The sequence below is a fragment of the Ammospiza caudacuta genome, chromosome 7, assembly GCF_027887145.1.
Source record: "Ammospiza caudacuta isolate bAmmCau1 chromosome 7, bAmmCau1.pri, whole genome shotgun sequence".
Taxonomy (NCBI): domain Eukaryota; kingdom Metazoa; phylum Chordata; class Aves; order Passeriformes; family Passerellidae; genus Ammospiza; species Ammospiza caudacuta.
Genome location: NC_080599.1, coordinates 45645471 through 46222186, shown reverse-complemented (window position 1 = coordinate 46222186; position 576716 = coordinate 45645471). Strand labels below are relative to the sequence as shown.

Genomic DNA, 576716 nt, shown 5'->3' with positions numbered 1-576716 from the left:
TATTGGAGAGCACTAGAGCAGCTTTCCAGCAGCTCACAAGGTGCTGGGTGGGCACCCTGCAGGAGCTTTGGGGAGCTTTGATGTTCTTCTTGGGTTGGGACCTTTCTGACTTCTCATCAAGGCTCTACATTGACCACAAACATGCCTCATGGGATTGACAATTGATTGTTTCTTTAAAAGGTTTTGATCTTTCAAAGTATTCATTGTAGAATCATAGAATGGCTTGGGTTGGAAGGGACCTTGAAGATCACCTCATCCCATGGGCAGGGACACTTTCCACCATCCCAGGGTGCTCAGATCCCTGTCCAAGCTGGCCTTGGACACTTCCAGGGATGTGGCAATGTCCTGTGGTAACAATACAGCAGGATTTGACTTCATTTTTTAGCTGGTCTTAGGTAAGGGTCAGCTGGAGCCTCTTCCTGGGGAGCTCTGGAACTGTGGTCAGTGCTGAAGCCCTGGCTGAGGCAAAGCTCTGCACGCAGAAAATGAGTTCAGACTCTGTTGTTTTGGTCCATGAGATGGGTGTGAGCTGGGGCTGGCTCAGCACAGGCTCTGTGCTGCTGGTCCTGCCCTGAGGGTGTTGCGTAGCTCAGGGATGCACTGGAGGAGCAGGGATGGACTTCCAAGCAGCTGTGGGGCCGTCTCTGGCCAGGAACCAAACCAGATACTGTAAGGAGAATCATCAACAAACAACCTACTGTTCAGGAAACTCCCCTGTCATCCTCTGTAGCAGAAATTGAAACCAGACCTTCTCACTCGGAGTGTTGTTGTCCTTCTCACACAAGCCACGGAGCCTCAAGCTGTGATGTCCAACTGCCCCAACCTCCTTCACCCTTCCCTGCCTCCTCTCTGTGCCTTTCTAAAGGACCTGGAGGTGAGAAGTTTCTCCCAGGACCTTTCTTGGACATTCCCAGCCTTAATTCCTTGTGCTCCAGGAGGGTCTCATCTGTGTCTACATGATGGGAAGGAGCTGGACATGTGTTACCATTTCTGGTACCACAGCCCAGAAATGATGTGAAGATCTCAGTGTTGGCTGTGGTAGATCTCCATCTGAAGTTGTTCCCTGAGCTGAAAGCAATTTGTCTGTGGTCCCGTGCAATTTGGTGAAGCACATCCCTACTTTTTAACAGTAGGGACGTGCTCTGAAGTAATGGCTGTCATTTGAGCGAGATTCAACATAAATTTTGAATCTTTGCTCGTTATGGATTTTAAAATAAAGGCAAACCAGTCATTTCTGTGTCTAGTTTATATCCCTGTTGACAGGGAGCTTTTATCAAGTTGGATATCTCCAGCTCTCAGGAGTCTGTGCCATCGATCTCAAGCCATCCCAAATGTCTGTCTGTCCTTGCTGGCAGTCAAACCCTCTGTAATGCAGGGGATGTTTTACCAGGACCAGCTCCCTGGGATGTGTCTGTCAAGCACAAGTTGTTGCCTCTGGAAAAGGAGCTATTGATTTTAGCAGCTTCAAAGCCTTGGACACCACTGGGCTGCAGAGGATGGGAAGTGGGAGGGGGGTGGCCTTTGAAGGCTTGTAAGGCTTTAAGGAGAGATTAAGTTCACACGGCTTTGTTATTTTATTAAATTAGGAGTATCCATTTCTTTTTTCCAAGGGTGAAGCGACTCCTCAGCCCTTGTCAGAAGATGCTTAAGTGACAGCCCAGTTAGACCCCACCATGGAGAAGACAGAAGGTATGGAACCTACAGGATATTTATTTGTTCATTTATTCCTTTAGAAAGACTCCCAACCAAGCCATGGAGTAATTTCCTTACCAGAATTGCTGTAAATAACCTGTTCTGTAGATGTGGGGCCAAGAGGTGAAAAATGCATCGTTCATTATTATGCAGATTTCTCAAAAACCACAGCAAAGCAGGTCCCAGCTATAGATCAGCACATATTTGTCCTCCCATGCCCTGTGACAGATCCCTGCTCCCACCCTCCAGCTGTGCTCCCGTGCCCTGGGATGACCCCAGTGGTGTTGTCCCTCTGTCCTTCCCCTGCCTTCCACGTGCTGCTCCCCACCCAGGCAGCCCCTCAGCATCTCAGTGACGCTCTGTGCTGAGCAGCACCAAAATCTGTTCCCAATTGTCCTGGTCCTCTCCAGCTGCTGCACCAGGATGGAGACAGAGGGGTCAGCCATGGGCCCTGCTGCCTCCTCCTCCTCCTCACTGAGCCCAACTCGTGTGCTCAGAGGTGCAGAGCAGCCCACACCACTGTGATTTCAGGGACTTGCTGCATAAAAGTGCAGAAATTTACCTGTTAACCCCCTCAAGGTGGAAATTTGGGGGCTGTGACTGTTTGCAGGCTGGAGATGGCTGTGTTAAAGTGGGAGACCCTGGTCAGGGGCAGTTTGGCTGTGCTGGCTGGGTGGGCAGACACAGTGACACCCATTTAGTGGTGATTTGCCTCAGTTAGGAGCTGTGCTGGCGCTGAGCAGGTCACCTTGGGATGCGTGTTCTGCATGGCTGCGGCTCCGAGCAGCAGCCTCTGCCCAGAGCCGTCATTTTCAAGGAATAATTTGTGACCTGGTGGCTGCAGGTGAAGCGAGGCAATGATTTTCCTGCTTGGTGTGCGCTGCTTACGCCGCTGAAAAGTTCGAACCAAACCAAAAGCCTTGAAGAATATCATTGTCATAGATTGATCCCACATTCTATTATTGGGCTGGATTTATTATCCACCAGATTTATTATCTGTACCTACACAGCTCTGCCTGCAAAGCCTGCTGTTTGCTTAATTGCCAATTAGAGCCATGATTTCAGGGAATTTTTGGCTTCCTCAGTGCAACAATTACCTGGTGCACCTCTGGAAAACCAGATCAGAGCTTGGTGCGTGTCACTGTGTGTCTGCACAGCTTCACCAGGAGCCTCCACAATAATGAGCTGCCTGCCCAAAACTGAAATGAAAAGAGAAAAAACATCTCCCCCCTGCTCTAAACATTTTTTTTTTTCAAAATTGGATAATTTCTTCTTTTTCTGGGGGGGTGTTTCAGCAGATGGCCAGCCGCCCAAACCCGACGGGGACCGGGAGCAGCCCCGCAGCCTCCCCTACTCGCTGGAGACACCCTACGGCTTCCACTTGGACCTGGACTTCCTCAAGTACGTGGACGACATCGAGAAAGGCAACACCATCAGGCGGGTGCACATCCACCGCAGAGCCAAGCAGCCCAAATTCAACACCCTGCCCAGAAACTTCAGCCTGCCCGAGAGCGGCTCCCGCGGCTGCTCCACCGCCGCTCCCAGCAAGAGCTGGACCTCCACCTGCTCCTTCCCTCAGCGAAAGGCGTCCCTGGGCGAGGAGCCGCCGCGGGCCCTACTGCCGGCCGGGGCAGCTCCCGAGGAGCCGAGCTACCGGAGGAAGGCGCTGCTGGCGGAGGCGCGGCGGCAGGCGGAGCTGGGCTGGCCTCAGGCGGAGCTGGCCCGGCCGCAGGACGCGCTGAGGGCGCGGCCGCAGCTGCTGCGAGCCTCCAGCATGCCCGAGGCGCTGCCCCCCGGCCACAGCCCCCCGGCCGCACCCTCGCCCCTCCGGAGCCCTCCGCAGCCCTGCCGCGGTCCCCAGAGCGCCTCCCGGCCCAGCTCGGAGGGCAGCGGCTCAGCCCCGCCGCGAGAGATGGAGCGGGACGGCTCCGCGGGGCAGCCCGGCGGGGCTCTGCCCCTGCAGCCCCCCTGGCAGAGCCAGCAGCTGCAGGTGCTGGTGGAGAGCGGGGCCGAGGAGGGCGATGCCGCCGATGGCTCCGACCTGGCCAGGGCTGAGGCAGCGGCGCCGGCTGCCCTCCGGCTGGCGGAGGAGAGCGTGAGCCCTGCGGAAAGGGGGCTCAGTGTGAGTGAGATGGATCTGAACGTGCTGAAGGAAAGTGAGGAGAGGAATGTCCGAGCTGGAGGGGACAAGGAGAGCAGTGCTCCCCGTACCCCTGAGCATGGAGAGCCCGGCGGGGTCACGGTGCTGAAGCAGCAGGTCGCTGAGCTGGAGGAGCAGCTGGCCAAGAAGAAAGAGGAGCTCGAGCAGGTCAGGGCAGTGCTGGAGCAGCAGGATCGTGAGATCCAGGAGAAGGAGAAGAGCATTAAGCTGCTGGCCAGCTCCAAAGCTGAGCTGGAAGAGCAGCTGTGGCAGGAGAAGGCCAGGGAGGCTGAGCCGCGGAGGCGCAGGGGCAGCGGGGCCTTGCAGCGCCTGGACGCCGCCGTGAACACCGAGCTCTCGCAGGGGACAGGGCTCCGGCAGGCCCAGGACAAGGGCATCAACGTCAATATCCCGCTCTCCACCAGATCCATCGGCTGCGGCACCCTCAGGGCAGAGAGTGCCCAGGCCGGGGAGGCGTGCAGGGAGCAGGGCCCGGCGGGTGCTCGGGCACAGGGACGTGCTGGTGAGGCCAGTGTGGAGGCCGGACCTCCTGCTCCCTGCCTCAGGCAGCTGCAGATCCACGAGCACCCCGGAGACCACAACCAGAACCACCAGAACTCCCTCGGCAAGGCGGGCTTTGGAGAAGATGAACCTCGGGAAGGGCTGCAGGAGGAAGGGGCTCCTGGCCATGAGGAGCTCCCGGCTGTTGACCCCATTGGCCAATATGTGAAAAAGATCCAGGAGCTCCTGCAGGAGCAATGGCTGTGCTTGGAGCACGGCTACCCCGAGCTGGCCAGCGCCATCAAGCAGCCGGCCTCCAAGCTCAGCTCCATCCAGAACCAATTAGTTAATTCCCTGAACTCCCTGCTCTCTGCCTACTCCTCACAAGGCCCTGTGGATAAGGAGAATTCCAACACGCACTATCAACAGTTGGGTAAATAATATTGGCACAGGCTTCCATGTGTCCGGGCCAAATGTTTTCCCATTTATTCCAGCGTGGAGCAGGGGGGATGTAGTGGAACAGTTGTTGTCAGTCAGATCAGGAATAGTCTCGACAAAGCATGATGAGAGAGGCAAATCTCTGCACAGCACAGGTTATGGATCTGACATGGAAAAAAGCAAACAAAATGATGTAGGAGCTCATAAAGCAGTGGCTCGTTTATATGCAAGATCAGCTTCCAAAAGCTGCCACACTGGTGGCTGTTCCATCAAATAAACATTCTTTTTATTCGGGTTGCACATCTCAGTTTGCTAAAATATGAGGCTGGTGCTTATCGGGGGTAAATCAGTGTGGAGTTCTCCAGAACCCAAACCAGTCAAAATAACTGAGCAACCAGGCTGGGAAAAGACCTATCCCCACTGACAGACCTTCATCTAAAATAATTTTAGCTTATATGAAGATGGGAATCCAATGCCTATTCTCTGGGGGAGGGAGGGAAGGGACTTGCAAATAGATAAGTGACTTATTCCTTAATATATAGACACTATTCAAAGTCCAATTGAAAAACTCATCCATGCAGTATTATAGCAGATTTATGTAGGAATTTTCCAATACATAGCTCCTGGGGAAAAAAACCTTCAAAAACCAAACCAGTAACATCTACTTATATTCATAGGACAAATACATAATTTCCAGTCACTTCCTTTATATTCCCAGTGACCTGGAGTTATTTGAGACCTGTATTAAAGGTGGCAGGGCAGGTTCAGGTTGTGGCCAACTGCATCTGTAGTTTTGCAAGACATCAAAAGACTCTCGTAAGATGTTTACAATTATGATTCGTGGCTTGTTGCTTGAGGTTGGGAATAATGATTGCTAATTATGGCACATCTGCTTAATTAATCTGTTATTTTGTATTTTGGTAGAAAACTCTCCAACCACAAGTCTTAAATCCATCATGAAAAAGAAAGGTTGTGGTTTCCATGCAGGAGGCAATGGGACCAAAAAGAATCTCCAGTTTGTTGGGGTAAATGGTGGGTAAGCATCCATTCAGAAGACAAAGAACTGCCTTTTAACGTGGAATGTCCTCTGTATCGCTGGAGAAGTCATTCTTTTCCCCCTCTTTTCCCCTCCTGATTAAAAGGCCAGTTGAAACAGAGCCTCTTTTCTCCCTTCTTTAATGCAGCACTGATAACCCGTGAGTAACCCGGTTAAGGAAGGGTGGTGCAGTGTTCAGAGCAGCGGGAGCACGCTGGGGGCTGACGCTCTCTGCACACCTTCTCCTGGGGCCTCATCCCAAACCCAGCTGGGGAAGGTGGGAATGCTCCATGGGAAGATTCCCTGGGAAGATTCCCACTGCCCTTGGTGGGTTTTGGAGGAGGCCAGCCCTGCCTGGTGAGCACGCTGCACTAACCTGCCCCACGCTCCAGCAAAGCCAACAGCACTTGGTGCAGGGCCTGGGAAGAGACTTTTTTGGTAAATAAGGAATGACCTTGGGGTGAAGGAGACTTTAGGTTGTGCTCCCCGTTCCAGGTGTGTCCAGCATCCAGCACTCCTTGGCCTGTGAGCGGAGCAGGGGCAGCATGTCGTGCTGAGGTGAATGTGTGCTGGCATGGAGAGTGCAGGACACGTGTCACTGTCCTGGGTGGGCAGGCAGCTGTGTGTGCCAGCCTGGGTGCTGCCCTCTGCTCACATCCTGCTCCCCTCACTTCCCACTTGCTGGGAAATGCCAAATGGGTACAACTTGTAGGGACTGGAGGAGTCTTGGTTAATTGGAGGAAAGTTCTGGGGTCAATCCGAGTGAACGTTCTCTTTTGTGGAAGACATTATTAATATTAATGCTTTTAGAGAACCAGAGGAGAGATCTCTATCAGGGCTGCTGGAATGATGGATTCAGCCCAAAAGACTTCAGCCCAAAAGCTGTGCAAACACAGCTTTTGTCTCGTGCTCCTCGAGGCTGCCGATGCCACCTCGAGTCCCTCCTTGCCACGGGGGCCGTGCTGCTGCCACCCTGCCACCGTGCCAGCAGCTCCCAGCAGGGAGGCAGCTCTCAGCCCCTGCCCGGGCCGCAGATCCACGAGGGATGTGATGGACATCCCTCCAAACCCTGCAGTAACCTTGCCTGCTGCTCATTAACTGCTTCTGCCACGCTCCTGCTGCTTGAGGAGCCAGAGACAGACTAACCCCGACTTCGGCTGCGGCTCACACCTTGTAACTTGCTGCTTGTCACTCTGTGCTTCACCCAAGGCCCCTTGGGGGCAATGAGCCTTGGTCAGGCCCGTGGCTGTGGCTGGGGAAGGAGGGAGTAACCTGTGGTGTCCTCAAATAGCTACGAGACAACGTCAAGTGAAGAGGACACCAGCTGTGAGGACAGCGACACCGAGACCGAGGACAGAGCCGGGGACGTGGAGCCCGAGCAGGATGGAAGGGAAAGCAGAGGGCCTTCCTCAGGGGAGAAGCGTGAGGAGGAGGATGATGATGATGATGAGCAGGAGGCATCAGCAGGAGCAGCTCCCTGCTCTCAGCACCAGGCTCACAGGTAACCATGGCACTGGGTGGTGACTGACCCATGGTGGCCACAGGACACGGGACTGCAGGGCTGGGCCGGGGCTTCGTCTGGTGGAACAGCAGTGGTGACCTCTGCAGGAAAGGGAAAAGGCTTTAAAGAGCTAAATATTTTCTGAGTTACCACAGAATCTAATGGAGATTGATTCAGGCCCTACACTGAGTCATGTCTGGTGAGTTAGCTCATTCTCCCCTCTCATGGAAAGTTTTTTGGTAAAGTTCTTTGCAGGTTCAGGAATAAGATTTTTTTTTTTACCCACGTTAAGGATTTTTGTAATAGATGAAATTGACCATATAAATCTGTGACTCTGGGCTTAAACCTCTGCTTAAGTGCTTGGCTTTGTACCTAAAATCTGTGTCAAGTCAATGGGACAACTCGTGTCCAATAATTTAAACACTTAAATGTGTTGAACATATTCCAATCTAATCTGCCTGTGTTCTACTTGGTTCAATATCTCCTGTCCCATGGTGGATTTACAAAAGTCTTTTCCCTTTAGATGCAAACCTTCCGAAGATTTCCTTGCTGCCTGCCAGCTCCTCAGTGAACACCTCCCAGAAATCAGCAGCAGAAGCAACCAGCATCTGGTACAGATATTTCCCAGTCCCGTTTCGGACACGGTTCATGCTCGCTGTTCATGTTTTAATGGATGAGATTATCCCTGTGGCACATTGCAGGCTGTGCTCTGGGACAGCTTTGTGAGGAGAGGGGGGTGAGGTGACATCTGAGTCAGTTTTACAACAGCCAAAAAGAAAGGAAGAGAGGAGGGAAAACATAAAAAAGAAAGATGATGGCTTTGTCTGGTTACTCATCCAAGTTACCACAGGAAATTCCTTTCCCCCTCAAGTTGTAGCAGCAATCACAAACCCACAGGCTGAGTGCTGCCGGGGTGGGGCCAGGAGCTGGGGCAGCCACCGCTCTGCAGGGACAGTGACAGTGACACTTTGTGTTTGCAGCAGCCTGTGCTGGGCTCCATCTCCCGGGAGTGGTTCCAGGTGTCCAGCCACAAGGCTTCCAGGCCGGAGGTGGTGGCAGCGTACCTGGAGGCGCTGGGGGACATCCAGCCCCAGCTCCTGGAGACCGTGGTGAACCTGCCTGACAGGAATGGCAACACAGCTCTCCACTACAGCGTGTCCCACTCCAACTTCCAGGTCGCAAAGCTCCTGCTGGACACGGGTAGGAACGGCCACTCTGCTCAGCCAGGGCTTCTGCCATGGGGTTGTGGTCCCATGAGGGATGGGTACACAGGGGACAGGGGGACATGGACAGTCCCAGACATGGCAAACACTGAAGGAGGGCCAGGGTCCTCCCAGGGAGATCAGTCAGGAGCTGGGACTGAGGTGGGGCTGAGGACCAGCAGCCACCTACCTGCAAGGGCCCCATCCAGGAGGCAGACATGGAGGCAGGGTCCATCCAGGAGAGAAACAGGGGCCCAGGATCCATCCAAAGTACCAGGATGGAGCTGAGGTCCATCCAGGAGACCTGGCTGACCTCAAGACCAGCATCCTCCCCCACAGCTCAGCTCTGGGCCCGTGGATGTGGTTGGGGGTCCCAGCTGTCATGAAGGCTCATCAGTGCCCTCACACATGTTGAGGGCTTTGCAGCCTGACTTGGGGATGGCTCAGCATTGCTGTATCCAAAGGCATGTCCCTCATGGCCCCAGTCCAGGTGGGATGGGGTGGCTCCCCAGCTTCTTGCAGCAGCCAAAGCCACATGATGGCTTGGGGCAGGAGGATCAAACCCCTGAGAGCATAAAAAATCCCTCAGCACCGCAGAAAAACTCCCATGTTAAACTATTGAACTTTCAGCTTGTGTTGCAATGAAAGAACAAAAATCTCAGCTGAGCCTGTACAGGGCAAAAATGTGCTCGTGGTCTGAGAGAACAGAGGCACTTTGGCCTTTTCTCATGGGCCAGACAATCCATGAAATGTTCGGGAAATGGCAGATTATCATACCCATCTATAACCCAATTGTTGCCGCAGAGGCGCGGGGAGGGAAGGGTTTGAGGCAGGGAAGGGTTTGAGGCAGCTGCTTCCTCAGGGTGAGGCTGGAGCCGAGCCCTCACCCTCAGCCACGGCTCATTCCTCGTGGAGGAGCTGGAAATGGGCTCTTTGAAGTGAAAAATGAGTGAAATGAGGCCAGGATGTTTTCCAAGCCCGTTGGGTGATGGGCGTCTCTCTGCTGCTCCCTTGCCACTGGAGCCAAAGCAAACAGCCCACAGCTCCAACCAGCATGTGCTTGAGGCATTAATTATCCCCCTTTAATTTCTATTTGTTGTGGTCTTCAAAGTTAATTGAGTTGACCTCAACAGTTGTAATTAACTGTAGCACCAGGGGCCGTTTAGTGCTGCGCTCACGAGCCTGGATATTCAAAACAGATAAATCCCCGTCCTGTATCATTATGGAATAACTCCTTTTCTGGAAATATGAGATGCCACATGTTGTATGAGTCCCTCTCTCCTTTCTGCTCCCTCTGGGTGATCCACCCCGGGCTGGGTCCATCCCCTGCAGGGAAGTGCTGCCTGGACCTGCAGAACCGTGCTGGCTACACGGCCGTGATGCTGACGCCGCTGGCGGCCCCCGAGACCCGCCAGGACATGGAGGTGGTGATGAGGCTGCTGCAGGAGGGGGATGTCAACCTGAGAGCTGCCCAGGTGTGTGACAGGAACTGCTGGGGATGTAATTTGGGTTCCTTAGCTTCCGTGGCAGCGCCAGGCTGAGGCTCGGCAGCAGGAATGGGGTGGGAGCTGCTGCTTCCCAAACGTTCCAAAAGAAACTTTATCTGAGTGTGGCCACCCAGCAGCTCCCTGGGAAGGGGTGTAACAGCTGGGGCAAATGGACAAATTTAAAAAAGGCTGGAAATTTTGCAAACAAGTATTTCTGAGGCAAAAATCAGAAATGAGAAGCGAGGGATGAACCCCAGGGCGTGGGAGCCCCAGGTTTGCTGGTGAGCTTCGTCAGTCACACATTTTGGTTTAGGGATGGGAGTGCCCTCACCCATCTCTGCTCCCACACTGCTGTAAGTTAGTCCAGATCTGGATAAACTGCCCAGGTGGATTTGGGGAAGCCACATTTGGGGGCAGCTGGGAGGTTTGGCCATGCTGCTGCAAGGACCTTCCACAAGTGAACAGGTGCCTCTCACAACAGCTGCTGAGGAGCCCCAGGGTGATTGGACAATAACGTGCAATAGGATGCAATATTAATAGGAATTATTATAGTGTATGTACCATGCAATAATAACATGCAATGATGTGACATGTGGTTATGGAATGTGGGTTAGGGGTGGGCTTGTCAGTGCTGGGTTAATGGTTGGACTTGGTGATCTTAGAGAGCTTTGACAAATCTAAATTTTTGAATTATTCTATATGTGCAATAGTAATAATAATAGTAATAATAATAATAAATATATAATAATTAGAATATTATTATAGTAATTCTATTATTATATAGTAATATATATTATATAATATAATTATATATATAATATAATATATATAATATAATATATATTAATACAATTATATATACAATTTTATTATATATACCATATATGTAATATAGTACATATACCATTAAGTATATGAATAATAATAATTATAGATTATACTATTATTATATTATTGTAAACATTATCAGATTGTAATATATATTAATTATAATGATTATTCATTAATAAGAATTATATATTATACAACTGTTATAATAATTATTATAACATATATTATATAACATATATTATAACAATATATTATACTAGTATATATTATAATACACTATAATAATATACTATACTATTATATATTATATATACCATTATATATATAATAATAATTATTATATATAGTACTATTATTATATTTTTGTAAATATTATCAGACCATAATATATACTATTACTACTACTACTACTATTACTACCGATTATTATTATTATTATTATTATTATTATTATTATTATTATTATTATTATTATTATTATTATTATTATTATTACTACTACTACTACTATGTCCCGTGGCCCTGCAGGGCGGCCAGACCGCGCTGATGCTGGGGGTGAGCCACGACAGGGACGACATGGTGCGGGCGCTGCTGGCCTGCCGGGCCGATGTCAACCTGCAGGACGAGGAGGGCAGCACGGCGCTGATGGTGGCCTGTCGCCAGGGCAACGCCGACATGGTGCGGCTGCTGCTGGCGCAGCCCGGCTGCCTGGTGACCCTCACGGACAAGGTGCGGCTCCTCAGCATCGCTGCAGGCAGGGCCAGCTCAGCTGGGATCCCGTGGTCCAGGCAACAGTCCCCCAGGGGTGGGCTTGAAGGGAAGAAGTGCCGATTTCAGTCCATTTTCTGAACCAAACCCCTGCTTTTGGTGCTGAGCTGTGCATGGGGTGGTTGTGACAGCCATAGGCTGGGCGGGAGTGTTGGTGTAACCCTAAAAAACCCAGATGGACTCCTGGGCGTGCGGAATCAGCAGAGCTTCAGCTCCAAGAAATTAGCAATTAACTCCTGAGAATGGAGCCTCTCCATGGGATGTGTGGGACGGGGCTGGGCTGGGAGTGGGTGGAAATTCCTGCTGGGCCACAGGCTTGCGTTTGGAATTATGGAACTATTTTCTAATTAAACTATAATTTTATCTGAGGCGTGCAGGAGGGCACAGGGGCCGGGCAGAGGCACAGCTGGGCCGAGTTTGGTGTGGTTGAGGCCCAAAGCGGGGTTTGGGATGGTGACTCACTGTAAGGCAGGGAGGAACGGAGGGAGGGAAGGCCTGGGGAGGGAGCAGGGATTCACTGTGGCGGTGATGTGTCCCCTCTGTGTCCTGCAGGGCGGGAACTCGGCGCTGTCACTGGCTCATGGGGACATCGCTGCGCTCCTGCGAGCCCACATCGAGCTCAGCCCCTCCCTCCCGCTGTGAGCCGGAGCCAGCGCTCCTCCATGAGCATCCCTGCTGGGGCAGGGCCGTGCAGCGGGGCCGCAGGGCAGCAACTCCCTGCACCACTGAACAATGCTCCCTGTGCCTAAGTCTCCTCCTTCGGCCCACTCACAGCCTGATCTGTGCCACAAACAACTCCAGACCCTCTCCTCTCCTCTCCTCTCCTCTCCTCTCCTCTCCTCTCCTCTCCTCTCCTCTCCTCTCCTCTCCTCTCCTCTCCTCTCCTCTCCTCTCCTCTCCTCTCCTCTCCTCTCCTCTCCTCTCCTCTCCTCTCCTCTCCTCTCCTCTCCTCTCCTCTCCTCTCCTCTCCTCTCCTCTCCTCTCCTCTCCTCTCCTCTCCTCTCCTCTCCTCTCCTCTCCTCTCCTCTCCTCTCCTCTCCTCTCCTCTCCTCTCCTCTCCTCTCCTCTCCTCTCCTCTCCTCTCCTCTCCTCTCCTCTCCTCTCCTCTCCTCTCCTCTCCTCTCCTCTCCTCTCCTCTCCTCTCCTCTCCTCTCCTCTCCTCTCCTCTCCTCTCCTCTCCTCTCCTCTCCTCTCCTCTCCTCTCCTCTCCTCTCCTCTCCTCTCCTCTCCTCTCCTCTCCTCTCCTCTCCTCTCCTCTCCTCTCCCACATTAGAGCAGCAATATTTAGTTTTTTTGTAACCTGAGGTTATGGGCGTCCTTTTAATCGACTACTTAACTGTATCTCATTTAACTTGTAAGTTTGTGTCCTAATATTTATTATCAGCTCTTCTGTAAGTAGTGGCAGGCACCGATGGCTCAGTGTATGTAACAACAAACACAAGCTGGATGGATTATGGAAAGCATAAAATCCTATTTATGTTTGCTTATGCGGGTTTGATGCAAGAATTAAAAATTAATGCTGTAGGAAAATATTTGAGCATGCCAGACCCAAACAGGCAGACATTGTTGTGCCTGGGTCTGGAATTACCATATGGCTGTTATTTTTCCTTAATTAAGTTGGAGCTGACGGGGAGTGCAGCCCAGTGACAGGCTCTGCATCACCGTGGGGTGGGGCAGGGCATTGCAGGCTCTGAATCCCAGCAGATTCCCAGCCCAGGGTGTGGTGGTGTTGTCCAAGAGCTCTGTGCAGTGCCTTTGCTGGCAGATGCATTTTGTGTTTGCTCCTTGCTTTGCCTCTGCTCAGTTTTCATATTCCCAAACTCCTCCTGCAAAGCCAAGCCGTGATTTAAGTGCTGGGACTGGGTCTCCCCCACCATGGAGCACCCACAGGGTCCAGCATCACCCCAAATCTGCGTTTTTCCTTAAATCCCTCTGCTGACAGAGAGGGAGGCAGGGCTCAGGCCCCACTTTTCTTGTTCTGCTGCTGGTGCTGTCCCTTGGCTTTGGTGGAGCACACCCACATCTCCCTGATTAGCTAATTACTCTTTTTTTCTGTGAGCAGAAGTAAATTCTGGCCCACTCTGGTTGTGGTTCAGTCAGTTCACATCCTGACAAAATTCTCTTGAGCTGCCTTGTGCCCCCATCCTTGCAGGGAGGGGAGAACAGCCCTGACCTCTGTTTGCCATGGAAATCTGCCATCTGCTCAATCTTTTCTTCACACTTTCAGTCCAGGCATTCACTATCTCAAACTTCTATCTGCCTTATTTTTTTTTTTAATCTATAACCCAAAATGCCTCCTTTATGTACAAATAAAATGAATTAAACCTTTCCCTGTGTGTGTTCCTGTCCCCATGGCTGTGGCTTTTGTGGGGTGACTTCCCACACCTGCACAGCACCAAACCAGCCATTTTTGAGGTTTTTCTTCACATCAGTGACATCCCCCACATCCCCAGAGGGTCCTTGCACAAATATGACAAGGTGGGATATTTTTTGCAGGAATTCCCCCAATTTGTGTACAAAAGCCAGCAGAGGCATCTCTGCCAGGCCCAGCTGCAAAGAAAAAAGAGCCATAACACAATTTTTTGACAGTTTTCACTGAGTTTTTCCCCTGACAGCTCTGGATCCACACTTGCAGAGAGGAACTTCCCTCAGGAAGGTGCAAGTTCCAATTTCAGCACAATAAATGTGGGAGATTTTCTGCTAATCATTGGGATGGCTTTGGGAAGTGCCTGTTTCCCCTTGATTTGGGGACAGGGAATTTCATTTTGGGGTGTGCTGCAGCTCTGCAGGGAGGCACCCCAGAGTTTGCTGCCTTCCCCTGGCCCTTTCCCTCCTGTTCCCATCCCTGCAGCCCAGGCTGGTTAATGCATCCCAGGATGTTGATTTTCATTCCTGTTCCTCATCATTCCTCTTTGTCCTTCCAACCATCTCCCCAGGGAGGAGCAGCTCCTCTGCGGACCCTGAGGGATCATGGATGGGTTGGTGCTGCCCCTGGCACCTCCCAGCGCCCAAAATTCCTCCTGTCAAAGTTCCAGACTGCACAAAAAACCATCTCAGTGCCACAAAGAGCCAGAGCCAGCCTCAATTTATATATTCCAGTATCACTGTAGAGATCAAACTAAATATAGGCAAGGAGAAGCACACCCCCAGTGCGAGCACTGCGCAGGACAAATGGAGACAATTAAGTCACAGCAAGAAAAGGAATTAATCTAATGATCTTAACAGGCCCAGCATCCAGCAGCCCATCAGCTGGGAGGGGAAAGAATGATGAGGAGCTCGGCTGAGCACGATTTTTCCACTCTCCTTATGGGCATTTCCAGTGTGTATTCCCTTTATTTTGCTGCAAGGAGAGCAGAGGGGACTCTGAGAGTCTCAGCTGAAGCAGCTCAGTGCTCAGGCAAATCCACTTTGCTCAGCCTTGACAGGGTGAGAGGGCTGGGGATGGAGAGGAGAAGGCTTCAGGGGGACCTCAGAGCTCCTTCCAGGGCCTAAAGGGGCTCCAGGAGAGCTGGAGAGGGACTGGGGACAAGGGACAGCACACAGGGAATGGCTCCCACTGCCAGAGGGCAGGGCTGGATCAGAGATCAGGGATAAACCCTCCGTGAGGGTGGGCAGGCCCTTGCACAGAGAAGCTGTGGCTGCCCCTGGATCCCTGAAGTGTCCCAGGCCAGGCTGGAACAACCTGGGACAGTAGAAAGTGATGGAACTTGAAGATCTTTTAACCATTCCAGGATCCATCCAAAGAAAAACATCTCCTCTTGAGATGACATCAGCCAGAACCTGCCCCACCAGCAGCTTGGACAGGGTCAGTGCAGCAGCTCCCAGCAGAATTTAATGTTCTTAGAAGAAACAAAACTGTTACATCTACCATTATATATAAAAATAATAGTATAATTATATATTATACTGTTATTATGTTATTGTAAATATTACCAGATAATAATAATAACAATAATAATAGTAATAGTAATAATAATAATAGTAATAATTCAGTAGTAATAATTATATATTATACAACTGTTGTAACAATTGTATTATAACTATTATATAATAATATATACTCTCAGCAGCAAAGGCAGATTTCTTTCTGCAGGGGCAGGGTACTGACTGCCCCTCTGCTCTGGCCCCTGTCCTGTCCCCACAGCTCGGTGTGGAAGGGCCAGCTTGCCCTGGTTTTGGCAGGAAGGAAGGCATTTATCAGCAGGAGTGGGACAGGCCATGATTCCCTTTCCTAGAAAGCTCCTGTCACTGTGCCCGGTGTGTCCTCCCTGCAGCTCCCCCTGCTCCCAGGGAAGCAGCCAGCTCAGTCTGGGAGTTTGTCTGTCCTGGGCTGTGCTCAGAGCATCCCTGGGGGCAGCAGCTCCTCTGCCTGGGCTCCAGCCCTGCAAGAAGGCTGCAGAAATGCAATATTTTGTCAACTGCTCCATCTAGTGCCATTTCAGCAGAAAAAGCACCCAGAGCACAACGCTCAGAGCTGTGCTGGGGCTGGGCAGCTCTCCCCGCCTGGGCTCGTCCATGGGGATGTGCCAGCAGCCAGTGCTGGCCCTGTGCTCACCCTGCAGAGCCAGAACCAGGAATCTTTACCCTGATTTCCTCATTCTTCTAAAACGGGACTATAAACCTTTCTATGGAAATATCTGCCCTGGAAAACACAACATTCCTCATGAGCTCTTCAACTGCTCAGGAATCCCTTAGGTTGGATCAGGCCTGGAGCAACCTGGGGTGCTGGAAGTCCCTGTGTGGGGTAGAATAGGATGAGCTTTAAGGTTGGTCCCAACCCAAACCAGTCTGGGATTCTGTAATCCTAAATAAAGAGGGAATAAAGACTTTATGCTATCACTGCATTTCCCCCCTTTTTGTGTAGGAATTGGGAGTAAACTCTGCTTCACCCCCACCAGGCTTGGGAAGGCAGCAGAGCCCTCAGAGCCCACCTGAAAAAAGCTAAAAGCAAAGTCAGGGTGACCCTTGTTCCTTTTCCATTTGGAATGCTGCAGAACACGGATCTCTCTGATTTGCTGCCATCCTGGAAGGTGCAGCTGTCACAGGAAGGGGCATTTTGGGGAACAAACCCCACTAAGAGGGGTAACAGTGACCATGGCAGTGTTTAACCAGGACATCAAACCAGACATCCAGATGTGTGACCCTGTGGGGAAAGGTGATAATGGAATTATGCATCCACACTGAGCACAACTGATGTTATATAAATATTTCTTTATATTAAATATTATAATATAAATATAACTGATGTTTTATACATGTGTGACACCAAATTAATTCTCTGCAGTGCTTTCAGGCAGAGGGACATTAACTGCTCCACACTGGCATAATCACTTTACCTCCACAGGCCCTATGGATGTCACACTCCCAGGGGGTAATTGCCATGGGATTAATTGCAGGGAATTTAGGGGCATTACAGTGATTCCTCATTGCAGGATAATGAGGTGGAGTTCCTCATCCCTCCAGGCTGACCTGCTGGCCCCACCACCACATCATAACCTGCTCATCAGTTGGCCAAGAAATGCCAAGAGCCCTGAGGAGGCTCCTGGTGCTGTCACTGCCCAGAGCAGGAAATTCCAGGTCTCTCCAGGTGAGGAAGCTGATGGAAGGACTGTGAACAGCACTTGGCCCTTCTAAAGTAAAGGCTCTGCCCCCCAAGTCCTCAAAGCAAGGCAGGAGAACCCTTAAAACAACAGGAAGCAGAGGAAAATTTCTGCCAGAGCAGGTTTAAATTGGATATCAGGGCATGCAACAGCTTTTAACACTGACTTAAATTAAAATACAGAATAAAACAAATGCACAACTACTTATGCAACTGAGCTTTATTTAGAACCTTTGAAGTCATAAAACGTCTCCTTGTACTGATCTATGTAAACATCCAATCAGGAGGTTTAATTGTTTTTTCCCTTGCACAGAAATGAAGTTTTAAACAAACCAGAACACCCCCACCCAGACAAGCGTGGTGCAAACTGAATTCTCTGTCTTGGCCCTGCACGTGGAGCATGGTCACTGGTTTATCAATTAGTTGCAATATAATTGTTTAAATTTTTTTGGCAGTAATATATTCGAACACACAAAGTGCAAATTACAAGAAGCAGAAAATGTTCTCTCTCCTTCTGAGCAACGAGAAGTGCAAAATGTCTCATCAGCCCATAAATTCTATTGTTTCTGTCTATGAACTGCATGTGCATCACAGGCTGATAAACAGCCATGGATTAAACAACTTCATGGATTAAATGTGGCAACGTCTCAGGGTGGGTACAAAAACACAGGACAGAAGAATCATTCCCTCCTCACAGCTCACCTCAACTCCTGTGCAAGCAGAGCAGTCTGTCCAGAATTCTCCAGTTTTCTACACCTGGAGAGATCCCTGTGCTCTGCAGTCAGGATTCCACTCACACCTCACCTGGCAAATCAAACAGGACACTGGGAACCCACTGAAAATGAGAAGTCTCTTCCAGGCACTATTAAGGGAATACCCACCAATGGTTCCAGCAGGCTAAATGCACTTTGTGATTACCTAAAGTTATGGAAAACTTTCCAAGGAAAGAAGGAAAACCCTTTTCCATGAGAACTTATCACAGCATTCCTGTCTCAATGTAGTTACCTCGCTTCAGGATGGGTTCCTGTATGTGAAATGGGGAAAATTCCACTCAATTACACAGAACAGCTGTACCTGTAACACCTCCCTGCACTGCTCAGCTATTATACTGCAGATTTTCAACCTTCTTTCCATTCAATTCCTGGAATTTTTCACACAAAACGAGCAGCCAATTCCGACCCCACCCCCCCTTTCATTTCTCCCAGCTACATCACCATTATAAATTATGCCAAACAGTTCCAAATCAGACTGGGCTGCTTCCTCCAAACCCCTCCTGCTCCCCTGGACAGGAAGATTAACCCCCAATGCCTTGCATTGCCAGGAACCTGCCTGCCAATTCATCTGCTAAATCACCAAGGCCACATCACTCACATCATCACTGCTTGAGGGCTGGGACATGGAATGAGGTTGGGAACTTGTGGCTGAAGGTTCCTGCACCCCACCCCAGAGTGGGACCAGCCTTGGGAAGGCTTCAGACCCCAAAAAACTGGCTGGGGGATTCAACTGAGCTGGAGGGGTTTGAGGAGCCTCATCCCAAAGTGCTGCACCTGGCTGTGGGAGAGCATCCCAGCCCTGCCTGGCGTTACCCAAAATTGGCTCTGGCAGCCCCAAGAGAGGAGAATCCTCCAGGATCCATGGAAGCCCCTTCCTGCACTGCCTGATCCTGGGGAGACTCTTGGAAATGTGCATGAGTTTGGTGGTTAGGATGAATCCATCGAGCTGGAGGGACTGCTCACCATCACTCCTAGAATTACAGGATCACATTCCCAAAGCAAACTTTTTGTCTTCATTAAAGTTTCAGGATGAACAATTATGCTGCAGCTTGGCACGACAACAACTGCCTTTGTATGCGACATGCCTGGCATATATCAGCACATTTCTTCTCAAAAAATAGAATTAGAACAGAATGAGCTACGCTGTTGTTGTTCATGCTGCCTAAATATCTGAAAAGGCTCAAACATTTTAAAAGCCTAAAAAAATAAATTTCCCTCTCCCCTCGTTTATTTTTCATGCTAAAGGCTGCAAATTGACACATCACAGTAATTACCTCTGACTAACTTCCACAGACCTACCCAAAGAGATAAACATGAGAAGTTCACATTTGACTATCAGACTTACTGTGCCGAGCACAAATAATTTCCCAGAGGAGAATTTGATATTTCATCATTTGGAACAGTGGTAATTTAATTACATTGCTAATGTTTTCTGGCATACTTGAAAGAACAATTAGCATAAGTAAATCACGAGTGAGATGACAAGTCACTCAGCATTTATTTCTGCCCCTCAGATGAGATTGGTTGATGATCTGAAATTCTCTTTTGTGCGCGAACTGATTCCAGGTTCAACAGTCGAGGTTCAGAGCAGCGGGGACAAACTGAGGTGTCAAATAAAGCACAATGAGTCCTGTCCTTTGAAGTTCCTTAATTAAACCTTGTCCAGGGGAACCTCTGAAGCCACCAGAAGTCGTGGAGGGCGGGGAGAAAGGCTGGAAAGTCGTGGGAGGCCAGATGAAGCTGGAGACGCGCCTGGAGCGGTGGGAGCGCGGCTCCGGGCTCTGCTGGGGCTGGGCAGTGTTGGACAGCTCTGCTGACGGCCTGAAGGGCTCAGTGTGTCTCAGGACAGCACTGTCAGGGTCACTGTCCCCTTCTGGCGCTTCAGGATGGCCACGGCCTGGTCGTGGGTGACGCCTTCCAGGGCCTCCCCGTTGACGGCCACGATCTGGTCCCCGCGCTTCAGCCGGCCGTCGTCGGCCGCCGCGCCCTGCAACAGCAACACGGGATCTGTGTGGGACCCCCGGGGTTCCTGGGGCCTGCAATGAGGCCTGGAGTGGGGGATGCAGCTCTGGGGATCCCTCAGGGCCAGGAGAAATGGGGCATGGAGCTCTGGGAACCCCTCACGGGGGATGGAGCTCTGGGAACCCCTCATGGGGGATGGAGCTCTGGGGATCCCTCAGGGCCAGGGCAAATGGAGCTCTGGGAACCCCTCAGGGCCAGGAGAAATGGGGGATGGAGCTCTGGGAATGCCTCAGGCCAGGAGAAATGGGGGATGGAGCTCTGGGAATCCCTGAGGGGGGATGCAGCTCTGGGTATCCCTCAGGGCCAGGAGAAATGGGGCATGGAGCTCTGGGAACCCCTCATGGGGGATGGAGCTCTGGGGATCCCTCAGAGGAGATGGAGCTCTGGGGATCCCTCAGGGCCAGGGGAAATGGAGCTCTGGGAACCCCTCAGGGCCAGGAGAAATGGGGGATGGAGCTCTGGGAATGCCTCAGGCCAGGAGAAATGGGGGATGGAGCTCTGGGAATCCCTCAGGGCCTGGAGAAATGGGGGATGGAGCTCTGGGAATCCCTGAGGGGGGATGGAGCTCTGGGTATCCCTCAGGGCCAGGAGAAATGGGGCATGGAGCTCTGGGAACCCCTCATGGGGGATGGAGCTCTGGGGATCCCTCAGAGGACATGGAGCTCTGGGGATCCCTCAGGGCCAGGGGAAATGGAGCTCTGGGAACCCCTCAGGGCCAGGAGAAATGGGGGATGGAGCTCTGGGAATGCCTCAGGGCAGGAGAAATGGGGGATGGAGCTCTGGGAATCCCTCAGGGCCTGGAGAAATGGGGGATGGAGCTCTGGGAATCCCTGAGGGGGGATGCAGCTCTGGGTATCCCTCAGGGCCAGGAGAAATGGGGCATGGAGCTCTGGGAACCCCTCATGGGGGATGGAGCTCTGGGGATCCCTCAGAGGACATGGAGCTCTGGGGATCCCTCAGGGCCAGGGGAAATGGAGCTCTGGGAACCCCTCAGGGCCAGGAGAAATGGGGGATGGAGCTCTGGGGATGCCTGAGGGGGGATGGAGCTCTGGGAATGCCTCAGGGCAGGAGAAATGGGGGATGGAGCTCTGGGAATCCCTCAGGGCCTGGAGAAATGGGGGATGGAGCTCTGGGAATCCCTGAGGGGGGATGGAGCTCTGGGAACCCCTCAGGGCAGGAGAAATGGCAGCTCTGAGCTCTCCCCGAGCGCTGCTGCCCATCACTGCCCACCCTGCCAGGGTACACAGCCGGGAAGGGAGAGCTGGCTCTTCCCTGGAGAAAGGCCTGGGGAGAGGCTGGTTCTGGATTTTATGGTCATGGAGAGGCTTGATAAAGCAGCACTTAAATGTACTCCACACCTGAGAAACAGTGGGGAGGGAAAAGGAACCAAGCTGGGCACTGCCCCCAGCCCCAGCAGAGATGCAGAAATGGCCTTGGGTTGTTCAGGTTGAACATCAGATTAATTTTTTTTCATTTTTTTCACCAAAAGGTGCCAAGCATTGAAGCAGACTGCCCAGGGGAGCCCCCATCCTTGGAGGGATTTAAAAGCCATGTGGATGTGGCACTTGGGGACATTGGTTGGCAGTGCTAGGGGCACGGCTGAACTGGGTGATCTCAGAGGGTTTCCTAATCTAAAAAGTTCTGTGACAGTCCTGAAAGCTTCCACAGAGCTTTAGAAATGGCTCCTCTCCTCCAGACATCTCAGGGAAGTTCTGTTACTAAATCCCAAGCCCTGCCTGCCCTCTGTTGGCTCACAGTGTCTCTTTCTGCCCCACCTGCAGGAACTTCAGGTTCATTTTAGGATTTCCCAATTATGCTCACATCTAGAAACTTGTAGCACCACTTAAAAGGCACAATATTTTAATAATTTCAAATTGTAAAAATCCCTGATATTTGTGGTTTGAGCCCCAGAAGAGCAGGAGCAGGAGATTTGGCTCCTACTTTGCCATCACCTACCCTGCACAAGTGACACCAGGTAGGAACAGGGAATGTGACAGATTTCACAATTATTTTATGGCAAGTATCTCTAATTCCCACTGGTTTTCCTCCCTCCCCTTCCATTTCCACAGCTCCCCTGGTGTGGCCATGCCTGACAAGCCTTGCTGGCTCATTTTTAGCAGGGATGGCTGGGAACAGGGCCATATCTCCCTCCTGTAAAATGCTGTATTATGATTTTTCTCCAGCCTCAGAGGCTGGAGCTCTCTGTACCTGGCAGGGACCCCAATCCCCCCAGACACTCAGGGCAGGGATCAGAGATGGGCTAATTCCTGTTTGCTCATCAGGACACAGCATCTCTGCAATTTCCTCACTCCTGCACAGTGGGGAAAAAAGATGCCTTCAATACCTCCTGCAAATCTCTTGGAGATTTACAGATAGGAAACTGCCTTATAAATATTTTAATGTACAAAGCCAAGTTTCCCAAGTACACAGAGCAATTTTGCTGAGACAAAGTGTCTTGTTTCAGCCATCAGAAATATGAAATATAAACTGAGAAGCCAGCCATGAGTTCTGGGTCAACTAACTCACAGCAGCCTACTCAAGACAGTGCATTTTGCTTTTTGCTACATAATATATTAACCAAGCCAAATCTTAGGTTTATTTTTAAAGATAATACAGAAAAAAAAGGAGAGAAAGCAAAAAATAAAAGATACCTTGGCAAATATAGTCTTGACATAAATGGGCAGGTCTCCATGGGGACTTCCATACCCCCCTACAATGCTAAATCCCAGTCCATCAGAGCCTTTCTCCAAGGTAATAATCTTAGGCTGAGGTGCTCTGAAAACACAATAAATATCACTCAGATAAGCAGTGTCTGTCTCAGGAACACTTACACAGACATTTATCTACCATGAGGTTCTTTCACACAGTCACAATCCATGACCCTTGCACTGGGACATTCCTACAAAGCCCAGAGTTCAAAGGCTGCTCCGTGTGCTCCAGCTCCTCACTTGGAAAAATTATTTTAAAGTATTGTATTATACCCACATGCCTGTGCTCATAACTCCAGAGCTCATTAGCTGGAGCCTGAACTCTTCAGGGGTTTCCTCTGCCAACACTGAGCAAAGGAAGATTTTTTCTGGTGGAATTTAGACCACTCATATGAATTTATATATCTCATATTTGAAATTACATGTAATTTACAATTATTTTAAATAAATTTATTAAAATTAAATTTTACTTGATTATTTAAATAAATTTTATTTATTAAAAAAAAAAAATTAGGTGTGTAGAAAGAGCTGCTGTGGACAGAAGGTGGTGGCCCAGCTGCCCAGGGCAGTGGTGGAGTCCCCAGCCCTGTGTGGATGTGGCACTTGGGGACAGAGGTCAGTGGTGGCTTTGGCAGTTGGACTCCATGATCTGAGAGGGCTTTTCCAACCTAAACCACTCCATGATTTCATGGAATCCTTTTGGCATCTTCCATCTCTCTAAAGGTGCAGCCCAAGCTGAGTAATATCTGTGCATTTTTTAGGATATAAATCCCTAATTCTGCTTCATATTTTCACCTCCAAACTTCCCTGCTGCTTTGATATGAAAAAAGAATTCAAATCCTTTTGTAAAGCAAGCAGTTCTCCTTTGGGAGCAGCAATAAAACCAGTAGCTCACATCGTAAGACCACAGAATGCAGCACAAGGAGCTCAACTTTTACACTCAACCCTCCTGAGGTAGGGCAGCAACTTCTTAAAATAAACAGAGTGAACCACAGAATGAAAATGGAGAGCATAATGAAAATGATGAGCTGAAATGGAGAATAAATGGATTTCAAAATGGTAACTGGGATGCTACAGTGAGAAAAGCACACGATGGAGAATGATGCATGGCAGGGCTGGACCTCCAGCTTCCATCACCACACACAAGTGCTGCAAGCAGGAATGATTTTAACTGGATTTTTTTTGACTCATAAAGGTATAAGGATTGAAAAGACAAAGTCCTGGGACATGTTTTGTAAGGTGTCTTTAACTCCTCTGGCATCAGTGTGCCAATACCCAATTATTTCAAATTGCTATGATCAGAACTCCTTCCAGCTGAGGAAGCCAATGGACAAGGGCAGAAATACCATGTCAGCACAACATCAGGAAGAAAAGGGATACTTTTCCCTTGAAAAACACCCAGAAATAGTGCTTGGAAACACATGTTTGTTTATTTACTCAAGCAATTTCTGTCAGCAGGCGAAGACAGACAGGAGCCCACCATCAGCCCGGGGAAGGTCACAGAGCTTTCATTTTAAAGGTGATGGAAAATTAGAGAAAGAAGCAGTGGGAGAGACCTCCCTGCACCTTTCCCAGCCCAGGAATCCACCCCAGCCCTGCAGAAGAGCAGGAACTCACTCAGGGTCCTCGGAGGGGTGCTCGGAGGGCAGGCTGAGGCTGCAGCCCGTGGACATGCTCTCCAGCTGGCTGGCAATGGCACTGATGTTGGTGTCTGCCACCACCTGGGCAACAGGGAGGCAAGGAAACACAGGTTGGAAAATCAGCTGCTGGCTTTTACCCCAAGTAAAACCCTAATTCTACTCCTAAATCTCCACACTTTCAGGTAAGGGCAGTCACTTTTCTGGGGTTCAATGCAAATTTTGCTCTGAAGCTTCTCCTGCCCTCACAAGGCCATCACTCAGGCTCTGAGCAAAGGGGAGGAGTCTTTCTGGGCAATCTAGACAAAAAGGCAGCTTTTCCAAGGAAAGAGAGCCAACACAAGGGGTCCAGGATTGCTCTTGAAAGAAATCACCACAACCTTTAAGAGAACCCCAAGACCCAAGGGAACATTGGGCAAAACGCTGCAATGCCTCAGACTGGTTTGTCTGATGAGAAGGGAACAAATTAATCCTTGGTTTTGATTTCTCTGCATTTTTAGGCTGAAAACAAACTGGATTGTTCAACTTCCCAATTGTGGGTCCTCTCTTATTCTGAAAACATCCTGAGGGCTGGAGCATTTTTCTATGGAAAAGGTTTCTATGGAAAAGGTTTCCATGGAAAAGGGTTCCATGGAAAGGTTTCTTTCTCTAGGCTGAGAGAGCTGGGGGTGCTCACCTGGAGAAAAGGAAGTTCCAGGGAGAGCTCAGAGCTCCTTCCAGAGCCCAAAGGGCCTCCAGGAGAGCTGCAGAGGGACTGGGGACAAGGATGGAGGGACAGGACACAGGGAATGGCTCCCACTGCCAGGGGCAGGGATGGATGGGAGATTGGGCAGGAATTCCTTCTGTGAGAGTAGTGAGGGCCCTGGTAGTAACTTTATTTTTAATGAATTGATGCTGATTTTTTATTTACTTTTTTTTTAATGGAAAATTTTCAAAGAAACCACCACCAAGTGGTTTGGGTTTGAGGTATTTACAGCTGAAAGGACATCAATTTCCCAACAGGTCCACGCTGTGGTTATCCCCTAACTCCATCTCCCTCTGAGGGGATATTCCTCTCTGCCTGACATTTACTGCAGCACAGGAGTTCAGCTCAGACACGGTGAGGAACAGCCAGGAAGCACAATTCCAGTATTTCCTCCAGCTATGGCCCTATTCTATCAAAGTCAGCAGGTGCTTCTTCCACTCATTGCTGCGAACTCGGCTTTAAGGAAAACTTCCCTTTTCAAAGTAAGAAATGTGTTCTATAAATCTGTTTCAAATGAGTGCTCACAATTCTCCCATAGCAAATATTTCCCTCTTTCCCAACCCTCTGGAGCCAAGAGGGTGATGGAGCCAGGAGGTTTCCATGCAAATTCTGCATCCCAGGACTGGGGTTCCAGGATGCCCCAAAGGAAAGGGGGTCCAGCAGGTGAGAACAGCTCCTGGCTCAGCCAGCACAGACCCACCAAGGCTCCCTTCCTGTGCCATCACAGTAAAGAATTCCAGCCAGGATTTGTCTTTTTTTTTTTGTTGTTGCTCAATAAAATGAGGGTAAAACCAAATCTGTATTCAAAAATCTTCAGCTGGCAGCAAGAACACATCAGAGTTCAACAACCTTGTGAAAAAGCTCCCCCTTATCTCATTACTACACCTGCAGAAAAGAAATTAAATTAAACCAAGGCATCAAAACAGCTGAGAGGGATGATTGTTCCCCTGAGACCTTAATCTGCCATTTGCAAACAGCATTTGCAAACCCCTTCCTCCCCAGGACGTGCCCACAATAAGCCTTTCCAGCCCACTGAACACAATTATCTGACCCCTCAGAGCAGTGGCCCACCCTGATAATAAACAGAATTACTTCATGGCACCCCACTCGTGACGATCACAGCGATAGGGCTGCTCCTTTTGGAGGGTTTTGGTTAAAAAGGAGCAGTTTGGTGGTGGAGAGGCTCCTGTGCTTGCTGGGGAAGGGAACCACCACCAGGCTTTGACACCACCCCAGGTGTTAAAACACAACACCCCACCTTCCTAGAGCAGGTTTGTGATAGAGGCAAACTGCCTCTATTCTATCCCAACAAACTCCACCATCTGAGAACAGCACCAAGCTCATTGTGATGAGGCAGAATGCTCAGAAGAAGGAAAAGAGCCAACTGACAGCCCCAAAGGCACTTCCAGAAGCAGCTCTTTGACCCAGTGGCACTTCTAGAAGCAGCTCTTTGTTTGTGGGAGCCACCCAGTGCCAGAGTGCCCCATCAGGAATATTTTTAAATCCATCATGAGGTGCAATACTGAGCTGTATTACAGCTTTCAAAGATGAGCAATTTTGGGTTCTGCAGCAAGCTTTCATTTTCTATTCAGGGAACACTGTTGACATGAAAAGTGAAATTGCTCAACGTTGGTAACAATATGATAACTATAATTTAACAGAGAATCCTCAGCTGGTGTGAATCTGTGTGTTTCTTCTGACTTCAATGGAACTACACAAAACACCATCTGCTCTGGAACTGGCTCATCACTTACTGGGTCAGCAGTTCATGGACAGACAAAACAAAGAATGAGCAAGTCTCAAACTAAGTTTATTATCATTTCATTGCCTCTTTTTTCTTCCCCCCCTCACCCCTGTTTTTTATAGTCTCATTTGTGTCATAATACAAGCAGGAAGCTTGCAAAAGTCCCTCAGGATGAGTTCCAATCCAAAATGCTGTGATGAAAAAGGGAGTTAAGAGCAGATTTTAGTGGTGCCTTCAGCTTGTTTTCCAATTGTTGCAATAATTCTGCAAACGAGGAGAATTTTGAATTCTTACTGGCAATTATTTCCCCCATTTCTTTGTGTAAACATAAAAATAAACTATGGATCAGCACAGTGGCAGGCAGCAATCAGAAGCAATGTGGCAGAATTTGTCCCTTTTAGCTCCCAGAGAAACACAGCAGTGACAGCTCTGTTTTCTCTCTTCACTGTTTTTATCCTTCACCTGATGGATAATCACTTCCAGGCAGCTCTGTCTCAGTGATGATTCCATCATTTTTCCTAAATTCTGCTAGAATTTCTTTCAAGGACAAGGAAACCACCCTGTGGGTCCCTGTCTCATTACATCACAAGCACACACACACACATTTTCTTGTTCCTAGTTAACTTCCAATTAAAAAAAACCAAACCCCACAACTTGGAAGCTTGTTGATTTATCACGTGTGGCAACAAGTTATTTTGTTCCCTTTGTTGTGCTTTTACAGAGCCACGCTCACAGCCTGTGTGAATGGCAATAAAGAATTTTTGAATGGAAATGATTTCTTGCTCTCCTTCTGTGTAATTCCCACCAGCAAAGCACCCTGCAATTCTGTGATGCCTTGTGCCAGGGATGCTCAGGGATTTTTTTTTTCCCTTCCTGAATGCCATTTATCTACCCTGCTGCAGCTGCATGTTCAATTTATCACCATACCTGCAGGATAATGCTCCCATAAGCATTCTTTAGTAGATTAACTGCATCTGCATGAGACAGCCCATCCAAAGGTTGCCCATTAATGCTGACAATCCGATCTCCAACCTGAAAGTACAACAGCAATGGAAAATTACCAGCATTAGGGAAAATTAAAAATTAAGAATGCTTAAAATTCCTCGTGAACTTGGCACTGCACAGTCATGCTTCTCTTTTGCAGGATCCCTTTTGTGAGGATTCTGCACTGCCAGTGATCATTTCCCATTCTTTTTTTAACACTAACAATATGATCAGAGAAAACAAAGATGGGTTGTGTTTTGCTCTTTCCATTTGCAAGCAGAGAGGGAGGGGGATTTTCTCTGCTGTCCTTCCATCCAGAAAGGATTCATTTGTGCCTGAATGTGCACACAAGTTCACATTCTTCCAGACCTTGTAAGCACGTGCTGAAAGTTGTAGGGGAGAGAAGGAACTTCTGATATTAATCCAATTAACCTGGATGATTTCTTCTTCCTACACACAGAAAAATGATGTCGACCCTGCCATTGTTTAATTCCATCAGAGACAAGGCAGGAGTGTAGCAGCATGTCCTAGTGAATCTCATGGGCCAAAGCACGTGGATCTGCATAACAAATTCTTCTCAATCCTCCTGATTCCTTGAGACTCTCTCCAAAACTGGAAGTGTTCACCACGACCACCCCTGGAAACCCACACGTGTTGCGGGTCTGACAGAAGTGCCTTGTTTTGCTGTTTATTTAAGATCAAACAACTAATTTCTGACCTGGTTTCTTCTTTCTTTCATTTCTGGTTGGAGCTCTAAATGATGCCCAGTCTGGAGTTCGCAAACTATCTGTGGTTTCCTTCTGCCCTGCCTGGATCTGGATGAACAGAGACATCCCACGGCCACTACAAATGCATTCAAGCTCTTTCTCTTAATGTCACTTTTCCAATATGGGCAGCAATTGCCAAGAGGGGAAGAGAAAGGCAGATTTGTTTTTTGGGGTGGTTTTTTTGGTTGGATTTTTTGTGGTATTGCTTTTGTTTTTTTGTGTGTTTTGCTGTTGTTGTTTTGCTTTTATATAAATAGAGGCAGAGCAGTCTATGAGAGATTACCACTGACAGCAGATGCAGAAGTGCTTGAGGCTTCAAGGGACAGGTGGGAGATCAAACAGGAAATATTAGGGGCCTAATATTTCCTAATATGAGGAAGTATTAGGAGATAGCAGGGCCCCTGTACTCACTCTGAGCCTCTGCGTGCGAGCAGCCACTCCGCTGGCCTGGATCATGGCGATGAAGATGGGGATGTCTCCCAGGGGACTGCCCTTCCCTCCTGCTATGCTGACACCCAGGGCATCATATGGGCCCTGGAACACAGCAAAAAACCCATCTGCAGCAGGGGAACTGGCAGAGTGCAGGGTATGGCAGCACTGACTGCATAGATTGGTGGGACAGGAGAAAATGGGTCTGACACACACACCTCCTCACCCAAAGCACAGGCACACATCCAACCCTGAGTGCAAACACAAATCATGCAGCCTGACTCGAGAGAAATGCTGCAAAAATGAACAGTTTCAGTGGAAGGAGGTGGCTTTGTGAATGGGCAGAAAACAACTCACTGACCCTTGTTATCTCCACAGTCCTCGGGCCCGTATCGGCGCCTGCTAATAAAGAAACAAACAATTAGCTTCTGTAATTAAGAGATAATATAATTAAGAGATAACACTGTCAGGTGACAAGGGTCCCTTGCTGCCTAGGCAGAGTTATCACCAGGCAGGAGTGGAGCCTTCCTGTGCCAAGGCAGGCAGTGAGGAGGAGGAGGAGGAGGAGGAAGGATGAATGTGGTGCAATCCCTCCCGGTGTCACCCTGACTCCCATTGTAGCCCAGGCACAATCTGTGGCACTGCAGCACTCTGCCAGCCTGCAGAACAGCCCTATTGTGCCCTCACTCAATTAAAGATTGGATTATTATTCCTAAATCACAGCGTCCTTGCACAAAGGGCTCTGGGAATGGAGCAGTTCCAGGGATCTCCTCTTCTTCCCCTTTGGGCTGTGCTGGAAAATAATGGACAGGCAGGAAGTCTGGATGGTGTGCATCCAGTAAAAGGGTGTGGAAAAGTACTCAAAATACTGGGAAAGGGGAGGGAAAAGGGAAAGAAAATGGGAAGGGAAAGGGGAAAGAAAAGGGGAAGGGAAAAAGAAGGAAAACGGGAAAGGAAAGGGGAAAGAAAAGGGGAAGGGAAAGGGGAAGAGAAAGGGGAAGGAAAAGGGGAAGGGAATAAGGACAAGGGGAAGAAAAAGGGAAAGGCAATAAAGGTGAGAGGGAAAGGAAAAGGGGAAGAGGAAAGGGGGAAAAGGAAAGGGAGAAGAGGAAAAAAGGAACAGGGAAAAGAGAAGGAGGAAGGTGGGAAAGGGAGAAGGGAGGAGAGGAAAATGGAAAGTAAAGGAAAAAGGCAAAAGGCACAGAGACACTTCAGAGTTCAATTCAAACTGAACTTTTTCAGCCCAGCAAGCTGATGGTGTAGTCAGGTTGTAAGCTCTGCTACACCCACCCCTAACTGTATGAGCTTTAATGAAACCAGAAGGCTGCCAGAGTAAATCTCCTCCAAAATTCCACAATTCCTACCCCCCAGACCAGCACTCCCCACATCCATGCAGGTGTGCCTGAGCAGCTCAGCTCTGTGGCACTGGGAGCCCAGCCCTGGGACCCAAAAGCAGGGTCAGGAAATGCCCAAAAGCCACCAGGCTCCTGCAGTGCCTGCAGACCAGCAGAAGAAATGTCTTCTCCTCCTGCCCATGGTCAGATGTGAGCAAAGATTCCCAAATCCTGGAGCCACTCTCCCCAGGTTGCTGCAAGTTTTGGATTTTTAACACTCTCTAAACCTGCAAACTGGGCATTGTGAGTCTCTCATTACAAAACACCCCTTTATGCACTCAAGAGCAACAGAGATGTAAATGAGGTGGTGGCAGCTTTATTCCCTGAGAAAACCATTCCTAATGTGAGAACCATGCCTGTGCTAAGGCTCTGACAAGGGGAATGGCAGGGCACAGGAATTCTGCACTTAAAACAGAGGGGCCACTCCTCCTCCAGCAGAAATAAAAATAATAAAAATAATGTCATCTTCTGGGAAGTGTTTGGGTCTAAAATCATCCGTGGGGCATCTTTGGGGAGGCTGGGCAGGAAAGGCAGACTTGAGTGCTCAGTTTGGCTTTCAAAGCAGCAGGGTACAAAGCAAACCCCATCAGCTGCTCTGACAGCTGCCCAGTTTGTACCTGAGCCTCTCTGGGCTGTGTCTGCTGAGGATCTCTTGGTGCTGACAAAGTTCTGCAGGCTGGAGAGGACGGGGGCGAGCGCGGGGTGGAAGTGGCTGTGGGCACTCTGCTGGCTCGCCTGAGGGTGAAAATAGAGAACAAAACCCATGAGTCCAACCCCAAAGTGAACTTTAAACCAGACCCTGTGACAGGTGGGAGCAGCTGTGCTCTGTGCCAGCCACACTGGAAATGCCACATTGGCCACGCCAGTGCAAACCCCTCTGTGAGGGGAACTGACCAAAATCCCCCCATGGAGGTGAAGTCACCAGCCCTGCAGGGATGGGACAGATGTGTGGATGTGGCACTCGGGACAGGGGTTAATGCTGGGCTTGGCAGTGCTGGGGAATGGTTGGATTTCATGGCCTCAGAGGGGTTTTCTAACCTCAGTGATCCTGTGGTGCTGCTCACAGTGCTACACACCCTTATTCCACATTTATGTGTTGCTCAGGTCAGCTGCAGACAGTGTTCCCCTCTCTCAGCAGCTCCCTGGGTGTCCCACACCTCAGGAGAAGGGGAAATGAAGTGATGGGCACTTTCCCTGTGGTGCCCCTGCATGCCTGAGCACCCAGGAGGACAAAGAGCTGCTCTCTCACATGAGGGGGATAACAGGGACACCCATCCTGTCACTGGCAGGAATCTTTGCTGTTTTAGCTGAATACACTGCAATTGCTCCTGCTCCTTCTATCTGCCCAAGAACCTCCTCTCATTTCCAGAAGAACATGGGGATGACACAGGAGAGCCTCCAAAGGGAGAAGCTCACTCCTGCTGCCTTTCCCATTTCCCTCCTTTTCCTTCTCTCCTTTTCTGCTTTTATCTTTAATGCCTTATGCAGGCTGCCCTGGAGCAGAGGCTGGGCAGAGTTCCAGAATAAAGCAGGGATTGATTCCAAGGATCTCCTCCATGGATGCACCTTGGGCAGCACCAGAGCCCAGCCAGGGCTGCACCCAAGATGAACCAAAATGGCCCCAAAATGCACGAGCGGGCACGGGCTCTGTCCCTGGGATCAGCTCTGCTCCATTTGCACCTTGCAGTTCATTGTCCCATTCCAGCTTTAGCCCAGGCAGTCCCACCCTGCTTGTTTTTCTCTCTCCAGCCCACGGGGTTTGTGCTCCTGGGCTGAGATTTGGGTCATTTGTCCTTGGTGCCCAGCTGGAGCAGGAATTGTTTTGTCTCCCTGCTCTGTGCACAGAGCTCAGCATCCCTGAATGTGAACCCAGCCCCACACACTAAAGCAGCACAGAGTCTGAATAATATAAAATTTAAAACCTGAGGCATCATCTTCAGGCTCTGCCCCTCGAGGGAACTCAACCATCAATTTAGGAAGTGCATCTGAACAGGTTCCACTGAGGGCCAGACCTTTCCATCTGGGCTGCCTTGTCCAAAACAAAGATCTGCTCCATCCTTGTCCATGCAGAGCAGAGATTTCTCCCCAAACCCACCAGCTGGTGACTCAAGATCCCTGACACATTTATCCCACTGGCCAGAGTGCAGCTGTCAGTGACAAACACCAGGCACAGCACAGCTCCCACCCCTGGGTGCCAACCCATGGCCCAGTTAACAACATTTGCAATGCCTGTCAAAGAAACCCCTGTTTCTATTTCCAGGGCTCAAGGGGTGCAGTGGGCCCAGAAAAACGCCAAGTGAGGACAAAAGGTCTGGATGCTCTTGGCCAGCACCTTCTAAAGCAGCGCTTGCAGTTGTGCAAATCACTCAGGCTGGTTTGCTGCATCATCTGCCAAGATTTTTATAACTCTTGGAAGGGTTTTGGTGAGAAACATTTATTCAGTTTTCAAAATCACCAAGTCACTTCAGAGCAGGGAGATGAAGGCTCTCAATCGACTCTGCATCAAGGAGATTAGGATTTCTTGTGTTAAAAGAAAGGCAGGATTTACCAGGTTCCTGCAAAAGCCTCTTATGCTACAAAAAAGGGAGATGATGTCACTGGATCTGAATTTTTACCTAAACTCACATTAGATATTATGGTATTTTGCTTCCCTTTCAGCTTGAGCTTCACATGGTAAAACCAGGTGGGTCATTTTTAGCTGTCACTTTTTGATGACCTTGCTCATGTTGATACAATGGCCAAAACAAAATCTAATACCTGGCTGCTGACTTAATGCAATCAGTGCAATTTCCCTCTGTTCCTTCACCTCTCCCTGCCTGCTGCATGCACTGCAGAGGTTTCTCCAGAGCCAGTATTTTTAAAGCTGGGCTTAGCCCAGCTGTTCCCACATGGATTTAGCCCCTCCTGGTTCCTCAGCACCTCCAGCCAGCCAGGGCCACTGCTGGCCCTCAGGAAGTGAAGAAATCCCACCATGCTGTGATAATTTTGGCACCTTTTTGGGGCTGTGAAGAAATCCCACCATGCTGTGATAATTTTGGCACCTTTTTGGGGCTGCTCATGGACAGACCTCCTTAAAAACATTCCTGCTTTAACTCACATCTCCCCTAAGCCTCCTATGGCTCCTCCTCTGTTTCCAAAATACAAACCCTTCTTTCAGCAGTGCTGGATCCCCTCATGTGCAGCTTCCCCGTGGCCAAAGCCCCCCACAGCCTCACCCTGCTGTGATCCCCCCTTTTAGACATTGACACCCTAAATAGAATGGCAAAGCAGTTGATTTTCAGAAGGAAAACCCATTAAGAAGAAGTTTTTCAAGTCACTGTTCCTTGTTTCTCCCCCTGCAATGCTCCAGGTTTAACACCGAGAACTGGAGTCTGAGCAGAATGGGGGGGCACAGGGAGAGGGAAAAGGCCCTGCTCTGATTGAGAAATGAATTGTTGTCCTCGCTTCAGGTAAAAAGCAAGTGAAGCAGGAAATTGCTCTGTGTTTTCTTGGAGGGGAAAGCAACTCTCCTGTGGTTCTGCTGGAAGATAGGCAGAGATACAGTTTGGTTTCATTAGCTCGTTTTGATAGACAAAACAGCTGCACAAAATACATTCAGGCAGTTTTTGCAAGTCTTCAAACCAAAAATTTCTGGGCATCATCACTTGAGAAAGATATTCCAGATTTTTGGTGTGTCTTGGGAAGACACTCCTCCAGCAATAAATACATTAACCAGCTCTTCTGCTCCATCAGCATTTCAGCACTGAAAATGATGGGGATAAAATGTTGTGTTCCCCACCCTCAGCAGTGTCTGTGGGAGGATGAGCTCCATGTGCACATCTGTGCACCATCCCTGTGCTCTGCCCCTCACAGCTCCACTTTAAACAGGAATTTGTCACTAACCTGACTGTTCTGGGATGTTTTCTTTGATGACAGCCATGACCCAGCTCGCAATCTCCCAAGCTCAAGATGCACCAGGCCTTGGGCACACTTGGAAAAAAACCAAAAAAACAAAAAACAGCCCACAATGTACAATTTAAGTAGACATATAATATTTCATGCTCTCCTGGAGAGAATTATGTTTATATTCAGCACCACAAGTCCGTGAAGAAAGCCACAAGGAATGCTCAAAACGTGAACACTTGTATTTAGACAATACAAAAAGTGGATTTAGGCTTGTCCTGAAGGTTCCTCCTGGTTGCTGAATTTAGTATGAATCTCCCCCCTTGCAAACTGATGGCCAATTTACTCAGGAAAAAGAAACAAAACCCCCAAACTCTTTAGCAGACATTTGAAAAACCCTTCAGAGGCAAAATGCTGCAGAAAAGGGTGAATTTAACGCATATGGATCCAACTTAACAAAATACCCTCGCACCATCGGTTCCCAATTCTTAAATAGGTAAACTTTTGGCAAGGCACCAGCCCTGAATGGAAAAAGCAAGGAAATAATTAGCCTTTCCCCTGAAGAATGAAAGAAATCATGTGCAGAAACAGTGGTGGGGATGGCAGGGGGAAAGCCCTGGGGCAGATGCAGTTTGGAATAGAAATGGGTCTTCAGCATGCACTGATGGCACTCGTGGCCATCCCACCCCTGCCCATGGAAAAAGGCAGCTTCTCCCAGAATTTCAGGGTAAAATCCCTCCTGGAGGATGGGAAGCTGTGCAGGAACAGGTTTAAGCTGTCATTTTAGGTCAGCACAGCAAAGTCAAAGATTTACTTCAGTTTTGGTTTGTGTTGCCTCTCTTGTTTCCAAGTGTTTTTCTAACACAGCTGCATTTTGAAATAAATGCCTAAATACTAAATGTGCCTTTGTGTTCCTGCTTCATATCATCCAATTCCTAGAAACACACAGAGAAGTGACTTTAAATGAACCTCCCAGTTATTTCCAATGAAATTCCCGTCTCAGTAATCAGCTGGAGCTGTCCTGTGTATGGTAAATAGCACTTCAGGATAATTACCTTGCACAGTGTCAGTAACTGCAATTCAATATCTCAGAATGTATTCTGTACTCACCTTAAGTGTAGTGGCAACAGTCTCTTGTGAGGCATTTCTCATATCCTCCCCATTTACAGACAAAATCTGATCTCCTTGAATTAATCTTCCATCTAGGTCTGCAGCTCCTCCTTTAACAATGTCAGAGATAAACACTCCACTTCCATTTCTAACAATGCAAGAAGCATATGGCTAATTACACAATCCAATATTCTTTGGGAGACCAATTTAGATTACTTGCATTTAAGAGACATTAAAAGAAACCTGTGAGCAGAGGAAGAACCAGTTTTACACCCCATTCAGCTGTGTAAAAAATCGATGACTTTTAAAACCGCAGCACGTTTTGCTAATATTTAATGCTGTCTTTCCCCTTGAACTGCTACTTCTGACTGTAGGATACAGAAAGATTTATGGAAAACACCATTTATATGAATAGGATTGGTCTATAATGGAGTTAAACTATCTCCTGATGGGTTAGTGGTGGAGCTGGCAGGGTTAGGTTAAAGGTTGGACTCAGTGATCTTGGTGGGCTTTTCCACCCTGAATGATTCTGTGGTGTGAGCTGGTGCCAGATCTGGCATTTTTTCATCTTTCTCCTGAAGCACACAACATTTCCCACCCTGAATTATACCTGGGTACCATTTAACAAATTTCAGCAATTGGGCTCTTTCTAAGGAGGGGATCCCCACCATGAAGAATTCAGGGGTAGCACAGGAAGTTCAGCTCAGAAGCAAAGGGAGGAGGGCTGGAGACTGTGATTACCATCTGCAGGGTAATTTACATAATCTAAATTAATTACCCACCCCACAATCTGCGCACAACACCTGGGTTAAACACTGCCACCCAAAAACTGCTGCAGAAACTCTGCTGACCACGGGCAGTCAGGATAACGACACGGTGCTTTGTAATTGCAGAAGTAAATTATTTCTGGCAATGCAGGATGGCAACTCCAACGCTGAACAAGTGTCATGCCATAAATCTCTTTTAGCAAAGGAAGATTAAAACTATCAGTGCTCTGGTTTGAGTGATCTAATAGCAGTGGTTTAGAGATGTATCAGGAAAAAGCCACATTTTATTAGGCTGCTGTTGCTTCCCACTGTATTCCTCTCCATAATTCCCTGACACAAGGGTGGAACCAGGACAGGACAGGAGGAAACGGCCTCAGGGGAGGTTTGGGCTGGACATCAGGAGGAATTTCTTCATGCAAAGGGTGGTCAGACATTGGCAGGGGCTGCCCAGGAAGGTTTGGAGTGCCCAACGCTGCAGGTGTCCAGGGAAGCACTGGAGGTGGCACCCAGAGCTCTGGGTGGGTGACATCGGTCAGAGGTTGGGCTAGATGACCTTGGAGGGCTTTTCCAGTCTCACTGGTTCTGTATCTCAGGTTCTGTTCTGCAAACTGTTCTCTGCAGTGTGGCACAGCCCCCTGAGCTGCTCAGGGCTTGGGTCTAACTCAGCCTCCCACCCTCCATTGGGCTTGGTCTCTTTGAAATGAGCATGAGCTCAATCTAACTCACAAATCCTTCTGCAAGGAGGTAGGGTAGGTTTATCCCCCAGTTTAGAAACCAGAAAAGTCATGGTTAGGGCCTGCAAAGCCCTGAGACACAGCTACCCTGATGGCATAGGAGAGTGAGCCCCCAGTTCTGAGTGGGATCCCCTCTCTGTGCCCGGAGCATCCCTGGGCAGCCACAGCCTCCAGTTCTCAGCTCTGTTCTGACACAGCAGCCAGAACCACGGCCCCATCCCATCCTGGGAGACATTTACATATAAAATTCTGCTCCTTATGCAGTTTTTCCCCTTTATTTCACATTCCATAATGTCTACAGTTTTTTTGCACATCAAGATCCCAAATATTCCCCACTGGGAGCGCTGTCAGACCAGAGACACTCTTACCGTTTCCCAGCTATGCTGAGCCCCAGCCCTCTGCCCGTTTTCTTTTGGATATCCACAGAGAAAATCTCCAGGTTTTCCTCATCCTTGTAGTGTGCCTCGTTCCTGTACACCACCAGCTGCACCTTCTGGGGCGTCTGCCGGAGGGCAGTGATGGCCTCCTCGTGGCTGGCGCTGCGCAGATCGATCCCGTTCACCTGCAACCAGCAGCGTTTGCTTTCCCCATGACACGGATAAATGATCCTTTCATCACACCCTGCCCCTGGGTGACAGCCCACATTTGTCAATCTGACACCCCTTGGTGCTCTAATTGAGAGTTCCCATTCCCAGAGGGAGATCCTGGGTTTCCTGTGGAGTGTGAGCTCGGAGCTTTGTGCCTCTGCCTGCAGTAAGTCCCAACAATCAGAACATTTGGGATTGGAAGTTTTGGGTGTTCTTCCCTTATTTTTAACCTCAAGCCTTTGGAACCTCAAGCAATGCTTCTTTCTCCAGCTACACAAAGTGAGACCTTTGAGCTCCCTGTGCATCTCAGTACTCAGATCCCTTCTCCCACAGCTCGGTAATATCATCAAGATCAAAACAGGGAATCAGAAGCACCAGCAAATAAATGGCCCCAGAGAATCCCAGCAAACAAATGGCCACAGAGAATCCCAGGCAGGATGTATTCAGTGGTGATTTTCCTTTTTTCCCAATAGATGGCACACCAGACCGCTGCTGGAGCAGCCAGCTACACTTCTCTTACCAAAACTTGAGGAGGTTTCAGCATTTTAGTAATGTCAGACAGAACAAGAAGTTCTGCTTAAATGTTCCATTAAAAAAACCCTATTGCAAGGAGAAACTTAATCTGATTTTGCCAAGCCTGATCCACAAGTGCCCTTTAAGGTGTTTGCCAATATTTTGTCAACTAAATCATCTTTTATTTCTTCATACCAAAACGTATCAATACTTAGACATTTCTGAAGTCTCTTTAGGAAGCAGCATGAAGTTCAACAGAATAACCACAAATGTAAATCTACTTCCATGAGTTTTAAGGCTATGAAAATATTTCTCAGAATTTCTAGATATGCAAAACTACAATCGTATCTAATTTTACATTAAGATAATTAAGGCCAATCTTTTTTCCCTATATTCTTTTGTACCAACTTTGCACACATTTATTTATAAGTGCATTGATATTCTTTCCTCGACACAGGCATCAACGTGTGCTTTATCACCCTAATCTGAAACTAATTCAGCCATCTTTTTGATTAATACAGCTTTTAAAAGCTGAAATAATAACAATATTATGGCTCACAAACATTAGCACTTTCCTGTTTGGCCAGAGAAGAATTAATTAACCTGCTCCATTCTTACCCCCTAATTACTGTGCTCTGTTAATACCCCGTTATTTATAAAACCAAAACAACACTGGGCCTCCACGCTAACAAAAATATTTGCAGTGCAAGAGCTGTAAAGACAACTCCCCAAGTACCCCTTGCTATTTTCCTAACCCTACACACCGAGGCCTTAATGGCCATGCTGGGAATTTGTCCTGAGCTGACAGCAGAGCTGCAAAGCAGCTGCTCTGAACCCCTGCCTGACGCAGGTTTCATTTGCAGACTAGCACTTCTCTCTTAACCCTTTCCCTCCACATTTTCCCTGCTTGTCTGGGGGAAAAACACCACATTTAATCCCAGCAGCCATTCCCAAGCTGAATGGAGTGTGGCCTGGGGGAGCTGGGAGGGATGCAGGGATGCTCACAGGGATGCAGGGAGGGATGCTCACAGAAAACTCAAGCACCTGTCCAGGGGGCTCAAAGACCTCAGCACAGAAGCCAAGACCCCTGTGCCTTTGATTAGCCCTTAGAAAAAACAATTGCCAACCTTTTATAAAGAATTACAAACCATGAAAGTTTAAGTAGAATGTCAGTGAATTTATCACAGGGGTGAAAAAATAGATTTTTAAAGTTTTTAGAATGAAGGTTCAAAAAGCAAGATTGAAGAATCTAAGTGTGGCCAGCCTTTCTCCTTCTTCTTGGCCTCCATCTTCTGCTGTGATGGTGGCACTTTTAGATTGGTTTAGAATAGAAGCTCACTGCCCAACATAAGTGACAAGTATTAAAAAGTAATTGTAAATATTGTACACGTAGTTTTTAGTATAAAAAGATAACACCACCCAAAAGCAAGCAGAGTGCCTCTAACTGTCTTGCTGAGCAGACCTCAGCAAGACAAGAGAAAGAATTTTATAATAAAGAACAATAAACAACCTTAAGACTGAAAAATGAAAAGCTCTGACTCCTTTTTCGAGTGCCAAGCAAAGAAAGGAGACTCTCTAATGTTTCTCAGAGTCTGTGTGGTGATGCTGACAGGGATACTGGCAGGGATGCTCCAGCCACCTTCTCCTGCTCACCCCACGTTATCCCAGCTCAATATTTGGATTTCAGGCAGAGCAGAGATACAGGAGTGGTGCTGGAAGAGCAGGGCTCCGAATGAAAGATTAAAGAGATGAATAATACCAAGCTATTGGACATGACAGCTGAACTATGTAATTCAAGAACTGCCTTGCTCAATTAAATTTAATGTATTCTCAATTTGTACCTTCAGTTTATATGAATATATAAGGAAATATGAATTTTTCAGGATGTTCTTAGTGACAGAAGGGAAGCCTTGAGAATGGATCCTCTTCAACCTACAAGGGAGCTCTGTTGAACTGAAAACAAGTCTCCACAACCAAACACAGACACAGAGAACGTCATTTACCTCCAGAATCTGATCACCAGCCCACAGTCTGCCATCTCGGGCTGCCGCCCCTTCTTCATAAACTTCATGGATCACTATGGCATCCTGTGGGAAGAAGGCAGAGGCATGAACCCTGCTTCCCCAACAGCCCCAAACTGGCCACCACGACCCACCCCACACTCCCCACCAGCTCCACAGGCAAAAACACAGCACTCCAAGCCAGGAGAAGCAAGACTGTAACACAGGATTTTCAAATTTTCAGTGTTTTGGGATAAGAAAGCGACTCTTGTAATCAAAAACTGGTATAAAGGTACAAAGGATTTTGTTCCCCACTTCAGGGCAGTCTTGTCTAGAGCTTCTTCCATCATTTTTATGCATTGGCACCAGCAGCACATGAACTCAGTGTGAACTGTAGTATTAATATAGTCTACTTTTAATGATATTATTTAAAACCAGATTCTTTGGAGCTATGAATATTTTTAGGGACTTGGCATAGACCTCGGCTTTAAGCAAGAGCTGAATGCCTTGTGGTAAATAGCACTGGTTAAATCTGTAAGAAATGAAATCCAGAAGAAAGGAACAATGGCAAATGTTAGTTTATTACTGAGGTTGGAAAATGTAGGCAGTGGCAGATGTAGCTTCAGGGAAGGTTTCATGATTTAATCTTACTGCCAGCAATAGATGTCCCCAAAGAAAAAGCATTACAAAGAACACACTGTTCTCTTGCTGGTGCTTTCCCTTTGCATTGTTCTGGTTTGTTTGTTTCTTTTTTTTTTTTCTTTTTGTTTAAAAAAATATATATATAGGTGAGCATCCTGTTACAGAGCTTCAGCTTGCAGGATGGGATGCTCCTGTTTGTGTGCCAAACCTGCTCCTCTCTCAGCAGCACCAGCAAACCCTCAGCCTCAGAGCTGGCTCTGGGCAAACACCTGGTGATGTTTAATTCCACATGTAGGTCCTGGATAACCCAAGCTCAAATACCCCAACAGGAGCAAGCCAAAGAGGAGCTTTCCCACAGAGCTCCCAAGGAAAGCTGGAGCATGGGAATCCCACTGTGGGATGGAGCAGGGGCAGGGAATTGCTGCTGGGGTGGGAAAAGTTTGGAGCTCTCCAAGTCTGGAGAACACTCCTGGGTACATCTCTCATCAACAATTCTCCCCTTGCTCCATGATCCTTTCCCAGCACAGAGACAAAAACCAGAACAAAACTCCAAAGCCCTTCAGGTAACGCTCAGATCACGACACTGAGAGCACAATTCCCTTTTATTCCCACTACAGCTCATTTAATGATGGGGACTTGCAGGAGCACAGCACCACTGCCACAGGTTCCCTCTGATCCATGGACACCAGTCCCTGAAAAAAGCCTGGGGGATTGCAAACACAAATGGATTACAGCTGATACAAGAGTTCCAGATGGGGGAGAAGGAGATTTCAATCTGCACAAATGAAGGGGAAACACTGTGAGCTGTGTAGCAAGTAATTAAGAAAATCAAAAGAGTGGTTTCATTAAAAAATAAAATAAAATACAGATATATACACACCCCCCTGGCCACTGCAGGGTTTTTTTTGCAGTAGCTGAAGCAATAAATACTAACAGAATAGAGCAACACAGGCATGTCCATCCTCTCCCTGTTGTGGGGTTTTGGTTGGTTGGTTTGGGGTTCAGGTATTTTCCACCTTTGTTTTACAAATGATGGTGTTACTCCAAAGCAGTGCAAGAGACTTTATTCTGGGAGAAGTGGCCAATGAGAGAACACAAAATATTGACCAGCTTGTGAAGGCACATCATTCACACCAAAGCAGTGGATGGCCAGGAGGTTTGGCAGAAAACTGGCAGTGTGACCATGGAATAGCACACTGGGCATGTACACAGGATGGTCAAATTAAACCTTTTCAGACTGGATTTAATCTCATGTTTCCTAACCTCTGAGCAAGAACCCTTCAATCACATTTTTTAAAGTTTGTTTTCCATCTGTGGTTGCTTTTAAAACATCCACCAACCTGGAGTTAGCAGCTTTTCCCAGCACTGCTTTATTAAATGTAAAACTGCACATACCGAAGGCTCAGACCCAGGAACCACCAAGTGTTATCAGCTTGGCTAATCTGCATCATCTATTTGAAAAGGCAACACTTCAGTGCTACACTGTGGTTCCTGCATGTGTGAGAAGCCAGACCCAGGAGTAAAAATACACATGGCATGAAAAGGTACATTCCTGCTCGCTCTGTGCCTACCCTGCAGAAGGAAACATCTCGTTGATCTGCCAAAACACTGTTTTTCTTAAGCAGGGTTTTTTTTAAAGTAGTGTAGCTGAACCAGGCTTATCAAATCGATTAAAAACAGAACACAGCAACGTGTCCATGATGCACAGTAAAGATTTCTGAATAGTCCACAGGCATAAATGTCAGTTTTAGTTTTCCTGAGCTTATGAAGCATGGCAAACATCTCTTTCCTCTGATACTCCTGGGATCAGCTCAAAGCACTTAACCCAGAAGTAATTTTTTTTCCACTGGATCTAGTGGGATCTGGAAAAGACTCTGTTAGTTTTGATCATCCATGACAAATCACTAAAACCAAACTACTGATGCTAGTGAATGTTTTAAATAATTATCAATATTTTAAAGGAGTTTATGCAGTGATGAATGTCATACTCCAGCCATCTAACCAAGCTGCAATGACTCTATCAACAGGCATGGATTGAAGCTGGAACACCCCTCTCAGTCCCTCTGAAAAAAACCAGAATCTATTATGACTGAAACAATACATTTATTTAAAGGATGGCTTTTGGTTTCTGGACATCTGCAGCTCCTGTTCAAATTAAACGTGTGCTTGATATCAAAGCTCAAAATCAATCAGTCAAGAGGGATGGAGAGAAAGTGGCGTCAATGTTCATCTAGAGGCTGTGAATTCATGGTGGCTCTGGACAGATTTCCCCATCTGTCCCCACCTCCTTTCACCACCAGTTTCATACAGATTATGGCTCTCCATGGTGGAGCTTGGCAGAGTCACAAAAACCCTTCGCGCAGGAGGGGAAATAAAAACACTCCCGTATCAAGAACACACTTGTTTAAAAAAAGATACCCAGCTGCTGAAAGCACATACTTCATAAAGTTTACAAATCCATTCAACAAACTGGGGCTTTAATCTTTGTATATTTTGACAGAGCACAGTCTGGGAGCATTACACAAATGGGGAATTAATGCAGAGCTGAGCAGCTCTTGTCTGGGATGGAAGGATGCGGAATATGAGCTGGGCCATGCAAACTGTGCTTCTCCATGCTAAACAAAGTCCACCCTGGCAGGTGTAAACTGAGACTGCCCAACCATGAAAACACTGAAAAAACCACAGATGTGAAGGGAATTTCCCTGTTCTGCTGAAATGACCATCCTGGGCTCGAAAATGTTGGTGCTGAAGGGCCTGCAGCCCAAGGAGATGGACTGAATGCACTGACAGAGCACTGCGTGGCCACAGACATCACCTGCAAGCCAGAAATATTGCAAATATTTCCCAAATATTGCAAAAGTACAGCTGGTTGGGATATGATGTGCCCCAAACCTGGCAAGAAGCAGGAGTGGTCACCAAAGAAAAGGGATTCAGTAGGGTTCAGGCTGGAGCTGTGGGACAGGCACAGCCCTCACCAGCAGAGCATTGCTGTGACTGAGAACTGCACAGCTGTGGGGCAAAGAGAAGGCACAGGAGGCATAAAACGAGGGTTTGGCTGTGGAAGTGAAGGCAGAAAAGCAGGAGAAGCTCATGGAGCCTCTTGGTCAACACCTCCAAGAGCGAAGCTGGTGCAGAGTGAACAACAAACAGCGAGGGCAAGGGGCCTGACAGAAATTAGCACCCACCTCTGGAAAATAAAGCTGGTACCACGTGCACAGCATGGTCTGCACTGCACTGCCCTTCATCTGAGGAGAGGAAGAACCCTGAGCTCCCAGGGAGATGGATCTCAACTCCTCCCCCAGGCCGAGGATGTTTTTCTGCCTGATTTGTAACGATGCAGAGACCCGTGAGGGGAAGAATATCACACTCAGCCCTCAGCAAAGGGCACAGACAGGCATGTTAACTCTGAGCATTAAATTCAGCCAGATTGACAGCTTAATCTTTGTATCTTAAATGTCAAGAACTGGTATGGCAGAGACCCCAGGCAAGGACCACGGAGCGCTGCCCTGGCTGAGCCTTTGGGAGGAAGGTGGTGAAGTCAGCATCCTGTTCAGGAAAATCACTGACCAAGTGATCCTTAAAAGCCTGCAGGAGCATAAACCATGGTGAGAAAGCCTCACAAGCTGCTGGCTTTAGGCTTGGGCTGCTCACATGTTTCCTGCAAGTTTGCAGCTCCTGAGCCAGTCTGTCGCAGACAACTTTTATAAAAAAATCCTTTCCTTAGGATTTTTCCTCCTGAGAAGCTGAGAGGCCTCAGGAACAAAATGTAAACATTGATTATCTGTTGCTGTGGAATGCAACAGGTGCATGTGTGATTGGTCTCTGTGGTTGTTTCTAATTGATGGCCAAGCACAGTCAGCTGGCTCAGACTCTCTGTCCCAGACAGAAGCTTTTGTTATCATTCCTTTCTATTCTTAGCCAGCCTTCTGATGAAAACCTTTTCTTCTATTCTTTTAGTATAGTTTTAATGTAATATATATAATAAATATATATAATAAAATAATAAATCAGCCTTCTGAAACATGGAGTCAGATCCTCGTCTCTTCCCTCATCCAAGAACCCCTGTGAACACTGTCACACCAGTCTGTCCTGTGTTTCTTTCCTACTGTGCAGCTGCTCTTGAGCAGGACAAGAAGCAGCTTTCAACTGGAAAGCCACTGAAAATCAGCCCCCAGGATGTTACTGGGAATGCTGGGCATGGAGGGTGAGGGAGGAACAGGACACAGATATACAGGAGGCACAAATATTAAGTGCCAAGGGTATTTTGATGAAGTTGCACTATGTGATAAAGATCGATCAGGGTGCAAAAGGGGTGATTTCAAAAGAAGTGGAGCAGACAGATCTCCATATTCCTGGTGCTGGCTGGATTTGACAAGGAAGAAGGTCCAGATTGTGGTAAAGAGATTTCCTGCAGAGCCCTGAACACACCAAGTCCTACTGCTTGAACTGAGCTGAACTTTGGGCTTGTCTTTGTGGAGGTGTTTCAGTCCCTGAGCTCCAGCCAGGACCTGGGCAGCACCAAAGGCACCTGGAAAAGGGAGGTGAACCATTCCCCACTGAGGACTGCAACAACCAGCACAGAATGAACCCTACACCAACCATAACCACACGCTTGGTGCAGGGAATGGTGATTTCTGCACTTCTCCTGAGGAAGACAGAAAGTAAACTACAGATAAAACCACGCTCTGGAAAAGATGTTTTTCTGATTTAGTTGACAAGTTGTGTTTTCCCAGGCTAATACATTTCCAACTGATTTCCTACATAGCTACAAATGTTGCACTAAATTAGCATTATTGAGGGTAATAACACTGCAAGGGGCTTTGCTGAGTGCAGGATCAGGGATTTATCTCTTTTCCAGAGCAAGCACAATACTGTTGGTTATTTCCTTTTCAACTTCTTCAATACTTTGTCCAGACTAGTCAAATTGTAAAAAATTCATTTTTTACAGCCTGGTTCCCAGATAAAAGCAGAAATTAACTGGTTGCACAGTGAGTTCCACTGGAGAATTAACCCCATGCAGGAGCCTCTCAGTAGTTAAAATAAACTCAGCTGCTGGTTACTTGCAGGCAGAGGAAATGACAACAGCAATGTTATGATCTCTGATCTTCCATTTGCAGCTCCAAATGGAATCTCCATAAGATAACTTTCCAGCAAGGGAGGGTGAAGGTCAGGCCCAAGCAAAGCACCTGACATCTCCTCAGAGGGGTTTATCTCATGCAAACTCCTCCTCCTGGCACCGCAGGGTTTTGCCACTGCTGGCAAGCACAAACCATTAGCAGGCACCCCAAATCCTCAGGCAAGCAGTGCTGCAGTAAAACAGGCTGCAGAATGTAAAAACCTATTACTGTGTTAATGCAGAAATGCTCCACGTTGCACGAGACCCAGAGCCTGCCCTGCTCAAGGTCACAGCAAAGGGTCTGTTTCCCATTTAAGAACAAGCCCCTGCAAGAGGTGGTGTTCACTTGCCAACTTTCATAAAAAAGATTAATCCACAATATCAATATGAATATAATTTTTCTTACTAAAATACAGATTTATTTTAAGGAAGTGGATAGTATTTGTATTACATTTTATAGGCCCCTATAGTTACATCTGGTCCTTATTTATTTAAATTTTATTCAGCTTGCATAATATTTTTGCTTACAGTTATATTCTCTAAGATCAGAAAAGCTAAAACCTGAAAATTCAATGGCACTATTCATTAACATTCCTTCTCTCTGCAGTCATAGACATTTGCAAGCTCTCCTTTGATTCTGAAATAATAAAACTAAGGTAATAAGATGTTTAGTGTAAAAATATATGACTTAAGTCAGAATGATAGAAAGAGCTATGTTCCTGTGAATCACATGCCAAAGCAAACCAAAGTTTTTCAAAAAGTATACATGCTCATTTTAGAGGGAATAATAAAGCACAGGATGACATATTAAAACCTTAACTCTCTCACTCTCATTATTTTATTAAGTTACCAAAAAGAAAAAAAAAAGGAGAGTTTGCAGTGTACAGAGCACAGCACAGGTTATAAAGAATGCATGAGGTCCAGGAAGCCAAGAGCCAGGGGTTTCACCAGCAGCAGCCAGGATCCTCCTGAAGCCCATCCTGACAGGTCCTGCTGCTTTTGGATATTGTCAGCCTCGATTTTATGCTTGATTTCCATTCCTGGAAGGCAGCAGCTCCTCCAAGCAAGGCCCTGCTACTCAAGCAAGCCCTACCATCAGCTAAACCCTTGCCAAAGAGCCATCAAAGCCATGATTTGCAGAACTTAGTGCCCTAATTCCCTTTTGTGACAGCTCATGTACAGAGCAGCTTGGGTTTGTCATGCCCCTGTGAGCCAGTGTCCTCCCGGAACGATGATGGATCCACCAGCTCCACCTCAGCATCACCCAGGCAGGAGTCAGAGCCACCCCTCACAACCTCAGGCTAACTGCATTTACCACTCTGCCATTAAAACATTCCCTTCTGGCTTAGGAGTGTGGGGTTTAGGAGGGGTTGCATTTCTGCCTCTCCCTCTGTGATACCCAAACCACGATTAAACACCCAGGGCTGCCATTCCCCTTTCCCATCCCACTGTTCCATGCGCTGTGTGGGGGATTGAACAGCAGCAGCAGCAGCATCTTACAGCCCTCATATTGCTGGGGCCTCCCCAGAGGGCAATATCCCCCTTCTCATTTGTAGTTACAAGGTGAGCACATTTCAGCAGAACGCTCTCAGTCCTCGCTGCACTGAGCAATCACTCAGAGCTGTCTGGCTATACCCAATGAAGATATTTCTGCCTGGATTTAAACATAACTGAGGTGGGGAGGGTGGGATGAAAGCTCAGCCGAGGGAGGAGCAGCTCAGTGACACACAGCAGCCCCAGAGCCCTCGTGCTCAGGTAGGGCCCCACAAAGCTGAGCACAAAGCTGAGCTCTAGGCTTGGCTTTGGAGCAGGAGCAGCCTGCTTTTGGCAGCACGGAGCCCTCACAGGGTAATTAGCCCTCACAGGGTAATTATCCCTCTCAGCTCCAGGGGCAAACACCGGGGCTTGAACAGCTGCAGCTCCAAGTCACAGTTTTCCTGATTATTCCCTTGCCCTTCCTGAACAGATGGGGTTTATTCAAGGGATGACTCACCTGGACTGACAGAATGAATCTAAATATTCTTCTGTCAAACTGCAGCCCACCCTCAGGAAGCTCACAGAAAAGCCTCTGGGCTCACCCAGGTGATCAGGGAACCTTTTTGCTCCCCAGCTCTCACCAGCTCCTGTTAGCTGAGCACAGGAATATTCTGGTGTTTTTAATGTTCCAGCTTCGTGGATCACTTTATTTTACAGATGGAGTACCTTAAAGTTTCTTAATTGCCTTAAGAATGCTTTTTATTAAAGTCAGCTGAAAGCAAAAGTACAAAAAGAAAATTTACCACGTTCAAAGCAGACAAGCCAGTATAAAAAATCCTGCATAAGAGGTTTGATGTTGCTCACAACAAACACCACACAGCACAAAGTACATTTTTCTTCCTTTCTGTATGTAAGGCTGAGATAATGACCATCTCCACCTCCAGAGAGCCCTAAGTTACAGACCCTGCAATCTCCTTTTATACCTCTTCAGCAATTAGCTGGAGTGATTTCCAGCCCCAGCTGAGCCCCTGAGTCCTCCTCCCTCCCAGGTTCTCCAGCCCTGCCTGGAGGAACATCCCCAAACCAGCCTGGAAACTGCTGCATGCCCTCTGGCATGTCTGAGTGCCTCCATCGCCCAGGCAGAGTCAATAACCACCAGCACTCAACTCGACCATCACTGAATTATTCAGCTGGCAGCAGAGCAGGGCCCCCACCCTGCACAGAAAATGTTTGTGTCAGAGCAGTGCCTCCCTCTTCCATGGGCTGCCAGGAGTCAAATCCCTGAAAATTCACTTCTAGATGACAGAAAATCATTGTAAGTTATTAAATGGGCAGCACTCACCCACTCTGGGGTGATAATTTCAGAGAATCTGGGCTGGTTTGGGTTGGGAGGGACCTCAGAGCCCATCTCACTCTATCTCCTGCCATGGGACACCTTCCACAAGGCCGGGCTGATCTAACCCTGCCCAACACCCAGAGCCTCTCTGGACACAGCCCTCATCTCATCTGCATGAGCACAATTTAAAACAATCCCCTGATGCCCTGTTCTCTGAGGATTTAGGATGAAAATCTCCTGGGGAGCCTCAAATGTCATTTTGGGGATGTTTCTGAAAACATTTCTTTTTTTTTCCTCCCCCTTGTTTTAAATTCCCACTCTGAGGTTACTTTTACAAGTTTGATTGGACTACAACCAAAAAAATAAAGAATAAAAATCACAAACTGAAAGGTCTGTGCTCCAGCCAGCTCCACTCTGCACTTTAATTGCTTTAAAGCACAGGCCATGTGTTGTGCTCTCTCAGGGGTACGTGGGAAGGTGAAATGAAAGTGAGAGAAGAGGAAAAAAATACTTTATAAAACATCAGCACTTAGAGGGAAATGAAATAGAGCTGCTCCAGAGAAGATCAACAACATGAAGACAACTCCCAAGGACAAACTTTCCTTGGCCATGGCTTTGCTGCAAGCACATCCCTCCAGCAGAGCCCTGGTTCATAAAACATCACTGAGAGGGTTTGCAGCTTCAGGGGATGGACATCTCCTCACCAAAAAACCTTTCACAGGGGTTAAGACATCACTTTCCAACCTCCTGGACAAATTAACCTCCCTGCTCACAGGCTGTATTTTTCAAGTCTCTACTTGGTGATTCCTGATGAGATTCCTGAGGTTATGACTTAAAAGTTGCACTCCATATTTCATTTCCAAGCAGCCTGTCCCTGGCTGCCAGATTTATTATTCCAAAAGCTGGGCCTGCACATCTTGTGCTCCAGGAAGATATAAAATATTCTGAGAGAGCTTTCCCATCCCTTGTGAGCTGCTGTTGAGTACCCTCAGCTCTGCATTTTTAGATCAAGAACATTTTAGTGCAACATGGGTGAGGCCCTTACAGGCTTTGCCACGTCCATTTCAGACTTTACATGTTCTGAGCAGCATTCCTGGCTTTCCCCATGCTGATAAATTCTTTTTTAGATCCCAGGAGCTGCTGTTCATGTCCTTCAGGGGTTTGTGGGCACTTGTGCTGAAGCCAATGACAGGTCATGCTAATTCCTCCGCACTGCACCCAACAGCGAATCCTGGACACAGAATTTCTGCCACACGAGACCTCCAGGAGTGATGCACTCCTTTGATCTTGCCTTTTCTCAAACACAAAAGATGTCCCTGTGCGTAGCTGAGCTGAACCCAAATGACAGAGAGCGAGACACATCCACCACATCACTCAGCCCCACGGAGCTGCTCTGTAACATTTTCTCTCCAAGCCATGAAACTCAGAGACACAGGAACTTTCCAAAAGCCCTGAGCAGTATTTGCTTTTACTGCTCGTTATGTCACGTGAACGTGGTTTCAACTCTTTACAGAAGGTTTTCTGACTCCAGGGCAACTAAAAATATAAAAAAAAAAAAAAAGAGATAAAAAAAAAAAAAAAAGAAGAAAAAAAAGGAAGGCATCAAAGTAATTTGGAGAAGATCAGAAGACAGAAAAATGGAAGGGGGATGCAAGTGGAGGATCTTTAAGGTTTCCAACCCAAACTCTCCCAGGATTCTGGGATCCCACATCCCCTGGAGGAGAAGGGGCTGGTTTGGAGCAGGAAGAAGTGATGGAGAATCCCAGAGAGGGTCTGTGCACATGGCAAAGGACCAGGTTAGGCTGTGGTTTCCCAAATCACCTTGTTTCCTATGAAACACCATTCCTTGCCTTTCAATGAGCAGATCCAGAATTATGAGAAGAAACAGGGACTCATTTTGGGTAAGTTGAGGATCTGAAAAGTGGGGAGTTGGGCCTCCCTCCCTGCATGGTTTGTTACTGCACTCCAGTGCACAGACTTTTAAAATCAACTCCTAGGAGGACACTTTAATGAATAAACTAATGAAAGCATAATACTTAACCAAAACCATTTACTCAATTGAAAGACTAAAGCCCTTTGCATTTTTCTCATCTGCTCTGTACAGCAGTTATTTACAATTTTCATTTATTTGTATTAAAATCTCATTAAAGACACACACCATATTGGACCTGACAGACTGCCATGTATTATTTCCAAATTCCAGTTAAATGAAAAAGCAGGGAGATGACTTAACACTGAGCAACTTATTTGAATTTACTCAACACTGAGCTTGACAAAAAAAGGGGGGACTGGGGACAAAGCTGTGCAAGGCTGGAAAGAGTGAACACTAACCCAGCTCCATCTGCATGGGAAACAAAGGAATTCATCCCAGCTCTACACAACTGGAGACTGGGACCAAAACCTGACTTTTTCCAATTTCAGCTTTAATGCTGTAAAAGATCCAGCCCACACTCTGCAATAGAAAAGTTTCTTTTTCCTTTTGACTTCCTTTTTTTATTTTTTTTTTACTTTATTTTCTTCTGACTTTCCTTTCAAATATTTTTTTTTATTTTTATTTTTTTTTTTCCCCAGAAGAAGACTGCTACATTGCAACTGTCTGTACCTGCTGACACTTTGATGCTTAATGATGCACCACTGTGATATTTTGGGTAAAACCTGCATGTACCAGAGCAGTTCCACAGCCGAAGAGTCTCAGTGTCAGGGAATTTAGGAGACCCCAGCACAGACACCTCTGCAACAGAGACTTCTTTACTGAAATACCTGAATTTGACATTTAGAAACCCAATCTTGCTTCTTTTACACTGCAGCAAAGTCTCTCAGATGGGAAGTGGAGAGGAGAGAGCCAGAGCAGAGGCAGGGAGGGGTTTATGGGCTTCAGCATCACCAATTTGCTGAGCTCATGCTCAAACTAATATATTTTAATTCATCTGAAGATATTTTTTTTCAGAAACCAGCATATCCAGGAGGCAGATTAAGCCAAAAGGCAGAGAAAGCAATAAAAGATTACCTTTGGTTTACCCCTGTTCTGCAAGGGCTTTTGCTGGCAGGCAGATAAATCACAGTTTGTTTAAAGAGCTACTGAGCATTTCTGCTCTCAGGACAGAGCTGTTATCCTTGCTGAGACAGCTCCACCTCTGCAACATTAATTTCAGCCATTCCAACTCCTGATTCACAAAAGAAAGCACATTTGCAGCCTCTGACCACAGCAGCAAAGCTACTGAAACACCAACAATTTAAACAGGAGCATCACCTGATGCGACACAAGGCAAAATCACCAAGTTTTTACTGGAGCTTATAGCTGGCTTGTCCTCCCTGTCCTCAACAATTTATCAGAGCAATTACCTATTAAGGGCATTGCTATTTTCCATGTTTTCTCTCTTTCTGTCAGCATTAAACATGATTTTATAACAGAAACTCACCAGGGGAGTGTCCTTGCCCCCGACGATGCTGAGCCCCAGCCCTGAGCGGCCCTTGGAGATCTCTATGGTCATCTCCTGCCCTGGCACTATGGCACAGGTGGCTGGATCCACAGGCAGAGCAGTTGGGAAGACACCTGGGAACATCACAAGGGCAAGGAATCAGTCACACAGCGCAGCAAGAAAATGAGAACCAGCAAAGGAATGGCGCCACAACAGCTGATTTAGCTTTTTGTTTTGCTCTTCACCTTCATAAAATTGAACTAAAGGGCCACTCTGAGTCACTTCTGAAGTCTCTAAACCAGAGTGACTTCAGTTCTGGGGATAAATGCTGCCAGTAAAAGCCAGTGAGGACACCTAATTCAGTTTTCATCTCTGCAATTCTGATTATGATGGAAAGGGGTATTCCTTTCAGGAGAGATAAAACCATATTGCAGCACCATGGAATGAACAGCATGTCTCAAACTGTCTATTCCACTATTTCAATCAAAAACAAGATCATCTTTGTATGTAAAAGTCAAGAAAAACAAGTGAAGACACCTCCAAAAATTGTGATCTCCATCTCCTCTCAAAAATTGTGTCAGGAGAGAAAAATACAAACATGTTATAAAATGACTGAGAATAGGTCATTGGATGTTCAAAGAAACAAAACTTCAGCAGAAGTTATGTGGAAGACAAAATGAAAACACCCATTTTGGGTCAGGGTAGTAAAACTACACCATATTATGGCAAAATGTCTGGTTCCTACCACGGCTGGTGGCTTCTGGCTCTGGAGGGAGGTGAGGAGGTGCTGGCTCCAGGGGTGGCTCCTGGCAGCTCCCTGGGGCTGCTGTGGAAGGTTTGGGCTGCTTGACCTGGCTGAGGACCTAAAGGCAAAGCAGAAGGAGGAGAGATCAGTCATCAGTCCCCATGGTGTGGTGAGGGCACTGTCATCAGCTGTTGATCATTAAATCCTCCAAATCAACAGGAGGACAACAAGCAATTCCCACACATTTAAAGAGGAGCCAGTCATTTTTTACATTTCCATCAATGAAATTATTTTAATGTATTCCCAGTTAATCCCTTCCCCCCAAGAATCACTCAGTCTTTAACCAAACCAAGCCCTCAGAACCCTCCCCTGCTGGTTAACACAACGACACAGACATTTTCCTGGACACACACTTTCATGAACACTCCAGGAAAACACTCCACATACATTTTCTGGGAGCTGCTCCTCTGCCTCCTGCTCATCTGCCACCACTGGTGGGTCAGCTTTACACTTCACATCCTAAAAAGTCAAAAAAGACAACAAGACGTATTGAAAATGTCTCATTAGCTTCAATAAAATACCCTCCAAAACTCAGAATGATGGTTCTAGGGAAGTGCAGTGATGTTTTGGAGGGACAGGACACAGGGAATGGCTTCCAGAGGGATGGATGGGATATTGGGAAGGAATTCCTGGCTGGGCTGGAATTCCCAGATTTGCTGTGGCTGCCCCATCCCTGGCAGTGTCCAAGGCCAGGCTGGACACCCTGGGACAGGGGAAGGTGTCCCTGCCATGGCAGGGGTGGCACTGGGTGGGATTTGAAGTCTCTTCCAACCCAAACCAGTCTGGGATTTTAGGATTTCTCCATGTAAATCCATTTGTACCACCAAGCAAACCCCAAAACCTTAAACAAGGCAAAGCTGCTGTGAGCCCAGGGAGTATCAGGAGTTATTAAAATATCAGCAGTTATTACAATCCCAGCCCTGAGCTCTGAGGGCATGCAGGGCACAGCAGGGATTATCACAGATGCTCTGGAATGGCTGGGACAGCAATTCCCAGGCTGTGTGCAGGGACCCCTCAGTGCCCACAGCAGGAGGGCTCCCACTCATCTGCTTTCTCCTCCTCCTCATTTTTTGGCTCTCCTAAATAAAGCAACTGCTTCAAATGCACCCTCCAGCCCCATTACAAAGATCTCCAACAATGGTACTTCAATCACTGGCTCCACTTGCAGCCTAATTTATTTCTCTACCTTTGCAATACATGAAAAAATATTTTTATATCCTACTTTAACAATTGTTTCCAGACAGGTACAGTGCCCTCCCTTGTTAGCTCTTCACTTTGATCCAAGTAATAGTTATTTTTCTTATCACATATTAAAACCCCCTGATCAACAGCCTAGCTTGCAGAAAAACTAAGTGCCAACTTCCAAATATTACCTCAAACCTTTTTCAGATATTCAAAAGTTACTCTGCATCTCAGAAAGAATTTCTAATTAAGATGACAATTTCTACATTAAAAAAAGTAAACAGAATTGTTTCATCTTGGAAGTGCTGGCCTTGTTTGCTGGAGTTTTATTATGCTAAAAGATTCCAACCCCCACAGGATCTTTTCTTTCCCCCCTTGATTTTTTCTCCAAGCTTGCTGTAACTCTGCAACTGCAACTATTATCCAAAAGGATAACAGGAAAAAAAGATAAAGGGGTGATCTCATTGTATTATCAGAGGTGTCAGGGGAGGAATGGGAGACTGCTCTGTCATTTTCTGAGAGATTGTTTTAATGAGAAATGAAAAATTACTTCATACTTCCCTTTTTCATTGTGATACGTGACTAAAATCTGAGGCTTCATCTTGCACCACAAGCAAGCACCAGGCACCACCTTCACATCTCCCTGATCTTTTAACTGTGCTAGAGGAACCTGAGCAAAATGAGCACCAAATACACTCAGCATTTGTCAAAAGCCTGCAGCCCAACTGGTTTAATCAAATTCAACCCCTCAGCTCCATCCAAAAGCACTTTCACACAGCCCCTCCTCTTTGTCAGGGTTTCAAGGATTTGTTTTCTGTTTGTTGTGATTCAGATTATTGTCCCAAGTTCAAACCTTTAAAGGCAAATGAATCCATTCTCACAAACCATTTTCACTTTGTCAGATTAAATCTTCCAAGAGCATCTCAAAGCCCCCTCCATCAATTCTTTTCCAAGCACACCTTATAGAAAATCAGATTTCTTCAACCTTCCAGGAGGCCACCTAAACCCCAGCTAACAAACACACAGACTGTGCCTCACACTTCCACTGGCTCCAGTTCAGAAACAAAGTTGGTTTCCTTCCCCCTTCTTATCATCCAAGCCCACAATGATGGGGCTAAAGTTCCATTATAGAACTTTATAGCTTTTGAAGTGATGAAGTGACAACAAAGAGTATGTTGTGAGAGACTGACAAATTTATCAGCAACAGATGAACAGAGAACGATGTGAATTTTTTAACTTTCCTTTTATTACAGCTGTCACTTGGTGAGACATCCTGCCCATGCTTTGAGCTGTACATACTTGTGGGAGATCTCTGCTGATAAGCACATACTTTTTATTTACTCAGCAAACTTGATCTTACTTGTTGACTTTCACATTCCTGATTTCTCCTGACATGTTCCTGAGAAATTCAGTAACAATGGTGAAGGAGCACTGAGGCTCTGGTAGCAGCACCATGATGTGAAAAACAAGGCACTGTTTTCTTTTGCTTCACTAGAAGAGTGCAAGACAAATCTCCCTTCCCAAAAACATCAATTTCTGTTGTGCTGCACTGCAGAGTCAAAGTCTTAAAGCCAGTTAAGAAAAACCCTTTGGGCCAGAACCATCAGGACACTCCCAAAACTCAGACCCACTCAGAAATATTCACCTTGCTGTTTTAAAATCCTGGCTGAAAGAATGCTCTGAAATTATGGAACTGGCTTTTGCCATTATTTTTTAATCCATTTATTCCCCTAAACCAAGAGCTGGCCCAACTGAAGGCATTGTGAAATGAGCAGTTGGGTCTACAGGAATTACAACACTCTTCTAAGTGCAGGCCTTTGCCTTCCCTTACCTCTCTGCCATTGCTCTGTTTGGAACAACTCTTTTTCTTTCTTTTTACCTGGCTCCACAGTTCCCTTCTTTCTTGCTGCCAATATATTCTGGGTTTCCTGTGGTTCCAGAGGCATCTTCCCTCCACACCTACCTTGGATTGCTGCTATTTCTTTCTCCCTTTAAATTCACCCCTCCTCTAACACCACTCAAAGAGCTGCACAGCACCATGGCCTACACCAAAAGTTCACTTTTGTGTAACATATTTTGTGTGTTTTTATCTGGTTCAGTCTTTCAGCAATTTCTCCTATTACCTTGCGGTCCCTCTAAAATTTCTTGCCAAGTTGAGCAAGAGCTGCAATAAAACCAGGTGAGTGATACCTGCAAATACATCCAGGGAAAAATCTGATTTCTTTCTATTCCAACCCATCAGAGGAATCTGCACTGGGCTCCCAAACAGCAATAACTCAACCTTTTAGTGATCCATTAGGGACATAAATCAATCCATGGCTGATTAATTCTGATGCTTGAATAGCACATAACACTTCCTAACTCTTGGAATTTGCAGACTCATTAATTAAACGCTTACTAGCTGCAGAGCATTATGTATACTCAATTTATATCTGCAAATCCCAAGACACTCCTTGCAAGAGACATGATGGAGCAGGAAGAAAACATCTAAGAGGAAAAACACCCAGAAATGTCAGGTTTCCTTAGCTGAGGACACACAGCAAGTTCTGCACTCCTTGAGACTGGAGCAGGCAGCAAAAAACTCTCTCAGCAAATTCTGAGGTACCCCCAGCTTAGTCATGTTTAATGTTTTCCATTTTAAATTTCTAACACAGTGTCCAAAAAAACAAATCAGAGCTGCACCCTGAAGGACTTTCAGATTCCTGATAATGCATGATCCTGACCTACCAAACATCAAAAATCTCCATCTGTGCCAATGAGAAGTTCAGTATTTATTACAGTGCACACTGACAGAACCACATTAAAGCACAAGTTATGGCCTTAATGCACAAATCACTGAGAGCAACTCCATAGCTGTGCTATTCAGGAGGCAAGACTAGATTATGATAATAGACATCTTGGCCTTAGAATTTATGTGGCTATGAATAGAAATGAGAATATGATTTACAGACCAGGCTTTTTCTAAAGTTTGTCACACATGGATGGCAGGAGTGGAAACACAATCCCCTCACTCAACAAGAAGCCAAGAGAGGGCCCAATTGTTATGTGGAAACTCTTATCTTGGTATTTTAACAAGTTTTACTGAGTGCTCAGCTCATGAAAACAGGCTGGGTACATAAAGCTGAGTTTGATTCTGATTTTATATGTACTGGAGATTATTTGACAAAAGTGCTCCAACACTCCAATAAAAAGGCAGAGAAAACCAATCAAGCCCAGTGATCCCCCACATTCTGAACTCTAATCAACATTAAACATTGCCTCAAGTCACTCACAGCTTTGCTGGATTCCTCATCAGCCAAGCTTTTCATGACAACTTCCAAACTTGGGTCTTCCTCACCACCTGCAGGTTCAGTGCCACTGTGGTCCTGGAGAAAGGATTGACAACAGCTTTTAAACAGAGCTCTGGGCCCCAAAACAGCTAAACAGAAAAATCAGACAGTTTTACCCTTTTCTGTTTTATGTTTTAGATAAGGGGCAGCATGACAAGGTGGAAAGATCCACAATTAAAGCCTCCCAGTGGGCGAATGAGGGATGTAAGTCTGGGAAGGCAGACCTTGGTCCCACCTGGCTGACAAAAAGCACCACAAGATATTCCCAAAACTGCCCTTAGGGGCAGCTCTGAAGGCCAGAGTAATCCCTGCCAGCTGTGGAAGCTGTGGACTTGGTATGGAGAGCTTTTCTCTACACCTCTGCCCCATGCTCAGCACGTTAAAGGAGTCCCAGTTTCCATCACACAGCCTGAGCAGCTTGGGAAAACCACGGAATGGTTTGGGTGGGAGGGGAGCTTAAAGCCCATCCAGTGCCACCCCTGGATCCTTCTCCAGGTGAGCACCCCCAGCTCTCCCAGCCTGGCTCCAGCCCTGTGGCCTCCCCTGGACTCTTCAGGCCCAGAAACAAAACTATTTCTGAATTTTCATTAGGCATTTTTCATTTAAGTAAATGTGAACTCAAATGTCTCGGCCACCACTGGAGAGGACAAAGCACCTCTGTTCACTGTTGCAAAACAATCCCTCATTCTGTGGCTTTCTGGTGATTGAAACTTCTAAAAACATACTTTACAGCAATTAATATTTAATAGACTCTGTTTCTGGTGGCTTGCCCACAGTATCACAGCACAACACAAGACCCTGATTTAAGGTGTATTTACTGTTTATCACTTCTCATATAACAAAGAGATAAGCTGCAGATAAAGAGATAAGATAAAAAGATGAGCTGAAGAAAACTAACAGAGAAATCCATGGTAACTATGGCACCCTGATATTCCATTCCACAGCCAGGATGTTTAATGTGATCTGACAAGTTACATGTAGGGTGCATGTAAGACACAATGTTAAATATTTATGTGGTATTTCAAAGATATTTGAAGATATCATTTCAAGATATAAGGCTATTTTTTCTTTATTTAAAGAGAGGAAGAGCTGCCAAAGAAAGCAATGTAAACTTCTGTATAACATCACCATATTTGGTCGTGTTGATTTTATATAATAAAAAGATACCAGCTAGAAGTAAAAACCCGTATTTACTTATAAAACAAACATAATGTAAATAGTCAGAACTTGCCATTAATGCATGAAACTCAACCCACAAGCATCTACCTCTAAAGGCAAACAGAGACACACTTGGGTAGAGTCTAATTACAGCCAGTTGACTAGAATGTGCCTAAACAAAGCTTTGTGCTTCCTCCTGAAGGCACAAGTATTAAACAAAGCTGGGAACAAATGCAGGTATTAAAGATAAGATGAACTCTGTGAATTGTTGAGCAATTTATAAAGTACCAGCTGCACCTGGGATGTGCTGCTGGTGTGGGGGAGAGAAGGAAAAGCCAAAGCCCTGTCCAAAAATGACTGAGATCCAAACAAAACACGAGCAGTTCTTGCTCTGTGCAGCACCAGGCCTGCAAGGAGCAGCCAGCAGAGGTAAGAGAATGTGGAAAACAACTGCAAGAGGGCAAACAGGAGATGGATGCATCCAGCCTTACCTCCCGTGGCCCCTGCTGAGGGATCCCAGCCACGCTCCTGGAAATACCAGGAGTTCAATGCACATGGATTTATTGAGGCAAGACCAAACCCCAATTGAATTACAAAACATCTTTTGCTTTATTAGCTCAGATAGAAATAGAATTAAAAAGCAGCAGCGAGGCTAACCGTGTAGTTTATCTAGAAAATTTAGTTACACCGCATTGAGATGTCAAAATGATAACGAGTGTGGTGACTGCAGGGATTCCTGGTGCACAGGGGAGCAATCAGTCTGCACTGGGGCTGAGGAGCAGCAAAAATCACAGAAAACACTGGCAACATCACCACACTGAGACTGCTTTTGCATTTAGGATTACTCCAGGCAGAACTGCCTCAGCACAACCAGCTGAAAGAGGAGCAGGACAAGGTTTAAATTTGGCAAGGTTTTAGTTTGGAGCCTCCTCTTCCTCCTCCTGTACAGCAGTGCCCTGTTTAAGAGCTGCTGTTAAAGCCATGCAGGTCTGTCAGGAGCAACCAGATCAATAAAAAAGAGACAGGGCAAAATAAGCCTATTAGGCCAAGTCTCTACCCAACGCATTTTACGACCCCGGGTTTAATTACACAAGGTGCTCAAACTTATCAGGAGCTGCTAATTATGATTAATCTATCCAATTTAGCAGTCTCTAATTAAAAACAACAGCCCACGAACCTTACCTCAATGGCAGAGTGGGAGCCTGAAGGCAGTGGGAAGGGAGTGACAGCCATCTGGTTGACTGCATCTTCACTTCTGCACAACAAAACAAAACAAAACACCACGTTACACACCAAACCAGGGTGGGCAAACTTCTCCTTGGAGTTGGTTCTGCCCATTAAAAAAACACCCTCAACACCATGACGACTGTTTTTTATAATTTTTGCTTTGGTTCCTTGCCCCCCAGCAGATCCCATCCCTCATCTGGGACACACTGACATCCTGTCCTTTGGAAATCCAATTTTGTGTGGATTATCAGAGGATGCAGTTGGATTTTATAGTCCCCCACACACCCACAGATGAGCTCACACTTAGTTAGCCCCTTTTAATGGTCTCTACATCTGTAAACTGCTTATTTATAGTTTCACATTCATGTTACTGAAATACCTGTTTAATGTAACAGATTGCTTTTTCTTTTTTTTGTTCATTTTTACTGCAGTCTTTTCAATGTAAAAACTTGGAAAAGATTTTATAAAATGCAGGGAGAAGAGGAGATGAACACTGATTGTCCCTACATATAAAGGGAATTGTTTTTCCAAAATGCTTATGATGTATGGCATCTCTTTCTCTCTCTTTAAAACGCCTCTGAAGTTGACATCTGATTAATTTGTTTTTTGTATTTAACAGCATTCTGCCTTGCTGATGTTTTTCCTCAACTGTCACCTAAACTGATTTGTTTTCTGGAATTAGCTCTGTGTTTTTTTGGCCTCTGTAAAACGAAGCCAGGTAACAGATGACTTCAGTGATATCATTTAAGGCAAATCATCACAGAATCACAGTTTGGGTGGGAAGGGACTTTAAAACTCATCCAGTGCCACCCCTAACAAGGCAGGGACACCTTCCACTGTCCCAGGGGGCTCCAGCCTGGCCTTGGGCACTGCCAGGGATCCAGGGGCAGCCACAGCTGCTCTGGGTATCTATGCCAGGGCCTGCCCACACTCACAGGGAGGAATTTCTTCCCAAAATCCAGCCAAAATCTACCCCAGGCAGGTTACAGCCATTCCCCCCTGTCCTCTCACTTTGTGCCTTTTCACAAAGTCCCTTCTCCAGCCTTTTTGCAAGAGGAATCTCTGATGCTGCTGCTCCACAGGTACAGCTCTTAGATGAAGGGAAGTGACTTCTCTTGGCTCTTCCAGGTTTGATTTTCTCTCTACTACACTCCATGTTACTGTGACACGAGCAGAATCTTTTCCTCTTTAATTTTGCAATAAACTATTAGACTATTATGTGTTTTAAACACATTTTATGGAAGCGCCTGGAGGAAAAAAAGTCTCATTTCCCCCCTGAAGGTTTAAAAGACATGGAGCTAGCATGTTCTGATCCCTGAGAAATAACTCTGTGATTCAACAGCTCTGAGCACAGCAGCAAATGGGAGTCACAGGCATATGAAATGATAAATCCTGCAGGCAAAGGCTGGGGAATTCATTCCCTTATCTGCAAGCTGACAGCCACAGCATCCAGAGGAGCTGGCTGGGTGCTCCCAGAGCTGTCCTGGCTGCAGGCTCTGCTCTCAGAGCCCTGCAGGAGGGAGAGCCCAGCCTGGGAGAGGCACCAGCACGGGCACCCAGCCCTGGATTCCATCAGCATTTCACAACTCCCAAGCGCATCTCACCCACAGGGCACATTGGGCAAGGATGTTTTCCCTGCTCTTATCTTGGTGAGACATCAATCTCCTTACGCTTGGTGCTTTTCTAACCCACAGGAGTAAATCACCCGGTGATTTTGTGATTTTGCCTTGACTGCAGAGCTTTTCCTGACAATAGTTTATGTGAAGTACAATCAGCATGAAAACCAACCCCACTCTGCAGCTCACAATGCAGCATCCATGCTATGCAATTAGGAGCAAACATGGAAATAAAGATATACAGATATAGATATATAAATAAAAAGAATATATATAAAAATATATTAAATTATATATTAAAATATAAATAGAAAAAATATAATTATAGAAAATTATATAAATTAAGAAAAATAGATATATAAAGAATAAATATACTATATAATATATATTGTATATATTATACATTTAAAATATAAATAAGTAAATAAATATATTTATATATATATTTACATATTTATTTATATATTTAATATAAATAAATAAGTAAAAATTATTATATATATGTTATATATATATATAATGTTATTATATATATAATATTTTATATCTATATAATTACATTATATATATTTTTGTATATTTTATAAGAAGTACCCTAAAAATTGCTAAACACAATCTTCATGACAAACTGGGGTAAAATTAATTATCCAAACTAGTTTTCACTTCATACACAAACACCTTTGTATTTTTTTCCACCAGTGGGGAAAAAGTATCTTTATGCAGCTTTAAGTGGATGGCCATTTTTATTCCAAGCAATAAAACAACACTTATGTTAATATCCCTGGGAAAACAAAAAGCAAAAATATAAAAACCCCCAAGGTTACACAGTGTCACAACTTGTAATCTCCCCCTGCTAGGACTCGTACATATTTAAATACTTTAATGCTGCTTCAAAGGAGAATGCTTCAAAGCAGAATCAAAGTGGGAATATATTTTAAAGTGACAGATCTAATAAGAAATCGCTGTTTCTGCTCCCCACTTCCACAAGTGTCCTCAACTAAAAAGTGAATTTATTTACGACTAAAAGGAGCAATCGTTTTCTTTTGATGCAGGGGCAGACATCTCAGAAGTCTGAACATCACATTCAAATTACAGCGACTGCAGATGAGCATTCCACATATTTGCCAATGGTTGCTCCAGAACCACCTCCAAAAAAGCTGCTCCCAGTTGCTGCTGCAAAATCCTGCTCGGGGTTTAAGGTGTCCAAACCTTCACACTCAAGATAAAGGTTTCATTCCTTACTACATTTTACTTCTTTCCAGTCTAAACAGGGCGCCTGGACATTCCCCATCCTGTCTTGGTAGATCAAAAAAGTAAAACTCCCGATGTTCTGCTCCATCTGCACCTTTGCAGCTTAAGCCAAGGCAAATAGAATTGTTACTGACTTAAATACCACAAAAACTGGGTACAAAAGAAACATGAAGAGAGCCACAGGCAAAGATAAATCCAAAGGGAGCACCCAGGAAGGTGCAGGAAGGAATGAAGGGAAGCTGAAGTTGGGTGCTGAAAATGTGTATGTAAATAACAGTGTAAAAAATGCACTAATAGTGAAAATAAATGTAGAACAAGGGAGTCAATGTTTCCTCTGCAAGGTGACACCAGGACATAAAGTCTTGCAGATTATTGAAAGTTTATAAATGTATATGCAAATAACAGTGTAAATAAATGCAAAAATAGTGAAAATAAATGAAGAACAAGGGAATAAAGGTTTCCTTAGCAAGGTGACACCAGGACATAAAGTCTTGCAGACTGCTGAAAGCTTTTAAATGTACATGTAAATAATAGCGTAAGTAAATGGAATAATACTGTAAAATGTAATAGTCTAAATGCAGAACAAGTGAATAAATGTTTCCTCTGCAAAGTGACAAAGTAATAAAGTCTTGCAGATTATCGAAACTTTATAAATGTATGTGCAAATAAGAGTGTAAATAAATGCAATAATAGTGAAAATAAATGTAGAACAGGGGAATAAATGTTTCTTCCGTAAGGTGACACCAGGACATAGTCTTGCACATTGTTGAAAGCTTTTAAATGTATATGTAAATAATAGTGTAAATAAATGCAATAATAGTGTAAATAAATGTAGAATAAGGGAATAAATGTTTCCTCAGCAAGGTGACATCAGGACATAAAGTTTTGCATATTATTGAAAGTTTATAAATGTATATGCAAATAATAGTGTAAATAAATGCAGTAATAGTGTAAATAAATGTAGAACAAGGGAATCAATGTTTCCTCTGCAAAGTGACACCAGGACATAAAGAATGGCGGATTATTGAAAGCTTATAAATGTATATGTAAATAATAGTGTAAATAAATGCAAAAATAGTGAAAATAAATGTAGAACAAGGGAATCAATGTTTCCTCTGCAAGATGACACCAGGGTATAAAGTCTTGCAGATTATTGAAAGCTTACAAATGTATATGCAAATAATAGTGTAAATAAATGCAATAATGGTATAAAATGTAATAGTGTAAATGTAGAACAAGGGAATCAATGTTTCCTCTGCAAAGTGACACCAGGACATAAAGAATGGCGGATTATTGAAAGTTTATAAATGCATATGTAAATAATAGTGTAAATAAATGCAAAAATAGTGAAAATAAATGTAGAACAAGGGAATAAATGTTTCCTCTGCAAGATGACACCAGGGTATAAAGTCTTGCAGATTATTGAAAGCTTACAAATGTATATGCAAATAATAGTGTAAATAAATGCAATAATGGTATAAAATGTAATAGTGTAAATGTAGAACAAGGGAATCAATGTTTCCTCTGCAAAGTGACACCAGGACATAAAGAATGGTGGATTATTGAAAGCTTATAAATGTATATGTAAATAATAGTGTAAATAAATGCAAAAATAGTGAAAATAAATGTAGAACAAGGGAATAAATGTTTCCTCTGCAAGATGACACCAGGGTATAAAGTCTTGCAGATTATTGAAAGCTTACAAATGTATATGCAAATAATAGTGTAAATAAATGCAATAATGGTATAAAATGTAATAGTGTAAATGTAGAACAAGGGAATCAATGTTTCCTCTGCAAAGTGACACCAGGACATAAAGAATGGCAGATTATTGAAAGTTTATAAATGCATATGTAAATAATACTGTAAATAAATGTAGAACAAGGGAATAAATGTTTTGTCTGCAAGGTGACACCAAGATATAAAGTCTTGCACATTGTTGAAAGCTTTTAAATGTATATGCAAATAATAGTGTCAATAAATGCAATAATAGTGTAAACAAATGTAGAACAAGGGAATAAATGTTCCCTCTGCAAGGCGATACCAGGGCATAAAGTCTTGCAGATTGTCAGCAGCTCATATTGTCCACATCCTGCTTGCTAAAATAAAATAAAAATAAAACAGAAATCTAGACCTTGTGTTTTCTCATCTTTGCGCTCCCTCTGGCAGCCCCTTTGGAAGAGAGGAGCTGCAGGAGAGCTGCACCCTGACTGGGTTTCTCCTCCTTTGCACATCCTCCTGAACAACCTCTCCCACAGCAGCAAGAGGAGCCTTGTCCCGCTCCTCCTCTCTTCCACCCCAGCTCACGGGAGCCACGGGCACAGGGGTGCTTTGAATGAACAAAAAACGCTCTTATAAACGGCACCTTAGCTCATCAGAGGTTTTGGAGGAGCCCAAATCCCTGAACTTCCTGAGCCATTCCTGAGCCTGTTCCCACACGTGTATGACGGAGAGGAGGAAACGGCTCTGGAGCAAACAGGAAAGGTTCAAACTTGCACACACGCAGGGCCTGGCAAGGGCTTAGGTTTCAACTTTCCCACATGAAAGAAGCTCGGCAATCAAAGCAAGTAAAAACAGGAGTTTATGCCCTTAAAATACGGACAATTATGTAGGTTTGAACAAACGTAAAAATAATTTCTGATTCTAATTATTTCTAATTATTATAGAAACAATTTTCTAATTATTATAGAAATAATTCCTAATAATTTCCCAATTATTATAGAAATAATTACTAATAATTTTCTAATTATAATAAAAATTATTTCTAATAATATCCTAATTATTAGAGAAATAATTTCTAATAATTTCTAAAGCATGGCAGTGTTTGAGAGTGGCACTAAACATTAGAAGTCACTTCTAGAGGCTCTGAAAGAAGAGTCAAAGTCACAGCAGTGGGGTTTATGTAGGTTTGAACAAATGTAAAAATAATTTCTAATTCTAATTATTTATAATTATTATAGAAACATTTTCTAATAATCCTCTAATTATTATAGAAATAATTTATAATATTTTCCTTGTTATTATAGAAATATTTTCTAATATTTCCTAATTACTATATAAATAATTTCTAATAATTTTCTAATTATAATAGAAATTATTTCTAATAATTTTCCTAATTATTAGAGAAATAATTTCTAATAATTTCTAAAGCATGGCAGTGTTTGAGAGTGGCACTAAACATAAGAAGTCACTTCTAGAGGATGTGAAAGAAGAGTCAAAGTCACAGCAGTGGGGTTTATGTAGGTTTGAACAAACGTAAAAATAATTTCTAATTCTAATTATTTCTAATTATTATAGAAACATTTTCTAATAATTTTCAAATTATTATAGAAATAATTTCAATTAATTTTCTAATTATTATAGAAATAATTTCTAATATTTTTCCTAGTAATTATAGGAATATTTTCTAATAATTTTCTAATTATTATAGGAATAATTTCTAATATTTTTCCTATTTATTACAGAAATAATTTCTAATATTTTCCTAACTATTATAGAAATAATTTCTAATAATTTCTAAAGCATGGCAGTGTTTGAGAGTGGCACTGAACATAAGAAGTCACTTCTAGAGGATGTGAAAGAAGAGTCAAAGTCACAGCAGTGGGGTTTATGTAGGTTTGAACAAACGTAAAAATAATTTCTAATTCTAATTATTTCTAATTATTATAGAAACATTTTCTAATAATTTTCTAATTATTATAGAAATAATTTCAATTAATTTTCTAATTATTATAGAAATAATTTCTAATATTTTTCCTAGTAATTATAGGAATATTTTCTAATAATTTTCTAATTATTATAGGAATAATTTCTAATATTTTTCCTATTTATTACAGAAATAATTTCTAATATTTTCCTAACTATTATAGAAATAATTTCTAATAATTTCTAAAGCATGGCAGTGTTTGAGAGTGGCACTAAACATAAGAAGTCACTTCTAGAGGATGTGAAAGAAGAGTCAAAGTCACAGCAGTGGGGTTTATGTAGGTTTGAACAAACGTAAAAATCATTTCTAATTCTAATTATTTCTAATTATTATAGAAACATTTTCTAATAATTTTCTAATTATTATAGAAATAATTTCAATTAATTTTCTAATTATTATAGAAATAATTTCTAATATTTTTCCTAGTAATTATAGGAATATTTTCTAATAATTTTCTAATTATTATAGGAATAATTTCTAATATTTTTCCTATTTATTACAGAAATAATTTCTAATATTTTCCTAACTATTATAGAAATAATTTCTAATAATTTCTAAAGCATGGCAGTGTTTGAGAGTGGCACTAAACATAAGAAGTCACTTCTAGAGGCTGTGAAAGAAGAGTCAAAGTCACAGCAGTGGGGTTTATGTAGGTTTGAACAAACGTAAAAATCATTTCTAATTCTAATTATTTCTAATTATTATAGAAACATTTTCTAATAATTTTCTAATTATTATAGAAATAATTTCAATTAATTTTCTAATTATTATAGAAATAATTTCTAATATTTTTCCTAGTAATTATAGGAATATTTTCTAATAATTTTCTAATTATTATAGGAATAATTTCTAATATTTTTCCTATTTATTACAGAAATAATTTCTAATATTTTCCTAACTATTATAGAAATAATTTCTAATAATTTCTAAAGCATGGCAGTGTTTGAGAGTGGCACTGAACATAAGAAGTCACTTCTAGAGGCTGTGAAGGAAGAGTCAAAGTCGCAGCAGTGGGGAGTGTTGAACAGCCCAGACACTCCCCAGTCCTTGGAGCAGTGGGATCTCTCTCTGCACATAAATAACACCATAAATAAGAGGAGATTGCACCTGGAAATGGAAGGAGGGCTTGGGTGACAGATTTGTGGGCTTCACAATGCCACCAGCAGGAAGCAGCAATATCAGAGCAGGGGCTGCAGTGTGGGAGGGCTCAGGACAGACGACAGATGGAATTTAAATTAGGAAAATCCCTCACTGTTGAAGCATTTCTCACGGCTCATCACTGCAAAAGGCAATTTTCTTTTAAGGGATAAAGGTAGAGCAAGGAGTGACTCACAGGACTGAGCACAATGGGAGGATGGTTTGAAATCAGTGGAATTCTCTTTGACTCAAGCACTCGGCTATATTTGAGCTGCTTATTATACCAGCACTGAAGCACCAAACCAGATTAAAGGCAGTTAATTGAGCATGGAAAAAAAACACTGAATTTCCTGAATCATAAAATTCTCACTGTAAAAGAGCACTCTGATATAAACTGGATTTCCTAGTCCAGATGTAAAATTTAATTATATTGTTTCATTATGCATGCTACAGGGATGGACTTACAACACATGAGCAAAACCCACAATGGGTAGAAACACTTCTTATTTTGGGAACTGGGGCACAGACACTCCAAAAAGAAGCAAGTCCCTCTTTTTATTACTTTATAACAATAAACTACTTAATTATTTAATAAAATAATTACATAATAAATAAATAAAAATAAAATCAATAAATAAAATAAATAATAAAATAAATAATTTTATTACTTTATAATAAAAATTACTTAATAATTAGGGAATTATTTTATTTAATATAAAGATAAATAAAAATTAAAATAATAATAAAAATAAAATTATATAAAAGTATAAATAATAAATAATAAATAATATAATAAAATAAATAATAAAATAAGTAATAAAATAAATAATTTTATTACTTTATAATAATAAATTATTAATAATTAGGTAATTATTATTACCTAATTCCTGTTGGAGAATCAGAGCAAGAATTTCAAAAGGCCACAAAGACATGACATCCCTTATTGTCCCTAAAAAACTCTAACTGCAAATCCTTTAGATGCTCTTAGAAGCTCAAGCAATTAATGAGACCACTGGGAAACAGGGCTGTGTTAAGACTTATAATCTGGATTCTGGCCAAAATCAACTGTTTTAAATAATCATCGTCAACTTAATTGAGGAAAAGATGCTCATGAAGCAGAGTGAGAAGCCTTCAGACATAAGGGGGTGTCTGTGGTTCTCACAGCAGCTACTGAGCTGTGTCTCATCAGCAAAAAATTCCAGGAAAGGGTGGGAATGCAATTGTAACACTACCTGGGTGTAAAAAAAGTGTGAACAGACTTTTATAGCACACGTGGTGGTAAGTCAGGATTTCAGCAAAAAGTCCAAAAGGCTGAGGATACCTTTTATCCTTTATCTTTGTCTAGAAAAAGAAATAAATCTGGGGCTGGAGCTGGATAATCATGAAGGTTCCTTCCAAGCCAAACCATTCTGTGATTCTCTGAAGTTATTTAATGATAGTTATTACAGCTCTCCCAGAAAGGCTTTTCTGTGCCCAGGAATTTCTGGGCTTCTTTCACAACTGATTAAGGAGTTTATGGAAACATCCCCCTGCCCTGCACATGAACCAAAACAGCAGGAATAGGAAAACCTGGATGCTGTTTCCTGCTTCCAAGGGGAAAGCAGACTGCTTATCACTCAGCATCCTGCATCCCAGGGAAAAAAGGCCTCAGGGTATCAGAGAGGGCACTGGAACAGCCCAAAAATTCCAACAGCTTGCCTTTTATGCCCTGAATCAGCTCAGGCAGGACCTTTTCAGGCTGTGGATTGATGCGTTTCTGCAAAATTATAATCTCCTCAGGTTTTTCACTGGTGAAATGAGGATATTTGTATTTGGATGAACATGAAGACCAAATTAATTTCTCTCAGAGTTCCTGCAGTCTGTGTCATTTTGCTGTGTAACACAGCCAAAACACATCCAGAGGCACAGAAAGGCCACAGCTCATGTTTTCACTCAGCACCATCCACTGGGTTTGTGGTCTGAGCTGGAGGAATGGGAAGCACCAAGACACACTGGGCTCATGGAACATCGTGAGAAAAGCAAATCATTCTTATTTGTCCTTGAAATCCACATTTAACAGAGACAATCTAATTTGTCTTTGCTAGAACTCGAGCACACATAAAAAACAAGAAACATTGGTTTTCTCCCCATGTTTGGGGTAGTGCTCCAGGTGCTGAGAACATCCTCTCAGTGTGAGAATTCCCTTTTATTGCTTCTCCTGGGCTGAGCACACAAACCCAGCAGCTCTCAGGGTAAGGCCAAGAGTTGTGCTCTTGGGAAGATGGAAGTTTACATCCTCAGCAGCAGCATTTAAAAGGATAATTTTTATTTTTTTTAAATCTCTGAGATGGAAACAAGAATCACCCAATGGTATTTCCAGTATATATTTCTAGTGTCTTGAATATTTGAGATGAATTTTTGCCTTGAAGATAACAATTAGAAAAGGAGAATTTTAGGTAAGAATCTACATGGCCTTTGTGTCTCAAAGGGCAGAAGACACACCACGGACATAAAAGACAAACCAAGGACCCAAAAGACAAACCAAGGACCCAAAAGACACACCAAGGATCCATAAGATAAACCAAGGATCCAAAAGACAAACCAAGGATCCAAAAGACACAACAAGGATCCAAAAGACAAACCAAGGATCCAGAAGATAAACCAAGGATCCAAAAGAAAAACCAAGGATCTAAAAGACAAACCAAGGATCCAAAAGACAAACCAAGGATCCAAAAGACAAACCAAGGATCCGAAAGACACAAGGATCCAAAAGACAAACCAAGGATCCAAAAGACACAGCAAGGATCCAGAAGACAAACCAAGGATCCAAAGGACAAACCAAGGATCCAAAGGACAAACCAAGGATCCAGAAGACAAACCAAGGACCCAAAAGAGAAACCAAGGATCCAAAAGACAATGCAAGGACCCAAACAACGCACCAAGGACCTTCAGCCCATGGAAGTGGCTCTGCCAGGGCCCATTCCCTGGAGTTCTGCTTGGAGCACCAGGGAAGGAGCCCCATTCTTGGCTTGGGCTCCCACAAGTGGGGGTTTTGCCTCTGGAACCTCCACATTTTCCACAGGCAATTAAATAATGGTGAGTGAGCCGTGGGACGTGATGTTGAATTCTCAGTGGCTGGGGAAAGTAACACAGGAGCTGCAGGCAGGAGCATTAATCTCCTCCAGATCCTCAGAGCTGCCAAGGATAGCAACTCATTGCTCACAGTGCTAATGCTGCTCCTCCATCACTCCTGGGCACGCTGCAGCAGGCAGAGCCGTGGCAGTAAATGTACACATTTATATGCATTCAGCCACAGATTATGACATTGTTCACAGGGAGCCCGTGGATGAGCCAGGAATGTAAAACAATAGCAAGGATGATGTAAGTGTTGGTGGGAAGAGCACCTTATAAAATGGCACGGGGGTGAAGTGCCCAGCAAAAGTCACAGCTGGGATTTATTCATAAATGCACATCTGTGAAATTCCAGCCTGTTGGAGCATGTTTGAGTCCTGGGAAAGAGGCAGCTTTTTCCCAGACCTCCTGCCCAGGGTCAGGAGAGCAACACTTCCTGAACTACTGAGGGAATGCACGCAGGTGTCTTTAATTCATGTACAAAGAGGAAAAATTTTCATGCTCGGAGCGAAAGAAAAATGCCCACATGTAATTTTTATGCAGATGAAAGGGTGTTTTAGCATATTCCCTCCCACACAATCCATCCCAGCTCTCCTTGGCAAAGCCAGCCTTCCCCTCTGTACAAACAAGCCCTTGCTCACTTCCCAAATCCTCTTTTGATGCCCACACAAAGGTGTCCTTCAGCCAGCTCCTGCTCCTTGTGCTCCATCCCTGCTCCTCTCCAGCAATCCCAAGCCTCTGCACCATCACCACTCCCTCCTGGCTGGATGAACAAGCTGCCCTCTCCAACCCATCCCAAAGCACTTCAGGAAGCTGTGGGAGAAGCAGCTCCCAAGCCCAAGAGGAACAGCTCAAGTTTTCAGCAGACACCCCTAAAATAAGCATTCATTTCCATTAGGTATTTTCTTTTTTTTTTTTTTTTTTTTTTTTTTTTTTTTACATTATTATGGAGAACTCTTGAACTGTTCCAAGAAGAACAGTCAGGGAAAAGGTTTATTCAGTTTCAAAGAGAACTGGGGAAGTTCAGCATGTGCAAAGCAGGCTAAATATGTAAATATGTCATGGCATAGGCTACAGTGCAGCAAATGTTTTGATGAGAAAGGTTCTTACCGTATGAAAACCAGCTTGACCTTGGATGGGGCAGTTTTAATGATTGCAGAAGCATTCTGGTGGCTTCTTCCATACAATATCTGATTGTTTATCTGTTAAAAGAAAATGATTTTCATGTAAGTGGAGGAGTACACCTTGTTCTAATTTATACCACTGAGACTTCCAAGTTTACTGTGGGATAAGGAGATAAGACTCAAAGAAAATGTGGTCTCCAAATATTGATCTATATAAAACAGGAACCAATGCAGAGCTGATTTACTGTTATTAGTAAACCACAAATGAGAGATTTTTTTTTCCCCCCACAGATCCCTTGAATGGGCTTCAAGGATTATTCCCAGATTTTTGGAAAGCAACTTGATCTGACGAGAATCATACGGATGTGACAACAGCACAGATGTTTAGATGTTGAGACTTTGCCTGCAGGCTCTGGCCATTGAGGAGAACTGGCTGCTAAGACTGTGCTGACTCCTCAGCTCTGCTGAAGGAGGAGGAGTGGGAGTCAGGGGGATGAAGGACAATTTAAGGACGTGATGCTGCATCCCTTTTGCTGGGATGGATCCACACCTGAGCACAGCAGCAGCAAGCCCTGCTCTGGGCACAGGGAAATGGGAAATGCAGCGGGCCAGGACATCCCCCAGGTGGGCAGCAGGGCCAGGGCACCTGTCCTGGTGACCAGTGCTGTGGCCACAGCAGCAGGGCAGTGACAAGCCCTATGACCAACCCCCAGCCCCAGGGCCAGTTCTGGGGTCCCCAGTCAGAGAAAGAAGGACATGGAGGGGATGGAGCAGGTCCAGGGAAGGGAATGGAGCTGGGCAGGGGCTCAGCCTGCAGCAAAGGAGGCTCAGGATGGACCTTGTGGCTCTGCACAGCTCCTGCCAGGAGGGCACAGCCCGGGGGGGGTCAGGCTCTGCTCCCAAATAACAAACAACAGGAGAAGGGGCAACAGCCTCAAGCTGTGCCAAGGAAAGTTTAGACTGAATATTTGGGAAAATTTCTTCATGGAAAGAGTTGTCCAGCCCAAGGCAGTCCCCATGCCTGGAGGGGTTTAACATCCCTGTGGATGTGGCACTTGGGGACATTGGGGCAGTGGTGGCCTTGGCAGTGCTGGGGCATGGCTGCACTCTGTGTCCTAAAGGACTTTTCCAACCTAAACACTCCTGTGCTTCAATGCTGCAGGTTTTTCCTCCCACTCTAAATTTACAACATAATATTTACATTCACATTTGATACACCAATGCTGCTTAAAACAATAAGGAACACAGAGCCCAGGAACAATTCGGTGGTGATTACAGGAGGAATTTTTGTTACTGCAGATGTTTGTATTGGATCCTGGGTTTGTGATCTTAGAAGGATTTCTTTTTTTTTTTTTTTTTTTTTTTCAATCAAACAAGAAGTAACAGGCCAAGTCTTCCAGCCTGGTGTGATATGGGCTAGTCAGACACATTAGGAATATTCACAAATCTTATGTTCAGTGAGTCAAAACATGATGCAAGTTCATCAGTTAAATAAGGACAATGCAAGGACAAGAATAATCCCCCTAACAATTGCTTACTGACTGGGATTGAAGTGCAGAACTTTCACTTACCAAGCCTTTTATTGTACAAAAGCAAGATCTAAAAGGAAATAACATCACCATTCTCAAAGAGTTAATATGGTTCTGTCTGCAGCTGCCATGGAAAAGGCAGGGTGAGAAGCAACATCCTGGGCCATGCTTCATTAATCAACCATCAATTTAAATATCCAGTGGCAAAAATGGATGAATGCTCAGCTGCATTCTGCCTTCAAGCTCAACTTGAAATTTTCAGTGAGTTTGTTGACTTAATTTTTCTAAGTTTGAGAATAAATTGTTCACTGGGAATACTGTATGCTTTACAAATTGTTTGGATTTAGTTAAATTACCATCAATTTTCCTAAACAGCAGACTTCTTAGATTAAAATTTATAGGCTTTACTCTGGCTAAATTAATCCTACTCACTACATGTATCAAATAGTCTAAAATTTAATTAGCTGTGAGCTGGGTCTCTAAGTTATAATTATTTAATTACTCCAAAATGAAAGCATAATCAAAGCAATATATCTCCACAAGGTTTTGGACTGTCCTACAGAGTTATTATGCCCAGTATTAATTTTTTTTTTGAGGTACACTTTCTTTTGCAAAATAAATTAATGCTCTGTTAGCTGCAGATACCACAGTGATGAGCAAAACACCAAAGCCTACTTAAATAAAACAAAACAGAGAGCATCTAGGATTTCAGAAGAAACATCACTTTAAATATTTCAAATTGAGTAAAGTAACATGTCAGATTAACCAAATACTGCTCTGGGAGTCAAAACCTACAAATCTGTGCTTTACTTTTTGCATTAGAGATTAGAAAAGAAAAGCAAAGCCTGGGCTAAGCAAAAGAAATAAACTGATCTAAATCAACCCCAACTCTTCTCATGGAAATGCCTCTTTCCATAACTCCTTGGAAAGTCAGCAGAGCTCAGAGAGAGATAAAAACTTGCTGCAGGTATGAGGTCAGGTCAGCCCCCAAGTTCAGTGATCCCACATTGCTTTGTGGCAGATTTAATCACAGATCCCAAATGTACTGCTGCCTTCACCTACAGAAGTTTTGGTTTACAGTTTCATGCACTGAAGTAGCAGAAAGTACAAACCCACTGAAATCCGAGCTCTGGGGTTCAGAGGGAAAGATCTCCAGGATTGTTTGCTTCTCAGACTTTAATTTGCAGAAGAGAAACATTAGATATGGATATTTAAAAAAAACCAAAAAACCAACTAACCAACCCACACTGTTTTTACTACGTGGCAGTAATGGAAATCCATAAAATTAGTATCATCTGATTTTTATGAAAATCAAGTTAAATGATACCCCAAAGCTAGTAAAAATACTGGCTTAGCTTTCTGTAATAATTATTTCTTTGTACAATGCACTGGGTTCCTTCTTACCACAGGAATTGTAGCATTCCAAGACACAACCAGGCTCTCTGAAACAATGGGGGAAGTTTCAAAGCCTTTTTTTTATCAGTCAGATTTTATGTACTGAAACCCCATAAAGCACACCAAGCTCCCAAAGCTTGGAGGGAAAAACTAATTAGAATGTGAATTTCCCTCACCAAAATCCTTGCTGGGCACATGTTTAAACATGTGCATCACCTAAAGTGATCAACAGAGCATGAAATCTGTAAGGACAGAAAATATCCTGCTCTGAGCTGGCAGCTGATGCCTGTGGCTCCCACCTGGGGATGTGGAGGAAGGACATTGGGAAGGGACAGATCCCTGTGCCCTCCCCTGCCAGCCCTGCCTGCTGCCAGCCTGGAAATCACCACCCACACCCACAAAGCACACCAAAAACCCAAAAGCACACCGAAACCCAAAAAAGCACACAGAGCACACCAAAAAAGGCCCTGCATCCCCCTCCACAAAGGACTGGAGCACTTTGTGCAGAGAAGCTCCATCCCTGCCGGGCTGGACAGGGTTTGGAGCACCCTGGGATTGTGGAAGGGGTCCCTGCCCAGGGATTGAGATGAATTTTAATGTCCCTCCCAACCCAAACCATTCTGTGATTCTGTACTGAGATCCCACAGGAAATAAACTGAGAATTAAATGCCAATCACCCACACCCCAGAACAGAAATGGCACTGTGAGTTTGGCTGGGGAGCTCATTTACTTGAGCAAAATACTGCTGTATCTATTGTATTATTACAGCATAACTTTTATTTATTTAAGCACCTCAAAATAAAACAGCAATAAAAATGCATTTAGCACGAAAGCTCTCTAGCTTTGAGCTGTGGCAAAAATGGCATAAAGAAATAAAATGTAATAATTGACACCTGGGCAACAGTCCAGAATGGACAACAGGCAAACTCCTACAGTGAAGGAGGAGAAGGAGGAGAAGGAGGAGAAGGAGGAGGAGGAGGAGGAGGAGGAGAAGGAGGAGAAGGAGGAGAAGGAGGAGAAGGAGGAGAAGGAGGAGAAGGAGGAGAAGGAGGAGAAGGAGTAGTAATAATAATAATAATAATAATAATAATAATAATGGTGATGGGGAGCAGCAGGACTCGAGGCACAGGTACAGCTCCAGGTGACCCTGCTGAGGGCCATGCTGGGCACCACCAGCCCCAGCACTGAGCCCAGCCCAACAAGACACCAAGCAGGGCAGACACCTGCACCAAACCAGCACGAGAGCCAGGCAGGAGCACCACAGATGGCTCCTCTGCTTGGAAAAAGAATGGAAAAGCACAACTTGTGTCCTGTAAAAATAAAACCACTTTTCTCTGCAAGGACAAAATTCTGACCCAAGTGGTTTTCCCATATGTATAAAAGTAGGATGAAAGGATCTTCTTCCCCCAAAAAGCTGTTTTCTCCAGCCACACAGCCATCCAAAATACATCACTGAAGAGGTAAAAAATAAAAATACATGAAGGTTTTTGATGTGATCTGCATTTCCCTCCTTGTGAAACCAAGCCAGGATCATGCCCCCACAAGGCTACTGCTGTTTGCAGAAGCTAAAATGAGCTGGTATTTCATTAATTCAGCAATGAAAGATTTTATGAATAAGAAGCTGAGGCAGCCTGGCTGGATCCCACACCCTCCAACTGAATCCAATCAAACCCCAGTTCAAAAGGAAAATGATCAGGTAACATCAATCCATCTAAATGGCCACCCCATTAACCTGAACTCCAGCAAAAGCCACAGGGAATAATCTGCACACCCTGCAGGGGCATCCTCTGCTTTAATGGAGCAAGACTGTCCAAAGCACCCCAGAAATGCCAGGGGCTTCCCAAGATGTGAACCCCTTCTCTTGCTGAGGTGTTCCACTACTGAAGACTGAGGTGTAATTAAAGATGCAGAGGCAAATGCACCTTAAACATGCAGTTAGGTGAGAACCAGATGTGAGTTTTGTAATCTCAGTGCACATGGCCAGTGCACAACCCAGCCTTTTGTAACGCAGATGTTTGAATTTATCCTTTCCTGTAAGGAATTGCACTCCTGCCCACTGGTGGCACATCTTAAGCTGGATTGCAAGGATAAACAAGGTACTTAGTGAAGTCTCCTTGGATTTTTATTTGAATCTGGGCATTTTTGAGATGGAGGATCTCACTTTCCTTCTACTGAAGGGAAAAAAAAAACATTTTGTTTCCAGCTTAACAGGGAGAGGAATGAGGGCAACATCATCACTTTGGGAAATGCTTCCTTATAACGTGGCTCATCCATGCAAAACCCAGCCTTGTGATTAATCCCACATGGTGCCTCTTTCAAGTATTTAACTTCAGATCCTTTGCTCTACCTATGATATGCAGAGGAGAACAGTGCCACGAGTTCTTTCAGCACACCCAAAATTTAATGATTTCCCTTTTTTTTACCATTAGAATTCAGTGTCAGGGACAGAAAAAACATCATTCTGAAGGAGAAAGCAATTTTCCAACCCTACTCCATTATGGTCCAGACCTTCATACCTTTTCTCACATTTAAAATGAAATCAACTTCAGATGATGGTGTTTCTATAGCCAAAAAAAAGATCTTGTAGTATGTGTATTGAAACCCCCTAATTACAGAACTGTTAGACAATGACAAATGCTTGGACAATTCAGACTATTCCCAGGGTACCCCCAGGCAGCCAAACTGCTCTTTCTCAAGTCAAGAAACGTGAAAAAATAGGTGGTTTTCTGATTGCACAGAGAGCTGCTGGAAGTTCAGAGCATCACCACCCACGGCGAGCAGCAGGTCAGCAAATCCCTGCTCCCCTCTCCAAGGGCAAGATCCCCAGGGAGGAGGGATGATTTTTATAAACCACTGAAGCAATCACCACGTGGGGAATCTCTGCAGGTACAGCAGCAAAATGTCATTTTGCAAGAGCCCAAAAGGCAGATGAAGTGAAGGGAAAGCTGTGTTTGCAGGCTGAAGGTGAGGCAAGGAGACTGGAGAGAAAGTGAAGACAAAATGCTCCACGTGCTAACGAGCTCTCTTGCCTCGTGGGTGAACCCGTGCCAGACACAACTACAGAAAATAAGCATTTAAAGTTGCAACAGATCAAAACAGATTACAGCATGAAATTTATTTTCAGGATGGGGAATATCCCTGTCATCTGTAAAAACACATATGGCAACGTTGAGGGGGTTTTGGCTTTTTTTTCAACGAAAAGTGTGAATTTCCCGGCAAACCACACATGCACTCCAAGGATTGATTTACTGTCCCCTTCCTGCCTTCCAGCAGCCCCTCCCCACGCAGAGCTTGTGAACATGCTGAGAGCACAGACTTTGCTGACAAGACATTGCTTTTCACAGGCCAGTGATTTTTGTTTCACTGCAAACACATTTACCTGCCAAAGGCCAAGTTCTCAGTTGGCATAAATCAGCACAGCTCCTTGCTCAGCCACCTCATTCCACTTCCAGGCTTTATTTAAAGGTTCAAGATGCCTCTCCCTCCCTGCACACGCTGAAGGGAACAATTACCTCCAGGAGCTCATCCCTAAACTGCATCCAGGGAAGAGTTTTCCCTCCAGGAGCTCATCCCCAAAGTGCATCCAGGGAAGGGTTTTACTTCTAGGAATAAACTTTCATCCCCAGACTGCATACAGGGAAGAGTTTTACCTAGAGGAACTCATCCCCGAAGTGCATCCAGGGAAGAATTTCCAGGAGCTCATCCCCAAAGTGCATCCAGGGAAGAATTTTACCTCCATCCCCAAAGTGCATCCAGGGAAGAGTTTTACCTCCAGGAGCTCATCCCCAAAGTGCATCCAGGGAAGGGTTTTACCTCCAGGAGTTCATCCCCAAAGTGCATCCAGGGAAGAATTTTACTTAGAGGAGTTCATCCCTGAGGTGTATCCAGGGAAGAGTTTTAACCTCAAGGAGTTGATCCCCAAAGTGCATCCAGGGAAGGATTTTACTTCCATGAGCTTATCCCCAAAGTGCATCCATGGAAGAGTTTTACTTCCATCCCCAAAGTGCATCCAGGGAGATGGATTTTACCTCCAGGAGTTCATTCCCAAACTGCATCTAGGGAAGAATTTTACCTAGAGGAGTTCATCCCCAAAGTGATCTAGGAAAGAGTTTTACCTCCATCCCCAAAGTGCACCCAGGGAAGAATTTTACCTCCATCCCTAAGGTGTATCCAGGGAAAGGTTTTACCTCCAGGAGCTCATCCCTAATTCGCACCCAGGGAAGGGTTTTACCTCCAGAAACTCATCCCCAAAGTGCATCCAGGGAAGAGTTTTACCTCCATCCCCAAAGTGATGCAGGGAAGGGTTTTACCTCCAGGATTTCATCCCCAAACTGCATTCAGGGCAGGGTTTTACCTCCAGGAGCTCATCCCTAATTCACACCCAGGGAAGGGTTTTACTTCCAGAAACTCATCCCCAAAGTGCATCCATGGAAGAGTTTTACCTCCATCCCCAAGTAATCCATGGAAGAGTTTTACCTCCATCCCCAAGTAATCCATGGAAGAGTTTTACCTCCATCCCCAAGTAATCCAGGGAAGGGTTTTACCTCCATCCCCAAGTGATCCAGGGAGGGGTTTTACCTCCATCCCCAAGTGATCCAGGGAGGGGTTTTACCTCCATCCCCAAGTGATCCAGGGAAGGCTTTTACCTCCATCCTCAAGGTCTATCCAGGGAAGGTTTTACCTCCGTCCCCATGGTCTATCCAGGGAAGGGTTTTACCTCCAGGATTTCATCCCCAAACTGCATTCAGGGCAGGGTTTTACCTCCAGGAGCTCATCCCCATGGTGTATCCAGGGAACTTTTACCTCCAGGAGCTCATCCCCGATGTGCATGCGCCCGTCCCGTCCCGCGGGGCCGTCGGGGTTGATCCCCACCACGAAGATGCTCATCCTGGAGCGGTCCTTGTTGCCAGCCAGGCTGAGCCCCAGCCCATTCTTGTCTTTCTCCAGCTCAATAATGTGCAATTCTCCCGGGAGATCTGCATATCTCTGCCTGATTTTTTCTGGGAAGGCCAAAACATAAAGGGAGTTAGAACACGAAGTGAGTTACGTGCAGATGTTCAACAACAGGCACAAATATGCCAGAAATTTATGGCTCCTCAGCAAATAAGTGTTTTTAACAGAGGTCTTTTCAGCACAGACTCTAAAATACCATTTGCTCTGTGTGCGTCAGTCACACAGCAAAATGCAGCATCAGCTGCAAATACTGTTCACACGAAACCCACGCTATTTTTAATTATTTGTACAACAGCCTGGTTCCAAACCAAAACTTTTCTGAAAGGAGGGTAAACAAGGAAATTCCAGAGGCACCTTTACCTTACAAAACCTATCAAATCCAGGAAACTCTCGTAAAGTTTGAGCTGGTTAATTAACCATGGTGGGAAAGTGAAGCCCTTAATGGCTCAGACATTACTGCAAGCTCACATCTCAAGGTAAAACCTTGTGCTCCCTCCTGGTGACTCAGGAATCTTCCCAGCACTGCTCTGCTGAACTCCACGGGCTGATTAGGCAGAGCAGATGTCAGGGACAATGAAGATGAGTGATTGCATTTTTAAATGCAGCCTCACCTGATATTAAGGTAGTTATTTGTCTTTCATCTGCATTTCAAGCATTCCTGTGACAGAGCTCGATGTATTGACAAAGTTTATGGGAGCACACAGCGTGGCTGGGGATGCTGACAGGTTAATCTGAGTGTGTTTTCACCACTGGCACACAAACATCCATCACCACTGCTGGGGAGGGCAGCTCTGTCCTGTCTGCTTTCCCTCTGCAGATTTCAGTTTAAAGCTCCACCTGCACCCCTCAGCTGGGCCACACATCTGAAAGAGCAAGTCAAAGCACACCCCTGTGGGTGGGTGTCACCTTAGCACAGAGCCCAAGGTGAGAGAAACTGCTGCATTATGCATGAAAGGCAGAAATAAGGGATATTATATGTTCAGCCATATCCCTGAGTCAGCAGCAGGAGCTAGATCAATATTAGCCACTAGCATCCTCCTGGGGAAGCACATTTTAATAGTACGATTTAACTGCTGTAGTGAATGTTCCCATGACAACAAGGAAGAGGGAAAAGAGCTGGGGAAGGTGAGAGGGAGGCAACCAAAAGTGAACAAAAACTGCTGAGAAGAAGGAAGATGAGGCAGAGATGCTCCTTCCACAGCCCCTGTGCTGTGAATCAGGGTGATGCAGCTGAACATGGGACATTCCCAGTGGTTCCTCTCTCCAAGGGTCCTTCCTGAGCAATTGCTCCAGCTGCAGCACCCCTTGTGCCTTGGGCAGAGCCCACTGGGACATGGAGAGCAGCTCCCATCTCCAGCCCCAGCTGCACACAAGAGAATTACCCCACTGAGAGCAACCAGCTCTCCCCTTGCTGTATTTACAGGCTGAATTTTCCTGCCATGCTCAAAACCCCAGGGTGTACAGCCAGGGTGAGATGTTATCCCTGGAAAGCTGCTAAAGCCCCACAGAGCTCTGCACAAAATCAGAGTATCACCAAAAAAATTAGAAAGCTCATTTGTTACAATTATATGCCCCCAAAAATTCATGTAACTGTGTTAAATAAACGGCAATCAATGTAGCTGCATGGTTTTTAATGTATTTCTTAACTAATGGGGTCAGCCTGTAATTAGAGGTGTGGTTTACTACATGGATTTGGAAACTGTTTTGTCTTCTTAGACCAGAACAGCAAGACAGGAAGGGTCTCAAAAATGGAGTTTTGGAAAGCAAAGGAGATGCAGCCACACCTGGCTTGGTCACAGCACTGAGGTTTAATTTCTCTGCCCACGAGACCAAGTCCAGACCTGAAGAGCTCCAAGGCATTTGCTGCCCACCACAATTAGACCAATTACTCATTACAGCACAGCAAGGAGCTGCAGCACACCCAGAGCTGGGTACCAGCAGAAAAGGGCTTTTTTTTCTAATGATTGTGTTTTTGTGGCTAAAAGCAAGAACTGGAGCTGGAGGGCTGCTGTCCATCACCTCCTGCCACAGCTCCCTGCCCTGCTGGTTGTACATGGGTAACACATCTCAGTGCTGCTCGCCAGGAGCAAGGAACTCGTGTAAAGCATCACTTGAACAACTCATAGCTGGGTGCACAGACAGGAGCTGCACACACACACACACACACACACACAAAAACACGTTTAAATGCAGTGCAGATGGAGCTGCACATCTTCAAACTCATTCCTGGCCTGTGACACTCAGCCCTGTGACACTGCAAGCACACACTGCTCCAGCCTCTGCCTGCAGACACAGTGCCTCTGTGAATAAGTCTGTAATTCCATGGTGTTTCCTCCCCAAAATGAGTTTTCTCACATGGGAGAAATGCTGGCAGTCCAGAAGCACATGTGTATTCCTTTCTGAGCTGGGCTGGAATTAAAAGTGAGATTTAGTCCTTCAAAAATCAGTAGTTTGGGCAATTTGTCCCTGGGATGGGACAAAGCCCCACTAAAATTCCTGTGTTGGGCCAGGTCTGGAAGTCTGGTGATTGAACCCCAGCTCTGTGCTCCAGAAATGCCAAAATTCCCCATTGTGGGAACAAATCTTTGGGTAAAGAAAAAATTCATCTGGGCAAAGGATGACTCCAGAATTGGCTGCTTTATTTGTTAAGGGGTTGGGTTGTTTTCTTTTGGTTCTTTCTTTTAAAGTGTCTTCCCCGTTGTGTTATTTGTTGGAAGAAATCCTTACTTACAACAGAAGGAAATCTCTGTGTGGACTAAGCCCTTGATTCTAAATTACCACATTCATTTCCAAAGCAACTATTCCATGGTTTGAGATGGCTGGGGTGACTAAGAGGTACAACAGAGGGAGGGAGGCAGAGGATGCTTGGAGCCAGCCCCATTTCCACCCTGGCAGGAGGCACCGCTGTCCTGGAGAAGGGACATAGCAGAGACAGCCTGTCACAGACATCTTTTATGAAAAATCCTTTCCTTAGGATTTTTCCTCCTGAGAAGCTGGGAGGTCTCAAGAACAAAATGCAAGCAAATGGTTATCTGCTGCTGTGGGATGCAACAGGTGCATCTGGGATTGGTCCCATGTGGTTGTTTCTAATTAATGGCCAATCACAGCACAGCTGGCTTGGACTCTCATTTTTTATTTTTCTATTCTTAGCTAGCCTTCTGATGAAACCCTTTCTTCTATTCTTTTAGTATAGTTTCAATGTAATATATATATCATAAAATAATAAATCAGCCTTCTGAAACACGGAGTCAGATCCTCGTCTCTTCCCTCATCCTGGGACCCCTGTGAACACAGCCACAACACCCCTGGTTCTAAAGCAACCCTGTGCCAGCTCAGGCTGCCTCCTCCCTGGCCAGCAGAAGGTTCTGGCTCTCCCCAGTGCCACCTCCTGCAGCTCAGCCCTGCAAGGGCTGTCCTGGCCAGGCAACAATAAATGACAGCAGATTCCCAGCGGTGCTGCCTCACTCATCCAATCTGCACACAAATATCCTCTGGGCATCCAGCTGACTTCCTACAGCACTGCCATGGTTAGCCTCAGCTTGCCTCTTAATAAGGATCTCACAAAATCATTTTAAACAAGTATTTACTGCTTAAACTAACCTGCATCTAAGGCATCTTCCCCTGAATGCCTTTTTCAGCTGTTTTCTCTCCCCTCCAGCTGGTATCAGTTTTCAGCTGGCTGCCTAGGGTTGGGGAGCCAGTTAGCATCTGCTTTTGCAAAGAATTCCATTATCTGCCTTCATTACCAGACACTTTACACGAGGCAATTGTAATTCTGTTGTTGCTGCCTCACACATGGGACTCGGTGTCTCTCTTGTTTTGGCACCGCTCGGGGCTGTTTCCACATTCGGTGACAATATGCCCATCACAACTTCTGCAAACACATCTCACCGAGGATATTTCACCAGCTAATACTGCAGCCAGCTCCTCTTAAAAAAACACCATACAGATGTAGCATGAGCCAAAAGCAGGAGTGAACGCTGTAGTGATCACTCCTGCAATGATATTTCCCTGTTATATTAGCAGACAATTACATTTCAAAGGGAAGCCCTGGAAATGGAAGGCAACTGCTCCCAAACAATTTACTATTATGCTGCTGCTGCATATGTTTCCCTGCCTCAGCCACTATTCCTATTATATTAAACAGAGAGATAAAAGAAATAAATGGGGACAATATGGTCGGGATATTGGAGCTTGCATGATCTAGTACTGCAACAAACACACAATTTATCTGCAACACCAGACCCAGGCACCACTTCTCAGGAAGGCTCTTTAAATGACAGATATATAAAAGCACTTGCACAGGGCTGAGGAGCCTGTTTCCCAAAGCTGCTGAAATCTCCAGGTAAATGAGCTGAAAGGGAAGAGGGGTTGCTTTGGAAAATGGTGTGTCTGCATGACGAAAATGAGAGTCCATCCAGAAAAGGTAAAAAGAGGAAGGAAAAGGCTCTGGGTGACTCAGCAAGGTGATTTGGTTTAATACCAAATGCTCGATATTAAAAATGTCAAGGCAAAACATAAAGAGAAGAAAAGGGGAAAAAGACCAGAAAGAGAGACAGCAGCTGATATCTGAATACAGAAGGCGACGCTGAGGATTTTCCATCCCTCTTGTGTCACCTCAGATCTCTGTTAGCAGCATGCGCTGGCTTTTGGAGATCCCATTTATCAGCCTGCGCTCGTTCCAGTGCATTTATCTCCCATTTTTGCCCCACAGCACAAAAGCAGCTCCTGCCCAGCAGAGCTCAGGCAGTGCTGCAGCACCCCTGCTCCTCACTGGGCAGTGCCACATCAGCATGCAGGCAGCATCCCCTGCACACAGCCAGCCCTGCATACCAAGCAACCAATTCCCTTCTTCATCTCACTGCAAACATTAAAAAAAAAAATTAATGTAGGAAGTCCCTTGAAAGCTAACCCTAGAGCTGTGAGGGCAGCACGTCTAATTTACTGATTACAATTTACAAGAACCTAAATAAGCATATTGAAGGGACCATAATTGAACAAATGGGGTTTAGAATTCTCCCACTACTAATAATATAATAAGCTTATTGTTTTAATCTTCCCACTAGCCCTCTATTCAGCTCCAAGGAGGCAGACAGTTCTTCAAACCTTATCTCAAAAGTGATGCACTCATCTGTTTTCATAAGCTTGCAAGAAAAAATAAGAGTATTTCTGCAATGCTTTTCTAAATTCCATTAAATCGCTGCAATTCTTCCCTCAGTGATCAGCAAGCATGAGAAAAATAGGGCAGTTGTACTCAAAAATCAAAATGGAAGGGCCAGAGATGCTGTTGTCAGCATTCCCCTCCCTCAGGTGATGAGAGGTACATCCTTGTGAGTGGTGGTATCTCCAAAGCTGGGGGCAGAGAGAGCTCCCCACCAGACCCAGAGACTCAGCATCCCCTCCAATCCCCCTCTGACATCCCTTGGGCAGCACTCTGCTCCATCTACACCATTTGGAAATCATTTCCCAAACCTGAAGTGATGATTTGCAGAGAAAAACAAAACTCAGCATTCCTGTTCTCCCTTTGGCAGACTTCAATTAATTCTCCCAGTTAAGAAAAAGAGCTCCATGGCCCTTTCTTCTCCAAAATACTGCCAGCCAGAATACTCTGACATTACTTTAAATCCCCTGAAGGAGAGGGCAGGTGCCACAAACAGCCCAGGTGTGGGCTACACACCCTGACAAATACAGCTCACCCAACCTCAAATGCAAAACAAGCAGGAATTAAACTCTCCTGAGACAATATTCTTACCCTAAGCTGAAGGTTCCCCTTTTTCCTCTTTTTTTGTAGGATTCAGGCTCTTATTTGGGATCTCCAAGTTTCTTCTTGCTGCTCCCTCCAGCTCAGGCTCCAATTGTGTTTTTGCTCCTCTCATTCCCAGCTCGCAAAAGGAAACTTCCCTTCTCTCCTTAAATCCCACCTGTCCCCCACATCACTTTTTCCAGCAGAAAGTGGCAATTCCTGCTGGTGCTTGTTAACCCATCCAGGAAGAAGGGGATAACGAGAGCCTCCACACTCTGATTCAAGCACCATCTCAGCCTTTAGGTACTGTTAACCATTAATTACTTCTTCCTATAATCAAGGGAACCATCACACCCCCAAAGACAACAGCAGGGAGAAAAGTGACTGAAAACCAGGGAAACTGTGCTCCGTAACACCAGAGAGCACCTCCAATGCTTGCACCATTTCACACCAACATTTTGCACAAATGGAGTTTTTACCAAGAATTTTTTTCCTTATTCAGGCCCAAAGCTTCACTCTAAGGCTGCACTTCCACTACACAACATTTAAATCCTCTGAGGAAGAGATATTGTATGCTTTCCTTTTTTTTAATTAGATGAGAAGGCCATGATGAGTCTATTCACACCCATGTTTATCTTTTAAAAGGAGATTAGTGCAAGTGTGGTAAATAGAGCATCCCATGCTAATAATTGGTGATTATAAGGGAATCTGCCTTCCCCTGCACACAATCCTTCCACTCGTTTGCCTTTCCAATGATGCATTAACCCCCAGGAAAGCACTTGGCTTTCCCCAGAAGTGACCTCTGGGTGCAGTGCTGTGGCAATCAGTGGCTCACTGGAGCTGAGCTGGGAGTGCCCCTGCTCCAGCTGGAGCTCCTGAGGTCCTGCAGGATCTGCAGGAAAGCACTGCACTTCTGGGACTCTGGGCGCATCCTCCAGGCAGGAGACACGCTCCTGTGTCGCAGACATCTTTTATGAAAAATCCTTTCCTGAGGATTTTTCCTCCTGAGAAGCTGGGAAGCCTCAGGAACAAAATGCAAACAATGGTTATCTGCTGCTGTGGAATGCAACAGGTGCATCTGGGATTGGTCTCATGTGGTTGTTTCTAATTAATGGCCAATCACAGTCAGCTGGCTTGGACACAGAGCCCAAGCCACAAGCCTTTGTTATCATTCTTTCTTATTCTATTCTGAGCTAGCCTTCTGATGAAATCCTTTCTTCTATTATTTTAGTATAGTCTTAATGTAATATATATAATAAAATAATAAATCAGCCTTCTGAAACATGAAGTCAGATCCTCGTCTCTTCCCCAATCCAAGAACCCTGTGAACACTGTCACACTCCTGGAGCAGCTTGATTAAACACAATCAAACAGCAACCAAGACTTTTGATAAAATCCACTGTGAGGATACAAATGGCGATGTGTAAAAATAAATCACGTCGTGGTTATGCCTGGGCCACGAAATGCCAGACTGAAGGCATTTCTGGAGTAATTAAATCCTTAAAATGTGAGGTAGGCTGCAATGGCAGCTGCTGTAGATCATGTTTTTAAGACAAAAATCCCACAGAAACACTCTAATGTGAATGTCCCAGTGTATTTTGTGGCACTGTGCAGCTGAAGTCACTCAAAGCCAACACCTTGCACTCTCCCAGCTCAGGAGCATCCTGGAGATAAGGCTCAGTTATCTCTGAGGAAAGCTGCCCTGAGGAAAGCAGCCCTGCTGCTGCCTCCCACAGCTCCCAGGGAAGGCTGGGCGTGAGAACAGGGCAGAACATCAGCAAAGATTGCAAAATCCCAGGGAAATTCCAGCTGTGCGACAGGGATCCTTAAGGATGCACCAGCACCAGACTCCAGCTCTTTAATGACCCCTTCCACACCTCATTTTTGGAGAATATTCCCAACTGGGACAGAAATGCCTCTCCTAACTCCTCTCACAGGATCCCAGGAGGTGGGAGGGACCCACAAGGCTCATCCAGCTCCTGGCAGGATCAGTTTTTCTGCCCTGTTCCTGCTCACTTTGCCCTGCTAGGATCTATGACCCATTCCCTACATTTGGATTTGAGAGCTGCTCCTTCATTTGATGGGCCTGAATATTGGGAATTCTAATCCAGGGCTTTCCCCACTTGGTCTCAATGCAAACAAATAAAAACTGTGAACATTTAAATTCTCCCTCCCCTGGCAGGAACAATGTAAGCTGATCCTGACAGTGTTTTATCTCTAATAATGGTGTTCCCACAAAGCCACGGGCACAGGCATTACCTTGGAATCTTTCTGCATGGAGTCTAATTAGACAGAACCATGTCAGACTCTTGTCAGAAACTGAGAATTTGTTACCTAATGAAGACTTTTAGGGGACCAGTGCTAAGGAACTGCAAGAGGCAGCACACACAACACCTCTCAGAAGTCGAGGTGAGGAGACATTTCTCGCTTAGTGATTCATTTAATTCCATTAATTTAAGAACTTGCAGTAAGAGCCTGAACCTCCTCCCGCTAGAGTGGGACTAGGGAAGTTTAGATTTAATAATAAAGACTTTTTGAGCAGCAAACACAGCCTGTGTTGATGAGTCCAAAGATCTACACAACATCCTCCAAGGAAGGTCTCCAGGGGAACCGCCAAGCGCTGTGAAATGTAGGGAAAAACTCCAACAGTGTAAAACTTCACATAAAATCAGAACAGCAGCACTAACAAGCCATAAAAATAAAAAAAAATACTAGGGAGCTGGTTGTGGAAGAGCAGGTGAAGAGGAGGAAATGACACTGGGATGAGAGATGGTGGAGAGTCCCAACCTCCCTTTGCTGTGGCAGCAGAGCCCTGTGACACAACACAGCCACGTCACAGTGAACACATGAAACTTTTGGATTAAAAACCCCCACCCCAGAAGCCTTAACTTTGCTTGCACAGCAGTTTTTAAATGCGCTGTGACAGTGATTAAACAGATTAGAGCTGGATGAATCACTGGGACTGTAAAATGCCCATGGAGCTGGGCTGGGAATTGCAGAGAGAGCCTCAGCAGCAAGAAGCCCCACAGAAGATTGATCATGACCAGCTCCTTCAGCTGGGAATTAATTCAATGGCAATCTTAATGATAAATTTTAATCCTCGTTTCTATTTTTAGGTTTTAGTTGTTTTGCTGAAGATTGATTGTAACTGTCAAGCTAGTTACTACAAAAATAGATTTACTTGCACCAAAATATTGTATTAGCATTGCACATTCCTTTTTCAGGCCTGCTATGGAGATCTAAGTATTTTAAGTATATATAAAAGCTACATAAACATTTAAGGAAATATAAAATTTACTACACATTCGGTTAATTAATAAATCATGTCAGATATTGTGAGGAGCTTTCCTTCTATACTTTATATTTTTCCTAACAACATATACTGTTTGCATTTGGAGAGACATGAGAATGTAATTAAAACACAAACAACAGCTTTGTAATAAAAACCCTGCACACAAACACACCAATTATAATTAATACAACCAAAAATATCCTCCCTGCCACGTTTTCCTTTAAAACTGGGGTGTTTAACAGAAGCATTGTTATTCTCCTGGCAGATAATGGCGGGTCTGTGGTGATCAAACCTGGTTTTAACAGCCCAATTTCCACTTTGCCAAGGGTTCTGTCTCTGGGTTTCACACACAGCTCCTTGTGCAGAGCCCTCAGAGGAGGCTCTGCCACCCCACAAACACTTCCACAATTCTCCAGCTGATAACTCTCAGCTTCACACCCCCAGCTTTTATTCGCAGGCCAGCAAAGAAAAATATCCTCTCTCAGCCCCTAACAAGTTGCTCAGGTTTGATAAGCTGTTTTCATTCCCTCTGAAGTGGCTGTGGAGATAAAAAGCTCTTTGTTTCAGGCTGCTGAGGAAAAAGGCAAAAGCTGGGTTTTTACTACGGTCAGTGCTGGGTCCAGATTCCTCTCAATTCTCTGGGTGCACACATACTTTAAATGAAAAAAGCTATTCAGGAAAATTATGCTAATGGGTCAGAGCATGCTCAGATCTCCATGCAGATTGCCTTTTAAAACTTCCAGTGTGTGTTAAAAGCAGAAAATGTTCCATTTAAACGAAATGCAAAGCCAATTTCAATTAAAAAACAGCTAAATATTTAAAAAAGCTGCATAACTAGCTTTTAGAGGACATGAGGTGACAGTGAGTTCTCTTATGGAAAAGACCTGACCAGCCCCACAATGCTGCTCAGGTGGTTTAGCTCCTCTTTTTTTTTCAAATTTAGGCATCATCATCATCATCATCATCATCATCATCATCATCATCATCATCATCATCATTATTATTATTATTATTATTACTACTACTACTAGTACTACTATTACTATTATTTAAAATTTAGGCAGTATTTTACTATTATTATTACTATCATTAATAATTTTATATAATTAATTTTATATTATTTATCAGTATTATTATTTATTTTATCAGTATTTTGTTAGGTTCATACCTGCTCTGTCTTCCATCAAACTAATTACAGCTCCTCAAACAATTACAAACTACCTGAGCACTTTTGAGTTTTGAGCTACCAAACTGTACTTGAGTCATCAGGCTCTGTCCAGGCACAAACCTGAGTGTCCCAATGTCACAACCTGCCTGTGATTGCTGAGGTAAAATGAAACATGAGAAGTGAAGAATGACTGCGACACCTGGGCACTGCTGCAGATTTCTGCACCTTGGAGCAAAACAAATGCACCCCTGCAATTCCACTGTGAGGCCTCTCCTGCTCATAAATACACAATAGTCATTCTTTTGCTATGTATTTCCATTTATTCAGCTATCCTGTCCCAGTTTATGGTGTCTGATGTGTTAATCACAGCCCAGCATCTGATTTTGGATCCTGTTTTAGCCCAGGAGAAGTGGAGATGAAGGAGAAGGTCCTTCCTCCCTCCTCTGTCCAACTCAGCTCTCATGTCAGATTCCAAATCCACTCCTCCTTCCTGGAGGAATTTTTCATTAGAGAGGATGACAAAGTGAACACTTCTCATGTAGATAAACCACTAAAACACAAACTTCCAGGCTGAAATCACACTGCTGGGTCATAGCTGTTATTCCAAAAGAGAAAGGCACCAACTAAATACAGAATTCATCCAAAGTCTCTTCCTAAAATGAGACAGCAAGAGTTTTAGGAAGAATTTTCAACTGTCTCATGTGACATGAACTGAAAATCCGTGGGTGCCCAGGGCTCATGAGAACACAGATCTTTTTCCAGTGTTACTCAGGCAGCAAATTCTGCATTTACAGCTGCCAAATTCCTGTCCCATCAGGTGAGGCAGGGAAACCCAGACTGAGGAAGGGATAACAATTCCTCTCCACACAAATCCCCCACTGAATAACCCTGTGAGACCATACAGCAGTTGCATGCTCTCCCTAAATAAGCCATAAACCTTATTTAATCAGCTGTCCTGAGAGTCCATTGGAGAAGTTAATCAGGTTTGTGCTGCACTTATGACATCATAACACTTGATAGATTTGATTAAATAAAACAATATTTTGTATTAGAAACTCTATTCTGATTATTTTTAAGCTCTCCAAAGGACAGAGCCTGGCAGATCTGTTTTCTCTTCCACAAAAGAGTAAAATAAAAGTGCCAGGGTCAGACACCTTTCTTTCAAATAAGAGATGCTAAGCAAAGCATTCATTTTTCTGCAGGAGAAAAATTGTGTCACAAAGAAGTGAACAGAGTATTTGAAAAGATGATTTCTTTTTTTTTTTAGTACCAAAATATGTTATTAGACAACAAATAGCTTCTCTTCTAATGTATTTAATGAAATAAAGCCATTAATGCATGGAGCTTTGGGCATTTTTGAAATGAACCAAATTATAATCAGGAAATTGATGATTTATGTGAGCAGAGACTTGCAATATGTCAAGCACTCTCTCTTCTTCCTTCTGGCAAAAGAAATCCATCTCCAAGGATTAATCCAGGAGGAAGAGCTAAATGGATAAACTTTACTATATTAAATACTCACTTTTTCCACTCTGACTGGAGGAGGAAATCAACTAAGAGAAAGTTAAAAAATAAATGCCTGAGGGAAAAGTAAGAGTGGGGTATGGTAATTTTGACTGTAATTCTTTTGGCTTGATATTCAATTGATTTTTTTCCCCCCTTCTTATGGAATTTAGCCTTCAAATAAGATGATTCAGATGCATCCATGACTTACTATTCAATAATAAACACTGTCTTTAGGGTCAGCTGGAGCTCGATGGATCCTGCTTTCTATTTTATTTTATTTTTAAATGTACATGGCCACCTGACCTCTGGGAACTGAGGTGTGGAGTTCCACAGGTCTCAAGATGCTTCGTGTCTCTTATGACAGATGGCCAAGCAAGACATCCAACAGATGGCAACCCACCCAGGAGATGCCAGGTCTTCCCAATGGCAGTCCAGGGGTCATGCTCCAGTGTTTATTAATTATATTTTAGCCTCTTATTAGAAATTAAGCTTAGGCTAATAGGGTAGCTAATTTTAGTCTGTTTTTCTACAGGAACACAGCAATGTAGAAAAATACAGTGCAATCCAAGCTCCTGCCCCCAAACCTCTGGACTGGCAGCAAATCTCAGGGTGAAGCAGAGGTCTCAAAGGTGCTGTAAAAGTTCATGAAAATAGGCAGGAAAGAAACCTGATAAATACCCTGACTAGGGGAAAGGCTTCAGTGTGAGCTCACACTTAATAAAGCCAGAGAATTCTCTCAAGGGAAGGCTTCAGGAAGGCTCCAGCCACAGGAAAAGCTCAAAGTGGAGCTCACACCTTCCTGGACAATCAAGCCAGGTGAATTTCCTACACAAATCTGTAGGAATCCAACTTCATTAACTGCAGTAATCACAGCACCACTCATTAAAACCCTCACAACCTTCCCCATCCCCGTGTCCCTGTGCGAGGCCTGCCCATCCCCATGTCCTGTGCGAGGCCTGCCCATCCCCATTCCCATCCCACAGATCCCTCCTGCACACACAAACAGCCACATTCTTAAAATTCTTAGAACTTTGGCCCCAAAAAGCTCTGCTGGGCTCCCCATTCCTCACAAAATCCCTTCCTACCTCTTTCCCAGTCCTCACTCACAAGCTGCCCATGCTCATCCTCACACAGAGCTCTCCTGGCTCCCTCATCCACCACATAATGCCTCAGGTTTGGCTTTTCCATTTTCACATTCTGTGTTGCTTTAGTGTGTAATTCTGAGATTCACATGAGGGGATGGTGAATTCTGTACACAGAGCAGGGAGACAAAACAATTCCTGCTCCAGCTGGGCACCAAGGACAAATGATCCAAATCTCAGCCCCAGAGCACAAACACCGTGGGCTGGAGAGAGAAAAACAAGCAGGGTGGGACTGCCTGGGCTAAAGCTGGAATGGGACAATGAACTGCAAGGTGCAAATGGAGCAGAACTGATCAAAGGAGAGACTTTGAGAGGGTTTTCTATTTTTTTCTTTAAATAGAAAATCAAAAACCTGAGGCATCACTTCCACTGTCCCAGGCTGCTCCAAGCGCTGTCCAGCCTGGCCATGGACACTTCCAGGGATCCAGGGCCAACCTCAGATTACAACATTTCCTCCAACAACTTTTTGGGGAAGCAGAGAGAGGGAAGCACAAGCCATGATCTCCAAGCACTGATGAAGAAAACAGACACGCACATCATCACACTGATTATAAAAGGCTCATTATTGCTTCTGGGGCAGCAGAAAGAACCACCTGCCCTTCAGCCAGCTGCCACATCTCCCCTAAAGCCAATATGGCAAAAGTGCTGTGAATTTGGTGATAAAATAGAGATGCTCATCTGATGCAGCCAGCACACACACACACACACACACACACACACACACACACACACACAAATATATCTGCATATGGATTTCCTTCCTAATGCCTTTAGCTTGCAATCAGTTTTCAATACACACGTGGCCATTACCAGGCATACAGCAAATTTTCACTGGTCTGTCACAGTGCACTGTAGCCAGCACACCTAGAGATAAATACTCTGGATTGCTCTTTAAATGCCACCTTCCCTGATAAAGAGCAATTACACACCTGCTCAAAGTGATGACACAACAGGGAATAAGGGAGAATCAAGTCTTCAGACTGAGAAGCAAAAAATGATTTCAACTTTCTCCTGACAGTTCAAGAAGTGATTCTGGACAGCTGCCTCAATTGCTGCAATACTGTGCAAAACTAGGTAATGTCTGTGAAGAATAAAATTATTGTCATTTAGCATTTTTTATATTTCCCTTCTGTTAGAGCCTTACTTCCACTACATATTGGGAGCAGCTACTGCTTAAACCAAGCAGATCATTTTGTTACAGAGCTATTATGCAAATAACTTGCTCTGTATTCTAACTAGAAGCAATGCTGTGCTAGTCTGGGCAAGACATGAGGCACTGTGGAGTTTTCTTTTTAATTTTTTTTTCCTCTGTGCACTGGAGCAACATCATTTACAGTGGTAATGATGAAAGGTATCTTCCCATCTAAAAATCAGGTTATTAGTCAAGAATATAAACACATAACCACCTTTTACGAGCCGGTGTCTGCCTTTCATTTACCTATTTAAATATTTACCCCCTTTTAACATATTTTTAGTTGCAAGTCATTGCAGTGATATTAAAGAGTACTTTGGTGAGAGAAATACATAAAGACCTACTTGGATCATCCTCTCTTAGCAAGTTTGTGCCTGTGTTTACAGATTTACAGCACAGACATTATCTCCTATCTGAAATTACTTATCTGTAGCACCGGAGCGAGATCTAAGATCCCAAACAACATCAACCACCTGCACCCAGCCCCAGACAATGTAATAACCTTCCAACATCAAATCTGGGTATTTCATGCCCAGCATCTCAGTGCTATTCTCTGGGTACCTGGCTGGTGTTGGAAGAAAAGATCTTACCTAAGAACAAATGCAATCTCAGGCAATATTTAAAGATTAGATTATCCTTCATTGCAAATAGCTCATTTGTTTACTATCACATTGCTTTATTCTTGCTCTGCCTCCTTCAACCATGAAAATGCTGAATATTCAGTTTAGATTCCCAGCAGCTTTTTATTTTAGTCTAAAAACATTTACCTAACACATTCTTAACAAGCAAAGTGAAGAAAATTCAGCCATCTGTCTCTGCATTACAATAACAGTTATGGAAGAGTAGATTATTCTATACAGCAAGAAATTTAATGCTACGAATTCTTATACTTTAAGCTCTGTGTGCTCCAGTCAGTTCTGTATACAAGAATGTTGAGCACTGACACACATAGAAGCAATGATTTATAAGCAAACACAAGAGAAAATATTTTAAAGATGTTAAATGCATTCAATATTCTAATCATGCTATATGTCCATGCTTCAAACTGAAGGAAAGAAAAAAAAATAAAAAAAGATCTCTGCTATTATTTTCTTTCTCCAGCACTTCACTAGTTCTAAATTATCACAAAAAATGCTCAAAAAATGACTTGCTGGAAACAAACACGACATAGAGATAGATGTGAATCCTTACCTGGGAAACCCCCTTGTACCATTGCTGTACCAGCATGTACTCAGGAAATCTGCATTCCTGACAAACATTCAGGGCTGTAAAGCAGCTCAAATCCTCATCACACACAGGCTCAGGGCTTGTCTTTCTTCTGACGACCTTGGGCCTATTCTGCTGAGATTTTTCCCTCCTTAAGGGTAAACCGTCTGTCTGTTCCTATTACGAGATGCCATCAATTCTATTAAATTCGGGCTGCCCACGAGCTCCCAGTCACATCTGCCAGCAGAGGAGAGCTGCCTGTGGAAGCACACGGGGAGCAGCAGATCCCTGGATTCCCACATCTGACCCACGGATGCTCCCAGCTGCTGCTTGTGCTCTGCCAGCATCCGAATGACATCTCCATCCCCAAACACGAGTCACCCCCAGCCTGTGTGCCTGGCAGCTGCAGGTGCCTTCCTGCTTAATGACCCACTGCATGGCAAAGCAGCGGTTAATAATCTTATTTATCTGAGCATCCTCCTTCCTGCGAGCTACAGGGGTTAAAAATTAATTTTTCTCCCACAAACGGCTTCATTAAATCCCTTCTTCCCCGACGCTGCAGTTTCCCAACACTGATTTCTGCTCGTGGCACAGGGTTTGCTTGTTTTGTTTTGGGGTTTTTTTAATGTCAGGAAACAAAACCAATCTGTCATTATAAGCATAAAAAGGCTCAAACTTCATCATAACTTGTGTTTTGTTGAAACCCCAAACAAGCAATATTAGTTTCGCTGCAATGAATGCTGAACTGACAACACTGAAAAGACTCAAAATCCTTCATTTAGTAATTAAAAAAAAAGCAAAGATAAAATCTCTCTCTGAATTTATAAACATACTTAGTTATTTTGGGAAGTCCTACTAATTCTCTCTTCAAAAAGCTACATTTAAAACAACTCAAAATACTCAGTTATTTCGTTAATATCATTAATTTGTTCATTTTTAAAGTTCATTGTCCTTCCTTTAGAATATGTCTCACAGCACACACACAGCCATCTGTTCAGTGCATTATGGCAAGCACACAGTAAAAAACCACAAGAAGTCCCAGCTGCAATTTTACTATTACTTCATCAAAAATGTAATTTCCTCTCGCAATACTTCATCAGATGATAACTGTGCGTGTGACTCACAAAGAGAGTGAAGAAACCAGCCCAACAACAAAACCCCAAACGAACCCACAGCCTCAAAGGGCAGGGACAGCACCTCCCTCACCCATCCCAGTGTGCCAAGGCAGCTCTGTGGCTCGTTCTGGATCTGATCTCAGGGCTGGTTATAAACTCCATGTATCTGAGCTAATTATGGGTCAGGACAAGAATGGGAAAAGAAGATTAGCAGCACAGAGTCACATTAAATAGAGATTAACACAGAGCTGAAAAATGAAAGTCTCTGCTCTATTTGTCTAATCCTGGCTCTTGCCTGATCTAAGAAAATCCACTGTATTTAACACACTTGGTGCTATATTTAAGAACATTAAATCTTGCAATTACTACTTTTGCAATGTTTTGTTTTCATAAAGCTTGAAGCCTTTTTCCCAGCTACATCTTCCCCTCTGAGCATCATCTGTGTTTGCTGTTGATTGCAGTGACATCTATTGGAGAGGCAGTGCTTGGCTGCACGAGCTCCTCCACTGGAGATCCACACTTTCAGCTGATCCCCCCCAAAATGAGCAGTGAAAGTTAGGATTGCTTTTCCTTTGTTTCGGCACAACTTTGCATACACCAGACTCCAAACAGTGAGATGCCCAGGGATTATGAGTGGGTTGGCTTTTATTTAGTCATTTGTTAATAATCCTGGCATTTTCCCAAAATGCTGATGCTCACGTTGCCATCCTCGCCCACAGCAGTGCACAGACACTTCCAGAGATCCTGTTCCTGCCCACCCCACCAACCTGACCACACTCTCCTCATACTCTCAACTGACCTGCATTCCTTTGTTTCCACCTTTTATTTTTCTGCTTTCACTGATCACAGACATCTCTGGCACCTGGATGCTGCCAGAATCCTCAGGTGTGTTAAGAGCTGCCCAATCCCAACCCAACCCTCCTGCACCCACAGATTTATCACAGCTATGGGGGGATCACAGAACCATGGAAGGATTTGGGTTGGAAGGGACCATAAAGCTCACCCAACCTGGCTTTGGACACTTCCAGGGATGGGGAATCCACAACTCCTCCATGCCAGGGCCTCCCCACCCTCCGAGTCAAGAATGCAAAGTCAAAACACCAGAGAAGTTTTAAAATCTCTTGCTTTAGCAGAGAAACCACTGTTCCTCAAAAAGGCATCTCAGGAAGATAAATCATTATGCTTTCTTAGAGCTTCATTGATTTCTACATTACCTGGAGACAAAATAAGAGGAAGGGGGCATTATTATCCCCTTATTAGATACAGTTAAATATCCTTGCAGACAGGAAGTCTGAGCACAGCAGTAGCTTAGTCCATTATCCAAGCCACCTTCCACAAAGTTTTTATTACCATCCATTTTTATTATTTTGGACTTTTTTGAAACCAACCAGATCGATCCCAGTCAACCAACTGACAAAAGATTCCACTAAGGACAGAACAGCAGTTGAAATTAAGGATTTCAAGTTCTTTCAGTTGTCCTTTCAGTTTTTCTAGAATGGTTTTTCAGCTCTCTCCTGTCCAATACAGGTTTGCTGCAACTCGGTCACGAAAGCACATCCAAAGTGCACAGCCAGCAATTCCCCCAAGGAAAACCTCACCAAAAACTCCATTGCAAACTGCTCTGCCCATCCATTTCCTCTGCTTCTTTTTACTACCAAGCCCTCATTATGGCAGTGAGCCACCCCTGGGTGCACACAGGTCCATTAGCAGATTCTTGGGGCACACCTCCAGCCATCCCCACTCCAGGAAAACACACCAGTGCCTGCTGCTGCCTGCAGCACAGCTGCTCACAGGCACAAACAGCTCCTTTGTGTGCCTTCCCCTCCTTACACTTGTTTTGATTAAAAAGAAAAAAAAAAAAAAAAAAAGAAAAAAATCCATTCACAACTCGGTGTTTTTCAGATTTGGGAAGTCTAAAAAAACAACCACTTTCTCCAAAACAGGTCACGCATGGGCAAGCAAATGATGGGAGAACTCCAAAATATCTCAGGTCTGGAGGATGAAGCCTTTTGAAAGCTCCTTTTGCAGCAGGATGGATGGACACGCTGCAAGTTGTGCAAAACTGTTTCCAGGCATTTAAAAAAAAAAAAAAAAAATAAAGCCTTGAAACAGCAACCTCAAAGCAAAGAGAAAACAAAACCCACACACAGGGTTAGAGCTGGGTACAGATAAAGATTTGGCAGTGCCACTAGAAGAGGGAATAAAACAAGAGGAAATACAACTTTCAACTTGCCTTCAAAGTCAAGGAAAGCCATCTAAGAACTTGGGAAATGATGTTGGAAACTCTAGAAGCATGAAGCAAAGGAGAAGCAGATCTGAAACTAAAGGGTCTTGGGTGCAAGAGTCACATTTGGAAAAAAAATCCCAAAAACCAAACGACAAAACACCTGGAACTTTAAACTTCTTAAACCACAGAAACATGGAGGACACGTCTGGGGTTTCTCTAAACCAAAACTATCTCACAGTTCTATTTCCAACAAGGATTTGCCCTCTTTGGATCAAAACCAACCCTTGGAAAGAAAAGGGAGAACATGTACAAGAAATGACTGTTTGTTCCAAACAGGAATTCAGGCTCCAGGTCAGCAATGAGAGCTCCAGTTTCAGCAGTGGGAAAGCAGAAATAAAAGGGAGCATTGCCAAAAGGCAAGTGGGTTTAGACTTTAGGGGAAATTAAATCAACACCAAAAGGTTATTCAGCCACTTTAAGGGGAAAACAGACAAAACATGGGGACTCTGAGGCGATGTGGATGGGACAGAAAGGGAAAAAAAATTCTCAAATATGGCAGGAAGACCAACAATGCTCTGCTTTTTCAGTCTGGGGAATGATGGAGGATGTGGAGACAAAAGATGAGAGGGAGGGTTGAAAGAATTGATAAGCAAGGACAAAAAATGTCAAGCAGAGCAAATAAAGTATTTCTGGAGTTTGAAAGAAATTGATGAGCAGGTTCCTGACACTGCAGCTGTGTTAATAAGAATGCTAAAAAATAAAGTAAAATCCATCAGGAGCAAAACAAGAGGACAGGTTTAACAGCTGTCCCACCTCAAAATGCCCTCCAAAGCTTTCCATGCTGTGACAGAGATTGAGAACTCCAGGAAGCAAATAAAGGAGAGGTTATGATGTGAATTTACCACATCTTCCTTTTGGAAGGAACCTTATCTTCTAGATAAGGAAGACAATAAATCCAGCTCACCTGTTGATGTATTTTTTAAGTTCCAAACCCAGCAGAATGAGTTGGATAAGTGGGTAAGGAACAGAGCAATATGAACATACAAATGGACATTTCAGAAAGAAAGTTTTGTCTGGGTTGGGATTTCTGGGAAAGCTGCTCAAGAACCAGGAAAGAGTTATGAGCATCAAACAGTTCACAGAAACATCCCTGTACTGGAATTTGCAGAGAAAACTTTGTTTTTCATGATCACAGAACAGGGACTCTGTAAAAGGCCATTCCACAGTTGCCAAAATGCTTAATGCCATTAAGTACACTTGGATCATTTCTAACATGCTTTTTACTGCAAGGGCTGAGGCACAAACTTAGTTTAGGCTTCCTTGGCCTGCTCTTAATTTTTAAAGGAACAGAACGAGGTGAGGAAGAATATATCTCTGTTTCCCAAGATTCATGGAAAAGATGGCTACAGCAAAACATTCCACTTCAGTCAGGAGAAAGGGAAGAGAGGAGATTCCCCTGAACAGATCTGTGTGCTGCTGCCAAGTCTGGGAGGATTGATGAATTTAATATCAGCAGCAGCTTTACCTTTTCAGCTTCCAGCCTCAGCCAGCAATATCATTAGGGATGGCAGCAGAGCTAAAAAATGACCAAGCCCATGAATAAGGAATTACTTCTGTGCAAAGTATTAACTCAGGCCCAGCAAGCACTTGGATTGAGGCATATCCTAATTAGATAACTCAGGTGTCAGCCTACTTATCACCCCTACCCTTTAACTGGGAATTAGAACTTCAATAACTGGAGCTGGAATGAGTTTGTTACAATTGGAGATTTATCCAGTCTGTTTGAGAGCTCAGGATGATGAGAAAATCACTGTAGCAAAAAAAAAACAAAAAAAACCCCAAACTGTACTCCAACAACAGCCCACACAGAATCACAGAATGTTACAGGGATGGATGGAACGTTAAAGATCATCTCATTCCACCTCCTGCCATGGGCAGGGGCACCTTCCCTAGACCAGCTGGAGCAAGGCCTCATCTCACCTTATGCTGATTTGGTACAAAAAAGCATAAAGATAAAAAAAAATAGAAGGTAACTGGTCTTAGAAAGTAATTTAGGACTTCTAATTGCAAGTTCAGTATTCCTAAATATTTTACCGCAAGATAAGCTGTGGATAACAATATTCCATTTAACCAAAGCTGTGGTTCCAAAGCAGCTGGAATCTAAATCATGCTGCCAGGAGCTCTCCACTTGCACTGCTTCCTGCTCCTCAGGTCCCTGCTCCTCCACAGAGTGAGCACCACCACAAACCACTGCCAAACCCAAAATGGGACAACTGCAGAACCCTTCCCATGCAGGGTGCTACAAAGCCAGGGGATCCTTTCTTCAGCAGAGCACCAAAACAAACAAACCAGCAGATTTTTCTTTTTAAAGGAGCCCATCTTGCTTGAACAGCATTGCCTGGGATCAGCTCCAGGATTTCTGGGTTTTTTTTTGCACCAGTGGTCCTCAAGCTACAAGTGCTTGACTACCACTGAAATCACAGCAGTAACACAGAACATCCCCAGTCACTGCTGACATCTCTGCCCCAGCAACTCCTCCAGACACAGCCTGGATGCTCAGGGGCTGAAAATAAACTCAGCCCTTCCTGCATCTCCTCAGAAGAGCTGAGCCCTGGGACCTGGCTGGGGAGAAGAACCATCTAAGTTACAAACCGGGCTGAGGAGTGATGCTGCGGCCACACCGAGCACCACTTCCCACAAGCAGTAAAAGGTTTATCAGCAGCTGACTGTGCACCACAAACGTGATCTGGTGCGGTGATTGGAGCACTACTCACCCTCTGCACAAGCATCCTCATCCTCCTCTTCACCCAGAGCAGCCTCCCCGGCGTGGGGCCTTTCCAGGGCTCTGTAAGGAGGTGGCAGCTTCATGGGAGGTGGAGCCCCATATTTCCTCTGGTGGATTCAAAGACAATGAGTTACACGTTTTGCAACCTCTGAGAACGTAAAAAAAATCCCACTGTCTGTTGCACTGCATGTGCACAGACACAGCACTTAATTACAATGCTAAATTCTGCAGCAAAGGCTTTTTTGTGCAAGAAAGCAGAGCGAGAAGTGACACTGAACAGCAAGAAAAACAAAACTAAAACACAATTGTGCATGCACATTTACTTGTTGATAAAATACTTGTGTATTGTCATAAGCATCAAAGTGTGAACATTAATCAAGGGTTAAAAACAAACATTGAGTTATACCCTGCTTCTTATAAGCCTCCATAACAAAACTGTCTGGTGCTGATAAACATCAATTTTTAAAAAATACATAAAATAAGAACTCAATCCTCTTAGTCCACACATGAATATTTAAACATCACAGTGCGTCCGTGTTTTGGCGTAAATTTAATAAAGGTTTTGAATTATATCTCCCAATAAAATTCTATTACCTCACATAAATACAGGCAGCTCCTGTAATGATGCATATAGCGGCGCATGGCAGGAATACAGAGCAGGCTCTGAGGCTGGAGAGGCTCTGGCTCAGCTCAGCAATTGTTTCACAGCTCCAGGGAACCGAGTCCTGCCCTGGTGTGCACCAGGACTCCACTGAAGGATGCTCAGCTGCATCCCCTGCAAGCCCACTGCTAAGAGCAGGATGCACTTTAGAGAGGGAACACCAGGGAGCAGATGCCATTAGAGCACCCAGAATTCCTGTAATTAATTCCTTCTGTGGCTGGGAAATATGACACAACACCCAAACACATCAAGCCCAGAGTAATATTTCATTTTTTCAGCAATGAAAGCTGAACCTGTGTATTGATTTTTAAATTCTTCAAGCTGAATTTGTATAGAACGGTGCAAGTAGTGAGCTGCAATATGTGGAAAATTTGGAGAGGTAAAAAATATCTGTCATCTCATCCATTTAAAAAATTAACAGGAAAGCACTGCACTGGACACAGAACACAATAATAAATGGAATTAATTCAATTCACCAGTAGCAAAAGCATGTAGTGAGAGCACTTGGAAGCACAACAGCTGTCTTCCAAAAGGATGTAACACACCCAATGGTGCCTCCTACTTTTTTCTTGAAGCCAGCACAGACAGAACTGTGCAAAATCCAGATGATCCAGGAAGCAAGGGAGGACTTGGGTTCTGCTTTCCTGAGCAGGTAAAGATGGAAAATCTGGAGCCTCACTCTCAGCTGCCCATGACAAATGAGTCACTTTATTATGGCTGTAATTTAGTAATAACTTACAGTCTAAATGTTGACCCTTTGGCTTTTTAAGACCTTAAACGTTTGTTAGAAAGTCTGTGTGAAATTACACGAGGCACCCAGGCTTACCCAGCAGTTTTCCAGGGCTCAGAGGGACAAATATCTCTTTTCCCTCCTGTCCCACTGAAAATCCAGATGAGAAAATTGTGCCTGGCTCCTCCACTGCACCACGCTTTTGTACCAACACAGGGCAAAAGCACGGTTCACACAACCAACCAGCAAAATAATGTCAACATCTGGCTTGTCCACTATTGTTTTAAGTGGTTTTCTATAAATTAAAGTGCTCATTTTGAAACAAACAGATCAATAGAGGAGGATAAACGCCAACAGATCAGAGAAAAACCTCCAGCATTTGAAAAGATACAGGAAAAGGCAGGTTTTCCAGCAGGATGTGGCTGCTTTCAAGCCAAACTCTTTTGTGACTGTCTGAAGACTGGACTAGAAATATCAGTGATTCCCCACAGGGATGTGGACTAATAATCCACTAATAGCAACTCTTCCCAACTCCGAGACGGCCCCACAGAAGTGCACTGCCACTGCTTTGTGAGCCCACGTTCAAAGCCCAAAAGGAGCTACATATTCATGCACTGGAGCTCTTCTATATTCCACCCACCAGTTTACAGCAGCAATAGATGAAAAAGGCCTGCAAAAGACGAGGCTCCCTCTTTAACCTCGGAACGCTGCAGAACGCGGCGCACCGGAGTGCTGCAGATTAAAGGCAGCACATTGCCAGAGGATGAGAGCTTTGGAGATTAGAAATACAGATAAAAAAGACACAAGAAAAGGGGATTGTAAGTGCTTCATTGGAAGTATTATCCTCTGGCATGAAAGCATGTCTTCCAACACCTTTTCTGATAAGTGAGCCTCGCCGCTGCTGTCCCTGACAGGATCTGAAAGGAGCCTTTACAAAAACTTTTGGAGGTAAAAGGGTCCTCTCAAGTACCCAAAAAACACCAGAGTGCTGGGCAGGATCAAATGGAAACTTCATCCTATTTGTAGTTAAACTGCACCAGGCAAAACTTATTGACTGCATTAATTCTGTCTCTGCTCCTGCTGCTCTCACACCCTCAACGTACCTGAACTACACTCCTCAGTCAGGGCAAATCCCCCAGGAAAACACCAAGGCCATGAGAGTGATACAGCTGAAAATGAAAAATTAAATTTTTCCCTTATTCCCTTACTAACACAAACTCCCTGTTTTCTACCAAACAGGGTTTTTTGTCTTTTAAAGCTGCTGTGAAATAGTTTAGAACTCACTGTGCAGTAACTGCCTCACAATTATCTGAGCAGCCCCAGACCCCTCAGTCATTTCCTCATTTTACACAGCTGGGAAATGCAGGAGACTCTGTGGATGTCATCATCCCATGAGGTGATTTCACTGGCTTGCAGGCAGCCTCACACTGAGGATATTATTTGTGTACATGTTGCCATTGCTCTGTTTCTGCTGAACAAAGGGAATCAATTTGCCTCCACACGGAGCAAACCAGGTACTTCAGAGAGCTGACAGTGAGGAGCTGTGCTAAGTACAGGGTTTCAGCACCCAGCAGACACCCACAGAATGAATGTCAGATTATTTGGCAGGAATTTGGCAAAAAGTCGCAGAATCAAAGATATTTCAACAAAACACTTCAAATTTAATTTCAGACTTGGGAGGAAGCTTATCATAGAGTTAGAACACATGCTATTATACGATTTGATTTAGTAAAACCTGGGTACAGCACTGAATGGAATAAATACCTTATCACTCTTATTTTCTTTGTCTGCATCCTGATCTTTGCTGACTTTGATTCCCTTAGGCTGGGCAGGAGAAACCACCTGAAAACCAATGTACATTACCCACATTAGAGAGAGGATTATATCTGCAAAACAAACATTCAAAATCAGCTCCTGACAACAGCAAAGTTCCCCAGTGCACTCTGCACTTTGCCCAGTGTAGAAGAGCACTGCAGTGCAGTCTATAAATTACATTCTTTCACTGGACTTACTGAATTACATTCTTACATCAAAAGTTTGGAGTTTCTGTGTGGACTTTAGGCAGGTAGAATTGTATGTCAGCTCTTAGTAAGGCTTTGAAAAGTTTCTTGCCTCAAAGATGAGGAGATGTCTCAAATCTCTTGGAAATTGCTCCCAGGGAACTGTTTCAGGTCCCTCTGGTGACACATTTCACAAGGAGATGCTGGTGTGAATCTGACTCATTTTAATTCCAGCTTTGCTCCTCTGGACAACAGAATTTATTTCTAGATTATAAAATATGGGCAAATTAAAATGCACAGGGCCAGACTCTTGCCACACAGGTATGAGAGTTGAATTAACACCTAGTCAACAGATTTACATCGACTCCATGTAAATTACACAAATGAGGTTTTCAATTAGGCCAGAGAAGTAATCAATCAATCAACTGGTCTGTAACTGACTGAAAGGATCCATCCTTGGACACAAAAACTGACAGAAATGGCTGAAAGGAGTTTAGCCAAGTTTAAAATAAGATGCATGTTATGCATTTACTAAGTTTTGGAATAAAAATAGAAATAAACTTACTTTTGGTACATTAGCCAAGCTCTGGACTACAAACACCACAGGATTTGCTGCATTCTTGATGGCATCTACTGCTTCCTTGTGGGTGGCATTCTGTAGGTCTACCCCAGAAACCTGACAAACAGAGTTTATTTTTATTAGCTACAGAGTCATTACAAGGCATCACACACACTTGCAGCAGATTAGTGTATCTGAGGAAGGCATCAGAAACAGTCAAGAGTAATTATTTGTAAAGTATGATTTGATGATGGTTTAAAGAAAAGTGTATTGCTTGGTATTCATAATTAAAAGATGGCCATATGTTGCCCAAACCAATCCTTCTAGATAAAAACATAAGAAATGAGACTGTCAGAGTGTTACATAACATTAGCTCTAACTCTTTCAGGCTGTACCTGTTTGTAAACTAAATCTGAACAGCACTATCAGCTTGGCACCCCAGATTCTGAAGTATTAATTTGGAGAAAAAAGAGTAAAAAAAACCAACCAGAGGTGAGAGGCAGGAATGACATTTTCCCCCACAGCACCTGCCAGAACCAGGGATTTATCCCAAACAGTGGTTATCAGTTAACCACTCTAAATCCACACACACAAAATAACAGCCCATAATTCAGTATGAACACTCTGTGTCCTTGTATATATTAAATTTATGCTCACAGATATGCTGTAACTTATTCCCCATTTGTACAGGAGGAGGACACTCCCATTTTGTTCACTTCCCCCTCAGACACCAGGACACATCTTTTCTTAAATACAGAGGAGAAAGTTAAAAGAGCTCCACAGTCAGACCTTAAAAAAAAGAAACACCACCAGAGCTTTCCTTTGGTTTTCAAAACAAAGTGTTGCCAATACCTCATGAAGTGGTGGCAGTATTTTGTTCCTCTCTCCACCCAAAGCCGTTTGAGACAATTTTTATTTCTCAGACTAAAAAGGAAGGCTTATCTCCATTTACCTCAAGTATTTTATCTCCAGTTTTTAAAGCCCTTGTTCTTCCTGCTGGGCTGTCTTCCAGAACTTGTTTGATAAAGATCCCTTTAAGTTCTTCTCCATTCTTCAGGCGCTTTATGACAGTTTGTCCACCAACAATGCTGATTCCAAGAGACACCTCAGGGTCTCTGAAGATCTCAACACTGAAAAAAAAAAGTGTGGTAGTTTCAAGAGCTTCAAACAGTTTGGGTTTTTTTAACTACAAATGCAAAGCCTTGAATAAATGTAAGCTCCTGGTCTTTCAAGAAGATTTAACAGAGTAAAGGGATAAAGTCAGAAGCTGAGATTGCTCTCAACAGAGTTGAGTTTTCACCCTGAGCAGATCTCACCCCACAAAAAGAGCAAAATTCTGCTGCCAATCCCTGCCCACTGGGCAGAGGCTTTTACTTCAGAGAAAATCAGATCTTCAAGTAAATACTCATCCCTTTTCAGCCTGAGCAAAGTGTCTGGGAATGGGAAGCCCTGCAAGTGGCACATCAGACAAATAATGAAGTATTTCATACAACTTTCTGAACACTGACTTCAGTGCATATTCATCAGCTCAAGCAGGAACTTTCTGATCATATTTTACTTGGGACCATAAAAACAATTCACCTAAAAACGTTCACAATACAACAAGGATGTGGCTAAAAAAAGGTTGGGTTGGCAATTTGGAATCCTGCCATGGGGGTTTAGCAGGGAACCCCTGGAAAGGGAGACAGCCCAGCACTGTGTGCATTGTTCACACCTAATAGTTATTAAATGAGCAAGAACTTGCAGGTCATCCACAGCCTAAACCAGCCAAGCTCTCCCAAGTCAGCTGTATAAATAGAAGGCAGAATTCTGATGAACATCTGTTAAAAATTCCCTGTCTGCAGGAAAGCCCAAGGTACACAGGTACCCTAAAGTTACTGGCAGAGGAGGAGAGGAAAAAAAAAAACACCCAAGAAGAACTAATGTGGCTCAGGGAAAAAAAAGACATGAGGTAAATGGGAAGGAAAAATATGAACATACATTCGTGGTGGTCCCCAGTGGCTGAAGTTTGGAGTTTCTTCTCCTTCTCCTTCTTCTCTCTCGGGTAATTCACTAATTTGGGGCAAAGGAATAGAAAATAAAAAATAAAAGAGGCATCACCCATGCCAGGTCACAATTCCTCACATATTTTGTATCTGGCAGAGAGACAGCAACACCTTCTCACACTGCCCAGTTTAAAGCAAATGTACAGAGTCAACAGACCAGACAGGAATTTTTGTATTTAGGTTTAAATGTACTTAAGGAATGCTCCAGAAATAAACATGATGGGCAGACCAAATTTATAAGCTGCTCTGTGATACACAAATCTGCACTGCATTTACTCACTGGAAATGACTATTTAAGCAATTAACATTTACTTTCTGATAAATATGCTGTGATGCTTGGAGAGGGATATAAACATGCCAAAAGCAGTAAGCAGATCATGATCCAAGTGGGAGAACAGATCCTGAGTGTGTTCCATTAAACCCTACAGAATAATCCTCTCCACCTTATTGTGGAGCTGCTTTTCCTCTGAGAGAGGATTTCAGATGAAATTAGGGGAGTTCTGAGGATTGGAATCAAAGGCCCCAAAAGCTCCACCACCCACTGGCCCCAAACTGGTGGGGGAAGATTGGGACAGATAAAGCAAATATCCACAGCAATGCCAGCTCAAGGCTCCTCTGCACCACTGAAGTTTCCTGCAGAGGCCTGAGAGCCTGAATTCTGCTCCTCCCAAAAGGAAGAACAAAGGGAAGGGAAAACCAGGAGAGCTCCTGAAGGAGCCATGGGTAAAGGCTCCTCCACACTGCCCTCACTGCAGTGCTGCACATTTCTGTCCCAATATTCAAGGGAGGAAACATGGGAAGTTTTTGGGTTTTAGGCCAAACTCCATCTTCTGTGAAAGCTACAGAGCTCTGTGTCTGTCTGAGCATTCCACACAGCCTTTAATCATGATTCAGCTGAGTAAAGAGGACTGTTAAGATTATAAAATTAATGTCTTTAAAAACCTGAAATCTTCCTCCATACCTGCCTGATGCTGTTCTAGGCTGAACTAAGGTGGTTACTCTCCCCGATTCCTGGCTCTTGGGAAGAACATAAAGTTACAGAGCTCTATGTCTGTCTGAGCATTCCACACAGCCCTTAATCATCATTCAGCTGAGTAAAGCAAGAGGACAGTTAGGATTATTAAATGAACGCTTTCAAAACCTGAGATCTTCCTCCATACCTGCCTGATGCTGCTCTAGGCTGAGCCAAGGTGGTTACTCTCCCAGATTCCTGGCTCTTGGGAAGGACATAATTCTCCTCTTTCAGGGCTTCCTTTCCAGCTGCTTCTGAATCAGCAGCAAGCTCAGGTCCTTTGGAGTCACTCTGAAGCTTTGGCCCTGAAGGAAAAGAGGGGGGAGATGTGAGAAAGGGGGGAAGATGTGAGAAAAGGGGGAAGATGTGAGAAAAGGGGGAAGATGTGAACTTTTGCTTCCTCTCTCCAGGCACCCACCAATTATTTCACCCTTGGAATTAAACCCTTTATCCCACCAGGTTCCCAACGTGTTCAAGGCCAGTCTGGACAGGGCTTGGAGCTCCTTCCTCCCAAGCAGGGAGTGCCACTCCAGGCAGGCTGATAAATTTATTTCTCTGATGAATCCACCAAATCTCAACCATCCATCTGTGACAAGGAGAAATCTGAGCCCAGATTCAAAACCCAGGATTTGGGGCAATTTTCTACCACACAGATCACCTGTAGATTTCTGGTTGTGCTAAATCACCTCCAGAGCATGTCACTTTATTTCTGTATTCATTTATCACTGGTCAGATTTGGAGGAGGAAGCAAGATTATAAAGCTGAAACCCATTTCATGCCAGACTGTCTTGAGTCTGCAGAACTCTTGATTTGAATATTTTCTCATTTGAAAGTACTTTTGTTTTGGTAAAAAAACTGAAATTTGTAAATAGGAAATGATGAGATAAAGAGAAACCTGCTTACAAACCTGAATTCATCTCAGTTTTCCCTTCTGCCTGGGTAGTTTCAGTATCAAATATGTCTTTTTGGTGGCTGCTGAGAGATGTGGTTCCAGAAATGTGTGACCTTAAAGCAGCATTCTCTTCACACTTCAGAGAGGAGAAAAGAAGTAATTAAAGTTAGAAAGCAATGGTATTAACTTACACAGAGGTGTTTGACAGGAACATTCATTTTTACAGCAAACACACACATTTCCTCAGCTACATTCATATTTATTCAGGTAACTATGAAATACTAACTGCTCATTTAAATACTAACTGCTCATTTATGCACTGCATTAAGAAGAGGCATGAGGAATGTTATATGCAATTGAAATATACAGCAACTGTATCTTTCTCCTCACCTGTAATTCAGACAAAAATTTCTTTACTCTTGCTCATTTGTTTTTTTATAAGTAACAAACAAATAAATTTAATATTGTGCACTCTGGAATAAAACTGTCAGTAGAAACTTCTTTTTATCTGTTTATACACATACTGCTTAAGGGGACAAGCCAAACAAAACCTGAATTTCTCTGTGGCTGTGATGTCAAATGCTTTTCCACCCCATTTTTTTTCATGTAAAAGCACACACGCCTCAGAAGCTGGTGCATGGGAGGCTGATAATATCAGCTTTTTGTTTGGTGAGGGGATGAACAAAGAATCAGAAGGAAAAAATAATTCTCAGTACTCGAGAAAGATGTGAAAATAAGAGTTTTGCAGTCTACCCGAACCTGTCTCCTCCCACTCCTTAATCCACCACTATCCTTGTCACAATTCCTTCCAGCAGATTATTTTGTACTCAAATACACAATCTGGCTGAAGGAACTGATTTGGGTTTAAAAGAATAAGGAAAAGAGGGAGTTCCCTTCACTGAAGCCTCTGGACTCTCAAACCCATGATGTGACATTCTGCTGTTACTGACATGCCCCATATCAGCACAGCTTCCAAAAAAAAAACCCCAAACCCACAGGTTTTTGGGTAACAAGACAAATTTAGGATGCCTGTAGATATATCAAGCACATATTTCACTTCAGCAGGTAAATATACAGAGAATAAGTTACCTAAAATATCTCCAAAATGTACAGAAGGATAGACTGGTGTCTGCTAGAGGTACACAAATCAATAAATCTAATTTATAAGTATAATTTATTGAAGTATAGTAATTAAACTAAATTTAATAAATTAAATTCTAGTAATTAACACCCTAGAGAGAGTCCTGAGGGTTCAGTTGTGGAGTCTGCCCTGAGGGACCTGTGCTCAGCACAGCATTCCTTACCACTTGATCTTTCCTGAATGGATATTCCAGGGACTCTTTGGCACTCAGGCTAACACCGGATCTTAAATCTTGAGTTTCCTCGTCCTGCAGTTGCTCTGCCCATGGTTCAGTGTCCAGGTTCCTGTCTGAGGCTGCCTCCCCTGCACCTGATGCATCATCCCCCTTCAGGAAGTCGGGATCCTCCTCGTACTCCTCATCCACCAGCATCTCCCGCTCCTGCTCCGCGCCCTGCGCTCCGACTGCCAGGAACTCACACATCTCCCAGGACTCCTGCCCATACTCCTCGTCCTTCTGAGAAAGCTGAAATGACCTTCCCAAGTCCACATGGGGCTCATCAACCAGCTCTTCTTTGAAAGGCACCTCGTCCCTGAAACCCTGCAAAGGTCATTAAAGGAATACAGATTTTACACCGTGTTCCCACCCTTTTAAAGCTATGCTTCATTTTCTGTTAAAACTATATCCTGATTTTTAAAATCTTCTACCTTTTGCATTTTCTAAAAGAAAACGGACTCTCTGACTTATGATTTTACCACCAAAAGTAGACAGTGCAATTATTTTTTTCAAGATAAAGAAATTTAAGTTGCACAGCTTAGATGCTGCTGCAGCCATTTGGAAAAACCAATCTGGGCTGAAGTTAGGGAATGAAATTATTAATTAACACTGAAACAGCCATAGGAAGGAGTACATATAAATCTAGTTAAAGTATCTCTGTGCTCTAGACATATCTGCTGTTGCTTTATGAATGCATGAACGTTTCTTGAAATGCTATCAGCAAAATAAACAGCCCAAGAGTTTGATTATGCAACAGTGTCAGCAACTTAAACACCCCCCCAGAAAACCCCAAATAAAAGCCATACTTGCTTGCCCCTACCTTGGATATCTCATCCAACTTTTAACCTGGTGCAGAGGGGAAATGGAAGACCCACATACCCCCCAAAAATAGGATATAAATGACTGTTCATTACCTTCCAGTGCTCAAACCACAGAGCAACCAACCAAAAAAACCAACAAAACCGAGGGAAAAGGACTAAAAACCCACTCTGAAAGATCTCACTCAGCAGTTCTTTCTCTGGGATTTGTCATGTGCTCCCCCAACTTCCAACAACTCCTGTTTGTCCCAGATGGAATTGGGTGCTGCTCATTGGCTCTCAGTGAGGCTGCACAGGCAGCTGGGATTTCATGCCCTGCACTTATCCCAGAATTCTGCCACACACTGAGAGCTTTCCCCTCTTTTCCTTCAGGCCACCAAATCCCTGTGGCCCACAGAACCCCCAGCCCCAACTTCAACACCCCGAGCCCCCAGACTCCAAAAGCAATGGACAGACCCAGGGCTCCTTCCTCCAAATGTTTTTGTTTCTGCTTCCTGCCCCTTCCCAGGCTCCCCACGGCTCTGCAGCACTTCTGACCTTCGGTGTCAGGATCCTGTTTGGTTACATTTGTACAAATAGAGAAGGAAAGCCCCAGACACTGCCAAGACGTTTGTACAGCTCAAGTGAGGGGCAGGAGAGAAAACAGGAGAGAGGCAGGAGCACAAGGAAACAATGCAGCCAATAGCTGGCACCAGAGCAGAACACCAGCAACCCAGAAATCAGCCCGTTTTATTAATTTAATTAGCATTAAATGTCCCTTTAATCCATCTGATCTGTGTACCTCTTGCTCACAAAACCCCCAGGCTGAAGAGATCCCGATTCTCTCCATGCTCACTCCATTCCCCTCGGCTCCTGCAGCGCCGTTCTCCCAACACTTCCCCAGGTCCAGGGCACATAAATCAGCTGTGTCTGCCCAGAACCACACAGGGTTTGTGTCCCTGACCCAGCAGTTTGCTCTGCATCCTCCCTGACTGCTGCACTGCAGCACCAGACACCACCAACACCACAGGGAATGCTGCAAACACGACACTGGAGCAAACAAAATCCTCAAATTCCGTCATTTTGGGGCTGAAATTCTGGCTGCCAGTGCCTCAGAGTGGGAGCCAGCAGAACACACCACTCCTGGCTACCTGTGCGAGCAGGTAAGATAATAAAAAATAATTTTGGCTACTACCAAAGCTGTCACACATGGGGTAAAACAAAATGTAAGTAAATTCCCCTGCGGGTGTTTTGTCCAAATTGATTGTTCCAGTTTCAGGACTTTAAAGTAAAATATTTTCTTTAAAAATACTTAATGACATTGGTTTTATTTAGGAAGTAGAAAACCAATCTGAGCTGGCAGAGTATAAATTCTCTGCAACCCTTCTCATGCCCTCAGAAAACAACAAATGCCATTTTACATTGTGAAAATCAGTAAATACCATTTATCATCATCCAGGCTAATTTCTTCACAGTGTACCCACATCTACCCTCTGATACTTCTCCTTTTGGTGCTTCTAATCTACCATTTCAGCATTAAAAACAGTTTTGCATCCAGAGACAGGTACACATGTTCAGCTACAAGAAAATCTGGAGTTTATTTTTCTTCCTGTGTTGCAGTTCTGCATGATCCTTTATGTGTTGTATTTTCTGGTGTAAAAAGAATACATTTACCAGCATGAATTTTGCAAAGCACTTGAGAACAGATGAAAGTTACAAGATAGTCACATCTCTCCAGCTCTGCACTGGTGAGAACTGCAATATTATTGCCTATTACCCTGGTATCTGAGTTTCTCACTATCTTTAATGCCACATCCTCCCACAATAAACAGAATTATTTCTCAGATAGTAAGGATGAGGAGAGTTGAGGCAAGAGTAAAGAAATCACTCCAGAGAACATTAGAAGGCTATGAAGAAGAAAGTATTTCAAGAGTGCCTTATACTCTAAACTATTTTTTTGTTTTGCTTCATGATAATTAAAAGCATTCTGCTTCCATTCTTTACTTTCTGAGCCCGCCACTTCTGATTACAATAACAACACAGCATTCCTATTTCATATCCAAGGTAACCCAAGGTATTTTAATGACATAATAAATTTGATAAGGCAGTCTGGGAGCTGCATTGCTAAGTGCTCCCAATGCAGTTGGCACAGTTTGCTGTTAGAGGGAATCCAATACTTTCAGCCTTATCTGAAAAACATACTGTATTTTTTTACTTTAAAACATCATTTCCTGTCTGTATAAACTGGAGTTGAACCAAAAAAAGCAACCAAATACCTGTGGAGCTTCAAGTATTACTGAGAAATTTGTGTTATCTATTGGTTCTGGAGACCCAGGGCTGCTTTTGATGCTGCTGGTTTCCACACCGTGCATTCTCTCCTCCTCTTTGCTGTCTCCCTGAAAAAGGTAATCCAAGCAATGAGTCAGGAAAATAACAAAAAAAAAATCCCACATCTTTCAGTAAATTAACAGGGAGAAGGAGAACCAACCACTGGAAAAGAATTATAAAAATAGAAATTAAAAAATGGAGAAGTCGACAGCTTTTATTCTTTGAACATATTGGTTCAGATGCGCTAAGACCTAAAGAGATGTGTAGGAAGGCATGACAAATACAAGGACAAGAACAATGAAATACCAATTTTTAGGAAAGGAAATAATATATTTAACAGCTTTCCTACACTCCTATTTCACAACTCCTCTACTACTTTGAATTACAAGCACTTTCTGTTAACTGGGGCTTTAATTAATTTTGCCTGGGTGCCCTTGATGAACAATACTGCAGCATTCCCCAGTAAACTACTGTTCCAAAGCCTTGATTCCAGAAAAGGGAAATTCTGCCTGAATTTACAGTCTTGACTTCAAACAGAGCAGCTTTCTTTGATGCCAATGGAGCTCAAGCAAGCCCTCAGTAGTGTCTGAGAGAGAAATGGGCTCCAGCACACGTTTAATGGGTTGCTGAAGTGCTGGAACCACATTACACCTGTGCACGTGGGTCTGCCCAGGCACATCTCCCAGCTCCACGTGGATGTTCTTGAAGGAGGAACTTGAGGATGCTGGTTTTGGACTCTGAGCTGTCCATTTGCCAGGACTTTCGGCCCTCTCAAGGCACAGCAGCTCAGCTGTTTCCCAAACGCACACGTGCGCTACGCCGAATTCTCCCCACAAACCCCGTGGGATGAAACAAGAAAAAAAAAAAAAAATTAAAACCAGTTCTTACCACCAGAGGCTTGCAGATCCCAAGGGAAACAGTCCCTGGGGGCACAGATTTCAGCACTTCCACGGCCTCTGCCAGGGTGGCTCCATCCAGGTGTTTCTCATTGACGAACACCAAGCGGTCGCCCGGCAAAATCTGCCCACCGCACTCGGCCACGCCACCAGGCACCAGGGAGCTGATCACTATGGCTGTTCCCGCTGGATCCAAGGGGTCCTGGGGGGGAAATAACATAAAACACCCCCAGGTGAAGGCCTTGAAAGGTGGTGTTTGTTTAGGTGTGTAAGGAGCACTCAAGCACGTTCATCCTCTGGTGCTACGGGACTGAAGACGTTCAAAAAGCGCTGTCTGCCAACACCGCCAAGGTTTAGATTGTGCAAAAAGGAAGATATTCCATCACCTGCCTAATCCATTAAGAAATGTTAAGATCTGAAAGGTGACTGATACGCTGCCTGTCCTCTCCTTACACACGCAGGCACAGCCAGGCCAAGCTGCAAATAGAACAACAACACTGGCAGCCTTCCACCAGCCTCCATCCAGCCTGGGACGTGCTAATGTCACAGAAAATAACCACTCTGCACGTCACCCAAGGGCTCCAGAGCAGCAGAAATGATGGCAGAAGGAACCACTGCAACATCAGAAATGCAATTCAAAACATGAAGCTCAAATGCAAGCCCCAAATATTGAAAAATTAGCAGCTGATGTGGGGTGTGGGACTGCAGCGTTTCTGCTCTGTCGACTCCATGTGACAACTCAGAAGTGACATTTTCTCCACCTTAACAGGGAACAGGAGACAGCAACAGAAGAGTAACCAAGATTATTACTGAAGGCAAGGAACACTGTAGTGGTGGATACAGAGAGTGTCAAGCACAAAATACACTGTAAACTGATGCAAAGATATCCACTTCACTTAATATTTTATCCTGTATTAGCCTTTGCTTTGTCTCCTGTACCATTTCTATCGTGCCTTCACTCATTAAAAAAATTATTCTTAATCCAATAAAATAATAAATTATTATCTACTGGCAGAAAGATTTAAAAAAAAAAAACCCATATGGGGTTTTAATTGTTTTATATATTTTTTGTTTCCTCATTTGTTTTTTTAAGATTGCAATTATAGCCTTTCTCCCCCTTGCTAAGGGCTCATAAAGTTCAGAAATGCTCCTTGCATGCACTGGGCCTCCAAATACACAATCATGGACTATTTTTCCCTCAGGACATGCATCTTATTCAGCGCATGGGAGGAATAAAAAAAGGGCAAAATTCAAATCACAAAGACCACCATGAATTCAGCACCTCAGCGTTAATTTGAAAACAGGAATGCTTTTTAAGCTCTTTATTTTTATATGACTATACACTGCTTTCCAAGGGCACATGTTTTTTAAGGTATGTGCAAACATATGAGGCAATGCCTGTAATATCTGTAAAAGGCTGGAATTAGAGAAGTGAAATTAGAGTTCAGCAGGAAGAGCCACGCAGGGGCTGGATTCGAGTAAATAAAGATCAGCAACAATTCTGTCCTGTTCTGCTGCTCGATGATCCCGCCCTTTTACAGTTTTGTAATTTTACGATTTATCTGCAGTGCACACAAGACGTTTCCTCCTGAGTGTCAGGTCCTGGCAGCCAAGCCCAGCAGGCTCCCTGTGCTCACCTCCTGTGCCAAGGTGCCCGAGCTGTCTGTGCCCAAACCTGCTGCACCTGGTGCTCAGGGAGGATTCCCTGGGCTTCCAGCAGCATCCCCTCAGGAGATTTCCAGGAACAAACCAAAGCCCAGCAAGTTCCAAGAGGAATCCAAAGGGATTCCAAAATATGAAGGGAAAAAAGGGGCTTTGAGTGTTGGATGTGGAAAACTGAAGTTACTGATGCCCTTTGTTCTTGCCAGCAAACCCCTACCACCCTGGAACCAGCACAGACTTGTAAATTGGTTTTAATCTGGGGGTTTGCTCCACTGCAAATCAGAAATAACCTTCTGGAAATTAGAAATAACCTTCTGGACACCTCTGCAGACCCAGGATCCAGACAGCCCCTTCCCAGCGAGCAAGGCACTGCTCACACCAGGGAGGCTTTGCTGCAGAACCAAACCAGCGAGTTTTCCCACCATGGGCTCATCTTGCCGTGGCCAGGGAGGTTTGTGCTGGTTCCCTGAATGGGTGAATGCTCTCTCAGCAAAACAACACCTCTGCTGACACAACAGCTTTTATAATATGACTTTTGCTGGCTTAGCTCTATTGATAAAAAGTGAACGAAACAAACCCAGCGCTCACCCCCACCCATGCAGAAAAGCTGACGAAATTCTGTGAGTGAAGGACTGGCCCAGTGATTTTGGTGCTGGCTGAGGATGGGGCAGAACCAGGTTCAAACCCCTGCTCTGTCTGATCTAAATCAGTTATTTCTTGGATTCTGGATCAGAACCACTAAAGCAGGACATGGGACTCTCACCATCAGCTGCTTCTATGCAGGGTCAGTGGCCCAACTACCACATCTCTGATGAGAAGCAGTCCTGCTTCAACTCACCACTGAAATAAAAACAGTTTTGCTCAATAAATCACCATGTTTTGGTAGGAGATAATTTAGCTGAAAGAAGTGTTCCAAAAGGAAGAGAGATCTTGAAAGCAGCAGCTCGAGGCAGAGCAGTTTTGAGGACAATGTGGTTATTTTCCCTGCTTCACAACACACACCAGCACAAGCCATGCACTGGAATTGCTCCATGAAGAGCAGCAGAGATCTTAAAAAAGGGGGCCCACGTTAAAAACTGTTGTGCAGGCAAGCAGGAAACAATTCCACTGCTGATTTCAAGCAGAGGGAGCTGTTGCACAGGGAGAGAGCAGCGGGATGAGCGGCACAGAGAGCGCTCAGCAGCAGCACCAGCAGGGCCAGAACCTCAGGGCTCACCAGTGCCTGAACCACCATGGGATTGCCACGAGGAGTGCAACAAAAGCTGCACAAGAAAGGCACAGACCCACTGAACTGCACGGTGTAATCATGTATATCCATATTCTCTCTGTAATTTAATATTCTACCACAACCGTGGATTGCACTGTGCTTTCCTTATCTAAACCAAAGGAACACTGGGATTCTTTTTGAAACCTTGCCTTATGGTTTACCCTCGACCCTAAGCACAGCCTAAAGAAGCACCTGCTAAAACAAGACAGCAAACACCAAATTCACATTTTCTAAATGTTGAGTGCAACTGGGCCGTGAGGGCTGTTGTCTTGTTTTTGAAAGAAAGCAGTGCTTGCAGCAGGATGAAAAACAGATCCTCTCCTTCCATACTGAGTGCAAAAGGTACAGTTTGTATATAGTTAGTGTAGTTAAAAGGCAAGTTCACCCCCACAGTGGGATTTCAGGGCTGCCTCCACGTTAACAGAGCAGCTAGAACCATTCCAAGTTACCACAGAGCACCAGTGTGAGTGACTGCACACCTACCCCAAGGCTCTACACTCACTTCACTTGGCTCAAAGTGATTTTTAGTCACCAGCAGGCAGGAGCAGATTTCAGCCTCCACTTTAAAGTGAAGGCTCGTTTACTGGGATGGAGTTTGCAACTCTCCCCCCTAATCCAGAAGTGATACAATCACGAAATTATCACATGGCTTTGTATCAGAGCACAAGGGGAGTGCGATGGACAATCCCATGTGAACTGGCCATGTTAAAATGAGCACAAATCACACAAACATTAAGACTGGAAAAGACCTCCAAGATCATCATGAACGGGCCTTGGCACATTTAAAGAGGAACTTTTACCTTTCCTGAAGGACTCCTTTACACCAATGAATCACTAATGAACAACGAGGAGAAGACTCGGACTGCAAAGCAGTGAGGAGACAAAGCCCCTGAAGCCAAAAAAACTCATTTTTAAGAGAAAACACATGTTGGAAGGTTTGCCACTTGTGCCACATGCAGCAGCAGCAGCCCAGGACAGTGGCCCCCAGGTAACCCTTGGAGAACTCCTGTGCTGTAGCTGCTGCCCTCCCCTCTGTGCCATGGATTCTAGGAACTTGTTTAAAATGGCCACAACTTATTCACACTTAGCACACCATATATTTAACTATGCTGAACCATAGGTTTTCCCTTCTCTCCCCCACCCCGCTCCTCATCAAAACCCACAAATGTTTCCCGCAGTCCAGGTGTCAAATGTTTCTCCTTATTTTCAGAGCCCCGTTTGTTCTGGACTCATTTAGCAGCGGAGAGTCAGGCAGGGGCCACTGCAGTTGCTGCCTCTGGGATGCCTGGGTTTGGGGCAGTGTGAAATCTCTTAAAAACCTGAGCTCTGCTAAAATGTTAGGAGTCCCAGGAGTTCAGAGAGTCCTGCGTGCAACCCTGGAGCTGCAGCTTTATTGTGGCTTTAATTACCAAAATGGGCACCACAAACCCACATTCAGAATGCCTTGGGAAGCAAACCTGAGACAGAAGCAGTGCTGCTGACCTGTGGGAAGGAAAAGTGATAAACCAGGCTGGCTGTTGGCTCGTCCCTGCCAAAAGGTGAGGTGTGCAGCAGCCAAGAGAGGGCACTCCAGGCCAGCCCAGCTCCCAGCACCGCAGGCATTCATTCCCTGCTCTCATCCCATCCCCATCCACCCATCCAGCCCCTCCCTGGGCTGAGGATGAGGAGCACTGAAACCGCAGCTCCACTGGATGGGAGCAGCTCCCACGTTTGCCGGGGCTCTGTTTGTGTTTTGCCTTTTTTTTTTTAAAGGCTCCTATGAAAATGTAAGACAAAGCTGCGGGTGACTGACATTCCCTGTGCAAAGTCACTCTCACTTAGTTACAGGCTATATTAGTTTTGGCATCGCTTGAGATCTAAATCCAGCTAGCCCCAACTTCCTAGAATATTTCAGCTTTCTTCAAGCAACAAACTGCCTGCTGCCACAAAAACACACATCCAAAATAGCATGGCCAAGGATCCCAGAAGAAACAGTTTGAAACTTTTTTTCCCCCCCCGTGCCATTTTTTGATTTATCTGAACATTTTTACAAGTGCCAATTTGTATACTGCAGGTTTCTGTGAGGGAGCCAAAACAAACGCCTTGGAGCTCAGGGGTCAGAGCAGCCCAGCTTCATTACATTTTGCATGGGACCACTTCCAGGTCTAACACACATATATCCATATTTAAAACTCTTCAGTGAATAAGATACCAGGCTGGAAGACTCTTAGACACAACACTGTTGATGCTGAACAAGGAAAAGACACCCGTCAACAGTGAAAAGAAGCAGAGGCATTTTATGTTTGTCTCACTGTTATGCAGAACAAAGGCAGAAGTTCACATGAGTAATGTACCTGCACGCTCAGTGTTGTAAAATTACTCAAAATACTCATCCACGCTCTCATTTTGTGAAGTGCCTGTGGCTCCCTTTGCAGAGCCACCCTGCACAGTGACCCCAACAATGCCAGTGGGATGCAAGAGCCAGGAGTGACCAGAACCCTTTTGTGTGCCTTTTCACAGCACAAAGTGCCTCCAACAGACAGGGGACAGAGGGAGAGCCAGCTGTGAGTGAGGTCTGACTCCCTCCTTAAGGTGGCCTCACTTTAGGGCTGAGACTCAAGGTCCAAACCCTCTGTTCACTCACTCCAACATGTTTACAGCAGTTGGAACTGCCAAAGGCACTCCAAGGCCTGGAAAAACATCCCCGAGGAAGTGCTCCACTGGTTTTCCTTAGATCCACTGCATCTGAGTGAAATTCGAGGCATTTCAGACCTGTTTCTGCCTCTTCCACTCGGGCTGCAGTCAGCAGGGCTGCTCAGGAAGGAGATTACACAACGCACAGCCTCTGGCTGTACCAGGGAAATAAACTGCAGGCTGATGTGCTGAAGCAACACAAACTTAAATACAGAGCAGCACTCAAGGAGCAATGCTGAACTTTGCTGTGATGTAAGGCAAAGCACTGGAAATAAAACATTACTATTTATTGATCTGCAGTGAGGGAATAAAGCAATGAATTTCAGAAGCTCTGGTGTGCAGCCGGCATTAATCAAAACTTCTGTTGTGGGAAATGTCAGCAAAGAAACAGGAATTCGCAGGGAAGAGGGGAAAAAACAGCAACAAACCACACGGAGCCCCACCCAAAGGAGGAGAGGGAACAGCAGAGTAAAGAGGAGGAGGTGGCACAATGGGTTTCCCACAGCAGGCTTTCATCATGTGGGATGTGAAATCCTATCGGCCTTGCCCAGCAAGAACCAACACGTGGGTGACTCAGCTGGGCCTGGAGAGCAGAGCACAGCTCCCTCCCCTCTGCTGAGGAGCTGGGACCCCAGGGAGCAGACCTCACACACTACTGCTCTTCCCAAACAAAAAGATGAAAGATAGGCACTGGCTCTGGGCACTCTCAGTGTCACCCTGCACTGGACTCAGGTGCCTGCTGCTATCTTTTAATTTATCAAACTTCTCAATCCATCCAAGGCTTTATCCGCCTTTCATATTTGCTCTCGACAGAGCTAAAGTCTCAGGGATTACATTCATTAGACTCTCTTAATATCTTAGACTTTCAGACTTTCCAGCTCCAGAAAAAACACACTGAGTGCTGACTACAGGGAAAAGCCACGGAGATAAGGAAAAAAAAAAATCCCTGAACTCATAAGGAAGTGGAGGAAAGCCACTGTGTGATGAGATAAAGAAGGGATAGAGATGTGTGGGAAAGAAGAAAAAAACACCAACAAGCCAAGGGAAAAAAGTGTAAATGGTATCACCTACACAGCCTGTGCTCAGCAGGCCTTAACACAAGTTGTGGTTTGATCAGCTTTCAGATTCAAAGGATTCCTGAACTCCAAATCCAAGCAGAGAGCCCAGCAGTGCTTGCACCAGCGAGGTGAGCCAGCCTCAGCACTGGTAAAAGTCTCTGGAAGTGCAGGATGTGTTTTTACACAAACCAGAGCTCTCCTCTGCATGAGAACCTTGCCTCACAAACAGCAAACACATGAATTATGGAAGACTTGCTGCAGAAAAAGCTGCAAAATAAAACTAGGGACAGAGAACAGGCTGGGTTTTATGCAACAAAGATCTGCAAACAGTGATTTGGCCCAAAGAATCACAGAATCCCAGACTGGGCTGGGTTGAAAGGGAACTTAGAGCCCATCTCATTCCGCACCTTCCACTCTCCCAGGATGTCAGAATGCAATCCAGCCTGGCCTGAACACATCCAGGGATGGGAACAGGGTGGACCAGGGAGCAGACAGAAGGGCTGGCAGAAAGGTTGCAGAGAATTTTAAGGCTACAGTGAATCACATTGAGAACAGACAGAAATTTCCAAGTGCAATGGGATTCCTTGGATTTGGGGAGCAGCATCTTCCAGCAGGGTGAGGTACTAAGAAAACAGAACACCTCATAAGTTCCATGAGTTCTCAGGATGCTTCATGCTTATCCATCAGCACCAACATCCACCTCAAATCTCATCATTTCAGGACAAATTCTGAGCTGTCTGGGCTGAGCTCCTCCACACCCAGTGCTCCATCATCTCCACATGCCCACTGCCAGGCCTCATCCACATTATCCCAGCTTGGCTGAGATTTACCAAGTGGTTAACAGAAAATCCAGCCACAGTTTTGTCCCTTTAAATTCTCGCCTTCTCTCACAGGCAGAAGACATCTGTGGAATAATAATGAATTTCTTTGGTTTGGTTTTTTTTTTTGTTTTTATTAAAAGCTATTCTTTCTAGCAGGAAATGAAAAAGAACAACCAGATTGGAGAATTTGGGGGAAGAAGGGAAAACATTTCTAAAGGTTAATAGTAATAATACTGCTCAGCATTTATTTCGTGGATATGCGACAAAGCAAAGAAAAACAGATGTTTTCAGTAATGCTCCAGTTTCTCTGCAAACTCAGGTATTGTCCAGAGCTGCTGCAGCTTACAGGGACAGGAGGAATGCTCCTACAGCTAGCTCTACAAGACAGAAAAAGGAGGGATGAGGAAAATCTGTCCTTTACTGGATGCAGGACAATCTGGGGATCAGCACAGCTCTGTGAGAGGCAGGTCCTGCTCAGCCAAAACCCATGGCTGAGAGAAGAACACTAATAACTGAATAAAGCCAAAGATAACAGCAGTGCTAATGCTAATAAATATAATGAAAAGGGACATAACAAAAAAGGAGAGAGAGGAATAAAACCTGAGGAAAACAAGTGGTGCACAGATCCTGATGCCCAGCCTGTTCCTGAGCAGTGGTGCACCCCTCCTGGCCGACTCTCCCCATTTATAGATGACATAAATCATCTATCATGAGCATGATATGCTATGGAATAGCCCTCTGGCTAGCTCAGATCACCTCTCCTGGCTTCTGGTGCTGCTCCTCACTGGCAGAGCATGGGAAACTGAGAAGTCCTTGACTCAGAGTAATCGCTACTTAGCAACAACTAAAACATTACCCTGTTATCAACATTGTTCTCATGCTAAATCCAAAACACAGCGCTGCACCAGCTACTGAGGAGGGAAATTAACTCTATCCCAGCCAAACCCACAACACCTGCTCAGTGTGGATGGGGGAAAGACCGTGGAAATGGCTACCTGGAATTCTGTGAAGCCTTTGACGCTGTTTCCCACAGGATTCTCTTAGAAAACCTGGCTGTGCGTGGCTTGGATGGCCAAGAAGGCCAAGGGAACCTGGCTTTTGCCAGCACTGGTGTGGCAGCAGGACCAGGGGACAGTCTGTCCCCTGTGCTGGGCACTGCTGAGGCACCTGGAATTCTGAGGTCACAAAAAGAAGGACATGGAGGGGCTGGAGCGTGTCCAGGGAAGGGAATGATCTGGGGAAGGGTCTGGAGCACCAGGAGGGGCTGAGGGAGCTGGGCTGGGGCTGCAGAATCCCTGAGGAGCTGGGCAGGGGCTGCAGAATCCCTGAGGGAGCTGGGCAGGGGCTGCAGAATCCCTGAGGGAGCTGGGCAGGGGCTGCAGAATCCCTGAGGAGCTGGGCAGGGGCTGCAGAATCCCTGAGGAGCTGGGCAGGGGCTGCAGAATCCCTGAGGAGCTGGGCAGGGGCTGCAGAATCCCTGAGGAGCTGGGCAGGGGCTCAGCCTGGAGCAAAGGAGGCTCAGGGGCCCTTGTGGCTCTGCACAGCTCCTGACAGGAGGGCACAGCCGGTGTCTGGCCCGTGTCCATATCCAGGCTGTGCTCCAGGGAACAGGGAGAGGAGCAGAGGGAACACCCAAATTGCACCAGCGGAGGTTCAGGTTGGGTACAAAGGAAAATTCCTTCCCCAGAAAGGCTGTCCAGCCCTGGCACAGCTGCCCAGGGCAGTCCCCATCCCTGGAGTGGTTAAAAGCCCTGTGGATGTGGCACTTGGGGACACGGGGCAGTGCTGGCCTGGGTAGTGCTGATGGGAACTGTTGGACAGAAAGGTCTCAGGACTTTCCCAACCTGAGTAATTCTATGAGATTCCTCCCTAACTTGTCATTTAGAGTGCTACTGATGGCCCCCTCCAGCCCAGTGCCAGGGAACACCCAGCCCCTAATGTGACCTCCAGGTTCTCCAGAGCTCTTCCTGTGGCTCTGTCTGTATCTTGGTGTGAGACACACAGAAATCTCTTTGATTTCTTATTAAAGTGGTCTCTGCTCTCCCAAGGTATTAGTGGTGGTGCAGGTTTTGGAATCCACTAATCGTGAGCACCTCAGAAACTTCTCCAGGAATGTGCCCAACTGCATTCACCCAGCTCTGAGGTCCTGGAAAGTGGTTTCAAAGCTGAACTCCAAGAGAATTTTTCAAAAAGCTACACTGAATTCAATTCATGACACACTATTAAGAATTATTTTACACATGAAGCAGCTTAATATGATTTAAAGGATGTAGAACTTTCCCATAGGGGGAGAGAAGCAAATCCTCCGTGAGATGAGTACCAACACAGCTGGTACTGAGGCTTACAGAACTTTGATGTTAATGAATGTGGATGGGTTGTAGAGATGGGAGAAAAGCTCCCTTTATCAGTTTTCCCAGTACCAAGCTGATAGCCATTGTAAAACTGCTTTTTAATACAGCTGTGCAGCTTTTGCCAGTAAGCCACAGGTTTCCATCACATGATCAGGTGAAAATGTGTTTAACAAAGACATGAATATGCTTCTTTGTTCATAACAAACTTATCACAAGAATAGACAAAGCTCAAATTATCACAAGAGGGCAAACGTTTAGCCAGCAACTTGTCAAAGCATTCCAGCCTGCATCTCACTGCTGAACAGACCAAGAAAGTAAAAAAAAAAAAGAAAAATATAATCTACATGAATACCACCTTCTACAAATAAGAAGTCGGTTTGCTTTTTTTTTTTTTTTTTTTTTTGTAACTCTACATCTGGAGCCTGTTTGGGGCATAAAGAAAAGAGGAAAGATATTTGGAGACACTTAAATTGCTTCACTTCCTGCCGTGAATGACTATGCAGTGATTTTGTTAGAAAAGAGAAAACAATTGTTTCCCATGCTCCCTGGGAGAAGGACAAAACAGAACCTGCTGAATGTGCAGCAAAAGAGAGACTTCAGCTCTGCAGCACGAAAAACTGCTACCAATAATAAAGGGAAGGCAGGAATAAGGCAGCTGTGGGGTCCCTATTGCCAGAGCGCAGGAAAATCCCCGGAGCACTGACCCAGGCGGGCACAACTCACACAATTCAGGGCAACTTGGAGCTCTTGAGGGCTGAAATGCCCCTTTCTGCCCCCGTGGATCACCTGGAGCAAGTGAGTCCATGGGTTCCTCCTCCAGCCAGCTCTCCAGGGCAGCTGGGGTGTGCCAAAGCAAGCAGGCACTGGGGACTTATCTCTGAGCACAGACAGGGACAAACAGCATCTCAGAGTCCTTCCCAGGAGCTGTGTAAAATGCCAAACCTCCCCGCTGCACCCTCAGCCTCTCCAGTTTCATGCACTCTGGAACAGCTGCTCTAAAAAAGACTCTGACTTCAAAGCACAGTAAATTAAGCTGCACATAAAGTCCATTCAGCTTTCTGTTTAATTTGATAAAAGCTCATCAGACCATTCAAGTTACCTTCTGGTCAATAGTGCCTCAAGAAATCTGCAATTCAGCTACCTGTGGTTTTTCCAATATTTCTGTGAAACATTACTGACAGAATCTGTTGGCCTGCAATGCATCAGGTCTTTGCTAAATGCTGTTCCAGGGCTCAAAGAACCTGCTGGGATCTCTTCATTTTCTCTATAAGTCTTCTGGGATTTTTCTTTCCTCTTGCTCTAATGCCCGGGGGTCACAGTTGTTTTTAGACAGCATTTCTTCTTTGTTTTAACCTGATAATGTATCTTTCCATTTCTTTCTAAGGAAGAGGGATTGGTCTCCAAAACAATGGCTCAGCTCTGCCAGGAGGCTGGATGGGGCTTGGAGGGTATGGTGGAAGGTGCAGGGTTTGGAACTGGATGAGAGATGAGATCCCTTCCAACCCAAACCATTCTGGGACTCTGTGATCAGCTCCAGGCCAGACAGATTTACTGTTAAGCTGGATACCTTCAGTTCTGCTGACAAGGAGCACAAAATGCACCGACTGCAGCCCCTCTCCACCCCAAACCCTCCACCAGCAGCTCCTGGGTCCCTCCTCCCCACCTGAGCTCACTTGGCACCGCCTGTGCCAGCAGCACCACATAAAGGGTGGTGAGGAGGTGAGAGGCAGAGCAGCCTCTCCAAGTGGAAGGAGAGGGAAATGAGGGGAGCAGAGTGTGCTGCTCCATGCAGGAGCTGGCCACGAGGCTGAGCAGCACGGATTTCATATGGCCAGGAGACCTCTGCAGCCTTCCCACCACAGCACCAGCAAGGAAACGCTGTGCCTGGCCTAGGGGCTTTCACCAGCTCCCAACACAGTGATGACAAGAGAAAAAAAAAACTCAAGAGATTTCATTTTGAGATGTCCTCAGTGTTTCTTATTTAAATAAAAGAAAAAAAAAAAAAAAAAACCCAGTGAAATCCATCATTTCAGGAATCCACAAGATCAGCTTCCCATCCACCTCTCCCCTCGCCAAGTACTGACCATGCTGCCAGCAGAGCAGTGCTCTCAAAAATTTTACATTTCCTACAACATAATTACAAATTACAACATTCAAAGGGGAAAAAAAAGGTTTCTTTTTAGTACACAGAGACCACAGGAAAATGAAGAATATCCTATATAAATACTATCCTGCCATAGCAAAAGGGGTAACTCTACCCCAAAGTTTAATGAACCTTAAAAAAAGGAAGTTTTAAGCTCTGTTTTAAGCCCTTAAATCCCTAAAGACAATCAAAAGAAAACACAGGACAAAGTAGAAATACTATTGATTATGCATAATTGGTATAATTAATTTGTAATTAGTTCATTAAAATATATAGGCATTGGAATTATGCTTGTACATTTCTGGGAATATCCTGCAAGTCACTTGGGATGTGCTTATCATTTATTTGATAGATGAAACATTATTAGAAAGACAGCCCATTAAAAATTAATATGCCAGAGTAATAATTTTCTCGATCTCAGCATTCAGTTTTCCACGTACTCAGACTCCTATTCTGCCTCACAAAGAATTTTTATTAATTCTGTTTTGCAGAGCATGACTTGGGAAGCGCAGCACTTAGGACAACTGAGGCACAGCAGCCTTTATGCTGAGCATGCAGCCAGTTTTGAGGAACAAAATGGCAAATATTATAAATTATATACCACAGGAGTGTTCAGCACGAGGTCTAATTCTCCAACTTAATTTAGGATGGAAAGGTAAAAAGCTTTGTGGTTGCAAGCAAGTGGGAAGAAACTTGCAGAGCGCTGGGAGCAGGCTGGTGTGTAACTGCTGAGCATTCCTGTGCTCCTGCAGTGTTCTGGCATCTCTCGCTGTCAGCAATGGGTGAGCAGCACTCCAGAGCTCCCTGAACTCTGCAGGGAACAGCCCCAGTCCCACCCTGGCTGGGATTCACTGGGATCCACCATTTCAGAGGTGCTGCTCCCCTTTTGTGTGGGGCAATGTCAGCTGGGGCAATAGAGCATCAGCACTTTCTAACCCTGACGCCACTCCTCTATTCCCACTGAGCTTCCTGAAGCCCCTCCAGTGTTTCTGAAGTGCCATTTCAGGCAACAGCTACAGAAATCACTGGATCTGAAAGACCCAGGACAGTCACATCACCTCCTCCAAGCCGGGTATGCAACACCAAACTCCTTGAATTTCCGTAATGGATGGACAGAGCCACTCCTTGTTTTGTGTGTTAATTGCCAACAAAATCTCCCTCCAAAAGCATTTTCCTCCCCACCCGACCTCCACCAGCACTGTGGCAGCCTAGAAAGGCTGGTCACTCACTCAGGATGAAGATGGGCCATGGCAAGACCCATCTTCATTGAAAAACACCTAAAAAATATTTAAAACTCATATTCTTCAAATGGAGCAAAATCAGCAGTGGATACACAGCACAAGCAGTATCATTTGCCATTATAAAGCTTGAATTTTCTCTTGTAAAACAAAGAGTATGTGCCTAAAAAAACACCTTTCATGTTTTAAAGAAGGGTCTCCAGCTCCTTTAAGGCACAATTAAACTCTGCTGTAATTCTGTGCTTCCCAGCAAGTCTGTGTTAAGAATTCCAAACACTCTCCCAGGAACCACACACAGTTTTTTTGGTTTTGCTTCTTTTTTTTTTTTTCCCTTGCCTCCACTGTAGCATGGACAATTATTTATTTTCTTTGCCTTGCACTCAAGGATGTGATGGATGTATTTACATAAACACACACACAGAGCCACAGATATCTCTCTATAAAAATTAATCTGCAGATGATGAAAAGTGTAAAAGATCTAAGAGGCAAATCCCAAACAAAAGAACACACTTTATACACTTTATACATAAATATCTTGAAATTATAAAGATCTGAGATTAAGTGGTTTACCACTCATTTAGAATTGATTAGAATGTATTTAAATTTAGCTGAAAGTACCACAACATTGCTCGTGTATTTGCATCTGCGAATAAGTAAATAAAAAGCCTGCTATTAAAGCCTTCATTAATTCTGATTATATGAGAACTTAAAAGCAAATCTGTGTATTACTGCTCTGTAAAGACTCCCAGCAACTCTAGAGTAGAGCTGGCACTGCAACACAACATGTGTCAGCTAAAATGACTAACAGGATCTATTTTCAGTAATCTTAAATCGCACTGCTAAAATATAGAATTAATGGGTTTGCATAATACTTCAAATATTTTTTTCCCTTCTAATTCATTCCCAATTCCTGCCTTATTGTATCAAAAAGTGAATTTTATATCACTTGACATTTATGTACAACAGTTGAACACATTTCATTAAACTACAATGTTTAGGCAGCACTCAGATGTGATGTGTATATTATTATAAAGAGTGATCCAGCTATTTTATTTCCTTATAAATATGATGACTGGAGGTTTAAAAAAATATATCATGTTGACTGGAAACATGAAGAACGTTTCATTCTGACTACAGATCTTGAGAGTTTCTACATATTTAATTGAAGACAGGGTTTTTGAAAGAAGGATTCATTAATTTTAGTAGCATTTCCCTCCAACTAAAGACTTGTCTGTCACTTTCTAAGGAGTTTAACAATTAAGAATATAATCATCTCCAACTAATACCCAAGAACCTTCACTTGTCACTCTGACAGCTGAAAAGCCATTCTAAGTTAGAACAAAATACAACATAAAAAACCAACCTTGCCCAACATTTAGTCATTAAACTCAGAGTTATGGGGTGCAGTTTGATTAAAGGTTTTGTACTTTATCATGTCCAGTAATCAGAGATTTAGAACACTCTATACTTTACAGAGTTGGCCCCAAAATACATTACTTTTCCCTACAGTTCCTAGGCCCAAGTGTCAAGTCCATTACTCAGTAATCAACATCACAAAACATTTTAAGGCACCGTGCAAGACAAGGGATCAAAGGGATTTTCAGCATTTAGTTATACAGAAAAATATACCTGATAGTCCAAAATGCTGAATCCTAAACCATTTTTGTCTTTCTCCAGCTCAATAACCTTCACATCAGGAGACCATAATGCCAATTCCCCTTCTTCCTCCTCAGGGTTCAAGTCTTCCTCAAGTTTCACCTGGAAAAGAAAAGCTCTGGTTCAAAAAGCATTGTCTCAGCTCTTTACTAACACTATTCCTTCAATATTTTGATTATTAATGATGCATACATGCCCTAAAATGTGACCTTTTATGGAATTAAAACTTCACCGAGCATTATGAATGGAGTTTTCTCCAGCTTGCTGCCTTGAGTACTCCCCTGGGCACAGGCCTCCATGTTTGGAGCATCAGAGCCCAACCTGGCACACAAATACCCGTGTATTAGTCTAATTAATTGTTAGAATATTACTAACCTGTTACACGCTGATGAACTTCAGCTGTCCCATTAGATGCATAAAGGAAAAAATAAATAGCATGAAAGATTTAACCACAGACAGCTAATAGAAAGGCCAGGCAATCAGAAAAGATGAGAAGCCAAGCTCTAAACACTTTTGCCAACAGGAGCAACCACAAGTGTCAGGCTTTGCTTTGAGACTCCAAAGCTCCTGCGATGGAAAGAAACTTCTAAGTTTCAATTTTTTATTTTTTTTTTCCCCCCCAGTTCTATAAAAACCCACTCAGAACACGGAAGCAATCAGCTAATGGTGGCAAGGACGTGATTTAGTGTAACTCAGAGCTCTCACTCACCTCTTAAGCGCGGGGATGACGGATGGGATGTGCAGTCAGCAAAGCGGCGCCGTGATTTACCCACCTTGTCTTCCCGGGACAATGAACCTCCTCAACACCAGCCCCTGCAAACCCAGGGGATCCCCCACAGAATTTACTGTCCTTCTGCACACAGCGGGGCGGGAGGAGGTTACCTGTGGCTCTGGAGGGGACACTGCCGCCACGGGGGGCTCGTCCACCCAGGACTCGGCGCCGTCGCTGCAGAGCCGCCGGCAGCACACCAGGGTGAAGGGGGGAGGCACCTCCTTGAGGAAGGTGACAGCCTCCCGCCGGGACCTGCCACACAGCTGCACCCCGTTCACCTGCGGAGGGACAATTCAAGGACACCCACCAGATTATTTCTTTTTTTTAATCTTTTTTTTTCTCTTTTTTTTTTTTTTTTTTTTTCCGTACATTTTTTCCCCACCCGAGCCTGAAAGTCTGATTTTACCTGGGGGTTCTGGCACAGCTTGCACAGTTTTATTAACATATCCTTCTGAACAATATACACATTATTGTAAAACTTCATCTCCAAGATCTTGTGACTACTGACTGCTGCATCGTGTCTCTTTAGCTTCCTCCAACTTCTTTTCTGCTCACTGCTTCTCCAAGCCTAAACCTTTCCTAGAATTCTTATTTCTTTCTCACCTCTTTCTCTCTTGGGGATCTTTTCTCAGTGCTAGGCTTATGTATTTGAATTTAAAAAGATAAAAGAAATAATTTTCCCACAATATTCTTCCCAGTATTTCCCCAATATTTTAAGCAAACACAGGTCCTGAGCTCCGATCAAAAAACTTGAAGTCAGAACCACAATTAGTTAAAAAGTTTGGCTCAATGACCTTAGAGGTATTTTCCAACCTTAATGATTCTCTGATTCTAACTTTGCCAGTTTAAAATGTGACAAAATAACAAAGTGACTGAAACTAAAACGGATCCTACAGAAAACAGGTGAGAACGTTTGTACAGTCAGAAATAAGCCAATTACCGTAAGCAATTAACCAGAAAGGCCTGGCAAAGGTCAGGCTTACTATACCATAAGCTCAAGATTGTGATAACAGATAATTTTTAATGGATGTTCTAAACCACAGACTTTGAAAAAGAAAAAAAAAAGAGAGAGAGATAAGATAGATAGAGCGATAAGATGGTAAGATAGGCAGGGGGGTAGATGGGTGGGTGTGTAGATAGATAGATAGATAGATAGATAGATAGATAGATAATGGTGCTTTAAAAATGGGAACTTTTTTTGCAGCTGTCCCATCTCTGGAAATGTCCAAGGCCAGGCTGGACAGGGCTTGGAGCACCTGGGATAATGGAATATGTCCCAGGGTTGGGACTGGATGGGCTTCAATGTCCCTTCCAACCCAAACCATTCTGTCACTCTGTGACTCCACTTCTGCAGGAAAACAAGAGGGATTCATCCCCTTTTACCTATTTTATAACCTTTTATATCCTGAGGGTTCCTCTCTGCACCACAGGGGTGTCCATAAATAGGAGGACAGCAGGAGTCATAAATCACCTGTGTTAGCCAGCACTGCAGCCCCAAAAGAGCAGGGTTTTAACCCAATCACTGCTGTGGACTCAACCCCAGGGATTTCTTCCACGCTGCCTCAAGCCTCTCTCACAACCAAATGCCCACAGGGCTGGAGTGCAGGCACGGGTTTGGGAATCCAAGCCAGTCCCCAGCAGGAACCAAGGCACAGCAAGTGGGGATTACCTTCAGCCCTTCCCTCCATGCCCACACTGCAAAGGAGCCCACACCTGATCCAAGAAAACAGAGCATGGAATGCTCACCAGACATGGACACACCTTTGTACCTGGGCACTTGAGGCAGAGCCTCTCCATAAACCTCCCACATCTCCCTTCAATCTAATTCCAGGCTCCACAGCAATCCCACTTTAGCCAACATCTGCTTCCCGATCACTTTTATTTTTTTCCTGATCACTTCTATTTTTTCCTGATCACTTCTATTTTTTCCTGATCACTTCTGTTTTTCCCCCCACTTTGTGCTTTTTGCAGTGTCAATACAGTTTGGGCTGCTGGGAACCACAGAGCTCCTCTCCCACTCCACATCCCAGCCAAGCAGAAAAACTCAGAGTGGTGGAGCTGGCCTCCACCACGGCAAGACAAACTGCTCTGGGCTCCTTCTGCAAGAATTACAGCAAGTGCTGAGCTATCAGCCTCGCCCATTAGTTAATTATTTAAGCAGAAGGGTCCACACGTAAGGATTTTTTAATGCTTGGGGAGTGGCAGCGTGGTGGAAAGCTCCCAGCACTTCCCAGCACCCCGTGATGGATGGGGAGAGCTGCTGAGCACCCCCAGCACACCTGGGGACTCCCATTTCTCCTCGTGCAGCTGCCAGAAATCAGCCTCACCCGGGCAAGGTGCCCTACACCCACCGTTCAGCGCATCAGCCCTCAAACGGCAGGGAAATGCCACAACAAAAAGGCACAAAAAAGCAATTTACTCCTCAAAAAGAACACAGTGGAATTAGCTGAAATGAAGGGCAGGGGAGGGGCATTGTGCTGTCTGTCATAATTCAAACACATCATTAAAAATAATCAACATTCAACCTCGCTGTACATTGAAAAAAAAAATAAAAAAACAAAGAAAATCTTTGCTGATCATATTTTAATCCCAAATGTATCAGGGCCAGGTAAGGCTGCTTGTTTGGGGAATGGGCTGTCACTTTTTCCACTGCAAACCCCTATTTAAGGGGATTTATAACTTGGCTGCAAAAACACAGTTTGGGCTAAACCTGGCACTTACAGCTTTAGCCCCAGAGCACATTTTTATTTTCTTGGGGTTTTTTTCCCCAACTCCAGAGCAGCAAAAATTTACACTCACTAGGTCTGGGCATACCTGTGAACTTAATTCCGAGTACAGAGTAATACATAAAACTGTTAAATATACACAATTAAAGTTTCCTAAGTTACTCTACAGCACTGCATTATTGCTTTTTCTATAATTTTTTTTTTTTTTTTGTTTAGTGGCCAAGCAATTTAAATGACACTTCCAGCATTCCATTAATCCCTTCCTTCAGGAATCAAGGTTTCCTCCATTAAGCAATAAGAAAATGTTTTAGGTCTTAGTGATATCAGTATGAATTTTTGATGTTAGGGGGTGAAGAAGTAAAAGCAGAATAGCTGTACACCTAACAAATCAATCTTTCAGAATGCCTAATTCTGTTTCCATTAAATGTTCTTTGCATCCACTAAAAAAGGCCTCCAATATCAAAATATTCCACAAGGAGTAAGCATGCAATAAGAAATTAATGTCTTTTCACTTGCAGGCTGAGATACCAATGGACACATGTACACACACACAAATAGGAACTGTTTTAATTTTATAAAATAATTATTTTTCTGAGAAAATAGGTCTGGTGTGACTCTTGATAACTCCAAAGCTGCCCCAATACCTCCTTACACACATTTAAACAAACTGATGTGTTTGCTCATACACACAAATATCTTTCACCACTCCACAAAAGTTTTATTGTGTAACTGAAACCACTGTTCCTAAGACTGCTGCAAATGTTTTAGGGGTGACAAATATTCAGAAAGATTATCCACCACAAAAGCTAAAGCCACAGCACTACAAATAATTCAACACAAATATTATCCCTGCCCTTGTAACTCTTGACACTGATATTAAAACATTTCAGAAAAAAATACCCATGAAGTCACTGAGAGGTCACAAGAATTTGACATTTTGTCCATAAATGTGGAAGGGAACAGTGAAGAAAATGAATGTGAAATCCAAAGCAAAACTCTGCTTCCACAACTAATCTGGAATATTAGTTCTATTGCACACACAGCAGCCAAGCTAGAACTGAAGAGAAGAATTTTGAGAAGGCTAAACAAACAGGAAATAAATAATTTTTATTTTTTGTTTTATTTTTTTACCTCCAGAAGTTCATCCTCCAGTTGCAGAAGACCAAGAGCTGCAGCTGGGCCATCTGAAGCAATGGATGAGATATAATGATGTCCATCAAAAGTGTCCAGCTCAACTCCCAATCTCAGAGTGTGGATGGGTAACAGCTGCCAAAAGATAAATATAAATATGTATTTAAGTCTAAATCTTTATCTACCAGGATAAAAACAGATTTAGGATTCAGCAGCTCACCAAATGGAACCAAGATGATTAAATGTTCACAGTGACCTCTCCTGTGTTACTGTCCGTAACTTCTCTTTGCAAACTGTTTGCACAAATAAAAATAACCAGTCTGTTCCTTGGGGGGAAAGGCAATTTGAACTGTATTCTCAAATAATTAAACTTAATGGGAAAAAACACAGAGAGAAGTACCACCCAAAAGGTGAGCTGTCAACAAATCACAGAATGGTTTGGGTTGGAAGGGACCTTAAACACCATCCAGTTCCCACCCCTCTTCCATGGGGCTGGAGCAAAACAAAAATAAAAGAAATAGAAATAAATCAAGGAGTAAAATAAATTCCATAATTGCCCTAAAATCTCACCACAATTTCAGCTGTCTTACTCCTTTGGGAGCTACACTACTTTGAGGCAGAAAAAATATCCCTGAAGTGTCCTCTGTAAGTAGTTACTAAAACTGATATCCTTTTTTCTGCAAGGGGAAATCACTAATTTTGTGTCAGCCTTTTCCCACTGGGACTCCCTAATATGGAATTTTTTCTCTAGGGAAGCTCCAACCCTCAGTGCCTTAAATCTGCTAATATCAGGAAAAGTAGAATAAAAGTGCTACACTATCCAGAAAAGGCAGGAGAAATCATGGCAACCTGGGGAGGAGAGATGATCAGCAGGAGCTGCTCCTTCAGTTTTGACATTTTCTGACTTTTTATTAGTGGAGTTCAAACACTGAATTGTCCTGCTTCCCAAAATATTATGGATATTCAAATAAAAGGAGCAACCCCCTCATCCACAGCATTCCTTCAGAGCCATGTGCAATTATGACTTTTTGGCCCTTCCCCACTGAGGTGTCCCCACAAACACATAAATGCATCACCTCTAAAAACCTCCTCTCCACAATATTAACACAGCTATCTTGAAAATCTCTTGGAAGTGAAATAAATTTAAGATCTGACCATTTAAATGAATTACACATGCCTTTGCCTGAGCCAGAATCACTACAGCAAAATTATCTGTGGGACAAAAAAAGTTGTTCAGCAGAGTTTCAACCGAAGTTCCATTCTCTGCAATTAAACACCCCAAAATTCAGGGTTTGAGGGTGTATTTTGTTGCTTGGGGGTTTGGTAATGAACTGTTAAAAGGTTCATTTTCCTGTGCTATGAAAAGGTATTGGATCAGTCCAGGAGATAAGCAGAATATTGGCAGCCGTTTTTTGGAAAATACAGAGCCACAAAACCACTGAATTCCTGAGCCACATCTGGAATTGTGTCCTGCCCTCCCAGGATTACTCTGCCAACATACACCAGGAAGGAAACCACCATGTAAGCCTTACCTTTGAGTACTTCTGGAGCTCTGAGTCGTCTTTAAAGGGCATATCCACATTCACAACCTAAAAATTGGACATCAGAACATTTTTCAACAGCGGGACAATAAATACTTTACCAGAACGACGAAATTCTGGCAAAAAAAACCCCAACTCATGAGTAAAATAAACTGTACTTAAACAATGTCACATTGATGCAAAATAATTTTAAACAAATGTTAGAAAAATCTTTCAGGCACAGAACATTTCCAAGTAGGAATGTGGTGATTATGCACCATTAGCAGACTCCAATATTATCCTATTCCTGGAGCCCAAATGCCAATTTTAGTTTAAGTTCAGTAATCCTGTGTAAGCACAAAATGCCATTATGTTTGACACAAATACCCACACGGCCTTGCCAGTCAGAATTTGAAAGTATGACAGCTTAAGTTGTTACCTCAGGCTATAGTGCAGCCATCTCCCATCCAGACTAACCACCAACTTCTGGCTTGAAATGCATAACTTTAATTACCAAATGGGAATGGAAAGTGGGTTATTTAAACCAGGGACAGGAAATCCTTTCAGTGTCTTTTTTTTAAAGATTAATAAAACGACTATGCTCACCACCAGTTTTCTTGTACTGTCCCTCCTTAACAGAACAGATTTATCTGTAATATTAGAAGGTTATTTACTTCAATTTTAAATGTAATTAAGACAAAATCATAGAATGGTTTGGGTTGGAAGAGACCTTAAAGATCATTTAGTTCCAATCTAGGGCTGGAATCTGGGACACTGAAGTTGAGTGTTTAAAAGGAAAGCTATACTTGGTAGATCTGAAAAAAAACCCAGAGCCTTGCAAAAAAATCAGGTAACTTTTCTTTGAAAACTTCTAGTTTAATAAAGATTAGACTTTTCTTTTGGATTAGTTTTAAACAGGGCTTCCAGCATGCTGTTTTGCAGCACTTGGGGTGGTTTTCCTGACAGACAGAACCCATTTCATGTCCATGCATGTAACTAAATGGATTTATGACTGGCAGCTCCTCAGCCTGACACCACACGGTCCCTGCTTGGGATCTCAGCTCCTTCCATTGCACCAAAAAGGACCAGAAGGGACCAGGGCCACCAACCCCTCTCTACAAACAGCTATTTTCTCCCAAGATAAATATTCCTGAGAGATCCCTGCAGGCACCTTAGTTCAGGGGGCTGAGCGAGGATGGTTTGACACAAGGACTGGGGTGGCACTCAAAAATGGACATTGCTGCTGAACACAGGCAACCAGAACCAAAAAATGACTTTCAGGATGGGATGGCAGGAGAGCTCCCTTCTATCACTGAAGACTTTGTGATATGATGGAGCTCCTTTCTATCAGTGAAATGTTAACCTCCATGGTTAACACTGTCACTGCTGACATTTCACCACCGGCGGGGCTGGAGGAGCATTTGGAATGGCTGGATTCACCACCTAAGCAGGATTTCATCCTCTGTGGGAAAAGTGTGATGGTGCTCAGGGAGGTAACAGCAGCCCCTGGAAATGTAAGGGTGGGAATAGCAAGCAACTGAAGTGGGCAGCCAAGCAGATTTATTGCATCATGTACATAATCTCACACGGGCTCCAGATCTTAAAGGAGCGCTAATGGAAGCAGGGGAAGCGAGTTTCTCAAGGCAATTCTTAAAGCTACTTTAAATCTCCCAGAGAGTGACTGCAACGATGGCTACTCCAAGAAGTAAAAATAAGTGTCTCTAAATCAACTGGACAAGCATTGCAAAGACAAACAGGGCATTTTCTTGGTGGTGGTGAGAATTTTTTAAGGCATTGGGAAGAACGCTGTCCCGAGTCTTTTATCTGTACTGAAAAGCACAAGTGAATTGCAATTTCCATCAACTCCTCGTGACAATTCATCAAAACAATCTTTTGCTAGGCAATTATTTAATATGAAGTGAAGAAATATCTACTAGACACTGGCACCACAAAGTTACACTATTGAGAATTACTTTGTATTTTCCCAGCATGTTTGAAAATCATTCTTTCATTCCTCAGATAAAATGGTAAGATTCTTCTGAAAACGGAAGCTCTACCCTGAGCCCTTTTGTTATTCAGTGCCCAGTAAAACAAATAGATCATGAATGAAATAATAAAAATGCCATATATTTTAAGTGGCTCCTGTGATGCAGATTTAACAGGACAGCTGATTTCCTTAAATCACTGTTCCTGTCTCGTATTTGTATAACAATAATATCTATATAAACAGAATAAAATAAAGGGCAACACATCCCCCAACTCATTATAACATACATTTCAGCCCTGATGTTACAGGGAAGAAAATCTGATGTTACTGATCTGTTCCGAACACTGAACTGTTCTATAAACAGCCTGTGATGCTAAGCTCACAGATCTGCAATTTAAAGAAATAACATTCATTAATGTAGTTTATTGAAATAAAACATACCATAACTTCGTATTCTGGTCCCAGCAGGTTTTCCCATTTGGATTTCAGCTCATGTGCTGGAGGGAGTGGGACTCTTCCTAAGTATGAAAGTGAATATTAAATTTACAAGCATATTGTACATTCAGAAGTACATTTACTTCTAAATACTCCAATAAAAATTCACTGTAAATAAAAGATTAGAGGGAATAATCCCCAAAAGGGAAGCGCATTAAGCCGAGTCTATCAAACAGCGCAAATCAAAAATGTCTTTCTTAGGAAAACAATGCAAAATGTCAGCTCCTGTAAAAGTGTGATTTATTCAGCTGAGAGGCAGAAGAGGTGATGCTTGGTGATGAGATGTGAGTTCTGTACCATGCAGTACTGTAAATAAATCATTCTTTCAGGCTGCAAAACAAATTTCACACGACCTCATCGTTTGTTGCCGTAAGAACGCTTCCCACTCCAGGGAAACATCATCTCCCACCCAAACGAGCCCCCTGAAGAAGGAAAACACCTGACAAGATATTGCTGCTATCAAGGGGCTGTGTCAGCACAATGCAGGCACAGACTTTATTTATACATTTGGCAGGTATAAAGCCTTGTCTGCTTTAATTAGGCCAGTAAGTAACATGAGCTTTAATATAAGCTCCAGTTCTGAACCAGTCTTCCGTGGGAACTTGGCTATCTTGACATTTATATCTTTTCAGCTTTCTTACTTATGCAACCAAGGCAGTTGGTTACAGTCCTGTAAGACAATTTGACAGAGCTAGACAGCAGAAAATGACTGGCTGCCCTGTGTTTGACCTCAGCCAGAAGCTCAGCTCACATATAAAGTTCCAAGCTGGAGCAATGTGTAACTGGTAAGAATCAAGCTCTACAGCAAATTCCATCCAGCAGCGACAGCAGCAGCATCTGGGGGCCGAATTACCAAAAACTAGGAGGTTTTTTCCCCCCCCGAATGACTTCAGTAGTTTGTCAGATGTCTAGACAAGGCACAGACCACTCAGTGTTGCTGCTGCGTCGCGCTGAAATTCAGAATGTAAAGCACAACTGAGGCTCTGCACACAACCAGTGAGTAAAATACTCACTGGGGGGAGTTGTGAGGACACCACGAGGAGCTCAGAGCCCAGCAAGAGCAAAACCCTGCAAAAATGGCATTGTCAGGCTGCCTCTGCTTTCAGCACCTCCGCAGACTGCAAAGACAGAGCTCTGCAATACAATCCTCATTACACACTTCTGTAACTTTGAAGTTTTCCACTCAATAAAAACAAAGATTGGAGTTTACTTCTACGACGGCACAGCCCACCCCTGTTCTCTCCAGCTCACTTTCACCCATGCCAGACAGGCAAATTCTGTCTGAGAAACCACCCAGCTCAGAGCCTAAAAGCTGAGGTGTCACTTGGAAATACCCAGAGGATTTTCAACCTACAGGCTCAAGCAGACACAGATATCTGAGAATTCCAGCAATCCTGATAGCTGTTTTCTGCTACCAAAACGACACCCCACCAAGATTAAAAACTTGGGTTTGTAAATACAGCCCACAGTTGTCTCTGAAATAAATTATCTCCTTAAAAAGTAATGGGAAGACCAATTGTGCTAAAATTCTTATCTGCTAGTTAAGGGGTTTTTAACTTCATTAAAAATTAAAGCTTCTAATGTGTGATTTATGATCAAGCACACTGTCTTTACTTCTGAGCTGTATCAAAACCAGAACACCAGTGCATTCTTCTGCTCCTTCCATCTGCAGAAAAACAGAGGGGCAGGAATTCCTGAGTCTCTTTTTCTGCTATTACAGAGTTACAACAGTGTGAACACACAGCACCTGAAATCCACTGTGCAGCCAAATACAGATTTCAAGGTTCACCAGGAGTAATGAATCTCAGGGTCAAGCTCAAAGTTCAGTTCAGCAACTGTAAGCTGTGTTCAGCTGGCTGAATACAGATTTTTTTGTCACTTCCAAAACGCATTACCAAAATCTGCAAGTTGTTCAGAGCAGGTGCTGATGCACATCTCCATTTGAAGTTTTCCCCTTTCTTTCTTTCAAATACACTTTGAAGTCTCTGCTTGTGACTTCCTTAGGACTGTGGAAATGTGGGCTGAAGGGATTTGGATTGAATATATTCAATTCCAGTGGCATCACTCAATTCACTTACAATGTTCCTTTTTCCCCCAACAGCTTTTTCCACATGGCAGCTAATAGGAAATTTCTTTCTAGTCTCTCATCCAGCTGAATTTCTCATGACCTAACATATGTACCATGTCTCCTATAAGGCCTCAGAAATGAAAACACTTCCAGGGACAGCTTTCATTAGCAACAACTTTTCAGCATATTTAGCCTGTCCTTCTGCCTGCGCTCCCAGGCAGTTTCTCATTTCTAATTAGCAAGCACAAAGCAGAAACCACAAACCTATTGTAAAAATCATCTTTTCTGGTCAAAACTGTCAGCTTCTTCAAAACTGGGGTGTTTTTTTTCTTGCAGCTTCCTCCTGCTCTCACAAAGTTACTACACAAGGGTGCTTTTCATTAAAGCCCATCCTTTACCTGCCCTGCTGCTGGGGCTTTTTCCCCAGACATCTCTTAAGCTCCTGACTGCCAGCATTGTCCCTCTGGGTTCTGAGAGCTCCTGCAAGGCAGGATGGAGCAGTTCTGCCCATTCTGCAGCCTTGCAGAATCTGCAGCTGTTAAATTCATTGCCTGCACTCTGCTAGCACAGAGTTTCAGGCCTCGTGCACGTTGCAGCCCAAACCCTGCTGCCTTTGTACCACGACTGCTTCAGCATGGCTTTGCCTGGCCAGAATTAGTGTTTAATACCTCCCCAGGAAACACAATTTAATAAGAATTTCACACAACTGGGCTTAAAGGGAAGTAATACGCGTTTTATAAAACATACCTTTCACATTAAACTTCTGAAGGCATTTCCAGAGTTTAGTCAGAGCCTTAAATTAGCAGTATTTACTTTAGCACCATTATAATGAAGTGCCCATCACCACATCCAAAATAAGCACCTATCTTTGGAATTCAAACTCTTGGAATTTACTTGGCCATTAAACTCTGTTCCAAGGTGAAATCTCATACATCGTATTTCTGCAGGAGTAAAATATGCATGCAAGTCCCACAGTAAAAAAAAATCAAAAAGTGACACAGGACAGACAAAGTGCTGCTCTTTTCCAGCCTCTGTCATAGCAAAACAATGCTTGAGAACCTCAACTCTCAGCTACTCAACCACCTCTGTTCTGGCTTCCTATTTCTGGGAACATGCAAAAGTCACAACAAAGGATGTCTGGTTACAAGGCTTGGACAGAAAAGTAAAACAGAATGGAATATAGGAACTGCTACATTTCTCTCGTTTCCAGGTTGTCTTTAATACTGACAGATCTTCAACAATCACAGCAAAATTGCTATTCATTGACAGCCGTAATTTAGAATCCTCTATTACATCTACATGTCTCAGAAACTACAAGGCATAAGGATAATTTATGCTGACTTTAACACAAGCTGTATAAATTCACCCAGAATTCCTGTAGAGGAGCCCAGAAATCTGTGGGGGAATGGAAGGTTCTGGAAAGACCTGCAGTCAAAGTCAGCCAAACCCCAGAGCAGCCTATGCCTTTGTGACCTGCCCCTGTGCCTGAATGCCATTTGCTAAAAAAATGCCTTTTTTGAACTCCAGCTATTGGGTCTTTACACCCAAAACACGAGTTCTGATGAAGCTACTGCAGTGCCAAGAGAGGAAACTGCAGCATGAACAGAGGTGATGGAAACCAGAAGAATATTATGAAAATACTCTGCAGGAGTCTTAGATGTGTGAGGGCAAGATGATCACAGAATCATTAAGGCAGGAAAAGATCACTAAGATTATTGAGCCAAGCCATGAAGATGGGTATGACTGAGGTAACACTGATGAGGAAATAAATCTGAATTCCCTGCAGGTCCATCTCCTGGTGCTGCTCACCCAGCAGGCCCTGGCAGCAGAGGAGGACGATAAATAAAATTTCTCCCAGGAGAAAACTTCACACCTCAGGTCATCAGTGCAGGACCAGGACCACAAAGAGGAAACACTGAGCTGGAGGCTTTCATTTCTCCAGAGTTAACGAGAGTCACTCCTGAGTACCAAAAGAACTGCACCTCCACTGAATGTAACCTTAAAAATTCCCTCCCTAAACAAAGGGGACCACTGCTACCTGGAAAAGGACAAATTTTATGCAAAGAAGAAGATCCAGAGAATTACAGACCCTGAGATACCACAGAACCCGAACCCAGCAGACCTGTGGACTGTGGAAAGAGTTGGTTAGATCCAAGAAGCAGATCTTTACTTCAGAAAGCACTGCAGTGCAAAAGCTAAAGATGTTTTAAGCCAACCCATCGGTGTTGAAAATGGATTTACTAGGGTAGCCTTTAACCAGACGCAGAAGAGGCACTGCAAGGTGCCCTATCTACCTGCTTGATGCAGACTCTGCTGCTTTTCATTGTGAAGACTATCCTTCTCTTCTTGTTTTCCCTTATTCCTAGGGGCCACACTAATTTCAGGCCCTACAAAGATTGGAACAAATGGCTGCACTCTAAAAACAGATTAAAAAAACCCAAATCATATGCTGCAAAATATAAGAAGTATTAACACCACCTCACTAATTCCTTCTTTTTTTGGTGGGGTGACTACACAGAAGTTTTGCATTGAATTTTCCTCATTTTAGTTTCTTTCCATTCCTCCTTTAAGCATCTTCATTTTCTACAGAGCACTATTTAAAAAACTGAGGATTATGTGGTGTCCAGTCCTGAACTGTTAAATGAGGTAACTGCAAACTGAGTGAAAAATAAAATCAGTGGCTAGAAAACCAGAATTACCTCTCCCTGAAGGTGTTTCTGAGGGAAGAGCAAAGGAAGGTCTCCTTCTCAGCAAGGTGAGACGCACAGTCTGCCCCGTGTTCCGCAGTGCCTCCACCACCTCTTGGTTGGTAAAACCCTCTATGTTGACTCCATCAACCTGAAACAAGAAAATTGTGCCAAATGACAGTAATTGTGCTGCATTCTCAGGCTGTGCTGTGGAGTATCACAGGCTGTAAGCAACAGCCACGTTATTTAGTGCAGGAATTACAGGGTTACTCTCCCAAGACAGCAGTATTTGCAAAACAATCTCATTAAATCTGTTACATTTCACTACTGAGAATTTATTTCCAAAATGCATTCTAAAAGGAAACACAGCAGTAATTTCTTCTTTCTGCTTTCGTGGGGACAACCACAAAACAGAATTTACTAATCTGATACAAGTATGCACAGATTTTTCCTTAATTTTTTTTTTTTTTTTTGCTTACCAAAACCAGCTTGACAAGGACTCTGGATGAAGGTTCCAAGCAGAGTATCCAACCTGGAACTCTGTTCAGTTCATTATCACTGCTGGCTTTCTCACAGATTTCTAACATGCCCCACACAAGCCTCTACAAACAACTGTCTGTATAATCCCCCCTAAACAGCCCAATTCTTACAATATCAGATATTTTAATTTACACCCAAAATACTCTGTTCAGCTCACTGTCAGACCATGCACCAATAGGGCCTTTCCTGCAGATAACAGATTATATTAATTTTTGCCCTCACAGAGGAGAAGCTGACTTTGGAAGGTCTGGCATGGCACACATTTTAAAAGTAATTTAAAATCATATCTCTATAAATATTATCTCTTAAAACAAAAAGACTGTGGAATTCATTCCTGCTTGTGCTGTGAATGCAAAAATGGCTATTATTCAATTCACTGTTATTCAATGGTTTTTCCATTTTTCTACACATAAAGCTCGGGCTTTTAAACCTAAATTGTGACCATTAACATTTTCATTGTATCCACACTCCAGAGCCATTAAGGAACACAAACAATGTGCCACATCTTGCAGAATCTTAACAATCCTTGAGTCCCATTCAATTCAAGTAGAAGTTAATGCTGCTCATCTTTACTGCAGGCCAAAAGCCAAGATTCTCCACTCTGAAACACTTTAATCCAAATGCTTGCCTCTTTCACAGCTAACTACTATTTACTATTTCTTTGAATATAAAATAATACTTTAACCACAGCAAGCCAAAGCTCATTTCTGTCACAAGTCTACCTAAACAAACACGAACCTCCAAATTATTTCTTCTGCAAAGCAGAGGAGGTTTAATTAATTTGAGAAAGTCTTTACTATGTTGTTCTTTTAACAGAGATGTGAAATGTATTAGCTCTACAGCAATATATAAGCAGAGTATTCTACTTACAGCAACAATTTTGTCATGAACATGAATTTGGCCATTGTGGTCAGCAGCACTCCCAGGTATGATGCTTTTCACAAAAATCCCTGAAGGTTCTGTTGGGGAGGGAATAGAAACAAGTCACTGCATTAACCTAATTTGCTTCTTTTCTTATTAAGGTTTTTAATTCCAGCCTTTTTCACACACTTCCTTCTGCCCATAAAGTGATGATTCTGTAAACCATCACCATCTGCACGCTACCACTCCCACAGCCTGACACAAAACTGAGGATTTCTGGTGGAAAAAAACACAGCACTGACACAACCACCTGTACACTGACCTCAAATATTTTCCTTAAAATGGCTCACAAAAGGCCATCTCCTCCGTGGATTCATCCTTGTGCTTACCCAGGCTTTAAACCACAATCACTTAAATCCATGCTGCGTTTGATTTCAATAGGACTAACTAAGCTAAAAGTAAAGTATGTGCTTAAGGACTTTGATCAGGACTTCAATCATCTTACAGCTAAAGAATTTAGTACTTTAAATCTTAATGAAAAAGGATTTTTCCTTAAAAAAAAAAAAGAGAAGAGAAGAGAAACATGGAAATCAGAAAAGCTGTCCTTTGTCATGTTTGCAGTTTGATTATTAGTTCTAACTCCCAATGAGAACAAGGAAATAAAAACAAAGAAAAAAAAATAAAAAACCCCTGAAACACTAGCACTTCCCTTTCACAAACTCCCACCAAACACAAGATGCTGATCTGTAATTCCAGTGCATTTCATGTCTCCATACCCTAGCGCAGGCAGGAGCCATTCATTTTCCCCATGGTCAATAAAGGGTATTTGAGAAGCCCCTGATCAACATTTTCCTAAATTCTGTACAACTCACCTAGATCACACGCGCCAGCATATCCAACAATTGTTATTCCCAGGCTTTGCCCATTCTTTTTTATAAGTTCAACATCATAGGTGTCAAAAAAGTTGTCATTATCCTATAAATAAAGCACAAGTTAGTAAAAAATTATCATAAATTCCCAGTGCCATTACAATATTGCAGGTTAATTAAGACCTTCAGAAGTGAGAAGTGATTTTGTTTTTCCTTTTGTTTAAATGCAATGTAAATTCATTTGTAAAGTCCCTACAAAGCTGGCTCTGGGATGTCTGTGCAACTCTCCTGTGAGCAGTAAAAATCAGAACTGCAAGGCAAGAGTTCAAACAGGGAACAGTAAAGACACTGGTGAGACCAAAAGAGAAAAACAATCAAGCACATAAATCTGGGATTGCAAGGGATAAATTGAAATACACAGAGCTGTTTTCTTTCTGTAATCAGATACAGGGCAATGAGATCAAAAAGAAGATGATGAGAGTAAGGTCTGTTAAAGTGATGAAATCAAGAGGGATCCCGCCGCTGCCAACAGCAAAAAAGGGACTGGGAAAACGGAAAACATTTCATAAGGGAGTGAAAAAAGAGAAGTTCAATCAAATGCTTGCCAAGCATCAGCTTTGGAAGGGCCCCTATGAAAAGCAGCCATACCCATTTCACTCCTCAATGCAGGGAAATCGATGGGCACTATCTCCTTATCACACACACCTCTCTCCACCAGCACAGTCATTAAGCTCATTAAATGCCTTCCAACTGCCTTGCTCCATACGAGGCTGATGGAGATGAAGATAAGTTTGGGTGCTGTCACTTATCTACAGCAAACAAGCCCAGAGCAGCACCTGGAATGGAGCTGCGGCCTTGAGAGCCTGCAGGAGCTGTTTTCACCATCAAAAACTCCTCAGAGTCACTGCTCTGGCTACAAACATCTCCCTCTAAGTGACACTCCTGCTAGCATGCAAAATAATTGAAATGAAGTCCAGAGAAATCAAAGTGCAAAGTCCTAAATACAGTCAGCACAAGCTGGCTGCACCCTGCTGTCACTGTCTTGGACAGTACAAATAATAGGATTGTTTGATTGTTTTCTTGTGCCCACACACAAAAGTGGTTTCAGTTATTCTCTACCACAGGAAATTCAAAGAAAATTAAATATAAATATAAAACTGAAAATAACTAACCACCTATTAAAATGGCTTTCTGCTGGTCTGCAAAAAAAAGAGAAAAGGAAAATATTTTCCACTCCAAAGCTCACAGCTAGTGAAAGCACTCATAAACCAGAGAAAAACTAAATTACAGGGATAAGTTCCATTATAAATCTGACACAAACTGAATGGTGGATCATTGAAATCATCACTAAACTAATAAATACATTCAGATTAACAACTAATCCTGTCTTTGCAAATTTCTCCTGGCACCAAGAAGAGGAGTTTCTTCAGATCTACACATGAAGGCACTATTTAGTTCAGAAATGATTTTTCCCCCCTCTAAACTGCATAGCAGGAACAGGAAGGACACTGAAAAGACACTGAGAAAGAATCACATTTTAGAAAACCTGCAGCATTTACAGTGCTCAGGGCTGATCAGTGGCAACGGGAAGAGAGAAAAACAGAATTGTGTGGAGGAAACACAACTATGACCACTACCAAAACAATAAATTTATTTTTCCCCTAATATGGGCCCTGGAAAATATGATCCAGTCAGGAAAGAAGGGCCTCATAAGAATGCTGATTCCCTTGGAGAGCCTCTTGTGAAATATTGGAGAATCCCAGTGCTCAGACTGCAGCCTTAGGGATGCAGATCACCCCTCCCAGCTCCTGGACCCTGCACTGATCCCTCCTGGGGAACCCTGGGGAGAAAAGGAGCTCGAGAGGGACCCAGAATCCTTGCCTGACACAGCCACAGCACTTTCCCAGGGATGTAAAACACAAATCTGCCTCTGCAGTGACTGTGCCCAGCGAGCAAAGGGGCGAGTTCGGAGCAAAGTGACTTCTACTCTGACCTTTAAAAACAGTGCTTCAGAAAAAAAAAAAAAAAAAAAAAAATAAAAAAAACAGCTCTCTCCACTCATATTCAAGAAACCAAACAAGAAAGAAAAGGCTACTCAGATTCTACACCTAAATCTAAGCAGCACAGTAGCAGCAGATGGTACACAAGCACAGCTTTGTTTATGTTTCGAGACCTACTGTACACTTAGTGTAGCATTTGTTGATTTTAATTACTCAAAACTGAAAAGAATGACTTCAAAAACAAGAGACTTTGATATGACCATGATAAGATTTGCTAAAACAAGTTTCAAAATTTTTAGATATATTTCCTATCACAGGCAGTAGCGTAGACTATGAAAACATTACACTTATGTTTCATAAAAAGATGATTGTGCTGAATAATTCTGGTGTGGCTCTCTGGATTTCAGACTTAGGGAAATTCACAGTCCAGTTTTAAATCCACTTACAAATGATTGATTAGAAAAAATGCAACGAGCTAGGAAGAAGAACTGAAAGTACCACTTATCAATAATGTTTATGGTCTTGGTAATTAAATCAGCCACTCTGAAATAAATTCTGTAAAGCTGGTCATTCCAATCCCAAGATTATAGGTATTAATAAGATAGAGGAAAAAGGGGGAAAGTTATAGAAGGCAGAGCTGCAATAATGACCACTTAAACACAAGCGTATATCTGGAAACTCAAGAGAGGAGGAGCACTTTAGCGCTCAAGAACTCTCTGTTCTCTCCTTCCTTTCTGATCACAAGCCACAAACACACTTAAAAACATCCCAGGGAAGCAGCAGATACTCACATTTCCATTTGGAAGGGAAGGCAGTGTGCTGACTGGCCAGCTGAGGGGAGCAGGGGGAGCCTCCATGAATTCACACTTGGGCTCCCTGGCCACGATCATCCTGACAGAATTCCCACAGTTCCTGAGCACTTGGGCCACCTGCTCACTGCTCATGCCCTGCACGTTGGTCCCTCCAATCTGCAGGATGTGGTCTCCCGTCTGCAGCCTCCCGTCCTTCAAAGGCAAACCAAATGGCAGAAAGTGTTTCCAGTCCGTGCACAAAGTATCTGTTCCATCACAAAGCTGAAACTGTGCACAGGGGCATCCTCACGGCCATGGGAACCAATGGGAGAAAATGCCAGGAAAAATGACCGCCGTGGCAACATTTTGAACAACTCAAGGACTTGCTTGCACAGTTATGGGCTGTTTTTCCCACTGTTTTGCTCATTTAGGAGAAAACAGGCAGCAACAATGTTTTATAATCTCACAGATTGCTGTGTGTTCTGTTTTCACAGAATACTCCTCGTCAGGTAGGAGTTAGAATATAAGCACAGCATTTTGATTTAGGAGTTTTTTACAGAGTTCTTCCCTCATACTTCTATATTCTCCAACTTCAGTGAGTAAATCCACTGAAGGTAACAAGACTCCACACAATCAATTATTTACCTGATAATTATGATTTATGACCTACATCATCGTTCCCATCACAAGCAGGAACTTCTAGCACCAAATTCTCAGCTGGTATTGATCAGCACAGCCCCGCCACCTTTAGTGCACTGATTTATACAGCAATCACAGAGTTATTCTCAGAACCAACTCAAACTCATTTACAAACTCATCCAATTTTAGCATGTACATGCCTCATTATTTCACATGTTCTTAATGATGTCTCATTCAGCTGAGAATGATGTGGTGAGCTCTTAGCTTACATGCTTCATAGCCAAAACACTTTATTCCTTACAGCAAAACAGGTGCTAGACAAAAATTTAAAATATACTCATTTATACACGGCAGGTTCAGAGGGAGATGGTTGAGAAAAAGCCAACATTTTCCAATAAAGCTCTCCAAATTCCCAGCTTTTATTCCATCCTGTACTAGAGGAGCTACTTTTGCCTCTCTCTTTTGTCTGCAGGGGTTCTGGTCCTTAGATATTTTAACTTATCAGGACCAAATTTGATTGAAAAATCTGAATCTGTTTGGTTACTGCAAGTGTTCTAGCCCTGAAATGCAGCAATACTTAGCACTGACTTTCTAAAGACAAACAATCAGGGGTGCAAACTGTGCAACTTCAAAAGGATCTGCACCAAACATAAGCGTGTCCCTGAACTGGTCAGGCTGCAAGGCAGGGATCAAACCCCCCTCCACTGAAACCCACTGAAAATATTAAAAATATTTTCAATCTCTAAACTGAATCTTGCATTGCAGTGACCTTGGTTGGGCAGATTTTCTTGCCTGAGAATTCACTTAGAGAGTTTGTCCCCAGGGGTGTTGCAAAATGTGCCAAATTCTACAGAGAATTCATCCTGCCCCAGACTGACCAGGGCCGAAAATACCAAATATCAGGCAACTTTTCAGAATTTTTGCATGTTCAACAATGTCACAAAAGCCAAATCTTGAAACCCACTGAAAATAGGACATTTTCAATCTCTAAACTGAATCCTGCATTGCAGTGACTTTGGGAGGGCAGATTTTCTTGCCTGACAATTCACTGGGAGAGTTTGTCCCCATAGATGTTGCAAACTGTGCCAAATATCAGGCAACTTTTCAGAATTTTTGCACGTTCAACAAAGTTACAAAAGCCAAATCTTGTCTGAGGAACAGCTTAATTTATATCAGGTGCTGACTTTTTCCTCAATCATACCTTCAACCTTTATTTATTTATGAAGCACGTGCTGGCATTCAGACTTTGATGCTACCAGCTTCCCTTTGTTGAAGTATATTAGTTTATTTTAAGACTGTCAGAAGCGGTTAATTACACTTTGCAATCAAACAAGAAGTGACATAATATAACAAATTACCCGATCTGCTAATCCCCCAGGAACAATTGTTCTTACAACTACTCCACTCGACTTTCCTCCTACAATTCCAAAGCCTAATCCCGAGCCATCGTTAATCAGCTCAACGTCTTCGACGTGGCCCCAGTGAATCTGCAATTAATAAAAACAGGAGATTTTAATTTTGACCATTTGATTGTTGCAGCGGGGAGGAGGAGGAGAATTAATCAGAGCGGTTTTCTGTCTCCACCCCACAGGCTGGAGGATCTGTGGGATTCTGTTCACTCAGCTCCATTTCCCCATAAACACGCAGTGGGATTTCTCTCATCTGTTTTTGAACACGCATTTCTTTCTGTCCTCCACTCTCAGGGTAACAGGATACCAGGGGAAAAAAAAAAAAAGCTTGACTAAGAAAAAGCAATTTTAAGGTTTTCCTGCCAAAATGAAAAGCATCCTTTTGGTTTTTTCATAAATCCAGAGTACTGCAAACAAGAGGGAAAAACAGAGGCAAGGAGCTTGCACTGGCCCGGTTTTCACTCAGCCTTGCCCAAATTCTCATTTCTGTTGTTTCACTTACACACTCTGAACACCCCCATTCAGCACTGAATTAATAGCACAGCACAATATTCTGCCATACTGGATTGGAAGCAAATTTCTAAGCTACACTCCACCATGACCTTATGTTCTACAAGACAATCTGAAAATAACAAAGCTGTTAAGCAACCCAAACCCAGCCAATGTTTCTGTCAGATTAATATCTCATACAGGCCCAAATGGAGCAAAGTAGGCAGATTTAAGTCTTCTGTGAATAAAGGATTTATTAGCATACTGAAAATCTTTGCCAAAGCCAGTTAAATATCATAAAAGAAGTTTAAAGACCCCCTGCAGAGATATATATTTGTATTATATTTTGTTAGTCTGTTCAGTGCAGATCTTTCAATGAAAAAGCAGTTAAAATTTAATTCTTTAAAATTTTCAGCGTAATAAACAATATTGATTATCCACTAAAACCTTCAGATTTCACTACCTCTGTAATAATCATGAGGGAAATAATTGCTAAGAATAAGGAAAAACACTGCTTTTACCCAGATTTTCATCAGAATCTACTAGCATAATAAATTCAGATTCCAATATTGCAATCCCTGGATTTAGGTGTGCAGTTTGTCCGAATTCAGGGAAGCCACCTGGACCATATGGGTGGAACACAGATGGAAGTTCAGCCCTGGTTTATTACATGTCCCAGTGATAAGCTCTCCTTTGTCACAAAAACAAAAGGCTTCCCAATCACTGAAATTTGCAGATGGAAAAAAACAAAAAACCAAAAAAGCCCCAAGCTGATAAATAAACAGGGATTGAGAGGTTCTTTAACAGATAAATTGTGTTTGTTTTTTAAAACAAAGACAAGGCTTTTTTTGGTGTGAGCAGTGCCAGTTTAAATTGGTTGGGCTGTTCCAAGCAGTGCTCATGGCAGGTTATGTTTACTCTCTTTTAAGAGGTAATCAGAGCATCTTTAATTGCTGAGCACAAGTAGGTTTCAGCTGGGTATTCTCATAAAATGCTCCAATCAGCCTGTGCTGAACAGACCCTGCTGATAAGAATATGGTGATCCACTAAAGTTTCTGCTATCCCATAAAAACCCAGGATCTGTTTTATAACAACTCCACCACACAGATTTGCAATGGAAGCTCTGTGCTTACTGCATGGTGACTCTAAATGAAATGTTATCACACACAAAATCTGATTAAAGTAAAAAATCCCTCTTGATAACACAAACCCTTCAGAGCCACTGGAGAAAAAAAAAAATAATTAAAAAATAAAAATGCAGCCCAGCTCGAAATCTGATTTGGACAGTATTGCAAGAACTCACAGTCTCAGGTGGATTTACATCACTGAGCAAGGCAGCTCTGCTGTTCCCCTGAAGTGGCTCCCGAGCCACCACCAGATGCAGGGATCCTGTGGATTGCTGGAGGAGGGCAATGGCGTGCTGATGGGAAATGTTCTGATCCAATGGCGTGCAATTAATGGCCAGTATGTGGTCATTTTCCCTCAGCCTTTGATCCCTGAACAAAACATTGAAAGCAATTTTTTAACGCGGCACAGTGACTTCACGTCAGGCTCCTGCAACTGAAATGTGAACAGGAAAAACACACAGTCCTGCAAGGTTAAATGTTTATGTGCTTTAAAAATCTGCTTATTAGGGGGCCTTCACCAGCTTACACACTCCATTCTACCCACACTGCTCCAAACTGCCCAGCCACATTTTGCTTCAGCTTTGTCATGGCACAGAAATTTGCTCACTTCTTTACTCTGCTTCTGTGCAAAATTTATTTGCAGTTCCCTTATACTTTCTTGATTATATTGAACTACAAAGCAGAAGAAAGTATTTCTGTAGTTACACAATAAAGTAGGAACTATTCTTCATTATGTTTAGCACTTCATTATGATGCCATCTCTAAGATCCCACAACCCAGGCTTTGATGCTGTTTTGTATCACTATTTATTCTAAAGATTGATGTGCTGCATATTTATATTTTACTTAAAATTTATAGTATCAAGCTTCAGACGTGAAACTTTCTTGGAGCAACACGCAGTTCAGTTGCTACCTTGAGATAATATAAATTTCACAGTTAATTCACCCCAGTGATGAATTTAGATTTGTGACAAGAGAGAAACCATCACTCATCTCCTTTGTTAAATATTCATTCTGAGCACGAGACCAAACTGTTACATAGACAGACACTGCCTTCAAAGCTCTGTAGGAATCCAAAAAAGTCTCCAGGAGATCTTGTCTCAGAAGCAAAATGGGAAGCATGCTGGGGAAATTTATAAACTCCCAAACAATGTAACTGCACATCTTAACTAAGGCATTTGAAACTTCCTTTTTGTCGTGCCACGTTTAAGACGTTTCCCAGAAATCACTTTCTTCGAGCACTAACCATATTTCAGATTCTCTCATCAAAGAAAGTGAGCAGCAGGTCATCAAATCCTAAAGTGAGATATTCACCCTCCTCTGACATCCGGATCAGTCCATCTGTCTCCACTTTGAAAGAGCCTTAATATGCTTTTCTTTAAGAGTTCTCTGGTGTGTTCTCTGCGGGCCCATCGCCATTATCATTCCAACCTCTCCCCACTCTTTTTGTCATCCTGCGTTGGCACTTCCTGACATGTGTTATTTAAAAAGTGACACCAATGACTTGAAATCTAGACACATTTTTCTTGAGACATAATTCCAAGCACTGCGTTTGTCTCATGCCAACTCTTGTGGTTTTACAATCGCGTTTTATTTTTAAAGGATTGCTCTGTCTTTTGTTGTTGGGTGAAAACCCACAGACAATACAGGAAGAAACTGCCTGAAGCCTCGATTCTAGGATGACATCTGTGCAGGGATCTGTTGGGAGGAGTGGATCTAAATTTACACAGGAAACAAACAGTAAAACCAACTATAAATAGGGCATTGTCAGAGGCACATAAATAAAGGAAAAAAAATTAAATCCTTCAGTGACACAATGCATAAAAATGAAAACGGAATCCAATTTTTATTTTCTTTGTATTCTTTTCTGAGTTTTCTTTTGTTTTTTTTAATCAGGACTCAAGATTCTCTAAAGTGAGTCATGTTTTCTGGAAATTACATTTACGAATGGCTCGGAAATTTAAAACTCATCTGAAAACCTGATCCTCAAAACATGAGTCCCTTTCAGCTGAAAAGCCAGAATTCAAGATTCCACCACCACCAAAATATCCCACCAGATAACCCAGACAAACATGTTATTCTGATTGAGTTTTCAACCTGAAGGTCATGACTTTTCCCTCCATGGAAAATACAATTTTCCAGCACAATTATGAAGATCTCACCTGTCAGCTATGCTTCCTGGCTGGACTTCCTTGACAAAGATACCAGCTTCTCCCAGGCTGGGATTTTTAAGGGCAACCACGCTGAATCCAAGCCCTCCAACAGAAGGTTTATCAATCGTTATTGATTCTATTTGTCTCCCCTAATAAAACAGAAGATAAAATGATTTACTAATTTTCAATGCAACAGAATGAGCTAGTTGAAAATTTACGAACGCTGGGAGAATTATTCCCCTCCTAAGACTAAACAAAGGCAAAATACTGAATATGTTATTTCTATAAAAGCTCCTCCATTTATTATTTTTAATATGGCAACGTATTGGATATGCAAGCACTCAGGTTCTGAAACCTCAGGGAATTTAAGAGCTGCTTTCACACTTCATTCACATTATGAGATGAATTCCAAACTGGATGAAAACTATGAACGAAGTGCTGTCTAGAGCAATATATTTGGGATTTCTGGAAATGCTGTATGGCTAAACTAAATTACTTGTCTTTTGGTTCCCCTTGCTTTTAATGCTGATTTTTAGGTGTGCATTCAAAAGGCTGCAGCTTTTAAATAAAGAAAATAATTTCCTCGCCCTCCCTGCAGCTTCACACTTAATGCTAAAAAAAGTTTGCTTTTGCAACTGCCTGCTTTTCAGTTCTAATACAAAATTGCTGGGGTTGTTTACTGGGAAATATTACTGGGAGAATGCACTGCTATCACAGCTCTTTTATTCCAAATAAGGTGCAGCCTTTACTGCTAAATCTTATCTCTGATGAGTTAATGACACACTAATGAGAAGAGCAATGCTCAAAATATTACAGCTACATTAAGGTAGTCAATTAGCAACAGTTACTTAATACAGAAAGGCATGACTAAGCAATTAAATTAATGGTTCAAAATAACAGAGAACAATACATTTGTGGCATAAATGCCAATCCCACATGGGTAGATGTCTGCACCTGCACAAATTCTTAAGGAATTTGGCACATCTGCATCTGCCTGGCAATGTTAAGACATAATAAATAAAGAGTTAAATAAAATATTGCATGCTAGGTTTTTTTAATCCTTTGCACTGTTCATAAAGTTGGTACATTTCCAATTTAAAATGTACTTGATAAACAAGTGCCTCCATCAAAACAACTTTCTGCTGAAAATGTCCATTTTCAATTAAGTGTCATCAAATACCAAAAATGTTTTCTGGCAGCTGAAACTTCCTTACTACGTTGGTGTGTTTGGTAGAAAGTAAAACAGAAAATTGGCAATGGAAGTTAAAAAAACAAAACAAGCCACCAAGCCACTTCCTATTGCTGACATTATCTTCCAGAGGGAAAAGTTCTCAACACTTCTACTCTCTCCTGGTTAGGAGGCACCACGCTTCCAGACACACAACAAAAAAAGCAGAGTGAAATGCTCCAAAATGAAGAAAAGTTTGGTTCACTAAACCTTAGAGCCTTACCTTTGCCATTTGCTGGATGATCATGTTAAATTCATTAACTGGCAGGTTTGGAGTGAAGGCTGATGCCCTGGGTGCAGGTGAAGTGCAAGGTGTCCCAGCAGTGACTGATTTGTCAGCAAACACCAAGAGCCCCCTCTTGGTAAAATCGAAATCCACCGAGCGGTCGGGAGGCATGTAATTGAGCTGTTGAGAATGAGCAGAGGTGTGGAACAGCTACTGAAAACAAAAGAAGGGTTTTCCACAAATACCATTTTATGTGCAGGCTGCCCAAGGAGCAAAAAAACCTGTGTTCATATTTGCCCATTCACACAAATATAGTCACCTGTACAAATCAGACAGTGTTAATACATAATCTCTAACCAAGCTACCCTATAAAATTTAAATGTTTTTCAGGAGTTCCCTGAATGTTTCAGCTGTGTTTCTACTCCACTCATTTTTCTCTGTTTCTTTCATGCTTCTCCTCTGCCCTTTACCCTCTTTTCACCCTGATATTCCAGAAACAACACATGCAAAAGCACCAAACCCTAAAGAGGCTCTCAAGCACTGCTCCAACTGTTAGGGAAACCTGTATAAAACTTTTGGCACAAAAATTCAAGTGTTTTGAGTCATTCAGGAGCCTGAGGCCTGGTTTGTATTATCCCCTCCCCAAGGAGAGCCTAGGGTACAAACTACCACTGAACATGTTATCTCTGCTGGAACTTGCACTTCTAGTCCTCACTGATAATGAAGAAATGAAAAATATTCCCGGTGTGACAAAACAAACTAGAAAATCCCATCCTGAATGAAGCTGCCCACGCTTATACAGAATTTCAAGAAAACCCAAATTTTCTAGATACGAGAATCCTGAACATTCCAAACACAAACCCCACTATGTCACAGCCACTTCTTGGATACATTTGCATTTTCATACATGTGTTTAACAGCCTGCAGGAGTGCATCCAAGCCTTGGAAGGAAGGGATACAGCATTTCTGGAACTCAGGAAGGATGGATAATGAATGGCACAGCCACCACCAGGCCAGGAACACCTGCAATACACCTGGCAAGGGACACCTTTGTCCCCCTGACACCCACCCTGCTGGTCACTCCCTGGTTTTGAGTTTGCCGATGATTTTAACTTAGCTGCAGGGTGAGACCTGTCCATGCCCATGTGCACAAAATCAAGTGTCACTTGGCTTCACAAACCAAACCACACGAGTTCCAACCTCTGCTGAAGCCAAGTCATTTTAAAACTCGCTTGGGCACAGCTGCATCAGAGCCTGGCAAATCTTCAGGCTGGGTTTTCTACACGTTACTTGCCAAAGCAGGTTAAGCATTCTTGTAAAAATTAACAGGAACTAAGCGATGCTGTCTTTTAGGGAGGAAAAAATGCTGCCAGTGGGCTGATAAACAGCACTTAGCTGCAGTGAAAAACAAAGGATCCCAGTTCCAACACTGCTCAGGACTCCAAACACTGCAGCTGATGTCTTTTGCAGATGTTTCTTTCCAACACAACCCCGCCTGTCCTGCATCCCTTTCAAAGCACATTGCCCCATGACCTCCTGGTTGCAAAACCACTTGTCATTTCAGCAGTGCCTCTGAGACACAGAATAAAGAAAAGGCCCAACACTCACTAGCACCAGGTTACGGCTTATTAACGAGAGCACCCTCGTTAACACACGCTGATCCAAGCTCCACTGGCCCAGAGTCACCGCCACACCAACAGCAGTAATTTCACACTCACTTGCTCCTTCAGCTGCTTGATGGACTGCTGGAGAGTCAGGATCTGGTTGAACAGGGGGCTCCTGAGGGTGTTCCTGAGGACAGCCAGGTTCTCCTGGTGCTGGGAATCCCTTTTCTCCTGCAGCTTCGCCTGCAGCCGATCCAGGATCTGCAGCACCTGCTGCTTATCTGCACCACAGACAAGGCCAGGTTAGGAATGGAGCTGCCTGGATCAGTGCTCAGCAAAAAGAATCATTTTCAGACCACCTACCTGCTGCTGGATTTTCTGGCATGTTGAGGGGTGCTTTTGGGATTGATCGGAATAACCTGGCTGAGATTAAAAAAAAAAAATCAAATTAATTACTGATAGATCGAAACAGATCAGTAACACTTGATAAATGAAATAATACCATGCTAACTACAAGAAATTTCATTAAAAAAATACTACTACCCCTGTTGTTTACCCCAAGTATTTAACAAAGCTCTCAACATAGCCTCATCACATCCAAAATTTTTTCCTTGTTCCATGTGCTTTTCTTTCACACACAGGAAGGAATATGAACAACTCTTCCAAACATGAATAAAAATGCAGGTTATGAAAAAAAAAACTGAAAAGGAAAACTGAAAACTGAGACAGACATGTTCAAGCAAATTATTTTGAATATTGACATTAAAGTTGTGATCTTCACAGATATGCACAGAGCTAAAATCTACCTATAATTTAGAAGATATTTTCCACCTGATCATTTGTAGACAGTATTCGTCAGATCATTTGTAGAGAGTTTTCCAACATTCTGGATGGCAATATAGGTGAAACTTTGTGTTTCCCCATAAAACAGTGAAGTTCACTCATGGGACAGCACAGAATTAAAGCCCAAAATTTGGCATATTAATCCCTGTTCCAACACATTCCTGAGGAAGATCTGTTCTAATAACAGCGTGATATACAACAGGTGAAGGAAGCCTGTTCTCCTGCAGGTGTTTGCCTTTCTCTTTTCTACATACATGAACAGCAAAATATTCTTTTTTAAGCTTTTAAGGAGCAGAATATCCTTTATCAAGCCCCTCCACAGTGCCAAACAGAACAGGTCTCCAACAGGGGCTGAGGCCTAGATGGCAGTATAAAAACAACAGACTTGCAATTAGCAGAGATGATAAATTTGTACCCTTGCTTGCATGTTATTAAGTTGATGTGGAGCCTGTCATTCTGAAATCTATCAAGGCAGCTCTACCAAGCAAGTTTCCTTCACTTAGTACAAGCTCTTCTGAAAAAAGTCAGCCATTTAACAGCACAATTTACATAATTTTAATTCTATCCAGTTTATAAGTGTGTAATTCCAGAATAATATATTTGGAATTATTTTGGAACAAGACTAGCCATATTTCTCTCTCTATATAAAAGCTTATTATTTATTTTTTAGTCTTGCAGTTCAAGAGGAGCAAGGGGCACGTGGTGAACGTGACACCAGGGTCAGCACATTCCAGGGGCTCTCTCCCAGCAGGACCTCTGACCCTTTCAGCCCTGACACTCTCTCTGCTCTCACTGAAAACACCTGGAATTCTGGGAGGACACTGTTCTATTTACCAAAATATTAATTATGCAGGTGAGCAGCATTCCTTCTCCTGCAGAGTCAGGTTAAGTTGATTTACCTCATTGGAAAAAAAGCAGGGGATGGAGGCGTGTCACAAACCACAATTTCAGATTTATGCACCCTTTCCTGTGCACATGCCAGCAGCTCTGGCTCCTGCAGGAATTCCTGCAGAGCTCGGTGCCTTTGTGCGGTTTCCACCCAGGGCCAGGCAGAACGAGCCTCTTTGCAAGACTCCTAACAGATTTAGGAGGTCATTTTAAATCAAACTCGTAGCAAGAGTTGAAGCAGCAGAGCCACACAACCCCCTGAAAGATTTTCAGGAATGCATCTGCACTTTTGGAAGTGCTGCAGCTTTATTTTCTTTTCCATTCGAAGTAAAACGCTTCTGAGAGCACAGCAGCCTCTGATTCTGTGCTGAGAGCTGATTCTGAAGAGCAGATGAAAAAGCACCATTTCCTTACACACTCCTGAGCCTTCATCAAACCCAGAAGACAAAACTTAACCTCCTCGACTGAAAATACAGCATGAACCCTAACAAATCAGGACAAAGAATATGGAAATTTGTTCTTTCTTCCCCGTTTAACTTCCCTCCATTCGCTCTGCTCCTCTGTTTTTCTACCTCTCATCAGCAGTTAGAAAAGGAAAGCGAGCGAACCAAAAGGAGAAAGGCAAGGAAAATAACTCCTGGGAGGAAAAGTGCCTTGAAACACCTTTAACCCAGCAATGGGGAGAGGAAGAGATTAAACCCAGAGAAGAAATCCAGCATGGCAGGAAATAACCAACAGCACAACCACCCAATAGCCAAAGCCAAGAGGCCAGACCAGCTCCCCAGCCCTCTTTTGTGCATTTATTAATCCCTTTCCATTTTCCATCTGATCCCACAGTGAGCTGGAACAGGGAGCTAAACACTCAGAAAGAATCCTTCACGTTTGGGTGGGGTGAGCTTTGTGCCCAGTCAGCTCTGGCAGGAGGGGGACAAGAGGGGACAGGGTGATGTGCCCACACCTCACAGCAGCACCAAACTGCACCACCAGACACATCCATCCCTAACCCAAAACAGCCTCCAAGTGCTGAGCTAACCATCCTCAAAATTAATATTTTTTTTTTCCTTTGCTGAGGGTGTAACAACAGCAGTTATCCAATGGGGAATGACCTGAGAAAACGAGATTTACATTTAAGGAGAAGAATTATAGGTAAGAGATATTGGCTGCATCGAGGCAGAAGTTCCCTGGAGAAGGAGGTACAAAACAGGAGACCAAAAAAACCAAAGTAAATTTTAAAAAATTAAAGAAAGTTTCAGCTTCTTGCTTGAGCTGCTCCAAGAAGTGTCCCCAAGAGCCACTTGTGCCAGTGGATGCCCAAGTGGATCTCAGCTGATATAACTGAATAACAGTTCAAGTTTACACAGCACTTTGGGGTTCCTCATGATCAGAGCTGGCCTCCAGACAGCTTGCAATGGTTTTTTAGTGATATTTTTTTTTTTTGGTACAATATGTTAAAACCACACTCAGTATTTCTTTATTCTCTTTTCTTCCATAAGAGAGTGGGAAGGAAAAAATTAAAGCAAACAGCTCCTTCTGGTGTGAAGGGATCTCTGAAAATCCAAACTAATTTAGAGTTTTCAAGTCATGGATAGCTGAGGACTGGTCTCTAAGATCTGCTTTTGGGCACCAGAGAAACTCACAACTCCAGGTATTATTGATATCACTGTTTAAGAGCCCAAACTATTTATCATTAAACATTTTCCAAATGCACTCTAAGTCCAGGCAGAGTGTCAGCAAACAGTTGATATATTAGAAAGTCCATTCCTAGGCATTAGTTTTGAAGAATGATGCAAAACACTTTGGTTTGTCCTGTTAAAATCAGTTAGTGCACTCCAGATCCCAGCTCCAGTCTCCAACTCCTATGGATGCTTATTCATCCTACTGGAAACCTCAGCTCAACATTTATGTCACAACTTCCAGCACAACCATAAAATCATTGAGAAAATTATGAATTTCAGGAGGTTGAGGGCTTTGTAACCCAGGACAGCATCCAACTGGGGTTCCACTGTCTTCACTTCTGAGAGCTGACCCCAACACATCCGAGGGAGTGGGAAAGCTTCAGAAGGGTTTGTGCGGAATCCCAAGACTTGGATCTTCTTCAAAAGCAGCACAAGGAAAGAGGAATTCCCCCATGCTGGTGCCAGCAGAGGGTCATCAGAAGAGCTGAAAGGTTTCAGTCTTCCATTGCCATCACCCCCCTGCCACTTGCATGGAGATGTTCAGCCCTGGCACATCCCAGAGCCAGAGGGGAGCACGGCATCCCAACATCCCACAGCAGCCTTGACAAACAGCTGCCCTCCACAAAGGGCTGCTGGAAGCTGCAAATTGAGGCTTTGCTGCTGGAGGAGGGCCCAGTTCAGCCAGCAGAGATTCTTCTGCCCCCTTTTCCCCACCTACACACAGCCACCTCTGCCCCACATCCTTTAACTGAGCCTCCAACAACCTGCATCCCTCCAGGAAAAGTCCAGCCTTATGGGATGCTCTCCCCACTCAGCCTGGCTGGAAACTTTGGGGATATTAATGCCCACAAGTGCCTGACTAACTGCTGCTGCTTCTTAAAGGCTTCTAACACCACCAGCCTCAGCAGCCAAAGGGCTCATCCCAATCCAAAGTCACCTTTCTGCACTAATGCAGTTGGAATTCTTCCTGGCCCTGTTATCGTGAGTGACTAATACAGTGCATATCATCCTCCTCATCACAGAGACCTCTGACTCGGAAAAATTCAGTTTAAAAGTTGATAAAAGCAAAAGCAAGGGAAACCAGCATTTGTTAGTGTGATCTTAATCCTAAATTGTCCTAACATGCCATCAGCTGAACTTCAGATATCCAAAATTTTATAGTTTGCACGCCATCAAGTGACTCCATACTGTGAAAAACCACTACTCTAACATGTGTTTTGCTCAGTTTTACTTACACTGTACAGAAAAATTCAGTCAGACCAAGCACAGCACATACACACTGTGGTTTCCTCTGAAACCACCTGTACTCTCTGCAACGCTGCAGGATTTACAAAAATGCTGTTGAGCACACACTGAGTGCTCCAGGCACTTGACAGAAGGAAAAAAATTGAATAGTTCTGTGAGTACCTGAACACTGATACACCACACATCTCCAAGGTGTAGTGGGTCAGAGCTAAATATTGTTGAAAATAAAGAAAATACTGTGTGGGCAGGCTGAGTTTTACACATGATTAGTGACTACAGGAGGAGGAAAGTGAAGAAAACACAGCATTCTGCACCTGTGATTACCAGTCTTGGTGCAGATCAACAGGAGCCTCACTCACTCTGCAGGCATGGGAGCTTTAGCAAGCAGAACCTGAATTCCTGTGGACTTCAGCCTCCAGGGAAGCATCGGTGTGGGTTCTCTGCTGTCTGACAGAAGTTAGAGCTCATGCCAAAGCTGCTCTCCACCAGGCAGAAACATGGTCTCAGAAGCCTGTTCTCATGGAAAACTCATCCCCAGTACCTAAATGTTGTCATTCTCAATAAATCCTAGGTACTTTGATGACAGTGTGCACAACTAACAAATCACTTCACAGGGAACAGAGCTGTTAGACCTGGAACCACGCTGAACTTCCAAGGGTCACGAATCATAAAGGAATGCGGAAGAACTGTGTTCCCATTAACCACCCGTAAACAAAGTAAAAACCTGCTCTGCTAAGAATCCCTGGGCTGACAGGCCCTGGATGGGAAGTGTTGCAACAGGTGTGTGTTACTGCCCTGCTCTCCTCCCCCTGTGCCAGCCTTTCTGAGCAATGGGAACTGTTTGCACAACAACACAGCACCAGGATGGCTCCAGAGCCATGGAGAGCCCTTGGCTGCCATGAGGAGTCACAAAGCCCTGCCCTGTCTATACCAGGCTCTCAGGGACTTGTTGAGGTCCCCGGTGCCAGAAGGGATTTCACATGGGAGCTCTGGATGAGTGCAGGCTGGTATCCTGGCCATGGCTAGACTGGCCAAGCTGCTGTTCACAGCGCTGGCTCTGGAAGCAGGAGATGGTTGGAAACCCTTTGAGAATTCCAGCATGGGTCAGGTTGGAAGGAAACACGGCTGGGTAATCTGGTCCAACCTCCCTGCTGAAGCAGGGCCATCCCTGAGCACAAGGCACAGGATTGAGTGCAGATGGTTCTGGAATGCCCCCAGTGAGGGAAACTCCACACCCACTCTGGACAATCAATTCCAGTGCTCTGCCATCCTCACAGGAAAAAAGTTCATCCTCACATCCAGCAGAACTTCCTGAGCATCAGTTCCTACCCACCGCCTCTTGTACTATTGCTTGGCACCAGCGGGCAGAGCCCAGCTCCATCCTCTTGGCAGGTCGCAATACTCGTCACACATAAACACAGGTTTTATCCCTTTTATATTTTCACGCACACATATCACCCGGTGAGCCAAAGGGGAATTCACCCCTAGTCCACGCCGACTGCCCATGCCCCCCTCCCACCCCATCCCACCCCAGCCCATCCGTGCCATGCCCGGGGCGGCCGCGGTACCTGCGGGCGGGCTGCGGGGAGCTCGGGGAGCGGGGATGGCCGGCGGCGCTCACCTGGGCGGAAGGGGAAGCGAGGGGCGATCCCGGCTCACCTGCGGCGCAGGAAGCCGGGGCGGCGCGGCAGGAGAGCCGCCTCCCGAGGGACGGCCGGGCCCGGCCCCTCCCGGCCCCGCGCTCCGCCGGGACACGGGCGCCGGCCGCCGCGGGAAGTGCAGCGCTTGCGGGTCACAGCCGAAATTCACTTTCTAGTCTGTTTCTAGGTGAGCCTGACCCGCCGTAGCTTGGATCTGCCTCCAGCCTCCCCAGTGAAGGCGAACCGCGTGTGTAAATATTAAAGAAAAGCTTATTTTTCACTTATTTGCAGCGCATCGGTGCCCAGCCTCAATGATACTCCGTGATTCTGTGTTTTGAACTCCCCACAGAGCCGGCTGGGTGTGAGGGCTCTGCTCCCTTTGGACACAGGGGTGTAGATTCAGGTGAATCTAATATGGGTAAAATAACATTTTTATAATAATATGCCCTTCTCAGCCTCAGCAGCGCAGCCCCCACCACTTCACAAAAAGGAATGGCAAAAAAAACATAGGAAAACTCGGATGGAGTAAAGGGATTCCCCCACAGCACCCCAAAGCACACACACAACGTCACTGTGGCTTCCAAGACATGGAACACTGTCCAGGATGGCAATAGAAACAAAATTCTCCTCCTGCTAGTCACAAAATAGTGAGCAGGCACCATTTTAGTTGAAATTAACTGTGTGAACTCTGTGTGCTTTCTGAAACCTGTACATTAGTCTGCTGACTTACTAAAATTATATATACACACATAAAATGGTCAGTTGATAAATAGAATTTTTATTGTGCTACACAGTTTCATGAGCCCGTCTGGTGACCTTACACGGCCCCGTTGGTTGAACGGGGTAACAGGAGGTTTGAAAATCAATTTCTCATGAGTTCAGGTTGATTTCCCCTGTTCTGGCACCCGTTTGGTCTCACTGAGCGGTGTTTTGCTAAGAACACACCACTCCATCCCCCTTCCGAAGGATCCTGAGCGCTCAGCTGCCCGGCCCCAACTCTCACTTTTAATTAATGTGGCGCTCGTGAGAAGTGACAATTTCCCTGACAGTGATGAACAGCGAGCAGTGTATTTATCCACGCGAGGGACGCGCCGCAGACAGAAGAGCCGGGCACTTTTCCCATCAGTGCACCTCTGTCTCCATCTCTGAGCGCTGAGTTCATCCCGGAGCGCGCTCCGGCCCTGCCCTTTTGCTGCCCGTCGCTGAGAGGAGTATCAATTTTCATTTGCATGCATTGCCCGCTGAACTCCAGGCTGCCAATTCAGTTTATGCGAAATCTCCCCAAAAGCTGTTAGATGGCAATATTTCACATCGCTGGCTGAGCTCTTTGCCAGCCATCCACATGTTTTAAATCCGCACTTCCACGGATTCCTGGACTATCCGGTACCTTCTTTGGTACTGACAGGCTCCAGACAAGTCACCACACACCAAAATAATGCCCAGAAAATACAAAAGACTTCCAGAAAGGATGTTCTCCTCAGTACTATTTCAGAGTTGCTTTTCCAGCTTTTTAGGTTCGGTTTTCCAGCTTTTAGGCCCCTACTTGTTTTTCAGGAAACGCTTCTTGAGCAGATGTAAACTTGGGACAGTGGTGTTGCCTTTCCTGGGTGTGTTTAATCCAAAGGACCTCTCAATCTCCTGTAAACACTCCAGGATCCCTTAGCAGTTCATAAGTGGAAAACTGATGCCTTCAAACACCAGAGAAACCTGAAATAACTACAGTAGAAAAACAATTAATAACCATCACATTAGTGAGAATAGGGGAAGGTTTGTAATCACCACAAAATACGTTGTGAAGAGCAAATGCTGATGAAAAGCTTGCCTGCTCCAGGAATTCAGTATTTATTTAAAAATTGAAATACAGAGCATTTTTAACAATGCAGTTTTATGTGAAAACAGGTTAAGATTTTCAATTTATTTATTTATTTAATCCGACTGCAGTGGGTGTGCTGGACACAGTGTCAGCACACCAGGCCCACCTGGATGACAGGGGATGCATCAGTCTGGGTTAACCAGGTTTGGCAGGTCAGACCTTTAACATCTACTGGGCTTTTTCAACACATTATTCAAGTTCTCAGCAAACTCCAGACACCAGCAGGGACACCCAGAGGTGCGATTTTGCCGGGTGGGCCAATGCTATAGCGTGGGTGTTTGGAAGAGCGGGGAGGGTTCACCTCACCCGGCCCCGCCGCTCGGTTCAGGACGAGTCCTGCCCGCGGTGCCAGCACCCGGAGCGGCCCCAGCCCCGCTGCGGGAGCCGCCTCAAGGCTCCTCACGGCTCCCCTCAGTCCCGGGGCCCTCCCACCCGACATTTTTAGTGCGGGCAAGCGCGGGGCTGTGCCGGAGGCGGGTGGGCGCGGCCATCTTTATTCGGGGCGCGACCCCGCCCGTCCCAGCGCCGGGCCCTGCCAGCGCCATCTTGAGTGAGGGCGCGCTCTGCCCTCAGTGCGGCCTCGCCCGCCATATTTAATGAGGTCACCCTCCACCACTCAAAAAAACCTTTAAGGTCCCCAAAAAGCGTAACCCGTACCCTCAGCAAGCCACGAACATCTCGGGATTCCCTCTGTTTCTCCCCGCAGCCATCGCGGGCTCTCCCCGCGGCTGGGCCGCTCCGCTCCTCCCCGGGTCAGCTGACGGCGGCGGCGGTCCCGTCATGGCCGCCCGGAGCGGCGCGGCTGAGGCGCTGGTCCTGCTTCTCCTCTGCTTCGCAGCCCTGGAGGGAGCAGCGGGCTCGGAGCCGCCGCCTAAGTGCGAGGAGCTGCGGCTGGGGCAATATCCTGAGCGGGGCCGGGGTCGGATCGGGGGTGGTTGTTGTGGCGGGGGGCCCGGTGTGAGGGGGGCAGCGCTTGTGCGGAGGGGAAGGGGCGGTGGCGACCGTGAGGGGCCGGGCAGGGCCGGGGGGTCGGGGAGAGCTCAGGGTGGGAGCCCCGAGGGGGTCTCGGCTGGCAGGAGCGGGACAGGGCTCCTCAGGGTGCGGGAATTGAGGACACGGCCTCAAGCTGCGCCAGGTATTGTTCAGGTTGGACATCAGGGGGAATTTATTCACAAAAAGGTGATTAGGCATTGGGAAGGGCTGCCCAGGGGTGTGGAGGTGTCCAAAGAACGACTGAGTGTGGCACTCAGTGCTCTTATCTGGGTGACAAGGAGGGCAGCAGTCACAGGCTGGACTCGATGGTCTCAGAAGGCTTTTCCAACCTAATTAATTTTGTGATTTCTGGTGGTACTGTATGTGCCCCAGTGCGTGCTTGAGGTGCCCTTCAAAGAGATTGCCATGGGATGAGAGAGCCCGCTCTGCCACCTTACTTATTATTTGCAGGAGCGAGACGTGGAGACTTTGCCATTTTTTTCACCTTTTCTTTCAGGAAATAATGTGTTTCTGTGCCCTGCACAGCTCCGAGGAGCAGGAGGTGCGAGGCTCCTGGCTCTCCAAGGCACCTCTTGCCCTCCCCAGAACATGTTGGTTGATGGCAGCTGACATTTTTTGATGATCAAAAGTGTCAGGAAAGCAAATCTTGGAAAAGCTTGCTTCACCTCCTGCTTTACTTGGCTGTGGGAGTTGAGACCTCTGGAAGTCAGTTCCTTCTCAGTTTGTTCCTGCACCAAATTCCTGGTGTTTCAGATGCTCATTTTTACGTGTTCGTTGAATTTTGCGTTTTCCCGTATATTAAATTTCCTCAACCAAATGCCTCAATTTCAAGGCACTGTGGTATTTAAATAAGGGAACAGGACCAGATGAGGCGTGTGCTACCTTGTTGCCTCCAAATACAGAGGCTGTGACTGATAAATATTGTAGTTCCTTTAGGTAGTGCTGACTGCAGCACTAATTAAACGTGGGGCTTATGCGATATATTGGTGTATTAAATTGGATTAGCAGATTTGCTGCATGGTAATGTGCTGCTCCTCTTTTGGGGGATGGGTAGGCACCAACATCAAGGTGCATCTTAAATCCTGGGGGTTTAAAGAGGGTGGAATAAATTACTGTTAAACCTGTTGTAGTGTTTGATATGAAAACTGTTTTCCTCAATTACCTGAACATATATGTGTGATGAGCCTAAAATAGACAATAGCACACAAGAACCAATGAATTGCACAAATCACACAGCATATGGTAAGGATTTCTAACTTATATATTGATTAACTACGTTTTTTTCAAGGAAGCGTTCAATTTACTCATTTGTGTATCTACTTGATGAGCTTTCTAAAAGATGGGATTAGTAATATCATTAGTCTGAAAGCCCAAAACACTTGTGTGGATTGGGTGCTTTACTAAACAGGAATAAATACTCTGTCTGTGATTGGTACTTTTGTAAGTGAGGTTTCTGGTAAATCTCTTCAATGTATGTTACACCCTTTAGGCTCTGTCCTGCACCACTGTGATTAAAACAAACCATTCCTGTCATACTGATTTTGCATAGAATTATTAAAAGAATTGACGTGTGACAGAACAGCCTTCAAAACCTTCTAATTTTTAAGGGTTTTTTTCTTAAGGCAACATTGTGCCTTCCATCATCACCAGGTTTTGGTGCATGAGGCTCTATTTTGAGAGCACATTTATTTATTTATGTTCAGTTCTGACATACTTCAGAGCACAACAGAAAAATTCATAACTTGATTACTTATTTTCCTACCTGTGCTTAACTTTGATGTTCCCAGGCATTGAAATAAATGGTCTGTGTTTGATGGCACAGCAAGTTCTCTTTATGTGCACCCCTGATTTAGACTCATGGAATTACAGAATGGTTTGGGTTGGAAGGGACCTTAAACCTCACCCAGTGCCACCCCTGCCATGGCAGGGACACCTCCCACTGTCCCAGGGTGCTCCAAGCCCTGTCCAGCCTGGCCTGGGACACTTCCAAGGATGGGGAGCCCACAAAATTCATCTGTGTTCATATTTGCTTCCTATAAGTGCTGAATGACTTTCTTCTGGGACAGTGAAGGTTTTCCAAATAATTTCAGACACTGGATGGAAATACTTTGCACAATGGATCCTTTAAATAAAGTTTTTTCAGTTCTTTCCATCACTTTTACATTGTGTCCCTGACTATAAATGGGCAGTCAGAGACCAGAAAACATACTGCACAGTTTGAGATTGATCATAATGAAGATTATCAGTTGTTAAACTAATTACCATGTGATTGTATTTAATACACTGCACTTTTCAACAGGAGATAAGCTTCAGAGTAGAACAAGTGGCTGAATTAATTAACACCGTTTCTTTGTGTAGCATTTTTGCACACACACACCAGTTTTTAGATTGTCCTCACAGTATCTGAATTGCTTATTTTCAGTATTACCTAAGTAATCAAAAGTTAATTTCTAGTTCACACTTGGAACCCTACAATTTCTGATCACTTTCTGTGATCCCTCACCCAGACAAACAGGGGTTTAATTCAAAGCAGCAAAGTTGTGTCATTGAGTAGAAGGTTTGGAGTCTTTGGAGTGACACTGAGAAGAGAACAGTGGCCTTTCCTGTATCAATGTATCTTAACTGTGCTGGGTTTATTCTAATAATGGAAAAAACTTCCTTGCTTAATTTACTTCAAAAATAATATTTATTTTTGTAATTGCCTCAGATTAGGCACATTGATCGGTAGCATCATGGAATGATTTGGGTTGGAAGGGACTTCAAAGATCTTCTCATTTCACCCCCTGCCATGGGCAGGGACAACTTGCACTATCCCAGGCTGCTCCAAGCCCTGTTTAACCTGGCCCTGGACACTTCCAGGGATGGGGTGTAAAATCCATGTAAGATTTTATAGCAGTTAAGTCCACACATAACTCAAATCTTACTTTATTTTTTGGCCCTATGCAATATGGATAGGCATTAATAAAATCCATTTCTTGCCTGTGTGCATTACTGGAAAATCTGGAAGGAATGTTAAACCTGGCTTGCATTTTTGTTGGAATTAACCAACAGGACTCACAGGTACTGAAAGCTGATAAAAAGTGGGTAAAGGACAGATATTTTTCCCTTTAAAACAACAGACTACAGCATTGGAGAGTGACTAATATTCTGGTAGTACACTGCAAACTTTAGCAGGTGTGACTTTCTGCTGTGATTTCCACTTTGGTTCCCCTAAGAGTCAAGAAAAATGGAATAATTTGGATAGAAAGACCCTTGAGGAAGTTGCATAGTCCAACCTCCTGCTCCAAGCAGTGTTGGCACTGAATTCCAACCAGGTTGCTCAGGGCTTTGTGCAGTCAGACCTTGCAAACCTCCAGGGATGGTGATGGCATGACTTCTCTGGGCAACTGGTTCCAGTATTTGACTGTTCTCATGATGAAAATCTTCTCTGGAAGTCAGCTTCAGATTTCTCATTGACTCATATTGAAGCCAGAGTGGAAATTACAACAGCATTGGGGCAGCAATTGGGTTTGTATATATTGCTTAAAATGTAGCAAAGAAAAACTACAAGTTAGTGGTAGGACTGGCTTAAAAAGTATTTTAAACAAGTAATTGTGTGTGAACTGTGCTTTGTATCAAGACTTGCACAGTAGAACTTAATTTGTTTCACTTGTGTGTAGTCAGAAAACTGCTCTGAGTGTCAGTTACTGCTTAATATCAAATAATTTTCTGTCCTCAGTTCAATGTCTGCCAGCACCAAACATTACTTGCAGAGATCACCTTGGCATAGAGAAAGTCTTTACAGGACAGGAAGTTGGATTTTACAAGCCCATTGAGTGTCGCAATGTGTGAGTACTCTTTGGATCTGAAAAACTCAAGTTTGTCCAAAATTGTATGCTCTGTTGGCAGGAGGAAAATAGAAGCAAGACAGAACCATGCACATTTTGCCCAGTAGTTAATCCTCTAATAAACACTACAAGGATGCAACACGGGGTCATAGCAAGGGTTGGTTTGGGAGGGTTCTTAAAGCCTATCTCATTCTGTCCCCCTGCCATGGCCAGGGACACCTCCTGGTTGCTCTAAATGTGCATGCTCATATGGAAATCTGTCAGTCTGTCCTTTTTTTGCTGTTGTTTTGTTATGTTTGTGTCTTTGCTTTATCTTATTCTTTTACCTTTACTTTACTTTGTACTTCAGCTTGGCAAAATTTTGCTCCAAATGTTGGGGCCACATTTCACATGTGTTTAAAATCAGCCCAGTTGCTGGAAGGAGCTGCTGAGGACCCCCTCCATCCCCTTCCCTGACAGACCCTAGGACATCAGGGAGCTGCCCTGGCTTGGAGCTGCCTTGGATCAGTTCCCCAGTTTGAGTCACAGAACAGTGGCTTCAAGTGCTGCTGCCAGCGCAGGGATGAGGGTGACTCAAGGATAAAACAGAGAGGACAAAGGAGGGCTGGACAGGGCTGTGCTGCTCAGTGCTGCATGCCAGTTTAAAGTGTGCCTGTAGCTGCTGCTGAAGTTCTGTGTTCTGCTTGAATTGTAGGGGAGCTTCAGGATCTCTGTACATCCCCCCAAAATCTATAACAGAAACTGTTTCTATTTTGAAACAACTTTTGTGTTTAATCCAATCCACAGTGCCTGTTTCTGGTACATGAATGATGGACCTCCTTTGTGTAAAGCACATTGTGAGTGATGGAGAGCTCTGGCTACCAATAAATGTTCCAACTGGCCAGTGCTAATGATCAGCCAGCACCTGTCCCTGCCATTTGTTTCCTCTTTTTCTGGGATTCACACTGGAACCTTTCTCTTTTGTCCTGCTGGAATCTTTGGGAATTAATACTGGATACCTCCCTATCACTCTGCTGGGCAGATAACTCTGATGTGCTACTTGCTGCTCAGTAATTTGCCTAACTCAGAAGTACAGCTCTGCCTCTTAATTTCATACATATTTTCTCTGTGTTTAGTCTTCTCAGCAGTCAAAGCTCAGCAAACTGAAGAAAACATATTATTACATCTAATCAGATTTAAATGCCAGCAAAGTAGACGTCAGTCACATTTTTGTCCAGAAACAATTGTGTTTCAGTCCCATCTGTGATGGGGGCTGAGGAGAAGATGAGCTATACTAGTTTAGTGAAATTGCTTCCTCTTTAGATTAGATGGTAATTTCTATGTTTGGAGGTTTTTTGTATACATATATTTTTGGTTTAGTATATTTTCTAGTAACACTTCTTAAGGGTAGCTTTTCTTTGCATTTATTTATTAAAATCCAGGTCTGTAGGCAGAGAAATGTCTTCCTTCTTACAGTATTTGTTACTTATCATGACTATTATTTATAATGAATAATCAATGGTTACACTGCTGAAACAACTCGTTGTGACTTTTCCAGTCCCTCAGCTGTTGGTATGAGAGAAAGAGAAGGGAACCCTTTTTGGACTGAAAATTCCAGTAAAATACAACTGTGAACATAGATAGAGTTACACAAGGATGTCCTTCATAATGTCCTAAAAGTAGTAAAAAATGGCAGCAAGATTAATATCACCATCCTTCATCTGTACACTTATTTAAAAAGTGGGCCAGTCACTGACAGACCTTTTATGAGGCACTTTAAATGTTACCTAAGTGTTAGAAATATTGTTTTAAGCAGGAATCTCCAGCTCACTATTACAACAATTGCCCTGCCTTTTCTGCTGGTTTTTGGAGGTTTTTCAGCATTGTACTGAGTTTTGGTAAAAACTGTAACTGTAGAAATAACTGCACCTCATTTAGCCAGAAAATTAGTGTGAGAAGGCATCTTCCCATGGCAGGATTGTCCCAGCATGGGGACAGCAGGTGAATCTCCATCCCCAGCTTTTGTGAAGGACAAATCAGCATGTTGTCCTTAGCCAAAAGTGTAGTTTAGTTTTGGCTAAGTTCTGGGGTCTGGTTATTTTAGAGCAAGACCAGGAGATGTTCCATGTTTGTGCGAGTGAATGTGTTCAAGTTCAGGTACCGTAGTAATAATTCAAGGAAAAGCTTGTAAGGTTGTTCCAGCAAAGAAGTACTGGGAGTCAAGATTGCTTAGGTTTGGCTTTAATCTGATGTTTTGGAGGTAGATCTTATTTTTTGGCCAAATTCTAGAATCCCCCAGATTGGCATTATCGTATATTTTATTTAATATTGTGCCGGCCCTGATGCTGCAGAGTTGAAATGTCCGTTGTTCAAGTGTTGCCATTCCAGGGAAAGAGGCCGTGGAATGATAAAATTCTCTGTGAAATTCATGGGGTTCAGTGTGGACAGGTCTTTGAGCACAGCCAAGAGACCCTGGAAGAGCAACCTACAGCAGCACCTGCTCTTGTCAACTGCTGTGGAAGAGCTGGGAGGAAAAGTTTTTAACTTGGCAAATGGAAGAAATGCATGCAGAAAAGATAAAGGAGCAAGAGAAAATAAAAAGAGGAACTGACAAGAAATTGCATCTTTTTACCCAATTGTTGAAATTCCTTCAGATGCTCAGGATGTGTCATTTTCCTACTCACTGGTTTACTCTTTGTGCATGTTTTTGTCTGAAGGGGTAAGGCAAAGGAAACAGAGTGGATGCAGCCTTGTTTGTTACAGTGCTCTCGTGCTTCCCCTTCATACTGGATTTCTTCTGCCCGTCAGTTTGATGTTGATGAGGCTGCAGAAACTGTTGTGCTTTCAGAAGCATCTCAGTGCACAGGCAGGGGCTCAGTTTATTGCTAGCTGTGATCAGGAGCAAAATTAAAACGTGTTCCCATTTTTTATGTAACAGCTCTTTTTATGCTTTGGTGTCCTTGGAGGGCTGTTGACACTTTGTAGTTGATAAACAATTTCCAACAGTTTACCTCAAGTTTTAAATAAACCCATTAGTGTTCTTTACAGTGGAAACAAGACAGTTCTAAAGATGATAATTTACGTTGCATTGGGTTCCAGGAATGCCCTGTGTGTTCCGTGCTGCTAATAAACACCAAGTAACAAATACTGAGGTAAAAGTCACAGTTTAATCACTTAATGTTGCCATTAGGTTTTAAAGTCAGCAAATTTAGATAATAAGCAAAAAAGGTAGGTCTCTACTTGGCATTGAAAATGCTTAATAAAAGTGCTTGGACTTTTGTCAGCTACTGTCTTTTTGAGACTGTTTTATTCAACTGTCAACCAAGAGTTTAATTTGGGCCTATTAAATAATTGCTGGCACGTAGTGGTGCACGTATCAAAACAGTGAATTACTGAATATTTTTCAGTTCTAATTACATTTGGGTTTGCTGTTCAGGAGCTCGCTGTTGGCCGAGGCAGCAGTTCCAGCATTGAGAGCAATATGTTTTTAGCTCCCTTATTAGTGCAAGGTTCTCCAGCAGGGACTGCACTTACAGGTGGTTTGGTGGCTGCATCGCCCCAGCTGTTGGCAAGAATGGTTCCAATTAGGATAAGCCTGGAAAAGTCTGTTCTATCTGTTTATTTTGTATGACTAACCATGGGAAGCTTAACTTGAGAGCTCCTCTCTACCCCCATGCATCTCTGTGCTGTCAACAGTTCTTTTCATTGTGACTTTGTGCCATTTACAGTGTAATGAGTGAATCCAAGACTTACTCTTTTTTGTTGAATCCTTCCTGCAGCTCCTTCAGCCGGTGGCCATGGTTCATTTCTCCTTCAGATCTCGTGGCAATTACTGTCTCTGCTGACATCTCACCTGCCTGTCCTGTTCCTCTCCATTTGGCTGCGTGTGAGACTAATGCCTGCAGACAGTATTCACACACCTCCTGCCTTCCTGGCCTTGTCTCAGTAGGGCTGAACTGTTAGGAGCTGCTCTGTGGAGCTGGGGATGGATCAGCAACTGAATTATGTCTTGACAAGAAATCATCATTTAGTTTCAGAATAATCTGTATTCTGTAAGAGTACAGTTGAGTTGCAGCAGCTGAGGTTCCTTTATGGAGGATGCCTTCCCAGTTTGAAAGCTTAACATTATCAATTCCGTGGCCGTTAATTGAAGATAAATAACAAGTCTGTTGTTTTTATTTAAAACCAGAGCAGCAGGAAAATGAGTCACTACTTTAACAGTCAAAAGTATGAGTGGATATATTTTGCAGTCATTATCTACATTGCTTGTTTCTTTTGGCAGAAATGGATACTCCTACAAAGTGGCAGTGGCTCTGTCCTTATTTCTTGGATGGTTGGGAGCAGATAGATTTTATCTAGGATATCCTGCATTAGGTAAGTTTATTCCTTAATTTTTTCTTTGAGGTAAATCTTATTCTTATATTCTTACACTTGTATGTGTATACTCTTATTTTGAGTAATGAAGGCTGACAGTCACAGTTTTAATATTTAAAACTAGAATCCTTATTCATGGTCAAGTGAGACAAAGTGCTGCATTATCCTCAGCCTGCTCTTCTGCTGGAGTGCTGACAAATGGAGATGCAGTGTCCAGCAGATAAAATCCTAATAAGCAAATGTGGTTATTGCTACTCAAAGTTTTGTTTTGCATTGATGTTTTATCACAGCATTTTTTGTGAAGCACTGGAGCAGAAGTGGCTTTGCCTCACGTGCCAGCCTTAAATGAGACTTGACTTCACCAAGAAAAGAGTGGACAGATTTTACAGTAAACCTGGTGTTTTGGGAGACAGAATTTATTCTGACAAATGCACACCTTCAAGAAAACTCATGGGATTAATAACAATTCTGCAGAAGCTGGGACTTCTAATAAAACCTCTCTCTGGTTTTCAGGACCTCATTCACAGGATGATGGTGCCACTGGCTTCTAAGTAATGGAAATACCTTATTATGACAGGACTGCCCTCACAGCCTTGTTTCTGAGCTGGACAAAGGGAGTGAATTTAAGTATAGATAGGATGGAGCAGTGATGTGGAAAAAGCTGTATGTGTTGCTGTCACTTCAGCCAGAAATTTTGAGTTTCTGCCCATTAAATGCCAACTCTTTTAAATGACATTATCTGTCCTTTTCTATGATCTTGATTAACATCCATGTCTTTTATCCCTGGGATTCTATAATTAGCATTTACTTTGTCCATCTGTGCCACAAAAAGATACATTTTTGAAAGCAGTCAATCAGGTGCATTATTTATTTGTACCACTGGATTTAGAATAATAATTTGCAGTAATTATTTTTAATATATTGTGGTAATATAGATTCATAAATCCTTAATTCTTTTGTAGAACTTCTTTATGGCTAATGCTTTAACCCTACTGGATTATACTGTAGCGAGTAGCCAGAGTTAATATTTAAAATTAAACTCTTCCAAAGCCAGGTTTTCAATCTTTTGAAAAGCAAATAGGTAAGAGTAGAAAAGAATAAAAATTATCCCACTGGATTCCTTTACAGTGGCTGATTAGGGATTTCTTAGGTCATCTGTGCCTTGGCAAGAAATGGTTAAGAAAGGTTAATGGCACTGAAATCTTTTTTGCAAGTGTAATGAAGACTGTAAATGCTCTTTGGTTTATTTTTTTCCCTTCTCTTTTGTTTAAAGAGCACACAAATACAAACAAGCTATTGAGTATAAAGAAATCAGGAAGGCAACCTCTTCCTCTCCCACACACTGTGAACCAAACCAGGAGTTATTACTGTAGAACAACACTATTTTTTCCCTCTGTACTTTAGAGCAGTTTATTTTCTCAGTGTGATCTGCTTGTAGGGAGGGAAGTGAGGAGGAAGAAAAAAAGCCAACTTTACCCTGCACTCCAGAAATAAATGCCAGGTTCAGAAACAGTTCCTCCATCCATTGCTTAAGTAAAGGTTCCAGGGACAGGGACACCTTCACTGGGTTGGCTTGTGCAGAGCCCCATCCCACCTGGACAATTCCAGGGATCCAACCACAGCTTCTCTGTGCAGCCCCATACACAGCCCTGGGGGAGAGGACGTGCTTTAGGGACAAGTTGGAGCTTTGGAGAGAGGGGATTAACCAAGATCTTCCTCTGAAATAATACTCATAAATACATAGTTCTCTCTGGATCACATATACATCTATACATATCTATTCTCATATATACAGTTCTCTCTGGATTACATTCATTCTACAAGAAACTATCAATATTAAAAAAACCCATAAATTTAAGCCAGCCTCTTTTTTCTGAAGGCATTTTCCAAATGAAGTCTGCCTTGCAGGACAATTTCCAATAAAACATTAATCTGTCAGTTGCTGTTCCTACATATTTTCTATTAATCTTTCATTTATTTGTATAAAACCGAACATTTTTGAATACAAGTTAAAAAGAAGTGTTTATGTATTTTTAATATATATTCAAAAGAAATTCATATTTCAGCAAAAATGTAAAAATTATACAAAAGATTGTTTTCCAAAGTTGCATGTTCTGAAAATCAAATCAGTATGTGCTGCAACTCATGAGGTGGTAGAAAGTCTCTTTCTATTCAGAAGTAAAATTTTCAGCTCAAATTGGGATTTTTCTGTCTGTGCCTCAGTGAAAAGAATATTTCAGTAACCTGATTATCAACTTTTGCTTTTCCTTGTTTAAGAATATTTAGATGTTAAAAATGTTACTATTCAAAATCTTTAAAGTGTGTTCAGGATGTAGAAATATGAGTATGTGGTTTGGTTTTTCCCCCTAACAGTTAAAGAAGTTTAACTTTAGGTCTGCTTCTAGATAGATGCAGATATATATATATATATATAAATACACACATTTTGTGGGATGAGGGGAGAGTTTGTATTTGATTGCCACCAGTGATGAAATCCCAGGGATTGCTTAAAGCTACATTAAATTTTACTTTTCTTTTTTAGGTTTGTTAAAGTTCTGCACTGTAGGGTTTTGTGGAATTGGGAGCTTAATTGATTTCATACTTATTTCAATGCAGGTAAGTCATGGCTTTCAAAACAAGATAGAAATCTGTGTTTTTTAAAGCTTTGATTTGATTACTAACACTTTGTTAGCATTTTGGCCTTAAGAACCACTGGACATTGAAAAATCAAGGCATTTATTTTGGCTCTGTTTGGAGATTGGTGTTGTAGAATATAGACACAAAATATCAATATATTTGCTGTTGGAATTAAAACTTAGATTAGCCATCTATAAATAGTGACAGTGAATAGCTTGGAAGCCACAGCACCATAAATTCAGATGGTCAGAACCTCTTTGTGTGAGGCAGAGTGTTGGACTCAGCATGGGATGTCCTGCTGCTCCCAGAGCCCTCAGGTTCTGTGTTTGCCTGTGCTTTATGCTGATGAAAGGAGACATTGCCACTTCCATTTCCCACCTCTCCTGCAAACTCAAGTCCCTCACCAGCAGAGAGCTGTGACTGAGGGATTCACGAGGGTTAAATCCCCAGCTGGGGTGACATCTTGTGACATCATGAAATTGCCAAATTGTTTTATTCAGCAGCGCAGCCATTTAGCATGAATTGCAAATCGGCTGCGATGAGCTCAAAATCCATGGTGGGCATGGGAGTTGTTTCTGTGGGTTTGTAGGAAAATATTTTAAAAGTGTGTACTTTGGATCTGTCTTTTGTGTGCATTCTCAAACTCCTTTCTCTGCTCTGCAGTGATCCTGCCTCAGAGCACTTAACAGATCCAGCTGAGAGTATCTTTCATCTCTCCTTGTTGATCTCCCTGGTGACTCCACATCAATTTAGCACTTCCAGAACAAAACCTCCATGATCTTTCCTCCTCCTCTTCATTCCTTACCTGTTCAGTATTTCAAAGACACTTGTCATCAGCCTAATTCTCTGCTGCCGACCCTCCTTTGTTCAGGAAAAGTGGTTTGGAGCCCACTCATTTGTTAGGCTGGTTTTGTGCCTCAAATCCTGCTCGGATTAGCTGAGTCCCAGTGCCTGCCTGTGTAATTTGGTTGATTAGAAGCCCAGGGGAAATGTTCCTTCTGAGACAGCGCTGGCTAAAACAGTTAAACTGCAGCATAACTTCAAAATAAATCTAGTTTCTGTTTGACTAATTAAGCATGACTAATTTTATGATGGGAAAATTAGCAGTAATTGAGACATTAGCACAAAGTATATATTTCACTTCATATTGAAAAGTCTTGGTTCTTTTTTCTGTTGCAGATCGTTGGCCCCTCTGATGGCTCCAGCTACATCATCGATTATTACGGGGCCAGGCTGACCCGGCTCAGCATCACCAATGCAACCTTCAGGAAAATGCAGACCTACCCCTGACATCCCTGACTCTGGCAGGGAGTGCCACAAACCCAGAGGTGCAGCTGGATTTCACAGCTGGATCCACTGGAATTGCTGAGGATTTGCTGGTCACCCCTCGTCAGAACGGAATATTGATATAAATGCACGGTGAACAAAGATGATAAAATGTGAAAGTTCCTCACGTTTACCTCAAAGGTGGAACTTTGGGGCTGCTCTGTTTCTGGGAGCAGAGGCTTTGTTGCTGAGTTACATCATCTGTGAAACGTGCAGACTGTTGCAATTTGCACTGATGTTGTGTCTGTTTCATTTAGAGTGTTACAGAGAGCTGCAGAGAGAGTTGTTCATAATAAATACGCAGATATTTATTCCATTGAAATTTATAAGAGTTTTAGCATGGATACACCTGGGGGTCTGTCCATGTGGCAGTTTGGAAATTAACTTAAATATCCCCAACTACACAAACTGCCTTTTTTTCCCCCTCCTATTAAGACCCAAATCTTAGGCTGGTGTAGCCTGTGAAATTGTGTTAATTAAAACAATTATTTCTAAATTTTAGTCAAGCTGCAAAATTTGGTCAAGTTCTGATCAACACTAGAAATATGGATGTGTAAAATAGAACTGCAGATGACATATCACAAAAAAAGAAGGGTGGATGTTGGGGTGCCCTGAGGTTAGAAAAACAAATAATTGTACTGCTTATTTTGATTTTTTTTTTCTTTTCCTCTCTTGAAACCATCCATAGTGAAATAAATATTTTTTTTTCTTCTGAAAATAAATTGGTGTGTGTGTGTTTTACAGCTACTGAGTGTCGAAAGAGTGAATTCCTCATACTACTAAAGCCCTTAAAAGAGTCAGTTGTGTTTCAGTGCAATAAATTCAGTATCTTTCAAAGCCGTTTGACCAAAGTCTTTTGGATAACCAGGATTTCACTGGATGTTCCTTTCAGGAAGAGTATGTACACACAGACAGAAAACATGTCAACAAAATCTTCATGCTATTTGACCAATTTTAAGCATTCTCTTCAGCTTCTAATGAAAACTAGCACTAACTGAGGGAGAAGGCCATGCCATAGAAACTTCTGTGTAATTTTTTTTTTTACAAAAGTTTGGGCCTTTTTTTTTGTTTTTCAGGTGAAACTTTCAACCTGTCATTAATATATCCACTATCCGTATTTTTAGGGGAATTCCCAAGAATGAGATTCCTAAGTGGATTTATGAAAGCACAATTTGTGGGGTTTAGGCTCTTTTTAACCTACACTAAGCCCAGTGCCCAGAGAGCTTTGTAAAGAAAACCCAAATCAGCATAACCTGACATGTCACGTAATGAGAATAAACCACAAGGAATACTTTGTGCTTAACGTTAATTCTTCCCTTCACGCAAGAAAGATGTGGTTTTGGAATCCTTCCTGCCATGCATTTTCCTTGCGGGTTCAAAGAGACAGGAGCACTCTGTCAGCTCCATTCCCTTGCCTGATATTTGTTCAGTCTCCCTTTGCTCCCTCTCTCTCTGAATGCTCTTTGTGCTCATCAGTTTTGTTCCCTGAAATACTTTGAAAAACAAGACAGGAAGCGGATGGAAAATGGATGTTTGAATCAAGTAAAATCTCCTGCCTAAGGTCATCCTGTGACTTGTCTGCTTTTTGTTTTTCCAACCCTGAAGCTTATAATGAAGCTGTGAAAATAAGAAGATGTCATGGATGTTATAATAAAAAAATAGCCTTGGGCGACTTATCACACAAGATTCCATTCCGAAATGTGTCTCCAGGTGTGCAAGTAGCAGAGGGTGATTTCAGAAATCCAGGCTGTGCTTCGTTATCTGTAAAAAAATTCCAGGAGCTGCTTTGTGTGAATCAGGTGAAAATAGGATTTTAGTTCCGAGGTCCATGAGATTCTAATCCCAGAAGCCAAGCAGCCAGCAGAGAGAGAGAGCTGCTGCTCCAAGCTGCAGTGGTTGTGTGGGAAGAGAAGTGTCAGCCAGGAAATCAGAGCTGCTCTGGGATCCTTCCATAATGGACACAGCCATGGGTGACATCTCTTCCCCTCAGAAGGGATTCCCCTTGTTCCTCTGCCATGTCCTGACAGGTTCCCACCCCAGCCCCAGTCCTCTCCCATATTTTAGGAGTGAGTGCCACAGATTGCTTATTAACCTTTGGGAATTTCATGGGTTGCTGCTGGGGTTGTGTTCTCTGTATGAACACGCAATAAATGTTAATATATGTATAATATATTATAATGTTTCTATCTGCTCCTTTATCTGCTCAGCTGAAGTGGGGAGAGGGTTAACTGAGCAAGCAGATAAAGCTGCAGGGCCAGGAAACAGTTAGTGAGGTCTTTGTTTTCATCTTGTAATTGTCAGATATGGCATGTTTACCATAAGGGCTGTGAAAAGTGTGATGCAAGATGTAAAGCTGTCCCACTGTGTTAATAATAAATTGGCTGCGGTAATATTTATCAAAATGTCTGTCCAATGATGATTTTTTGTGTTGCTGCCTGCTTTAGCCTTCTCCTGTCAATCAAGTTGTCCATCCCAGTCTTTCTGTAGTTCTGATTGCACTGCAATAATCTTCTCTCAGGATTGTTTTCCCCAAAACAGTAGCAAAGCAATGAAAACAATTAGACAATGTAGTATGTCCTCCCCCTGCCTTGTTCCCAGATAAAATGATATCTGCTGGCCTTGCAGATAGTCAGGAATCCTTCAACATTCCAACTAGGCAGAGAAGTATTATTCTGTATCTGTAAAAATAAAGAACATTAAAAATTAAAGGCTGGAGTTTAAAACAAGAGTTTGAGGTGCCCAGCCTTTTAAAACTCAGATAAAACTGTTCACTGGAGATGCTGCGGATCCAGGCCAGGCATTAAACACAGATCTTCCCAAACTACCAGTGCAATTCAAAAATTATTCAAAACTTCATTTCAAAAATGACTCTACAAACTGTCCTATTTCCCCCTTATTTTAATGACCAATTTGAGATTTTCTGCAGTGTGCTTAACCATGACCTGAAGGAGCCATAGCTGGGAGAAACATCCAGCTTTGGGCACTCCACATCTGCTCCACAGTGCCAAAGTGGTGGCACTTCAGTGTGCTGACTGCACTAACGAATGACTCTGGGTTGCTTTCCTTCAGCTGGGTTATCCTGTGCATCTCTCACTTGTGCCCAGAGCTCCTTTTCATGGAGTTTTTTTACATCAAACTGGTTATTCCTCCCGGGATTGAAACCACAACTCCGCCACAGCAACTTCCTGTGGCAGCATTTTGTTATCCTCACCCTTTCCCTCTCCACCACCACCCACCACTTATTACATGAAGATATCACTGCTGCTTTCAGGACCTGATAACACCTTAAATGTTAGCTTTTCCTCTGTTTCCAAAGATGTATTTCTGTACGTCTGCCAGTAAAACTTCTCAGCTCCACAGGAAGGTCTTTGTGTTTGAAATGCTCCCTTAGAATTTTTTTTTTGGAGAACATCTGTTGTCACCCCATCAAGGATTGTTTCCTTTGTTCCTCAGGAGTATATTCAGTTATATTTGCTTGCACAGCTCTGTCTATTCAGTCTACTCCCATCTCCTCTCGGTGTTTTGAGGGTTTTTTTTTTTTATTTTTAGATTCATTAGGTGTTTAGGCCATCTCTGCACTGCTGCTTACTCTGCACTTTTCAAACCTGCTTCCTCCTCCTGAAAGTGATGTTAAATACAATAAAGTTGGGTGCTCAAGCACCCAGCTGGGGAAATTCCAGAGGCAGGACCATGCATTTCCATTCTCTCACAGGACTGTTGCTAATTGTGTGATTGCTGATTATTTCAGTAACACATCACACAGACTTTCAAACTCAGTGTCTTCCCTAACTACCCTGCCGTTTTCATTATTATAAGTGGTCACTGTGTGGCTTCTTTAAAAAATGCACCATTTAAATTAATTTAAATCATGCTGTTTAACCAGCTACCTCGTCCTGGGTTCAGCATCAGAGTCTGCCAAAAAGTGAAATATAAGAGATTGTTCCATTTGCATCTTCTGCCTGAATCTGAGGAGAAAAAATAGCTTAACTTTAGGCATATGCTTAAGTGTTTTGCTAGACTGAAATATGATCAAGACTCTTCCCACTTTCTTCCTCTCAATCCATCTGTGATACCCAGAGAACCTTCCTAATCTCTGGGAATTAGACGAGAAAATCACATTCTGCAGGGGAGCAGAATGGCTGATGAATGTGAATGGCTGATGGTGTTGGATGCACTCCTGTGGCACCCCATGGACCCCAACTTTTTGTCACCTTAAAAGTGCTTTTTGGTGCTTTTTGTCCAAGTATCAGCTCCCTTTGGACATCCTGCCCCAATCCTTCCAGCTCTTCCAGGAGGTGACTCCTCAGAGCTGCATCCCTCATGTGGGAATGTCAGGGCACCGGATCAGGGATGCTGTGACAAATCCGAGCAGGGACCCTTTGGGGGACAGGAGCGATGTCGGGCTCCAGATTCTGCCTCAAACTCAGCCCCGCGCTGTCTCTCTGCCTCCAGTTTCCTGAAGGTGGAGCCAAACCCCCTATCAGATCCCAAATCTTCCCGAGCTGTTCCCTATCGCAGCCAGACCCAGCACTCCGGGGTTTTTCCTTGCACAGCACAGCGAGCTGGAAAGGGGCTGCGAGGATTCTGCCTGGCCAAAATGCGTTTTGCACCGCGGAGCTAAGACTGCAGCAAAGGCAAAGAAATCCAAGGATAAAGAGGACACCCTCAATGCTGTTTGCACCGTGTCTGATGGAGATCCACTTCCCAACACCCCCAACAAAATAAAGTATTTTTTAAAAAACGCTGCTTGTCTCAGATACCAGCTCCTTGCTTTTCCCAGGGTTTCTGGTTGTAACTCTTTGTGCTTCATAAAAATCCCGGCCATCCACGTGCTCCAATAACTCTCCATGATCCATTTGAATGGCTGCTTTCAGGACTGCAGTGCTCCCCGAGCTGCACAGCACATTCCTCGGGCTCTGCAGATGCATATGACACAGCAGAATTTTAGGCAGTATAAGAATTATAAAGCTCAGTTTCCATTACTGTAATTGCTATATAAATCCTACCTTAGAACAGGCCTATTTAACCTTGGTTTGAGCTGAGACTTGGTCCAAGTCTGATTAAGTTGAGCACCAAATTATTTTTTTTTATTTTATTTTATTTTATTTCTTTTCTCTGCAGTGTAATAACTTAGTGGGCAGCGGGGTGGGGAGGGAGATGAGATCCAGCACATCCTCTGCTCCCTGTCCTGCCAGGGGGTGGCTGCAGTCAGGAAATACCTGTCCCCAAGCAAGAGCAGGACGAAGGGAGCTGTGCATGCTGTGCCCTGGGAGCTGCACCGTTTCTCCCCTTGGAACCCGTGGCTGCTGCTGTGCACAGCGGTGCTCAGAGCAGGTGTGTGAGACGCCTCCAGAGCCTGCCCTCTCTGGGGGATGGAGCAGGAGCTCACAGCCTTTGGGTCATTTGCCACCACCTCGATGAATGTTGGGTGCCCTGGAGGTTCCCCCTCGGGGCATTGAGGTATCTGGGGGGGGTCAAAGCATCCAAAACTTGTACCAGGACAAGGAGCAGTGGGGTCAAAGTGAAAGAGGGGAAATTTAGGTTAGAGTTGCACAAGAAATTGTTCCCTGTGAGGGTGGAGAGGCCCTGGCACAGGGTGCCCAGAGTAGCTGTGGCTGCCCCTGGATCCTTGGAAGTGTCCAAAACCAGGTTGGAGCACCTTGAGATAGTGGAAGGTGTCCCTGCCCATGCCAGGGATGGCACTGGATGAACTTTAAGACCCTTCCAACCCAAACCAGTCTGTGATTCTGATGCTAAAACTGAGGAAGAAGTTTCCAGTTCCATAAGCAGAGGTTGGTGATGTCCTGCTGGAGAATTCCAGACTCCCTTTCAGGCCAGGGTGCAGCTTTGACATGGACAGCCATGACTTGCTCCAAAGAAACTCTGGCACAGCATTTCCCATGCCATAAACCTGCTCTGCAGTGGCTGCTTTGCCCCCCATCTCAGTAAAGCCACAGGAATGAATTTATTAATGTATCCTGCTTCCTTTACAGGGTCTTCTTCGAAGTTCCTTGACTTAACCACGGGGAAAACATGGCAGGAAGACGTAAGAGAACGCTGACAACTGAAAAACTGAGTGTGTTCACCTTGAGCTGGACAAGGCTGCCCACCATGAGGATTGTGCTGGCACAGGCAGGGGCCTGGGGAATGCAGAGGTGGGGGGTAATTTTTAGGACTTTCATTCCAGGGCCCCATTGATTACAGCCCTATTAAGAGGCCGATGCATGCGACTTTAAAGTTATTTTGTTAACTAAGGGTAGGCAATGGATGTGTCATGCTAACAACCATAATTGCTGGTGTGTCTAACACAGTATGTAAGTACAGTAGAGTGAATTTAAAAGGTTGTGGTAATCTAAGAATGTTAAAAGGGGAATGTGTGCCTGAGGGGCGTGGGGGCTGGGGAGAAAAACGACTTACTTGACATTCACTGTCTTCCTCCCAGCTCCTTTTGCTAAAGTAGGAACAGAATCGGAACAAAAAAATGTTTGTTTTACAGCTGTACCAAGTTACGGCGTGGACTCGTGCTCCCCCCCTCCTCTCCCACTTGCATCAAGTACATCCTGTACTTTTGGCAACATGTTGACTGGATATTTAAAAGCTGTGAACTGTTCTGAAAGTTTCACATACTGGGTTATGGGCCATGTGTGTTTGATCAAAATTCAATTACTGCACTGTACCATGCTTGGAAACCTATCATCCCAAGTTATGAAGTATGACGAAATAGGCTAATCTAATTGGTTCAGTATGGGAGCAGTATCAACCAAGCTTGTTATGATAAATAGCTTCCTGTGTTAAAGGTTCTCTAGAGCTTAAGTATCTTGGCTCACCTCCCTCTACAAAATAAGAATAGTGTTCCCTGGGAACAGTTACATCACTGTCCCTCTCCTACATTCACAATTAAAGGTTTGTGGATTTTTTTTCATCTTGCTGTTCCTTGAGCAGATAAACCGTGGACATCTCCTGCATTCCCCGCTTCCATCCACTCCCCGTTTCCTCAGGGTAGGCAGTGTGGTGCTAACCCTGATTCTGCTGTTCCTCAGGGCTGGAATGCACTGGAAGTGTTCAAAGCCAGGCTGGAAGGGGCTCTGAGCAGTGGAAGGTGTCCCTGCCCATGGAATGGGGTGGAAAGAGATGAGCTTTGAGGTTCCTTCCAACCCAAAGCGTTCCATGATTCCAGCAAGCTTGACCAGAATGCCAAAATCCGCCCTGGGGCTCGTGCGCTGCTGTGTCAGTGCATGAGAGGTGTCTGTCTGTACAAAGATCTGGAATTTCTGATGCAAAGTTAAACTCTATGGAAGAACTTTAATCCTTCTGAGCACCCAATAAAAGAGCTTCTGTTCAGTGAGCTCCACACCTATGGATGTGCAATTATCTTATTAAGCCCCGAAGTTTAGGTCATCAGTAGTTAAACACAAATCCAGGGTGCAAGTGCTGGATTATGGCTAGGGAAGGACTATGTTCTAAGCCTGGATTTGTAGTCACTAAATTTGGCTCTAAGACAGTGAGCTGTCTCCCATGAGATGATATTGGCTTCCTGATTTTATCTGGTCCATCTTTGGCAAGAAGTGCTTAGCTGGGATTTTGATGTCACAGTAATAGACAGTGTCAAGGGGGAAGAAAAAACAACACATGGAAAAGTGGCTCCTTATGCTCTGGTGATTCAAGTTTTTCCTGCCTTGAACCACCCCCCTCCATGTGCCTCCTAACTCAGAAAAGCCCCTTCAGGCAAAATAATTGTGTGATGATCACTTTACAAATATATAACTCAGGCCTGATAGGGCAAGGGCCTTTAGCACTGCTAAGTTTTCTCTTAAGAATAAAGTTATTCACTTACTTAGGGCTTGGTAGAACGAGTTCTTATGTAAGTGAGTCTTCGAATTAGCCCCAAGACTGCCTAATACCTGGATTAAGCCTGTATGGTGATTAATGCCTATTTACTGTATCTGTTATCCCACTGCATTTTGCTCTTCAGCCTTGATTAAGCCCTTTGCTTTACCATTTAAAATGTCCTGCTTAACCTTCTGCTTACAAACGTACACAGTGCTGAGCTTTGCACTTTTAACCAGCACAAGTTCTACCATAAATAATAGCATTTAATTTTAAAGTGCAACAGCTACAGTCACCACTTGATTAAATGACAGAGAACAGCAACAGCAAACTGGGGAACACAGAGTTTTTCACCACAAATGTCTACGTCCATGTAAGTGAAAAAATTACACCTTCCTGCTGCTGATTAGCACTTTCTGTGCAGGTCTTTATTTTACATGTTTATAGAAAATTATTGCCAAAAGAGCCTAAACAGTGACTCTCTGCGATTTCCCCAAATATGTTTTGAAGGAGATAAACTAGATTAATCTCTCTTTATAAAGTTCCCACAAGAAAGCTCACAGACACAGTAGCTTTACCTTCAAAAATAGAATGTGACTGTAGGCACTTATGCTAATCTCTTTTTTGGCAAATCAGCTTTTTTGTATTGAATCTTGCTTGATTGAATAGCACTGGAGCTGCCAGAGTAAATGCTATTATCAATGTACAGTAATTAAGGAAATAGTCCTTGTCACTCCAACAGTGTCCAGGCAGTAGTGCCTTCTGTAATAAAGTTAAATGATAAAGAAATATCTCCAAGGTGTAGATACTGGACCAGGGGAGCTCTTGAGATGCAGGGAAAATAACCCAGCGTGGAATTACAGGTGGTGGGGAAAGTATAAATGCCTGTGGAATTCATGCTAAAAAGCCTGTTTGATGCTAAATGTTTAAATAGGAGCTCAGCACTAAAACACATAATTGTTTAATTTGTCATGTAATTTCCTGACTCAGGGCAGTTGAGCATCTCCCAGTCACCACCCTTAAAAAATGTGTGCGAGGGAGAGGAGGGGGGAGACCCTTCCATCATTCAGCAACTTCAAAGATCCTTTCCCCCTTCAGGCAGCAGCCTGCACGAATGATAAACCTTGCTTTAAGATCAGCAGAGCCCGGCTCTGCCAAATCCATTTGGGGAGAGAATTTCAGTAAAAAGGACTTGTCATTCCTTCCCCCGCCCTCCCGCTTCGCTTGGAACTTTACAGCCCGGGAGTCCTTCGGTGGCTCGAGATTGTTCCTGCAGCACCCAACAGGGAGATTCCCCAAGGACAGAGAGAGAGAAAAAACCCCTTTGGGTATGTTCTTCATTAAAACTGTACCACAGTAAACTGTAGGAAAGCAGGGTTGCTCTCAGGTCCCAGAAAGGGTGTTTAATAAGCGGGGAATGCTGATGGGTGCTGCCGGAGGTTTGCAGAGCTCTGGCCTACGACATGCTGAGCTCTGCACTTGAGAGCAAAGAGCTTTTGTCCAAGCAAGGTAGGTGCAGGAGAGATGTTGTTTAATGTGCAATAAATAACCAGGGGAGGTATTTAATCAAGTGTGCCGGGAAATACTGCTCATGTCCAGACACACACACATTTCCAAAGGGGCAGCCTGGGAGCGAGGGCTCCAAGGGGTGCGAGGGGCCGGCCAAGGAGCCCGCAGGGAGGCTGCAAAATTTCATCCCACTGTAAGACACACTCAGAATTCCAGCCCCTGTTCTGTCTTTCCCCTAGCAGCCTGCATCTTATCTCAGCTCTGTGTAATAATTTTCATATTTCACAGATCTGGCAGTTGTGCTGCCGAGGGTTTTAGCATTCCCTGCAACGCCCCCAGCGCTGCGGCGCATTGACATTCTGAAGGCTGGGCATCGTAACCCCGCCATTAAATCTTTGACACAATGAAGTGTCTTCTAAATAAATTCAGTGGGATCGATCCAGTGAACTTCAGAGTGCACCTTTTCAATTATTTTTTAAAGATGGAAGTGTTTTGTGCATATTGAGCTCTGGATTTGTGGGCTTGAGCGTGGACCTGAGCTCTGCTCCAGCAGGAGCTTATGGAAACACTCAGAGGGGATCTGAGTCCTTCCTGTGCTTCCAGCATGGCTCTGGGCTTCTGGATCTAGGACTCTTTCCTGTTGTACGTAAAACATTAATTATTATTCCAAAATACTTGGGGTTTTTTGCATTCCCTTAGCTCAACCTTCAGAGCTGTCCGCTTGAATCTGAGCAGAAGCACTTTGGTCAGAATTAAAGAAAAAGTGATAGCCCAGGCAGCAGGTTTTTAATTGAGGCCTGCCAAATACCAAAGGCAGATGCTTTTTCATTCTGTAGCTCCTGGATACGCCGTCTACATTTCGGTTTCAAGGACAAAGGAAACACTTACCCAATTAGATGAGGCATGAGATTGTGACATACGGGCTCTTTCCTTAAATAAAAAAAAATACTGGAAAAAGATTTTTGACCCTAAGTCAATGAGTGCTATTAAAATAATGAATACTCCATAAATCCAGCCATATCCATGGCCCACACTGGGAGCTGTGCTGTTCCTGTTGCAGAGGAGGCCGCGGGATAAATCCCCACACGGCTCCCTTGGCTGGATTGCATTTTGGAGGCCTTACTTTTAAACCAGGACAGACAGAGATGTGAGTCAGTGATTCAGGGACACAGGAGGTCTGTCACCTCCTCTGTCTGATGTCAAACATGATCTGGGTGTTGGAATACCTGGATTTCTCCCATAGGCTCAGCTGAGCCCAGGAATTCTCCTGCTCCTCTCATGAGGCTTGTAGGAGCTGATATTTGAATGGGAACACGGCTGGTCCAAGGTAATGCAGCTTTTGCTTGCTGAAGGTAGGAAATGGTTAACTTAATGCTTTCTACACCTCACACCTGAGTCTGAAGCATCCTAGAAGCCACCTGAGCTGCTGCAGGAGGAGCATCACACGCTGTCTGTTGGTGGAAGCAGGATACGTCGGGATCATCCTCATTTCTGTGTCTGGAGATGGAGGCAGCAGTTAAACTTTGAAATAATCACAGCTCTGCTGCCTCCCTCCTCAGAGCTGGGGTGTGTTTGCTTTAGCCTTTAGCAGACAGCTGGAAGTGTTGACTGGTAATTGTGGTGGGTTTCTGATGCTGCAGGAGAGCGAGGAGCCGGCTCTGCCCCGTGCCCGCCGTTCCCGCGGCTGGCCCTGCTGAAATGATTGAAATCCGTGTTCTCATCCCTGCATGCAGCCCTGGAGTCTCAGGTGCTGGGAATTAACGTTGCCTGTTTAATTACATCAGTGTGCAGTTGGAGCTGCTGTAGCTGTCCTTTCTCACAGGGAGGAATTGCAGCCTCACATCAAACTGGGTGGGGGACTGAGTGATACTGGAACAAATGGAAGTGACTGGAAAAATTGCTCTTGTCTTTCCAGCCAGGCCCAGCTGCCATTTTGATTTCTCTCCACCTTGGTGGCTGTCCCTGGACCTCTGCAGGGTTTGTCCTGCTGTACCCTGTGCAGAGCCATTAATCATGTGTGACATCAAATGGGGCCCCAAATCGCAGTGTTCACGATGACAGTTTGGGATGCCTGGACCCCTGGTGATTCTGGACTCTGAGTCCTTCCCAGCCTCAGCTGCAGAGCAGATCAGGCTGGAAGCTGCATCTGTGCCTGTTGGTGAGGCCCCAGCCAAGGGCAGGCACAGCACTGCTGCACCCAGAGCTCCAGTGCCAATCCTATCCAGTGGGAACCCCAGAGACGCAGGGAGCAGGGACAGCAGGAGGGACCACTCATGGAGACCACGAAATCACAGAATCCTAGAATGATTTGTGTTGAAAGGGACAATAAGTCCACCCATTCCCACCCCTGCCATGGGCAGGGACACCTTCCACTATCCCAGGAATATCCACTGTCCCTGTCCAGCCTGGCCTTGGGCATTTCCAGGGATCCAGGGGCAGCCACAGCTTCTCTGGGCACCTGTGCCAGGGCCTGCCCACCCTCCCAGGGAACAATTCCTTTCCAATATCCAATCTAAATCTATTCTGTCCCAGCTGAAAGCTGCTGATTATGAAGAAGAGATGTTCCCCTCCTCTCCTCTGCAGGAGCAGCAGCAGAGCTGACAGTGGCTGCTCGTCCCAGTGTCCCAAAGAGCACACAGAGGAGCAGCCTGTTCCTCCCCAAACCAATGCAGGTTGGGGGACCTCCCTGGACCCCTCTGTGCTGGACCAGGAGCAGAGAGCAATGGCATGGCTTAACTTTAGGCTCTGCTGCCTTGGGCCAGCTCAGCACTATCACCACTGAGCCAAACCCTCGTGTAATCACATTACTGCCACTGCCATTGCTTCCAAGAGAGCTTGTGCAGAGCTCCTTTATCCCTGCAGTTTACACATCCCTAAAAACCACACAGGGTACAGTGAGGTGAGGAAGAAACACCATGAATTTTCATCATATTGATATTTCTGGCCCATTTTACATAGTCACCATGTCCTTGGTGATGGGGAGCAATAAATACCCTGTGCCAGGCTCACATTGCCATGGATGGGAGAGGAAACAGCAGCCCAAAGGGTGTCACATTCTAGAAACCTGACCTGGAAAGAAGGATCCACAATTAATTAGATGGGTAAGGGAGTCTTGATTATCATTAAAAAAAGCCCATGTGGCAAACAGCTTTAAAACATCCCAGATATTATTGATGAATTTTCTGTGGATAGGAAGAATTCAAAGGGCTGCTATTAGCATTCTGCACAGAGAGGGAGCAGATCTATAGCACGGCTCTCAATAAATACATTGCTGCAGTAAACTTCTTTAGCACTTTGCAATTCACATCTGATCTCTGCTGACCTTCTTTTTTCTCCTAATTAAACCTTTAGCTTGCAAATGAGCCATTTCCTACATCAAACTGGTAGATGGGGAAGGAGGAAATTCTACCCGCGATTTATAGGAGCTGCTGCTGACCCAACTGTCTATCACAACCTGTTCTAATTGATCCCTCTTTGAATTAAATTTGACCAATTACTTTCTCCTAGGTGAACAAAGACGAGAGTCTCCTGCAAAGCTGCTGTGCCACAGCACCAGCAAGGCTGGGTGTGTGCAGTGGGAAGGACATATCCATCATTTTGTGCATGTAAAAAGGTACAGTCTGAGTGCCCCCAGCACCCAAACCCTCTGGTTTCCTGAGCCAAGTGTTTTGGAAGGTGTTTTTGAAGGAGGGGGCACGGGGGTGACTTTGCTGCTCCCACAAGCTCACATCCTCACCTGCTGTCACTCCTGCCCTGGTTTTGGAGCTGGATGATCCTCCAGGCTGCTCATGACCCTCAGTACTGGCTGCCTGTGAAGCCCTTTCTGACCCAAGGAGAGATCCCCCAAGTCAATCAGTGCCTGGTGTGTCCCTGATGAGGACTCAGAAGGGAATGGAGTATCTGAGATGGGTGTCACAGCACTGAGATGTCGAGCTGCTGACCTCAGGAGTTCAAGTGTACTCTTGGCTGAGCTGTGTAGGGTTCTGCCTGTCCAGATGAATCCTGTGCCCTTCCCTGTGGCTGAAATGTGGGAGTCTGGCTGGGAGAGCACCCTGTGGCAGCAGGGAAGGATCCTTGGCTTGGCTGGACAGCGAGAAGCTGGATCTGCACCAGCCAGCATCAGTCCAGTCCATTAAAAAGTCATGAGTCTCACCTCAAAATCCTGTACAGAAGTACATTTTATCTGATTTTCCTTGTCTCCCAGCTCCAGGGCGTGCATTTTCAAGCCTTGCTTCCATGGCTGAAATGATGAGAAATGTTCTTTCCCACAGGAACTCCTGGTGGCTGCAGCTTCCCAAATAGCATCAGCTCCAGGATTTGGCACTCCTGTGTCTAACCCATCCAGGCATTTCCAAAGGCCCTGGGTGCAAATCCCCCTTCAGCCAGCAGCTCCTGCCCTGTGGAACAGACTCTGCCTCTGGAGTATCCCTGGGATAATTCCAGCCTTTTCCTCTCCTCTCCCAGCCACAGGGAATGGGAAACCTCGCCAGCATTCCTGCCCCATATCCAGAGCCTCACCGGGAAAATGCTCATCCTTCAGGAATATTGGACATCTTGTTGGGAATTGTTCCCTGGGAAGGTGGGCAGGCCCTGGCACAGGGTGCCCAGAGCAGCTGTGGCTGCCCCTGGATCCCTGGCAGTGCCCAAGGCCAGGCTGGACAGGGCTTGGAGCACCCTGAGACAGTGGAAGGTGTCCCTGCCCTGCAGGACATGGAAAAAGACAGCCTTTAAGGTTTCTTCCACCCCAAACCATTCAAGGATTCTATGAATTTCTGCATTGCTTGGAGCACCTTGGCAGGGGTGGAACAGGATGAGCTTTAAGGTTCCTCACCAACCCAAACCATGGCTCCAAACCATTCCATGATTCTGTGATTTCCAGCCGTGCAGGTTCCCCTGGGCTGTGGCTGTGCCCCACATCTCTTCTTCCACAGCAAATCACAGAAAAAAGGTGATTTTTTTTGTTTTTTACCCAGCTCATCCCTCATCCTGGGTGAAGCAGATCCCTCCCAGTTCCTGTGCCAGAGGAACCCTCCCAGAATCTCATCCTGCTGGTGGATGGGAGGATCCCAGGGCTCCCCCAGGCACTGAGGATTGCTGCCAGACCCCTTGGAGCCCTTTGGGGTGGCATTAAAACGTGGCTGACATTTTCCACGCTCCCTCCTCAGCGCTCTGGCTGCGATATAAATTTTCTGGGAGTTCTGCTGTGCTATTTGCATGCATCCACAGCACTGTTTGTTTTCACACAGTGACCTACATAACTCATTTTAATACGTACCCTGGCAGCAGGGCTGGGCTGCAGGGGTGTCAGGGGGATGCAGGGCTCAGCAGCAATGAATCCATCAACCCTGAATTTTGGGAGAGAATGGTGGGAGCAATGGCATTCCTTCCTCTGGCTGTCCTGCTGGAGCCCTCTGTGCTGGTAAAAATGGTGTTGGGCCACTCCCTCTGATTCCCAAATGGAAAATTCACTAAATGTTCCAAAAAAAATTGAGGAAAAAAAGACCAAAAAAATTGGGGTTAAAAGGTCCAAAAAAAAAAAAAAAAAAATCTGGGAATGGGGAGAACTTCCTGTGGGAAAAGGGAAAAAAATTGAATCAAATTCTGATTTTGAAGCAAAAAAATTCTCAACAAATTTAAAAAACCCCAAAAATTCCCAAAAATCTTGGGATCCAAAATTCCAAATAGGGATCCAAAATAAATCCGGGAATGGAGAGAAATTCCAGTGCTCCCAGTACTGGAATTTCTTAGCTGCCAATTTTCATGAAATATCCATATTTTATTTAATTTTTCTCCTCTGTTCTCTTCCCTTTTTGCAAGATAATGACTCCTGTTGGTGGAAACACAGCGATCCTCCAGGATGCCCCAGCTATGGGAAAGGTGGGAGTGTTCCCTCAGGCCACACACTTCCATGCATTTTGGAGCATGGATTTAGTTCTGCAATTTGTAAGAGCCATCAGGATGTGCTGCTGTTGCCCCTGTGGTGAGCCCAGCCTGACCCCAGGTCAGGCTCTGCCTCTTCTTCACTTCATATTAAATATTGTTAAATATTTAAGCAAAATGGCTCTGATTTAGGAGAATCGCAGAGCAGGTACAGGGCTTCAGAGCAGCCCAGGGGCTGTTCCTGACCCTCCCTGGCCAGAAAATCATAAAGATAATCCTCATTCCACTGAGCCCTGGCTGTAGAGGTGAGCTGGCCTCACTTCTGGTCCTGCTGCAGACACCCCCAGTGCTGTGTGCCCCTCATCTGGCCCATTTCAGCTGTAGCTGCAGCAGCCTGAACCTCCACACGGGTTTCTCTGCTGATATTTCATGACATTTCATGTACATAATCTGCATATGTTATTTTTAGCAAACTTTCTCATGTGCTCCACATCTTGTTCCCATGAGCAGTTGGGAGAGTTTGATTTTTTTTTTTTTTTGGTAGCTTTTCCTCAGTCAAGATCAGGTTTTGAATTGCAGGAGCAACACACACATACCATATTTTTATTTCTTTTCACAAAGAAGCTTTAAGGGAGGGATAAAAAAGCCAAAAAGCAAAGGCAAGTGAGGTGGCCCAGCTCCCATTTCTAGGAATTTCCTTGCTTGGGATGCTTTGGGGTGAGTTTCCATCATTCCCCCAAAGAACCAGCATCCTTACTGAGTGGAAATAGCATTGTTCTTGGTAGAAATAGCATCATTCCTGTGGAAATAGCGTAATTCTTGGTAGAGACAGCATCATTCTTGGTGGTAACTGCATCATTCTTGGTGGAAATAGCACCATTTTGGGTACTTTGGGAGCAGGACAAGTCCTTGCTCTTCGCTGGAAATGCTTTGCCACAGGGAGATTCTACACGGAAATGCAGCATTTGCTGCAGGGAGAGTTATCCTGTTGGGTGTTTTCTAGGAACTGTGGCTCCAAGCTCCATGCCTGTGTGGGAGATGCAGCTCTTGGCTGGAAACTCTGAGTCCTTTCACAGGGAAAACCCCAAACTTTGAAACTTAGGTCTGCCTTAACTCTTTGGTGGAGGTGTTCCCTGGGAGAATGGGGTTTTGCCAAACATTTGTGGATATTTGCTGGTTGGAAGATGAATGCTGGCCTTGGGAGGACACCTTCCTGTGGTGGTCTGTGCCTAAAGGGGGTGATCCATGCATGGGGTCCATGAAGGGAGAGAGGATCCCTGAAGGCACCTCTGGCCTCAGGGACAGGTGAGTCAGTCTGGACTCAGCCACAGGTGAGTCCGAGTGCCCTGAGCAGAGCTGGGCCAAGGCCTCTGCTCTGAGACCAAAGCTCCATCACACAATCAGCTTTCATTTCCAAGGCTTTTTGTGAGCCACAAAAAAGGATCTTGAGAGGTTTTGTGAGGATCTTGGGGCTCCCGTCTGTGCTGGCCACCAGCACCTCATGGCTTTACCACTTGGCAAGGCCTCTCTGCTCCAGTGCACAACCAGGAATTGTCTCCTGGCCTGGGTGTTCCCTGTCAGATGTCTAGAACAGCTTCTAGAACATAGGAGAAGAGTTTGTTTGAGAGACAGAAGAGTTTATGAGGTTTTTTTTAGGTCTCACTTGGCCTCCATCCCCACAGCACTGTGCCCTGGGGTGGGTGGAACCATGAGATTCATGGATCCATCCTGGCTCCTCCATCAAGGGGCAGGACCCCTGGATCCAGGGGAACAACAGGGACACGTGGTGACACATGGCAAGGCACAACCTTGAGCAAGCAGCGCCGGGCAGCCCCGCAAGTTCCTCACGGCACAGCTGGGGCCTGCTGAAAAGCCCTTCCCGAGCGCTTGGAGCAACGAAACCTCTTTTTTCCAAGCCCTCGTTGTGTACTAATGAAGGAATAAAATAAACATTTGGTAACAAACCCAGCATATGGTTATTGTTTGCTGCAAGGACAGGGGAAAACATGACTCCATCGCCGGGCGAGAAGGCTGCAGCTGCGCTATTGCGTTTCCCCGCCGCGCTTTATTTAATAAACCTCGGCCTGCAGCCTCCACGAAATTTTTCTTTCCCCTCCCAAGCCCCCAGAGCTGGTTTTGGTGCCTTCTGCCACGATGGCCATGGCGGGGTCGCATGTGCCCTTCGTTAGGCGAGGAATCTGCTTTCAATTGCGGCCCTTGGGGTTGTATTTTCACAGCGGCTCATTAGTCAGCGGCCGCTGACAGGCCGCTGTGAGTGTGCCATCTCCCGCATTGTCTGTGTGCAAGTGCAGCGCCCAACATGATTTATTTAGGTTTTAATTAAAATTTGTGGATAGGCCAGTGATTTTTAGCAGCGCCGGTTGTAATTTGTGGTTGCACGGGGGGAAAAAAAAATAAAATGAAAAAAAGAAAAATCAATAAGCTTGTGGAGTTTATGTTTTTAGAGGTACCTGCTGGTCCCTCCAGGCCAGGCAGTTCCCAGCCCTGCCCATTCAGGAGAGATGGAACACCTTTGGTTCCCACAGCGAGGCACAGACCTGGAATTGCTCCAGCAGGTAAATCAATGTCCCATGGGTGATGTCCTGGTGACCGAGCTCTGAGTGGCTGCAGAATCCCAGAATGGCTTGGGTTGGAAGGGATGTTAAAGCTCATCCACCCTTGCCATAGCAGGGACACCTTCCACTATCCCAGGTTGCTCCAACCTGGCCTTGGACACTTCCAGGGATTCAGGGGCAGCCACAGCTTCTCTGGGCACCCTGTGCCAGGGCCTCACACCCTCCCAGCCCAGAATTCCTTCTGATATCCCATTTCCCATCTCAATCTACCTTCTTTCAGCTTGCAGCCATTCCCTGTGTCCTGTCCCTCCATGCCTTGTCCCCAGTCCCTCTCCAGCTCTCCTGGAGCCCCTTTGGCCACTGGAAAGGGCTCTCAGCTCTCCCTGAAGCCTTGTCCTCTCCAGGTGAACACTCCAAGCTCTCCCAGCCTGGCTCCACAGCAGATGAACTTGGAGCATCTCTGTGGCCTCCCTTGGATTCGCTCCAGCAGGTCCACGTCCTCCTTATTTAATTATCTTGTATTTAATTATATTTAAATTTAATTAATATCCTTCATATATTTAATTGCATGTTCCAGATCACAGCAGCACCCAGGGGGAAGGTGGGTGACAGAAGGAGGTGGCTGAGCCCTGAGGTCCCACGAGCAGGACAGGTGACTTGTGGCTTGAAAACAGAAGTCATGAGTTAAAAACACTTTGGAGGTGTGGCTCACCCTCTCCAAAATAATCTGGAGTACCTGGATGCCTTCCCCACTGGCAGCATTCCTCACTCCCCTGGAGCAGCAGGAATTTATCTCTATTTTGGTAACTTTTTGTGACTCTAAAGGAACATCTAGGAGAGGAAGCATCAGGAGTTGGTGAAGCCTCAGGGGCCCCTCTTGCCCTGTGGGACCCCGTGGCCACTGCCCCAGTGAGAGGGGATGCGTTGCTCTTGCTGAATGAAGATTTTCTTGCAGCTCATGACATCAAGATGTGTATTTATAAGGGCCAATAAAGCACTAAGAGACTAAACTCAAGCCCCCCCCGCCCAAATTACGAAAGTTTGAAACCTTTCTTGGCCTAGAGAAGTCCCTGCTGTACCTGATGTAAACATGTATTAATTAAAGCACTTTGGAAATGCAGAGTATTGACCTAAGGGCTGTAATGGCTCTTCTTGAGCAATTACAATCCATCACCAGCCCCAGACCTCGGGAGGGGTTTTTTGGAGGCGCGTTATTGACCCGGCGGCCCCGGGCGGTTTCCTCCCTCACACAGACCCTTCCTGCCCCAGGGCTCGCATCCTTCCCGGGGAAATGGTCCGAGGGGGAGGCCTGAAATCCCTTAAAATTAATAAATAGGATGTATTCCATCCTGCCCCCTCCCCACCGCGCGCCTCCTCTCCCACTCCCTGTCGCCAAGGGCGCTTTAAAGCCTTTCCACCCACCTGCAGGCCCAGGCAAACACCTGGAGCAAAATATTTATATCTAAAAGAAAAACTTTTTGCTTTCCAGTGGTGGAAACCCTTCTCAGCTGAAGCATTTATCTCCCGAGACTTACACCTTCTAATTTAATTTTCCCCTAAATCAAACAGGGTATTAATCCACAATAGAAAACACGTTCCAGTTGCACAAACAATATTTAAATGGTATAATAGGGACATCTTTTATAAATACTTCTAACAAATCCTGAAAAAAACCCGAATGTGTGGGCTATAATTAATAGAAATGCCAAGTGCCAGCTAACCAGGAAAACTCCAGCATCATAAATCTGCCCCAAGCCTTCTCACACACGCTGATGGATGGGGACTTGCAGCTTAAATATTTAACAATCAATAATTCAAATACCTATCCTACCCTATTAAATTTGTCACATTTATTTATACATGCAACATCCAGCTGAAGTTTCTCTCAAAGTTGGGCCTCTTCCATCCAGTAACAACATGAAGAATTTTGGAAGGGAAAAAAAGGTGTCAGGATATGAAATTCCTGTGGAGAAATAGGGAACAATGGGGAGGGGGAATTAAACCCCATATCCCAAAATAGTTGGCTGCGTCTCCCTCACCCTAATGGGTTTGGATAATGCAGTGTGCAGGCAGGTGCTGTGTCCTATGAATCACATTTATAGGGATATTTTCCAATTTCCTTGCTGCCCAAGGCAGGGAGCTGCTGTTCATCCTCCGCAGATGAATATTTCAGTGGCGCAGGGTGGGCTGCATCCCCTGCCCACACATTGTGTCCCTCCTGGAGCAAATCTTATAAAAACCTAAAAAAGCCTGGAAAAAAGGGTGGCTTTGGGGCTGCCCTGAATGGCAGCAATGCTTTGTGAGGGTAGAATGGGACATAAAAAAATAAATAAGCACTGAGTGCAGCACTGGTGAGAGGATGATGATGATGATGATAATAATAATATCAATACTACTAACAATATTACTATTAATAATCAAGTGACACCTTTCCCTTTTGCAGCACCAGCAGCCTGGCTCTGTTTCTCAAAGGTTTTTAGGAAAGTGGGATGACTGCATGGTTTATAAGGTGAAGCTCAGCTCTGTTTCCATTGATCCAGAGGAAGAGGAGGTGGCTCAGAGCGTCCCCTGTGCTGCTGGAGACTTGGCCATGCCTCCTGTGGCAGGGAGGGCCCCTTGGCCCCTGAGCATCATTGATTTTAAAGGACCACCAAGACCTGAGAGGTTACCAAACTCCTGCACCCAGATTTCTGGAAGCATTTGAACATCCCCATGGGGCTGTGTGTGGGTGAGGAATGAAGGGTGTTGACCGTGGCCCCTGTCCCCACCAGAGTGTGCCTGTGGGCCCGAATTACGGTGCCATAAATCTCCATGGCAAATTTATTGCCATAATTTATCATCTCCTGTTGCTGAATGGCCAAGCAGTTAATTTTGAGATGAAGTGGTGCCATTTTCATCAATACCTGTGTGCTAACTGCCCATCAAAACATCAGCTGCAATTAATACAGCGTTGCTGAAGCACTGAACCAATAAATATTCCCAGTCTTGGCTGGTCTTCAGCAGATGTTGGGCAGACCCATCGCCTCAGTGAGTGCTGCTCCACTTGCATCAACAGGAATATTTGCATTTAAGGAAGAGGTTAAGGAGCCAGATCTCCCTCTGAGCAGGGCAAAGCACCTGCATTTCCCTGCCTGAACGCCACTCTGGGCTTTTTCCACCCAAAGTTTTTTGATTTCTGTGAGGGGCTATTGCGTATTCCTCCTGCGTCCTGAGCCAGGCTGACACATTTTGATAGCGATAAATAATAAATGGGATTTATTTCCTTAGATGCTGATGGAGACCTTTTCTCCCACAGGAAGAAAGAGAAAGTCAGAAAGCTGGAGGGGAAGAAAACGTGCAAGGAAAGGAGGGAGAAAGCAGAAGGTGGTGCTCACTCCACTGCCAGCACAGCCATCATCCTTGTGGGACAGGGTCACTCTTGCACCCCTCGTGCTTCCTCCACCAAACCTCAGCCAACACCCTCAGTAATGAAGGATATAAATAAATAACAGTGAATGAATTTTAGGGAGGGATGGGCAAGAATGGGGAACGGGCAGTGGTGAGGAGCAGTTGGAGCTGATGGGTGACCCCTCCCTTTGTGCTGCAATTGCAGGTGGTAATTTTCCTGTGTCCGTTCATGCAGTGATGCACACGGGTGGGTGCCTGTCCCTCCCTCCCATCCCGGTTTCCCCCGTGCTCACAGCCAGTGCTGGGAGGAATCATCCAGCTCTGGCAGCCCCTGGGACAGGCTGGCCACACCTGGGCTCCCTTCCAAGCCCACGGGCACTAGCACCACCATTTGGGCTGGTTTTTGCCCATTTGGGACAGCGAGCACAAGCTCAGCACCCTCACCCCCCTGTTCCTCCCTCCTCGCAGAGCTTGTGGGGGTGAAAGGGGCCAGCGATGTTGGCAAGCCCTGCCTGGGGTACTGTGTTTCCTTTGAGGACAGATTTGGCTTTTCCTCGCTGTCTGGTCTCATTTATGAGGAAAAAAAAAAGCCAAATTGAACAGGCTCCAACCTGTCCTCAGCTGCCACACCACATGCACTGGTGCCAGCACTGCCCACATGGGAGGCACACAGTGAGGGGCACAGACAGGGTCCCCCCCATGGGATGGTGACATTAGACCTGTGCCCAGCCTGACCCTCCCGCCCTGGCCTTGCAGCCAAAACCAAAACTCTGTGGAGGTGTGAGAAAGGAAATACCAGCGGTTTATGTGTGTCAGGCACACATTTGTTAGAAAACACTCATTTCCCCCCAAATAAAATGGAAGAGCTGGTGTTGCAGCTGGTGCTGCCTGGGGAAGGGCTGGGGGTCATGGGGGTCCCTGTTTGCTGTCCCCAAGGGCAGTGGCAGAGCTGCACCAGCCCTCACCCTTCAGGTGTGAGCTTGGTGTCTGCTTTTACATAGAAAACAGCCAGAATGGCTTAAATGCAAAAAAAACCTTTCTGCAAATGCTAAATTCTGCATGTATCTTTTAAGCAAAAGGTGATGCAGAGTGAAAAACTTTGAAGGAAACTTCAACATTTATAAAAAAGCTTATATTTTGCCTATTTCTGCAACCAGAGCCTTGCAGAGAGAGGCAGCTCTGCCAACAGCTCCAAGGTCAATCCCAACAGCCCTGGCTGTACTGGGGCTCCTTGGAAATGTGGCAATATTTTTATAGTTTAGTTACATTTAAAGATGCATTGTAGCACTTGCAGCACTTATTAATTACCTGGATCTTTCCTAGGTGTGCTTCATCTCTTTAATTTGAATGATTAATCTGCAGAGATTTGCTGAGGATTACTCCTATATTGGAACGATTTTGTGCGACGGGACACCAAAACCATGGGGAAGAGTGGCCAATGTGACAAAAGTGACTCAATTTACCCAAATATCCCCACGATTTGGGATGAAGCTGCTGCCTGGGAGCCTGCCCAGCACACAGGGCTGGGGCCAGGAGAGGTTGATGCCCGATGCCCACGGTCCTACAGCCGCAACCCCACCCCGTGCCCGGCTGGGAGTAAATAACAACACGGCCTGTTAGCATTAGCAATTTTTTATTTTCCTTTTTTGTTGCATAGGAAATGCAGTACTTGCTTCCAGTAATTGTATTGTAATGTGAGAAGGTGGTAGCACTAATGGTTGAATACAAGAGTTAAACTAATCCACACCAGCTCAAAAAACCTGCGGAGACTTAGTTGAATAAGAATGGATGCCCACAGTGATTCTCAACCAATTACAATTTTTTTCACAGAACACAGTAAAACTAAAATGGTAACTATGAGAGTCAATACAAGTATACTAGAGGCACGAGGGGCCTGACTCATAAAAAAAAAATGAACACGACATGGTATTAACACGGGTGTCAAGTGAATTTGCAGCAGATCTTTCACACGGCCGGTGGAAATTTTAGCGCCTCAAATCTCAACCCGCCGCCGAGGGACTGGGCTGGGCTGGGGCAGAGTTCGGGAGAACCTGCACAGCCGGCCAAAATGGAGATTTCTCCTTGATTCTGTTTCCCAAGAATTTTGTGGCCCTGTCCCCAAGGCAGCAGTTGCAACAAGGACGAGCGGCGTCGGTGGCGGATGCCGAGCCGGGCGCTCTCACCCTACCATGCTCCATCTAGAAACTCATCTTCTTTTTGTTTTTCCCCTCATATTAATTTGTGGATGCAGATAAAAGGGGGGGGATTTCACCCAACACAATTGTTTTTGTTCATGCTCGAGCATAGAAGATTAACTAAGTGGAAAATAGTCTTCCCTAAGAGAAAAAAAAAAGCATCCAAAGTACAAAAGTTCACATTGCGGGCGAGCGCTGGCCCCGACGGAGGGTTTCTCTAGAGCTCAGAGGTAGCGATCGAGCGCGTTTTGTTCTGGTGCGCACAAGATCTCTTTTGCGATCGAGTCGCGGTGTCCCGAGCCCCCGGCACCTGCCGGAGCCGTCCTCCCCCTTTTCCTCCTGCCAACCTGCACCTCTGGGGCTCGGAGCATGGTCCTGGCTGCCTCGCCTCCTCCACGGCCCCTTGCCACCGGCTCCTGGTCTCCGTGGGCTGGGGGAGGCGGAGAGGGGAAGGGGAGGGAGAGCAGGGCCAGCGGGGCTCGCCGGGGCGAAGCCCACCCTCAATTTGGAGGAGAGGAGCCCACCAGCCTCCCGTGTTAATAGCAAAGGAGCTTTTATGAATCGGGCCCAAAGTTTTGTACAGAGTTTGTTTTGAAGAAAAATATTGCAACTGTGCATGAAACTAAACAACCACATGAGGTTTTTTTTTTCTTTTTTTCTTTTTTTTTTTTTTTTTTTTTTTTAAAAGGGTTTTTTTCATTCTATATGAGGAAGTCTGGTGTGAAGAAGGGTCAAGCATGGGTACCTGGTTCACCGCTGCCCATTAAGAAATCTCTCGCAACATGAGCTCGGTCTCATTTGTGGGTTTAAAGGACTGTCCCTTCAATTTGAACTGTTCTTCAGAGCAAGCTCTCTGAATTCTTAGGGTAGCTTTTCGAGACGAAAATCTTACCAGGCACGGATTTCTGGTCTCAAACACCATGTCCTGCCCTCTAGGAAATTAAAAAAAAAAAAAAAAAAAAAAAAAAAAAAAAAAAAAAAAAAAGGAAAAAAAAAAGAAAAAAAACCCAAAACACAAGTAATACTGAATTTAAGTAAATGTATACCTCCAAAATACTGAAAACACCCCAAATCAATAAAGACAGAATTTGCGTTCTCAGTGAAATATCTTTAAACCTATCTGACAAGAACCAAGTCAGAAAAAAAGACTAACATAACTTTGAGTAATATTCATACAGCTACTAAGCATTATGGAATAGCATGCATTAATATTGTACGGTTATTTTACATCACCTATATCAGAAGGTTCTGACAGACAGCGAAGGCTACCGGTGTAGAAAAATCTTACTTCAGAAGAGCAATATAATACAGATTTCACAGGCACTACATTTTAATATATCAGGTATTATGCTGGTTTTCTTATAATTCTTTCTGTCCTAAAGCTGGCATTATAACAATGACCGAAAAGGCAAGGATCGAAGTAAACGGAAAGTAGATACCAAAGTTGATATATTCTTTTCTTTTTTTTTTTTCAGATAGATTAGTGCATAGTTTTCATGCAGATAAACACTGCTATGCATTTACATTGTTGGAAAGCAGAGTGAATTGAGCCCAAGTTGTCACATTTTTGTAAATCATTTTGCCAGCCTGTAATAGCACCATGTAATGGATTTGCATTAAACATTAAATTGATTTCAGAATTGGTGACACAGAATTCACTACAGTTAAGTGCTATGGAATAGCTTCAATGTTACCTGCTATATATCAAAGCAATTTTCATCCCACTGCTTTTTTATTGGAAAAAATAAAAGGAAAATGTACTCGATACTAATTAGACTATTGCGCAGCCTTGGACTTGATGATGGCATAGCTGGGTTTACTGTCAAACAGTAATACATGCATTGACTTCAAGACAAAATTGGCATTGTAAGCTTGATTTAATGAAAATCCTGCCTAGCAGGCAGTGTTAACTTCACAAGACCTGCCTCTGACAGACCTCATGAGGTTGAATTTGTTATTTATTTATTGTTTAGGTGCCATTGAAGCTCTCCTTACATTGTCATGCCGGTTATGGTTTTAATTTTGTTCGATGGAGGCCTTCTACCAACAAAAAAAAAGAAAAAAAAAGATATTTCCAGAGACACAATGCAAAGTACAATATTAACTGACATTCTTAAAAAAAAATAATTCACCACAAGGAAAAAAAACCTGTTTTAGGCTATGTATCTGGGTTTTTTTGTATTTTTGTACAGTAAATATTTTATAACACTGTTACTACAAAGCTGCAAATATACGGAACAAAGAGAACTAGAGAAAGAAAAAAAAAATGTTAGAGGGATTTTGCATATTCCTGTGGGCTGACTGAATACTGTGGAGTTGAGAAAACTTGGTGTTTCTTTTCCCCTTCGACCTTAAGGGGAGGGGGAACAAGCAACAGAGACAAAGTGTACCATGGCTGCCTAAACTCGAAGCCCGAAAGTTTTTCTTTTTATTATAAAGGAAAAAGAATAAATAATAATGGCATTGCTGGGGTGTGCGGCATGAGAAAAGCAAGTGCCCTCGCTCAAAAAAAAAACCCAAAAAAAAAAAAAATTTAAAAAACCCAAAAAAAGAGGGGGGGAAAAAAAAAGAAAGGAATTAACTTGGGAAAAAGTCAATTCGCGCTAAGCCATCCCTAGGGCTTTAAATTTGGGTGGGTGGGGGTGGGCACAGGTCAGAGAATTTGTGCGTCTGACAGTTCTGGAGAGAAGGAGGCGGGGAGGAAAAAAAGTTCTTGGGTGACTCGGAAGGAGCGCCCGGCGCGGGGCCGGGGCTCTGCGGCCGCCCGCACGGCGGGACCATCCAGGGATGGATGGATGGATGGATGGATGGCTGGGTGGGTGCATGGAGGGATGGATGGATGCCCCATCCCTCCTGCCCATCCCTGCTCGCCTCCCCGCTCCTCTAAAGGAGGACTAAAACACTGTTTGTTCTCTACACCTGCACAGAACGGAACTGCCGCGTTTCCTGCGTGAGAGGGAGGTGAACGCAAACTGAATTTAGTGTGTAATACTTTACAACCCCTGTTGGTTAACACCCTTGACCTCCTACCTAATGTTTTAAAGCCTTTAAAACATTTTTTTTTCTCGCAATTCTGCTCAGAGTTCCCTAACTTTAGCGTCATCAAACTTAATATGACAAAAATACCTTCAAAAATACAGCATACCTGTAATGTCCATTTACAATGGTTCTTCAGTAGCCTATACTTCTCAAGCATAGGAATATGCTATACCATTGAGAGAAGAAAAATAACTGTATTTAAATACATACAAAAAAAGGAAACGGGAAAGTTTTTAACTTAAATCCAGTTCCCAAAGGAAAAAAAAAAAAAAAGCAATTCTATGAACGCTGCCTTTATAACGAACAATCAGAAATTCCACTAAGCTAATTTGACAGAAATTTTTCCTCATTTAAACAACATTACAAAAGTCCTGCATTATAAAATAGGGTAGAATAAATCAGTGTAATCAATAAAACTATACAACATACAAATTACATATCTTCTGAGTGGGCAGTTTAATTCTCTCTCTTTGCAGCCATGACTACAACATGCTCACTAAAAACAACTAACTGCCCAAACTATTGCTTAGTTTGTTTTGTTTAAAAAAGGGTGCAATTTTATTGTATATACAACCAATTTACTGGTAATACCTTGTCTCATAGCAAGGTTCTGACAAAATGTTTGTCTAGGCTTTTTTCCCTTCACTGTGAAGCACTGAAAGCTGCTATTTTTTTTTTTTTTTAGTGCACATATGTCTTAATAAAGTAATGCCCAGCTAAGTGCTATAGGGAAGGCAAAGGATGCTGGCTAGAGGATGTGATACCATATACTAACAATCACACAATACAATAGAGCAAAATGACTACTCAACCACTTATCAGACACATATGAAAATCCAAAACATTTTATTTTTTCCTTAAATAGAGAATAACCAGTAAACAATTTTCAGAACTTGGAAGTTTAAAAACGTGCATATAAAAATGGGCATTATATACTTTTATTGAATGTGGATTGATTGCAGTCTGCTAATAAAAATGGGTGTGGGATCTGAAGAAAAAGGAAGTTGTTTTTTTTTTTTAAGGCTTGCTTGTGAAAGGAACAGTTGTAAAACAAAAATTGCTTGAAGCAGGGTTCAGCTTAGTGCTTCACAGTTTGACTGCTTCTCTAAGAAGAGCCCTTCCTGCATGTGCATTCAAAAATCACAAAAGTACAAAGACAAACACCTAAAACACACTGCGTCAAGTGCAGCACCAACTTTGGTCAAATAAAAAAAAATTAAAAGAAAAATTAATAATTGCTAAGCTTTTCTACATGATATAAGCAGGTATTGCATATTTTCATATATCTGGGAGAAAACAAAACAAAAAAAGGAAGACTCCAAATAAAAGGTAAAATGCAGCAACATCCAAAAATACTGATAATCTAGCATCTACAGATCTCAGAATAGCACTGCCACTGACCATACAGGACAATAAACACTACTCCTATCTGCGGAACAACTAACATCCTATTTAATTCTAGATGTTGGAACTGACAATGGCTGACATAAAAGTCACATTTACAAAAAGTGTCTCCAAATGCTTGACTAGGGAAAAACCCCTTTCAATATAGGAACATGTGCAACAATTCCACAAATAATCGCTATCCAGGGCAAGGCACATTGATATGGAATTTTTTTTTTTTTTTGTTTCGTGCAAATTAAGAAAACAAAACAAAACATCGTTTCAGGGAAAAGATGAGGAGCAAAGTGTCTTCCCAAGAATTTCAGTTACTTGATTGTATAGGACAGTAGTAGAAACCCTTCTGAAGGGTCGAACAAACATAGTTTAAAGGCAAGTGCCTGGAATAGGGATTACAATATTGTGTCTTAATGCACTCTACTTTACCCTACATTAACTATATAAAAATTAGTTACTAACACTAGAACATGCAGAGACTTTCTCTGATTAGCTGGACTCGCCAACCAGAACGTATATATATGTATAGTATAGGAAACCTTCTTAAAGTTGCATGTGAAGCAAAGGGGTGCTCCGCTGTCTGATAGAAAAAATCACTTGCACTCTTTTTTTTTTCTTTTTTTTTCCTTTTTTTTGTACATAAGATACAGGACGTTTGGGGTCCAAACTTCTTTTTTTTTTTTTTTTTTTTTTTTTTTCCATTTTCTACTTATTTGTCTGTTTTTTTTTCTTTTTTTCATCTTCAGCAAGTGCCCTTGCTTTTGAACTGGCATAAGTTGTAAGAAGATCAGCATCGTTCGTTTCTGTAATGATTTCTCCACAGTCCAGAAAATGTACCAGTTCAGGGACACGAAGGTGTTTTACTTTCTGGACCGTTCTCTCTTATTCCCAAGGTGTTTGAGAACTGATAAACCCTATATTGCCGGAAACACGTAAAATTTGTCAGAATTGGCATAATCCATTATAGTGACTTTTAGCTTATAAAATTAACAGATATTATGATTTCATTTTAGTTATGTGCTTTGATAACAGAAAATGATTAATTAGCATTTAATGTAGTTAACATATTGTGGTAAAAGCACCATTAGATTTGTTTTTTTTTTTTAATTTTCCTTCAGTTTTAAAGGGATACAAGTTCAACAATAAAAAACATAAAAAGCAAAAATAGCTCCCCTTTTTCTTGCAAGGCTGTTTTTTACCCCAATAATTTAGAGTCCTGGGGTGGAAGGACTTGGAAAACAAAAATAGAATTTTCAACAATCTCTATCTTACAAAGATATTTAGCTATCCAATGAAATTGCACTTTACTCAATTCAAAATTCGATTGTTTTGATTGATTCCTGTCAGTTTCTGTCAAAACAGACCAACTTCCCCATTTCTGCGTGAATTTTTGTGTAATTGTTGAAAATTGTTGAAAAATGTTTTTTTTAAAATGTAAGTGCAGCATTTCAAACTTTTTTCTTTTTTTTCTTTTTTTTTTTAAGTGAATAGTAGTAGTTTGATGTTTTAAATCGCTCTGCAATCGAGTGGAAAAAAATTGTTGACAATGCTCTTATGGTTCATGTTACATCTCTAAGTGCCGACTGTAAAAAAAAAAAAAAAAAAAAGAAAAAAAAACCCCAACAACAACAACAACAACAAAAAAAAGAAACCTGCATTTTTTTTTTCCCCGATATGTTACAGAAAAAAAAAACATGCTCTATGTCTGTCCGGTAAGTTATATATTGCAGAATTCAGCTACTACAAAAGTTATAGTTTAAGTGTGTTTCATGATTTCTCAAGAAGTCTCACACCTGTATGGGAAAATCCGATGAGGATACTGTAAAACAGTTAGGCTCCATATGGAAAGTGTGTTACAACAGCGAGTTGGTAAGCAGCAGCAGAGGCTAGTTCTACTCAGTGTCACCTAACGCTTACACTACCAATGAAACACTTCAAAAGTTATGAAGCCCAACCATTTCCAGCACCATATGAGAAATTACAACAGTCCTAAAGTTGTCTAAAAAAAACAACAACAAAAAAAAAAATTAAAAAAAAAAAGAAAAATTAAAATCAAATCTCGAGAGAAAGTTACGGCCTTTGCCATTCAACCATAACGTTTGCCATTTCCATGTACGAGTTTGCTGTCGGTGTCTGCTCGCCTCCCCTTCCGCCGATGTGAAGTCGCTGCGCTGCGTTGCTGCTGCTTCCGTGTTACAGAGGTGGGAAGGGGTCTGGTGGTCTGTCCGGTGCGTGGTGGGAAGCGGAGACTTTTATCCCAGGTACCAGGACTGCAAAAAGAGAAAGGAGAGGCATCAGCCCCGGCCGTTCGCTCTCGCCGCTTCCCCAAGGGCTCCGGGCACGGCCGCCAGCCTCCTCCGCCAAGAGGGGGGCTAATTGAGACCGTGACGAATTGACCTAATTACAAAGCTTAATTAAAAATACTGTACAAATCAATATATTTTTTTTTCCTCGCCGACAGTCGCTGGACATAGCTACAGATGAACGCGGGGGTCATGTCACGTTACAAGTTATCAATCTTTTTAATAGATGATGGCTTGAAGATCCCTCCAGTTCACTTTTGTCTAATCCCCTGAAAAGGCGATACACATTCGCCTCTCTGTGCCATTTATCACCCTGCAGTCGGGGTTTTCTTGGGTATTTAGGCATGTGCCAGCATAAGCATCTGTTGCTTTATACTGCCCTGCTTCAACTGTCTCGCTGGAACAGATGCACAGAAATTCAACAACAGGGCTGTTTTCTTAGGAGAAATGTGGATCGCTACAGAAAAGCCAGGATAAAGCAAATCTGGGGAAAGTGGATCAGTGAAAATGTCCCGTACCTCTCCCCATACTTGTGTTTCAAAACAAAACGTGGGCCTCAACTAATAGCTTTTCTTTGGGAAAATATTTTTTCCCCCCCTTTTTCTTCTTTTTCCCATAGGGAGGGAATTCCCAGGGAATTCAGCCCCGAAACAATACCGTCCTTAACCCAACGGCGCAGATGCCTGGAGCACAGAGAGCGATTTCGCTTCTCCATAGGAAAATAAACACAGTTGGGAAGCTGGAGTGGGCTCTGCTGGAGCCGGGGCAGTGCCACCACACGGGGAGAGCCCACGCCAGCCCCGGCAGGGTCAGCCCAACCTGAACCCGCCATGAAAGAGAGCAGTGTTAGGCCCTGGGACCGTGCGCGCGGGGGGATGCTCCTTGGCAGTGACATATTGCTGTGGGAATACACCAACAAGCAGCAACTATTTAGCCTGGAGTAAAGTAATACAACAAGAAAGACTCAGGTATTAAAGAGATGTTGCTGATACCCCCCGTTTTTTTGCCGGGGCTCCTGTAATATATGAGGTGCGTCCTTGTGCGCGCACGGACCGATGACAAGTTTTACCAAGCTTTTCCTCCGCTCCTTTCCGGGCTCTGACGTGATTGATAGCACAATCAGCTCAGGGAGGACTTATGAACATTTACGGAAGACTCTGAGGCAAGTTTCATGTGGGACCTGGAGATTATGTGGTCTTGCCATGGAGGTAGGAACCGGTAAAATAAATAGCAGGATTGGAGAAGTTGTCCTGCTTCCAATACACCTCATTAACTAACTCTTCCTCTGCTCGCCCTTCTGAATACAAACACACTGGTCCCATATCGGCCCCATCTATTGCCTACAGATTTTATATTTAGACTTACTCAGGCTGCAATTAAACGAAATAGTTCTCATATGTAAAGTTTATAAACAGAGGAAAGTTCTGGCAGGGTTCGTGAAGCGGAGCCAAGTCCCGTTCTCCTCCCTGACTGCGGGGCCCTACTGATTCTCAGGTGGGTGCAGGGACGTGGAGTGTGGGCTGTGCTGCGCTGGAGACATCTCCAACCACCACCAGCACCTCTGGCCATTGCCAGCTCCCAACTTTTCCAAACTTTTCAGGGTCATCCCTCAAACATTTTTGTTTGAGTGTGACAGTTTTTGGCCGGTCTGGGAACTGTGGCACTGCCCAGCAGGGAGAAGTGGGGGTGAAGTCCAAGAAGGAAAGGAGTAGAAGGGTTAAAACTGCAAGGTAAAGGAGAAGAGGGGTTACAGACTGAGGTGATGGAGTTGAGGGGTTACAGACTGAGAGATGATGGGAGTTAGGGGGAGTTAAGACTGAGGTGATGGAGTAGAGGGGGTAAAGATTGAGAGGAGATGAGGTAGAGGGGTTGGACACTTTGAAGTGATGGAATAGAAGGGCTGAACACTGTGAGGTGATAGAATAGAAAAGTTAAAACTGAAAGGTGATGGAGTAGAGAGGTTAAAAATTCAGAGGCGATGGAGTAGACGGGTTAAAACTGCGAGGTGACGTTGTGGAAGGGTTAAAGGCTGCGAGGCCGTGGAGTGGAGGGGTTGAACAGTTCCAGGCGATGGTTCCCATCTCCGCCGTCCGGCTGCTCCATGGCCGCTGGCCCGGCACATGGCCCGCCGGTGGCGGGAGCCGCTGCCCTCGCCACTCCTCCCTCATTTCAAAAGCTCATTTTTTCTTCCCCCCCCCTTTTTTTTTTTTTTTTTTTTTAAAGCAGGAAATAAAAAAAAAAAAAAGGAAAAAAAAAGAAGCGCAGAGGTTGCGGAGGTGGGGCCGCGCGGGGCCGGGGCTGGCGGCGCTGGGGTCCCGCGGCCCGCCCGGGCTCCGCCGCCCCCCCGCCCCTCGGTCCGTGTGTCCGGCCGCCCCGGCCGCTCCGTCGCTCCGTTCCCCGCCGCCCCGCGCTCCTTCACGCATCTCGCTATTCACCCCGCGCCTCGCAGACAAGGTTACCCCAGAGCGGCTCTGTAATCCTTCACTGAAATAGGCTTTATTGATTGCTCTGGTCTATTGTTCCCTTTTCAAGTCCCCCAAGTTCAAGTTCATCCCGGTGTTACATCATGTCTCGTTGCTAAGGGCAACCAGACAGCCCCAGACGTGACCGCCATCCGCAAGCGCGGCGCTGCGCCCTCCCACCGCCGCCAGCCGCGCTGACGTCGAGCCCCGCTCCCAACACACTGAACTATTTATTCTGCCTAATTTATGACCTCCACAGCAAGAGAGACCCCCACTCCAAAAACCAACACTGTTGTATATTTAATTAATCTGTCTTTCTCTGGCACTTGGGAAAGTTAGACAAAGGTCTAATTATTGTGTGTCGCTCCCCACACTTTTCTTTTTGGGGTGACTATTTGCATGGGAAAAGAAACGGCGAGGCTGGGCGCGAGTCCCCTCCCTCCAAAACACCTTTTTTTCCCCCCCTGCCCTATTGACATTTCATGAAATACTTTAGCTGCTTAAGGGAATTAGAAAAAAAAAAATCTGATGTGAATGTAACTCCTTCGGAGTTGGTATTCAGTAACACAAATCAACTCATGACATGTTTAAATTTAAATGCTAACCACACACTCTGCGAGTTACTTTAAAGGTTAGTTTTTAATCAATAGAAGTTGCTGACTCGGGAGTTTTGAGCGGCGCAGTGCAGCTCTGGGGCCTTTGTCTCGCGTTGGGCTTTCAAACTTTTTTTTTTTCTTGAGATGATTTTAGCAATGATTTGCAGACACAGAGCGCTATTGTGCTCCTGACTAGCAACATGTCAATAAAGGAGTAGAGTTACCATGCACTAGGGTGTCAATATGACTCCTGCAGACACTGCTCGGCCTTAATACCAATGAAAAAACTTAACCCTTACAGGAGAGACCCAAACCAAACCGCACGCTTGTTTCAAAACTTCCTCTGCATGGCCTCGAGTGAAAAGCTGCTTTTACGGGACCCAAATTCGGAGCGCTTCGCCAACAGCTGCGTCCCGCTCCGCCTGCTCCTGCAGCCCCACTTGGATGAGATGTTTTATGGGCTGAGGCAGCAGAACAGCGAGACAGAGCGCGCATTTACCCAGCAGATCCCACCAGCACCGCTCTCGGGACACTGGTTTAATTTAGAGCATCTTACAGCTGAAGCGCACACACAGAATGATCCTCCTTTTTCTGCTAATCATTTTAATATTAAGATCTCATATCCCCCCTCAAGCCTTCTATACACGTCTAAGTCTTCCAGGATTAGGGCTGAAGAGCACCATTGTTCCTCTGGAGCACCTGTGAAACTTCTCTGCTAGGGAGAGGAGACCTCCGGCCTCAAATGAAAACGTCTAGGAAGCGTATTAGGCACTTGGAGACCCGATAGCTGGGACCTATCAAGGGTTTTTTTTGCATGATTAGGGAGCTTAGAATGGAGAAAAAAAAGAAGCCTGGATCCCTGCATTTAGATGGCTGAAGTATTTTGTGCCTTGCTTTAGAGTGCTGCCCGATGTCTAAGCACCTCACCCATTTCATCCCTGCAGTTCTGTAACCTATCCGACTGCACCCACTCGGAGCAGGCGGTGTTGCCTTTCTTAATTTAAAATCTCCATTTAAATCATGGGCCCTATCACAGTACGGTCAGGATGATATTATCTCCGTGCTTTTTCATAAAAGAGCCGGTGTTTTATTTCCCTTCTCTTTACTTTGCAGTACTGTTCTCCTGGCGAGTTTAGAGCTAAATGCACCCACTGGAGCTAAAGATCCTGCTCAGTAAAATTGCTGCCACACAGTTGTCGCTGCAACTACGAGTCTGTATTGTCCTGCCCAGCATCTTGCTGTCCTTCTCCAGCACTCAAGGTGAAACATCAGAAAGAATTCTGCAGTCCGGTACGAGATCTTTGCTTCCCTTTCTCCAGTCAAATGAAGAAGTAATCTCATCAGGTTGAAAAGTGCTGACTAAGGATTTAATAAAGTGCCTGCAGATGTGTGTCATCTCTAAGGTATTCAACTCATGTAATGCAAAACAGTTCCACACTGAATGTGCTTATAAAATTCCATTTAACCATTGCAGAGCTCTATTTTACTGTTCTCTGAGGAGTATTATCACACTTTTCCCCCCCCCCCCCTAATTTACAGCACCATGAAAGTTGAAACTCGTATTTGAGAATCCTCACAGTAGTAAGGTTTTATGATCCATAAACAATATCTACTTGACTGAATCCTAAACAGGAAGTCTGAGATGGCAATTACGGTTCTCTGATAGTGCAAGTCTTTTTGTTTCTTATGCACTCCTGGAGATAGCAGAGACACACAAAAATCCTCCAGCCACTCCTGACAATCAGCTCCTTTCTACAGGAAGAACAGCAAGGAAACGTTCTGTGATTCTGGATATTTAACAAAGTGCCTCATCGACTCCTGTAGCAGTTTCTGCCTGAGTCAGGAGCCCAGGAACAGGCCCATTGTTTATGGAAACCTCCTCAAACCAGCCTTCCTGCACGCCGTCCCTCACCCCCAGCCTCGCCGCGATAACCTCTCACGTGTTTCCAAGCAGAACGACAGTCCAACCCATACTTGTTCCATTTGCTTCTACCTGCACATCTCCTGCCCCAACAATGGGACCTTTCAGCTCGCTCAGAAAGCCGGGGCTGTGCACCCTCCCTATCTGTTTTTCGAATTAAGAAGTTAAACAAAAGTCCTCAAGGGCAAAGTTTAACGCTGCGGAAGGAGGTTGTTAATGTGGAATCCAGAACTGGGTGTGACAGTTGGCTTATTTCTCTGGGCGATGTAGGTTATTTAAGGACATTCACACATTTGAAACTCTGACAAACTCCACGCACAGCAGCTTTGGCTTCCCCATACCCACTCAGGGCTCAGGCCTGCTCAGTGATAGCTGTTTTCTGGAGGTTGAAGCCCATTTTGTGTGCCCGGCAGCGTGACGGGTCGGTGCCATCGGGACTTCAAAGGCGGCTGCTGCGGCCGTTGCTGCCCCGGGCACGTGCAGGAAGCAATCACTGCGCGGGCCCGGGTGGAAAAACCCACCTGTGATAAGAGCCAAAATAAAATAAAATAAAATAAAATAAAATAAAATAAAATAAAACCCCACAGCTTTAGAGCTCGCCGGCAAAGCGGCTGTTTGGGCAGCCCAGCTGAACGCAAGCCACGGCCGCTGGCACCTGCGAGGTCTCGCTGCGGAGTGTTGTTTTGTTTGGGGATAACACTTCAGTCACCTCAAGAACTTTGAGGCTCTCACGAACATTAACCCCGGGGAGGTGAATTGGGGTAACGAGTCCTCCTGGTTGCAAAGATAAAAGGAGAATGCGAGCAGTTAGGCAGTGAACCGGGCCTTTTGGCATCACCTTGTGAGAGGTGCCAGGAAGGCTCTTCCCCACGGTGCGTCGTGTGAAAGCAAGGGGACAAAACTGGGCCTTTGATGCCACTTCAAAAGGGTTGCCAGGGTGAGGGCAGACAGTGGCAGTTCAGCTTCTGGTGCGACTGGCTGGAGGGCTCCTGCAGACACAGCAACTGCCTCTGGTTTACCCCACATCTGAATTCATCCCACTCTTCTAGTGCTTCCTCCAGAGTTTCTCCAGGCTCAAAATCTGATCCTACTGTGTAGGACCGAAAGGTGAATATAAAAGACAAGGTCACCTTTGTGCCTATGGAAGTTATTTTCTTAGAGCTGGAATTAATTATTTAGTAATTATATTTTCCAGACTGAAATACCAACAGGGATGTAAGTAGCATGTTGGTCATCCCGAAAGGGACATAAAACAGTGAGAGAATCTTCTGGTTGTCCAACATCCGCACCGGGGAGAGTCACACGCCCCACTCAGAGCACATTTATATTGTCTTGAGGCAGATAAAACCTGTCCCAGGAGGGACACTGCTCTCCAGACAATGCCTACAGTAGCTCTGCATCCAATAGCTTTCGCGGGAATGCCAGTTGTGGCAAACTGCATTAAATTACGTGCAATAATTTTGTAATATGCACTTTTGCCTGCTGACTATTAAAAATGTATAGTAGTCCAAAACCACTTCTCTCCTGGGACCAACAAACTCACTTCGGGCAAGATTTCTGCTTGGGTTCAAACCTCAAGTTGGGAACAGCTAGTGTTTTTAAATAAGTCACCCCAAACCCTCCCAAACCTATGAAAACCCACTCATACAGTAACTCCTGCTGTTGTTCCAGACATCTGAATGTTCCAGTAAAGTGTCCCAGCTGGCCCCAGATGTTTCTTAAGTATAAACCAATGCTCTGAGTGCTGGACCCCCTGCTGCCCCGACCTGGAGCTCAGCGGATTAAAGATTGACTGCGCTATGACATATTCGCATTTAGCCTGAATATAATACAGCAAAGACTTATCAATGGCAAATGTTTGAAATGTAACCCAGTCAGCAGAGTAGGCTGGCACTCTGAATATGATGTATAAATAATGTATGGGAACTTAAGATCTAAATTAGATCTACAGGAAGAAAACTTTCTCTTTTCTCTGCCTCTAAAAGAAAAGTTCTCTCACAATGAGGTCATTTTCCTGCCCCGTCTTTTGGTTTACAAAATTGCTTTTAGGCAGAGGGTCTTGCCTTTACTTGGGGAACATTTTGCCAGTTACAGTTTTCCTCCAGTTTTCTAAAAAAAATGAGCAACGAAGTTAACTTATTTGTTAGTAAATTGACTTTGAAATCTGCAAAATAACTTCTAAACTTTGTGTGGTCGGCTGAAAGCTAACTGCAGCCATGCTAAACTGCAACCCTTGCTGTTTAAAAAAAAAGAAAAAAAAAAGATAGTGAAGGGAAAGAGAGAGAGGAAAAAGAAAGGGAGAAAGAGAGAGAAACAATCCCATTTTGGTTTTTGTTAGAGGACGGCATACTACATAGATCAGAGACTTTTCAAAAAATAAAAACCCCCACTGTACACAAAGCACAGGAAAATGTGAGGAAAAAAGGAAAAACCTAAAAGCAGCTTAGAATGTGTTAACTCTGCCATTCTGTCAGCTTAAAGAGTATTTTATGCTTGATCAACAGCTCTCTTTTATTATGCTTTTCTTTCATTCATTCAAGACATCAAAGACCAGAACCACCAGTGTACCTGATCTACCAGAAGAACTTGTAAGGGTGTTCTAAAGAAACGGGGGTATTGGGAGCCAGACACCCCTGCGGACAAGGCAGTTCAAAGAGAATATTTCAACAATGATTACATTTTGTAAATCTTTGTACGAAAGACAGCTTATTTCCTGCTTTTTTCATGAAAAATAGATTCTATCCATTAAAGTGAGCCCACAGTATGAAAGTTACTTGAGATCTGAGGTACAGCAAGCGGATTAAGTGGAGGGTGAGATGAAATCTTTGAGAGAGATGATGGCTTTCTCTGATATTTGTGGCTGCCATAAGGTTTTCTGAGTGGGCTAGGAACTTTTTTTTTTTTAAAAATTAAATTTATTTGTAGACTTGCTGGTGGCAGTGAAGCCGTTTGTGAAAGCAAAACAAACTGGAATGAATCAGAAAGGAAAATTGCAACAAATAAAAAAGGAGCAGAGAAAACAAACGGCTGCAAAAAAACCTTCTGACATGTTTGAAAGGAAAACTATATATATTTGCCCCGCTCCGAAAATCGCAGGCGAGCCATTTAAATCCTGCAGACAACTCCGAAGTGCAGCACACAGACCCAAGCCAGCTGTTTACTTTTCCAAGCCCGTGGTGGTTTCTGCATTGATAAACTACATAACCTCACACACACAGAAGGGATTTTAGCTATGCCAGACCTCATTGCTCTGTCCCGCTCTCTTTATGTGCTGTCACAGAATAAAAATGATCCTAACACAAACCCTGAAATAAGATCTCGCTCCAGAAAGAACATCTTTGTAGATATTTCCTGAGTTACTGCCAAGCGGGATTTTTTTCGCCCATTCATCCTTTCAAAGTTTTGCTATAAACATAGCCAAAAATTGTTCTGGAGTAATCAGAAATGACCAAAATATGACCCCCTAGCCAAGGCCAGCTGTGGGCAGGAGGGGAGGAAGCTGCCCCACGCCTGTGGCTGGGACAGCAGCCACCTCTGCCACCACACCTGGGTGACACCCGCCAGCATCAGCACCTCGCTCTCCCCTTCTCTAAGAGAAGGAGGAAACAGCGGGATGCATGGAATCAAAGAGGCAAAACCAACTTTAAACCCACCTCACGGTTTACATCTACTATTTCGAGGTAAAAGCAAATGTGCTGAGAGGAGGGCTGAGTTTTGCACTCTACGCCTCACTTTTAGACAGCCCCGTATTTTTCTCTGCAGGAGGCACAGTTAAATTTGCTCAGGAGTGCAACAATCCCATATTTCTTACAGCAGATCTCACTCATTTCTTTCCTTTTATGAAACAACACGTGCACGGGGACTTGGAGCCTCTTATAACCTCATGCCGGGAAGTCCCGTGGAAACTGGGACGGCAGACACACTGCTGCGAGTGGACTTTCCAGCATTTTGCTTGGATGAAAGCAAAACCCTCTGGCTCCCCGGACTCCATCTCCCCCCTGGACACGGCACAAAAGCCGCTGGGTGCCCAGGGATCCCCCCCAGCCCCCGGGTGCGTGCCCAGGGCCTGCGGTGGCCCCGCTCCCAGCCCCTCACGGCCGCCCTCAGCCCGGCCCAGGCCCCGGCTGCGCCTTCCCAAGTTCAAGTTCAGGTTTAAGGGAAATAAACCGCTCCTCGGGAGCCTGCAGCCAGCCCTCATTTCCATGTGATCCCTCTGAACTTCGCCTGCGCCAGCGCGCCCTGTTTCCAGGGCCCGCCGAAGGAATGTTTTACAGTTAGAGCCCGCAGTGCTTTCTCAGGCATTTCAGACCCAGAGGCCCAAGTTTCAAGCTGCAGCATTAAAAGTTTCCACAGAGCTACTGCAGAGAGAGGGAGGGAGGGGAGGGGGGAGGGAAATGAGGAGAACAATATCGTCTTAATTGTCTCTATATAGCTCCACAGTTAAAGTATTACTTTTTAAAGGGACATAATTTATTCTGGAGGCACGGTGTTATAACAACCAGTACATACTTTCACCGCGGCGTAACCCGCTCTATTCTTCATTGTGCTTTCCGGTGGTGTTGCTTTTGCAGAACTTCTTGTTACGCCGTCCCCGGTACTGTACTTACAGTTTTATTCAATTTAAGCCAGTTCCTGCAGTCCTCAGGCGAGCAAAACCACCCCCACTACCCCACCAAGCCTCGGGAGTTCTGCCTGCACCAGGACTGCAAAAATAATCTCCCCTCAACCACCGTTTTTTTTCTCCCCCCAAAAGTTTCTTTACTTTTTATTGCTTTAGACAATCGGGGAAAGTCATCCAAAGAAAATCAACCCCCAGCCTGGGCCTCCCAGGCTGGGCTCGCAGCGAGCCAGCCGAGCACACACGCACAGACACACACGTACACACACACAGGGGCTCGCCCTGCACTGCCTGCCCCGTCCTGGGCCGGCCCAGCCACAGGAGCTGTGTGAGGGGCCCAGGGCTCCCAGTGGGATGGATGGCTCTGCCAGCAAGCTGCTGCAGAGGCTGCTCTGCAGTTTGGGATATAAAAGGTAGCTTTCAGCCTTTTTTTTGCCCCGTTTCTTCACTGGAGAGCAGGGAGGAGGGAAAGGTGACTACAGCCTTCAGAGGTTGAAGGCTGAGGTGGCCTTTCCTTGCCCTGGTCATCCAGCTCTCATATAATCCTGGCTCTGACAGCCCCAGTGGAGCTGTAGGGGACCCATCCACCACCCCAGCCCTGTCCAGGGGCTCCCTGTGGTGTAACGGGAGAAGACCCATAGTGGGTCAAAAGGTACTTGACCTACAACTACCCAAGGTAGTTCAGTTGCTTTTCTTGACTGCCCTGAGAGTACTTCAGAGCACACAGAGGAAAGCGAGGGGAGAGTGCTCACTCTCCTGTCCAACTTGGGCTGGACAGGAGAGTGAGCACTCCCTCCAAAATTCTCCCCCAAAAGTCAGGTCCCTGCCTGTGCTCTCTGTCTGGGTGAAGTGAACAAATGAGCAGTCCTGTGGGGACAGCAAAGTGGGCCCAGCCTGATCAAAGCAGGACAAAAAGCAAGAGGGATGGGTCAGTGGGGACTGGGAGGCAGAGAGGAGGAACTGGAATGCGGGCAGCAGGAACAGTGGGGCTGGCAGGGCACACTCCAGCCAAAGGGACAGCTGGGGACCCCAGGATGAGGGGACCAAGATAACATCATGTTTGAAGAGGTGGGTAGAGCAAGGCTGGGTTTGGAGACCGCAGAAAAGGAAGAGGAATTCGGGTTTTGGCAGGTCCTAGGTGTTACTGGGCAAGGAGATCAAAACCAGGCTCCAAATTAACGTGCACAGAAATAGGAGTACAGAGGCAACTCTGGCACTTTTGACCTTAAAATTACAGAAGACAGTGAGCTGGAGGAATAATGACTCGATTCATCAGGAAACCCCCCCCCCTTCCCAAAACTCCTCTTAAAAAAAGAAAGCCAAGAGGGCATTGAGCTGAACAAAAAACCCTCTCCCTGAACGTGGGAACTTTTGACATCTGCATTTTTCCTGATGCTTTATACCTTGCTAAACTGCTCTAAGAAAAATGGAAGGTCGTGCATCATGCCTGTGCTCAGGGACCCATCTGTGGGGATCCCTGAAGGGATTTCCATCATGCTGTGCGGAACCCCATCCAGGGATGAGTCCTGTAAAGATCCGTGGGGTCATTGGGGTCAGGATGCTACAGGAGCTGTGTGAGTGGGGCAGAGAAAGACCACCCCAGGCTCCAGAGGTTGCCAGCTCTCCGTTGGAGAAATGGGAGAAAGCTTTGCAGCACATGATCCATCTTTGGATGAGGAGGGATGTATTAGACATGGTTGGCTAAAGGGAGTTGGGTCTTGGCCTAGCTTGGAGCAATTTTCACACATACTGTGAGATGCCAATGAAAGTCCTGGTGGAGTGTAAAGTCATTAAATGAGATGAAATTAAACAATTTAGTTATTTCTGCTTCATCATATTTGTGCAGTATGGCAGGCAGAATGAATTACTACTAATGATCAAATTTAGTAATACTAATTAAACTATCTCAATTTAATTAATACTAACAGAGAAAACAGACAAAATTACTAATGTAAACCTTGAACTTAAAATCAAAAGGTGCCTCTTCGCTTTTGTGAGTCACTGAATGTGAGGCTTTTCCCTGAAAATAGCCTGTGTAGAAGTGGCTCTTTGTACTCCCTAAGCAAGCTGCTCCATTGTATGGTTAAGTACAGCTCTCCTCCAGCTTTCTTTCCCCCCATTTTTTCCCCCTAAATGTTACTACTTTTACTCCTTGTTTTTCCAAAGAGCTTCCAGGAGAAGAATCTGAGCTCTGTTCAGACTCACACAATATTAACAGCACTGATAAAACAGTTACCACTACTGGGACAAATTCTGCCCTGGGTGCTTGTAGGAAGAGGTTTTATAAAGAGCCTGTGGAGCCTCCCTTGCTGGGAAATCACGGGATCACAGAATGGTTTGGGTTGGAAAGGACCTGAAAGATCAGATGATCTTCCAACCCTCTGCCATGAGCAGAGACATCTTCCACTGCACCAAGTTGCTCCAAGCCCCATCCAACATGGTCTAAACTTTAAAATTTAGCCTACAAGATCAGTAATTTGGGAGAACCCCAAATCCATCTCTACATCAAGGAAAATGGCTTTAGAGTTAATACCTGTAACCACAAAATAAAAACTCCACAGGAATATATGAAGACTGAAGTGTAAACCCTCCCCATAGAGAAAATGTGGATTTTAACCTTTATCTTATCTGAAAAAGACTAGATTTACTCTACTGTGCATAGATATAAGCAAAAGAGAAGCATAATTAAACAAAAATGTTATTGTATTTCTAAAACAAACTCCTGCCAATAACAAATCTTCCATCTCCTCCTCTCATCAGCTTCAATGAATGTACAGCTGGGTCCCATACCACAGATTCTCAGACATGATCTTTAACCTAAAGGACTGCAACAAAGTCCTTAAGAAAACCCCAGCAAACCAGGCAATAGCCAAACAAGGAATATAATGTGTCAAAGTGTTCTTCCAAAATCTCAAATCTCATTGTTTAGTACATGCCAAGATGAAAAAACCCAACACCACATGCAAATATTGTATCTCAGTTTATCCCCCCCCTTTTTTTTTCTTTAAAAATAAGTAGTTTTTCTGTTGTCATATTTAAAAAGATGCAGTTACTGAAAAGGCACAAAAGGAGACCTATAGTTGTATAAAGCTGCTCCAAGCAATGCAGAAATTCATAGAATCCTTGAATGGTTTTGGGTGGAGGAAACCTTAAAGCCTTAAAGTGTTTTTTCATGTCCTGCAGGGCAGGGACACCTCCTCCCACTATCCCAGGTTTGTTCCAAGCCCCATCTAACCTGGTCCTGGACAATTCCAGGGATTGAAATTCTCTGGAAGATTCTCTGGAAAACCTGTGCCAGGGCCTCCTCACCCTCAAAGGGAACAATTTCTCCCTAAATTATTGTGTTCAGCCTCAGAGGTGGCTGCACGGTGTTGGTTGTGACTTTGGTTGCTCATATGTCATAATTAAAATTACATTTCAGTGCCTTCTGCAGTGCATTCAGCTGCATCTCTCTTCATGTGTAATAACCAGTGTTTGTATAGATGATGTAACACTTGGGTCACACAAGTGAATATGCCTGGGAATATTATGATTATAGTGTCAGGACTGTTTTCAAAGTTGAATATTAATAACTAAAGCACCTGAGGGGAAACCTAGAAGAGATTTTTAAGTTTAGCCTTTTGGTTTTTATGAGATCTTTTTTTTTTTTTTGAAATACTGGTTTTAAATTAAACTTTTCCAGTTCTAACTCTGTTCAAGCAGAAAATGCTATGAAAGCAAAAGCCTAAAATGAGATGTGTTTTGCTGTTCTAAACTAAAACCAGGTAAAATTTGAAAGCTGCAATTTCCCATGCTGTTAGCAATCATTACTAAGAACAGACACCTTTGTCAAATTTAAAATATAAACAGATTTTACCAAAATTGAGGTAACTTTGCCATATTTCTTTTGAAACCTCAGTCTGAGTTAGTTATATTTCTCTAGGACAGTCCAGCACTAGGCAGGTGATGCTCAGTGTCTTGGGAACATTGAAACTTCTGCAATTGAGGACTCCTTCTCTGTTAAGAAAACGCTTCTTTTGGTCCCTTTTAATGGAATTCACTATTAATTTCAGAGCAGGACAGTCTTATTTTGCAAAGTGTTCACCTCTGGAGCTTATTCATTCCCTGACCTCTGTGTTAATGCCATTAAGCAAAGGTGATTCCTACAACAGAGGTAGCTTAATGCCTATGCAGGGATGCAGGGATTGTGGCCTTTAATTTTTGACCTTCATTGTAGACTGTGGACCTAATCCTTAGATTGCAGAATTCTTAAAAAGTATATATGGCAGCTGGCAAAAAATCTTAATGTTCCAGTAAATGCAAAAGCCATAAATTCAGCTGCTGACCTTTTTCATCCAGGTCACATGTGACATCTACTGGAGTTTGTCAGGCTGGGTGGAATTTATGGGGCTCATATAGGTATCAGCTGCAAAGGCTGAACTTTCATGAAATGTCTTTCAAAGGCACTTCCAAAACCCTTGTAAAAAGTCAGTATAGCTTTTTTTTTTTTTTTTTTTTTCCATAAGGGTATATATTCTGCACACATTTTAAAAGGTCTCATCGTGCCACCTCTGCAAATTTTCAGCACCTGGGAAACTTCAGCTCTTAAATTATTACTCTTTCCAAAATAGAGAAATCAGGCCAGGCATGTAATTACTGCCATCCCCAACTTCCAACAGCCCCTTCCCCAGCCTGGCTCTTTGAGAACTCCTTCCTTTCTGCTGTGCAGCCTCCTGCCCCTCTCTGGGATCGATGCTATCGATGCTCTATTGTCAGTCAGAGAAATGGGATTTGATAGTGCCCTCAAGCAGTTGGGAAGAAGGGGAGGAATACAAAACCTGCCCAGCTCCACACCGTCAGCGTGGGATCAATGCTCTCAATAATACGTTTGCCGCCACGTAGCGCCCTAACTGTCGCAATTAATAATGTAGAAGGAGCTGATTAACTTAAGTAAAGTGCTCTCCACTGTGTAAACACATCAAGATCTATAGGGCCAAAGAGGAAAGAACGAACAAAACGTCATTTTTATATTTTATGTGGACACATTCTTGCTTTCTATTCTGCTCTTGTAACAATTACTGTACTAGCCACTCTGACAGAGTCAATAAATTGATCGTGGGCCTGATGCAGCAGCGAGCAGACTAATCCAATACAGCATTATCTGCTGTGGAGGCTGGGGTGGGCAGTGGTGGCCAGGAAATCAGCCACGCCGGCCAACAGCAGCAAGGGGCACAGAACCATAACCTTGCCCCAGCCTGGCTTCATTTGTGTGTGTGTGAACATGGGGGTGTGAGCAGTGCTCTGCCCATGCTGCACCCTCAGAGCCCTTCCAAGGCTCCACCTGGCAGGGATCAGCCCCTCAGCTGGACCCTGTGGCTCAGGGAGGATCAGCTCATCTCATTTTCTCATGTTGGCAGCCATGAGTTTAAATTGATGGCTTTTCCCCCACTGCACCACAGTCATGCTCCCCACAACTGCACCCACCACAACACAGCAAGAGCTGCTGCCTGTCCGCTGAAAAACAAATCTGGGAATCCCCTCCCACGCCCCCTGACCTGTGAACACAGGGAATGTCACATTTTGTCAGCTTAAATGGCCACTTGGGCCTGGTATTATGTCTCTGACAGTGGTTGCAGTCCTCTTGGGAGGAAGCTGCAAGAATCCCTACAAAGGAGATGGACCAAAATGATTTGGCCTGAGGGGAAGCTTCTTCCCAGCCCCATGCAGTAAGTGGTAGGCCTTGTAAATCCATGTTAGCAGGGAATATGAGATTGAAAAAATAAAAATTAAAGAAAGTTTCCTGCTGAATGGAAAAAAGAAAACTGTTTTTTTGGCAGAAGTTCTTCAAGAAGGAGAACATAGGCCATTGTTATTATGAAGACTTTTCAATGAAAACACAGAAAATCATTGCCTTTTAGAGTAATTGTTTAGCTAAAGAAAGGTTACACAGCTTGTAGAGAATTTAGTACGGAATTAAATCTCTCCAGCTCATTCATCATATTTCTGCATTTGCCAACTCTTCCCACCAGGCCCACACTTACTCCTTCCCTTTCTTCTCCCCCACTGTGGAGTAAGTAATGGCCATAAAACCCACAGAAAGGCAGCCTTACACACAGGCTTCCTGGTTATTGTGAGGAGGGGGAAAACTCACTAAGTTTAATTGCTTAGTTTGGGAAATTCTTCTATGTCCATTGTAAATAATTCTATGCTAAATCTACTGGAAATAGGATGCTGAGTGCTGGTTTCCAAAAAAGAGTCTGAACTGTTCACCAGAGTCTACAAGGAGGAGGAGGAGGAGGAAGAAAAAGCCCAGGAACAAGGATCTCCCCTGCTGAGGACTAACCCAGGCATTTTGGGACTGATTTGGCTCCCTCCCACTTTGAAGATGCAGCCACATGATGGCATTGGGAAGTTTTTGTGAATTTTTACCTCTCTAGGGCAATATGTGCTTTCTTTTTGGGGTGTGCTGTTCTCAGCTCCTTTAAGGAACTGACCTGAGGGTGGAATTTCATATCCACACTCTCTCTAGGCTCACACTGCATTTTCAGAGCCATCTCCAGGCCACCCTCAAGTTCAGAATGGTATTCCTACGTCCTGCGTGGAAGAGGAAACACAGCACCAAAATTCAGGTCATGTGTCAGTAGCCTGATGCCACTGGTGCAACAGCAAAGCACTTTTTGGACAGAGATCAAAACTTTGAGTGATCATAAGGGGGCTCCAGGTCTTGGAGGAGAGCAGCCCTCTCTTTCCTTTGCCAATATGGGAAAATCCACAGATCCCTGGAGGGTTTGGGAGCAGAGTGATCCCTCTAAGTTCAGCAGAAAGTAGCAGTTCCACACCCCAAAACTCTGTTTTTATACCTGATCTATGCAAATTTCTTTTCTTAACACACTAAAGATGTTATTCTTTCATGGAAATCATGTTCTGAACCTCTCACTACATTTTCTGGACAGGCCAAGAGAAAGAAAAGGAACATTCAAGTGTGCTTAGAAGTGCTTTGCAGCTGAAATTGGACACATGTACTGGCTTAGGGAGGTTACTGTACAGAATATGGAATTCTTAGAGGGCTGAGCCTAACGAATGCTTCCAAGTTAGAGTTTTTTATCTCCATTCACACTTAGTCACAAGCAGTGCATCCAACCTCGAGGGTGAGTGTTCTGATCCTGAGGAGGGACAGTCCTCTGAGCAACAAGTACCTCTGACCTGGCTGATAAACAGCTCCACTCAGAACCCCCAAAACGCAAAATAAACCCACCAAAACAAAAGGCCTGGTTTGTTCCTGCAGCCTCTCATGTTCTCTGCCGTGTCCCCCTCACACCCCTCGAGGTGTCCCTGCCCTGCCCCGTGTGCGGAGCAATGTGGTGGCTCAGCTGTCAGCACAGTGCCACAAACCCCTGCCCTGCCCCTGTGCCCAGGGCCAGCAGGTCCTGCCTGGCTGCCCAGTGCCATTCCTGGGCTCTGGGAGCGGGCATGAAGGCAGCAGGGTGTGCAGGCAGCCAGGGCAGGCCAGGCAGCCCGTGGTGCTCGTTAATAAAGCACACGGCCACGAGCTGCGTGGGGCTCAGCGTCCCCTTGGGAGGGGGCAGAGGGCAGGGCAGGGTGGCACTGAGCAGCAGGGATGGAAAATCCCCGTGAAGCCAGGCACACACACGGGTTTGTGCAGAGGAAGGAGAAAAAATGTGTGCACTGGTTTCTTTCTTCCATAGGGTGGCAATGGAACCTGGGCACTGAGCGGCTCTGCCGTTTCAGCTGCGGGAGCGAAGCGCTGCAGGAGCTGCATCAGCTTCCCAGGCAAGGTGCTGACTTTGATCTATGGATCCTATACACTTCTGGGGGCTGCCACAGACAGGGCTGCTCCCCTGCCTGCCTCCTGGAGAGGGGCATCACCTGCACCACGCTCCTCAGATTCCAGCGTCTGGGCAGCAGCGCCCGGCTGCTCTCACAGAAGGACCCTCTCCTCTGGAATTCGCCTCCCCCCTGGTCTGACAGAGCTCACATCTGCTATCCTACAGGACACAGCATCCAGCTCATTTTTTTTCCTCATGCCCTTTGTTTTAAAGTGCTGCCAGTGAAAAATTGCAGGTTGCAGTTTGCTCTCTAAACAAACAAACAAAAAAAAAAAATCGCTTGTGGGGAAGCAAAACAAGCTTTGCCTTGTCTCTGGGAAAGAAAGTAATTGTACAATTAGGTTTGTGGATGCACCTGAGGCATATGGTGGTTTTTTTAGAGATAAATAAAAGCCCAAAAGGAGAAAGCTACAAAGATACCACTGTCTAATTTGGGAAGGGCAGGGAGCAGGAGAAGATCTAAAGGAGTTAGCAATTTCCTTGTACTATAAACACTTTGCTAAACTTCAGTGATTTCCCTCCTAAGTTAATATTGCTCTTTTAAAGATGTATTTCACAGGGTGCATTTTTGTACCTGGTCTTTATAAGGCTGTTCTGCTGAGCTTGCTGGTTTCTATACCTGTTATTTTGCTGCCTAGATATGCTTGTTTGACTTTTGGGATTTTTCTTAAACTTTATTTCAGTGTTGTAGGCAGGCTACAGGCCTTTAGTTTCAGTTGTTTTATGCTATAAAGGATGAGCTCTATCTAGAGCTCTCTTGTAGCTGGGTGGCTCTAGGGCCCCACCAGGGAAAGTGTGAAAAGACAAGGCCTTTGCATATTATCCAGGATCTGACTGTGCTTTGGGATTGTGCAAAGGCAGAACCAGGAAGAGCTTCTACTTCTGTCCCAGTAGAAATAAGTTTTATCTTTTCCTACATAAAGCTAAGGGAATAAATATTTAGGTTTGTGCTTAACTAGGTTTTTAGAAACTACCTGGGATGGATCTGATACAGAGTGTGTTTACACTAGAGAAGGATTTTTCCTGAAACAGCTGGTCAGGGCTACAGGATTCACTTTCTCACAGGGTAAAGTGACTGATTCTCTGCCTGGGTCCCTGCAGTAGGAGGCAGTTTCTGTTTCCTGCATCCTCACAACCTCCCTGTGCAGGGCACATGGGCCAGTGGCAGGTAGGAGCGATTAGATGGAGCAGGCATGTGTTTCTCAGGAGCTGTTTTTAGCATCCCAAGTGCAATTTCCAGGAAGATGCAGGCTAAGTAGGTGGCAAACAGGACTCAGCATAGTAAACAATGTTTAGTGTGAAGTGGAGCTGCAGCACGATGAGTACAGAGCACGCGGATCCCTAAAGGAATTTTGTACCCTAGAGCAAAGCCAGGGCATTAGAGAGCAGCAAGCAGCATTTGGAGTGGTGAGTGGCAAACCCTGGCCACAGGCTGCTGGTTTAGCATTCCCAGCTGCATGCACTGTGTTTCACTGTTAATTTTAGGAAAAAAACACCTCAAAATGCAGCCCTCTTTATTCACCTTGGTGCTACAGAGAGGCTCGTCCCTAATTAATGTGAGGGGACTTTCCCATCCCTCCACCACCCTCTGTGTTGCAGGTCCTTGGCAATATGAGAGACGTATCTATTACTTAGTCATGAGCTATCCAGACCAGCTTGCTTTTGAAACCAGAGCCCCCTGTACCCCAGGCATCCTGTATTTCTGATTTGCATATGCAATAGGCACTTAAAAAGCTGATGCCCCCATATTGCTTGCAAGTCAAGTAGCAAAAGTAAATGATTTATCAAGCAAAGGTTACAACACCTGTGCCTTTTTGTCAACATATACAGGGGATGCCAAGTCAAGTGTTGCTTCTAATAGCTCAAACAGAAATTTAGATTCAAATAACCCCCAAGACAGGACAATTGTGCAGTGAGTGGAGTGGCAAGAGCGATGGATGGTGTAAGCAGCAGATGCAAAACAAAACCAGCTAAAAAGTTTGGAAACTGCTGAAACCAGGCAAAGCCAACAGCCCTTTGGGAGCTTTGGTTACCAAATCAGAACTACTGACTTAAAGCATTTATTTCCCCATCCCTTCTCTGATAGACTGGTTGTCCTGTTGCAACCTTTGTTGACACAGGAAGATGGCTTTTTAATGAATATTATATAAACTCTATAAAATTCCTTTAAGGGGTTATATTTGCCACAACATGACATAAATCAGAACATAGTGCTAATGGAAATGTCTACTGATATTTTTTCTAATAATGATTCAGAAAGGCTTGTACTGGGTTTGGTTGTTTAGAAACAGGACAGAATGATCCTTGCCCCAGCCCATTGTAATTTGCCTGGGATTTTAATCCAGTGTTCTGGGAATGCCCATGTATGGGAACTGTGACTCCTGCTCCGTGGAGCTGCCACATCCCTGTGCACAGACTCACTTCTGCAGCACTTCAAGACTAATGATGATGATGATGATGATGATGTGTAAATAGTGCTTATAGTGCAATGTTCCACCAAGAGAACATCAGAGCCACCAAAAATCTGACCAAAATATTTTCATATGGGTTGTAGCTGGACCATAATTTTTAAAAAGCAGATGTTAAGATACAGCCTTCATTTTTATTTTATTGTTCCAGCAGCAAAGAGTCACTTAACCCTTATATTTAAGCTTGACTTCCAGAAGCTTGGAGTATTCCCTGCTTCCTCTTGTCTCAGGAAACTGTGTCCCTGGCTTTTAGTCCCTGTATTTTAGCCTGACTCTGGATGTACTCTAAAGACCCTGATGGAAAGGAGCCACCCCAGCTGCTTTTAATAATGCAGTCCTATGTGTTTTTACATTTTCGTTTTGAAAATGTCCTAAGTGGCCATTCTATACACTAATGCTCTGCAAAAAGGAGCACAAAAGCCTGTCTTTGTTTAGAGGAATGCTACATAAATCCCAAATCATTGCAGTTAGCACTTCTACCTCACTTCTCTGACTCAAAGCACAGTCAACTTCAGAGTTCTTTCATGAATAAGTAGTGAGTTTGCTGATAAATTATATATTTAGTATCAAGTGGGTTGTGGTGGTGTAATGATGTATAGAAGCAGGGAGATGCAGCTGGAGTCAGAGACTGGAAGTCAGTCTCCTTGCCCACTGCAGCATGTTAGACTTTAATTGAAAGCTGTGCTTGAGTATTGTTTTTCACTGTACAGCATTGTTATTCACTACACTGCATTACTGAGGAGCACTTAAAGTAACGCTAGAGCACTTTAAAATGATTTAAGTCATAAATAAGGAGGATAAAAGTTTACAGTCAACAAACTTATCTGGGAAACTTAGGCTGCAGGATGCAAGTAAGTTTTAAATATCTTTGGAGACTTAATACTGTTGTGTCTTACTACATAATCAATTTACCAACTAGGAGTTTTTCAAGTCTTCTGGAAAAGGTACGTAGCATTCTCCAAAGGGTTTCAGGTTTCCTGAGCTATGAAGGAAAAGACCAAATGCTTAAGGACTTTAGCAGCACACCTTAAAATTCCTGTTTCCTGATTTCAGCGTATTTCTGTATATTCCAGTTGTTTCCAAAACAACTGGAGAAATATGATTTAAATGGGAATGTGCATGAGAACTTGTCACACCCATGAACCCTATGAAAGCACAAGGCTGGAAAAGTGGGGTGCAGGCTGAGTTTTGTCAAGGCATGAAAAAACCCCCCAGAATCTGATGGGTTAAACCCCTCTCTGCATTGCTGCTGTACTTTGTGTGACCCTATTTAATGCAGAGAAGGTTTGAGATTTGATATAGTTTAACCTGTGCTGTGCACAGAGCTATAAACTAAAGCCCCTAACAAATTGTACACAAAGAGCAGACAGCAAAAAACCACGTTGTGCTCACAGGCAGCTGCTTGCAGCCCTGTAAACTGGAAATCTTTGGGAATGAGTGACCTGTGTTTCAGTGACAGTGGAGGTGCTGAAGCCATCACAACGAGGAGTCTGTCCTCATGCACCTACTGTGGCATGTGACAGCCATTAATCTGCACACTAATTATTCAGAAGCCTATAAACCATTTGAAAGAACTTACAAGAGCCAAGGGTAGTAATGCCCAGTTTGCCAGCTATTTGAATTATTGCTTTTTAGTCACTGCAACCAGCTCAAAACAGAATCACAAATATTTTGTGTAGTTGACCTTTAAAAGAATTGCAACCTAATCAAGCAATCACTTCAAACTATAAACTACAGTTGTCCTAAAGCACTAACTCTGCTCACTTTTTTATACCTTCCCCCCCCATGATAACGTGATATTAAGCCCAGACTTAATTTTTTCAACATCTGGCTCAAATTAGCTGCTAACAAAACTGCCAACAACTATTTTCTTAATCGACCCTGGGAATTTGATACAGCTTGGAAAAAGCACATTTAAATCTCGTCCTTCTCCTAAAGAAACACAAATGTTTACTTGAGCTTCTGATTTGACCATAGCAGGACCATGAATTCAGCTAACCCAGCTTTATAGGCCTGCCTCAACTGGACTTTTTTCTCTTTGCATAAGGAAAACAGATGTGCTCACAATCACAAAAATCTCCTGCTTGCTCAAAGCCCACCATGCAAATGGCCAGCCAGGAATTTGAGTATTTTTTTTCCATGAGTATTTGAGGGTTTTTTTTGGCATATCACAGACTGGTTTGGGTTGGGAGGGACCTTAAAGATCATCTTGTTTCATGGGACACCTTCCACTAGCCCAGGTTGCCCCAAGCCTTGTCCAGCCCAGCCTTGGACACTCCCAGGGATCCAGGAACAGCCACAGCTTCTCTGGGCAACCTTTACCAGGCAGGGAAAGATTTTTGCCTAGCATCTAATCTAAACACAATTAAATGCAGTGCCTGGGGAGCAGGTTGGAGCCAAAGCCTTTGAAACCCCGGCCCTAGAGCAAAGAACTGCGCGCTGGGAGCCAACACCTTAGAAAGCAGAGAGAGGTCCTTCCAGTCATGAAAGCAGTGTTATCACCACACAAGCCCCAAAAATAAATTAAAATAAAAAAACAAACAAAGGAAAAAAAAAAAAAACACAACAGACAAACAAACTGCAAGTGACATTTCACTGTAGTTACTGAGACCATGTGGGTGAAGTGACAGCGGCAGTGCAGCTGCTCCGCGGGGACACGTTAGAGGACACTGGAGGAGGAGGAGGAGGAGGAGGAGGAGGAGGAGGAGGAGGAGGAGGAGGAGGAGAAGAGGCTGCAGGCAAACAGAGAAGTCGAAAGCGGCCCACCTGAGTCTGTTGAGGGATATTTACAAAGCTTGGATCCCGTGGTCCAACACTGACGAATCGGTTTGCGGGGGAGGTGCTGGGTGTCGAGTAGGCTGTGAAGGGAAGGGACACATGCGTTGAGGAAGCGGCACTAGATTGCACACGAACAACACCAAAACACACTGTCTCAGAGCCACCTAAGCAGATGTTTGACACAGAAATGTGCGAACGTTTTAGAGAGCGAGAGTTTGGTTTGAGACACTGGAAAGGTTCGGGCTTCGTGGTGGGGGGATCAACACGTAGGGGAGGGTGGGCAGCTCTCCAGCCTGAAGGAGAACCACTGCAGGCCTTTCCATGATGGGCGGGCACAGGAGATTTCTGCAGGTCCTGACTGTTTTCACTCGAATGTCTGGTACCTCTATTTTTAACAGAGTTTTGTATAGCAATGAAATTACCTAAGTGCTCATTAACAGAATCAGACCCTTTATTTCATGCTAATCCAGCGTTCTCTCTGGATATAAAGTTTTGGTTTTCATACTGCTGTGGTCTGCACTCTCTAAAATGTTCACTTGATGTGTTTGACAAACTAGGGAGATCCTTTTGGTAAAAAATTAATGGGTTGCAGTTTCACTGGGGTGGTAAGTGCAATCAGTCTGAAGGCTGAAGCTGCCTTTAAAAACTGGAGTGGCTCCCATAAATGTAAAGCTATTAAATGCAATGCAAGCCAAGAACCCAGATTACTTCCAAACTTGAAGTACTTTAATGATTTTATTGTTGCATTATATTCTCCACTGCAACTGTCCACAATGCCACGTACTTCCACATCCAAAAGCTTTCAATGCATTTTTAGTCTTCCTCTCATTTGAAAACCCTCAAGCAATCTTCTCTCTTCCTCAGTTTTTTGCATGTTTAGATCTAAATAACGCAAATAGATGCCTCAATACAAAGAGAGCTCCTATCTATTTTGAATATATTTATGGGAATGCATTCTGCTGAATAAAATCCCCAGACAACCTAACTATCCAATGAAGAGACAAAAAAAAAAAAAAAAAACAATAGTAAAAGGAAAGTTACTTGCCAGATTCCAGTCAAGCTAAATATAATGTTGAGGCCTCAACATTACAGAAAAGTGAGAAGACACTGAGTTGGCTGTGGGGGGAAACTCTTTTACCTTTCTGAAGGCAAATGTTTGGTGAAGAGGAATTACCCTGGAGGAGCCTTTGGTTTAAGGCTGTGCCTAATCAGACCAATGCTCCACCTTGGCCATTGTCACCTCTCTCAGAAGTCATAAGCAAATGCAACCAAAACAGGTCACATATTTACTTTCTCCCATTCTTTCCCACCTCTGATTATTTTCAGCTCAGGGACTTCCTGTATTAAGGCCCTGGAGGGATTTCTCACCCAATGCCTAATCTGCACTTGGACCATGTGGATGTTCTGCCTCCCTCAAAGCCCTTGGGTGATGAGTTCCCAAGTCTAGAAGCATGCAGAACCTCATCCTTCAAGTCTCACAAACGTCTTGTGATGCCTCTTAGCTCTCACAGTTTCATCAGAATACTTCTTTGTATCAAGATTCCCTGAAATCACCCCAGGAACTGCATATCTTCATTTCCTACTGATATGAGGGGAGATATCCTGGATTCTAAGAAGGAATTTTTCCCACTTGTTTCTGGTGCAGTGAGCTTTTCTCTCCAAGAAGCTAAGACTTGCAAAAATCATGCAAGGAACACTTCTCCTTCACAAAGTCTTAAAGGAATTTTAATGTGCGCTAATTCATCTTCCTGAGATGGTTTTGCAAATTGTGGTACAGCTTGGATATTATGAACAGGTAAGCTGGATGTTACTCCTACCTGCAAATCAAGGAAGAAATTTACTGAGTAGATGTGGTGAGATGTTCTCATCACCTTTTACCATGTTAATTTGGTTAATAATTCAAAGAAGCCACACATTTGCAAAGGACATTTTCCTGTTGCTAGTGCCTTGTATTAGGATTCTTCTGTGCTGTACTTTGTGGAGGTTTTTTTTTTTTAAACAACTAATGAACTAATATTGTGCAAGACTAAGAATTCCTTCTACAGTGGGGAAAATTAACTTAGAGCTCAAAAATCAAACATCTGTTGTTTGGTTCTCCTGGTCTACTTTTAAAGAAGCAGATTGAATGGAGAGGCCATTTAATCCCTTGGAGCAGGTAAGTTCCACCCAGAAGGGAAGGAACTCAAGATCTTGTTTACAGTTCCCCGCTGGCAGATACTTTTGCTGTGATATTTGGTAGAAAATCAAAGGGGAACCAGCAGAATGCTGACTTAAATGGCTTCTCTGTTCAAACAAAAAAATTCGAAAGCATTTGAAAAGTGTGTAATATGCACAAATGTCCCCTCAAAGCTCGCTGGGTGAGTTGCTATGTACACCTTCCTTCCGCTCCAAACCATGTTTAACTTGCTTTCTGAAAATACTTGGATGTCAGCTTGGTATTTCCTTCAGGCCATGGAACTGCACTGCTGAAGCCAAGGAGGGAAGAGCACCAAAAGGACAAATATGCAGAGGATTTACACTGGACTCTCCCAAGGTGCTGTTCCCTCTTTGCTGTAAAATGTCCTGGGATGTTTATGGGTTGGAAGGGGCCAGTTTGGCTCAGAATATTAAGCTGATATGGAAAACTCATTCCCCTGTTAGGGGGAGATTTGTTTCAGGAAAGGGAGAAGTACTGAGTGTTGCTTAGACCATGATCAACTTCCAGCTGCATCTTACTGTCTTCAGATAAACACCCTTGGTTGACATGAAGGTGGGATTTCTGGAAATATGATCCCTAGACTTTGCCCCAGAACTAGGATGGGGCAAACTGTCTCACTGGATAAAGCTGGGTCACATTATGATATAGCATAAATATAATCTAAGCCTATGCTGGAGTCTTCAAACTCCAGTTTGGGAAAAGCCAAAGCATGGGAAGGAACAAGGAACAGCAGCCAGGTCTCTTAGGCAGATCTTCTCCAGATTTTATCAGCTTTGCTCCATGGGAATTGCAGAGACCTACCCTGGTTCACACCAGCTGAGAGATGTCCTGTTGGGCATGAACAGCAGCAGCTTCCTGCCCAGCCTGCTCTTTCTGCTACTGGAATTCACTAAGGATTGTCTGCAACATCACAGCCCACAGCCAAGGAATGAATGTGATGCCACAAATTTGCTATGATGCTTCACTTCAGGAACAAGCAAAACAGGAGCTGGCAGAGAAAGAACATTTGCTCACACAGACAGCTTTGATATTTAGCCAAAATGGCAAGAAATTGTATGAAAGACAAGACAAACAAACAGTTTTGGGGATGTTGTGTGTTTTAAAGTTGCCTGCAGTAGGGAAATGTTACTTTTAAATATACTTTCCTGAAGTAATTGCTATTGAGAGCAGGAGTGTGTAATTTGTCATCGTTCTGGATTAAAAGGACTGGTAAAGATGATTTGGGTGAGTGATAACCTAATGTACCCCTAGGTCTCCCTTTCACAGACCAGGATGACAGGTACATGTGTTTGATGTGAGGAGTTGTCCTGTTCCTCAAGCTGCAGCAAGAGGATTGACTGGAGGAATGTGGTGCAGTAGAACAATTCCTGCTGCAGAACATTCTGCAGCTGAGGATCTGAGAGGGAACTGCAAATTTCAGCAAATTGAGTGATGGAGTCAACCCTCTTTTTTATGGGTGGGGAAAGGAGTGAACAGAGCGCTCAAACTCGCCCAGAAGGTGCTCAGCCAGTGCATAGCAGAGGAAGGCAGAGAAAGCCAATCTGATTGCAGGATCATGGGAATGTTTAGGTTGGAAAAGACCTCTAAGATCATTGAGTCCAACCCCTACCCCAGCACTGCCAAGGCCACCACTAACCCATGTCCCCAAGCCCCTCCAGGGATGGGGACTCCACTACTGCCCCTGCTCCAGTGCTTGACCACTATTTTGAAGAAATTTTTCTCAATATCCAACCTAAATCTCCCTTGGTGTGACCTGAGGCCATTTCCTTTTCTCCTGTCCCTGTTCCCTGGAAGCAGAGCCCCACTGCTCCCTCCTGGGAATTGTGCAGAGCCACAAGGTCCTCTCTGAGCCCCCTTTTCTCCAGGCTGAGCCCCTTCCCAGCTCCCTCAGCCTCTCCTGTTCTCCAGACCCTTCCCCAGCTCCATTCCTTTCCCTGGACACTCTCCAGCACATCATGGTGTGCCCTCACCAGTGCCCAGCACAGGGGACAGCCCAGCCCTGGTCCTGTGGCCACACCAGAGCTGATCCAGCCCAGGTGCCTTTGGCCTTCTTGGCCACCCTTGGACTCATGTTCAGCTGCTGCTGCCCAGCATCCTCAAGTCCTTTTCCAGCCACTCTGTCCCAAGCCTGGAGAGCTCCACAGGATGTTGTGACCCAAGGGCAGGACCTGGCACTTGGCTTTATGAATCCTGTACTACAGCCACAAGATCATTCTCCTCATCCTGACACAAATGCCATTTAACAAGAAAACTCTTTTGTTCAAGGGGACATTAACAAGTAATGAGTTCATTTAAGTTAAGAGTTGTGAATCTCAGAAAATAACACTTTGTTTTAAAAAGCTGTTTAAAAGGGTGTACAGGATGGCAGTATCTTAGGCTGCTTTGGAATGATTTAATTATGATAGTGATAAAGCCCAACTGGAATGTTGTGGAGGTGGTGTTTGCTTTGGGCAGTGAGATATAAAACCCCAAAACTGCCAAGTTCAAGAAAATATTGTGTTGTGTTTGCAATGGGTTACCAACCAAAGAAAATCAAGAAGAGATCTGAGATAAGATAATGCTGGGTCTTTTGATATCAAAGATATGTTCAATTGAAAAAGGTTTTTGTGGAGGAAAAATTAACTTCCCAAACCTCGTGAATCCCATCTCCATTGTGCCATCTGACTGAGGAAAATGCTGGCTTTCCAAAGGGATGGGATTCACAGCTGAAATTGTCAGCTCCCAGAGCATGTTTGGCCACCCAGTAGTGGCAAATCCCCAGTGTGCATCTCCAGGGGCTCTTCCTTCCTTGGACAGCACTAATGTTCATGTTTTGGTTAATGTCACAGCTGGAGAGTTTCACTATTGCTCTGAGAATCATTAACCACCTTGTTGTGATTTTTAGCTCTCGCTCCCAGGAGGCCATGCTGTATTGAACAGCTGCTCCTGGCTCCTGCACCCCTCAGGAGGGCCATATTCCAATTTTTGGTTGGGCCGTGACTGCATTTTGTTTCTGCTGAGGGCTTTCTGCTAGACCAAAAAAGGGAAGGAGAATGGAGCAAATGCCAACCCCTTTCACTCCATTTCCTCAGGAGGAGGGGGGATCATTCTCTTCCACACGGCTAAGGAGAGAGTCTGGCCAAAATTTAACATCACTCCTGCCTTTGTCGCATTAGTGACTTTCCAATATCCCCAAGCCCTGCGGGGCAGTCAGCCATAGCCCGGCGACACTCCCAGAACCGGTGCGCTCCAGCAGCCCGTAACCATGGAAAACACCTTTTTGTGAGGCTTTTATGGAACTCTGGTGAATCTGCACTCGCTGTTCGAAGGCTAATATTTAGTTAAGGAAAAAATAAACACGCAGGGAAATGGAGGGTTGGTCCTGATTGACACGCTGAATGGAGCCCAGTGGGTCCTCCTGGCAAACCCTGCCTGCGACGCCTCAAACTTCAGTTTGCTTTCCTCTTTATGTGGCCAATGCTTCCACTGGCTTTGCTTTACATGTCATAGTTTTTCTTAGAAAATATTTCCTATAATCTACTTTTCTGTAAAATTTTTCCCCTAAATTAAATTATATGCTTGTTTACAACTGGAGTCACTGTTATTCAAACCCCTCACCAAAAGGAAGATGCGTGCCTGAATATGTACAGAACTATATGTTTAGTCATCAGCGTGGCTAATTAACAAACAGTAATTATTTTCCTAATCTTTTGTTTAAATACCATTAACTGGCTGCTCTTGAGAAAACCTCCATTCCCAATTAACGTGGCAGCTGTCTGCTGAACACAGAGCCCAGTGACCAGCCCCAAGCAGACACCAATGGGTGTCCTGCTCCCTTCAGAGGAGAAATACCCATTTTTCTGCCAGCTGAGAATCTGGCCAGACACCCTCTGAACTTGTTTACACAATCACAGTATCATAAAAATTAAGATTAGTGCTAAAATGTTGTTGGGAATTTTTTTCTTTTCTTTTTGACACCAAACACTGCCAGTAAACTGAGTCACAACCGTAATGACAAGTACACACTGACCTAGTTTTGTTTTTCCCGGTTCTGAAGGCAAGGAAATAGTAAGGCACTGCTGACTGTGCTCAGTGATAACTATGACTAAACATTAACCTTTTAGATCCCACTGCTGAATCTTATTGATAGGACTCAAAAGTCCCCTCAGAAAGTGCCAAAGATTCCTGACAGCACCAGTGTTGGTCTAAGGTCAGAAAGAGGAGTGGAGGGGAGGGAATGAATCAACTTCTGCACTCAAGAAAAATCTGCTGATCAATTCGAGAAGTCCTGATTCTAGAAGATCATGTTCACCATCTTACCAGACTGTCTCATACTAAAACCCATTTCAATTTCCAAGTGAGCCAGAGCATCTTGCTGAGTTTGCAGTTGATGCACTATCGCGTAGCAGAAGGCAATGAAAACCTCTGAGGAACTACCAGATTTTAAAAATGCCCCCTGGAACCTGTGCAAGTCTCCTGAACTGTATATAAAGCTTTAAAAATGTAGGCTTCTCTTGGTCTGAAGAGTGAGTACCTCTCTGCACATCCAGCAGTGGTTGCATATAGCATTTAAATAATAAGCTTGAAAAGCACACAAAGGGATTTGCTCTTTCGATTAGATTGATTTTTGTTTGTGGATGTTATTTGGACTCCCTTCACTGTGGAACAAGTCCCCTACAGTTGCCATTAAAGCACTGAAAGCTTCCCTTTTGTTTTTAAATGTCAGTTTGAGCATAGCTTCATTAAATCATTTCACAATTAACTCCCTGAACATCCAGACTTTTTTTTAAAGCATCAGACACAGCTGAATTGCATTTGTTTCCCAGAAGAGTGACTCCAAAGTGGTATCCCCAAGTGTGTATCCAGGAATTCGTAAATTTGACTTGTGGCTACACAAAATGCATATGGGAGCCGTGTGGGTGGTGGGAGAGGATTAGAGCTTTCTCCCTGGCTTCAAGACATACCAAAACTTCTTGCCTAAGATGCACGGCATAAGGGAAAGATGTCTGACTTCATCTGGGAAAATTTATTCCCAAAAGAATGGCAATTGAAGTAAACTGGAAAGGGTTGTTAGTTTAGCCCAGTGTGTATAAGCAGGGATGTTCTCAAGGAGATTGCCTGACTTCCATGTGGGATCTGTCCTCTAAAACCTGGCTTGAGACACCAACTTATCACAGAACCATGGAGTAGTTTGGGTTGGAAGGGACCTTAAAGATCACCCAGTTCCAACCCCATCTAGGGCCACCATCCCCTAGATCAGGCTGCTCAGAGGCCCACCCAAGCCTGGCCTTGAGCACTTCCAGCGATGGGATATCCACTCAAATCCTCATGGCAGCAAACAACACCCCAAAGATCCGAGCTCTGTGTCACAGCTGAGCCACCGGCCTCGATTTCCCTCACACGTGTGAAATGCCAACCGAGTCAAAAACAAAACTGCAACCTTGAGCTAAGGCTTTCCCTGCTCACACAGGAGCGGCTCATGGCTTTGTCCATGGCGGAGAGCAGAGAGCTCTCCTGCTTGCCAAGGTGTGTGCAGGCCTCATCCCTGCCCAGTGTGCATCCCGCTGCGTCTATACTTACTTGGAGAAGTGGGAGAGGTGGCCCCTCCTTCTGTTGATGTGGTTGGAGGTTTTGTGTCTGGCACTGGCAGAGGCACAGGCCTAGCCATTGGTGGCGGAGGTGGTGGTGGCAACATTGGGGTAGGAAGGAATGGATTGTGCACCTTGCCTTGGCTGCTACCATTGGGCTGCCGAGAAACAAGCAAACAGACAGAAATTATACTAAAAATCAGCTATTAGGAACCTCCAGTAAAAACAAATCTAGTTCAAAAACTGTGTGCAATACATTTACAGTTACTTGAGAGGCGGCAAAGAAAGTGCTGGCTCAAATTCTCCGTGGACTTCAAGGAACATCGTGTCAAACTCTGTGAACCTTGTGAAACTATGGAAATTCTGGCTTTTAACCACTTGTCCTATTAGCAGCTTGTCTGAACTAAGATTAAATTGTCCTGGATTAAATCCTATTCCTCTTTACATTTCCTGCAGCACTAACCCATGCTCAGTGAGAGGGGAAGCAGTATTTTTGACCCCTAAAATCCCCTGGTTTCGTGCCTGTGCTATACCCTCAGGATATCAGTGTCTAGGACTTGAGTGTAAATTTCTTAAAGATACTGCTCATTAAGAGAAAAAATAAGCATTTTTGGTGGTCTTAAAAATCATGCTGCTATCTCATTACAGGAAAATGAATGAGTGTATATTAAAATAACTGCTCTCCCACATCCCTTTTGAGTTAGCAATAGTGTAGCTCTTGGTTTAGCTGCCATTAGGATCATATGGAGAAATGAGTGAACTTAGAACAGCTTCATTTTACACACTGGGAGAAAAAACCACCCTCCCTTCAGTCTGGGCTGTGGTCAGTCACAGGCTGAAGGGGATCAGCTATATGAGTGTGGTCTTTCAATTAATCACCAGAAAAATGTGTCCGTAAGTAAAAGTGTTTTCAAGTATCACAAAAACAGGAATCAGGCTTAGAAAAACATGCCAACCCTCCCCCCAGCTTATTAAGTTTACATTTTAAATGTAACCCAGCCTGGACACTTGAAAACCATACAGAGAGATGCCAAATACCATTATAAAGAGAAAGTAGGACAGGCTGTGAATCAGGTGTTCCATTTTAGTGACAAAAATGATGAGATCATTTTCGACAGCACTCTACAAATTGATCTCACTGCAGCTCTTCTGGCACTGCACATTGGCTTTTCCATTGATGATAAAAGCTCAGCTTTAAACACAGATCCATATTCTAAGTACTGCTAAAGAAAATAATATTTTAATTCCTGATAGGGTTTCCATTAGCCTGAATTGCCAGGGACAAAATACCCATCCTGGCGAAATACTTGGGACTTTTATTTTCGTTTCACCTGCTCTGGCACTGACAAAAGGCCTTAAAGCCGTGGAGGTGCAAATCACACTTGTGCTGGAGCAAAAAATGGTTCAGAGGATAAGTAAGACTCGAGTTCATCTGCATTTAACTTAACAGCACTCCCACAGGCTTCAAAGACTGCAGTTGCTGGAGTTTGCAGCAAGGAGCAATCCTTCAGGGATGTTTATTTTTCCAACATCCAGCACCTTTAATAAACTAATATATTAGTGACATCTCTCAAACACTATCTTGTCTCCCAATTAGGTCCCTTTCCTGCCAAGAAGACCCCTGCTGCCTGTTCATTGTGAGTGTGCTAACAGTTCATAATGCTGAATGGTTTGGGATAAATTAAGCAAATGAATACTCAAGGAAAAAGAAAAGCACTGTATTGATTTGTTGTCTAGACATAAATGTATCTGCTAACATATTGCAGACATTATTCAAAGCCAGGACTGGCTGGAATAAGTAGAGTCAGTTTTTCTGCTGGGGAAAGGAAAACACTGAGAACAATACAGCTTATTAAATAAGTGTAATAAATTAGATGCTAATAATTAAACTAATTCTCATTAACACTTTCAGTATGTCAGGAGAGAAGCAGTAATTTTGCCAGTTATTACTTCATTGGCTGGAAAAAGTTACATGCATTACATTTCATGAAATATTCAGAGCATTATTTTAGATTTGATTTACATAAAATTTATAAATTCTGTATTCGTCCAGAATGCTATTTCAATAATAGCAAGATGATTCACTTTATTTGATTAAAAAAAAATGAAAATGGTTATTTGAAGCTTTGGAACTCTGCTTAATTTTTCATAGAGATAAGGGGAAAAGATAACTGCTTACAGAAATAACAAACCATAATAAACTGTACTTTTAACATCTTGAGTTCAAGTACTGGTCAACTTGATCTAAAGTGCTATAAGGCAGTATCTTTTTTTTCTTTTTTTTAATGAACTTAGCTGATCTGAAACATCTGTTTCTCACCCTCCCTTTTCCTGCTCTTTCCCCCCCACTCTCCCCTGAACTTCAAAAATAATTAATAAAAATTATTCTGCCTTCGTATTTTGTTAACCCTGGTTCCACAAGGGTTACAACACATGCAGCAAAGTCATTTGTGGGGGGACCCAGCAGGTCACTGAAGCACCAGCTTCCCTGACACTTTAAATGTGGTCGAGTGTTTTTTTGGGGAGGTCTCTTGTTTGTTTTTTTAAATGCTTTTGGAGCACAGCACTATTATTTCATATGTATATATATATTTTTTTTTTAATTTTTTTCTTGTCCTTTACAGCATCTCCTCAAGGTGCGCTCCTTCAGGCGCCATGCTGTTACAACAACCCCATCCATCCCTAACCCCCTGGTTAATTTTTACAAAGGACAAACACTTCTGAAGAAAGAAAAACGGCTTCCTTACATTTAGGAACCCCACCTGTCCAGCCTGCTGACCAGCGTCGGGGCAGACAAGTTGGACAAACTCTTTCAGAGTCTCCTGAGGATGATAGCGGATTGCTGGGTGTGAGAAGTATGGCCCAGGCTGTTGAATAATGGGTGATGTTGGAAAATGAAGAGTCGATGGTGTTGCATGTGGACTTGCTATAGGAAAGAAAACAAAGACGTTATATAGAGCTTTGCCTCTGGAAAATAAAACAGTTTAAATCTGTTGTAGTTCTAAGCAGCTTTTTTTTTTTTTTTTTTTCTTTGCTATTGGTTTGTTTTTAAATGTACAGTATTGTTTATACATCAATTAATATATCAGACCACATTGTGTCCTACACTCACTCCATCTAGATCCTGGAAGCAAACGGAGCCAGACATTTTGAAGGATTTTCTGTGTTTTTAGTGGACACGTAGCAAGGAATCAGCAGTCCTTTGTGAGAGTGAAAACTATTCATCACCTTAAGAGCAGCCCTCATCAATCAGGCAATAAAAAAATGTATTTGGGAGATTAGGGTTGATTTAATTGACATTTCATGTAACTTGGATTTGCACATACGAATCCATTTTACATTGTAGTATAAACGGTCGATAATTTAAAAGCAGTCTAACACTTCTTGTTGTTGGGCTGTTTTCCCCCATCTCACTTCAGGAACATTTATTTTAAGTAACGTGTTTTCGTTTAATGAACATGCACAAAGTGGCGAGATCGTTTGGAAAATCACATCTACATTTCTCCTGAATAACGCTGGGCTCAGATCTTCAGCAAGCCCCCAGCTCGCTCTCGGGGATGAAGTTTAATTTGGTGAATTTATGGGCCAACAAGCCATCTGGAAAATGCACTCCAGAGAAGGTGCAGAGGTGTGATGTACACCAGCCCGTTGGCAATGACCGATTTTACCCTCAGCTGATTTCAGCAGAACTACGAGTGCAGCTCCAGAGCCTTTTGCTCTCCTGCATTATGTGACACCTTTGCCCAGTTCCTTGGCCTTCAAAATATATTGTGTTGGACTCTTGTTACCCAACAGAGCTTCCCATTGTTAGCTGTCACCACGAGGCAGCAACTGCTGCCACTTACAGTGCCATGAATTCTCCCTTTAAAATGAGGATTCACTCTTCCTTCAGAATGACCAATTAATCTGGTTGCACACCAGCTCATCTGTAAATCATTGTTTATTTCTCACCAAACAGTCTTTGTTGCTCCCTAGGAGTCTTTCAGGGGTGTCCATGTGCAGAGATTGTGCTTGTACACTGCATATGACCAATCAGATAAATGCTATGCAAGGCAGGGGAAATCCTACAGAAACTCAGGTGCTGGCTTGGAAATAATTTAAATATACAAGAGGGGAAAAAATAATTTAAATATACAAGAGGGGAAAAAAAATAAAAAAAAGCCTTTGGCACATTTGGAAAAATTGGAGAGATGCAGGAAAGTTAACTAAAATCAAACACAAATGAGCAAACATTCATTTCATGATGAATGTTATGAAAAACCTTCAGTTAAATAAAAGCTAAAATCTGCTTCTTACTCTTGTTCATTGCCAGTTTAATAATATGACACTTTATTAATAACTTATTTTTTTCTTTAGCATTATTAAACCATTAGCAAACTCAAGAGCCTGAGGATGTGGATAAAACGTGAACTCAGAAACAGCAGCAAGGAAACTGCTGCCTTTTGCTGTAAACATTCACTGAGGGCTGGCTGGGCAGCCCTCCTGTACACATCCCTTTCCACCACAGGACAGGAATTACTGCCCTGACACCACCACCAAAGAGAGCTGCACTCATGCCAGGGGTGCTGCTATGGGATGGATGTGACACCCTTGTCCTTGCCATGAAAAGCTCCCTGTGTCCACCTTAATTCTGCTCCCTTTAATTCTGCTGAAAATATCCCCAATAAAAAGAGAAACATCAAAATTAAAGGGAGATTCCCTTTTGTAACTGTGAGTGACCACCATGGAGACAATTATTACAACGGTGTCCAAGGAGCCACCTCACCCCAAAATAATCCCCAGCCCTTGAGTGGTGCTGCTCTGAGGTTGGCACCTCCATTCTGCCCACACACCTTCACTGAGGTAGATCCCAGACAGCATTTTGATGACTACAACAAAATTTTTATTAGCCTACATTATTTCTGTCTTCCTCCCTTTCTTTGTATCTGCTTTTGTAGTTCCCCCTTTCCTTGTGTGCCAGATGGAATATGAAGGATGCAGATAAAAGTGAGAAATGGACATTTATGTGACAAACATCTAATTAAGTAAGGAATAAATTGGAATTTCTGAAATATAAAAAGATAATTTCCTTTTAGTATCAGCTCTTTTAGTACTCTTTGAAATTGTTATGCAATTGCACTGTCCTTTATGAACAAACCCATTTCTGTTTGTCTCCTGGGTGAAAAGGAGATGGAAATGCATCTCAGACAAGAAGAAATAAAGAACTGCATCCAGGGAACATGTGGGAATTCAAAGCTAGGCCTGAGACAACATTGTATTTAGCTTGTCTAAAGTATGGCTCTTCATTTAATAATTTGATTTGCTGTAAGAAAGAGGAAAGAAATACTCAGTGGCAGGCAAGGAGCAAGCCTTTCTCTGCTGTCCTGACCTCCTCAGCGTGTCAGGGTAGAAAAGAAAGTGGAGAGTGTGTGTCAGTGACCTGCCCAAAGAGAGAGAGAGGCAAAGAAATGCAGAAATGACCGACAATAATTCAGCACGGCAAAGTGCTGCAAGGAGAACGTGGCTCCTCTCTGGAGCCTTGGCCAGCTCCTCAGCCTGTCCCCAAGGGCTTCCTGCTGATCAGGGAAGGGCTGGGGGAGGGAAACGAGAAAACTGGCACCATTCCTCAGCCCTGTGCCATGCACTGATGTGGAGGGGTCGTTTTCCCCTTAGCATAAGGAGTGACGAGTGCAATAGGGATCTCCAAAGGTTTGTTTGTGCAGCCTCTGACTAGGAAATAGCAAATTTCTCAAGTGCCAAAAGAAAGGGCTCTTTGATAAGAGGAGAAAAACCACCACTATTAAACTGATCAACATTACAAATGTGCCTGCCTGATACCAGAGAGAGGGAATTAAATGTTAAAGTCTAAAATCTGCTGGCCCAGACACAGACCATTACTCTGATGGCTGTGTTGTGGTCAGCAACTCTGGAGAGTGCAAAACTGGCCACTCCAACAAGTTCTGAGTGCAGAACACAACGGTGCTTCCAAATATAGAGGCCCTCACAAGCATTTTTAATCAGCGAAAGCACAAGGGGTAATGAAGCAGGTCATTATTATCCCTGTTTGCCTCTAAAAAGGCCAAGGGCCCTTTCAGTCATGATTTTCAGACTTAATAAAAATGATAAAGTCTTTAATTCCTAAACCCACACCTACAGTGATGGAAATTACCCTGTGTAAGAGAAGAGGCTCTTATTACCTCTGACGGGATATTACAAGTCTCAATCAGAGATTGTAAATTCTTTGAGATCCTCAAATGGAAGATAAAATAGGTCTTTGTCTATTATTTATTTACTTATTGACTTATTATTTATGTATCCCTAAGCAGCTCCATCCTGCCAAACCATATTTCTCCTGGCGTCTTTCAGCCTGTGACATTTATATTTTATTATTGACCTCAGTAAATGACATAAAATATGACTTCTACAATCTATGAAAAGATGTGTACTCAAGATCAGAACTTCATTTCTACCTGCTGTAGGTATGGAGGAGTTGGAGTCCCTGGCGTTATGAAATCTGTTATTTTGTGTAGGGGCTGGAGGCAGGAGTTATCCTTCCATCTCAAGGCAAGCATAAATATTTCACAGCACACATGATTCTAATTCCATTGAAGCTGGTCTGAAACATCCCAGACTTTTTATTGAAAATGAGATGGTAATGTATGGTGGCCTGCAACAGATATACCAGTATTTTAAAACTGCTGCTATTGGGCCAAGTAATTATGCAGTACAGCTGTTGCGAGCTACACTGGATTCCTTGGTGTTTTATGAGCTCAGGGTGCTGTGCAGCACAGAAGTCACAGGATTCTTCAGAATGCTGAATTCTGATTATGCAGCTCTGTCTTGCCTTTCCCCTTCTTGGTTTGTAGTGGCCAATAACCAAGTAACCAGTACAATTAGCTGCCCCCATTGATTAGGTGAGCGCTGCACGTGGCCGAGGCTCTGAAGAAGAGCCAAAATTGTGAATTCTGTCCGAGGCAGTGATGAGACAATAAAGGATCAGTTAATTTGAAACAGGTCACAGTTTTCTTCAGATATTTAGGATCCTGGAACAAAGGAGTGGTTCCTAAAAAAGAGCCCTGGGATCCTTGCTCCAGGGGAGTGCCTGCTGACACGGTGAAGGGACACCTACAGTGCTCAGACAGGTTTTCCACCAGCACAGCCCAACATATGGGGCCACATATTGATCCATCCACCCTCCATCTCCTCTTCCAAAAAAAGCCCTGCCAGCCCCTTCAAGCCCACAGCCCTGGATGGAATTCCTTTCTTCCTGAAGCCTTTTGAAGTCTTTGAGAGGGTGGTTTGGTGGTGCTCAGGAAAAGGTGTGATCACCCCGGAGTGCTCCAGGGAGAAGCGCTGGGAATCACAACCACTGCTCCTTCACAGGCACGAGGGCTGCCCCATCAGCTGGGCACAGCGCTCAGACACCTCCTCCAGAAAGTGATAATTAAGTTTACTAATACTTCATTAAACATTGATCAGCCTTCCTAGAAATAGTAACACTAGAACCATAATGAAACGCGATCGTTTTTTATCCGCTTGTTTTTGAGGCCATTATAATTGGCTTCATTACAATTAAGAAAGTATTTTCTGAAAAGTCATTTCCCTGGAAATGTTAGAGAACAGTTTGTTCTGCTAGCAACTTCCACGTCAGGCTTATAAGTTGCTTTAACTCCCTGTGTGCTGCAAAGTTTCTGCTGCCATTCCAGTGATGCCAGTTCAAATTATGCGAGATGGATCCCACCCTTTGTACCCCAAAGGTACTTATTCTCAAAATTGACCATATTAGAGGACTAATTGGCTAAGCCACCATGCTGGCTGATGTGAAATGCTTTCAAACACCATGAAACAGCTGTGTTTATCGGAAATATGAAGAGTGACTTTTTAATAAGGAGATCTGGCAATAATCCAAATTTGTTGAAAGGAACTTACACTTCTGTGTATAATACAATACAAGAGGTAAAGAATGGAAGCCTAAAACAATAGCTTTAAGCCCACAGATTTTGGTGATGAAAGCAGTTACCCAAACAAGAAAAAAAAAATAATTAAGAAACTCGGGCTGGGATTTGCAGAGGTCCTGAGAGAATTCATTAACTGCTTTTGAATTTCAATGGGAGCTGCTTCCCTGTAACACTTTCAAAGGTTTCTGAAAGTCCCCATTTTTCTTACTGCCCATTAGGAACAGACTTTTGGGTGATAAAAGTAGAGGACTTGCTTGCTCAGGTTGGCAAAACCTGAGCAAATACTTAAATATTGAGCTGCTGAGGGTAGGACTGACCAGTCCTAGGATGAGCCCTTGGAAGGGAATTCACATCCCTGGAAAACTCAGGTACTTGTGAAGTCCCATAATGGTGCAAAGAGGCTGTTTAGTAACATGTTTGTCATGTCCAAGGATGAGCTAAATGCAAACTGATGCCATCTCACATTCCCATTTGCACAGTGTCAAGGCTGGGGAATCATGGAGCTGGAGAACAAAAATGGGCTTTACCCTCTGAGCATTGGTAAAATTTAGGTATCTCTCACTGCCACATTCTGTAGACAAGCATAGATGAAAGATTTAAAATATAACAGAAACAGCTGACCAATGCAAGAGGTAGTGAGACACCCTAGATAGGGTGGATGGAGGATCTGTTCCTGTCCATGAGCATCACAAAAATGGGCTGAATTTCAGGCTGTCCATCTCTCACAAGTCAAGTGTACTGAGCACTGCTGAAAAGAACAGAGGCCCAGAATCTCCAGCTCAGGGCTGGCCCTCAGCCCTTTGCTGCTGCTCTCAGTGGCACAAGGCACCTGCACCCTTTGTTCAGAACACTCCTCCCGCAAGAAGTTGTGCAGCAGCAAGTGGGAGGCAGGAGGACGTTGTGCCAAGGCCCATGGAGCTCCCAGCAAAAGGAAAATGTGCTTTTGAACCCGGGGTTTATTGGTGTACTCTGGGCTGCTGAGTGTTACAGGCTGCTTTGGAAAACCTGTGGAGCTGAACTGAGCGCTGGTTCCAGATTCTGGCATGGGCAGGGGGCCAGTTAAGTTAGCTATTTTTGAGCAGAATGTTTTAAAACATGTCAGAATTCTGCTGCCTTTGGGAGGCCAGAATACTACAGAATTGATTACATTGGGACAGAAATAAAAATCAGACCGATGGAAAGCACTCCTTCCTTCCAAGAATGCAGCTAGAGGTCAAAAAGACCCTAATTTACCATATTTGTAGAATTCCTGCCTCGCATCAAATGCTGTCAACTTCTGCATATTATTATTATTACTTTTAATACACATGATGCATTCTCATATATTCTCATCACAAGATAAAAACTACTGCTAGGAGAATATATCATGTCTTTCTTATAATGAAATGCAGTTGATAAGTTTACAATAGAAATGTAAATTCTCTTTAAAACTACAACCTTTATGTGTGTGATGATATAATTCTGCTTTGATACTAAAAAGGGCATGGTAATGGAATCTGTGACTTTGGAGTGATATATTGCTGTTAAGTTAATAGGACTCCACATTCCCATTTCTAATATCAGTGTTTTTCCTCCCTTTCATTCTGTAGATGGTAAGCTGATACTACATAAACATTGTTAAAGCTATAGTTCCACGCTACAGTAATTCACTTAACTTTAACATGATTTATGGTTCTGTCAATAGAGGAGGTTGAAAATCCAGAGCTCTGATGCTTAAACATGGGTTCCATATTTAAAGCAATAATGTGCTTTTTGTGTGTGTCTGAAGCTAGAAGAATTTAGCATAAAGCAGAGATAAAAATATTATAGTTCACTGCACTGTTTAAAGCATATAGTTTAACTCCATGGATACATCAAAGAGAGCAAAGGAACCAAACACAGCATCAGGAAAAGCATGGGCAAAATACTTTCTTCCTGCAGCACTTTATTTTTATATTATTTTTTAGGGACGCATGAAATCCTATTAGTATTTTTAACACTCCCCCTTTTTTTCCCCCCATTCTTTTGCTCAGTTAGATCAGCTCCTTTTGTCAGGATGAGTTTAAATCTGGGTCCACTGTGTAATCACCCCCCTTTCTTCTTTCTGGCACTTCCCCTCCAGGCATTTTGCCTCTTTAGGAGATTAAGCGACCAAGTCATCTTGTTGCTCTAACATGTCCTCACTGGAGCAACATATTAACACAACTCCTCTGCAAAAGAGCCCTCTTTAGAAGTTTGCTGCAGGGATGACAAATTAACCCAGCATGGTGTCCCACACATCTATCTCAGTACAAATTATTAGTGTAATAGAGGTTTTAGTTATGCATTTATCTAGTAATTATTGAAGGGCTGTACGGAACGGAGCTGAGCAATCGTGGCCCTTTATGAGGCGAGCTCAGTGGGTGGCCTTACAGTTAATTTAGGATAGGACTGTCTAAGCAGTTCACTCACAAATTAGCTCAACAGCCTGCTCCTTTAAATATTTCCTATGTCACAGGCTAACTCTTGACAATACAACAAAGGTAGAGTTTTAATTACACGGTTGCTGACTTTTGTTTAGCTGGAGCTTTAACCCTTTGCAGGTTCTCCCTCTCTGCCCTCCCTGCCCGGGCTGCAGCAGTTTGGGGTTGTGGCATGGCTAAAGCCTGACCTTGAGGCCATCTGTTGGGAAACTGCTTTTCCTTCAGCACCAGGTTGCTCCAAAGTGAGTGCAGAAATTCAAAATCTTCCCCTGCTCAGTCAGCTGTGGTGACATTGTAAACTGGATCATGCAAACTCGTGTGATGGTCAGCACTGTGCTGTTCGTGGATTCCTTTCCCTTGTGGTGTGGCTCTCCTGGCTCCCTGACATCATTTTCTGTGCCAAAGGGTTTGTTTTTGTCTGTGTCAAAATTCAGAGGGAAGTGGAAGGTGACACCACTGTGCCAGCTGACAGCACCAAGAAGCAGCCTTACAGAGGCTCTTACAGAACGGGACATCCCAAAATGTCTTTGTACAAGGTACACCAGGAGCCTTCACTTTGATTCACTCAGAGCTGGCTGACAGGACAGCGAGCAGGAACCAGGACTTTGGTGACCCAGAGGAGGATGCTGATAGAGAAGGACACAGTTTCTTTCCAGATATGTGACATAAAGGTTTTGCCACTTTGGCATGGACAGAGAGTACTGTGTGCAGCGTTTCCCTGGCAGGCCTTGTCCTGATGAAAGTCTAAGTGGCAATGGTAATTATGGAGGAAATTAATCTAATGGAAACCAGTGCACTAGTTGACTTTCATCCCTTCTTCTCACACACCCCCTTCCTTGGGTTCTTGCCTTCGTGCTGTATTTCTTGCTTCTTGTAATTGTGTTTCTCCTTCATTTATCTTCCTAACACACCATCTCATTGTTTTTGTTTTTATTTTTCCTCTCCTTGCCTTTTCTTCCTTGCTTTTTTGGCTTGCAGGATCCACACTGTCATATTCCATGGGAATGCTTGAATGCTCTGCAGCACAGGCTGCTGTATATTCTAGCTTTACAAGATCGTGGTCAATTTAACGTTTCAGCCAGCTCCAGTTAGAAAGTCACCAGAGTGTAAGGAGCAATATATGGAAGCCTAAAACCATTTATGTAAATACTGCTGTCACCCATAGTATTTAAATCCTTCACTGCCTGGTGAAGAGTTCAAGCGCTCTGGGAAGCTTTGTGAGATGCCAGCAATCCACGGTGGCTTTGCAGTGCTGGAGTGCTGTGGTGAGCTGTGCTGACCACCAAATAATCTCATTTGCAGGTAACAGAAGTATGCCTGAGTAGGAGAGAGATCTGGCTGCTTGAATTTTCAAGGCTTTGAAATAAATTCTAAAACTGATAGTGATGCTAAAGCCACCCTATAGGTGATCGATTTACCATCTGCCAGACACTGAATCCTAACCACGCTGGTCCAGAGAAGACATATGGTGCATTCATAGAGTCATGCCCAAAAAACTGCCATCATCAAGTGAGGCTCCATGAATCACTTTGCTAGCTTATCACCAAAGAAACTTGGATCTTGCCACCATCTGTTGGAAGTAGTGAGGAGTCACTGAAGCATTGGCATCCCTGCGCCAGCACTCGCTGCACATCTGGTCTGCTGGTCAGCCAGCTCGGATCCTCTCTCCTGGCTACTGCCCAGCTGGGCTGGGCACTGGCAGCAGCACCAGAGCTCACAGGAACCAGGGCACAGCCTTCCTTGCACAGCACAGCACATCCAGGCAATTCCACGAGAGCAGAGGTTTTCCAACTGGCTCGTTGGGTGGAGCAGCTCAGAGCGAGGAAATCCTCTCAAGGATCTTACTCCTCCTCCAAGGAAATTTTGTTTCCAGAATGACTCATTGTGGGGACCACAGGGAAGGGCATTCAGTACCCTGGGACACCCCAGCATCAGATGTGCAGTGTGCTCCAAGGGATGCTTGGAAGCGTGTGAAAGATTCGGGAATACTCCCGAGAAGTTATAAATCGCTGGTTGTCAATGCCAACACCTGCCATGAATAGTCTACAGCTTCTTCTCTGCTGTCTATTTTGATCATGCTTTACAAATGCATCTCATACACACATCCAAGTGATAAACTTGCACATACGAACATGAGAAGGGGATAGAACCTCCCTGTGATCGTCGTGTTGGCTGAGGAGCTTACTCTGGTGGTGACCTACTTACTCACAACTCCCCTTCCTCCAAAATCCCACTGCACAATGGAGGTAAATCCTGCTCTTTGTTTTCCAAACACCCCTCGAAACGACCTGCCACTGACCATTTACATAATGCACCTGTGTCCAGAGGGAATTTAGCCTGTGTGTGCTGTGCCATCCTCCCTGCCGAGGCACAACTCCCAGTCACTCACTACTGGTGGAAGTGAATCTCTCAATTATATCCTCTTACACCACAGCATTATACTCTTTATGTTGCCACTTCTGATACCTGAAAAGCTTCTCTCTTCTGCTTACTGTCCCTAAAGTACGCCGGAGGCGATGGGATAAAGAACAAAGCTGGATTTGCAGAAAATAATCCATCTCAGTGTATCACCCCTTACTAACAGAACGATTGTTGCAGCAGGGAAATAAACACAGCCAGTGTGCTGTGGAAGAAGAATACTGAGGAGGAATGTCCAAAAGAACAAAGGATGAAGTCTGGGACAAGATTTTTTCAGGATGATGGCACTTAAAGAAACCATGGATGGATTCAGAGGGATTTTTTTCCCTGAAAGTCAGTGAGACTTTGTTTGTGAACGAGCATAAAATAGAAGATGCCTCTAAAATAGAAGATGCCTCTAAATGATGTTGCAGAAGAACAGTTTTGGTTAACTTTTTAGGAACCATGACAATTTAAAAGCTGTGTTGCTTCTTTGCGGAGTTAGTAAAGAACATCTCCTTCCAAACAAACAAAATGTGGGACTGTAATGATTCTATTTGCTTTTCTGGCTCCCACTGAATGTTCTTCTCGCGTAGCCAGTAGAAATCCCTCAGTGCACAGAAAAAGTCTTGTGAAAACAGACTGTAGATGAGATTTAAACAAGGCCTCACCACTGAGACATTTCCTCTCTCAACCACACAAGAATCCAAAGCACAGAGGGTCTAAACAGGGGCAGACAAAGGCAGTCAATGATCTTAAAAAATTAGTGTGAGGTAAAACACAGCTAAATAAAGAAAGGCCTATTAACTAATCAATCAACAACTGAAATCTAAAAGGCTGAACTTCTAAAAGACAGGAATTGGGAGTCAGCTGATGCGCACTGAATAGAATGTTAATGGAAGCTTCATATTAGTCATACTTGTATCACCAATTATCAAGGCTTTTAAAGGAGGACATATTTGCCAGACAGCTCGGATCCAGATTTCAAGGGAAATCTCTGTAGAGCTTAGATGCCTAAATTTCTTCTGAGGATCTAGGTGCATGTCTAAGGGTAATGAATAATTTTTATGGATTAACCACAAAAAATCAAACTACAATAAGCAGATTTAACAAAGCACAAAAACCTCCTGAAGTGCAAGTCTGACCTTGCTTCAACTTTGTGCAACTCCACCATTTCCCACCACATCACCTGGATGTGCAGACAAAGAGGCTCCTCCTGGTTTATGCTGCCCTCAGTAAAACCACACTGATGCCAAAGAGACATTTCCAGATAATTTCTAGGATGAATTGCTAATATGCATTTTTATGCTTCACCATTCGACCCATTCCTTAATAATCTTCTCTAAATGAGACAAAATTTCATAGCAGAAAGAAACGTGTCACAACCATTCACTCCTATTTTTATGTCTTCCAAAGAGGTTTGTAAGAGGATTCATTCATTTGTGTCTCTTCTATGCCCAAGTGAGTTCCTTTTCAAACGTGAACTCCATGTTGCATTTAGTTTTCTAGGCTAAATGCAAATCCATCTTTCTAACAAAAATGTATAAACACATCTAGACCCAGAGGACATCTCTTTTACTTGGAAAGTCAGTCGGAAGAGTACTGAGAAGGAAACCAGCCAAAGTATTGCAGGAACCAACTTCAAAGGAGTCCCCTAACAAGGCACACTGACACCAGCAGCACAAGAACAAATGACTGGCAGAAGGAAGTCCACAGAGCTGGAAGACAGGCGTGGGTCACAAGTGATGGATGGGTCCCTGTCTCGAGCAGTTGCACCGAGTCACCGTGATGGATGGCCACGAGCAGAAGACACATCCTGTCCCTTTCCCCGCACCCTCTTCCAAACAAAACCCCGAGGCCCCCGAAACCGGCGTTTCCACCTGGGCTGGCCGTCGGGAGCTCTCCCAGAGGCGGCCCGGCCTAAGAGAAGCGGCCTGTGGAGCCCTAAGGCCTGCAGGGTGAGGAGCAGCCCCTCGCGGGCGGTCCCAGGCGGCGACGGCTTTCCTGGAGCGGCCCTGGCTGCCCTCCAGGCTCTCGGGAAAGGCCTCACCTCTGGGTCCTGTAATGACAGGTCGATGGTGCTGTGTGAAAGCCGTTCCGAGGGAGGAGGTCTGCGAAGGCGAGGGACTGCTGAAACCAGACTTCTCTGACTTCTTTAATGTAGTTGGCGATGGCATTCCTGGCAAGAATGATTGATAAGTGCAATTTAATAATGCTAGGTCATGGAACGACAGCCTATGCATTGTGAAAGGGGGTGCGGAAGCGGCTAGACACACTTAAAGGACAAATGAAACGCAACGCAACAGCAAGCTGAAAGCTCACTTTTATTTGTGGGGTTTTGTTTTTGTCGAGGCAGAAGCAGCCATGGTTTGCTCTGAGCCATGAGTACTAAAAGGCAGCCATATTTTTCTTATAAAGCTGAAATACAGACAAGATGCAGCTTATTATTGCTACTGAAACCTACTCTGCTTTATTTTTAGAAACCTGTAATAGCTGGAGCATTTGGATTTTTACAGGTTTTTTATGAGTTCTGTCTTTCACTCCTTGGTTTTAGTAGATTATTGCAAATGGATCTTTTAAATGTGCCGCACGACTCAAGGCACAACCAGAGAATGGAGTTCTCTGAGTTCAAACTCTTCCTCCCCTCACTCTCTTGACTTCAAAGATATTTGAAAGTTATACATGTATGTGGTTCTCTTTCACTTTCAATTTTTTTTAAAGGGTGAATAGTATTTATGTCTGCGCTGGAATTATTCTGGAGTTGTTACAATGCCCTTGAACTGCATCAAAGGCTCCCAGTGAAAATCAGAGTTATGTTGTCACTGGGTGAAACCTCTGCCATGGACAGGCAGAAATGGTGTGGTACTGACTGGTTTGGTACACAGGGTGAGAATAACTCCTGTTGATGCCGTAGCATAGCTGTGGCATCAAAAAAATTAATGGAATGAACACATTGCAACGGGCTTTTAAAACCCAAGCATTTCTGTGTATGGTACATGCTTGGATGGAATAATTTTACAGGATATAAATGAAAAGTATGCATGTTTGTCTCTACTAGCCTATATTTTTGCAGTTACAGATGCATCTGGGTATTCTGATTATCAGAATGTATCCAGAAAACTCAAGATTTCCCATATTAACAGCCCATCAGGCATTCTGCATATCCATAAGGATATAGAAAAACAAAGGTGGAGATTTCAGGGGGAAAAGCAAAATATCATGTAGTGTGCAAGTTGAACTTCCACCAGCAAAGTAATTTAATTTTATTTCCAACTCTGTGTTTTATAGTATTTAATTGTTAAAAAAGTAAAGAGAGAGGCCTGGACAAGATTATCTCTGGGCTATATTATTAACTTTATATTTAATAAGACTAGTTTTATAGTCCCAGGGATGTTGATTGCAATATGCAGGAGCCTTCTTGTACTTTATACTCTGCACTGCTGGGCCTTAATGGTTTCAGTGAGGCTTTGGAGTTTATATTTCTGTAAGTTAAACAAAGTGAGGGGATGGTTTGAGTTCCAGTGTTGTATTTGCAGCTTTCTGCCTCAAAACTTGTTTGCTACAGGATTTGCTGTTATGGTGGCTTTCAGGAAAGGTTACAGACTTAACATTTGAAAAATCAAATTTTAGAAGTGACTATGGTGTAAGAAAAATATTGGGTTGGGGTGTAATTTTTGGGGTTTTTTGGAGTTTTTTAAAATTTTGTTGTTGTTTGGGTTTTTTTATGTGGTCTTAGGGACTTTGGAGTAGGAACAAAAGCAAAGATTAATTCAGTTTCAGGGGAAGAGAGAAAAGGAGATTGAACTGAGGTGTTTCAGTGAAATATTCCAGAGCAGCCTGCTGAATTTCTGCTCCAGTGGGATGTAACTTAGTCATGGCATGTCCACATTCAGGACAAGGACACTCAGAGGAATTAATGGTGCTGCTGACCCAGATTTCCCTATGATGGAAGAACTGGGGATGGAAGAAACACCAAAGGAGTGTCAGCCCCAGCGCTAAGTACAAAATATTGTGGACACTCCAAGAGACTTTTATGCACAGGGGAGGCCACTAAAATTTTCTAGCAGGGGATCTGCTTCAAGAGCAGGGCTGTGCAGCCCATGAACAGGGACCCAGGTGGGACATGAGTTACCTGAGCCCTGGGCAGGTGACAGAGGCCAGGGGAGGGATGAGATCTCAGCTCTGTGGCTCAGGAGCTCCCTGCTTTCCCTGCCCACAAACCCTCTTCAGGGCAAAGATAATAAAGCTTCTAAAAAAACTGAAACAGCTTCTCTTTTACCCCTGCGTTTGAAAAAAAAAAAACAACCCTGCAGGACTCATCTCTAAACCACAGCAGGGAGAAGGGGCAGAGGGAGTGGAAAATGGTTAAAAGCTGCAGCAAGTTTGTGTGATTGTGTCCAAACACTGGAACTTGAGGAGCTACAAAGAAGCTGATGAATGACCTTGAGTGTGGCATTGCTGAGCAGTGTCATGTTCATATGGGGATGGGTTTTCTAAGGTTGAGGCAGAGGCTTTAATGTGAAAATAGAGATTTTAATGTAACCATGTGCAGGGAAATTGAGTATAAAAACAAACTGAAGCGCTGATAATTGGTTGCTACTTCTTTTGCTCTATTTGTTTGTTATCGTTCTGATTGCCATTATTATCACAAGTTTGGTTCATTTATTTATTTTTTTTTCCAGGGTATTTTGAAATGTATTGGTTTGGAACAGTCCAACTATACCATGTTTTTGTTTTGTTTGGGGTTTGTAATGACACATTTTATTTTGAGTGATCACATCCATCAGATCTCAAGAAAAAGATGGCTGCTTCCTAGTTCAGAAGAATATGCAAACAGGAGCTTAATTACATCACTTAATATTGACCAGGAGAAAGAAGAAGATGAGCTTGCCAGCTCATTTCCAAAGCATGTTTTGTCCTTTAAGAGGGGAGGGTATGACAGAAAGTTAGGCAGTGCAAAGCAATTAGCATCATTCACATTTTATGTTGCGCTAGCATGGTGCTCTAGCAGCAAAATTCAAACATTCTTTGAATGGGTTAATAAAAGAAGAAATACAGTCGGCATGCAAGAAAAAGGTTTCCAAGAACAAGCCAAAATATGTCCCATTCTTCTAAATTTATCACAGCCATGTCACATTATCCTTGAGACTGCCAGGAATGTCAATTTTTTTGCAATTTAAAAAAAATATCTCATTTAGCACCATATGTTTGGTTAATGTGCCTGATATATCCTGCGTATTCTTTAGTCCATCCATTCCTAATACTCATTTTCTGCTTTTTTTTTCCTCCCCTTGCTAAGCCATATGTTACAATGCTGGTCATTCTATCGAAGCTCCTTTCGGGAGCTGGGAGCGAGGGGACTCCTGTTTAATCACCCAGAAAAAACTTTGAATTCTACAAGTCTCACTCAGGTGAGCAGCCTCAACACTTGAGTTAGTTGTGGGTGCCTGGTGCCTATGAAAATCAGGCCACCTATGAGGTGGCACAGTGTATGTTAACTGTGAGGAAGGAACTAAAGGTAGGTGGCTAAACATTGAATTAGGTGTTTAATTTCTGGCACCCACGTTTGAGACTCTTGGCTAGTTTTAAGGGTCTTCTGCTCCAAACCTAATGAGTTTTAACACATTTAGCGGCCTGCAGTCCGCAGGGCCCCTCCTGTGCTGCTCAGGGATGCAGGAAATTAAAAAGTTCAGGCTGAAGGTAGCTTGGGCAGAGCTGGGGATGCATCCCGGGAGGACGGGGCTGCCTTGCACAGCTTTGCTCAGCGTCGGTCCCGGGAGCCACCGCGCTGAACAGCAGATTTCAGCACTTCACAGCACCCTGAGGAAGGGGCAGTGCCAGCTCTGAGGACACCCCTGAGCCCCTGCTCTCCTCTCTCTGCTCTCTGGTGCAGGGCAGCAACAAATTGCAATCTCCCCCAGCCCGTCTCAGCTGTGCTGGCCGGTGGAGAGGGAACGGAGCCAAGGATCCTCCCCGTTCCCTGCCTCTCTCCATCCATCTGCTCCGAGCAAGGAATAAACAAGAACAGCCAGAACACAACGGCTGGGTAACCCAGGTGGGGGTTAGAAGTGTTCCTGACTATTCTGTGGATAGGACTCTTGTCCAAATCACAGCCACACCTGGCGCTTCTAGGGAGCGCAGCTTTCAGGATCCAGGTCTGAGTCTCCTCTCAATGTTATTTAGAGTGAGAGAGACGAAAATCAGACTTAGTCTATTTTCATCTTATGGCAGCTTTTAACTACAGAATAAATGGGGAAGTTAATTGCTAAATAAAAGAAGAAAATAAAGGGATTTGTGGCATAAAACGCAGATGGGAGCCTGAGTGGGTGTGCTACTTTAACTTACTGTACTTGTGTTCATGTGATTCCATATGTATGCCAAACATATATGGTCTGAGCCTGCTCCCATTAACATAAATCTGTTTTATTCACTGGACAGAGGGAACCTGATCAAAGACCATGATGGTGCTAAATGGAACAAGATGTGTACTTTCGTATTTTTTTCCAAAAGGAAATATTAATTTGACATTGGTTTTTCAGTCGAGAAGAATTTTAATTGCAGTACACAATAAGCAGAAAATTCAGACAACAATAATCTTGAAACTGTTAGCAGCATTATATTTCTATCAAGGAATTTGTGCGCTTTTTTTTCAACATTAGAGCTTTCTGAATTTTCATTAATTTGGCATTTCCCTAAACACACGAGTTATTATTTTGTTCATTCCACATCATGCATCACACCCTTCTGCTCAAATGCATAATGCAAGCGCAAATGGGATCCTTGTCCTTGGGAGACTCTGGTTACTGGAGCCATTGGATGTTGAAGTCCCGCAGAAAGACTTTCCAAAACTCTGCACTTCGCAAACCTCCAGCCCAAGTTTAATGAGTGCACAGGAAAACTTCGTGTTCCTCATCTTCTAAGGGGCACTGGAGCACTGTGGTGGGTTTAATTCCTCTACCTCCTTATGTTTGCCAGTACTAGAAACGCACCACATAAGAGTCTTCCTTGAGTACAGCTAAAGGTCTTCAAATGTTCATGTATGAGGCTGATATATATTTAAATGGACCAGAAAATGATGCGTGAGAATTGAATGCACGAATCCTCCCCAGAACAAACAAGCATCTGAGAACCTCTTTTCCATGTACCTGCCTCGTGCCTTACTAAAAAAATCAGGATTAACTCTGATGGAGTCAGCGGAGTCACAGCAAGAGGAGAACAATCCCCCTTCCCTCCAAATCTACACCTGAAAATCCATCCAATTTCGCTTGATTAATTACTGACATTATTCTACCTGCACACATCTCACACAACAACTCCATCTCTCGTCAGCTGCGTTTGTAGACCAGCTCATATTCATCTCCAAAGACCTTTGGATAATTACCCCAATATTCCCAGCAGCTCTCTGCCACTAGACTCTTGATGGAGATTTCATAACAAAAGCTATGAGTGAAACATGGTCTGGATCCTCCTTCCCAAGGCACACTAGGAAAAGGAATCATGGAAGCTCAGGTATTACCAGGTGGACCATGAACTCGACAACATGCAGAACAAACAGATGATGCGGAAAAACAAGTCGGCTGTTGAAGGAAAAATACTGAATATATGGGAAGCATTTTTCAAGGAATTTTCATCCTTCTGTGCGAATTATTCCAGCAATTCCACTGAAATCAGTATCAACAGAAAGGCTGATCAACTGCTCTATTTTTTTCCTTTAAATTCCTGGGGAATTCTTAATTTCAAGCTTCTTGAAACGTTGACGGCTACCCTCCTGCCAGTCATAGCAAGTCTGTTCAGTTTAGTGCTGAGCAAACTTTGTCATCAGCCGAGATACGATCACACTGACTTCCATCCATCAGTTTACTGTATTAATTGCTCCAGTATACACAAAATACAACACAGATGGAAATTCACTCATCCTAATGAAGTGCTCTTTAGTTTCTACGCTCTGAATGGGTACTGGCTCCCCTGGTTGCAGCCGGAGTTACCATGATCACTGATTAACTACCTGCCAGCGGAGCACCTCGCTTCACAAGGCTAAATCCAGCTTAATAAACAGTGATTTTTACAGAAGAAAAATGAAAGCTCCCCCTCTATCCACTTATCAAACTGCTGCATATGCATCACCAACACACACATCCAGTTTCCTCAGAACTCGACATCTGACAGATCATCAGGAAAGCAGAGCTAATCTATCCGTACCCATCAACATCGTATCATAGGTGACTGCCAGATACTTAAGAAGCCATCCAAAAGAAATGTCACAACTCTTTTTCAAGACACTACAAAAGAAATGTTCCAAATAAAATAAAGCAAATGCACGTACAAGTAAATGAGCCAAAGAACTTAATAAAAAGAGATTGATTAAAATGAGGACCAGAATGTTCAAAAAGGACTGAGAGAGAAAGAGAGAGAGAGGTGCCAAAGGCGCATTAAATGGATTCAATGGCTTTAGGTTTTAAATGCTTTTGGACTCCTCAGCAATTTTTAGCCAAAAATGATAATTCATGTTAGAATCAAAATTCTGATGTCACTTAGGGAAAAAGAAGGTTGAAACTTCTCCTTTGCAAATGAGCACAGATCCATTTACGAAGGAGAAATATCACTTTATAGTGATGGACAACCTTGCCTACTGAATTTTAAAGCCGAGCACTTCAATATTCACAATTATTTTTACATCCTACCCCATGAAAATCTGCCTAAATTGTTTGGTACAACATTCTCACAGAGGTACTACCTTGTCTGCTTGTATCTGTGTTTACAGCATCATCTGGATTGTTTTAGGTCGCTTAAGTTAGGCTTCATTCCTGCTCTGCCACCCAAGCAGTTCTTTCAATAACTAATAAACTAGTACTGAAATCTAACCAATTTCTTCAAAACATAATTTCATGAGTTATATATTTAAAAACTTTAATGAGAAGAGCAATAAACAGCAGGATAACAGTTCAATTCTGCCTTTGAGTTAATGTCAGCTTCAGCATAATTTTCCATTGTATAAATATATACTGCGAGGAGAATAAAAAAAAAATAAATTTCTAATGACGTCTTTAGACATCTCGTCTAAAATTCATGACTACATTTGTTTCATTTCAAATGCTACTTGAGAGTTTTTCAGCACACTTGGCAGATTAGATATAGCAGCAGGGACAAACTGCAGCCATCCATAGGAGAATATACCTTTATGTGGGTGCTTTGGGGATGGAACATCTATAGCTGCAAGGCAAAAAATGCCATCATAAATTTGGATGGCATTTACAAAGCCCTCTAAAAAGTCTTTGCATATGATTACAGCTGAGGTATGATATTTTTGCAAGTAAAAGACCCAGAATAGATTTATGTTTCAACTATATCTTCCTGAAGATGCATATGGATCCTAAATTGTGAGTGATACTAAAGGGAATCTTTAGTAACTGAAGAGGACGGAGTAAAATTTTTGGGTTTTTTTAAAATTTATTTAATTTTCTTAAAAATCATTTGCTCATTATTTGCATGTCATCAAACCATCATTGGCTACCCAGGCTATATATAACAATGATGGCTGCTGAACGCCCCAGGCATGAGATGGAGATGGGTAAATATGCAGATTTTCTGGACTTGTGACCTCAGTTACTGCATGGTAATGCTTTCAAATGGCTTTTATGATGACAAGACTAAGTTTGGTGCTAATATTGGTTTTCAAGATTTAATCGGTGTACAGTGCCATTGAACATGTGTTTTAATTAATAGAAGAGCTGTGGCCAGGATTGAAAATAACCCAGGTGATTTACCACTGTAAAGCCACCTGATTTCTGCACAATTTGAGGTGAACAGTTTATAGGTTATTCCAAAGGAAGAAAGAGTTGCAAACCAAATTTGTGTGCATTGTGCCAAGGGATTTATAATTTGGCAGGTAGAGAGTGGACTCATGGAGCTGTCATATTTTGGTGTCCAGTGGTTCCTGGTGTTTTCACCCTCTGACAATCTGACAGCCACAGGACTGACCCCTCCACAACACCAGAAATAATCTGTAGCTGCCGTACTCCTTCCTGGGAATGTCCACGTCCAGCTGCAGGCTGGGATGGCTCTGGGCACCTGCCACCACGCAGAGAGACTGGAGCCACTTCCCCACAGGTGACAGCAGCCAGGTGAGCTCAGCCTCCCTCCCTGCATCCCCAGTGGCTCCAGGATTCCCTGGGGAAGGCAGAGCATTGCACTTTGGCTTTGGCACCGTTTCCAGAGGGGCCTGGATGGCCCTGCTGCCTGCAGGAACGCTCCTGGGAGCTGCCCAAGGTGAAAGCAGAGAGGCAGAGGGCTCCCAGGGAAAATCCCCCTGCAAATCCCATGACAACGGGCACGGCAGAGGCGACACGGGAGTGCCCCCTCCAGCACCCTGGCAAAGTGCTTGGCACCAGCTCTGCCCTTGCTGGACACAGGAGAATCCACAGCAGAGGGGGCACCTGGCACATCCCCCCCAAACCACCACAACAACTCTGTGCACCGAGAACGAGAGAGAGCATTGGCATTGTTTGAATAAGCACACCCACCATGAAGTGCTCCGCGGTGTTCGGGGTTTCTTAGATATCCTGATTTTATAAAAGAAAGTAAAAGAAGAAAAAAAGAAACAAGGTGAGAGAGAACACTATCATAATTTTGTAGCAAGCAGGATACTGTGTGAAATCTTGGCCCAGTGAAGTGATAAAAGGGGAAGCTTTCAGTTTGCTTAAGGGAAAACTTACGAGCAAATAGAGAAATTACCAAAATACCACATTGCAGAAAATGGGTGCATTTAGGTTCAATTAAGCTGTAAAAAGGAAAATGGCACTTTAGCTTACAAAAACCAAGGGACACAGGGAGCTATCAGAAGCAACTTTGCAAGATTTGTGTGCGTGAGGATGCTGCTTCACTGGACCAAGAAAGCTACAGTATGGGACAGGATTTTTCTTTTATCAGACACTTTTGCTAGATAGCTTTGTCCAACCTCAGAAACTGCTGCTCTGGCATTATGAAATAATCCTACATAACTTGATCTCATGAGCTTAGGAACACAGAAAAACAGCCATGCCAAATCAGATTACAGGGTTCCACCTAGTCCAGAATCCTCTCCCTGACAGTGGGAACTAATGGACGCCTAGAAGAGAGTAAAAAACCAGGGAAAGCATACAGTGGTAATTCTCCAAAACACTCTCCCAAATGATTTGTGATTCAAGGACTTCTAGGACAAAGTTGATATCATGCTATTGAAGCTGCTCAAATCCAAATGCACAGATTTACATCCCCCCCTCCTCCCCTTTTTTCGTTTTTTTTTTTGGATTTCTACCCCCATGAGATTTCTACCAGTCACACAGAAAAGGTTTCACAGTTTGGTGCTGGCAAGTCCAGCGTTCTTGCCACTAACTCAGAATGAGCTAACAGCTTTCAAAAGCCCAATGATGTTATGTGTATAAGAGCATCCAACACTTTTTCCTATGTAAAAAAAAGTGACATGTATGCTGAGGTGCTCTAAGTGTAAATACTTTGGGAGATTTGATTTTTTTTAACATTAAAAAAAAAAAAAAAAAAAAAAAAAAAAAAAAAAAAAAAAAAGCAAGGATCTGGCTGTAAATTGATATTAACATTTTCCAGTATATGTGTAAAACACATGTTTCAGAAGAATAGAAGAGAGAAACTGTCACTCACTGGGAAGCTTTAGAGCTATCTGGCTCCCTGGGAAACTGCATGCAACTATTCTGGTGTCCAAGGGTTTGACCAGTGAGTTTCCTCTTCCTGCAAAGAATGAATGCAGAAGTAATAGAAAGTCTGAGGGGGGAGATTTTAGCAAATGGCTAAAGATAATCCTATTCTGCCCACTCCAGCAGGTAGGAAGGAGGTGGTGGTGGTGGTGGAAGAAAAAGGGAAAGAGGAGGAAGGGCTCCGTGTCCCTCCCAGGAGCTGGCACAGGGAAGGGAGCACTGGAGGGACCCAAAGGCTGCAGGCAGCTGAGCCCAGTGAGATCCTTTGTGTGTGCTCACCCCAGCCCAGCCACACAAAGCCAGCACGTTCTGCTCTGATTCTCAGGGCCTGGCTGTGGCTCCTCTTTGGGATGGAGCACAGGGACTCAGCACTCTGGGCTTCACTAGCACAGAAATCCCAAAGGCCCAGACAGCAACACTGGCTTCTTAAGTATCCTTACTATCCTCTATTCAGGGGGGGTTTAAAAAATATTTTAATTTTAATTTTAATTTTAATTTTAATTTTAATTTTCATTTTCATTTTCTAATCAAATCAGTGCCTACACATGAATTTTTTGCTTCATTTATTAAAAGAATCAGTGAAAGCAGGGTTTAAAAAAAAAAAAAAAAAAGCTTATCCTTACATTTTTGATGGCATATTGACTTTGTAAGAGTCTACAGGCAGGAGTGATATATCAGGGAGTCCCTATAACTTTACTTAAAGCAAAAATTAGAAAGTGATCGGAAAGTTTTATAGAGGGGAGCAGAAACATAATTTTAAGCCTCTTAAAATTGCCTGAACTGTGAAATCAAGTAATGAACACTAGAAAAGGATCTGTCAGCTGGAATCAAAGCTTAGACTAGTCAGCATTTTCTTCCTAAACCTTATTATGGCAAAGATTTTTCATCTCTGCACTCTGCTCAGCCCAACAAATAAACCAAGTTGACCTCCACCTGTTACCCGGTGAAGTTGGCTGTCATCTCTGACTAAACCCTTTTCTTTCCCTTCAAAGCCCTCGGCACCACTGAGAAGGTGGGAAGACACAGCTGTGCACTGACTCAAATTGATACCAGTTCATAACCAGACAGCGTTTCACAGTACAAATTACAAGCAACAGAGGAGAGGAGGGAGGGGGGGAAAAAAAAAAAGAGGGGAGAAAAAAAAATGTAGTGCCAATGAATTCTGGAAGGGGGCAACATTTTTCATCCATTTAACAATGAGATTTTCATAAAAAGAAGTTCTTTTTTTTGTTTGTTTGGGTTTTTTGTTTTTTTTTTTTTTTTTTTGTTGGGGTTTTTTTTGTGTGTGATATTATGGACGAGCATTTGAGGCAAGGAACATTTTGCTTATGCCATAACAATGAACCTGTGCTAACACCACAGAGGAAGGACTGAAGAACACAATGGAAGCTATTTGTATTGCTTTTATATTTCATAACTTGAATGCATTACACTGGTTCAAAGAGGTTCAGCTCCAATTGCACGTGGCTTTCTGGACTTAGGAACAAGTCACAGCTATGTAATGCAACACTGCTAAATAAAAAAGAATTAAAGATTATGGAACACAGAACAGCAAGAAACGTGCCATGAGGAAACCCCTGTAGCTGCTGCAGTCACTTCTTCAAATACATCATCGTGGCAAAACCGTGTGAGAAGCTTTCTAATACAAAGACATATCAGAAAAAGCCATTTCATATAAAGTTGGACTTCTCTGGGTGATTAATGCTACGTTCAACAAAGGAGACAGTGTCTGTCTAATTACATTAAATACTTATCTTCTAGGGATTGGCAGGGTGTTTCTGCTCAATGTCACTTTTCATGACAATGTAATGATAGATCCGTTTACTTACCAGTGCCATTAGCAAAAATTGTACTGTTTTCTCAACTGCCCTCATATCACGAAAATATTTGATTAACATACTGCAGCTTATCTAATACTCTAAGCAACATATTCTGCATAGTTTTCTCTCTATTAAAAGAACAAGATTACAGCTTGTAAAATTTTTATTGCACTCACACAGAAATAAATGAATAATGTGTGATAATAGTTCAAGTACCTTACTAGTTCACAGAACAGGTTTATTTGATTTAAAATATTAACTTGTACTTGAAATATTAAGATTTTGGGAGAAACAAGCAAATAAACAAAGTCAGTACTCTGAGGCACTACTTCCCATCCAGGTCTAGTTATTATTTCCTTTTCATTTCAGCACATGTTTTGAAACTTTTAATACCTTAGGGGAGGGGAGAAAAAAAAAAAAAAAGGGAAAAAAGCTTTCATTCCTTTGCTGAAAAATAGATATGGCCATCTCCCAAGTCTTTAAAATTCACCACATTGTGAACTGACTCTTTGGAGTCGTGCTACTGTGCCAACATCCAGGAAACAATAACCCTCTGGAAGAATGTACCCAGCCAAGGCAGTTTATATAGTAACAAGATAATTTCATAAACTTATATTGAAGAGCGAGGCTGTGATGTAACATTCTAGCAGTATATATCAGCTACCTGATATTTACTAACAAGGTTAAACTCCTATCTGTTTGTCTCAGCACTCTTCATAATTCACTTTTTAATGGATGGACAGGAAAAGTCAGCAGTGTATGGCACAGATCATTTCTGAAATAGGACAAGACAGCTTACGGCAGTAGCTGCTCCAAAACACCCTTCCTGTTCCCACACAATCACATCAAGCCTGGACTCTGCAGCTACAGGGCTTCAAATCTACTCGTAAACCCTTCAGGGGCGTGTTTCTATTTCCAAGTAAACTGGTAAATTTGGAAAACAGAGGGTCCCGAGGAGGAGGAGGAGGTGTCACCGTCACCAAGAGAGCATCAGCTCTCAGCTGCTTGGGATGGCACTCCTGGGCAGGAGAAGGCAGGTGGGGAGCTGCCTTCCCAGCAGGTGAGGAGGGAGGAAATCCACCCCATTTTGCTGAGGAGGGAGGACATCCACCCCATTTTGTCAAGGAGGGAGGACACCCACCCCATTTTGCTGAGGAGGGAGGACACCCACCCCATTTTGCTGAGGAGGGAGGACACCCACCCCATTTTGCTGAGGAGGGAGGACACCCACCCCATTTTGTCAAGGAGGGAGGAACACCCACCCAATTTTGCTGAGGAGGGAGGACATCCACCCCATTTTGTCAAGGAGGGAGGACATCCACCCAATTTTGCTGAGAAGGGAGGACATCCACCCCATTTTGTCAAGGAGGGAGGACATCCACCCCATTTTGTCAAGGAGGGAGGACACCCACCCCATTTTGTCAAGGAGGGAGGACATCCACCCAATTTTGTCAAGGAGGGAGGACACCCACCCAATTTTGCTGAGGAGGGAGGACATCCACCCCATTTTGCTGAGGAGGGAGGACACCCACCCCATTTTGTCAAGGAGGGAGGACACCCACCCAATTTTGCTGAGGAGGGAGGACATCCACCCCATTTTGCTGAGGAGGGAGGACATCCACCCAATTTTGTCAAGGAGGGAGGACACCCACCCCATTTTGCTGAGGAGGGAGGACATCCACCCCATTTTGCTGAGGAGGGAGGACATCCACCCAATTTTGTCAAGGAGGGAGGACATCCACCCCATTTTGCTGAGGAGGGAGGACATCCACCCCATTTTGCTGAGGAGGGAGGACATCCACCCCATTTTGCTGAGGAGGGAGGACACCCACCCCATTTTGTCCCAGCTCCTCAGGCAGCTGTGAAATGGCAGCGAGGACGCACCAAGAGCGGTTCACTCGCGCATCCGCGCGGCGCTGCAGGATCCACCCAAAACTGCCTCCAAATCCCCTGCAAGTGACTCTTGCAGGGAGAGGGTGACACCACAGCCAACTGCCACATGCGACTCTCCAAATTAATGATGGATTTAGGATATTCATTCCCTGAGCTGCGAGGGTTCGGGGTGTGTCGGCAATTATCGAGATATAAGTCTGACACACATTATCCTCCTATCAATGTCATCTCCCTTAGTAGCCAACAGATTATCAGCAGCTTTGTGATATTCCAGGTGTCAAAGAAGAATTAAAACCACAACAATTGCACAAACAAAGGGACAAAAGATGGGATACGTGTTTCTGAGCCCTGCATATCAATTTAATATGTGCAGCTGACAATGATGCAAATGTCCTCGGGAGAGAGGCAGCAAGATCCGTGCCCAAACATACACACACCACTGTCAGCAAGATGGCAGGGAACAGAAGCAGTAGGATTCCCAGCCCAGGACACATGCCTCAGCAGGCAGAGCAACCCAACGAAACAATCCTCTGGTTGGGGAGAATTTTGGAAGCACCTGATATGGAAAAGGGCCCTAAACAAGCCAGATGGTACTTTTAGCTGGCAGCAGAAAGTAGGAGACAGCCAAAAACATTACAGCATTTCCCCAAGAGGCCAGCAAATCGATTTTTAACCATTTTTTTTTAAAGTGACGCTATGAATATGAAAAATAATGTTTTGATGCCTTTTTAAATGGCTAATTTTATGGATAATACACTTATGGAGGACACAACTGGAAGAGAGGAGAAAGCATTGGATTTTGACTTTCCCAGGGTGGCTGTATATTTGACATCAAGTTTCTATTCAGTCCCTGCCACTGTTTACTCAGAATTAAGTGTCAGTTTTTGTTCTGGGTTATCCACATTACATTAAAGAGAAAAACCCAGCAGAAGCAGAGAAATAGCACTGTAAAATCACAATAGCACAACAGTTCACAGGGCATGGGAGAAATGTGGTCTGTAAGCCTGCTTTGTCCTCTTAAAACATTTTCTCCCCCCAAAATTAATGGGTTTTTAGATGATCATTTTTTAACAGAGGACAAACAATTTCTCTAATATGTACAAGGTACCATTTGGTGGGGAATTTGCATAAGAAATACAGCTGTTTGGGGGAATGTTTTAATTTTTAAAACCTCCAAACAGCCAGAATTTTCAATTCTGCCTGGATGACATCAGGGACCAGTCTGATGTCAGATGTTGAACAGTCCCTTTGACCAGGAGCAGCTCCTTGCAGAGCACCTTTAGGTTACCTGTGCTTGGGGGAATTTCACTCAAGGATGGACAACAGAGCTGGGTTGTAGGGACTGAAAGGGAAAGAGAGGCAGAGGAGTCATGAACCAAGTGGGAATGAGCATCACCTCTGTCTCAAAGCTGCTCCTCATGTGCAGGACTGGCCACACTCCGAGGAAGAGTCAGGATGGTGCTTCACTTCCATTTGCTGCTATTTTGTTTAAAAGTAAAAGCAAGCCCAAAGACAGGGTTAAACCTGGACTACATCCAAAGTGCTTTCTCCTGTTCAGAGCAAGGTAGTGCATTAGTGTGCTGCATCATGGATAATACTCCTGGAGACAAACGTGGGCTGCTGCAATAAAACACTAAATGCGAAGAAAGATAATCCATACATTTATATTTTTCAAATCTTGTTGATTGTAAATCCTTCCTTTTTTTTTTTTTGATAAAATTATTTCTCTCCTATAAGTGGAACCCAAGACTTTGCCTCCAGCCCTTGTTGAGATAAAACAGTCCCATTTTTCTCCAGAGTGCTGCTCTTGGGGCTGCAGGTACCACCTCACTTGTCTGGCTTTTTGGGGTTTGAAGATCTGCACGCAAATCTATTGAGGCAAATGAAGACTGTGCACAAAACAGTAAAACAGCCTATAATTTTCCATCTAAATTTAGCAAGAGGATCTCTTTATGTTATGCTTTTTGGTGTATATCACACTAAAAACAGCAGCGAGCACTGATGTAAGGGCAGAGCAGAAAGGGTGATGTCAGTAGGGCTGTGCTGGAGTGCTGAGGACAAGCAGAGGTGCAGGATGTGCTGGATCTCCTGCTCTTCCCTGGGCAAGATGGAACCAGAACAGAGCTGCAGCCATGCTAGATGCTGAGGTTTAAGTTTCTTTGAAGCTGGAAACTGAATGGACTTAAAACATCATCCCTTCTTTGGGCTCACTGCATTCACACTGTGAGCTCTGGGGTGGAAGTCACAGAAAACCCATTTTGGGGGGACAGCACAGCTGCTGTCACAGCACACAGACATTTCTGCAGGTATAAGATGGCTCTGCAGCCACTGAGCCAAACTGTTACCCGAGATGAGAGGCTGCAGATGGATTTCTGTGCTTCCCTGTGCTCGCGGTCAAAGCGCTGGGCAGCACTTAACTCGAAGGAAAGTAAAGAAAGTAACTGGGGAATGATTTATTCACTACTTCTGGCAGTGAAAAAGAAAACCACTAAGAAGCATCCAGCAAAATGATCAGGCAGCAGACAAAAGAACTGGTTCTTCCTCATGCAGCACTGAGTAAAACTGGAACTTTCTGCCATGGGATGTTGCGGGGGCCAAAATAAAGAATGGGTTAAAAGCACATCTCTGAAAGGAAAGTTCACTGAAGGCAGTCAGTCACAAAGATGCGAACAAAACCTCTGGCTCGAGAAACCAAGCTGTTTGCTGCCAAAATCCAGGAGGCTGTACTCTGAAAAGCATCACTGGATGCCTCTCCTACTGTTGTTATCTTCCCTGAAGTGTCCACCACCAGCTCCTGTCAGAGAGAGTGAACTGCCTGTCCAGGTGAGCCTTTGGTCTAGATCAGAAGAGCCATTTGTTCCTCTCTGTGGGCACATTTTTGTAGGCTGGAATGTGCTGTACCTGGCAGTTGAGAAGCAGGAAAATTGCAGTAGGCATCCAGCACCATGAAATTAAGGAGAATTGCTCCTCACCTGGTGCAGAAGCAGGAGCACATTTAAATCAGTGTGGCAGAAGGTGTAGGAAAGAGGATGGAAAAAAGAGATGAGATTTGGTCTTCTGGAAGTGTCCAAGATCAGGCTGGATGGGGCTTGGAGCAGCCTGGGATAGCAGAAGGTGTCCCTGCCCATGGGATGATCTTTTAAAGGTCCCTTCCAACCCAAACCATTCCATGATCCTGTAATTCCTCCCGTCTCCTAACACCTCTCCTTGCACCTTTTATCTCTGGGTGAAAATGTTTCCTTTAAAATAAAGCCTGTTTTCTCCTCCCAAGCCAAGATCAAACATGTGCAGGGAGCACAGTAGCTGCACTGTGTGCTAGGCACTGGAGTGATGGTTGTACTGGGAATGTTAATAAACAGTGCCCAGAGCAGAACTTCTGCATGAAAAAAGGGTGTATGTTACATCTCTCCCCCTCTCCCCTGTCTCATGCAATATTTACACAGCTGTGCTTTGTAAAAAGTGTGTGTGGGGGGTTTATTATTATTTTTTTGTAACTTATTTACCTAAGATAGCCCAGCATCTGTTTTGTGGTGAGCTTCTTTCACAAAGTTTCACAGTTGCCTTGACTGATGCAAAAGGAGGTCACGCTCCCTACTCAGTGATCTTAAAACCATTTGTTTCAAACACTTAGCCATTCTATTTGGCTAATTTTGCTCTGTTCTGTGTTTTTGGTTTGTCCTCTGCTTGGAAATGTGCATCCCTGGGGGAGCCGATCTGGCTAGGTGAGTATTTTAGTTATCTGTTTTATAAAATGCAGAAGTGCACAGGAATTTGCAATAATATGCATCATTTACTGGCTCTCAATATGTACTGTATATTGGCTCTGAAGATTACTAATATTTTCCAGCTGCTTTCAAAAAAAAAAAAAAAAAAGAAAGAGTTCAATGGAGTCTTTGCAGTGGGTCCTTTCCCATGACTGCCTACACAGGTGATGAAGACTTTCCTGTGTCCTGAAGAATTAATAAGCCTGAACATTTCTATACCAGCAGCATACCACAGGAGATAAAATATTGCTTCTGCCTCCCAAACACATTAGAAAAAGCAAGTCTGCTGATCTCAACTGCTAAGACAGCACATGAAAGGAATGTAGTCCATTTCCCAACCAAGATCTAATCTATAGGAGAGTTTATAGATCCAAGTCAACATCCTGAATTGGTCCCAGAAGCAAACAAGAAGACTAGCTCAATTTTTGCAAGACTACTTTTAATGTGTTTAATGCCGTTTTGCAACTTAACAGCCCCATGCTGCACTATCAGATGATCTTCAAGGATCTCTGGGTCAGAGGAGAGCTGTCTGGAGCTCACAAAGATTCAGGTTTGACAGACCCCAAAGCAGCAAGAAATGCACAGCCCCAGTCAGCCAGAGGAGCTTCTGTCTTTCAGAGCTCACCTGTGGAAAGGAAGTGTCTGCTGAAGCCCAAGACACATCACAGTCTTGGCTTTAAGTTACATTTTGTGGGCTGTTGTGGGCAGAGGGTGAGGACTCCCCATCCCTGCAAGTGTCCAAGGTTAGGCTGGATGGGCTCTGGGATGGTGGGAGGTGCTGCCTGGGGCTGTGGGGTCCCTTCCAAGCCAAACCATGCTGGCATTCTTTGATTTTCTGGTCAACAATGGGTGGCAACAAACTGTTGCTTGGTCACCAGCAACATCTGAGGAAGTTCAGGCCCGTGGATGACCAACACAGCACTGCCATCCCAGGAATCCTGACCTCATTGGCAAGCATCGTTCCAGCCATTGTCAGGGAATAGCTTTCTATGCAGGAAATCCTTCCTATAGGTCTGGAAAAGGATGCAGGTGATGTGAATTGTGTCTGGTGACCGAAATACCTCAGGTGACCTTACACTGTGCCAGTGCACAAAAGATCTGCTTTTCTCTCAGCCGCCGAGGTCAGCGAAAGCAGCACGTAGGGGTGATGTTAGCACCAGGCCAGTCAAAAACAGCTCTAATTTGATAACTACAGGAGAATTCTTTCTGCATTTTCAACTCAGAACTCCTACAGCTCCATCTCCATTTTTAAATGATGCATTTCCTGACATCTGGAACTGGATGCAAGGAGCAAAGCCACAGGGCTGACCGACCGCCCGACTGCTCCGGGACCGCGCTGAAGGGATGTTTTCCTCAGGGGATTACAGCAAAGCTGAGGCATGTGCTTCAACACTTGCATGGGATTACTAATTTTATTAAAAATGGAAAGTACACTTTAGGCTGAATCCCGAGGCCAAGTTCTTTTCTGTTGTCCAGAGTCTGGAAAAAAAAAATAATAAAAGGAGCCCTGGAGGGATGTGAAAGCATCTATAACTTTTCAGTCTGAGCTGACTTTTTGGTGAGCAGTTCTTCCCCTACCTCCAGCTTCCTTCCATGGTTTTGAGGCAGCACTGCCAGCAGCATGGCAAGTTGTCACAGGTCTCATGCTACTACGTGAATTGCCAAAGACAAGCTGAGCTATTGATCCAGTGGTAATTTGCTGTCAAAATGACTCTGTCTGTGATGGCAAATGAGCAATGTTAATCACTCGGCTTGACGAGTGCCACTGTGAAAGACTGACAATGCTCAAAGCACCACCATGGACCTGCTGTGCTTTTCCTGGCTCCATTGAGTTCCTGGTCTTCACTGGCCTTGACCAATTAGAGTTTAACTTATCCATTAAGGTGCAGTTCTGGGAAAGTTCTGTTTAAAATAAACAACAACTTATATTGGTGAGTAACTCATCAGCTATGCAGCAGCCTGATTCTGATTGCCTGGCAGAGAAACACACACATTTTGTGCAGTATCTGATAAAAGATCTATAATGTGCTAACACAAACCTATCATGTAGCACCTGTGACTAACAGATTGTGATATCAAAGTCTTGATGCCTAAGTGCTCCTGTAAATGCATTAAACTTTTAGCGGCAGGAACTGTAGACTGCCAGTGACAAGGAGCTGATATGGTATTTCAGTAAAAGTTGATAAGTGTTATTGCTCTTAGAAGAAAAGAAAAATCTTATGTTCTTGAAAACCACTGGGCAGCTTGTGTTTTGATGGGATACTGTAATGCAGAGAGCAGGGATATGGCAACACATGGACTCCATGGAAAAAAAGACATTTAAGGGAAGCTCTGTATCCTACAGCTGCTGGAGCTCCTTGAAGTGTGTTCCCATCCTACATTTCACTTCAAGCATCTACCTGTTCACTTGGAGACAGATTTTGAGGTGGCTGCCTGCTTGTTGAATTCCATGTTAAAGAACAAAGCTCATCCAGAACATGAGGAACAACTTTCCTGAGCAGGCTGCCCAGAGAAGATGTGGAGTCTCCCCCACTGGAAATACTCAGGACTGTGCCCTGTGCTCTGGGATGACTCTGCTCGAGCAGGGAGGTGGGACCTGATGACCCCACTGTGGTCCCTTCCAGCCTGAACCATCCTGTGTGAAATGTTCCCACTGTCTTTAGATATTAAGTTCAGTGGAGGAAAAAATGGCCCTGGTGCCTGCAGGGAGATGTGCTGAGGTGTGTAATGAAGCTGCTGCACCAGGCAGGTACAGGCAGAGCAGCTCTGGGACTGCCTGACCCCACACACTGAGAACCAGAGGGCAATTCAAAGGCACATCTGGGAAATACTGAGCAAATACAATTTGCAGGGATCCTGGATGTTAGACCTCCTCTGGTCTAAGGAAAAGGGATGTTACCTGGGCTTTGCCTTTCTTCTGTAGGCCTGTGAGTATCCAAAAAGTTCAGCTCAAGGAAATGAATTAAGATCATGAAATTCCTCTGTCTGGTTATGACCCAGTGAAAACTGCCCACTGCAGCAAGTCAGTGAAAAGTAGTGCCAGAGAATTATTTGACATTGAATACTCCAGCTCTGCAGTTGAATGTTTTCCCAGTGAAAAGGGATTCTTTTTCTATTCCTTATTTTGTATAATACATGGTTCTCATGTTTTTCATCATATTTTCTGCAGTCAATCCCTTGAATCTTTGGTAGTAACACAGCACAATCATTGAAAACTTCTCTGGGCTCTGAGTTAGTGCACGATGTCAAGGCCTTTGATGAGCCCACAGACCTTTTGCCTGAGGACAGACAGACACACTCTGCATTGCTGATGCTGGGACACACCACACATAAAATTTTATCTTCCAGGCAGTGCCAGGCAACAACTGTGCTCAGGGCACAAAGAAAATTATCTAGGATCTCCCTTATAGCACTTTCTCTCCAATTTCCAAGATGTAATTCCGAACAGACGTTGAAAACAAACTCTTGTGGTCATCTGAACTATGCCTGAATGAGCTTTTCTGATGCATATGGCATAAATAAAAGTTTCTCAGTAAACATGGAGAAGTTTTCTTGCCTGCTGAGGAGAAAGCCCATGCCAGATTTAAGAAAAGCATTATTGAGACAAGTTCTGGACTGGTTGCCTGCGTGTGGTTGTTCCATAACGAGCCATGGGGAGAGTTAAGTTAGGGGTCACTGACATTGCAAGGGAAATACTCCAAAATGAGCTTTCAGCTCATCAGTAGAACAGAAATTCCTCAGAAACTGCTTTCAGACAGTTCCATAGATGGTGGGCTGAGAACAGGCAGCAGCAGCCCGGGTGGTTCAGTGAGCAATCATGAGTCTGACTTTAAAAGCATCGTCACCACCACAGAAGAGTCCAGCAGAGTAAGGGGGAGCTCTCCCATGAGAAATTCATGTGAAATTATCAACCTCACAAGCCCCTAGAACTGTGGACATGTCTATCAGCCATGCAGTGCAAGAGGTATTACCAATTCCTTAAGGTTTCTACACTGAAAGTCTTCTTTGTTTCCTGGGGTTTTCAAGGTGAAGACAGACAAGGTGCAGCACAGCACAATGGGAGCAGAACATCCAGGGTGGAGCTGGGACAAGGGGGTGACCATACATGAACAACCACACCAGTGTCTCAGTGGAAAGAGGACCAGAGAGCTCCAGCCATTTTGCAAACCGAGTTGGTCAAGATCACAACCACAGCAGAGCTGTTTGTCTCTTCAGATACCTCAAGAAGTGCAAGGAGTGCAAACATGTTCCTTTCCTGGCATTACTGTCCTTTAGGGACTGAACTACTGTGTGGAAATACAAGTAGAAGATCTAAGAATAAAGTAGAAGGTCTAAGTAAAGAAACAGGTGGAATACCTAAGTAAGGAATCCAATAGGATATTCTGAATTTGCATCTTAAACATTTCTTTCCACGCCGCAGAAACACAATGGAAGCAGACTTGGCAAATACCATCCATATGTTCCACAAAATGACTGAGGGAGCACAATGTGAACATTGCTCCTGGACTGGATCAAGAGAATGCATTAAAAAAATTGCATAAGTGGAATAGAGATATACATTAACTCAATGTTTGCTTATTATGGAATTAAAAAATGTATACCTGTAATTATGGCTTACCCCCATTACAAGCAGAGCTGCCACAGAACTGAACACAGGCCAACTTTATGCAGGAGTTCAAAGCCAGTGTGATGGTGCCTTATTTTCTTACTAACATCATCTTTATCCTCTCTTACCCTTCTTCTCAGCTAACAAGAGTTATGTACTGAAAGTGCTGAGATAAAGTAATGGTAAGGAGGATACCGCAAAAGGTATTTGAAAAGCAGAAGTAATTTACTACATGTCTGCTTTGTTTTACTTCCTAAGCCTTCCTGTTGTGAAGGGAAATTCATCTTTTCTGGCAGACTCCAGCCTTTTTAGGTCGGAGAGCTCCCCAGGAGCTTTCGAGTGCAGGTAAATGGATGTGAGGCTCAAGGAGTGCAGCCCAAGGAACATGGGATTAATGCTGGGGCTTGCTTTGGCTGTCACACCTGACACACAGGGAGACTGCTGCACTCTTGGTCGCAGGAAATATCTGTAAAAGGAACAAAGCTGAGTCCTTTGCTCATCACTGCAGGCCTGATGTACCACGAAGTGAAAGGTTGTGATGCTGCTGGTGGGTGAAGCATGAAGGATCTTTGCCCATGGAGAATCCACACCCAGCAAAGTCTCACCATGAGACAGACACCAGGGTGCCTCAGCAGAGCAAGAGAAAGCTCTGTGGATGGACAATAGGTGCAGCCTGTGTCCTGCACACAGGAGCAGGCGTGGGGGAAGGAAGCACCCAGTGCCTGATGGAAATAGCACACAGAGTGGTTTTGTCCTCTTCTGTTCTCCGGCCAGTTTGCACATATGTTCTGAGCATACAGCCTGCCCTCCAAAGACCACTTAGAGGGGCAATCACGGGGAAGCAAAGCAGGAAGAAAAGTGTCCAAAAAGGGAATTTGTTCAAGAGAAAAAAATGGAGACAGATGTAGAGCGGCGAGTCACGGCTGGCGGTAAATAACCCTCTGCCTGGAGTGCTCTCCTTCTCCAGGAGGAGTTCACATATTCCATTTCATATTTCCTTTCTAGGAAGTCAAATCTTTGTTTTTCTGGCGTTTGTTCTTTTTCCCTTCTGTATGGTCTAAAGCTTGTCTTCTCATGTTCCCTTTTTCTTCTAGGTTTTGCTCTCTTTGAAGTGCATTTCTTCCACCTCCCTCTCCCACAGCCCTGATTTCCCTGCACTGTCCCAGGCCACACCTTTCAGTCCCACCCTCTCCCAGTGCCTGTGCCACCAGCACGTGTGTGCTTCACACCTGCCCCAGGGTTTGAGTCTCCCCTCTTTCTCATGTGCACACCTCAAAATTAAGCAGATGCGACACACGGAGATGGAATATTCTTCCTCTCACTCCCATAAAACTGTCAAGGCATATAGGCCAAGAAGCTATCTCTGCATAAATCTAAATCTCCTGTGAGGAAGCAATCTACTCAAAGGCAATAAAGGCAAAGGATGTATTATTATCTTTGGTGTGGATCCTACTGGGCTGGGAGGTTGGCTGCTGGCTCCTCTCTGAACTTTCCTTCCCAGCCAGAGCAGCCATCCCACAGACAAGTCTAAGCTTCCTTTCCTTGCTCTGATTTCCTCCTCCTGTTGTTTGGCCAGTAACCCAGAGGACAGGGTTTAATTATGGACTTTGGAAACCTGGCTTGCAGGACTCTGCCAGCACGGGATAAAACCTCAGCCTGTCTTCTGAAGCAGCCCCATTCTGCACTGCTGATACCTGTGTTATCCCACACTGCACAAAATGAGCTGTGGGAAAGAAGTGCCAAGCTAAACAAAAAGATGGGTTTAGTCTTTAAACTTCTGCTGCAAATTTCACCGAGAAGAAAACAAAACACCGAAGCTCAGAGATTACTGCATGCTAAAAACTGTGCCACCATTTTGATTGTAGATTAAATCAATGGCAAGGCCCTTCTCTGGAAATAAAGACATCGGAAGGGATGGATCTGAAACTGGTCCAGGCTCCAAAGCTCCCTCTCAGAGAGGACTGCTGTGGAAAGCTCTCAGCTAAAATGGGATGTTAACATCACTTCTACATTATTTTCTAGGCAGATGCCCACTAAAGACTCCTCAAACATTTTGGGGGTGAAACCTCCGTGTCCAACACAAAAGGCCACAGGTTAGTGTCACACCCAGGTGTGATGTCTGTGCACAGACCACAGCAGGACGTGTCCCTCAGGGAGCACCTCAGGCCAGTGACAACCACTGCTGCCCTGGAGGGGAAGGACACTCAGCACTGCTTTGTCCTTCACCACTGATGAGCTCTCCAGGTAATCCCTCTGTCAGCCGTGCTCTTGCAGTGACCCTGCTTCACAGAGAGGCTGAGGCAATGAATTCAGAGGACAGGCTGCTGGAAAGCCACTGGGGTGGGGCTGCGTGGATAAAGCACAGGGATGGCTTGGAAGTGCATCCCACGTGGGCAGGATAAAGAAAGCTCTTTTTCCTCACAGCTGTGACAGTGATAGATGGCTCGGTGAATCTGAGCTATATCTAGTTGGTACCTGGCTACAGTCCCTGATGCTGCAAGGTGATTTTCTGCCATTTTACAGGCAAGACTAAGCAGAATCTGGGATTTCTCTATAATAAGTGAGGAAGGTCACGAGGAAGGAAGAACCTTCTCTTGTCTGACTTGCTCTTGCCTTTCTGAGCACCTCAGGAAGTTTGACATAGGCAGCTGTGCTTCCTCACGATGGGTACCCAGTGGTGCCAAGAGCAGCAGAGGTGCTTTGTGAAGGCTTTGGGTACTTCCCTTGCCCAGCTCAGCAGCTCAGTGCCACCATCAATGCAGGGCTTGGACGAGCCAGAGGCAATGACCACATGTGGGGAAAACCACCAGCAGTGACAGCAGAATTAATAACCAACCCCTGGCTGCTGCACAAATAAAGAACATTTGTCATTACCAACGAGCACCCCGGTCTTTGGGGGGAGCTGTCCCCCAGCCTGGCAGTGCTGCAGAAGCAGCGACCCCAGCAGTTTGCAGCCATCTGTGTCTGCAGAGCAGCCTGGGGTCTGTCCCTGCGCGCCGAGCTTCTGTCCGCGCTCAGCCGCTCCGCCAGCGCAAGGTTCAGCTCTGCCTTGCATCTCTGCAGCCTGGAGCTGCTGGAGGGGACAGCCCCTGGTGCCTGGAGCAGGACACCTCCCAGCAAGCAGCAGAGCCCTGGGGACGGCCGTGGCAAGGGGAGCCTGGCACTTGTGTGCCTGCAGGTCCACCCTCTCCTCCTGCCAAAGTGCCACATCTGCAGTCAATAAGGGCCCACAAGCTGGCTCCTCCTCATTAGAGGAGAGAGGGCAGCTGGCAGGGGATCCTCCAAGGGCTCCCAGGCACAGGAATCAGTCTCCTCCCAGTCTGGAATAGCCCAAATTTGGTGACTTTCTGGGCATGCTGTAAAGGACAGCTGTTTGACAGGGTCTCCAGAGAAAGCTGTGGGTATGTTTCCTACATGATGAAGGATATAGGTGGCTGGCCAAGTGCCCACAGAACTGATTTTAATGCTGTGCAGGTCGGATTCACTTTTCTGTGCTCTATAGTTCATTATACGCAGTGCCCTGGACAAGCATGTGTTTCTTCCAAACAAACCAAACCCATACTATTTTAAATCCAGACGAACAAGAAAGACAAAAAAATACGTATTGCAAAAGATCCTTTGCGCTTTTAGAGGACCTTCCCAAACCCTGGGAGGCTCTGCTTGCTTTCCTCTAACAAATAAGACTTCTGTTATTTTTATTGGCAATAAATACTTGATTATTTAGCTGTAAGCAACACTGAGGCATTCACTTCACCTGTGCACATAGCTCTGACCCAGAAAAATATTTCCAAGAGTTTTAAGCACCCAGATGATCTCAGGATAAGTGATCAATGGACAGTCAAGTATGTAACGTAACATAACCCAAAAAAATGATCAACAGGAAAAATCACACACAAAAATTAACTGAGAAGAGGCCAAAGAGCTTCCTCAACACTCTGAAGTGTAACAGCCAGTGATATCTATTTTGATATGAAGCCTCCAATCACCCTTCACAGCATTACAGATTAATAAAACAACTCCTTCTGTAAGTCTCTTAAAAGTCATTACTGAGTGATCTCAAGTGTTGTATAATGCTTGAAAAGTCCTTCTACCTTATATGAGTTTAGGGATATTTATTTAAGCAGCATAACTGATGGAGCACAGCCCAGACAGGTATTGCTTTTTGCTAGAAAAAAGCCATCCCAGAACTGGATCTGGACAATTTGACAGAAAAAGACCGCCTATCTTTTGCTGCATTATTGAAATACTTCAGATATTTGGCCAAAACACAGAAGTGACACACTACAGAAACATTCACAGCTGCAGGAGCAATAAAACCACTGCCGTAATTTCACGAGGCCGTTCCTCGGAAGTGACGAGACGTCTAGAGCTGGTCACCTCTCTAACACAGCAATCCTGATAACCAAACAGAGCACGTGGAGATGGAGTTCTGGGGCTCTGGGAGCCGGGGCTTACCTGGCTCCACTTCATGCCATCCACTGGACTGGCTGCCACTGCCCGGAGAGCGCCCTTGGCTTGTGTAGAACGGCTCCTCACCAGGGCTGTCCATCTCATCCTCCACAGACTTGAGACGTTTTGTGGAGCTGGGAATGCAAGGAACACACCGTGAGGGCTTGGAGGAGGAATCAAGGCACTGCTGTGGGGAAATGCTTGAGAGTAACTCAAGGTGGAACAGATTTAGGGTGCTTTGGTGAGACACAAAACAACATTTCACAGGCCTAACCCCTAAACATGCACTGGTTTGACCAGAAGTTAGTCTGACATTTAGGCTTTCGCAGATTCAGAGTAGGACATTTTTCAAAGCATGCAGAGGTCAATAAAAAGGCAAGAATTTCATCTGCATTGCATGGTTCTTGCAGTTTGAATGAATATGGTGATGACACACGAGACTTATTTTCATTGCCAGATTTTTTCACGGCTAATTCTGAAAGCAAATTGTTTATCAGTTCAAACTTTTATTTTCCATCTTTTCAATTAGCTCAGACTTCAGTCCCATAAGAAGGAACATAGGCAAGTGGATGATGGAAGGATCCATTCTTGGTTCAAATGTTCACGCTATCCTACAACAAGAAGCATTCGACTCTGCAGCTGTGCCAGCAAGCACAGAAAGCCCCCAATGGGTATCTCTGGCCAGTGTCAGCATTAAGGAATCCCCCTGTGATGCATCACACCTCCCTCACCAGAGGCTCAGGACACAGAAGAGCCCTTTGAGTGGTCTCTGGTGACCGCTGGCTCCAGCAGTTCTGCAGGGAGAGGATCCCAGAGCCAAAGACACTCAGCTTGGCTCTGCTTTCCATAATGAGTTGTACAGACTGTGTGGGGACCTTACTGAGAATTTCTCTTCTAAGTACTTTTCCAAGGCTGGGCCAGCTCACTGTTTTTTTTTTTTTTCTTCTTTTCCCCCAAAATCTGTATTCTATTAAGACTTAAGGCATTCAAGAACAGGCTCCTCTGTGTAGGGGGAACACATTTAGCAGACATAAAATCTTCCACTCTTGGTTGAGAGCTTGCAGCCTCTCCACCCGAAGCTCTGCACAGGTAGGAGCTGGCGGGTGTGCAAAACCAGTTGGTGAGAAACAGGAAGAATAAGTCTTGTGGCATGTGTGGAATGCAGGTTTGGCCATTCCTTAATTTAGAGAATTGTTATGTGTCAATAGGGGAAATTGTGTGCATACAATATAATTACCGCCTGATAATTCTGCTGAGTCTGTGTATTTAAAGAATTTTTTTTTTCCTGACTGGGAACAGCCTAATGAGAGGAAAACAAACATATTACCAAGTTATTAACTACCCATGCTGTTTATAATTAGCTCCTTATCAGTGGTAGCTATTTGCAGAAGAATAGAAGAGCAACAACTGAGCTCTTAAGTAACATTAATAACCTCACTTTTGCTTCTGGAGTCACCAGTAAATTCTACCTGAGAACGGTGCTAATGATGAGTGCTGTAGGCTACACAGTTTACAGGCAAGAAAGAAACAGCACAAAGTTTTTAATTGATGTGTAGTGGGAATTGTAGTCACCGAGCTCCATAGCGTGCACACTAAGTGCAAGACAGAATGTTCTTCCAATCACTGCAAACTGTAAGAAGTTGCAGCTAAGAGCCTCTTGTTAAAGATTATTATTTTTAAAATAAAAACAACAGCTATATTCAAACTACGGAGATTTTTTGCACGTGCACTTGCTCGCTGCAAAGCTGGTGGCACTACAGGCTGAGATAAAAATGTAAAAGAGCGTTAGGCAGGAGTTAGACTTTCTTGTCATGTCTTTGAAATAAGTGATCTATTTTGGCTGTGGGGGAAGAAAAATCAATCTGGTTCCTTAATAGTGTTCAAGACTACTCGAGTGACTGAGCTTGTTTATAAATCTAATCTCATGGATGATTAAAGTGAAAGGTAAAAAATAAAAAATATCCTTGTTTGATAGTTGGCATCTAAGTCAAAATCAAAATCAGATGGGGCAGTCATCTGCATTAGCAATTTGGTTTTCCAAAGGCTGAGTCACAAACTTCTAAATGCTTTATGAAAACTAAATGCTTCATAGACCAAGGTTCTAAAACAGTCTTAGTCTCACAGGTAACGCTTTTTACAATAAAAAATACATTTAAGTCTATCTTAAGACTTTCCTTGCATCTTACTATGCTGCAAGTTCTCAAGCTGAAACTCAACAATTCCAGTGGAACTTCTCCTGATACACCCAGGTACAACCAGGACCTACACAGGTCCACAGAGCAGTTTTTCTTAGAGGCTTGCACACACAAAAAGAACTTTACTGCAATCCAGCTGAACATTCAGCTCTGTGAATCTGAAACAGCTCCACATCGTGAGGCCCCCAAACAGCTTGTCAGAGAATTTAATGGTTACTTTCCCAGATGAGTAATGATGCTGGCCTGGGTTTCCAAGGAACCTGGTAGAAGGCAGAGATTAAATTACCTGGTAGAGGATGTGCTAGGTAAAGACCTCCTCATTGCTCCTGGGCTCATGCTGTAGTACGAAGAACTTTCCAAATCTGAGAGGGAGAAATTAGGGCCTGTTCCTGCAGCTATCGGTGCTGGGGAAACAAAAGAGATTGCAGTCAGTAAGTCATGTGAATATGGCATGAATTGCACTTCAAAATCACTTTGTTCTTCCTCATGGGTGTGTTTAGTTTCACGATGGGAACAGGTGGGATGTGGAAATTAGGAAATGCTAATGGTACCTGGCATTGCAATCAAGAAGATGGAAATTTTATCAAGAATACAATGTTCCATGACACAGAATCTCTCTTACATTCCTCCAAAGATATTATTATTATTTTTTAAAATTAAACAATTACAGCACGACTTCCTCTAAGCGCTGCTGTTCTATTAATGTCATTCTAACATTTAATGAAACTTGTTGCTTTTAGGGCCACGTTGTCTCTATTGGCATGGTTACAGATAGGCTGCATCATCCCTGTAGAGTGCTTGGCAGGATGTATAAGCAGCACAGGCAGGGAAATACACACCTCAGAATCTCTGGGGTACGTGTGATGTACAGCCACAAGCACAGAGGTTGAAAAAGCAGATGAGAAACCCGAGTTCTTTTCTGCCTAAGAGCATCTGAGCTTTCCTCTGGCCTTTCCTCCAGCTAAATCTGAGCCAGAGACATACTACTCCCCAAAAGTTTTATCCAGCAGTGACCTTCCACTCTTCACCCCATCACCTTACCCAGTACTGGAATTTTTCTTGCAAGGGACACGAATCCCTGCAATTTGGTTGGATCTTTGGTTTCACATTAAACACCACAGATTCCTACACACCCTGAAATCTGCAGGCACAAGGCATGAGCTCCATGTGCTGTATTCTTCTGGGAGCAGACAAGGAGCAGAGCAGCTTAACGTTGGAGCCAGCAGAGAATGGATTTCGTGCCGAAATGCCACTAATACAGCAAATGGTACCACGTCCACTGTGGCTATCCCAGTGCTATTCACAGGACCATGCAACTTTGGGGGCTGACAATCACAGATGATGAGTTTCTCTCACATTTCAGAGCCATCTGAAACAAGGACATCCTGCACAATGAACTGCACCAGCCTGGCCTGGGCTGCATTGTCTGAGAGCCCTGATTCACAGCCACAAAGGCAAGGCAGTCTCAGTGCCACACAGGGATGCTGAGCCAAGTTTAATCTCTGGTCTGAGAACCTGGCCCATTTTCAAACGTGAAAAAATCTCTCAGTCCAACGGGGAAGGAGTGAGGAAATGAAGACAGGATAGCTCCTATCACCCAGCTAACATGTCTGGGCTGGGAGTGCTGCCACTGACTGTAATGGGGCCAGTATTTCACCCCAAGTCTTAAGGAGCTCACAATGTCAGATTTGACAGAGGAATAATGTAGCTTTGCAGCTGCCTCATCATCCCCACAAGACAATTAGTTGTTGTTTGGCAAGGATCTTTTAAGAACGTCATTGAGACAGAAAGGGAACAGCCTGGATATCCACGGACTTCTAAAAGCCGGGGACGGAAAATGCACAAGGCCATTAAAACTCGAGAAAATCTGGAATGGTCATTAAAAGGAATTAAGTTGGGAAGTAATTTATGACAAGAACACTCAAATCCTTTGTTATCTTCTCTTAACTATCATAGGCTTCCTGCACGCCGGGTATATGAGAGGCTGTGTTAACAGAGGCAAAGAAAAATTAAGCACAGTAAAATTAACTGGTTTTATCAATTTGTGCTTTCTGCAACAGTTTCCTGACAGCAGCTACAAGAGGCTGTAAAACTGATGAATTTGCATGGAAAAAGAAACCGGTGTAAGTAATTTGTGTAAAAGGTAACAGGGACATGGACTGCTATAATTCAGACACCCTGCAGATAGCAGACTGCTGCAGTGTGTGCAGTTATGGGTTAGAAAAATGACCACACTGCAGTCAGTCTGACTTGAATGGAAATCAATCATAAAGGTACTCTCTGCAGCATCTACTCCACAGTTTTCAGCAACTTCCTTGCCAAACAGATTTGTGCTCTGCAAACCCTTTCCTGAGCAATTCCTCTGCACTCTCTGCCTCCCAAACTTACAGGTTAAGCACACAGTTTTCCAAACAGGAACATAAAAAGGCAAGCATTAAATTAAAGCACTGTTTCTTTCTGAGCCACAATGAACTTCCTGGACATTGCCAGATTTATGAAACAGTTTTTTTCCAAGGAGATAAGGAAGAAAAACTGGTATGTGGGTAATGCTTCCCTTCTTTCCTTCCCCCTGCACTGTTTATTGCCCTTTCCCCAAATCCTGGATATTTCTTGAGTTGGCCCTATAGAAAAGAGGAATGTCTGTTTAGAGCAGGGGTAGGGTAGGAACAAGGTATTGCTGATGATTTTTAAACTCAGTGCAAAGCAGAAAGGGCTGACCCCACAGGGGCTGATGCCTGGGTAGCAAACACTGAGCATGGTGTGCTGATCACTGGCCAAAATCACCTTGCCACACTCAAATGCCAGTTTGAAACCAAGGGTTAAAGCACAAAACTCACCTTTAATAGACCCCAGCAGAGGTTAAAGTGCCTGGATGGGCTGTGGGGGCCAGTTCTGAGCCCTGTGGCAGCCCTTGCACAGGAGCCACCACCCTGCCACCCTCAGCTCAAGGTCTCTGCCCCAGAAGTGCTGTGGCAAAGGTTGCACAGGGCTGAGCTGCCCCAAAATCCCTTCTGCTGCCTTTCTAACAGTGCCTGTCTTCCACCAAAGCCCATTTGTACCTTTGCTTGCAGTTATTGCATTTATTGCCATAAATCACAACAGCATGCTGGAGTTGTGGCTGCCTCATCCCTGGGAGTGCCCAAGGCCAGGATGGAGCAACCTGGGATAGTGGGAGGTGTTCCTGCTGGAATGAGATGGGATTTAAGGTCCCTTCCAACCCAAACCATTCTGGGGTTCTATGGCTCCCAGCAAAGGCAGCATCTCTGCAGAGCATGCAAAGGGATCAGAGTGCTGCAAACTGTGCCAAAACTCTTATCTAAACTAAAAAAAACTCTGTGTAAACTAAAAAACACTGTCAGAACTAAAAATCTTTTCTAAACCAAACTTGTTCCTTGCAGCATATAGCAATCCACCACACAACCTCCCTTCCCTTGTACCTAGGCCCCAGAACAAGGCTTCAGCCCCACATGGAGCAGCATGCCGGGAGCTGCAGCCTCACAAACTCCAGGCAACAACATCTAAACCACACCATTACCCCTGCAAGAAATGCTCTGCAGCAAAGTGACCTCCTGACAGCTCAGGAACATCCCCCAAATGGGAAAGGATGTCAGAAACTGCAACTGTGACTCAAAGCAAAAATCTCGAGATGCCGCCTGACCCAGGGCTGTGAGCTGGAAGGAGGGGAGAGGGAAGGATCCCTCTCACCCCATACCCAGCCTGGAGCCCCCATTTCAGCTGTTGGCATCACAAAAATTCCCTGTGCACAGGGACACACTCAGAGGGGCAGGAGGAGCTGGTTTGCCCAAACAGAGGAGGAGGAAGAGAAGGAAGGTTGGTGCCTCTGCCTGACACTGTTTCTACTCCCGGGATGCAGGGCAGCATCACCCTGCTCCCAGCCTGCTCCCTCCAGCTCAGCTCCTCACCCCAAATGTCAAGAAAACTAATAGAGAAATTAAGAAAAAGCCCTCTGACTAAACCCAATTGCAACATTTATTTTGAAAAAAATTACTGAATTACAGAACAGGAAACCCACCAAATAAAACCAGCCAGGCTGGCATTTGTCTCCCTTGGAATATGGCACTTTCTTTAATCCACGTTAATATTTAGCCTCTCTTTTTTGTCCCCATTTGTATGTATTTATTTTTACAGAGGGGCTGGGATGTGACTAAGATCATTACACGTGTAACACTGCAGTGAAGTGATAATGTGTTTAAGGTTAAATGGGAGAAACATGACATTTGACTAATAAACTTTTTCCTGTGTTGTGACTCCATAAACAAAGGGAAACACCCTGTGCTGCTGCTGCTGGGAGGAAAGGGGAGCTGGGTGGGTTTTTTTTTTTTTGCAAGGCCATTGTTTGCTCCACACTGTATCATTAGATTCAAAGAGGCTTCGCCGAATACAACAGATATGAAATGTGTGATGTTCATTTTAAAATTACAAGTACAGCCTGCTATTGACCATCTAATTATGCTGAGTTCCATTTATAAACATAGCTAACCACTAAGTTTATAGAGACTTTTTGTGCTGCTTTAATAGGATATTGATCGAGAGCAAGGTTTGAGTGGACTGCCATTGAATTGTGTAATGGCATACAAAAGGCAAGGTCACGGCAACTGTTCACTCTATGCCTGCAGTCTATTTTTTATTATAATCTTTTTTTCTCCCTCTCATACCCAAGCCCACACAGAGAGTTTTGGATAGCAGTGCTTTCCTAAGGAATATAGAGTATCTTTTTAAATGTTAATTTTCATGCTGCTGACTTTAACTGCCTTCACTAGTGTAGTGCTTAGTATAGCAGAAAACACACGGGCTGCAGCTCAGGGACAGCAGGTTTATCACACCCTGGCTGCACAAACGTGGCTGTGAGGAGGAGAAAAGCCTCTCTGGGCTACAAAAAGGCATCCACTGCCCAGCCCAGCCCCTCCACAAGAGCAAGGGCAGCCCACACCTTGCTGGGATTCACTTTTCCTGTGGGAAAAGCTGGATGAGGAGGCTGCGTTTCCCTAGTTGCACCCACGCTCTGTGCCTGGAGTGCTGGCAGTGCCTCTCCCTCCCAGCCCTTGCCCTCACGGCAAGGACACTTCAGGCCCTGTCTGCATCCCCAAAGCTCCATCCCCAAGCCTGGCACCTCCTGCATCAGCATGGATGCAGAATCCTGAGCCTCCCAAAACATCCTGCTCAAACCCGTGGAATAAGTTTCACGGATAATCAGCTGGGCCATTTCTGTGTGTGCACAGGAGCAGTGAGCAAGTTTGTGTGCTCGTGGTGCCACAGAAGGATTGGAAGTCCCCCCTCAGTGCTCCTCACTGCACACAGCACACATTGAAGCCAACGTTTGGCATTTCCAGGCCAGGGTGCAGTCAGAATTCCCTTGTTTATCAGCACGGAGGATGATGTCATTTTGACAAATAACACACCACCAAACAAATATGTTTGATTTGGCTCTAGCCAACGTTCATAAATCCTAAATCTTTCTTCACATCCTGGGCAGTGCAGTTTATCTGGCTGCTTGAATGACCTCTGAGGGAGGAGATCTTCCCAGCAGCTCTCCCTGCACACGGTGCGCACCCAAAGCCAAGGGGGGATGCATTCCCCGTGCCTCTCTCCCTGCTCCAGCCCTTGCCAAGGGAAGGGGACGCTCTGCGGAAGGTCTCCTCCAGGGCCCTGAGATGGAATATTTTCCAGAGGAATATTTTCCCGAGCAGGGAGAAAAGGAGGAGGTTTCACTTGGCCCACAGCTGGCTGTCAGTGCCCAAGGCCGCCCGTCCCCGACGCTTCTGCCTCAGAGCCCTTTGTTGTCAGCACAGACCTCTCCAGAGAGGGAAGAATGAAGCCTCTGTTATCTGCAAGGGTGCCCCCACTATCTGGGGTGACAGACAACACTCAGAGAGGAGCTCACACCCTCTGCCTGCTAATAATGGAGGAGAACTGACAGCATGAGCTGCAACACCCACATCAGACGGGCTGGAGAGGAGCCTTTGTTTTTTCAGATGCACATCTATGATCTCTTTTCTCTGTTTTACTAGGCTCTGCAAGACTCAGCAGCTGGGCAGCATTTCGAAAGAAAATCTGCATCTATAGGACTGAAGAAAGCAAGTTTCTGTTACCAACACAGTCTAGACTTGTTCAATAGCTCACAGAAAGTGTGATGATCAGCACTGATAGGCAAGATAGATAACAGAAACAGCTGACCTTTCACTTGATTAATTCATTCCCCAAATTTGCATGACGGAGACAACTGCCTCTTGCTTGAGACTCCTTGTCATGTGGACCTCTGGGAACTTTACTAAATAAACCCAGCACATAATTGCTACCCACAATATTTTGTAAGATTAGTTTTGGATAACAGCTGCCTCAGGCCAGTTAAAACTGGGGGAAATAACTTATTTCTATCACTGTATTACCAAAAGCAAGCAGAGAAAGAAAAATAGCAGTGGGCATGCACAAAGATGACCTTTTTGGAAAGAGGACTGGTCTCAAATCAGGACACAGGAACAAGCAGACAGCCCAGAGAGGGTTATATCAACTTTAAAAGACCTTGCATACCAATTTAGGCAAATATGCAGCAATTACCTTGTTGCTCTGTTATGTTAAATAATTCTTTGAATATGAGCATGTGAATTAATACTGAGTTTTCTGGGAATGTGCTGCTGGACTTGACACTAAACATGTCCCACTGGGTAGCCAGGGCATGTCAGGCTGTGGGCTTCTCAGACCTCATAAAGTAAACAAGGTTAAGGCTGGTCAGTACATGTCTGGGGCATCTCCAAGGAAAATTCAGGGTGCTATCAAAAGCAGTGTAGCTAAATCAGTTGCTGGCACTCTTCCCTCTGAGTCAGTTCTGAAGTGATATCCCGATATGCTTTGGGGACACTATTTTTGGTAGAGGTGCTGGCTTGTAGACAGGATATAAAACTGAGGTCTTGACCTCCCAGGATTATTAAAGAGCCCATGAAAAACAGTGCAAACTCCCGTGTCTGGAACAGATAAAAGCTGAATCTTTGTATTTTTCCCACCATCACCTCCTTTCTTATTTCTAATAAAGCCCATGCTCCTCCTGCGTGCAGGTGCCCCATCCTCGAAGGTGCTGCACGTCAACTGCAAGCAGAGGGAACATCTCAGACACAGCTCATAACGTGCAAAACATGCTGAGTGCTAGGATTTCTGATACCCAGTGTTTCAGTTTAGTTACAATAAAATATCAGGGAGAATTAATAAGCTTGAAACACGATGCTCTCGAGGTCAGTGCCAAGCTCCGGGGGAGGCTGGGAAGGCTCCAGCCAGGAGCGGGGGGCACTTTGCTCGGAAAAGCGCACTCGTGGAGCACGGCTGACAGAGTCCAGAGGCAGCTCTGCTCTGCAGGGCCGCTCCAGCCAAGATAAGGCTGTGGGGAAATGGGATGCCTGGCAGAGGGGCAGGGCGAGCCCTTGGGGCTTCAGAAGCCTCGCGCTGTCGCGCTGGGATGAGGTGACACAGCGCGGGGACACTCAGACCCTGGTGACAGCCTGGGCCTGTCCGGCCTGGCTGCAGGTACAGCCAGCCACTGCTCCCTGCACGGCCAGACAGATGCCAAAGGCTCTGCTGAAGCACTTGAGCAAGTGAACTGATTGGCAAATGTGCCGAGCTCTCAGCAGCTCCTCCTGACTCCTGAGTCCTCTTAACTTTGCCCTTCTCCCAAAATTCCCACCAGTTGCTAGGGAAGGAAGCTCAGGAGAAATGTTTTCTTTAAAGTTTTTCTCTCTGCCTCTCTCCAGGGCATAGAGCTCTCATGTATCTCCCACTTGCCATGCTTTCCTTGTACCATCAATTTTTGAATATAAAGCAAATTTCCTAGCTAGTATCTTTCCAAAAGAAGAAATAAACCAGGAAAATCCTCTGAGAAACTCAGTGTTCTCACTCAAAACCATGGATTTTCTACTAGGTTTGTGCCAGTTATAGTCTAGCCCCAGAATGACTTAAATTACGTTCCCAGAGCCAGAACACAAATAAATATTTATGCTATCTAGGAGGAGAAGCATTTTTATCATTTAAAGAAAATGGTTGCACCCTAAGGTTTTAAACGGACACAGAGCTGAGGGTTTTGCCTGGAGCAGTGGTGATTGGTGATAATGTGGTATTATCTCCACACTAGCTGGAGAAAAGATCACACAATAATTTGGGTTGGAAGGGACCTTAAAGATCACCCAGTTCTGGCCTTGCACACTTCCAGGGATGAGGCAGCCACAGTATTTCTGTGCCAGAGCTCTCCACCCTCACAGGGAAGAATTTTTAGATCCCTAAAGAAATCCCTGCAGGCCTGGCTTTGCAGCAGTGTCTCTGCAAGGGCCTGTCCACACTCTTTCCTTGGACTATCTGGATTATGTCATAGCAAAATACAATCAATGCACCTCTGATCAATGGAGCAGGGTGGTGACAGGTGCTCTTAATTTGGTGTTGTTAGTGAGTATTGACAGGGCTGTAATGATCATGCTGCAGCGTGTCACTCATGCTGGGGGCATTAGCATTCTTTAAAGGTCACATCCCAAATCCTTCTGGAGGCCAGAATTCCATACAGCTAATGGCAAACGTGGCCTGGGGAAGTGTGAGGGATGTGTGACATTAGCAGGGCTGAAGTTGGCACAGTTGTTGTTGGCATTGGTAATGACTTCAGCAACTTGCAGGTGTGCAAACTCCAGATTCAGAGAATACCCTGAGCTGGAAGGAACCCACAGAGATCATCAAAGTCCAGCTCCTGGCCCTGCACTGGGACAGCCCCAACAATCACACACACATGGATGTATACATGGCATGGATGAACACAATGGGAAAAAACAGCATCAGGAAATTTCCAGGTTTATGTGCACAGATCAGGTAATTTCCAGAGGTCTGGTTACAATACAGCCCTTGGATCCTCCAAGGGATCCATGGGAGGCTGATTTCTGATGCATTTATCTGCACTCTGCCCATTTTCAGCTGGGTACCAGACAAACTTATCAGCCTGCACATGCAAGTTTGCAGAATCAAATTATTTATCAGCTGACTTTAAAATTCTGCTGGTTTATTTTCACCCATTAAAAAAAGGGACACATTAATGCTGTCCACTGGCAAGAAGTGGGGAGAAGAGAGTCCTAATTTTCAAGATGCTGTTTCTGAATTGAGGAAGGGAACAATAAGAATCAAAGAAAAAAAACAACTTGGATTGCAGAAACCACATATGATCAGACACAACACCATACTTACTTTGTGAGACTCTTACTAGCTCAGTCACACTGAAAACACCTGATGTGACAAAACTGTCCTGGAAGCCCAAATGTCCTGTAAAACAAACAGAGAGAGAGAGAACCACGATTAGCTTCAAGCATTTAATGACAGTATTCTCAAATACTTTACTTTCATTTAGACTTAAAATGTGACATCTAATTTCCCACTTAGCAGTAATTATTGTTTATGTAGGTGGGTAACCAGTCATACAGCTATGTAGGCTGCTTTGTGGTTTCTATCTAGAGGTTAGAAAAGCTAACATGACACATCAGCAGGGAGATTTTTACATGTTAAAGCATCTCAACAGGAAATCTGAAACAAAAGAGGACTATTTTAATAAACGGTTACCTTGGATGACCCCTAATGACTTCACAACTGAAATGAAATACTGTACCTAGGAAACAGACAGGATAGCTAAGTTCCATAATCGTTTTAAACATTATTCTCTAAAGAAACATCTGATCAGGATTATCTACCCATTCATTCAAACCAAACAAGATTTAAAGATGTATTCTTCATTTTTCTAAGGTTACACTAGGGGGATCTTGGAAGAGCAGATGGTTAAAAAAATTAAACTAAGGCCTTTTCAACTAAAAAAAAAAAAATTCTAACATTTAAATCTAGGTTTTGAAAGGAAAAATAAATCTCAAGTTAAAAAGTATGAACTTGGTGGGCCGTCTGTAGGAACCAGGGCTGAGGCATCCACGCTCAGCTCCCCTGTGCAAGGAATGCCTCTACGCTTGGTATCAAAATGTGATGGCACTTTACATAACAGCATTTCCCTTCTTCTCTGCAAACATGCCTACCACCAAATGTTCATTTAATTTTCACGGCTGTGCTCAGTGACAAAGGAGCTGCAGCCAGGCCGGGACAGAGCCGGACCTCAGCGAGAGGGAGGGAGGGAAGGCAGCACTCGGGCTGACCTCCTGCTTGGGAAATCAGGGTCACAGCAGAAATCGCAGGATAAAGGGATTATTAAAAGAACTGTAAAGTCCTGCTTGCCCACAGGATAAGTGGCATACCTTTTTAGGCTGTCCTACTTAGAGTCACCGATTCCGGCGCACGCACACATTTATTATTGAATGTTTTGCAGGGGCACCATCTGCTCCGCCGGTAATTGTTTGTCAGGCTCAGTACGGTTTCCCTGCATTCCGTGTATTCTCCTGCACCCCACGCTCCTGCTGGGAATACCTGTGCACCCTCACCTAGTGGTCAGAGCAACAGGACTAATGCCAGCTGCACGTTTGTACTCCTGGCTTTTCTTTTTGGGGTTGTTGAAACAAACCCAGAATATCGCACTGCCATTTCTACCTGTGGGATGGGATGCTAAAAGAATGCACCTTCTGCGCGGGTCTGCAGAGGGTGGAATGTCAGGCTGTGTGTCAGGGCAAGGTTTGGGAGAGATCTGGAGGGAGGTGAGCCTTCCACCTCCAGCCAAGATCTGATGGAATTCTGCTCCTCCACAGAAGAAGTTCCCTGTTTCTGCGAGGAGCCCGCGGTGCCAGATGAATGCAGTCTCTAAGCTAACAGACTCGAGACAAGTTTCTGCATCAGGCATGTTTTTATACTCCAGCAATAATGATGAGTTTTCAAACTGTGTATATGTATATCTTTGGGCATCCTTGTGTATGTGTGTATACATATGTATTATGTACACAAACATATAAATATACACAAATCTGTCATGCTCCAGCTGTAGATAAATGTACTATAAAATATTGAAATTGATGCTGAAATTCAACACAAACAAATTCCTCAATCTGCAAACAAGGTTTTTATTTACATCAAGAGAATAAATTTTTCCCTACTTCAAATGAAAAAAAATGTTCTTACAAGCTTTTATTTTTCCTTATTTTCAATTTAGAAATAGCTCCCAGATAGCTGTAAGTGCTATTGCCTGATCTGCTTTGTATTTTCCCACAATAAAGGTGATGACTACCTCATTCTGCTTTTTAGAAACGGTTGCTGCCCATACACAACGTTTGTTCATCGCCGATTTCCCAAGTATTTTTAATATGAAGATCTACTTTTCATATGCTGCAGCAGACCTGCCTATTGAATTAAATGATCTGTGAATTAAAAATAATTCTCTTAGGTCTTCACTGAAACCACTCATGTGCCTAAAATTAAGCATATGCTTAAGTGCCTTGCTGGACCAGGGCCAGGACGCTTACTACTCCGCAGAGCCCTTCAGAGGGAAGCCAGTCCATGCTATGTAACTTCTCACACTGTGCTCATCATGGCAGCATCTGAGCAACTTCCAGAAGTGCATCCAGCAATGCCACGAACATCTGCCACGTGCTGTTTTTTCCTGCAGCACACCACCCTGGCTCTGCTCTGCCGTCCACTCCCACCTGCATTTCCCAGGCAGGAGAGTGAAGGTGAAATTTAAATATGGAAGGGGAAAAAAACCTCAAACCCTGAATCACAGCCACAGTAGGATATTTGGCTGATCTTTTAAAGGGAAAGCCCAGAGCCCTTTGTAATTATCCAGTAAAAATGTGATTGTGGCAAGGCAAACCATGCTACTTTAACCTGTCACAACTGAAACCAGAAATGAAAGTGTCATTTAAAATACCTTCTAACTCTCAGTGCATGAGAGAAGATGAATAAGTTATCTTGAGCATGCTGACTTCAGTATTCCTATCTTGGGTACACTTCAAATGCCCACTTACTCCTGCAGGAACATTCCTTATTGGGAGTACATGTAATAGTAATCATTAAACAACAGCATGCAACAAGCATGGCAAGATTTCCACCCTTCAATACCAAAAATAAACATTTCACAAATGGAAGGTGAATTTCACAACTCTCCAATTTGATATTTACTTACAAGCATTAGGAAATCAGGGGCTTGCCTTGCCAATCATTAAGGAAACCCTGATACCCAGAAAAGCCTTGCCCTTGGCTTAGAGCTGGATCTTGAATGTATTTTAGGGTATGGTCCGTGAATTTGCAGTTCAGGAATTTTTAAAGGTTTGCCTGGATGGCTCAGACTGCAAAATCCAGGCCTAGGACTCTTGTTTTTGCTGAGCTTGGATAACAGTGAGAGAAGAAAACAAGGGAAATAGTACAAAGAACCTAAATGTGTAAAAGAAGAATTACTGGGAAACAGCAGCACTGACAAAAGATGCAAAGCTAACATTGTTAACAGGGCTCAAAATGCAGAAAATGTATCAGTTTAGCTGATCCACTTAATTCTGAATGAGGAGAAAAACAGGTAAAGTCAAGCAATTACATATGCAGATGTTAGCATTACAAAGCTCCTGCCCTGAAAAGATGATTAAACATCCTGAAAGCTCCCAAGATTTACTTTTCATGGGGCACTTTACTGAAGCACTTGCACTGTGATAATTTTGCTCAGCATCCAAGAGATGGGACATTGAAACCGCTGTGTATGACAGGCTATGTCTGCAGCTTTGTCACAGTTTGGTAGTAAAGGAGGTGCTCAGAATGAACCTCTCAGAGTTCATTCACGGCAGTTTTGGGTACAAATTGATGCACGTGGCTGGCCAGGGCAGGCCCTGACTCAGCAAAGCTGCTGGAACACGTGCTCCACTTCCATCACATGCCTGGCTAAAGCACGTGCTCGCTGCCCTGCCAAACAAAGATGGGCTGACAACCTCCAGGAGGAATTAAATAAATGGTTCAATCACTCCTTCATGCAAGTCTAGGGGCAGGTAGGACTTAGCTCACCACCTAAGATCTCACTTCAGCCCACAAGGATGATCATCTTTCCCTAAGGGGGGAAAACATCCAGGATAATAAGACCAAATTGAATAACGAAGATCAAGATAGTAACTATTAAATCATTGTGCACAACAGCACGACGTTACTGTACCAGGTACCACATGGAAAACATTTTTCCATAACTTGATGGCTGCTTTAATTGGGGAGAAAATTCCCAATGCCATTTACATATTCTTCCTTTGGATCCCAGCTAAGAAGCCAGAAGAAAAGGCTTCAGTTGCTGGGGCCTAATTCTGATCTCTCTCAAAGAAGTTTTAAACAAATCTTTCTGCACTGATCAAACAGAGTTTCACCTCATTTTCTCCTAATTTACACTGGCAGAGGAGAAATCAGGATTAGGACTTGTTGTCTAGTGCTATTTGTTTTGAATTATTAAGCAAACATTCCTATTTCAATGAGTAAACGTGTACAAAGGCAACTAACCTTCGTCCCAAAATGGAGTTTACAGGGAGAGTATTGTCTGCTTTCCCAATTAATGCAGTAAAAAGGAGTCTCAGACGTTGAGCTACCAATCAAGAGCTTGTGTTGTAGCTTGAGAAAATCATGACTGATGCAATTACTTTTATGTAGAAAGTCTGAATATAGTCTATAGGTTAAAGTTCATGGGGTTATTGTTCCTTAATTGAATATCTGAAGATGTTTTCAAGGTGCTCAAGGTATTATTGTTATTTAATTAGCAGGCTTCCTTGCGTATTCCAACAGTATTATTTTTGCTGTAAAATAGCTAGATTGCACCATAAATATACAAGGTATTTTCTAAACAGAGATGCAGCTGGTTTCCTGAAAGCCAAGCTTAAATAAAACCAGGAGAGAGCTACTCCTTTGAAGATGAAGAAGCCCAAATCCACTTATTTTTCTTCCACTACAATCTGAGTGACAGTGTATTAAGCTTCAGAGAACAGCTTTTTGGGAGACTTTGATTCCTTTTCAGTGTTTTGAAATTACACAAGTCCCCCAAACTAACACTGAACCCATTTCTAAGGCTTTTTTCATGTTCAGCATCTCACTATAAATAGCCATCTTAAAACCTTAAAATAGTAATAATCAATTAGGGTCTCAAGCCTATTATCTTAACCAAATGCCTGATTAAAAGAAAAGCCCTCTCTGCTCGAAGTGCAACTTGATTCCTTTTGGTTTTATCCTCTATCTAGATAATCCCATGTTTCACAAACAATGCGGAGCAATAATGTGGATGAGAAAATTAATGTCTGTATCACACAGCACACGCAGGCCTGCAGAGAGGGGATGTTATCAGAGGGAACCCAGCTCACCCCCAGGACTCCCAAAAGATTAGCTGTTCCATGGCTGAGGAGGATGGGGCTGAGGGAGCAACTCCTAATCTGCATTCTCCAGCAAAAAAGGGAAGGACTGAACATGTGTGCTCCAGTCAAGGCCTTCATAACACTTACACCCTGCTTAATTGGGAGGTGAGTTTATCAAGGCTGGGCTGACCCAGCTGAGGCAGCTGAGAAATAGCTCAGCTCTATCTCATGCTGGAAATACAAAGCAAGATCCACGGGGCTAAGCTGTATATCTAAAAAAAAACTAACTCTGAATCTAAAAAAAAATGGAGATGGAGGAGACCATCTATGCCAGTCACAATATTCTGTCCAAGGGAATGTCTGTGCCACTCTGATGGCAGACAACACCAGGCTGGGATACAGCATGTAGGAACAATGAAATCTGCATTTACCAGCAGCCCTCAAATGCTGATCACCAGAGCTGCCACGGTGGCCTTATTTTAATTGCTTTGCACAAAATGCATTCCTCAAATTTGTAAATGATAAACCCTTAATGGTAAATCAGACTACATTTTTAATTTGTGGACATTTTATAGAAGAGTTAAGCAAGTCATTATACATTAAAGGTGATGCAGAAACCTCTCTCTCCTTCCCTGACAAATGCTCCCACTCCTATTTCGGCTCGTTATTTCCAATATAATTTTAATGCCACAGCAGCAGCTCACCTTGGACAAATTGTGCATTTTCTTATGAAAATAACTGTGGGGCCACACGTCAGAGATGCTGTTATTTTTCCCTGACTCACTACCTGCCTTTGGCTGAGGTTTTAAGAAGCACCAGAACTTTCTTTGTGGCCCATAGCAGGATGGATTAGACCGTCCGGGGCATGTCGTGTTAGTACAATAGAGGAACACTTTTAAGACTTTAAAGTCATGTAATACAATTCTAGGCTGGATCTTTCTTGTTAAAAAAAGCAGAATGGGAGTGATTGAAAGAGAAAAGGGCCAATATTTGACAACAGAAATCAGCATAACCTCCTAACAGCGGCAGTCATGGATGACTGCCCTTTGACCCGGGGAGATTATGTGGGATTTCAATGACAACAGCTGGAAGTGAGCATGTGAGAATAGAGAACACAGATCTGAGGCCTCCTACAAAAGACTGCACAATCCCTGCCCAGATCTGAGTGTTGATTAGAAATTGTTTCCTGGTCCTGGCTTAATAGACTGTGATAATGAAAGTTTTGTTAACCCTTCACAATATGCAAAACCACCGGTCAATGATTTGCCTTTTTGGGTTTTGGCTAAAAAGTCTGTATCCAGCAGACAGTGAAATTGTCTGTCTAAAATTGCTCGTTTTTGTGGGCGCCCAGAGCTCAAGTTCAGCTCCTTTTCCATATGGTTTGTGGCCATTGGGAATCAATGTCTGCTGGGGATGGCTTGGAGGAGGGACTCTGACCCTTCCCTAAGGAACCCATCTGAGCAGGGATGCTCCAGACGTGAACCAGAACACAAATACATGTGTAACCTATGTGCTACCTTTCCTACTCGTGGCACTTTAGAATCTCTAATGAGAAAAATGCCTAATTATGCTTTTGATATTTGTCATACTGAGCTTCAGAGTCTGGGCTCCAAATTAATAAACGTGGGACCACAGCAAACATGGCATCAGGTGTGTCACCAACAGCCTGATCCTGCCAGGATCCACTGCAGCCTCAGCTCTTGGGAGATTCCAACTCATTTTATATTTAAGTGCAGAGATAGTGGAATTAATGGAAACTTATTACCGTTAATGAAGCGATTACAGATTGCAATCAATCATGTCAGGTTTTGTCCAAGTGGTGGCACACGGGTAGCTCCTTTCTCTTGAAGACAAAGGTCTTCTTGAAACATTGAAAGCATTTCAATTCACATTAAAGACCTTGTGTAATGGAAACCATTCCAAGATCTAAGATGTCTGCTGTGGGTTTTCATTTCCGATGACTCCTCACATCACTGGGTACTTTTCAGTACTCGTGTGTGTGAGAAATTAGTTAAATACCATTTTTTGATATAATGATAAAAATTTAGAATCTCCCTGTCTACCATAAACCCAATTTGATAAAAAAACCTGCATTAATACCGATAGGGGCCTATAGCTTGAAAAACAACAGATGTCTTAAATTAGCATATTTCTGTTTCAGGTCCTCCATCCAAAAATGAAATATTAAAGAAAAGAAGAAAAAAATAATTATAAATGGTCATACTCATTTGGCAGCTTATAAAATAATATGCCTCCTCAAAAGCGTTTCAAAGTAAATGAGATGAAATCTACCTTGGGATAATAATTCTGGAATATTTATAGCATCCAACAATAAAAAGAGTAATAAAAAGAAAAGCCTGCCTCCCTGAAAATAATAATATGAAGGAGTTATTTATCTTCATATTTTCACATCAACCCTTGGTTACAAGAGCAATGACAGCTGAGATCTCCAAGGTCTGTGGTGATACTGGCAGTGACTCAGTGCCCAAACGGAGCTGCCAGGGAAAGCTGGCAGCATGTGGTGCTGCAGGGTGCTCCCACCAACAGGCACCCACCCACCCCATGGGAAATTTGGGCACTGGAGGGGAAGACCCAGAAGGGAATATTGCCATCCCTGCCCATCTCCATCTCCAAGGCCTCCAGAAAATAATGTCTAATCACGAGCTTGGCGTTGCGCTAACCTCAGGAACCCCCAGACAGCTGGGAAACCTCCTAAAGAGAATAATGCAAGGATCAAAATTCTATCCACTGGTCGTTTTTTGATGTTTTTGTTTTATTTTTTGACCTTATTTGTGGTGATGCCTGAAAATGTGGGTTTGTACAACTCACTTGTCTGAGGCTGATCGCGCGCGCTCCATCAGCCGCCCTTGCTCCTCCCTCCATCCCCTGCCCTTGCTCCTTCCTCTCTCCATCACCTGCCCTTGCTCCTCTCCCTCCTCACCAAGCATCAGCTGCTATTTTGCCTCCTGAATCTGCCTGTCCATGGGTTTCTGGGATGCTGCTGGCAGGAGGAAGGAGCCGATGGCAGGGCTGTGTGTTGTGGCCGCGTTGTGGACCGCACGCCACCGGAGCGTGCCGTGGAACACGCAGAGTCTACTTGGGTTTGCACTGCTCCAAATCAGAATTTAGCTACAGTATTAATGCCATAAATATTATTGTTCATGCTGTGTGAAGAACATCAGTGTGAAAATAAACGTAAGGATATTTAAAAGCTGGTGTGGAATACTTAGGTATTCAGACTAATCACGGGCTGAAATAAGCACATTTGTTTCAAATCCTGTTTATAGCACCGCAGCCCCTCCCTCCTTTAAATCTTCCTCTTAACCATAGTGATGTTTATTGAATACCTGTCATTTCTCCAGCAGCATGTGCCAACAGCGGCTCACCAGTGCCAGGCTGCATGAAAACCCTTCTGTCTCCTATTCTCCAAGGGGCTCCCTCAGATCAACCACTACCATACCCAATACACTGAAACCCATAAATTTGCAGATACTGTAGTCAAAATTCTTAACAGGAAAGTGCACCCATTTTGCCCAGTGTAGCATACTGAAATATCACATGGTGAGAAGCATTTCTCACCATGTGTAAACTGTCAATTTGATTTGAAATTAAAATTTTTGATTAACATGAGCATTTCTGAGCCTCCCGCTGGCAGCAGCCCTATTGCTGAAAAGTGACATGATTTGTGACACACATGCTGTACAGAAGCCCCATGCCAGCAATTGTTAAAACCATTTTCATTCTGCTTTAATACGGTATGACACTCACGAAAATAATTTTAATATTTAGGAGAAAGAGGGTAAAGGCTTAAGGACTGAAGTCCTTTATGGGTGTAAAGCGGGATTAGAGCGGCACGGAAAATCGGCACGGAGGTCTCCCCATCTCACAAGTCATGTCTCTTTTCAGCAACAGGAACCATCTGCAGGAGGCTAAGAAAGGTCCATGCCGAAGCACAAAGCCTTCTTTGAAATCCAGTTGATATTTCAAACACAGCATGATGTACTTTCCACCTATGAATGCCGAGATGCTCGTGCACGGCAAAACGCTTGCAACTCCAATAATTAAACCCTCTCGGATGGGAGGTAGGATTGTCTGGTTTCCACAACAGTCTGTTATTTTTCCATGTTTATCATTTCCCCGGAGGTATCAGTGGTCACCGGAGATGCTAACATTTATATGGTGAATTACTTACGAAAGGGGAAAGTTTTTTGACTATTGAGACTTTTAAAGCTGGGAATCTACCTCCTCATCAGGGTGGTGGGAAGATTTTTGCTAGTTTGAACAGCCACCAAGTGACACCAAGAAGCAGGACAGATTTCAGGGCTCTGATGTACACACGGCAGGAGACAAAAGTTCAGAGGGGATTTTTATAAACGTAAGCCTGTGTCACTGCTGCATCTGCTGACTCAACTGTGTCACCTGCGTATTTCTCAGAGTGGATCATTTTTTTTTTTCCAGTAACATCATGTTCTGAGGAAGTTTATCATGAAACAAGTATCACGAACAGTCATTCTGAGCAGCAGAACAGCTTTGATATGTGTCGACACGCATCTGACTTTTCTATGAGCTCCTAACACTGTTCATCACATTAAACACTCTGCTCTGCTGGACTCTCTGTTCCTAGTAAACACAGCGATTTCTAATTGCCATAACACAGCAAGTTAAAAAAAACATAGTATTTCAAAAGTAATTTTAGATGGTGAAATGAAATACCAGCATGATTCAGATGCCCTGGAAGTATTCAGGCCTGAACATAAAGCCATGGGCTCATTTACGTTGATAACAGAGCATGGGAACACAATCTGCATGAAAAACATGATCCTCAATAAAGCTGTGACACACAGTTACTAGAAGTATGCAGGTTCTTTTAAATAAGTCTTAAGTTTAAATAAGCATTGTGTGTAAACACCTTGCTGTAATTAGCATTTTGCCAAGAAATTATACAACTGCACTCAAGGATGCTGTAATTATTTCAGGATCTAAAAAACCCTCCCTCAGCTGGTGGGAGACAAGTGCACCCTCCAAGGCTACTCAAAGCTGGACCAAGGTAGTCTGAAGCCCTGTGGACACAGAATAAGGGGGCTGTAAAAAGAGATATTGGGGGGGGGGGGGGTTTAATGTGCATGTTAGTTTATAGTTATAGGAATAATCCATGCACCCAGATAATATGGTATTATTATTTCCAGGATTCTCTAGGAAAGCCCAGAGTCCTGGAGGAGCTGCTGGGGACAGGGTCAGGGGAGGGCAGCTCCCCTGCCTCACTCTGCTAGGTGATGTGGACACAAACCCTGGTGATTCATCCACTGCTTCTCCTCTCATCCTCCCTTCCTGGCACTCCCCTCTCTTCACACCATGGCCCTTCTAAAAGGCAGGACACCACGATAATGGAAGTATCTGCTCAAGATGAGATTGTACAAATGTGATGTGAAATTCAGAGTGCTGGGCATGGAAGCTAAGTCTTGATCTGGTGGTGGTGGTGTCAGGTCTCAGCTGACACACCAATGGTGAGCCAACTGCAATTCACAGTAAACTCCATGTGTATTTACCTGTTGTCCTTGAAATTGAATTTTTGGAGTTTTCTCTCCAGGAGTCTCTCTCATGTATTCTTTGCACAGAACTAACTCTGATAGCTTTTAGTCTGATGTCTACTGGTTACACATCAGTTATTTTAACTAACTTTACACCTTAGTTATTCCTGTGTCTGGGGAGGGATGAGATGTGTCACCAGTCACACCATACCATGCAATCGTCTGTCCCTGACTGGCTCCCCTGGGAGAGTGAAGGTGCACGGGCAAAGTGCTGCACACCCCTGGAAGCAGCACAACCCTGTCCTGGGGTGACCCAGGCTCTGCAGGCTCAAATCCCAGGCTCTGCCAGGTCTCTGCAGCCCCAAGCAGCCCCAGAGACTGAGTGACTGCCTTCCCAAGCTCTGCTGCACTCAGGGTTAACCACAGACAGCACTGGAGAACACCCAGGGTACGAGTGGGCAATTCCCCAGCCAAGTCCCAAACCAGGGACATAAATCCAGTGGGAAGAGACTGCTGGGTGTGGAAACCAGCAGCAGAGCTCTGCACCACGGCTGAGACTCTCTTTCCCTTTCATTCTAAGTTTGTGTTTTGTAGGGCAGCATGCCCTGTCTACATTCCTTTACGGACTAAGAATGGACATTTATTAACAAGTACTTGGGCGGACAGCCCAAAACTCCAGACTCCTGGCCTGGGACTGCAGGACAGAGAGGGCCAGTGACCCCCATTTGTGTTTACTGTACTTCCACAGACACATGTTGGTGTGATAGGGGCATTCACTTTCTCAGGTTCAGGCCAAGGTCAGGCCAGAACACAGAACAAGTTTATTTTTCTGGTGTAATCTGCTCAAGCTGCAGCCCAAAGCGGGTCTCAGAGTTCACTCATGGTGAGGGATTCAACACGAACACAGCAAACAGAAGAGACACAGAGGGACCTTGCTCATCCCTCGCTGATTTCAAGGGCTTATCCCACATGTGGCAGATTGGGTGGTTCCAGGGGAGGTGCTCAGGGAATTGGGATGACATTGGTGGGATGTGCCATCCCAGGAGGGCGCCTGCAGCAACTCAGGCATATCCTTGGGGTACCAAGAGCTGGAAGCTGGGCTGGACAGCTAAACCTTTGCACTCCCTTTCCTGTGGTAGAAGATTTTTGTCTTTCTAGACCATCTAACGCATCCCAGCAGTCAGTGTGTATGGCAGAGTGCAATACCCAGTGATGCAGAAACATGGCACTGGGGTGGACTGTCCTATCCTCATGTGTTTAAGACAATCTGAAGATGCCACAGAGGCCAGGACTTCATAATTCTGGGCCACACTTAGCAGTCTGGCCTGTGACAGTTTGTACTCTGCCTGACTTTCAAGCTGGTAGGAAAGAATGAAAAAGGAAAAGGAATTCCACTGGCAGAGAGCTCTACATTAAACTAAAGCAACTCAGGTAAAAGAAAACCCATCTATTATGGTTTATGATGCATAAACATTCATTTCTTCTCAGATCCTCCTTTGCTTGCATTACTGAAATGTGGAAATAAAGGGAAAAATAATGATGGATGGATTTTGGAAAAGTTAGAGTTCAGCTCAGGATGGATGCGATCCCAAACATTTCAGATTCCTATCTCATCGTAATTGGAATAGCTGAACCTCTCTTGTCTGCAAAATTAGGCAAGGCGTCCTGTGAGAATGGGCTCTTTTTCACAGAAGTTGAGTCCCCAGACACATGAAAGAATGAAAACAAGAACTGGAACAGAACATTTTTACTTTTGAATAATGGCTTCATTTGGGCAGTTTAGAACAAGACTTCACTGGAAGAGCTGGGGAGGAAATTCTCTCTTCCAGTGTGCCCATCCCTTGACACATTCTTCTACAGAGCACATGAATGCTTGTCAAAAATTGGTAATTTATCTAAGAAACTCCCATTCTGTAGAATGCAAAAGAAAAACAGAAAGGGAAAAAGTACACGTGGGCAGTAGATAGCCTGTCCACTCTTCTACTCCCTACATCTAATGATGAAGAAATCATTCAGCCAAGTCCACATGCCCTGTTAGATCCACCTTTGCTCTTGAGCAACTCTGTCTCAACTCTGTCTGCTCTGGATGAGCAGGACAGGGGTGGGTGGCTTCCTCCAGAAGCAGAACCTCAGGTCCAGAGCAATTTGCAGTGTTTGAAACATCTTGGTTTTAAAACTCCCTGAGGTTCAACAGAAAGAGATTAATTATCAAAAGACCTGGTATCTCCAGTGATTACAGAGGGACAGGAAGGATTTTAGGTTCACCACTGGTGTCTCGTTTTAATGCCTACTGTTAAATCCATGTCTTAGTCCACGTATCATGTCAGCACAGATATGGAAGAAAATTTGCTTTCTTCCCCATTTCTTGCCCCAGGCAATCTCTCTTGACATTCTCCATCCTCACAGTTTTATCTGGCTACTTTTTGTTTGTTTGTTTTTTCAATCCAGAGGCCTGTAAAATACAAGGCCTGCTGAGTTATCCTGGTGTTGCTGCCCTTCATCCGGTTCGTTTGCAGGAGGGAATAATGATCTGTCACCAAGGTAAATTCACTGCCTGGCAGATAATGCCACAGTGTTTCTGCTGCCCATTTCACAGTAAGACATTCTTTTTCAATGATGCTGCATCTCAGTTCTCGTGGGAACAGTTTACGGCTGACATAGCGATAGTAGTAATAACAACTTACATTTACATTGTACACGGGATGATCTTTACTTCCCTCTCCTTCTAACAGTGGACAGCCCCCAGTCCTACTGCAAATCCATCCTTCATGGCCATGGCAGACAGAAATCTGGATTCACTAGCACTGAGCTGCCTCATTGCTCAGCTGCTTGCTGGGGTTGTCACATCCTTTCCAGCCCACTTTGTTATTGATTTAAATGGAGCCGTGGGCCACTTCCCAACCACTGCTCTAAGCCTTCCCTCACAGAAATCTGTGGGGATCCCCTCCTGCCTCAAAAGCACAGCCTCCTCAGCCTGTCAAGCTGCTGTCCTGCCTCTCCTGCCCCTCACCTCCTCCCTTCCCCTGCAGCTCCAGCTCTGGCATGCTCGGCTGTACACTGAAATTGGCTCCCCTCTGTACAGCATGGGGGACAGGGCCAGCTCTCTGCATTCTGCTGCTGGAAACTTCCTGAATGTGAATTCCCTGATTCTGAAAATCAGGCTTTTGAGGTCTAACATGTGGGAAAATTGCAGGAGGTCTGCAGTGCAAAGCTGGTCAGGTGGGGACACCCCCTTAAACACCAGCGGGTTTTCAGATGGAGATGCAGCTGCCAAAGAGCCTTCTGTTGCAGATAAAATCTTAAGAGTAAGGAATTAAAGTAGAAAAATAACTGGGACAGAGCTTTGGGTTCTCTGGGTGAGTAAGAGTGGTACAGCCACATAAGCAGTATCCCTCCCTTATGATCCTGGGAGAAGAAATCCCAGCAAAAGCTTTGGCCCAGCATGGTCTGAGAGCTGCTGTTGGCACCCCAGTGCTTGGCCAGGACAGGGGGACTGCTGGGGTGCCATGGTGACCCCATGGGAGGGCACACCACATCCAGGTTGGGGTGCTGACCCTGTGTCCTGCAAGGGCCAGACAGAGAGAAGATAAATATTTGGATCCCCTGGAGCAGCCCCATCATTTCCTTGTGCCTCCCCTCGGCAGGGATGGAGCGAGACGCTGGCTCCTCACAGCAGAGTGTGGCTTGCAGCAGATCCCCTTGCTTCAAGTGCAAGTGAGGGAGGGCGGGAGGTAATGATTAGAGACACTCTAAAATGATTGCATTAATTGAATCTTATGAAAACGGAAAACAATGGCAGTGGGTAATAATAAAACCCCACTGTAACCACGCACATCTCTTGTTTACTACAAGGTGCTTCACTGACTACAGAGATCTACTCTGGGGCACAGCAGGAAACTTTTCTCCTTTAAATTTAATCAGCCCTTTTTGCCTTTTTTTTTTTTTTTTTTCCTCTTTCAGAGAAAAATACCAGCTATCAGATCTGTGTTTCCCATCCACTCCTAAGACTCCTCAGTGCAGTGCCTGGAGGTGATGGTGTGAACTCACTCAAGAATGTGAAGGCATTTTATAAATCACTTGGTTCCAGCAGGAGGGGGAGAAAGGGAGAAGGCAGAGGGATGATATAGTTTACAGCACACACTCAGCAGTAACTCCCAACTGTCAAACTTCAGCATTTTCTTCAGTTGCAACAGTGGTTAACAAAAAAATGTTAAGACAGCAGACATGAAAATGCTCATAGCAAGCAGCACATTTAATCAACTTGCACCTTCCTACCACCCCACTGCCCAAACCTACCCAGACACTATCACAAGCCAGAAAAAAAGTTGTCCAAGGGAAGATAGGGCACTGAGAAAGGAGCAGGAACGAACAACACGAACCGCTGTAAACAACTTGCGGCGCCCTTTTTTAGTGCCAGATAACAACAGCAGAGGGAAAGGAGGGTGTTTACAAGTGTGCCTCACTCTCCTCACCTTCCTCCTGCCCCTTTTGCCATGCTCACTACCTCCTGGGAAAATATTTGCGGACCATTGCAAATAAAAGCCTCCTTCTCACTTTCCAAGAAATGGATCTGGTACTTTTCCATTTCGGTCACACCAGGGCCAGGCTTCAGAGGGGATTTTATTCTCACAACTCTATGAAAACTGCCCTGAACTTTCTTTCCAGTTCCTAGCTAGCAACTTCTGCAATTAAAAAATAGTATCTAATTATCTATAGAAGTGATGGGGCCTTTTCTGGGAGCCTGGTGTCACTAAAGGGCCCCCCTAAACACAGCAGCAGTTCCCTATGCTGCTTTCAGGAGCTGTGCATTGCCCTTCACAGGCACCTCCGTGCTGGGGCACACAACTCCAGGCTTACAAAGTTAAGGTCACTTGGAAAGCACCTGATAAACCCAAGAATCTGCAATATGTGCAGACATATGGGATTTTTCTGAGTGTGCAAACCAAGTATGAGTATGAAGGTCTGGATCCATTTGAAAGCAAACCACCTTGTACCTGTAAAACCACAAGATTCATAAAGGCACTACGCCACAGACAGAAACCAGAGGAAGGTGTGAAAAAATGACACACATTTCCATAGTGTGGAGATATATTTGGAAAGGTCTGGAGGCAACAGAACACCTTCTGTGCTGGTCAGGAAGTCAGAGCAAAAGAACAAAGGTAAGGGGAAAAGATAAGGGAAAGTGCAATCCCTTATCTACACTTGGACATTCCCATCCGGATGAACCGAGCTCTGGCTGAAGCCACCCACTGAAGTTTAGGTGTTGCCAGTTCAGGTACAGTGAAGGGTAGGTGGGAGGAAAAGCACCTTTTGCTAAGAAGTGTCAGACTGGCTGGGACTGGAGTCACAGAGAATCTCTGATGCCTTTGGGTGGACTTGTTAGAAAACAGAAAGACACCCACCCACCCACTGCCTCTGCCTCAAGCCTTCATCCCCTTCTGAGTCCTGCAGGAAGGGAGCCAGTGCCTCCCCAGGACACGGCACAGCTCCCAGCACACATTCCTAACTTCCAGAAGTTTGACCACAGAGGGCAAAATTTTGGCCAGGAAGCACTTCTGATGGCAGGAGAGCAGCGGTCAGCCAGCCTAGTGTGATCTCTGAGAGAAGGTTTCCCACTCACTGCCACAAAGAGACACCACCTAAGGAGATGTGGAGTAATGAATACTTGGGTGAAGCAACTGATTTCAGAGGGGGCTTTTATCCACAGGCCCTGTATTTATAGTTCAAGCCTTTTCAATTAATACGCACACCCTAAAAGAATTAAACTACTAATTATCACATTTTACTGTGGTTCACAGAACTTTCATCAGATCTAGTAAATGGAATCACGAGTTCAGCAGAAGAAGCTTCACTGCGCCAAATTGTGTCAAGGGTATATCATGTTGATAATAAAAGATCACTTGGTTGGAAGCCTAACCTAGAAGGTTGGGGAGGCGTAAAAAGTTCACATTTTGGATCATGCTGCTCTGGTGTGGGCGTTCTGTGTTTTTTCTCTTGGTTATTGTGGAAGGCAATTCTCCTGCAAGTAAAATTTTCCCCTTGTCTTACATTACCGAGCACCAGGGAATTTTTACACAGAAAGGCAAACAGAAAGGTTTGGGGTTTTGTTTTGTGAGCCAGACCTTGGCATCCCATCCTCCCTCCACTAATAAACTCCCCTCTCCACTCAACAGAAATTAAACGATGCCCACACCACAAATAAACTGCTTCCCCTAAGTGCCCAGCTTCCTGGTGGGCAGGGTGGTGTTCCAAGCATCCTTCAGCCTGTGGTCCGCTCCGGCGGCCGCAATTACCCTGACGCAACCCAGCTCCCAGCTGCTAATTAAACAGCAGCTCTCTCAAGAAGAGAGACATTAAAAACAGTTGTAGTGAAAGCTGGTGGTTGCTCACAGCTCCAGCTGCTGTGTCCTGGGGCGTGGGACATGGGCACAGGATGGCTGCCTGCCCATCCCAGCGCTGGCACAGAGCAGGGGGCAGTGACCTGGCACTGAGGTGCCCTCGGGGCAAAGAAAATCCTTGACCCTGCGAAGGGAAGCTCAGGAGTTCCCTAAGAGGCTGCTCCTGGCCATCCCATTTCCAAGCTGCCCTCTAGATGGCCCTTGCTGTCATCTCATGGATAAAGACTCATGGGACGGAGAATGGGACGGAGCAACAGAATAAAAATGCATTTTTGAAAAGACTTAGAATAATTAGCTGCATTTACGCACCTTACCCATTGGAAGGGCTCATTGTTTTTTTCTGCACACACACAATGGGAAATAAAAACATATACTGGAGCCACATTTATTTCTCCTCTCCTTTGCAGTGCTCAGCCACTCCAAGCGCAATGAACTCTTCATGTCTTTCAAGCACTGCTTTGTCATGCTATAAGCATTCATTTCATGCTTTGAATATTTCCTGTCATCCTCGCCTTGCATGAATTTTTTGTGGGAATGCTTTGCTCGTGGAGGTTAATGGTGAGCAGCAGTGGAGACTGAAGCCCTCTGTCAGTGCCCAAGGCTCGAGCACTGCAGGTCACTGGTGAGAGGGGTCTCCAGCCATGGCCAGCAGAGGCTGCACTGCTGACCCCACTGACGTCCCCATTGCTGGCCTGACTGACAGACAGAGCCATTTGCCACCACTGGATTCCCCCAAGAGAGTGCCAACCACTGATAAGCAGGCTAAATCCTGAGCCTACCACAGCACCCACTAAATCCTGGAAATGGTGTAACTCTGCCTCACAGTCTGGACTCAGAAAAGAATATGGTATTATAGGGGAAAATGGTGTTTTCTTTCCTAATAATTCAGATGATTCGTCATGACAGTCATGAGTCTGGATGGGAAATACACCTGGACGCTGCAAAGCTTCAATTCTAGGTTATTATGATTGAAATGCTGTATTTCTAGCTCTTTTTGGGAATGTAATGCAATGAAATAAGATGAAGGAAATGCAAGACTACTATCGCACATAAGCTAAATTTATAGCCAGACATATCTGCTTTTGTTTCCTTGGGAAAAGCTGGCTCAGAGCTGCCTGCAGGCACTCTCAGGGGGTGATGAAACACAGGTTGGACCTCAGCAGACCCTTCTTGGCTGATGGGTCCTGTCAGACTCAACAGCCTGTCCTGCCCAGTCCCAGGGCAGCCAGAAGAGACCAGACCCCACCAGCACTCCCAGACTCGGCCACAGCTTCCAAGCCTGGACAAATTTCCCCACTGCTGTTCCCAGTCAGCACACAACGCGATCCGTAAGGGTGCAAATCTGTTCAGAATTTGGTCCTGGCAAGTTCCAAAGGTGCAAACAAGCTGACATCACCAGGAGCTCTGACTTCAGCGCCAGCGATGAGATTCCTTATTGGAAATGCTAAGGGCTTTTTTTTTAAAGCTTTTTCTGAAGAAAGTTAATTTTAGATTAGTCCCTCAGGCTGTGATAACTCCTCAGCGTGGCTCTGTAAACAAGAGAGGAGAGTCTTCTTGCATTTATAAGATTCTGATGCAAATAATCCCATGAACAAGAACATTAATAAAAGCCGCCGTTACTGTATTCCTGCCTTTGCAGCTGTAACTGATAGAAAACTTTCTCTGCAAGGCTCAGTTATCTCCTGAAAATGAGGTGTTTCAGGAATGTTAGCCATCTGAGACCGTGTGTTTTCTAACAGCACCAGTTCCAGCATGGTGTGTTCAGAGGGCTGCTCGTGTCCTTGCACTCCTCAGGTGGGAGCTGAGGGGCTTATCCAAGGACAGGGGAGCCTCCAGACAGCCCCAGCACCTCCTTGGAGAGTTGGCATCGAGCTCTGTTTTAAATTTGGCTGTGGAATGAACTGGATGTCCCTCAGCTGCCATTTCACCTGGGATGAGTGATGGGGACAGCCACCAAGAGCAGTCACCAGCTCTGTGCTTGGGACGAGGGTTTGAAGGGTGAGCTCTGAGTCCAAGATGCTTCCCCCGGCCCAAGCTATCCCACTGCTTGGAATGCCACATTTGGGAGCAGAAGGAAAACATTCACAGGGGCACTGGGCTCTGCAGCCTGTTAGTTTAGGCTTAGGGGTCTTCCCACACATAATCTCCTCCTCCCTTTCAGCCAAAGCTAAATCACGCCTTCCGTGACCAACTTTGCCTGGAGAAGAAGAAACTTCTCTTTGCATTTGTTCCCACTGTGGCCTTCTCTTCCCCCCACAGCTCAAGGACCAGAAATTCTTCCTTTCTGTTTTTAGGCATGGAAAAGTAAGCATATACTTAAGCATTTTTCTAAGGTTTAATACTCAAGTCCAACCCTACTTAAGCAAAGAATTCACAGATGATATTTACAAGTCCAGTGTAATTACTGCAGGGCTGAAAAACGAGTTCTGCCAGTTACGGTGCATCACTGTTTTTCTTTTTTCTTTCTTTTTTTTTTTTTTTAATGTTTCAATGAACAATGTGCCTTTCATTTCCTGCAGTGCTGTTCAGGTACTTGCAGCTCAAAGCAGTGAAGACTGCATTAAAGCCAAAAAGCATTTGGTTTGGGCATTACACATTTTTATTTTTTAGAGAAAAGCCTCTCCCTCTTCAGAAATTGTTTGAGCAATGGATTTGGCACACATTTGCAATCAGCTGTAATAATGAATGCTGCCCTGCTCACTTGAAATGGGAGAATTCACCAACTTCTTTAAAAAAAGCTCGCTCATCTACAATCAAAGTGCTGTGCTACCATCTCTGAGGCACCAAACCAGAGTCCCCTGCTGGAGAGCAGCTGTCAGAAATGACACAGCATTCTCCTGCTCTGCACTGCACACCTCGTGTGCACCTTTACGCTGCACTTACTCACTCACCAGTGCCACCACATCAAACACAAACCCTGCCTGACATCCCTTCACTGACAGCAGCACCACAGTCATTACCTCCCTGCCTCTCTCCAGGGTTCAGCTCCTCATGGAGCAGAGCAGAATCTGACTCTTAATATTCTCTGAAAGCCAAAATGGCAAATATCCCCACTTTGCAGACAACAAGAGCAAAAGGTTTCCCTACAAAAGTTTAAAATAATCCTACTTACAAAAAGAAAATCTATCTGATAGCTGCTTCCACCACTGAAAGTGAGAATAAAAGCCCGAGAGAGTGTCCACAGCAGTGCTGAGCTGGGAATTCAGTTGTTCCTGATCCCCAGGCATGCAGTCACTTCACTACATCAGACTACCCATTTTGTCATCCTCCCTTCACTGAAAACTAGTTTGTTTATAAAACACAACACCAAACCAGTGCATTTAACAAGCTTTTAAAATCAGTAACCACCCCCCCCCCCCCTTTTTTCTTTTTCTTTTTGATTGGGTGAATTGCAAAATCACTTCGTGGTGCCAACTGAAATGAAGCTTTTACATACCATTAGGCAACTACAAAAGTGGGGAATTTTCCACATGGTTGTTCCACCCAGCTGGTCAGAAAAAACCCCTCGTCTGAGCAAAATATCAGGGCATCAAAAAATGTTCTTGCCCTTCAGATGAAGTCACTGGCCTCTTTCATTATTGCCCCTGAAAATTTCCTCACCCATACAACAAACAGAGGAATTCTGGATTTTCTGCCTCTCCCCAAAAAGCTGTTTCCCATGGTGACAGAGCAGCACACCCTGTGTTGGTTTTACCCCCAGCTCCAGCACAAAACATCTGGACCTTGGACTGTCCATGCACCAAGCCCTGTCTTGCCTGCATGCTGCATCTCTGCCCTTAGAAATAATTAAATGCTTAATATTTCTGTTAAATATTTGCAGTGGTGACTGGATGGCTGCCTGGAAACTATTCTGGCTTAAGGAAGGCTGAGGGAAAGAGCAGAGTTGGTGTTGAAGCCACCACTAAGAGCAGAAGGTGTCACCACCTTCCCTGTCTGTGATGATCCTGCTCCAGAAAATGAACCAGCAAAACCCACTAGAAAAACACCAGGAGTGGTTCTAAAAAAAAAAAAAAAAAAAAAAAAGCTTTTTTTTTCCCATGAACTTCACTTCAATGAAGGTTAGGCACACAGGCTTTGCAAAACAACACATACAATTTAGGATGATAAATTAAAATCTGTAGTAGGAGGCCTTCTTTTTCAGGGCCGTATAGTTGACCCTTCTGAACCTACATTACTCAAGGTATGCAAAATATATGTGTATAATAAATAGCTCTAGAATTTATGGAGTGGAACAGAAAGGATATTAACAGGCAAGTAGAGAGGCTGTATAACCCTCACAAGGCCTTTAAAGATTTATTTTTTTAAAATGAAGGAATGCATGCATGGAAAAGGCAGCCCTGAATCGATACACTTCTTTGTGCCTTCCAGAAACACATGCAAAAATGCTTCCAAATCTGCCCTCAATCTGGTCACTCCACTGTTGGCATCAGTGGGAATGAGATTATTCACGATTCTATTTTTTCTTCGACTCAAAAAAAAAAAAAAAGAAAAGAAAAAAAATAATTAAAAAAATTTTTTCCTCTCTGTGTGGGCTCATTCCCACTCTCAGTAAAATCAATTACGAGCCTCCCATTGACTCCTGAGGGATTTGGATCAGGCCCTGTGGAAGTGGGTCTACAGCAAGTGTAGAACAACGCAGTTAATATGATTTATTGTGTCCGTTCCTGTGCGTGCAGTTTTTCATTTTCTAAAGGCTGCAGTTTTGCTTTCATCCTCACGTCCAGGAGATAAGAGCTGCAGATTTGTGTTGATCTATGCTGGGTACCCCGGGGCTGGGGGCTGTGTGTGCTGGGAATGAGCTCAGCCTGCCCGGGGGGAAGGAGCCCTTCAGGGCCAGCTCTGGCTCAGAAAATCTCCCACACACGCACTGCAGAAGGTGCACAGCCACTGAGGAGGCTGCTGCTGCTGCTGCTGTGGGGAAAAAATACCCTTTAGTAAAACTGAGGAAAAAAAAAAAAAAAAAAAAAAAAGAGAAAAATCCTTTTCCTGTTTATTAAAAAAAAAAAATTAAAAAAATAAAGTACCTTTTGCAGGTCAGCAGCAAAGTTCCAAGAATTCGCTAAAAGATTGTTTTACAAAGAAGACTCAGGCTCCAAATCAGAGATATTTCATTTCACTAGGCTTTTACAGATTCTACATTATTAAACACTGACATTGCTGCTTTTCAGGGCAGTTCTTGAGTAGCAAGCTTTGTTAGACCAAGAAACTGCAGGGTAAGATGAACTGTGCTTTAATAGCTGAGAAAGAATATTATCTAAACATGAAATAATAACATGCTTGGTGCCTAATACATTCTAAATTAAAATATGATTTAATAAACACAGGCAACATATTCCCCATAAAAAAAAATAGCAGAATTGGCAGAACAAAAATCACAGTTTAGTCAGTTCTTCTCTTAACCTTGCAATCCTTTGGCTACAAATTAGAATTTCTGTGAACAGGATTGATAAGGGAAATTAGACGCTGTCTTTCAGAAACAACAGCCGTGTTTTAAGATGGTATGTTTAGAGATGAACAGCACAAAATCTATCAAAATATGAAACCTTTCATATCTAATGGGAGGAAAACACAGGAGCCCAAATAGCCAAAATCTCAGCAGCCCCATGAGCCCTATGTTCCATGTCCTAGGATTCATGCTGCTAGTTCAAAGGTTTTTAGGTACCTAAACCTCTTTTTCTTTCCTTAATATTAAACCCTAACCCCAAAGCAGTCCAGAGGAAGCCCCTCAGCCTCGCTGTCCTTTGTAGGGGTTTATGGCAAAGCAGTTATTGCTCTGAGAAAGGGAATTCACACTTGTATCACTACAGATACAGTATTTCTACATGGATTTACACACCCCAGAAATGGTGATTCAGGGGCATAAACCCTTCACACAAATTCTCTTTCCTGCAGAGCAGACCCCAAGTACAGCAGATAACACAATCTACATTTACATCTTATGAAAAAAAGTTCTGGTTATAGATAAAAGAAGTCAAGAAAAACTACTAATAATAATCATCCCTTATTCTAAGTCCTAAATATAAGTAACAAAACAAAACTCAGTTGCTGATGGGCCAACAAAAATTGTTGAGGTCTACCTTAGCTAAACACAAAGAGTAAGAGAAGCTGTTCCATTACACACATAGTCATCTTTTCACATACAGAAATCCACTATTACTGAATGATTTTGTTTTCCAGGCTTCTTTACAAAGCAAACCATTGGTCCAGCAGAAGCCATCGCTTCCACTTTGAATGCAGAGAATATGAGTTTTCCCAAAAGTGCAAGTTCTTCTAATGCAGCCACTGCCACTGGAGAACATGGAGAGAAGCACCAAGGAGCTGTGGCTGAACCTCCCTGATCTGTTTTCCTGTTGTATCTACACCCCTGAATATCTTTACTCAAGGCCCAGGGACTGAAAGCCTTTGCTATGGAGGAATAAGGATAAGGGTTGCATACAGCAGGCTCTTTTATGGCATCTCCCTAATTAAAATTAATTTTAAAGGGGGAAAAAAAAAATTCTCTCTCCAGGATTGGACAAAGAAATGCTACTTTAGATTAGTGAAGCAGTAGCATTTTAACTATGAGGAGAGTGCACAACCTATTTGTAGCCAACCCATGTCAATTATTCTGAATCATCTTTTTACCTTAGACATGGGGGAAAAAAAAAAATCTTTATAAATTGGGGCTGTTTTAATATCCCAAAGCAGGAGCAGCAGGTAAGAACTTACCATTTTCTGGCTGGTCCTTAATATCAGCTTCACTTGGCTGGCTGGGACTTTCAGATTGACTTGAATCTGAAAAACATAAAATACAGCCAAAAATTACAGGGTCTGCTGTGGAAAATAGATCAGAGGCGCCAGACTTCCTCAAAAGGCTGAGAGTACAAACTGAGGACAGGAGTGTTGCACTAGGACATGATAATGGCAAAAGCCCCGTGCCTAGGTAACACGTTTGCTAGCCAGAAAAAAAGAAAAAATAAAAAGAAAAAAATTTAAAAAGGGAATCTTGTTTGTGGCACTACACAGAGTGCTTGGGGTGTGTGTGTGTTGGCATAAATTAAGCTTTGAGAATCCTTCTTTTTAAAGAAGGCATATTTAAATGACTCTCCTACATGTTTTTTTATAATGCAGCCTCTATGTTGTATACAAACCAGAGCCTTACTCCAACACATAGTAAAGTCTCAAAACATATCTCCAAGCAGGCATAGAAAGGTAACTTAGCAACCCTACATAGTCGTGGAGATTGTTGGCTACACATTTCTGGAACAAAATCTGCAAAACTGAGGGAAGAGCTGATTTTTTTTTGGCGTGCTTTCGCAGTGGTTACAGCACCACAAGATCCCTAAAATGCTCGGTGCTGGTGGTGATTTGCAGTGGGATAAGTGAGTCCAGATACTGGCTGACCTGCTTTAGAACTTGTGTAAATAATCCCACAAACCTCCCAGCTAACACTCTCCAACAAGCAAAATTTATTTGCCTAAAATAATAAAATGATCTATAAAAGGGTGTGTGTAAATATGAGCGTTTTGCATTTTTTACACATTATTAACTCTACTTTATGTGAAGATGATTGCTCTTTGGTCCAAAAATTATTCTTAGTGGAAGCTTTAGTCAAACAGTATTTTCCTTCTTAATTATTTCTGTCACTATGGACTGGGAAAAAAAAGTCCCTTTACCTGTGGAAAAAATATTTTTTAAGAAATCCCTCAAATAACTGTTTTTTTGCAATTAATACATTTTTTTCCTTTCCCCAGAAATTGTTCTGTAATTTGTCGATCCTGTAGAAAAAGTTTTTGCTGTGAAACAAAACTTAGACAACGAAACCTAATGCCTCAACACCACCCCTCATCGTGGCAAACCCATTTTCTGACTTCACCTTGACTTTGCAGAGTTTGGAACTAGCTGTCTGAAATTTGACCACATTTCAGTGAGAAGTCAACGCAAGATCAAAAGGTCACGACACTTAACTGTGATTAAATTGAAAATCTTACTTCTATTGCAACAGAGTCATAACACCACCCCTTCTTTTTCTTTGAGGTATTAATAGTGCTGGAAGAAGCAGTACTACTAGTGACCTTGGGTCAAGCAATGCTAATTTATTGCTTTAAAAAGGTTCCTTGCTTTTAAGCAAATGAAGATTTTAATTACCGCAGAGCACTATAAAGAAAATGCCTATTTTAAATATTCAAATTATATTTTTACCTGCTGACTGTCTGCTTTAGGTATCATTCAGAAGCTTAGAGGACAATCTTGTATAAATTAAAAACTACAAGTGAAAAAAAAGCACCCACAAAACAAAACTTGATGAATTTCAGAATATAACCACTCAGAATATATAGCAAAGAAAGCTTCAGTCATGATACTTCTATTAGAAATCAATTAAATTTCCCTAAAAAGTGATATATACCCAGTATGTCACAGAATCTATTTCCTCTCTTTTGAATTTATTATTTTTAATAATTTTGCCAATGAAGCTAAAGGGGAGAAAAAAAATCCTCACTTCTGCAATTTTGTTTTAAATATTGATCTACTCAATAATCTCTCCCTGAAGCTGAAATCAGTGCCAGCAGATACACTATGGGGGTAACACGCACAGCGCTGTCGTATTCTGGATTTTGGCAAGAAGTTTCGAGTTTCCGATACCGCAAAGGTAGAAACAAAGGTAAAATATCAGGAATGCAAAATATTTAGTTAACGTTCAAAGTCAACATTCAACGGATTTAATTTTACAGGGCGGGCATCAGCCTTTTGCTTATTTTTTAGGTTTTACTTTCCCTCCAGCCAGCCATGGCTCAATCAGAGTTTGGGCTTTATGTTTCAAGTAGGCTCGGAATTCCACAAAAATTTATAGATCTGGAGAAGCTCCTGCTGAAATGTGGGACTGGGAGCGTGTTTCCCTTTCCCAAAATTTTGGAACGTGCCAGGCAGGCGGCGAGAGGGCGGCGGTGGCGGCCGCGAGAGCCGGGCTCGGCGCTGGCACCTTGGCTCCAGCACAGCCCTGCAGCCGGTGGGCAGCACGCACAGCCCAAGCTGCTCCTGCCTTGGGAGGAACAAACAAAGTACTTTTGTCTGCCTCGAGTGCTGTTTTTCCAACACCAAGGCTGGTGGCACAAGAGGGGCTCCACTGGCCGTAGGACGTTTGTTTGCACGCCGAATCTTTAACTTTCTCCCTCTATCGCCACCATGGCGTTTTTCCTAATTCTGCTTCCCCGCAACCCACCCCCTTCTGCTGAAATTAAATATTAATTTCCCAGGGAAAGACAACACAGCTTTAAGCATTATTCTTCGTGGAGAGGCGCAGGGCAGTAAAACACAGGACGAGGTAGAATTAAAGCCACTCAATCCTGCGGTGGGGATCACGGGAGGCTACCGAAAACATGGACTGGGCAAGCGTGTGCTCAGCATTGTTATGCAAGGTGGCATCTTGTGGAAACCCCAGATAAGAAGACTGAGTTGAGGCACTTAGCCAAAATGTTTATATGCAGAATTTTGCTTCCCTGATTTTATTCAGATGCCGCAGATGATCCGGCACATATAAATGTGCCGCCACATGGTTAAGGGATTGGCAAAATCAGAGCCGTTGTGTTTTACAGTCTTGCCTAGGACGAGGGAGTCTTGCTCAGCCTCCACCACTCGCTCTCTGCTTTTTCAGCAGTTGGCACTAACTCCTGTCGGGGCTTTTTTGTTGTTTTGCACATGGAAACTTTCAAATTCCAGTTTTCTGAACGTTTAGTGTTTTGCGGGCTCGGCTACGACAGGAGGGGGAATGTCTGTCCTGCTGAGTCAGTTAGCCAAACAGGTGACCGGAGGAATAAATTAATTTTTCCCCATACATAATTGATATAAATGGAAGATCGTTTTCATAAGCATTTGCATTAAATCAATAAAATCACTTACTATAGAGCAGTTTAACAATTCATTTGATTTTCTCTTTTCTATATATTTGATAGCCACTCTGCAAAACAGTATACACTTTATGCCTATTTTCTTTAGCAACAACACTGCCAGTTAAATTCTACCACCTGCAATAATTAGAGCCATTGGAAAACATACAAAACAAAATATACAGTAGATGCGAGCCCCTCTTGAATCCACGGCCCCCTGTGGCAACGAGTTTCATTGGTGCCTTAAGCTAAGGCTGGTAGGAAGCCAAAGAATCTGTATATTACAATAAAGTGCATGTTATTAAGGGGAGGATTTAAATGATTTCAGATGGAGTTGGAAATATTATAGTGAGGAACCACTATTAAGATTGCTGATTAAAAAAAAAAAAAATCACCAAGGAATCTAGTTTTATGTTTAAGGAAGCTTAACCTTGAATAGCACAAAGGGTTTTATTTGGGGGCTTTTTTAGTTAGAGAAAAGTTAGTGGCTGGAATGTTTAACCCTGAGCTAGCTGGGGTTTGAGTGAGTCTGTGCACTGGGCTCAAGGTTACTGGTCAAGAGAAGCTCAAGCGGATCTGGTATCAACCACAACCATGGCAAACAGGATCAAAAAAACATGTTGAAGCTATTTTACTCTCCACTTCCAAGAATCAATTATGATTAAGGGATAAAGGAAAAAAAAAATACACAAACAACAAAACAGGCTAGTTTTTCAAAGTAGCATTTCCTCTCACGTCTCTATTCTCCGCTCCCTTTTGGATCTATTCCTTAAGCATATGCTACCTCAGCAGGACCCAGCCCCAGATCTGCCTGATCCCAAACCCTATGCAGGCAGGGACCTTCAGCTCCGGGACGGAAGCTCTGGACTTCTCAGGCTGCAGTTTTCCCTTTCAGCTGCAGCAGGAGCACAGCTCCAGCTGGGCTGCATGGCGGCTGCAGGGAAGCAGGGCTGGCGGCACTGGAAGGGAGCACTCCATTGTTTGGAAAGAATAAAACCTTCCCAGGAAAGTCTGGCCCGTGGACAGCACCAATGTCAACAGACTGACAATGTTGTTCTTTTTTGTAGACCGTGACACAGACGGTGAAGTGTTGTTGCACTCCTCCACCAAAAAAGCCTCTTTTGAGTGCCATGGCACTTGCAATTGCTAAACCACTCCATGGCCACCTGACTGGGGAGAGACGGGACACTTTGTGGAGCACTCCCAAAAACACACTGTGTTTTCCAGGGCAGGCTGAATCCAGCCTGGAATTCACTGGGATGGCAGTGACCCTCCTCATTGTCTGCTGGTTTGCGCAGACCCAGTGAGTGGGTGCCAAGACAATTTTTTACCTCTGCAGAGCAGCTCCCCAGCAGAACGTGAGCCTCTGAGCAGCCTGTGAGCTACCACAGGTGCAGACACATCTATCCTGGAAACAGTAAAGGTGATCCCCACGTAGTGCAGGAAAAAAATGACCGGCGATGCCAGATGAGCAGGGCAGCACCGCCACTGCCCATGCTGAGCCTGCTCTGCAGTGAAATACAGAAGGTTCCTCTCCTCCACCAGCCCAGCACCTCACAGGAGCACCACAGAAGTGCACAAGCTAAATTTTCCATTCATATCATGTTTTGGGGGTGGGGGGAATACTGTATAATAAACTGACATATTTTATTCAAGTTTCAGAGCCCTATTTGTAATAAAAAATTTATATGGCTGGGTTGTGTTCATGCAATAAATTTTTCATCTATAATTTTGGGCATGGATTCTACCAAAGATTTATATACATTAAAAAAAAAAAAAAATTGAAATTATGCTCTTTTATATACAGTCTTATGTGGTGCGCTTAAGGGATTTACAAACAGAAACCAGCACCAGGACTGGGGCTTTTTTACACTCACTTTCCCTTCATTATACATTATAATATAAACACATAGGGGTCACTCCATATATGCTACAATTATTATTTACAGCGATTTTGGTGGCTACTAGGATTTCTTTAAAGGAAGGCCTGGCTCTCCATTTTACTCCAGCCATTGCTTTCAAGTCAACTTTAATAGGGAGTTCAAAGTGCCCCATTATCATCTACCTCACCATCACACATGTACACGCCAGCACCAGATTCCCAGTTTTATTCCATACCCCTGCACTGTACACTCCATCCCACGGCTCCCCAACGAGGTTCTGCACTGGTAAAATCCCTGTGGTGCCAGCCTGGTTTTTCTTTTTTATAAGGCGAGGACTCTTAATTCCTGTACACTGGGAAAGAGATTATCTTTGATAATGGAAATGTAAATCAAAGCTTGCTGTTGTTTATTCCAGACAGACATTTGTGTGTTAAGTCTGTTTATCAGGCAACACTTTGTCTAAGCCAGGAAGTAGTCAGCCTTTGTAACAAGATGTATGCAAATGATTTTCCCATCAGCCCCTGCCACAAAACTTTTGTGGCAAAAAAAAACCCCCTCCTTGTTACTTCACCAGTAAGACGCTCCTAAGCTACCCCGTAAGCAGACTAGCAACAAAACAGCCAGCTAGACTATGCTGATGAGTTTGAATGAGCCCAAAACATGTGCCCACAGTCTGTTGCTCGGTATTGTAAGCAGACTTTGTGTATTACATCTGTTTATCAGGCAACACTCTGTCTGCTGGGCCGGCTTTGTACCAAGGTGGACGCAAACAAAGATCTCCAAAACTCCCTCCCTAACTTTTTTTTTGGCTGCAGAAATTCCCCCTCACTTCCCTCCTTGCTGGGAATAAGAAGGCGAAACTTCACCGAGACCCTAAAGCTGTATCAAAATGGTTTCATTTTAAATCAACTTTCTTTGTTCTCACAAGCCCATAAATGATTTACTGCTATCGTGTGATAGCCTAGAATGTGGGGAATCTGTGTATTCCCATATTTGTTCCTTGATATTACAAACAAGTATTTGATTCACTTGTAAATGTTTGTTTTTAAAACAGTTTACAGCCTTTGATTCCTGCTTACTGATTCATTTCTGGAACATTTTCTATTTATTCCTTTGCAGTAGCAAACGTTAATTTTGACTTAATTCAAATTGTCATCAAAGGCTTCCTTAAGAAATCCCACAGCACAGATTTTATTTGTTATAATAAAATATTCTTAAAGTAAACATCGTGCGACTGTGTTTTTTTAATTCCAAGAGATACAAAAATCCGTTACCCAAAGGATTCAAATTGGTTCAGCCCTTTTTCCTAGACAAAATAAACACTTTAGGACTTTACTTGTTTGTATTCTCCTCAGTGGTGCTGTATGCATCACCAGCTAAAAACAAAGAAACTTTTAGCTGCTCAGACAAAATGCAGAAGCTCCCCAAACAACGAAGCGGGGGGGGGTGGGGAGGCATTCAGAAAGTCTGACAGTCCATTCAATATAGGGATGATGGCCATAATGCATCCAGGGTCCCCTTGCTAATTAAATATGCATTGGCACAGTTTTGATCGATGCAAGCCATGGATCAGATGACACACCTGCAAAATCTTGAGCCCAGAGCTCCCAGGAAAAGGAAAATACAGGCTGTCTCCTTATCTTTGTTTTCAAAGGCTCTCAATTTCTGTGCTTAGATATCTAATTTAATTCTCTCACCCCTCAGCAAACTGGATTACGAAAGTCAATACTGCCATTGTGCATCGACAGGAACACACAGCTTTCCTTTTATTCAATTTAGCCATGACCTTTAGACAAAGATAATGACAACTGTCTAAAAGTAAGGTAAGGCCTTAAGGAAGACCCTGCTGAGGGGCCCCTCTCGCTTTCCGTGGCTCCTCCAGCCAGGAAGAGCCCACCAAGCCATGGAGCAAATGCCGAAATAAATTTCCCTCCCCAGAGCACAATGACCAGGAGTAGCCTGGCAGAGGGGCTCCCTCGGCCTCCAAGGGCTCTGTCCCACCCTGAGGATCTGGGACACGCCAACACCAGAGGCCAGACCCTCAGGAACCCTTTGCCAAGAGGTGGCCACATCTCCGGATGAAGCGCTCCAAGAGCAGAGCCGGGCTCTTCCACAAGGAGGGACCACGCTGCCCCATTTTCCCTGTGGCTGCTGGGGACGCAGCGAAATGGAAGGGTCAGGAGAGCAGCACCAAGTTGTCATTCCTGGCCCTGGCACTGGGGAAGAGCGGCACCCCCAGAGCTGGGATGGAGCTGGGCTCGCGGCACAGGGAGCCCGCGTGGCGCGACGGCAGCAGCAGCAGCAGCAGCAGGAGGGAGCCGCACGCGGATTTTCCTGGAGCTGAGCTGGAGCCAATGGAAATGACATTACTTTCCAATAGGTCTCGCATCAATATTTTTAGCAGCCTCCCTACAACGAGATAGCATCTTTCTAATACATCTGTAAGGGAAGGAGAGAGAACATGCTCTCAGCTAACGAACAGCTATCAGGCAATAATCCACTTTGCTACCTGCAGATACAGGTTGTACCTGAACCAGTGATGGAGGCATATAAAAATTCATATTGATTGAGCAGCCCAACTCCACAAAATGTGAGCTTCCATGCTGCACAGGGTTTTAATTCTGCAGGATTTTTTTTTAGCTGCATTTAAAAATACACTTGGCATTTCTAGCTGTGGACCAATATTTTTCTCATGTCTTTTTATACAGATTTGGAGGGAAAGATATTTGTAATGGAAAAAAAATATGTGCAAAGTTGGATTGCTAAGTTTCTGTAATCTTGGGAAATAAAAAAAAGCAGCCTATGTAAGAGCTACAAGAAACCATATGGATCAACAAGAGCTGCCCTCATATCCCTAGGAAATATATATTAACCTACATTTCATCATCATAAACCCCAAAATAAAAAATCTAATTAGAGTCTCTACCCTCAGATTCACTTGCAAAAAATTTGCTTATCCCCCTCACAAAATGATTTACAGTACTTACATCCATTTCTTCAGAGTGATTTAAATTTATTGAATCATTTCAATTTTTAGAGAGCTTCCATTTGGATCTGTACGGGTTTCTAGACATATGCAGTGCTCAGTTATTTAAAATTAATTGCAGTACAATAATTTTAAATTGCTTCACACTATACGAATCTCAAGTGCTTTGAAATATTTGAACCATTCTATTTAGAAGCCATCAAACTTCTGAGCACATGCATCAAAGAGTTATTTTAAAAGCCAAAGGGCCGTCCTGATGATCCCAAAGTGCAGGTGAGCTCAGCTCTGGGCATGCTCAGTGCACATGGACCTGGATTTATAGAACAATTCAACAAATTTTGCCCGAATGTCAATCTTTAATTAACAAAAACTGATCCTGTAATAATTTCAAACCACTAAAAAAAATCTAAAACTAGAAAAGCACTGTTATAAAATAATGGCATACATTAAAACTATTATTACTTCTAATGTATATTTATAGAACATCCTTTTATCCTGAAAATTAAAACAGCTTATTAACATTAAACTAAGCTTTACAACACCTCTGTGGGAAAGGTGAGCATAACTATGCCCACTTTATGCAGGGATGAAGGAGGCACATAGAGGTTAAGTGATTTACCTTGAGAGGCACAGTTACTAACCGGAGTAAAAAGCACAGGGCTGGGCTCCTGAGCTCTGGATAATAAAGTCTCCCTCCCACCAAAGCAGCCATTACAATGGCAATGGCAGAGCCCACTTAGGAAGCCTTCAACTACATTATGTAGAAAATTATTTGGTAGAGTGGATCCAAAGTCACCTAGAAGGGGATATTTCCAGTCCGCTCGGCTCCTGTTTCACTTGCCTTTCTTTTTCTCATTAGTTATTTTGAAAAACAAGAAATCATCTCTCTCCAGAGTATTTTCTATCTCAGTTTAACAACAACAATAGTATATAGGGTGACTAAAGAGCTGGTTTTGCAATGCCTGACTTCATCTACAAAGGCAAGTGGAGATGAGCCTGTGTGATGGGCAGATCTGGTAGCTTTGGTCAAAGACCCTCCATTCTGCTTTTGTGCGGTTTTACCCTGGTGAGAAAACCACCATCAGCAAAGCAGGATTATGTCCACCATATGGTGAGACTCCATTGGCGATCGTACAGCCACCCAATTAATCTCTATCCCCCACCATCCCCTTGTTATTTATTTATTGTGACAAACTCATCCTTCTGGGACCCTGGGCGGGGAGCAGCGTATTCCCAGGCTATTGGCGTCAGTGCCCATCCTCATCCTTTATCCCGAGCAGGAGCTGGCGAGCTGGTGCCTTTCCTCCGGCCAAGGCGCGCCGTGCTGCAAGGTCACGCCCAAGGAGGATCTCTGGATTTTCTGGAGCAGATTTTTTTTTCAAAACTGCCTCCATCAGAAAGCCAAATAAGCCCCTGACAACAAGCACACGCTTCACAAACTGCTGTCCAGAGCTGGCCATTCTAGCGGCACACGGATAGCCACGCTGCTCGTGGGGACCATCAGCGTGCTCCTACATTTCAGTCCGTGCCTGTTCCCAAGGTCTCTCCACAGCCTCAGCCATTCCAGGCTTCATCAGCCAGCAAAAACAAAGAAAAGCCTTCACCACACCAACGAACTGGGCACGAGCCCCAGCCTCCTCCTTTTTCAATCTCTCCCGCTTCTCTTTCCTCGAAAGGACAAGTGCAACATTTTCCTATGATGAACCAAAAACTCAACTAGGAATCTGTACATCCAACAGAGTGAAGAATACTTAAAAAGAACTAATATCTCAAAGAATGGGCCCATTTTCCCTATTCAGGATGATTCTGTTTCACACAGGGAAAAACAATGTTGATGATAAAAATATGTGTGGCTATTTCAGAAATAAACAAAAGATGAACTAATATTCCATGGAGATTCTGTCAATAGCAGATTAATAACAAGTTACAGATGAGGCAGTCTAAGCAAAGTTTAGGTACTATTTTTTTATTGTGGATCTACACTTGCAGTCCTGTTTTCACAACTCTTTTATTTTGATGTACCTGACACTTTTCCTCTTGGCTCCCATTTCAGTCCCTCTTAAGTACATATTTGGTTGTAGTGGCCAAATTTTTTTTTCTTTTTTCTTTTTTTTTTTTTTTTTTTTCTGGCAGATGTCTTTTCCTTGTTCTGTGCACTGCAAGGAGTTCAACGTGGCATGTGAAAAATTTCCATTTCAGGTTTTCTTAAGCTATATACAAAATTAAACTGCTGGCAAAAATACATAGATATATAAAATTGTACAGCAGAAAAAGCTGCTCGATAGCTCCCTTTTTTTCCCTTCCTCCTTTCCTTTTGCCTCTTTTTCCCCCCAAAATAATTGCAGAAATACTGCCATCAGCCCAAAGCCTTTCTCCAAGTGTAAAGTCAGAGGGTTCTGCCCACAAAGAATTGCCACTGACTGTTGCTCTGTGGATCTGTTTCTACTCTCACAATATTGTAGACTGCGAAGGAGAACTGAGAATTACCATAAAAATCGGGACGTGTTTTGTTGCATCAGTATCATGTTGGCATCAACACCACAGACTCGGGCAGAAAAAAAAGCAGCCTTTTGGTAGGCAGCCTACTTGGTCTGTGTTTCTGCTGTGTTTGTAAGCCATGCAAGTGGAAGAGAAAGTTAAAACTTGGAGAGAAGGAACATCCTGCAGGCTCGGCATGAGTAACAGCAAAATCTGAGGTCCAACCACCATAAATCATGGAGAATTGGAATTATATCTACACCTCAAAGGACACTGGATCACTATAAATACAGAAAAGGGTTGGGTGTATATATAGTTGGCCCCTAAAAAAAATATTCAGCATAATGTGTTGACTCTGAAAATGCATCCTAAAATCCATTTTCACTGGGTCCCAATGCCGCAAGTTCGTATTTTGAGGAAGGAATTTAAAACCAGAAAAGTCCAGAGCTCTCCAAACCCGTAACTACACTGCGTAGACGAAATTTTAATCAAACTTTTAAAGCCATGGTTATGATCTGATGAACAGACAGCTTGACTTGATTACATTTTTAAGTTTCAGTTTCTATTTCTGTTTTAAGATGAAAAAGATCATAGAGTGTCAGAAATTTGAATACTGAATAGCAAAAGCTCTTGCAGGTTTAGAAAGCATATAGAAAAGCTGGCAAAAGAAAACGCTATTCCATTGCCACCATCTGCTTTCTGGCATATTGAAGAAACTTTACTAACAGCAACATTTTCTTGCATTAGAATATCTGCTAATTAGTTTTGTTGTAATTTTTTTTTTTTAAATTACCTTTTACACAGAAGGCAAATAGCCAGGTTTTTTGGCTGGCTACACCTTACACCACGTCTGATAACATTTTCACATTAAGTTCAGTTTACCTCACTTTTTTTTTTCTATCAAAATCCTATCTTTAGCATAGTCAAAGCCTGCAAAAACTTTGCCTTGCTGAGACTAAAGAAAAAAACATCAAACATATGAAGTGTTAAAAATCGCTGAATAACTCAAAGGAAAAAAGATAATTTTGAAGGCGTTTTGGCTGAAATCTATTTTCCTTTGAATTGCATGAGTGTTTTAAAATGTTAAAAACACTACAGAGTGACTAATGAATGTAAAAGAATGATAAAGAGTATGGGTCCAGTTATCAGTGATGTGCCTAAAACAAAATAATTTTGGACAGTCTGCCATGCAAATATTGACTAAAATGTCATAAATAATGTCTGCAACAAAGGGAATCCTGCAAAGGAATATTCTGTTGTACTTAATGCATTGTAGAGTGTGCCTTTTAGCAAGCAGTACGTTACAGAGCCTGAAAACTTCAGTTTGACAAAAAAAAATCCCCCTAAAATTCCCCAGACAAAAACATTACTAATGTTGTTTATTTTTTTTTTCTTCAGAAACAGACCTTGCAAAAAGTTAAAGGTGCAGCCTTACATTTGGGAAAGGGTTCACTTAGAAGCTGATTTTCAAAAGAAACCAGTCGTCCAAAAATTACAAACAGACCAAATGTAGCCACCTCATTGACTTACAACTACTCCCTCTGCCATTTTTAACAGGATTTCCACCCACTTCTCTGCTGGCAGGGAAGAGGCTGCTCGCAGGTCTTTGTCAGAATGTACTGAAATCAAATGCAAAGACATTAAGTTGACCACTGCCCTGGGCCAGAGCTGAGAGGTGGCAAAGCTGCTGTTCCAGCACTTCTTAGGGCCTAATTCTGTCTCAGTTCCAGAGTCCGACTGGCTCCGCGTGTAGGGTTAGAAATAAAAATGCAATCCTGTGAGAATTATGGCAGCACACAGAGTGGCCAGGAAGGGCTCCAAACCACCCTCAAAATCACAACATTTTAGTAATTTTACTATTTTTTTAGTAGCACTGGAATATGATGTCAAAATGAGGGAAGTTGCATGAAGAAATCCAGATTACCTACATCTCCACTGACACACTGTGCTATGTGTAATCACAAACAACCCAGTCACTTTTTTTTTTTTTTCTGAAAGTCTACTAAAAAAAATTAAACAACTGGGTCTACACTGAAACCTTCTGCATGTGTTTTCCAAAATTTCATTTCTGAGAAAAATTTCACAGCCACTGAGATGACAAAAAACAAAGATATTTTACATTTCTAAAGCATCTTTCATCCAAGATCAAAGAACAACATCAACAATAATTCTCAAAATACTCCTTTGAAACAGAAGTACTAAAAGGAGTACTATTAAATTTATTTTATCTTTATCTAGCTTGATCTATTTTCTTTAGAAAATGCTGGTTACTGTAGCATCTCTCTAAGCAGACGAGGACTATAGGTTAAGTGACTTGACCAGAAACACTTACTCAGTGGAAGTGATAATGCTCACATTTGGGAGTCAAGATTTCTAAACCTTTCATCCACTAATTAAAAACATATATCAATGTAAACTGATGTAGGGAGCATGGAAACCCCTCAACAATCACGAGGCAAGGGAAGGATCTGGAACCAGCAACACAAACCAGCTGGCAGGACATGCTGTGGCAGCGTGGATGGACAGATCAATAAGTGTGTGACGGTAACAAACCACAAATGAAGAGAATGAGCACACATTTGCTGTTTTTCAAACCTCTTGAAAAAAATTAAGTAAAATTTCTTATCAAAGATGAAAAGCCCTTCTACCCCTGAGCCATGCAGAGAAGTGCTCCCTGCTCTCCCGTGGAGGCTCAGGAAGAGCATGGCTTTTCCAGCTGCACCACAGGTCACCCACAAAAAGATTGGTGGGCTGTGTGGCAGGGTCTGTGGCCAAAGAATTTGTTTAACACAAAACTCAGAATTATTTAAAAAATAAATTACAAGCTGCGTTACACACCATATAATTCAGCCTTTGGGCCAAGATAATTCTTGACATAACCCAACTGGAATTACAGCGGGGAGAGACTTAGCACAGCGCTTTCATAAGGATCCTTTCCCTATCATTGCTGCAATCAGGTCGTGTGTGGGTATAACTGATAATCTCCTGCCTGCTCTGTAACATGGATGAAATGTTATCGACTCTTCTGCCTCGTCAGAGAGCAGCACACGCTCTGCCAGCGTGCACAGAACCCAGTGCTGATAAAAGCAGCCCCTGTTTGGAGAGGTGTGCTTTACAGTCCTTGTGGGGTTTTTTTCTGCAGCAGAGGAGCTGTTGGACAATGAAGAAAAACATTTCAGCTCCCCTGAAAGTTTGACTGTTCCTTTTCAAACAATACAACACAAGATTCGGGACATACTGCTGACACAGCAACATGAGTGCCTCAAAGAAACTGTGGGAAATGTCAAATTTATGGCCCTATGGGTGATTGGTGGAAGGTTTCTTCCCCCCCTTCAGCAAGCCTCTGTCAAAAACAGAGCCTCTAGAAAGTTTTTGGCTACGTCCCAGCAAAGCAGAAGGAAGCTGTATCCCACACTTCCCTTGGGACTTAATGAAATATACAGCCTCTGGGCTTCTTTCAATTTGGTCTTTCAGATTGCTAAACCAGTGAAAGAAGGATCCTAGCTGTCACAAACGTCACATGTTTGGGGTCACCTGCTGCTCGGGGGTTCTCATGCCAGTTGTTGACATAATAAGCACCCCTTACACTTTAATTACAATTCACAGTGTGCAAACTCTGCAATCTGCTTTAAGGCAGACAGTCTTTTAAATCAACACTAAATTCTACTACTGTTCGAGCAGAAATGGGAGGAAAAAGATGTCCAGCTGACTGAATAATTGTATTCAAATATTTGTGATCCCACAGAAAAGTAAGCACTATCCAGTGAAAAGAGCAACTGTATTGCCTGTAACACTTCAGAAAGCGTAGCTAAAACTCGGCTTGCTCCTCACAGTCACGCAGACGAGGCACGTGAGGCGTTCTCATTTGATGAGCTCTTTGCAGAGCTCCTGTGAGCACAGACCTGAGCACCCAGCTGTGTTTGTCCTGAGCACGGAGCGGGCTGGACACAATGCCGGACACTGGGATCCCCAAAGGGAGGGAGGGAAACTCTCAAGCCCTCTTAGCACGAATTTCAGCAGGACTTGTGCAATGAAAGCCTGAATGGGAAGACGTGTTTATTTTACTCTGGAATGCTTTATTTAGTTCGGTACAAGAAACATTGGGTCTACTTAAAAATACTTATTATTTTGAGAAACAGATGAGAGTCCTTCAGTTTCCTTGACCACTACCTCTTTTTTAACTATTACTCCTAATAAAGGCATATCGAGACCACCAAACTTGAATAAATTGCACCAGTTGGAAAGGAATAAAAGTCTCCTCTCCTTATATGCTAGAGAAAATCCATTTCAGTATTCATGCATCTAAAAATGCCTAAAGTAAATTATATTATTTACAGGGCCTTGGTTGCATCCACCTTTTCCCATGGAAAGAAAAAGACCACGAGAGGGGATAACAGAGCTCTGGGAGTACTTCTAGAAGAATTTCTGTGCTTGCCCTGCTAGAAACGCTGTTAAATTGTGGGTTATGGATCACACTGTCCACACAGGAAAGGCAGCACAAGCTCCAGCAGCTGCGCTCTGCACAAATTCACCCTCCGTGCTCTTGGGGAAACAAAGGAGAAGTCAACAGCCTGATACAAGGGCCTGTTCCTATTAAAATCAACAGGAGTGACTCTGGCCACAGGAGAAGTTGTCCAAGTGGCTTCTTAGGGAAGAGCAAGGATGGATTTTCACCATGCCAAAGAGGAAGGATCCTTGTCCCTCGGCCGGGAGGGACAGAACCTCCTCTTGCTGCCTCTCGCGGCTCTCCCTCCTCGCTCGCTGTACCGGCGACCTCAGATAAACTCGAAACGTTTTGAAATTATCATCAGACTGTGAAGCACTTCAATGAAAATCTATAAAACAAATTTATAGTGTGCATTCATGTGTATTATACATACACTTAGAACGGGATTTATCATTTAGCTGACCTTTGGAACACTGGTATTTTTAGATCCAGAAAAATGTGTGTTGATTGTACTTCAACCCAGTCCCCTTACAATGTACCAACTCCTTGATATCTTACTACAGGAAAGATAATTGCAATGAATTTTTATATTTCAGCACATGGGAAGATAAGATTAGACAGTAGGGACATAAAAGCAAACTGCACCACATAAAAGATAAGTTTCTGAAAGTTACAATTTACACCAAATGTTACAGATTAAAATGTTCAAAGCTATTTATAGGACCTTGTGCTGGTCCCATTATAGACCATGGGAAGACAGCAAAGAATCAGCTCTACCTTTCCCTTAATCGCTTCCTCCCATACCTAAAAACCCTTTGGAGCACACAAATTATTACTGATATTAAGACTATTACTAATTCCCATTACCACTCAGGTAAGGACACAGGTGTCTCAGCAAACTGGCCCCAAGGTTACATGTGCTGTGCAGACCTCACCATCCAAGAGGATTGTTCCTGCTCTAATGGGATTAACTACAATCTGAACAACTCATCCCAAAAGGTAAATAAACATTTGATTTCCCTCTGCCGTCTGCAGGTGCCACGTTTGCCTCTGTCAACTGAGTGTCTTGTATTTTTAAAATGGGATATTTTTTCTTCTTTATTCCCTACAATTAAGTTGCCACCAACAGCAGCTTGGAAGAAATAAGGAATAACAGCAAGACAGATACATTTACCTCCATACAAGGTACAAAAAACCAGAGCTGAAAAGCAAATCAGAAGTAGGGAAATGCAGTGAGGGAGGCACACAAAGTGCCACACGATTCCCCGACACGCAGCAGGCAGCAGGCGCAGCCACTGCCCACCAAAGGGCACAGGTGCAAGGGCAGAAAAAGGAGCCAGAGCAGAGCAAAGTTTGCAGCAGAGTGCTGGCTAATAAATGACACCCTCTGGAAGCTGTGCTGGCACCCGCTGCCTGCGCGGAGCCTCGCGCTGCTCCCAGCGCCGCGGAAACAAAGAGCGCTCGCCGCGCCAGGCTGCGCTCCCTCCAGCGCGCTCAGGAGGGATTTCTCAGCCACAGCTCAGCCATATTTTCTGCTTTCTTTCTCAAACTTAACCTTCTCTGAGGACTGCTTCTGTGAATAGGCTCAAATTTCAGCCACTCCTGATGAAGGCCTTTACGAAAAAAGTGTTGCTAGAAATGTCTGACAAGGGAAAAGTGATTTTTTTTTTTCCCCTCCCCTACTATACAATTACTAAAAACATACGGTGGAAGAGATTCCGTGCAAACCTGGAGTGTGGTCTGTTTTCCACAAAGACGAGGGAGGAAAAGTTGCAGCCCCAACCACGGGATTGATAAAAGAAGGAGCAATGAAGGAAACTACTTTGAAAACAGAAACTCTGTCAGCCAGTGCAGTAAAGAGTAACTCCATACACAAAATTACATGTAGACAGAATCAACCCTGCTTTCAGGCTTTGTGGGTGTGAGCTGTATACAGAGTGTTTGGTGAAGCCCAATTCATGTTCAAAAGAAAATTAAACCAAAGAATAAGTTTTTAAAAGGAGCCTTTGAAGCAAAAAGCAATGATGTGTGAAAGACAGAACCAGAAGAGTGTATTTAAACACACAGCATAGAAAACAGGGAAAACAGAAATTAGGAAATTAGAAGAACAGTCAAGAAGGCACCCAGCAGCCTTTTCCTGGAACTAGAAGTTCTTATATCTATGAATATTTTATCCAGATTCAACTATCTTTTTCAAGTCCTTCCTATTAAAATTTCAGACATTTTCTACAATAAAATCAGAAAAGTGATTAGAAATGTATTGGTAGAAGATATAAAATTAGTTGTGTGTGGATGTTACAAAGGATCTGGGAACCTTACACCCTTTAGATCTGCTTATTTAACTATTTAGCAGCACAATTTAAAATTTGCATATGACTGGTTTGATGCCAAACCATAAGAATAAAGCAGGAATGTCTCTGTCCTATGAATTTCAAATTCAGGGTTTTTTTAACTTAGTCCTCAAATGTGAACTGTGCTCTCTTCCTAAAATAATTATGTAGCCCATGATCTAGGTAGAAAAGTACATGTAAGACTTTAAAAGAGGCTGCTTTTTTTCCCCCTTAAACTTCCTATCAAGAGTAAATAATTTTGTGAACGTGCTCAGAAAATGGATATTTCATGCTGGTTCCAAAAGAGGAATTTCTTCATTTAGCAAACCCAAACCTAAAAATAAGTGTCTAAAACTGAAAAAAAGTTAGCAATAAACCCCAGTTCCTCATGGCACTGCAGTGCCTGACAATGCTCAGTGATGAGCAAAGTCTGACCCATCCTCTTACAACAGTTCTCTCATCCTGAAGAAGTTCCAAAATAACCTCTGTGATAAAATCAGTCCAGGCAAGTACAGACCCTTCCTGTAAATATCTCCCAACTCTGCCCATTGCTTTTTTGTGGGACAGCTCTGATTTTATGGATGCAAGGATGTACCCAGTCCATCCCAGTGAGTAAGGTGGGAATGCCCATCCTCCTGACTAACCAAGGTATGGGCAGCCAGCCCTCAGCACATCTCTGCAGAGCTCTAGTTTGCCCAGTCTCTGCAAGATACTAATTTTATTATGGCAGGATAAATAAAACAGGAATAGCAAGGTAGACAGAAGACTGCCAGAGGTATTACAGAGTTTACACTGTTATATTTTTATGTATGTGCCCTGCAACTCAAACTTCTGGGCAGAAGCGATGGTGCCATGTAACCCTAACTACAGCCTATGTGTGCAGGTGTGGATGTGTCCCTGAAGTCCTCCTTCATCTCACAGCCCAGAAATCTAACCTGGAAAAAAGAAGAATGTCTTTCTTGCAAGGTATGTGGTTTGGTCCAAATTGAGGGAAGAAGCTGAAGAAAAATAGTCGTTTTAGGTGCCACAGCTCAGTTAATAGGGGCTGAGTCCATTAGTCATGACAGGCAAGCCTGCAATAAATTATGACTGCCTTGTGCTCCCCCACTAGGCAAAATCCTTCCCTGGTTCTCCGCCACTCCTCACTCAAGAGCAATACCCAGGACAGATTCCAGGACAATTTGCTCTGTGCTTCTGAGACTGAGAAGCAAGGACACTGGAGGGGTGAATGCACCAAATATCTGACTTTGCAGCTTTCTCAACCTTACACAGGTTCCATAATCCAAGCAGAAACTCTTCCCATTCCTGCAGCTGCTGAAATGCCTACAGGCTGCTCCTGCATGATCCAGGAGAGGGCTCATCCCTTACCCCTGCACGGGGACCTCACTGCCAAGTCCAGGATCACTAATTGTGACAAAGACTAATTCTGACCAGGATTAATTTTGATCAGGACTGCACCCCTGCAGATCTCCATTTTGCTGAGCTCTGTTGAAGCAAAGAACAGAGAGCCCTTGCCTGGAAGAGCTCACGATTTACTAGGCCTACCAGGGGAGCAGGACAAGCACAGCACCTAAGTCTCCTGACAAGTGTAAATCTTCAGAGCTCTGCCTCCAAAAGGCCATAAATAAAAATGGGGGGGGGAGAAAAAGTATAAGGTAATTCTTTCCACTCTGTTTCGTTCCAAACCTTTGAAGGAAAGAATATATTAAATGCACCTCAGTCCTTTAATAAATACATAAACCACTGAGGGATGGGATTTGGACTTAAAATACCACCTTGGTCTAACTACAGTGTCAATAATGCAATGTGATAAGAAATGTAGTGTACTGGCCCCCTGTTTTAGGCATAGATAATGGAGCACATCTAAAAAGTGCCCAAAACTAATGCTGAATGTGAAGAACAGCAAGAGAATAATTGCTGGCTGAGTATTTATGTGCTCAGGAGAGACTGGATCGAAACTCCCCGTTCGATTAAGTATTTCCTTTTTTACAGAGTGCCCAAACTGATGCTCACTTGGGACTCAGCCTCTTTGAAGAGTCCAGAAAATGCTCCATCCTGTGAGCATCAGCAGCCTTTGGGGCACACACAGACTTGCAAAGGATCAGCCTTTACAAATATTTTCTAATTGATTCAACCATGATCCTGAAGATGGAATTTTATTTCCCTTTTTTCTTTTTTTTTTTGTGGTTAATTTCTTTATTTATTATGCACTTGAGGAGACTTCATTGTCCAACTATTTTATTATTTGCTACACAAAAAAATATATTTGTGAATGGCTCCATTATTTCGGCAGTTAGCCTTCTGGTGCACAGAAAGTTTCCCTTCTGAACAGGCACTCATTCATTCTGCTGCACCATTGTACATTTTATGGCTTGCCATACCAAAAAAAAAAAAAAAAAATCTTTTTTATTTCTTTCAGTGCTCCTATTATTGTAATAATTTAAAAAGTGGCTTCCACAGTATTTATATCACATCACTTGGATAAAGGACTGCTACCCACAATAAATCTAGTTATTTTCCAAAGTAGATTGCTCATTAAATATTGTATATAAAAGAGCCCTCTGAGATTAGGGATAATCCACACAGTGTTTTTTAGATATCTCTTTCTACTTAAATAAATAATTGTAATCACGAATGTGAACCAAGTACTGTGCTTATAAGGTTGAATTAATAAAAACTGAACTTTCTATAAGCCTCAGCTACAGAACATTATGCTGGTGAAGAATTTCAGGTGCAAATAATCAGAGATTACTACACACCAGGGAATTCACCAGTGGTCATGAATACTCTCAATCTACTTCAGCGAGGTAAGCAATATATTCTCTAATATGATATAGTCCAGGCTCTGTTATTGTGTTTTAGAAGTTTTTACTGAACTGAAAGATTTCTTTATGTTCTACTCATAAGGCAACCATCTCTTCAACTTGTGCATTTACATGGAGAATATACCACATGATCTTAAAATGTTTCTGTCTCTTAACTCCTCTAATTTTGAATTAGAGCTACAGAACTCAGCAAATGCTTTAAAAACAGCACAAGGGGGGAGGGAAACAAATGTATATGGTGTCTCTGCATCTTCCCCAGTGTGGCTGACTCAGTCTAGCTGCTGCTAACAAATATAGATCCTGATATAACTCTGGAAAAGTGGGGGTTTGCATCTTAATCATAATAGTTTCTCCCAGTGATAACTATGCACTGAGTCCCAGAATTTACTTAAACTCCTCTAAACTGTAATGGTAATTTAAAATATGGAGTGCTGTGTAACAGATCAAATCTGCAACTAGATCTGGAATAATTCCATTAAAACCAGTGGAACTACAGAGATTTCTATCAGTTGTGGTATCACTATAAACCTCTTGTAAATAAGGCCTGCATTGTTGATGCTGTCACTGGTGAAGCAAATTCCATAACCCACAGATAACCTAGGCAAGCTGTGGCTGAACTGTACAAATCATCCCTTAACTTGTCCTTAAAACTGGATTTAGTCACAGTCATCCAGACTCCATATAGAGTTGAATCATTATCTGACTACAGGACATCAAATATTTTCTAAATAAAAAAGGACACAAAATTAAGGTTACTAGAGTCATTGAAAGCAAAGAAGTGTCTGAAAAAAAAATATTTCTTGTCCCTGGAAATCTCTGTAAATCACAGATATTTTCTTTTTTTCCCTTTCCCCTTGCTTTCCTCTTCTCATTTCGTCCTTTCCCTGCCCTTCCCCTCTGGAGATCACCCAGTCCAGCTGGATTACTCAGGACACAGGATCTGGAATCGAGTTAAGTACCACAGAAAAGAGCATGGTCTAATCTATTTATCACAAACTAAATTCAGACTGTAAAACAGAAGGCAGTCTCTTCTTTCCAATTACACCTTCAGTTTGAAATCTGCAAACCCAAACTCAATCCCAAACAACTCTGGTGTAGCCAGGTAATCTCAGGAGTTGCATAGGTGTGAGGATGAAGGCTAAAATGGTTCCTTGTATGGAGGGGATATGAGATCTAGGCATTGTTAAGGACACAGAAAATTCCTGGGATTAAAACGTTTTCTGGGTGAAGTTCACCCCAAACCAGACTTTCAGGCAAAGACATCACTCAGAAGCTGGAGCAGGACTAAGAACTGCTCAGCCTTTGTGCTGATCTCCAAAGAAGAGGAGAAGGCAATCAAGAAAGAGGGAAACACACAGCAAATGACACTGAAAAGGATGGATGCAAACACATCTCCTCATTTGGCTCCACTCCACAGCCATACAAAGGACTACACTGTCTGGCAGCATTTGTATTTTTTAATGTTCAAAAATACGCACTTAGAGTAATTTTGCTTGATAGCAAATACTGAGGAGCACCTGTAAGCTCCCACATGGTGCCTTACTGGAGAAACAGGTGTGACACTCCAAATCCTGCAGGACCACCTCTCTATGCACCTCTGTGAACACAGAGTCAGCTAAGGGCATGGTTTTGGGGAACACAATAATTCCTTTAGGTCCTTCAGAACTGAGGGTTGAACATCAGTACTGGACTACCCAGCTGCTGACCTCACAGTGCAGCACTTTATTGATAAGGAACAGAAAACCCGTTTGGAAAGCTTAATGCTGCTGTTACTCTGTGTTTTTCCACTCTAATTTTGCTCAGCAGTTAACTAAAATCCCCATATTGCTTTCCTCATTCAAACCAAAACCTCGCAGCCCTAAGAAAACCACAGATACTGTAACGAGCCGTGACTCATCCAACATCACCCGAGTAGGAATTACACATTTTACTGTAAGGGTATCTAGGCCATCTCTACATCTAACATTTTATTGAGAATAAGGCCAAAACATATCACTTTCAGTATAGCAGGGAAAAGGAAGCTTTTGTGGTTAAAGCAAAGGCCAGTGAGTCAGATGATGTGGGCTCTGTTTCCAGGCCTCACGCAGACTTCCTATGTGACTTCAGCTGAATCTCTTCACTGCTCTGCTCCTCTCTTTTCACATCTGCACGAAGGATGTCAGGGTGTCACATCCATTCATCTTGGTTTCTCAAATTTTTTGAGACATCTGGGTGGGACATGCAAAGTGTTATGATAACTACCATGCATCTGTTTTTCTGCTGTGAACAGAACCATTAGCTGCTTCCGGATGGAGAAGAAAATAAGAAGGCCAGCCTCAGGCAAAACAAAAAAAAATTATTCTAGAGGATTGGCTCCTCTCTGGTTTCACCAGTACAATCACAAGTGAAATAATTCAAAGGATGCAGAGCTCAAAGATTTGGAGGAGTAAACACTGACAGACCTCTGAAATCCCTTGACCTTACTCTAGATTATTGCACTGTGCTGCATCCGATGCAGCAGCTTTTTTTTAATATTTATAATTCATAGGCATATAATTAAATCTTGCACATTCATTTTGAGAAAGCACAATAGCTAAACCACTAACCCTTAAGCAGAGTCTAGCAGTGGCATTTGGAGAGTCAACCACACTCTCTCACCTATGCTGGCAAACACATTACTCTGGCTGTGAAGGAAACCACAATGTGGGAAGGAAAGCCTACAAAAGAATGAAAACAGAAAGTGTCTAAGGCCTTGGCAGAAGGACACTAAATAAAATAGAGAGTGGTGACTCATTTTGGCAGTGAATCCACCTCAACCCCTTCAAAGGCTTTGGCAAGAGTCCTCGGAGGAGACCCCAGGCTTTTGCCAAGCCACAAAACACCACAATTATTATCGCAGCAGTCATCAACAAAACAGATTTTGTAAACTGACTTGTTGGCACATAGATTAAAGAAGCTATAAAAAGGAATAACAGCTGTTTGGGTTGCCCTATGCAGAAAGTTACTATATAAAAAGTACTTTTACACATATCATATATACGTACACACAGACACACACAGATGCACATGATGTGTACATGAAGAATATACAAACAAGCAAAAGTGCCAAGAGCTGCTGAAGGATTTCACTGCTGTTTGTGGGAGATAAATCTGCAGGTCTGAAAAGTTGTAAACTAAAGAACTGATCCTCTGCTCAGTCCTACCGGCGTCACAATACTCTCTGCAGTGTTTCATTAGTTTCAGTAGAGTTGTTGCCATTATACAAGAGTATAAGACATCAGACTCTAGAGCTAATAATGGCTGCTTAAAGAAAAGTACCACAGACCTAATTCCCTTCTTAAATCAAAAGAAAATTTACTGATGCGTAAATCAAAAGACAATCTTTACATGCAGGAGCCATGCTAATATGTGGGATAAAATGGACCAGAGATAATTTAGGATAAGCTACAAGTGTCCTAATGGCTCACAAAATTTTCACATTCAAAGGTTATGGTCAGTTTTTAAACTAAGTATGTTTGAATATTTATATAAATAAGCAAATTGTCAACTTTTGTAATCGAAAATAAGGTTTGCAGCAGATGATGAGGTTTTGTCTACCTAGATCTCAAACACAAAGGCAAGAATGAACCCCTAAATTCAGTTTTAAAAGTAGTAATGCACATTATGCTGGTGTGCATGTTGTGCCTAGGTTTAGGATCTCCTAAACACTGCACTTCTTTATTTAAAGCAGATGAAACATTACCCTTTGAATTAACAGGTTTTTATTAAGTGGCAGAAAGAGAGATGAAGTTGAGAACACGACACCAGTATCCTGTTCCAATCTTTCTTTAAAAGTCTTCACTAAGATTTTTAAACACTAAAGAGGGTTCACTTTGAGTTTCTACACCATTTTTTTTATTACATTGATAAGCAAGATTTTTCTTGAGTTTTTTCCCCCATGAATTTGAAGTGCTCTAAATTTTGGTCATGTGTAATGTTAGAATCTCCTGAAAAATATTTTAGAGAATCTGGTATATAACTCAGTAAATGCATCTGGCTCAATTAAACTCCATGTGCCCTGACCAGTATCCAATACTTTTTTCAGAGGCTGTGTGTCTTAATCTCATCTTTTCACTACAGAATCAAGAGTTCAAATTACATCATTAAAAATAATACCCTGGTCTAAGGAAGTACGATGGAAATATAGGCTGCCAATGAAAGAGGGTGAATCTGAACTAAAGGGATGTTTATAACCTCTACAAAGACATAAAGGAATAAGTTATGGGAGAAATGTGGATATAAACAGCAAACATTGCTGAAAAAGACATCTGCATCCATATGAATTTCCTCAAGCAAATGGATAAAGGCAAAGTAGATTTCAGGGTCCTGCCGTTCCTGCAGGAGAAATGATGTGGCCCATTGACCCAGCACTAGTAGAGGATGTGCAATAGCAGAGATGAAGCATTTGGATTTAGGCGTGGATCCTGTTGCTGCTTTAATACCTCCCAAACACTGGGTGGAGGGAAGCTGTCACATCACTTGGGATGATAATACTTGATTTTCCACTGTTAACTTAAACAGGGAAAATATACCAAGGTAATTAGAGAAAACTCCTAATAGATGAAAGTTGACACATGGGCTGAGAGTGAGACTACGTGAGAAAGGGAGTTTTTACTAATATATTCCACCTGAATGTAGGTATTTGTATCTAAAAGAAAAGCCTCTATCTACCATTCTGTTCCTATTACTACAAATATTTTCCAGCTGCATAGAGAACCATTTAGTATTTTCAAAATTACTTGTCCTTAGGCAATCTGTTTAATTTCAAGTGCCATCTAAAAAGTAGCTGGGACTGTATTTACTGCTTGTATGCACAGGCAACCATTTAGCACGGGATGGTCAGCCTATAAATACAAATCCATACATTTAAAGTTCTTAGCTTAAATTATTTGCATTTTACTCTTATCCTTTGTTTTTTTTCTTTCTTATTTAGGGCCACCTTGGATACATAATGCATTACACAGGCACCAAATGAGCTTGCACGCCAGCAGAAGCAGTGAGTTTCACCTATCCAAGTATTTAAAAAGCTTGCAAGCACACACTTTCTCCTGTGCAGCCCAGAGATCCCTGTTGAGTCTATGCCAAGTCCCTGAAAAGTTGGACACTGCATCCGGTATTTACACTAAGCTAAAATTCTAATCAGCACTAACAGCAGTGTGTTTTAATTCACCCTTATGATTTTATTTCAATCTGCTAAGTAGCACAACTGCCAGAAAGAAACTGCTATAAACTCCAGTAAACAAATGCAGGGGTAAAAAAAAATAAATATATATATATATACATACATATATATATATAAAGATAATCCTAAACCTGTTGGAGATAAAGTTTGCACCACTTCAGACTCACAGATCAAAAAGAAAGTCTGAAGCTTTGGTCAAAGTTGCTCTCTGCTGATTTCTTTCCAAATACCCTACCTTCCACACTGAGTTTTTATAACTTTTTCCCCCCAACGTGTTTGGTACTTTTTAGCCAAGGAAGGAAAATGCTGATGTTATTTTACACCGGCTATTTCACCTCACGTCCTCCCCTCGGCAGCTTTCTGCCAAGTGCTGTGAAACAAGAACACAGTAACTACTTGAATCTCTGGATGACACTATAAATCGTAGTGCCAAGAGGCCGGTGCCAAGTCCGGCATCTTCCTTACTTTGGGAAGGAAAACAAAACACACACACACACACACGAGCACAAAAAAAAAAAAAAAAAAGAAAAAAAAAAAAAGAAAAAAAAAAGAAAAAGAATTTCGGCAGCAGGAAAATTGTGAGAAGTTGGTCACCATTTTGGACCTGTTCAGTGCAGTCAGACCTTGGCAGCCATCTTACAGCTTGGCAACCATTTTGAGAATGTGCCTGGCAAGCTCTCAGAGCTCGCCGACACTGTTTCAACACAGCGCTGGTTAAATATAGTCCAAATTAAACAATACCGTGTAATATCAGGTAAACTCGCCCTTCAGAAATCCACCCCACAGGTGTTTGTAAGTACATCTTTAAAGAGAGACGGACACTGTGCTTGCCATGGGGCCGCCTGGGCCCGTTAACCCTTTCCAGGGCACGGAGCTGGTGAAGCCCCACCAAGGCGCCCATGAGGGGGTCCTGGTGATGGGAACACTGCCCAACAGGGACCCTATGGATGGTGGGACACAGAAGATGTGATGCCTTTCACCACTGTTTAACAAGGCCCCAGGAACCCGATCGGGAGCAAAGGCCCCTCCAAAGGAGGAAATGGGATGACAGGGGGACTGTACACAACAACATGTAAACCCGCAGCTGTCGTGTGAGAAACAAGTACTTTCGCAGCTTTAATTTCCTGGCTAACTTTTCCATGTGCTCCTCTCCCAGAGACAAAAGGAAAAGTTTGAGGAGAAAAAAGTCATCCCAGCAGCCAGACATCTTAGGGAAGGCTGGTTTATTGAGAGAGCCCGATGGCGGGGCGAGCTGTAAACAAACACTTCCCTTCTTCTCCCCACCCTGCGAGATCAGTGTGTTTTTGGACCCAACGCCCTTCACTCTGACAGTGCCAAAATCCCAAGGAAGACTTTGTGCCAGATGAAGAAAGGCATGGTTGTCAAAAACTGCTCTGGCCCAGGAGTAGGAAAAGTGCTGTGGTGAGCCAAGGGAAGCGCCTCAGTACCACTCCTCAGGGCCAGGGGGTACAGCAAGGTATTCTGGCCATATTTTTCCCAGTATTTTAAACAATCCCTTTGCTGAAGAAGTTAATTTTTCATATTTAATGTAGTGTAAACACATTTAATAACTTGAGGAGGAATGTGGGGTGAGTGTTTTTACAGAACAAACAGTGCTATCTCCAGGACTGCTGCACTAAAGTTTAGTCTACATGAGGCTCTAACTCTGTCAGCCTATTTGAATAAAACTTTAAAAAGATAATATATGGGCAAAACTCAACACTTGGAAAACAGATTGTGCAAAAAGGCAAATATTTGAAGGTACTAAACAGTATCCGAGTATTAAAATGACATTTTGGGGAAGTATTTAATATCTGAAGACAAATGTCTATTGGAAATGCTTACTACACACATTATATTCTGCTTCTTATCTTGAAATAATTTAGAGTGGAACAGAAAAGATCAAGTTTATGCTCTATTAGCATAAAGTTTAAACTATAAGGGGTTTTTGACCTTGAAGTCTGAATTAAATGATGTCTGGGATTTTTATTCTCCCTCCCTTTTTTTGCCCTTTTGAAATTTTAATCTGGGGGGGAAAAAATTAAAAGCCAACTAATTAAGTGTAATTTCATAGTGAATGAAATAAATTAATTAAACCATAATTGAAATGACAATATTAAATATGAAAATATTATGCTGGAGTAGATCAGAATAAAGTCTTGACACTGCTGGGTATCTTTTATATTGAAGGACAGTATCTGCAGCCCCATGACGTCAGTTGTGCAGGAATAGTTGGGAATGCATTGATAAATTGCTCCATCGATTCTGTTCTGCTTCACTTACCATAATTATAGCACAGTAATGGATGACATGAGTGATATATTTTTACTTTAGAGAAAAGCCAAGAGTTTGCCTGTTTCTTTATGAGATTAGACCAAATCCTTTCAATTAATACAGCATGATTGATATCTAAAAGTGTACTGGGGTAAGATACTCGCTTCATGTGAACATCTTTAAATATTATTGGTTAAATATTGAGATAGAATTCAAAGAGCAGTTTCAGTGCTTTAAATAACAGTGTCATTTTGGTAATATGAAAGATGTATCGTCACAATTTTCAAAGACTTTTCTAGGTCTACTTTAAACATTTTGATTTTATAGAATCTAAAAATCACATTTGCAATTAATATCTGTGTAAGGCAGGACAGCTTAAGCATTTTCCTTGGATTCTGTGGACACCCTCACTGAAATGTTTGCTAAGGCTATGAACAGATATGTTGGGAGAAAGGCTGGGAGGCCTGGATTGTGCTTTTCAAATATATATGGTCCAGGCTTAGCTTTCAGCTGCCCTCCACTGAAGCCAAAAGATGCAGCCCATGTGTAGGCCCAAGGACAGAACTTCCTCCGGTGTGAGTAAAGAGTGAGTAGAAGATGAAATGAAGAGTGATGTCTTATTGTTGTAGAGGAAGCGCTACATCCATATACCCCTCCTCCAAATTTGCAGAAGAAGAATTACATCAGCCACCTGCCCCACCAATGACATGTTCTTCAGGAATAAAGAACCATCACTCAAGAAGCAAGGGGGCAAATGGGGTTTTCAGAGGGGATTTGACAAAAGATGAGAGCAGGTGAGGCATAAACACACCAAACCACTGTCATGAAAGACATTTCCATATTATAGGGATGCACAGATGACTCTTGTACCAATGCTTGTAAGACTCAATAAACGCAGAAAAGACCTGCACATTGCTCTCAACTCAAGTTTCCCTGCCACAACTCGAGCTTCCCTCATGGATTCAGGTCCTTCACGTGAACAGAGAAAACATAGGTTGCAGAGAAAACATAAGTTGCATTTATGCAATATTCTTATTATTTTAGCTGTCCTGGTTATGGAAGTGCTAACAAAAGAACCCTGAATGGGAGCTTTTTAATCAGTAAAAACTTTCCCCAGCCACTGTACCTTCATGCTGAGTAATTTCTACTTAGCAGTGAGCAAAGGAACCCAACACTTATGGAGTTTTGAATGACGCCAAAAGTATCTTTGGGGAAAAAATGATGCTACCTCCATGTAGCTCTATCTCCCACAGCTTTCTTCCAAGTAGAGTTCAAAAAACATGATAAACAATTTCTCTAAAAATTTTAAGCTGTCCCCTCCCCCCAAGCAGTGAGCATCTAAGATTGATCTGTACTTCTAACTGTTGAATTCATCCCTTTCTCATGTTACAAAGGCTGTCACTGGAAATAAAGTGTAACTTGGGATGGCAGTGGCAGCTATCAAACCTCCTGACACATTAGAGCGTCTGAAACCCAGACACCCAAGGTTTACATCAGAAAACTCCAGCATGTAGCGAACAACTCAAAACCAACTATCGACCTTCCTATTGATTTCTAGTGGGGAAACCAAGACGGGAAAAGCACCAGAAGAGATAGGATTTCTTTTCCTCTCCTCATCACTAACTTAGTGGCTGCCAAACTCAGGTCTTCTCAGGCTTAAGCCATCAGAGGTTTGTGTTGCAGCTAGCCAGGATGTCTGCCTAAGATAATTCAAGCTGAAAGCAGACAGTGTGCAGTGGGAGCTGATTAGCCACTGACTTCCAACGTGACCTGTCTCAGTCCCAAAAGAAGCTTCTTGACAGAAAGACATGGAGGCTACGGCACGGCTCAAAAAAACCCCATGGTTATCTTTTCAAATGGTATTTGAGGATATCTGACTTTTATAGTTGGACAATTTAGAGGTGCTTTTTGCAACTGGTAAGTCCTAAACTTGTCCCTTAAATATGCGATTGTATACTGCAACAACAGGTTCAAAACAAATTATTTTTCAAAACCCAATATAAATACATATAATTAGGATTAAATAAACCTTAAAACAATTCACACTATGGAAAGAAGGTGTTAAAAAGGCCATATATCTTTCATCTCATTTTCTTCATCAATGCAATCAGTCTGTTGCGTGTTTCAGTAACTTTGCTGAAAGTATTCTAGATTTGCATCCATTAAGCTGATGGCACTTTTGACCTTCCATGGAGACTGGGAAAATAATAACGATAGGTGTGATTTTGATGATTCATAATTTAAAAGGAAATATCTCATGTTTGCTGCAGATCATCTGTTCCACTCATTATATTCATCTCTTAGCTAGTATTTTCATGTTTAATTTGGAGATTGCATGGCCACAGTTCAAAATGAAAGCTTGGTTCTGAATCCCATGGATTTTGCAGCTGAATCTCAGCCACAGGAACACCCTTTTCCAATTATAAAGTGTATGGTTAGGGTGTAAATCCTAGTGCATATTTTATACTGAAAGTCACAATGTTAGCAAAGCACTCAAGAAACTTCTGAAAATCTTCCGTAAAAACCTGATAAGTTTGTTGTGAAAAATCAGAGACATCTTCTGCCTTTAAAAGCAGGACTGTGCTACAATCTCAAGACTTAGACTATCATCTGTTATTTTTAATTTGTTATGTTAATGGGCTGCAAGGTCCAAAATATCTGACATATCTGAACTCTTCTGCTGCTCCCCTTTCTAAAGCTCCAGCATTTTTTTACACAGCTCTGCAGGAACAGACCATAACGTCTGGAATGTTTTGATCTTATCTTAAGTTTTTAATAACTTTCTTTTTTTATATACTACATATTTTGCATGTTTTATTGCAAAACTCACTTTGCAGCTGTTTATCCACTTTAGAGGGTTCCGCTCATCCCCAGGTCCCTGAAGGACAAAACTTGAGGTGCCAGCTCCCAGCAGCAGCTGTCCTGCCCCAAGCGGGTGCTGCCCAAGTGTGAGGCACCCCCATCTTCCTCCCTGGAGGAAGAGGAGGCAGAGCTATGGGGCCATGGCCAGGACACCCGGGAGGCAGCTGCTCGCTGGGCAGCCCTACAGACACTTTACAGCTGCTTTCTTCACGGCATTCCCAAGAAAGTGATGTGACTCTCCCCAGGCGATGAGTCCACCTTCTGCAATACTGGGATCAAGTTGCACCGCACTGGAACAGCCAGGCTGAATCAAGGCCTCAGGACTCTCTTTTTCACAGCAAGCAGGAAAAATATGAGCACATACATTCATAAAGCTGCACCAAACTATTATGTAAATGCTACATGTTGGAGTGGGTATTTTAGTTTTATGGTGGGACAGCAGGAATAAGCTTATAAATCTAAGGCCTGGGGTCAATGCTTAAGCAGAGATTACCTCTAAGCTTTACTTACACATTCTATTTTGGCCCAACAATTCGCAATGTATTTCTGGAAAAGAGAACAGTCCCAGCTCATTCCTGCTGGGACGGGCACATGGCAAGATGCATCCCCCTGAGATGTCTGGGGTGGCACCTAAGAAGGGCTGGCAAATTCCTGTTGGAGCAGTAAAGACGGCAATCTGCCTTGAGCCGTGGTGGGGATAAAGTAAATCTGCTCGGCTTCGGGCCGGCACTTTTTCTGGCTAGTGACACCGGCTTTCCTGCAGCCTCACCGCGCTCGTACAGCTCGTCATGACCCTCACCCTGACAGCTTCGCCTCCAGCCAAGATCCGTGACGGCTCCTTCCAAAACAAACCAAGACAAAGTTGCTCTGGAGCAATGTTTTTCCTGAACCGAGCACGACGCGACTCCGCTTCCACCCACGTAGTAACCCATCCACATGCCCAGCAGACTGTGACCAAAGCACACAAAAATGAACGTGCCGAGCCCTCCAGTCGCCAAAGGGGACTCCAAAAGCTTAGATCAAGAGGGACAAATTGTGCAGGAATTACAAAGAGGTCTCAATACAATTGGCAAACTATATCTGCACACCTGCACACCTCCTTTTCTTGAGGACCTGAGTTACAGGTGCTGCTGTCTGAAACGGGGCCTGTACGCTTCCACTGGCATCAGCAAGCTCACAAAATAAGGCTGTAAAATAAGAATAACCTTTTAACAACACAATGTTGCTTGAGGAATGAGACTCTCGGTACACAGAAGGTATCAGAAGGGATCATCAAAACATTACGATAGATACTAAAATGGAATTCCTGTTAAGATGTTAACTTACATTTATACATAAAGCAGCCTATTTAAAGCATGCTTGTTAAAATTCACAGTTATTTCACTGACAGGCATTCAGAGAGCATCGTAATGAAGTTATATGGTAAAAAGGCAACTATTTTAAATAATCCTAAATGCATTATTTACTAGAAGTTAGCAGTAGGGATTGAGAAGCAGCTCGTGTGGATTGCTGGATTTTGTGCTCTAGTGGTAAAGAAGGATATGACAGCATGTTTGGGCAGGGGAAGAGAAATGTTTGAGGTCTCCAGCTGCAGAGTTTCAGGGCTGTTACTGAGCACAGGCCAGAGATTACCCTAACTTGGTTAACCCAAAAATCTGCCGGAGGGAGATTGCCATCCTGCCTGGCAGGGCTCACTGGGACACACTCTCTAGAGTCTCTCACAAAAAAGAAACAACTACCAATGATAAGCACTATGCTAAACCCTGTTTTTAGCACTTCAGAAGTAGGATTTCTGACTCTGCAAACTCCAGACCATTTCCTGGAAGGAAAGACAGTAAAAAGCCTATATTTGGAAACCATTCCTCCGCATACCCCCGTAAAAAGAAGGGTGGAGGCAGCCATAAAAAGAAGGGTCGATACATTTATCTGCTCTCTGTTTTCCTCCTTGGGCTGAGAGGCACATGAGAGAAAACGGAGCGGGATCAAGTCCAAAGAACTATCCTCTTTAAGGATACACTACGCGGTATCATCAGCGAGTCTCAGCCAATATTGGCTAACAGTCGCTGTCTGTTTGCCAAGCAGAAGTTTGCCATGTTAAACTGTCACTATAATGCCACCTTGAAGAGGCGTTATCATCACTCTTGCGATGATACACGGCAACCGTGAACGGAAACCGAGGCCGGAGCTCACACATCTGAACAACAGACAATCCTGGTGCCATGGATAAGTAACCCAACAGACAGCCCTGCCTGCTTATCGCTGCCACGATCCAGGAGCCCCCTCTGAATGGACACTGCAGTAAAAATTGCACCGGTTTATGACTTTATAAGACACCAATTACTGAATTTTATTAAAAATACTGAGAATACAGAAACTCATTCTCCTATTTCTCTAAATTTACTGCTTCCCTGCTCTGAATAGAGTATAGAAGCACAACAGGAAGCCACAAAATCTCTTGTGCATCTCATGGAATTGATACCAACATAAAACATTGACAGAAACTCATTCTGAAGGCCTCTTGCCTTAGGATCTTCACAGGTAAAGGACAGGGAGACAGCCAGTACAGGGGCCACAAGGCAGGGGCTCGATTTCCCCTTTAACTCGACTGGCCTTGGTATTGAATTAGGCATATAAATAAAACCTGGGGAGAGGGGAGCATGACACCAGACAGAAGTGCTATATGCTGCTGCAGGCACGGCTCACCAGATGGGAAAGCTCTTACAACAACGTAGCTGCACGGTGCAGCCAGCACTGCTGCACAAACTCCTCGTTAACATGGCAAAGTTATAACATGAACTTACAGAACACAGAACCTGAAATTTGATTAGATACAGGGTGGGAACTTTTTTTTATCTTTATTTAATAACGACTGTATAATATTGACCTTAGTAATTACAGGCTGGGAAAGCGAACTTCGCATTAACGGCACCGTATTGATTTTGCAAAAGTACAAAAGTACTTTTATGCCTTAGAAAGGTTCCAGTTACCACATTTGAATGACCTCGGGAGAACAGTGTCTTGGAGAACTGTATTCTTCATTCAGCAGTGCTCCTAAATGTACCCCTAACTGCTGTACTCACAAGACCTAATATTTAACAACCTGATAAAGCCTCCTCTGTCATGCCCTCAGCTCCCTTCGACTCAATGCTTTGCAGAGTTGGAGTCAACTCTAATGGCCCAAATGCAATTTCACTTATTAAAACAATTTATTCAATATGTAGTACATCAGTGAATTAATATATTATTCACCAATATGTTCTGAACTATTTAGCCAGCTGTATGAAATGTTTCTAATACACTAGCTGACATTTTTTTAATTACACAAATACTTTGGGTAGCAAATAACTGTTCGCTATTTGGCAAGCCCTACAAATTATATACAGTTAATTATATTCAGGTTGGTATATGGGTTATAAATAACTGTGATAAAACTGATATCAATGCTGACAGAATTTTAGTGGAAATTGACATTTTTCTATACTGAAGTAACTGAGAGCTAGGCACAGAAATACTGCCTCCAGAAACACAACTGTAAATTAATAAATTGTGCATGTGCACAAAATTACTTATTATTTTAACACACTGTATGTTTTTGCTCCTCCATTCTTATTAATTTCATGCTTTGCTGTAATTTATATTCTGTTAGAGAACTGGTTTTCTTTCCTCTTTTTTAGAGTGTTGTTCAAGTTACTGACTTTAAAAGTTTTTCACAGGTAGATCCTCCGTAGACTTATACTTGCCTGCAAATCCCCAACTTTAACTATCAGCTCTCAGACAGGCAAATCTGCGTGAGCAGTCACAAACTGCTAACTGGAGCTCAAGTATTAATTCAAGTACTGGCACTGCTGGAGAACCTAAGCACCCAAAACAGTCTGGGCCGTGACAGGGCTGTCCCCAACACCCTGCAGTCATTCACATTCATTTAAAGGTCATCAGTTTTATAACAACCTAAAATTTAAAGACAAAATTATAAGAAGTTGTGGAGCTTGTGTTGTTTTCCATTACATTCCTAAACCACCCTGTGGAGTCAACTCTGGTTTGCCTCAGTGTAACCACATCAAAATTTGTTTCAGGCTGTGCCTTCTGCAAAGACAAACCCTACCATCTGCTTGGGGTTCAGCTACCCAGCTTCCTTTCCTGAGATTCCCTGAAGTAGCAACCTGAATATCACACCTGTTTATCACGACAACTCCTTTTAACAGATCCTTCTGTTTCCCTGTCCTGACTATTATATCTGTTAGCATCCTGCTGCAGGCGTGGGGAACATGACCCCTTCCTGTACATGAGGGAAGAGGCTGAAATTTTTTAAGCCATGGTGATGTAGTCTGTCACCAGGTGTGGATTAGTTGTTCCAAGTCAGTGCATGTCACAGTGCTTTAAGGATGTGCGGAGGCACGAAAAAATCCAACACAACAACATCGATCCTCAACTTACCACATCCGCATCTCGAACAGTCATGCCTGGAGGGACGGTTTCCCATGTTATGGTATGTAGTAAAATACAAAAACAACAACAAAAAACCCCCAACAGAACAAAACAAGACAAAAAATCTAAAGGGAAATGGATATCTTTTGTGAAAGAACTATTACTAAGTGGTAAGACAGTGGTGGGGGGGGGGGGGGGGGAAGCAGAGGCAATGGGAGGAAGGAAAAGAGAAAAAAGAGAGCAGATTCTTCAGTAGGGGAAGTTTCTTCTGTTAATTGGCAGTGAATCAGTTACTAAATGACATGCCTAAAATCAGGTGGTGGATTATTGGAAATTAAATCTTTGTCCCAGGAAAGCCAACGGCAAAAATCCTATTGATTTCAATGGGACAGGGTTGTCTCTCTGGACTTAACAGTCAATCATGCAGAATTGGCAACAGCGTCTGAACATCCCTGTTTGTTATTAGACCACGGAAATCCATATTAGTTTGCTTCATCTGCACTTGTGACCAGTGCACCGGCACTTTTTTTTTTTGGCATGGAGGTGCAAATAAGCAGAGTGGGTTCAATTTTTCAACCCAAGACACATGAATTAGAGCTTTGCTCTTTCTCCCAAGCATTTCAGAGACCATTTTCCCCCTGAAAGGCATGGGCAGCCTCACTGCTAATGGGAGTGCTGTGTTTACAAGCAGAGGGGAACTAAGCCCTTAGTGTTTTTGCATATTTGCAATACATTATGTGGCTGGGATGGGAGGAAGGTTTGGTGGAAGAGAAAGATGGTGAGAAATGGTGGAAGGAAAAAAATATCTGGTCCTCAGAGGCTGGAATAACTGTGGAGTATACAGAGCCCTCCTTTTTCTCAGTCCTTTTTTGCAGAATAGCTTTGTTGAGTAACAATCAAACTAAACTACGGATACTTAACATTATAAATATAACACCGTAGTATAATGCTCCCATTTAACAACTTTTCACGAACAACCTTTCAAAATTTAAGTGCTTAGAAATTCTTGGATGACAAAGCTGCTATTTACGACTAATCTTTTTATCTGAAGGCAAAACTGGGTCCAAATAAATAAAAAGACAATAAGAGAGTAAAAAAGTAGAAAGAATGCGGGTGTGCGCGACGCACACCCACACTAAAAAACAATAAACAGATTTACAATGGCAAAGCGTGTTATAGGAGAGATAGCATTAATATGGGGCCCAAAGCCCACCACTTAGATTAAATATGATATGGAAATCGCCACAGATTGATACAAGGCTGAGTAAACAAACAATACAAACTGTAGCGGGTATATTTGTCCAGCCATGTATTAGTGCAATGCACAAAATGGGACCCAGTGAACGCTTAAAGTGAAAATTTGTGACCTGTTAGTATCCCCAAAATGCCCATAGAACATTATTTTCCCTTTTAACCTTAATTTTTATTCTCTGTCTCAATTTCTGCTCTGCTTCTCCCATCATAGCCCAAGTTACCTAAGCTGACAGCCATAGCAGGCCAAGGTAGCACAGATGGGGCGGCTGCAGCTGCATCTCACCTGCCAGACTGCAAAGCCCACCGGGACACTTTCCCACTCCCTTTATGTCTGTCTTTGTGCATTTGCAACAGCGCCTTTCCCTGGGCCTTTATCGAACATGTCACCGATGCCGCGCGACTCCGGCTCTGACGCTCCGCTAATAAGTCACAGATCCGCAACGTGCTCCTTCCTCCACGGAGGAAACCCAAGACGGGCCTCCCCAAAAAAGTATACCTTGAGCATGTCAGCGTGGGCTCTGATTTAAAGCAATTCAATATGCCTGGCTCCCCAAAGGCAGCACGCCTGTAGGGACAAAGAATACCTCAATGCAACTCAACAGCAAACCCTGCTGGATTAAATCGCAGGGCCGGTGGGCTCCACGTTTGATCTCGGGCTGCCTTTGTTGGGAACGGCCCGGGCGCAGGTGGTGGTGCGGGAGCAGCCCGGCTTTCAAAGCGATGGGAACAATGTGCGACGAGCCGAGCGCGGCAAAACTTCCCTCGTAAAGTTGCTCGTTTCGGGCTTCATGGGAAACTTGGCAAAGTTTCCCTCGGGGCCCAATATTTTTTTTTTTTTTTTTTTCCTCAAAAGCCTTAACCTCCCTTCCTTTGTTTAACCTTCAATTTTGTGCCTAAAAAAATAAGGGAGGGTGTCAGTTTTTCCATGCCCGGCTTTGCAGGCTGTGAAAAAAGTCCTGCTGCCACCTGAGCGGGGGATCGGACGGGAGGCGAGATGCCTCCGTGCTCTCGCTTACTTCCACGAATAATCCCACCTGCAAATGGAGAAGTTGGGTTTCAAATATCAGGCCCTCAGGTTCACGGATCTTTTGAAACGAAGCTGTGTCAGATTTATGGCTTCGGTGTGCAAAGGGAGGAAACCGTGGCCATTTTGAGCAAGTTCTGCCTGGAGCTTTCCGATCTGAACCCCAGGCTCCGCTTCCAGATCGGAGCACAGAAAGTTTTTGTAGCGCGTGTGCTCGCCAAAAAATATGCGTCCCTCCGTAAAGTGAAGCAGGCAGCGAGCACATGTCCCAGAGAAGCATGGCTGCCTTCCCCGGCCTGAAAATGCCGCTCTCCCACTGAATTTATCAACAGCTATAAAGCAAGGGAAAGTCCTTGCATTATCCCATTCCCAAACTCCTCTCCATTAAAACAGAAGACAATTTCTGCAGACTGCACGCCCTTTACTTTGGATGCAGTTAAAGATTTTGCTGGCTGCTGCACCAAAACTTCCCATGCTGTGTTTACTGAATTGAATATAATCTTTTTTTTTTCTCCCTACCTTAATTTCAATATTTAGAATAGCTTAATTATATCTGATATCTACTAAATGTTAAATTGCTGCCATGGATACTGTACTTGTTTTAGGCTTTGCCCACAACCCAAAATGTAACTAAAGATTAATAGAATGCTGAGATATTTTTGGCTGCGAGTGAAATTTAATGAATAAACATTTAAATAAATTACCCCAATAATGAAACAATATGCCATTAACGCCTGAGTTATGCTAAATGCTTCACTTCTCTTACAATTCATGCAAATACTCGGGAAAAGAAATTATAGTGGTGAACTACATTAAACAAAATCCTGCCTAAACCCCACCCGTAAAACAGTGTCTCTACAGTATTGGGAACAAAAACTGTGGCTTGTCAGTCAAAGTGTCTAACTATGGCATATGGGTAAAGGTTTCAGTCTGCTATCTCCAGACTCATCTTATGGCCCGGGTTCAACGCTACTGAACCGCTCTCTAGACAAAAGGCGAACTCATTGAAAATGGGTGCTGCGAGCTGTCTGGTCAGGGCGGCCGCGCAGCCTGCGTCTGGATGCACACAAACTACTGGCATGGGGGAAACGCAGCGCGCTTTGGAGGGCTTTAGAGTTTCCTAAGAGCTGAAAAAGAAGCAGCCTGAAGGTTAAAGCTGGCTAGTCAGAATGGCATACTTGGCTGCATATATAGCCAGGTGGCCTGGGCATATTGGCAAACAACTGGCAAACTGCCCAATACATATGGCTTAGATTGCTTTGCTCTTCCCATGAAGCCTTCTTAGACTCTTGAGCAAGCATTCATTTTAGAGCAAAACGCATCCAAGTGTTAAATAAAATCATCCTCTAAATATACTGCATGTAACCTCTTCCTTTAAATAAGAACGAGATAACTATATTAAAATAAACTAATGATATTTTTTAATGAATCCTTGCATAAAAGTGACACACCCCCCCCAGCCTTTCTCTAAGTGGATTTGCCCTTACTTTTGTTAACTCCTGAAGTACCAAACATGCAATTTTTTCCACACGTTCTCCTTTTGAAGGGTAACTACTTATGACAGTATTTAAGCTCTTAGCACACCAGAACTTGCATTTGCGGTGAGGCATCAGGCGCTTGAGCAGTGCTTTAGCCATGTCCTGCACTGCTCCACCACACAGATGTTCAGGGCTTCTCCCAGTTTCCCAGCTACTTTGTGCCTTAAGCAGATAGTTGCCTTTATTAAATGTTAAATCACATTTTGTTTTTGAAGAGTGCTTTCCCTTAAAAACTTTCAAGTCAAGTCCCAATAGAAATTTAAAAATTCAAGCGACGCACTTGACACATACTCCAGAGCAAGTATATGTTTAAGCATCAATCCTACAGTGCAAGTCCTTGTGCTAAGGCTAGTGTAAATACTGCATTAAACATTCACAACAGCTTTGGGGAAAGGGCTAAACATATTTAAACAATTAACACATGCCGAACTCTAAGCCGGTGCTTACATGCCACTGCCTCGAAGCAGAGGTTGTGACAAAGGTAAATTCTTCTAAATTAAAAGCAATGGGACTCTGGTTGAAAGCTCAGTAAATGCTTAAGTGTTTCGCTGAACTGAAGCCTCAGTTAATGAGGAACAAGAAATAATTCTCCTCAGTTCCAGAAAAAAAGTGTGCTTGCTGACCCTCATCCCACTGAAACCCTTTCTGTTTCACAAGCTGGACACTGAAGTCTTGAGTGCTGGGAGTGAAATTAAGACAATAGCCTCAGTTTTGTTTTAATGGACTGTTACCTACAGCTCTTCTGCAGTTATAAAAGGCCAAAAAGAGAAAACTACAAACTTTTCCAAAAGCTGTTTTAAGAACTAAGAGTGAGTTACCATTCCTGTGTCACCTACTAGTCATTCTACATTTATAATGAATATAAACCTTAATACTAATATGCTTTCATTAAGATGGAGCTCTTTTAAATATTTTAAAGTCACGTGTGTCACCTGCTAGTAAAAGTAAGTTTTACTAATCCAGGCTTTACAATCCTCATCTCAGAAAGGACAAATACACACAGCAGAGCAGGATTCAGAGCTGCCTTCAGCCCAAGTTTCCAGGCATTACCTCCATTCAATCACTTAATCTCCTTGCCATTTTGGGGTTTTGATAGGGCTCCCTTCCCTCTATTCTTTGCTTGTTTTGTATATTTGAAGTATGAACTCATCAGGTCAAGGAGTAGTTTACTTATATAGATTCTTATTTATATAATGTCTACGTACAAGGAGGACCTGACCTTCACCAGCACCCCTATAAGCCATCATAATATAAATAGCGTACATTATTTACTTAACTTCCTTGCTTCAGTTTCTTTAAGGGGGGAATAATATTTACAGGGATGTTGTGAGGATTAGCTCATTACTTCAAGAGCCTTGAAGATGAAACATGCAATGTAAATGAGAAATATCAAGTATCAGCGACACTGATGAAATTATCATCACCATTGTTAAGAGCGGCATTCAAGAGTAAAATCGGGAGAGAAACGTGTTTTTCTGTAAAAGCACGTTGCTATAGGCCAAAACACGATGACCTTGGCGCCATCTTTTCCTTCACCTTCCTCATCCCCCTCCTCACTGGCAATGAGCATCATTGGGGGCTTTATTAGAACGTCTCCACGCCAAGTTGGACATGCTCCAGGCAGAGCTGTCCTCGGCCAAGGGCAACATGTGAAGTGCTCTCAGACAACTTGGATGGCCTGGATGGAGGAAGAGAGAGGGAGGAACAAACAAATCGGGGATTGTTGTTTGTCCTGCGCCGACTTGGTTGCCTGAGTACTTGACAATTATGAATTTCTCTTGACGGCGTGAACTGGAGGCTCTGATGACGGCAGCAAAGGGGAAATTTGTGCCTTGAATTCCCTGCTGCAGGGAGCTATTAGTATGGATTATACGTGCTGCTGCAATTTGTACTGGAGCTGCAACACGGCTCCTAAATGTTAAGATGGACCAACGCTAATCTGTTCTTCTTGTACCTTTATCACTTGGGTAAGGAAGATCAAAAGCAGCCCAGGCACTAGGGATATTGAAATTCTGTATCCAGATCTGACTACATTTGGCAAAGGATCTGTGGGCCAGATCTTCACTGAATTTAGCAGTGTTACTTCATTTAACGATTGAGACATTGTTATTGGGACAAATCAGAGCTCTGAACCCCTTACCACTGAGCTGGCTGAAATCTGACCATGATGCACTTGGACACCGAGCCCCGAATGCACTTCCAGGACAGAGTGGGAGACGGAGGGAGACTGCTGAGCTTTGCAAGGCAAATGAAAGAAAGCCTTTAAGGGAAGAGTAGAGTTACCAGTCCTTAGACGTTACACAAGTACGCGGAATCAAATCAGCGCCTCAGACTGAAATTTCCTTTTTTACCTGGGGAACTGGAACAAACTGACAAGTCAGAGCAAAATGGGAAAGGGGTAAAATCATGCGAGTCCAAATGAAAGATCTGCTCGGGTCACTGTGAGCTGACCCACACCTCGGTCCCTGCTCCAGAAACACCGACGCGCTCGTACGCCTCACGCCAAGCCCGCGAGCTGCCGGCAAAGCGCTGCGAAACCAGGCCACAAAGGGCTTGTCTGCCTGGCAAGGTTTGTCTACATGGCAAGGTTTGTCTACCTGGCAAAGGGCACCAGAGGCACCAGCAGGGTCTGCCGGAGCTTGTTTTGGTAGCGGGAGCGATCCCCGTGCAGCCCTTCCCTGCGAGGCAGAGGCTCACACCAGAGCTGCGTGTGATCTCATTTCCAGTAGTTAAGTGAAGTAAGTGCATAAGTATGCAAGACTGGGGCCCTGGAAACCATGAAGAAACTGGGTTTCTCTTTTTATTGCGGACAACTGCAGCGCCTGTGGACTCTTGCAGCAATGCTTCTTTTCCCCAGAGAAGGACCTGGTCCTGGGATTTTAATTTTTTCTTAATAGATAAATGACTCTGTAAGAAACTTTTCTATAAAAATACAGACTTGGGGGGGGGGGGGGAAGTTAAAAATATTGCTTAGCTAAGTAAATACACAGATTCAAAGCATATGGATAAAAATGAGTGTTACTATAAACATGGAGCTTGTTTTTAAAAAGAATTTTGCAAAAAGATAAACTTTTTCTAACTGTATTTTGATTAAAGTTTTGAAGCTGTTTATTGTAAGTAATTGCTTTTCCTCAAGGAAAAACAGATGTATAGATGCAGGAGTTTGTTTCTTCTTCTTTGTGTGAAAGTACACATGAAAAGCGTTTCTGGAAAAGAAATACTAGGGCTGGAATAGTTTATGTCATTGTAAAGATAATAATAAATTAGGGCTTACTGTGGAGGAGTAAGTTTCTCCTGCCAGTCCTCACACAGGCAAACTTTCAAAATTCTCTTAGATTTAACATGCAGAAAATTACGGAGACTAAAAGTTATCCTAAGAGTGTCAGAAGTTTTGGGTTTGGTAGGTTTTCTTTTTAAATTTTCACTTTTTATTAAAAAAAAGAAGGAAAAAAATTAACTTCAAAAGTATCGATTGCAGGGTCCAGGGCTGAAATGTTCTTTGTCCATATCAGTGCTGGTTTTTACATTTTAAGAAAAGTTATCTGGCTCCTACAGAAAGCAACAGTGCTTCTGGCCCTGGGCTTGGGCAGAATCCGGCCCCAGAGCTCATCCACCTTTTTCTGTGAGACAAAAGGTTGTAAAGGAGGCCAAAATCTCAACGCTTTGATTCCGTTCCCAAACATATGGGAACGTACGGCTTCATGAAACTGCATTTAACAGATGTTTAAAGAAAGACAACTAACAGATCCAGAATGTAGTAATGAGGAAAAAAGACAATGTACATAAATTCAGCTGCATGTCTCTTTATAGCGCTACCAATGCCCCGGAGACAAAATGCAAATGAGTCGACTTATTTGTAATATGACACTCTCCATTCTATATTTAATATTTTAGGTCATTACTAAAACTGATTTTCTTCTGAAGTGATTTCTTCTGGCACCTAAATGGAGGGAGATTTACACAGTCTGCAGTGTATTGTACTTTGTCAGTTCAGAGAGTCATGAAAAAACCCCTACGACTATCAATTTCAGATTTCCAAAGTAAGCGAAGAGGCCCCGTGCAGGCTCAACACACAACCCCTGTGCCAGGCCAGTGTCCTGGAAACATCTTTCTTTTTTCATTTTGCAACTTCTGAGCCCCAAATTTGAGTTGTAGATAGTTTTGGAGCCCAAAGACCAACTGTTCAGTTTAGCAAACCAACAATGTCTGCTCATTTTGTCCCAATCTTTTCAGCTTAAATATTCACAATGTGCCATTATTACTGAATCATTATCTGCCTTTAGCTCTGACAACAGCATCATAAGGGCTATGAAAGGCTCCTTTCTTCTCATGATTAGTCTCTAAAACATTTCCTCATCTTACAGTGCTTTGCAGCCTCCCAGAATGCACCGCTCAATTACAGTGCTGAAATTAACTGTATGCCACTCTTATTTATTGATAAAAGAATAATCAAGTGCTCCAGCCCATAGCCTGCTTTGGCCACAGGTTTTATATCAAGTTTCAAGTAATGCGTTTTTTTTAACTCTTTGAATCCTCTTATAAATGGGTGGCATTGTCTGCGGCGCGGTGACAACATTGTGCCGCTCGCTGCGGCGCCCAAGATAAAGCCCCCTTCATTTGCGTGGGGTAATCTTGTTGAAAATAGTCGCGTACGGCTGACACTTTAAAAATTAATCTTGAAAGGGAAGAGTTTGTTTGTTTTTTTTATCACTTGGACTGATTAGGCTCCAAAGAAATCAGATGTAAATAAAAGCGAGATACAGAACTTGCTAAACTTCAGGCTGGGAGCTGCAGGCGCACGTTAAAAGGCGCTGCCGTGCGCGCCGCCGAGTGAGGTTATTTTATCTGGAGACGATAATTGGAAGACTCCTTACATCTACCTCCGTGGGATGTTCCTTGCATGGACCCTATTAATTGCTCAGGAACGGAATGCGGGGTTCTGCCTCTCCTACATGTGACATTAAATTGTGATTTAGCAGATAACATGCACAAAGCAAACTGCCCCAGAAACAATGGGCTCGCTTCTCCAAAGGCTGGCACTGGAATTACCATGGACTTCAAAGAGAGCAGACTCGGGCAGGCTTCAAGTTCCTATCACTTCTTCCAAAGCAAAAAGATTTCCTATCCAATACCAAAGAATAACATGTAATTGGGCTATAGCTCGGTCCGGTGCAAGAATGAAAATAAAAACACTTTCTAAACCTCAAAGATACTTGCTAAGCCATGTATACATTAATCATTTATACCACATGATTATTGTTCATTATTTGGGCAATAACAAATGGAAGGGTGTGGGGGTTAGTGTGGGTTTTAACAAACCACATTCTATTTAAGCAAAGCCAACTATTAAAGAAAGACCTAACTTGCCAAACCAAGATAAATATATGCCATTATTATGATCACATAAAAGCTACTACTCTCAACATTACAATTTCTCTTATAATTGGTACTATTATAATTAAATGAATGCATATGTTTACAGTTCTTCTTTGAATGGTAAAGTGATTTAGCAATGATGGTGTCTCTAATTTCTTTTAACTGTACTGGCAAACTTCACTTAAACAGTGGTCTAAATACCACAATAAATTAGTAAAGCATCTAGTAAAGTCTATATATGTAGCTATTGAGTTTAAGTGCTTCAGAATAAAAGAGCTAGTCACTCTTTAGTATGCCCAGGTAAAAAACAAAATACATATGTTTATCGGATGGAATAAGATAACCATAAAATTCTTACATAAAATATATATTTAAAATATGGCTCTACCAGCAGTCACAAGTGTCTACAGCCTTTTTTTTGAAAGGTTGATAAAATATAGAAAATTGCTCCCCAGGAGTATCTGCTCGTTTTAAGGAATCCAGTTCAATAAGGAATTTGTAAGCTGTCAGCTTACAGGGAAAGGTGGCAAGACACAAAGATGCATGTGTACCTTAAACATTCTAAGCATTTGTTTGCCCTGCCACTCCAGTCATTAGTACACACTAGTGCTGGAAAAGTTAACACCAGGCTTTTTTGGATAATCCATTTTTATATGTACCAACTGTATGAATTCGCATGGTATCCACCAGCCCAGCATCCAACAACTTGGGTTAGGAAGTGAGCCTGAGCCTGGAGTCCCATGAATGCTGCCCTGTTCCCAGTGTGTGGCCTGAGGGCACGTCTCCACACACCAAATGAGGGCGTGGGGGCTTTTCCAACCCCGCTGCTCTGTTGGGACTCACAGCTGAGACCCCAAGAGGCTCCCTCAGGGTGAGTATCACCAGCATATCCCATAATGGCTGTGGTTGGTGAGGAATGTACCTGGAAGAACCACTTTGGAGCCTGTGTTTCTTGTGGTTTGACCCACCACACTGTAAACATTTTGGAAAATTTGGGTTAAGTTGGGACTGTCCTCGCCTCGTTTTATAGTTCCTGCCAGTTGAGCCAGCACATGAGACCCGGCAGATGTTTTAGTTTAGGTTTGAGATGTTGATTTGGACACTCCAGTTCTCAGGAAAACCAGAATTTGCTGACCCAGAATGAGGGATGGTTGAAAGACAAAAGACAAATGAGCGCCGGCTGCCGCGCGGGCTGGCCACAGAACGAGGACGGGTTATGGCAGCGTTTCAGCACGCGGGCAAACACATCAGGAGAAAAATCTGTTACGGTTCCCTCCAAACCAGGTGAATGTAACCCTTGTAAAATCTGCTGGGGTTTTGGGCCAGAATGCCTGGGTCATTACTCCAGAGGCTTCAGAGGAGGCTAAAAAAACAGCATGATTTTTTTTCCCAATCTCTCTCCTAGCCTGGCTAGTAATGCTATTAAGAAAAATAAGGCAAGCTGTAATGTTTTGAGTTTAATAAGCGAAACACAGCAAATATGTGAACAGAACTTCTGACTTAATATTCTTTAACAGATGTTTTATAAAATACAGATTTAAAAGATTTGCCTGTCTTATTGTTCTGGCTGTTGCCATGTTAGATGGCTACATTTTCAGTCCCAGATTTTGCCAGCTGTAACAGTTAAATAGCGAGGGGTCTAAGCCTGGATACTGCAGGCAAAATGCCCAAAATTATTCTCTCCCATGGAAAAACACCCCAGTATAAAGGCGGTGATGAGAAGGTGGAGTTAATCCTTTTGGCAAAGGAATAATCTCCATACTCTTAAAAATGGCTATGGTCATTTTAATGCACACTATTTTATGAATGATGCTTTAACTGCACTGACAATTAGCAGAGCCTTAAAAATACCTCAGTTATACAGGCCTGATAACTGTCTTTCTTAACCTTTATCTGACCTTTTTTGGTTTTGCCATGCTCATAAACCAGCATATGAACTATCAAAGGGAACGGCACTGAACATCAATTCGAATGTTACATATTAAAAAAAGGGAAAAAAAAATACAGAATAAAAAGGAGAAAGAAAAAAAAAAAGGAGAAAGGAATGAAACCCAGCTGGTCAGCCAACTTTTACAAACCCTAAGCAGAAAACATGCTCTTCTAATTGGACAGAGAAGACAAGATCTGGAATAGGTGCAATTTTATTACTGCAACAGCGATTCACAGAGCCCACGCTCTTTTCAAAGCACGAGCCCCGTGGAGTTTTATCGGACATCTGGAGCGGGGCTCTGGCAAGATGCTGAGGGATTGGGCTCCCATTGATCTCCGTGCTGGCAACAGGCGCTCCAGCCTTGCAGAGGCAAGCTCTCTCCAAAGGGTAATGGATGAAGTATTTTGCTCAAAAGTGTGCTGAGAAGGATATTTTTACTTTTTACCCAAGAGGTATAAAACGCATTTCAGATATTTGGTCTCAAGACCCTGTGACTTCACAGAAAGTCAGAACTGAAACGGCTGACAAGAGCAGGCTGTGGCAGCCAATCTAAGGCTATTGACTTTTTCAAACACACCTAAAATAGACTCTGCTATATTTCATGTAAAACTGTGTGTATTCAAACATATGGCTAAGGGAAGAGATATATGCAAAGGCTTATGCACACACAATGTTTAGCTTCTACTTTCAAAATATATCTCCCAAGAATTTCAGGAGGCCCCAAAATAGCAAATATTATTCGCTTGATTATTAACATCTTCTCCTTTTATACCAGTCAGTCGAAAAGTATGCAATCACTGGGTATTTTTGGTGGCCTCTCAATCATGTCAAAGATCATAAGACAAGCAGATGGTGTACATCTGGGCTTACCCAGCAGTAAGGAAAATATCTCCAGCACAGGTAGGATGATAAAGGCAGGACTAAACACACACCATTCCTTTTGGACCCATGGAACTGGAACAGCCCCATGTTTCTATTTACCTGTCTGGAGCAGGATGACCCAGGAAGGGGCAAGAGCAAACAGCACTGATGACATGGAGCAAAAAGAAGCCTTGCAACATCCCCAGCACAGCCCTCGGCCACGTCACCAGATTAGGCTGCCCCGGCTCATTTAGTGTGGAGCCGAGAGGGAAGAAGTTAATGAAAGAGACTTGCAGGGAGGCAATGGGGGTGAGGCTCCCTGGGATTCCAGTGGGGACGTGATGAGGGGCCAAGCCCCCCACAGCATCAATCACCAGCATGGTGCTGTTAATCTCTGCAGACCTGCATCGATTGGCCCCGAGAACCTGCCCCAACCTCTGGAACATTATTCAGGTTTGTTTTGGCCACATGGTCAGAGCTCCTCTGAGCAACAAGTTCATGGCCAAAGTATGCCCCGAAGCGCCGCTTTGCCCACTTGCATAAGAGCTGAAAGTCACCCTGGGCTTGGCCTGTCCTCGTGTTGCTGCAGCTCCGGGTGAGTTTTTAGAAGCAGCCTCAAAAACCAGAAGACATTTAGGAAGATTATGAGTAAAGGCCTGTTGTTATTCTGCGGCGAGCAGGGCTTATCTGGATCTAAGGGATGAAGTGAGCAGTAGTGATTATTCACATCAGACACAGTTATGTGTGCTGCAGCTCCTACACCAAACTTCAACCTTTTTTTCCATAAAACTGTCTTGCAAAGAACTGACAACTTTCCCGCTGGAGACATCCAAAGTCTGCCACTAGAAGTCTGAAAACTTAGCAAAGTGTTACTTTCCATCACTAAAACAACACTATCATTACACTGTGGGGAAGCCTTAATTGCAAATGAGAGGATGCAACTAATTTTGTGTACAGACTAACTCCGAGCTCTGCAGCTTCCAGGGAACTCTACCCAGGATCAAGATGCCACGCATACTTCGTTTGTTCTTTCTTTTCTTCGTTTCTTTTCTCTCTCCCCCCCGTCCTCCCTGAAATACCAAAATATCAGATAGCTGATGACAGGGAAGAAATGTTAACACTGTAGTTTGAAAGTTTTTAACCCTTGCCTTTCATCATCTAACACTTATTCAATCCCATGCCCCTCGCTTCACTGCTTCAAACCCTCCCGTACATACCAAGGCGATGACCACAATGTAAGCTTGTGCACTGACTGATTAGATTTAATTAGATGGATACTTTGTTCCACTGATCTTTCAGCTATACAAAGTATTGGGTTACTTAACCATATCGGTGAAAACATTGCTTGCACGTTTGAATGCGACGGATGTGCGACACTGGTCTGCATTAAAAAGTGAGATAGTTGGCTAAGTTTTAATGGCTGAACTGAGTTATATAAAGATCTGTTTTAATTAAGTTTGTGTCCCTAGAAGATTATCTCATTTTCCCCATTATGCAGTCAGTTTAGTAATGCCTCTATGTATGATCTTTGTCCTACCTACGTTTCGAAACAATCACCTAAACACTACCTAAACTACTCTTTTTTTCCTCTTTTATTTAAAGTCTCGCTTCTTTCCAGTTTTGCCACTTTGTGTCCTTGCTGCTCTTGTCCCAGTGCCAGCTCTGGGTGTAGTACCCTGCAGGGCAGGCTGCTGTTTGGTCGTGGGACTGGCCCCAGTGGCAGAGCCCCAACCCATCATTGCTTGGGTACCCAATAACGCCTCTTGGCATGGAGGGCAGGAACCTTCAGCTACCTCCACCAGCCAGAGCACAGGATCACAACCCAACTCCTTGACATGGCCACCTCTGCACAGCTGAAGTACAATAATCAGTGCAAGCCCTGTGCTCCCCATGAACACAAGGAGCTCTGCTGTTAGCAAGAGCAAAGCACAGCCGATGTACAACCGGTTACTTTGAACAAGTCTCTGGGCTAGGTCAGCCTGGCAAAGAAATTCCTCGTACAGCTCTGCTGGCAAACTCCTCTACTGTAACTGTACCTTATACAAATAAAAAATGCTTTTGCCAATAAAGTTCATACTAGGTCCCCCAAAGCAACGGGTTGTTTTGACAGAAATGCCTTTAACACTAAGCCTTTTGCCAGTACACAAATGCTGTACACAAAATGACAAATTTAGAAGTCATACAGAATGTTCTTATTTGAACTAAAGTTTCTGCTGCAGTCGTGGTTCAGTTTAAATGCTGATTTGAAAGATCACACTTACTCTCCTTCTCCTTCGGATTTCTCTTTGATTACTGTGTTTATTGTTTGTTCTTCACCCAGACCTTACTGTTGGCAACTGAGATGTCTGCTAGAAAACTTCCAGTTTAATTCAAGACTCAGAGCCACGCAGGATGCTGCTTTTAAAACCCAGCTCCATATAATTATTATAATCTCCATGATACCCAGAGCTCAGCTCCCCCCTGTCAATAATTAGTGCGATTGCAGCTTAATACAATTTTCTTTTTTTTTTCCCTGAAGCAAATACAATCTTTTTAGATCAATTTGTAGATGGTTACCCTAGAGGAGGACAACAATATAAACAAGCGCTTTTTTTAATCCCATATTAACTCATTTAATTTGCACAGATAAAAGCGTGAAAATATTTTGTCTCGCCAGCGGAGGGGCAGCCTCAGACCCGGGTGAGCTTCGCTGTGGTGGCTGCAGATCAGCCCTGGGTGTGGAGCAGTGAGAGAAAAAAACACCCCACGCCAAACCCCAGTGCTGAAAATCAAACCCACATGTGGGGTTAGTTATTTACACACTGAAAGGCCCCGCTTCTTCACCACAGTGCCGCTGCTTTCTGCTTCAGTGGAACTGAGCTGCTCTAACCTGGCAGCCCTGAGGAAAGGGAATCCCTGCGTGGCACACGGCCGCCACCTCCTCCGCTGGCTGGGGGACAGTGGGCACGCCGGGAAGGGCTCAGGGTCCTGGCACGGCCAGGCTGCCAAACCAGCCCCGGGGAAGCGCTGACAGCCAGCAGAGCCGCCTTGTTACAAACTCATCCTCATCTCGCACAAAGTTCTCGGCGGCTGGGCCATGGCTGGCCCCTCGTCTGGCTGTGTCACAAGTCCAAAGTTCCCCGGGACAGCAGCGCTGCTTGCCAGGCCATGTCCAATCGGGAGGAGGTTCTGCTCCCTGGAGCCCGGCAGAGAAAACGGTAGCTGAACATTAATTAAGTTTATAAGGAGGAAAGGGAAGGAGAAAGAAGAGACCGGGAGGAGAGTGGTGGAGCCTGGTGTGGGCTCCAGCACAAGGAGAGAACTCGACTGTAACCACAGAGAAATGGATGAAACTCACTCCTACCATCAAGCTCTGCTTGTCCTCCATGTATTATGCAACTGGAGTTATGAAGCCTCTTTTTAGTCAGGTTATTGCCCTCTTACACCACCAAAGGTGTAAAGGGCAAAGGGGTAAAGGGGAAGACAGCCAGGCAAAATTAACTTTGCTTAACATGAAGGCTTCTTCAGAGTCCTTGTAGAGGAGTCTGAGCATTGGCTGCAGCCCCATCCCTGCACATCTGCCCCTGCTGCAAGGGTACCAACAAAAGCAGCAGCCTCAGAAAATTCAGTGTTGCAAAAGCATTGGACCTGCAAGAAGATGACAAGGCAGGATTGTACCAAAACCACAAGAAAAGTGAGGCACTGCCACATTTTCTCACTGCCACTTCCTCTGCTCTGCTCCACATACATTTCTAATGACAGCTCTTAGCTTAATGATTTGGGGGTGGGAGTGTTGAAAAGGCTTTTTATTACTTAACATATATAAGAAAAGAATGTTGTGATGGACGGGGGAGAAAAGAGGGAACCTCCAAAAGCAGATAGTGACTTTGAATAAATGGGACATCTAAGCAAGATGTATTAGCAAGTCAGTGCTGCAAAAATTTCACTTAATTGAAGAGGGATTCATGAGAGTACCATCTGGGAACACCTAAAGAGCCCTTCTGCAGGCTGGAACAAGAGCTGGCAAATGCATCTTTGCCCAGACACCTTCCACATGACAGTGCCTTGACTTACAGCGTAGGTGTGCTATAGGAGAATAAATTTGTTTACAACAAATTTGCAGGACTGCCTGCATACAGATAGTTTTCCATATCCTGTTTGAAAAGTATACTTGGTATTCAATGGCTTTTTGGGAGACAATATTCATCAGTCAACTGAAGCACATTGTTTTTAATCATGAATATCTCTGCAGCCAGTGAATATAAAATATTGAAGGAGTCTCCCTGCTATAGCCATGTGCTCACTCCCCTCTACAGCATATGGATCTGTAAGTCCTGGGACACCAGTCAGCTCAGAGCTGAAGAATCGGAACCCCAGCGCTTTGAGTTGAAAGAGACCTCACAAACCATCTTGTTCCAAACCTCTACCATGGGCAGGGACATCCTCCACTATTCCAGGTTGCTCTAAGACCCTTCCAACCTGGCCTTGAACACTGTCATGGATGTGGCAGCCACAGCTCCTCTGGACAATGTGTGCCAGTGAATCACTCTTATCAGCGTAACCAGTATCAAACCTGGACAACTCACCTCAGAAACTGACATAACTCCCCAGGATCCTTCTGCAGGAGGCTGCTGTTATAATCAGGCTGCAGGGAAGGAAACTGAGGCATGGATGTTTGGGATCAGACTCTCAGCTCCAATGGCTGTGAGAGGGGCTTGGCAAGCAGCCGGAGCCCGCTGCACACATCCATAACACAGCTCCATCCATAACCAAGATCCTCCCTGAGCAACTTGCCCAGGATATCTGTGGCCAAGGCCTGATCTAAAGCCAACTCACTGGTGTCCCCAGCCCTGCTTCCGCTATAGATTCCACTCAGACCATTAATCTTTGAAAGAGCAGAATTTGCCACTAATGCAATCGGAAACGACCGTAGGAAAGGCTCCCATTAATGAGAGGCAGCTTAATATAACAACCGACTTCTACATTTCTTATCTGAAAATACCTCCCCTGGAAGCTGTGGATACATTACGGGCTTAAAAAGAATTACTAATGCATTAATTCTTGTCAGATTTGTAGTGTCCTAACCCACAGCTGCCTCACCCACTGACCCAGGGAACATTACTGAGAACGATATAATTTGGTAAATGAGGGCCTGACTGTGCACTGTGAGCTTGAGCTGTTATTTGGTCCTGGTGTGAGCAAGGGATACCCACTCATGCACTGAGATTATCCTTAAACAAATTTCTAGGATCTTTGGGCTGCAAATTAAACACTTTCCTTCCTTGCTATTTTGTGTTTATCCTAATGCAACCTTACGTGTCTATTTTACATAGTAAAAGCTGTGGTTCTCCTGATCCTGTGAGAATCCGCGTGGGCTGATGTTAAAATGGCAAGTGTGGAGTGGAGTAAAAGTGCAGCCGGGGTTTTGGGATTAAACGCTGACTTTGAGAACACACTGCAAACCATCCTATGTGTGGGCAAAAATGATGAAGAGGATATTTGCAAACACATCAGCCCTCAGGGAGCCAAGTGGCTGGGGGTGAAGGCCCTCTCCTCTGCACCCCTGCAGAATGCTGGCCTTGCACATGTGTGGATCAGCCTGGCTCCATCCGGGAACTGTGCCCCAGAGCTGAGCACGCTGCTGCTGCTGCTGCCCATTCCCTAAAATAACCAGCCCGTGCATGGGAAGACCACAAAAGCCCAACTCCTTCCCCGCCACAAGGCAGAAACAGAGCCTCTCTTCCATCACAGGAAAGGAGAGAACATCCTGACAAATGCCTGCGTTTTGGACGGGTGACAAAGCTGTCATGGGAAAGAGGCAGCAGCTCCCTTCGGAGACGGGAGGTGGGGAGCGGGATCAGGAAACTTCTGAGCTCTTCTGGCAGCCCAGGTCTGGCGCCGGGCCACCAATCCCCCACTCCTCGCACTTAAACACAAGCAGATTGACACCGAGCGCTCGGTGGCTGCTCCAGGGTTCCTATGGAACAAATTTGGATGTTCGGAGACCTGAGCCTGTTGGAGAGGTGGCACAACCCATATTCACCTCCATAATTAGCACAGCCCGGTACCTTGTGGGTTGTTTCTGCACAGACCGAGTCCCAGCTCAGCCTGGAAAGCCACTTCTCCCACCAGCTCCCAGCAGGTCCCTGTAACAGCCTGGAGAAATGCCTCGGGGGCACGCTGCAACACCTACTCACGGCTGCTGGGCTGGCCCTGCGGCATCCTCCTCGGCTCCCTCACACACATCATTCCCCATCCTTTATATAGAGATCAGATGGGAAAGGGGCTCTGTGTGTGTACGCAGGGCTGGGAGGAAATTAAACTGGAACCGGCACAAAGATCTTTGAAAGCACCGTGTACCGTGCCCCGCTCTTGGGTTCTGTAAATCACGGCCTGCCAGATGCTAACCTGAAACAGTCCCCACGTGCACCTCCCTGCTCCAGGAGCCTTATTCCATGGGGAAGCCATCAACTTCCAGCATTCCCAGGTAATTTGTACATTTGAGTTTCGCTCTCCGTAAAAATTGTCAGGATTTCATCTTACTTAAATTATCCTCTCCTTGGAGCTCCACTGGGTGCCTGGCCTCATGCCTGCTTTTAGGAGTCTCAATACCAAATGCAATCAGGGCAGAGAGGCAAGTACCTCCAGAGAGAAAACGAGAGCACCCAAATCCGTTGCCTGTAAGGAGGTACGTGCTGCTCACAGCTTGCAGAAGCAGTAATTTATATGAAATACATATATTTCACCCTGGCTTATTGATTAAAAAACAAAGTGTTTCTCTTAATTTCTCAGTTTTTTAAAGTGTATTCTTTAATGGTGCAGTTTGATTTATGATGTTAATGGCATTCCTGTGCAAGCAGTGGATTTCCAGTTTTTAAATATGCATATGAAAATGTTCTAAGAAGAAATATTTTCCTAAATGTTAACACTACCAAAGTCACTATTACCAGAAAGTAATGAACTTCATATGCAGGATCTCACAGCTGTTTGCTCTTGATAATTTTTAAAACTTCAGCACATTCACATCATGCTACCAGCCTGATGTGCCACTTTCTCCTTCCAGTATTTTACCACCTAAGTCAAGTTTTTGTGGTGTAAACCTGGAGCATCACAGCGACGAGTCAGGCCCTAACACAAAGAGTACACTGTATACGTTTTTTATTGTATAATTTATTGTTTTTTCCACTGAGCTGGCTATATTGTTTTATCCATTTGCGTGACAGGATGTCTAGGAAACAGCTGAAAGAATTATTTGCAGTGAATTTAAAACACACTGTGTTGGAGAGACACATACACAAAAATCTTTGTTAAGCAAATAACAGGGTGCTACTCGTGTGTCAGGTTGGGAAACTTAACTCCTTCATTTCATAACCTGCAGGTATGATAGGCACAACAGCTCTGCCTCCTCTGCTGCCTGTGCTCACGTCCCTCACCAAGCTTTTCCTACAGCAAACCCAAGCTTTCCCAGGACACCAGTGGAGAAAGAGCAGAGCAGCAGCCTTCCCATCCCAAAAATGCTGGAGCTGTCTTCTCCAGCTGCCTCTGTCTCTCTCCACTGATGAAAAACACTCCCACGTGACTTGCTGTGACTAAACACCTAACTGACAAAATCAAAGGATTTCCCTTTCAGACCTGGAGGATAAATCCAATTAGATTAAAGAAAACAATATGGTAAGAATGAAACCACAAGTATCATTGTTGAGAAAACAAGAAGAAATGAGCCCAAAGCCTGCAAGAAGGCAGGAGTTTCAGAGATGGGCTCCCAAAGCCTGATATCAGGACTGCAAATGCAACAGTCCAGTGCAAGCAAGGGGTATAAATTGATTTCTCATCAGTTGCTGCATGCATCAAATGAGTCCCGGAGGGTTGACTGGAGGATTGGGTGGCCTTTCCTTCAAGCCATAGCTGGAAAAGCTAAGGTCACCAAGTCCAACCCCTAATCTAGCACTGCCAACCCCACCACTAGACCATATCCTTAAACATGACATCCACACATCTTTTAAATCTTTCCAGGGCTGGTGACTTCACCACTGCCCTGGCAGCATGTTCCAATGCTCAACAACTCTTTTTGGTAAGAAATTTTCCCTCATCTCCAATCTAAACCTCCCCTGTGCAACTTGGGGCTTGTTCCATGGAGCAGAGCCCGATACTCTCCGGTCAGGGAGTTGTGGAGAGTGAGAAGGTTCCCCCTGAGCCTCCTTTTCTCCAGGCTGAGCCTTCCTCAGCATGTACCCACGTGTCCTGGTGTGGGACACAAGGAAGAGGATCCCACCTGAGCTCACTGTGATTGCACAGCACCCAAACTCTGTGCACCAAAGGGATCCCCTCCAGCACTGTCTATTTGGTGGGTAGTGAACACAGGCACATGTTGGAAGTGCAGGAATGGAGCCATAAATCCAGGGTTGCAGTCTCTACTTGTCTCTAAGAAAGTTTCTCCACAGTTAATTCTTAATCAAATTTGCTTTAATTGCTGCAAGTTATTGGCCGGTGATTTTATTTACCATCGATGTCCGTTCTGATCTTTTTAAAATTGAGATCTGTATTTGCGTCACTGAAAAAACATTCAACAATGTTGCTTAAGACTTCAATAATCCTTAGGCTTGTTTCCTTTTAACCCAGAAAAGAAAGTTTTTGAAACAGTACCGCAGGCATTTGCAAAATCCAGGGCTTGATATCCACTGACTAATTAATCCTCACACATTATTGCCATTTCATGGAAGAGGAAACTGAAACATAGGCAAGTCCCCAAATCCCTGAGCAGGTCAGAGGCAAAACTGACACTGGACTTCTTCAAAGCTGATTTCTCAGAGGGTGGTGAGGCCCCAGCACAGGTTTCCCCATGCCTGGAAGTGTTCAAGGCCAGGTTGGATGGGGTTGGAGCAAGCTGGTCTAATGAAAGGTGCCCCTGCCCATGTCAGGGGGTGGGACGAGGTGGTCTTTAAGGTCCCCTCCAACCCAAACCATTCTGTAATTTCTCCCCTAGACGTAGGCTCCACATCTAACTTTACCAAAGACATTTACATTTTGTATCAGCCTCGAGCAGACTTTATATAGTGTAAGAAAAGTCATCCTCACAGCTACTTCATTTCCTCCAGCTATTCATAGCAGCCCTGCAAAAAGTCAACAGTGTATTACACAACAGCGTAGGTTTAGCGGTGAGAGTTTTAACAGGCAGGGCAGTCAATATACATTGCAAGAAAAACATATGCCAGACTCTGAACTATGGAAATCACAGGAGCCAGCAGAGCTGTCTTGTGTTACGCTAGCCAGGAATCTAACTCAATAGCTGGTGCAAATATATACTAAATAAAACCCAGCTTTATAAATAGCATGTCTCTCCACTGGCACATACCCACCGGCACTCGGTCACTGAAAGAGAACCGAAAGCACACTCTTGGCATTGTCTTGAAAAAATGTGTCTGCCCAGAAAAATGGGATTCAAATACATCCCTTTCCTAGGGCAGGCAGTTGTGCACAATGTATTAGAGAAGTTCTCTCAGTTTGTTAGTTTTTTTTCCTCTGAGTACCTCATCAGTTCTGTGTTTTATATCTCTATGACTGGCAATGTGAACCTGAAGATGCCACTGGGGGTATCTGCTCTAGAAATGCAATTAAATTGGCGATAGTAGGTAGGCAACTGAGGTAATTCCCTCAAATTCTTGTCCAAAATCCTGTCTTCAGTCCAAGTGTTGCCTTTGGGCTCCTCTTTGGAACAGGGATACCACTTTTGCTTTGTCAGAGGGACCCAAGCTTTGAAGTGAATGCTTCACATGGTCCCAGACCTTACAGCAGGTCCACATTTCACCATCCTTGGCTTCCAAAACGTCTTTTTCCCTCCAAAGGAAATTAGAAAGTTCACTCTCCCAAGATTCCTAATACTCCCTTTACTAACTTGAAGTGATTTAGGAGATTACTCACACAAGCCATATCTATGTTTAGATGGGGAACATCCCAGATTCCCCTTGGGGACTGGAGCAACTTTTAAAACAATTCTTCCAGACCATAAACAAGTTCAGATACAGACAACTAATGTCTACCACCAGCCTTCCTAATTTCCACAAGCTCAGAACCAGACATTTTCATACTAGAATTTATGCCCTACCAAAAGAGAGGTGGTTGAAAGATCCACCATACTCCAAAGAAGTGGGGGAAAATACACAGGTATGAAAGAAAATATTTAACAACCAGAAGCCATTCCAGCTTCTTTCCCCTCTTCTTCTCAGAAAGCCAAGTTGTTCCATACAACCATCAGAGAAAACAAAGCCTTGTTTCCTGAGGATTCGCATCGCATGTCTTCATTCCTCCCAGGACAACATCCTGCACCTCTCCCCCAACTCCTTTATGATTCATCTTCCCCTTCCCTGCGATTCCTCCCTTCCCGACCTCTGGCCCTCACATCTGGAAGAGTGAGAGGCAGCTTGCGTGTGGCTGCTTCCAAGCCCTGCATCTGTTGACTGACGCGCCAGACAGACAAAGGTGAGGCTCACCCTGCTGACATTCCTCCTGGGAGGATGTGCATGGGGGTGTCTCTTCCCTCCTCAGCCACCATTTTCATTAAAAAAGAAAAAAACCCAGTAGAAACTTGGTGTCTTTGAGAGCTTTTATCTGTCTGTCATGCTGGAATGAAATTAGCCAAAGGGATAAATGTTCTGTGAGCATTACCTACGGGCAGAGGGGAGGCTGCAGCAGAAACCAAGCTGAAATAGGAAAGAACCGAGAGGCACAGCTAGGGAAACAACTTTCACCGCACAAATTCTCCCAGTCTCCAAGGACCAGAGTGAGACTCTAGGTCTGAATTTAGTAGCGCAGCCTGTCCCTGCTGCCCACTGCTACCATTTATTTGGACAAACAGAAAAGCCCAGGAGCTTTTCTCTGCAAACCCCTTGGAGGATGCTTCCTTTCCCCAGGAACTGCTGGAATTTGCGTTCATGGCTGAGGGAAAGGGCTGCACCTCAGGACTTAGAAACCAAGGTAAAGGGAGCTGCATTCACCCCAGGTACAGAACAGCCTGGGCTGGTCTTCCACACATCGGCAACTTCAAAATGCCATTCAGTGGCAACCTGACAAGGTTGTGTTTCAACAGGAGCACGTTATCTCTCTTTCCAAGGCTGGGCAGGCCACTTCCTAACAGACAACCCAACAGGCCCTGACAAGTGATTAAATAGGTTAAGGTTGGGGGGGATTTTGTTTTTTTTCTTTTCTGTTCCAACACTCAAAGCCTGACTCTGGAGTCAGTTGAAGCAAAGACCTTGTTCCAGCAGTGCTGATAAGGACAATGCACCCTCACAGGTGGAGCTTGCAGGCACGGAGCTGGATGGGAAGGCAGATAGCACTGCAGAGGCAATGGCTTCATCTGCACCGATGCCAGCAGCACGTTCCTGCCGGAGGAATGGAATCAGTGTGGAAGGAGCCTTTGCCACGCAGTGGGCCGAGGATGGTTTATGGGGATGGCAGAATGGATGTGGTTAAAATTTTAATCAGGATGACATGTGTTGTTGACATATGGCAACGCACCACCATCTGGATTCAGAAACAGACCTGGGTTTTCAAGCTGTTGCTGGCCAAAGCCAAGAACATTGCTGAGGTGCTAGGTCAGACTGGCTGGGAAGGGTTCTGCCAGCAATCCCTCTTGACACAGTATTGCTTTCATTAAAGCAGCCTGCCTGCCTACCCATCTGAGGTGAAAGAGGGAGAAAGTCCATGAAAGGTGGGAGAAACAGCGAGAGAAAAGGTCAGAAAAGGAGTTGAGCTAATGGACTCACTACCTGCCCAGCTTGGGGCTCTGCAGCGTGCTCAGGTCACTCCACTGCAGCCACTCGTTTGTGGTCTTGTAGGGTAAGCAAAGTCCCTGCTCCCTGCAGGAGCCCTGCCGTTCCTGAGGAGTTCCTGCCTGCCTCCCAGCAGCAGGCATCCAGCACAAGAACAAAGCACCTGAGGTTCAACTGCTTAACCATTTCATCTCCCCTGCAAGCCAAGCGTGGGCTGAGTTACCTTCAGCCAAGGGGGGAAGGAGAGGAGGGAGGGAGGGAGGAAAACGTGAGCCACATTTCTGTAGACGGATCTAACAGAGTAACAAAAGAAAACGAAAAAGAAAATTCCAGGACAACTCTTAAAGGCTTAAAATGTCCAAGCAGCTAACATTTTATCCTAGAAGAATTCCTCTGGGATTAGCTTGGCTTTCCAGGCATAATAAAGTGTTTTACAGTTCTTTTATTTTACCCATCCCATTTCTCTTTTTTATTTGCATAACACTCTCATCAATTAGTGCGTCTCTGTTTGCTCTCAAACAAATCCAGCGCTCATGGCTAAAACTCCAGCGCAGGAGAGACACCCAATGAACTCCTGCCCGTCCCGAGCCCTGGCTCGTTCCTGTCGGACACGCCGCTCCTTTGGATGGGTTCGACTCTCGGCTCCGCTGACCTGAATGCAACTGGCAGGGGGCGAAAGGAGGGGGGCTCAGCATCTCTGAAATTTGGCTCCAAATCATCATGTTGCCATGGAACGTGCCTCAGCCTAACAAAAGCCATGGGCTGGGATACACCAAGCAGCGCTGCGCTCGCCGTGTAAGGACCGAGTCCCCGGACACGCCAAGGGAGCAGCTCGGAGCCGGCCTGAGATCAACAGCAGAAATTCCTCTTTCCTTCAGTGGAGCCAGGCTTTCATCCTCTGTCTTCAAAGGGATTACCTATAAAATTCTCAGCTACGAGGCTTGTGTAAGTCCAACTCCAGAGAAAGAGTAAAAAAGGAAATTCTAGAATTCTCCTGTGTGTCTTAATAAGATACCATTCTCCAAATGTTGCTTCCTGAGAAGAAACTGAGATGATGGCACCATCACCTCCACCTTTCCTTTGTTTTTGCTTAATGTTTGAAAACTCCAAACTTCAGGGCAAAGGAGGATAAATTTATGATATGGGAGGCATCTAAGTGCAAGCCCCTAAGAACAGCAATGTATTTAACAGCTAACATATGTGCATATTCCTCCTTTTGCAATGCAAGAACACAGCTACATTTTAAAGTCTGGCTAAGCAGGAGTATATAGGACAGATCCCACACTGCACTTTTTATTATAAATTTAAATATGAATGGGAATTACACCACATTTTATTCTACTTCAAGTTCGTTTTTTGGAAAGCCACAAACAAGCTGGAGATTAACATCAGTCATCCCAGACTTCAGACAACACTGCTACAAGCTGGGAAATACAGATATTAAAATTTATGTTCACCAGTTGCAAAACTATTAGCTAGTTTGGAATGCACATACATATTTTGTGCATATAACACCCTAAAAAGTCATAATGTTAGGTTCTGCACGTCAATATAAAATTTGCAATGACTCCCTTTTAGATATTAATTCCAGGGAAATAGTTAGTCCTAGAGCCTGGAGAACACAATATTAAAAGAAGTATTTTATTTCCCAATCTATATAAAGAAGGGAACCATTCCCTTGAAAAATATCCCCTTGATATGTTTCGTAAATAGGTTAATACAATTTGAAATTAAACTTGATTCTGCAGCATGATAATATAATATCAGAACTGCATTCCAGAGGAAAAGCCGGCATTAATCATCAATTCCAGAAGACATTTCCTATTTCACCGTGAAGCAGCAATGCCCACAGAGCACTGCACAGGCCACACAGACAGGGAGGATGCCCAACGCCCCAAAGAGTTGCTGTCAATGGCTGAACTAAGCCCTGCCAGTGCCCTTAAGCACGGGCTGTGAGAGCCGTGCCATCGACTCCCATCGCAGCGCTGGAGCCAAGCCGTGCAAGGAAGGCTCAGGAATTCTCTGGCCGTGCACACTCACAGTATGAAAATAAACAAAGCATTTTCAAAGGCTCACAGAAAAAAAAATGTAGATGAGTTAAAAGGCAGCTGGTTTTTTAAAAAACCTCCATATCCTGACCTTGCACTCTCTCGGGTTTTGTTGAAAGCTGGGGAGGGAGAACACGTCTTGGGAAATTTAGATTGTGGCTCTCTTCTGGCTTTTTCACGATCACAGGTTTACCCCAAAGTTGTGTTTTCCTTCTATTATTTTACAAACTTAAAAATAACAAAGAAAACACAACTGGATGCATTATTTACTCAGCCACCAGCCTTTAAATATCACTTACTGAGGCACAGCCACCTCACCTTTCTCCTCAGACATCCACACCCCCACTTATCCACTTTCCTCCATTTTAACCTTGTGTCAATGTTTTCTCTCTTCTTTTCCCTTTCTCTCTTTCTCTCTGCTTCCCTCTCATTCTTTCTACAGTTATTACTTAACCTTCAGGTACCCACTTAAGCAACCCACCAAATAGCAGTAATGAGCATACAGAGTCAATAGTGTGGTACGTAATCACCTTGCCTACTGTGTTAATGTCAGTTATCTTTTGCTAATGTACATGACAGGCTTTATCTTTGCAGAGTGGCAAGAGTGAATTGCTGTTTGTTTGGGATCAGCTATTGTTACTGCACCTGGGCTCTTTTTTTTTTTTCTCCCCCAATTCTTAAAGCATTTTTTATTTGAGTGGAAAAGAACATATTAACACATTGAAAAGCCCCAAAACCCAAGAGTGGAATAATACAAGATTCTTCCACCACATCCATGCCAGCTCATCTCTGAAGATGATGGAGTTGTACTGGTCCAATGATACATCCACACTGTTTTTAACTGGCTTTAACTGTGACACATTATTGTCTGACACTACCCAGAGACAGGGCACACCACCCACAGCCCTGGGTTTCCCTACAGGCTGGGGGGATTTACCCTTTATTTACTGCTTTTTGACTGGTTTGAGTGTTTGTTTGTTCGGGTTTTTAACAGCTTTGTTAATTCTTTAAGGCACGGAAAGCCAGTTCTTCCCTGGGGAAGGGCACACCACACAGAGGGATGTGCTGCAAAGCTGGACACCGGACAGAGGATCCATTGCAAAGCTGGATGTTCCCTGAACCCTTTGTGCCAAAATGGTAACCCAAGGCAAGTCAGGGCTCTGGGTGTAAAGCTCATGTAATTTGTATTAACTTCTAACACACTCCTGGCTGCGAAGCCCGGCTCCAGAGCAGAGTCCCAGGTATTTCCCTGCCAGCTGGGAAAAGGGTTTGCTCTGAAAAGCCAACAGTGGGGCAGCAGCTGAGCCTCTGCAGCACTGCAGGTATTTGTGGGGCTGGAGTGGTTCCATCATAACTCTCATCTGCACAAACCCATTCCCAGAAATGTTCTCTTTGCACTTCAGTTCACTTCTATAATACCACAGGTACATCCAGCCAGCTCCACGGAGAGAAACAATCCAAACACACCGAGGGGAGAACAACTTCTTTCACATCTCTGAATCCTCTAATAATATTTGCTCTGAAGGTCTCCTATTCCCTTTCCCAGAGACAAAGAGGGAAAGAGAAAGGAGCGTGTGGATACATGTACACAGAGAAACATGCATTCAACATGATGGCAAAGCCTTATCTGCCCTTAAAAAACTGGCAGAAGGGTTGAATTCTTTATAGCATCAGACCATTAAAGCTACAAAACCTCAATTAAAAAACTGCCAGAAGATTTTTTTACTTTGCTCCAGAAGGATATAAAACCAGTTATGAGGGAAAAAAATCTGCTTTTACCATGGAAAGTCCAAACCATAATTACAGCCACACTTAATGTTATTGCACACCAGGATGACTCTAACTCCCATATCATTATTTTTTATTTACTATTTATTTTGCATTCTCTATTCTGTAGTTGATAAGGCATTAAAAAACCAAATTAAATAATATAACATATCATTAATATGGTTTGTTTTACCCAAGGCCATGAACACACCAAACCAGCTTGTTTACCTTGGTTTATTCTTGCCTGGAAGCAATTCAGGGCAGGGACAATGGGGAGGAGTGGTGCACACACAACTGGCACTCAACCCAAACCAGCACCTTTGGTGGTTACTTGCATCCCTCATGTTAAAATCTAACAACCTCAAAATTCCTCAAATCCTTACGGCAGGCTTTTTTAATAAAGTAACAAGGAGACACAGGCCCTTTATTTCTCTTTGGCAGATCAAATCTGAGATATGCAATGAGAAACGTGTACTTGCCCTCTTCAGACAGATTTTAAGATGCAATCCCAGCAAAGTCTCTGGTTTAGATCTTGGTGATAATCTACCACAGCAGTATCTATCTTAGGAATACACAGACTTGATAAGACCGATAAATCCAACAGAAGCACTAAGAGGACAGTAATCGGCCTAAGCTCCAGTGGATTTTGATCCTTTTGGGGGGAAATCTCTGTGAGATGTAGAGGGTAGGAAGAAATGAGGGTAGAAAAGGTTTATGGCCATTATTCTCTGCTCTGGGATGGTGAAGTTTCAGGGCAGAGAAAGGTTGTCTCCCATTCTTTGCAAGCACATCCACCAACTCTCAGTGGGGAATGGGAGCCAAGACCTGGCACTGTCCCTTCAGGAGTATGTCCTCCACAGTCCCTCCAGGAATGGCCTCCCTTCCAGCAGGACCAGGAGACCTGATCAGATGGGTGACCTCTCTGCTCACCACAGGGAGATGGAACTTTAAGGTCCCATCCAACCCAAACCATTCTATGATCTTACGAATCCTGAGACCAGAAAGTTCTCAATCCGTGTGGGCACATGGTGTTTCCCTGACACGATGGGCATCCTCATCGTGGCCGCCTTCCAGCTCTTGTAATTACATGCTGCTGACCCAACGACCCCTCACAGTTTCCATAGGCTGTGTTAGTTTTCACTTCCTATTGTGTTGCTTTGCACTTTCCAGGAGTTGCCATGCGCAGCCCCAGAGACACCTGCATCTTGCAGATGAAGCTACGGAACGCTGTGGTTTCTCACGGAAGCTTAATTTATTTATTGCTGCAAAGTTGGGCTGGTGCTAGGAGGTGCTACTACAGGAAGGACAAACCCAGGCAATGCTGGTTATTTGAGGAGGAAAACCAGTATTTCATACAGGTTCTCCTTCTTTCAGAGATGGACAATGAAAAAAGGAAGAAAAGATTTTTTTCTAGGAAGGCTTTTTCTGCACTGATTCCAACCCCTCTGATGGCCCCAGTTCAGCAGCATGAAGTGCTGGGTGTTGCCTTTAACATGTGTGTTTATTTATCAAGGAATTAAAGGAGAAGGAAGGATGCATGAGGCATGTTGGGGATCTGCTGCAGGGAAGACAGGGTTAAACCAGCCCTGAGCACTATGGAGCATGTTTGAAGGAAGTCTCACAAAAGTAATTTTAACTCCCTCCGTCTCGCTCGCTCCCTCCCTCCCTTACTCTCTCTCCTCCCCTTCGTTTTCCCGGTTGGACATTATTCCTCATTCTTTACATTGTGGTTATATTTATTCCATGTTCCATTGAAGCTGAATATTAAAAGTGCCAGTTCTGAGCTTCTGCTGTACAAGGGGAAAGAAAGGAAGGGGGAAAAAAAAAGAAAGAAAGGGAAAAAAAGTGCTGGTATTCAGTTCCTGTGAGCTCTTGCTCACTTTGAGCACTGTTCCTATTACACAATAATGTGTTATTTTGTTGAATTTTGGCATCCATCTAGCTCATCTGGTCAGGAGCCAAAAAATTAGAGTGTGTCAGTCCACCAGTTCCTCTGCAGAGACGCGCTCCCCTCGCCCAGCGCGTGCTCTGCGCTCCTGGCCTGGGGCCAGCAAGGGAAATCCATTTTACATACAGAACGCACAGAGCTCCAGCGCTCCGAGACTTTTTACCTACTAAAATAACTTTATGGACAAATGCCAGCCTGTGAGGCACATGCGGCAGGGAGCGTTTGGCACCGAAAACACGGTGAAGCGCTCGGCGGAGGCACCGAAGTTTTCCAGAAATGAGGAAATGGCTGTCGGTGCCGTCGTGGCACCTCACGTGACTTGGCACCGCCCGCCTCATTGGCCGGCCCCGCAGCCGAGCAGCCGCCATGTAAGGAGCGGGAGCTTCGCCCCTCGCTGCATCCTTAAAATGGCGGCCCTGCCGCGCGCCCGGCGAGCGAGCCCAGCCCAGCCCAGCCCAGCCCAGCCCAGCCCCAGCCCCAGGGCTTCTTTTTGTCCCCAACGTTTTTCCCCCTCCTTCCCCCTTCGCTGAAGTTTTTATAAACCTTTACAGATTTGAGTAGAAACAGATTTCTCACAACTTGCTCTGCGTCTCAATTTCACAGCTCAGCATACACTCAGGCACTGTCAAAAGCTTGACAGCGTTCCAGGGAAAATATTAACTGTAAACTTTCCAACAGGAATTGAAGGCATACACAGCTCCCGTCGGGATGGCCCCTCCACCAAGAGCAGGGAAGGCAATGTTTTCACAGGTTTCCAGAACTCGCTCTGCCGCCAAACCCGCCGCAACCCCCAAGATGGTCCCGCTTCGCCGCATCGCGGGCGCAGTTAAGAGGATCGCCCCGCCATGTGCCTTGTGCTCGCAGGCCGGACCCATTGAACACTGCATGCTCTGATGTATAAATATTTGCCTCTGGCTAAAGTTCAAGCAGCCCTCTGTGGCTGCCAGACACAACAGAACACCAACATCCAAGGGAAAGTGTTTACTGCAGCACTGGCCAACGCAGCAACTGCCAGCGATCGAGCCGCTCGCCTCGGCCCGGCCCGCAGGCGCTTATCGCCGAGCACCTGGCTGTGGGCCACCCCACGCCTGCCGCCCTGCCCGGGAAATGGTTAATTTATTAAATGTGCCAGTTTGACCTCATCTGCACTGATGGCCTGGCATGAGGGTCCCTGGCGTGAGGGAACACGGCCTCTGCACAGTCTCAAAGCATTAACCCTTTGTTAGGTGAAGGCCCGTAAGGCCATCGGGTGGTTCAGACACTTTCTGCCCAGCTGTTTCCAAAGCTGAATTGTTCTCCTGGACTGGAACGTGCACATGGAAGCTCCCCAAAGCTACTCCTGTGCATGGCCAATGGCCTGTGCATGCTGGGGACAGAAATGGATAGACTTTGAAAGGTACAGCAGTTGTTGGTGATGCAACACTGTTTAACGGACACAAAAATAAATTTTCTCACTTCTCTCCCACCCTCCAAACCAAATACAGTTTAGAGTCTTCACTAAGTAAGGGGTGCAAAATGCAACTAATTCAACTCACAAATCAGCTGCTTCAGTGTTCATAAAAACCACTCCTGAAAGGTAAGGAAGGGAGGGGAAAAAAAATAAACTAGGGGAACCCTGCAGGAGGCCTGGCTGTGATCAGGGCTGTTGTCATTGCGGTCATCCTTGAAACGGCTTCCCAGTACACCAGTAATTACAGTGTTAAAATGCAGTAAAGGAACATGCCAGGACCCTGCACATCTGACTCGTTCGTACTGTAAATCAAGTGGACTTTCCTATGAACGAACAGGAAAAACTGAATTTCAGGAAAATGTCCTGAAGAGACAGAGTGGAGTTACTAAGGAAGGAAGAGATGAAATGAATAAAAAGCAAGCGAGCCCTCATATTATAATTTAACTAAAATGTTAGAAGTTTTGCAAATCATTATTCTGGTGTTGCCTTTAATGTATGCATTAAACAACTAAAATACTTGACTTCTGTCAGAGTCTATCTACTAAAGCAGAAGTTTTGTACCAAGTTTCATGCTTTGCAGGATCTCTAGGCCAGAGAAAAATATTCCTTATTACTTTCTTAGCCTAGCTTTTAAAAGTTGAAAATTCACTGTAAATCTCCACAAATAATCTATCAACTAATCCCATTTCCTACTCCCTGTTCTCATTAAGTATGAGTGAGTTAATAGAGAAAGCTTGATGAAGATTTGAAATCTAGAGTTATACAGAAATTGTCTCATGAAAGTTTCTTGTTTGTTGTGAGTCTTAACACCTCTGCTCTGTCTGTCCAGCCCAGGCAGCCCGCGAGTGGCGGGTGATGTCAGTGCCGTCGATCTCCTTTAGACCTAAGAAGCCCAGCACTAATAGTATCAGGACGGGCTTCCAGGAGGCCCAAGCGAATCATGTGAAAGAGGATCACAGAGGAATGTTCTGTTCCCACTGTGAACAAGACAGAATTAACTCTGAGATGCTTCCTTCTGCTGCCCTGTTTGGCCGAAAGGTCAGAACGATTAGCTCTCGAATACTGGGAACCCACCGTCAAAACAAAACGTGGGCTGAACCTTCATCTATTTTAAACAGGAGGAGGCACGCTTAGGAAGGATTGTTTCAGATGCATTTAAGGTTATGAGTTTTCATTCTGCCTTGCAACAGCAGCTGCCTGTTAACTTTTAGTCCTTTCCAGAAGACTCAAGGAAGCTTTTTTTGAAGGCAAATTACCTTTTTCTGCTACATATAAAGAAAGAAACTATGTGGACAGAAGAAGGCAAGCCTGATGTTTAAGTCATTCTGCATTTAAACAACTCTACTACGCTGGCAAGCTTAATTCACTACAACAATTATTCTATCAGGCAAATTTCTGTGGAAATATATACATTGTTTAACACAGGGAGGATTCCTTTACCAGTCATGTCTTTGAAGTCCAAAGATTAAAAAGCAGATACATGGAAAACATTAAAATTGTCCAAATGCTTTGATACACTGTTTGTCTACATCATGCTGAAGAAAAGGTACTTACCAGGTCTTAATTGACTATATATTTAAGAATGATCATAGCAACATATTCAGCCTATTACCAGTGGGTATGAAATGTTACACCCAATAAATGTTGTGTGACACGTACCTAATGGGTATTCTATCATGTTCAAAGAGTATAAAACAAACACAGGAAAAATTTCATCCAATTGTATCTTTTTCATTGAGCATCAATGTAAATATAGACTGAAGCAATCAAAATGCTAGAAATATAAATATTCCTTTTAAAGCCACTGAATCCATCACTTTACTAGGAAAGGCTTAGCTATGTTATTTGCAATTCCCTCATTGCACAACAATGTACATTACTGTCTGTAAGCTCTAATTTGGCATGGCGCATCATTAATGACCTGAATGGTGGCTGTTTCACACATACATATTTAATTACAACAGCTGAACAAATTACATATTTATGCTTTATAAAGGGGATTGCCAGTCTAATTCATTTGCTATGCATGCAGGTACAGGGCTCCATCTGCAACAGCATCTGCACAACAAGAGCTAACAATTATCCATTGTAAGTGAGTGAGTGTATCTGGTGAAACCTGTAAGAGATGCAATCGTATTAACCACTTCACTGCCTACAAACCAGTATTTTCTCAATGGACCACAATATTTTAAATAATTTATCAACAATAATACTACTTTGCATTTTCACAACATCCCTCATCTGAACATCTCTGAGCACTTTATATGCTATAAAAAATTAAGCTTTAAACACTCCTGTGAGGAAAGTAGTTCTCATCCCAACAGCATATATGGGGAAAGGAAGGCACCTAACCCTGAGGGGCTGGTTCTTCAAAAGGCACAAAAGGCTCCAGTGGACTTGTGCTGATTTACATTATTTTAACCTATGAACTTGCCCAATGTGAAAGGTGAGCAAAAATCAGCAGCAAAGAGAGGCAGATCTCCGTAAAATTAATACAGTAGTTTAAGCCTTAAGAAGACTTGGCTTCCATGGGCTTTTGATCAAGCTTAAAATTATTATCCACAACCTACCGTCCTTAATTGTACAAAAACTCTTTACTGAATTATCTAACTAGCCCTCCAGAACATGAATAATTATTTCTAAAAATTCTCAGAGAAATGGCAAGAGATCAGAATACTGGAAAAATTAGAAATGCGATATAAATCTTCCAGAAAGAAGAGAAGAGTAATCCTGGCACTAACGGTCCAAACTAATGTTTACAGAGTAAAAAATTAACAGAACAAAATTGAAGCACATAAGGGAGACAATTGAGCTGCCTGAACCAATTAGAATTACTGTTTTAGTGCGGATATTTTTTGACAAACCAGATATATCTATGGTGTATATCAAGTGGGATGACAGTATTAATAGAACAATAGAAGTTGTATATTTAGATCCTGGCAAAGTACTTGAAGCAAACTCTCATGAAATTCTGCATCCGCAGCATTATTTTGACTTGGTTCTGAAGTTATTGTATGGATTGAAAACTTACTGGAATGGATGAAAATTATGAATAATCCCCTTCTGGGCTGAAACTACTCATTTAGTGATGTATTATGGGGAAAGGAGACAGGCAGGAAGAGAACCCCATCTAATTTAAAATCTTTCTTAAAAGAAAAATAGGAAGGGATTGAAAATCGTGCAAAGCCATGAACCAGATGTTTGATGTACCAGAAGAACAAAGAAAGGTGCTAGGAGTCTGAAAGCAGTCTGAGCACAGAATAAATTTAGTTTCAGAAAAATGGCCAAACACAATAAGAAAATCAAATAATGATGGGGAGAGAAAAAATGAGGAAATAACATTTCAAAACAAGCATAACAGTGACAGCAAAGAGCTGGTCATGTTGCATGGCAGCAGCAAAAGTCAGTGAAACTTCTGACAGTCCAACATTTTCGAGAAGTGGAAGGTTTTTCATTACCTGGGACTTCAGAAATGAAGTAGATAATCAGAGCTCTACTGGACAGGCTATGCAAGATCAAACAAGCCCTTTCCATCTCTAATTTCTCTGGCTTTACAGGAATGCTAAATAGCTTGAGAATGTTCACATAATAAATACAGAATAAATCCAAGGCACAGCGTAACTATAGGATTATCAAAAATTATTTCAACTTCAATACCTGAAAGAGGAAGCGTTTAGGAGCAAATGAATCAATAGTGAAGTTTCCGGTTATCATTTACAGGCTCTATTTAGAAATAAATAGGTCTAAATAGGCTACTTGGCATGGGGCAGCTGTAGGTCAACATTCTACATCAGACACTGTAATTTGCCATAAGTGCAGAGGTGCTCATTAATTACAGGGAAATCTGAAAGTATCCCTCAGGCCTATGGTGAGGCTGCCAAAGTGTGCAGTGAAGTGCAGGCTCCCTCCAGGAAGTTCTGGTGCTGCTGCTGCTTTAAAGGCATGATTGGGCTGTGCTGTACAAAAGATCAGCTGTCCCAGGATGGATATCTCAATTGGAAAAGCTATTTTATCGAATTAACAGCTATGGTGTTCTCTGAGTGCACCAAGTGCCACAGCTGCTTCCATGTCAGCATCCAGCATCATCTGGATCTGCTGGCCCCACTGACTTCCCTCAAACACACATCTCCGTCTCTCCCTCAGGCGACAGAGCAAAAATACAGGACAAAGCACACACACAAAAAATTAAAAAAAAAATAAAATCCCTTTTTAGGGCTGTGAATGGTGGAATAGGAATTCCAGACATCTCCTTCCCTCAGCAGGGCAGCTCTGACTTCCTCTTGGCCCAACCTGCCCGGTATTTCTGGATCCTGGCACCAGAGCGACGGAGGGAACTCCTCACGGCGCCCAAAGCCCGGGCAAGCCAGTGAGTAAACTCTGAACATCTTCCCTGGCGCGCGTGGCCAATTCCTCCCCGGTCTGTGCAGGAGCAGTGGAGCTGTTCAAAGGTTTAAACTGCTCCAAAAGGAACTAAAATACAGTTATTTTGAAAAGGAAGGGAGGCGCAATTGCTTAGTGGACACATGCCAGGCATCATCTCCGTAATTACATTTTGTTCAGTTGCAATGCCTGCTTTTCCTACACCCTTAATTAGGCAAGAAAAATCAGGAGAAAGATCATCCCCATTTCCCCCCAGCTTCCTGGGTTAACATTACACAGGATCAACTCCTGTACCTAAATGCCCTGTCACAGTACCTCGAGTGACCTTGTCAACTCTGAAAGCTGGTCAACAGTCCTCTTAATGCCGGGGAACACAAGCCACAGCTTTAACTCCACTGCCAGGGAAAGATGCAAGCAAGAAAATCAGATTCATTTCGAGTTTCTATTCCCCTACTCCCCTTTTAGACATCAAAGGGTCCAAAGCAACCCACCATTAAAGCTACACTTAAAAACAAGGTGGAGGGGGAAAAGAGAGTCTCAAAATGAGGTTGCTGGATTAGCTGGGAACGTGTGCAGGGCTGGCAGAGAGATACCAGGATAAGGCCAGCTTGACTGTAGGGCAGCTGGGTGAGAATATGACGGAGCAAGAACGATCCTTAGTACAGCAAGTAGTTACTCCAAAGGAGAAAATGGTTTAAATAAGGATTTTTATAGCCAGATCTTTCTTTTTTAAGTTTTAACTTCTCCAGAGTTGTCTCAATCAGAAAAGGTAAGTATATACATTAGATTTTACTTATTATTTAATGCTGCACACTCAAACCCAGAAGTTGATGACCCTTTAAAATAATTCTCCAACAAGTTGATGACCCTTTAAAATAATTCTCCCTTTAAACAATATATAACCAAAGTCCTTAGACCACTGCACCTAAGGTTTTTAAAGACACTGTTTTCTGCTCTGGAAACATAGCAAAAGTATTCTACTTATAAGAGTAAATCTATTTCTATAATATATTTTCTGACACAGCTTGTTTTTGTTTTCTTTTCTTTTGTTTGTTTTGTTTCAGCCAGTTGGAGCATTTATACGAAAAAGATGGGGTCAGTTTGCAAGTTGGTATAATGCCGAACCCTTCAACTCAAAAGCAAAGTGATGGTTTTTTTGCCCCTTATGGGACTGAACCATCATTATGCTTAAGTTGCTTCATTTGCATATCCGATTTTTCCATGCCTCATGCCATAATCACTTCTCTACGTAATGCTGCAATTTGCAACTGGAGAGATAATAACGATTTCATAAACAAGATTATAACTCCAGGTATTTAATAAAGCAACGGGAATGCAGGATAACAAAGGAACAGCTAAGGTAGTGCACTGAAATTCCTCTGGAGGAATTAAAGCTGAACAAAAAAAAAGAAAAAAACCCAACCAAAACCCCAATAATTGAAAACAGATTTTTGCAAATTTTCCAGCGTCGTTCTTTAGGCAACTATAACTCTTTAAACTGTCATTTGTAAAATTCCACTCGGATACTCCCCAGACTGCTGCAGCGGGCGCCTGTAACTTCAGTAGCTGCTCTCATGACTGTGGGGCTACTGCAGTTGTGTTCCTGCAATGCTCAACGCCCAGAGCCTTGCTGAAATATTCATAAATACACACATATATCCCCTGGAATTTAAAAGCTAATAACGAATCGGGTTTTGCTGAATTGCCTGGAAACGTGCGGCTATCGAAGCATTTAGCGTCTCGTTGTGTGCACGCAGCGCTGACAAATGTGTTAAGAGCATCGAGTTCAAATGTCAGACGCTGATCCAGACTGGCTGAAGCCTGTTAGGTGCAATGAACTCTCCCCCGAAGAAGTTTACTGTAAAGAGGCCAAGTCGTTCTCTTAAAATAGCCTGTGTTAGCTGGATCCAAGAATTACAGTCCCCTTTGCCAAAGGTGTACAGTTGGGACAACTTCTGCTCCCTCTTGTCAGACCTCCTTGAGCCCAGAACAGTCATGTCTCTCTTAAATTAGGAGAAACTGCTTACAGCTCTAGAAATGTCCTGCCAAACAGGAACAGCGCTGAAAACAAGTCAATATGGGTCAGTCAATGGACTATCCTGGGGAAGACACAAACTTCTGGCATTTGCCAAGCTCAGGCAGTCGAGAGATGAATCAAAGTGTTCCAGGACTCCAAATTATCTTGGAACTTTATATTTCGTCACCACGCTTCATCTCCTGCCCAGGACAAAGCAGGGCTGAAGCCCAGCCCCAGCAGTTCGTGCTCTGCTGGAGCAGTGAGAGTTTCCAGGGAATACTTTAAAGGAGCCAAACAGCCACTCCAGAAAATTCAAGACGGGGAAAAAGTCTGAAATGCCTCCCATTTCCCACCTGGCAGACACAACTCACCTTAGGGGAGACACTTTATGATTACCAGTGGTATTTCCTAGCATAACAATTTATCTACTAAATTGATTTGCAGGTAACATTCCTACTGTGCAGCCTCTTAAAAGCAGCAAAAAGGGCCTCTTAGTAACTGCTTTGCTTTGTTTTGAAAACAATGAAGATGCACAGCATTGTTTTAGTCTGAATAGTTCATAATTGTAAAATCTTACTCCAAAAATATACTTGCATTAACCTGCCTGTATTTGCATCCTCCAGAACACACTTCTCCTTAACTCAAGTATTTTTGGGCTCTGCCACTTTCTGACTTTAGGAGCAAGTTTGATGTTAAACTATTGTTTTTAAACAATTCTAAATGTTCCTTCCTTTATAAGAAGCACAAAAATTTTGCCAACACATGGCTCCGATTCACAGGAATATTTATTGTGCTGATAATTGAACTCCAGTCATATGACTGAAAGAGGCTAACCAAAAAAAAAAAAAAAAAAAAGAAAAGGCAAAAAGCTCAACTGTAATTTCTAGACATCTATAAATTTCTTATTCTTTCTGTGGAGAGGAAGCTCCCTGGGGCTTTCTGGATAGCCTCAGTTTTATTTATCACCCACTCTCTTCCAATCTATGAATGCCATAATTCTTCCTGTTGCAAAGAGATGAACATGGCCTCAGTCACACACTCCCGTCCTATCAAGGAGACATTGCTAAACAGCAGTTATGGTAATGGAAAGTATCGACGGCCCAAGGCCTTGCTATCAGCTTCAGTTCCTGTGGGCACAGAGCTCAGATCTGAGATCCAAACCAGCCTCTGGCTGAGCCTAACCATGGCTCCTGCCTCTATCTCAGTGCTTGGGACAGGGACACGGGCAAAGCAGGTCCCAAAATGATCTTCTAGAAGGACTGCTGGCACCAGAGGTCATGGGAGGGAAGGGACATGGATCTGATCATGTGTTGGTACGGGCAGACCCTGCTCATCCGAAACTGCTCCCTGTGCTACATCCCAGTAATCTTTGTCCTAAGAAAACACAAATACTGATTACTGCAGCTCACATCCAACAATAAAACCCAACAGGTTCTCTCTACCCAAAGTTACCAGTGTTTCTGAGCAAACAAATGAATATTTCTTGCAAGGCCCAAACACGGCCACTTCCAGGCTCTTAAATGGCTTTTGAGTTAAATGCGCTCCAACTGGAAAGAGGTCATAAATTTTTAAGAAGACCTCCAAGTAATTTTAAATATGCTTTATTATCTTCACTTTACTTTGTCAATGATATTTTTGTTACAAAGTTAAAATACTTTTGCAGATTGATTTTATCCTTAGCAGTTTGGAAAACGCGGAGGGTTTTTTAGTGTCTTAAACAGACCTTAATTTAATACCACTTTTTTTGGTTCAATCACAATCAAATCTATGTTTATAAAGCTTTCCGGTGTCCAAATAGCTTTCTGCACTCCAGCACACATTGTTTAATATTTCTGCATTAAAAGAAGCTTCTCATTTTGCTCAATTTAGGTGACTCTGCCAAGAAGCATTTCCGAGCATGAATAAGCCATGAAACATATATTCAAATTCAGATTAAAAATATGCATCTTTGAGCTTGGAATGAAGAATAAACACTTGGAATCAAACCCTGGCCCTATTAAGGTCAATGGGAAGAGTTTAAAAGTGAGTTGTTTATGATTAAGGAGATGTGGGTTCTAGCATCAGCTTCACACATGATGCAGATGCCAACTATCATTGCCCAATTTTACCAGCAAAATGGAAATACTGCCACCCCACACTGTGCATTTGTGAAAAACTCTAAGTGTTGTGTGTGTTTTAAAAACACAAGAGTCACATGAACAACTCAGTAACTTGATGAATTTCCTTGCTACTACGTGGTACTACACTGGGGAGTAGAACTAAATCCAAGTTGTAGAACTTCACAATTTGTAGTTTGAGGAAAATGGTGTGTATGTTATTTTGCACACTGGCACAGGTATGCTTTTTTAAAATGTCCAAGGAAAGTAGTTTTGGCTTTTCAAACGTTTCTGAGGAATAAAACTGTCTTGTATCTTCCTCAGCTACTGCTCAGATTAGTCCCTTCACCATCATCACCTGGATTTGGTGGTAGATGTCCCTGCCCATGGCAGAGGCTTGGAACAAGATGAGCTTTGAGGTCCTTTCCAACCCCAACCCAAACTCAATGATTCTATGATTTTCTAATTTTGCTCATTTGTGTGATTCAAGTGAGACCTGGACACTCATTTGCCCACATCAGCTGTGCCAGTTCCCCCTGACTGAGCACTTTTCCCTGAAAGTCAAATTTTCCTTTTCCTTGTTTTAGGGGCTGTCCATTTCACCTCTCTTCTCTCCTGCCAAACAATACGATAAGTCAAACCTTGTTTTCCAAATAAATGGAGAACTTCAGATTAACAAACAAACCAAGTCCTGCTGCAAATGGAAAACATTGATAAGAGAGTACAAAGAAATACTCACAACTACTGGCCACAATTAAACTTATTTTCTAATGAATCATTACAGCTGAATGAACACACTGGAAAATATTGTCATGGCAGATACCACCAGACCTCCAGTTGTCAGTCAGGTCCCTTCAAATCTCCCTGAGAAATTTCCAGGATAGCCTGGCTTGGGGCAGTGGTTTCTATCTTAATGACAGCCTCAAAGAAGAACACTTCTCACAACTCCTTTTGTGCTTTTTAAGCCTCCAAGTTTTGCCACTGCCCAGAGCCAGCTCTGACCAGATCTTTACAGCTGCCCAGACTGAAAAAATGGAGGAAAAAAAAAGTTCTGCTATTTTGCACAGGATTTTTGCATCTCCTTCAGCAACTTCCAGGCCTTTTATTTAAAGTATATATGTGTATGTGTGCATTTACTAGCATTGGGCAGTACCACAGGTCTCTGCACAAACCCAAAGCTCAGGCCATTGCTTTTTCTGCCCAGAGACACAATCAAAATGTGGATGATGTAGAAGAGCAGTGCCTAGGATGAAAAAGTTGCTTTGCCATGTAATCTCAAAACCACTCTGACTCCTACTTAAGCCCAGTTTTCTTTGGTCTTTCCTTTGTGGTCTTTTCATTTGGTCACAAAATGTCAGTTGAAACATGCAGGCACCCATCCACATCCCCAAAATAACCATAGCAAAACTACCATCTTCCCTGAGGAAGATGCACTGAGGAGCCATGCATGGATCCCTGGGGTCCTGGAAGGATTCATGAGATAAGGGAATGGCTTGGTTTGTGCCATTCCACCAGTGTTCTAAAAGCTGTTAAAACTGGTAAAATAAATGGAGTCAAATCTAGTAACTGCCACAATTCCTGGCTGAGGTGAGGTATAGCAGTGTTAAACAGCATCACTGGTGGAATACCTTGTGCATTATGTAGCTCAATTATTGGCCAAACAAAATAGGAATCAAAGCACTGCACAAAACACAAGGTAGAAAAGCTCAGTAAGGTCACCCAGCCCTCTGTGCCCACAGAATGATCCATACAAACACAGTTTCAGTCCTTTCTCTGCTTTCAAACGACTCGAACTGAAGGGCATTTAATTCTTCTTTTGGGGAGCACACCACATCTACTCCATTTCTTTGATGGTATGTGTTTTAGCTGCACTCCCAAGTCCCAACCTAAATTACTCTTCACTCTCCTTAGTGTTCACACCCTTCATATCATCAAAGACCTTTCACATCTTCTCCCTAAGGTGAGTTATACATATTTAGTGCACCAGACTGCGATAAGATTATCCTCAATAAACAGCACTTAAATAAGGGGCCCATTGAGTTGGAGGAAGTCTATCTGAGGACGGGGTTGTTCAAGAAATAGGGACAGGGCAATCTGGTCTTAATCTTCAGCCATAAATCAATAATAGCAGATACCCTCAGCAATTGCTCTTTGTTCTGATTTTCCATGAGCGTGGCCGTTAGAGCCTCCAATAACTGGAACTGATATTTTCTGGAGAAACAAGCCAAGGGAGAGAACTAATGGAGCCCTTTAAGGCAACAGGATACTGCCACAGAAGTGACCCAGCTGAGAGGACTTTGGTGGATTCACTCCTGGTTTTACCACGTTTGCTCATGCTCCTGCCTGTCCAAAGCTGTCTCTTTGCCCCCAGAAGATCACTGAGACAGCAGAGCTTCACCCAGAACGTACAAAACAGGACAATAGAAATTCTCCATGAAAGAAGAATTTTTGTTACTGTTCATGGGGTAAAAGACAGGAAAAAAAAACTATTTCTGACCCTTAAATGAGGACTGTCGAGAAGGCCAGCATTTAATGGTTTGTAAACACAAACTCAGAGCTATAAATGCATTGCTTATTCCCACTATAATCCCTTTTCAAACTGGTTCCCCTGATGAATATAAGGAGTATTGATTTTTAAACCCATGTAGATTCTTAGAGACAATGCAGACTGACTTAATTATAATCAATAAAATTTACAGACAGTGATGCAACCCAGCAGAAGCATTCCTACCAAAAAGTATGGCATAAGAATACTCCAGTTTCCCTACAGCACTGCTAGAATATGACCTTAATACATATTTTATTATGTATAGAAGCTTGGCCATGAATCCATCAGACCACCTGCATCTCCACAGTTACATCTGATCTGGTACTGCCTACGAGCAATGGGAGAGGGAGTTCCATCAGACTTTACAAGAGCTACTGCAAACATCCTTTTCCTTTTGGATATTCTCCCATCCTTTAGACTACTTACTCTCACCATGTCTATCTGAAACTATTTCTATTGCACTGATAAAAACACTAACGGGCGGAGAGACCGGAGGTGAGATTTGTCTCACCTAAAAGTGTTGGTCTAATGGTTGGGCACAGCTCAAAGTGAGGTGTCTCTGCTCTTTGTGGAGCCAACAGTGAGAGCCAAGCAGTTCCAAAAGGAATGTGCTGGGCTGGAATGCCCCTGGGGAGTGCCACCATCAAACAACAGAACCAGCCTACACAACCATCTTAGACCAAACACCCAAGTTTAAGACAGAAGAACTTAGATGAGGTTTACCTCAGTGCAAAATTTTTACCTGGATCAGAGTCTGTGGCACAATCCAGTGGAATGAAAATCTGGCACAGTTCAGACTAAGACAAAAATTCCCAGAGCATCCTCCTTTTCATGAGCAGGTAGGAAAAATCAGTGGCAGAAGGAGGAACAAGGCTTCCTGGATCTAGCCTGGCTTTTAAACCTGCCTTTTATTCAACTCTCTGCTGGCTCCTTGAGTCTGCATGGATGTGGGACTCACCCTTCCCAACACATGGTTACCTGCAGGTCTTCCATGGAATGGACTGTAAATAAACAGCAGCAGCCACCCTCCCCAGGACTGAGAACCACACACACATGTGCACAGCACCATAGCATGGCTCTTTATACCTACTGAAATGTGTTCTGGACATTGGAGGTTACCAGTTCCTGCACAGCATCTGGCTAAAACCTTTCAAAATCCACACTTTCAAAGTCCTACCTTTAGGATGCACCACGTTTCACCTCAGTGCTGGGTGTTCCAAGGTAATAAATTGGTAATAAATGGCCCCAGCTATGAAATACCATTAACCAGACCAACCATCTGACAGACATGGGACCAAACCCTGACTTCTCTGAGGTTACAGTGCCCCAAGAAAAGCTGAAATACACAGAGGGATGTGGGCTGGGAGGATGCAGCGGGAACAGTCATTTCTGCACTCCATAATTCTACAAGGAAACAGTCAGTCTGCTCTCTCCCAATAACTGATATCCACAAAACTGCTGTATTACTAATTACCAGTACTAAATTTGAGAGAAAACAATGAGTACAAACTGTCTGACCACCCAAGTAGCCTGGAGCCCACCTTTCTGCTTTCTAAGTGCTTTTGAAACAGCTCTGCACAAATGGCTGTGAGTTTCTCTCCGTGACAAATTAGTCCATGTTGACAGCCCAGGCTATCTGTAACTGTGGAATAAAATCTAAGTAAAAAAAAAAACAACAAGAAGATACCTTCTTTTGTAAATATCTTTCAGCTGGCACAGTAAATTACATTGATTCAGAAGTGACTCATTTCCAACGCTGCACACATTAGCAGCCCGTATTATTCAATTTGAGATTTTAATTTATAACATACTCCTGGTAATGTACTCCCAATACATTCCTCACTTCCCTACCCTGTGACTGACAAAAGATGAAAGATCTTTACTGTATAAATATTTTATATTAAACCCTTCACTCTGCTGTATTTCTTCCATTGTCAGTTCCCATTTGCAAATACTATACATTGTCCAAAAAAGTGCTGATCTCAGCAAAGGGCATGTGCTTGTAGGCAGCCCTGCAGCTCTGCAGCCTCTGTGCTGCTGCCAGGGAGAGGCTGGGAGTGGGGGTTCCTCCCGTTGGGAATGAGCCCTGCTGGCCAAGGGACCTGGTCACCTCAGAGGGCTGGATGCTGAATTCTGGGAGCAGGAGCAAGGAGCTCGCCCGCGGCTCTGCAAGCTGGAGACGCCTCTGCTCCTGCATCCAGCCATTGACCTGCGTGAGGACGAGAGAGTAAAAATGCCTCTGTTAAGTAAACCTTTTACAAACTCTCCTGTCACCTTGTCTCGGGGTGAAACTGTGTCAGGAGGCAAGATTAGATAACTTGACCTAAATCGTGCTGGAAATCTGTGGCAGACCTCAGCTCAGATCTCCTGACATCCTGTCTTGCGCATTACTGACAAGACCAGCCCTAATCTAGCAGGAGAATCCTTTTCCAAACTGTTACTTACTAAGAGCTAAATGCCACCAGCAGACATCCTCGGTAAAACCCTCCTGGCTGAGGCCAGATTTGGCTCCTATTTCTAACCCAAATCATAGGAGACTGCTCACTACCAGCTACTCCCAGCTCCCACCACTTCTCCTGACACTTCCCGCTATTCTTGCTTGTTAAGCACTTATTATCTAATCCAAAAATACTCCCTGTCCCATGAAGTGCACAAACCAGAGATTATTTATCTTGCTCTGGGACAGTTCTTTGATCAAATGAACGTTGCTGATTATTGTTTGGTCATTGTCAGGCTGCAAAAGGTCCCTTGATCAGCTACTCCTACTTTCTGTGGTTGTTGAGAAGAGTTATTTCGGGATCCTGCAGCTTAGATCATGCAGGTATTTCATCCCAAGATTTAAGGCAGCACGTTTAAATGTGTTACCCTACTTAGATACATAAAAAATAATTTCAACTGGGCTAAATTACCTTTATTATCAACCCTGGTAATTCCACCGCAGCCATTTTCTTGACTGATGTAGGGAACACTATGAAATGAATCCTCTGAGAAGAAGATGGAAAAAAACAAGACAGTGATCAATGGATTCAATTAGTTACAGTATAATTCCACCAAGATGAAAAAGATCCAAGACGCAATGCAACTTCTTCAGCTCAGCTAACAGAAGTTAGAGAGAACCTGCTGCTACTCTGGATTTTTTTTTTTTTTTTTTTTTTAAACTCTCTGGAACTACTAATCTGTGCAAGGCAGAAGGAGAGGAATTGAAGTACCAGCAGTACCCAGCAAAATACTGGCAGTACAGAGAGGCTGTGCCACAGGTGGAGGCTCCGAAAGACTGTTTTAATGGACTAGATACACATTATGTCTGTATTTCTTCACACATAGAACGCGTTATAACAACAGAGAGATTTCTCTAATGACAACAAAATCAAACCTTCCCAACAGCACATCCAAGCAAGAAATAACAATGCTGTCGCTACGCTGTGGAGGAACAAATTCCTCATCTAATAATTCCCTCAACGTTTCCAAACTCCCGCTTTCGGCATCTTTCCCGCACAACGCCGGGAAAGCAGATTCCCTTAATGCACAGGTCATCTGAATTGCACCCCGGCTCGGAGGCGCGCAGACCTCTCTGCTCTGTGCTATGTGACACCTCCTTGTCACCGGGGTCACCACCGCAGGCACGTCCCGGCAGCTGATGCCATTTGTGGTAAGCGCGGCAGCGGCGGCTGGGAGGCCGTGGCGGGGAAGAGAGGGAGGGAGGGAGGAAGAGCATAAAGACACAATTTAGTTAATCACATTATTAAGATCTTCATCACCGAGAGTACTTAGCACATGGAAATAGTCAGTTTACAAGATCCGAGCGGAGCAATCTGTATATTACGCCCGGGACGTTCCAGCGCCGGGAAATATGTAAATGTCATCATCTTAAAAGATAAAGGCAGGGAGAGAGCAGGGGGTTTTTTGCATGTAAAGGAAATAAGATGAATGAATAAAGCTGATCAAATGATTAATAGAATCCATAATCTTAATCTTATTATTTCTAAAGAAGCAAAGGCTGTTCAGTTAAGAGCTAGGCGTCTCCATTTCATTAGGGACAATTATATTCCAACTGATCAAGATCTACACCGTGCAGCCCTCACAGCAGACTCATTTTTATATTTCCTGTCATTTCAGCAAGACCAACAAAGTTGTTGATGATTTGCAAGGAGAAAGCTCTGGAGATGGGTGTAAACAGATTTTAAACAACAGATCTGGCCAGGGTGATTTAGGACCTCCCCCCTCTGAGGAACACAATGCGAGGCAAAAGCAACCATGTGTCTGTTTCAAGATGTCTAAATCCCAGCCACGCTATCCATCTGAAAGGGGGAAAAAATAAAAAAAGAGATGTTTTATAAAATGTTTTCACACCCTGTTGGGTTAAGAGACAGTGGGTATTAATCCTATGGCTGTTTCCCCAGGCTTCCTCTTTGTGGTCAGCAGTGAAGCTGTGGTTGAGCAGAAGGAGGCCAGAGGCATATTTTTTTCCTCTTTTTTTTAAAAATTAAAAAAAAAGTCTGTGTTAAAACAAGAGAAAGTGGACCGGTTACACAGCAAAGCAAAAACCACAGCCAGCCCTCTCTGCTGTTGCTTTCCCCCTAAATGTGGCCTACAGCGATTCTGCTTTCCAAAAAAAAGGTTTAATTTAAACCATACAGTGCTACAAGCTGCCACGTTTCCAAATTCCACATTCCTTTCTAATCTGTGCACTTCAGAACTGACAAATTCTGCTTCCAATGGTACCCAGACTAACTGCGAGGAAGGAATTGCTGCTAACCCATCATTCCTCCCCTCAATAAGGAACACCAGCCCCCCCCCCCGCCTCTCCCCAGCCCCTGGATTTTGCTGAACTTTTTAAAATTATCATATTTAAGGGGCCAGATTCAGTGCTTGTAAAATCTTGAGTTCACTTTTCACACAGGGAGAAAAGCATTCCCCGGACTCAGCGAGCGAGGAGGAAGGGAATTCCCAGTCCAGAATAAATCCACATAACTCCCTTGATGGCTTTGGAAAGGCAATTTGCATCTGCCCAGGCTGTGCCCTGGGTGCTCTGTTTGCAGGAGTCCACACGGAGAAGGGCCACATGGAAAAGGCTCTTCTCTGCTATACAACCCAAAAATGTGCTGTGCAGAAGAGCCTCCCTCATTTAAAGTTAGGTAAAGTGACACTCTCAGTGAGAACAAGGGGGCAAAGAGGATGTCCTGCTTTGTCCCTGAGCAGGAGTGGCCCACAGTGACACTATGGATGCACGAGGAGTCCCAGATTTTCCTGGAGAGATGGGACCAAAGGCTTCAAGAAGCCTCACTGCAGAGCCCCTCCAGCTTAGGGACAGTCTGGTGAAGGGTGACTTGAGTGTCCCCATGGATCCTGGGGCACACACACTGCTCCATCAGCCAAACCCCAGGCTGGAGAAGAATCTGCCCCTTTGGGGCTGGCACAGCCCATGGGGGATTCCCTGGGAACCCACATCCACATCCAATTTCATGCTGTGCCAGGCTGGAGGAGCACCTGGGTCACCACCGTCATCCTGAAAACCACTCACCCACAGGTTTTGGCCTGCAGAGCATTAAAGTAAGAGTTTTGGCTTGCCCAGCAGGTGGATTTATTTCTGTCCTGGGGTTTTTTGGCCCTCCTGCAGCCCTAGGACACACAACCCTACTCATGACTTGTCACCACAGCGTGACAGCACGAGCCCTTCAGTAGATGCTCCCATCTCAACCACCCAACACGACGATTTCAGGGCACATCCACCACAAGTATTTATCCCATCTCCTGCAGACAATCTGCTGCTCAGTGGGGCCCAGGGGAGAGGAGGAGCGGCTGGATGGCTCCGGCTCCAGCGGAGCGCGGGGAGCGCCGCTCGCTCGGGCTCCCACACCTGCTTTCTGCCGGGGCTGCATCCACCATGCAGCGCCTCCTGCCAACCCCGAGCACAGCAAAAGCATATGTCACATCTCAGAAAGCATGGCATTTTCAGACTCCTTTTTTTCTCTTTGCCTTCTGCTTTCTGAGCCGCTAAAGTGCAGACGAGGAACATTTTCAGGCTTTTCTCAAGAGTCAGAAACTCAAGCTTTCATCTTTTTTCTTACTTTTTATTCTTACTTTTTTTTTTTTTTTATGGCAGCTGAGATACACATGGAAATTTTTGGTTAACCTGGAACCTTAAGGAAAACATCAAACCTGGTGAGGCTCACGGTAAGAGCAACTGCCTGGTCACTGCACGCATCTTAAACCACCGTGTAAATCACAAAATAGTTGAGTTCAATGTTTACTTTCAAGTAATGTCAGAAGTCGAGTGTGGAAGACCAGGTTCTTAGCCAGTGTAAATCCATTTAAGTCGCAAGCTCTTTCTCTGCTCCAGAATCATTGTGTTTATATTCAGACAACACACTCCACAGGCACCAGATGAGTGTTCTTAGCCTCAGCTCAATGATTTTTCTGGAAATGGAAAGAGCTTAGCTGTGGGATCCTTGCCAGGGTAGGAACTCTGCAGGGGGAGTTTTGAGATGGGGATTTTCAATAGGAGTTGGGTTCATATTTTCCTAGTGCTCCTTTGAAAATCCAAAACGATGGTAGCAAACTTGATCAGGTCCTTTTAAAACAGAGAAATAGTATAAAACTGGTATGGAAGATAAACTATACTGATGTGAAATATTCAGATTTAATACTAGCACAAGCCTGAATTTTTGTCACTTCTGCCAGGACAGTCCAATAAGGCCTTAAGTTTGAGTAAATGTCAGTCATTCTCAGTTGTCCCACTAGTAGTCCCACAATGGGACGTGCTAGCCAAAAATGGAAAGGAGGTACAGCATCTGCTTATGTTTAATTTATTTCTGCATTTTGGCGTGTTGTCCTGGGAGAATCAATGTTTTTAAGTGGCTGCATCTTTTTGAGCCAACTTGCTGTCCTTTGCTAACAAATCAAGGACATGTTTCTGGAAATGGAACATACTCCCATTGAAACCAGAGAGGTATAGGTATGGCAACCTTTCATTTTTAAAATTTAGTATGCGTTCTTAGAGTGAAGTTCCCTCAGTTTCACTCAAACAGAACTCTAGATTCCCCCCTTGGACTAAGCCATAATTCTCATTAGCAGGAGTTAACGTGCATGGATCATGGAGGAATAAATCCACTTAAGGCAGGTCAGGAACTCCAGCTAAACCGGAGCGTACAGGGCACCCATTTCCAGTACTCTGGTTTTATACAGCATCGCTGATGGTTGAAATCAGCCCACTGCTTTTAATAATTGCAGCTTTGAGCACGTGGGGAAGCCCTGCAAAGCTGGACAGACCAAGGACCCAACGCCAGCCCTGCATCCCTGGAAGATCCTTCCAAGATTCCAGCCACAGCTTGTCCTGATGATGGCAACAGCGTGGGTGCCATCAACTTAACCCCAGGCAGAAGGGAATAACATGCTCCTTTTTTAGGGCTGGTTAAAATAAAGAGGAGAGAGGCTCAGTGCGTACTTTTGATTTCAAATGCTAATTTTGATTTAATAGTAAGCGGCTTGTTTAAGAAGTAAAAGTGGTTCTGAAACACAAAGGTGCTTGGATGTTGTTATAACTAAAACGGGGCTGATCGCTAGGTTTTTAACAATTTAGTAACAAGAAAAACTGGTCACATGCTGGGACGTTTTATGCCAAGTCTCAGCCAGAGCAAAATTTTATGGCCGAGTTATAAACCCTTGAAAATAAGGGTTTATAATAGAAATGCTGACAGACCCTTAATTATAGCAGCACTAGCGGGCACTGTTGTAATAAGGCCCACATATTTTCCTCTTTGATCATTATTTATAGGATGCATTGGAAATCATCCCATTTACAACTGTATGCCCGCTCGGTTAGGTGGAGTTTTATCCATTAAGAAAGGGAAATACAAAGTCGGCTGCTGAAGAAAGCCGGGGGCTTTACCTCCTGGCGTTCCCGCGGCATTCCAGCCCCGGGCTGCAGGCAGTGACTAATGCCTTTACTCCGCCGGTTTGTATAAGAGGTTGAAGTTCAGGCTGGTGCAGTGCAGCATTCCCCGGGACCTGCTGCCTCTTTAGGCAGGCGATTAATCACTTGATCGATAGACCATATGATTAGGCACTAATAGCTGATAGGAGGAGAGAATAAACAACCATAAATTTGCTTTGTACCTAGTAATCCAAGTGTAAGAGAGGTCAGATAATGGCCACATAAGGTCATGTTGCCTAAGGAGCCCATATGGGAAAGATGGAAGATACATACATTTTTAAATATCTTCAATTATTATTGTATTGCTGGGCAGGATTCGGGCTGCCCATGCGCCCCTCTCCTGGAGCACGGGCAGGCTGCTGTGCTCCAGCACAGGCTGGTATCAAACTACCGCTCCCACATCGAGTTAAAAAAAGCAAAACAACCTCAAAAACCTCAGGCTGTGTGATGATCTCAAACTAAACATCCGCGCTGGCTGAGGCGGGTGTGGGATCAGTGGCCCTGGGAGGTCCCGGGGCTCTGGCAGGACCTGTGTCCCCATTGGGTCCCTGCTGGGTCTGGCTCCTGGCGAGGGGCAGGTTCCAGCCTGGTCCCAGCCCCGCAGCCCACGGCACCCGGGCAGGATGCTGGGCAGAAAAGCTGTCTTCAAAGGGCCATAAATCTCCGGCTCCCCACCCCCTCGCCTCCGTCCCTGCCTCCTGCCTTTTCTAAGGCTCTCTTCTTCCCCTGCATAAAAAATGGGCTTTTCAGGACTCAAGATGCAAACCAGGTTCAAAGCCTTTTTCTTCCTTCCTTCTTTTTTTTTTTTTTTTTTTTTTTTTAACAGTAAACGCACCCTTTGTCTATGGCAACGAATTTGAGAAGAAACAAAAATGGCTGGTTAAAAAGAAGAAAAAAATACTTCAGTCACCCCAACAAAGGCGAGGAGTTTACAAACCTTCCCCGTCAGCGCCTGGATGCAGGCAAAGTACTTACTTCATTAAGTTGAAACAAAACTCGGCCAGTAAAACCGTCAGCTCCATCCGAGACAACTGCGGGCCCCTTGCAGCACGTTCCCGACTGACCATCAGCAGACTATGGAAATTGCTTTTTCTGCCAAACAATCGTGGGGATAAATGCCCTCCTTTATCTGTGGGGCTATTTCTAAACTCCCCTTTCTCAGTGACAGGACATTCATGGGCTGCAATCTGATTTTGTTGCTTCTCAGTGTTAGTGGGAAAAGCGCATTCTGGGCTCTCCTGCTGGCACGGATTCCTCCCTCTCCCCCCGCCCTGTGCATTAACTGTGAGCATGGGTGTGTGTAACCACACATCCTCACAATCAAACTTGGGAGGTGAGGATGTTGTTTGCCTGGGTTATAAAATGATTCTGTGCTTCAGATAACGCCGAGGCTCTTGAGGTTCAAAGAGACCGAGATTGGAGCGCTCCCACAATGTCAAGCAATTCAAAATCACTGGAGTGCTGCAAGGACTTTATGTACACTTGACTTTGGGAGTAGACCTGTGCACAATCACTGTGGCACTCCCAATTCCTTTTTTTCTGATTTATTTCACAGGTGCAGTGTACCACAGACCATCCCAGCCACTTGCTGCACCCACCTCAAGAGCAGCTCCTGATCCTCAATGCAGACCTTTAATGCCCTGCCCTCAATGCAGACCTTTAATGCCCTGCCCTGCTCACTTTGGAAGAAAGGCTTCTCCCATTTAACAGAAATTTCTTCCTTTTGAAGATATTAAGGCCCTGGTACAGGTTATCCAGAGGCCCTGTGGCTGCCCCATCCCTGGATATGTCCAAGGCCAGGCTGGACAGGGCCAACCTGGGATAGTGGAAAGTGTCCCTGCCCATGGCAGGGGTGGAATAGGATGGGTTTTAAGATCTCTTCCACTCCAAACCATTCTGGGATTCTAGGATTTTACTGAACACACTTTACTGGGAAGGTCCTGCACATAGGTATTAAAGAATTTGGAGGGTAAACACCAAGCCCCAAGAAAGTCAAGTGCTTGTAAGAGTACAAAGTAAGAGCTCAGTGATCTCCATCACCTTCCTCCAGCAAAATGGAAGTTGTTCTCTTCCTTCTGAGAACAACTACAGCGACCAGAACAAAGTGTTGATTTGACCTAACAAGCAGAATTTTCCTTCTTTTCCTACTTTTTAACTACAAAGCATTTTCCCTTGCAATGCCCACTCTTTTGCCTCTTCCTGCTCTGCAGGAGCACTGTGTTCAAAAAGCATCCCTGGTCAGTTCTGCCTGGAAAGCCTAGAAAGGTGCAACCTCCTGCTACAAAATTAAAGGCAAATCCTCCTCCTCAAAAACACCTAGAAGTTTCACTTTAAATATTGATTTCATGTTCATCTGGCAGTATTTGCCCCATCATCCTTCGCTGGGTGCTTCAGCAGAAACACAACTTTTATAACTATCCATTACTCTTGCAAATATTCATGGATGCAATTCCCTTTCCACCCACTGGTGCAGTTGTCTGGTTTCCCCAGCCAGTGCATCCCCAGCCATCTGCTCTATGCTTTAATTTTAAACCTTAACCTAAGAGTAAATGGGTGCTTCCTGGGATAAAATAATTCAGAACTATCCAGTGTATATAAATAAATAGTAGAACAAATGACAATTAATAATAAAAAATATGAAATATTAGTGATCTATGTGACTGGACTGATTTCTTTCTAATCTTTTCATCTTTCCTCAGGAATCAGTGAGGGAAAGTCTATTCACCTAAGTGCACATGTTCCCCTTCCCACCCTTTACTCCCTTTGGTGGTTAAAGCAGCCAGAGCTGTTATCCTGCAATGTGAAATCTCACGTGCTCTTCAAGGATGCTGACATTTATTTAATTAATTTTCCTCCCGAACTTACACAGTGGGCCTGCATTCAAACAGCGCGCATGAATAATGCAGATTTTAAAACCGCATTATTACAAAGGATGTCAAGTTCACACACTGTCAACACTAATAAACTCCCCAAAGTGCTAAAATCCAGGACACCCGTCCCCCTCCTCATCCCTACATCCCTCTGGAATGATGTGGCAGCCCCCGCTTTGTGCCTGGCCGCCAGCAAAGAGCCTCACGTGGAGCTGGAGGATGGGGACTGACCCCACAGCCCCAGGGAAAAACACAGCACTTGGGGCTTTCATATCCCCAGGGATCAGCAGATCCCAAATCCATGTCTTACCCCTATTTGTTGTTGTTGCTGCTGTGGGACCGTGGGGCTGTGCAGGGCAGGGGTGGCCCCAGCCCCTTCCCTGACCACTTGCAATCTAATTTAAGACACGGAAAAACAAGTGAGTGAGACAAACACCCGGAGGAATGGGGTAAGAGTAACAAGGTCACATTGCTGTGCCGGCAGCTATTGCCAAACTTGCAAATTATCTGCAAGTTATTTATATATAAAATAATTAAAATCAGCTGTCCCATCCTGCCATCCCATGTCTCTGTCGCAGGTCTGCTCGTGCCTCGCACGCCATGCAGCGGGATAATCTGGGAGCTGTGGAGGACGTGGCTGCAGGGACTGTGGCTGGGACCTGGGGTGCACCAGGGAGGGTGGCCAGAATGCCCTGGGGACATGCAGCCACATTCCCCCTGGGGCATGGGCTGGGCTGGCACGCTGAGGATCTGTGCAGAGAAGGCTTCCAGAGACACGTAAGAGGTGCAGGGGATGAGCATCCCTAATCTGGCCATGATTCAATGCTATTTTGAGAATCATGGAATCATTAAGGTTGGAAAAGCCCTCTAAGATCATTGAGTCCAACTGTTCCTCCAGCTCTGCCAAGCCCACCACTAACCCATGTCCCCAAGCACCACATCCGACATGGTTTTTGAACACTTCCAGGGATGGTGATTCCACCACTTCCCTGGGCAGCCTGTTCCAAAACTATCGCTATTTTCAGAAAGTGAAACACATCAAAACAACCCAGTGAGCAGGATCCAGGAGCTGAACTCGAGCCACACCAATGAAAGAATAAAATATTCTCGGTGCCTGGCAGACACAAGCACTTTTGATGCCCTTTTCCCAACTCTGTGAAATACTTTCACCCCAGGCACCATCCTGCATGAAAGCAAAATGAAGAGGGGAGTATGAATGCTTCCTGAGGTCTCTGCTAAAGCATTAATAATGTTTAAAACTTTATATTCTACCAGCAGGTTCGAGATGCATTAACTACCCAAAGGACAGACTTTCTTGGCTCAGAATTACAGACTGACACCACCTGAAAATGTTTGACTCCCCTACACTTAGTACAGATGAAAAATACCACAAAATCCCTGGATAAAAATTCTGCCTTGGCATAGGGCTGTGGTAGTGTTTGGGGTTTGTTTTTGTTTTTGTTTTTTTTTTTCACATAAGCAGATAGTGATAAGAAAAGGGGAAACAGTTGTAAATTAAAAGAGGAGAAATTTAGATTCAATCTTCAGAAGCAATTCTTCACTATGAGGGTGATGAGGCACTGGTACAGGATGCCCAGGGAAGTTGTGGATGCTGCATCCCTGGAAGTGTTAAAGGCCAGGATGGACGGGGTTTGGAGTTACCTGGTCTAGTGGAAGGTGTCCCTACGTATGGCAGGGGGTGGAATGAGATAAGCTTTAAGGTCCCTCCCAACCCAAACCATTCTGTGAAGAGCACTCAGCCCCAGGAGGGCTCTGCATGCTGCTGCTACCCATTTTTCCCATTTCTAATGATTCCATGATGCCAAAATACTTCATGTTTTGAGCATCCAGGAGCCAGGAGGGCAGTGAGACTCAGATCATAGCAGAGTCTAGAAGCTGGAAGGATTATTTATGGCTCCCAAAGCCTTTGAGATGCCTGGGTGTCATTTACTTTCCTTTCCTTGCCCATAGGTAGCAGAGCTGCATTCCCAGGTAGCAGCAAGTCAGCCAAGCAGCTGCATTTCAACCTGGGCAGATAAGAAGAGATCAGGATGGCAAGAGGTCATCCTCAGGGACATCCCTGATCTCTGCCCCGGGCACGAGGTCACCCTGATCCTACTGCTTCTCTTACACCGTCTCCTGCCCTTACTTGACATGCGGCAGGAGCAGGAAACACTACAGGCAAATGTGACAAGTGTCCCAACAGCTCTCCAGCAGGAGAACGTCCCAGGCAGTGGGCTCTGGACCCTCTGCCTTCCCCATCCCACCCAGCCCAACTCTGGTGTTTTGTGCTAGTTAAAGGGGATTGAGCTTTTTTCCACAAGTATTGAGAGCTGAGAGCTTTGCTGAGTCAATTTTGAAAACAATCAACGTACTGGACATGCTCTGTTTTTCTACAGCACGTGAGAGCACCCAGTGGTGGCAGAAAGTTTGTGGGCGACAGCCCAGTCCTTCGTGCCCTGGGAGCTGCAGGCTGGCCCCGTGTGAGACGCACGATGCAGACACATAGTGAGACAGGATGTCTTCCCGCAGAAAGACCAAGTAAATAGTGTATAATGACAGGATTTCTATTATTGATGCTTCAGCAAATCATCTTGGATCCTCCGAGGATCAATTAATCATTGGGATTGTCAACACCCAACCCCATGTTCTAAGTTTTTGCCATCCAACTCTCCCATCCTCCCGTAGACACAAATGATGCTGGGGGCACGGTGCCAAACGAAGCGGAAAAAGAAAGAAGGGGAAAGAAAGCCCCGAACAGAGAGGCTGTTGTCAGGGCTGGACCCTGGCGTTGGCGAGGAAGATCAAATGCAGCTGCCCCCATGGCTGCATGTGGTTAAGCCCGCCGTGCCTGAGGGCAGGCGGGATGGGGAGCAGCCAGGCAGCCTACGACGGGCACAGATAATTAAATCATCCGATTGCCGGGCAGGCCACATTAAGAAGCTCATCGGTTTGCATGTGGCCCCTTGCTGTGGCCACCCGTGAGCTAAGTCTTGCCTAGATGCTAGTAGACAATTAAGACAAATTGTATGGCTGAAGATCAGACTAGAGCACTGCCAATGCCATTGCCTGGAAGCTCTGCTGAAGAATGAGGGCACATGTGTGTGGGAACCAAGGCTCGGAAGAGAGCTTTTAATGAACAACGTGCCAGCACTTGTTGCCAGAACACACTCTTCATTTCAGCTCTTGGAGAAAACAAAACCCTTAAAACCAGAGTTTACTACATTTCACTGATCTTCAATATGGCTGGAACTTCAGGATGCTTCTCCTCAAGCTAAGTTTGTATCAGTGAAAATATGCTTCTTGTTAAAGAAACTATTTAAAATGTGGAATCTAAAATCAAGCAAAAATAGCAGACAGTATGTTCAGCTTCAAAATTGGCTTGCACTCAACCAAGTATACCATAAACAGAAGGCAGAACTGACTATTTTTATCTTAACAGCCCTTGGGTGATTAAAATTTGGGGCCAGAATAAACAATTTTTTTCCCCATTCCTTGCAAGAGAATATGTGACATGGGCTTGGAGTCCTTTCTAATTTTTTAACTCCCTTCCTAGCTATTAGTTGTTTGCATTAGAAATGTTCCCATGTACCCGACAGCGCAAAGGCTGCATTGCAGCAGGCACGGTATGAATTATAGGAACACACAGACCACTGTGCCCTGCAGAGATTACAGCGCAAGATAAGCCAAAGACAACAACAAAGTGCTAAGAGGGAGCAGGTGAAAAGTTAACAGGGAGAGGAATGCGCAGATACACAGCATATGGGATTTTTGTTTATGAGGTGCAGTGTCACGGACAGCCCCTGCGACCCAAGGACACGTGGGAGATGAGGGTCCTGAAAATGCACCCTGGATGGAAAGTACCAGAGAGGTCAGAGAAGGTGCTGAGTGAGGGAGACACAGAGGGAATCCAAACCAAGGGACAAGGAAGGCTGGAGGAGGGAGAAGGGAGAGGGGGCAGGACAAAGGACATGGGTGAGTAGAGATGTGAGTGCTACGGGAGAACGTGGCTGGGAGATGCTCTGAGGGACAGCACAGCCAAGGTCAAAGGCCAGGGATGAAATCCAGCATCAATGTGAAACAGAGTAGATGGAAGAGACTGAGAAGATCCAGTCCATGGAATTTACATCCTTGCAGCAGCCAGACTAGTGAAAAAGAGCAATCATGTGTTGAGGGATGGGCAAGGAGGAAGACGGGGAGGTACAGACTGTCTGCATGTTTGCAGAACAAGAAGTCAAAGATGCAGCCCTGGCTTTGGGCATCCATTGGCAGTGATTCCAGAGACTGAAGGAAGGAGAAGAAGTGGCAATGGGAAGAGGAGGAAAAAAGGAATTAATTTTTGATGGTGTTAAATAATGCTGAGGGTTTAACTCTTCAGCAGAAGCAGCTGTAGGAAGGGACTGAGCCATGGGACTGAGCAGGATGGGAGCAATGGACTTGGCATTATGGGAGCTGGAACCAGGGGAGCAGAAGGAAATTATTTGGAAGGTGTAGAGGAAGAAGCCTCAATGAGGATTTTGGGATACCTCCAACCCAAGGGAACAAGAGCTTCTAACATTCACTGAGATGTCTGTGGCAGATATTTGGGTCTCTCTACAGCAGCAGCCCACAGATTTGTTGGGACACAATCCACCATCAACCCACAGAACTTCCTCAGACTTCATGAATGTGACTCCCCATCTTTTTGTTACAAGCTACATGCTTTAATACTTAACACATGAATGCTACAATTATCATTTCATGGTGTAGGAACTGCTAAGTCCTGCTGTGAGGACCCCCCAGCAATATTTATTTATAAACAAGTAAAATGAAATATTTCCTTAAAAAAATCTCTTTAAAACTGTGCAGATGTTGAAAATTATGCCAAACAGACATGATATACAGAAGGCCCAAAGAGTTCTCAGTCAATCCACCTGAGAGAGTCAACACCTGTGTTTCTGAATAACATTATATTCCCATATAATAATAGTAATTGGAGGAGAGGAATTATCCAACAAACTCTTTTTTCCTCATCCTTGTCCTCCTTTATCCACACCCTAATCATGTCTACTCAAACTCATTCAAATCTGCATTATTATTTCTGCTTCTTTTTAAGTAACATCATTGTTCCTAACTTCCACCTCCAGCTCAGTGTTATTTCTCCAGTTTAGCATGTTCCCATTCGCAGGGTGTCAGCAGAAAGGGCTTCTTACTCCAGGAAAGCCATTGCATATGCAATAAACAAACAGCCTTTGACATCCTGGTTAATTATATCAGTTAGCGACAATCTCACATGCATGAATGCTGTGCTAATGAAAACACTTTGGCATGCAAAGCAGGACCCATCAAGACATTGAAGTGTCCAAACCTGTGAAGTAGAAACAGCACAGCCCATGAAATACAGCAGGACTTTGCAGCTACCCTCAAAAGGAGCATGGATGGATGGCAATGTGGTCAGGTCGGACTCTAAACAAGGCACAGCAGGAGCCTTAGGTGCTGTACAGTTTGATTTCATAGAAGGGAAGGCATAAATTAAGAATTTAATGCTGCACCACTGGTGAGAATGGTGATGAAGGCATCTTAGCAATACAGCATCTTATATGTTCTATAAGGCACTTCTATAAAGCATGAGCACCCTATGAAGAGCATGAACCCAACCATGCTTCTTAAACTTCCAAACCAAGTGCTCTCCTGAATTTCACTGTCCATTCTCCTACATTCCAGCTGAGCTAGACACCAAGCAGGACCTCCATCCTTGGCACTTCTTCTGCAGCCCACTTACCTCCTCATCATGGTGGTCCCCCTGTGCCAAGGCTCCCAACAGCCACGCAGAGGAGCCTCAAGCCTTTCCCCCCACCAACCCAGGATCGCTCCAAAACAGATCTTCTTGTGACAACCACATTCCAACCTGCTCCAGAGGAGCAGCTGGGGGGGCAGGCTCCATGTCCCAGCCCAGGAGCCCTGTGGAGCCTCAGCCCTGGTGCACATGTGCTGTGCAGATGGACACGGAGCGTGCTGCTGCCGCAGCCCCATGCGTGCTCCCTGCGTGCTCGCTGTGCAGCCAATTTGTATCTTTACCACAGCCATTCGTCCAAGACTCATGAATGTCTGCAGCCAAAAACATGGAGAAATGAGGAAAATGGAGGTGAAAAGCCTCAGGAAGCATGTGCAAAGAAGGCAGAAGAAATGCAGGGATTGCCACCACCTTCCACATCCTCGTGATTAAGAGCCCTTCTGCAGCTGGATGAGGACCCATCCTCTGCACGAATCCTGACTTCCCTCAATGTCTCCATCTCTTTGGTCACACCAAACCCTTTTTTATTTCCAGCGTCTCCTCTTTCAGCTACGTAGGCTCATCCCTCTCACCAAGCCCTAACACGGTCCACTTGGTCTACTCAAAGAGAAAAACCACAGTCCTTGGAGACCCAGTCTCCTTCCATCCAGTAACACTATTCAGACCTAACCACAGTCATAATGTACTGACAGTTAAACTGCTTTTATCTCTTTTCTTTTCCACAAAGTTCTCACACAATAATCCCCTGTCATATTTTTTACCAATAAAATATATGAATAGCTAATCTGGTGGCTAGCTACAGTCGTACAGATCTTCCCTTATAATGACTTCCACAGTGAAATAACAAAATCCCTATCAAAGACAATCTTTTTATGGCTGTTAGAAAGACTGTCTCTACCCTGATGCTTGCCAAAAATTTGGTTTTGCCTCCCTTGTCCCCTCATATGACAGAGAGAATGGACTAACCCTAAATTTAGAATACACACGATTACCAAGCATTTAACAACAGAAAACTTCCCCTACATTGTTTAGCCTAGAGACATCCAAGTGCCAGAGCCAAGGAATGTTCTTCCCCACCTCCTTTTAGCCACACACTGAAAAAGAGAAGTTTTTAATCAAAACTGGCACTTCTGAGCTTGCAGTTGGTGGCAGCTCCCTTCTCCAATCAATGACATCACGTTGGACTGTGGCAGCAAGCGAGTGCCATGGGGGCTATGAGCAAAGCTGTGCTTGGTTTTGGCACTGGCCTAGCAATCCTAAAAAGCAGCTTGGTGGGTGTTTACAAACCAAGGCTGAGCTGTGCCCGGCCTTGGTGAGCTGGGCAGAGAGTGGGAGTGAGGATGCTCCAGGCCATGAGCTGGAGGGCAAGGACAGGCAGTGATCCCTGCCACCAACAGCACTGCCAGCACCCTTGCTGAAAAGTTTAAAAAGGATTTTAAAAGTGCCCAAAGCTGTAAAATTATTTCAAAAATGCCAAAAGCCTTGCTTGGTGACAGTAAGCTTCTTCATTTACCAGACACTTCAGCCCCACTCATCTTCCCCTTCACTCCTTCACCTTTCCCAATCCCTCACAGCTCCTGGAAAGCTGTGCATAGACCACAGCCCAAAAAACCCACATGGTTGGACTTTATGCTGCTGGAGGATTTTCCAAGGATGGAAAGGGCTGTGGGGCTTGGGCAGGAGGACATGAGGTGGTGCCAAGGCCAGCACACCAAGGAGTCCCATTCAAGGCAAACCCCAAGGAAGCTGCAGAGCTGAGAGGAGACTGAAGAGGTCTTGGAGAACTGACCAAGGAGATCTTCCAGTTCACAGCAAGAAACTTCTGTGCCAACTGCATCATCAAAAGCCCTGCACAAACTCTGCCCTTGCCAGTGGGGAGATGAAGGCTGACGATGAGGAGACCCAGGGCAAGGCCAGCACCTCTAGGAGAGGTCACCTGCACAGTGAGCCCAGCAGGCACTTCCACTGATCATAAATAACCAGGCACAACACAAGGGGAGCTCTGCAGCCCTGACCAGCCCCAGCCCAGTTGCTGTTCTCCTGCACAGAAAGTGCTTTTGTGGGTTTGCCAATATTGCAAAACCACGGCGCGCACTGGGTGAGGAACTGGAGCCCTGTCCGTGCTCAGAGCTCAAGGACGCCCTTGTGCCCTTCCCTGCTCAGGCCACATCTTCCCAAAGCCCTTTCACATCACTCAGATGCTTCTGCTTCGGGTTTCATGGGCAACACAAGAACCTAAAGCACTTTGGGAGGATGGTGGCTCATTACTGCAGGAACTTGGGTTCTCCAGAGGTAATTTACTGCAGGGAAGGACTTCCCGGCTGTGGCCAGACCAGGAGGATTTTTAAATTACTTTCTTTATGTACCCAGCTCTGGGGGCTGGACCAATCATTGCAACAGCTCTTCTGAGTTGTGGATCACCAGGTCATCAGGCCAGGAGTCTGGGAATGCCATGCCACTATCTCAACAGCGGAAGACTTAAGGAAAGTTCATTCTAATTAAAATTGTGAATTTAAAGTGGATTAATTAAACTGCATTAAATCCCTGTGTAAACTCCTCACTCAAGACTTTAAAGTGTCTTTATTAAATTGCTAAAGCAAAATTCAGCTAAACCAAATTAAGGCTGTTTCATTTCTAAATGACAGTGTCTACACGAGGATGTAATGCAGTTTAGATAATCCACTTTAAAAGTTATTTCACATCCATTTCAATTGTCCCCGTGTAGACAAGCCCGAGGAATTCTGTCGCTCATGAGCCTGTGTACAAATATGGGTAACAACAGGACCTTTTTGAGATTGCCTTTTTAGGAGATTATTTCCAAATATCCTCATGGACAAAAGAGCAAAGAATTGATTGAGCAAAGAGGGAGGGTATGGAGGGACAGCACAAGGGGGAATGGCTTTAACTGAAAGAAGGCAGGTTTGGATAAGATTATTAGGAAAAAATACTTCCCTGTGAAGGTGGGGAGGCCTTGGTGCAGGTTGTCCAGAGAAACTGTGGCTGCCTCATCCCTGGAAGTGTCCAAGGCCAGGCTGGATGGGGCTTGGAGCAACTTGGTCTAGTGGAAAGTGTCCCTGCCCATGGCAGGGGTGGGACTGGATGGGCCTTGAGTTCTCTTCTAACCCAAACCATTCTGTGATTCTGTGATTTTCAGAGAGAATGGGGCAGGGAAGGACAGCACGCACCCATGGGCTAACAGAGAGCAGTGCGACAAACATCCCTGGGAGATGGGGAGATGTGGAGGAAAGAAAGAGACATGCACAGACAGGACAGCATTTTGTAAATGGAATCGTGCACCCAAAGTAGTTCTGACTGTATCACAGCGAGATGTTTTTGTTCCCAAGAGGGAAAAGTGGAGTTTAAGGATGAAACAGTGGAGATGAGGAAAATGGAAAGTGCTGAACATGATGTCTGTAGTAGGTGCAGAGAGGTGGCAGGTTCACCAGCCACAGTGACGTTGGCACTGGAGGATGCAGAGACATTCCCTAATCACACCAAAGCTGCCAAGTGGAATGGGGGTGCAGCCTTGGACCCCTTCCCCATGCCAGGCTTTACCCACAGGCCTCTGGCAACAAGGAGAGGACTCTGGCTGCATTTGGCAAAGCTGAGGGATTAGGGGCATCCACGGAGCCCACGGGGATCTGCACAGGGGAGCCTGTGGGGCAGCAGCACTGAGGGTCTCCTCTCATCCAGCAGATCCACAGCCCCTCAATTTTGCAGGGAACAGCCATCAATGTGCAAAATGTATTTTGGGGGAGCTGAAAGCCCCAGGGGTTCAGGTTTTGGGAGAACTCTTTGTCCCTACACTCTGGGCAGCTGCAGAAGGCAAAGGGTTAAGGCAGTCCTGTGGTTTACAGTTTAGTAGCAGCAGCAGCACAGACCTTTGCAGGGAGGCTGGAGAGGCTGGAATAACTGCTGGCTGGAGCTGCAGCATGTCCAGAGGCAACAGCAATAAAAACAGAGTGGATTACATCCTTTTAGAAACCCTCCAGAAAAAAAAAAAAAAAAAAAAAGAAAAAGAAAAAAGAGGAAAACAAGAGAGTAGGGGGAAAAAAAAAAAAAAGGGAACGCCAGAAAGCGCAAACCACAGATTCTGTCTGTTGGCTGCTTTTTGATAAGCTCTGCTCCAAACACAATGCTAATGAGCGTGAGGGACATCCTCTGCGTGGGGCGGCTGCTTGACCGCATTTTGTCTGCATGTGGCTGATTTCCTCACCCACTGCCAAGCCCCGTGGCATCGCTCCCCGCTGGGGCTTTTCCTTCAGCTCCTCGCCCAGCCCGGCCTGCATCGCTCCCCCAGCCCATGTGAGTCAGCAGTAACTGAAGGAAAGGGCTGAGGGGGAACAAACACGCTGGAAACTCTCCCTCCCCAGCTCTGCAGGGTCACTGCGTGCTGCCCGTGTGAGCTCCGGGACGGGCGGCTTCCGAGCTCTTTTCATATTAGCACCATATGATTATTTTGTTTTCCTGGTTGATCCCAAAGTCCACCCAGCTCCTGGTGTTAATTTGCCCTTTGCCAAAGCCAGAGCTGCCCGCTTTTATACTGCTGGGATCTTTACAAACCCACTGGTGATTGCTTTCCCAAGGCATCTACTGGGTTGCGTATAATTCCTCTAATTAAATGTAAAGGAGAGATGGTTTGGTGGAGCACCATTCCATCATTTTCCCTCTCGCTTCACGCTGTGGACTTTAATGAGGACCTAAAACACCATCTTGACTTGGCTTTAGTTTCAGGCCAGATGAGCTTTGCTTGTTAAGACGGTCTTTGCTTGTCAGGAAAAATAGCTTTATTAAGGTCATGTAACGCATAGGGTTTGATTAAAGCTAATCAAGGAAGAAAACCAGACCGGAGCGGTGTGAATCAAACTTACTGCGACATGTTTAACATAACTTCACCTCCCCTATCTGTTGAAAGCAGACAGAAGTAAGATCAGGTTACCCAGAAGAATGCCTGAGTCGGGGGAGCGCGCAGTGCGCTGTACAACATCGTGTAGCGCCATACAACATCCTACAGCACCCTACAGCCTTGTGTAGCACTGTAGGTAGTGTAGCACTGTACATTTATAGCCCTGTACCACCTGGTTTAGCACTGTGAAATGTCCTGTAACATTGTACAACATTGTGTAGTGCCATACAATATCCTACCGCACCCTATAATGTTGTGTAGCATTGTAAGTAGTGTAGCACTGTACATTTACAGCACTGTACCACCTTGTGAAATGTTCTGTAACACTGTACAACATTGTGTAAGTACTGTACAACATCCTAAAGCACCCTACAACTTTGTGTAAAACTGTAGGTAGTGTAGCACCGTACATTTACAGCACTGTACCACCTTGTGAAATGCTCTGTAACACTGTACAACATTGTGTAAGTACTGTACAACATCCTAAAGCACCCTACAACTTTGTGTAAAACTGTAGGTAGTGTAGCACCGTACATTTACAGCACTGTACCACCTTGTGTAGCACTGTGAAATGTCCTGTAGCACTGTACAACATTGTGTAGCACTGTACAACGTCCTACAGCACCCTACAGTGTTGTGTAGCACTGTAGGTAATGTAGCACTGTCCACTGTACAGCACTGCACAGCACCATAGAGCCCCACACTGCACTGCACAGTGCCATACAGCTGTGTAGGGTGCCTCACAGCACCATTTAGCACCTCAAAGCAGAGTTGTGCAGTGCTGCACAGCACCTCAGAGCAGCACACCACAGGGTACAGCCCTGCAGAGCACTGCACAGCTCCCTCGGTGCCATACAGCACTGTATGGCCTCACAGAGCACATACAGCTCTGTACAGCACCGTGCAGATTAACCCATGCAGGGCTTCCTGGGAGCGACCTGGCCAACTCCAGCCCTGCTCCCAGTCCTCGTTAGCCAGGCTGTCCCAGCACAGGGTAATTGCCACACAGCAGAGCAGAGGTGGCCAGGCTGCCCTGGAATGCTCACCGTGCCAGCTGCTAATCCAGAGGGGTTCCACACCTAAATGATGGGGTATGGCAGCAAGGGCCATGCTCCCTACAGAGGAGACTCCATCCCTGAGGTTCTTTTGGGCTTTTTTGTCAAGGGGATGGGAGTTTTACAGAGAACGCAGGGGTGTTTTTCAAATCCAAAGGGCTGTCCCGTCACTGAGACTCATTATGGAGGCGCCTCCGGTTTGGATTTACTGGATATATTTTTCCATATTTTCCTCTAGGGACCCACAGCTGGGAGCTTGCCCTGCTTCCTCTGTGCACACCAACCACTGGGCTCCTTGCTTTTACTTTTACTTTGTCTTTACTATGAGGTGTCAACAAATGCAGACAAGGCGGTCCGAGAAAATAATTGGGGAGAGACGGGAAAAAACAAACTAAGTGCTGGTTCATAATTTTGGAGATTCTCTGAGAAACCTACAGCTCCAGTCAGCAGCCAAACACCATCAGCCAGGCCCTCGAGCTCCTCTGACTGCAAAATATCCATGCTTTGGAAAACAGGGATGAACTCCAGCCCTCTGCACATGCAGAGACCGAGGGACATTGTCCCACCTGGTGCGATCTGGGTCCTGCCGAAGCATCCCCAGCTGCCAAAAGCAAAACTGCCAATCCAATCATCTCCAGTTTTTGGTTTTCTCCTGAGCCCCTGGGTGGAAGGAAAACGCTGACGGATGTTTGAGACGCGAGCGGATTAAGCTGCAAGGTACAAGCTCTCACAAGCAAAAGCAATTAAACCTGGGCTTTTTGTTGTTGGGGTTTTTTTTTTTTTTTTCAAGAGAGAAGTTAGAAACTCAGTGCTGTGGAAGGGGCTTTTTAAGGATAATTTTCTCCAGAGAAGTTCAGGAACTCCAAACATACACAGGGATATCCTGCTTAGGACAAGGCTCAGCATTAAAAAAACACAGTCTAAACAAAAACGTGGGACTACTCCCCTGCTCCAGCCCCGCCGCTCGGCGAAGGATGGACAGGAAATTACCAGCAGTGGCATGGGGGCTGCTGCCAAGAGGCAGCACAGAAACAAAAGACCCTCTATTGTGTAGGAAAACCTGACATCCATCCCCTCTGCTATACTCTGAGCTCCCATAAACCTTTCCTGTGAGATATGATTTATGGGAGCTTTCCATATTTTCAGTGCCCTGCGTTGTGCCCCCTCCGGCACACGCAAGTGGGATCTGCATCGACACCGAGTTTCACACCACTGCCAGCCTTGAAAGCCTGGATTTCTCCTGATTTCTCCTCCTCCTCCTGCAGCCACCCCACAAACTGCTGTTAAGAAAGCAAATGAGATATTTGCCCTGTCGCGAGGCAGCAGCAGCCCTGCACTGCACAAAGGGCTCGATTTGCTCCATTATTCTGTCCTCCTTCAGCACAAAATAAGGAGCTTTTTTTCTGGTAAAACAGTAATATTTTATATTTCCCCATTTCTTTTCCAAGCTATACACTGTAATTGACTAACGGGTCACTCTCAATTAATTATATTTAACAAGTAGAAGCTGCAGAGCAACACTCCCTCCCCCAAATTATGTCCTTTGGTTATTTAAATAGGTGCAAGTAGAGGGATGGGAGAAGGAACAAGTCGGTAAAGTATCAGCTGTGGAAGTTTGTTGGGAACTTTCCAAAACCCTACATCTGCTTGGCAACAGCTCAGAAAGGGATATGGTTACTCTTTTAACAGTAACACAGCTTTCCCAGGCTACAATATATGAAAAACAGCTTACCCCGGAGCAGGGAAGGGCCAAGAGAGAGCTGCAAAACCCCCCCCCCCGGCCCCACCGTGGGACCCCATCACCTTCCCAGAGCCAGTCAGGGACCAGGAAAAATGTCCTGGGATGTGGGAGCCCAAACTCCTCCCCAGCACCCTGGGGTGGGCTATGCAGCCAGGAACAGCTCGGGACTGGAGAGGGGGCTCCTGCTCCAAATTTTGGGGGGAGAATCACAGCACGGTTCTTGTCAGCATAAGCATTCGTTCACCACAAACAACACATCTAAAGGCAGTGTTTATAATTATAGCATTAATTGATCTCTCATTTATTTTTTTCCAGCTGCTAATTAGAGAGATAATATCTCGGGTGCTTTACGAGCGTTAGAAGACTTAGCTCGCATGGAGATACTTCTGCCGAGGAAAGCTGAGGTGGATGGAGCAGGGAGCAATCGCTCCGCAAAGAGAAATGATTTACCACAGTTGGGTGCATTTTTTATACTTTAATTAATCTCGCTTTAGTCAAAAAAAAGAAAGAAAGAACAACTTCCCGCAGCCTGTTCTGCGATACGAGGGCAGGGAGGCATTAGGAAGATTTAGTGCCTCTGCCGGGTCAGGAAAACACGGGGAAAAATTAGAAAGTAAAAATAATAGTGGGAGAAAGGGGGAGAGTGTTTGACACGGGATGAGACATCTCTCCATGGCACAGGGAGTGGGACGGGGCTGGCCCAGGAGGGCTCTGCAGGGAGCATCCCGGTGCCCCGACACCCATCCCAGAGGCCACGGGCTCGGCACGCCGCCGTGGCTGCTCCGAGGGCCGGGATCCCTGCCGGGGCAGAGGGAACACGCGTCGAGATGCAGTTTTACAACTAGGTGAAAGTTCCCGCAGCGGCAGGACGGGCGGCTGGCACTGCCTGGTGTGACCCATTTCTCAAATAATTACAGCCTGAGTCACAAACCTGTTAAGACCCAATTAACAAAAATGTTATGCATCAGTGATGCGTGTTTTGTCCAGAACTTTTAATTCCACAGTTTTTCCAAGTAAATTCTCTCTCTTTATTTTCTAGTCATTAAATCCCCTCCCCTGGGTGCGAGCGGTTGCCTTCCCATTGTGTTGCGAAAGGGTTAGCGGGCCAAGAAGTCAGAAGGAAAAGGGTGTCATTACTTCTTGCCACTTTGTGGTGGGGAAAAAAATTTGGAAAAAAAGAAAATTTGAAATAAACTCTTGCTGCTCCCAAAGCCAGCATGAAGCCGCAGGGAGGGTGAGGGGTCAGGCTGTGCTCAGCCGGGGGGCGATGGTGGGGAAGGGCCTGGCTCTGTCCTGGCCTGCGCAGACGAGGGGAGGCAGTGGAGAGGATTTTATTTGGCAGATGGGTGCAGCTATTGAGCTTATGCAGTAGTGGGTTTTTGGCTGCCCGAGTGGGTAGCCTGTTGTTTACTGTTTATGGATTTGTCAGTTTTAATTATTGTGAAGTGCCCAGATGCTCTGGCGGCCAGTGCCATAAGCATTTAGGGAGCAAATATACAACGAAATGCACTTGAAAACATCTCTGCCTCCTCCCATCCCTCTCCTGCCCAGCTCCTGGGACACCCCACGGCACCAAACACCGGCTCTGCTGGGCGCACCATGGCCGTGCGGGACTGCAGGGATGCAGTGCTCCCACTGCTCCAGGGCTGTCCTGAGTTCTTCCACCTTGGAGCTGCAGCTCCATCAGCACCATCCCTGCAGCGTACACAGGCTGTCGGCACCGGGGGCCCTCTGGATCCGCGTTTCACTGTTCCTACCCCACTGCAGACCCCGGGCATGCAAATCTGGAAGCAGATCTGCTTCCTTGCACCTTTTTTTTGTGGTTTTTTTTTTTTTTTTTTTCCTTTTACCGTCCATCTTTTTAAAGTTATTGGACTCTGTTTTCTATAACGAGGTTACGTGCATGGCAAATAGCATAAATGCATCCCAGACGGGGCCGGTGAGGAATGCTCCCCCCGGTTACACATGTACTTTTCATCTGCGGTCGCGGGGCTGCGAGTGGCCGTCTCCAAGAGCGCCATAGCCCGCTCCTTCCTGACTCCATTGTAATCCATATTCCTCCTCCCTACGCGAAATGCTGCGCTAGATAAATTCCACTGTATTTCAGAAAGTTTTCCACAGCTCCCTAAGTATTTCCATATGACACTGGGCTCTACAGGTAACTTGAGTTAAAGCCATTCCTTAAGCAAAACTCCCTGTAAAATTTTCCACTATCTCAGCAGTACTCTATGTGCTGTCATTAAAGCAGAGCACATATATTTCGGAGCAGGATTTGCCGTGATGTCGGATTGCTCAGTGAGCCCCAATTAAGGTTTTTATTTTTTTTTTTTTTATGAAAACCTCCTCGCTCAGGTCTTTTGCCTGTTCATTCACTGAGGTCCTTTTTAAGGGGGGGAAGATGCAGCTTTCTGAGCCATGCAGGGCGCAGGCTCAGGCTGGGAGCAGCGTGGATAATGCCAGCCTTGTTCCCGTTGCCTTTTCACTCTGTTCCCAACCCTCTTTTTTTCCACCCATTTCCCCAGGAACGGCAGCGAACCCTAAATTGCAACCACCTGCTCCATACATCATCCTCAGGCCTGGCAAGCCCGAAATGGCGGCGATGCTCAGCATTCCTGCAGGGAATTGCTCCCCAAAACGCTCAGCCCCGGTCCCCAAGGACGGCAGCAAAACCGCTGCACGCATAAAAGAGTTTAATTTACCAACAGGCTTATGCCTAAAGAGTGCCTCCTGTTCTCCAGGAAGCTCTCAGCAGTGATGGAGAATCTCCAAAGCAAAGGCAAAATGCATAATTTCAGAGCAAAGATCCCTAAGGATGGAGGAAAAACCCCAAGCTGTGCAAACAGGATCGCAGTGCCCTGTGCATGCAGCGACTGCAAAACATCTGGCTGGATTCTGGTGAGAGAGAGAATCCAAGATGGCAGGAAAGATTAATGATTTTGTAACTTCTTCTGGTTTCAATGAACTTTTCTCTGGTTATAATCAAGGTTTTCAATGGCAGATTGGCTGCACGCTGGGCAGTGGTGAGCTGAGGTGGGGTGCTCTGTCTCTGGGAATGACAGAAGCACTCAGCCAGAAACCCGACTTGCAACCATCCTGCGGACTTCGTTACGCTCAAATGGCTGTTTTGCCACTGGTTTAATTAATAAGCCATATTATTGGTTAATTTTATACCATCCTGAACTTTTGTCAAGGAAAAATTGGTTAATTTTACAGTGAGTGGACTTGATGCAGCAAAAATAATGAATAAACAACTTTTTTAAAGGTATGGACTCGCAGCTTTGCTTTGTTTTGTATAAACCCTCAGGTTTTATTACACAAATAATGTCTATTATTGACAGAATCCTTTACAGACAAAGCATCTACCTTGTCTTCAAACTTCTTTTTAAAAATCTATTAAACACCCTGCCCCTATCCCAGGGTTTTACACATGCAAATACACCCCTAAACAGTTTTAATTCTATTTTTTTCCCCTCATCTATCTCCCTGCTTTCCAGATGGACCACCAGCTTCCCACCATTGCCAGCAACAGCTTGCGCATTGTTTGTTTAAAACAAAGATGACGCATTAAATATCATACACGATGTGAGGAGAGGGGCTAGGGATGGTACTCTGGAACCAAAATCCAGTCCAGCACGGTGTTCCAAAGGTTGGCATGTGCAAAGGGATCCAGGATCTGGCCATCCTCTGCCTTTGGGGAAGGCGCTTCCCTTCCCGCCTCGAGGATCCGCTGCCTCCAGAGAGAGTTAAACTTGTGCAAGCGCTCTCCAAATTATACAGGCTAACCAACAATTATGTCATTTCATTCAAACATTCATTCACCCGTCATGTGCCCAGATTAAACAGTAACACTTTGTTTGAAACATTCTGCTGAAATTAGCAGACCAGAGTTGCCTTCACCTATATTTAAGCACTGAGCCCTGCGCCCAACGTAGCCTTGCCTGAACTCCAACGGGTTTAGGCAAGTTTAGCACTTTTATGTGATTCAAAGCCATGCTTTTGTATGCTGCACATGGTTATTAGATGGGTAGCAAAAGCTCTATACAGATAGAGTCATAGGGATATGAAGCTGTGAAGATTTACGGGAAAAATTACAGGAATTTGAAAAGAGTGTGAAAATCTGAAAAAAATTATGAACTTAAGAAGAGGTTGACGTTCACTTATAGCGCCCCCAAAAGTAGTTTCAAGCTGTGATAAGAGGAAACAATGCAAAAAAGCTGTAGTTGTGATGGACCAAAAAAAGCAGAACTGAGTGTAGGGTTTGAAGTTTTGCACTGTTTCCTTCTTTAAGGACAATGATCTGAGACGTGGATTTTCTGAGATATGGATTTTAATCATTTTACTTTGCTTGAAAGCAGAATTGCAGCCAGAGCAGCAGCCCATGATGTCCCAGCCGTGGGACACTGGCACCCCTCACCGCCAGCACGTGTCACACAAGGCTATGGAGCTCCAGGATGCCCAAGGCTGGCATTAATGCTAAAATCTGCAGTGCTACCAACATCTCCAAGATGCCAGTTTGCTGCCATCAGCTTTGTGTGACAGGAGAGAATAGCAGGCAGATTGCGTATCTAATGAGCCACACATACTGAAAATCCACAGCAATCTCTGGAATACATGTGGATTTGTCTAAAACTTTAAAATATGGCCTGGATGATGTCCTGACTGCCAAAACCACAATGAATTCACTGTTACTGTCACTAATCTCCATGTATGTTACATATGGTTGACATTTTTCTTTAACTCTCATATTTTTTGCATGTGTGCGTATATAAATAGGGTAGGAGGGAGGCGAGGAGCAGGCAGACAAACAAACACCCGGCTGGGAAGCACAGCGTTCCCATTAGGCATTGGAAAATTAGTCCATAGTGTGTTATACAGATCTGCAGAGCCTCAAACAGCACGTTCTGCAGCATAGGTGAAGTCTAGGTCTGTCCTGGGAAGCCAGATGTGCCTTCTTGGCCTTATGTTAAAGTGCTCATCCCAAAGTGGGAAGGGATACTCTTGAGTCCTGCTGAATCCAGTGGGAATCTCAAGGCATTTTAATATGATATGGGGCAATCCATCCCCTTTGTGTGTTTCTTCAGGTTGTTGGTTTAGAATATTTATAGAATCACAGAATGGTTTGGGTTGGAAGGGATCTTTAAGCCCATCCAGTTCTACCCCCTGCCATGGCAGGGACACCTTCCACTATCTCAGGTTGCTCCAAGCCCTGTCCAACCTGGCCTTGGACTCTTCCAGGGATCCAGAGGCAGCCACAGCTTCTCTGGGCACCCTGTGCCTCACCACACTCAGCCAGAAATTCCTTCCCAATATCCCATCTAACTCTGCCCTCTGGCAGTGGGAAGACATTGCCCTTTGTCCTGCGCCTCCAGGCCCTTGTCCCAGCTCTCTCTCCAGGAGCCCCTTTAGATACTGGCAAGGAGCTCTTAGACATCCCTGGGACCTTCTCTTCTCCAGGCTGAACACCCTCAGCTCTGCCAGCCTGGATCCAGAGCAGAGGGGCTCCAGCCATTTAATACACACTTCAGCTTAAAAGATTTGATATTCATATCATACACATTGACCACTGATCAGAATATGAACTTTGCAGAAACAGGAATAAATCCCCTTCTCCTAGCAATGCAATACTATATGGTGTGCTGGCAGAAGAGTTGTATGTGAACTAAGAAATAATATTTCATGCATTCCTTTTACTTTCTAGGCAAATTTATGCCAGATTTTATTCCACTACAGCGTTACAAGTGGTGCTGCTTATCTCTGTTTCCGTGCACTTCTACCAAACAGTAGGTCAGCTGAAAACTTTGTTTACTGCCTGAGGAGAAGCAAATAGTAGTCATGCATGGTTGGCAGGGGCTCACGGTGTGATATATTCACTGCTGTTATATGGCTCATCATATAATTTAAGTCTACTGTAAACAGTCTATTTATGATACACATCCCGTTTGGACATGCAAATTCCTTGGCTTCTAAGAACAGCATTTCAGGGATGGGTATGTTCCTTCTAGCACGTGGTGCTCACTGTTGGTAAGTTTAATAATAAAGTGAATGTGGTTCTAGAAGAGGAGAAGACCTGTCTTAATTTTTACTTGAAATAAACACAACAAAATCTCATGCTAGCTATTTCTTTGGTGGCTATTTCCCAGGTGATCTACTTGCTCCCTTTGCCTTTTTTCCAAGTCTGTTCCCAACAAGCTGCTTTCCCAGGACATCCTACAGCAATTTGCTTTTCTTCTTTGTTAAAGCTGTAACCTCTCAGATGATGCTGCAGGGATGGTACCCACAGCAAAACAAGGGCAGGTCTACTCAAACACAGAGAACAGCTCAGGTAAGGGCTCTAGGGATGGGTGAAAAATTCTGCAGTCAAAAAAAGCAGACGGTGCTACACCCCTGAGCTTCCCAGGACTGTCACACCAGGGACTCTCCCTGTTGAGTTTCTCTCTTTCACCATATCATGTCCATGATAGCTCACACTCCAATTTTGGGAAGAGCAAACCCTGAGCACTGTAATACCCTGATGAGCCCCAATGCTGTGCATGAGCCCTCTTTTCCTAGTCTCTCTGACAGACCATTTTTGAGTTTTATTTGCCTCCTTTCCATTTGCCATTCAGATTTTGCAGAAGACACTCCAGCAGCCACACGGCACAGACTCAGGAACAACACCCCTGTTTGTGTGCTGCACCACATTTTGGACAAAGAGGCTGCACCTACACATGCCAAAGCCAAAGATACTGGTCTTAACACCGATTTTTTAAATTTGATTTTACTTTTGAAGAGCTTTGGGTTGCCTAAAGCCAACACTTCTCACAAAAGTCATGTGGTAGCGTTCTCTGCACATGCTAGGGGAGAGCAAATTTCCAAGTATTTCTAAAATCCTACCAGGCTGGATCCTACCACTCAGTCTTCAAAATTATCCTCCCCCGTGACTTTAAACAGACTTTATAAAGGGATGTGTCAGTAGCAAAAGGCATTGGGAATCTCTGGGCTTTCTGCAGGTGCATGTGGAGGCACGGGAGGAACGGCCCCAGCCCCGTCCGCCAGAGAGAGCGCTGCCGTGTTCCTGAGAACAAGGACAGCATTATTCCGGGCTCAGCGTCCATCCCAGCAGATGAGCAGCGGGGGAGAGGGTGTCATCCACTCTCATTTTTGAATATAGCAGGCAGTTTTCTAGATTGCTAGATTTAAGTCCCTCCATTGCTGCTGCGTGCTCTGATCTATGCTGTAAATATCTTCTGCAAGCCAAGAACGATGGTAATGGTGATAAACATCAATATCTGTGCTGTGCCTGGGCTGGGCACAGCAGCTACACACACACACGGAGTCTGCACTCCAGAAATTTTAATATCGTCAGCAGACAAATAGAAAGAAGAAAAGAAACAGTGGCGCTCCCACTCACGCTCCTGACAAACTGTGCTGTTGCAGAACCAGTTAAATAGTTTGCCCAAGGCCACAAAGAAAGGCTGTGGCTAAGCTGGAAGGGCACCCAACCCCTGCACATTTCCAGCCACGTGCATCAGTCCAGGGCTTTCTACTAGTAAAGATTAACATATTCAATACTTCTCTGAATACTTCTGAATAATTGTAACCACCACTTACTTTCATCTGAGTGGCTGTGAAAAGCTACATCATCCTTTGGTTTAATTTCTTTCCCCAAGAAAAATTGCATTTGAAAAGAGCACGAGCAAGTCTGGACCTGCCAATTACACTACAGTACCAGGACAGAAAAAAAAAAATCACATAAAGTTATTCCTGATGTTATATATGCTCATGTCAGTCAGGGCCTCTAAAGAGCCAGAAAACATTGACTGCAACTTGTTCAAAGCAGACCTTACAAAAACACAGCTGGTCTCTGAGTAGTTGTAGGTATTTTGTGGCCATTTCATGACTACCACAGTGCTTAAAATCTGTCACAGTGGAGGTGCAAGAAGAGCTGGTTTGTTCTTTACAGAACTGTGCTCATCTTCAAAAAAAAAAAAAGTGTTGAGAAAGGCATGAGGGAGGGATGGCTGTGAGAGCCTTGATAGTAACAAACTCACTCAAAACTTGCCCCCTTCTCTCTGTCCATGCTGGAGCCCACGTGAAAACTGATTTTGTGAGCCAGAAAACAGGGCTGCATTCAGCCTTCACCAGCCCGTATGTTCCAATGCTCAAAGACAACCCACACTATTCATTAAATACCATAAATTAAAATTTATGGCAGGTATATGCATAATTTAAATCATTTAATGTATGCAATTTATGCCAAATAACAAAGAAAAATATTGCATGATGCCAGTTCTGATTAATGTGATCAAACTTTACATTTCTTTGGAGCTTCTCCTAATGAAGGGCAAGCAGAAATTTCCCCTCACTAACAACTTCCCAGCTCCAGCTTTACTTTCTAGTGCTTTTCCTTGTAGCACACATCATTCATTTTGCTGAGCAACTACATTCACTCCTATTAGGCAGCTATTAATTACTGGGCCCTAATGGCAAGGTGACAGTGCATCACATCGCCATCGAGGAGTGCAGACTGGAAAGTTCACCAAGAACCGGGTTTGGAATAAAAATGAGGTTTTGTATCCTCATCTCCTCCTTGCTGAGTGTATTGTGCACAGGGTGGACGTCCGTGCCCAAACGGCCAGAGCAGGGCTGGGGGTGGAAAACTGGTCCCTGGCTGTTCAGGATGGCTGAAGGAATTGCTCTGTGCAGCGCCTGACCTGCACAGCTGGATTAGGATTGCTGTTGACAGGCATCCCAGGGAGAAGGGGAATACGAAACAAAGAGGCAGGGAAAGCCGAAGGTCCTCTGGAAAGGAGGGAAGGAAGGGGACTATCCTCTTCTCATTGCATTTGGAAACAGATGTTCTCAATATCCCCAGCTCCGAAGGGTAGGAAGTGGTGAGCACAAGTTGGGGAGAGCGGGTACTTTTGGCAAACAGCGCCAGTTCGGTTTTTTTTACTTTCTGGAGAACTAAAATGAATAGTGGTTTTAGTGGCATTTGAATCTGTCCATGGCATCTTCCTATCTGCTTTTGAGATCTGCTTCCTCCCAGAGCCCTGGAGAAAGAGCCCAGCTGAGGGAGCAGCGAGCTGGTTTCACAACATGTGAAACTCAAGAAGGGTATCCGAAAACCCGCACCCCAAACTGAGCCCTTCCACACTTCCAGAGCAGATGTTCCAGGCACCAACAGACTCGTGTGCCTCTATTCATCCCCTACACGCACTTTCCTCTTTAAAGGCATCTGGGGTCTGTTCTGCCATCGCCGTGCCGGGATTTATGTACGTTGTTCCCATTAGTGTTAATGGTAGTTAGACACATAGAGCCATTCCTCTCACACTTCAGGAAGAGAACAGAGCCTTATGGGTGAAAAGTTTGCTATTAAGGATTCTTAATACAATGGAAACATTCTGTCTCTTTTAATTGTAATTTACGTCTAAGTGTAACCGCTCTGGGTTGGGAAAACCAGGATTCAGTCCAATTCAATTATGCAATTCTTGCCACCTGGTAAGCCTTGTTATTTTATAAAGAGTACTGTAGTAGAACTGGCAGATTCATTCATGTTCAGAGCGTAAGCGCCCTACACTGTGTAATCACTGGCTCATAAAGGAGAGCGCCACACGAAAGTCAACCGCTCAATTATAACACAATCTTTAAAAAGGAATATGCAAAACCATGAGGCGAGATTCCTCTTTGGTTCAGCTGGTTTACAATTACAAGTTCACTGGGGTCTTTGCTTTGCAAAGCTTTCTGGTACAGGTTCAGCCTCGAGTTAAACCTGAGCTCAAGGCAGGGCTCTGGCACAGCTCTCGGCACCTCCTTGCAGACGCCGGCGGATAATCTCCATCCAGAGGGCATTGCTGGGAGGGGATGCTAAATCACAAGCCTGCAGGAAGGGTTTTATTGGGCTAATGCACATTCACTCTGACTTAGCTAATGAAGCTGCAACAAGATAATACAGGAAAGAAAAATATGGCCCCGGCGACTGGGAACGCTTTCATTAGCACCAGCACACGGGCACCTGACAGCCCATCCAAACCCCGTGCCACCCTCCATCCCCACAGGCTAACCAGCTTCCCCACATCCCACCCTGCTCAAACCCCTCAGCATCACAGCACTGACTGCCCCTATCAATGGCAGAGGAACAGATATAATTTTTTGTAGTAGACAGTGAATAGATATAGAAAAAGCCAGTGGAACAGCTTTAACCTACACAGGGTAGCAACTGTCCAAGGGAAAAATTTTCCTTGCCTTCATCAGCTTTGGCCAAGCCTCGTTCATACACTCTGCCTGCTGCAGGCACTGAACAGGAGCTGGATGTTCAAAGGACATGGATCAGAAGGCAGGACCAAGACTCACCTACAAGCAGCCGAAGCTTCTCTAAAGTCACACCCCAAGACCACAACTGGAAGGCTAGTTATGTTTTTACGAAAATACCAGCATCTAAAGTTTATTTTGCAGCTCTCTCTCTGCATTTCTGTATTCTAAGCTAACAGCCAAAATTTGCAGTAGCCTCAGAAAGTTTGGAAACACTTGGAAGGACCCAGGTGGACTAGTCAGCTCAGCCACGGTAGGGACAGAGGGTCTGTGCTCATTATTGCTGTTGTCACTGCTGTCATTTGGCCTCTTGACACCACTCCACAATTCAGGATGAGCATTTTCAGCCCATGTTGGATGCCTCCTCCCAGCCAGAGCAGACTAAGCCAAGGTTTTTCTTGCGTGTGCAAAGGAGAGGGATGAGGGGGACATAGCCAGGGTTTACTAATTCCAGAAAAACTCCAGGAACTCCCCACCTGACAGCTCTGCACCTCTGACAGCAACAGTGGGATGTTTTGAAATCTCACACCTTGTAAATAGGAGAAGCACAGCCCAATCATAAAAATGTAAAGTATTAATTAATAGTATAACTTCAGTTTGTATTCCAGCTCCGACATAATGAACCTGCCAATTTTGATTGCAAAGTGAAAACTCATCTCTTTATTTTGGACAAATAGGGTTAAGCTTCTTAAGCAATTCTTTGTTGTTTTGACTTCAACAATTTATGCAAATGAGATGTTAATTAGGGTAATTGTAACTTAAATTATGCTTGTGTAAACCTCTCCATTGGTAGGAAAGTGTGGGAATCCAGACAACTGGTATTTAAAGCAGCTGTACTAACTCACTTCTGAAAGCAAAGCATACCAAGATCACTTTCATGTCTTTACAATTTGTTTTTATGAGGTGATAACATTTTTACAAATACCATCATTTTTGCTTTTTTATATTGTAAGTGACAGTCTGACATTTTACAACTGGCTTATTGAAAACAAGAATTGAGCACTCTCGCTGTAACGGACATTAACTGCTCAATAGAGATTCACATGCTAATGAGGTGAGAGGGGCTCCAGAAAGTTTTGATAAATGCGACACACACTCTAACTAGCAGTGAATGTGAGTTGACAAAGAACATCTACACCAGGGTTCAATAAAATGTAACCCTTTAAATTAATCATACTGGCAGTATTTAATAGAATGCACAACAATCTCTTTTCTGATGGCTATAAAGCAGAAGAAATGCAAAGTCTCGACAAATGAAAGTTCCCACATTTCCCTCTTCACACTGCTACTTCCATTCGAACTCCGACAATTGGTAAAAAAAGGTAGTTACTGTAAATAACAAAGTAGGAGGTTTAATTGTTTCCTTCTTTTAAAGCAGGATGCTTTTCTTCACATTTATTTGTCTGGATTCTATTGAGCAAATACCCCGACTCGAAAGATTGATCATAAAAAGCATCACCGGTTGCACTCGGAAGGAAGTTTAAGGATACCGTCGGAAGGAAGTTTAAGGATACTGTACAGCAAAGAGAGGCTTAAATGACCAGCTTTCTGCCGGGCCTTTTTTCAGCCAAACTTGGCAATTTTTTTCTTTCACTAAATATAGCTTGAAGGAAAATATGCCACATCGGTTAATCAGAAGCAGAAAGCAAAGTTCAGAGGCTTCGTTCACACCGAACTCCCCAGACTTTGCCGAGATTTGCTCCAGCGAGAGCAAAGCTGGAACTTGAGCGCCAGCATCCAAGAAGAGGAGGTGGAAAATTCTTCATCCCAGTTGTCTTACGAGTTTATTTTTTATTTTTGTGTCCTGCCAGTCCTGGCCCAATGACACCAACAATTACACGTGAACTTGCATGATCTCAGGAAATAAAACTATTGGAAGGCCGATCGCCTCCACACGTTACACTAAGGCGTTATTTCTTCCTAAAGTGACAATCCTTAATACCCTTTTTGGGTTTAGCCCGTTTTAATCTTGGCAGGAAGTGTAAATCTGTGCACTCAGCAGCATCACAGCCTTGCTGGCTGTCAAAATTTTGCCTCCGCCAATGCTTGAGAGGTATTCTTGTCATTTCACTGGGGTAGGAGACTTCTCTGTCTGACATACAAGATCTCCCCAAGTAGTACAACTTGCCAAAACGCCGGCACACATACCCTGCTCGCTGCCTTTCATTTTGGTAACTCAGACTTGCTCTCTCAGCAGCTGCTGGAGGGCTCTATGCAACACAAGGAGGGAAAGAAAAGGAAAACATCCAAGAATGAACCCAGAACAAAACCCTCCACCCACCTCCCCATCGCCTTTGGACTTTATGAGCTCCCTCCAGCACATGCTGAAGTGCTCCGCAGCGAGTGCCCGGGCGCTGGGCCTGCGTATCCCAACACGTGGCCGCGCTCCCTGAGAGGTGTCGGGGCTGCTCGGCTCCGCTCCGCGCGGGAATGGTGAGCCTGGAAACGCGAGCGAGCGCAGGAAGGCATGCTGCAGCTCTGGAATGGCCATTTAGCCAAATTGCATACCTGTGCTGTGTCAGCTATATGGTAGATTCATCTCATTCCATTGGTCTAATGGATAGCAATTGAATTTAATTAGCAAAACTACTTTGACTTAGTCTCATACTGTGCTGAATGTAATGAAATCTTTCTCCTCTCTCTCTCTCTCTCTCCCCCCCTCTTTTTTTTTTCCCTCAAATAAAGAATGTCCTTAACTGCATTCCACCGTTAGAATATTAAAAGCTATATATGTTACTCTTAAGGACAGAGTACAGCCATCCCCTTTCACAGGCTTTAGATTTAGTTATTGTATTACATAACATAAAATAATTAAAAAGATACTTCGATAGTTACACACAGTATAAATTCAATTACCGCGATGTCTCCATTAAAAGCACTTTTATAGTATGAATAAAATGCAAATCCTCTTTAGAGATCGATACCAGAAACATAATTCTATGCTTCATCCTGAGAAGGAAGTTAGCCTTAATAAATCATCCTCTTAGATTAAAAAAAGAAAAACGTTTCAAAGATAGGAATTTGAAGGCAATTCTCTGAAGCAGACATCCTGGTCTTATTTCTGCTGGACTCATTTTTTAGCAGTGAGGTTCATGGGCTGCACCTCCTGCTTCCATAGAGCCCCTGCCAAGGAGAAGGATGCCGAGGAGAAGAAAAGCCCCGGCCACGCGCGCTGGCGCCGCAGCTCTGCCAGGATTTATTGAAACTCCCCGGATCCAGCCGCGAAAACTTTGCAGCAACTTGTCCCCCTCCCAAAATAAAAGTGCAAAGCAATTCCTCCAGATGAGTTTGGAGGGAATGTTCCTACCAAGCCTAACTTTTGCCTGGCTGGGCACAGCGAGACAAGTTCCTATGATTGATTATCGTGGTATCTCTGGATCTCTGACTTTGAACCATAACCTTTTTTGCGCACAATGACAGTTGGGACCTACCATTTGCCATCTGTAGAGATGGTGGGGGAGAAAAGGACTTAGCTTACATTAATCAACCAATTAAGAACAGACTTAAACAAAACACTAAAGCATAATAAAAACCTGACTGCTTAATAGCTTTCTACTCTTAATAGTTGCCTTCCTGTAGTCTGCTGATGGGAGTAGCATCACTCTCCCTGGTCAGGGACAGGGCTCTGGCTCTGGGGCTGGGCTCTACCTGATCTCATATGGAGCTGAGGGTCCTCTGCGCTGAGCAAGACCAAGACCCCTACAGCAAAAGAAAAATAGAAAAGTTTGGAAACATAAGTTTTAAATCACAGCCATACAATGTAGCTGGGCTCTCCCATCAACTCTGACTATTAGAGAATTATTTTAGTGAGTGCAAAATTAGTAACTAATCAAAGACACAAATCACTGCTTCAGGAAGAATTAACCTTTTCTTTCAAAGTTTGGGCAGTATCCAGGGACCCCAGATATTTTGTCACTGCCCTCTCCTCGTGGCTGGCAACACATCCTGAAGGAGAGACTGAAACAGCCGCTGAATAACAGGGAGTGGATTCGGCACTCGGCTGATCCGAAGAGGCTCTGGAGAGAGGAGATCCAGAACCTGTCCCAACAGCTCAGAGCCTAATTCTGCTCTCAGGGATGGTGGGTTAAACCACTCTTGTGCAAGATGGCAGAGAAATCTGGCTTTCTGTTGGGAGGTTAAGCAGACACCTTGTACAGTACACATTCTGCACTGCGGCAAAGGAGAAGAGATACCTCCACATTTCTTCTTTGCATCTGCAGCTGATGAGGTTGCAAGGCCAAGACTAATAAACCTGGACCAGTATCACCAAGAGGCACCACAGCAGCATCTTGAACAGCTGCTTGTTTCTGTTGCCTCTGGGTACCCACCAGTGCAGCTCTTCGGAGACCTCTTGGATTGTCTACTTAGTGAAGCTCTAGGAGACCATGCATTCTCACTGATAAAAAATAACACATTTATTGGAAGGAATCATCTCTAAATCCAGGCATTTAATACATGTCTGGATATTTCGAAATCATCCCTCCACTGTGTCCTGCAAAAGCAGTAGAGTGTGTTCTTGGTAAAAGAGATGAAGTGTATTTACGTCAAGGTGTACAAAAAACCCTTAAATGACTCAAGATTCGAGCAGCCAAGAAAACGTACAGTGTTACTGCAATGAACATGTTTTTCTGATATTGAATAACTGAAATTTGGAACAAATTTGCAGAGGTTGGCCAAGATGGTCTCTCCATCCCTGCGCTTTACGTCTCTTTGTCTATTGTTCTTTTTAATATATTGCATCTGTAAAAAAAAATTGCAACCTACTTTATACAATTACTACACTGAAGTCCCAAGCAATCTATCAAGTTGTCATACATTTTCTTCACATTAAACCTTTTTAAAATCTTTCCTTTTTTCTACATTTCAAGAAAATGCAGAAGAATATTGGCTTGGCCCAAAGGCAGCACAGTGAAACATGTCGTTCATCAAATCCGGTAACAAGAGGAGTTTGTGATACTGTGTCAGGAGAAGAAATAATCCCCAAAGTGGCATGTTGAAGTTTTGGAAGGTTTGTAAATCAAGAAAATTCAGACCATCAATAAACCTGCAATCAACAAAAAAAACCTGGAAAAATTCCATGTGAGCTGGTTCTGGTTACGGAGGTTTGGTGAACTCCCTTTTCGCGGCACTTCAAGCACCCGAGACGCGGATCTGAGGTTGCCGCTGCTCTGTGTCCCCTGAGGGAGGGACAATGACATGGCCGGGGCTCATGGGGCGGCCGGACACCCGTCTGGGTCATGGAAAGCACGGTGTTACCAAAGACTATTTATTATTAAGGAAAATGCTTTCATCTGTTGATGGCACCCAGAAACAATGAGCAGGAACACGAAGCAACGGGTGGGTGAGAGGGAAGGCGAAGGGAAACCGGGAATTATTTCAGCTGGAAACTGGACGAAATGCTGGGAGGAGGGGGATTATTTTGCCTGTTAGTTTAAAAACTCTCCTTGTCGAGGTTTGCAGCATTTGAGTGACCATCTCTACAGCAGTGTGCAGAAATAGAGATATTGCCTTAATGTCCATCAGCCCTTTATAAACAAGCTTCATAAGGTATGGGATAAAGCTCTAAGGATGGGAAGACGATGATCTCTCTCCTAAGAACTACAGGGAAAAATTTTACCTCCAACTCTTCCTCTATCCCTCTTCCCTTTATTGCCTACTCCAAAAGAGAGTTCCTGCATCCCCTGGGAGCCTCAGGAACTCCCAGGTACCATGGCTGGGCACTCATCACTGGGTGCCAACACTTTTGGGATTGTAAGATAACATAAATAAAGGCAAAATGTCAAGTGCTTTGCCTTCCATGGTTTCGAAATGCCAAAACCTCTGTTCCTGAACCCGGCTCACGCCGTCAGTCCCACTTCTTGCAAAACAAAGAAATTTGTTTAGGCTCCAGGAAATCTCACGTGTTACCGCACTAATTTGAGCCCAACTGCATTTGTGGTATTGTCAGGCCTTTATAGGACGATCCCATGTCCATTCCCAATGTAGGAAAAAACCCGTGTGCTTAATTATCTTCTTTAATAATTCCATGGTATGTGGTTTATTAAACAGGCTCCTTATTTGTAAACAAAATCAGAGGCACAAATGTGCGGCGATAGTCGCACTTCCTGGCGAAATAAGAGGCAGACAAAGAGCCCTAATGATGCACCAAAAATGCTCACCAAAAGTGTACTCTTTAAAAAGATCACCAATTTAATGCTTTTTGTATTTCATTTATCAGCCATGTAGTCATCATTCCCCTCCCTACCACCATCTGTACACACTTTCCCAATAGACCATCACAGCTGTCCCGTTTCTCACACAAACAGTACCTTTTATATGCTTCCCAACTGTTTTTAATAACTGTTCTGTGCACAGCACTGTACTTCCTTTGTTTTATTTTTTTCCGCCCTTTTTTTAAAAAATATGAAAAAGAGATATAAGCCAAACAAACAGGTCATCGTCACAATCAGTGGAGGAAGGCAATTAAAATGTTAAAAGCTTCCATGGCCACTGACCCGTCCTCGAACTGTGCCAGTAGCCCCAGCACAGAGCTGGAAAGTTCCCTGGAGAAGTTGCTAAGGTAGACAACACTTGTTAAAAAAACCCATGCACATGAGCAAGACTGCCTGAGAAATCCCTCACCCTTTTAAATGAGGAAATATTATTAATATTAAATACTGCTTCTGCAACCAGAGAAAGTTTTTTGAGTCTTTCGAAGTCCATTTATCAGCTCCATGACATCACTGCCCTGTATTTTGGAACTGTGTGAACAGAAATGTCCCATTCTCTTTTCAAACTCCGACTCATTTAACTCTTTCCAAATGCCCTGTGTAACCTGACTTTGCATCATGGGTGCTCCTGCCTTCCCTTTGGCCATCCCAGAATTGCCAGAGCCCCAAACTGGGAAGAACTGCACAAAACCCATGATGAAGGCGCTGTGCAGCCAAGGTAACTCAGCCCCAAGCCTGGGCAAACAAAGCCGCTTGCAAAAGGCAAAACTGGGAAGAGATCCAGCCAGGAATGGGGAGAAAAGCAACAATTCCATAGTGACCCATCTCATGGAAACCTACCCTACCAACAGGACATTCAGGAATGAAAACTCTCTGTATTTGCTTTTGTCCAGGGCCATGTCCACAGCAAACTTCAGCAGGCTGCAGGGAGATAGGAGCACACAAACAGTCTCTCCTTTTGCACTGTACAGGACCACAGCAGGTAACCCAGCCTGGGGACGGGACAGGGACACTGCTCATACCATCCTCATCCCCCAGACAGAGAGCTTCACACCCTGGGGCTGCTCCCTGTGAGACACACCTCAGTCTTCTAGGGGAGAGTTTATTACTAAAGACCACGCACATGGAAAACAACTGGTCTGCTCAGTTCTCACCATGATTTTGCCCTCCAGCTTTTGACTGAAAAAGAAACAATGTCCCTGTTTAAAGTGGGAGTCGAACACATTATTTTGCCTAGAAATCATACTCATATATCTAGGTTAGAAAGAACAGACACCTTGAAGATGCACTTCTAAAACACAAGTGTGCACCCCCAAACGGCCCTGAGCTCCGTGGCTGGGTGTTTGTAAAGGCATCTGCCTGGGAAGAATCTAAATCAGAACTGTTGTAGGTGATATCCTTTTCTGAGAAAAATAAAAAAAATATCCTGACCACAAAAATCCCACTCTCAACTGATTGCTGTGTGTTTTTCCCAACTTTTCCAGAAATACCCAACCTCCGCCCGCCGCAAGGGTTTGGCTGCTACCGAGGCTGGTGCTGCCCCAGCCAGGCAAACTGCTTGTGAAACTTTCACATGAAATTATGCAGGGCTTGCTTTTTAGATAAGCAACAACTACTTTTCTCTTTTTAACACAAAACCCGAACATAAACAGGTTTGCTGGCTATTTTTAATGAAGTCCTTGTGGCATGAGGAAAAGTCCTCATCACCACACAATAAAAGCATTGCAGTGGCTATCTTCCCTAAAAGCATCCCAACAATAGCTGGGCTTGAGAAAAGCATCCCAATACAAAGAATTCATTCTTCTGATTTACTTGAAACTACTTGGCCTCAAAAGGAAAAAACAAAAACAACCAAACCTGAATTAAATTTAAATTTTACCCTATGTTTCCAGCATCACTCAGGGATTTGGCCATTTTGTTCTATATCAAATTAAAACCTTATTGGGTAAAAAGATCAGACAAATTTCAAGTGAATACCCTTAGGATGAAACCTGTTTGACAATGTATTTTTGCTTTAAAATCTTCAAAGTGAGTGTTTATCTTGACAATAAATGTAGCAACTATCTAACTTGTCTTTTGATACGATTACAGGAGTGCATCCCTGTTCGTTCAGTGCATTACAACGTATTTTAAACACAAAAATGGTGATTTAACCAGACCCAATGTTTATTACAAAGCTCAGGCAGCTCATTATCTGTCCCTCATGCACAAGATTAAAGTGGTAGATGCAGAAAAACACTGCATGAAAGAGGCTGTCCCAACACTTTTCATTTAGCTCTTCACCCCTTGTTTCTCCTGAAGCCTTCGGCAGACTTTGCACAGAGCCGAAAACTTCCCCCTTGCCAGGGGCTTTCCAGAGTTTAGCTGTAAGGAGATGCCTCCCCATGAAATACTCCTCACAAGTGTGTAAATGCATTTTGCAACCTAACAATCCATGCATGGTGGATTTCCTGGGCTGAAGAGCACTCCTGCCTTCCCATTGTGGGCTACTTACAATGATGGAATCCTTTGGGTTGGAAAAAATCTTTAAGAAAACCAAGTCCAACTGTATTGAAAGTGAGGTGACAGTGGCTGGGATTAGACCAGAGATGCACAGCACAGAGGACAGTGCAGAACAGGTTTAAGAGTTTGTTTAGATACCAATGCTATGGCCATACCATGGATATGACAAATGGATTAAACCAAGGAGCAGAAACAACACCGGCTACCTCTCTGTGGCCAAGGGCTCGGTGACATGGTGGCAGTCTGGAGGATATGCTGTCACCTGCAGCTCTAATGGGTGTATGCCATGCTGGTTTTACACCTGTGGAAGGTGTGTTCCACCCCTCTGGGCACCTCTCTGTGCCACCATCCAGCTCCCCATAGTCACAGCAAGAGCTGGGGATGGACACAACCTCCCCATGCACCAGGTGAGATGGGAAGGAGAAACCCACTTAGCAGTCCCCTCACGTAACACCAGGGCCTTCCCACTGCACCCTGAGGGTGTCCTGCTGGAGGAGACCTCAGTGATACACCCTTCTGTGATGCTTTTAAACCACCTTTTTACATTGCACAAAAATCCAGAGTACCAGCAAGTTTTCTCTCATTGACCAAACAACACCAGGTACCGCACTCACCAGCACAGCCTGTTCACCTGGCCAAATAACCCCACTTTGGATACCTACCAACCCCACGGTAATTTTTTGTTTTACTACAGATATATCTTACCCCAAAACATGAATATGCTGAAATATCCAATCATGTTCTGGCACGATTGCCAAAAAAAAAAGCCCATGGCAACAAAGACGACAGCTTGCCAATGGCAGCTGCTGCACGCACACACAAAATTAAACTATATTCTTCTGAAAAGGGATATTATTATGGCATTTGTTTCCCCCCACCCTCACCCATTCCCTCCCAAAATAAAGGGGGAAATATCAACACATCTTAAACATTAGGAGAGATGGATTTGAAAAAAAAAAACAACAAAGGAGGCATGGGATGGAGAATTTAGGGTTTAATAGGAGATCCATTTGGGATTGGGGCTGAATACATGGAGCCGCCCTGAAATATTGGCTCACCTAGGGGAGCTGTATGGCACGAGCAAGTAAAACATAATTTAGGAGGCCTGAGGATGCTGAATCGCCTCAAGTTTGGTCAAGCTATCCCTCGGTTACAACACAAATCTGCAAACACACTTGTGTGCATTAAAGAGCAGCTGATGACACCCATCCGTGCCTCCTTCCCCCCAGTGTGGACCTGCCAAGTGCCTCCCGAGCTGCGATGCAATGCACAAGGGAGCCGTCTCCTCACTGTGAAGATAAATGTCATATTGGACCTCTGACATCATGTATTCTCCAAGTAATTATTTTTGATATCATAAGAGTTGTACAGGGTGCACAATAAAATTAAAAAGTAGAAAGCAAGGTTAATAAGATTATCGTGTTGGTATAATAGGTAATGCATTTTGCAGTATATCCTTAAATCTGCCCTCTCCAAGCATAATTAAATAACTGTGATTTATATTTTAAAGGAACGCAGACAGGCCGTGTATCCTCCTACCCACATATGCTAATTACTTTCAGCCCCTAAAAATCACACAGTTGTTTGCAGCTTTTTAATCCTCATGTGTAAATAACCCGACTCAGGTCCAAGTTGTGAACAATAAAGTCCAGGAAACTTTCAGAAGAGCTTGTCATTAAACCCATCTTGATTTTATCTCACTGATCTAATGGCACTGAGGTGCCGATACCAGCGGGAAGGAGGAACGACTCCCTGGGGCCTTCACGCCGTGACACCGGGACAGCGCTCAGATTGGAAGGGTGGATATTAATGGAGAAAAGATCAACACCCTTCAGGAGGAGCCAATGGAGGCACAAGCCCAGGATACCCCACCTGGGTCTCTCTGTGGGTCTGGGTGCTCCGTGGTGACACCGAGATGGCAGGCCACACGAGCCCACACGCTCCGCTCTAGGCCGAACGCAACCGCGCCGCTCTCCATTTTGACTCGCACGTGAGAGCCTGGCACACAAAATGGAGGCCCTCGTGTGCTTTACAGGCAGCAGCCACGAATCCAGCCCAAATCCACCCGCTCTACGTGCCACATCCTGCTCCTACATCCCTAAATGATGGTGCCACACACAGGGCTGAGCTCAGGCGTCTTACATTCACCCCTGGGGTAGGGACATGGGGCAATGGTGGCTAGAAACACTTAATATATATCAATACTCTGTTTTCTCTTTGAAATTAATCACACTGTGACGATGCGTTTGTCCAGGCGCTGCCCTTGCAATTTGGGATAAAATGCTGCAAGCCCCAGATGAACTTGCTGGTTTAAAACTGCCCCACACATCTGAGGCACCACGACCCAGGTGTTGATTTCAGTCACAGTTTTTGGTGGCTCCCATAATGCAGGAGAGAATTAACAACAACCGGAGATGCAGTTGCGCCACATGAATGGGAAAACCAAAGCGATTAAAATGAATTTTAGTCCACCAACAAGGCTTATCTACCACAAGACCTCACTGGCATGAGGAAATGTCCGGGTTGGCTGCTGTTAGGAGGCTAAAATAATTTCCCCTGAATTTACAGCCTGTAATTTAATCATCAGCTCCAGCCCTTGTCTGGAGGAGAGGAGCAGGGGCAGAGTCAGATCCATGGCTCCCAGTGAGGATGCCCCAAATTCATTTTGCTGGGGACAGTCCCTGAGGCCTGGAGGGTCCCACATGTGCAGAAAAGTGCAGGCTTTTGGGGAGGGGTTGAGGCGTTTTGGAGCAGCGGGTTGGAATTTGTTTGCTGGTTGTAAAAACCTCACCAGTGCCTGAACCAGAAGCATCAGGGGGAGGAGGAGGAGGAGCTGTGAAGAAGCTCAGGGCACAGAAAGCAAGGGATGCCCTTTCCTTTACATGCGAACGGGGAGAAAATACATAATTGTAATAATAAATAGCGGGTTTTATGAACAATTAGGATTCCACTGTCTCTTTGAAGGGTTTGAAAAGCTGACACGATGTTTTGGGTTCTCCAGATTCAGCTTTGAGGCCTCAACCAAGAGAAACATTCAGCCCCGCTGTGTACAGCAGTGACCACAACAAAGATTGTGGTTTCTCCCACACTCGCCTTAAATAGATCTAAATTAATGCTATTCATCATTGGGTGGAAAAGAAGGGAAATATAAAAGTGCAGTTGCTTGTAGAAAAGCCAGAAGCATTGGGCAACTTTCTTACAGGCTTCTCCTGCTTTTGCACCTCGAAGCAAGGAGGCATGGAAATAACACACCCTTTTACTGCGCAAACCCATCACCTGGAAAACATCCTGGGCATATGAAATACGCCTTTATCCCGTGTTTATTTGTTGTTGCTGTTGTTGTTGTTGGAGAAAGGGAAAAGCTAAACCACATGACTGAACTCCTGCCAGGGGTTCGTGATAGAGCAGGCCGTCCCGAGTGCCGCACCAGTTAGTATCTGAATTATCACGGATACTCACCGGCTCAGTTACACCCGCACAGGGAGAGCAGTTGTCCCACCTAAATCCTGCTTCTGTCAGCTCCCACCCTGCTCGTGGCTGCAGCGAGCAGCCAGTCCTGCTCCCCTAAGAGGAGATCATCCAAAGGTGGGGATATCTCTCTGTGCCACGCGGGGTGTGTAGGTCGCCGTGTCCCATGCATGCCCACGATAGGTGGGTGCGTGTGAAATTTGGGGTGTTGAGGAGCTGCGGTTGTCCTCTCCTCACCTCTCCTGACTGAGACAGAGACCCAGGCTCCCACCACTGACTTTTTATGGGTACTTTTTGTAATGCTAAAACAACACAAAATCTGCCTTTCCCTTTATTCCTCGAGGGCAGAAATACTGTGAGATGTCTTAGTGTCACTTTTTTTTCTTTAAAGCTACAGATGTCTCACTTTGGCAAAAAATAATGGAGCAGAAAAACAACTTTATCAGCCCACAAATACTAAAATCTCAGCTGACCGTTGATCTGCTCAGGTTCTCCTGCACATGCATTGGGAGCCCTGTGCAGGGAACACGTGTGAGATACCTGCTGCGAAGCTGCCTGAAGTGGTTTTCTGGTAAGAGTAAATGCAATCTGTCTGCAGAAAAAAACTTTAAGGACTGTTTTGGATATATACTGGAACAGCCATGAGCTGGAATTAGGTTTTTCAAAGCATTATAGGTGGAAGGAATGCCATGGATGCTTTAAAACTCTTCAGATAGGCGTAAAAAGGACATATACATTACGCATTATCTCCACAGAACAAACACCATTTGAAATGTGCCCCTTTTTAGCTACCATTATGATCTGTCTAAAGAGCATTTCGGTTGAAACTTGGGAGGAAAGAAGAAGAAGAAAAAAAAAAAAGCCCACTGATCTTACACCTGCTCTTTAGCAGTGGGAAGTAGGTTCTCAATCTGTTAACATGACCATCTGGCCAATCTGCATATCACGGCTATCTGGATTACCATACGATGGAATGACAATAACGTAGCCAAAACAAAAGTAAAACGCATCAAAAACTAACAGGAGCGCAAGCCCTTTTGATTTCAAATTAAATAATAAATGTGGTATCAGAGCAGAGCGAGAAAGTCAGCTAAATAATTAAAAATGAGCCTTCGCTGTGGCATAATTAAGTAAACAATATGGTGTGTGTTTCTGTATGAGCCAGCAATAGTTTCCACCGTCGAACGCTCCACTTTAGCAGAGCAGTGATCAGGAGTTCAAGGCGCTGCGACAGCTCTTTCAGTGACGTATGGCATTGTCAGGACACCTCTGCCACTCCTGCGACACCCGGCCCGGCTGCGGCTATTAACAGGATTAATGCAGCAACAATCAATACCAATTGTACTAAAAGATTACAGCGCAAAGCCTCGGGTACCTCTCGGACCCCCCGAAACCTCCACGGGTACGGGAGGGCTTCTGCATTAACCCATCTTTGGGTTATTCCCATCGATGCTTCTTTATGGTCGTCCAAGGAGAATATTTTAAGTCTGTTGACGGGAACATAAAATGGGTCGAGCTTAAAGTTCAAGGTCGTGTGCTATATACCACTGCCCAGCAATTAGCCACAGAGCACATCTAGAAGTTAAGTAAATTTTCAGTCACAAAAATAAGGCTGAGTTCTGGCACCTTTGCTGCCTTCGAGTCTAAACGCTAACAGAAAAATGAGCTTACGTAAATAAAACCTAGCCCCAGATTTTTTCTGAAATTTGGGATTTTTAAACGTCCTTCTGAAAGATTAAAAGATTTTCTCTGCCACAAACACCTCGCGAGTTTAATTCTCGCCCGAAGCGCATAACGATGGCTGGCCAAAAAAATAAACCAGACATTGCAGCATCGCCTCCTGGCCCACCATCCCGCTTCGGCCACTGGAGAAGTCTCTAAAAACTGTGACCTCTCAGAAAATTTAACTACTTCTATTGCGATTCTATTCCCCAATCTGACCACATTAGCAGGAGGAACTCCAAAGCAGTAAAAAACTCCAGAAAGTTCTCGGTTGAGTGCCTACTAATGAACAAAGGTTAACTTTATCTAAAAGGTCAAATGCCTGGTGGCTAAGGTTGTGACCTTAACAACTTAAATTGTGACCTTGCCACGTGCCTAGTATATTGTAGATTCTGATACAGATCATCTGGTAAAGGACCGGTCATAAATTAGCTTTACTGTTCGACTCCCACAAAGAAAACGGTTTGCCACAATGGTTTCCAACTTGTCATTTGATACAAGAGCAGAATAAGTGAAAACTAAAAAGCAAACCCAAGTTCAGGGTATGAAAATGCCGCCTGCTTTTAGTTAAGCAGATTAGAAACTGCAAACTGAGAGCAATACTCTAGATTTCAATACATTTTTTGGTCAACCTCTAATTCACAAAGCACCGATCTTCCTTTTCTTTTTTTTTTTTTTATAATTTCTTTTTTTTATCCTTTTAATGAAAATTACATGTAGTTTGCCTATTTGCATATTTTTGTTTTCTCTTTCTAGCCAGTTCTTAAAGAGAATAATTGATTTCAGTAGCTTTGTAAGAAGCACTATTTAAATCTGTGCACATGTGTTCCCTTACAGATGATAGTGCCTACTGAAGGAAAAGCGTGGATTCAAAGCAATAATTATCCTACATGTTTAGAAGGAAAGGGACATCTTGCTGCCGAAGTCATCTCGAATAAGGGCATCTTGGAACAGAATACTCCCCCCAAGAAAAGAAGACGAAAAGTGGGGGGAAAAAAAAACCCACAAGAAAAAGAGAAGCGAGCACTATGGGTGAAAAGGTCACAATGGTTTTGGCACGTATCTTCAAGCACGTTTCGGAGTCTGTGCCTCCTGCCAATACTGGCAACTTCTCAAAACTTTTAAGGAGGTAAAAACATTGTTTGGTGTTTACAAATCTTCTGTACTATAGCAGATGCTTGTCAAATCCACTATATGTAAGTTGACCAGCCTACCTAATATTTGCGCTGGCGACTTCCTCCTTATAAATACGTCGTCCATATATTTGGAGACCGAGGTCTGATGGAGTTGGAGACAAAGGACCCTTAATATTTTTTTCTTTTGTAATTTTCCTGTTGCGCACCCGGCACAAGCTGCCATTACTGCGGGTCTGCGGGAACCAATGGCTGTCAACTTGGCCAATGTTCAGGTGTAACAAAGACTGCTGGGATACATCGGAGGGGGGAAAAGAACAGGAAAAAAGGGGGGAAGAAAACGAGGTAGCTCTACGCAAGGCTTTCGGTACACCTCTGTGAAGCCACATAGACAGCGACCACACTGTGCCACCTTCCAAAAAACGTCTTATCCCCCTCCCCGCTGAGGTTTAGCAGGAATATGCCAGCACACACTCCTGCATCGAGAGCACAATGCAATGCGTGCAATCAGCAAACAACGGCCAAAAACACGGCGCGGTGCGCTCTGCACGGGCGCGCGGCTGCTCACACAAATCCCCAAATCTAACCCCAAAAAACCGCGCCAAGGGCTTGCGCCGAGTTTCCGCGGCAAATACCGAATCCGAAGGGCAATCGGTGTGATCGCTGCCTGTTGATGATCATGGCAGGAATAAATAACAGTTCGCTATCAAGGCTACTGTTTACCACTGGCGTGCCGATAAGATGGTATATCCCTAATCACAATATTGAACTTTCATAACATCTATTGCCTGACTGTTATAACAGGAGAGATCCCTTGAAGCTCCCCGAAATACTCCCACCCCTGGGTTTGGTCTTTTTCTCCCCATCCTACATTTCTGCGGCCCTACATGCAAGCCAAGCCAAGACCGTTGGATTCTCTCAACGATTTGTGCGCTCCACAGAGGGCCTGGGAAATACAATATGGATCAGTATTTACCGCATCACGCTATATATAAATCCAAATAATAAAAACCTGCGTGCTGTAGATCAGTAAATAGACATTTATAGCTTCTATTTGGATATCAAAGCATTTTAAATTTATCAACCCACTCCAACATGCGGAGGAGGAAACTGAGGCAGACAAAAGGGATGTGAGTCCATGGTCCCCTTGGGGTTGGTGATGGAATAGGAGGTGACCTGAAATGCCCCAGTGCCAAGCTCCCTTCAGTTAGCCATTTATCCATAACGCTTCCTTCACAGTGGCCATAATAAAGCACAGAGTAAATAAATAATTTTCCTCAATATTTGCCTACTTCCCTTTCACCATAAATGTACAGTATGATTTACCACCTCACACCGAAGTGCAAAGTAAATGCCGCAGCTTATCTGTAGGAAATACCATGAGGATACTCAAAAGTTATTTCCGAACAGGGATCATATCTGTAAAATCCCAGCGGCGACATTGCCTAACACAACAACCATGGCAGGGACTCAGCGCAGAAAAACTTTGGGGAAGCCAAAACTTTCTGCAAGACCCTCTGAAAGAAGTTGGCATGGGAAATGCAGGCTCCCTGGGCTGTAATTTGCTTGGTTTTCTTACCGATAAATATTTATACAGAAGTGGTTTCTACTAATATGATTCCTCTCTCCCCTGCTTCTCTGTTTTTCCAGCCAGTCCAGCCCCTCAGCTCACAAGTCAGGATATGCTGAAGGACCCACACATCCCATAGATGAAATTCGGGGCACTGCACTACAATCACACAGGAGAACTACAATAGCATATTATTCTACCCAGTCAACATACTACACATCCTCTGAGCACGCCGAGTCACGCTGCAGGCAGAGCATACTTTGTGTTGTAGTCTGGGATCTCAAGATTTTCATCACATGTTAAAACATCTCAGCCCCTCCTCATAAGCACAATATTGTCAAATCAGGAATCTTTTTTGAGACCTGCTTAGCTTTTAGGTGTATAAATCATGATCTTTTGAGGGGTTTAAATGTCTCCTTTTCCCCCTAGGGTTACCCAGAGGTTTGTTTCATGCCCACTCACACTAGATGACTAGGTTTGCTATCAAGGGACTGTCTTCTCTTTTCCCTCCAATCCTGCAGGGTTTACATTCCCCATCTAATCTCTGTGAGGTGAGGATACCTGGTACTCCTGACCCACAGGCCTCAGGCACCTCCTGGACAACTTTGTGCATAACATTCGCAAACTTTATTTAAAAAAAAAAATTAAATTAAAATCTATTCCCCCAAAATTAGGATAAAGGAAGCTACATCCGGCTGTGAGCCCACTTAGGACAACATTTAGGGTAACACCTGTGAAAGATGCCCGAAATGCTGTTAACCGCGGAAAGCACGAGCCACTTTTACGTGGCTGCACCTTAAAAACCCCATTAAAAAAAGAAAAAATAAAAGTGAGGGGGGGAATTTTGGCACCCTCCTCGCCACCCCGGGAGAGCGATAACCGGCATCCCCAGCTCCCTCCCCAGCTCACGCAGCCGCCGCACGGGCACGGCACCCGGCACGGAGATAACCGAAAAGTTGGAGAAGGTGGTAGAGAAAGGCACTTACCTGCTGCGTGCACAAAGTATGCCAAATATAAATCGAGTTCCTTAACAGAAACTCCTATATGGTGGGGCTGTACGCACAGCCCGGGGTTAGAGCACTGTGGGGACTTTACAAGGCGCTCGCCATCAGTACTTTCGAGCGGAATACCTTTAAATAAAATCACCATAACAAGGTCCAACCTCCAGACCTTATCTGCCTGGCGAAGGCAGTCAATTCTTCTCATCTTGCCCTTCTGGTCTGGATTGGAAAGAACGCAACACGGAGGCTTTTTTCCTGTGACTGTGAGAACAAAATCCTCCCGAAATTCAGGCCTGATATCTTTCCGGAGCTTTGCCAGAAGTCTGGATGCCCATTTTTGCTTTACCTCGGGTTTTTCACTTAGCAGTTCGTCCTTCACGGCTCTCTCTTCCTCTTTAGACATGCGTTTTTCATGTTTTTTGAAGTATTTTCTTTTTCGGGCTTGCAGGTTGAACCACGTGTACGCAAACGCTCGGACGTGAGGCAGAAGTGCTTCGATGAAGGGATGAAATTCATCCTGAAAAAAGTTACAAAGAAGGGTTGATGTCACCGAAACCATCAAGAAAGAGCTTCCAAAAAGAGGGCTTTTGCAGGATGGTGAGAATTAGGAGGGTGCTGATAAATTTTAAGGGCCGTGGGACCCCTCGCTGATGGACCCCGAACCCACCAGCGCCGCATCCCCGCTTCCCTTTCGCGCCAACCCGAAACCTCTGCTCGCGCCTCCCAAAAACAGGGTCCAACTTCAACCAAGCACCCAGATGGAGATGGTGCAATGCTGGCGCCCTTTCCCCAGTCCCCAAACCTTTTTTTTTAAAAAAAAAAAAAAAAAAAAAAAAGGGCAGAATGAGTTAAAATCCAAAAACTCCTTTGCAAGTCCACTTGCAGAGCGCATATCTCCCTTTGCTCTCTCCCTGACCCCGCTGCTTGCGGTGTAGCCAGCGTTTGCCCGCCAATTTGGCAAATCCTAAACATTTGGATGCCAATCAATGTTTGTATGGGGAAGTCTAAAGTATAGTAAAACTTTCCCGAAGATATATTTGGAAATAGCAGCCGGCAGAATAGTAAAATGCCACTATAGCTGTATATACAATTACAATGAAGGGTGGTTTTCACTCTGGTTCCTAAACAGTGAAAGGAGTGAGAAGTACCGCGGTCGATTTATCCCGCGAGCGCAATCATAACCAACACTAAAACCCTAGAAAAAGCAAGCCTTGCAATTTATCTTTTTTTAAAATATTTTTGTTTCTATTTAGTAAAAAAAAAACAGCTAAAACACTTGCTATCTGGGCATATTAGGGATAGTCAAACTCTGAGCTTTCCTATAAAATAAAAAAAAAAACAAACTCAAAAAACCAGGAAAAATTGAAAAATGCGGTAACAGAAAACTGTAGCACAACTTGTGCAAATACGCAAAGAATTATTAATTGTGTCAGATTTTCAAATATTTTAAAAGAAATGTCCTACTCGGAAAGTTAGTTTGGCCATCCAGAGACACTGCTTGCTTTGTGTAACGAGGAGTTAAAGATCACCCCTCTCCCCTGGCACAAAAAAAATCTCAATTAAAATTATGCTGACGCTAAAAAAAGGCGAGAAGACCCCTTGATTTTTCTTTTTTAATTTTTTTTTTCTCCTCACTAAGTATTACATAAATCAGCCAAAGAGATCAAAACATATCATAATATACGGGGGCCATGCTTCTTGTTTTTTTTCTGAATAAATGAATGACCCAACTCCAGGCTGCACATAAAAACCTATCCAGCCTATGGGGCCTGATCCAGCGCTGCGTGCTGGGGATGTCCCTGCTTCCAGTTCCTCCTTTTCTCAGGATTGGGCCCTCCAGGAGGGAAAAATAAAGTAATCCCTGCAACATTTTCCCCAGCATGGGAAAAGCCACCCGCTACCTACCCCTGTGCAAGGAAACATCGGGGATTTTTCAGATTAGCAAACTAACTTTTTTTTTCTTTAATTATCCCATGGAGTACATTTTTTACTCAAATCATTGTGGGTCATGCAAATATGGTTATTAAAACAGACATCTTACTTCCTTTCAACACTTTGTTTTAATTTGCATTGTTCTTTTCAGAAATTATGAAAAACTGAGAAACCAATAGTAGAAATATCCAGCAGCAAATTCCGGTCATAATTCAAGACCTTCTGCTGACTCCCCAAAAGCTTTCATTGCACTTATTCTGAGTGGCCCCAGAATTGTAGATACTTAAATCTATAGGTAGCACCATTGCATTTATTTTTACTTTAAACACAGACTGTTAAAAACTTTCCTAGCAGCACAATATATTTCACTAGAGCAGAGCGGCAGCAATCAAAGTACTATGAATGATTATTAAAATAAAAGCAGGTAAAATAAAATAAATCACTCCAGTGATTGGCACATTCCTCCTTTTTTTTTTTTCCCTCCTCTATGGGAAAAGATGATAGTTTCAAATTTCAATAAAGTTAAAAAAAAAAAAAAAAAGATTGCTGCGAGTTTGCAGTCGGCAGATTCAAAAAGTGAGAGGAGGCACAATCCCAGCACATGGAGCTGCTCTCACCCACCAGACACAGCTCTCACGGCGGGGGGAGGCAGGGGGGAAAAAGGAGAAAAATATAAAAACTACAGGTCTCTACAAGCTATTAAAAATAATAAACCCTCCCTTCTGATCCCTCCTGTCCTTCCCTTTCCCCACTCAGGGAGAGTCAAGGAAAAAAGGCCTTTTGTCAAGTGGAAGTTTATCTGTGAAGGTACACAGAGCAAAGAGGCTCGACAGCCCACAGCGAGCCAGGGCAGCGCTTCCAGCCTTCCCACTTTCCAAACACGTCTTGGTACATCCTGAAATATTTTAACTTTTCTGCTTTAAGCAGCGCTTTGTCCTGCCTGATCTCATGTGCTCAGGACTTTTTTGGCTCGGCGTTGGATAACATCCAGGAGAGAGTTGCTTTAACCTGCACTAAAGCTGATTTCTACGATGTGAACCTGAAAGGGGAGGTAAAAACAACACCCAAAAAGAAAACCTTTTAAAAAAACACTAAACCACTTTAAAGAGAGGGGGGGAAAAAACCAAGATGCTTTTTGGTGCAAAGTCAGGGTCTGTGGCTGAAGTAAACGAGAAGCACTGCTGCTCAGGCGCGAGGTGTGCACGTCCCTATTACACCCTAATGTGTCTTTTCAAAATGGTGTATGAGGAGAAAAGGTTAACGACTCATAAACAGACCAACTTTCAAAGTGTCTTGGTAAACACGCTGCTCCGGAAAATCGCACCGCTTCAATCTCGGCGCTGAGGTATTAGCAAAGTCCAAGTGGAAATAAAAGCAGCCAGGACTGATCAAACAGAGCTGGGCTGGACGTGGGCACGGGGAGGGGGAGCAGCTTCTGCACAATACAATTTTTTATTTCAGTGGTGCTACAGCCCCCTCAAAAAACCCCAAAAGTTTTGGAAACGTGTCAGTGCAAGTGTGCTAACAGATGTGCAACTTGTCTGCAGCCTCGCTGCAAAATAGCAGGATTTTAAGGAACTGGTAGAAAAGGCAATGATCTTTCCCTTTTCACAAGTTAGCTGGAAGGGAAACTTTGAAAGTATTTGATAAAGCTGTTTGCTTTCCCCCCTCAGTGCTGGATGGGTTACCTAAAAATAAAAGACACCAGAAAGCTGGCAAAGCAGTAATAAAAAGTTAGGGGTTTTCTTTATTGCACTCCTCTCCGAAGTTTGAGGATACAGCTCTTCCGAGAAGAGCCTGCCTGGCTCTAAGCAGCACCTAAAATTTGGGCTGCACAGTTCTGTACTGTTTATCCCAAAATTCTCCTCTGATCTCCAAAAAGGTGTTAGAAAAAACAAAACAAAAACCCTACGACAAAAGAACCCCAACGCCAACCCAAAGGCGCCTTCGATAATGTAATCCTGCAAAGGAGGCTTTGAAACAATGTATTTCTGCAGATCTTTTTGAAATTAAGCCAACCACAGCGACCCTTGCTAATATTTTTACAATCCATTTGCTTGTAAATCTATGAGGAGACGTGCATATGTTCCCCAACTATTTCCTAGCTCCTCAGCAGATATGTAAATGGAACGATGTTTGGATTTTTCCTGACAGATGACACAAAATGCTTGTGCCATTTTGGTTCCAGGGCTTGGATAAATATGCTCAGAACCAGCATTTTTGTTTGTTTTCCTTTTCTAACCCACTTTCAAGAGCTTCCCTTTAAATCTGAACTAAAACTTGACCAAAAAAAAAAAAAAAAAAAAAAAAGAGAAAAAGAAAAAAATCCTTCCTAAAACTTGTATCAATAAAAGCTCTTGAAACGATAAAATAGGAAATTACTTGCAATAGCTCAGGGCTCGCCCCCTTTTTTCTATAGAAAAATGACAGAATCACCTAATTGATCCTTCGGAGGGAAGAGTTTGTCAGGAGGCCTCTAATCCTCCTATTACTTTTCCAAACGTGCAGCAAGAATGCCAGATTTTCCTAACGGAGTCAAAGCACATGCCTGGCTTTCTGCTTTTCTTTTGATAAATCTAAAAAAAAAAAAAAAAAAAAGCTGGGAGGGTGTGTGGGGGGGGGACGACGGGGACAGGACACACGACTGGGCCAGGGAGCAACCAGCCCATGGATTTATTTTCTCTCCTTAAAATGCGACTGGGCCTAGAGAGCCCCAGGAGCCCCACGTGGAGATGCCAGGAGCGTCGGCGCTGCGGGCCCTGCACGGAGTGTCCGGGGGTCCCTCCCGCAGCCGCTGCGCTGACAAAAACCAGGTATTGCTCAGAGTTGAATTAAAGGCACAAACTTAGCCCAGGCACAGCCCGGAGTTGCTGCATCCCATCCTCTGCAAACTCCCGCTGCTCGCATTTTGCTCCTGCCTTTTGAGCAAGTGTACGGTTTGGAGTTTCGTGCCCCCGCCGGCCTGGTGTTTTCTCGCCAGCACCCCAAAATTTGGGGCAGGCTGGAGAAGGAGAGGGGACCGCGACTGGAGAAGGGGACGAAACTTTCAGAGCTCTTCGGGCTGCCTGGGAAGCTGCCGCCCCTCTCCCTGCAATTCCTTGCCTTTTTCTCGACGGAAAGAGCCCGGAGAGGCTTTCTCACCGGGAGAAAAAAAATATTCCAATTAAATTAATAAGAATAATGTAGTCAAAATCTCCTGCAGGAGGAAATAATCTGGGGTTTGAGTCCGCCACAAAGCATTTCCTCGTTAAACCATTATATCCTGCTAATTGAAGGGGTGTAATTCAGCGTCCTGCAGCAGCGCGCGGGGAAAAGGGGGGCCGGGGGTTCCGCGGCCGCGCAACCGGGGGGTACCGCGGAGCGACGCCCCCGCCTCCGCTCCCCGCGCAGCCCCGTCCCGCCGCGAGCGGAGCGCGCAAAAGTTGCGCCGAGCGCCGCGGGGCCCGATCCGCGGGCGGGAGGGTGGCGGGGGGGACGCGCGACACACGCGGGACAAGTTTGCGGGTGTCCGTGCGGGGGGACACGCGCACGGTCCCCCGGCTGGGGCGGCCTCCGCGGGTGCGGAGGGCGCTCTGCGCGGGGGCGGCTGCACCGCGCCGCACCGCGGGAGCGAGCCCAGGTGCGGGGGACGGTCCCTCTCTCGGCGCCCGGGGCGCCGGGGGGGCGCGGAGCCGGCGGGGCCGCTCCCGCGGAGCCCCGAGCGCGGTGCCGCGGGGTGCGGGCCGCGCCGTGCCCGGGGCGGGGAGCGGCGCAGCGGCTCCGGCGCTGCCCCGGGGCCGCGGTGCGGGGCGGTGCGAGGCGCTCCGGCGCGGGCGGCGGCATCGGCGGCATCGATCGCGGATGACCAAGCACGGCGGGGCCGTGCGGGTCGTCCCGCAGCACCGCGCCCGCGCGGCCCCCCCCCGTTAATTAAAGCATTAATAAGTAGGCGCCATTAGCCATGTGCCGACACAAATGGCCGTGCGGGAAGGGGGTGGAGGGGGGGGCATGCGAGCGAAAGGCAACAAAGTTAGTTTCGGCGAGCGGCGGTGGTGCCCCTTCCCCGGCGCGCACGGCCGCGCACCCCCGCAGCGCCGGCCCCACCGCGCCCCGGCGGCCGCTTACCTGGGTGAGACAGAGCGGAGAATACATGACTGCTGCGGGGGGCTGCGGTTTGGAGGTGTGCGTGTGCGGGGAGAGAGGGAGAGAGAGAGGGGGAGAGAGACAGAGGGAGAGGGAGAGAGAGGAGGGGAAAAAAGAGAGAGAGAGAGGAGAGGAGGGGGAGCCCCGAGCCTGCTTCTTGCTTTCACATTTCCAACTCTGCCAAACTGCAGCCAGCGCGGAGCCGCTCCATGAGCTGAACTTTAACCCCGCCTCGACTTTCCCGCACTACGCGCTCGGCATGCCTGCCCCGCGCGCCGTTAAAGGCATAGCGCTCGCTGCGCGCCCCTCCGCCGCCCCCGCTCCGCGCCCCTCCGCTCCGCTCCGCGCCCCTCCGCTCTGCGCCGCGCACCGCCCGCCCCGCGCCCCGCGCCGCCCGCCCGCGGGGGCGGGGAGGGGCGGGGAGGGGGCTGCGGCGCCGCCGCCTCCCTCCGCCCCGCCGCCCCGCAGCGCGGCCAGCCGCGGAGCCGAGAGGCGAGCAGGGCTCGGCTCAAAGTTTGCCTCTTTTTACGAAGCGGGAGGGGGGGGGGGGTTGTGTATTTTTCTGTTATAATTGTTATTTATTTATTTGTTTTTTTAATTTTGCTCTTCCCGGGGACTGCGGCTCCGCTCGGCCCTTGACCATGGAGGGATGGGGCGGGGGGCGCTGGGGGAAGCGGCGTTGCCTTCCACAACTTTCCCCATCCCCTTTGGCACTTGTCATTTTAAATCAAGCGCTTTAGAATCAAGGGTGCTTATTCCACTTTAAAAAAAAATAAAAATTTTCTTCTAAAAAATAGCAACACATAAATTCATCGGCACATCGCACTCCCCCCTCTTTCTTACTTATGAAATCTAAAAGTGAAGCGCTTAAAATTAAAAATACCCCCGCGCCTCCTGACACTTCTGGAGCGCATTGTCTTGGCACCGGCAACGTTTGGGTTTGGGGTTTGGATGCTCTCCAGCCCGCTCCTGGGGACTCGGAGGGTGTCCCGGCTGGTGTGTCCCCCCCTTTCCGCCTGGGAATAGCGTTTTCCACTGATGCCGGAGGCACTTTAGGTGACCCCCGCGTCCCTGCGCGTAGTCACAGGCTTTTTTTTTTTTTTTTTTTTTTGGGGGGGGGGAGGGCGACGACGGCGACATACGCAGGGAAAAAAAAAAATCCATCTATAGGGGAAAAGGAGGAAAAATCCCCTCCCGCTGCCGCTTATTTCGGAGGTGGAGGGGGAGTGGGTTGTGTCCCCCACTCGTCCGTGCCGCACCGTTCCCAGCCTTTTGCGGTTTCCAGCATTATCTTTTAAGTAACTTTTGGCGCCCTTCGGGAGACTTTTGGCCGCGGGACGGCTGGTTGCGCCCTCTAGGCAGGGGCCACGGTCAAGTGCAGCCCCTCCGCAGCCACGGACACCCCTCCCTTCCAAAAAAAATACGAGTAGAGCGAAATCACCTTCCCCTACCCCAGAATATTTGAGCGCTAAACGGGTGGGCGCGCAAGTTATCCTCATTTTTCCCAACTCAGCGTTTTGCTAAGCACGCTTTAAAAAAATAAATAATTTTTTAAACATGGGATTTTTTTAATAAAAAAGCTTTTTTTCTTTCTTTCTTCTTCTGCCCTCCCCCCCCCTTTTTTTTTTTTTTTTGGGTGCTAAATCCGGAGGTTTCCGAGGCTCCGGCCCCGCCAGCGGCCCCGTCCCCGCGGGGCGCCGCCAACTTCGGCGGAAAAGGCCAAAAAAAAAAAAAAAAAAAAAGAGGAGAAAAAAAAAATGAAGAGACAAAAAATAAGAAGAGGAAAAAAAAAAAAAAAAGGAGAATAAAAACCGAGAAAAAAAAAAAGAAAAAAAGGCGCGCCCCTCCCCCCGGGGGAGTTCAAACGTCGCAACACCCACTCCCGCCGCTGATTGGGCGGCTCTCTGTGACGTCACAAGGCCCCGCCCCGACCATTGGTCCCCGCCGCGGTCCGTCACATCCCGCGCCCGGGCGCGTTTCTTTGTGCGCGGCCGCGGGCGCTCCAGACGGCGCGCACGGAGCCGGCGCGCACGTACGGGCGGGGAGGGGGGAAAGCGGGGGAATCTGTCAAGCTCAGCGGTTTTCTCAAATCCCTGACAAAAAAAAAAAAAAAAAAAAACAAACAAAAAAAAAAATTAAAAAAAAAAAAAAAGGCAGCTGCGGCGCAGCCCTGCGCACCCGCGCTCCCTCCACGCCCGGACCCCGCGCAGACAATAGCGAATTCCCTCTGCGAAAGCGTGGGAATCGGGTTAAAAATACAAAAACAAGAGTTTAGGCGGCGCCGCGTCCCGCGGGCAGGGATAACAGGGATAACACAGATAACAGCGCAAGAGAAACTTTGCGGGCTCTAGCGGCTGGCGGCACTTTTTTTTTTCTTTTTTCTCTTCGCAATTTTTTATATTTTTTATGGCTAAAATCGACTCACAGCCGTTGGGAACCGGAAGGGAAAACCCGCCGCAGCCAACTGCCGCCGGCTCTTAGGTGGGATGTGTTGGGATTTTTTTTCTTCCCGTGCGTTTCGGGCTGATTTGGGGCTTTTGGTGGCTGCGGCGCGGGGCGAGCGGGGGTCGGGGCGGGCGTGCCCGGGCGCTGCCGCCGCCTCTCCACGCTCTGCCGGGTGGGCTCCCAGTGCCCGGGACTTTGCAGAAGTTACGAGCGATTCGGCAGCCTCCCGCCCACCACCCACCTCCCTCCTCCTCTTCTCCTCCACCTCCTCCTCCTCCCTCCCGCCCCCGCGTATTTCCGCAATCGCCGCGATTCGCACAGGAGACCCGCACCGGGGGGGCGGCGGGGCTCACGGACATCCCCCGCACACCCCCGGCCGGGCGGGCGGCCCCGCTGCGGGCCCGCAGTGTCCCGCCCCCGCCGAGCCCCTTCCCAGCCGCGGGGGTCCAGCGCGGGGGCGGTGCGAGCGCCCCTCGCACGGGTAACCCCCATCCTGCACGGGTAACCCCCCATCCTGCACGGGTAACCCCCCATCCTGCACGGGTATCCCCCCATCCTGCACGGGTAACCCCCCATCCTGCACGGGTAACCCCCCATCCTGCACGGGTATCCCCCCATCCTGCAGGGGTATCCCCCCATCCTGCACGGGTAACCCCCCATCCTGCACGGGTATCCCCCCATCCTGCACGGGTAACCCCCCATCCTGCACGGGTAACCCCCCATCCTGCAGGGGTATCCCCCCATCCTGCACGGGTATCCCCCCATCCTGCACGGGTAACCCCCCATCCTGCACGGGTAACCCCCCATCCTGCACGGGTAACCCCCATCCTGCACGGGTAACCCCCCATCCTGCACGGGTATCCCCCCATCCTGCACGGGTAACCCCCCACCACCCTGCATGAATAACCGGCCCCCCGCACGGGTGACACCCCCTCCTGAACGGGGAACCCCCTTCCCCTTCCGCACGGGGACCCCCCATGCGCACCCCCCGGCGCGGGGAACCCCCGTGCCTTGCGCAGCAAAGCTCCTTCGCTGCTCGGGCAAAGTTACCTGGCGCTGGCAAACCCCCCATCCTCCTTTGCTCGTCCACCTTTGCACCCCCCGTGCTTTGAGAACCCCCCCAGGCTTTGCTCCCCCCGGTGCGGTGAAGGAGCGGGGCCCCCCCGGCCGGGCAAGCCCCCGGCGGGGGAGGACAGGTCGTCCCCGCAGCGCTGCCGTGCCTGGCAGCCATGCAGCAGCCAAGCTGCAAAGTCTCCAACTTACACGGCACCCCCTAAAATAGTCCTGATTTCATCCCTGAAAGGATTTCCTGGCTTTGTGTGTCTTAACTAGCCTTGGCCATTTTTGTAGAATAACCCCATTATTCACAGCTCTGAGGGTACAATCTGCTAAAGTCACTTAATAAAAAAAAAAAAAAAAAAAAAAGCACAAAAAAAAAAAAAAAAAAAAAAAAAACCAAAAAAACACAGAGGAGAAAGAAAAACCTTCAAAGGGCGTGAGAAATAAAGGCAAACAAACAATTGTCTGTGGCTCTCAGCTCCCCTTGATCGTGGATACCCGCTTCATTAACAGGAGAAGCATTATATGCTTAAAACTGGAAGCCTCAAGATGCGTGATAATACTGCAAAATTAATTTGGGGGGGGGGGAGAGCAAGTTGATCTGAAGGTTAATTGCTATTTTTGACAACAAAGTGAGACTTCAACTCACACAACTCATAAGGAGTGGTGTGGTTACCCCTCTGAATTTACTGCTTTTAATCGACTTGAGCAGGTATTTAAAGACACAGAGGTTGGAGCCGCAGCGTACTGAGTACAGAGACCAACCAAAAAAAAAAAAAAAAAAAAAAAGGAGTAAGAAAGTAAAAACCCCTGAGATAGTGATTTTCAGTTTGCAGTTTGGGAGCCCCAGACCTGCGCTGGTGACAGCGCGGCTCCGTGCCGGCGGCGCGTTTGAACCTCGCGGCAGCGGCGGCTCTGCTTTCCTGGTTACCTCCTGGTGACCCCTGGGAGGGAGCCCGCCGGTTCCCAGCGGTCTGGAGACCACAGGTTGGAAACCACTGGTTTTGCATAAACTTGTGTTATTCGGCGCAGGCTTAGGTCGCGAGGGCTCCTCTTAGCAAATTGTCGGAGGATGATGTGCGCTGCATAAATTAAAACATCATGTCCCCTTGCCATGTGAAAGCATTATTAAAAGAAGCATAATAAGGGATTTCCACCATGTTATCAAGCGTACAAAGAGAACTCCGAATGGGAGGGATGGCTGTCATCGGGGTAGAACAAGCTGGGATTTTGGAGAGGCTTGAGAAGCGCTTTGAATAGCCCGTCAGTTGGACAAGGATCAGCGCTGACAATAGCCGGGCTATATGTGGTATGGCCTGTTAGCATACAGCAGTGATCATTAAAGGCCTGAGACAGACAGCAGGGCTCTCCTGGGCCCTGAGTGATGTTGGTGGCTTTGGGAGAGCCACTGTGGCTGCCCTGAGAGCAGCTTTGCCCCGCTGAGAGCTAGAAGCCCCCTGCAATCACCAGGCTCGATCCTGATTCCTTTTCCATCAGGACCTTAGAGCCACACGCTGCTGACTCACATCCCCAAGAGACCTCAGTGCCAGTGTGGTGGGTGGGAATCAATGCCCAGACGGTTCTCTGTGTCCCATAACCTACTATGGAGCTGTCTACAAATTCCAGTAGAAACATCATGGAGAAGCAGTAGTTTAGTGCCATGCCTAACCTTGTCCCACCATCAGGCATGAAATCAACAATATTCTGAAGCTACCAAAACTGAGAGTATTCTGTAAGACTCTCCCTGGGGAAGACATTGCTTTTTTATTCCACAGGTGCACAAAGAACTGGGCATAACTGGGTTTTCCTTCTTAGTTTAAAGGTTCCAGATCCTAAATTAGAGTTCCCCACAGCAGAACTGTTGGAACTCGATGATATCTAAGGTGTCTTCCAAACCAAGCCATTCTATGATTCTACAATAAACACCATGGTTTTGTGAACGCTGTGTTGTCCTAAAACAGGAAGGCGGAACTTTCAACTTCCAGGCTCCAAATTTCAGAGTAGTACATTTGATAAAAACTCTCACCTTACGCCACTAAACGCATGTGAATAATAATATTTTCCCATGCGATATTTTCTGTCCATCACCACGATTCCCAGCAGGAGCGCAGGGTGATGAAGAAGCACTGCAGTCCCTATCTGGCAGATGAAAACAGCCACACCATTTGGGGTCTGGGCCATGGGTGCATCGCCAAAGCCACTATGACGTGGGGAATTAAAGCAGCTGCACTAAGGGCAAGGGGGAATAAGGGCACTAAAAATTGGTCAATCTTTGTGTGAAAAGTCCTGCTTTGACCGTGAGCTCGTGGCGGCGTCGCTGCCTGGCACGGCCGCGCGTGGGGCGCTGGCTGCGGAGCCCAGCGCGGCGCAGGAACGCCTGCAGAGCTGTAATGCATTTCCACAGGGGCTCCAGCCTATTGCGAAATGCACTGCGGAGGAAATAACTTCCCAGCAAAAGTGGTGTGCAGGCTGCAGAAAGGAAGCAGCAGAACGGACAGAGGCGGGAGAGGCAGTGTTTCCCCTTTTGTTTTGCTGTAGATCTTCTTATGGGGAGCAGAATAAGTGGTAACATTTTTAAGTTAAAAACCCCTTTGCAAGCAGGGTTTATTTGAAAACACTAAATATTCATTGAAGTGAAAGTTCCCTATGAAAGTGAATGGAGTTTAATAAGTGGTTTACGAGTGGGCTCAAGCAGTGCCCTTCGGGCCAGGCCCCACCGTGGGCCAGCAGGGACCTAAAACTCCCTTCTTACCATGTTGGTGCCACCATCCAACTGGATAAATCCCCTGTTCACAGCCAGGAAAGGCACAAATAGGTACAGTTGTCCTCAGCTATATTTTATTTGTACACAGTCCCGCAGCGTTATCGCTGCTGGAAGCTGAGGGACACCTCTCACAATGGTACGAAATCATTCTCCAGCGATACGGAGTGATTACACCATGCAGAACTGATACTGCTCTTGTCCTAAATCCAATGTTTTATCAGGCAGTTTGGCATAAACACTTTGGTCCTAATCTCACACACCTCAATGAAAATTTCACTTGATAAAGTTTGCGCAAGAGTGGTATAAACACGGTGTGGCAAATATTGTTTATAAACCCATCCACACCCATCCACACACTATTTATTTTAGTGTATTATATATCCATGTGTTGTCGTATCTATTTATGCAATATATTTCTCAAAAGGAAAGTAAGTCTTGTGTCCCTGCTTTTACACGAGAACGTTTTACATTCAGGGTTCGCTCAGAATATAAAAGCTGAGATTCAATGCAGGGTGTGAAAAATGAACCTGAGGAATTGCTGACTGGACTTTGTAAAGTTTCAGATAGCACAAACAGTTATGTGACAAAGAAAAGTTATGTCTAAGAGAAAAAAGGGATATTAATACTAATATTAAACATCAGCCTACGCTGCTTAGAAGCAGTGGTGGTCTTTTAGCCCTCATTAACATGCATTCCCTGCTGCCCTTCGCTGCAGACTTTTCTCTGGAGTCTGTAACTTTCACAATGAGATGGGCATTATTTCCCCAAATAAATAAATAAATAAATTTCAAAGCAGTAATCTGCTTCACTGATAAGTAATTTTTTTTTTCACATTTCTTATCTATGCTGAAGTTTTGGGAAGAAAGAAAAAAATAATAATATGAGTGGCCTGTTCAGACACAAACTCGGACAACTTTGTGCCTAGGTTAGAGACAGGCTGGGTAGAAGGGCACAGTAACAGGTGCAGGTTTATTACTGCTTTTCTAGCACAAAATTTATCTGCAATTCTCTTCTGCAGTTATTTTTTATAAAATAGTTTTAGCCCTGATAACCCAGACAGGTCTGATCACTTTCCTCGTGGGTACAGAGCAGGAAAGTTTTCCATCAAAAGTTTTCCTAACTCTGTCTTTTTTCTACTATTAAAAATACTTCTTTCAGCCCTAAATTATGTATTCTTTAAAAGGTGATGCATTATTCTTCATAGGAAAGACAGGCACTGACATAAGATAGTTTAGAGCCCCCCACTTCTAGCCCATAAACTTCAAACTAAATGAAATTATAGAGAATTGAAAGTAATACTCTTTCTCAGAGATTAGTAACTTTTTACTTCTCTACCTCCTCTAATTTAATAGACAACTTTGTAATGTACAAGGACTGAGCCATAAAAGCTGTCTGTGCCATAGCTCACAGGGAAAAGTTGGTTGCAGCAACTCAAAGACCTGCACAAGACCCAATGCTTCTGCCTAAAAGATTTTTGTAAAAAAACCCCACAGAGTGAAGCGCGCCCAGTCCCCTTTGCTTGCTCTGCTTTTTCCCAGAGCCCATGGCTCCTTTGGAGCAGTGAAGGAAATGTGCTAGTCTCAGCACCTGAATTATTTTTTTTTTTGAAGTCTTTATTACTGTAATTCACTGACCTGCCGCATTGTAAGCCCTGGCAATATAGATCCTGCTGTGGGCACCCTGTGCTGGTGCTGGATCTCTCTGGAGAAGCTGCTTTGTTGGTTTACTTTTCTTTCTTTTTTTTTTTTTTTTTTTTTTTTCAGAAAGGGAGTTTTTCTTTAAAAAAAAAAAAAAAGAAAAAAAAGGAAGTGTGATCCGTGTGGGCTGACTGTCACAATCACTGCTTTCCTCTCCTAACAGCAGGGAGAAGGTGAGAGCATCCTCTGCTCACCCGACTGTTGTGTTAACTTCTATCCTGGGCTGGGAAGATTTCCATAGGGTAACCCCCGGAAGAAGCAGGCGCGATGCACAGGTGGCCCTCACAAAGGGATACGCTCTGCTATGGTTTTATTTGGATTCCTGGAAAAGCACATAAATCACAACACCGCCCCACGTACGTATGCCCGACCCCTTCCTTAACTTCTTTCATGAAAAGGTTATTTCTGAGCCTGTGGAGCAGGTGTACGTACGGTGGTGAAGCTTGTGGGCAAAGAGACACTGACTGCATTATTTCTCCCTCAGAAAACTGAAAACCCGAGCCAGGAGATCCCCGAGCCCAGCTCCCCCCTCCTCCAGGAGGAAATAGGCATTTCCTTAAAAATATTCTATTTTTTTTTTTATCCTCTTCAGATTCAGATTGTCACTAAATATAGAAACTCTTGTAGCCGCACAAACCGTGCATCGCCCCACAGCTGCTCATTTGCAATTTGTTCCTGCACTTAAAAATCTCTTAATGCTACAAATAAACTTTGGGAAAGTTACATCCCAATAAACAATGAGGTGTTGTTTAAAATTACATGTGCTACTGTATTATTAGGTCTCTACCGACACTACAATTATCTTTTGAAGCTGGCAATAACGCATTAGCTGTTCAGTCAGACGCAGAAATAGACTGGTGGATAAGCCCTCTGCCATTTTTATGAATGGAAAATATTTTAAAAGATTGTTTCCACTTTCTTCTTTGTCCTCTCCCCCGAAAGGAGCCCCCGCGCCGGCACTCTTTCCCCACGTCACTTCAATATTCATCTATTTTATCCATACATTGCGATACATGATTAACTGCCTCCCCCCTACCACACACACATCGCCCCAAACAATACAGATACTTATTGGATTAACTACTCAGTCCTCGCTGGAAGGAAAGCGGTATCCGTGAGCTCTCGCTTTTATTTGCACGTACAGCTGTAGATCTGTGGCATGACACAAAAATAAATCATAATAATTGAAAAAAAAAAAAAAAGAAAAAGAAAAAAGAAGAAAAAAGTGGATAATCCCTACGCGGGAGCGCAGTGTCCGCCGCAGCATCCGCGGCACCATTTTTACTCGCCGAGGGAGTTCGCAGCGCGGCGGATCCTGCCTGGTTTTGCCCGATTTCTGCCCGGTTTTGCCCGATTCCTGCCCGCTCCCCGAGCAGCCGCTGCCCGGCGTGGGCGACCGTGATGGGCGTCGCATCTCGCCGTGCTGCGGGCCCCCCTCCGGCACAGCCCTGGCACCGCACCGCGGCCGGGGCACAGAAAACGGAGGTGCGGCGCGGAAAGAATTACAGCGAAGCCTTTAAAGTTCGCTGTTTGAATTTGCTCTGCCTCTGGATTATTTGGAGGAAAGGGTTGGGGGGGGGGGGGGGAATAAGTAAATAAATCTCGCAACCTGCCAGCTCTGCCTTCCCAACGCTCGCCAAGTCACTGGTAGCCATTTTCATCTAAGGTACAGGAGGAGGAAAGAAAAAGGAAAAAGAAAGCCGAAAAATCTTTAAGAAAAAAGGACCCGAAAAAAAGGAACCAAGACAGGAAAACCCCGCGGAGCAGCGCAGAGCGGGGCCGCTGCAGCCGCTCCGCGCCCGCGCAAGCCCCGCCGCTCGCTCCGCCGGCCGGCGGGCTGCTCAGTTTTTTTTTTCTCCTGTATTTCTCCCCTCTTTTGTTTTATTCTTCCCTCACACCCCGTTTTTTTCTTTCCTTTTCTTTCTTTTTTTTTTTTTTTTTTTTTTTTTTTTTCCCTTTCCCCCTCTCTTTTGCCGCAGTCTCCGTCCGGCGCTGGGCGAGTCCCGGCAAGCCGCGCCGGCGAGGAGCTGATTTATCGCTGCTCCAGCCCTGGCTCGCAATTCTGTCACTCTAAATCACGCACATGCGGAGAGCGGGAAGGTTTTGGCCAGCTCCCCTCTCCCCCCCTCCCTTAAAAAAAAATAATAAAAAATTTCAAAATTATAAATAACGAAAAAAAAAAGGTGAGGGGGGGGGAGAAATCCAGGGAAGAGCCGGCGCCCCCCGACCCCCGCTGCAAAATAAAGTCTCAATAAAAGTGGCGGGGGCGGCGCGGAGGGCGGGAGGGATGCAGGGAGGGATGGAGGGAGGGAGGGGGGCACCTGGCAGCGCCGCGCCCGCCCCCGCCGCTCCCCGCGGCGCCTCCCGGGCCCGGCTCCGGCTCCGGCTCCGCCGCGGGGGCTGCGCGGGGACCCCCGAGCTCTCCCGCCCAGCGAGGTCCTGCCTGCCAGCGCTGCGAGCCGCTGTACATGTGCGTATCCACTTACATCCCCATCCCATATGGATGCGGCTGTGGGAGGGTTACGGCTCCCGGGCTGGAGCTGCGGCATCCGCCCCGGCGGCAGCGGGATGCAGAGCCCCGGGCAGCCTCCGGCTCTCCCAGCCCTGCGGCAGGCAGAGGGGCTCTGTGCCAGCCGGGTGCAGCGGCTGCGGTACCCCGGTGTCCCAGCACTGCTCCCACTGCCCATGAATCCAATCCATAAAGCCAAGGATCCCCTGGTCCTGAGAAATTAGGGTATCATGGCTTAGGACAGCAGCTTGGCCTCCCCCCACCTCTCTGTTAGGCCCTGCAGTGGCTGGGCTGTTATTCCCATCACATCCTTTAACAGTAAAGAAAAAAGGAAAATCCCTATGAAAAGTGTTGGTGGTATCACAATAATTCAGGAGTTGACACAATCCCTGGGAATTTTGTCCCAACACGGGGTCCCCTTGGCCGTGCCCAGGGTCAGGACAGGGTTTCAGGGGAGAGAAGTTTCAGGAATGCCTGAATCCCAGCAGCTGCACTGGCAAGTCCCTGAGACTTGCACTGCTGAGCGAGGGAGGAGTCACTCCAGAGAGCAGGACGGTCGCATGCTGCTGGAGATGCTTACACGGCTAATAAAATCCGGGATGAGCCCTCAGCAGTAATGCAGCACACAGGGCAGGAGGCTGAAACTCTTCTCTGCCACTGCACTGCAGCACCAAACTCTGACTTGCACACAGCCCTCCTCCTTAAATTCAAGAAATATCTCCAGATTTTCAGTACTGCTGAGCTCCAAACTTTGGTGCAAGTGACATCTGCCCTGCTTGGCAAAGGGAACCTGTGGGCCAGCCTTGCATGTGCAGCACAGACAGAGCACTGAATCTCCATGGAAAATCCTTCCCCATGGTTTAGAAAATCAGAAAGCCAGGGAGAAATGTATAGAGCAGAGACAAACACTGGACACCTGAGTGGAAGGAGGGAGTGACCATGGTCAAATGCAGTCCATGTCCAGTGCAGACTCCAGGGAAGCTGCTTTTCCCTCCTTGCAGCAGTGCTGCTGTTCCTAACACGTTGCGACACCAGGAATGTCTCCTGGCATTTCTAAACAGAGAATGGACCAGTGCTGGTGCTCCCAGTGCCCTCCATCCGGGGGACTGCAAAGGAAGCATCCATACACCCCCTTTTGCAGGGGGGCTCTTTGTTTCTGCCGGGACCCTGTCCTTCAGCTCATCCCTTGGGATGGTTTTATGACATCTTGGGGAAGGCAGGCTGGGGAGGGGGTGGGATACCCCTCCCAGGTGCCCATCACACCATCACACTCAGGTACCCTAGCACTCAGACACAGGGATCCCAACACAGCACTGCACCTTCACACGGGTACCCCAGCAGGGAGTTTACCCCAATAAACCGCTACACCTGCCCACAGGTACCCTGACACACCAGCACACCACTCTGCACACCAGAACCCAGCACATGGCTGTACCTGACCAGAGATACCCCAAAACACATCCCTGGAACTCACGTACCCCATCAGCCCCTTGCCATGCCACACGCCCTGTGTGGCACCAGTGTGGGCTCACCAGGGTCTTTGCTGTTCCCTGGAGCAGGTGAGGTTGGTACAATTTCCCTTTAATCCCAAACATCATGAGCCTTACTCCAAAGGCAATGCCAAAGTTTTAAAAATTCCTAGTTAATTTGATTTAAAAAGTGTGACTGTAGGAAATAATGAAGGTTGCTTCCTCCTGTTGCCACAAATTTGCATTCAGCCCACAGATGACAGCAGCGGGGCTGCGGCGTCGCTGGATTTCTTCGGAAAAGTTACCAGAGGCCTGAGAGACAGCTGGAATTCATATTAGAATATTTTTAACGTGCTCTTACAAATACTTTGGCATACGCCTATTCCACTCCTTTTAATGATGTTGACTTCATTTCCTTTAATACGGGGCGAAAAAATGCTACACCAACAAGACTTAATTAAATTAATAAGAGGGAAAAATAATAAATAATCCCAGTTGCGTTCCTGGACGGTTGCAAAATACAGATCGGAGGGTCGGGATGGTAACACCCAACAACTTCCTCGGATGAATTGTTGAGATGGGCGCATCCCTGTGCCCCTGCCCTCCTCGCTGCTCCCCTTTCCCGTGCGCGATGCGGTGGCAGAGGGGGCTCGGGGGGTGCGCGGAACTGGGGGATGTTCCCGTGCCCGCGCACCTGGGGGTGTGTGCGCACCTGTGCGCGCGCCCCCGCCGCTGCGCGCCCCCGCGCCCGCCCCGCGGCGCCCCCTGGAGGCGGCCGCGCGCGCCCGGCGCCGCCCCGCCCCTCCCGCCGCGCCCCCCCCACCGCCTCAGCGGCGCAGCGCCCCCTCCCGGCGGGAAGCGGCGGCAGCCTGAGGGGGCCGCGGGGCCGGGGCGGCCCTCGAGGCCGAAACCGGCAAAAATACGGCAAAAGCGGGGAAAATGCACCCAGGTTAACGCCTCCGAGCCCTCTCGCCCTGCTTTGCTGAGGTTCCCGTCAGCTGCAGTGCGTGTGGCTGATGCCAGCAGAGTCAAGCTTTCTCTGTCCCCCACCTGCGTGTGGGATTTGAAGGTGGGGTGTCCCCTACTCCTTCCTTCCTCCTTCCTCCTTCCTCCTTCCAGGGAGGTTTTGGAGGAGGAGAGGATGCAAATATTACACTCCCCTGAGGGAAACAATTTCCTACCTTTCCTGCAAGCCAAGCCATCCCTGGACACCATCAGTGTCCCCTGTGTGGGGCAGATGCTGGTGCCCAGCGGGTCAGGAGGGCATCCTGGTGCCTGCAATTGGCGCTGAGATCCTTCCCGTTATCTATCCCAAGGGTGCTTTGTCATGCAACCAAGCACATCTCCCATGGGAGACAGGTGTGCTCAGAAAAATGGAAGATGGGCAGGTGGCTTCAGCCTGGGGGAACATTAATACACGAGGACAGGTCTCTGGCTGATGGATGTGCGCTGCCTTCACCTGCTAATTCACACCAGCTGTTGGCCTGACCTGTCTTGTCAATGGTCCTGAAGTTGCTTTGTCCCCTTTTCCACTCCTAACCAGCCCAGTAAGGGCAGGTCTGGTCACTTAACGCTAATGCCTGTAAGGGTTTCAGGACATACAAGTATTTATTGTCTGTTCAGCATTAGTATTTTAAAGTTTTAGCTCTTAAAGGCTGCAGACTCCTGAATAATTGCCCGTGAGCTTATGTCTATCACCTTTCTGTCTTCAGCCTCAGCGAAGCAATCCCTGTGCACTGGGAGTGTTGCCTTGAAGGACATTCTATGTTATCTCCCTGAATGACACTGATGTACATACAAGAGGACAAAATGCTTCACATTAGAGGTATAGATGTATGTATATATCACAGTGTTGTTGTAACCTACAGAAATGTTAGCATAGACTTTAAAGGAAAACTCTGCACAGGATTCGTGGTTTTTTCCTTGGGCTTTCTGTGATTGAATTCCAGCACCTCAGGAGAAAATTCTAAACTTTGGGGATTTTAACCTGACAGAGAACTTTCCAACGTGCTCCACAGAAACGTTTCTTGGCTGCTTCTGTGGCTGCCTCTCTTGCTGGTGTTCACTGAGACAAAATACACATTTTTTACCCGACCGGCCCATTTTTTTTACCCAAGTAATAAAATATGACACTAGAGGGCGGCCTGTTAATGTAATTCAATAATGAAGTTGCAGCGACTGCACGTGGAAATGCAGCACTGTCCCCTGCTTGGAGCCAGGGCTGAGGCTGGAAGCCGGTCTGGGAACGCTGCCTCCTCCTGCTCTGAGGCAACCAGCACTGCCCCAAGACAGAGGGAATATCCTGAGTGGAATACCAGAACCCAAAATAATGACTGTTCCTAAGAAGTGTGATTTTCTAGCAGACCCATGTGTCTCATGTGTTCAACACTCAGGCCTGCTCAGAGGAGGATGTGGCAGGAGCTATCCTGTCCATTTTCCCGTGACAAACCCATGTCCTGCCACAAACCACGGCCCCAGCTTCGGCAGGTAAAGGACAGTGCTGCAGTTTCAGCCCAGTTTTAGCTGCCTGCACTGCAGTTCAGTGAGCACAGTCCCTGCAGGCTGCTCACTCTCAGGCTCTGCACAGCCTTCCCGTGACTGAGGAGGTCTCTTACCATTCCAGAGACCCGTTTCCTTGTGTCAAATGAGGTTAATAGCTGCGTGCAATTTAATTAATTAAAGGCTGTGAATATTTTTAGAACACCAGATGCAGTATGTGTCAGAAATACCAGGTATTATCTGAGTACGCAGTGCTGGCGTTATCGATATTTACATTTTATGCTGCTTGGAAGCGAGGATTTCCTGGTGGGAAGCTGCCAACAGCAACACTTTCCCCCCCAGATTTAGAATCTGTGTGTCAAGCGTGAGCCAACAGGCACAAGTGACGTCAGGCAGAGGTAAGGCCAAGGACACAGGTGACAATAGAATGTGCACTGGCAGAGACTGGTGACACTGGAGGGTGTCACACATGGACCACACCATAAGCATCCTCAAGAGGCTTTCAGTGCTGTGAGCCTATCAAAGGTTAATTCAGCATTCAGAGAACATTTTAAGCTGAACTTAGCTAGACTTTCTTATTGTCTGCAGCAGAAATTGGCCTGGAGTTACAGATGGAAAGAACTTAAATAAGTGGCCACTTTCCTGAAAGCTGATGTTCCTTAGCATTTAGCAATAACGTGTCCTCGGTTTTTGCTAGATTGCAAACGAGCAATTAATTCTTCAGCACTTGTGCAGAATACTTTAAAAATGGAAACATGAAAGTCTTCTATTAAAATGAAGTTGATAGTATGCACCTGCCACTAATGTACTGTACACTGTGTCTTCCACTCATTATAGTGATGATTTGGGTTGAGATCAAGTGTCATATAGTGAAAATCACTTCAACATGTGCCTGTTCATATGCATAAACTCCTGTGTACCAGATGGCAAAATATAATGACATCTTAAACAGCTAATTGCATAAACCTTGTAATGCAGATAATTGCTGAACCAAAGTATGAGTTAATAATTTCCCACTGTATTGCCTGGCTTGACACTAATTCTAAAGGAAAGTTGTGACAATTCTAACACACTAAAGTTCACCAAGCGGTAATTAAAACTAGCACTTAAAATCATTCGACTTTCAAACCCTTAATTACAATTCAGTGGAATCACTTTGTGGAAATCTAACATTTATAGATAGTTACATGATAGCTGATATTTCATCATCATCCCTTTCATGGTGGTGTTCTAAGGCAGGCCTCAGGACGCACACAGCTCTCCCTGGAAGCTTAAGGTTGTATTGGTTTCTGTACCAGTGGTCACTGGGAAACACTTGGAAAACAGTGGTCAGGACTAGGAGTTTTTCCATGGATTATGCTTAAGGCAGTTTGGCAAGTAGTCCTTTTTTATCACCTGATGATATATAAATGTAAATAAGCACCAAGCCACTACAATGAAATCTATCAGGTTTCATAGCGTGGGTTTAAGAATTGAATTGTTGTGGTTGGTTTCATAATACAACGTACAGACCTCAAAGCTGAGCCTCTAACATATCCTGAGCTGTTACTGTGTATTGGAAAAGGTGCCATGAAGAATGGAAATAGAATTAATGATGGTAAATACAGTTTTAGGAGAAATAAGCCTTAGCAGACAAATGCAATTTCTTTCTTTGATGAGGCGCATCAAATAATATGATGAAGGTAAAGACTGAATGATAAAGGTCAATGAAGAGATGTGATATTCATTTTTTTATGGAGATTAGAATTAACACTGTGTGATATTCTGATCAAAAAGCATTAGAAATAGCAGCAGAGCATGCACTAATTAGATTAGGAATTGGCAAACAGCCTGTTAAAAAGTAGCTATGAATCAGGAGCCGTTATCAAACGGGAGAGTTTTACCAGGATCAGCATCAGGTCAGATGCTAGTCAATGTTTTCTTCAATGATTTGGATGTAAACACTGTAAATTCACAGCTGATAAATCTGAGGGTGACAGGAACATTGGTGGAGTGACAGACAGCGATGAGAATGGCACTCCAAGTGATCTCAGTTCCTTCATGAGCTGAGCCCATTCAAACACAATTGCTTTTAATACAGACAATATAAGATTATGCGGTTTCTAGTGCTCACACTTTTAAAAAATTGTTGGAAAACTGGAGTGGGTGCAGAAAAGAGCCACAGAGAGGATTTTAGGGCTGAAGAAAGTGCTTAATGGTGAAAGACTTAAAGCGCTCAATCTGCCTTGCTTACAGGAAAGAAGACTGGGACGTGACATGAGTGTAATGTGTAAGTATTTAAGTATCTATACGAGATGTGTCTGGAAATATCTGCTGGATACTGACAACGTTTTTAATCTTTCAGAGAAAAATGGATAACTGCATGTTGAAGTCAAACAAACTCAAGAGAGAATTTAGGGGGCTTTAATAGTCAGAGTAGCTGAAGGCTGGCTTTCAAGGCACAAACTGGATATTGTCTTTTTTTGAATTTTATTTTCGAAGCAAGACCAGAAGACCTGTGGTAGCTAAAACCAAGTGAGTGCATTTAATGCAGAGGCAATGGTACACAGTGTGTTGTCATGTATCAGGGGGCTTTCTCTAGCCTTCAGTGCTGTGAGTCTGTATGCATCAGCAGAGACACTGCATAAGCATTTGGGAGCAGGAACGTACACCTGTGCGATGGAATAATCAAGTAATAACTAGTGTAACACATTTCATGGGCTCTCCAGACCCAGGCCAGGTGTGCAGAGATCACACATTCATATATCTCTAATAACACATTATTTTTAAAAAGAGACAGTTTATGTGCTGCTGGAGCTACACAACCCCCCAAAAAGCAGCCCCCAGCCAATAGATCTTTCACCCCTTTTCTGCCTCCTGGTATGCAATGGCTGATTCCTCAGAGGTCTGTGCCTCTCTCTGTGGTAAAGGAGAAGCAGTGATCCTATCTCTAGACATCTTTTACCTGGAAGCCTGTTTTATTCAGTGTGAATCAGACATTCCTGGATGGGACTGGATTACAGGCAGAATATTAGCCTGAAGCTTCACCCCAAGCCTCTTTTTCTGTACAATTCTGTCTCAGTAATTGATTACTGTAAGAAATGCTGCCAAACACTTCTGCTGCTCACACAGTTTCCTTCTGCTCTGGCCATACACACCCACCACAGCAGTTCCCTATGTGTTGCTTGCATCCTACAAACTTGCTCCTCTCTCAACACCCGAGAACCCTCAACAACTGTCAAAGCCACGAGCAGACAGTAATCATTTCAAGACTCTACAGTACCACGGCATGGTGCCTCCAATTACAGCTCAATGTAATGCAGAAAGAAGAGGAAGCAGGGACCTCATCCCATTTCCTTCAGCTCTGGCACATTCCTGGAGGTCTCCCATCTAAGTTTGGGCAGAGCACAATCTAGCCTAGCCCCTGACCAAAGCCAGGAGCTAACCTCTATCAAATGCAATAGCACAGACAGTTCTGTGCAAGGCTCAGTACAGTCCTCTGTACCTTTAACGTATTTATTAGCCCATGAATCATAACTACCAGGTGTCTGTGTTGTTACTAATTTTACAGACAGATGTAACTGGATCTGATATGAAATACTTTAATGCTCAGGTTTCCTTTATTGCTCCCTGGGGGTCTTTCCAGCCACCCCTGCTACAGCCCTTTCCTCTGTGGGAGCAGCACTGCCATTTACAGCTGGCGAGGATCAGGCTGTTTTCCCCTAGAGAAAAATGCTCAAGGGAAGATGCCATTCCTGACAGTTAAAACACTTTCAGTCTGTACTAAGCATCCTCTGTGAAACCTCAGCTCAAGTTGATTGTGTCAAGCTCTGCAAAGTAAGTCCATTCAGCAGAGCTCACAGTGCATGTGTGGTACATGAAGAGATTGTGCTTCTTTGTGTATGCACCTCCTAATTATTTACCTGAGGCAGTCCCCCAACTGTCTGTAGCTAGCTGGAGTTACAGCCTTCCCTCTCACACTCCACCAGCTGCATGGAACATGTGCCTCCAGGTGGTCCTGGGTGGTTTTCCCAAGAAATTTCAGTACAAACCTCCCTGAGATTCCTGCATTTCATGCGTTGCCCACATGTGTAAGTGCAGAATGCCACTGATGGTATTTCAGCCTATGTATCTGCACCATAACTACTACACACTGTCCATGGAAGAGACACTGATAACTCCATAACAAACCAAAGCAAAAATAGACACTGAGCACCATTAATTATTGATAACTTAAATGCTAGAGGTTTGAAGGACATTGAAATTGTCAGTGATAGTAAAGCCTGGGCAGCTCAGCAGTCTGAGGGACTCAGGCAGAGACTGATGCAGTGGCTGAGGTCCTGCCTTTGGCTTGCAGTGATGCTGGTGATCAACTCAGTGCAGAAAATTGTCCCACCAATCAACTCAGCAGCTTAAAATGAAACATGAGCTGAAATTAGTTGCTAGGGTGGATGTTATCTAAGAAACTTGTTTTTCTTTAAAACATCTGATAGATCCAGGATGTGGCAGTGCAACATGATGGTGATTTATTTCTCAGACTCTGAATGTAAATTTGTCTTCCTCTTTTCTTTCAGTATGAAGAAGTCTTCAAAGTCGAACCTGGGGGTAAATTATTTTCCAGAAGTGGGAATCTAGAAAACAAGGCAAAATATGTTATCATATATCTTTACTGCTCATTGCAACATTATTTTCTGCTTAGGATTTCTAGATACTTATATCAATGCACTGATAGAGTAAAAACAATTTCTGATAATGGGTTTTATCAAAACAGAATTAAGTACTGAAAACATAGCATGCATTTTGAGTTTTATTAACAAATTCTGCCTAAATTGAATATCTTCCCATCATTCCCTTTCTAACCAAGATTCAGGGACATTCAAATAGTGCTAATGTAATAAATATTCACTAAAGAGGAACATAACTTAGAGATCTCCTACCTGGCTGTGGTTGTTTGGTGCTCTTCAGAGGAGAAGCCATGTTCTCATCTTCTCTCCTCTTCTCTCCAGGAGGTTTTTAGGAAAGGATCAGCCGTCATATTTTACCTTCTAAAAATGCATGCCTGTTTTTGTCATGCCTCATATGTGTTCTGATATCCAAACACATTGGAGACAGACTGAAAAATCTGTTGGTAGGTAAAGAAAACACTCTGGGAGAGTGGGCCTCCAGATTCTGTTCTCCATGGAGCAGTTGCCCTCTGCCATCATGCTGATTAAACAACCTTACAATAAAATACATTGTCATCTTAGAAGGGAAATTTGCTTTCAGAACTGGTGAGAATCACTGAAGACATATAATTTCTCCAGATAAACACCTGGCAACTGATTTTCTTTACCCTGCCTAATTTGCCTTTGATTTCTAAGACCCTAAGGCACTTAGAGATCAGAAAACAGTTCAGTCTATAAAAAAGAAATGCACCTCTCCTCTTAGCATTGGTTCTCAAACTGTACTTTCAGGCACTGCTATCACCATGTGTAATTACTTGCAGGTGTCAGCTGGAACATGGTGTCTTTTGTCTTCTCAAGTGCTTTGGCCAGCAGGGACCTAACAAGCTTTGGTTTACTGTGATTAATATGTTGGCTGTTGGTCTAAATGACCACTGGAAAAGGACATCCTGTATGATAAGAGCTTTCACTGTCAGTCATATGGATTGCTTCACCTCGGAGCGTTCCAAAGCACCATGCTGGAACAGTTTGGACCTGGGTCTGAAGCCAGTGAGACTTTCATAGACATGCAATAACTTGCAATTCAGTGGCTGAATTCCACTATGGGCATCAGAGCAGGGTAAGAAGCCAGTGATCTTGATCACAATTAGACCTGATTTATACACATTATTTGCTTATCATCTATTCCATATCACATCAATTTAGGTTCTTAATATGGGCACTTATCACAGCAGTGATTGCTGTCTGCTCTGTTAATTGATGATTTCATTGTTCATTGCACCTATTTATGTGTGGCTGTCAGGAAGCGTTTTGTTGTTTCAGCTATGTGAGCATAAGTAAAAACAGTTCTCCAAATCATCAAAATGGCATTCAAAAATCCTCAAAATCTCCAAAATGGGATTTTGAATTAGGCAGTAACTTCAGGGGAAAATCTGAAGATTTCCTGCAGAAAGAGAACAAATTCTTTAGAGATTTTTGGTGTCCAGCAGACTGGCTGCTGGAGCCTTCTCAGGTAGCAAGAAACCACTTCCAGGAAGTTTCTGCAGTGCTCTGACATTTATACAGTGGCTGCTGGTGTTGCATAACCTCAGGAGCATCATTATCATTGACCTATTGTAGAGCTGCCACTATTTCATGTCCCCTGTTCTTCAGCAGAGCAATGCTTATCAGTGCATTTCTTAACTCACCTCTTGTCAGTAAGAGCTTTTTGCCGTGTCTATTGTTTCTATTTAGAATATAGAGTAACGGCAAGACAAAGAGGTCTTAAAAGTTAGAGAACTTGGAGTTATGAGCTGTTTTATTTTATAAATTTTGCCAGGGTTAGTTTCTTAAAGATAATTCTCATTTTCTATTTATTTCAAATAATAGATTCTAAAGCTGTTTTAATTTTGCTGTTTCATTTTTAACCTCCATTATTTATCAATTTCTTTAAATTGTTTGGCTTGTTCACAGCACTCTTTAAGGCCTCCCCCCTCTATTATTTTATCGTGGCAGTTGAAGCGATCTCTGTATAGTCAAACACTGCTTTATGCAGATCCCATTGGGGCTATTCACATATCCATATGTGCATGCAGCTCCCACTAATGCTTGTCAATGGGACTTAACATATGAGCATGGACATGAGAATAGACCCCTTGCTGGGCACTTGACTAGATGGGGATTTTTTTTTGATGTTGATCCAGATCACTCACAGCAAACGTGGCTGTTATTAGAAATCACTGCACTTAACAGGACCACCGAGTGCAACCTCCCTTTCCTTCTCCTTCTTTCCACGTGGGAGCTGCTTGGTGGAGTTTGCAGGCTCATGGTAAATATTTCTTAGACACAAACTGGAATCCAAGGCTATTGCATAAAGTAGCTTTATTCTGTGTGTTCCTTTCTGTTTGCCATGAAACAGTTAAGTCACTCCATTAAAGAAAGGTCAGGTTTTTAAAGGAATTAAGTGGGACTTGGATGTTTGGGCTCTGTCTGTGGCTCCACCTAGGCAGGATGGTTGGAGCTTTAACACTCACTACTTATGAAAACAAATGGAAATCTGAGCTAACTTTGAGCATTTATATTTTATTTCCATGTACCTGTTTTTAGCATCTTTTGTGGTAACTGAGGGCTCCCCACTCTGCTGGTATTCATGTGCCATTCAAGTAATGACAGAACACTTTAAATCATGGAGCTGAAGTCTTCAATATGTTTTATAAAACTGATGCATCTCTGCCATTTGTAATCCCACTCCACTGCAATTCAGGGAGATGCAAATGTTGAATCAGTGTTTTTTGTTAACCATATGAAAATAATTACTGATTTCAGAGTAATTTGTAATGAAAATGTATCCACATCTGAAGAAGGAAATGACCAAAACAAGACGTGTTCTCTCAATCTCTTGTCTGCTTGGCGGTTTCCTGCTTTTAAGCCACACTTGAAGATTTTGGATGGTTGTTTTTTTTAAATGTATGATCCTTGGAGAAGTTTACTGAGCTATAATTCTGGGTGCACTAGGGACCAATGAAGTAAAGTCAAACATGGGCAGGAAGCACAGTGTTTCAATAGCCAGCCCTTCAGGAATTAATTTGCTTAGTTTAAATCTTCACTTTCTACCTCACTCCATGCTTTCAGATTTTCCCTGCTGGAACTAGAAGCATGAAGAAGCCTCTAGCAGAGTACCAGGATACAAGTGTCTGTGTCCCAGAGATCTGGCCCTGATTGCCCCAGCTCCACTGTGGGCAGAACCTCGTACTAGGGCTAAAATCTTGAATTTAGTCCCTGTGGACATCATCAGAACTGACCTCTGACTAAACTGGGGACACATGTCAGGATAAAGCCAAATAAGAGCAATTTCAGCCCACAGTAACTCACAGTTATCCATCTCCCAAGGTTGGTCAGTCTTTTCTGTTTTAAAGGTTCATTTTTGATGCTCAAAATTTGATCGGGTATTAACCACTAGGAGATATTTTCCAAAATTCTTTTTTTTTTGTCAGGCTGATTTATTTCTAGAAAACTTTTATCCAAACTAATTCATCTATCCTTAAGAAAGGTTCTAGGAAATATTTTTCAGTGTTACTGTTCTCATAGTTTGACCTGTAAAGCGCTGATAAAATCCTGGTTTGAAAGCAACAACTGGGAGACTGCCCTACATCATCTGTTTCTCAAGGAATGTTTTATGGACGTCTCAAAAATCCATTGAATCTCAAAAACCTTTACAAACTTCACATTTGCTTGTGCTCAGCAAAAATTTTACAGCACTAAACTGCTAAAGTCAGAGCAGGTTTTACAGGGAAGAGGCACCATTTGGGAAGAGTGCACAGAGCCTCTCTTGCCATGCAGGGGTTCATGAACACCTTTCTACAATATTCTTTCAAATATTTGCTAACTTCTGGGTGCTCAGTCTTGCATTCCCAGCAGTGTCCTGTGAACATCTCCACTTCATGTGCAATTAAATGTCATTTACAAAGCAGGTAATGAGTTAAAATAACCGTGCCCCTGTTGCTTAGGAGGAAGTATGTTTCTTAGCTGGTACTAATGGATGGTAGCTATTAGTTACTCCTACATTAAGGTGCATTCATATTGAAATTTTGTACTGTCATTACAATACATTTGATTAAAATGCAGAAGAATTACACATTAAATATCATGTGGCTGGATGGAAGCGTAATTTAGCTGAGTCTGCAGATGCAGTCATGCAGGTGTTTCTGTAATTCTGATTCACTTGGTAAAACTGTTGATGTTCAGTGGCCCTCAAATCACATTACCATCTGTGGTTCACTTCCTTGTGAAAGGAATTCCTTGTGCCTTTTATCAGATATGATCACTGGATTCCGAAGCAAAACTTTTGTGAATTAGGCAACATTTAAATGTTTGGTGTTTTGTGGGGAGGAGAGGTATTACACACATCAGGTATTTCAGCTTGCATTTGTTAACCACAGAGCTACTGCAACAAGAGGATAAATCCTGGGGTCTTTGTGAGAACCTTGTCTCACTCCAAGGAAACATTATGCTCTCTTAAATAAGATATGTAAGTCTGGATTGTGTTTGATTTGAAGCTTTTGAAACTAAACTAAGTTTTGTCATATGCATTTCCCTAACGAAACAGTCAGGTGCCTGAAAAGCACTGAATGTGAGTTTTTATAGGTAGATTCACATTTCCTGCCTAGACCTTATATCAATAAATACAATCTTAAAAACTGCAACCACCGCAGCTTTAGTTTTCACAAAACAGAAGATAATGCAAGGTTCTTTCAGTGCAGAGCCAGAGAGCTGAGCCCAACACCAGGTGGGTCCACAAGTGCCAGCAGTCACCCCCCTGTCCTTACAGAGCTGCTCGTGTCCCATTCCTGTGCTAGACTGAGAACTTCAAGGCAGGAAGCCACAACTGGGAGCAGAGGAAATAGGAGCAGATAGGTGAGGAAAGCAGGGACAGAGCTTACAGGAGCTCGGTTCTGCGCAAGGCTGTGACTGGGGGTTTGCAGTGCAACTCACTGCTGACCTTCCTGTGGTGTTTGCCAACCCATAGGTCTTTCCAGGCTGGGAACATCCAGCCCTTCACTCCATTTGGAATCAGGCTGACATAACTCTTAGAGAATCACAGACTTGATGTCATCAGAATGCAGCGTGAAGCAATCAAGCTAATGTGGACTTTTGTCTAGCAAGTCCTTCAGGGTTGAGCACAGTTTGAAAGAAAAAAACAAGTCAGAATCACAGGTGGTTTGTTTATTCTTTACCTCAAGGGTCACTGTGTTTACACATTTAGAAAAAGTGACTGAGCTAATTTATAAGACTTTTACTTTTAAGAAAAAATAAAGACCTCACAAGAATTTTAGTCCATCAGCAACATATGGAAATGAGAAAAATCTGTCCTCAGTTGATGAAATATTTATTTATCATTGAAATCCCAGACATTTGCATCCAGTGTAAGGGCAAAACAAATCTTATGCGTAACCTCCTAGAGAATTCTGTTAAAAGCAGTTTTGGATACCTGTAAGTAATTATACTATCACATTCTCTAACGGATTTAATTTGGGCCAAGTAGCAACTACTGTATGTCCAAAAAGATAATGAATTAAAGCAATGCTTTGGCATATCCCCTTTCTGAAATGTTAGCAGCCTCTCAAGTGACTTGAAAAATGGGCTTCAATAAATGGACAGGAAAATATAAGCAATTAAATTCAATCAATAAAGCTGTCCTTGACCAAAGTCCAAACATTAAAAACAACTCCAATTGAATTATGAGAAATCCTTTTCTGATTTTAACTAGATTAGTTTAATCACATGTGCATTGAAATTGTGTGCCATCCCTCCCTAAGTTTATGGAAACAAAAAGCTCTGTACTGCTCCCTGTCCCTCACTTGAGCCCAGCTCTGCGTTTCCTTACACAAGAGCTTTCTTCTGATGAACAAGGTCACTCACTCAGAGGAAAATGGCGGAGCAGGGTTCCAGGTGACAGCCCTGGTTTCCAGCCCTCTCTGCCTTCATTTCCACAGAACCCCTTGTCCCCATAACTACTCTGTCCCTTTCTATCTTTTTGTTGAGAAACAGAAACATTTCCAAAACCCTAAAAAGCTATTCAAAATGTAAACCTCTTGTAAGTCACAAAGTAACTGGAAGGTTTTGATACCACCTCCTCCCATTCTCTCTTTAGCTTTTGTTCTACTATATTGATATAGCTCAGGATAAATACACTAACAAAATCAGGGGTGCTCCAAATTATGGTAAGAATGTACATACACCCAGAGATAAGCAAATCTGTCGATAGAAATTATTCAGAAGTAAGAAGAAAACCAAAAACCAAAACAAAAGAAAACAAAGAACCAAAAAAACCCCAACAACAACTACAAAAAACCAGACCAAACAACTCAGAGGCTTCTGGAAAAAATATTTTTCCAACAATCAGTCATTTCCCAAACCATGTTATGTATAACAGAGTATTAAAATCCTCCCTGAAATGCGCAGCTCTGTGGGGGAATTTGGGGATTTCAAATTCTGTGCTGGAGTACTTCCCTGTTTCCTCAGAGAAAACAGGAGTTCACCTCCTCCCTTCCCCAGGGAGCCAGGAACAGCTGACAACTCCACAGGAGCCAGCCAGCCTTCAGCTGGGATTCACCATACAAGTCTACTCTGCCTTCAGGAGATCTGAACCAGCACCACCTGCGAGCTAAACACTGCTTGGCTGGTTCTCTGAGCTGACCTGTACAATGAAAGTAAGCTCTTATATTCAGAGGGAGAATATAATGTGAGGTTATTTTAGATCTGACTTTTCGGCCACAAAGCACTTAAGATATGAAATAGGTGGATCTGGGGAAATAATTCATAAGTAAGCCAACTGTTAGTTGAACTTGAACTCCTGGGGGAATTGAGGTTTTTCAGCAATTCCTTCCAAAATGAAGGCTGAATTATGACAAAACTGTTTTCCTCAGATAAGGGACAGTGGATCAGGAGCAAAGTCATTTCCTGTCCTATAAGAAGAGAAGTAAAACATTGCAACTAGAAAGAGGGAGGAAAAGGATTGGGGGCACTGGGTTTGCTGCATCTGCAGGATGACTCTGGAGACCTTCCCATGAATGCATCCCCACAAATGCTGTATCCAGATCATGAGTGGACACAGAGCCAAGTGCGACAAAACCTAATATGAAATATTACAATAAGACTAATGTCACAAACAAATGCCTGGTGCTGCAGTTCTGTTAATAGGAAAACTCACTCTGATGAAGTCTCCTACTGACTTCATCTTGACCACATTGGCTGATACTTCATTAATGTGTCAGGAGATCAAGCTGAGTAGAAAGTCACCTGAGAAAAGCAACTCCTTTCCTGATGACAGCAGAACCTCTGCCTTGGCCAATTTCTAGCTGTTTGCACACGTACTGAGAAGCCCAAGGAGCTTGTATTCCCTTAGCAACCAAAGTTGGCACCTGTGGTATTTGTTTTCAGCGACTGACACCAAGAGTTTGAACTTACATCTGTTTTACTGAATTATGGTAAAACAGTCTTACTAACTGCAAAAAGCAGCTCTCATTTGGACAATGCCATCCAGATCCTTTGCAGCTTGCGCTTCCTGTAATTTCATTTCACATCCCACCCAGAAATTACAGGAAACTGCACAGCACAAGAACATGACAAGTCTTGTGCAGGCTGGGTCTTGACAGCTTGACCTATTCCCAGCTTTAAAACTTGCCTATGTAGAAGTTTTCATAATGTCTTTTATAGTTTGTTCGTAAAGGATTGTTCACGTGATGCCTTATCACAAACTGTGGAATGAGTCCAGGAGATGGCAACAACATGAACTGCTGTGGGGGATAACAAGGACTCTGTTATGACTGGGAACGTTTGCAGTACTATAAATAACTCTATCAATATTGTGATAATGGCACTTTAAAGAGGTCTATTTTACAAGTGTTGAATGTAAGAGAGACCACAGCTGTGCTCATTAATTCTGAAGTATGCTCCTCTCTACGTACAATTTGCAGGTGTAACAATAGGAGTGTTGACTCAGTGCAGGTCTAGCTAATGTTTGGATTAAAAAAAAGGTCACAGTAGCATGATTAGTTCTTAACGAGTCTTTATTGTATTTGGCAGAGGGAAGGCAAATGATGATAGTTTAATTGAAAACAATAAAAGTAAAATGGAACTTTGTTACAGAATTTAGCTATACGTAAATAGCTTCTCCCCCCCAAAGAGCAAGTACCGTAATTGACAGCAGTAGATCTTTTGATAATTAATTGCAGTAAATTATCACTTGGCACAAAGAAGGCATAATTCTAATTAATTTGCAACCTTTCCAGCATAACACTGAATTGAAAATGGCAGTGCTGTAGTTTTTTTGAAGCTAATATAGAACTGGAGTACAAACAACATTGTGATGCTTTCTTGTGTTTCCCTTGTTTGGAGTTGAACCGGGGTGATTCAGTCCTCTCTATACAATTGCTGTACTTCACAGGGATGAAGTACAGCAATTGTACTTCATCCATTTGGGATGACCCAAATGGGCAGGAGTTTCCTGCACAGTCAGGATTAATCTGCCACAGCATGGGATAATATAATTATGGACAGAGATCCAGGCAGAGAACGGGTTCAGCTGGGGCTCCCCTCGGACGTCAGTGCCTCAATTTGAGGATAGTCAGGGCTGCAAAGTGTCCCTTTCACTGTCCTTTAAATCTAGATTTGGTTCAGAATGAAGTTTTGTGGTAATGTGGACAGGCCAAACTGTTTAAACAAAGCTCAGAACTGCAATGTCTGTCAAATCCATCAGTTAACTTACAAATGAATTTTTTTACCTCTGGGAACACAAATCCCCCTTGGCAGCTGCAGGGCCGAGCTACATGGCAAGTCCTCTTGCAGAGGTGGGATGGAAGGAGGTCTGTGGAGGCAGCCAGATCACAGCACTGGCAGCTTTTAACTCCAAGGACTGCTGGAATGCAGTGGCCAACAAATCCGTCTTAAGCAGGATGCTCGGTGAGTGCTTATGGATGAGGTGCTGGTCCTCTCTTATCATAACCAGAGTTTATGGTGAAGGTCCCCAGCTAATAATTTGTTAATGGCATTAAGATCTGGGCCCCAATCTGTGACTTTGCAAACAGCCCACAACTCTTCTGTGCCTCAAAACTTCTCAGTGTCCCTGGGAGATAATGTTTACCTCCCGCACATCAGTGTTGTGAGAATAAATTAACTTTGGGAGAGTATGTTGAGCTCCTTGGAAAACAGTTACTAAATAAGTGCAAGTATTATCATATATTAAATCAGATCAGCTATTAAAAATAAGAACAAGTCCTCAGATCTGTAGTCTTCGCTACATCAGTTTCTCCCTCCTTTGCTGATTACTGTTAGCCTTGATAATAATGAACTCAAAGACGATATTAACAGCCTAACCTATACTATGATTTAATCTTGATTGCCACAGATCAAGGTTTGATTTAATTGCTCTAGAATTAATTAGGAAGAGAAACAAGTTATAAAAAAGAATTTTCTCTCTAAATAAAGAAACTGTTTACATTCAATTGGAGTTCATGTTGGAACAAATCATTAAGCTATAAAAGATTACATCTGGGCTAGAATTAAAGTCAAGCCGATTCATTAACCCAAATGGTAGCCCAGAGATTACTAACATGGTATTTCTGCTTTGGTGATCAAAGGATCAAGGATACATGACCAGATGACCCTAATTGAAGCAATCTCCACTGAATTTTGTAAATGAACTTGAAAGTACTTAAAAGATAGTTCTGTCAATGTGGAGAATAAATTTATCCTAGAAGCCTTACTTTATACATAAGGAAAAGGAAAGAAAAGATAATGGCAATATAGCAAAACTTTATGAAGTACATAAAGCAAGAATATTTTCCTTGAGTTATGGAGGAACCTTATCCAAATTGTTTATAGTTGTCTGTTACAGCTTTTGAAATAAAGGGGATTTACAGTCAAAAACTTTGTTGCTGTTGCCCTGTCAATGACCTCATCACACCTGACCTATAGGGAGTATCTTCTGCTGGGTTAGCCCATAAATCAGCCTGCAGGCAAGGCCTTTCCCTCAAAAGCTGAATTAGGTATGATAGTTTTATTGTGTGAGCTACTGTTCACCGGGGACTGAGCAGAATCTGCTGCCCGTATTTCACTCCAGAGTGCAGGATGGATGAACTCCAGCCTCAGTCCCAATGGGGAGAGTCCAAGTCTGTGCCTCACTGAACCCCTGAACCTACAGACTCTCAACTCATCATTGGCAAGAGCTGCAGGTGCTTTGTCAAGGTAATGCTTGGAAGTATAAGCTCAGTTTTTTTCAAGTTTTAAATAAGAAAGATTTGCTTAAATGCTGGAAAGTAATTGCAGTGTGACTTCTTTTGAAAGCCTGGTATAGACATTAATGAAATCCTATGTATCCCTCTGTGGACAATCAAGAGTCACTGAGCATAGGAACTTCCTGAAGAGGGAGACTGATTCTTGGTGGAAAGGGGAGGAGTTGGATGTGACAACTAGTGATGGACAAGTTTCAAAAGGTTCAGGGCTTGTGCTTGTTTTGAATAACCATCCAGGAGCTTTGATGCGTATCCAAAGCTTATCTGGACCACCTGGGCTCATAAATATCGGGATGGAAAATCTTGCAAGAACAGGCTCTCTCAAGAGGTTTTTTCTCTTTTGGTAGTTTGGGCAAGTATTTACTTGTCACGCTGTAGATACAACAAAAATAGTAATGACAAGACATAAGACCTGTTCTTTAAGAGTACTTCATCAAGTCTAAATCAGGAATAAATATAAAAGCTTCTCTTAAAATGCTTTCTACATCTCCAGAGCTTCTTGTGGTTAAGAGGGACAAACTTTTAAAGTAAATGGGGAGAAATATGTCTCAGTTCTTTCTAAAGCTTAACAGCACTACAGACCTTTTGAGTTAGGTACTTCTGTCATTTAATCCACTTTGGTACAATTGTTTTTATGTATAACATACATAATAACAATGCTGCAGAGATTTTTGGATAAATGAGATGTAGATCAAGGTAGCAGGAATACTGGCATCTTCTGAAATGCTGTTTGTGTGTATGGCCATTAAATGAAAAAAGCTACCTTTCAAATGCTTTCCATGAAATCTCATGAATGTTTAAAAAAATCTTTATATGTACCCATGTACATTTCCCTAGTTCTCCACAGGCACAAAGTAGATTATAGCTGCTGAACTCTTTCAATTGGTTTTGTAGAGCACCATTTTTGGTTTACCCACTAAAAAAATAGTTATAACTAAAATATATATAATATATATAATGTAGTATAACTAAAATATAGTTATGCAGAATAAAATTTCCTGGATGATAAAGAGTGGGCTCCTGGAGCTGGTGGAGGGGTCTGGCCTCTCTCTCAGGCTGGAGTGACAGAAAGTGGGCACCCTTCTGAGAGCTCTTTCCAGGACTGGCTGGAGATGAATCAGTAAGTTCAGTTAGGTTTATTTTTGGAAATGCGACCAAAATCCTGAAGCCAGGGCTGACCTTCCTATACATTTGTTTTACTGTTGGCAAACAGTTAAAATCCACACAATTTCTAAAACACCAGCTTAGGCAGGGGAATGTTTCCTGTGACTGAGTAACCTTGGAGGAGACCTAAACCTGAGGCTCAGGCCTGGTGTCAAGGCATGGGACAGCACCTGCACCCCTCAGCACTCAGTGCAGACAGTAAGCACAAAAACCTGCTTTGTAAAAGCATGCAGTGTTTCAGAGAAAGTTCAGTAAAGCAGGTCTGTTGATTAAGCTCACTACTGTTTCAGGTACAGATGTTATTGGCATGGTTGGAGGGGAAGAGGTGCCCTCTGCCCAGCCTCTCATAGAAAGGATAAAACCAGTAACCTTTTCACCATGGTAGCACAGGCTGGTGGAGAGGCTGAAAGAGAAGATTCTCTCCCATGGTGGCTGGGGGAGAGGAATTTGGTTCCTCCAGATGGGAGCTGCAAGGGCAGATGCCCCAGGTGAAGTGCTGCCACTCCTTTTCCCTAAAGACCAGTGTGAAATAATGATGGGGAGAGTTGACAGCTGAAAGGCTTAGAAATACTGGTTAATCTTTTGGCCAGCTCACTTACAGAACTATAAGCATCAAGAGTGCTTTAAGTGATTCCCAGCAGCACATGGCAACTAGGATGGAAGCAAAACCTGAGGAGGGACTTCTTTTGAAGACCACACTGGTCACAACCAAATCGACTTCTTTTCACAACAGAATAAAAACTTCTTGTGTCTTTTATGGGTTGAACTTTGAAGAGCTCTGAGAAGGACCCCAGCAGCTGGGGTTCACTGCTGAGCAGGAGCTGAGCTGTAAGATGAGAATTTGTGGTCCCTCAGTGCTGGGAAAGAGGCCAAAGCCCTTTGCAACCCACAGCTAAGAACTCTCAACCTGTAGTCCAGCCTAATCCCTACATGGACATGGTATCCTGTAACCACTGGTTAGTTATTCTGAATGTTTGTTAAGAAGCTGTAGCCTGCTATTTCCATCTACCTCACAGGCTGAAGTCTCTGCGTGTCTGAGCCAGTGGACCTGGCCCTGTTCCTCTCCCATGGCAGCCAGTGACCCAATCCAGCTCCAAGTCCATGGGAGTGTCTCTGTTGACTGCAGCAGAACCTGGCCAGGGTTTTGGGGAGCTGGCAAAGCACACGGAGAGCAGCACACTGGGATCTCCCAATGAGCCCTGCAGCTCCTGTGTGCTGAGGGAGAGGCTGTATGCCCAGGGAGCACAGTTTGGCCCCTTCGTAGTAGCAACATCTAAACATGGGATGGCAAGTAAATAAACCCATATGAACCCTGCCAACGCACACAGCAAAAATTACCATCCTGTTCAGGAAGCAACAAATCAGGTCGCACATCGTTGTCAGAACTATTTAAATTGTCATTGGCCGTGTCACCCTTTCTTTTTTTAGCTGCCTCAGTAAGCCATGTTTTGGCATCTTTGTACTCAGATGGATATATCTTCAGTAGTGCACATGAAATCTAATGTGTTAGTAACTTGGGGAATAAATTTGCATCCAACACTCCATTATTTTTATCTTGTTTTTCTCTTTAACCAAGTCACAAAAAGTCTACACTTCAATCTCCAAGTATTCCAGAACGGTACAGCAGAATTAGGCAAATTAATTACATATTGACATAACAGCACTAAGAATAGAGATCTCTACAGAGCTTTGAAAGAGGAGGCTTCTCTACAGATGGAAAAACTTTTACACAGAGTTAAAGTTAGTTCTGTAAAAAAAAACCCACAAGACAAAAACAAGAAGTTCAAGTGTCTGCTCATGTAATCAGGCTTGGTTGCTTGGCTGTTTTTTTCTTCAGTGTTGGCTTTTGGCTGCCCCAGAATTGTCAAGTAGACTCTGGAAACTGGTGGGGAAGTGTGAAGATAAACCTTGCACAGGGTTTCATGCATTCAAGGGATAAGACAGGCTGAGGTGCTTAAATACCAAATCTAACCAGCATCCAACTGAGACCTTTAATAGAATCAAGGTAGCAGATCATCACTGGGAAGGCTTTGGTTTACTGCCATCCAAGAGCAGGCACAGAGCAGAAAACCACCCCTGTCCTCAAACCCCCCACCCAGAGGCAGGTCAATGCAGAACAGACATGAACAGAGCCAAACTGACACACAATATTTGTTAATGGAGAGTTTCTAGATTTGCATGAGTGGGTCTATTCCTTATTTCCTCTTCCCCTGAGGCAACACCCCTTTCCATGTACTCTCTTCTGTCTCTGAGAGTAGAGATGGCAAGTGGGATGAACTGTTCACTGCCATTCTCACATTCTGTGCTAAATTATACTTCCCAATGGGCAATTGGAATGCAGTTTGTGTCTCCTTGGTGTTTCTGACCTGTTGGGTGTGCTGGAGCTCCTCTGGCAAAGGGACAGGTAATGTACCCACCAGCTAATGAAGGACATCCAAGGAGAGCTCTCGTGTTTCTTAAAAAATAATCCTATTTGTAATCATACACACAGCAGAGTCAGACTTTGAGATTGTTAAATCCCTGCATGGAGCAGGTCTGTAGGGGTATGCTCTGTATGAAGCAGGATGGGTCAGTCCCAGTGCCTCCTCACTTAGGGGCCTCTTGGAGAGCTGTGGTGGGGTTTTGTGAGGTGTCAGTCCCACCATCACATCTCACACCAGCCACTGACAGCTGCAAAACACTGCCTGGGTCTTTCAATGCAAGCCAGTGCACAGCTGGGCAGTGTTCCTTACATTTTTCTCAAAAAAATCTGAAGTATCTTGGGGAGAGGAATCTGCATGTTATGCAGGTGGAGAGACAGGGGGCTGCCCTGCCTGCCCTCAGAGCAGTCACCTTCCACACACAGCCACCCTGGTTGGGCAGGGGACTCTCTCTGCTCCTGCCAAAATGTGAAGCTGGGCAAAGAACCTTTCCCGTTGCCTTGAGAAAGCCAGTGGATGGCTGATCTCAGCCAACTGTCTGGTGACTAATTTATTTCTCAAGGCACAGTTTTCCAGGTGTGATAAGTAATCAAGCCGTTTCCTGAAGGCAGCTGAAGGTTGGGAGTGTTAGTACTGAAAGTCCAGACTCAGTTTTACAGCTGCAGTATTTTTACACAATGTTAGTAACACAGTTTGAGGGAACTCTGTAGCTGAGAGAAACAGAAGATCTTCTGTCTCTAAAGTGAGATGTGTATCAAATATGCAGTCACTGCAGCTGATTTTAGAGATTTTCTGAAATACGGGAGTTGTATATTCTCAAATATTCAGCATTTATTTTTAGTCAACTTTTTGAAACTTCAGTAAATCTTTTATGAGAATTTTGCTACTTGGCCTCCAAAGCTGCTGGAGAAGATGTGTAGAGTTCTAAAGGACAAATGAATATGAGCTACCCTGGAACTGCAAAAAAGACATTTTAAGGTATCTTAATTAGAAATGCTAAAAAGAATAACGCGAGTTGTAAGGAACCTGAAAAATCAACCCATGTATTTTAGCACCTGCAGGAGCTTTTAAACCCCACACCTAAACCCCCTGGTCTTGATTCCACATATCTGATGAGTTAGTGTTTTCAATCTTTGGTCAAAAGGTCACTCCACTGAATTCCAAAACATGCATATTTTTTCTTTGATACACATGGAGTATTACTAGAGCCGTTACTCTGCTCTTCTGAATAGCATCAATTGTAATGGTGTAACAATCTGTGGCTGCCTGGTTTGAGCTCCTTGGGGCTCCAGGCCTGCAGTAGAGCCAAGTCCAGGCTCTGCCACTGGTGCAGGAAGATACCAAGACTGAGCCATCAGAGATGGTGCAACTCGGTGTGACAGACACTAATAGGTGTCCTCAGCCAAGATGTGCGTGTCTAAAATAACAGTTGATATAAAAAGCACCTGTTCCAAACTGATAGCTTGAGTCGGAGATGGTGAGGTAATGCCAGGTGATTGCATTGTACCCAAAGGAAGCAATCCTGCGATGGGAAAGATGGACTCCTCCCTGGCGGTGCCCCTCTCTTCCTTGACTGCCAAAGCAGCTGAACACCTGTTTGAGGGTTGACACCTGATGTTAGGCAGTAAAATGCAATGGAGGTGAATCCACCCTTCATGCCCAGATGAGACATGCTGCCTTTGTACGTGGAATGCACATTTGATGCAAGACCTTAACAAAGATCTACAAACAAGGTTAAAACACAGACCAGTAATGAAAAAGATCACAACTCCTAGGATCTGGATTCTGTCCCTCTCACACCCTGAGCCTGTGAATCTTGGAAAAGGAACCTTGAGCAGGATTTTTCAGGATGTTTAGGTGTGAAATCGTGACAGTTTCAAGTGATTCGTACAGCTTGCTGTCCATCATTTCAACATCTAAACACTGCTGGAATCCTTGCTCTTAAAATTCTGTCTCCACCTCCCTGTTTTCAGCACAGGGATAGCCTCTACCTGCCAGGCAGGATTACTGTCCCCAGCACTTTAAGGTCTTTGGGTGGCTGATGCTGCTGGTAAAAAGTGCAGGCTGGTCATGAATTTCAGATTGTCTTGCACGTGGAGCAGTGCAGACAGCACAGCCCCCGGGCCCCGCTGCGCCGAGCATCGCCACCACCAACCTCAGACTGCGGCGACAAAATTCCTAGCACCAACTGCTCTGTGAGCTCAGCTGCTCCCTTCCTCCTGCTGCCTGACTCAAAAGGCCTGGCAGGAAGCAGCACCCAGGTAGTAATTCTGCTCTCTGCTACATCAGCATCAAAACGTTTGCTCTGTTCCTCAAAACGCAGCTTCTGAAGAGAAAAAAATCCAGTTTTCCCTGCGTTGCTGGAGTGTGGCTCGAGCCGTGCGCGGGAGCAGGCGGGGGGATGCGGGTGGGAGCGTCATCATCCCTTGAAGAATTCAAAAAAAGACTGGATGTGGCCCTTGCTGCCATGATCTAGTTGAACAGTTAGAACATCGACTGGACTTGATGATCTTATAGGTCTCTTCCAGTCTTGAACTTCTGTGATTCTGTGATTCTGTGTGATTCTGTCTGCGCTGCTGGAGCCTCCCGGTCAGTTGCCCGTCTCTCCCAGTAGATGATGCTAAAGCGCGATTGTTTTCAGCAATTTTAAGGAAGTGGAAGATTTTATCAGGGGAAATCCGAGGTGGTAAGAAGGCTTCTGGGGCTCAGTGCTGCAGGGGGACATACTGCAAACATCCTGAAAAAATCTGTGGACTGCTTTGCTCCTGTATTGTTTTATTAACTTGAATAGTAACTGGGTTAAAGGTTATGTGGGTTTTCAGGATTTTAAGCAGGCCAACATTTACATGTGTATTTCTACAGTCCTTACAGCTCAAGCACACCAGCACTTCACACTGTGTTACTGTCCATTTCTTGACTCTCACCATCCCAGAGCTCCTCACCTTTATTTCCATACCATATCCATTCTGTATTTCCTGACCTCTGTTCAGGCCAGTAGGACCCATTCGAGGTAAGTCATTTGGAATGAGGTATTTGACAAGAGCTGAAGCTTGCTGGTGGCTTTTGAAATAAGCAGAAATGTGTATTACTAGAAAGAAATCAGCATTTTGCCTTTAAATGCTGCTAAAGTTCAGATGTGTTTAAGCTCCGGACACTCTCTGGAGCCAGGAGAGGAAATGTTTCTGGAGTGGGGTAGGCTCAGATACACATTTCCCTGGAATTTAGGAAAATTACTGTGAGTTTGGCCTAGTCTTTACATCCATTGGAATTTTTCTGAGGATTTCTATGGCAGCCAATATAATTCACTCTGAAATGAAAATTTAAAGTGCAGAGATTCATCTAGAAGTTATTAATAAAAACAATAAAAATACAAACTTGCACTCACTTCTTTTAGCTAGAAAAATTGTCTACAATTTTTCAGTTGGATACTTTTTTGTAGTCCTACAGCTGAAAAGTCTTTTCTTCCCCCTTTTTAAGAAAAAAAGACAAGTTATGAGTCTCTTTACGAGACTTCTGGGGTCCGCTGTAATGACAGCACTTGGTTCCCAGCATCCAGGCCATCAGTCCTGCACTGATCTGCCTTAGGAAACATGCACAAGGTCATATCTTCCCAGCAACTTAGAACAAAGAATATTTTGGGAAAAGGATGTGCAGAAAGACAAAAGGATTTCTCTGGATGCAATGTCTGGTCTGTGGATGGGCTCAGAGGAGAACTTGATTCTTCATCAAGGGCTGGGTCTCCTGGACCATTATTGCTGCTACATTAATACTTTCATCAATTATACACCAGGGCTGTCAGATATAGCACCACCACCTCCTGCCTTCCTAAATTCCTGTAGGCAAAATAACATTGTTGTCAGGGATCCAGAGCTGATGTTGCCTTGTCCATGGCTGATGCAGTTCCTTGGGTCAGGAGCATATCCTGGGACAGTGAAGAATGCATCAAGGTATATGGATGGGTTTGTTTTCTTCTAAGCCCTTGGACCAAAATCAAATTGCCTGGAGGGAACTTTTAAGAGTGTTTTAGTCTCTTTTAAGGAAAGAAATTTTGAAAATATTACTGGGTTTGCAGTTCTCTTGCACTGACTGTTGGGTTTTCTTAGATTCTGCAGAGATGCTTTCTATCTGGTGTACACTGCAAGCAGCCACTGCAGAGGCTGTTTGATAAATGATGTATCCCCTGCTCTCTGGAGATCATTCTCATCAAACTGGGCTTACTTCTTCACCCACCTTGGAAAAAGGTTATCAATGGGAATTGGACAGGTGGAAGTTTTACAAAGGTGATGAACAGGATGAACTCAGTTCCATGTGGGCTTTTATGGTGATGGATTGCTTTAGAGCAGGAAAGTTTACTGAAAGCAAACTGCAAGAGAGCTGGAAATCAGGCTGATGGGCTCTTGGATCAAATTCTGACCTAAAGGAGCAGTATTATCCTTTTGGGATAGGGGGACAAGAACAAATATACATGGGCAGAATGGATAGTGGGATTTGTAGAGAAGCTCTAGGAGAAAGATCAATAGCTACATGAAGTGGCAATGAATGTGAAGTACAGCATGAGAAATCTGACAGAATTGTGCTCTTTCCATCCTAAGTGAGGCAAAGTATGAAATTCAGTATGTAAGAGCAAAATGGGATTTTTCTCTGTTGTCAGTGACCCTCAGTAGCTTTTACAAGTGGAGTTATTTAAAAAAGAATGGCAAGAGCTTACTTCACTTTGGACTGTTTCACTGTTTGAAAGACTGGGAAAAGAAGGATAAATATGGCTCATACAGACTTTAAGGCAGCTAAATACAATTGCAGAATGAATAACTTCAGAGTTACAGAGTTATTAGAGTAAGTATAAGGTGTTATCCTCTTCAAAATGGCCAAAGAAAATAAAATGGGAACCTCCAAGCAATAACATTCTGACCTCACAAAATGCCTTTGTCTAATTTAGACCGCATTAGCAATTTGTTCTTCACAAAATCCATGGTAGGAGAGGGGAGGACCTACAGATGTCCTTAAGGGATTCACACAGTGAAATTATCAAATGCATTTAAAAATACAAAATTAGCGCTTTCCATCCATAAATTTCCAAAGTTGTGTTTTAAAAGGAGGACATTACCTAACTCCATGTGAACTAAATCACTTTAAATCAAATGAGACAATTTATGTTTGGAAGATGTTTACACTTGAAATAAGAGCCTCATTTAGAATTTTTTTGCCTTTCTCTCATCCTGATTTATCTCCCAGATTTGACATCACTCTTATTGGTAGAAGTCAGCATTTGTTGTGTTTTGCAATGCAAAAATTCTTTTCATTCCCTAACACTAGAACAATATTTCATTGAATTGCTCTGGTTTATTAGACTAGTTGCACAGATGTCCTCTCTTCCTGAGCCAGATGTACAGAGTGCTGCTTCCAGCTTAGCCCAAACTGGAACATGTTGACAGAATAACATAACTGAGACCAGACATATTGCATTTTACACTAAAGGTCATGCAAAAAGCACAGGCTGCATATAGCATGGGCTGTTTTACATAAACACACATTTGGTTCAGCTTTGCTATAGGGATTACTGAAAGAATGCTTGGAGAGGACAGGCTATAAAGCGGTTGGAAAGATCTGACTGCTGTTGAATGAATTACCCCAAAGTGGTACATCTCTGTCAGAACAAGTGTGAAGGGCTCTTTGCAAAAGGAGGTGAGAGAAACTCTCTCAGAGGCAGAAGATACTTGGCAAGTTGAACAGGAGATTTCCCAAGGACTTTTCCAGTGCAGTGGGATTGATCCAATACTGTCCATAACTTGCTAAGACACTTTACCATCAGAAAGGACTCATCAGAGGAGAATAAGAAATCAAATTGCCCAGCAAGGAAGTTGTATGAATGCAGGCAAAGCCAGGGTGTTCCCAGTGGCTGCAGTATCTGTTTAGATGAGAGCTTGAGGGAAGCATTCATGGAACCAGATGTTACAGATGGGGAAGGATTGTCCTTCAGAGCAGCCACAACTTGAAATGCTTAAATGTCACACTCACGTGAGCTGAAGAAGCAGACAACCTTCCAACCAAACCAGGACCAAAATTCCCAACATTTCTTTGTTAACTGGCTTGGTATCAAGTGGTGGAAGTCTTGCATGGCACATGCCATGCTGCCCTCAATCTTGGTGATGAGAGAAGGAGCAAAATCCCTCTGAATTCTGGAATTCACCTGTGACTTGCAGCAGGTTTGCTTTGTCTGTTTGGGTTTTTTATAGGAAACTTAATCCCTTTCACTTTTCTGATCTGAAAACTGATATAACCATTACCTTCCTAAGGATTCTGTTCAGTTTAATTAATTAGGGTTCATAAAATCTTTGAATTATAAGTACAGTATGGACTGTAAGTGCCAAGGATTACTGGTACTACAAACAAATGAACAACAGCAAGTGACTATAAGCACATTGCAAAGGAGGAATGTCATTAGGGAAAGAGGTCCCATTTCAAGCTGCCAAATACAAAGGAGTGAGTCATTTATTTTCAGTATGAAAAACATTTCAATGTTGTTCTTTAAGTGATTCTGCTTATGATCATTACTCCTTAGCTAAATGCTATAAATACTTTGAAGTGGTGACACAGTCTTCTATTCCTACCTAGAAATGCGGAAGAAAGAGGAGAGGAATATAGAAAAATAAAAATAGCTGAAGAAGGCATGTCTGCTTTGCCACATGCTAAATTCAGTCATTTTTGTCTGATGCATAGTTCTGCCTTCTTTTTCCTGAAGACATCTCTGTGTGTGTGAGGACTGTACTGTCCCATGCTTTGTTGTTACAGTCTGACCAAGATTTATGAGTTGGTAGCTGTCTGAATTCTGGATCACAAAGCATCGTTTTTGTTCTCTGCTGACCTTAGCTGTGACCTCTGGGACTGCAGGCAGAGAGAAATGTGTGACTTGGGTACAGTCAGGCAGGGTAACGCAATCTGCTGGCACTGCTAAAGCACAGCGTCACGTTTCTGTGACACAGTGCATTAAATCGGCCTGCAAAAGAGTAGCAAAGGATATAAGAGGCGGGAGGAATTTCTATTCTAAATTTTTCAAGCATTGCCTGGCTCTCTGGGATATGTTCAGGACACCCAGTGACAAATGAACAGGTTATGAGTTGAATCGTCAGGTTAATTTAGCATACAGTATTCTGGTTTTTGCAATAGTTGTAGTTTGAAACAAAACTGGAAATTTTGTAATTTGAAACCAAACTGTGGAAATTCTGCTACCTGAGGTTTTGGAGCAGAAGATGTGTATGGATACATATACCTACTTATTTTATTCATTACAATGATGAGTGTATTGCTGTGCATGTTCTGTTTAATGAGGTGCACAGAGCAGGCTGGTTTGTCCCCACTCCTGCCTGGCTGCCAGGCGGCCCAGCCATCCTGCACCACAAGGGCTTTTCTCATGCACTGCCTCATCTATACAGCACCTGTGTCTGGTCCTTGCAATAGAAAATACTTTAGTATACAGCAGGGCTGTCAATTCTCCACTAACATAAGGTTATTGAGATATTTTAACCCTCTGAAGAAGTATCTCCTTCCTAAGAAGGCACTAGAGAGACGCTTGTTTAAAACTGGAGTAGCACAGTGGCAAATTGAACTCAGATCCCCAGCAGGAATTGTCTCCATTCCTTTCTCTCATGGAGGCAGTGACAAATGGCAGCCAAACCCTCTGGGTGATGCTGTAGGAATTGGCTGAGACAGGGTCATTGGGAAAACATGGGTTTGCTGAGCTCACTAAGTGACAGGGCTGTGTAACTCACAGGGCACAGTGACCATCACTTGGAGAGCAAAGAAAATCCTTCCTGCTCTGTGATAGACTGAGCCTATCATCTTCCCTTTGGGAAAGAAGTGGCAGCACATGGCAAGGAACTGGGGGCTCACAGAAAGAGAGGAGACAGAAAATAAAATTTCAGAACTATCTTTCTGATCAAGCTTGTTATTTGCTTCATATATGAATTTGCCAATCAGTAAAAATTGATTTTACCCTCAGAGCACTGAGTGTTCCTAATTTGAATTTAGCTTTGAATATCTGCTGTTGGAAATTTGTCACAAAAGCCTTTGGCTGGGACATGTGGCCTTTTACCTTGCTGATTCCAGAGGACAGTTGCTGCTGGTTATTAAGGATGATTTTTTCCTGTGTGATAGTGGTTTGAAGAAGAGCAAGAAATAACTTGGAGCTCTAAAGAGCTCTTCTTGCCTCTGCTATTTTCAAAGCTGTAATTCTGGTCCTATGTAGAAGTGACAGAGGAGAAGCTGAAAATTCCATGGCTCCTACAGAGGAGCCCCTTGCAGCACAGGCATATTTCTGGCCTGTGGTGTGAGGTGAAGGTGATTGATGAGGTCAGAGTGGGACTCCTGCTCTGTCCCTTCCCACACCTTTAGTGCATTTAGAGAAGAAAAATTCCGGTCTCCAGCTCTGTCACTCACAGACTTCTTTGCAGAACTATGTTTCTTGCAAAATAATTATAACTGCAAATTAGGAATGGGGGTGTTCAGCACCTCCTTAAATCTCCCTCATATGCATCTAAAATAAAATTAGTGTTGCAAAACTATTGTAACCTTCTGGTATAGGTTCAAGTCAGACATGAAACTGAGATGCTTGTTTAGTAGGAGCAAGCACTGTATATGCTTGATTTACTGCCCTTTTCTAATCCCAGCAAACCTATTTTCTGCACTAAACAGTCCAGGGTATTTGCAGCAACTTTAAATGTACAACTCAAATAAAGTATGGCTGATTTTAGTCACACCAGGCTTTCCTAGCCCAGCTTTTCGCCCTGTGGGGTGCCATGCCCTTGGCTCCCAGGGGTGATGCTGGTCTAGAGAAAAATGCATTCAGGGGTGACACCTGCATGAATCAAGGGACATTTTCCCATTGCCCTCTATGGATCAGTTTGATTCAAACCAACATTTCCCAGAGCTTGGTGGGCAAAGCGCAAGGGGACAAGAGCAGAGGCATACAAGCCAAAGGTCATTGAGTTGGGTGAATTGTGGTTTTGTTTGATAGTGACAGGATTCATCTTTTCTCAAAAACGTTGCTGTTCTAAGGTCCTCTAATTGCAGATGGATATCCAGGGACAGGCTGAGCCTAATGTACCACGCCAGCCTTACCATCCAGGCTGTAATTTTTTTCTGGAGAAATAGTATTTCAGAATTCAGTGGGCTTTGCTTTTAGTTAAATGTATTTTCTCACAGCCTTTTTAAGGGACTGGTTCGCAAAGCTCTGAAATCTCATTTTGGATGTTCAGCTAAGTTACAAAAAAGAGGAGCTGAAATCAGTGCGACAAATTCTTTCCTAAGAAAGTGAGTGTTTGAGTAATTCTGAATAATATCCACAGTATGGATGGCCCAACTCTGTAATGACTGGGTCAAGAGTAGACCAGAATCTAGCTAAGATCCTAAGATACCATTTAAACATAAATAACAGTTATTGTCTTCATAATGACTGGAGTCTTCAGCAAGGAAAGGGAGGGTACTGAATGGAAAATATTACTGTCAGGGTATATTTTACTACCTGAAGTATTTTATTGACTGCTTCAAGGAAATCAATGCCTTAAGTAAGCATAACTACATTAGGGAAAAAAAAGATTATTATATGCATTCCTGTGTGTTAAGTTCCTGCTGTATGTTTTATGTTACATGCAACTTGTTGAGCTGGTTAGGGTTTAGGAAATGCTTGAGAAAGGAAATGATCTTGACATTTGCAATATATTTGTAAAACAGATGCAGAAACTGAAGGTTAAAAAAAAGATCTGTCTAAGTATGTGATGGCATAAAAATTGGAATAAAATGAGAAATAAATCATAGGGACATATATGTAAAATAAATGCATTAAAGCCAATTTAAAATTGGGAAGAATAATTCAAAAGGAGGAAACAAATGCAAAACTAGGCAACACAATATATAGCATGGATGTGCCTGGACTTTAAATGGAGTTAGGATGGCTTCAATGTCTGCACTTTACTGCAGAATTCACCCGGACAAGGACCTAACCCCAAACCTTTTGCGCAGGTTTAAGCAGGGCACAAAAGGCTTACACTCCACATTTTAGAAACAACACAGGTACCTTTTAATGTTCCAAAGGTATATTTCTATACTAACTTCATTACTGTGAATTAACACATCAAAGACCTACCTATTTCCAACCATAGCATAATCAAAATTTCTTGAGCAGCTCCCAATAAAATTGATGGCATCCTTAGCCCAGCACTGAGGTACCTCAGTGTAGATGTACATGTTTTAAGGACTTCTGGGTCATCATATGGCCAGTAATGTATTTCCTCCCACGGTTAATCCTTCAGATGCCATGCTATGTTTGCCTTGAGGCTTGTTTCAAGGTCTTGATTAACGCCACCACTCCATGCCTAGTTAAGCTGGCAGAAGCCTGTTCTGCAACCAAAATGGGTTTCCTGTCCCCCCGTGCTCTCCAGATGGTTGTTTGTGCTCCCTCCCCCTGTGTCAGCACAGGTGTTTCTCTGACCATGCAGTGAGAGATCAGAAAACTGATCTCAGTGTAAACTGACCTGGTTTAAAAAAGAAATGCCTGGTTTTCTGACAGGCCATTTCCTTGCCTGGGTTCACTGCATGAAGAGGGAGTGACAGCAGGGCTCCTTCTCTCTCAGCTGCTCTGGAAGTCTGGGGAAGTGCATGAAAGTACTTGTGCATTCTCCAGGTATCAGTGTTCACCTGGATCATGGTGAATCCTTACAGACCTGCACGAGGAGAACATTCACTCACCACCAAGCTTCTAAAAAAGCAGCTTCTTCTACCCATGTTGGCCATATAAGCAAGGCCCTGTGAGATTTGCAGCCACTGTTTGGTAGAAATTGCTGGTGCCTATGCTCTTCCCTCACAGTGAGGGAATTCCTTACAATAGAAATCGACTCAGTCTTTGCCACTAAATCCATTCTAATTTGAGACTTTTAAAATCTGGGAAGGTTTCTCACTGGTGAGGTTCTAGGCTGCAGTAGTATATTTTCAGTTGCATAGGAACAACTTGATACTTCTACACTAAAGTCCAAATCTCATTGTCTCCTGTAGGCACTGCCGTTCCTTTTCATTTCCTTTAGATTAGGAACTACCAGTTTATTCCCTAAAGGCTGGATTCAGTCCACTGGGAAAGATCATAAAGTATGAGAAGAGGATAAATTGCTTGGTGGCCCCAGCTTGTTCACAGACCCCATTTTTCGTGAGCACAGTGATTTTCCACCTTGCATCACCTGAAATGTCCACCACAAGACACAGCCAGATCCCTCTCTGTGACATGACAATGGCACATCTCCCCACGTGATGGCATCACACAGGGAAGTGAAATTGTACAGCCAGGTGCTGACTGCATTTTCTGTCACATGACTGATTACACTGCAGCAAATCACCTGATCTAGCTTTTCTCACTCATTGAAAATGAAAACTATCACATTGTGTTGGATAAAGTGTTTTGGTCAAGTGGGAGCTACAGCTTCAGCCACTGTAAGCAACAGCTCTGAGTTCTGGCTTCTCTATGTGCTTGTTGTTCCTACACATCCATATTGGGGTTTATTACCTGAGTTAGGCTTCAGCAATTTTATCTACAAGATCCTGCTTACCCTCACAAGGCTTGGCACGAGGCTTTAGAAAATGGGGTAGGGTTTGGGCATCTCCTGCATATGGAGTGATACCAAAGCTATTCAGATGACTGACATTCCTATTGAAGGGACAGAAGATGAAGATGAATGCAATTCAAATTTTTGGGCTGATGATTTGCATTCTAATTGGGTGCTATCCCAACTCTACCAGCAAAATCTGTATATTCACCTGAAGTGTGCCTAAGGTTTTAAAAACTAATTTAATTAATTTATGAAAAAAACCAAAAAACTGTTGTAGTACACAGATCCCTACCCAAATATCAACAAGACTTTTAAGTGTTTTTCAGCTTGATTCCCTGACGTCAGGGATCAGTATTTTTTAAACACTATGCAAAAATTGTAGAGGAGAGACTGGCTGGTTTTGGACTCAGGTGTGCTCCAAAATATTCTTCCCGTTCCTTTGAGCCCTGATTTGACACAGGTCCAGGATGACACAAGTTTCTGATGCAGCAGCCGCTCCTACCCTTGCGGCTGAGCCGGGTGCTGCCGGCCCCAGCGCAGAGGACGTTCCTTGCACCCCTGGTGTGGGGTGCATGAGCGCCGTGTCCTTCCTGAGCCTGCTCACCCTGCACTCGCCCTGCCACGCTGAGATGCATTGCTGGTGCCTGGAAATGATGCTGGTGTGGGAGGCGGCAGAGCCAGAACGCAGCCGCTGCTCTTCTCATAAATGAACGTGAGCTGGTTTGATTAGGGGCGCAGCAGAGGCATCTGCGTGTGGCCTCCCCAGCACAGTATCTGAAATACACCCTCAGGACTTCATCCTCCTTCCAATGTGTTATACTTAATGAAGCTGCATGCTTTTTTCTTAAAATAATAGAAACTGCATCAGGGGAAGAAGGTAAAGCAACAAAAAAAATAGAAATATGAGATGGAACAAGCATATTGTATCAAAGATTGAAGGAAAACCAAAACTCTTTCAAGTCTTTGAACTTTTACGAAAGAGAGTAAAGGCAAAATGAATCATGAACATTATAATAATTAGCTCAATTTACTTTGAGCTTTTGTGGAGGAGTTTTTTTTTCTCAAACAGCTATTTTGGAATTCAAATTCTATTTTTGCTCTTGTGTTTTACCTGCTTTTGAGGTAAAGCGTGAAATTTCTTCTAAATGCCACCCAATAGTAGTTCATCCTTAGGATATTGTTTTAAACATAATTGAATTGCTGGGGTACATTAAACATTGCAGCGTTTTAAGCAGGGGAAATAATTTAATGATGTGGTCTTTAAGACAGTTAATTAGCCTGGCATGTATGAAAGTGTAACAAGAACACCACCTACTGTAAAAGTGAATGTTCTACACTCCGCAGCACTAATTCCTGATAGCTTCACCCTGCATGGAAATCATTAACCCCTTTTTTGTCAGATGTTTTTAGGCAAAATTACTGAGTTTGGAGTTGGTGATTGCAGCTCTTGCCTACATTAGCCAGAGGAAAAATCTAAGAGGTAAAATAAATCACAATCATTGTAAACATCAGATGTCATACTTTCTGAAAAGATTATTCTGCGGTCTGGTACAAGTCATTTTCATAATGATGATGGATTTTTTAGCTGGAAATAGTGAGGATTTAAATAAAATTTCTGGTGATGTCAGCACAGTTTTTAGAAAATTGCTTGTGGTGACCCTTCTGCAATATTGCTGTGCTGCGGGCTTGATTTATCCACCATAGGATGGGCTGGAAGGGACAACATCCAGCACTGACTCTGTGGCCTCAGCAGGAGGTGACAGAGGTCACGGTGTAGGGAAATTTCCGTGGTCCCTCCATAGCTCTCGAGCTCTGTGTTTTTGAGGACAGCCAGCGGGATCTGCATCTCCTGTGCAGCCTGAGCCAGTGGGGAGCTGAGTCCCACAAACACCTCGGGGTCCAGGAGCTCTCCACTCCCAGAGAACTGATGGCACTTTGCAGCATTTGCCCACCCATACACATTTGTCTCAAAGCAAGGCAGGACAGAGGCTTCCCAAAAAAGTCTGCAGGATTGGACCAGCCGGAGTCTTCAAAAGACCATCACCAACTTTTATCAGAACTCACACAAAGCATGGTGTATCTTCATCTTTTAAGCTTTGCCTCTTTATCTTGCAGTAGCAAAGCCATGATATTTAGTGGCTGCAATAACACTCCAGGTTTGAAATCCCCAATCTTCAGGGATCTTTTGCCCTTCACATGAAAGCCACTTACAACTAGTTACAAAGGGCCACCGAGCTCCTGATTTTCTGTATTGCTGGGATGGTTGTGACACAATTCAATAAGATAACACCTTCCACTAAATGGATCAAAAAAGGAGAGAAAAATCTGATGGGGGGAAAGAGTGAGGGAATTCTTCAGGGAACAAAGCTTAGTGCTGGCCCTGCTGAAGGCAGTAGAGGTGTTGCTCTTATTTCCAATAGCTCCCGATTTTACTCAAAGTCACTTTCTGCTTTTATGTCTGCTGCTGAAAGTGTTGAGCACAGCAGAATTTTCTCTTCCAGTCAGAGAGCAGATTTCGTGTTTTGCAAGCGACGCTGAGCACTGGCAGGGATGGGAGCATTCCTGATTAAACAAACTCCCTAATAGACCAAGTCTTGCGCTGCTAAACTCGCATGCATTATTGCGCAGGAGGCCGAGCATATTTCAGCCACAATGATGGAGTGGGCAGCACTCTGTCAGATCAATTATGTACAAGGCCCATCTTCTCTATGATTCCCTCGATTTTTCCTCCTGACAGTTCACCTTGTGCCCAACCTTCTGTTCTCACAGAGAAAAACCTGCAGACAATAGAAAACCTAAGGCTGTTTTTCCTCACTATTAAGTGGCATAAAGTAACTCTTTCCTGTCAGGTTCCTCATGAATTTTCACACAAATTTATCTTCCCCACTTTAGGGAATTTATAGCCTTTTTATGTCTTTCTTGTCTTTCTTTCTTTTTTTTTGGTTCTCTTTGGTAATGTCACAAAGACAGTGAGTGCACACTGGAGTGATCCCTGCCCATCAATAGCACTGCAGTGGTGGCAGCTCCTCCAGCCTCAGTGAGTGCTCAGACACTGCCCATGTCCCATCCCAGGGCAGGACACCTGGTCCGTGCTGGGTTATGGCCGATTCCACATCCTGCCTATGCAAAGGGCACTGAGATCAGCCTTTAGCAAATGTTTCTTTTCATGACAGAACACACCATTGCCCATGGAGTTCAAATCCTAGGAGAGACTGTTCAGTTGCCAGTCAATTATCTGATGCAAGTGGCCTCCGCCATTTATAATCAGTTTTGCCCTGCAGTATTTAATTTAAAGAATGAAGATGAATTAGTAAGTGAGGACCTGTATCGGACATTCTGCCCAGATTAACTCAAAGCAGATTTCATGAGAGTGAGGTGCTGAGTAAAAATGAACTGAGTGGTGTGAGCTGGGGCAGCTTCAGAGAAGAGAACTGAACTGAAGCTGGTGCCTCATCTTTCTTCATCCTGGAAATCAAAGTATCCAGCTGGGTCAGCAAAATAAGCTCCACAGTGTCAAGGCTGAGAAATACCAGAGAAAGGAAGCAAAGGGAGAAGTTGTAGAACAGCTTGGGCAAAGTTTCTTTTATTCCTTCTGTGCAGAAGGAGGAAATATTGGAGCACATGTTGAATTCCTGTGAACTCACTTGCGTGCGAGCAAAACCAGCACAAAGCTCAATTAAGCAATCAAGTCCATTGTTACAGGCAGGGTTAGATTCCCCATCTATCAGAAGAAGAAGTAGTACCAAACAGAAACAAAGCTCAGACAGCTGTGTGTGTACAAACACAAACCAGAAGCGATGGCTATCAGGGACCTCCTGGAGCCCGTACAACACACTGGTGGTGGGAAGTTCAGGACCCTTTCTCTGCCTTTGGTGGAACTGTCAGAGCTATCCCTGCAGATGAAGCTTCAAATGAAGAGTTTTGGCTTAGCTAAACTGTTCCAAACAGCCAGTGTTTGTGATGTGTGCAAGGGGAGAGAGCTCCACACCACCCACAGGGGAGAGGAGCTGCCTTGGAGTTGGTGCAGAGCACATCAAATGCAGCCAGAGCAGCTGGGAGCCTCGGGGAATTGAGGCTGCAGACTTCGCTCCAGCCAAGGATACCAACACATTTTTTTGGTTCAGATTGATATCTTCCACAGATGCCTTGTCTTCCCAACAAACTCACTTCCTTTCCTAACCTCCCTCTCCTCTGATCAAAAGACTGCCTTTTGATAGGGCAGAAATTAAGCTGTTTTTCTGCCTGTGTCACTTGAACCTGGGGAGAATTCAAGGTCCTGATAATGTGGCTTTTCCAGTCTTTTTTTACTTCTCACTATTTTCCATTTCACTTTGATCTGAAGGGTTCTGCTCTCCCTTTCCAATCTCACTTGTCTCTCTCTCTGTAATGAGAACCCAGGTAGCAGATATATTATGTGATATACTGTATCAAGCAGTCACAACACTGCAAGATCACCATGTTATAAAGACTATACGTGGCAAGTGCAAGATTTATCCTTGGGAAGTCATTACATTCTTTGATTGAGAAATAATACCCTCCAAGACAAAATTAACATTTTGGTCTCTGATAACCAAATTGATTTAAAAAAGGAGATGGTACATAATAAAACTTCAAGTTTCAATAGCTAAGAAATATACAGTAAAATGTTTTCAAATGTATGTAACTGCCGTTATGTGGTATAATTTTTTTTTTTTATAGCTACTTGATCGTCTTCTCAATGACTAGAGCAGAATCTTTTTTAAAAAGTGTCCTGGAATGAGCAAGGTTACATCTTCAAAGATACCTCATGTATCTTTAGCAACAAAGAACAATGAGTCTTTTCTCAGTGGAAAAGGTCAGTCCTTTATATGGTCTCTGATATTTAAGGTCTTAATTAGAGATCAACTATGTAATGATGGTGCCTGATGGTGCAGTGCTCTGTGTTGTAAGACTGACTGCAGACAGCCTGAGTCCTTGAAAGTTTTTACTTCCTATTTGGGCATTTTTCCAGTAAACACTGAGGATTATAGACCACTAGGTGAAGTTACAACCTCTGACCATGATTCCAGTGAAGAACAGTGAAAAAAACAATCATCTGGAATCTGGTGCTGAAACAGAACAAAGTTTACCTGAAAGGTATGAGGCACTGACTTGAGAAGATTTAACCCTGCTGGAGAACTCTGCAATTCCAGTTCCTACCACTCCTGCCTTTCTGCCAGGTGCACTTTGGAAAGAAGGGGCCCAATAACCTACATTACAAGTGAATATTTCAATCTGACAGCTCACTCTCTCTGACAGCAGTGCTGTGACAACACGTCTGGGTCAGATTCAACACGATTATGTAAGCCACCAACCAAACCTTTTTTTGAATACATTAAAGGCTGCTTAAGTACAAAACCCACCCATGCAAATCTTAAAATGCAGGGAAATATTTGGCTAAGGAGAGCTTTGGACACCCCTTTGTGCCCACACATTATAGCAAGCAATCACACCGAGAAACAGCCTCCACAAGAAACTCTTTGCATTTCCAACATCCAAGAAATCTAACACATGCCCAAATTCCTCTGCAAAAGGAGCAAACCTTAACTCTGACCTCAGCTGGAAGTTGGCACCACCAGTTTTGGAAGGGGAAACTCTGACTGTTGGCACCTCTTGGCTGGAAGTAGACAGAGGAGGGAAATCAGGTCTAGGAAAACATTTGCCTGGACAATGTGGGCTTTTTTCCAGTCTACAGCATAATGTACAACATTCCTTAAATCTGTCATTTGCATTCAGGACTGGAAATGGCATCTTTGGTTTCTTGGAAAGGGAAGAAGATGGTAGGACTCAAGGTGAGAGACCCCCATCCCTTCTGGCAGGGCTCTGGTAGGTTTTGGCCACAGGTACCAGACAGATGGTTGGTGTGACTGGAAGCTCAGCCATTTCTTTTGAGTTGAAATCTTTTTTAGTGCTTCTGGAGCCCTTCAGCTGCATTTTATTTCAGACATGACCATTCTGAGCTGAATTTAAAGAGGGCACTCATAAGCAGAGAGAAAGGTGTTCACAAAGGGCTTCCGAGTGCTTGGACTTGTTTAATATTAGCACCTCAGAGGCTTTCTGTGCAGGCAGCATTTCACAGCTCCTGAAACAGTTTTCATGTCACTGGTCCATCATCTTGTGCTACAGCCATTTATCCAACCCAGCCATCACCCTGTGTCAGGGACAGCTGGGGACGCGGTGGAGCCGAGAGGGAAACCGCGCATGAGGAGCCGCGTTCAGAGCTGCACTCGCGGCACAGGGACTGGATGCTCTGGCTTTGAGTGGCACTGGCAGGGCTGGCTCCAGGCCAGGCACTGCGATGGCCTGAGGGACACGTCCCTGTGAGGACAAGGGCTCTCAGCTCCCGAGGAGATATCACTTATGAGGCACAATTCATGCCCTCAACAGTGGCCTCTCTCACCTGAATGTCATGTCAGCGTCACCGGCTCTTGCTGAATTTGGAGCTCAGCAGTTCCTGGGAGCTGGGAGCATCTGCCTGGAGGCAGGATATCACTTATCAGCATCTTGGTTCTTTAGGAGGCTGATTCTCCAAACTGCTGCTGAGCTGCTACCCAAAGGCTTGCAGCTGGGAGAGAATGCAATGCTTTGAACTCCACTTGTAAAAGGCTTCTGATTCCTGGGCCACCAAGTCAAGACACCCAAACCAGGTGGGACTCTGCCTGTGCTCCCTGGAGGCAGAACTGAGCTAAACAGATGCATAAGAGAGGAAGGCTGAGCAGAGAAGACCACTCTAGTAGGACACATGGGCAGGAAGGGATTTTACTCAAATGAAGTCATCTTGGTACCCTCCCACAGTAATTAAGAATACTTAAAAGAAATTAAACTGAAAGATCAGTTCCTGTGATGTTGAAAGGATGCAGTGATGAGGAGCCACTCACAGAGGCACTGATATAGCTGTGAGTATTGTACCAATTCCTCAAGTCAAAGGAAAATTAATTAACTCACAGGGGCTGTCCCCCTTTCCTTATGATGAGACATGGTGGCAGATCTTGCACAAAATTCACAGAATCACAGAATCACAGAAATTCTAGGTTGGAAGAGACCTTTAAGATCATCGAGTCCAACCCATGTTCTAACTATTCAACTAGATCATGGCACCAAGTGCCACATCCAGTCTTTTTTTAAACTCTTCGAGGGATGGTGACTCCACCACCTCCCTGGGTAGATGATTCCAGTATTTAACCACTCTTTCTGTAAAATACTTCCTCCTTAATTCAGGTCTGTATCTCCCTTGGCGCAGCTTATTCCTAGTGATAGTGGAATAGGATTGCAGTACTTTAGATCTGCAAACTTTGCAGATCTAAGCAGACTTTGGCCCCTCTGGTTTTAAATGCTCCAGGAAACCTGCACTTCTCATGTAGAATAAAAAATGGTCACGATACTGAATTTCGTCATTTCCTCATCATTCACTGTGTAAGCAGGCAAAGAAAACACACATTGTGCTGTTTTAGAAAGGAATACTCTCCTTGGGGCTACCAAGTAAGAACATCATGTTTCATATATGTGATATGCAAGGTATTTGATTATTTGTAAAAATCCCTGTGATTCAGCAGCACTGTGGGCTCTGTGAATCAGGGGGTGATGTGAAGGGATGTTTATCTGAAAGTCTTGTCTCCCTCAGCAGCCCACATCGTCTCTAATTCTCAGAGACCTGCTTCCTCTCTTCCAGAAACAAGATCTTTCCTGCACAGCCTGGTTCCTGTACTCTGCTGACCCCCATGGCTTGGATGTTGAGGAGGTTACACATCAGTGTAGGAGTTAGGTTCAAGTATGAGTCCTCTGACAGGGTGTAAATTTTCTGAGGTATGATTTACACATGTAAAAATATGGCTATTTGTTTTCCTGTAAAATCAGCTAGTGCTGCTGCTGGTTAGGAAGAGAAATTCACCCATCACCTGTACCAAATACCTGCAGTTGTGCCTGATTCAGGCTGAGAAATGAAAGTCTTTCTGAAGGGGACATTCACAGAGCCATCGATTGTTCCAAGAACAAATAGGACTGATGTCTGAACTCCTGTACAACACAAACATTCATGCTGATGCCTTTTTAACCTCAGGCTTATCTTTCAGAGATTCATTTGCTCCTAGTATGAACCCAGATGGATGAGCTACTTATAGGCATCTCATATCTCCCAACAGATCTACACGGGAAGGAGACCTTGCCTCTGATTTTTAAACACATAGTCAGCTTTCATTTTTAATGGAAATCCAAATTCTTGTGCTCTAAGCAAAGAGAATGGAAATCAGTACCAAAAAGAGGGATAGATAGAAGAAAATAATTTAATTTCTGGTACTTTAGTTTCAATAATTTTATTAGTATTGCCCCTGTGCAGTCACATACTGCTTTCTATTACTTTCCTGTACTAGCTGTACTCGTAAGACTAAGAGGCACAGTGGCCCATGACTGGGTAGGTCAGCATTTTTTATTTCCTTTCAGCTCACTCTAATGAAAAGCACATGCATCCAGTAAATCTTGCCTTTTCCCTTATTAAACCAGTCGATGTTCATTACTGAGGTCTGTGCCTGGCTGGGTGGGAATCAATAAGATGATCCTTTTAATCGCCTTAGTAATCAACAAGCTATTTCTTATTTCAATCTCAGCCCAGTAGTCATTGAAATCCAATGATTTATCTGCATTACACTTGCACTCACACACAGAGTAGCGAGGTTTATGTGTGTACAACTAGAGAGAGAAAGGCTGAATTTTGCAGTACATATTAAAATATTGTGCCAGAGAAATATCCACAATGTCATTATTTACTTGCTGGTACCCAGTACCCGTGTTGCCAGGATGATTGAGTTGGAGTTGGATGTTAAGTCTGCAATGCAATTGAGAAAACTGCAGAAAATAAAAGGATTTTAATGGAGGGAATGGCCAAAAGGGCTATTTACCTGCCCTAAACTCAGCCTCCTGATTTTCCTTTTCATTCCCATGTCTGCCTCATCCAGACAGACAGCAAAGCATTGCTGAGAGCACACTGTGAGCACAGATCTGCTGCATAACCATGGGCAATATTTGCACCTTGGTGCCTCATCTTCCCCAACTGTAAACCAGGGGTAGGTAGGTTGATTATCTGTAGAAACTTCAAAGAATACTATTGTACAAGAGCATTAGTTCTGGCTAAATCCTGACTGTGCTTCATGAATCAGTGCTGCAGTTCCAAAACTTCCACAGATGGAGGGGAGGCTCCTGCCAGCCTTCCTCTGTGGAGAGGTTCTGGGATGTTATTAGGGCTGGTTGTCTGGGTAAGGATTGTTTGCACAAGTGAGCTAAGCCGAGCAGTGCACACTGGTTATGTAGCTGTATGAAATTCAGTTTGACTGCCCAATCAAAGTATTTGGGCAGGAATGGCAAAACCCTGACCGAGTTGAAATAAACAGCAAGTGTTGCGTTGATTTTAGTGATTTTACCCCATATTTTCTTGCAGCTGAATGATCATTAGGGTATGAATCATGGAGCATGTTAATAGAAGGAAAATTGGACGCAGGGACTTTTTCTTGCACATTTATAAACTTTGGTTTTTGGAGAGCAGAAAATAAAGGGTGACGGAGAAAAAAAAAAGGCAAAGTGCAAGTGCATCAAGAGCAGGCATCGGAGCATCTTTCAGCTGTGCCTCCTGTTACGTAAGGCTGGGCTGTGTTTGGGCTGCAACTCGACACTGCCCCTTTCTCCCCCAAACAGAGCTTTTTCTCATAAAATTCACTCAGGCACTTCTTCTCAAGTTCTTCATACACTTTTCGCAAGAAAAAAGAAATCATTCATATCTCTCAAAGAGAGTCTCGGATTCTTTAGATATTTTCCATTATAAGCTTTTGGCACCATTATTACCCACGGATCAAGTTACTTTTCTGATCCCCCTTCTTTCATCTACTAAAAATGGATTATTTCATTATTAGCCTGGAACCGTTACTGTTCACAGAGATCAGGTCTGTATATGAACAATGCCTCCCCCAGTATATTACTGAAAATCCCGGGGCTGCTGTAAGGTTTCCTTTTAACACTAGAACTCTATTTTTTGTGAGATCTGCATAGTGGCAAAGTCTTTGAAAGGCCATTCCTTTTCTCTGAATCCTACAAAAGCTAAATATGGGTGTTTTCAATAGTTTATGGAAGATCTTAATTAGTTTGCATGCACAACACATAGAAATATGTGTATATATTTGCAATATCTAGACTGACATTTTTTGTAATTTGACTATAGTTTAACTATTTAATTAACAGTAACTATAGTTTAACTATTTAATTAACTGTAATTCAGTGTTGCTGTCATGTCAAATCTGTCAGTGTATTAAAAGAAGTCCAGGGAAAATTGGCCACCAGAGTCACTCTAAAATTTCCTACTTGAGTGGTTCAGAGAGTGGGGAACGCTTTTGGCTGTTGTGTTTCCAGTTTCTATTTTTCTGTTCTTCCTCTTCCATCAGAAGTGCATCTGTCCACATGTGGACCTCAACTTAAGAAGCAGGGAGGTCTCTGGGAAGGAAATGCAGACCCACCTCATCAGCTGGGAAGGGAATGTTTTCAAATCACTGTAGGAGACAGTCCTGCTCTCATTTCTGCCCCACTTGCCACTTTCTGTGGTGAAAACCACCCCCAGCATCAGAGATCTCACAATTGCAGGAATTCATGAAATGTGGCAGAAACCTCAATCTTGCAGATCCTGTGACAGTGCCCTCAACTGCACAACTATTCCTGCTTCCCCTCTGAGTCCTTCATGCAGATGGCAACTTTACCAAACTCTAATCCCACTGCCAGCACCTCTGCTCCATCTTCTCAGAGCAAAACTTCCTCTCATGTCCTCCAAGCATTTTCAATTAGGAGAGCACCTGTCCTATGAGAAATGGGATGAATATTTCCAGTAATTTCAGCAGGGACCACCAATAGCAACAGAATCATCAGAATAGTTTGGGTACGAAGGGACTTTAAAGCTCATCTCATTCCACCCCCTGCCATAGGCAGGGACACCTTTCAATATCCCAGGTTGCTCCAAGCCCCATTTAACCTGGCCTTGGACACTTCCAGGGATGGGGCAGCCACAGCTTCACTGGGCAATCTGTGACAGGGCCTCACCATCCTCACAAGCAAAAATTTTTTCCTAAATAATCCTGCGCCCGTGACAATTTCTAGATGCCAGCAACACAGGGAGGGGCAGAACAGATGGAGCCACAGGTAGAGCACTCACTTCCCATCCCCACTCCTCTGAGAGAGCTTGAATTCTTTATGTCCTCCATGTGCCTGCTAATTAAAGTGTCTTATCTGGTTAGACTCCATCATAACTTGTTTTCTACTTAATATGAGACAAATGGTTTACCTCAATAGAGACCTGAGTTAGACACTCAGTTCATACACAAATGAAGTGATTTAAATATTTTTAGGATTTATTTATAACGACCTGTTTCCTTCTCTGTTTAGTTTAATTTAATTGAACACTCTGCTTCTTTTCACTTTCATGTTCCCTCCCTTCTGTGTGTGCCATTTCCATCCTCATTCAATCCCATTTTGATGAGACAAGAAAAAAAAAACAACCCAGAACACCCCTCCATCGATTCTAGTTGCCTAGGTTTGATTCCAAATCTGGAATTTAGCAGGAATCCTCTGTTACGCTGAATTATCGCACAGAGGCAAGCATAACATCTTTGTGGGATGTGGGCTCTTCCAGACTCTTTGTCCTCCATGGTAATGTCCCAATCACACTGAAGTGCTCCCAAATGTGCGAGGACTATTTAAGCTTTGTAAATGCCGTCCTCCAAAAATCACTCCACATAAATGTTTCATGTCTCTCCTCTGCGATGCACAGGCCCCAAACATTCAGCTGTGAGGGTGTTTATATTTGTGGAACTCTCTTGAACATTTGCTGTGGATTTCAAACAGCTGCTACACTGAAGCACTGGGAATAGTAAGATCATGAATATTCAGGTGAAGCCACTGGAATGAACAGCCGTTAATAGAATAAATGCCTAAACAGTTGTGTAAGGCTTATTAAGACCTATTGGGGCTGAGATAATAAATTCCCTCTTTGACATGTTGCAACTACTGTAGTTTAAACATTTTGGACCACCTCTTCAGAACTGAAAGAAAAAATTATGTTAGTTCTGTGTGATAACACAATGAAACACCTGGAAGGCTTGGCGCCTGTATTAGATTTGGCAGGGAGATTGTAACATGCAAGCTCATCCCCACTTAAAATCATGGCACTGTTTATTGTGTTAGTTGTCAAGGTTATCCAAATTACATACAGTCTGGACGGAGCACACTTATCTCATTAGAGAATGTATTTTTTACTATTTTCTCTTCAAGTTTGGAAATAATAATATTATACTTTTGCACTGAGGCAGTAACATGGGCAATCTATTGCCAAGAAGAGAAACAAATCAGAACACAAAGAAAAAACCAACCCATTCAAAGTTTTTTTTATCCCAAACCCAACAAAGTTCAGGAAACCAGCACCAGCAGCCTGGCTTTGAGCCTTCAAAAAAGAAGGGCATCCCTGCAGCTGACAGGCCTGCTATGGGGACTCCTTGGTGGCTGCTGTAACTCCAAAGCACTCCAAGCATCCAGAGTGGTTAATTGTTGTAGGAGAACTGTCTTTTCCTTTGAATTTATCTGTCACGTTGCATTATGCTGTGCTGTACTGCCTGGTTCTGGCACACTGTGTCACGAAACATAAAATCCGACAGGATGCAGTGTAAGTCTTGCAGGTTAAAATTTAAAGGCAAACTCAGTAATATTTGATCAGTTACCTGCTGTCGGTTCAGATAAAGGCCGTTTGATCTCCATGAGCAGGGCTAACTTGTTAGAAGCAAACTTGCACATGGCACAGGGCTGCTCTCAACTCTGCAGCAGCGTGAACTGGGGAGTGTCAAAGCAGCTCAGGTGCACTTGGAACTGTTAAAAATTAACCCACCTGGCTCTTTTTTTAATGTTTTAAGAAAAAGATCAAACTATACCCCTATTTACTAGTCTCTGTGGGTGACACCAGATTCTGGGTAGGTGTTTCAGGAGGAAAATCACCCAAAGGAGTGACTTAATTCTGCTGGAATTTGTACAACGCTCCCCCCTCCCCAGTTTTAACACACTAAAATTTCAGAGCCTTTCTGCCAGCACTGATGGACTTTCCTGGTCTGGTTTCATGAACAATCTCAGTGTGTTTGTTGACTGCCCACATGTACACAGCACCTGTATAAATCACCATCTGCATGAAAGTATCAGAAGCTGGTCAGGATGAAATAAAAGCTAAAATCCCAACATTTCCCTTCATCCCCTTCCCCACACTCCTGTTTTTCTGTGACCTGTTTATCAATATGAGAACCAAATCTGTTTCGGAAACTTCAGTGTCATGGTTACATTTTGGGAGGAAGGAACAGATGGAATAGATTAATTAGTCAAACTATGTTTAAGTAGAAAGGCATTTCTTTCCATGAGTAGCCAAAGGCTAGAAAGAACATATAAGGGACAAGGAGAAGTGCCTCAGGACTTCTTCCTTGCTGGAACAGCCTCCCAGTTTCAGACTTTCAGCATAAAGGGTCTTTGATTTCAGCTCCTATTAAGAAGTAGGTCAGGAGGTGCCTGATTTTCAGGAGGGCAACTGCTCCCTTCAGCTTATTAAAAGTAGCCAGTCCAAAACATTTCCTGCATGTTTTTTTTATAGGGACTCTGGTGTATAAAGATTCCAACCAGCTATTCCTACAATCTGTAGGGAAGCAAATGTCCCCGCTACTGGGATCCATCACTGCTTGCTCTTGCACTCATCAGCATGTGCCTGCCTAATACAGTGCACCATCATCTGTCTCCAGTTTTCCAGAGCCTTGGGCAGATCCTCATTTCATCACCTCTCCATTTTTTCCTGCTTGGAACAGAAGACTTGCCACCACTCTTCTGGCCCTGGTGTTGTGAGCTGCAAGGAAGCTACGCCAGACACAGCACTGCCTCAGAAATTCAACACGACTTTGTTTAGCACCAGTATTGATCTGTGACTGGTGATACCATCCTGTGGGAGAAAACAAAGCCTGCAGTACAGCTGGTTTGGAAATCAGGTTTCAGTGAGTAACTGCAGCCTTTTTCATCCCTGTGTCCAGCCTGGTAGCATGCGCTGCAATGCTCTTGGCTTGGGTTCATTCATCTTACCTAAGAGGAGATACTTAAACAAGACACAAGGATTTTGATCATAGTAATATCCTTTACCAGCCAGTGGAGAGGAATGTGCCTATCCTGGATCCAATTAAGTTTTCTTTGTGGTCCTGGTTTTTGCCACAGATTGCAAAGGAGGGCACGGACAACCTGACTTAAGTACTCATCAGCTGAGGACCAGGCAGAAGATCTCAGCCCCTTCCTCCTGCTGATTTAGTTTCAAAGGCGCAATTCCTGCAAGTAATCACATTTACCAACTAAAATGTGTTAATTCACCCTCTGACAACTTTTAGAGATGTGTTTTAGTGCTGTTTCTGTTTTTATCTTCTGTCACGGACAGAAGGGGAAGATGGGCAGGAGTCTGGGATGGAAACAGTTATTTCAAATAACAAAGGAAAGATTTTGGCCAAGAGGAAGATTTAAATCTAACCCAGATGTAGCTCACTGGTGTCTGGAATGGGAGAGATGGTCCCAATCACAGAGTAGCACCCAAGGCTGGCTCAGGAAGCAGAGGGAAGTCTGTTGGTTGAGGAGAAAACTGTTTGCCTAGCCCCCAGCCAAAGGAAATGTCCTGGGACTGCAGCTGGGCAATGTGGGATCAGGGAAAGGATGGAGCTTTGAAAGCAAATCCTGCTGGCTTCCTTTCTCCTTGGCAAAGGACAGAGTGGAAATAAGTAGGAGCAGGGTCTTGGGAGGAGGAGGAAGGTCTTTTATTTAATGTGTGGTTTCTGAGCAGGGGTCTGTGCCCCCTCCCTCCTTGGTGCCCTGGCCTGAGCTGGCAGGACCCAGGATGAACCTGTGCAATCCCCTGCCTCATCACTGCATCCCTGATCCAGGGGACAGCTGTGTGTCACAGAGGTATCACGACATGTCAAATGTCTGAGAGGACAGGTACATGTGCAGCTATACACCAGGTGGGCTTCTACAGCAGGCTCGACTTTTTTAAAAGCAGCTTTCTGAGATAAGTGTAAAAAATCGCTTTAAATTCATTGTATTTGTTATGTCTTTGCTACAGTTATGAGGAGAAAGAAGGTAGGAAAGGAAGCAAGAAAGCTTTATTTTGTCATTACCTTGCAGTAACCCTGGGCACTAAGTTCTGGAATAAGCCCCACAGTAGAAAACACTCTGGGTACTGTACTTGTTGTGAGGCTTAGTCTCAGCAAAACAGATGGAAAAACAAAAGGCAAGAAATCACAAGAGGTCTGTTTAGGAAAGCATTATCTGAAAGATCAAAGAAACAACACGTAGATTGTAGTGATCATTGTTAGATAATAATTTTTTTCTTTTTTTTTGTAAATAGTGCTATGTGCTGAGAAAACCTGGCTCACAGCTCCCGTTATCTCAGTCTAGTCACCCACTTTTTAAGAAAGTTGAAATAATATTTTTCAAAAAATTTTGCTCCAAGACTAACATCAACAAGGTGATACACAGCAACCAGGGACCTGCTGATCTATAGCTGGCACTTCCAAAATTCTGACCTGGACTGGGAACATCTCAGAACAAGGCTAAGACATGATGGGCATGATCCCATTACAAAATATAGGTGAACACTAACAACCCAGACCTGTTTTGAAGGCCTTTAGAACGATGCTGTGTATTTATGTAATAATTCTGCATTAATTCAGACCTTGCACAGAGCTGGAAAATGGATTTCAGTCTTTCCTCACTTTGCTAACCCCCACTGGAGGTGAGGATCCATGCACAGGGAATTCAGACCATGGAGAGGAGGCTTGCTTTACTAGTGGCTTTTCATGGACTTTTTAGGAATAGCCTGAGAACCCTCAGGTGATTTCATCCCAGAGGTCATGGTAGTGTAATTTTAGGACGGTATAATTTTTTGGATTTGTGGTAGCATGAACTCATCTCTCTTTGTATTTTTTTAAAGAGAGGGATTAATGGAAGCAGGATCATTTTTGAAAGGAGGTTCTTTGTCTGACAGCAAGCATGTTCTTGCTGGTGAGAGGGCTGTTGAGAGTGGGGGTACAGGATCAGGATTCTAGGGGATGCAGGAGGGGCATCCTGGCAGGAGAGAAATGGAGCTTGTAAGTGAAAAACATTTATTGTTTGTGAAAGCAGAGTAAAAAGTCCAGGGAATAAATATGGGCTCCCAACTCCAGTGCCACCCCTGCACATTCATCTTTCTGGGGAAAGAGTGAGCACTTGGCATGGTATGAAACAGCCTGGGAAGTGCCTTGTTTTGCACAAGGTGATGTCCCTGGGTTCTGTGTGTCTCTGCTAAGCAGGGTCAGCTAAATTCAACAGAGGAGTCTGAAAAAGCTCCAGTACAGCCTGGCCCAGCCTCTCTGGAAGGAACTGCCATTCCTTGAAACCACTGTAACCATCTGTAATCTGATTTTAACACTTTGCTACCACTGATGTCTCCCCAACACTGATTCTACACGTGGCAAGTCTCTGGTACTGTTGTCAGCCAGCACAAAGCCAGCATGAAAAAAACCCCATCACTGAAAAGCCTGCATGATTAAAACACATTACTAAATAAATAAATGTATTTCCTATAGACTTCAGTAATCAAAAAGCCTGGCTGTTTTGCCTTTTTCTTTGGTAAAGAGGTATCCTTGCTCACAGTCTGGGTTCCATGGATACCACAAGCAACTCCAACTTTGTGCCTTTAATGCTTGCACTGTAGAAAATGCTGTTTAAATATTCATGCTGACCCTAGAAAGCTATCCACTCGGCCATCTGGAGGACTCCCATTCCCCATCCACTGGTGTTTTATTTTGAAGGATATATTCTGATCACACTGACTCGGCTAAATAGACTATTGGTCCATTTGTTTTGTAGCTGCTATTTAGTTACCTCTCAGGATGTCAGCTCGATTTATCTGTGTGGAGGAGAAGAATTCTTCAATAAAACTATAGATAAATAGGAGCAAGAGCTGCGGGTGGATAGGAGGTTGCTCATTCCCACTGTTGCTGCCGTGCATGGAAGTGACCTTGTCTGGAACCAGCTAACCTTGCACCTTGTGATTCACATGAAAATTCAAAGCCAAGCCCTGGCAGGTCAGAGGGAGAACCCAGCCTTGTGTTTAAGGAAAAAAGGGATTTGCTTGTTCAGGCAGTGCTGGGGTTGTGTACTGCACAGGGACACAGAGTGCATTCTGCCCAGGGCTAGAGGGAAATGAATGGAGAGAGAACACATTTAATTTGAAGTGGGAAGGAAAATGAATGTGTGACATCAGAGAGAGCCAGGAAGAGGAGAAAATGCTCTGTGAAGCAGAGCAGGCAAGGTAGAGGTCCCACAATTCTGCAGCTGGTCTTGCAAGCGAGGGCCAGTTCTCAGAGCTGCCTGCCTGTGGTGCGTTGAAACGGGAACAGAAATGGCCCCCAGTTTCATTCCCCAAATTCCAAAAAGGCATTGTTTGTAGTAAAGGAAGGATTATGGCCATCATGGCTCTCCAAGGGCAGCTACACTGTCCAGGGATCTGCAAAGTCACCTGAAACACACACAGTGGCAAAAGCCTTTTGCTATTCAGTGTCTGGACCCTGAGACACCCCACCAATATTGCCACAGAGGATGAGGTGAAATGTTCACGACTAACAATGTTTATTTTGGCCTTTTCTCTCCAGTTTGGGTGTGGGGGCAGCGGCGCTGGTGCTATTTGGCTGATTTATTTATGTTCAGAAGGAGGGTGGAGGAAGGGGGCGTATATCCATGGTCACGCTGACTTTTTCAAGCTGCTTTGGAAGAAAGTGCACACTTAATTGGCATTCAAAGTGCATCTCTGGCTCCTATCTCTCAGTAATGCTTGAATAGATTGTGGTGTGTACAAACCTGGCAATAACTCCACTCTGGACTGACAAGAGTTAGGAAACACTGCTTAATTCCTCTATTTCATTTTACTTTTTTTTGGTCTTGGAGAGAATTTTATTCTTTGCTGCTTGATCATTTTCCCTGTGATTCATGTCCTTTCAGGAAATAGTAATTGACAAAAATAAAGCACTTGGGTTGTTATTTAGTGAGCTCCAGCTAAATTCACACAGTCCTGCTTAAGAATCTATGCCCTCCATGCCACATTTGTTTTAAGCTTCCAGCCTCTTCTAGACAGATTTTTTCCCTCCATGCAGGCACAAAAGCACTTTAGTCAGCACAAATTTGGAGGTAAGAAAAAAAAGCTTGTAATAGCATATCTCATGCTGCTATCAATTTTCCACTGGTGGAGCACTGGGGTACATGAAGTCCTTTGTATTCTGAAGTCAGCTTTGGTGACATTACATGACCAACTACAACATTATAGTGTGTTACACATTGCTTTGAATTGTAACTTAGAAAAAAAAAAAGAAAAGAGAGAATAAAATAAAGATGTCCTGGAATGTGGCCAGTGCATAATGATTTCAATTTTGAAGAAATCCAACAACCAATTATACTAAATTCAACATTTTCATGTATGATAAGTTTAAAATCTCCTCTAATCAAATAGGGGAAGCCCTTTTTCTCTATTTTGCTATGTTTTTAGTTACCAGTAGGCCTCTAAAAATCTGTTTCTGCTTAAAAAGAAACCTTGAAAGCTTATATTTACTCAATGTATGTAAAAGGATTGAATGATACAATTATATATTTTAGAATACTAAAGCAATGTATAAGAGACTAATCACGATCCCAAATTCAATTTTCAAACCTTTAATTGATCCCATCCCAAAGGTAACATTCTATCTTAATTGCCATGCTGAAATGGTTGCAATTACGTAAAATAAAACTATTCATTGGTAACTGGAAAAAGTCTGCTCATTAAGCACATGACGGCCAGCCTTGAAAATACTTGATTGCAAAAGGATGCAACCACTTTGCTTATATTTCCTTTTCTGGTTAAACTCTCCTTCACATATGTTGAGCTGGTTCCAAAAAGCCACACACGCACAACAGCGAGCTGGAGATGGAAGTTGGTGCTGTGTGTGTGTGCTCCTGCACCTCCCGTGGCCAAAGCCACCTTTGAGGGGGGAAGAAGGGACCAGAAGGACAAGGGACCTCGGTGCCAGCCTGCTCAGCTGCCACTGTGATCTCTAAAGGTGCTCCATGAGAAGAGAGCTCCTCTGGAGTGCTGAACAAACTCAGGAAATAATAAGGGACAGGTTAATCCCAAGTTAAAACGGGAAGTTGCACTACGGGATACATAAGTATTCCTGCAGAGGTGTCACACAACTTGCAGAACTAGGTAAGGTTGAGATCTTCTCTGTTTATTTGGAAACCAAAGTCAAAGCAAAGCAAACTTGTAGTTTTCTAGGGGTGACAGTAGATGTTGGTGAAGGAAGAAGACTGGCAGATTTTTTTATTATTGCCAAGAGAGCCTGAGCCACTCTCAATTTGATATCAACACCTGTGACACTTGGAACGGTGCCTCACTGGATGCAAATGTCATGTAAATAGTTACGAGGTGCTTATTCATTGCTTTTACTCTTATTATTCAACCTTTCTAAGATGCAACTGTCCAGCTGAGACAAGCACATCCATAAGAATTCACCAGAACTCAGAACTGGGAGCAGGCACAAGAATTTCAGCTGTGGCAACAGTGGATCACTGGGACAAACTATTGCAGAGACAAGAACACCTAATTTTTTCCCTTTGATCTTATCCCAACAAGGCTGGATGCCTTTCCAGGAGTTAACCTCCAGTCAAACATACATCACTCTATTCCCATTGGGAATCAAAGGATGAATGTCTACAATCTGTGATGTACAGCAGGTCAGACTAGGAGATCAAAAGCTCTGGTCCTAAATACCTGACTTCCAAGTAATTCTCCAAGTAAACCCATCATATGGAGGTGTTGAAAATAATCCTCTTCTACAACATGGGAAGTTTCCTTATTGAGTGCCATTGTCTCAGCCTTAGTGCAGGTTTGGAGCTGTGTGGTACTTGGGTCTGTATAAACTCAATGAAAAGCATTCTCCATCCCAAGGAGCTCCTGTCTGGGTGGAAGATGAGATACAGAGAAGATACAGACAGATGGGGAAGCCACCAGGTAAGACTGAAATGATTATGTGTTTAATAAGCATTAACTGCAGCATACCAGTTGTGGCTTCTCAGTCAACTTCTATGTGAGGATTAAGTATTCTGGTTTTATACCAGTGAATTTCAGGACACAGGACAGGTCACTGGATATGCCCATCCCATGATATGCATACATCTGTCCATGAAAACAGAAAACAGACCCTTTAAACATTTCAGAGATACAGTCCAAGGGGTGTAGGTGCCTGAAGTCAGCCCTGAGAGCCTGGGTTTCTGTTTGCCTTTAACAAGAGGACTTAGATGTCCGATAGGACTTGGCTGTCCAAGCCGTTCAGAGATGCCAGTGCCAGCCAAATATTGCCTATATATATCTTTAAACATCTGAGCCTTTGAATGGCAGGGCGATGTAGTGGTGAATAAATGCCTACTTGGACATAGAACAAAGATATCTGACTGGCTGAATAGGCAGCATTTGAATTGTACAGAACACACAGATACTCTGTAAATGAATGGCTGTTCACTCGCTCCATCAATAGAAAAAATTGCTCTTTCTCTTTCTGAGCGCACAGTATTTGCAGTAAGAAGGACACACAGATAAAACCAAAAATCTATTTCATAAGCACTTGAGCAGACTTGTGAAAATAGAGCCAGTGCATCATTTTGCTGATGGAATCTAAAGCAGTGATTCAGATGGGAATCATCACTGGCCCCGCAGACATTGGGGATCTGCACTCATCCTGAGGCGTGCAGGCTGGTAAAGCAGGATTCCAAGCCTGACCTACTTTTGTCCCTACCTCGTTCCATCAGACCTAAATCCTGGTCCTGCATTCAGCCTGGAAGACTGTTGTGAATACAAATGATTCCAGGCATTGCTGATGGACTCAGAGGAGATCGAGTTCTGTATTTACTCGTACCATCCACACTTGGGAAATTCAGGGACTTTGAGGTCGTGCAGAATTGTTCCTCTAGCAAAATCAATGCACTTTTTGTGTAAATCAGCTTTGGAGCAGCTTCAGGTTTCTGCGGAGGGTCAGTCTTCACTCAAAGAGAGGGTGAAACTCAGCACAAAAATTACTACCTGAAACTTTCCTGAACTTTACTAAAATAGAAGTGAAAGGCCATATCCTTAGCCAGCATAAGCTGGCTCAGAGCAACTATATGACAATTACCATGTAGATCAGCAAGGCTTGCATTTATTTACCTGGCTGACCCACCTCTCCTATTGATTGCTGCAGCTGAAATCTTCAATGAATAGTTTTGCCTGATGCCAAAGAAAACAAATTAAATGTTAACTTTAAACAAAACCACAGATCATTATTTGGTTTGGTTTCAGCACATTGCTAAATAACTCAGATCTGTGAATGTTGCGGGGTTTGAAGATAATTTCAACTTTGCATTTCTGCTCCAGCACAGGGAAGATGCACTTTGGATAGTGGGACAAGTCTTTTCCATCAGTGTCCTTGGTCCTAATGTCACTGGGATCAGACAGCTGAGCCAGCGCCGTAGCAGGATTGATTGAAGATGTACCCTTGGGAAGAGGTACAGGTTGCCTAAATGTCTCCTTCTTCTGATGCCTGACTTAAACTAGTCTAATTTGGGTACCCAGTAACACATCTCTGCCAGGGGATGTTTATAATTTTCATTAGGTACAGACTTTTGTAGGAGATTGTTATCTGATAGCAACTGCAGCAAAAATGCTCAAAGTTCAGCCTGAGCAAATGAAAGGGAAAACCTGGAATGCTGGTTGTGCATGGAGCAAGGTGCCTTGACTTAATTTCTGTTCAATTTGGGATTTTTAGGCATTGTCTAATTAACAAGGACCTGCAAAGAGACCAGTTGCTGTCTTGTAATAGGGAAAGGACTTTGGTTTTCATTTCTGTCCACTGGTAAAAATGGCTAAACTGGAACCCTTGAAATGTAAATTTTTGTCACCTGACTGAAGTTTTGGTAAATTTAGGAACTCACACATCAAACTGCATTTTTCTGCTTTCATCCTTCACCAGTTATATCCTTCTTCAGCTCTCTTGAACACAAACCCAGGAGGTGAAACAGAACCAAGGAAGACAGAGGACAGAGGGTGGTTCAGGTCTGCTGAGCAGCCTCAGGTGTGGCAGTGCAGAACTGGAAGAGCAGCTGTGCAGGTGCAGCCAGAACACCAGACAATGGGTGAAAACACTGATGCACTGCACAAAACATCTGCTCCCAAGCGTTATTAATCCCAGGTATGTGGAATAGGGTGGGAAGCAGCGAGTACCTTGGGCAGTGGAGCACAGGCTGTAGCAGAGGAGCTGTAGGAGCCAGCACAGATCTGGGAGCAGACCTGGGTGCTCTAATCCTCACCCTCCTCCTGTAGCTGCTCTGCAATGCTGATTCTTTCATCCAAACCTCCTCAACTGCCTGGAAAGTGCAATCTGATAACACTGCTATGGAAGCTTCAGACCCACATGGGGTCATTGCATAACACCCCACATAATAAAGGAGATATTTATGTCCTCTCAGTACAAAGCCAGTTAATAATCCCCATTAGAAACAGCATGAAACGAGAGCACACAAAGCAGAGTTCTCTCCACTCAGAGTGTAAATTGCATAGTACTCCAAGATGAAGGCATGCTGTATTCTTTCCATGGTTATATTTAAATCTGTGTTTTCTTTAATTTAAATCTGCTCTATAAAGATCTCAGCAATTTCAGACAAAAGTATCCTTTAAAAGCAGAAAAAAACCATGACATGATAGCATCCTTCATGCCAGGCTGGCCCTGTTGTGATTTTACATTGAGGGTGCATTTTAATTGATGAAATGTGCTACACAGCACAACTTGAAAAAGTAACAACCTTTAGTTACCATTTGGAAATGTGATGGAGGTGGCAGAAGTTAAACTCTTAGGACTAAATGAAATAACAGAAGCTCCCTATCCTTTCTTGAAGACGCTCATTAGTTTTCACTTTCTCACATTCTGTTTGCCATGGATTTCATCCAAGAATGACGGATGTAGAGTTATTAAGCAAGTGATAGTTTCAAAACTCCAAGTGTCAGTGCTCAGTGTGGGAGCTCAGTTACCTTGCAGAGGCTGAAATACCCCTACCCTGGCTCTGGCATTGCCACAGAGGGAATGATCACATGGAAAGGTATGGCCAGAAAAGCCTCAGAGACACAAGGCAGTTATAGGAATGGACAAATAAACAAATGAGGAATGTAAGGGGAATAAGCTGGTATTTGAATGCATCAGCACACACAGGAGACGGGAAAAAAATAAAAGAGAAAAGAAAAAAAAGAAGAGGAAGGAGTCTTAGTGTGCAGAAGGCAATGAACAAGTACCTTTTCTTAAATCCAGTCCAGGGCTGGGATGCAGGGGTATCTCAAATCCTATAAGGTCTCTGTGAGGGAAGAGGCAAATCACTAAAGTTTCTGATTCTGGGCATGGGAAAGAAACCTGTGTGTAGAGGTTGTTTTTCTCATTCCTGTGGGCCTGCTGACCAGTGATGGTCAGCATATGGTCATAGAGTCATTGGCTGGCTTGGGTTGGAGGGGACCTTAAAGGTCATCCTGTTCCAACCCCCCCAGATGGGCAGGGTACCTTCCACAGAAGTCCATAGGACATCCTCCATGGGCAGGGTACAAAAGTATAAATGAACCTGCTGGAGAACATGGAAGGCAAAGCAGTGCTGCAAAGCCTGGCCCTCTCAAACTGGGAGGCAGAAAAGCAAAGAGCCCATATGATCTTTCCCCATTTTACCTTCCAAGTGACACAACTAACACACCTTCCTTCTTTTCCAAAGATTTGGAGATTTCCTCTGTCCCTGTTCACTTTAATCTCCTACCTCTTGCTGACACTCAGAATGAATCAAACCCATGTGTCAAACAAGACCCTGCTTTTTTAAATTGCTTTTCCCACTTGATGGAAGTGAATTGATGAATTTGTTCACAAACTGAAGAGAAAACAAAAAATAACACTGAAAAAAATCTGGCTATGTAGATCTTTTTCTGTCCTAAATGCAGTAAAACCTAAAAGGGGTCTGAGTGAGAAGCCTGTTAAGCAGTTTCTCACTTGTTTTTCAAGCTCAAGTGATATGATGTGTGTCAGCTTGGATCAAACTCTGCAGGTCTGGACATCGAGTTCTGGCTGGTGGTTTGAATTCCACACCTGGAAGCCAGCAGGGTCATATCTAGAACCAAAGTTTGAACTCTACTTTTGTAAGAGTTTCTGTGTTTAGACTACAGGCTTCAGCCTTATTGTAAAGATTGGATTTTAGTTCTGAGTTAATGTGGGGACTGTTGTTAACATCCAGCCTGGCAGTGGTTTAGAATGGCAGGGACCTTCCAGAGCAGTGGACCTTATCGAGTTTATTTTTTCCCTGGAAACTAGAATCCTATGACATATGCCACCAGATTTTGCAGAGGATACTCTGGAGAGGAGAAAAAAAAAATTAAGCCCATTCCATAGAGTCTTTCTTTTGAGTTAGTAGCTAGTCCCTATTTGCACTAACTGGGATTTTAAAGCCCTGCTGCAGCAGACACTGTGACCTGGTAGTTGCCAGCCTTGGCTTTTGCTGTGGCTTTCCCACTCCTCCTGATCCTATCTTCTTGATCTGCTCTCTCAGGCACCCATTGCTGGGCCTTTTCTCTGTTTTGGATCCGTGCCTGCACCTCCAGCACGTCGCTGTCCTTTCCCAGGGCTTTGCTGTCAGCTCCTTTGTGTACGCTCATCGTTCACTGAGGCCTTCAGAGCGCCTCGGTTTGTCTGCTGCTCTAACACATTTGGGGGCAGCCCTGATGGTATTCTCCAAATACATATTTTGCTGCAAGTCCACACATTTATTCTTTACTGGTCTTAGTCTTCCTGTAACCTTAATTAGAAATGTAATTAGATGATGGCTGCTATTCCTTGGGAGCTCCCAAGCATGCACTAATTGATAGCCCCCCATTACTCACTATGAGCCATAGAAAAATCCATTTGCTGTAACAGCTGTTGCAGGGCACGGATGGGAAACAAGGTGTCAGGGCATTTCTAGAAAGGTCCAGAAGAAAATGAACTGTCTGAATGTAATAGAGTGCCTTCAGGAATGAATGAGGGCTGATTTATCTCCGCTCTACCAATTATATCATTATAATTCCTGCCAGTAAGAATTTTTAACATACGGTTTGCTGATGGGTTCATGAAAACAGGGCTGGTCTGGACCTGGAGAAATCCCCTGTGAGAGCCTCTGTCCAAAAACTGCCTTGTTCCTGGCAGAGATTTGTTGAGCATATTCTTTAGCATGATCTGTTACAGTGGCCTGGGCATGTCCTAAGGAGTTTTTTTCTGCAAGGTCTGGAAAAAGAACAGGAGCAGCAATAACATCCAATGGAGAGTCAAAGTATTTGAGAGCTTCCAGGGGCACATTCCTGACAGCTGTAAGACCTGGTGCAGAGTACTAGGAGTGGACTTGCACAAGAGTTATGAAAACAGATGTGGAAGAGAGAATTTCTGTCCCAAAAAACTCACAGAAATTGTAAAGGAGTTTTGTACCCATTCTGGCTTGAGGTTTTCTTAGAATTTGTGATCTGATTTTATCTACCTCAAGTCAGTTTGTCCAGTCTTAATATTCAGGATTATAGGAGGAAAATGCTTTAAATTGAGAGATTTAATTGAAAATTGCTAAATGTGAGCTGCAGAGCAATGCACTGCTCTTCCTTGGTCCATGACAGGAGCAGGAATGCCAGTTTGGTATGATTCTGGGATAGCTTCAGACTGAATGTGGATGCAGATTCAGTTCTAGCTCTATTAGCACACCCAGCTTCTTCAGACAGATATTGTCATCCCGTGGTCCCAGCATTGAGATAACAAACATTTCACACAGACCACAAACAGTTTCACCAGCAGCATTATTTCCACCAAACAGGTGAAGCAGAAAGAACGGAAGGGCCTCCTTCAACTTCTGTTGAAATACATAGAAAAACTCACACTGCCTCTATAAGAAGTTAGATCAAGTTCCAAGGCTGCACGTCAACATTTTTCTGAGCACTCCTGACTCTGTACAGGGGCCCCTACATCATGTTACATTCCTTCTCAGGGTAAAGGATGTGGGAATTTTTTACCCTCCCAGAGACAACTCTCCTTTGAAATCACATTTGTTTTCTCTGTAAGTGCTGGAAAGAAATGGATGGGAAAATCTCAACAGTGAACTCTAAACTGTCTTTTATGCTGGCATCATTTTTTGGAGGGGGGAGGAAGGGAGTGTGCGTGCACAGGCACTCACAGCTAAGGTCTTAATTCTATCTCCAGATGCTGTGCATAATCTAGAGGTTTATCTTAATGAATTATTTCTGTTATTACTGCAGGCAAAGTGAGATTTAATTTGATGTGTGATATATCCCTGGATTAACTACCCTTTGGTTTTATTTGCTCCATAATGGTGAATTTTTGTTTATAGACCCATTTTGTAATTACATCCCTGAGCTCACAAGGGCTACAGCATTGCTGCTCCATCCTATAGGAAATCAGCATCCAATTCCCTTCTCCCAGTCCTGTTGTCAGCTGTGGCTAAAACAGAAGCTGCACAATATGATGCTCACCATTTTGTCTCCCTTAATTGCAGTTTTACAGGACAAAGTACAATGAATGGAAAGACTCTCCTTGGATGAAAATACTGGGATACCACTTGGGAGGCATATGCAAAATGCCAGAGTATCTTCACCTTGAAAAATGGTAACAATGTGTTATAACAGGTGCCAGCAACAATCAGTTGAGTCCTTCATGACACCTACATGTTGAAAGTGTCACAGCTCCACAGAGGCTCCAAGGGTGGCACAGGGAGCTGTGAGGCATGGCAGCATGTGGAGCAGGGGTTCATTAATTCCTTATTTCCCAGCTGTCATCCTCTCAGGGGGAAGTCAAACCTTCAGCCCATGCTGAAAGATGCAGTGTATGCTGGTGGTTGGGGCAATGGACACTCCTCTCCTTCCTACCCCATCCAGCCCAGCCCAAGCCCTTCCCAGTCTCCTGCCCAGGAGGTTGGGACCAGCATGTCTTAAGCACAGATACCCCCAGCTTCCACGGGAGAAAGAGAAGCCTGACCCTGATCCAGCTTCCCTGGTGCTCGTGTGACAAAACCATGAGGGTCCCCCATTCCTGGTCAGATGGGAGAGTCAGGGGGCTGAGATCCCAGGGCAGCTCCATGGAGAGCAGGACACAGCGCTGCAGTCCCAGGAGCTGCGGCAGCGCTCACACCTAATCCTCTGGGAACATATGGCACTCACTCAGAATCAGGTTTCATTGCAATCATGGTGATCCTAATTAGAACTACTTATAACAACAGAAGTCAGCCTAAGAACCAGGAAAAGTGAACGGAAGCAAGCAAATCCATCTGGGTATTAGTGTGCCCCTTGGAAAGGGTGGGGGGCTTTGGACTTTTGACCTAAAGCATTCTTGCCTTGCTCAACCCTTCACTCACAAATCTGCACTCAGCTTGCTGGGGTGCACTGGCTTTGTATTGTTCAGAGAAGAGAAGCTTTGGGATGACCTAATTGTGGCCTTCCAGGACCTGCAAGGCCCTGAAGGACAAGGGGGAATGGCTTCCCCCTGACAGAAAATAGGTTTAGATTAAATATTAGGAGAAAATGCTTCCCTGTGATGATGGTGAGGCCCTGGCACAGGTTTCCCAGAGAAGCTGTGGCTGCCCCATCCCTGGAAGGGACCAAGGCCAGGTTGGACACGGCTTGGAGCAATTTGGGATAGTGGAAGGAGATTGGAATGAGATGAGATTTAAGGTCCCTCCTCACCCAAACCATTTTATGGTTCTTTGATTCTGTGGACTGATCTCCTCCTTCCCAGGATGACCCCGTACTGAAGCAGCAGAGCTGTGCTCCTGCCAGAGCCCTGAGTGACAGACCACTCACCTTGGAGTGGGGACCTCATGGGACAAGGCAGCAGCTACAAAATTCAAACTGCAGGTTGTGCTTTCAGAGAGGGAGGTGCTGGGTTTGATCCCTAGTTAAAGAGTCACGCTAAAAAATATTTCCTAGGTACGTGTGACATTGAAGACAAAGTGTTTGGTTTTATACTGACAGACACGAATGTTTGATTTTTTTACTGACAGGCAAGAATGTTTGAGGTCATTAAGATGCATGGAACCAAAGCCTCTGGTTTGTAAAGAGTGCCTGCAGATTTACGTTACACAGCTTGTATTTGTAATTGCTCCTGATATGTCAGTTCTCATACACTCCCATTAAAAGTTTATGTCCACTATTTTCTCCCCCCCCAGCTAATAAAATTAAATGTTGGAAAGCCAAAGCAAAAAAAGAAATAAGTTGGCCTTGCTTGGACCAGTGCAAGATGGGATATTCAGAGCTGACACCAAAGCTGTCTTCAGAATCACCTACTGTTCTGAGAGCAGTACTGAACCCCAGCTTCCTGCCTTTTCCCTGTTAAAACCAAACCTGGAGTGTTGTTTTACAGCCTTGAGAGTGTGAATTTCAAATGGCCCTTAAGGGTGGAAAGTGATTTAAAAATATTTTTCTAAGAAACTCCAAAACACAAGCAGCATTTTTATGAGTGAAAATCTAGGAGTATGCGTCAACATTTGCAAATATATCTGAGGGATGCAAGGAACATAAATCCTAGGACTTTAAAGTTGTCACAAGGCCAAATTCTTCTTTTCTTTACCCATATGAGTAGTGTTGCTCTAGTCAATGGATTGAAACAGTTTCTGTAAATAAAATGAGTAAGATTTAGCCTGAAGTCTAGAGAAAATAATATGAACAATCTCTCTTCCCCCCAGGGAGTAGAATCCAAGCATTCCTTGGCTTGCCCTGGCCCTGCACAGCCCATGGGGCAGGATGCTCCGTGCGGGCTGCCCCAAGTGTCGAGTGCCTTCATCCCAGCTCCCGTGGGGCTCCTGGCTCCATAAATCACACTGCTGCTGCTGCTGCTGCTGCTGCTGCTGCAGGGTCTTGTGGCCATTCCCAGACACCTCTGCCCAGGGCTCTGCCCCTTCCCAGTTGTTTTGCTGGAGGAGGGAGGCACCACTGGGATCCTACACTTTGTCCTGCTCTAGGACTTAACCAAAGAGCAGAGGAGCAGAGGGCAGGGGGCAGCAGGACGGAGGTTACCACACTCGCCTTCCTCTGTGTGCTCCAGTCAGGGCTGGAGACAGACAAACCCTTCCAGCACTGGCTTTGGTTTTCAAGGCCAGAAAGGACCATTATGATAATCCCATTTGACCTCATCCACCACTGAAAGGGGCTGAGGAACCAACAACATGCTCCCGAAGTTAAGCAGAGCTTGCACGGATTTAAAAGCTACCACAGAGAATTTATGCTGGTAATTGCAGCCCTGCTACAAATTTCTTTAGAAAAAATATTGTGGATTTTTTTATCTTTTTTTTTTTTTTTCCTAGAGTACTTGTTTTGCAAGAAGTAGAGTCTGGTACTCACCTACAACTGCAGCAGGTCATTTACTGGCCCTTTTCCCTATGCTAATAAGGTATAATAAATTTAAGACCAGTAAAGAATCTATAAAGGCTTGATGACTATTTTTACAGATTTGTATATGCAGTGAAAGGCAAATTGTTTGCAGCAATTATTGATTGTGAAAGGCTGAGTTAATGTAATTGCAGAATATAAAAGGAGGAAATATAATAAAAAAATAAAATTAATATACCAGTCACAGAATCTGAACTCAAAAAGCCAATAAAAGACATGCAATAAAGCACTCCAGAGAAATGGGACTCTGTCACGGTGAATATCAAGCGATTTACTGAAAAGTGCAGATATCAACTGCGGCATTCCTCACTGCTCAGCCATTTACTTGAGTCCTGCCTGTGTTTTGTTTTACAAAATTAGTAACTGCAGCCAAACCCACACTTCACTGATTGCAAAGTGTCAGCAAGGTCTTCACCTGCCTCGCCATGGAAGCTTTGAAGTCTTACTCTGGGATGCAGAGTAAGGATGTGGAAAGACGTTGGTCCAGAAGGAAAATGCTGCTGTCATCAGCCTGCCGAGGGAACAGCTAAAAATGGAAAACTTCCCAGGGAGCTGGGGTCCAGTTACACACTGGTACAAGGAGTCCTTCAATACAGTGCCCATTTGAGCAGCACCCCGTGGTGAGAACAGTGGCATCATCAATGTCAAAATCATGCACCAGACCCCACAAACACCACGACATTGACTAGAAAATCAGGAGACTAAACAGAAGAAACTAAAGATATGCCCTTTGTATTTGTTATATGACATTTTTGAACCTTCTAGGGTTTGGATTGTCAAGCTTTGCTCTGTCTCCATGAAGAACTGGATTGTGTTTTATTTTGTGCCAAAGCTCAGATTAGTGGCATGATCAACCTCCAGCAGTTCCTGCCCTTGAACAGATTGAAGTCTGCTACAATCAGGACTTGCAGCACGGGCAAAAACAGAGGTTGGTGGCAAATCAGCTAACAGCACGAGGAAGAAATACAGGAAAAATAGGGAGAAATTTTTTACTGTGAGGGTGGAGATGCCCTGTCACAGGTTGCCCAGAAAATCTGTGTCTGCTGCATCCCTGGAGTGTCCAAGGCCAGGTTGAACAGGAATTGGAGCACCCTGGGATAGAGGAAGGTGTCCCTGCCCATGGCAGGGGGTGGAATGGGATGATCTTTAAGGTGCCTCTCAACCCAAATAATTCTGTGACTTTGGGATTCTATGAAGAGAACATCCTTACTCCTCAAAATGTGCACACTAATAAATTTGAGCAGCTGATGAATTTGTTCTGTATTTTAGTTTTTGGATTTTGTTAAATACTATACAAAGAATAACGACAGTTCTCCCTATTTCCCATAATGCCATTTCTCCCTAAAACCATGGCCAGGATGGATTTCAGCAACTCTTCTGGAGGATGCTCTGGCCTCCAGAGCAGGCTGGAGGTGTACAACTTACTATCAATTAAAAAAAGGTAAGCAAAACCCCTGCTGAATGTGCACTTACATTTTCTTCATTTATAACAGGACTTAGCACTTTCAGTCCAGAGTGGGAAGTAAGAGGATCCTTTTAACATGTCCATCCAAAAAGAAGTAAAATATAGATCTTTCATAGGCTATATATTTAAGAGAAGAAATGGTGCTTTTAAAATGGAATGTCCAATATCTGGTGACTAATGGATGACAAAGAGGCTGCAGGGTACTTTATTAAATGTCTCTAGAGACAAAGAAGTCGATTGCTGCTCACTGAGTTGATTTACAATGATAAAGATTTCTATTTGTAGAAACCTCGTTGGCTTCAGTCACCTCCTCTTGCATCTCAGGGCACATAGAAATTGAAAGCTTTGCTTTTGCAAGAGAAAAGAATTTTTCTCTGAGCTCGGCCTGACTGCATTTTTCTGGTTATCATGACAATCCTATCAGACTAATGGGCTGACAGCCCCAGAACAGCTCTGCTATCTAGGAAGGGAATGATGTGACCTCCAAGAATCATTATGTCATATCTAGTAGGAGCTTTATTGTTTTATTGATACCATTCCCTGTGCTGAAACCATTCAAAAATGAAATAAAATGCTTCTCTGCATTTATCAGTGGTGAGAGGGAAGAATGAACAAGTTCACCTGGATTGCTGCCAACAGAGGAGAGCAGTGAGGCTGGGACAGTGATGGGGTGTGTGAGGGAAACACTCTGGGGTCACTGGCAAGCTGTCCTTGGTGTCTGTGTAGGAGATCAGGACCCCAGCTAGCCCAGCCAGAAATAATTTATGTTTCCGTGCCAGTATTTGTTCCACCTCAGTTTTCTCCTGGTTGAGGAAACTCTTTCTCCTCATGGTTGTTGGTGGCATAACCTATTTTAAAGCCCTAATTCTCAGCCTGTGCTTAGGACACCAGCTCACATTTGCTCTGCACTGTCCTGAACTCTCTATGGCATGGGGTGCTCTGCACTTACTGCATCAAGTATGCTGTCCTGTGTCCAGAGTTCAGACAAGAAACTCTGTGAGTGAATCTCTTGCTTCCCTAAACCAAGCAGAAGACAGGCTGGGAGTATTTTGTAGATAAACTTGTAGTAACCAAGGTCAGAAATAAAACAACAACAGATAAGAGAGATCAAAATACTGATTTGCTGATTGGCAAAGCCCTCCTGTTCCACTTCTTTGTGGTGTGGTAACATTTGAGACCACTGAGAGCTACTCATTTGCTGATGCAACACCAAAGGTGGACAAAACAACTGTACTGGGGCAGGCTAAATAAAGGAGCTGCAGCTTCAAAGGAAAGCACTCGCAACATGAAACTTGTGATGGGCTTGTGAAGGTGTCAGTGTGACAGAAGCCCTGGGGCTCCCGACAGGATGCCCATTGATAGGAATAGCAAGGTCAGATGGATCTGGAGGATCCGTCAATCACCGGAGCACAGACTGCAGGCACGGCATAGCTGGAGTGACACAGCCACTTCCATAGTGCTGGCAGGGCTGGGCTGCCTTTAAAGGAGAACAATTTTTTACAGAAGGAGCTAGAAAATGGTCCAGCAAGACAAAGGCGTGTTACGACTCCTCACACCAGGTCTTGCCTGTGCTTCCTCCTATAAACCTACAGAAATTTGGGAAGCAGCTGAGTCGTCACTTCTTTGCCCTAAAGCTGACTAGCAGTTTAACAAGAGGAGATTATTTTAAGACCATCATTTTATAGGATGAAGGTATCAATTCTCTATCTTCCTGTGAATAATCCTGTTACAGGATGACAGGATTTTAGAACAGTCCATTACAAAGGACTATCTTTTCAGTATTGTCTGATTGCTTTCTAAGTCCTTCACAGCTTCCTTCACACAAAGAAAATGTGAAATCCTGACTTTGTATTCCAACTCTTGAGCTGCATTTCAGCTGATTTCCCCAAGACATTGCACAGCATCTATATAATTTATTGACAGTCTCAGTTTAACTCAATTATACAAATATGCAGCTTGCCACCTGCCCCACTTGCATTTTTGGTCTGACATACATCAGTGCACACCAGCCAGAGGTGACCACTGTATTTATCTGCTGCTGTGCCCTGTGGTTTTACCTTCCCAGGATTCCTTACAGAGCAATGGTGTGTTACTTCTGCTGTTTTAAATGTGGGGAAAATGAGAAGCAAACAACTGAATGAGTACCCCAGAGCTGCTGTCAAAGGCAGAAATCAAACTCACATCGACCAGAGCAGTGGTAAAAAAAGCACGGTCTCCCCAGTTTGCCCTCCTTTCACTTTTACCATAAATTCCCAAGGAAGGTGTTTATTGAAGAGGTTTCTAACTACCTCTGTAGTGCCCACACATTCATTTTTTTGGCTTCCTATATGGAACATTAACACACCAACAATGTATTTTGCTTTATGCCAGAAATTAACTACCTGCAGTCTTACAGGAGTCAGTGGGGCTCTCCACAAGCAGGCTGTCTTTGCCTTTTGGTTTCCTTTGTAGAAATACAAATTTAGTTCTTTAAATCCAAACAAGTCCAATTCTTTCCTCAGGAAGAGGAAATACTTCTGCAACTCTTGTTGAAATTCAGGGATGTTGCATTTATTTACTGTAACAGCCTTTAGGAGCCTGAGGAATGGACCAGAAGCCTACTGGGATGAGTGCTGTAGGAACACAAGATAAAGAAAACTCCCTGTGTTTAGTGATGCTGGGGAGGGGCTGTGTGCACTGAAACATCACAAAATGCAAGAATGAGTATATTTTCACATACTAAACAATAACGAGCTGCAATAAAAGCATTGTTTATAAATTACCCTATGGTATCTCAATAGTGACAACTCCCTGCTCATTCTCACCTTCATCTTTCAAAACACACATCCTGGTTGTTTACAAAGCACTTTCTCCACCCAGAAATAAAATAACTCTCAATTATTTTCTCCCATCTCTGTGAACAAATGATTCACTGCAAATTCTTCTCTCCGATGAGGTTAAAATCTATGTGTTCAAAGGATTTCTACTCAATGATAATATATTCTTGTCCTGTCTGGGGAATATCACTGATATTTTCTGGAATAAAGAAGGAAGTGAATTTTTCTACTTCAGTTAATGCTTCAAACTATTCCCTCCTATTGAAATGTTCCATCAAAGCAGAGACAGCTCATTTCCTCAAGAAACTATATCCACCCACCAAATGTTATTTCTCACCCTACATAAGTAATAGGAGATTTCCTACTTTTTGCCCACTTCTACCCCATAGATTTAATGTGTAAACTGGGAACATGCAGAATATATTGCTTGGCACAAGTCAGTGAAGTTTCACCTGTGAGAACACAGTATGAATTCAAGCCTTGGCTGTTTGTAGTAAACCACAGGGAGAATCTACCCTTAAGTGATGTAAAGTTCATAGATCAGGCACAAATCCACAAAGCCAAACCCACAGAGCAGTGTTTAGGCTTGCAGAGCTCACATCTCACTTGACTTGAGCCTTGTCCCAGGGCAATCACAAAGGGAGCACAGCACTCCCCTCTTGCTATAAGGGGCTCCCACTATTTTGGGAGGATGTTGAAGTACAAATCCCCAGTAAAAACACTGAGTGGGAGAGGAAAACATTACCTATTTCATGAAGAAGGCAGAGCAAAAGTGATTGATACTCTGGTGAGGAGCATGTGGTGCATTAGGAGAGCATTCTCATTCTCAAATTTTACAGTTAAACTTTCTTTTGTGTTCCTGAGTTATGTTTAAACACTCACTTAAACTTCAGGTGTGAAGACCTGATATTCCTGGCGATACTCTGCAATGAATCCCAGGATTCATTTCCATAACCTCTGTGTATCACTGTGCCACAAAAAGTGAGTGAAACTTGTACTGTGGTTTGCCCTTTCAATTTCACACCTTTCTGTGTGAACCTGGAGAGCTGGGAGGACAATTATTCCTGGGTCAGATGTGATTTTATTTTAAACTTTTTTTTCCCTCTTTTTTTTTGTTTGGTCCATGGATCAGTTTAGGTTCCAGATGATCTAGATCTTGAGCCATTGTTTTCTCATTGTCATGGGTCATGACTTTTGGATAATTTTAACTATGAAGAAAACTTTATTGCTCTGAACATGAAAACACAGCTCCAAAAAATCTCTGCTAGGAGCAGAGTGACAGCCAAAGTTTTGATTAAATTCACATCTTCTGCGGGCTTCTGCAACCAACACAAACGGCTGCGAAATCTTTTGCAGCAGGGTAGTGGAGAGAGGAAAAGAGTTGGCTGCAAGTTCAGGAATTATTATTCTTATAAACCCATTCACACACCTATCACTTGGGACAAGTGAAGGGCCAAAGACATGCCAAGCAATTACACAGCTACACAGGTCCGTGCACAAGATATTCTGCATCACGTTGGCTGTAATTTGCGCTCGCTGCATTGGCACAAGCTCCACCTGTGTCAGATGGTGACAGAGAAAACAACTTTTCTGGGAGACTAAATCCATCTCAACAGTGGCCAAGCCATGTCCCTGTTTTTGGAAGCCTGATTGGTAACAGCAGCACCTTTCAATTTGAAGCAGACAAAAGGTTTACAGAACTTGCAGTAGTAAGGTGCTCAGAGCCTCTTGGTGACACCAGTGCAACCACCCACAGCTTCTAGGGGATTTAAGGGATAATATTCAGTCTTAGCTCTGACCTTAGCCAGATCTTTGTGTCCTGATGACAAATGATTTCTGAACAGTTTCATATTTTCCCTTGATACTCATTTCAGTTGAGAGAAACCAGATTAATTTCTTTCCTAGTTCAGCTACAAAGACAACAGAACCACCTTTCCCAAATCACTGAAGTTCATGACATCGAGGATCTTGGAACAGCAGGAAGAGAAATCAAGTTCATCATTCATCTTTTACAATGTGTTTGCAGAGTTTACATCAGGGGTGATGTATAGTGATGGAGTGACTTTTGGTCTTGTACAGGACAGTGTTCAATAATCATAGAATCAATTAACTTCTTTTTCTCTACTGCTAAACTGAAGACTGCCATTCCCTCCCAGGTGGAATGGTCTCACTTCATTATTTTTCCCAATGTTTTTGAAATCTTCCTTCATTAATTCTTGTAGACGTACAAAGCCCATTGTGACCATGAAGGAGATCACAGAAAAGGACGAAGTAAGACCTACACACTTGTTTTTAGGGTTTCTGAAAGCCTAAAAATGCAGCTACATAGTTGAGGACTTGTCAGAACTTGACTTTGACTGAGGATTTCTTTACAACAAAAAGTACAGTCAGTTACCTTTGGTGGGAAATGTGTGTTGACCTGAGTAGCCAGGATCCAGGATATCAAGCCAGAAGTGCTAAAGGTGTCTCTGTTCCCTTGAGAAGGTGTCTGTCCAGCTGCAGGACTGTCTACAGTATTTACAGACCTATGGAGTTTTAAGGGCAGGACCGAAAAGCCCCCGTGCTTTTTGCTGTCCAAAACCTGTAACTCTTGTTCAGAGATTGCAACCTCATGCTCCTAGAGCTGTGCCCTTGAAAATCAAGTCTTCTGTTGGACAAGGCTGCACAGACTTGGAGTAGCAGGAGCAAGGCTATTCTCCAGATTAGTTATTGCAACCACATCATCCCCCAGGACCACTTTGGCACGGTGCTGTAGCTGCTTTCTGCTATTTGCTTGCCCCAAGAGGATAGAGAATTCAGAATTGCATCTCCCTCTCCCAATAATATCCTGTTTTGTGCTGCTGCTTCTGCTTTGCCATGGATCTGCCAAGTGCTGCAGGTGCTGGAAAACAAAGGTGAAAGCACCCATATGGTGCTTTCGGATCACAAAACCGACTCACAGAATCGAAAGCCCAAAAGGACCTGTGTTTTTTTCTCACAGGGAAGCCTAACAGGGAATACACAGAGTTACATCCAAGTGCCAAGGCCCGTGAAAGGATTTATTGTGAATGCCTTTTACAAGATTCCTTCCTTGTTGGAGATAGTTCCTTTGGGATTCCCCGTCATGATATTGCTAATCCCATCTATTCAAAATTTATGGTGCACATAGTCTAGAATACCAAGATGACTTTTAAAACACAGAGTAGACTGGGGGCTTTGCTGTTTTTAAAGTTTTTTTTTTTTCAGACTTCAGATCTCAGGCCTTCACTGTACCAACAGGCTTCCTTCTGCAAACGGAGCTGGAAACTCACTTTAATTTGTATGTGATATTGTGTTCAGTGCAAATGTTTACTAATATTCCTGTACAGCTCTGGGGTCTGGTTTTTGCCTGGAATCTGGCAAGCCAAGTCTCGTGATTGGATGGTAAAAGTAATTTTGTGTAAGGAGTGTGTGCATGCAAGTGTGTCTGCATTCACACCTGTGGGGCTTTTCCTGCCTTTTCCTTCAGTCACTGGTTTAGAAATTACAATTTCTTTGAAAATAATATTTCCTTTCCATGCACACACACATAAAAAATTAACTGCAGATACAGTTTCTCTCAGATTTTAAAATCTTTTTAGTCACCTTTCTCTGTGTTTGTGACCTCCATAAGTACCAGGAGAGTTACTCTGCAGTTCCCTGCTGTGTACAGGTAGAAGAACAGACAAAGAGGGGTCTTAGCAGTCCACAACATCCTGTCTTGGGAACAAAGAGCTTTATTCCTTATGTGCCAGTTCCTTGGCCTCTGACATCCTTGCTATTTACAGTGATAACAGAGATGGACCTTCCAAACATGTACCTGGATGAGGCCATAATAACAGGCCAGTGAAGGACAAGGCAGTACTTTAACTCCAATGAAAATCACATACTGGGGGCTTTTGTTTTAAAATGCCATATTATGTTTTTCCCTGAAAAAGTTTAATTCAATTTGGTCCAATTAAGAAAAAATCCCAAGCAACATATAAGTTACATGATGCCTTCTTCATGTCAGATCAGTGAAAAACAATCTTTGACAAGATTGCTTTCAAAACACTGCAAATGTATTTGGAAACCAGCATTTTTTTCTCTCTTCTGCTTGCAGGCTCCTTAAATGAAAACACTTTATGGAATAGGGTCTCTTTTTAGCTTGAAAACACAGATTTCTATCTCGTGTCTGAGTCTCCGTGGTGCCTCCTGAGCACAGCAAGGACTAGTTCAGAGGACAGATCCAAACCAGCATTTTAGAAATATAAACCCAGTCCTTCTGAGAAATAATCCATTCACTCCCTGGGAATATCAGAAAAGACAGAAAAGTGATAGCACTAATAATAAAAGCAAGAGCTGCTGTTATTAGTAGAGGACCTATACAAAGTGCACATTTAAATGAAGCTCATTTAAACATGCTCTGGTTTAATTAGATTTAGTTTAACCACCTAAAAAAAAATCCCAGCAGAACTTGTGGCAGGGCTTGGGCTGCTGCTCCCTGCTGTGAGCCCACCTGTTTCTGCCAGCCTCGCTGCCCTGGCACTCGGAAAATCCCGGGGCTGGCTCCGCAGGCTGGGGAGGGCCACTGCCCGGACGCGATGTTTAAGGGGGAAAAAGTTCTTTTGAGTTAAAAAATAGCCTTGGCTGTGATTTTCCATGCTGAGAAAACAGAGAAGAAAATGCTGCTAAGCATCTAACTTTACAAGACGGGAACAGACAAAATTTTAAGTGGATTTTCACACTCTGGAAAAGTAGTAAAAAACGACACTGTTTTAAGATAAACCTTCTCCCCAGTTTATTAATTATATACGTATATATTTTAAAAACCCCAAACCACACACAGAGATACAGCTTATATTGGGAACAGTGTCTGTCCAGCTTTTGGCTGCGTATTTGAATGCAGGAAAACCCTTCCCCGTGGAATAGTTTCCCTCCCAAGGAATGCTCAGAGTCCTGAGGAAGCCGCAGGAAGCACCTTTGGTAGCACAGACAGGGCAGGCAGGAGGCTCCCGTGAGCCACAGGCAGGGAACGACAGGGACTATTTCTACATAAACAAGCCCAGGATCAGCTGAAGTTGTTGTTCACTGGCAAATGAAAATAAAGAGACAATTCAGAATCAAAGGTGAGTCAAACAAAAAATATGTCCAATAAGAGGAGGCAGCCCAGACAATCAGTCAGATGCCAAAACATGTGACAGACCCAGAGGCAACTCCAAAACAACCAAACCAACTGCCTGTGAAGTCTGCCAAGGAGCCAGATGCTCCTGCTTAAAAATATCTTCCGCTGCCTTGGCATCTGCATTTTCTGCCTGCCGTCAAAAGAGGAGGGAGGGGAAAATGGGAGAGCGGAGCGGGAGTAGGGGTGGGGGGCAGCAACTAATAATATTTTTGCCATTTTCATTCTAAGTACTTCTGATTATTCATTTGCAGTTTGTCATCATGTCTCTGGAGAGCAAAACAAAACCCCAGCCTGGCACAGGCTGGGAAGGGAGAAACAGGCAAAGCCCTTTATGCAGAAAGGAAAAAATGAGGGGAAAGATCCAGTAATTCCACACTGCTGCGGGTAGCATGTCCCTGTTAAGGTGATAAAAAGCTAAAACTGCTGGAGTTGGTAGTTTACCACCTGAGAAAGCATCAGTGTGCCCAGAACCCAGACAGAGCTGGGGACAGGGTGCTGCAGCCTGCACACACCCAGGGTGTCCCCGAGGTGCCCCGTGCTGTGTGGTGGGGATGAATGGGGAGTAAATGTCCTAAATCAAGGTATTGCTGCTGTTAACCAGAGCAGCGGGTTTTGGGTCACAGAGGCTGCAGATGCTCAACAGAGGCTAAAAACACTTAATATTAACTTAGTGAATGAAGATACAAATTTTTGTTACCACAGTAGTTGAATAAAACTGTTAAATAAAATACATGAATTTTAAAAGTAGATTCTTCAATAGGCAAAAGTAAAAAAAAAAAGCACAGCCAAAAAGAGAGAATTTGTGCAATTTCACTTACTGGAGGAACTGTAATGCAGAAAGTATTACCACATTTCACCTGTGTTGAAGGGCTTTCCCTCTTGTATGTAAAAGTTTTCAAAGGTGAATACACCTCTTTGGAAATTCAATCTTTGGTTGTGTTTCTTGATTCCTTGAGTGGGAATCAGGAATCCTGCATGTGGTCTGTCCCTGTGTCACAGAACTGATTGAAGCAAGAAATTTCTGTACTTTGGGGAGCCAGATGTGTCCCTCACTGCTCCATCCCAAGCAGACCTGTTGGAGCAGCGGGTACTGAACGAGGCCAGGAATACAACACTCTATTGGAGAGTGGATTTACCTGAAAAGAGTGTTTGTTTTTGTGAGATAGAAATCAGAACATTATCTTTCTTCTGGGCTGCCTGGGTTGGGTTCTGAGTCAGAGGGTTTGGGTCACTGGTGCTTTGGGGACTGTCTTGTATCGACACAGTTCAAAGCCAAAAACCTGGTACTAAATGAGCGCCGTATCAGAGACCATCGCTGCCTTTTAGAAAGCAAACAGCGCTGGGGGTCAGGCCGAGCACAACCAGGATATAATTGCACCCCATAAAAGTCTCAGGAAGAACAGAGGGATTCCTTTGTGGCGTTTGACTCTCTCTCCCACTCGGATGCGTGGCGGTGTTTGTTTCAGGGCAAAGTTTCGCGCCGGCTGGTCGCCGGCAGAGAGGGCGAGCTCTGGGCTCGCAGCTTCTCTCGCAGTCCCTCGAGCAATCTGGCAGCCATGGGGCTGCCACCACCTTTTCTGCGCTGAAAGGTTCAGCTCCAAAAATCTGTGCTACACCTTGTAGCCCAAATTTTGCATACAGAACCCGTTTGCAGGGAAATGCAATCGCAGTAAATAAATAAGTAGCGGGAGCCAAAGCAGCAGCGTGGTGAATCGGCGGAAGAATTTCAAAGAAATGGAAAGAACTTGCGGTGACAAACGTTTCATGCGAGTCTGGTACTGAGATTGTAAGAATTTTGCATGTCTACATCAACTGACTGATAGCAAAGGAGTTTCTAGTCCCCCTCATGGCACACACAAATGTCTGTTAAAGACATAAATATTTAAAAACAACAGCTAGACTAAGAGGGTTAGCTTTCATTTCATCTAATTTGGCAAGCATTAGCTACACCCACCAGAAATCATTTTATTTTGTGTAATTTAATAGCAGATCTATTGTAGCATCGCAGTTTCTGACATGCCGAAACAAATCAATGTGGCCTTTTTTTAAAGCTGAGAATTAATACAGGGCTGTATTTCATATGTTAGATGGAAATCAATAAAGATGAAAATCTTTTTGTGTTATTCACTTATTTTCATCCTCTGCTGCAAAGTTTATTTGCCTTCCTGCATGCAATACAGAGACTTTGATCCTTGTTCAAATATCTCTTATTTTTCACATCCCTCATGTTTGATCTGGTTCTCAGGTGAGAATTATTGGCAGAACTTGTTAGAATTACACCTGCCAATGGCAGCAACATGAAATTATATAAACTGTACTGTGCATGCCCTTTAGAGTCTTACACAGCAAAATAATATTCCCACAGAAATCGATCTGAGATTTTAATTTATTAAACCCTCTGTCTCTTCCCCCCCACCTTAAAGGGATAGATGGAGATATGGAGGAAGAAGCAAGATAACATCAAATAAAGCAGGTTTTGAATAGTCACGGATGACCTTCACAATATGCGTTTTGCAATTTTGGGTGGATTAGAGGAAACTAATGATGGCTTTGAAATGAGCTTTTGGATAAAGCCTGGGAAACTCTAATCATTACAAATCCACTACTTAAGAGAACAATTCCATGTAGCACACTGCAGATTTAAAGCATACATGTCTTATTTTCTTTCCTCCTCTCAACAAGCTTATTTTGCTTTCACTTATTCCAGTCTTCTTATAGGAGCCCAGAGACTGTTTTCATTTTCTGCCATGCCTTTAAATTTAAGGGAGCCTTTTTTTTTTTTTTTTTTTTTTTTTTTTTTTTTGCCTGGTGTTGTCCTTACAGTGCCTTTTGCTTTTAGTTTAGGACTCATAGAGTTAACAGACTGGGAGAGAGAGAGAGAGGAAAAAAACCCAACCACTTGCATTAAGCCTGAAGCCTGTCACCTTTTCTTGGCAATTACACTGCTAATGGCTGGGTCCCAAGCAAAGTGGCAAAGAATATCTCTTCTCACGTTCCCAGCTCACAGTGCATTCCCAAATACCAGATGGTGTTTTTGGAATCCGTTTCACTATGTTTGATATGACAATACTTTTGTATAATGTTAAATTATATATAACTATTTCAAATAGCCGATACCAGAACAAGGCTAGAAAAGGAATATTAGATGCAAGGAGGAAAGAGAGAAACTGAAGACTGAGGGTTTTCATCTCCTGTCGTATCTCGTGTCTCTCAGATTTTTGTGTAATTTGAACAAAAGAGGAAATAAAAGTGGTCCCACAGACGAGCTCTCACAGTGGTACTATACAGAAATGGTGTTGCTTCCTTCCCAGAATTTGGTGTACATCTTAGGCTGCCTGCCAGCTCTACAGGAGGCAAGTGCAAGATCATAAATAGTGCAGGGAAAGCAGGAAAAAAGAAAAGGGGGAAAAAACTCAGTCACTAGTAAAAAAAAGTCCCACCATTTTCCTTACAGATTTTTCCTTGAAATCTCAGAAAAAACAAGTGCCAGAAAGTTCAGGAGAGGTAAACTGGTACATCTCCATTAACCTCAGGGGAGCTGTGCCAGCTGACAGGGGCACTTGGCTCAAGATATTTAAGCTGAAATAACTTGTATCTATAGAGCAAGTCATCTATACATCCTGCTGAAGGTGAATCCAATCTTGCTTGCCCAGATTAGCGATTCCAGTTTTATATTAACACTGATAGACTTACAGGAGTTGGAAAATACCCATTGGAATCAGGCCTGCAGATTTAGTTGCAAAGCAATTCATCATGCCTAGACAGAAGTAGCTCAGTCATTCCTCAGGAGACAACCAAGACCTCAACTTTAAGGGGGACAAACATTTTCCTTTTGTTGACTACACTGCAAACATTTTCTTAAGAACAGGAAGGAAATGCACTACTGAGGCAAAAAGTATTCAGGATATGCAGTGTCCCATCAGTCTGACAGTGATGCCACTTCCATTATCAGAATCCCCTCCTGTAAATACTTTTAGTTAGTTTTATGATTTCTAAACTGAAATTTTTTATTCTAATGTACCCAGGAACTTTGTTTTTTTCCATACGCGTTTCTGCTCAAGGCACATTTTAACAACCAGCAAGCTTTCAGGATAAATGCTTACCAACAAAAGCACTTCCCAAGTCTAACTGCAACATGAATATTGAAACTATAAGGACAAAACTTCACAAGTAATTTGCCTAGTTGAATCAGTTTTGTTTCTGCATATGCCAGAAACCTGTCCAAGTGAAGGTTTCATTCATATGGCTACACACAAGCAACTCACCACATGAGTACTTACTTTTTACACAACAAAATACTGATTTTTCCCTCTTGATTACTCGCACTGCCAGCATACAGTAAAGATTATCAAGCCCTCAAAGGATCATACAGATCCAGTGACTACTACATAATTAACAATAACTTGTAGTAATGCAATTTAAGAGTCTTTTTAATGGGCATAGATGGCAGAATGTATAGCCCATCTTTCTTTGTCATCCTAGAAAAGGGGCCCCATGTGGAGCTGCTGGTTGCTGAGTGATGCTTTGTAGTCTGTACCAGACAGTTGCACAGTACCAGCTGCATTGGCAGGTAGCCGAAGTGCAAAGAGATAGCTGCCAAGCTATGCTATACAAAGGCAGCAGTGCCAGAGAGAAAGGGACCTTTGCATGAAGTCACCTTTGACCCTGAAGCCAGCATGGATCCCATATTCATCAATTCCAGACAATTGCATCTTTCATTCCACCACAAACTATGATTAGAAAGGGCCCGTTTGTGATAGTGATTGTTAGTTTACAGTTCCCAGAGATTGGATTATTTAATCTTTAGTTCTGTTGGCAGCAATATTTTCCCTAACCTTTTGTAGTGGTGTGCCAGTGATAATCTAACATATGTATATAGGGAGATATACACACACATACAGAGGCACCTCCCTTCCCCATCAAAACTGGGTGAAGAGAGAGAGATGCACAGAAAAACGAAAGCACGCAAAATTCACTGTGTTTGGCAATCACTGTGCTAATGTACATTTTGAGAATTCAGCCTGGAAAGTGCAGAGCACTGTGAGTGCAGCAGCATCTCAACTTCTGCCCACAGACCTGACTTTCCTGCAGTTTTTTTCTGCTCTATGGGAATGCTTTTGCTTTAGAATATTCAGATTATCAAAGGCATTATTTTTTGCGTTCAACTTGCAAAATTAATTGCAGTATAATTTTAAAAAATTTTTCTATAAGTATTGATCCTTGCAGCACATGCAAAAATAAGTAGTTAAAGATTTTAAATGGACTAGTGAGAAAATCACCAATGACAAACAAACCTCAGGGGAGTGGGGGGAGACAGAGCATGGAATAAAAGCAGCAGGGAAATGTCTAGGCCTGGTTCCTGCCTCTGCTCTCCCGTGTGTCCAGCTTTGATAATGTGAGTCTTATTGAAATCTGTAGCAGAGCTCACAAGGTGTGTGTGCCTGTCAGCACTTGAATCTCAGTAAATGGGTCGTCAGCAGTGAACTGCCCCCCTATCCTGCCCAAACATCACCCAGCATTTCCTCAAGCAGTAAAACAAGTCACACAATCAACAAGTAGGCAAAGAACATAAAGTACCTGAGAATATAACTCTGAACAACAACTTTCCACATTGTTTAGCAGAAAAAAGGGTAAAAATGCCACCAGAGCGAAGTGAAGAACTAACGTTTGCAATTGGAAATAGAGAGAAAAGGGAAGGGAAAAAAAAAGTGAGTCTATAAAACTTTCATGAAAATATTTTTTGATCTCCTTTGGTCTGATCTCAGAGGTGTTGGCCAAAGCGGAAAAAAATCCCTCTACCTGAAGGCTGGCCGTATTGTGCTGCACCTGACTTCTGGCTCACATGCGAGACCGTCTGTTCTTTATTTTCACTCTGTATGAAGCTAATGGAATTTGCAGTTGATTAACCTCAAATCTGGAGTAATGATCCAGCCTGGGACTGCAGCTGGCAATGCTGGGGCTATTTGTACTTCTTAACTGAGTAAGACAGCAACAAGTGTAGTGGCACAAAGGTAAAGATTCCGGGTAGATGGGTGAGTGTCAGGGGTGCCATAAAATGAGATGGGAACGTGACCTGAGAGTGCAGATCCTGTCCCCTCTCCCCACAAAGAGGTTGGAAGATCAACTCTTAGAAAAATTAATCACAAGATAATACAATATGAAGTATATGGCTACAATTATTCAATTATATTCTACAGAGGATGCTCAGACCGCAAGATTTACCCTTCTTGCATAAGGAATCCATGCATTAGAAAAAGGTCATCTGTTAACGAACAGTTTCTTTAGAAAAATTAGGAGCAGAGGGTCCTAAAAGTTCTCTACAACTTCTGTTTGCGTGAAAGAAAGCAATGTCTTTGTTATATTGGCACCTGAAAATAAAATTCAGAGGCTTACACAGTATTGTGTCTATTTATTTGTGCTAATTAATGTTTCTGTCTGAAATATAAAAAAATCACAGCCGAATCACTGCAGATAAACACCACCAGAAGCGAATTCAAGCATTTTTTTTACTTAGTAAATGAATTTCTGTTTTCTCCTTCACAATTGTTCAAAGCTTCAATGAACAGTTACACAAACGAGCACCAAACCTCAGAACTAATTTAGTTTAGCAAGTGCTTCACACTTCTTCGTTTACTGAACAATGTTACTTTCAAATCACGACAACATTCTTCCTTCCTCGCCTCATGACTAATACAGTGTTATTCAAGCCACTCCTCTTCAGACACTTCAGATCTTTACAAATCATTTCCCCAGCTTTACCACCTGATTTCTAATTAAAATTAAACGGAGAGAGTTCCTTCCACTGATGCAAATCCTGCAACCCCAGGCCAGTAACAGGCATTACACATTTTTTCTATCCACGGCATCATTTGGAAGAGGAACTTCTACAAAGAGGTAGGTAAAGCGAGCTGAGATGAGCTGTGCTTGGTCCAGAGCTCTTACACTGCTCATTGGATAAATGTCTTAATGTGATGTAGTGAAAATAATTTTTCACTCCGAGGAAGATCATTCTTCTCATCCTATACAAGTCTTGTCAAATTAATGACTACTAGTGGACTTTCCTAACACTGCATTAGTGTCTGTATTTTATTTATATATCGTGCATGTAAATATACATGTGCACACGCACACACACACGCACTGTGTGTACTATATGTCAACAACTAATCAAAAATTGTTTGCCCACAAGCATATGTGAAAAATTCATCTAAATAATTGTACATTTAATTTTTAATGAAATCCCAGTAATCCACCCAATTTACCAAACTCCTACTTAATATGAAACAGTGGCATGCACGGAGATGTCTGAGTCTTACACAGTGTGAGCATTCGTACCACTTCAGGCATCCTCAGTCAAGATTTATTAAAATATTATCTTGATTTGGAGATCACTGCTTTTACTTGTGTGCAGAGTGAAGAAGCATATGCTATATGAGTAACCCATAGTGTTTGGCTTAAAGGCAAAATAAAAGTCAGCAATAAATAAACAGTAAAAAACAGACTGCTGGGAGATGGAAAGACTCACAGTCTTTCCTGTCTTTAGTTCCCTAATTCTGCAAACCCTTATATTCACAAATAACTTTTATTTTAAAAAAGGCAAATACTTAAATTACAGCATCTTCAGATATTTTTAAAACCTATTAATTACCATCTAACACCCTTTCTGAGGTGAGTTTCTTTATTCTATTCCATACAAGGGAATGACGAGACATAAAGGAATTAAAGTGATAGTTTTGGCAGACCTGTACAGAAACCAAGGGAAACACATTGCACATCTGCTTGTGAGAACACGCATTTAAAGCAGGCACCTGCATTTTTCAGGTGCAAACACCTTCAGCATACAAACAATTCCACACCAAGCTCATGCACACCTGTCCCAGAGTGTGCACCCAGAAAACTTGTTAGAACAAAGGAATCTGCAGCCATGAGCATGTGTATGGGAGCACAGGTGTTTGGGTATTTCAATCCAGAGTACATGAACAGATGTTTGCATCATATTGAAATTTTCACTATACTCAAAACTCTGCAGCTCTGCTGTTCCACCCCTATCAGTCTGTATTTCTCATATTCCAGAAGGCCTTGTCTCACACCGCTTTTCAGGGTACAACTTCCATGTGTTTTGGCTCTAGCCCCTTATCCTGTTGCAAGGGAAAACAAAAGTCCCCAGCCCATCTATCTTTCTGTTCTTAGGCAGAAAATAACTCACTTTTTTGACTAGCTAAAACATTTTTTTCATTAGGGCTTTGTGCTCTTCCCTGTCCCTCTGCATTTCACTATTGCAAAGATCTGGGCGTTTATGAAGTATCAGTTCCATGATCAAGGAGTAGATGCAAAAACTGGGGCAAGTAAGAGAAAGGTGGATTGCACCACTCAGAGATGAGGACAGCTGTTTCCAGGAGGGAGATTAAGGTGCTGTGAAATCACACTTTGTCAAGTGGGAGACATCAGGATGCAGGGCTGTGGGATATGACCAGTGGAGCATCAGGCTTTTCTGAATCCCTGTGCTGCAAGGGCACACTGTCAGCCTGGTCTTCATGTTTTTCCCCCCCTTGTTTTCCTTTTCTCAGTTACACATAGTTTACAGCAAAGTTCCCTGAAATCTGGAACAGAGCAGATGCAATCAGAAGTGCTCGCACTGCTGGTCATGAGGACATCTCATGGAGCTGCCACAGAGCCTCTGTTGCTGTCCTGTGGCTCTTTGGCTTCCTGCTGTGGAGTTGTCTCAGTGCAGAATAGTTTGGGCAAATGAGGAACTGCTCTGCAATTCAAACCCTGCATCTGCATCCAAAGAGAGGAAAATAAACCACAAAGTTGTCTGTGCAATTGTCCACTTACTGGACCTGAGCAGTTGGTAGCCCACATGTTACTGAATGGGATTTTAAGTAATGGAAAAGAAACAACTTCAAGGAATGATTGGAGTAGCAAAAAAACCCCATCCTGTGGTTCACTTTCTCTGCTCAGGTGTGATCTCTTCCTAATGCAGGGGAACATCCTCAGATCACAGCCTGCCCTCCCTTGAGTCTCCTTTACAGAGCTGGTATTGAGCACCCACTCTTGGGTCCATCCTCTTCCTTCTATTCTTTACACTTTCAGCTCTTGACACAAATTTATGTTAGAAATTACCAAAGGTCACTGCTTGCCAAGAGCAAGGCCCTCACCAAAGGTTTCCCACCACTATAAGCCTCTGTCCTCTTCCTACATGCCCTCATGCTTCCCTGGAAGGTATTTCTCCCATTTGTCTGTGGAATACTTAGAAAACTTCATTAAGAACAAAATGAATGGGTGCCCATAGAAAAATAACAAGTTTCAACAACTCTACATGTCTCCATAATGAAAAAGTTGCATCCTAAAATCAGGTGAGACAGTTATAATTTTTAAAAGAAGTTACTATTTTCTTTAAAATTGTTTGAGCATTATTCATTGATTTTTGGAAAAGAGGGAAGCCCTTGTGTTTATCAAGTAGTGCCTTATGCTAATTTCATTCCATGCACATAGCAGATAGAGAGCTGATTTCCTTCAGAAACCAAGGTAAAAGGAGAGGAAGCAACAAGTCCTAATTTGTCTAAACTATAAGTCCTCATTAGCAGCAGATCATGAGTAAAGTTGAATTTTACTTGTGTTTGCTTATAATCCTTGAAAACTTGTCCCCCATTTGTGCTCTTGTAAAACCCTGGTGATTCACCTTTCAGTCACTGCCCTAAATAATCCATTTAACCCATTCTTCTTAACCTACCCTCTTTCAAATAAAATCACAAAAGAAAATTTCTAGTAAAAAACCCTGGCAAAGAGAAGTGCACATGCAAGTTGTCTCTATTTGTTCCTGAAAGTAAATACAAATATTGACTGAATGATCAAATGAGGCAGATTTTTTTCTTTTCTTACTGAACACAAAAGGTTAACTTGGGTCACTTTGGAATACTCTTTATATTCTGTTGACATAAACCAATAAGACATGCAGAATCAGGTTCAGACTAATTGAATTCCGGATTTAAAAAAAAAATTATGGAAAAACTCCCCTTTAATTTACTCACAGACACTCAGTTATGGAAATACCCTGTCAGTGACCATGTACACCCTGTGCCTTTTGAGTTGGTCGTGTTTAAAGCAGAAAGGCCTATTTGAGAGCACTGTTTGTGCTCTTAATTTCCACACTGCTCCTATTGACAACCTCAATCCGTGTGTGCGACTCCAATTGGGTTGTGAAATTAATATGGCTGTTTGCGTACATCAAGGGCAACCTGCACTCCTTTGGAAGCAAGGGCATTGCAATTATGGGTAGTAAGAGCCTACAAGCTTATAGTGCCATCTGTACTATCCAACACTTCCACCCATCCCTACTTGTATTGCTAACTTTGTGTTTCACAGCCTCTGAAAAAAAAAAACAAACCACCAAAGAACAACAGATACGCTTATACAGGCAAAATATTTTGAATCTCACTCCACTAGTCAACACATCTATTTAATCTGTTCTAATGATTTTTATCTTACTGAGAATTACTCTTCATTAATCTCCTCTATGGAAAATAGATCCAGAGATCTCCATTGCAGTGAATGTAAGGACTGAAACCTTTGTGTAAAAGAGCTACCGCAGGTTTGTGCAGCACCTGATCCTCACTGAGACTGGCTTCTCCTGCTCCAAGATCAGTTGAATTTCTTGGGAGTATCGCAGGACCTCTACTGTTTGTGGGTGAATAGAGTATGAGTGTATTTCATGTGCAAAGTGTGTGTTTGAACACATACAAAGAAATCAAACACCCAAAATGAGCTCTGTAATTATTACCTGCAGCACTTGCGAAAGAGGTTCCTAGTCACACTCATGGAAATAACAAAGATATTATCAGTCCAAACCATGCTGTTATGTACCAGAATATTTGTCTTCAAATGTCAATGAAGAAACAACTCTATTCACCCTAAAATAATATTTAAATATTAATCAGTGTGAGTGACCACATCTAAGGGAGAGGGATGCTTCAAGCAGCACAGTGAGATTCTTTTCACTCTTTGATTAAAGCATGGGAACCTTTTAATAAACCAAAAATGTTACCTTTTTTCTCTCATATGAAGTTTAGGAAAGCAAATATCTATTTCCTTTTTTGTAAAAAGTTTTGGATTGTTTGTACGGAAACTACAGGGACCTTTGCGGCAAAAAGTTTCAGAATATTCTTTTATTTTCATCTCCATTTCCACTTTACTCCAAATATAGTGAGGGACTTGCCAAAAGTATAAAGGCCAGACTGCTAGAAGCCATTGCAAGCATCCCAGTATGTTTAAAGATCCAGCGCTGGTGTTTAAACTGGAGTACGTGATCAGGTTCAAATCAAGATACTAGATCTTTCAGGTAGTGTCTATTTTCTCAGGTTTTAAACACAGTTTTGATACCTTCCAATCTCAGTTCAGTGTGTAAAATTAAATTATGGTGAGTGGTAGGAGACACCTCTCAGGTACAGCTCAGACTGAGCTTGGAAGTTCTCCTGTTCATCCTTCACCACGGAGACCCTCCAGATCGTGCTGTTACTGGCTTTCCCAACTATCACAACGATTTCATAACCAGGGGCATGATGAGCTCTGGAAATCAGACATGGGGATCACTAGCAGGAATGAGCTGGCCCTTAAGGGGACAAAGCTGTGCCCTTGCTCCTGGTGACACAGATACCTACACAACGTCCTCTCCTGGCCAACGCCGAGCGAGGACCTCGCGTCTCCAGCTCCTGGCTCAGTGGGCAGCACTGGGAGCCCAGACAAAGTTATTTTTGATAAACAGGCTTTTCTCTCCAGCCTTTCCTCAGACTGTCCCACAGCTACACCACTGTGTCACAACAGATGTGGAAGTTTCTGAGGGGAAGAGGGTTGAACAAGGGTTAACATGGCGCATTCTCCTCTTACTAAAATGATGTCATTTCCCTCCCCCTCCCCGAAAGTATCTATTGCTTTGTTGTTTACATACTGAATTTAAAATCTATATTATAGACCTGCGTGACTTAGAATTGAATGAATTCTCATACCTGAAGACATTTGTACAAATTTAATTTCAACTCCCAGTGCTTCACTGTTATTAAAAAGTATTTGATTTTACCTGCAAATTGCCCATTTTCCCCATTTTCTATACTTTCTCCACAAAAATAAAGACTAAGAAAAAGGAAGTACTGATACACTGTAGAAATTGTCCCAATGAGTTTATAATCCAGTGTGAGTTACACAGTACTGATAAGTAAAGGAAGTTCAACCAGACAGTTTAATCCTCCAATTTCCTGTCTTCTAATCAGCCACTGACTCCTCTGGCTTTAAATTAGAAACATTCATGGCAATATTCAGGACAGGTGAAGGAAAAAAGAGTAGCAAACAACTGAGACAAATACTTGTAAGCAAGAGGAGGCCACACATAGAAAATGAATACAATGTAAAGTATGTATAATGATGCACTGGAGTGTTTAAGCTATACAGAGAATTTAGCAACTCTGATAGAGAAGGAATAATTTTATTAAAAATATTTATACAGCAGCTGAGCAGCATATGAACATACAAGAGTTACTGTATAAAACAAAGGAAATCCATGCTGCAGTGTTACACCATTCACACTTTGTTATTTTTATAGGGGCAGGAGCAGGATAATTATTGCTACATGTATGCCTTTTGATATACCATAAATCATAAGTAAGAAGCACAAATCAGCAAAGCCACGGACGGTTCAACAGCATGTGGGGATTACCATGATAAACTTGGACTGAAAGTGCCTATAGATATGCTCAGTGATTTAAACAAAAAATACTTTTTTGAGTATTTTGGCGCTGCTAATTAACTTTCCATATGATGAAACTGAATATTTATTAGATGTGCCATCATTGTTATTTTCATTTGCAATGATATTTATAGTGAGGATTCTATTAATTCTTAATTGATGGAAACACTAGCAACATTTTGACATTTTCATATTTTTTATTAAATTGCATTAATTACCTGAGTAATTCCAGCTATTCCTCTGAATAAACAGAGGTGTGGAAGAAAAGTAGTCACCAAAAGCTTCAGTAAAAAAATGTTAAGAACCTTTAAAGTAACTAAATTACCATTTTAAGTCTAGACTGACTATTTTTAATAAATTCTGGTTTCACTCATGGCTTCAACAGAATATAAAGACATTCACACTGAACTGAGGATTGAGAGCGGGATAGTAAAATTAGAAAATAATTATTTCAGAAATGACAGGAAGATCTGCTTTAACTGTCGCATTCAATAACAGCAGTTTGCTCATACATGGAGTCATTTGAAATGGCTTCTTATTTATTAATGAGGCTTTTTTTTCCCTTCAGATGTTTCACAAAGAGCGCAGTTTGGGGGTTTGAAACTGTTTGGATGGGGAAAACTCAAATTATGGGTCCAGGCTGGAACTCAGTTGCTCAGGTGAGCAAACCTGGAGTCGCTCCACTCCTCCCAAGGCAGTCACTTCAGGCCGGTGGCAGCGCAAACCTTGAGCAGAATTTGGCCCAATTTGGGGTCTTTAGTTTTGTTTTGCCATGGAGGATTTTCCCTCCACTATATACCTTTGCTGCACATCTATTTCAATAACCCCATGCAAAGGAATTTTGCAGACAATCCCTTATTAAACATATTATGGTCACATCATACTGGCTTGCTAGAGCAAATAATTAAAAAAAAATAATCAGCTTGAAATAAATGTTTATAAAAGTAGCACAGCTGCACATATTTGTTACAAATGCAAGACAGAGTACTGAAACTTTTCTATGACTAACCCTTTAGTGTCTCTATGACAGCAGCAAATTTCAATTGAAAGTGCCAATGAAAACAAAATAATGATCATTTTCCCAACAAATTCACCTCGTTTCTTCAGGCTCTTGCATCGGTTAAATTATTTGCTATTTTATATGTATTTTCAAAATAAATATAGCTCCTTCTTACACAAATTTACAGCATTTGGGGGAAATTTTATGCTAAAATGTCACATTACAATATTGACAGAATAATAACTGTTTCTGCATTTACTTGATTAAAGCATAAAAAAGTAGATTAGGTGTAAGAGTGCCTTAAAACAGTGGAGACAAATGCAGTTATTCCGGAAATATACAAATCCTGCAGCTTCTACTGAAAGAGTTTGAAACATTTACAACTGTCTATAAGAAAGAGAAATAACAGTTTTTCTTTTACTTTGACCTCTTGCTATTTTGGCAAGTAAGATAAAATATATTAGCCATTCCATCAGATGGCTGGGGAGAAAAACTAGCTGTGATGAGGAAAAACGAATTAAAGGAGCATTAATAAAGATTATCTATGAAAGAAAATAAGGTCAAAATTAGAACTCTGCATTTTAAAGCCACCTTTCAAAATTGCAAGCTGCTTTGCCCAATGCTAAAATCCATTCATTTTACTAATCATGCAATCAACCAATCTCCATTATCTCCAGAGCTGGCTATAAACATGCTATAGACTGGGGTGAAAGAGGGAGAGTGTGAGGTTGAGAGACAGAGAGAGGGAAAGAAAGAAAGCAAGAAAGAAAGAGAGAGAGATTACTACACCCAGCCTTTTATAAAGCCGTTTCTTTCATTATAACAGGTCTTTTCATCCCAGTGACACAGAACCTTTAAATTTGGGCATAATGCTCCAGTACAGTACAGAGCTATAGCTTCAAATGGATTTAGAACCTGCTCCAGAAAAAAACCAAACTCCCTCGCCTGACACACAAATTGTTTACGATTCATTAAAAAGCAAAATTGCATATCCCAGTGCTGGCAGCTGAGTCCATATGGGTGCAAGGGGTATTCACTCATCTCTTTGTATGCTGGCAGTACCAAACCGAAGTTTAGCACAGTGCAGCTGAGATTTTGTGCAGCCAGACGATGCATGAGGTAATTTTCAAAGCTTTATTTGTCTTTAAAACATTAAAATCTGCTCTCTAGCTTACTTTTGATGAAAAGAATGTGGCAAATGGGATGAGGTTTGGGGGGGAGGTAAAGAAAATCTATTTTTGTTGTGTGTTTTAGATTCATTATGTATGAAAAACTGCTTATTACTCCATCAATAATTGAAACTTTGTACGAAAATTATTTGCAATTAACACATCTATTGTAAAGATCTTGAATTATTCACTTCAGCTAAAAATAACATCTCTTATCTACCACAACTTCTACAAAAAAAGGCTATTTAAGTGAATTTTTTTTTTCTGCTAGAAAATAAATGGTGTGACGTTCAAGTTTAAGGAGAACTTTCTGCAATGTTTAATCTAAACAACAGCATGTGTGGTTATAAAACTGTTTATTTTCAGGCAAGTGCATTACTAAATGTTTCCAGGATTTTTACATATTATATTCACAGCACTAAAACATCTGTGAAGTAGATGTGACTGAAATGAAACTTCCTTGGACACTTTCTCTAGAGTGCTAATAACTGCCTAGTAACATTTGAGGATACTTATTAAATAATAAACACGGACGTACCTCATCATAAAAGCAGCCGATAGACAATAAAAGAGGAGTGGTAATAAAATATACAAATGGCTTGGAATAAGGCAAAATCTCAGCATGATATAAATCTTGTGGCTAAAACAGGTACTTGAAAAACTTTGTTTTGAAAACGATATATAAAAATCAATAGCCTTATTTACAGGGGTTTAACAAGCTAAAAAAAAGTCACATGAATAATCAACAGTTTATGTGCATGCAAATACCCCTTCCCCCTCCAACTTCTCCTGGCAGAAAGTCTAATTGGAAAATCAGTACTATAAGTAAAGTGGTTAGGCTTCCCTATTCCGATTAACCAAACACTGCATGTTACATTACGCTGGCAACCGCTGGCAAACCTCTAATAGACGCTTAAAAAATTAAGAGTTTAGACAAAAAAAAAAAAAACAAAACGGAAAACCCCGAGCCCAAACACCTTTAAACACAAGCCACATGATATACACAATGGCTACCACCAAGCTGCAGAATAAAAACCTTCCGGATCTCACTTTTAAAAGTCTTTCAAGTCCTCTGAGGTCTTAAACTTTCCAAATGATACCAAAATTGGTCCGGGGCGGCGAGGGGGAGGGAAAGCCCCCGACTTGTTTCAGCGTATCATACAATGAAAGTGATCATGCCTTGTTTTGTAATTCCACTCGCCAGTCCTTTTTTAACTGATATCTATGTGAAATGAGCTGAGGTTCACGGTCCAGTTAGGAGCGGATAATACATTCATTGTCCTGGCAGCAAACTTTTCCTCTCACTGGAAGAATTCACGCTTGCCACAAGAATAATAATTACAGAAAACTAAAAATGCGCTGCTAACGAATTAATCCCTAACGGACAACACGCTAACGAGGGCAGTAATGATTTGAGGACTCTCTTCCTCGCAACAGGACTTGCATCTTCTGCTACAATGGGCTATTGTGCATCCTCCTAACTCACTATACCTCTTATAGATTCAAGATGTCAAAGGTTGTCTGGCCCGGCTGACCATGACATGCTAGTTAACTCGTTCTACGGAGCACGTTGGGACTTTATTGAAACTTTAATTGTGCCCAAAAGCAGCTAGAGCCAGACTATGTGGGATCTGTAACACATGGCTCCAGGTCAGCACAGCCCGGGAACCTGTTCTAACGCAAACAAGCGGAGGGAAAAGTTAGACCAGGGTCTCGGATGAACGGCAGCACCTCGCAAACCGCGCTCCTCTCACACGTGATGATTTTACACCACGCCACGACCGCACCGTTCCAGGCTTTTACAGGGATCGACTCGCTTTGTAACGGACTGAACTTTCCACCTTCCCTTTTTACAAAATACTGCATGGTGAAAAATGCACGCGCACACGGACGCTGGAGAGCAGCAGATAAAATAAAACAAACTGAGCGTTAGGCAGCCGACTGAGACAAGTTACTCTGCACAACAAGGCTTTTTCAAACTACTTCTTTGCATACTTTTTTTTTTTTTTCCTTTAAGGAGAATTGAAAAAGCTTCCCTCTGGAAACTGTAGTGCACATTAACAGTCTCCTGTTACACAGGGGAAAGCACACAAGTGGGACAAGTGTGAGGCTGCTCTACTGAAGAGTGTGAAAAAAATCAAATGTTAATTTGATAAATGTGAGGTCTGGGACATTTTGTCAAAGAGGGAGGGAAAGTAGAAAAGGGAGAAAAAAAAAGCAGCCCCGCTGCCAACTCACCATCCACCAAGTTCTGGCCGAGATGTCGTAGCAGAGCTGCCATTTGATGGAGCCGTCGGAGGTTTTCCCTGCCATTATGCTGTCAGCAAGCTTCATCTGATGCTAACTCACGGGAGATAAGACACCTAATTGAGAAAACATTTGCACTGGCATGTTGGGCAACATGTAGCCCGGTCCATACCATATGGAATCATGGGTAAAAAAAAAAATCTCCTTGACAATGAACCAATCTCTCACAGACCCAGTGGCAAGGTGAAGTGGAGATGAAAAGTCATCTGCTCCTAGCACTGTCTTCTCCTCTCTCTCTCTCTCCCTCTCTCCCCCCCTCTCACTCACTCTTTTTTTTTTTTTTTTTTAAATAAGAACCCACTGCTCAACATCAAAGAGAGGCGGTCAAAATTAGGGCTTCATCACTCAGATGATTTTGGTCTGCAAGGTTTTTCTTTCCTCTTTTTTATTTTTTAAGAAGAATAAAGAGATTTAATAGGACAAAGGCAGGTAGTGGACTGTGGAGGGAGATCGCCACAGGCTATTAGCCTAAAATTTCTGCTTGACAGATGGAACTGCTTAGAGACTATCATGCAATGTTTTGGGTGTTTTTTTTTAAAAGACTTTCAGTCTGATTCCGTATCTGTTTATCGCAGCTACTTTTCTCGTGTACGTGACTGGGGGGGAAAAGACTGAACAAAAAAAGAAAAAAGATTGTGTCTTTCTTTCTTTCATAATTGTGCATATAATAATTTAAGCAGTGAAAGGCAAAACAAAAGTATAAACTGTCCAAGTTAATTTCTCGATCAAGTGATAGATACTTTCTGATGGAATCAAATGATCTTTCATGGTTTTTTGAGACACTCAAGTTTTGACTATTTATTGCTTCTTGATTTTAGCTATTAGATCATATTGTTTAAATGAATGACTTTTCATATGAACGTTCAAAGTGCCCTCTAAGAACTGAACAATTTCCTTTTAATATGTTTGTAAAATATCATTTTGCTACAACATTTTTTAAATTGTGGTTTTTAATGTCACATTTCTTAATCCCATCAGGTGACAGCTGCCAAACTCACAGAGGTTTGTTTCTCCCTCCTGCAAAACTTCTCTGCCACACTCAAAATTTACAGTGAGGAATTGACAGATAACTTGGGAAAAGACAGCCCCAAAACAAACTGCTTTGAAAAGTTATGAAATCCTGTTATTGTCTGATATTAAAATCTTTTCCTGCCTAGCAAAGCCAGAGATAATCATAGATTTTCTCATCGCATTTTCCCACTTCTCCTGGTGCACTGTAAACCCAACTGAAGTACTACTTTTGTGACAGCTGACTATTAAGCAGGCAGTGAATGCTTTCCATTTAAATCACCCCGCTGTGTCACACGGAGCGACGGTTGCTCGGCTGTGACCACCACAGTCCCTGACAGGGCACTCCAGCCTATACAGTAGAGCCTTTCCTCAAGTGCTCAAAAAAATGAACTTCTGAACTGGCAAACACACTCTTGCCAGGAATATTTCTTGGGGCTGCGGAGCTATGGCTGATACAACTCGCTCACTAAGAAACAGCTACACTCCGCAAATCTTTTTTGTGATTTAGACACAAGAGGAAAATGTATTAAAAACATCCACTCGATTTTAAACAATATTCGTTTCTGTTTGTATCAGCAAGAGGAGCTCGTGGGTGCACAATTCTTGTTTGGATTATTTTGTGTATCAACTGTTGTTTAACTATTTGGCTACAGCAGAATTGTAATTCTGGGCTGCACAGATTACAGAAGTGCCATTCAGTACAGAACAGAACCAACTTTTATTGAGCTTCAATAATACCCTTGCATTTCTGCGATGTGCGAGATGATAAGCAAATGATTTAGTGTAAGAACGAACTGCTAATGTAATATGCAGGGGTTTGGGTTTTTTTGCCCCAAAATCTTACAATCTGTTTGGACTAAACATCAGTGAATGATCTATGCTACCACAGCATCCCAGTTTGCACTTCTAGCTCCAGATAACAGGTACAATCCCACTGCTATTTACAGAAAAGGGTCTGACTAGCATGGGAAGTGTTAAGTTTTATTTTGAGTCCAGAAAAAAAATATGGACACTGTGCCAGGAACTGTCCTTGCTCTGGCTAGCCGAAGTATTTATTGTCTTCTGTTAGTGCAGGTTTGCTAACACTACCTGTCCTTTCAGTCTCACTGATTATTGGGAAAAAAACTCCCTCTCCAAATAGTCACACAAAATATAAAGCAAAACTCTTAGTAACAATCAGCCCTTGAATTGGTGTCAGATTCAATTTTCTGCCGCTCTCTCTGCTCCTATCTCTCAAACCCATCATCTTACCCGCCCTGCTTATTATTTATTTAGTATTTCATACCCAGTTGTGCTGCATGTCATTCCAGGCAAGTTCTGATAAATCTGTATTCTATATGGGTTTTTAGCACCTGGTGTAGTTAGAGATCTACTGACAAACTTTCTCTGGATTGCTGTATTAACCACTTCTTCCTATACCAACATATGATTTTACCTCCCAATATTAATTGTAAACACACCAACTAAATATTTTTTTTAGAACATACACTTTTCAGATTATGAATGACAGAAGCATGAAACCATTTCCTTCCTGACAGTGGAGTGGTTATGTGCAAAGAAATGAGGAGTGCTGTTGGTTAACAGTGTTTTAAATTCAGAACAATTAGGTGCAGTTAACTTTGCCATTGTTCTTTCTGATGCTGGGGATGGTGGGTTCTTACCCATAGAGCAATTACTCCTTTCATAAGCGGCTGTTGTTAATAGCATTAAAACAAGATTAAATACAACATGTTAAATATTGCAATTATTGTGGAAAATAAAATTATTTGGTGAGCATAATGGGGAGCAAATCAAGCATTTAACATGATCCAGGAAATGCTACTCCAAACAATTGCATTTGTTTTATGCAATTTTTCCCCTTTGATTGCTGACAGATGCCGTTTTGGAAACAAACATCTAAGTAGTTTTCCTTCAATCAGGAAAAAAACCACACACCAGAAAATGGCTACATGTTTTGAATTTAACTCTTGTCAATCAGCATTCTGCACAACACTCCCTGTGAATAGTACTGGGACAAAACGATGCCTTCCAAAGACTAATAAGCAACAAAGATATTTGCTTCTAAATCAGATCTGTTCCAAAGGAAGAAAAAGCCTTCGTGTGGCATCGACATTTGTGCAGATGCAGCTGCAAAATAAAAATGCTTGCAGTATAGTGTGGTATTTCAAGTTGGAAATAAGTTAGGTGTGTATGTTGTGGGCTACAGGAGATTTGTCTTCTTACCGCTTGAGGCCTCAAGCAATGGATTGAAGCACTTGCCAGTTTCTTTCTGACTTCCTTCTGGAGAAATGGCCAACTACCCACAAATAATTTGCTCAATTGTTGAGCAGAGTTACCTGCTGCAGCTCACACAGCACAAGCAGGCCCCTCTGTCTTCCCTTAGCCACAAGTTTGGATGAGGACATTGTTGTTCCTATCAAGTGCATGGAAACAGGAAAGAACGCTAAAAAAAGGCTAATAAAGTATATTGATTCAGATGACTGTATCAAGCTGGCATTTTACAGTCTACTGGAAACCAAATGCATGAGAGCATTAGAAATGTTGGCATAGTGGGTGGTTTCTCCAAATGTTGGCTTCTACTGTTCATATCGGTGAAAGAAACGCAGTAGAACTGTGGGCAGCTCCCAGTGCCAGACACATCTTTAGGATCTTAGACCTCGTTATTAGATTATCTATTACTTGCACGGTACCTATTGCCCATTAACCCTCTCTTTGTTCCCTTTGCCTCCTCCTATTTCTCCAGTTGCAATTGCTCAGAGTGTGATTTAGCACCAGTGTGATTTAGCTCTGTTCCTAATTTCGGAGGCATTTTCCTTGGGAAGCCTCAACTTCGATGAGTTACGAGGAGGATTTCCTTATCTTGAACAGCGACAATTAGTTCAAGAGCCACGTGAGAGCAGGCAGTTGATTTTTGGGCAGCCTCTGAACTGATGCAAAGTTGCTGACAACGAGTGTGCTCTAGCTTTTGGAAATCCTATAATCCTGGCTTCAATCAGGAGGATCTGCTGTTGCTGAAGGCGTAAACAAGGAGAGAAGCAGCATGTGACCACTGCTGCTGCACCTTCAAGGACTCCTGAGCCAAAAGGAGTGCCATGGTAAAGCTTCTACTGGTTCCTTAACATTACACACACTTTTTGGATGCTCTTCCTGAACCCAGGGAAAGTAGTCCTTTTGCCCTCTGCAGGAAAAGTTGGGTTTGGACTCTGCATTTCCCCCTGTGGCTCTGTTGTGTGTGTTTCTCCCTGCTCCCCTCTCACTCCTCTGATTTTCTTCCTACCATCTGTATTCCCCTTTTCCCTCATCTGAAACAAGCATCAAGATCTTGTTTCTGACAGAACGGTCTGTCAATATGGAAACACACTGACATCACAGACAGTGCTGTGACTTCATGTCTGAAAGAAACAGGAGAAACAGATGAAAGGACTGAAGGCGAAGGAATGACACATACAAACATTTTTAAAAAATAAGTAGAAATTCTTCTCTATCTACCCAAAATGCAAAGGAACATAAACCAGATTTATTTTTAAGTCTAAATATAACCAACTATTTCCTAATCTGTGACCATAACTCAGTACAACATTTCAACATGCTCTTCACCCATGAGAGGTCCCTGTCCCCAGGAGCACACATCTTGGCTGGCTCAAGGCCTGTGTGACAGCCAACACGACCTCAAGAAGGACTGAGCCGTGTCTTAAAAAAAGACAACATCAAGCATGTATTGAGAGAAGCCTTTAGAGGGAAAGGAGGAATCCTGCCCTGGACTAATCTGTACCATCTAAGTAAATGCAAATTCATAGAATTTGAAATGAAAGTATTCTTTGAAATCACAAAGTCAGCTTGGATGCAGCTGGATCAAAGGTATCATTGCCTTGGTGGGGTGGGGCTACAAAACATGCACAGAAAATACTGTGTGTACAGGGGTGGAATACCTTCTGTGATTTTTTCTCCTTAGAATTAATATTAACAAAAGGGCATAACCACTATTTCTATTACTAGCAGAGGGTTTTTTTTGTAGAAGAATTTTGGAGGGGTTAAAAGCCCCACACTTCCTTTACTATTGAATTATATATTTTGGGTTCCAGCATTAGAGGACATGCAGAAGATACTGCTTTCCTGCCATCTCCAGAGCTACTGCAACCCCTTAATAAGAAGATTCATAACTAGTAGGAGAAGAGCTCAAGAAAACTAAAAGGTTAATATATTCTAACTAGACGTTGGGTATAGAATGTCAGATCTGTCAAATTTCATTACAGTTTGGTGCTCAATGAAAAAGATTTGATTTCTTTTGCCACTGTCCTACTATGTTCAAGTCACACAGTGCCAGCAGCAACCAGCCAACGACCACAGGCTGGCACTGAGCGGGCCCGAGTGGGAAGCCAGCCGCAAGGACCATCTGTTTCCGATTTCTAGCGAAGCCAAGATGTGCAGTGAAGTGCATTCCATTCACCCAGCCAGCCTTCTCCCTGCTCAAGTTATTAGTGTTACAAGTGAAATTATCTTTTCCAAACAGCGGGGGAGCTATAATCCTTATGGAACAAGGCTTTAAAAAAAGGGAAAAAAAGAGGAGGGGAAAAAAAAAAAGAAAAAATAAAAAGGACAGAAAAAAGGCCCCCCCAACACTCCCTCCTCTTCAAACATCTTTTGTCAAAGTTGTCGATGACACTGTTTGTAAATTTAATTGCCATGTTCACGGGTTTTATAATTTTAAAGGATGTTTTATTAAGAACTATATTCTCTTAGGGAAGAATGTGTATGTCAGTACATGGGCTCTAATGTAATAAACCATTCAAATAAATTTAGAGGGTTATTTATGAATAAAGTTAAAAATGACAAGATGAATGCTCATTTAAGTCTCTCTAACATGAAGTGCCTTGAAAAACATCATAGGTTTAGAAGTATAATTTAAAGTGCGAATGCATAAACAGCGCTAATTACATGCTACTTACATTGTTTCAATATGTAATGCATATGTTTAACCTCGCAGAGGAAGGATTGGTCTTGGCACAGCAATCGTGGGGATTTAAGGGTATGCTAAACTGATAACTGTAGAATGAGCTCTGACACAGGATATTGGTCTCCTACTGTTACCTAAATGCCAGGTGAAACCAAAGGATTTATAGGAGGGCGGGTGAAAAGGGGGAGGGGGAAAGAAAAAAAAAGGCTACACAATGAGGTGAAACTGAGAAGTTTATTTTCAAAGGGGGAAACATTTATCCTTTGACACCATTCCATTCCGGTGACTTTATTTCTAATATACCATGAGATTAATGATGTGGCTACTGTCACTGTGTCTGATGAACACTGGCAGAGCTGTGGAACAGTTGATCCCCCTACTATTATAGGACATATTTGTAAATTGGCATCTATAAGATGAACTCATCCTGTATGCCAGCCAATTGGAAAAAATCTTATTCAGGAGGACAGAGTTTTTATTTTCCTATTGAATTCTATATGATAGCCAGTTGGTTTAAGATTGGCTGATAGAATTTTTTTAAAATTAACGAGGTTTGATATTTTTCGTGTCATATGATAATCTCTATATGACTCTTAGGCAAATCAGTTGTAGATAATTAAAGAAGTAAGTTATCATCAGGAAAAAGATCCCTGACATACCAGAAGTGGGCCAGTATTTAAGTCTTTGCTTAGGGAGGGCACAGTTGCTGAATATTGCCGTAATGATTCACTATCCCATCCCGAAAGGATTTATTAATTCTAAAGTAATCCCATTCTAAATGAAAATCCAGAATAGCTTGTTCCATTCATTTTCTTAGTCTCTTTCAATCTATTTTTACAGTCTAAAACTATTTTAATGAGTGGATGGTATAACACATGAAATGCAACTGTTGAGTCACCTGAAACCTGATTATGAGATGAGCTTCTTCTTTGGATTTTAATTTTTCCTCTGTATCTTCAGAGGTGCAACTGGACACTGATAATCTCTGTTCCAGGACATTATTTGAGCTATGGCTAAGCTGATATTAACACAAATCATAACCTCATTCCAAATTTTCTGTGTATCCAGAAACATCTGCTATAGCTGCACACGCTGCCCAATTTTAGGATGCCTTGTTTTGCCATGGGTAAAATATATTTCAGGCTGTCTGGTGCTGTGAGAAATAACCCTTCAGAATCTCCCCATGCAAACTTGCTTCTTTGTAGGTCAGGAAGAGAGGGGTGCAGAAGGACCCAAAGAACTCAAGTGGGAACTGGGGGAATTGCTCCAGCCAGCTTTAATATTTGAGACCTACAGGGAATGGGAAGAGAGTGAGGTCAGCAGGTGAAAATGCAGAAACTCTGCACATTTCTGTCGTGGACTTTGTCAGACACAGGATGCTGAGGGCCAGGGCTTGCTGAGCCCATGGCTATTTGTGCAGGCACAGGCAAGGGTCAGTTGCCAGTTTGTACATAATGCCACAGGACAAGTTTTGGATTCAAAGACTGAAGCCTAATATGCTCTGGGAAACTAATCTCTGATCATTTCCTTTTGCTTTTACTTACTCTTCAGTTTTTGGATAAGGTGGGTCATAGTGGAAAAAAGGATTTTATTGTTAACCAGGAGGGACAGACAAGTCCTCAATTCTCTCTGGAATTGCTTTCTTGGACAAGACCTACTGAGTTCAGCAGTGCTGGTGGACTTTCAGGCAGCAGTGCTAAATCAGTGCCTTTTATCATCTACAGCTACATGAAAGACTGAGACTACTCCTTCCTAATGAGAGACTTCTGTAACACTCTCTGCTTAGGGCTATTCTTAAGGAATAAGGAATCCAAGACAGATGTGGCAGTGACCATCATGTTACTCTCAAAGACCAAATCCCTCAAAGGAAAGGAAATATGAACAATTAAAACAATAAATACTCTGAATCATAGGAATTTCCAGTGCCCTCAGTTCTGACTCCAGTTCCACACATTAATTTGTATTTCTTGAGCCATGAATAAGTAAACCCTCTTTTGTTTAGAGAACGAGATTAAAATGCTACTAATATTAAAAACACTCCTGTTTGCTGGCTCATACATCTAGTTAAATACCTGCCAATTTCTTTGCTTTGCCTCTTGAGTGTCACACTTGTCCTCCTGCTAATACCAGCTGACTGTCAGCCAGCAGGCTGAGCACTGCAGGTAAATACCTAGAGAAGTGCTTTGGCAGGGCTGAGCTCTGTGTAAGCAAATTTTACAAGCAAGTCAGGCATAATCTGTTGAAGGGGCTCTGGATTACTGAATATTTAACAGTAAGATAACACTTTTGTGACTGCAAAGACATATTTACACTCCTGTGTAATCTATGGCACTGGACATCACATCATGGAAGAGAAAACTGAATGAAGTTCAAAACACATCACTCTAAATCACTCTAAACACCTATTTTTTTCCCCTCCAGTTAACTGATCATAGAGACAAAGGAATTTTGGAGGTGAAGTCTGTAGCATGTATGTCTTCTGGTGGGGCTCCTTATATTTTTTCAAACAAGTTTTAAAAATCTGCACGAATCTTAGCTGATAATAACCAACACACCAAGAAGAGCAACAATTTTTCAACTAATCAAGTTGAAAATTTGCCATGAGTTGAGAATTTATGAAACTTGATTACTTCACATATTTGAAAATCAAGTCTTTTTCAACACCTGGTGTATTGCCATATTGCCAGCAAACAGGATGTTATGTAGAAATTTTTTTTTTTTTTTTTTTTATCCACTGGAATTCCCATTAAAACAAGACAATATAACAAACATAATCCTTTATGGCCTTGATTCTGAAAACCTGACTTTTTCCTCATGCTAAAGGGCTTTCTTTTGCAAAGCTGCCTGACAGATACGAAAGAATTGGTTGACATTCTAGAAAACAGAAGGATGCAGGAATTGCAGTGTCCCTTGATGCAAATCCATCTTTTCCTAATGCCGGTATCCAGTAGCAAGAAGATGACACTTCTGTCTATGAAGGCTCCTTTAGAGGGAGTTCAGGGCCAGGAGCATTCCTGGGAGTGGGTAAAACAGGAGGTGGTTCCTTTCCTGCCACCTCATCTGTCCCTTACAGGATTTCTTGCTTCTGTGTGCTGGCAGGAGTTTGCACAAACCCAGAAATGAGTCTGGGGGCTGCTTTTATCTTCATAGGTGTCACTTGAGGAATAGCTGTGAGCTTTTCTCCATGCTTGGGATCAAAGGTGCTCCGTGCTGAAAAGCTCAGGAATGATTTCAAAATGTACTTTGAAGCTTTCCTGGTGGGAACAGCTGGAATGTGTGTCTGTGTTACCAGCTCTAATACTATGAGCACAAACACAAGCTGAGTCACAGTGGACGACAATGCTGCTGACAAAGTGTTTTAAACTGCAAACTAAAACAACAATGGGATTATTTATGGACTGCAACTCTTATTTTAATGTCAATAAATGTACTGGATAAATTCCCCTTCATTAGCTGGAAACCTCAGAAGGAAACAGAAATATTCTGGTAAACCACAAGCTTGTTCTTAGCAAATAGATGGCTGCTTTTCCACTGCTGAGGCATAGCCAGACTGTTTCTGCACTGGGATAATAAATCTCTGGGAGTGAAAAACAAAGTCTATAAAAGCAAGACCTCCAAAGTAAGGGTGTGAGACACATGGCCCTCAAGCCTCCAGAGGATGGCATTAGAAAGTATCAAGAGTAGGGGTTTTTTTCCTTTTTATGAATGGAAAACATGTTTTGCAAGATCTACCATTCAACTCAAAACAAATGGTTGGAACGAGTCCCTGTCACTATGGGAGGTGTTTGCTCTCCTATCTACTGGGCTGCAGACAGCCCAGACAGAGGGAGTTGCTTTGACTGCTGTGTGCTGCAAAATAGAAAAAAAAAAAAAAAAAAAAAAAAAAAAAAAGAGGAAAACCATAACAATAATCCATTACACCCCCCTGATTCCTGAGATGTCTGAGGTGCAGAAGGAGCAGTTCTTTGTAATATCTGACTCCACAGATATGCATCGGCCCATGGCATACACAAAATAGAGGGTGCTCTAATGCTTTCCATCCAACCTCTGGACACTTCACTCCTGCTGGTCCTGGAGAGAAACGGAGGACCCAGAATTGCCACTGGGGCTCTCCCATCACAGGAAAAACGCCATCAGATCAGCTGAGGTCAGCTTCCCATTCCTTGAGAATGCTTTTCAGAGGCAGACAGAACAAGGCACAACATCTTACAGGTAGTACTGGTGTCTCCTCGTGTTTCTAGAGCGAATAGTTTCATGTCAGGATGGAAAATCCAAACATCACAGTCACAGATTGCCTTTTTGTTCTGCTCCTCAGCACTTATCTGTCTTTACTTTTCCTTTCTAAATCTGTGGTTCAATGTCTTATCCTGCACCTAATGGCTTGTAAGCAATTTCCAAGATGGAAAATGTGGTATTCTCTTATCTGTGCAGCATTTTGTTTATTTATAGCATGACACTAATGACACTTTGAATTTGCTTCTGAGTTTTTTTCTTATTGTAAAGACAAGGCACACAAACAATTGTGTCTGGGTCTAAGTACGTTCTTAACCCCATTCAATTTATTTCAGATGCTGAGTCCTCAGGAAAAGGGACCAATGACTAATAAATCAGGTGTTTCTTCCTTAACCTACTGGGATCAATAAGAAGCAGGAGAAAAAAGTTCTTGTTTGCATGAGATAACACAGACAAACAGCACCATGTAGTGGGTAAGAGCATATTTCAGGCTCTAACATTTGCACAGAGGCTCAGCTTGTTGTGACTTGTATTTCAGCAAGACTAAAAATTGTTTGCTAAGAAGGGAATACAGGGGTACAAATACTACTTGCATATTCATGGAAGGCACATAATCCCCTTTTTACTGAGCAATTTATGTAAACCTCATAAAGCCCAACTGAGTTGGGCTTCCAAACCTACAGTACCTCAATATGTTCCAAATGAGGCAGAAAGAGAAAGGGGGAAGAGAACTCAGCACCTTTATGTACAGCCCCAACCCCTCCAGTCAGAAATGGATGGTACTTTGCCTAAAATGACTAATTTTGTCTTTAAAATAAACAAAAAAATAAATCAGATTCCTCCTCATAACTGCTTCACCTAAGAATATAGTGATCACCTTCCTAAAGGGAAACAACGATCACTACAGCTTATTTGTGTTGGGAAACCAGTGCTCTGGTGCATCATCCAAACCATTATTCCACAGTGGATTAACCCAGACAATACTTATCAAAAAAGGCACACCACAAATATGAGCCAGGAATACATTACTGGGAAAGCTGCCTGGACCAATCTGAAATTAGAGAAAATGGGCAAGTATTATGTATCAAACAATGCAAAACACTTGCACAGACTATGAACATACATCACTCTAACTGCTTTTATATTAATTTAAACCAAGTAAAAAAATTATGAAAATGAAACTCTGTCTCCCTTCAGTGTCTCATCAGATTGCTTTATTCTCACAGCTCCGCAGGAACCCAGTGGCTCTGCACTCATATTCCCCACTCGTGCCTCTGCCAGCATCTCCCTGACAGCAGTCACATGTTTCCATCCTCCCTGGGGATGGGACACAATGCAAGTCCCATCCTCTCACCTCTGCACACCCCCTTGTCCTACTCTTTCTGCACTTCATTATTTCTCAGACCTGCAGTCATCAGTTTCCCCAGTCTAGATCACCTTGCTCAGCACTCTTAGCTGCACTCAGCAGCAACACAAACTTATCCCATAGGTATTCCCATCTCTCCACAATGCCACGCTTCTGCTCAGACCTCTCTTGCTCCACAACTGGCCTCTTTTCATTCTCAATGTATTTCTGGTTTCTTTTTCCTCCCACTTCATTCTGTAACTCCCTCAGCCTGCCCCACTGGAGTTCTCTGGTCATTCCCACACCCACCTCTGTGGCAATCTACAAGTCAGAAAATGCTTGATTCATCCCTCTTAGCTGGGACAATATAACACAAAAATATATAGAGACAAACAGAGAAAGCCAGATGTGTTCACTAACCCCTGTGCTTTGTGCCTTCTAACACCCCAGATTATTTGGAGTAGGGATCTTATTAACTCTATTTATACTCCAGCTAACACATAGAGGCCATGAATGGGGATTTGATTTCTGGACTATTTCATTCTATAAAGTAAATTTTATTCTAAATAAATCCCTAGAGAAAAGATACTGGTAAAATCTGTCTTGTTCTAGGATTTAATAACAAATGTACTATTTGGTGCATAATAGGCAATTCATTTTGCTATGCATTTACTCTATTTAAAACATAAAGCACTTAAGGATATTTGGAGTATGCAAGACTATTAGAAAATCAATTTCTATTCTGGTTTATAGCCCAACCACTTAAAGTCTTAATTTGCTACAATTCACTTTCTGATATTCTGACTCGTTAAAGTGGATCAGCTACCTCCTGAACTCTGGTCATATGCTTGCTGGAGCTAAACTATTTAATTATTGTCTACCATATCAACTCTCTCCACTTGCTTGTTACCTACATTTATGCATTTACAGCTTCAGTCCAGGTTGTTTGCACTTGCTTGAGAACCTGCTGTCTCTTTTTCCGAGGTTTGGAGGAGGGAGGCTTTGGTTTCTCTGAGGGCTATCCCATTCCACTTGACAAATAAACAAACAGCAGAGTAACTGGCAGGAAGTCATGTCCCTTTGGTGAGCAGGGCTCCAGCTCATCAGAGGGCAAACCAGGCAGCATCATTTTCACTCCAGCACAAAGTGCCCATTCTTGACTCCTTGACCAAAGGAAGCAAAAGCAGAGGGACAACGAGCACAGCACATCTGCAGGGCTGGGTTTCACAGGAAGTTATGCAGCTCCTCCACAGATAAGTTTCACTGAAGAACAAAGACTGATTCTGTTCAATGCTCCGAGAATGCTGCATTGAACCTGGACTGAGCTTTTCATTCCTTGAAAATGAGGCTCAGAGAGCAAAATCTAATTTCTCCCTCACCCTTGTTTAAATTAGCTGCATGATTTTCATATCAGCCCTCTACTTACCATATGAAAAAAAGCTTAAAAGACACCCACTCCTTCTCCAACTAAGTTTACATGTTTTATGTATTGATTTTAGCAGACTACACACAAGTTGGTGCATCCAAGATAAATGTCAGAGCAACAATGACTAAACCAGTTATGTGAAACTTAGTCCCTGATATAGAGTTGCCTTAAAGCTTAAGAAACAAAATATTTATGACCAAGAGCAAGACAAATGGTGCAATAACACATTAGCAGGCAGTATTGTCACTGATTGCAAACATATTTTGAGCTTACATATTTCATGTACACCCTGACCTCAGAGGCACTCTACCCACTACAATTGGTTTTGCAGCAGCTCAACATTTACCAGGAGATAATGAGGTGTGTTTTTGAACGATACAAGCAGCATTAGATGTAGTGGGAGCCAAAAACATGATCATATTAAAAGCAAATAGAGCAGATTACCTCTTGCCCTCTCTTTTAGCTTGAGCAGCATATTCCAATAAGTGCAGAAGAGACACTGTCAAGTACTTCTTTATAGTTTCATTTTCTTTTTTTTTTTTAATCTCCATTGCTTGCAATGCCCTTGCCCCCTTTAAAAGCTGCAGAATAAAATTCCTTTCTCAGTCAATTTTGTACTCTCTCCCTCAGCAAGGAATGACACGGGATAAAAACATAAAAGCTCAAAACTTCACCCCCTCTCCAAAAGAAGAAATAGAGATAAAGGTTAAAGATAAGTTTTCATCAAAATTTAAAGGAACCATTAAGTTCAAAAGAATGTCATCAGCCCTGGTCCTAATTATTGCTCATTTCCACTGTGCACAGCTCTGGGAGAATAGTGGAGCATTTTATAGCAAACCATAGCTAACAGTAAGCATAGCCTTGGAGATTCTGCTCTGCAAGGAGCCCAGGAGAATCTTTTCTCAAAATATTTCTTGGGCAGTTTTGGAGTAGAAGTTTTGAAACATGAGGAGAACAAGGTAAGAGTGGTCTGGGGGAGGTCCCTGGATCTGAGCAGTATCACTGTGGCAGCTCGGTGATGCAGATCCCAAGAATTCCCCTTGGTGGCTGCCTGATCCGGAGCTGGGCTGGGGCTGGAAGCAAAGGCTGTTTGTGCTGGCTCAGGGGCTGGGAGCCCCGTGGGGCAGATGGGATCACCTGGGAAGGTGGGCTGGAAGCTGCTTGTTTACTCTGGCTGGGTGCTCCAGAGCTGGAAGTCGTCCCCATGAAGGAGAAAATATCCAGAGCCCCTGAATTTATAGGTTGGCAGCCTCCAATTTGGTTTTTTCCTAACTGGAGTTAAGAAGCTGTCTCTTTGTGGTTATTGATAGAAATTTTCCTTCAGTTTCAGGTCTGATAAGATTATTGTTTCTTCTGTAACTTAAAAATCATATTTCTGCAGACTGTTATTTAAACACTTGACCCTTGGTGCTGTCTGTCACATACAGGAGCACTCCTTCTGGGTTAGCATAGAGATTGAACATGGCATTCAGAGTGGTGCACATTTCTGTATTAAACATATAATTTCCATGTGCTGTGGGTCTAAATTTGACTTAATTGCTTTCTCTCCTCATGTATTGCAAGTCTGTACAAGAGCAGCACAAGGAAGAAAGGTTTCACATCTCCACCTCCCTTCCCACCTTCCAGCCGGTACAAGTGATTCAAGTTAATTGTATGACATCACAGCAGTAATTACTCTCCAATAATGGTTTGCTCCCTTGTGTGACAGTGGGCATTTGGGTCAGCAGATGCCATAGTGGCACTGACGTAAAAGCTTTGCCTGCATCTTATCTGTCCTTTCTGAAACCTTCACCAAGCTTCCTTCTTTCATTGTTTTCTTTAGGGATCCACAGGGAATCAGCTCAGCTCCTCAGTACACCAAACAAGCTGATTTAGCCAGTCCAAGCTCGGATATATTAATTATGAATCCAGAAAGAATCAGAGACTGATTCACAGCATAGCTACAACTCCATTACAACAGACAAACCCCAGCTGAAGTTATTCTTTCGCCAAAGGAACAGACAGCTGCTATTCAAGTAAAGGTAGCACATCACCTTGAGAAAACTGTTACATAAAATCATATCTTTCTACCTCTGGGAAGAAAGCAGCAACTGGCAGCTGCTCCAAGATGGTACCTTCTGATCCCACCTCTGATCAGTGTGGCGGCCAAAGCAAAGTCACTGCCTCCTGCTTCCTCCTGTCTCCCTCCAAATTCCCTGGGCAGCCAAACTGCTGTGGATGTGTGAGCAGCTCAGGAGCAGCAGCCTGGCTATCAGGTGAAAGAAATTACTCCCACTACATACAGAAAATGCAGTTATGGGAAGACCCATGGTTTGGGACAAGGACCTTCTCTGTAATGCACTCTGGGCAACCGGGCATGGATCTTTTCCTCTCTCCAAGTGTCCACCAAACTGTCCAAAGCTTTGCTGTTTGAGAAGATATGCAACTCAGAATGCGTGTCATTCATTGTATCCAGCAATAAACAAAATATTTAGTGCATTTTTAATGCTGTAAAACCTTTTAAAAGATTTTAAAACTGTCCACTGTGGGACAGAATTAGAATTGTTTTGCTATCTGCAACAGGCCTGGCCTCCAATCACATAATTAAGCAATCACAAATTGCAAAATTGGTTTGTTTGGTTTCCACACCACACAAATACTGATAAAAGCTTTTTAGTTTGTCAGTTAGTGCACTATAATTTACAGGTTATGGGCAACACAATTTGGCAAATTTGGAGCTTGAAGACCACATCCTCATCTCCCCATGTTTCCCCCACACTGGATACTTTACTCAGTGCGCTCTCTCTGGTTTCAGTGGCTGCATGCACTCAGATACTGTAGCAGCTACAAAGCGAAATAAAAGATTTAAGGCTTGTTAAGCATAAAGGATTTTTTTTTTCATTTGAGACATAGGGTTATACTTCCTGCAGCCAATTACACCATCTTTAACCATTGCAAGGACTCATAAGCAGCAGCATATGCAGAGTGACTGGCTGCATTTTGTAGCTCAGTTCTTACAGACACAGACGCGTGTCCTGCAGACCAGAAGCACCATATGCTGCAGGAGGGAAGTGCTGGGGCTTCTGCACCATCTCATGTACTCCTCCTGTTCCTCAGATTACCCAAGTGCACTGAGTAGCCAAAGCTGTTCACATAAAAATTGTGCACCTTGTACCCGTGCAAATACTTTATTCAGCAATAAATATACAATCTGTAACAATAACAACAACAAAAACACACACAAAAAAAAAAAAAAAAAAAAAAAAAAAAAAAAAAAAAAAAAAAGCAGAAGATCTTTCCTAAATCATTTAAGCAGGTTCTCTGCAAGATTTCCAGCAGAAACTTTTGGCACTAGAAATTAGCCAAAATTGCTCTTGCTGAAACTTTAAATCTTTATGAAAAAAACCCCTATAGATTACAAGGGAGAAAACAGAACTACACCAGAAATACCTAGGGAAAGGAAAGCCAATATTCTCTCACGGGTTTTCCAGACTACCTAGCAGAAAGTTAATGCTTAAGGCCCCACAGGACAGTTCAAAATGCATATAAAGATTTTTGCTTGCTGTCAAACACACCAGTTAACTGAGGCTTTTAGATCCCAACTCTGAACAAGGGTCTATGTTAAACATCAAAATCCTTGGAGGATCACCAGGAAGAACATAAGGAGGATACAATACTTTGATCTACTTTTGTGGGTGATAGGGGGAACAACATTCTGCTCTTTAAAGAGCAGAGAGACTTCGCAGTCTGTATTTGTATTTATTTTCCAGCAGGATTTCCAATGCACCCAAGACCAAATGTCCACAGTAAGTACTTTCTGGAAAGAGGAAACATCTCAGTGTTGAGTGTACCATGGCAGGGTGTTTCATCTAGCACCTAGCTCATGAAATGGAAATAATGGGAACTTGACAGCAAATGAAACTGCTTGAGGAATCAAGCAGTGGGACTGTGCTCCAGAGGCTGATTAGTTCAGAAGGTTACCAAGTACAGTATTTAATAATATTTGCAAAAGCTTGCTCTTCAGAATCAGGCTCCCCTAAATTTAATTCTCATTCTCTCTGCGTTGCCTCTCTACATGAAGGTAGATGGGCAGCTTGCATACTTAGTCACGAATGGAAGAGCTTTGCTATTAAAAGGCCAAATTCACAATTCTGCTGCCATCTCTATGGCTACAAGGTTGCACTTTCAAAACTGACAAAATTAGACTTTGGTTATATCTATATAAAATTATTGCTTTATGAGAGGTGATTTGGATTTATGCTGGTGCAAGCTAAATTTAGCCCTGAAGCTGATGTTTCAGGGATTTTAATGAAGTGCTAATTTTATATGGCTTAAAATAGAACTGGAAAACACCTCCTACACAATTTTTCTAATATCTGGGTTAGCGTGTCTGTTACTTCAGTTACTTTGTGCTTTAAATTATTGGCATTTGACTTGTGGTTTTGGCAGCTATAATCTGCTTCCTCCAATTAGCAAAGAATGGGGAAGGATTTCTGTTTTTAAATGCAATTCAATATGGACAATATTACATCAGTTTCATCCACTGAGAAATCCAGAACTTGCTCGCACCCAGCCCAGTTCTGCTGCAGAAGCATTGCACTGTAATTGTCACGCGTTTGCTAAAGCCCTGGTGTTAATTCACACTGGAGCCAAAACCTGGTCACAACAGGCAGGTGAGATTGTCCAGGTGTGTTCCTGGCAGAAGCACAACTGAACCTGTGCTGCAGCAGTGCAGGTGTTGTGCAGCCACGCCTCCCACTGCACCTGCACTGCTGTGCCAGCTCTTGTTTCCAGGCCACCACATTGTCTGGGATGAAGAAATTCCATCTCCAGGGAGTGCTGGCATTTGGAATTGTGCAGTTTGTCTGTGCCCAACAGAAACACCTTCACACCTGAGCATATAACTATACATGAGAGCACATAACAACCCCACTACTACATGCAATCCTTAAAAGCTGCACACTGCAAGCCACCTGCTAATCACCAGTAAGAGGCTATTATAGCCTTTTAGGGGCATTGTTATTTTAAAATAAATATACTAAGTGGATTTACACTTTCAGTCAAGGAATGAGCAGACTGTTAAGAGATGTCCTGTATATCTGACAATTTCTCTGCCACTGCTTAGAACAAACAATTCCTTTTACAATCAAACAACATCTTGATGGTCTAGATCAGCATTTACAGGACCTTGAAACTAGCATGTTTCTGTCTCCCAATGTTCCCCATAGAAATCCCACAGATATCTTCTTTGAGACACTGATATTTTGTCCACTTTCACCTTTATTTCAGAGAGGGGACTTCTAGACTTTTCTATGCTCTGAGCAAAGATTTAGTGCTTCAGAAAAAATACATCTGGGCTTCTCTGCCTGCCTCCTTCCTGCCACTACAGCACACAAGGAACTGGACTGAGGGCACAGGACTCCTCAGGTAACATCAATCCTGGCTCTCCCTGTCAGCCCCAGTTTATGTTTTGAATGCTCTGTGGTTGTGGGCAAGGCAGGAGGTGCAGGGTGCAGAGGCACTCCCACTCTGCTGCAAAGGATAATTCCCTGCTCCCAGGCATTCTGCCCCCTTCAATCACTGCCAGCCTTGGGGGGTTGGCTATGCTTCAGCTCGCCTCCAAATGAAGCTATGGAGGAGGATCCAGGCAATTCAATGGTGTGGGATGGATGTCAGCGAGTTGGACTCTCAGTAATTAATGGTTCATAAAGATTCCTGGTGTCCAAAATGAGCCTGGTTATGTGACAACATCAATCTGTTCCAGGGGGTGATCAGAGGCAGGTGAGAGGAATAGGTCTGTGCCATCACTCTCCAGGATGTGCCTGGGGAAGGGTCATGGCTCGGCTTCTTCCAGGTCTTGTTATTACCCATAACATCCCCTTTGTGCTCTGACAGTGAATGTAAATGGCCCCAAAATCAAAGGACTGCAAAGGACAACAGAGGTGAGCTACCCTAGAGCCAAACTTCTCAGGTTTGTGTCAGCTATTCCACTCCTCTGCTAAAGGTGCAATGTCAGACTAAAACAATGAAAAATGGGGTAGAGTTTCACTGAAGTCAGGTCATTTTCATGGTGGTGTTTGCCTGGAGTAGGACTGACCAAATCATCAAAAAACTCTCCAATCTTGAGGGTTTTGTCAGGGCACTTTACCAGCTTAACCACCAAATGGGATGTAAACATGCATTTAATCTACTTGGTGCAGAAACCAAATAACAAAACACCTTTTTTTTTTTTTTTTTTTTTTTTTTAATTCAACCAATAAGCAACATTCAGTGACTAACAAACAAGAGCTAGTTGTGGAAGAAATATTACTTTTGCAAGAATTACTGGATTTTGTGGAAAGAAACTTCATTCAGAATTGAATTTTATTCACTTCATTCAGAATTGAATTTGATTCACTTCATTCAGAAGTCTCCCCCCTCCTCCTTTTTTAAACCAATATTTAAATTTATTACTTAGGAAAAAGAATTAAAATGTCTCTTCTCTCTGGAAGAAGTTTTATTACTTATAAGGATCCTTTACAAAATTGCTTTGATTAAATGAAGAAAAAGAAAAGATAAATAGATAGCTAAATATCCTCTAATAAGAAAAGTTAATAAGGAAAATGGTTCTAATATTTCTTTCTCTGATAATGGCTCCTTTGTTTTGGTTGGAGAGGCAGAAGTGAAGCACACACTCAGTGCTGCATTCCCACGACTAAATCACCTGTAAGATTGCATTTTGCATTTGAAAGCTCTTTGACAATGTCTGTCCCAGGGTAGATTCCTTCGCTTCTTTGATGCAGTTAAGCAATTTTGCACAATCATGTAATGGATTAAATTAGACTTAGTCTTCCCTGAATGTTTTATACGAGGTCTGGGTTAGAGATGGAGCTCAGCAGCATCCACTCACAGTGGAGAGCCCACTTGAAAACATTTTGCAGGATGGGCTTAAGTTGAAGAATCAAAATGAGAACACAAACCTCTACTTGTACAGAAAAAATATGCCCTGTTTTCAGTGACCTTACTCTTTTTTTCACCCCTCCTTTCCACCTCTGAGCTGGAATATTAAATTGTGTCATTTTCTACTATTCCATAAACACCTTTTGAAGGTGGGGAAAACAAACAAACCCCACTGCACTTAGTACCTCAATGTATTATCTCAATAAGAGGTTTTGAGAGAAAAATGAAAAGACTCCAAGTTCTTTTGTGTCACCAACAGCAAACCATCCATTCTTCATCCCTGGAAGAGTTCAAGGCCAGGTTGGATGGAGCTCCAAGCAACCTTGTCTAGGGAAAGGTGTCCTTGTCCACAGCAGGGGATTTGGAACAAGGTGATCTTTAAGGTCCCTTCCAACACGGGCCATTCTAGGATTCTGTGATTCACATCACTGATGAAAAATGGAGCTGGTAGGAGGGGGAAAAACCACTCCTCACTAAAAGTTGCTTTCATCTTATATACTTAACTTGTATTTAATGAAGGCATTTATGAGCAAATGAAATATTTTGCAGGTATTTGCTATGACATAAAATAGACCTGGGGAATCCATTTCAGGGAAAAAATACCCTTGATCAGGCAGTCTGCATTTAATAACATAGCAGAGGACATAAGCATTTCATAAAAAAGAAATCTAATAATTAGGCCTCATTTTTTACTACCTGGCTTGCATTTAAAGGTCTGGTTTAAGGTGCAAATGGAAAACTTTCTTTTGATTTCAGGAGACTTTGGCTGTGTGTTGCTTAATAACAGCTTTGCTAATGAAGTGTCTGTTGGTTACTGAACATGACACATTTCCTGGCATTTTAAAAAACTCTTGTAAATATAGAAGAGTTTTTAAAGTAAATAACAGAAATTGTCTACTCTTGGAGTTTCTTAAAAATGAGGAAAAAAAGCAGCAGCTGACGCTATGTTAGTTAACATAATTTCAAATACTTCTTTTAACATTGAAAAGGGGGATTTTGCACTTAGCCCTGATAATAACCAGTGGAAGGCCCTCTCTCTACTCTTACACCACCAACATACTTGGGCTGCATCACCATTCACATCCCCTTTTCTTCAACTTATTGTCTGCTTTGTTTTATTCTGAATGAAACTCAAAAAATTCTAAAAGTTATTTGGGTTGAAACTGTAAACCACATGAAACCCCTGCTATAACTTAGGTTTGTTTTTTTTCCTAAGCTTAGTCAGAATTCTAGCCAAATTGGCAAACATTATCAGAGCTTCAGGTTGGTGCGTGTGAAACAAAAATCCCCCCAAAATCTGAAAACCAAGTCACTTTTGCCTTATTTTGGGGATTTCTGTGGAGAACATTAAACAGTCCTGTGTAACAGGATTAAAGTAAATTTAACTTTCAGGGTCTGAAATTTCTTCCTCCAGGGTTTAATGACAGTTTTATTAACATAAGTTGATGCAGGATTAGACCGTTAAATATTTAAATCCCAACACTTCCTGAAATTAATCTAGAAAGGGGAAAATTTCAGCCTGTTCCTTACCTAAAATAATCTATTCCACCAATGTGCTTCTGTGGTCCACTCTTCTCATAGAGATGATTTAGGAAATGGGATACAGAGTTACCAGCTAATTTACTTTTGGCTAAATTTGCCCGGAATACTTCTGAACAATTAGCACTCTGGTCTGAAGGACAAAATTACTTTGACAAAGTCGTGCCTAGGGGCTGCTCCATGACGTGTTCAGAGTCCGACATTTTTGGTACATGTCTGGAATTGACAGTGACTCAATACATAAGGATATCCTTTCATATTCATTTATGTGATAACCTCACTTTTGTTGGCACAGGAATATGTTGTCTTTTAACCTGACTTAAGGAGCTGGCCCTAGAAATAGTCTTCATCTTTTTGGATAGCAAGTTGGAATCAAGATTATTTTGACAGATGGCATCTAGCCTGTCTAATATGCATTTTACCTGCTCCATAAATATTGATGACTTTAATACATTTGTGTTCTGCCATATGCTTCTTAAAGGTACACTTCCAAAAACTTGACTTGGTGTGTGATTTAGACGGAATTAATCTCCATTTTGTAGTACTATAAATGAGATCACAATCACACGTATTGTGTCTGATGTTGAAAGATTAAAAATGGTGTGTGTGAGGGTGCAGGGGGTAACTCCAGCAGATTTACACCCCATTCCCTCTTAGTCCTGACATTGTGCGTGTTACAAAGTACAAGGGGAATACGTCTTTTTATTATAAAATATTTAACACAGAAAGGAGTTTGGACAAAGGGAAACCCCTGCCTCACAAGGTCCTGCCACTTGAACCACATTTAAAGCATTTTTGCTCTCTCCATTACAAAACCCTTCAGCTCTGTCACCTCCTATGAGTGCCATATAAAATGCCTCAAAGAAAAAAACATTGGAAAGATTAGATACTTACTAAATCAGGTTTTTTAGAGTCACAATTGCATGAACATCTCATATGTACACTGATATACTGCACAGATATTCCTCTGCAGAAGCCATTTAAAAGACATCGCTCCATGTTTTCTGGAGGAGGACTGTTTGCTTTATGCAAGGACAGTTCCTTTGAACTCAGCCATTTCCAAGGCAGATGGGGTGCACAATTAGCCCTTTTATTATTAACACACTTTCCTGCTTCTCCACCAAGGTTACAGACTCGTTCACAGGGCCGTCACTGAAATGGGAGCAGGGCCAGGGCTGCTGGCAGGAAAAGGGAAGATGTGGGCAAGTGAAAGCCCAAGAACCATTCCCCCAGGCTCCCGTGGCCTTGAAAAAAGCAGAACTGCTTCCAATGGGAAGAGCCTCATGCCCCAAGCTGGGAGAAGTTGGCTTTGACTCCCAGCAGTTTTTCCTCTGTTGGATTTGCCACCTTGTCTCATTGAGCAAAAAAGGCAGCCTTAGCTCAGCCCCTCTTCACATTTCACTGCTGCTGCTTCCTTTGCCCACTCCAATCAGAAATCTTTCAAATAATGCCTGGGACAATCTCTGTGCATGTATTTGTCAAGGTAGTCTGCAATACAGCTGAATAGCGCAATACACATAAAATATGGCATGGCCTTCATAGTAAACTGTAGGAGTAATACTTCAAAATTTCATAAAATATGAAATAATGCAAACTTACATTGTTGCATTAGTTTGAAATGATAGATAACATTTTTGCAAAGAAAAAATATTTTGAAGCAGAATTGGGGGTTCCAGTGAAAAGAATTTTTCTCAAGAATGATGAAAAACTTCTAAAAATTGCAACATTATGTAGTTGCAGTTATCAAAAAATTTATGAAAGATAACTTTCTATTCTGTCAGGAGCACAATTTCTCTTGCTATTTCCAGAGAAATGAGAGATTAAAATTCAGTTAGAATCATACAATATCCTGAGCTGGAAGGGACTGTCAAGGATCACTGAAGTTAGAATAATGATATGAGCATTTACTAATATTTCTCCATATTTAAACCTATTTGCTTTTGGGTTTTTTTTTTTGGTTGGTTTTTTGGTTGTTTGGGTTGCTTGTTTTTGTTTCTTTTTCTTGTGAAGTGCCTGCTGTTAATTACTGTGCTATACAAGGGGAAGATAGTGCACCCTAGCCATCATTGAGGAAAGGAAAAGAGAATGAGAAAACCTGCTGAGCATATTTTCAGAAAGAATTGCTTGATAAATAATAACCACTTCAGGGCTCAGTATGTAAAAGAGATGTTGGTGGTCCCACTGATGCTTTGGTACATTTAGTGATGGCAGAGGCTGTTTGTTGGCACTGAACTCACACAGGAGCCACATCCAGTGAGATGCTCACAGGAGAAATACAGGCAGCTCACTGCTGTCACTTTGCTACCCCAAGTTTATTACAAAGGGACCCCAAGCACCATACAAAACCATCAGGAAGGTTTCTCTGCAAAGCATTTATCTAAACTCTCTTCAAATTAAACAAAAGTTTTACCAGCCTTTTTTTTTTTTTTCTCAGTCAAGTTGTAAGAGGCTTGGTGTGTGTCCACTTTGATTAGTTTAAATTCCCTCACTCACAGTCAGGATTTATCCCTGGGCACTAACTTCTCACATGGCAGTGCCCAGCAGCCACACAGGGTGGTATTTATCAAAACTTGAAGCTATAGTGACAGCACCGTCCTGAAATTTGTTTCTGGTAGAGGGGCTAGGCTGTGAAGGATGTTTTGCATAAGATTTGGTTTGCTTGAGTAGATTTTTAACTGGTTATTTGATGAAGTAGCAAAGGCAAACTGGCAAAGGTAAACTCAATTTCATGCCCACTCATATTCCCTAAATTAAAGCTTTGACAAGGCTCACCAGACTCTTAAAAAAATATTTGGGAAAAAACCAGCATCAGCCTATGCAGAGTTCAAAGATAGGTCAGACCCCTGCTCGATATAAACCACTAAAGCATCCCTGGCTTTTGTATGTTCAAATCAATTTTCACCAGCAAGGAATACATCCTGGCTCTGGCTGGATGAGGCACAAAGAAAGCCAGAGACCACAAGAAGAGCTGGCATTTCTGAAGCGAATTGTAATCTCTGCTTTAGCCCGTAAGAGATGGCTGGGACTCAGTCCTCGGCTGGAGCAGAGCATGCTAATTTGGGCAGGTGCTAAAACACAGGAGCTTGGCAGCTGTGAATGGGAAAGAGAAAAATGAGTGCTCCTCCAGCTTTCAGTTGAGATTTGACACCTCTAAATGTGGGCAAAGGCTGAATCAATTCAGAAGCTTGAGTGTTTGGTCGAACCAACAAGCAATACATAAAATAAGCCAGAAACACAGCAAGAAATGGCTTTCCTTGAGTGGCTTCTAGGTAGATCAAAACCACAGTAGAAAAAATTTCTCAGAGCTATTTATTTATTTTTGGTACTGGTAGTTTAGAGCTAGTTCTGGAAAATACTATGGCAAATTACAACTCCTGTGGGTACTAGAGGTTAACCAATGATCTGCAGCCCTCACAATAAATGAATTAATTGTTTTTCCCCCATTGTCTTGTTTGACTCAAACTATTTTTTCAGGTACTTCAGTTATTTGTATTTTTGCAGTTTACCTGTTCTCAACAGCTCTGCCTGCTGTCCACTGACATCACATTAAACAATCACTTACCAAATTGCATCTTTTCTTACATCAGCCCTGTCCTCTAAACCCCTCAAGTGTTTGGATCAGAGAGCAGCTCACTGCATTCAGACTGGGGCCTGCACTGAGCACAGCAACGTGAACGTGCTTCTTGCTTTGCCCTCAGTTCTCAGCAATGCTCATTTCACTCTGTGGTTCTTCACCTGATGTCCCAGCAGTCCTATTATCTGTGCTGCATCCTTATCCAACTCATTTTCTTGAAATGCCAGAGAATACAACTGACAATCCTCAAATGCAATTTATCTGAAGGATTTCTTAAGAGAAAGAGTAATCTCTCCATGTGTTTTTAAGAGAATGAGGACTCTGCACGTAACTGAAGAATCCAAGAGACTTTCAACCATTTTTCTTCAATCTGAATGTAATTACCCATTGTAGCAATTCAAATCAGGTATTAGATCAGTTTTGGGCTCAAGTTCAGGGAATTCTTATCTTGGCAAATAAGAAGCTCCACTAACATTTCTCTGTTTCCTCTCAAAGAACCTCTCCAAGGAAAGCAGGTACTGGAGGCCTGGTTCAGGGAGCACAAGTGCAGGATTTTAGGCACCTGTCAAATCTCAGTATTGGTGATTACAACAGAGAAGCCAAAGCCATAACTCTATTTCCAATATACCTAAATCATTTGGAAGCTGAGATGGTGAGAGCACAAAACCCCTGTGTTCACAAGTCCTGGGCCACTGAAGTCAGGTAGCAAGCTTTATTTCCATGTTTTCTATTTCCTAATATGTACGCAAATCACTTCTGAAGTCACATGTATTCTGTAACAGAGCTCAGGAGCTTCTTTTATTTTCTCAGGCTTGGATTTGTAGTGTGAATGTGTCACAGAACACCCCCAGAGGAATAACCTTTCACCCTGTTGGTTTGTTTACTATGGCATTTCTTTGTTTAATAAATGAGGTCCCTAATATTAAAACTTTTACTTGCTCCTAAGGTTTTGTTATTGCTATTGAAAATTATTTCATTACTTCAGAGGGCTCATTTCAAATCAGTACCACATCTTTCTTTTGTTCATATCCCCATAATCTATAAGAAATAACAGTAAAATTTTCTCTTCATTACCTTCCCGTCCAATCTCATTACTTCATGTTTCTTTATGTTGAATTGGATGAGTCACTCAAGTTTCTAATTCAAGTTTTGAAACCATTCAGATTTAAATTACATGCTTCAGACCATCAGCAAGTAACATCTTCTCATAAAGATTGGGGGTTTTTTGGTGTGAAGAAGCATAATTTAAGTCCTAGCAATGCTGATAGTGCTCTGTAGATTTAGTCTTTTCTGCAGTTATCATTTTCAGTATGCAGAATATTCTATTAAGTAATACACAGCTCTCAAGGGATTTACATATATATTATTTATGCAGGAACCCCTACCATTATATAATCCTAACAACCTTGTTGGCTAAGTAGTTCCACCTAGGGAAGCATTTCATCTTGTCTCAAGAATATTTCCTAATAACTTTACTGCAGTGGATTTCTTGTCGTCTACTTCAACAAGTAACAGTTCATTCTCAAAGGGTTAATTTCTCACAATAGAAAGAGCTTTTAAGGCTTCTGCAAACCTCTCATCAGCCTTTTATTTACCCAGTGTTGTGTAGT

General features: G+C 43.9%; 4 protein-coding genes across 19 annotated transcripts in view; 2 read left to right on the top strand and 2 right to left on the bottom strand.

Annotated features, from left to right (window-relative positions):
• KANK4 (KN motif and ankyrin repeat domains 4) overlaps positions 1 to 12238 on the top strand; it is a 21468-nt gene extending 9230 nt beyond the window's left edge. Inside the window, exons 2-10 of one of the 2 annotated variants that reach the window (XM_058808703.1) lie at positions 1611 to 1689; positions 2991 to 4766; positions 5696 to 5807; positions 7099 to 7308; positions 7832 to 7919; positions 8289 to 8508; positions 9843 to 9985; positions 11357 to 11557; positions 12149 to 12238. In XM_058808703.1, the coding sequence (XP_058664686.1) occupies positions 1674 to 1689; positions 2991 to 4766; positions 5696 to 5807; positions 7099 to 7308; positions 7832 to 7919; positions 8289 to 8508; positions 9843 to 9985; positions 11357 to 11557; positions 12149 to 12238 (2856 nt within the window). In that variant the 5' untranslated portion in view covers positions 1611 to 1673. Of the gene's footprint in view, positions 1 to 1610; positions 1690 to 2987; positions 4767 to 5695; positions 5808 to 7098; positions 7309 to 7831; positions 7920 to 8288; positions 8509 to 9842; positions 9986 to 11356; positions 11558 to 12148 lie in introns of both variants that reach the window. The other variant, XM_058808702.1, reaches the window with a different exon arrangement.
• A 5219-nt stretch (positions 12239 to 17457) lies between these two features.
• PATJ (PATJ crumbs cell polarity complex component) lies at positions 17458 to 156750 on the bottom strand. 2 transcript variants are annotated; one of them, XM_058809089.1, is made up of 43 exons: positions 156708 to 156750; positions 156459 to 156625; positions 154738 to 154920; positions 153296 to 153435; positions 151311 to 151503; positions 149468 to 149596; positions 147471 to 147683; positions 144683 to 144785; positions 143820 to 143908; positions 142422 to 142560; positions 137601 to 137677; positions 135185 to 135241; positions 133653 to 133787; positions 129906 to 130073; positions 128997 to 129125; positions 114147 to 114356; positions 113207 to 113326; positions 110083 to 110457; positions 108794 to 108914; positions 108035 to 108191; positions 106810 to 106881; positions 105782 to 105959; positions 104836 to 104946; positions 104035 to 104112; positions 100869 to 100986; positions 79354 to 79550; positions 71613 to 71704; positions 59637 to 59709; positions 57240 to 57332; positions 53173 to 53244; positions 52726 to 52843; positions 51981 to 52114; positions 39995 to 40078; positions 37260 to 37453; positions 35391 to 35538; positions 34281 to 34367; positions 31016 to 31133; positions 29366 to 29406; positions 28987 to 29109; positions 27752 to 27856; positions 24316 to 24419; positions 22642 to 22765; positions 17458 to 19955 (listed from the first exon to the last, which is right to left on the bottom strand). In XM_058809089.1, exons 1-43 carry the CDS (start codon positions 156727 to 156729, stop codon positions 19809 to 19811), a joined length of 5538 nt encoding a protein of 1845 aa, XP_058665072.1. In that variant the 5' UTR covers positions 156730 to 156750; the 3' UTR covers positions 17458 to 19808. The 2 variants fall into 2 exon arrangements, with proteins under 2 accessions (XP_058665072.1, XP_058665073.1); XM_058809090.1 differs by having other exon boundaries at positions 29366 to 29403.
• An 8416-nt stretch (positions 156751 to 165166) lies between these two features.
• On the top strand, positions 165167 to 178431 carry TM2D1 (TM2 domain containing 1). The gene is made up of 6 exons (XM_058808720.1): positions 165167 to 165412; positions 166675 to 166744; positions 169221 to 169329; positions 173591 to 173682; positions 176225 to 176298; positions 177499 to 178431. Exons 1-6 carry the CDS (start codon positions 165290 to 165292, stop codon positions 177607 to 177609), a joined length of 579 nt encoding a protein of 192 aa, XP_058664703.1. The 5' UTR covers positions 165167 to 165289; the 3' UTR covers positions 177610 to 178431.
• A 27693-nt stretch (positions 178432 to 206124) lies between these two features.
• NFIA (nuclear factor I A) lies at positions 206125 to 449626 on the bottom strand. 14 transcript variants are annotated; one of them, XM_058808306.1, is made up of 13 exons: positions 449347 to 449626; positions 443296 to 443827; positions 314289 to 314354; positions 290622 to 290696; positions 281686 to 281803; positions 279211 to 279338; positions 262620 to 262706; positions 261488 to 261526; positions 253018 to 253146; positions 240940 to 241118; positions 238185 to 238350; positions 230417 to 230508; positions 206125 to 207726 (listed from the first exon to the last, which is right to left on the bottom strand). In XM_058808306.1, the coding sequence occupies exons 1-13, from the start codon at positions 449371 to 449373 to the stop codon at positions 207709 to 207711; spliced, it is 1656 nt and encodes a 551-aa protein (XP_058664289.1). In that variant the 5' UTR covers positions 449374 to 449626; the 3' UTR covers positions 206125 to 207708. The 14 variants fall into 14 exon arrangements, with proteins under 14 accessions (XP_058664289.1, XP_058664290.1, XP_058664297.1 ...); XM_058808307.1 differs by having other exon boundaries at positions 240955 to 241118; XM_058808314.1 differs by lacking the exon at positions 449347 to 449626 and adding an exon at positions 447679 to 447777.
• Positions 449627 to 576716: the final 127090 nt, after the last annotated feature.

Excerpts from the sequence above, each read along its gene's own strand:
- NFIA (XM_058808306.1), bottom strand. The coding sequence starts at position 449,373 with ATGTATTCTCCGCTCTGTCTCACCCAG. Across the intron at positions 262,707-279,210 it reads ATGGCATGAAGTGGAGCCAG|GAAGAGGAAACTCACTGGTC; the intron begins GTAAGCCCCGGC and ends CATTCTTTGCAG. Across the intron at positions 253,147-261,487 it reads ACACCGCGGAGCACTTCATG|GAATGCCATCGCCAACTACA; the intron begins GTGGGTGTGCTT and ends CATTCTTGCCAG.
- TM2D1 (XM_058808720.1), top strand. The coding sequence starts at position 165,290 with ATGGCCGCCCGGAGCGGCGCGGCTGAGGCGCTGGTCCTGCTTCTCCTC. Across the intron at positions 169,330-173,590 it reads CCCATTGAGTGTCGCAATGT|AAATGGATACTCCTACAAAG; the intron begins GTGAGTACTCTT and ends TTCTTTTGGCAG. Across the intron at positions 176,299-177,498 it reads TCATACTTATTTCAATGCAG|ATCGTTGGCCCCTCTGATGG; the intron begins GTAAGTCATGGC and ends TTTCTGTTGCAG.
- PATJ (XM_058809089.1), bottom strand. The coding sequence starts at position 156,729 with ATGCCAGAAAATCCAGCAGCAG. Across the intron at positions 40,079-51,980 it reads GGGGCAAGGACACTCCCCTG|GATGCCATAGTGATCCATGA; the intron begins GTGAGTTTCTGT and ends TTCTTCCCACAG. Across the intron at positions 22,766-24,315 it reads CACCCCTCCGAGGACCCTGA|AGCACCTCAGCCTAAGATTA; the intron begins GTGAGTTCCTGC and ends TTGTGTTTTCAG.